At 41.5% G+C, this 482,980-nt stretch overlaps 1 protein-coding gene across 4 annotated transcripts; it reads left to right on the top strand.

The window, feature by feature from the left end:
- The first annotated feature begins 14,796 nt into the window (after window positions 1-14,796).
- On the top strand, window positions 14,797-379,689 carry LOC149321292 (prickle-like protein 2). 4 transcript variants are annotated; one of them, XM_089519000.1, is made up of 9 exons: window positions 14,797-14,958; window positions 16,734-16,819; window positions 267,493-267,676; window positions 300,557-300,670; window positions 311,009-311,146; window positions 312,948-313,151; window positions 317,716-317,902; window positions 333,296-334,156; window positions 376,844-379,689. In XM_089519000.1, exons 1-9 carry the CDS (start codon window positions 14,914-14,916, stop codon window positions 377,710-377,712), a joined length of 2,688 nt encoding a protein of 895 aa, XP_089375126.1. In that variant the 5' UTR covers window positions 14,797-14,913; the 3' UTR covers window positions 377,713-379,689. The 4 variants fall into 4 exon arrangements, with proteins under 4 accessions (XP_089375126.1, XP_089375129.1, XP_089375127.1 ...); XM_089519003.1 differs by lacking the exons at window positions 14,797-14,958; window positions 16,734-16,819 and adding an exon at window positions 85,700-85,714 and having other exon boundaries at window positions 267,497-267,676; XM_089519001.1 differs by lacking the exons at window positions 14,797-14,958; window positions 16,734-16,819 and adding an exon at window positions 234,436-234,518.
- Window positions 379,690-482,980: the final 103,291 nt, after the last annotated feature.

The following is a 482,980-nucleotide window of genomic DNA, read 5'->3' as shown; positions in this document are numbered from 1 at the left end:
CTCCCACACACACACCTCTTTTTTGCTTCTCTCCCATCATTTAGATAATCCTTCTCCGATGGCAGGAATTTATATCCTCTTTATTTATTTTTTAATTTATTTAAATTATAATTCATAGATACTGTTACCACTCTTCTATTAAATGTATTGAAAATTCTGTTACCCCTTCTCTGAGGCAAAGAGTTCCAGTTAACAGGCACAACCACCTAATGAAAATCTTAAGAATAGGTCAAAATAATAACTTTTTCTAAAAAAGAAGAAAGAGAAAAGCAAGCATTATAAATATTATAATAAACATTAGAATAGAGGGGGGGGGGACATAGGTGGTCTGTTTCACGTGTTATAAATCTCTAATCATTTTTAGCTACATTTGTCAATATTGACCAATATGCTCTTTATTTTTCTGGCTGCAAAACTGCGGCTAAAAAACTGCCTAGGCATCCCCTGCTGTGCCCCAACCTTGCTTGGGGTGTGGAGATGTGGAAGGAGATACTTAGAACGCCTTCCACAATATTTCAAAACTTAAATAAGTTCATGTAACTTCTGGTTAAACCTATGTCTGTCAGCAGTTGGATTGAAGTTATAGTCTACTAAGGAACTAAAGAGCCATCTTGGGTCTCATACCAGCAGAAGGGCAAGACAGAAATAAAATAAATGAAAATAAAATATTATTATTAATATTATTTTATTTATTTATGTATGTGTTTTTATCCTGTCCCTTTCTCAGCCCTGATTCAAGGCAGCTTGCCAAAAATAAAACATGTATAGCCAAAATAACACATCATTCACAAGTTACAACATAATTATACTACCAGCAAAATTAAAAGAAATTAAAAGTAAGCCCGTTAAAGAACTATAGACAATACAGCACATTATTAAAGGCCTCTTTTCCATGCTGACAGGTTAATCCATACCACATTCAAGCCATTGAATTTTCCATCAGCTGCAATTAAGGGCAGCCTTAATAGGATACATAGGGGACATGGCAACAATGAAAACTGTTTCCTAAGAATGTCTAAGACAAGATTCTGAGTGGGAAATATATGCTTCTCATCTCTTGTGCAAATGGATGTAAATGCCTTTGCATGAATGCACCTTGTACTACCTTCCCTTTGACACACTGCAGATGTTGATGTATGTTTTGAACTGTGACAGAGGATTTATAGAACAAGTCTGGTTGTTTTGGTATATCTTCAAGCAAAAGCACAAATATATTTGTCTAAGAATTTTACAAAACAGCAGAGGGCAGATGTAAAAGTACAGCATAAAAGAGAGAACACAACAAATCTATCTGCAGTGGCAGTCAAAGGGAGATTTGGACAGAGAGTTTTGGTACCACCATAGGACTATCAGAAATGTGTCTTCCTTTTCATCTATAAAATATTAGAGGCTTTGATAAAATAATTCAGTCATTTGCCTGCAGGACCGGCAGCCTTAGCCTATACCTCTCACCTTTAGATAAGACAAAGATATATATTATCTAAGGCCAGTCAAGTTTGGATAGTTAGATGCTGGAAATGATCTAAAAGCTACCTCCAGGGACACTGGCTGTTTATGACAGACTACAACAAGATAAAATCTTACTGTTTCTGATGGCCCTTTTGGTGCTGATGCTGTTCCTGACACCTGTTTCAGGTAGCACCCCAGATGGAACATGAAATAACTGATACTACCTTGTGTCCTGTTTTGCCCTTGGGAGGTTAGCCAAGCCCTCAGTCCAGAGTCTCAGTGTTTTCAAGTGCTGAGAGGGAGAGAAAAAGGGAGCTTGTCTCACCAAATCATTGGTAGCAAAAGCAGTGGTTCTAAAATCAAGTCCAGGATTGTAACAAGGCTTCAGTCAGTCCAGTACTGAATGAAATTCAACACAGAGACATGTAAGGTACTGCACTTAGGGCGGAAAAATGAAATGCACAGATATAAGATGGGGGACACCTGGCTGAATGAGACTACATGTGAAAGGGATCTGGGAGTCCAAGTGGATCACATGAGTCAATAGTGTGATGTGGCAGCTATTGTGTCCAGTTCTGGGCACCACAATTCAAAAAGGATGTTGAGAAACTGGAGTGTGTCCAAAGGAGGGCGACTAAAATGGTGAAGGGCCTGAAAACCATGCCCTACGAGGAACAACTTAGGGAGCTGGGGATGTTTAGCCTGGAGAAGAGAAGGTTAAGAGGTGATATGATATCCCTGTTTAAATAATAATAATAATAAGAAGAAGAAGAAGATTTATTTGTATACCGCTTTTCTAAAATGAATTAATCAAAGCGGTTTACAACAGTTCGCAAATAATAACATAATACAGCATATCTCAAAAACATCATAACATCATAACATCAATGGCAATACATCTCAATACAAAGGCAACAATATAATTCTCAGTGCATATCACAAAACAGCCAATATTTCATAACAACAGTAACAGCAATAACAATATCCAAACAGCAATTAGCCCTCCAACCCCCAGAGTTACCACAAAACAAAAGACTCCAGATTGCCCAGATGGTATCAGGGCACAAGCCACAGTTCTTCCGGCCGCGCTAGCAGCAGCGGCAGTGGGGACGCCCCAAACAGGCGCAGGCGAGTCCTCTGGCCTCTCTCCCTGATGGCGTGGGGGGTGTGGAGGCGTCCTCCGTCGGGGCCGGCGAGCCGGGATTTTATAGAGGCCGCTGCCACCGGCCTCCTCCCGGTGGAGGGAAACGCCCCAAACAGGCGCAGGCGAGTCCTCTGGCCTCTCTCCCCGATGGCGTGGGGGGTGTGGAGGCGTCCTCCGTCAGGGCCGGCGAGCCGGGATTTTATAGAGGCCGCTGCCACCGGCCTCCTCCCGGTGGAGGGAAACACCCCAAGCAGGCGCAGGCGAGTCCTCTGGCCTCTCTCCCCGATGGCGTGGGGTGTGTGGAGGCGTCCTCCGTCGGGGCCGGCGAGCCGGGATTTTATAGAGGCTGCTGCCACCGGCCTCCTCCCGGTGGAGGGAAATGCCCCAAACAGGCACAGGCGAGTCCTCTGGCCTCTCTCCCCGATGGCGTGGGGGGTGTGGAGGCGTCCTCCGTCGGGGCCGGCGAGCCGGGATTTTATAGAGGCCACTGCCACCGGCCTCCTCCCGGTGGAGGGAAACGCCCCAAGCAGGCACAGGCGAGTCCTCTGGCCTCTCTCCCCGATGGCATGGGGGGTGTGGAGGAGAAAAATTTGAAGGGATGTCATATTGAGGAGGAAGCAAGCTTGTTTTCTGCGGCTCTAGAGAACAGGACCCGGAACAATGGATGCAAACTCCAGGAAAAGAGATTCTACCTCAACGTTAAGAGGAACTTCCTGGCAGTAAGGGCTGTTCGACAGTAGAACACACTCCCTAGGAGTGTAGTGGAGTCGCCTTCTTTGGAGGTCTTTAAACAGAGACTGGATGGCCATCGGTAGGGGATCTTTTGATTTAGATTTCCTGCTTGGCAGGGGGTTGGACTGGATGGCCCTTGTGGTCCCTTCCAACTCTATGATTCTATGATTCTATGGTAGTACATTTAAGTATGGTCCAGCCTTAGAAAACTGGTTGTTCAGGTAGAGTCATCCATGGTTGCTGAGATATTGCAAGACCCTATGGAAAAGTAAAGGAAGAAGAGTTTCTGGGATGGTCTGTTTTATGTTTTATCCAAGGTACATGAGGCAAAGAAGCTTACAGTTAAGAAAAAGTTGAGCTGAAGAAGAGAAGCTCAAGAATCCTCCCAGTCTTCAGGACTGGTCCACAGAAAATGGGAGAGTGGCTCACACAGTGTCTGAGGGCAACATAGTGAGTGAGAGGAATCCTCTGTGCACACAAGGATAGAGCTGGAGCTGATATTTATATCCTATTTCATAGCCTGTGGTGTTTGATGCCACTATATGCATGGTGTAACAAAAGCTTTGATCGTTTCCCCATTGAATGACAAAAGGGCTAGATCAGCTGATGATTTTAACTTTGGAGGGACAAAACAGTAATTGGATCTGGCATAACCCCAAGATAGCTGGACAGGAAGGATGACTAGGAACACAACATGGGGTGAGGCACAAGATGGTCTTCAATTGTTTTTGCAGTTGGACACCCTTTGTTGCCATTGTGAGAGGATATGTGGAAAGCTTGGGGGAGGGATGGAGTAAGCAGCAAACCCATTTAACATTTATCTTAGGACCATCTAAGTCTTCTGCAAGTCCTTAGGCCAGTGTGACTCCTTACACATTTTACTGTCATTTCATAATCTTGCATACTTTGATTATATGTATTTATCAATTTGCCTTGCATTGCCTTGTGCTAATTTTATATTTATCTTACTCTTACCTGCGTGCATGTGTGTGTCTGTGCGCACATTGTGCACACATACATGTATGTGGCAGGCCTTGCTGTTTTTGTTTGTTTGTTTTACTATGTACCCTGGTGGTGATGTAATAGTAGTAGTAGTAGTAGTAGTAGTAGTAACTTTAAAAAAAAAACAAAAGTAGCTAACAAATTTGTAACTTCCTCATGACATTTGAAATTGTCTGCAGGTGTTGCACTGCCTGAGCCTCAAGTTACCTAAATGAAGGGCCATCACTAAGAAGGATGCCATTTTTTGTTTCAGTAGGATTAGGAGCATAAGGTAACCACCACAAGGCTCTGGTATACTCTCTTAACACCTCAAAGCCCAATGATTTCATATTCTTGGGGAATCTTATTGGTGCCAGAAGAAAAACTCCAGCATGGAACAGAAACTACAAAAAGCCTGAATCTGGGCAACCTCAGTAATAAGATCTTCATGAGTTCTAACTACCATACCAAAGATATCCAGGGAAGTTACAGAAAACCATAAAAGCTTGGATTAGATGCTTTCGATAGACTAACACATTTTCCAGTCTTTGCAGACTCCAAGCAATGATCCTGGGATAAATGATTGAATGAAATGTTTATTTTTATCCCACCTCTTCCATTTTGGGGATCAAGGTGGGTAACAGCAAATGTATACAATACACAGTGATAAAAACAACACAACCCACAAGACCCTAACCCAACACTCCCTCCCAAGTATAAAATTAAATAGTAAAAATATGTTTAAAATATATATAGCAATGCATAAGAATTATTACACAATCCTCAAATGAGAGAAGGTGATGGAAAGGGCAGATTCAATCGGTTCTGGGTATTATCAATCAGGGAAGGCCTGCCGGAAGAGAAAGGTTTTTATTGCCTTTTTAAAAGCCTCCAGCGAGAATAATTGGTGGATCTCTTCTGGCAGGTCATTCCAAAATTTTGGAGCGGTGGCAGAGAAAGACCTCTAGGAGGTCGCCACTAATCTGGTCTTTCTTGGTTGTAAGAAGTTTTTCCCGGAGGAACGGAGTGTATGGGAAGGATTACATGGGAGGCACTGTTCCTTCAAGTAGACTGGACCCAGGCCATGTAGGGCTTTATAAGTGATAACCAACACCTTGTACTCTGCCCAGAAGCTAATAGGCAGTCAATGTAGTGACTTTAAAATAGGTGTAATTCGGTCAAACCTGGATTTTCTGGCGACCAGTCTGGCTGTCATGTTTTGTATCAGGTGGAGCTTCCAGCTGTGGCACAGGGGTTGCCCCATGTAGAGCACATTGCAGAAATCAAGACAAGAGGTTATCAGAGCATGTACAACCATTTCTAGGTCCCGCTGCTCCAGGCAGGGGTGCAACTGGCATATCAGCCGAAGCTGATAACAGGCACTCCTGGCTGTCACGTCAATCTGAGAAGACAGCTGAAATGATGAATCCAGGAGTACCCCCAAGCTGCAGACGCAGTCTTTCAGGGGAGGTGTGATCCCATCTAGGACTGGCGGACTTATCTCCATACCTGGATTGGAGTTACCTAACATGAGTACCTCCGTGGTTTTTTTATTCAGCTTAAGTCTATTTTCCCTCATCCAATCCATTACTGACTTCAGGTAGTTGTTCACAGGAGAGATGCCCTCCTTGGTCACTGAAACAGTCTGAGACATAGAGAAACAAATTTGGGTGTCATCAGCATACTGATAACACTGTGCCCCATGTCTCTGGATGACATGTAAATGTTAAACAGCATGAGGGACAGAATGGCACCCTGAGGGATGCCAGATGTCAGGTCTCTTGTAGAGGAGCAGCTGTCCCCCAACATCACCATCTGGAATCTGACCGAGAGGTAGGAACATAGCCACTGCAAAGCAGAGTCAACATTCCCAACTATCTCAGGCGTTCCAGAAGGATACCATGGTCTATGGTATCGAAGGCCGCTGAGCGGTCCAAGAGCACCAACAGGGTCACACTTCCCCTGTCTATGCATAGACGGAGATCATCGACCAAGGCGACCCGGGCAGTCTCAACTCCATATCCTGACCTGAAGCCAGTTTGAAATGGATCAAGATAATTGGTGTCATCCAAGATTGCTTGGTGCTGATTTTCAACTGCCCTCTCGATCACCTTACCCAAAAAGGGAAGAAGAGATACTGGCTGATAATTATTTTTGTCCATGGGATCAAGAGAAGGTTTCTTTAGAATGGGTTTCAGTGTATCTACACTGTAGAAATAATGCAGTTTGACACCACTTTAAATACTGTAGTACCATTCTATGGAATCTTGGTACTTGTAGTTTTACAAGGTTTTGAGCTTTCTCTTCCAAATAGTGCTGGTGCCTCACAAAACTATAAATCCCAGAATCCTGTAGGATGGAGCCATGGCAGTTAAAGTGGTGTCAAACTCTACTGTGTAGACGCAGTCCAGGACATTCCAGTGCAAAGTACATTGCAGACGTCTGTTATATTGCACACGTGACTGTTATAAATTGTCAGTTATGTTCCATGTTATTTTATTGTGTGGCAAAAAAACCCCTCTCTTGAATGGATCTCTCTATTTATCATACATTTATCATGTTTAATGTGTGGCTTCCACATGGAATCCTTGTCAGTCTTTCATCCTGTTTCACTGGCATCTTTTCAAATAGATTCACCAGTACAAACTTCTGTGAAACAGCTGTCTAAAATTACTAGGAACAAAGTTATCATCCCACATAAGGTCTATTATAATTAAGTACTACAGTTTTGTGCAGAGAATAATTGGTCATGTTAACATCTGGAAATTATGGACAAATATAGCAGCTCTCTCTACAGCTTATTGTTTCTTCCTAACAAGAATTGCAAGACTACTGTGCTCAAGGCAAGAGCTGAAAGGAAGAATGACTCAAAATAGACATTTGACTAATAGTTTCATACTGAATGATACCTATTTATCTGGTATGAAGTGGTAAAGAATTTTCAGCCATGGTTGGGGTGGTGGTGAATATATGGAAGAAAATGCATGTATTCATATTTCGATATTTTAATGTCACTTTTCAAGGCAAGAACAAATACCCAGCCAATGCAGAACTCATCAGAGATCATCATGTCTATCTATGGAGAGATTTTTCTTTCTTTCTCATATTTTACTTCATGATATCAATGCTTTATGCACCTATATATGCAGTTAACACTTTTCTTTCTGCCATTGCCATTGTCCTTTGCATGGGAAGCCTCAAAGTTTTATTTGGATTTTATGGAACACTTTGTCTGCCAAAGGGCTGCCTGAGTTAATATAAGAATACAGGGAAGGGTTGGTATACCTTTAGTGGTTGACCAGAAGAGGGGAATTTCAACAAGTATTGCTTGCCAGACTGAGTCTGCATCCACACTGTGGAATTAAAGAGTTTGACTTTAAATACCACTTTAAATACCATGACTTTATCTTACAGAATCTTGGAATTTATAGTTGGATGAGGTGTTCAGCCTGATCTGTCAGTGCTCTGATGCCTCATCAAACTACAAATCCTAACATTCTGATGTTTACAAGCAACACTCGCTGAAATGCCCACTTCTGTGCAACCAGTAAGGTACATGGGCCTTCTCCAGTTTTCACTTGGGCAACCCTGGGTGACAACATTGTTCAGAGTTCTTCCTTTGGTGCTGACTTTTCCCCCTTTCTTTTGTATATTCTGAATGTTTGTTCAACTTTTGTGAAAATAAAATTATATATTAATAAAACAATGAAACCATTTTAAAAAAAATCCTGACACACAGGCAGGAATCCTACTGACAGTCCCAACTAGAATAGACCTATGGAACTAATGGGATTTACAGAAATGTTGACTTATTGAAGAATTCATTCAATGGGTCTACTCTAATTGGCAGTGTCAGTAGGATTTAGGTGACTGAAAATAAAACTAGAGGCATAATACATTCTACCTAATTTAATCCACTCAGGTGTCAGAATTAATATATTTAGGAATTTACCATTATGTAAATCAGAAAGCATAAACAGTTTTAAAAACCTAGTTCAGCACCAGCAAAGAAAAACATACTGGGGAACAACAACAACAACAAAAGATATTCAAGGCCAGCTTAAAGACACCAGAATCCATCTGATCTTGGAAGCTAAGCAGTGTCAGCTGAGGTTAGTACTTGGTTGGAAGACTGGCAATGAATACCAGTTGCTGTAGGCTATATTTCAGTGGAAGGAACTGGCAAAACCACCTCTGGGTATTCCTTACCTAAAAAAAAAATCAACAGGCAACTTGAAGGCACATGCATTCAGAAAAGCAGCTAATGGGCAAGGAGGGGAATGTACATCCTATGCAAAGGAGTCTATTGTGTAGGAATGGAAGGAGTATCACAAAATATTCCCTCTAAAAAGTTGAAAATCATGTTTTTGAGTGTCAAGAAACCCAGACAACAAGAATCTTGGCTTGTGAAGAATCTTTGCCTTTCAGGACTTATTTTGTGCAAAACCTGTACAGAAAAGCCTGCTGCCTGCACAGAACATGCATAAAATGTATTGTTCTTGAAAATGTATTGTTCTTGGAAAGATGGTTTAACTCTGGGAAGCCTGCTCTGCCCCAGGGGCTTCTAAGCATTTGGGTCCGTAGGAAACCTTCCAAGGAGACAGAATTGACCATATGAAGTAAGCCATAGGGGCATGTCAATGCAGCAAGACTTGTTGAGCCCTTTTTGCTTGGCAGAGTGCAGAACCAAGAGCTGGGAACCATCCCAGATCAAGGCAGATGAATGACATTTTCCACTGTTGCTTGCAGACTTTGCATCCTACAGAACCTAGCTCTATGGCAGGGGTGGCTAACTGGTGCTCCACCTCCCACCAGCCCTAGCCAGCATAGTAAATGTGGAGACATCATGCTAGCTGCAGTCCAGAAGTCATCTGGAGAGGTATTTCAAGCCCTGAAATACATATCTATTAATCCATCCCTTTATTTGCATTCCACCTATCTCCCAGGCTGGAACTCAAGGCAGCTTACAAAACAGAGAAAACAGAACACGTATAGTTTAAAAAAAACATACAAAATTAAGATAAAGATAGTATTAAATAACAACAGAAACAAAGCCAATTAAAATCTTACTTTAAAACAGATTAAAAACAGCTGATTGATTTAATCTATCACAAGGTTTTCCTGGCATGATTGGTGCAGAGGGGATTTGCCTTTGCCTTCTTCTGAGGCCTGGAGAGTGTGACTTGCCCAAGTTTGCCCAGCAGTTTTCCATGACCAAATGGGGATTCAAATGCTCCTCTCCAGGGTCATTGTCCATTGCTCAAACCACTACACCATGCTGTCTCTCTGTAAAAACACCACACTGGCTCTTGGTAAAAGCAGCAAGCATCATTAAGACCTTGCCTTTACTCTAGTATTTCTCTTCTGTTCAATTTTAAGATTGTAAGCTCCTTGGGTCAGACATGTAGTGTCTTGGACACTATCTGTATAAATAATAACTTTGGTGGGCTTGTTCCAGCACCCAAACACTGTCTGACTGGTAGCTATGCCAAGGGAAAAAAGATCAACCTGAGACCAGAACGATTTTTTTAGAAAATTCAGCTGTTACATGTAATAATAATAATAATTTACTGTCCTGGGGGAATCTTTCAGTATAGGAAGAAAGGCCAGAAGCAAATTAAGTCCATCAGTAAAATACATAATCTGGGTGGAAGGGCATGACAGTTAAGCAAGACAACATGTGAATGGGTAAGTATGGCTCTTATCACACGGAGGTTTTTGCAGCTTTTTGCAGCTCAGATCTGATGTGACTGTGGGTCCAACAATGCGAATTCATGTGATAAAGTGATGTGTTATCCCACATGATTCCTTTCTATGGGGGCTCCTTCCGTGGCGCTTACGCAGTGAATCCAAAGCGACCCCTCATTTTGGTGAATTCGGTAAAAAGTGAATTCACAGAATTCATGTTCAAGCTCACTTCGATTTTACTCCGAATTGGTCTGGTGTGGAATGCAACTTTGCTTCCATCCCGGTACACCCCCCAAACCTCCAAAGAGGCAAATTTCCCATGATGCTGTGCTGCAATTTTGCCCCAATTGCTTCCGTTGCTCGGAAGGGTAGATGACAGGGATGGAGGGAATGAAACAGGAGGCTGGGGGGAGAGATGGGAGCAACAGAGGGGGCCATCAGAGGCTGGGGGGAGCAACAAACGCCAGTTCTCAGAATTCCATAGCCTTGAACCAAGGACCCCACAACAAACTCCAACTCCCAGAATTCCATAGCACTGAGCCAGGACAGTTAAAGTGGAGTTAAACCGGATTATCTCAGAAGTGCAGATGCAACCTAAGAGAAGGTAACTGTTACAAAGGGAAGGAGAGTGGATTGGATTCAGGGAGGTGGTACTTTAGTGAACATGGAGAATAAGGGAAACTTGATCATTTCTGCAGTCCTCCAAAACGGGTCGCCTTCAGATCCAAAGGATTTACTTCCAAGTAAACCTGCAGATTCCACACTGATTATTTTGCAGTGAATAATAATAATAATAGTAATAATAATAATTCCTTAATAATAATAATAAATGGATGGGAGCTCTGACACAGAGGATAGATATAGAAATGGATGAGGAGAATGACAGGAAGATAGATGTAGATAGATGTGGCTGAAATGGATGAGGAGAATGACAGGAGAATAGATGTAGATGTGGCTGAAATAGATGAGGAGAATGACAGGAGGATGTAGATGTAGCTGAAATGGATGAGGAGAATGACAGGAGAATCGATGTAGATGTGGCTGAAATGGATGGGGGCTCTGACACGGAGGACCTCGTTTGAATTTGGCTGCCAGGAATGGGAAAATAGAAGGGAGGAAGAAACGTGAAGCAGTCTTTCACGTAAGGCGTGAAAGTGGAACCAGGCTCCCTTCTTAACCCCAGAAGCGCAAAGGTTCAGGATGCATTCAGACCTCCACTGAGCATGCACAAGGGTCCCAATTCGAATTGTTGAATCTGCATGGTATGCACCGGTGTGGTAATACAATGTGCACTCACTCCACTTTGCGTGAATCCACATCACGTGACTTGCCTTGGATTCGATTCCCCCTCGCTTCAGAAGGGCAATGGATGGGCAACCAGGTGTGATAAAACATGTGTGTTATAACATGAATTTGCACAGCTGAACCAGGAGTCACCCTGGATCTGAGCTGCAAGAACCTCCATGTGATAAATACCATAGGTGTCCATTGATGGAGTACTGGGAGACAGGAGAAAGAAGACACGGGGATGAATGCAAAGGGGAAGAAATGTAAGCTGAGCATATAAGGAACTCATTGCTTTGAGAATTTCAAGGGGGGAAACCTGCTGATAGAGTGCATCCCATAAGCTGAATATACACAAGGAAGGAAAGAGGAGTGTGTGGGAAGGAAAAATCCCGCTTCGATCCATCGGGAGAGGTGAGAAGATAGAAATAAAAATTATTATTATTATTATTATTATTATTATTATTATTATTAAAAGAGGCAGTAAAAACAAAAGGCAGCAGGAAATGAGAGAAACTGCACAACAGGAGGATTGCTTCAATCAAGGAAGCCAAGGTTGCGCTGAATTTGCAAAACATGAATACAGCACTGATTGACGGAGACTCTTGGAGGTCTCTCATTCCTAGGGTTGCTATAAGTTGAGTTGATGGCAAAAAAGCAACAAACTACAATAAAATCCAGAATTAGGCAAAAGAACAGCCCCATATTAGTCCCAGGTCACATGGACTATAATGGTGAAGAATTGTAGTGCAACAGGTCCGGAGGAGACCAAGTGGAGGCAATGGGCCCTGGTAGCTTTTGGACCTGGAAATATGGCAGCCCAATCGTTCCTCCTCTCTAAGCCTAGGCAAAACTGGTGGAGAAAGGGGAGTCTGTCCAGCAGTTGAGAATAGGAAGAGAAGCCTCCTGTGGGAAGCTGTGGGAAGTGGCTCCAATAATTGATTAATAATAATAATAATAATAATAATAATAATAATAATAATATCCAGCTTTTCCCTCAAAATTGGGATACAAAGTGGCTTATAAATTTAAAAAATACAGTTAAAATCACAAAAGGTGAATATATTGAGGGGTGGAGTGGGATAGAGCAAGAGTCTAGACTCAGAGAAAAGCAGCCTAGATTGAGAAGGAGGAGCAATGAAGTTAGGAGGAAGGAATATCAACAATCTATAAGATATACATATGACACCATAATACTAGCAGTAAACCTCATGGACCTGGAACAGCTGTAACAGAAGTTCTAGGAAGAAAGTGCAAAGACAGGCTTACTTATGAACATAAAGAAAATAATGACTATGTACGAACTACATAAATGCAACCTAGACAATGAGGGAATTGAACTAGTTAAAGACTTTGTGTACAGTACTTCGGATCAAACTTTGATCAGAATGGAGAATGCAGCCAATAAATCAGAAGAAGGTTAGAGATGGGAAGTATAGTTATGAAAGAACTAGACACGATCCTAAAGAGTAAAGATATACGACTGAGCACTAAAGTTAGAATGGTCCAAGCCATTATATTCCCCCATCACTATGTATGAATGTGAGAGCTGGAGAGTGAAAATAGTGGGTTAAAAAAAAGCAACTCATATGAGATGTGGTTCTGGAGAAGACTGCTGAGGATAATGTGGCCAAATAGACAAGCAATTGGGCCCTTGAAGAGAGTAAACCTGAACTCTCCCTAGAAGCCAAGATGGTCAAATTGAAGCCACCGTACTTCGACCACATCATGAGAAAGCCAATGATACTGGAAAAGGTGGAAGGCAGTAAAAAGAGAGTGCATGCTAGATGGATGGACTCAATGATGGAGGTCATGGGCCTGAATCTACAGGACCTGAGCAGAGCAGTGGAGGACAGGGGAGATGGTAGTTGGAAATGTCTCATCCACAGGGTTGCTATGAATTGAGGGTCAATTTAAAGGCAGTTAAAAACAACAACAACATTTCTCTAAATCCCCTTGGCTCCATAGGCCTATTTTGGGAAAGGTAGAGTGAAATAGAAAGATGGCTAGACTCAGTCAGGGAGGTCACAGGCCTGAATTTACAGGACCTCAGAAGAGCAGTGGAGGACAGGAGGGCTTGGAAATGTATCCTCTATAGGGTCGCCATGAGTCACAGTCTACCTGAGGGCAGTTAACAACATCAAGCAAAGAAGTGGGAAAGCACTTAAGCCAGTGCAGGCAGGGTGACCAGATGTCTTCCTTTTTCTAGGACATGTCCTCCCAGAAAAATAATAACTCTACAACAGTGGATCCCCAGGCAATGGTGTCACTAGGGCGCGCAGGGAGGGTGCAAACTGCACCAGATGAATCCCTAGATTTTGGCAGAAACATTGTGGCATCTGCCTGTATCTCTTTAAAATGCTTTAAGAGATAGTGGGAGTGAGGCAAACCTCAGTGGGAGAAGAAAAGACAGGCCCCAGGATTTTTTAAAATTAATTTTTTTAAATTAACATTTTGATTTTTTAAAGATATAATTCTTTTAATTTTTTTCTTTAAAAACATTCCATTTTAACCCAACCTTCCCTATGTATATGTAAATACATTTAGGTCATGCATATGATATTGTAATTTGAAGGGATATATATATATATATATATATATATATATATGGCTAGTTGTTTCTGTTGCAGTCATTAGCATGACATTCAGTGGGAGGTGGGAATTCTGATTTATGGATAACATTAGTGCAACATTGTTGCATTTGCCTGAATCTCTTTAAAATGCTTTAAGAGATGGTGGGAGTGAGGTGAACCTCACTGGGAAAAGAAAAGACAGGCCCCAGTAGTGTTTGTTTTTAAAAAAATAAAATTTCAAAATTCAAAATTTAATATTTTTTAAATAAAATTTTGATTTTTTAAAAATATTCTTTTAAATTTTTCTTTAAAAACATTCCATTTTAGCCAACTCTCCCCTATGTATACGTAAACCCATTTAGGTTGTGCATATGATAATTGTAATTTGAAGGTATAATTTTTTAAGATGTGGGTAGTGTTTCTGTTGTGATGAATGGCATGGCATTCCGCAGTGTGTGGGAATTCTGATTTACGAGTCCCATGAGTGCAAAAGAACAAGCAGGGCTGAGGACTGTGTATGGCAGGGGTCCCCAAACTGTGCCTTTGTAAGAGGATTTTGGACTTCAGCTCCCAGCATCCCAGACTATTGGCCAACGTGGCTGAGGCTTCTGGGAGCTGAAGTCCAAAAGAAAATCTGGGAAAGGGCAGAGTTTGGGGGCCACTGGTCTGAGATGGGAGGAGGAGGAGGAGGAGGTGAATGAAGGGGGTGACCTCCAACTCTAGGGTTAGCCAGAAAGAGGGAGGGGAAGGAGGGGCGCCACTGAGAAAGCCCCCCAAGGGGCTAGCCCTCATGGAGGAGGAGGAGGAGGAGGAGGAGGAAGGAGAAGAGGCGGGAGGCTGAGGAGCCCCTCTGGAGGCGAGTGGGAGGTGGGAAGGCAGGGCTGAGAGAGGAGAAAGGAGGCGAAGGGAAGAGCAGAGCAGAGCAGAGAGGCTCAGGAGCTGCTCCTGGGAAGGCGGGAGAGAAGGAAGGGGGCCGGCTGGCTACCCAAAGCCCCTCTCAGCCGGACAGGCCAACAGCCTTGCCCCCCTCCTCCTGCTCCTCGGCCTCAGGGAGCTGCCAGCATGTTCCTGCGGAGCGCTCGCAAGCGCCTGGCCGGCTCCAGATCCGTGAGTAGCAGTCCCTCAGAGGCTGGCGGCTGGGCAAGAGGAGGGAAGGGAGAGCCTTGAGTGGAGATGGGGAGAGGGAGCTGCCCAGGGGACAGGAGCAGCAAGGAGAGGGGGCTCACCTTTGGAGGACATGGAGCAAGCTTGTTTTCTGCTGCCCCAGAGAACAGGACCCGGAACAATGGGCGCAAGCTGCAGGGAAGGAGCTCCCCCCTCAACCTCAGGAGGAACTAACTCCCTGACAGGGAGAGCTGTTGGGAGGTGGGAAACGTTGTCTCCCAGGAGGGAGGCTGGTGGGGTCTCCTTCTTTGGAGGTTTGGAAGCAGAGGCTGAGGGGGGGGCATTTTGGGGGCTGCTTTGGTTGTGAGTTCCTGCATGGCAGAATGGGGTGGCACTGGATGGCCCTTCTTGGGATTCTCTGAAAAAGAGGAGCACCTGGCAATATCCCTCCTCGCAATAGCCATCCATGCTCTAAAGGGAGAACCTCTTGAAATGCCTCTTGGACAGAAGGCTGGAATGGAGGGCCACCTTTGGCCCCTCTGAAGCTGCCCCTGTTTCAAGAGGCCTCTCTCCTGATCAGGGGGAGATGGAGCCCATCTCAGGTGGCCCCCTGGCGAGGGGTCCCCCCCACTCCATCCCTTCTCTTGCATTTGGAGCCCTAGAAAATAAAAATAAACAAGAAAACTTTTATTTCTAACCCACTTTTCTGTGATAAAACAATCAAGGCGGCTACATGGTCTCAGTTGTCCCTCGCCCTTAGAGCAAGTTGCCTCATGGCCACTCCATGGACTTCATAGGGATTTCTCTAGGTGAGGAAGACGCAGAGGTGGTTTGGCGCTTTCCTTCCTCTGGAATATAGCCTACTACAGCACCTGGTATTCCTTGGCAGTTTCTCCTCCAACTGCTAACCAGGGCTGAACCTGCTTAGCTCCTAAGATCAGAGCCACTGGCACCTTTAGGGAACTGAGGGTCCAGAGGGCCTCCCGATGTCCTCCCTTAGAAAGCCAGGGCATGTCCCTGAAGATGGAGGCCTTCCCATGTTGAGCGTCTCCCTGGTCCTCTCGGCCACCCCTTTCCCTCTCCATCCTCCCCCACCAGGGTTCTTCTAGGGAGGGATGAACTAGAGAAAACTCAAGGGTTTAATGGGTGACTAAGGAGTCAACATCAGGACAACTTTCACTGACTCCCTCCATTTGCCCTTTTGTATGTTTTATTGTGGTCTGTCTTTTTTGTAACACCCCTTGAGTCCCAGTATGGGAGATAGGTGGGAAGGAAATAAAGTGATGGCTGATGGATGAAAGCCCTTGTTGTTGCCGTGTGCCCTTATGTTGTTTCCAACTAAAGGCAACCCTAAGGCGGAACTATCATGGGGTTCTCTTGGCAAGAGTGGTTCTGAGGGGTTTGCCTTCCCCTGAGGCTGAGAGCATGTGATCTGCCCAAGCAGATTTCATGGCCAAGCAGGAATTAAAATCCTGGTCTCCAGAGTCGTAGTCCAACACTCAAACCACTACACTGCACTGGGTCTCATATGGATGCTCTGGGAAGGATTAATAAGATGATGGGGCTGCTGGCTCCCAATAAGAAAATGTATTGAATTTATGTTTATTTTATCCTATTATTTTGCTTTATTAGAAACCCATTCAGATCTACTTTCGATCGTGTCAGTGGCCAGCCATCAGCTGGGATGTCCTTTTCCCAAGGCTAGGTTTCATTCTTGCAGGGGCAGAGAGAATGCATCGCTTGTATTTATGAGACTCTCTTTCTTTTCTTACATGCAGTTGACTGCCTTGGGGGAGCTGGAAAGAGAGCGGCCTTGCAACAGGTGCGGTGACCATTGTCCAGGCTTTGAACTGCACAAATGGAGGTAAGGTGGCAAACCTGCCATGTCCTGAGGAACTGTGAAAACAGTGTAAAACACGTGGTGAAAACCATGCCCTCTGTGCGTTTGTATGCATTTGCTCATTTGACCCCAGCTCCCCATTAACTTTGGGTTTGTTGTATTTTCTGCCTGCGACTGTCTAGCTGTAGCTCAATTTACCTTTTCACAGATTGTTCTCATACACAACCTATGATGTATCTCCCCCTCCCAGCAATGGCAGATCTGTCCCGCGTTTCTAAATAAACTTTCAGAATCCTCGTTCTCCTTGCTTTGGTTTTTGACAGGCACTTTTGGCAGTGTTTCGTCGCATGTTTCATTTCTTGGGGAGGACCACACTCAGTCTGTGACGTATTGGAAGATGCCTCCTGTTTTATTTCACAAATATAGTTTAACTTGCTCACGTTCGCAAAGTATTCTCCTCCTACGAATAAAGTTATCCAAAAGAACTGAAAGGTATTCAAGATTGCTAACAGCTAGGGCACAAACGTGTATGCTCATCTGAGATGAAAATCAGTTCCTAAGACCATTCTGGTTGCAGTTTCTGGGGGATTCATTTTTTCTTATTTACCTGTATAAATAAAGTACATGGCAATAGATCTGGAGAATCGTAACCTCAGTGTATCATATTGCACTTTGCTACCTTTGTAAAATTGTGCACTCTGCTGTTTCTCAGTGACATGCAAAATTACCTTTGTGTGTGTGTGTGTATGTGTGTGTGGCATATATGTCACATTTCCTTTAGGTAATTTCCAGTCCTCCAGAACACCACTCCAGCAGTTCATCAATTGTGTATGTTTTTTCCCATATCACTGAACTCAGAAGAGTTACCTTTTGGACTACATCTCCCAGAATCCCCTTGCCATCATGACTGAGGGACTCTGGGATTTACAATCCAAAAGTTAAATTTTATAAACCCTGACTTTAATACCTAAGTTGCCTTTTTCTTATCTGTGTCCACATCCTCAAGATTACAACTGCAGCCTGTAGGTGGACTAGCAGAGTGTAAATCTCCTCCAGTGTTAGTATGCTGGTGCTTGAGATGAGTGTGTTTGTGTGTGTGTGTGTGTGGGGGGGGGTGCATGCCTTTTCTATTGTGGGTGCACAATGGAAGCCAGAGGCTCCTGGGCATGGTGCCCCTCCCAAACAGTTGGTTGTGGGAGTGTGCCAGGTACTCTTGCTGTCTCAGAAAAGAAAAATCACCCATTGCTACACCTTAACAAGGGCAGACACTTCTTTCCTGGATGTGCAATGGAAACTAGGCAGTGCCAGGGCTGACATTCACAACCAATTTCTGGCAGGGGCAGGGCAAGACACTTTCCACTTTGTACACTCTGGGGCAAAAGCATGGCACAAGGCAGGCCTGGATATGTCTTCACATATCATGTTTCAAAGAATACAGTGGCATACCTGGGGGTTATGCCAGTGTATACCACCAACAAAAGTCCATCTTTTTCCCCCTTGTGTCTACTCCAAGTCCGAAAGCAGATAAATAACAGATTACGTGGACACCTTCCTTTTGTACCCAGGTTTCACATCATATGTTTTTACCCCTCTCTTTTACAATCTTGGTTACATTTTTTGTGTACAAACACCCTGTTTTCTATTCAGAAAATGGCTTTCTTGCACAGAAAGCAGGTCATTTTTTTGTTTTGTTTTTGTGCAAAACACCCTCACATGTTTTTCTCCACAAAAAAAATAAAAAAAAATTCTGCATTATCTGCTCCTCTTTTAACCATTTTGACCCCCCCCCCCCCAGTTTTGTATGGTCAAGCTGGGGAGGGGGAAGGAGGAGAGAGCCAAATCATCATATTCTGGAGTGGATTTGCAACAGTACTCAAAATGTTCAGGTGATTTTTTTTACCACTGCATTTTCCCATCCCTGCCAAAGGCTTTCACATTAAAAAAATTGATAAAATAAATTGGAATATGTATTCAATACGAGAATTTCCCAGTGTATCATTTTGTTGTTTGTTTTTAATGTGCTGATGCATGTCAGAAGCTGCTAGAGTTTAGCTGAGTACCTTTGTGGTGAGTCTTTTCAGGGTTTGGATTGCCTTGGTGCATTTAGACTACTGTTGATCTCTTCTAGACAGAAGGGCTGCAAATGCTTACTTTGTTGGCTCGAGCCTCACCTGAGGTTCAGGTTGGAGTATTATGTCTTGGGATGAGCGTGGAAAAGTTTCTTCCACCAAGTAGGCTCTTTGATGATGATTTTCATAGTTTAATCCAGCAAAAGAAGGAAATCTGTTCTTAGGCTCTCAAGTTCCTGGCTCACTTCTGAATTAGGTGCCTATGGTTCAGTCCTGGCAAAGCACCAATGCCTTTTCTTAGTGTATGTGCACAGACTTTGCCCAGTCATTTTGTGGCCAACTGATTTCATTCTGCAGTAGGAAAGTTCTCTATTCTGAATTCTGCCTTTCTTTGTGATTCACCACCATGGGTTGTGTGGGTGCACCTGCCATTGCTGTAACAGAGGATGCAATCGCCTTCTGGCTCCAGGCATTCCATACTGTGATGTATCAACTGTTGTTACAGGGCAGCACTGGCAGTGCTGTGGGGGAAACGTTATGGTGCGACTGACACTACCACACACCAGTACTTGGCTTCATTCTCTTTCCGTGTTCTCGCCCACATGCAGATCTATTCTTCCATTTGCAAAGGTCAAAGTACAAACTGTAATGATTTTATATAAATAATATAAACAATAAATCCATCTTTGTTATTTTGGAAGACAGGATAACCTACAGTCCTAATGAAAGATTGCCTCTTGTGCATAGTGTGTGTGTGTGTGTGTGTGTGTGTGTGTGTAATAAATGGGGTGAAATATGCTGGTCCTGTGCCAGTACCACCAAGTCCAGGTCTTTCAACCTTTGTGTGGTTGTAAACATCTGAATGGAGAGCATACATGTGGAGTCCCCTTCTCAATGTTTCTAAACATGAGAAGATTTAAGGAGGCAGAACTAGGAAAATTCACTTTTTGGGCTACTACTCAGAATCTTCCTATTGAGCTTGGCCAGTAGAATACTAGCTGAGTGTTTTTCCAAGTTGTACTCCAAATGTTAGTGTCTCTTTCTTCCTTTCTCTCTTTCTTTTTCAACTTTTGGGGAGGAGCAATGTTGGGATAGCCTGCTTCTTTCTCAGGGTGTTAGTTCTACATGTAGGAAGTGAATACAAGGGCATCACTAGGATGGTGCAGGAGGTGCAGGCTGCATCAGGTGACACCCTAAGTGAGGGTGACACCACTACCCAAACACCTGCCTTTTGGCATAAATGGGTTGTGGCATTCACCTGCACCCCTCCATCCTCCGTGGAAGCAGACTTTAGAGCCCATACAGACAGGCCAACATAAAGCTGCTTTGTGTCACTTTGGAGGTATGCTTTTTAAATGATGCATGCATCTTAAGAGGCCCGAAGCCACACTAAAGCCGCACAGCTTCCAGTCTCTTAAGATGCATGTATCATTTAAACAGCATACATCCAAAGTGACCTGAAACAGGTTTATTTGGGGCTGTCTGTACAGGCTCTTTAGACTACAAAAGCTCATGCTGCTAACCTCTTTCTTTCAGTTAGTCTCAAAGGTGCTACAAGATCTCTCTACATGTTGATTCTACAGACTAACACAGCTATATCCCTTTAAAACACTGAAGAGATGCTGTGTAAATACATTTAGGCTGTGTATATCATAATGTAATTTAAAGTATACAGTCATCCCTCCATATTTGCGGCTTTGATATTTGTGGATTTGATTATTCATGGATGTCATTAATATGTTCTCTCTAGGACTGTCTAGGTCCTCCAGTGCAACTCTGTGGTCAACTTTAACTAAAAGTTGCACTGAAAGACCATTTGTAGCTACTCCAGTGCCATTCTATGGTCAGTGTATGTTGGACATTGACCACAGAGTTGCAATGGAGGACCTAGAGATTCCTAGAGAGGTGTCCTTCAGATAAAAACATGGTGTTTTTGTTATTTGCGTTTTTTCCATATTCACGGGGGTCTTGTTCCCCTAACTCTAGCGAATATGGAGGGACAACTGTACTTTTAATTTTGCTAGTTGTATATGTCACAACTTTTGCCATCACATTTAGTGATGTACAGAAATTACCATTTATAAGTAACATTACAAAAACATCACTAAAGAGTTAAGGGAAGTAATAATGCCACTCTATTCTGCTCTGGTCAGGCCCCACCTGGAATATTATGTCCAGTTCTGGGCACCAACAATTGAAAAAAAGATGTTGATAAACTGGAGCATGTCCAAAGGAGGAACGACTTAGGGAGCTAGGGATCTTTAGCCTGGGGAAGAGAAGGTTAAGGGGTGATATGATAGCCCTGTTTAAATACTTGAAGGGATGTCATATTGAGGAGGGAGCTAGCTTGTTTTCTGCTGCTCCAGAGACTAGGACCCAGAGCAATGGATGCAAACTACAGGAAAAGAGATTCCACCTCAACATTAGGAGGAATGTCCTGACAGTAAGAGCTGTTTGACAGTGGAACAAACTCCGTTGGAATGTAGTGGAGTCTCCTTCCTTAGAGGTCTTTAAACAGAGGCTGGATGGCCATCTGTCGGGGATGCTGTGATTTAGATTTCCTGCATGGCAGGCCTGGATGGCCCTTGTGGTTTCTTCCAACTCTATGATTCTATGATTTGGTATGGGAAGAAGTCATTGGGGGAGTCAGCAGTTCTCAACCTGTATATGCATGATGCTGTACAGTTCAGGACCCAAGCAACTAGAAGTACTGACCTCGTCATGAAAATAATGACTCTGCAAAGAGTACCAAAACTTAAAGACTAATGGCTGTAATAATTATATTAATCATGGCAGGGGGGAATTGTAAAAATCTGATTTTTGCTGAAAGGTTGAATAGCCACTCCAAAAGCCTGGTTTCTGGCAGCTAAAATATCCTGTGTTTTTGTTTTTTGTTTTTGCTTTTCAGCCCACTTTCCACTGACACAGAGGCCCTGAGAAATTGAGCTTGGCTTTCAGACTGAATCTGCTTGCCTTCGCTTATCTACTACAGCTTTCTATTCCCATGAGTCAGATGTTTTCATAACAGTTGCCCTGTGACTGATATTTGGAGGTGCATTGTCATTAATCCTGGAAGCAATACATACCAATCACAGCTAATAGCCATTGAGACCCATTGCCTAGAAGCCACACATGGCCATCAAAGCCTATGTGGGTTAATAAAATAGTTGCACATATCAATACTAAAATGGAATCACAGCTAATTAAAAAGCATAAGGTTTCACAACTGCGGTCCATAAACAAAGAAACTTTTCTTACGATGTCCCTGCCTCCTGAGTAAAGTAGAGCCATTGAATCAGTGGGATTTACTTATATGTTGCCATGCCATTCAACAGTTGATTCAGTAGGTCTACTCTATGTGGAACTAACCAACAGGATGGCAGCTGATGGGTTTCTGTGGGCCTGTGAATCTGACCTGAGTTGCAGCCAGAATTGTAACAGAGCTATCAAAGGAGCTGGACAATATCCCCCAAAACAGCACCTTTAAAGATCAAACTAAAATCCTGAAGAAATCCACCTCCTCACTTTATGTGGGAGCCAGAAGCTACCACTGCACAGATACCCTATCCATCCCATAGCCCTCCCCACAAGATTGGGACAGCATTGTTAGCACTGCCATCATCATAATCAGCCATCATTTATATTTTTCCCAAATTGGAACTCATATAACACCAATTTTAAAAGATCTTCATTGGCTCCCAATCTGCTTCCAGGCGCAATACAAGGTGTTAGTTATTACCTTTAAAGCCCTACATAGCTTGGGTCCGATTTGCTTACGGGAAAGCATCTCCCTATACAATCCGCCCCGCACTCTTAGAACGATGGGGAAGAACTTGTTGGAAGTAACAACAACCAAATACGCTTTAACTTCCCAAAGAGCTTTTACAATAGCTGCCCCAAGACTGTGGAATAGTCTCTCGAAAGAGATCCGTCTTACTGCCTCCCTGAAAACCTTCAGGAGGGCAGTTAAGACGGCGCTCCTCTGGTGAGCATACCCACCTGGCTTTTTGTAAGACATGAATCCACCTCCCTGAACTCTACTGTCGCCTGTAAATCTTGTTTTTAATTTTTAATTGCTATGTATTTTATCGAAGTGCTGTGTGTTATTTTATATTGTTTTTTAAATTATGTTGTGATCCCACCTTGATCCACCCGGGAGAGGCAGGAAAATACAAATAATAATAATATAATATAATATAATTATTAGTATTAGTATTATTACAATTTAAAAACATTGTTAAAAATTCACAAAATACAGAAGTTAAAACACAGTTAAACAATCAGAAAAAATAAAATAAAACCAGATCTACATATATATCATTCAAACACACATGCACATATGTACACACAGCTTAACGACTAACAATTTCCAGCAAATTGTGTGAGATGGGCCTTATGTGATCACTCTGAAAATGCCTGTCAGAATCCCCAGCAGATCTCACAACATGGGCAGGATTGTAAGGAAGAATACATCCCAGCTTGGCCATGACAACCCACTGGGTGACCTTGAGCAAGTCACACATTCTCAGCCTCAGAGGATGGCAATGGCAAAACCCCTCTGAGGAAATGTTTATCAGACCTTCTTTCTCCTCACCTTCCCACTAGGGCCCTCCGTTCTGGTAAAGTCGGCTGTCCCAGCCCAGGATTTCCTCTGCCCCATCTTGGATTCGCCCCTTTTCACTCGCTGCCCCTCACTCCTGGAACCTTCTTCCCTCGCGAGCAAGGGCCATCACTTCTTTAACCAGCTTCAAAACGGAGTTGAAGACCATCCTGTTCAGAGAAGCGTTCCCAGGCATTGCAGATTGTCACTTGCTATCTGATGTTCTTTTTGTTGCCTGTTTTATTGAATCATTTCTTGTATTGCTATGTGTTTTATTTGTATTATCCTATCATTTTTTAGATTGTACGCCATAGGCAGGTTTACTTTTTTATATTTGTTGTTTTTATGTACAGCGCTGTGCAAATCTACAGCGCTATATAAAATAATAATAATAATAATAATAATAATAATAATAATAATAATATGTGCCAAGAAAACCCTGTGATAGGTTCACCTTGGGGTCACCATAAGTTGGAAATGACTTGAAGGCACAACACACACAGAGAGAGTCCTTTAAATAGCTGTGTAGGACTTTAAAGATCATAATCAATATTTAAAATTTTGCCTGGAAATGTACTAGCAGCCAATGGAGCTGTTGCAACAACAGAGTTGTGTGCTCCCTGTAACCATCACCGTTTATTAATCTGGCTGCAGCCCTTTGGACCAGTTGAAGTTTCCAAACAGTCTTCATAGGCAGTCCCACATAGAACACATTACAGTAATTCAACCAAGATATAACTGAGGCATGTTCCCTTTGCCCTCCACCCTTCTGCCAGGGGGAAACCTATGTGGATAGGCTTCCCCAGGATGTGTGGCTCTGTGGCCTTACTCTCCCAAAATCATACCAGCCCACCTCCCTGTGCACAAAGTATTTGTGAGTAACTTTTCTTACCTGCTGTGTGTGGTCCTGACAACACAAAAACGTAACATACAAATCAGCCGAATTAATTTATAGCATACGACAAAAGCTACCAAATCTTTTCCCCCTATGTTAAAATGCTTGATGAAGCTAAAAGAAAACAATAGCTTTCAAGGGAATGTACAGCTTAAGGAAACACGGCTACATCAATTAACCACTGGGGTTCTTAAGCTTTTTCTTCATAATCTTTTAACTGTACAGTTTTGCTGTTAAATGTAAATTGGACTTGGGGCTTCAAAGATGGGAATTTACAAGATACCTTGGGGAGAGGAGAGTTTCTAAGCCTGCAATACATTCAAGAAGCAAATCATCCCAATTGCTGATGCAGGCGTTGTGCATTTATTATCATCATGTGGAACCTTATGCTTCCTAATTAGCTGTGATTCCTTTTTAGGCATGATCTGTGCAGCCATTTTATTAACCCGGCTAAATGTGCTTCGGGTAAAAGATCAAAGGGGATATTTAAAAGACTTTCTTGAAATGCAGAGGCTGCATTGATTGATGATGGAAAAATATTGCTGGAACATTCTGTCCCCTCCCCTCCTTTTCTTCCCCTTCTTCTTTCATGAAACACATCTTTTTTTTCTTTCTTTTTTTTAAAAAAACTTTGTTCTTTATGTTTTCAGAAGCATACACTTGTTATTAAATGCTAAAAATATTTTTGAGAATAATTTATTAGATTTTATTAGAAAAACACCTCAATATAAATTTAAAAAATAAAATAAAACTCTCTTCCAGAAATCATAGCCCCACCATAGCAGAGCATGTACAGTGATGTTCATCATGGCAGTGCCACTGTGGTTACTCCATGTTTATACCCTTCTGTGCACTTGCCTCAAATGTGGTTAGCACATGCTGGCACACACCCATGAGTTCCTCTAGTCCCTTCCAGAACATTTCTACAGCAGGGACACCATCTTTGGTCTGAATACAGAAGTTGATTTTGCTTTCATAAGGATGTGTGATACTATAACCACAGAATTCCACTTCAGGATCTTTCATGATCATGTACCGAAGGGAGTTGCCAAGGGTGTGGTTCTCATCATGGAGCACAAATGTGACACAGCTCTTATCTGACCCTTCAGTTTGTACCATCTGCAGTGCCCTGGGCCTCCTCCTCTTCTTCTCCTCCACCGCTGCTGCCTCTTCACTCTCTGCCATTTTCTTTCCACAATCCACTAAACCTAACCAGGATAAAAATATTTTTGAAAGAAAGTAATTTGAAGCTGGCTCCTCAAATCTGTGTTTTGTTTATTTCACAATATGTGTAAGAATCCTTCACTTATTTCTTTACATTTTTTTAAAAAAATCCAGTTTGAATCAGCCATGCAGATAAACCTAAATAAGCAGTAGTCTATGGTCAAGGCAAAATAGCATATCCAAATAGCTGTCAAGGGACTACCAGTTCTGCTCTTTTGACATTGTCCATTCCTCCTTTCCCAATAGTTCTCTCACTTCCCTCCTTGCTAGGGCCAGAATCACGCAGTGATTAGACTAAGACTCTAGGAGACCAGAGTTTAAATCACCACTCAGCCATGGATTCCCACTGGACAATACTGGGCAAGTCATACTCTCTCAACCCCAGAGGAAGGCAAGGGCAAACCACGACTAAACAAAACTTGCCAAGAAAATCCCAAGATACATTTGCCTTAGGGTCACCATAAGTAGGAGACAACTTGAAGGCTCACAACAAGAACAACACCCCACCTTCGACTTCACAACCCACCTGTTGCTGTTTGCCATTTGCCCATCTGCCTTTCTCCCAGAAGCAGATTTTAATAAGATGTAGTTGTGATAAGACAAGAGCAAGGAAAGAGTTTGGAAAAGCTGCCAGTTTGGACTAGCAATCCTCAGAATTCACCAGGCAATAATGAAAATTGTACAACTTGTAGCTTATCTTAGTACAGATCAAGACCTGAATCTGATTGTTGGCCCTAACTATCATTTTTGTTGTTGTTAACCACCCACAGGTGGACATCTCCAAGACTCCCTGTCCTCCACTATTCTGCTTAGTTCCTGCAAACTCATACCCATAACCTCCTTGATAGAGTCCCTCCATCTAGCATGTGGCCTTCCTCTCTGTCTATTTCCCTTTGCCTTTCCTAATATTATTGTTTTTTTTTCCAGTGAATCGTTCCTTCTCATGATGTGGGCAAGGTACAAAAGCTTCGGTCTAGTCTTCTTGGCTTCCAGAAAGATTTCTGGCTTGATCTGTTCTAGGACCCGCTTGTTCACCTTTTTGGCTGTCCATGGAATCCTTAGCACTCTTCTCTAGCACTACATCTCAAATGAATTGATTTTCTTTCTGTTCGCTTTCTTAACTGTCCAGCTCTCGCATCTACACATGGTAATAGGGAATACAATGGCTAGTACAATTCTGGCTTTACATTTCAGAATATTTGCTAGCTCATACATAGCTGCGCTCTCCATTCTTAGTCTTCTTATGATTTCTTGACTGCAGTCACCACTCCGATCAATGTTTAGTTCCAAGTATGAGAACTCTTACTATTTTTATTTCCTCATTGTCTAGTTTGAATTTGTGTAAATTCTCCATGGTCATTATTTTTGTTTTCTTCATGTTTGACAATAAGCCTACCTTTTCACTTTCTTCCTTGATCTCCTTTAGTAGTTGCTCTAGGTCTGTGATGTTTTCAGCTAGTAGTATGGTGTTGTCTGCTAACTATCCTAACTGTCATAGACATACTGAATCGCCGGGAACTTGCTAAGTGAACAGTTATGTCAATTATACTGATTTAATATAAATGAATTAAGTCTTAGGAATTTAAGGCTGAAATGTAATACAGTTATACCTCAGTTAACAATGTAGATATGTTCCTGGGCATTAATGGAAATATTGGCACCAGAGGCATAAATAGTATGGAAAGAATAAGGATAGGTTGCTATGTCACAAAAATGAAGAGTTCAACATGTTTTTGCAAACCTTTTTAGTAAAAACTAATAATATGACCTTGGACAAGTCACACTCTCTCAGCCACAGGGGAAGGCAATAGCAAGCTTCCTGAACTAATGTTGCCAAGAAAGCCTCATGACCTTAGGATTTCCATAAGTAAAAAATGACTTGATGCAACAACAACTTTAACATGCGCATGTGAAATGAAACACAGTCAAATAAGCCTTGCCTAAGTAAATGATGAGTCAAGTTTGACTGAGGGCAGCTAACAGTGAGAACAACGAAAGTAAACAAAAACATTTTGACCCTTCTAGAGGCTTCTTTTGAAGGCTTCTTCCAAAATGGTTCCAGGGATGATTTTTCTTTTTCTTTCACCAGCCTCTACTTTGCTTACTATTTCCATTTTGGTGGCCACACCTAAAGATCTATGCTTTTTTAACGTCTCATAGCTGGACAGCTGGTGAGAAAGGCTAGTCCGCTCACCCCTTTTCTCTTATTCTTTGTTGTTCATGCATGCTCAGTAGGGGATTCTGGAGTTAGTTGCTGCTTGCCTTTATTGTTATAGGCAGGCATGCCTAGCTACAGTTGGCTAGGTTAAAGCAGAATCCCCTTCTTTCCCAGCTCAAGCTTTACTGCATTGTTTCCTGCAGATGTGCTGCTGCAACCCAACAATGAAAGTGCCCAGTCTTCCTTCAACATTCTTTTCATGGTGGTGCTGGCAAAATATTCAGGCTACACACACAGACACAGAGAAGATAAAACAGGGATAGGCAGGCATAAAAAGACTGTAAAAGGGAGCATATTTATCAAAGGCTTTGTTAACAGTGGTGTGTTTGTAAAGGTTTAGAACTCCCTCCCTTGTCTTTTCAATGTAACATATATATCCCAGAAATTACAGGGGTTTTAAAAAAGGAAATGCCTTCCAAAAGTTACACAGCCTTACTTTGACCCGTTGATCTTTTGAAGAAGTTAGTCTGTTGTAGGGCATCTATTGGGAACTAATGGATATATTAAGGTACATGCTGATGTTAGTATCCAATGGTATGTAGAAGAAGTGAGTCATGACAAAGCCTTTCTTTAGTAGGTCTAAAGTATCTCTAACAGAAAGCCCATCTGAATTTTATGCCTCAAGTATAAGGTGCAGCAGTGATTCAATGGCATCTTATAGGTTCCATGTTGATTATATGACATTTTACTTTTATTTCTATTCTTACTTTTATCTTTGATCTTATTTTTAATGGAGAGAGCAAATAATGTATATTTTGGCTTGTTACCAATTACTGTATGTACTCATGTATAAGTCTAGAAATTTTGACCCAAAACCCTGAGTTGACTTATCCATGGGTCAATGTAAGTAACTCACACACACACTCTCTCTCTATCTCTCTCACACATACATATAAGTATATACATAACCATCCCCTGGTGAAAGGCAAGTTTAATTTGCCCTGGAAACACTGACCCCCCCTTCTATTCTCTCATCCATCCAGCCTTTGGTATATGCACAAATAGTTATGCCTGCTGGAATTTTGTAAGTTATATAGGGCATTGTTTACCTTTGATTCAGTCCTTGGAATCATAGAATCAGATAGTTGGAAGAGACCACAAGGGCCATGCAGTCCAACCCCCTGCCATGCAGGAACTCTCAATAGAAGCATACCCAACAGATGGCCATCCAGCCTCTGTTTAAAGACTTGCAAGGAAGGAGACTCCACCACTCTCTGAGGGAGTGTGTTCCATAGTCAGGAAGTTCCTCCTAATGTTGAGGTGGAATCTCTTTTCCTGTAGCTTGCATCCATTGTTCCAGGTCCTGTTGTCTGGAGCAGCAGAAAACAAGCCTACATCCTTCATTATGTGTCCTTAAGTTTTAACCTCAACCTACTCATGGGTCATATCAAAATCCATAATTTTGGCCCCAAAACCTGCCCTTCACTTATACTTGAGGTAAGCTTATAGTTGAGTATATACAGTAGTTAATTATTTCTTAATAGAAATAAAGTCATTTGAGTATTTCAAATATTGAGTATTAGATGAGACCCAGCATGGCATGGTGGTTTGATTCCTAGCTTGGTCATGAAACCCACTGGGTGACCTTGGGCAAGTCACACAATCAGCCTCAGGCTAACCTCCTCTCAACAAATGTTGCCAATATATTGGAAATGACTTGAAGGCCAACAACAACAACAACAATTTGATGAATACTGTACACATTTTCCCTTTTTATTACTTACATATTGTCAGCCATAAAAGTTTAAAACTACCTACTCTTTGAATCACCTTGATTTCACTGAGTCTCCAAACCAGTTCCACATGTTATTGGCCAATTTGTTATGTTGGGAAATACATGAAGCTGTCCAAGTCAAAGTATTTCTTCATTTAGTCCAGAATTGTTTGTTCTGACAAATAAGGTCACTCCAGGATCTTCTTGTTGTGTGCCTTCAAATAGCTTCTGACTTACAGAAACACAATGGCAAACCTATCATAGGATTTTCTTGGCAGATTTTGTTTAGTTTTGCCTTTGCCTTCCTCTGAGACAGAGGGTATGACTTGTCTAGAGTCACCCAGTGCATTTCCATGGCTTGGTCTCTAGAACTGGAATCCAGTGCCCAAACCACTGTACCATGGTGGCTCTTGGGCAATGGTATTTCCCAGCTTTGCTACCTGATATCATTTTGACTTCAGATCCCAGTTACTGAACCTGAGACCTTATTGGAAAGCCAAATGTGCTTTGCATTAAAACATCCCAGAATCTAGTGGAAATTTTGTCAGTTTCTTACACCTCTATGCTACACACATATGTGTACATGCACACACACACCACATATCTTTCTTAGATATGAAGACATCTGTGAACTTTGGTAAATTCTTCAAAAACAACCTGAAAATGAGGTGTTTCCCCACATGGACCAGTTGAATGAATAGGCTCATACTGCTATTTTCAGTATTCTCATTTGTATCTGCTTGCCATACAACGTAAAGATTGGGAACCTCTCAGAAAAAAAGCAATTCCAATCCAGCACTTAACATGATTGGATACTGAACGACTCAAACACAGACTTTTAAAAGCCAAGCAACACAGTGACTTGTTGTATGATACATCATCAGCTACCATTTAATTTATACACTCATGCTAAAGTAACTATACACAATAATTATAATTCGATATTGTAAAAAAAAAACCTGAACAATTTTAATGAATAAAACCTCAATTGATGGGAGCAGACCCAGAATGTTTACCTTTTTCAATACTGCAGTCTTATATACCATTTATCCTCTCCCGCAGTTTGGCATTATCTATAATTACAACACCTTTCCTTGTCCATATATGGACCGTCAGCTCTGCTTACCTCAGCCATTCCTGCTGTGTTGAAAGCACTTACTATCCTCAGAGAAATTGAAACCAACAAGTGTGTGTGTGTGTGTTGGAAAGCACTGAATTTGATGTTAGTGCAGTTAGGCACTGAGCAGAATAAAGAGTTGGATGGAATCAGAAAATTGCTCTAGCCTTAACATCTCATCTCTTGATTTAAAACTGTGTTTGGTCCATCCCTCTCCACAGAAAAAGATGCTTCTGGTATATCGGACATGACTAAGTCATTTAAAAAAAGATTGCTAAGTATTGTCAGTGTAATACAGATAATGCTTCCTTATGGTTTACACTGTGGGTGTTAGTAGTGGCCACTTGCAGGGTAGTAATTTTGTATTTGAAAAATCTTTGGCATATTTCTGTGTCTTGGCACTGATATGATGGTCAAATACTGAAATACCTCAGAGTTCAGACCTTGCAGCTTTAGCCATGCATGAATGTGCATTGTACAGACCCTAAGTAAATATATTTTTCAGCATATGGTCCTCCTACATTAATTAGCAAGAGATTTAATTGGGCATCGTCTTCATAATGTTGAACAGCAGAATAGTTTTTCTGTTGTAAGGAAACTCTGCCCATGGTTCGACCACCTACCTCCTAGATTTCTTGGTTTACCAGCATTGTATTTACAGCAGTTAGTAATGCCTAAATATAGAACAGCTTTCACTCAAGTAAGATTAAATACACTATCGTCTGCTGTCCTTCAAGGCTGCTTTTTGTTTGTTTTGTTTTTCCTAATCCCATTGCAAGATTGGGTTTGTCCTTATGGTGATGGCATCATTCAATCAGTAGTCCATGTGCTGTTATTTTGTCCTTTTTACAGGAATCTGAGGAGCAAACTGATCTCCTTTCCCTTGACATCTATGCCAGGGTGTTCATCTGATTTGTATGCATCCTTTTAGCAGACCAAGACAACATGGTGACAACTATGTCTGCAAAATTTATAGTGGGTGCTGTTAAAATAAGATAGAACATGTTTTTTTGAGTCCTGATTTTATATAGCTTTCAGAATGTTTTGCATTGTATATTATATGGACTTCATTCAACTATATTTAAAATTGCAACTTTTAACTTTATTAGAATACTGTAGTTCTATTGCAATGGCTTGTGGCTAATGCAAATAAAGGATCTTGAATGTATATGACTGGCCCATGTTCATATCCTATGTATTTCTTCCCTTCTCCCTCTACCCAGTTTCTTTGCATTTATATTATAAAAATCCTTGAAAAGAAAAGAAAGCCAGCCACTGAAAACCCTGGGTCTGGATGGTGAATGCCCTAAAACAAACATTCTCACCCACGCCCATCCCTATAATTACAGCGCTTTAGAAATAAAGTTTAATAATAATAATTAATAATAATATAATGGACCGATCCATCCTCAAAGTTCCAAAATATGTTCATCCTCATTGAACCCACAGATTATCATTTGGATTGTTTTGTGGTCATGTTGTAAGGTTTGCAGAAGTCCTGCCTTGGCTGGTTGTTGTTGAGCACACAGAATCAGTATTCTGAGAACTTGAACGAAAGGGAGGAGATGGGGGAGTTACTTGGAAGTACTCCAAGTTTCTCATTCTGTGTTGCCAAGCTTCTCTTCCTGCATTGCTAATAATAATTTTAAAAGTACATGACACTCTCATCTGCATCTCTGGAGATGGTCCTGATTTTTAATGCATTGATCTGTACCCGCAGCAATATATGTCAGAACATCTGAAGTCATGTCTGTGATGTGGCAGTTCAATTGTATTGCTAAGATTATCTATCTATCATATAAGTAAGCAGAATACCTTCCAAATTTGAATGCCTGTGATCTGTTTTTAAAACAGTTATATTACGAAAAACTGATTGTGTTGAAATGTTAATTTGTGCACATGTTGTGAGGAATGCTTTTCTACCATACATTTTAACACATCAGGAACTCTTGGTTCTTGAACATCACTTGGAGAAAGTGCCAGTTGTGTGCAGAAGTGAAATCCTGCAAACTCCTCGGGAGTTGAGTTGTTGTTTTCTAATCAGATCTACTTTTCATTAAATGGCCTGCCATTCAGCTTGTTAACAAGCTTTGGGCCTTAAATAAAGCTGTCATTGGAACCGGGTGACTGAATAGCTATTAGGAGTGCCTTCTGCATAATGCCCTCCTCTCTACAAAGAGCAGGCCAGCTAAGGAGAGAATGGAGAAGGGAATTTACAGTCTGTCCCTAATGCAATTAGGATGAATATCTAAGCCTTTAAAGGCAACAAATGGTTATGAGTGAGATGAATGAGGCAAGTTTCATTTACCACCTTGAAGCCCTTTTGATTATTTTTGAAAACAAACCTATTCAAATGGACACTATTTATAGTTAAATGTTAAACAGCCTATAGAGTAAGCTGAAAAGTACAGTACCCTCCCTATCAACAGATTCTGCACCCATAGGTTCAACCATCCACCGCCTGAAAATATTCCAAAAAAGAAAATTTCCCAGAAGTAAACCTTGGTTTTTCATGTTGTATAAGGGAAACCATTTTACTATACCACTGGATATAATAGGACTTGAACATCAATTAATTTTGGTATCTATGGGGGTGAGTGAGTCCTGGAACTAAACCCAAATGGACATTAAGGGCCCCTTGTAGTCTAAGGAATAAATGAAATTAAATTTTCTTAATCTATTTGGGCACATGCATATCCTTATCACATTTTTTGATGGCTGTCCAGATTCTCTTGCATGTTTCCTTTCCTACGATAGCTTTAAATATCTGGTTGACACCAAGAAGTTACCCTTGTTCGGCAGGTGCAGAAATATCATGCTGGTGTTATCTTCTCTGACTCATTGCCTGGTGTACATTTTGGTCTGAGAAGTCTCAGATCTTTCTGCCTCTCAACTGTTTCCCATCTTCATGGTCAAGAATTCCAGGACATAGCCTCCTTTCGCATTTTGTCCTTTTTAAGAAAGGCATTTCAAGAACAGAATCTAGTTGTTTTCTAGATCTAGTTTATACAAGAAAAGTTAAGCATGCTTCCAGGGAACTGAAGGAACCATTCTTCTGACTGACGTACTACATTCTGAATTGCCCCTCCTGTTCTCTATTACATATTAACAAATGACATAATTAGGAAGGATATTTGAAATGGCCTTTGGAAGAATGTACAGTAATGCTCCCTGAAGATGGATAATGGAATTGCACAGTTGTTTTTGGTAATGCATTGTCTATAGTATCATCAAAATCTTAGTACATTTTCACTAAATATTGTGACCTCATAGGGAAAAGTACTTTATCTTTCAGAATTTGAAATTTTTATACAAAATGTAGAATTGCAATCTGAGTTCTGACTTTGAGTCCTTGGAGTGGATATGTGAGCATGCAGGGACTGGCTTTGGCAGCTCAGATGAATTTCTTGCTGCATTTTTGGAATGTCAGTGTTCAGAATGGCAAGTGCAAACCTTTCAAAATCTGAATTCAAACAGAAACCTCATTTTAAATGGCATGTATATACATGGTTTTCTAGGTGTCACTCAAGCCAACTTGCTTGCTAACGCTTTGCACATTATGATCTGATGATGCAGCCACACATAGCACTTCATCTGTCACATAGCTCTATGACATATTTGTGTGAGAGAGCAATCTTGAAAAAATAACACTGCTTTCTGTGCTTCATTACACTTTCCACTACCATGGGTTCAATGGCACTTATGCTATTTCTTCCACATTGATGTATGCCTAGTTAGTGGTGGCTTAGTGGTTAAGACGCCAGTTCTGAAGATCAGAAGTTTAGAAGGTTGGCAGTTTGAGGCCTTGAGTGCTGCATGATGGGAGGAGCTCCTGTCACCAGTCCCAGCTTCTACCAACGTAGCAGTTCAAAAGCATGCAATTGCAAGTAGATAGGTAGGTACCACTTCTCAGTGGGAAGGTAATAGCGTTTGGTTCAGTCATACTGGCCACATGAACACCAGAGCAGTCCTTGGACAACCCTGGCTCTTCAGCTTAGAAACAGAGATGAGCACCACCCACTACAGTTGGTTACGACTAGACATTCATGTTAAGGGACTACTTTTACCTTTTTTAGTGGTGGCTAGTGGCTTGAAACTCGGTTTCAGGGAGATTTCAAGCTTGATCTGTTCTAGAACCCATTTGTTTGTCTTTGTGGCTGTCCACAGTATTGTTAGCATTCTTCTCTAGCACCATGTCTCAAAAAATCTCAGATTTTCTTCCTTTTGCCTTTTTTACTGTCCAACTCTCACATCTGTACATGGTGGTGGGGAATACAGTGGCTTGGGTGATTCTGACTTTAGTGCTCAGTTGTATATCTTTACTCTTTAGGCTCTTCTCTAGTGCTTTCATGGCAGCCCTTCCCATTCCTAGTCTTCTTCTGATTTCTTGATTGCAGTCTCCGTTCTGATCAATATCTGATCCAAGCTATAGGAAGTATTTTTATTATTTCAATTTCCTCATTGTCTAGGTTGAATCCTACTCACAACTTATCCAACAGTCATATCAAGATCCATAATTTTGCCAAAGCTGCCCTCAACTAATACATGAGTATATATGGTAGCTTGAACATTAAAGGGGCCATTCAAAGCGCTGAACTCTATCCCTCCAAATAACCCTAGCACCATGAATGGATCTCTTAAATTTCAAGCTAAAACTAGAAGTGGATTCACTGCTCCAGTGACATGGGACCTGCCAGACACTACTATGTCTAGCCAAGATCCTACAGTGACACCTGAGTCTGACTGCTCCATCCTGAGATAATTTAAAATTAATTGTCTAAATCAGTGGTGAGTGACTTATGCTACCATAGTTGTCTTTGTAGCCCTGGGCCCCATACTGAGGGAGGGGGATCATTCAAAAAGGAGAATCGCCACATCTAAAAATTCTACATGTATGGATTTTTGGAGGTCTCTCATTCATAGAGACACATAAGTCAAAGCTGACCTGATGGCATTAACAACAACAACAGTGATAAATCATTAGCTTTTCAACAACAAAAAAAAAATGACTGGCTGTTCAAAGTAGTAAAAGAATAAACAACAGTGAATGATGAAGCAACTGTCTCTCATTTTGAAGAAAATCAAACAAAAATCAAGCAGACACCTAAATGCTTGTTCCCAAGTCAGTATTCTGGTAGTTATTTTTCATACCCATATTTTCAGTTTCATGATTAGCATAGTTTGGAATGGTCTGCTTTGGTTTGGATGAATTGGAATTACAAACAGTTTCTTTGGTCTTAGAGGAAGGGCCAATGCAAGATTTTTTCAGAGGGGCTTTCCCTTTGCCTTCCTCTGAAGGTGAGAAAATGTGGCTTGCCCAGGGTTTTCATGGCTGAGCACGGATTTGAACCCTGATCTCTAGAGTTGTAATCCAATGTTCAAACCACTACAATGGCACGCTTGAAACTTTTTTTTTTGAAGGGGGGAGGGTTGACATTCCCTCAGATAAAAAGTCTTTCTTGAATTGTAATGCTGAATTAAAAGAAACTGATAACTGTAATAAAACAATAGGACCACTACCAATATGTATTAGAACAGAGGTTCATTGACTGTCACCAATTGCAGCTGTCAAACAGATCATCTCCAGCAGTATTACCAATACTGCAGTGCTATTGTTACCAGTATCTGCAAATGTGCATTTGTGTCTTTGTGCATGCAAAGTATATGGTGTTCCCACATGACTTCTCTTGAGTATTCTGATACTGGGTTGTTTAAAAAGACAGAATTTCGTGAAATAGTCTTGTTTGTGAAATTTTGTTAGTCCATTTTAATTGCAAATAAACAGTTCTTTTCTAGATGGCAGCATTTCCAGAAAAAAGATTTAAAAAGAAGAAGAAGAAGAAGAAGAAGAAGAAGAAGAAGAAGAAGAAGAAGAAGAAGATTTGTGTGTGTGTCTGAGAGAGAGAGAGAGAATGGAGCAGGTGTGATGTATATTTTGTGCCTGGCAAATACAAGGAGATTCTGTTTGTCTAAAATATTTGACTTCTTACAAGTTACTCTGTATTACATTTCAAGGATTTAAAGGGCTTTGAAAAGCTGCCTGATTGAATTACTTTTCAGATCAATTGTGCAAATCCGCAGCTGGTGTAACACATTGGAGTTGGGAATATTACATTGACAGCCGCCTATAAACATTTGGTGCCTTGGGCTTCGCTTGGTACTTAAATTAGGGAAATAGAAACCTTTGACTGTATTGGATGTCAATGGGGTATCTATATTCTTTGGTCATTTATACATGCTCTGCATTGAAAATGTGGTTTGACAACAACGCAAATGAACAAATGAAATTTTCAGAGAAAAACAACATAAACTGTGTGTGTTAACACCGAATGGTGTTGAATGACGTCATCACCACCAGAAAAAACATCTGATTGATTCTCATGTCATCCCTTATTTGTTCCCTGCTAAACTAAACAAAATAATATATACTTGGAGGAAATGGCCCAGTTTTCTACTGTCACTTTGATAAGAGTGATAAGTTGTCCATTTTGCATGCAAATATCCGAAGTAGGGTGGCTTCTATTACCCCATGAAGGTTTCCTGGAACAGAGATGTCTTGTCTTTTTTTCATTTTGGGGAGATCTGTCTAGATTATAAATCTCCTGGAAATTGGTCAAGATTATAGGATCTTGGAGCCAGCTGTTAAATGCCTGTGACATAGTCATTTTAGTGTTTGCTTACCTTCTTTCTTTGGGTATGACGTGGTATACAGAATGCATGAGATGGGTTATAACTTGTCTTCCTTAAGGCCAGAGAAGACCATTAAACCAGATGTCTTAAGAACAAAACCTTCTTGTGTAACAATGCAAACCCACAATGGGCACACAATAGCTCAGACATACTATACAAACAGGTTAATTTTGCACAACCAGATTTAGCTGGATCTACAAAAAAAGATACATCCACTCACTTAGGAGAGGGAGGTACTATTGCAACTAAAGCCAGCCTCTTAAAAAGAAAGGCTCTGTATTACAACTTCGATTTAAGAATTGTTTCTAGAAAGGTCCATAATTACCTTTTTAGCAATAGCTGGGATACACTGATGGTTCTGAAAGTCTCCAAGAAGGAAAGGGAAGAGGGTGAACACAGGATAGGTGAGGGCACTGGAAGGCAACATGTAAGAGATTCATAGCAAATGCGGAGCTTGGAACATTACTTTTTAAATGCAGTTTGTTTCACTGTGCTTTGAGAAAAGTAACTCATTACCTTTGGTCATTATGAAATTACTAGCTTGTATTATTAACTAAGTGACACGATACCTTTTCATTTCTTTCTAGTTTTAAAAACCATTAACATACATAAATTGTGGCCAGTTTCCTCAGTGATCCCCAAATAGCAATAAATATTGTTTGCCGTGCTAAGAAAGAAATATCAGCATTATCCATTACATTACTTTTTAAAAGTCATAATTCCATCCCCTCCTATCATCTTGGTTTGGCAGGGATAGCCCAAATTAATTCTCTGCTGTCCCGCTTTCTCGGCTGTTTAAAAATGTCCCAGTTTTCTCTGCTTCTTCCATCCTTTAGCCTTCATTTACTCCAAGTTGATACAAGCTGAGTTCACAATGCAAAAGTGGTTTGCACATCATTAGCTCACCAAGGAGGGAGAGGAGAAGAGCAAGTGCACTCTTGCACTTCCCAGTAAACTCTCTCCGCTTTCCTCCCAGATTTTCTTAAACTCAGTACTGTACATACATTCCAGGGTTTCTCTGTTTTAAATGGTAGTTTTTGTGTGTTCTTCTCCATTAAGAGCTTTTGCCCTCTTGGTGACAGGATACATCCTTTTGACCACACTCTGTTGCTCAGCTACATGTGTTCTGATTTTTATTTGTGAAATGCTGAAGGGCACACAATTCATTTTCTCTTTTACTTCCTCTCCCTCAAAGCCATAAGGGCCAGTGGATCCTTGAAAGTGTGGTAAACATTGGCTAAGTATCTAGAGAGGGGATTGTCAGGCAGAGAGGAACCCCAGTGCCTTTCATGCTGGGAGACCTCTGGATTGAAGCCAATGGCTGCACAGTATTTACTCAAATTATCATCTTGAATGAGCTTCATGCTCATCCAGAGCCTCCTTGCTCCTGCTTTGCCCTTCCCTAGTATACCACCCACTAAAGCAGAAAAGGCTTGCCTCACATATTGTCTGAACCAGGGATCTTGGTGCCCTGCTCTCTTTGTTATTGACAGAAAACAGGAATATGGTTGGAAAAACACAGTATTTAGTTTGTAGTGGGAAACAATAAGGCTTGCTTAAAAAGCAGAATATATAGTAGTATCCTCACATTCCTTACAGATGTGTGTGTATGTGTGTGTGCACATTGATTATTTTCTTACTTTGCAAAAAACATATAAATAAGAGAAAGGGGGGAAAAGGAGACAAATAAGAAATTCAGTGTACAGTCCTCTGTAAAAGGCAGCTGTATGTCCTGATAAATATTTACCAATAAATATTGTATTTATTTTTAATGAGTAATATAATATATTGCTCTTTGTTGCCTAACACAGTGGGTCTTGAATCCTGAATATAGATCTTTGCTTTGATCTTTGTAAGCTGCCTGTAACTTTCTAGAGTGGACAGGATACAATTCCAGTAAATCAAATGTAATCTACCAGCATCCACAGATAAGATATATGCTCTGGAACACTGAGTATGACTGCTGAACATTTTTGCTAAGTAACAAGCAAGAAACTTATTAAGAGTAGCAGAACCAGGAAGATAAAGAGACTTCCTGTCCCTTTTCTTGTTCCTTTCTGTGCTAAACATATGGGAGCCAGATTATCCGAAGGCGTCAGTAATTTGTTCCAGAAGGATATGGGAATGCAAAACAGTATTTGATCCTAATCAGGATCTGATGTAACATCAGAATGCTGGTCTCTGTCACCTGTTCTACAGCTTCGAAATGAATGCTACAGTTACTACAGGTTATTGGTTTTAGGTTTACATGGAAAAGTTACGTAGACAAATGTTCATCACTGAATATATCCGGAAGATGAAATCAGGAACATTCTTTTACTCCACATAAAAGTATTAAAGGACAAAGCCCTAAAAAAAATGATGATTTCCTGGAGGTATAAATGAAGATCAGATCAGAATAACAGATTGGAAAACACTTGGCCTATACACATTCTTATAGCACAGCGGTGTGCAATTATGGCCCTCCATATGTTGTTGGACTGCCACTCTCAACATCCCTCTGCACTGGGGATAATGGATATTCCAGAAAGGGGTTGTAGGCCAACATTATTTGAAGGGCCACATATTCCCCATCTTTGACATAAATGAAGAACTGGTGAGTGAAACTACTTTGAAAAGCACTCAACTAATATGCTTGTAGGACTCAGCTGCATCATTGGTTCTGATGGGATTATGTCATAACCTGCCCTCATGACTCTTTGGTTCATGGTTGGGCCCATTAACAAATGAAATTACAGAAATGTTGTTTGCTGTTTCTTTTATTTAATCTGTTGTAAAATCTCAAGATATATGTAGCATATGGTGTGGAAAAGTCACTTGTGAAGTTGTAGGCTGTCTACAGTAACTGAAAGAAATATGGTGTCTTCTGATACTGAGGAAGAACTATAGCCTAGAGGCATTATTGTGCTTTTCTAGTACAGTAATGTCAAGCTTAGGATACTGCTTCTGATTAGCATAAGACTTTAGGAGGCTGCTGGCGACAATAAAATTTCTTGCTGTTTTGTTTACAGCTGAGAACACTGAGGAGGCATACTTTTGTAGGTATAATGTATGTTTTGGTTTTGAACTGCTTTTCTTCTCAGGTACCTTTGTCTGTAAAATATAAAACCTTGAATGCAATGAGATTTGCATTAGGAGATCCATGACTAGGTTATCTTAACTTATAGCAGTGCATGTGTATGAGTGTGTGTGAAGGGATTGGGGTTAGAAGTGCAGAGCTAGTAGGTGAGAAGCTATTCTCCTGTCTGTATTGCTGAAAAATTCTCTCAAGCTTCTCCTTTCTTCACAATATATCTTCCCTGTCTTTGATGTAAATAGCAGCTATGGGGCCATTGTGACTAGGAATACAATGCAGAATGAGATAAATAAATTCTTCTCCCCCATCACAATTGTCTTGCTCCAGATCAGACCCCCACTTACTGCTGCTTTTCAGTTCTTCTGTGAAAAACAAACAAACAAACAAACCAGAGTACACACAGAGAGAGATTTGCCATTTCTGATTTAGCCAAGAAACAGAAAGCCTTCAGAAATAGCCCTTCCATGAAGGACCCAGTAGGGCCTCCAAAAGTAGCATTAGTATAATAATGAATAGCTGCCACTGTTTCAGGCTGGGGGTCTCCATGGAGTGATGTAATGATGCAAATATGTCTCTATCTCTTTTTTTTTTTTTTTTTTTAAAGCTGTTTGTTCAGCATTAAAAGGCTTCACAGTAGCACTATTTTAAAACAGTTTACCCAGACGCTAATCACCTTAAATTCAATAGGGTGGAATCCCTCCCCTCCATATGTAGGAGGCAAGTTTTCATGAATGCCCAGCACCCCTGGGCAATTGCCAGGATCCCAACTTCATCATCATGGCCCAGCACTGCTGGTGCTTGCTTTGGTCCTCCTACCTTCCGGTTCCAATGGCTGCAACCTTATCTGGTCGTGACAACTAAGCCAGCCACCACTTTACATTTCACACCATGTGGAAAATGAAAATAGGTGACTTCCAACATGCTAGGGATCTAGTAAGCCTCATTTCTTTCCTGCTTTCCCTTCCTCCCACCCCCACCAAACCTGGAGATGGCCTTTAAAAAAAACATATAGAGAAATGAAGAAGAATAGATCAAGATGGCTCTGGTGTTAGGAAGACCACAAGAAAGAAGACAAGAAGAATATTGAGGAATGAGGGAAGGTAAGAGCCAGTGTGATGTAGTGGTTTGAGTGTTGGACTACAACTCTGGAGAGCAGGGTTTGATTCCCCGCTCAAGCATAAAAACCCACTGGGTGACCAAGTCACACTCTCTCAGCCTCAGAGGATGGCAATGGCAAATCCCTTCTGAAGAAACTTGGCAAGAAAACCTTATGATAGGTTTGCCTTAGGATCACCATAAGTCAAAAATGATTGGACACATACAATAACAGGAGGGAATTACACTGGGGTCTGGGTATCTACTGGAGTTTTGCTCCAGGACCCCGTGGATATCAAAATACGTGAATGCTCAAGTAAAACGGCGTCCCTTATATAAAAATGGCAAAATCATAGTTTCTTTTTGGAATTTTCTTTTGAATATTTTCAGCCTGTGGATGGTTGAATCTGTGGATGCAGAATTCATGGAAATGAAGAGCCAGCTGTACATATGGATATAGGATATGACAGAAAAAACAGATGGAGTAGAGAGAGCAGTGTACTTTTCAAGTGTAAACACTACATGGCACTGGTTTCTCCTTTGTTTATGTCAAGGATAGGGAATGTGTGGCCTTCCAGATGCTGTAGGACTGCAACCTCTCACCAGCCATAGCAAGCATCAGCAGTGATAGTTGTAGTCTAATGTTAGCTAGAGTGTCACATATTTCCCATCAAGAGGAAGCTTTTCCCCATCTTAGGAAAATCCATGTTGTGAAGATCCAAAACATCATAGGATCTCCAATCTCTCTCTCTCTTTCTCTCTTGCTATTAGTTTGTCAGAGAGTCAATGTGGTTTGAGTGCTGGATTATGACTGTGGAGGGCAGATTTCAGTTCTTGCTCAGCCATGGAAGCCCACTGGGAGACCTTGGGCAAATCACATGCTCGCAACTTCAGAGGCAGAAAAATCAACCCTCTTCTGAACAAACCTTCCCAAGAAAACCCTTTGATGGGGTCACCTTAAACTTGCCATAAGTCAGAAATGACTTGAAGGCACATAACTTTATTGTGTCACAAGTTACTGAAGCACCATTCTTTTCACTTGTTTGCTGCATGCAGGATATGCTTCACACAATATAGCATCCGCTTGTGTGTAAATCATCACTGCAGATTCAGTAACAATCTTTCAGTGCATGAACCGCAGCTTTGGATAGCAAAGGAGAAACAGGCATCCCGGATTAGAGAAAGGTCTCTCTTCCTTACATCTTCTTGGATTTTCAGTTATTTTGAAGGCATGTACAGCCTAGCAAATTCAAATGTGATCACCTTCTCTGCCGATCTCCTTAGTTCCAGCATAGGCTCCAGCTGGTGGGCAAAGAGGGATGTGTTAGTCACAACTTTAAGTAATTAGCTAAAGTCAAGCACACACCCACTCTCTCCAGCTCCCTCTTTTCTCCCATTTCTCCACATCAACCCTCTGCAATTTATACAAGGAATAAAATAGACTGCCTAGCAACCCCAAGAACAAGAATAAAGTACTCCAACTGAGCTGAAGCAAAAGTCATATTACCATCACTGTTGAAAAAGGGGCCTGTTCTTCCAAGTTTCTTGGTCTTGATGTGAGAAACTGAGGACATTTGTTAGACATCTGTATCACAAGGTGTAGTGATTTCAGTGTTGGAAAAGGACTTGTGGAGACCAGTGTGTGAATCCCCTCTCAGCCACAGAAACACACTGGGTGATCTTGGGCAAGTCACACTCTCTCAGCTGCATAGGAAGGCAATTGCAGATCTCCTCTGAATAAATCTTACCAAGAAAACCCCATGATAGAGTCACCATAAACTGGAGTTGACTTGAAGGTACAGAACAAGAACAGCCAACCACAGGTTACGATTGTCAGATTGTGTATTCCTATTTTAAATGTCTGGTAATTTGGTCTCCTCCAAATGCACTGGATAACAACTCCCATAATTATTTGCCATAGTTAAAGTTAAAAACATCAGAAGGATACCAGATTGCCTACTCTTATTTTAAAGCATTCAAGACAGAGGATGAGGAGAATAGTCTCATGTTACTTCAGTGACACTGTGTTTCTGTTGCATCTGTGCTTGTGTGGGTAGGAGAAAACCGAAGTCCTCCAGTGTATTATGAGTCCCACACCTAAAAAAACAGGCATGTTTTTAACTTAGCATGGCTATTGTCTAGAGCAGAAATCTATGCTGCAAGCTTCTATACAATTTGTCTAGCCTTTTGCTTCCAGGCCTGGAATAGTACTTGCCAGCAGCCCTGTCAGATCTGGAAGGCAGCCCCTTTCAAGTCTGGGTCTCTTCAACAGCTCCACCAGACTTGGAAGGAGCTGCTGGGTAGCAGCAGCACTCTGCCTCCACTAGTGGTCACAACTCATGGACAGCAGAGGTGCCCTGGTTGGTGGAGGGGATGGCCAGGGGTGGGTCTTGGGACAGACTGGAGTGACTGCCCCACTGGATGTTCAGTCACCTCTAAGGTGATACCTTGTACATCTCACATACTCTGCACCTCTTAGTGATGCCTCTGAGCTTTGATTGTGTCTCCCTGAATGGCTGGAGGTAGGACTGTATGGCCCTTCCAGCTCTATGACTCTAGTAGACAAACCCATCTATGGTTACCAGACTCTCTCTGCCTCCTGGCTTTCCCCCTCAGCTGGCTTCTTCCTCCCAAGAAAAGCAGGTGTGAAGACTGCCAACTTTAAGCTAAGCCGTAGGCTCCCTTTCTCTCACTCATGAGCTTGGATGATTTGGTGGGATATTGAGTAAGGTAGCCAGATGTAAAAGGGAGGAGGGCTCTTGCACATTTAATAGTTGTGTAGAAGATGGAATTTCTGCCGCTGTGGCTTTTCTGACAATACAAGGTGAGGAGTCCTGTCCTCCTTAGCATCTGGCCACCTACTTGCTACACCTGAGCAGGCAGATCAAGCAGGTCCAACTCCCAGATACTCTTTTTATTTCATATTCCTCAGCCCCACTGCTTCTTCCTTTATGCTTCATTTTAAAACGCTGTCATGAGAGCACATTATTGAGATTCTTTCTGAAATGATGTTCATGGTTGCAGTAACCACAGGGAGCATCCACAGTGTGTCTTTCTCCTCCTCTCTTTTAAACTCTTCTTCCTGATCTTCAATTATTTATTTTGCAGACAAAAGACCAGCAAGCTAGGGAAGCATTTTGTAAGCACTGCAGCAAAGATAAATGGCTAAGAATGTTAGCAATGGTCTTTCCTTCGCATTATGCTTATTATGCCCCACGTGTTCATACTACATCACTATGCAGATCCTTTTTTGACTGAAGGATGGGATATAAATAAGTGATAGAAAGATGATAGTGTTGCCATGGTTGTATCTCTGCTTTAACACCTTTGCTTGAGCCAGGAAGCACAGAAGCAAGTTTTCGTGCTGTTTGCTGAGATTCTCCAGTAGAAAATAATTTTGTTAAGTGAAACTAACTTTTCACTTTCCACAATACTAGAAAATAATTTTGTTAGGTTTACCTAACATTTCACTTTCCTTACAATGGAGTTACCTTCTGTCTATTTGAGAAGTGTCATGTTATGAGATATACTAGAATGATTGAAAATGTGGTCAGAAATGATGAAGCTGCTTCAATGTTTATTTTAATTCTTTTTTTTCCTTCAAGAAAAATTAGAACTTTTTTTTAAAGTTAGTAACAACGCTTCCCCTTCAAAAGATTCCTATGAATATTAATTTTTCCGAAGCAAGAACTTTCATGTCAGCATACACCAGATGGCAGCCTGTGATGCTTAACTGAACCTTTAAATGGTTTTGCTTCTTCATGCAAACATGTTGTATGGACTTTAATCATGTATTTTTCTCCACCCATGGCAAAAAGTCATTTCTGTAGCTTAGTGGCCTATTGTTTTTGTTTCTGTTTACCTTTTGCTACTGTTAGATTTAAATGTAACCAAGAATTTGGTGTACAAAGAGCTGGGTTTTAAGAGCAGAGTTAAATACCCTTATAATCCTATAGGTAAAGGAACCATAAGCTACCTAAGGCAGGATCATTCACCCACCCACCAAGCCGCCCACTCTACAACACATAACCTAAGATATGAATAGAATCCATGCCAGGCAGAGAGCAGCTAGTAGAACAAATGGTTCCATCTTGGTGACCTCAACAAGGGAGTCAAGCCACATCCTGGTGGAGAAGGCATACAGAGAGGCAAGGTGGGTAGTAAGCAATTTATGAGATCCTGGCTGTATGTAGAAGATTACCAACTGCTGGTACATTAACACAAACATCCCTCAGTGAAGTTGCATCCCAGTTTTCAACGGATGTCAAAAAGGAGCTCACAGTCATAATAAAATGCTATTAATAAAATTTAAAAATATGCAAATAAAACAAAACAGAATCATCTCAGCCAAACTAGGAGGAGATAGATGCCTCCCTCTTCCTTCCATCTTGTCTCTCCAGTTGGAGCTGTTATATGTGCTCCAAACAGGAAAAAGGAAGTGAGGAAATGGAATGACATTCTGGAACGCACCTGAAGTCAAGTGTATACAAACAGTTACTTCTATGTAGCTTGCCCTAATATTTCTAGTTCTTAAGAGTGGAGGTTCTTCTTCTTCTAGTAGCTATAAAGGACAGAGAAAGAGAGACATGTGCATGGTATTTGAACAAATGAAGGAAGAGTAATTAATGTGATTGTGATGCCAACGGGGCAAGGGGAAGGTTGGTTTGAAATCTGCTCCTCAGTTATGAATAGTGAAGTGGGAACTCCAAATAAAAGAAGCCCCCCCCCCGCCCCGTCCCTGCCACAAGAGAATCCTTACTCTGAGGTCAAATATAGAGATGCGGAGGATCAATTTCTGTTGTTGAAGAGAGCCCTGGTGGTGCAATGATTAAATGCTGGTACTGCAGCCACAACATTGTAAGTTTGATCCTAGAGGAGGGCTCCAACTTTTCCATCCTTTCATAGGCTGGTAAAATACCCAGCTTCTTGGGGGCAATTCACTTACACATTGTAAACTGCTTAGGGAGTGCTAGTTCACTGATAAGGGGTATAGAAATTCACTTTCTATTGCTCTTGCTATAGTTGTTAACTGCTCTTGAGTTGATCTCGAGCCATGGAGACAGGATTCCTTGTCCTCCAATGTTCTGCTTAATTCCTTTAAATCCGTACCCGTAACCTCCTTAATACAGTCCCTCCATCTAGCACATGGCCTTCCTCTCTCTCTACTTCTCTCTGCCTTTCCTAGTATTATTGTTTTTTCCAGTGAGTCATTCTTTCTCATGATGTGGCCAAAGTACAACATCCTCAGTCTGGCCATCTTGGCTTCCAGAGATATTTCTGGTATGATCTGTTCTAGAACCCATTTGTTTGTCTTTTTGCCTGTCCATGGAATCTCTAGCACTCTTCTCCAGTACCATATCTCAAATGGAGTGATTTTCTTCCTGTCTTCTTTCTTAACTGTCCAGGAATACAACGGCTTGCTTGATTCTAACTTCTGTAACTCAGATTTATCATACATGTAAGCAGCAACCAAGAGGGAGTAGTTGCAAGCTCCTTATAGAACCATACACGGGACTTTTAAGAGCATTCCAGCAGAACCATCTAATGGCTGTCAACCAAAACAAGTTACATTCAAGGCAAGCAGGCTTCCAGTTCTGTCCAACAATAACAACAACAATGTAAAGCTTTCCACCAATTTCCAACTGATTTCTTTCCTATTCCATAGGAATTGATTTGGTAGTGACTAGCCAGAGAAAATTTCTTGGCATTATGATAGCACAGTAGAAACAGCAACCTAGACTTTGCCTGCATGGGCCAACTGATTCCAGGAAGATCTGGAGCCCTTTGTTCCCATGCCACAGTGGCTGTCTGCAGGGGCAACCCACTGATCTACCTTCTGCATCTGTCACTGCTGTGAGTGTGAGGTCAGAACAAGGTGCGCAGCCATGGGATTGTCACTGATTGCCTTGTTCAGACCTTGAAAGCAAGTGACCTGCAGCAGTGGAAGACACATTGGGTAGCTCAGCATGATGCCCATGCAGACAGCTGCCCAACATGGGAATGGAGGGCTAGGTAATGGGGTGGTTGGAACAGTTGTAGGGCCAGTATACTCCAGGCTCCCCTCAGAGTATCTTCACCTGCACAAACAAGGGCAGATTGTAAAAAAGGGACTGAAAATAAAGCTGCCAGTTTCCCAATGACTTTAAATTAATAAACTTGGGGATGGTACTTTTTTTTTTAAACATAACAACTCCCAGAATAAAAAAAAAGACAGGGCTGAACACCTGTTGTCACAAACTCATGTGGCAATAATGGAAGAGTGTATTCTGATTCAGTCCTTACAGATCTCAGTTTTGTTTCAAGAGCCAATGTCTAAAACAGTTCATGTAATCTCTAAGAATAAAGACATCTTCAATGTCAGTTAATCAGCAATAGGTCATTTTCTCTTTGTTCCCTTATTTGTACAGAAGCAGCGGATCATTGGTTCTAAAGAAAACAAATAAGTCTTTGTGATAAACTAGCAAGCTAATGTTTTAATTGTTCTGTATCCAGATGTAATTAACCTGTAGTAAATTCTCACAGCAGGTAAGTAGAACAGAGTAACATGCAGAGGGTGCACCTTCAACTAATTATCAAACAGAATAGGGGGGAAATGCACTAAATCTGTATTTTCAAAAGCAGTGAACAGGAGAGCAATAAATTAAATAACCTGTTGAGAGAGCAGAACACAGTAAAGAGCTTTTAATGGCATTTATAACTTTGGCTCTGTATTGAAAATGTTAATTTGCACCAAAGCCAATTGCTGGAAAATAAATTATTCTAAAGAATGTGTCTAAGCAGGTATAATGGTAGATAATTTCTCAAGATGATGCAATCTCATCTCATCTAAGAAGAGAGCTGCTAGTTGCTTCATCAATTGTATGTGTGGTGCAGAAACCTGAGGAGATACAGAGTTAGCTGGCTGGAGATCTGTTCATGTCTTAAGCATACTGTTTGGACAGTTTTGTCTGATGTGCAATAACAGCATCAGTTGACATGCACATTTGATTTCACAGCATTGCCATTCAACACACAAAAGTTGGGTAACACTATCAGTGCATAACTCTATGTACAAATATTTATGCTGCTCAGTCCGGAAGTCTTGGCTGTTGTGCTTTGATTTAAATTAAGGATGGGCAACTTGAGTTCAGGCTACCTGAAAGAATTTGTCTCCCTATATGCCTATTAGAGCTCTGGGGAGGGATTGCTTTGTTTGCTTCTGCAAAAGGGAAGCTCAGAAGTGATGTTGTGAGCATTGAATTTACCATGCACCTTTTGGGATTTGAGCCTCTGACTTTGATTGAAAATTCTGCAGGGCTTCTAGGTACACATGGTGATTTTCAGTGAACAGGAATGGTTCTTTAGTATTGAGGAATGAGTATTATATGCTTGAATTTGCATATCCATACACATGGCACATTCCCCAACCTTGAAAAGAATATTCTGTCTTTCTCCCATTGAAACTATAGGATGTGTACAATTTTCCTAAATCCATAGAAGCTAATGGGAATTCTGCCATTAGTTTCATTGAAACTAGGATCCTTTCCAATGGACTGCTTTCCCCTGCTTCTTAACAAAAAGAAAATACTCACTGTATTTAGTATAGGAGAAGGAAGAGATTTTTTTCCCTTTTCATTTTGGCATTTGTTCCATGAGTAGTTATGTAATTGTGAAAATGCCAAGTCTGTATTCAATTTAAAATTTTACTTTTCTGTGGTGATATTAAAATAGTCAGAGCAGCTGGGTTTCTGATATTATACTTGCAACCATGCATATTATGGCGGAACCATAAAATGTCATAGTACATTTTAGAATATTAGCCACTAATCTAAGCTGAATTCAGTGTTCAGGGCAATTAGACCTCCCACTTTTCCTTCTTCCCAACGATTTCAGCTAAGCTTTTTTCAAAGGCTACTTCACCTTTTTTGAAAGGCTATATTACATTGGTCAGATAGAGAAGATACAAAGTTATTGATGTTAGATGGTAATAATACCCACAAAGATAGATAGCAGATGTTTCTAAGCCTTCAAGCCTTTGCCCACAAGTTTGGGAATAAGCTAAGCCCTATTGAATTCAGGGAACTTACTTGTGCCATGGAAATCCATTGGGTGATCTTGGGCAAGTCACACGTGCTCTCAGCCTCAGAGGAAGGACAGGGCAAACTCCCACTGAACAAATCTTCTCATGAAAATCCTATGGTAAGTTTGCTTTAGGGTCACCATAAATAAGAAATGACTTAAAGGTACACAGCAGCAAAGACATTCATAAGATTGCACTATGAGATTCATATTTTTCTTGGTACATTTTATTTCTTTACTATACCAATTTTGGCAGTCCACAGAATCTGTAGAACTCTTCTCCAGCACCACATTTCAGATGAACTGATTTTCTCCCTATCAGTTCTCTTTGCAGCTTTCACAACCATACATAGAAATGGGAAATAAAACGGCATGGACAATCCTGATTTTAGTATTCAATGATATATCTTGACACTTCAGAATCATTTCTAGTTCCTTCATAACTGTCCTTCCAACTCCTAGTCTTCTTATGATTTTTTGACTGCAGTTTCCATTCTGATTATTGACTGAGTTAAGGTATGGGATATTTTAGACTATTTCATTGTCTTCATTGTCTTCATTGTCTTCAAAGTTATGTAAATCACCTGTGGTCATTATTTTTATTTTCTTAATGTTCAACTGTAAACCTGTCTTCCTGGACTTTCTTCAGTAATCATTCTAAGTTTTTGATATTTTCTTCTAGTAGAATGGTGTCATCTGGAAAATATACCCTATGAGGAACGACTTAGGGAGCTGGGGATGTCATAGCCTGGAAAAGAGAAGGTTAAAGGGTGATATGATAGCCCTGTTTAAATACTTGAAGGGATGTCATATTGAGGAGGGAGCTCTCTTGTTTTCTGCTGCTCCAGAGACTAGGACCCAGAGCAATGGATGCAAACTGCAGGAAAAGAGATTCCATCTCAACATTAGGAGGAACTTTCTGACAGTAAGGGCTGTTCGACAATGGAACAAACTCCCTCGGAGTGTAGTGGAGTCTCCTTCCTTAGAGGCCTTTAAACAGAGGCTGGATGGCCATCTGTCGGGGATGCTTTGATTTAGATTTCCTGCATGGCAGGGGGTTGGACTGGACGGCCCTTGCGGTCTCTTCCAACTCTATGATTCTACCTTGTTGATATTCCTTTCTCCAATTTTCATCCCTCCTTTCTCTGAGTCTAATTCTGCTTTACATATATGTTTAATATACAAGTTTATCACAGGTAAACTCTCCCAAATACGAGGTTCATTCTAATAAAACAATTTTAATTGAAGATAGTATTTTGTTGATAATTCCAAACGTTGGCTTCTGTGTAGGCTGAAGTTTAGGCCTATGTGAAGGCCTATAATGATGTGGCCTGAAGGTCATCAGTTGCATGAGAGTATCACAGGAGATGCTAGCTGCACAAAGAAAAATGCCATTTCAGAAGATGCAATCACAGGAGCCTTTGCTCAAAAATGTTTTTTCTCTGGTTTGTTTAAAAGCAACAACACCCCAAACCCAACTTAACTCATGTAATGGTTGAACTAATAGAAGGCCACATTGTTCTGCTGACCTTTCTTAGCACTCAAACTCGCCTGAGCCAATGTCAATAGAAGTGAAACTACTTAAATACACAATTAAAACATTTTATTATATTACATTGCAGACCTCCCTGCAAAATTCCATGCTTAACTGAATAACTCTTGTATAGCCCTGGTAAAGAATGTGGTAATATTAAGCAAATTACAATAGGTTCAGACTAGCTCAGAGCTGAAATGGGTATATTTGTGTATAGAGCAGGAGTGGGCCATTTTCCTTTGGCTTGGCCTGCAACATGATTCCCAGGAGGGGAAAAAGTAGAAGCTAAATTGCAGGTGATTTTGTAGGATGTTTATGCGAAATGATTTCCTTGTATTGACAGAGCATGTCCAGATCTTGCAAGTCATTATTGGTTTTCTCTAATCAATCAGAAGCACTGGTAGAAGAACAGAGCAAGTAGTAGTCTGAACAATGATCTAGTAGTTTATCGCACCGGGGTAAAAACGTTCCCAGGTGCATTCTAACGTGCATGAGCAGGGACGTGCACGGAGCGTGATGGGAACCTGATGGGGCCCAGAATGCTAGTTTACTGCACAAGGAATGCCGCTGTTACCGCCGGGTGTTCCCATTGTGTTCCCATGGAGTTCCAGAAGGCGCCATTTCTGGGAACTGTTTCAAAGCGTTCCCAGAAATGGTGCCCTCTGGAACTCCATGGGAACGCGCGGCAGCGGTGGCGGCATTCCTTGTGTGGTAAACTAGCATCCTGGGCCCCATCGGGTTCCCATCACACTCTGTGCGCGGCCCCGCTCGTGCACGTTAAAACGCACTGGGGAACGTTTTAACCCCGGTGCGATAAACTCCCAGGTTCCATATTTAAGTCCAAGGAGCTTTCTTGACTGGCAGGGGGTGTCAAATCCAGAAAGCTCTTTGGCTTGAAATCTATACCCAATGTTGTTCCTGCTGACAATTTAGGATCCGGTGAATCCAAATCCTCTCATTGACCAATAAAAGATCCTAGGATTGGGTGCTTTGCCTATTCCATCATCCCACGTCCATAGCATGTTCTGGCAATTGAGCTTTGGAAGAAGAAGAGCATCTTCCAATTCTCATATATTCTATGAGATTTCTCTTTTAAATTTTATAAACCACAGACATGCAAGTTTTTCATCATTGTAAGCCACCCTGAGTCCAATTTTGGCAGAAAGGGGGGATACAAATCAAGTCAATAATGTTGTTGCCATTGTTGTGTACCTTCAAGTCATTTCCAATTTTATGGTGACCCTTAGGTGACCCTATTATGGCGGTTTCTTGGCAAGATTTGTTCAGAGGAGGTTTGCCATTGCTTTGCCCTGGGGCTGAGCAATTGTTACTTGCCCAATGTTTGTGCAATGCCTTTGGCATTAAAATGTTTAAAATAAATGTTTTATATATGTTTTAAATAAAATGAAATATTTTTCATGTGCTTTTTAACTTATAGGGAGCTATTTGGTGGGAGGAGGAAGGCAAGGTTTATTGTAGATTCTGTAATTTGCATTGGGTGCTGATGTTATCTGAAAGGGAGATCTTTTTGTCTTTTGGTGACCTAAATAATAATAATAATAATAATAATAATAATAATAATAATAATATTTATTTGTATACCGCCCTCTGGCAAACCAATCTGGGCAGTTAACAACAGTAAAATATAAAATATGACAGTTAAAAACCCTTTATCCCTCCCCCCTTAAGACAGTATTAAATAGTATAACATATTAAAAACACAATATCAAGCATAAAAACAGCAATTAAAAACTAAAAACCCTGATATCCCTCTGTTGATCCTCAACCATCACTAAGATGGGGCCACGGGAGGAATGAGGGAATCAGGGAACCTGGGAACCTGGGCCGGGATGGTTAATCTGGAAAGGCCTGCCGGAAGAGATCCGTCTTGACCGCTTTTTTGAAGCTGTCTAATGATGTTATCTGACGGATCTCATCTGGCAGGTCGTTCCAGAGTTTGGGGGCGACAGCAGAGAACGCCCTCTGGGAGGTCGCTGCAAGCCTAGATTTTAGAGGCTGCAGTAAGTTCCTCCCAGAGGACCGGAGAGCGCGGGGAGGATTGTACGGGAGGAGGCGGTCCCTAAGATAGCTTGGACCCAAGCCATTTAGGGCTTTAAAGGTGATAACCAACACCTTGTACTGGGCCCGGAAGCTGATAGGCAGCCAGTGGAGGGACCTCAAAACCGGAGTAATGTGGTCCCTCCTAGATGTACCTGACACAAGCCTGGCTGCCATGTTTTGAACCAGCTGTAATTTCCGAGTCAAGCACAGGGGTAGCCCCATGTAGAGTGCATTACAGAAGTCAAGGCGTGAGGTTACCAGCGCGTGCACAACCGTCTCGAGATCCCTTACTTCCAGAAAAGGGCGCAGCTGGCGTATCAGCCGAAGCTGAGAACAGGCACTCCTGACCGTCGCATTTACCTGATTTGTCATCAGGAGCGACGAGTCAAGGAGCACCCCCAGACTGTGAACACAGTCGCTGGAGGAGAGTGTGACCCCATCCAGGACTGGAGGTTGCAACCCAATTCTTGGTTTCGGGGCCGCTACCATGAGCACCTCCGTCTTGTCTGGATTCAGTTTCAATCTGTTTTTCCTCATCCAGCCCATTACCGCCTGAAGACATTCATTGAGAGAAGAGATGCCATCGGAATTCGAGGCCGACGAACGAGATACAGAGAGATAGATTTGGGTGTCATCAGCGTACTGATAACACCCAGCACCATAACTCCGTATTATCTCACCCAGCGGCTTCATATAGATGTTAAATAACATCGGGGACAAAATAGCCCCCTGAGGAACCCCACAAGTGAGGTACCTCTTACTGGAGCTACAGTCCCCGAGTAGCACCCTCTGAGACCTGCCCGAGAGGAAGGACCGGAACCACTGCAAAGCAGTGCCCCCGATACCTAACCCCTTCAGGCAGTCCAAGAGGATGCCGTGATCTATAGTATCAAAAGCCACTGAGAGGTCTAAGAGCACCAACAGGGTCACACTCCCCCTGTCAATGCTCAGATGCAGATCGTCGGTCAAGGCAACCATGGCAGTCTCAACCCCAAAGCCTGTCCTAAAGCCAGTTTGAAATGGGTCTAGATAATCGGCTTCATCCAAGACAGCTTGGAGCTGAAGGGCAACCGCCCTCTCGATCACCTTGCTCAAAAATGGCAGCAATGACACCAGCCTATAATTCTTCATATCCAGGGGGTCCAGGGAAGGTTTTTTCAGGAGCGGCCTAACCGCCGCTTCCTTTAAACAAGATGGAACATGTCCTTCCCTGAAGGATGCACCGATGATATCCGTGAGGAATCTCATCAATGCATCCCCCCCCTGGACGGCCAGCCATGATGGGCAAGGGTCAAGAGGGCAAGTTGTCTTCCTCATCTTACCAAGCAGCTTGTCCACGTCATCAGTACTCACAGACTGGAGCTGATCCAGTATGACTACATCGGCGGAGTCACTGGACGCCTCGCTTGTCGACTCTGTTTCAACGGTGGCATCTAAGTCGGCTCTTATCTGAGAGATTTTGTCTGCAAAGAAGTTGTTAAACGCGTCACAGCAGGCCGTCGTCGGGTTAAGTAAGGGATTTGGCGCAGGGGTCACCTGCGTCATTTCCCTCACCACCTTAAACAGCTCTGCTGGACGGGACTCTGCAGACGCAATACGTGCAGAGGAGAAGGCTCTCTTCGCTGCACGTATTGCCTCCCGATAGGAACGAAGAAAGTTCCTATGGCGAGTTCTGTCGGATAAGAGTCGAGTCTTCCGCCACCTGCGCTCTAGCCGTCGTCCAAACCGCTTCATCTTCCTCAGCTCTGGTGTGAACCAGGGCCTCCGATTTGGGGCGGGATGGCAAGGGCGCTTGGGAGCGATCGTGTCGATAGCCCTGGTAAGATCGGTGTTCCAGGTATTGACCAGAGCATCGACCGGATCACCGGCATTCCCAACCATTAAACCCTCTAAGGCTGTCTGGAATCCAATGGGCTCCATCAGCCTTCGAGGGCGGACCATTCTAATGGGTCTGCCACCCCCGGTGGGGCAGATATTGGCTCTAAGTTTCGTCTTGACCAAGAAATGATCCGTCCATGACAATGCGGAGGTACTTACCACCTCCGCCCTCGGATATTCCTGTTCCATACTGAAGACCGCATCGAGTGTATGACCTGCACAATGTGTGGGCCCTTTGACCAATTGGGATAGGCCCATGTTTGTCATGGTCTCCATGAACTCCCGAGCCGCACCTGTTAAACTGGTCTCGAGCGGAATGTTAAAGTGCCCCAAAACTAAGAGTCTGGGGGTCTCCAACAGCAGCTCAGAGACCAGCTGTGTCAGCTCGGTCAGGGAGTCTGCCAGACAACGGGGTGGCCGGTAGACTAGCAAAATCCCCAAACTATCCCTGGTCTTCAGGCTAAGGTACATACACTCGAAATGGACTGTGTTCCGGACAGGTATCCTGGCCAAGGTCAGATGGTTCTTATAGACTAGAGCCACTCCGCCCCCCCGCCCACTTCCCCTCACCTGCTCACTGACAGAGTACCCAGCTGGGAGGGCCTGCGCCCATATAGCAGTGCTATCCTCTCCCAGCCAGGTCTCTGTGAAGCAAGCCAGGTCGGCATCTTCATCCAGGAGGAGGTCCTGGATGATATGGGTCTTGTTTTTTACCGACCTGGCATTGCAAAGGAGCAGAGTGAGGTTCTGTGGAATGGTTGGTCTGCTCTCCAAGCCATCCTGAGAAACAGAGGGAACTGAAGACGGGATAGCTTTCAGACAGCGATCCCGTCTTCTTTTGTAACATCTGTTCCCTCTATCCCAACCATACCTAAAGAGATCATGGAAACATAGGTTAAGGGGACATCTAGCAAAGCCTCTAATGTAAACAAATATTGTGTTTGCTGTTAGCTGCTGTCCTTGGGAAGCTTTGCAGAGCATTGAGATACCTTCAAGGACTGAGCATCTCCTATCTCCACATTATGTTACAGTGTAGGACTTGGAGTCCCTGAATTTGCTCCCTGGGTTGTTTTGCAAGAAGGTGTATCCAACTGGTATAAAACTGTTGAACTTTTAATAGAAAATACTGTAATATGATCTTGAGATCAGCTTCTTTATAAGAGGACTGGAAAGAGGCCAGTGTGATGCCAATTATATTTATTTATTTTATTAAATAATTTGTTTTATTATTGTATTAACTAATTTATTTAGATGTGTTCCTGAACAGCACTTCTTTAACAGAAACTTTGGTACCATAGCAGAAATAAAATAGAATAAAGTTAAGTTTCTACATTACAAAAAAGAAGATCAGTTCAACATACAAACTTTTTATTCAGAACTAACAACATGCACATATGAAATAAAGCAACCAAGTCACATAAGAAAATAAACTTTTAAAAAAACCCTCTTCCAAGTAGACCCAGCACATGAGGAAGAAAAGAGAGTTGTGAGGGCGTACAAATATTTTGTAAAACAAACAAACAAAAAAAAAACTTCTTTATAAAAAGGAGCTTCTTTTTCAGAGGCTTTGTTAACTGAGGTATGTTAATACTTATTAGATAGATGATAGATAGATAGCATACTTGTACTTTAGTGATAAATGATGCATACAAAATCTGAGCTGATAGTAATTGACCTCAGTTGTGATCATTTGATGAAGATGTTGACCCCCTGCGCTGCCTCTGTGAAAATATCGGTGATGTAGTCGCTTCAATGATGTGACTAGGACGTAACTCCACATAAATGGTACACTGGCTTGACTCGACTTGTGACTTGTATCTTTTTAGTTACTGACTTGATATTCCTGGGTTTGGAAGCTGGCATTGAAGTCTGCTCAGCATCCTGTCTTCGCTGCAAATAGGGGGATAGGATGGATCCTACTAAAGTGCTTTTTTCCTAGGAGCAGCAGCAGACAAGATTTATCCCCCAGAGCTCAGAGCACATTTGTTTTTCAGAGGCAATGGGCTGCTTGGGGTCTACTCTACTGCATATCAGAGGAGCTTGAAAAGTAGCTTTAGAAGGATCATCCTTCTGCCTCAAGCAGCCTATTGCCTAACTAACATGTTTGCTGTCCTTTTCCCCTTCAAGAAACAAACATGTCCTGAGCTCTGGGGGCAAGTCTTGTCTGCTGCTGCTCCTAGGAAAAAAGAACTTTAGTAGGATCTCTAGCCTATCCTGCTACTCCTGTCCTCCAAATTCCTGCAAGTCTTCTTGATTTTCTCCTTACTGAAATTCCATGGACACACACCATCACCACCACTTCCGTTGTTGTTGTTGTTGTTGTTGTTGTTAAAGTTGGCTTGGCTTGATTGAGACTTGATTTGAAAGTATCCTGCAAGCACTTGAGACTCAACTTGAGACTTGAAGGTATAGACTTGAGACTTGACTTGGAATAAAAGATTTAAATAATCACTGGAAAATTGAAAGCAAAACTGCTTTTATCATACTCCTCTTATATAAATTGACAGTGTGCCTGTGCTTGGCATAGCATGTTGAGTTCTGGTCACTGAAAAATAATCTTGTGGAACGAAAGGGGATGAAGAAAAAGTAAACAAAAATAATCAAGGGAGTGGGATAGCTTCCTTCATAGGGAACAGTTACAATATTCCAGTCTTATGGAAGGAAAGGTGAGTGAGGGGAGACACAACAGAGATGTACAAAATTACACAAGGTGTTGATAAATTGGGTATGAAGATGCTTTTCTCCATCTGTCACAATACTAGAACCTGGAATAGTCAATGGAGCTATATGAGTTATTGAAAACACATAGTTTCCCATAGCACATAGTCACACCATATGTAAATGTAGTGATGGTCATTAATGTAGAGGGCTGTAGAAGAAGATTACACAGGTTCACAGAGGATAAGCTGTCCATGGCTACTACTCATGATAGCTATAGATTACCTTTGATAAAAGCAGTGTGTCTCAGAATGCTAATTTCTGGGGAATGCAAAAAACAAGGGTGTTTATGGGCTTCTCGGTTATCTCATTGACCTCTGTGTGAAAAGAGTGCTAGACCAGATAGGCCTTTGGTCTAGTCTGGCATACTTCTTATATTCTTAAAGATTTAGACATTGTTAAACTTTGTAAGCTGAGATATGAACATTCAAACCAGTCCCGCATGTGATACTCAGAGCTTAACATGGGACATCTTGTATAAACATACAGCATAGAACAGTAATGCTGGGAATAAATAGTTTCTTTCAATATGTGATGAAGAATTCAGAACTGCATGACGAGACTCAAAAGACAGCCTATTCTTCTCTCTGTCTCTGTTTCTTTCTTTAAATCAGAAAAAAGGTAGAAAAAGAAAGGACCAAAATAAATAACTGGAATGTAACTCAAGCTTTAAAGTAAATAATGTGTCTCTTTTCTGTGCTGCTAAGGAACAGAGAGAGATGGGAGAACAGGAACCCCCTCCCCCACTGAATTGGGCTGTGTGCCAATAGAAAACATTTCTTCAACACTAAGGGGGGTGTCATGTGCCCCTCTTAAATGAACTGCTAAAGGAATGGAGTTGTGAAAAGAATACATTTTCTGTACACCAGAACTATACATGTAACAGATTTTGACTGCACTTGACCTTTATAGTGTGTAGGCAGATAAATGTGTTGATGAAGCTCCAGTGGGGTAATGAGTGCCAGAACTGAATATTTGTCTCTAACATTTAAAGTATTTTTGTTTTGCTAGAAGACACACACACATACCACCACTACCACCACTGTAAATATAATTTTATCATTTATTTGAAGAATGCAGGACTGACATCCTTCTCCTATCAACCATAGCAATTTGGGGGGGAAATGTTTTTAGTGTCCCACTAACTTGGATTACATCCATTGAACATTTTTATTACTATTGAAATGTTCTCTAAGAGGAAGAATGAAAGAAGGAAATAACAACCTTTGCCATGTACTGTTGCTAAGGAGAAGAAGGCATGTTTTCATCTGGACATTTTTAGCATCTGCAGCTTTTAGCAGCAGTGAAGAAAAATGCAAAGCAGTTCTCTTGATTTCTTTGAGGAACTTGATGCTGTTTACTGATGGCATAGTCTGCTTGTTCTCAAGGAGTGTTTTTAGGGAATCTTGAAATCCCTTAGGGATATTAGTGATAGGTCAGTGATCAGCGATGACAAAGTGGTGCCTTTGCCTTTGCCAAGACTTTGCTTATTGTCACCTGTGAGGATGCAAAAGAATGGTGATTGTGTAGATTGCACCTTTGGTCGAAGATCCCAAATAAGTGTGTGCCTACACAATTTGGAAATTTACAAGTAAAAAGTAGGATGACATGTTAAAGCCATCCATAACTGAACAGTGCTCTACAATGTATTATAGAATTAACCTCAATGTACTTGGCTTTCATGGTCAGCTCAACAAAAGAGGTGATGTGGAAAGATGCATACATACATACACATGAACTTTAATAACCAGTGGTATGCAGTAAAAGTAAATTGATGACATTGGCTGATTTTAGATATACAGTTGGCCATCAAGCATCCAAGGCTTGAAAATATATTTTTTAAAATATATACATTCTAAAAAGCAAACCTTCATTTTGCCATGTTCTATAAAGGACACTGTTTTACTATGGAAAATACTGCACTATACTGTTATAGTGCTATTATTCCACTTTTACTCCTGTGGCTGCCTCTTGTGAAATCCTGGGATTTGCAGTTTAGGGAAAGACATTTAGGATTCTCATCTAGAGAGCTCTTAGGCTTCACTAAAATTCACTAAACTACAAACCCCCAATTCCACAGGAGGCAGCCAGAGCAGTTAAAGTGGAATAACAATGCTATAGAAGTGTAGTACAGTACAGTAATATTACACTGTAGCACAAAAAACATAGTACAATAACTCCATAACTGTCATCCTTCGGCCTATGAGGGAGTGAATAGGCTGGCCCAGCTTCATCAGGGCTAGCCTGAAGATAGAAGCTCCTCCCTCCGTAACTGTCATCCTTCGGCCTGTGAGGGAGTGAATAGGCTGGCCCAGCTCCACCAGGGCTAGGCTGAAGAAGAAGAGCCCTCCCTCTAGTCCGTCTGCCTTGGTCCAGGCATCAGAAGGAGAGAAGAACCACTGGACTTCATCCCCTTCCCCACCACCATTCCCTTCTCCTTTTGTGTCGTGTCTTTTAGGTTGTAAGCCTGAGGGCAGGGAACCATCTTATTAAAAATAATAATTGTAAGCCACTCTGAGAGCCATTAGGGCTGAAGGGCGGGGTATAAATAATGTAAATAAATAAATAAAAATTGTCACGACTAAAAAAAAGTTGATTTATTTTATTATAACTCTGCAAATGACAGTTAACAGAAACTATTGTTTACAAACCATCTTGAAGTAATTTTCATACCTTGTTTTGTGAGTACCTAAGAGATTATAGTTTGTATCTCAAGGGTGGCAAACCATAGATATACAACAATTGTTTCACTAAACCTTGCCATAGATATGCAACAATTGTTTCACTAAACCTTGGCATTGTGTTACTTCATAAGCTTTGTAAAAGGGAAGAATTTTCAAGTACCTGCTTTTAAATGGTAAATTAATCTGGTAACTGTATTTTCTAAGTGCTTCTGTACACACTTTCATATCACTGCTCTGTTCCCACTGTCTCATAGTGGGTCACTTCTTCTGCTGGCTGTTTCCCATACTGGGCTTGAAATCTTAACTCTTCTCCAATTCCTATTAAGGCTTATGAAGTCTAAAATGAAGAGTGAGTAATTCTTTTTTCTTTTATGGGTTTTGTTAGTTGCTTTGAGTTGACTTTTAGAAAGAGAGCGAGACAGAGAGGTCAGATAAAATTATTTTCCCTTTACATATTTTTAACTCCATTCTCCAGTACAGATGCCTGGCCAAGCATATTATTGCTTTAGAAACAGAACATAGACCTACTCACATGATTCATGCAACTTCTTGCCAACAATATGTCATATCTCCTGTACTCTGTTCTGCTAACGGTAGGTGTGGCTCTCTTCTCATTTCCCAACACCCACACCAAATTAGTATTAAAATAAAAGAAAGTTGTACAAAAATAAAAGAAAGAGAAGAAGCAGCAGCTTTCTAAATTACTTTCAGTGACGCTGTCATACTTTATGGCAGCTTCTGAGGCTTTTGTTGCATGTGAATTCATCACAGAAGCCTGTGACAATTCTGTTATGAGTTGTTTTTCTCTACAGCTGTCTGAAACTAGCCTCTAGATCTTTCTTCTTTGGAATTTGTGTTCATTCATAGTGTTGTCTAAAATGCCATTTGTAATTGATTGCATCAACTAACTTGGACCAAATCAGAGCACAGAATAGTTTTAGCACACATAGCACACCAACTCTCAAAGGCCAGAGAGCCAGAACTGAGGGATCATAGGGCTCCAAAATCTAGGAAGGGAACCAAATGCAACTTTTGTTTGATAGGCTTCTTCCACTTATGGCCTTTGTTCAGTGGTGAGTTTCACTTCGGTGGGGGCATCCTCACTTTCAAATAGGCTGTTGGCAAGTCCCATTTTCACAGTTGCCAACTTCCTTCACATGTTTCTCTCACCCCTGAACTGGTGTCACCCTTTTTACCTCTCACCTTCCAAGCCAAGGCTGGCCTTGTAAGTTAATTTATAGACCTAAACTTGAGCCAGGTCTCTCTTTCAGTAACAATTTCATTAGGTGGGTAAATAAGCTCACAGTTTTTCTCTGAAGCAGTTCTTTGACTGCAGCAGTACCTCTCAAGGGAATCTGGATTAGTTCCATCCTTGAATTATTCTGTATAGTTGTTGGCTTTGGTTTTAAAAGCTGTTTTTTAAAATCTGTTTTAAAGGTTTTTGGGTTTTTTTTAAATTACATATGTTGCTTTGGGATCCCTGGAAGGATGAAGAAATACTTATAATAAATACATACATACATACATACATACATACATACATACATACAAACAAAAGGGGAAGTTTACTAGCTTGCTCAAAAATATACTAGCCTGCTAAGAGGCTAGTAGTCTGCTGTTGCTGAGCTGTCCGTGGAGAAGCCTAACAGAAAGAGCTAATAGAAAATAATCTCCTGCTGCTGAGAAGCTGTTTGGTGGAAGGTTGTCCTCAGGGTGGCTGGTGCTTTCCATGCCAGTGGGGTAATGTATCCTTTCCTGGTATTACTTCAGATTTTAAAGAAATCGTCCGCATTGATGAATCCCCCAATCCTTGGATGGCTCATTTTACTTTGGACTAAATCCCAAAGCAGATTTGCAATCTCACTGACTCATCTTCTAACCTACTACATTGCCCTGTTGGATGGAAAAGGTTTTCTTTGTCTGCAGCTAAAAGAGAAACCAACCAAGTTGGCAATCCTCTATCAGTCTATTCCCTCACCAATGCAGAATTCTGTACATTGGCCTACATGGGATTCCTAGTAACCTGTGGTACCACATCTCTCTAACAGAGGATTCTGAATATTTACCCAAAATAGAAATCCCAGGATTCTGTAAGATGGAGCTGTAGCATTTAAAGCCATATCAGAGTGTTCTAATTGTATAGATACATTATGTGTAGATGCGTTATTCATTACACGATTTTAAACGTAATTGCATACACTAGACAAGTGCGAGTGGAAAACTTAAAGTTTAGGTATGAAGAATTCATGTGGGACCAGGGAGAGACTTTATGATCCCATGCTCCACCGTGAGGATGCATCTGCACTGCAGAATTAATGCAGTTTGACACTGATTTAATTGTCACAGCTCAGTGCTATAGAATTCTGGGATTTGTGATTTTGAAAGATATTTGGCCTACCCTGTTAGAGAGCTCTGGTGTCACAACAAACTACAAAACCCAGGCTTCCATAGGAAGGTACCATGGTAGTTAAAGCGATGTCAGATTCTATTAATTCTGCCATGTGGCAGCAACTCAAGTTCAAGGACAAGAGTGACTACTTTGTATGTCTATGGGCCTTCAGTTTACTCGATGAGAATCATCATGTCCTGCAGGTGAATAAAGATGGTAGGTCCACGCAGATACAATCCTTTGATACAATCCTTTGCAGGTGCTTATTTTCCCTGTTCTCAATTAATCTTCTGTTTGTGTCATCATTACACTGTTCTGTAAAGGCTCTGGAGAAGCAGAGGCTGAGCAGTATACCTTTCTTTGTGCCATTTGTCTAAGCAACTCCCACGCCAGGGGAGCGAGCAAGCAGGGAAGAAATAAAGAATAAAATAGATTGCTCCCCTCTGAGCCTACAAGTCCCGTCTGCTGGTGCCACCACCTCATCACTAGGTGAAGTAACTATAGGGATGCAAGATTGTTTAGTAGTTGTCACAATTATGACAGAAGAAAACAGTCTTGCTGTGTTAGCTCCCCCGTCCCTGGCACTTGCTTGCACCAACAAGCTGCAGTGCTGTGACGCTACTACTTTAAAATATGACTGTTACTGTTTCTTATTAAAACTGTGCTGGTATCTGTCGTCATAGAAACCAGCAAACTAATTATAAGGAGTTTGAGTCAGCGGAGGTAACAAGTCATCCTACCCGTATAAAATATACATGAGAGAGAATAGGCACAGGTCACAAAAGACGACGAACCGGAGATTGTACTGAATTAATTTGGAGAGCTCACAATGTGACTGTGGCATACTTGAGGAAGGCCCAAAGAGTGCTTATGGAGGATTCAGGGGCCATGTCAACGTACGCACGCTTGAGCTGTCACTTGCATGGAGAAAAGCAAGCAAGCAACCTCCAAGGGATTGTGGGGTCAGTCCCTTTCAGCCTTGACGCCTTATTGCATGGCTCATTCTAGATGTTTACCCATTGTAGTCATTTGGGCCTCTGCCACTAGGCAGATGGGTTTTGACATGCTAGATAGCATCATGGCCAAATATTAACAGAAGTCCAGTGGCATGAAAGGTTTCAATTGGAATTAGAGGTTACTTTTTTGCAGTTTGAGGCTGGGATAAGATATGCAGATTGAAAGAGTGTCCCCCCCCCCCCCCCAATAGCTAACCTGCTTGTGCAGTTCTCATTGCTAATTTAGGGAAATGGGTCAGACTTGCGGACTTTGTTTTTCTTTGTTTCCTTCTGCACTATATAACCCTTGGGAATTCATCTTCCGTAAGCCGCCTTCTCATTTGGGGGGTGGGGGTGGATGCATCCCAGCCCAAGGGCTCCCCATCTTACCTAGCAATGGGGAATTTAATTGTCAGCCAAGGGGTCATTTGGGTAGATTTGCTTTAGTTCTACCACTGACTAAAGGAATTCTTCTGAACCCTGTCAGTCAAAGGGCTGGAATGCTTCTCTGCTGTGTACAGGCTAAGTCTCCCTTATCCAAAAGGAAGTGATCAGAAGTGATTTCAGGTTTTGTGTGTGTGTGTGTGTGTGTGTGTGTGTGTGTGTGTGTGCGCACATTTTTTTTGTTTGTTTTGTTTTATTTTGGAATATTTACATATACATAATGAAATATCTTGGAGATTGGACCCCAGTCTAAACATTTAATTTATTTATGTTTCATATACATCTTATACCCATAGCTCAAGATAATTTTATACATCAAATTTTAATAACTTTATGCATGAAACAGAGCTTGTGTACACTGAATAATCAGAAAGCAAAGATGTTGCTATCTCAGCAACCCATGTGGACAATTTTGGATTTTGGAGTATTTCAGATTTCAGAATTCCAAATAAGGGACATTCAACCTGTACCGTCTGTTGCATCATTTATTTACCAATAAGTTTTATGCTACAGCAGGAAGAGGTAGGCTATTAGCACTCAAATCACTCTTATGGAGGCCTTGAGCTACACTCATGTTTTGATGATAGCTTCCCAAATCCCCCAGCCAACTTGGGAGTTGTTGTCCAAAAAACAAAAAACAAAAAAACTTTTCAAAGTTCTCATAAGAACTGAGCTTTATTGTCTCTTATAGAAAACCTTACATGATATCCCAAATCAAGCTTAAATGAAACTGTAACACTGCATCCAGTCCTTTGAAAATTTAGGACAATGATTTGCATCCTTCTGCATCATATTATATTCTATCCCACTCCCACAAACGTATAAATATGCTTTATACCTGAGGCTTTAATATTACTCTGCGTCTAAAGAAGTGCATCTAAAGAAGAAAAGAAAATTTCCTTACGTCCATGAACACTCATGCTAAAATTAAAATCAGTTAGTCTTCAGGGCACTGCCACATTCCTTTTTTCCCTCCCTCCCTTACGACTTTTTATGCTGCAAGGGACTAACACAGTTACTTTTCTTGAAAACTTACTTAGTTATCACATACAAAAACAAACAATATCAAAGGTTTGTTTCTACAGGAAGAATATACAGTAGTTTTTGTGATTTTTCTCTGGGATTTTGTTGCATTTCAAGACTTTGTAGTGAATATTTTGCAGGGTTTTTTAAAAACAAAATGGTTGGTTTTGGACACAGAAAATGTATTTTGAACCAAATGCAGTGATTTTGCACATAGTATTGGGTGTTGGGTGATATTCCAATCAAACTGCTGCAACACTAGTGTCAACTCTAGTGCTAACCAACATATGTCAACAGATATGGAAAACAAAACAATGGCCAACAGATTGGAGGCGGTCAATATACATCCCTATCTACACAAAAGGAGACACAAGACTGGAGCAGCTATAGGACCATAGCACTGATCTCCCATGCAAGCAAAATCATGCTAAAAATTATGCAACATTGGCTCCAACCATACATGGAGCAACAGATCCCAGAGGCCCAAGCAGGGTTCAGGAAAGGAAGAAGCACCAGGGATCACATTGCAATTATATGATGGCTAATGGAACATATCAGGGAGTTCCAAAAGAAAATCAGCATGTGCTTTATAGATATAGCAAAGCTGTTGGCTGCATAGAATCATAAAAGGCTATAGAATGCCCTTAAAGACATGGAAGTGCCGACACATCTAATAGTCCTGATGTGGAATCTGTACTCAGGACAAGAGGCTACTGTCACGACAGAACATGGAGAAACAGAATGGTTCCCAATTAGAAAAGGGGTCAGACAAGGCTGCATCTTATTGCCCTACCTGTTCATCTTATATGCAGAACATACTGGAAGGAAAACAGGCTTGGACACAAAAGAAGGAGGAGTGAAAATAGGAGGAAATAATAGCAATCTGAGATATGCTCATGACATCATAAAACTAGCAGAAAACCTCACAGACCTGGAACAACCTACTAAGGAAGTTCAAAGAAGAAAGTGCAAAGGCAGGCTTACTGATGAATATAAAGAAAACAAAAATAATGGCCATGGCGAACTGGCATAAGTTCAAACTAGACAATGATGAAACAGAAATAGTAAAGGATTTCTCATATCTGGCATTAAATATTGATAGAAAATATCAATTTAATCAGAAGAAGATTTAGAATGGGGAGGGTGGCTATGAAAGAACTAGGAAAACTCCTAAAATGCAAAGACAGACAACTGAGCACAAAAGTTAGAATCATACAAGCCATTATATTCCCCATTAAAATGCATGGATGTGAGATCTGGACAGTTAAAAAAGAAGATAGGAAAAAAATAAATTCATTTGAGATGTGGTGCTGGAGTACAGTGCCGGGGATCCCATGGACAGCCAAAAAGACAAACAAATGGGTCCTAGAGCAGATCAAGCCAGAAATCTCCCTGGAAGCCAGGATGACAAAAAGTAGGCTGCCATACTTTGGATACATCATGAGAAGACATGAATCATTGGGGGGGGGGATGATAATACTAGGAAAGGTGAAGGGAAGCAGAAAGAGAGGAAGACCACATGCTAGATGGATTGATTCTACTAAAGAGATCATGAGTATGAGTTTGCAGGAGTTGAGCAGAGCAGTAGAGGACAGAGGGTCTTGGAGATGTCTCATCAACAGGTTCGAGATTGACATGAAAGCAGTTAACAACAACAATTGAATGTTACATAAAAAAATCAGCACAGTATGATGGTTCATGATGGAGCAACCTTGCTGGAGTTAAACAGTTCTGGGAAGTGCTAACTGCTTGGATAGAAGGGCCTCTGGGTAGAAGGACAGGTCCTTACTCATGGCTAGAATGCCTTATTCTCCCATAAGCCAACCTTGGCTATCCCAGAACAAAAAGTAAGGTGCACGTGTAAGAATTGTGCATGTTATAAAATTGTCAATGAAATGTTTGCCATGAATCCTAGTGTGATCATCTTTGGGGTTATTCACACAATGAAAATAATGCAGGATGAATTCAGGATGAATCTTTGTTGTTCATGCGAATCCCAAATGCACTTGATAATGTTTTGGGGAAAGGGCTGCCAAAAAACCTACTTACCCTGGAATAATTGATACTGGGCTTTCCTCTGGGGTTTTACAAAAGATACAAATAGACCCAAATAGACTCAGGAGAAAACTCTCCATGCCTTTAGCAGGTTTCGAATGCATTCACATCATTGACAGCCCACATAGGTGAGAAAGCGTCATCCCTTCTCCAACAGAACAGCTACTGCTGGGAAGAAAAGAGGAAAGAGAGAGGAAGAGGTGCGAGAGAAAAAGAGACACTGAACCCCTGCTGTCTGGCTGAGGCATGCTTGTGGGTGCGGGAACAAGGGAAGGGTACTCACTCATGTGAGAAACCAAACTCGCAGACATACGGGGCAATGTGGTTCCCATTAAGATACAGTTCCATCATGTGAGTAACAAACCCGGAATGTGTGAGTGAGATTATTCACATTGTTCCAGTAAAAAAAAAAAAAAAAAGACATATGAATAAGGCCTTTGCTGTTGAAGGAGTAGAAGATGCAGGAGGAAGCCTTATCATTACTGGTACAATTGCAGCTTTCTGAGTGAATGATCTGTGGCATTCACCTTTTCAGTTTAATTAAATAGCATACATGTAAACCTAACTATTTTGGCAAAGTAGTGCAGTATGTGTACAGTTTTCTCAGCCATGGTTTCTGTTTCTTCAGAACCTGAAAAATTACTTGGTGTGATGGCTGTAGGAAGGAGGAGGATGGATAGGTATGTTATAAAGCACCAGGTTGTAATGTACCTGTGCTCTAACTACACTTGGAAAACTGTTTGCAGGTCTGGTTATTAACAAACCTGAAAAAGGATATGGTAGAGGTGGAAAAGGTATGGGAAATGGCAAAAGGGTGGAGCAGCTCTCTGAGGGAATGTTATAATGTTTGAAGCTATTTAGAAAAAAAGTCAAGTTGGGAGAAACAAGACAAGAGTATAAACTTTTATCTGGTGTAACCTAAATACCTTGAAGATGCCAGATTTTGTCTGATCTTAAAAGCTGCTGAATCTGGCCAGAAGATGATAGCAGAAAAATACAAGCTGTATTTTGAAGTCCCTTTGTTTTAAAACAAGATATATAGAGAGCATACAGGTTGGTTTAAAGGAGATTTGTGCTTCAGGAAGCACAAACTTTCTTTAATACAGTGCATGCACTCCCAGTACACCATCTTTCAATAAGGAAGTACTTCAAAACACAGCCTTTTGGATGCTGCCAAACTACCAAATCACAGCTGTAGCAGTATGCATTCCTCCACAGGTTCGAGGTTGATGGAACCTCCACAAGTTTGCATACTTGCCGACTCTCCTGATTTGGCAGAGATAGTTCTCTGTTGACCCACTGTTCCAGCTGTTATTAAAATGTTCCAGTTTCTCTCTCCTTCCATTTCCCCCATTTGTCTTCAGCTTCTTTCAGTTGCTGCAAACTGAGTTATTATTATTATTATTATTAACCTTTATTTATAAAGCGCTGTAAATTTACACAGTGCTGTACATACAATCTTTTAGTCAAACGGTTCCCTGCCCTCAGGCTTACAATCTAAGAAGACACGACACAAAAGGAGAAGGGAGTGGTGGTGGGGAATAGGATCAGGTCCAGCAGATCTTCTCCACCTCCGAGGCCTGGACCAAGGCAGATGGACTGGAGGAAGGGCTTGGCTTCTTAATGGATGGTTAAAAGGAGGCTTCCTGGGTCAGAGAGGGGCTCGCCTCTGGGAACGCTTCTCTAAACAATATAGTCTTTAACTCAGTTTTGAAACTGGGTAGAGAAGTGATGAGGTGTGCATTTGGGGAAAGAAGGTTCCAGGAATAAGGGGCAGCAAGCGAGAAGGGATGAATTTGGGAGGGGGCAGTGGTAGTCCTACACTGTGACAGGAGACCTTGACTACAAGAGCGGAAGGTGCGAGTAGGAATGTAAGGAGAAAGAAGGTCAGATAAGTAAGGAGGGGCCAATCCATGGAGGGCTTTGAAAGTCAACAACAAAAGCTTGTACCAGATGTGGAAGGGGAAGGGGAGCCAATGAAGGGAGGATAAAAGAGGAGAAACATGGTCAAAGCGGCGAGCGGATGTGACAATACGGGCAGCTGAATACTGGACAGAGATTAAAGGACGGAGGTGTGAAAGAGGAAGCCCTGTTAGAAGGAGGTTACAATAATCTAGTCGCGAAACCACTAGGGTGTCATGGCCAGCCAAGATCAGCTCTCGGAGGATGAGGAGGAGGATGAGCCTCCTCCAGAGCAAGAGCTGATTGAGGCTACACCAGGTGGCAATCCTGCTCTGCCAGGTCCCAGCTGTACTCTCCCTGACCCTGAGGAGGAGGCCCAACCAGGTCCTAGTGCTAGAGAGGGGCCTCCTATGGTGCAACAGCCTAGTGGTGACTCTGAGGAGGAAGCTTGCCTGGAGGTGCCTACGTTCCTAGAGAGAAGGGTTGAGAGTGCTTGCAGGCGCAGATCCAAAAGGATTGCTGAGAGGCAATTAGTCAACCAGCCTCAGGTGGCACGGGGGAGAGTTTCTCTTACTTAAACTATGGAGAGACCCTCACTGTTTGCCAGAGTTTATTGCATGATCCCTTGGTGTGATTGCTGCTAGCACTGGCACCTTGATTCCTTCTTGTTTGATCTCGGACCGGACCCTTGTTATATTCTGGCTACTTTGACCTCGGACTGTTTTGACCACTCTGTCTCCCGGTATCCTGACTTCGGCTTGGCTTTTGGATTGTTGTGACTTCTAGTGCCCTGACCTCGGCTTGATTTCTAGGACTGCCTTTGCAAGGTTTGTGTTTACATTCACTCGCTAAACTGAGTCATTCTTATCAGTTTATGTCTGCGATTGCTGGCTGCAGTCCAGGACATAGGGCATGGACCAGAGTCTTGGCAGTAGAGATTGAGAGGAATGGACGGATCTTGGCAATGTTGTGGAGAAAGAATCTACAAGCCTTGGCGGTGGCCTGGATCTGGGGAATAAATGACAGAGAAGAGTCAAAAATGAAGCCAAGACTGCGGGCTTGATGAACTGGTTGAATAGAAGTGTCATCGACAGAAACAGAAAAGGAATAATGAAGGGTGGGTTTAGGTGGAAAGATGAGAAGCTCAGTCTTAGACATGTTGAGCTTCAAGCGCCGAAGCCGCATCCACTGAGAGATGGCAGTCAGACAAGAAGAAACTTGCTGTTCAAGCCCCGTCGAAAGGTCAGGGGTGGAGAGATACAGCTGAGTGTCATCGGCGTACAGATGATAGGAGAAACCAAAAGAACTGATGAGTTTACCTAGGGACAGTGTGTATAGAGAGAACAGAAGGGGACCCAAGACAGAGCCCTGGGGAACTCCAACAGATAGGGGAACAGAGGATGAAGTCTGACCACCCGTGACTACTGCAAAAGATCTATCTGACAAGTAAGATTTAAACCAGTCGAGAGCAGTCGGAGAACCCAAGGTCAGAAAGTAAATCAACCAGGAGACAGTGATCAACAGTGTCAAATGCCGCAGACAAATCAAGAAGAATGAGAATAGAGTAGAGGCTGTTTGCCTTGGCCCGCAAGAGATTGTTTGAGATCTTGGTGAGGGCTGTCTCTGTAGAGTGCCGTGGGTGGAAGCCAGACTGGAAAGGGTTGAAAATTAACTGGGGATGGTGGTGATGAGGAGTGAGTGGCTCAGGCAAAACCAAAATCCTGCAGCTTCTCATAGTTTATGAGATCTTCCTTGTGCATTTAATTGATGTTCATGTTCCTCACCTCGATCCATGGGGAGTGGTGGGCAAGAAAACAACAACAATTTGCCCATACTTTAATGTTGTTTGTCCACATGCTTCCTAGTTTACATTTGTGGAATGTTGGAGGGTATGAGTTTGGGGTTAACCATTCCTGTAATATCCTGTCACTGGTCATGATAAGCATATGCAATATGGAGTAGTTGCCTACTATTTTACTGAGGTCAAATAGTCTGTAATCTGCCCTATTTTTCACACTTTGATGTGTCCTATGTATCACAGGATTCATCAATGCCTTGATAGCAGTTTATCCTTCAGATCAGGAGTGTGCAGCACTGCAAAAAACACAAACCAAATTGTACTTCAGATCCAGGCTCAGACTATTGATTTGTCTCTTTTCAAGTTATGTGGCAGCAAATCCATGCTGCTAATATTGAGACCAAAATTAGAATTAAGCATACGTAATATATACCACCCAGACAGTCTCTGTGTTATTCATTAATGCCTGCCATCCTAATTTGATTCATCTTGGCTGTAACAACACCTAAGTCTGGGCCGATCTTTATTTTTTCTTTGACCTGAGCTTGTACCTCTCCTCATGGGAGTTTCATGACATTAATTGGTCATTGCGTCAGTTTTAATTTGTATGACTCAGCCAAATACTGAGTCATAGAGTTGCAGTGTGGCACCAGATTCAGCTGTACTTACTGTTCAGCATTTATTTTGCTAGGCAAGGACATATTGTAGTTTGAAACAATGGATGTAGGTGAAAACAAAGTTTCTTACACATGCACCTTACTTTTTGTTTTGGGATAGCTCAGGCTGGCTAATGGGAGAGAAGGCATTCTAGTCATGAGGAAGGACCTGTCCTTCCACCCAGAGGCCCTTCTATCCAAGCAGTTAGCACAGCCCAGAACTGTTTAGCTCCAGCAAAGTTGCTCCATTGTGATACATCATACTGTGCCCTGAGATCTGGTTGCTCCTGCTCTTACTTCAGACAAAAGTGACATTTTTATTTTAAACAGCAGAGAAACAACTACCAATTTAGCTACTAGGTGAGCCCTCCTGGAGACTGTGATTGTTATATATTCAAGGATAGCTGGGTTGTGTGATGGTTGTGTGGCTTCAAATTGTTTCTGACTTATGGTGATTCTATCCCTGGTTTTTCTTGCCAGGTTTCTTCAGAGTGAGTTTGCCACTGCTATCCTCTGAGTCTGAGAGTGTGACTTATCCAAGGTCACCCAGTGGGTTTCCATGGTTGAGGAGGAATTTGAACCCTGGTCACCAGAGTTGTAATCCAGTACTCAAACCACTGCACCATGCTAGATACAGCAAAATCTTCAAGTGGCCAAACCTTTATTGGACCTGCTCCAAACATAAAATACATTATGCAAGCTTTCAAGGCTTCACTGGCTTCTTCATCAGAAAAAGATGTTTAATATCATACAGGAGAAAAGTGTTAGAGTTGCAGGCCTACATTCTCTCTGAGATGTTGTCAGTTAAGATGGTATTGAGGTCTTTCAGTTCAGGCAGAAGCCACTTTCCTTATTGGCCATGTGAGCTCGTTGTCCTTAGTCCTATCATGCAGTCATAAAACAACTGTAGTTCTCTGTCATGACTGAACTCAGAAAACTCAGGGTTGTTTAAACCAGTGCTTCTCACGCTATATCATGTAGGTGACTAGCAGTTGTTGTTGTTGTTAGCTGCCTTTGAGTCATTCCTGACCCATGGCCTGACCCTGTGGATGAAACACTTTCAAGACTCCCTGTCCTCCACTGCTCTGTAGGTCCTGTAGCTTCATACCCATTACCTCTCTAATTGAGTTCATCCATATAGCAAGTACATATTTATAACACTTATCAGTGCACTCCTTAAGCGATTTACAATGTGTAAGCTAATTGCCCCTAACAAGCTGGGTACTCATTTTAGCAACTTCAGAAGGATGCCAGACTGAGTTGACCCTGAGCCCCTGGCTGGTATTGAATTCACAATCTTGTGGTTTATGAGTGAGCCCTGGTGGCACAAGGTTGTGAGTTCAGTACCAATTGGGGCACTGGGTTGATTCAGACTGTCATCCTTCTGAGGTCACTAAAATCAGTTTCCAGCTTGCTGGGGGCAATTATCTTACACGTTGTAAATCACTTAGGGAGTGCTTAAGTGCACTGGTAAGCGGTATAGAAATGTACTTGCTATTCCTATTGCTATTGAGTGGCTGGAGTACAGGCATTTAACCACTGTGCCACCGGGGCTCCTAGTGTGTTTTCTTCCTCTCTTTCTACTGACCTCCATCTTTCTTGGAATTATTGTCTTTTCTGTTCATGAAGTGTCCAACGTACAACACCCTCAATTTGATCATCTTGGTTTCCAAGGAGACTTCAAGCTTGATCTGTTCAAGAACGAATTTGTTTGTCTTTTTGGCTGTCCACGGCATTATCGGCCAGTATCTGAAACCAAACATTACTCTCAGTACCAATTATTACCTATAGGTTAACTATAGATTAAACTAATTAAGGGAATGCAATTTGTTTAAAATAAAAAAATACTGATCGTCACCTCATTACTGCAAAGGGATCAGGAGGGTGTCCGGGATTGCTGCCAGCAATCTCTGACTTATGCTGATAACCAAGCCTGCAACCAACACGTGTAGGCAAAACAAACCTTGTGGAGAAGCAGTCAAGGAGCAAGCCGAGAAAACAAGCCGGTGTCGGGGTTGCAGAAAGTCAAGCGTGCCGAAAGACGAGCCGAAGTCAGGAAGCCAGAAAGCAGCGTGGTCAAAACAGTCCGAGGTCACAATAGCCAAGAGATAACAAAGGTCCGGTCCGAGGTCAAGGTAGCAAGATAACAAGATGTCAGGAGCTAGAGCGACAGCAATCACACCAAGGGCTCATGCAATAAACTCTAGCAACAAACTCAAGCCTCTCTCCCACTTAAATCAGGGAAGCTCTCCCTCGAGCCACCTGAGGCTGGTTTGCCGATTGTCTTTCTGCAATCCTCCTGGATCTGCGCCTGCAAGCACTCTCGGCCCTTCTCTCTTGATAAGAAGGCACTTGCAGGCACGCCTCGTCTCCTGAATCACCACTAGGCTGTGGCACCCTAGAAGGCCTTTCTTCGGCACTAGGACCTGGTTGAATCTCCTGCTCTGGGGCTGGAGGATCACAGCTGGGACCTGGCAGAGCAGAACTAACACCTGTCGTTGCCTCAATCAGCCCTTGCTCTGGAGGAGGCTCATCCTCCTCCTCATCCTCCGAGAGCTGATCTTGGCTGGCCATGACATCGGGCTTCATTTATGTAAATAGGGAAACTGTTTTTTTTGCTATGTTTGAACCAAGACTGTCTGTTATATTGTAGATTAGAAGTTCACAAGAAGGGCCTCAGTTGTTTTTAATTATAATGCAACTTGCAATGTTAGAAGCATCATAATGCGTAAAGTAATATTTTTCACATAACAATATATGAAAGGGGCACAAATACATGTGAATAAATAGAAGAGGCTGCCTCCATCATGTCTGATTTGGCCTGAAAAAGAAGTCAATTAAGGAAATCATAGGAAATGTTAATATAAAAGTAATGCATGACCAGTTTATACAAAAAGCCTGAAAAGCAGAAGCAGAAGGCAAGCTTGTTAGACTGGATTAAATTATGTATGAACAATCCTTTTCAACTGGGGATTTTTCTCTCCTCTCCCAACAACAGGTAGGAATGCTTATGAAAAATGAGCTCTCATCTTGCATCTGAATGCTAGGAACACATCAGTGCAATTTTCCTCTTCCCCATGCCCTCTGAACTACAGCTCCCACTGGACTATCTCCCATCATTCCCTAGCCAGCACACCCCATACTCTGTTGATTGGAAATTATGAGATTGTAATGTAACACATCTGGAGGTTGTGTGGTTGAGGAATGCTGGGAAATTCTATACTGGTTGGTGGAACCTGGAAGCTATAATCGAAAAAGTAACTTTTCAAAGCTCTGTTCAAGTCTAGGTATGTCAACTGAATAGAATGTGATCATCACAGCTCAGTTCTGAAGACGAAGGCAGAAGTGGAATGGAAGGTAAGGCCCAGAAAGCAACTACAATTTAGGTCAGTCATTTTCTTACCTACTTTCCAGATAGCCTGGTGGATTATGGGAATTGTAGTCCAAAATAGTAATATGTCTGCACTTAGCCTAGAACAGAGGAGGAACCAGTTTGTATGCTGTTTCGCTCCTTATATGAAGATGACCAAATTGTTTGGTAGAAGAGCTGTCATACAGTGGTAGAGTTGGTATGGAGAAGATCCCAGTTCCTATCCCTAGTATCTCCAAGCAAAAGATGATGGGAAAAAATGCCTGCCACAAATCAAGGAGATGTTCTCCCAGTGGGAACAGGAAACACAGGGCTAGATCAGTGGCATTGTATGATCTACTTCTGTGCCCTAGGGCAAGCACTGTCACTTCAGAGCAGTTTGCACATCTCTTGTGGAGTGACAAGAAGGATTTTAATGGTACATCAGGTGTCAGCTCAGAGATGTGACAAAAGTCTGGTCTCTGATCCTCACTTGCCCTGGTCTCTCATCTTCTCTTAATTTGCTTTTCTCTGAAAAATGATCAGGGCACTACTGATATGACTCACTAAGTAATAGGATAACACATGGAAGACAAGTGCTCTATATTATGTGTGGGTACTATTTTTAGAAGATTGTATAAAGCCTTTAAAATGGTGCTACAGAAGTAATTATCTGCCATCTTTCACAGCTGCACACATTGGGCAGATCTAGCTTTCAGTACAGCAAAGATGAGGGAGACTTCATGCAGCCTGAGGGCCAAATGCAATCTCAGAGAGATTTTTTGGGGAGGGGGAAGGCACATTTCCACAAGGAACAGAACCAGAGGCAAAATGTTTTAGCTTAAAGCTATTTCTTTTAGTAGCCAAGAACTTTATCACATGAGATGGTAAATCGGAATTAAAACAATGGATTAGTGTATTTGGTGAGTACATGGCATTGTGTCTATCCAATTGCTGTTCTGCATTTTCTTTGTTTCTGTAGTCCACCTTTTCATTGATGGGAAAACCTGTCAATAGACTCCTAATATCACTCCTATTCCATTAGTCTCTCTGGTGCAATAGATCCCCTGTCAACAGCAGCAATAATTGATAGTAATCACGTGGCATGATGGGATGTGACTCTCCTCCTCTCCTTGCTATTCTCAAATAGGCCATGGTTGTTCCTGATCCTTGTTTTTCAGTTATTTTATTTTATTTTTGCTGTGATTGTATAATTACCAAAAAAAAAAAAAAAAAAATACAAATAAAAAACTCAAAAGGTAAAAACAAAGCAAAGGCATGGATGCACTGAAAGGCATGGAAGGCAGAGTAACAGAGCCAGTGTGGAATGGACCATGGATTACCAAAGCAGCACATTCACTTGATTGAAGAGAAGTGTGATAATGAATGTTTTCAGACTGATATGTTCCCATTTGCTTCACTAGTGTGATTGCTGTAAGAAAAAAAGCTGGTGTGATAAAGTACTAAGACTTTGGGAAAGTAGTTCAAAATTTTCAAGTGGGGGAAGGTTCTATACAAAATTTGTGAACCACTGAGTGATGGTATCGGAATAAGATTTGGATTGGACCCCCAGTATAGCTAGAGCTTTCCCAGCCCTGCTGTATAAGATATAACTGCCTTGCCTGAAAGAAGACAAGCCCTCCCTTCAGCCACCATCTTGAAGGGGAGAGAGGCAGGCTAGCTCACCAGGCCTGCCTGAAAGAAGCAGAGTCCTCCCTCCGGTCCATCTGCCTTGGTCCAGGCCTCAGAGGGAGAGAAGAATGCTGGACCTGGTCCCCTCCCCCCTCACCATTCCCTTCTCCTTTTGTGTCGTGTCTTTTAGATTGTAAGCCTGCGGGCAGGAAACTGTCTGGTTAGAAAACAATAATAAATGTAAGCCGCCCTGAGAGCCATTAGGGCTGAAGGGCGGGATATAAATACCTAAATAATAATAATAATATCCTCAGAACTGCCAGTATGATGAAAACTACTAACAGTGTGTGACATTTTAGCAGGCAGTGCTACTGAAAGCATAAGGCAGTAGAGGGCAGCAGCTCTTATGGGACCCTGTTTTAATTCAAGATGTGTGTATATGTGCCTTCATGTTACCTGCCGACTCATGGTGACTCCATGGATTTCATAGGGTTTTCTTAGGCAAGGAATACTCAAAGGTGGTTTTGCCAGTTCCTTCCTCTGAAACATAGGCCCGGTACAGATGGGCAAAAAGAGCCATCCTGCGGGTGAGGTGAGGGCTGAGCATCCTCACACTCACAGCCCTCCCCGTGCTGTCTGGGCGCCATCTTGGTGCATGGCTGTTTAGATGGCATGTTCCATGATGATGTCATTTTGGTGCAGCGCCCAAAAGGTGCTGCGCCAAAGGGGCATGATCAAGCCGCCTGGCAGCGGCTATGGCGCCACTTCACAGGCACAAAAGGAACTGGGGGAAAACAGCTCCTTTTTGTGATCTGAGAAGGCTGGATTAGTACCGTGCCATGCCTTTGCTGCGGCACCAATCCAGGGCAGAAAGGGGTGGCGTCTCGTTGCCCCTTCCTGCCTTTTTGTACAGGGCCAATAGTCTACAGTACCTGGTATTTGTTGGTGGTCTCCTATCCAAATAATAACCAGGACTGACCCTGCTTAATTTCTAAGCTCAGATAGGATCTGGTGCCTTGAGGATATTCAGGCAGTGCCTCAAGATAGTTATGACTAAGGCTGCATCTGCACTGCAGAATTAATGCAGTTTGATACTGCATAAATTGCCATGGCTAAATGCTATGAAATTCTTGGATATGTAGTTTGTTGTGGCATCAGGGCACTCTGGCAGAGAAATCTAAATATCTCATAAAACTACAACTCTCAGAACCTCATAGCATTTTTGAGTTATGACAATTAAAGCCATGTCAAACTGCATTATTTCTGCAGTGCAGATGCAGCCTAAGACCCTTTGAAAGGGATGGGAAACATCATCAACAAGACTGTTGAGTGTTCCCCACGACGACAACGAAAAAAACAAAACCCAAAGAAATGGAAGCAATCTTCATTCCCTTTATGCCATGTAAAATATCAGCTCTTTGGGGTGAAAATTTTATTTACCCTTTCTGCAGAAATTAGAGATGGGATGAGTCCTGCCATTTGCAGTCACTAGCAACGAAAACTAAATAGGCATTTGCTTTCCTGTAATTAGGCAAAATCACCTTTCTTGTGAGCCACTTTCCTTGCTATTTCTGTGAAACAGCAACAGTCAAACCACATTCACTGTTCACTCACACCAGCAGCCTACCTCTTCTGCATCCAGCACTTAGCTTTAGCTATACCACATCTGCCTCTGGCAGCTGTTACCATGCATGAGCTATGATGGCGTGAACACAATTTATGAAGCCACAAATTACCTCTCACCGCTGGAAATTAAAATACCACTGACGTTTTTAGACAAATACAAAAGCTGTTTTCATTTATCAAGTAACCGTATAACTAGAGTCGCTGTTAAAAAAAATTATATTTGGAACTTATAAATATTATATGGGTCTTTCATATATATATGTGTGTGTGTGTGTGTGTATATACATATGCAGATGCTCACATGCATACACACACAACAAAGTTAGACTCTGTGTGTGTGTGTGTGTGTGTGTGTGTGGTTTGACATGTTTTCCTTAGGCTAAATCAACCATATGTTAAAATAAATTTTGCCAATGGTAACATATCTCATTTGAGACATATTACATTGTAATAAAACAGTGTGTGGGTGGCAAACACAAGCAGAGTAGTTACCACATAGGCGCTGGTGCTAAGGAGACTTCTGCTTATGTTTATCTTAAATGATAGCCATAGCAGATAGTGGCAACATGACCATTGCTTGTGGTTTTGCTCCAGTTGCAGAATAAGATCTTTGGGTTAGAAATGTGGGTTGCTGTTCCAAGCAACCATCATATGCATTGCCCCGTGTGTGTGTGTGTGTGTGTGTGTGTGTATTGTGTGTGTAGGAGAAAGAACTCATGTGAACTGATAAGATCTAGTTCCAGTAATAGAAAACTTGTGTCCCAGTCTAGATACTGTCAAACTCCAGGATGACTGATGGTCAGGGAAGATGGGAGTTATGATTGCTGCCAATGGATCTTTCTTTTCTTTTCTTTTTCTTTCTTTCTTTTTCTTTCTTTTTTTTTAATTTATCATGTCTTTCTGTTAACATGGGGCCCAAAGTACTTCATAATGTGGTTTAAAAAGATACAACTAAAGGCCTGATGATAAAAAAGTTGGGGGGGGGGGGGAACCTGAATTGGCTGACATGTAAAGCACCTTCAATGTAAAAACCATTGAAAAACATAAATATAAAAGGAAAAATGCAGTACACCTTATTCCATTAGAAGATCTTTCAGCACATCCAAATTTTTGTTTGAATGAAGAGGAAAGCAGAAAGATGGCCAGCATGGCTATTTGTGGCAGGGATTTCCTGTAAGAAGTCAGCAACAAGATCTTACCATGTGTCTTCATTAGAGAGACCTGGGACAATTATGAGACTGTGGTCTAATTTGCACTGCAGAAATAATGACATTTGACCCCCACTTTAACTGCCATAGCTCAATGCTGTGGAATTCTGGGTTTGTAGTTTTGTGAGATAGTTAGCCTTATCTGTCAGAGTTCTGATGCCACAACATACTGCACATCCCAAAATCCCATGGCATTGAGCATTGGCAGTTAAAGCAGTGTCAAACTGCATTATTTGTGCAGTGCAGATTAGACCTATGAGAAAGTCATCTCCTGGGGATATTAAAACTTGAGCAGGCTCCTATATAAGGATATTTAGTCATTCATATGTTCTGGACCTAAACCAGAAGCAAAATCCTTAGGACAAAAGGATTGTGTGTCTCACTTTGGTCCAAGCTTTGGAGATACCTAAAAGCAATCAGTGTCTCTTCCTCACATTTCTTGGTTATGCTGCAGTGTTCATTCAAGTTCTGTAGACCCAGAAAGAGTCAGACTCCTTTAGCTATGTATATTTGTTGTTGTGTGCCTTTAAGTCATGGAAACTTATGGCAACCGGTAAGGCAAACCTATCATAAGTTTTTTTGGCAAATTTCTTCAGAGGGGAATGTGCCATTGCCAACCTCTGAGGCTGAGAGAGTGTAACTTACCCAGGGTCACCAAATGGGTTTCAAGGCCAAGCAAAAATTCAGACCCTGGTCTTCAGAATCATAGCCCAATGCTCAAACCAGTACACCACACTGATTCCTAGCTATATATATATACTCCATAACTAACTCCATGTGAGGCCATGTTTTCAGTACAATTGGATAGTACCAAGGGATGTGTGGATTTCACTGAGGACTCACTACAACCCCCAATAGTTCAAGCAGTGATGTATCAGAAGCATAGGGATCAAAACCTGGGAAAGCTACTGTTTTGAACTACAGTATAATCCCCAGAATCTACTAGCTACCAAGTCCCATATGATTTAATAATGTGTGGGACATATGGTCTGTCCATCGCCGAAAAAGTATCCAAACTTTATTCTGAGCATGGTATTTTTAAAAAGTGACTTCTTGAAGTTCTTCTCTGATCATTATTCTGAATTCTGCACTCAAAGAACATCTTTAAGTTTTGCTTTGGGCTCTCCATCATGCAAAAGAGATGTTTTCTCTCCCTTTGTGCCACACAAGCAATAAGCAGATGGTATTGGACAGAGTGCTGTAGTTGGGGCTCACACCTGAACCCCAGGAGTGGGACTTTTGTAACATGCAAGTTACAGAAATTATTGAGCTACAACTTCCAGCATTCCTCGTGATTAGCTATGGTAGCAAGAGCTGCTGGGACATGTAGTTCAACGGCATCTGGAGAGTGGCATGGTTCCTCCCACTGGCTTAACTAGGGGGTCCTTTCACTCTACACAACTATAGCACTTTCAGTACCATGACAACATCCTGGAGTTTGTAGTTTTGTGAGTCACTTGAGCTCCGTGGCTGAGAATTCTAAGCACCCCTCCTAGAATTCCATAGGATATTATCATGATAAATAAAGTGGACTATAGTTCAATAATTGTGTAATGTGAAAGTGCCTCAGAAATTCAAGGAAGAGGCAGAACAGGAAAAGCTTTTTTGCCATGTAGGCAATGCCACAGTTGGGTAGCTTCCCACTGTGTTAAGTTATCACTTGAACATACAGTCATCTCTGTTCTCACATTGGGGTTGCTCTGTTACACTCTCCCACAGGTATTTACACAGCTTCTTCTATTACAGGGCTCCTGAGATCTTTTCTGACACATTCAGCCAGAACAGGTTGTTCAGCTTGTGCCAGTCCTCTGTTCATTTCCAAGCTCAATTCAAGGTGAAATAAGGGTGGGCAGAAGGTACATTTGGACCTCTTGGTAGATTTGTGTGGGCAGTTTACCATAAGTGGGAAAGGATTGCTGATTCCCAATTGTTTAGCAATGACAGTTGCAAAATGCCTCCTCACCCACCTTAAATTATATTGCTGGGAGCTTAGGAAAGCCAGTGGTAGGTTTTTGTGGAGAAGAACTGTGAGTTCTGTTCAGCTCTGGTACTCAAAACCAATTCCTGGACTCAAAATTCTTCACTTAAAATTATAGTGTATGCTTTTTGCATCACTTCTTACCGTCACCACATTACTGAATGTTCTGAGCAAGAAAATTAGAAAATCAAGACTGAAACCTTCCCACCTTCTCCTATAGAGCTTGGCACACTGAATACCTTAAGAACCAGCTTCTTTGATATATATCCCCACTTGCATGTTACATTCAGCAACTGAAGCCTTGTTCCAAGTGTCATTGCTAAATGAAATATGGTGTGACCTCACTAGGAGCTGGCCCTTTTTGGCAGTTGCCTCAAATTTGTGGAACAATTTCCCTAGAGAGTTCGCAATACATTTATTTATGGACATTTAGTCAATAAGCCCATAACCTGATCAGTGTCCATCACCAAATCTGCATATAATAATGCTGTTCATGACTGATGCTCTTATTTTGTTAATAATTTTAAATCAGATGGGTTTTTTTTTGCTGTTCTATGATGCTAATTATCTTTGAGCTCACTTTATGTATCCCTGAAAACTAGGATATAAGTTACGAAATATATATGTTGCTAAATATATAGTTTCGTTGATGTTGCATGCCTTCAAGCCATTTCTGATTTATGCCAACCCTAAGGTGAAGCTGTCATGGGATTTTCTTGGCAAGTTTCTTCAGAGGAGGTTTGTCATTGCCATCCTCTGAGGCTGAGAGAGTGTGACTTACCCAATGTCACCCTGTGAGTTTCCATGGCAAAGCAGGGATTCGAACCCTGGTCTAGAGTTATAGTCCAACACTCAAACCACAACACCACAGTGCATACATAAAGTTAAATTGATGCTGTTCAGCAATCCCAGTTAATCCAATTTACTTTTTTAAAAATGCCACCATCTCTTTTTGTCTTCTGCTTTGTTCAAAAGTAGTAACAAATTGTAGCGCTCACACATGCTCTTTTAAAAGAAATCAGGTCTTTGTCTAGCAGATAAAAAATCATTCATCTTAGCAACATAAATATCGGATCACTGTTCATGTGCCAAAAATACTTCAGTTAAACAAGTGAAAATTGTATGTGATATTTTAATACTTTAAACGGTCTCTTTCAAAGCAGTGACCCTGAGTAGGTTTTCAGCATGCAGTGAGCAGAAGTTTCTGACAATGATTAACTCATGGGACAAAATGCTAATGCATAAATGCCATCCAATGGGACACCTCAGATGGCAAAGAGAGAAGGAAAGCCCATAATAAATATGACCAGTGGGGGCACATTTTCAAATTACTCTCATATTTATGTCAAGAATGAAGAATATCTTGATAGATCAAAGCACCACTGAAGTTGTTTGTGCTAGGAATGGGCAGAATCTGGCCAAGTTACTTCTATGTACTATAGTTCCTACAGGCCCCCAGCTAATATGGCTACTGGCCATGTTGCCTGGGGTTTCTGGAAACAGCAGTCCAATAAATTTTTCCAAGGTTTAAGGAAAAGGCATCTACCTATGCTGTTCACTGGCTGTTGTCCGTTGATGTACCTGGCCCTGCTTAGTGTCCAAAACCATATGAAATTGGTTTTCTTCAGGTTGATATGGATTGTGTGTTAGATGTTGGAAGGAGAAGAGGCTACTGAATACTGTCTTCTTTTCCTTTCCTTTTCTTGTAGCTTCCAATTTAGTACTTTATGTAATTTAGAGGTGGAAAGGGCAGATCTGGGTAGTGGGTTATGTGAGGAAGGAAGAGAGGCAGAATATTTAGATGCTGAAAGGGAGTGAATCTGGATGATGCAAATTGGGGCCCTGGGTGTTTTCCTGCTAGTATGAAGGATGAGTCTCATTCACTCTCACACCTCTCTCCCCTCTGAGAGGCTGCGGCCTTGGAGAAGGAAAAGCTGTGAGTCACAGGTTCTCTATCCCTGCTCCTGAGTGTATAGCCATTGGGAAGCTACACAGTCATCATCAGTTGCCAATTAACAGATGATAAATGCATTTGTGGAGCTGCCTAAGACTGAACTCCAATGTAGGCAGTAGTGATAAAAAACAAGAATCAATCCCAGTGATAGTTCTCCAGAGTTTTGTTTTGGTATTGTTGAAGAGTGGGGAGACAACTGAAGGAGAGTCCTAGGAGATCATGTCAGGTGGAGGAGGTCATATGCAGATACAGGTGTTGTGAAATACAAACAAATAAATAAACAAAAAAACACCCCATGAAATTTCAAACACACGTGGTCCCAATTTTTTGGAATTTGTACCATTTGATTGAGATTCTAATCAGCAGAGAACAATTTAGCTTCATCATCTCAATGTGACAGTACTTCACACATTTGAAGTTCACTACCCTTAATAGAATGACTAAACTGAAGCTGTCTTACACTGGACATATTATGAGATGATTTAACTCATTAGAAAAGAGAGTAATACGCAGTGAAGTGGAAGGCAGTAAGAAAAGAAGAAGGCTACACTACAGGTGGATAGACGTAGTCAAGTAAGCTACAGCCCTGCATTTGCAAGATCTGAGCAGGCAGCTGATGTCTTGGAAGTCACTCATTCATAAGGTTGTCATAAGGTGAAGTCAGTAACTATTACAAACCCTCTTAATCATATCTTCTCTCTAAATTTATCCAGCTTCTTCTTTTTTTAATTTTAAAATGTTGCAAACCAGGAATATGAATAAAAACCAAAAAAGGCAAAAAACAGTAACAAATGCAGACAAAAACAAGCTAAAGTGCAGCATTTAAAAACCAAGAACAGGGATTCAAGGGCAACATTACATAAAAAGAGGAATGGACTCAGAGTAGAGAGACACCACCTTTGTGCCAACGTGTCCATCCAAGAGGAGCCATGTTACAAAGGAAGATCCACTGCTGCTCCAACATCATTGAGATAAGCAATAAGTGGAAACCATTGTTCTTCAAAAAAAAAACAAAAAAAAAAACAGGAGGATTACAACCCTGCAACCTTTTAGACTGATCAGTGAGCTTTTCCATGAGCCAAATATTCCAAAATCAAGACCACCAATCACTCATATTGAATCTCCCAGTTTTCCAAGTCCTGGCAATCTCAATCTTGGCCAACGCCAACAAAAATGCAATAATATCTTTATAAAACATTATCTTGTTTTCATTAGTAAGCACTGAAAGCAATAAAAGTTCTGGAGAAGGGACAATTTTTTGTACAGTGATTTGTGAAGCTAAATTAACTACAGAGAGCCAAAATGTGAACACTTTTGGATAATCATACCACATGTGCAGGAAGGTACCTCTATCACTACACCCTCTCTAATACTTGAGATGGGGTTCTTAGTAATGCGTGCAAGTTGTAGTGGTGAGGTACCATCTATGCAACTTGAAGGGTGGTTTCTTTCAGGGCTATAGAATTGGATTTATATGGGGGAGTGCTATCCAGCTAACCTATCCAGTTTCTGAAACCTTTTCTATCAGTAAGCCAAATCCATGAATTTGTCTAACACTTGTTTCCCATGCTCACTGGGCCAGATTTCATCATCATGACCTGTAGCAACAAACTCCATTCTAGCCACATGTTGAGTGAAATACTTTTTCCTCTTGCCATGTTATATATATGTGTCCTAAGAGTTTTAACTGAGTTCCATGTTTAAGAGAGACAGAATCAATGTCGGTGCATTTTCAATACCTTGGTATCCATAAGGGTGTAAATCACTGCAATGTCTTTTTCCACTCTTTGCTGTTGTGTCCCTTCAAGTCATTTCTGATAAATGGCAACCCTACCACAGGGTTTCCTTGGCCAGATTTGTACAAAGGAGGTTTGCCATTTCCTTCCCCTGAGGCTGAGAGCATGGAACTTGCCCAAGATCACCCAGTGGGTTTCATAGCTGAGCGTGGAGTCAAACCCTGATCTCCAGAGTCCTAATCCAACACTCATACCACTGTGCCACACTGGCTCTTGCCCACACTACCAATTGAATTTTATTTGTTAAAAAATTGCTGCAAAGAATTAATTTAGCTTCCCCCCCACCCCATTGCACCTTGTTCATTATATATTTAAAGAAATTCTGTTGGTTATTTTTATATCTTTAGTAACTTGCTGTCATAAATTCTTGATATTCTAACCAATCTTTCACACAGGGGCTTTAACATGTGCAACAGCCTTGTGAAATTAGCCATACAGCGACCATTCCCAGTTTCAGACACAGCTATTGATTGGTTCTCAGTGGTGAGTTATGAACTCGATAATATTTTTGTTGCCCTTACCAAATGGAAGTTATTACTAACACTTGTCTCACTGGGATATTTCTTTAAATATAAAACTCAAAAGCCTAGAATTGCTCTCACATTCTGGAGCAATTAAGAGTGTTTTGGAATGACTTCCTAAGACATTAATAAAGTTATTTCTTTCCTGCAACTCATTTCCCTTGCTTGTAAAGCATAATGTACAGATACACAATTTATTTTGTTGGGTAGTTGGTGTATGGGTGGGAATTTGGTTACTGTTTTTTTTGGGGGGCTGCATTTACTTTTTACATTTAAAAAAAAAACAAAGTGTTACATACTGTAAATACTAAAATACACAGATTTCTGTCATTTTCACATTTCTTATATGTACCCTGTTTGGTTGCCCATTGATAATTATTTTTAAATCTTTGAGAGGGGCAGGAAGCTGTCATTATGTAGATAATATCCTGTTCTATATCTCATTTTCACAGGTGAGGTGGAGAAAGTATTAGTCCACATCAGGAATTGGGGTGGCGTGGGTGACTTGAAACTTAATTCTGAAAGCATGGAGGTGCTGTGAAGGGTTTCATCAGAGAAATGTTGCCTGCTCTGCTTTAGATGGGGTTGTAACACTTCCTTTAGAGGCCATCCACAACTAAACAACAGACTCTTTGGATAGCACAGAAGAGGCAAAAAACATGGTGTCCTCTAGATGTCATTGGACTGCAACGCCCAGCAATCCTCCATTACTATAACCACAAGATGTTGAGAGTTGTATTCAAAGCAACATCTACAGGGCTTCATTTTGCCCAGCAGTGGAGTAGTGCATAACCTTGGGATGGTGATGAGGTAGATGTATCAATGTCTGGTAGGTATCAACTGGACCAAGTCTGTGGTGGCCATGATATTTCCAGAAGATAGTCTTCTATTTTGAAGTCTGTCAGAGGGTAGTATTGTTCATGAAAGTGTCCTGTGTCTGAAGGGCTATCTGGGCTAAGTCTTTAAAGAACTTTAGTATGTGAGTGCAAGGTTGTTGCAGTTGCCTACCAAGTATGTGAGTATGTAAGTGCAAGGATGTTGCAGTCCGCCAGGACAACAGACTGAGTACATCCATCACAGTTTTCCTATTTTTTTTTCAGATGTGTGGCATCTCTGTATTAAAGCCATTGCTTCTAAATATGCATCTATGGCCCGGTACAGACCCCCCCCCCCAAAAAGGGAGGTCTGCCGGCACCTCCCCCCCCCACCCCGCAGGAAGCAGCAGCCACCAAACTGCACAGCTTCCCTGTAGAGAAAAAAGAACCCGCGAAAAGCGGGTTCTTTTTGTACTGTGCCAGTTACACCCGAGTGCACCAATGGTGCACTTGTGACGTAACTGGCACGGCGCAATGTGCGGGTGCTATGCGTCCATCACATCACAATGGCAGCACCCATATAGATGGGTTGGCACCATTCTTATGGTGCCGTGCCATACTAGGGTTAGGGACCATGTGGTTGCCGTGTGGTCCCTTAACCCTAGTACGCTGCCAGCACGGCGCATTTGGCCCATCTGGACTGGGCCTATATATACAAATTACTACACACAAATGTTATGAACCTGCATGGCAGGGGGTTGGACTGGATGGCCCTTTTTGTCTCTTCCAGCGTTATGATTCTATTACAACCTGTGCCATCTTTTATCCTCTTTCTTTGATGATGAATACTGTAAGTGACCAACCTAACTAGGTCTAGAGCCAACACTTGACATTCTTGGGCAGCTACTGGGGTTGATTCCTGCCCCAGGATCATCAGGATGAACCATTTTAAATTTCTCACAATACCTCAAGAATAGTTGCTCTGGGGCATTGTGGGAAGTATTAAAAATAGAAGCTTCCCAGTCATCTGTCAGTGTTGAGGTGGAACAGAAGCTCTGAAATCCAGCAGGTGATACTTTACCAAGGACTCATTAACCCTGAAGCTGGCCTTCAACTGGACTGCAAGACTGTTGAGAGTTCTTGCAAAGAAGCAAGCGGCTGCTGTCCCATTTGTTTAAAATGAGAAATTGCCAAGGTCACTGGTGCTGAATGGGCATCTGCAAAACCGGTTACTTTTCCTGGTATTTTTTATTTGTATAGACCAGTGTTGCTGAGACAGAACATTAATCTGGAAAAAGTGGACAGAGAATTTTTGCAGACTGGATTGGTATTGTTATCACACAACTGTAAGTGCATGCTTATTGTTGTGTGCAATAATGTATCAGATTCCTTATTAAAAATGCAGACAGTAGCGAAGCCCCTTAATCATAGTCACACAGTATCTTGTTGCCCATTCAGTAGCTAGGAGTGGAGCATAAATTCATGGAGAAATAAACGTGCTTTCATGGTGGGTTTACAATTAACCCACTGCTTTATTTTTGCAGATTGGATGCCAGTGAAACTACTGCCTATTGTGGACACTGTTTGGCAACAGCAAGCATGTCTTTCCCCATCAGGAGTAGAACAACAAAAACATTTCAAAGTTCCACTAATATTGAAATATTTGAGTTCCTTGTAGACCACTACCCAAATACCAGCCAGATTTACAGTATCTTTTCTTTTTTTAAATGTCCGGTGTGATTTATCTGTATCCCAATCTCTTGCTTAACATTGCATTTATCCAGGCTTTAACTTGAGCAGATTGTTTTAATTGCTCGCACTGCAGTGTTGTTGTGCTAAACTCAAGACAGATGGTGCTTGAAAACAGACCACACAGGGAGGCTGGCAACCTTGGGCTTGCTTGCTTAGCTGGGTAGCCCTTTTGCATAGCAAAGAGGGACCTGCTGCCTTTTCAGAAGATGACAGCGAGTGGAAATTAGAAAGTGGCGGCAGCGGGGAGGGGAGAGAACTAAGTAGCAACAGCAGCAGCCCAGAATTGGCAAAGATCCAGTGAACTCTCTGGTTGCCTGTTTCGGGATTAAGGTTTTTAACAAGAGGCAGAGAAAAGACAAAGAGGCCTGTGCTGAAAGCAAACAAGTTTCTTTGGTTTCCCAACTTTGACCTGTTGGTTTTGTGTCTGCGTTGGCCTGTAGAGCTTTGCTGCGAAACTCATGGAAACGTCACTCATTCCTAAGCGATAGAACCACCCTGGGGGTTTGGTATGGAAGAGCTCTTGTTGGATTGAAGGTCGTGTGCGGATTAATATGGAGCCCTGTGAGAACAGAGATAGCTGCAGCTCTCTCCTTGCACTTCCATTTTGTTGCTTCTCTTCAAATGGGACTGCTTTCTGGGATAGAAAAATGAAGAAGAAAAAATGGTAAATTCCAAGTGTGAAACTTGGATGGATCATGTTTAGCATGCAAATTGCCAAGCCAGAGTATGGTGCTATGAGAACAGGCCATAGACAAATTTCTTATCTAGGCTAATAATAATAATAATAATAATAATAATAATAATAATAATTTTTATTTATATACCGCCCTGTGGCGAACCAATCCGGGCGGTTTACAACATTAAAATAACATACAGCTTAAAAACAATATATTTCCCTCCCCCCTTAAAAAGTTATTAAACAACATATCTAATTTAAAACCACAATAACTAGTTAAAATAACAATAAAGTAAACAAAATAATACCAACTTGTGTTGGTTGTTCAGTAACAGTTCCTGGGAGAATTAGCAACACTTACAGTGCTATCTTGTGCATACTAAGGATTATGAATGTTACATTGGGATTTGGGAGATTCAAGGTTAGCTCCTGCCCCTGAACCATGATACTCAGTGGATGATATTTGGGTCAGTTACTCAATTCCTGCCCTACCTGACAGAATATGACAAGAACATTGGCAAGAGGAGAGCCATGTGCTCTTCCTTGTGCTCACTGGGGATCTAATGCATAACAAACAAACAATGGATATGATGGCTGTTATGATGCTATTTCTAGATTCAAAGGCAACATATTACTGGTGTTTGATGGTTCAATAGCAGGAGGAGGCTGCTTGTGTATTTCCCAATGGCATTTGGCTAGACAGGGCTTTATTCTCATCCTGCAGGGCACTTAGGTTTTTCAATAAGCCTTATTGTGTTCAGTGGGACTTCTGCCTTGACAAGAATACATACAATTGCAGTTTGAATAGCAAGACTAGAGAAGTGACTGGCTGCTCCTCAATTGCCATGTTTCAGTTGCCTTTTTAGTGGTTGCTAATATACTTTCTGTGTGCCTTTGCTGCAGCTAGTGTAAGCCCTTGGGATAAGATTGCCAGACTTACAACACAACTGTTTGAAACCACAATCCCACCTTAATCCTGGTTGTTCATTGATGAGTCATTCTCAGTTCAAGAACAAAGTCAGGTTTTCCCTTAAGAAAGGAAAGCTCTCCCCCACTCCTGCCCAAAACCCCACTTTCTGTGACACCGAACATAGATTTGGTTTGATAGGTTATGGAACCCATTTAGTTTGTCTCTAAATCTAAATCAGTTTTAGATTTATTGCTGGAATATATTGCACTCCAATACACACACTTTTCAGAAAGCAGCTGTGAATTCATTTCTGACACCTCAATTCTCCCCCTTCATGATAGGTGGTCTAATGGACCAACCAATTCTCTGGCAGGTTTTGCCTTAAATTACAATTTTATAATTTCTTAAAATTGATTTTTACATTGTTAACAAAGTGCCCTCCAAATTCTTTCTTGGACTGTCTCATTATATTTAAACAGTGAGAATGAATGTTTGTTTCAATTTTCCTCTCTAGGATTAACTTTTCCTTTGCTTTTTAAAGACCTCCCAAATTTCTCTGTCATTATTCTTTTTACATCACAGTGGTACTTCTTTATATGTCTTTTCATTTATATTTTCATTTACCCTGTGTTTTTATGGTGACTGAAAAGGCAAAAAACTATGTGCAATGTGGAGATGTTAATTATAATTACTTTTAACCCCAGTTGAGCTAGTACCTTTTCTTTGGCAAAGTTTCTTTTTTTAAAAAAACCAAGATGTGATAAGTTTTTGTGTGTGTGTTACTCCTGGCATCTGTTTCTTTCTAAAAAGACATTCGCTTCATTGTGCTTACTGTTCCTGAGTGACTAAGCCAGTGGGTTTCAGTTTCAAACTGTATTCCAAAGAACCCTTGGATTTCTTGGAAAGATACTAGACGTTCCTCAGTGACATCATTAATGGCTAGACAAGCATTTTTTTATAGAAAATCTTCCTCTGGAACATCAGTGCAAGAAAGGGGCAGAACCTGGGAAAATTACTTTTTTGTATTACATATTCCAGAATTCCTCAAACTGGTGTCTAGATCAGGTAGGGAATTCTGAGGGTTATAATGCACTAAAATAACTTTGCCAAGTTTGGGGAATGGTGGATGTGTTTTAAAGCAAAGTGGGGGAAAGCTAGATCAGGATATCTCTTGCTAGATTCCTACATAATCTGCTGTAGATCTGCAAGGCTTTTTGACTCCCTGTTTTAATACCAGCAGAAGCAGCAGAAACAACAACAGCCCCTTTCCCCTTCCTGTAGGCTAAGATGGTGAATTAGAGAAAGCTTGAAGGAAAATCGAGCAATGAATGCTTTTATACAGTAAAAGGAATACAATTTCAGTCCTAACACTGAAATAAAATTCTTGGTCTCCACCATGTAGTCAGACCTCTTCAACCCTTTCCCTTAATTCTACTAAATGTACAACTGTCCTAAGAGACTACCTACTTTGATCCTGAGTCCAGTTTTTTAGCGGGGGGGAGCAGATCCTGGAAACCTGAAGTATGGACCACCCCGGTTCTAAAGATAAATCAGGAACATCTGTCTGCCCAGATGTTAATGCAACTGCCATTACCCTTCATCACTGGCTTTGCTAACTGTGACTCATGGAAGTTCCAGTCTAACAACATCTAGATGACCACACATTCTCCAGCCCTTGCCTAAGACATATGTACATTGTATCAATTCACATGGAATGGGGTGAAGTTTTGCACTTCCACTCTTGAATTCCCAAAGTGAGTTTCTATTCTTCCAAAGGCTTCTATAATGCATAATGGTTTTCTATGGCAGATGTGCAAGAATTCCTGAGTTGTTACCTGATGAAATGTTACCAACTGGGATTAATGGGAAAATGGTTAATGACTAATGTGGGTACTTCATGGAGCCACATCTTCCTTTCCATTTGTGCCTTCTCCATTTACAAAATTAGTCTGGGGAGATGACCAAAGTGTTCAGTATTGCCAGTTCAGCGTAGCATTGCCTTGACCCGAGATTGCAAAGGATCAAATTATGGAGTCATAAAATCATAGAGCTGGAAGGGGCCTCATGGGCCTTTCAGTCCAACCCCCTGCTCAAGGTAGGATCTCCAGCTAAAGCATCTTCAGCAGATAGCTGTCCAGCCTCTTTCTGAAGATGTCCAGAGGAGGAGACCCCAACACTACTTTAGGCAATTGGTTCCATTGCTCAACCACTCTTACTGTCAAGGTGTTCCTTCTAATATTTGATCAAAATCTACCGTCCTGTAACTTCAAACCATAAAATTTTGTCTTATACAGCGCGCCCGCGTCATACGCGTGTGCGCCTTACGCGGCTTGAGCATATGCAGTCAAGCCACGGGGTGCGCGCGAGGCAGAAGGGGCGGCGCGTCCCATTCAATTGAATGGGTGTGCGTGCCCGTTGCGCCCCGCCCCGCCGCCGTGCACGAGCCCCATTGTTTACAATGGGGCTTGAGCATAGGCGGAATTCGCCTTACGCGGTGGGATCCGGAATGGATCCCCGCGTAAGGCGAGGACCCACTGTACTCTGGGGCAGCAGAGAACACGCCTGCCCCATCCTCTCTGTGACAGCCCTTGAGGTATTTAAAGAGTGCAGTCATGTCATCCCTTAGTCTTCTCTTCACTATGTTCAACAAGTCCAGTTCCTTCATCCTTTCTTCATATGTTTTGTTCTCCTTACCATCCTTGTTGCCCTTCTCTGAATCTGCTCCAACTTGCCTATATCCTTCTTAAAATTAGGCACCTAGCACTGAAAGCAGATGAGGTTCCAGATGGGGCCTGACCTGAATATATAACCATAGAATTTAGTGGGACTAATACTAATACTTTTCTCGACTTAGAATCTATGTTAATTAATGCAGGCTAAAATAGCATTCACCTTTTTTGCTCCAGCATCACACTGCTGGATCACCTCTCTCTCTCTCTCTCTCTCTCTCTCTCTCTATCTATCTATCTATATATATATATATATATGTACCATATATACTCATGTATAAGTCAACCCCACGTATAAGTCGAGGGCAGTTTTTTGGGGCCAAAATCATGGATTTTGATATGACCAGTGGATAAGTTGAGGGTCAAACACTGGAGCACGTTACAAAAGATCTAAAGGGGGAAACAAAGCACCACTTCCCTCCCTATATCTCCCTCTCTGGTCTTCTCCCAAGGGCCACAGTCTCTACATGGAAAAGGGGAAACAAACCTCAGCAGACACACACACACCCTTACCAAAAGCATCTCCAAGGCTCATGGCTTGCAAAGGGAATGACAGACACCCCCTTCTCTCTCTGCCCTTCATTTCCAGGACTCCCAAGGCTCATGGCTTGCAAAATGAGGTACATACCTTTCTTTCTCTCTGCCCTTCACCCCCAGGATTTCCAGGCTCATGGCTTGTAAAACTGGGTACAAGTGTGGGCATATTCTCTGTGTGTTTGTGTACCTTGCCTCAGCAGCTGCCTGTTAGCTCTGGCTGCACAGGAAGGCTGAGGAATAACAGACACACACACAGTGGGGGGGGGGGGGGGAGAGAGAGAGAGAGAGAGAGAGGAGAGTGCAGTGCTAGGGATTAAAACGGGTAGCTGTTACAAGGCTACAGAGGAAGGTGGGCACTTCTTCTTTCAGGAAATTTATAAGCATTAACTTATTGCCACATATATAAGTCTACCCACGATTTTGGAGTCCATTTTGGGGCATAAATTTCTCGACTTATAGTCGAGTATATATGGTGTGTGTGTGTGTATTAGCCAGATGCTAAAAAGACATTCTCAGGAAGAATTTCTGGTTTTTTTCTGGAGGTCACAAAGGATGATGGTGATGATTTTGTTCTATGACTGGCTATAGGGACAGAGCCAGATACTTCTCCAATCCCTCCACCCTCACCTGGGGTGAGAGGGTTTTCAGTGTTTCTGCCTGTCCAATCCTGCTTTCCCCCTATTCCTGTGCTCCATTAAACATTTACCTTTTTTCATTTGCCTTGTGTGTCTTATGGTTTGTTTTTACCCTGTGCTGCTGCCCTTTGCCCCTGTGGCCATTTCAAATCAAGGTTTGGCTGTTGTACAGCTTGTGTATGTCCACATGTGTTGTCCTATACTTCTATTCTGCATGGAGAGTGCATAATGCTGTGATGGCCTGTGTCCACATGTAGTTCTTTATGCTATTCTAAGGGCCTGAATTGAGGCCTTTGTATTAGTTACAAAGAGAAAACCCCACAAAGCAATAGTACTGTAAAATACAACAAGAACAACACAAGAGAAAATTGCTGGTGAAAGAAAAGGAAGGCTGAAACATAGCTAGTTGTAGCCACCAGTCACAAGTATAGCCTCTTATTTCTCTGTTTCTCATGTGGGCTTCCACCTCCCAACCTATTATTAAAGCAGGAATATATGTGCTTCTCTAATCAGGGACAATTTCAGGTCCAATAATATTGATACCAGTGCTGTTTTCCAGAGGTTTTACAGTTTATATGGGATGCACATTTAAAGGGTCTCAAATTAGAACTGACATGACAGTTAGTTTGTACAGGCAGTGAATCTTAGGCTAACATGTACAGGACATGAGAGGTAAATTTCCCAGTGTAAGGTACACATACACCCAGAAACAAACCTCAAGTGTCTGGAATGAGTTAAGGTAGATTATGGATCTCTTCTAGCATCTCTCATCTTCCAGCAAAGTTGGACCTCAATACTTTTGTTGTTTGATGATGGGGCCAGGTCAGTACATCCTTGTATCTTTTTCCCCTTCTAGAATCCTTTCCCTTATCCATGATCCACTGCTTTTGTTGTTATATGCCCATTCTTGGGCCATGTCTGCACAGCCCAAATAATATGTCCTTCCCCCATCATAACGGTGATCAGTCCAGATGACACAGGGCCCAATTCCCAGTTCTGGTGATGTACAGCCAGATCAGCACCAAACTTACTGTATACCACACTTAACATTTATTTTAAAAATTCACCCTTTGCTTTGGAGTGATGGGGTGGCTGTTCATAATGCATTGCCACTGCCAGTGTAAGTTGCTCTTTATGAGGTCAGAACGAGGCACCTAACCATGTGATTGATGCTGGGCAGCTCATTTTCAGCCTCAGAGGGAGAAACTCACAGTGGTGGGCATCCTAGTGGGACGCTTGTGTGAACAACTGCCCAGCATTATTCTGAAATGGCCAGGGAATTGTGGTGGAGAGTTGGGGCAGCTTTGTGCCCAGAATTCTCCAGGACGCTCCTGGAGTATTCTGGCCTGTGAAGATATGGCTTCAATGGTTTGGAAAGAGCTTTCAAAATAATAATAATAATAATAATAATAATAATAATAATAATAATAATAAATTGAGTTTGTCTAAATAAGGTTTCCGTATCCAGATGGTGTTGCGTGCAGATGACGCATGATCCTAAGATGCCCAGAAGCCAGATTCATGCTGCCTGGCTGCCCGCACGTGGGCTAGCTTCCAGGTGCTCTGGCAGCATGGTGTTTAGACACCGCACATTGCCAAAGCACCTTAACTGACAAAGCACCCTAAAGCCAGCTTACAGCTGTTGGTGGGGTTGAAAAGCCAGCTTTTTGTCGGCACAAAAAGGAGCGACTCTTTGCTGCTTCTTTTTCAGCCAGCAAAAAGGTGGATTGGGCCATGACATGCAGTTTCCTTGGCCCCAATCTGGCTTTGTCAGAGGTGGCTTCATGGGGTGGTCTGTTTCACCATTACACTCTGGTCACAACTGAGGGAACCACATAGGAAGTACTATTTTATAAAGGAGGCTTTTCCGTCTGGAAACTTAAATCATGTTCTGAGCTTAGATGCCACAATTGGTTTTGCATTGCACCAGCTTACCTGGCTCATTGCATGTGACAAGGGTAGCTGATTCATCTTCAATTTTGTCTAATGGCATTTGCAGAGGCTCAGTTAGTGCATTCCTTGTCTTGTGAATACCCACTATGAGAAGCATGAGAAGCCATGCCCTAAAGAATTTTAATGCATAATGAACCAATTTAAAAGACAGAACTGTGGAGACCAGGAAGTTATTTAATCTCTCTGCATTCTGGTAGACAGTCTCCTTACTTTCCTCAGGACACTAGGCTACTTGGAGATATTAATGTGCCTGAAGCACTGTGTCACAAATTAGCATTGTGTGTTATATCTGCTTTGGTATAAGAATTGAATTTGGCAGGTGGTTCTTGTATTCTTCAGAGCATTTTTTGAGCTGATGGGGAATAGAAGATGTTGAAATCTTAGGATACTACCCCCTGTTTACTTGATTTGAACGCTTGTAGCTTCTCAACAAAATTATAAAGTGCTAGTGACTATCATCAAACCTCATAGCCAAGCAAGAATTTGAACCCGAGTTTCCTGTATTGAAATCTGCCAAGTACTGCAAGAAACTGGTGCAGCAATTAAAACTGATAATTAAAACATGGCTGTGATTGTCTAGGACAGGGTGATCAGACCCCCAGATAGTGTTGAATTGCAGGTTCCATCCCTTACTATAGCCAATAACCATAGTAGGGCTTTTTTTATTTTTGTATCATCGTTGCTGTTTTGCTTGGGCAAGATATTCCTCACATCAGTCTACATCTAATTTTTAAATTCTTTTTCTTTACTTAGGGAGAGATCTTGGGTGATTGCTGCTCACCATGAATGTGGCAGTTTCTTTCTATGATTAAATGGTACTTTAGCATAAATAATCCTTTATGAAAGAAGATGCTGCAGCATCAGTGCAGCACTGTCAGCATTGCCTTCAGTTTCCAAAGAAACATGGGCAGAGCGTGGAAAAGGAAGACTGGACTATAACTCCAGAAGTGCCCCAATCAGCATAACCATTGGCCCGCTAGTTTGGGAGGTCCAGGAGTAGTAGGGAAAAAAAGTAACATTTCCAAACTTTGAGTCCAGGAAAAAGAAGAAAGGTTGCTGGTCTTCTTTTGCCTTCCCTATCAAAGCCTCCACCACTGATTGTTATCTCATCTTGGCCCCAAAGTTAAGTTCCCACCAAGAACTGGCTGGCCTATAGGGTGAGTACTTGAGCAAAATTGTACTGGAGGTGGGTTATGATCCCCTCCTCAGTTCCTTTTGAAAAAGCATTGTTCACTTATGCCAAGGTGGGGAGCTTCAGACCAGTGGTGTCACTCGCAGGGTGCAAGGGGTGCGGACAGCACCAGGTGACATCCTAAGGTGAGGTGACACCACTACTCCTCAAACATCTGTATTTTGGTAGAAACAGGCTGCAGCGTTTGCCTATATCTCTTTAAAATTCTGAAGAGATGGGGCGAGTGGGGTGAGGGTCAGTGGGAGGAGAAAGGAGGGGGGCCAGTTTTTTTTGGGAGGGGGAATCAAATTTCAAAATTAAATTTTTATTTTTTTTTAAAAAAATCAAATTTTCTTTAAAAACATCACATTTTACCAAATTTTCACTTTAACCACACAACACTATGTATATGTGAGCACATTTGTGCTCTGTGTATGATATTGTAATTTAAAGGTATACTTTTAATTTTTCTGGTTGTTTATGTCACAACTGTTACCATTACATTCAGTAATATATGGGAATTATGATTTATGAGTAAATTAGTACAAAAACATTACTAAGGGTGCTGTATGGTGTGCTATGGGAGGAGGTCAATTGCAGGGGTGGAGTGACACCATGAATTACTGCACTGGGTGACACCAACCCTATCCACTGCTTCAGACCACACAGCCATATTTGGGCTTTCTGAGAGTCCAATCTAGAGACATCTCGAGACAGCTACACTGTTCCCCTCCTTCTCAATGATGTGCAGAGTTGTCTGGTCAGGTCTATCCCAGGACTGAAGTATTGGGACCAAAATTTGAGACCTAGAGAAGACCTTTTGTCACAGAAGATAGCACCTGGTGATGTGACAAAAGGCAAACCCTGGTGATGTCATTATGCATGATATCTTAAGCATCAACCACAATTGTACAAAATATGCCATTCAAAAAAGAAGATAAAGCCTAATAAATGAAGAACACACAGAGAAACATATGTACACTCATACCTCCACATTTGCAGTTTTGACTTTTGCAGATTTGATTATCCACTGATTTTATTATGATTTTCTCCCTAGGAATATCTACATCTTCCAGCACAACTCTATGGTCAGCTTTAACCAAAGGTCACACTGAAGGACCTAGAGATTCCTAGAGAGAACACTACACTAGGCATTTGTAGGCCCCCCAATGCAATTCTGTGGTCATTGTCTGACAGATGTTGACCACAGAGTTGCACTGGAGGACACAGAGATTCCTAGATAGGTGTTCTCTCAGGTAAAAACATAGTGCTTTTGTTAGTTGTGTTTTTTCCACATTCACAGGGGTCCTGTGCTTCTAACCCTAGCAAATGTGGAGGGATGAGTATGTATAAATGTTCATATACACACTTTTTAACAACAACTCTCTTGTCTCAAGATTCCTGTGCTCCTGACATCTGGAAACTCCTGGTGGTTTTCCAGTTTGGTTTCATTTTCCTCCTTCTTGACAACATTGAAAGGATGAAATACCTCTCCTTTGGCCTATGTTTTATTATTCTGATAGGCTCTTGGGAACTGCCAGTTAAAGGAAGGGCTTTTAGGAAGGTGCCATACTGTTTTCACTGCACTTTTTTAAACAGATTTTCATTATTTTTAAACTGCACCATTTAAATTGTTTTAAAAGGTGGTTGATAATTTAATTCCATCTTAATGTTCATTTTGGTATGCATTTCACTATTTTAATTTAAATTCATAAACTGGCTTGAGAGGTAGGAGATTAAAAATGGTAATACAGGCTGAATGTCCTTACCCAAAATACTTGGGACCAGAAGCATTTGGGATTTTTTTTTTTCAGATTTTGGAATTCTAGACAAGGGATTATCATAGAATCACAGAGTTGAAAGAAACCACAAGGTCATCTCTTCCTACTAATGATTGTCAGTGAAACAAAAACAAATATGTAGCAAATAAATAGAGCTCTCTTCTGCCCCTGCCAGTGTAGTCAAGGATTATCAGGAAGCCATAATCCACTCTGGTATTATCAATGGCATGACATTTTGAACCACAAATGAATACGCTTATAGAGGTAAAGGAAGACAGGGCGAGCGTAATGAGCAAAACACGGGAAGGATAATGAGAAGCAGTAGAGGCCCCCCAAAAGACAGAGCGTGAAGCTTTGCTGAAAATGGTTCTTAATCTCTGTTGGCATACTGGCAGGGTGCCAGGGTCATTGTTTGTATGCTGATAGGACAAACAAAACAGCTTTTTAATTACCTCTCCATCATGTTGTAGAGTGGCACTTCCAATTGATTAGGAAATATTTGGAAATGCAATTGACACTAAGCGTAGTTTATTAGAATTTAGTAGAAAACCATTTGCACTGTGGATTTTTGAAAGGACACTTTAATGGATAGGGTTCACTCTAGCTTTGAGACACATTTTGTTTCAATTTGTGCATGTTTCCTTTATTTTGTTTTTTGTGTGAAGGGAATATTTGCAATCTATTTGGAATATCTTCAGAAGAAAGGCCTGGTACGGACTGCTGCTTTGAGGCAGCGTGGGGCCAAAATTAGGGCTTGGAAGAGCGGAGCATCCACAAGCTCTGCACTCTCCCGTGGCTATTTTGAGCACGTGTCCACATGCCAGGCACTCCGATGACATGCCTTGTGTGCTGTGTCCAAACGGGGCGGCACACAAGAGACTTCACTATGCCGCTCTCGGGCACTAATGGCACCTTGGCAGCGGCGCAGAAAGGAGCTGCTTTTCGCAGCTCCTTTTTGGAGTAAATCATTAGCATGCCCATGCAGTTGTCACGGCAACGATCGGGGCAGAAAGGGGCAGCATCTTGCTGTCCCTTCCTGCCCATCTCTACTGGGCTAAAGTTACTGTGAATTGTGTTTAGTTTGCTCTTCTGTGCCTCCCATTTCCTTCCTGACAGATTACACCTTTTGTCAGGATCATTCACTTTCTTGTGCTCAGTATATTTTTGCAAGAGCAGGAAAGATTATCACATGATTCTTAAAGTGCATCCACACCAACACACCTCTATTGAAATCTCTAATACCTCGACTGTATCACCCAACAACGTTTCTGATATTAGGTATACATGCTTATTCCTCATAGAGAAAACAATGGAAATTAATCAAGTTTAAGCTTTGGCTAAATTATGGTTACCTCCAGGTTACTGACCTCAATTCTCACTTTCTGTCCACCCCCAACTTAAATTTTGGGTGATTGTTCTTGTTGCCAAGTAACCCTTGGTCCTTCATAGCATAGCCAGAGGCTGATCTTACCTTTGTTATGGTCCACATATTTTCTGCACATGGTTGCTGCACATAAACTCAAGGCTAATGTGAGTATAACAGACAACACAGAGAGGAGTGTGTTAGATCTTCTATTTCCATCATTACCTTGATCATATAAAAACTGAAGAAGAGAGCCTCCTTCATCTGTGAAATCTCTCCACATATGCCAGAATGCAGATGTTCATTTTCAAAACATTTCTCCATCAGATACTGATAAACAGAACAGAATTTGTGTGTTCTTCTCCTTGTTGGTTTCACTCTTAGGCTGAATATTTGAATAGGGCTTTAGAGAACTCTTGATTTGGAAACAATAGCTATAAAATCTGAACATCCATATTGTCTCAGAAGACAGACTAGACTAGGATTCCAGTCTTGGATCATTGTCAACCAGACACAGTATGGGGCAGTAAATGCCAACAATTGAGAAAATAGTTGTTGTGTAAAGTTATGAAATAGGTGCAATTTGATGGTATTTAGTGAGCTCAAGTCTCATCTGTTAAAAGATCTTCATGCTCAGAATGCCACAGGGGAATGACCTGAAAAGCAACCTTGAGAGATGGTACTGTACAATGCAAAAAGAAGTCAATTGCACCACTGTGCAGACTTTCCTTGTTCTCCTTCCCCATCATGAAATAAAGAGCAGTTTGGGAACAAGACACATGTTTTTTCTTTGTCCCCCACCCTCCAGCCTGTCACAACTTCCTGTTTCTCATCAGTGAGTCACTTAATTCTTTTCTGTAAACAAAATTTTCAAGGAATTCTTGATGATGTACACGAGTTTGATCTTATTTCATTATAGCAGTGATGGAAGCCTTGCGGCCCTCCAGGTATTGTTGAACTCTGACAGTTGTGGCTGCACTTTCAAACTGCCAAGATAGGACAGGGTGCAACATACCTTCCCTGATTCCTCAGAGGTAGTGCCACCAGCATTCAGGTTGTTAATAAATCTCTTGGCCTGGGTATGCAATTAAACCACGCTTATACATGTAGCAAGAAGGATAGATTCGTTTGAACTCCTTATTTAACAGATTACCTTGAGCAGCACATGGCTGAAGCCAAACCTTAGACTAGAAGCTCATCTATACAGGCCAGAATATTCTGGGCTGCTCCTGGAATATTTTGGCCCAGAGCTGCCCCAGATTTCCTCCATTACCTCCACACTCTGTAGCAACACAAGGTGTTTATCTACACAAAAATCCCTGCAATGTAATCTGCTACCACCACTGGTGTGAGTTGCCCCCTCTGAGGTCAGAAATGAGGTGCCCATCATTGATTAAATGGCTGAGTGTGTTGTGACCCCACAGAGAGTGACTTGTGCCAGCAGCATTGGTGCCAGCCAGCAGAGACGCATATGTAGACAGCCACCCTGCATTGTTACAGAGCACTCCAGGTTTTCCTGCAAATTCCAATGCAAAATAAAAGTTTTCAAAAAGTGTTTTAAAGGAGGGATAGGGCAGATTTGGTGAGGAACTGGCCTTATATTGTGAAGACAGTCCACACTCAAATCAGGGATTTAGCCCTCCAACAAGAAGACAGGGTGCTGTGAGGACAGGGGGAGACTGTTTTATTTAACCTGTGTAGGTGAGCCCTTGGTTAAGAAATTAAACCAACATGTTTCCAGTCTGATACTTTTATTAAAGAATCAAGCAGAGAGAGGTTCAACTTCAGAAATAGTTGCTTTTAAAGTAATGAGAAAAAACCATTAGCTAACCTAGCTGATAGGATAATAAGATTAACTCACCAAGGCAGCTTTTAGTGGAAAAGTTTCTTGAGTTTGTTTGTCACTTGCATTTACTTGCTGATCCCGTGATGTATGGCATCGTCTGTTGGCAATGTATAACTCTACACTGGACAAACAGTACTGTTTTTGCACAAGAGGACAGAAGGACACAAAACTGATATTAGGCAAGTTAATGCAAAAAATCAGTGGAAGAACGTTTTAATTTTTTTGGACATAACAGTCAGTGACGTTAAAGTTGCTGCTTTGAAGTCAAAGGCTTTCATGGCCAGCATCCATAGTTTTTTGTCGGTTTTTTGGGCTATGTGCTGTTTCTCTGAAGATGCCAGCCACAGAGGCAGGAGAAATGTCAGGAATAAACTCTTCCAGAACATTACTACATAGCCCGAAAAACCCACAAAAAACTATTACTGCTTTGAATTTGCTGAATTGGGATATATTCACAAATTCCAGTCCCTTAGAAGAGGTATAAACAGAAATGAAGGTTTTGTGCACACTTCGTTGTTGTTGTCGTTGTTGTTGTTGTTTCCGATGTATGGCAATCCTAAGGCCATAATCATGGGGTTTTCTTGGCATGATTTATTCAGAGTTCTAACACTGTATTGCAGGGAAGTTGAATATGAGTCAACAGAGAGATGCAGCAGCTAAAAAAGGCCAATGCTATTATAGGTTGCATCAATAGATGTATAGTGTCTAGATCAAGGGAAGTAATAGTGCCAGTCTATTCTGCCTTGGTCAGGCCTCACCTAGAATACTGTGCCCAGTTCTGGGCATCAGAATTCAAAAAAGGTGTTGACAAATTGGAAACCATGCCTTATGAAGAAAGACTTAGGGAGCTGGGTATGTTAAGCCTGGAGAAGAGATGGTTAATGGGTGATATGATAGCCCTGTTTAAGTATTAGAAAGAGTGTCACATTGAAGATGGAGCAAGCTTGTTTTCTGCTGCTTCAGAGACTAGAAAACGGAACAATGGATGCAAATTGCAGGAAAAGAGATTCCAACTCAACATTAGGAGGAACTTCTTGACAGAAAGAACTGTTTGATAGTGGAACACACTCCCTCGGATAGTGGTGGAAGCTCCTTCTTTGGAGGTCTTTAAGCAGAGGCTGGATGGCCTTCTGTTGGTGATTTCCTGCATGGCAGGGTTGGACTGGATGGCCCTTGTGGTCACTTCCAAGTCCAACTCTATGACTCTATGAGTCTATGAAATCTCAAACAACAAATCCCAGAAGTCCATAAGAGGGAGTCATGGCAATTAAAATGGTACTAGTCTGCTAAAACTGTACAGTGGATATAGCCTTGGTGTTGCTTTTTGGAATAAATTCAGTGGGAATAGTTGAAGTTGGAGTGGGTGTGGTTGGAAAAGCCAACCTCAAGTTCAAACATTACTGGCTGGTCCTGAATCTTAGTAAAATAGTGAAGAATGTCCAGAAGCTCTGGCCTGTGGCAGCTGATGCTGCTTCTCCTTTGAACCTGAGGCTTTCCTTTTAGCACCAGGACACCTTCCAGCAGCATTTAGCATTTAGATTGGGCAAGGAATCTTCAAAGCAGTGAACCACTAAATGTTTCAAGACATTCTACAAGAATAGTAATGATTCTCTTTCCCTAGGTAGTTACTTCTGTATCATATCCAGAAGATTTTTTTTCCAAAAAAAGGGGGAAAAAGGTTGGCAGAGGAGAGCAGGCATGTACATGAGAAATGTTATTAATCTTGCAGCACAAGCCCATCCACATTTACTCAGAAGGAAGCACCATTATTTGCAATGAAGCTTACTCTCCAGTAAGTGTGTACAGGATCATAGCCTTTGTGAAAGCCTTGCTTCATTGATCCCAGGCAGTAAAGCCCTCCACTTTACCTCTGTGCGTCTGTCTTTCTCTCTTATTTTACAGTTTTATTTATGTACCAAAGTCCTCTATCTTTTTTTTAATGTAGCATGGCAACGTTTGGGCACTTATTTTGCTTTTTCAACCTTACACAGTCAATTACAAGCATTCTATTATAGTCGCTCACCCATGTGCCTCTTGAAAAGCACCAGCCAACAAGAAACCCAGCCACTGTAATTGAAACAATCCATCTTTCTTTGCAGCCCATAGCTTGTCTCTGCTCTCCCCCACCCTCCCAAACTGCTGAGATAGATGGCAAGCCAGATATTTGAGAGAATGCTTCTTTCCATAGGGTTTTGAAGGCCACTTTCTGTTCTGTAAAAAGAATGCATTCTCTGCCTGCATTCCATCAGGGCAGCTTGGTACGTGCAAATTCATCCTCTTTTGATCACCGTCTTCCCATGTTGCTTTAAGGATGAGAACATTGCTCTGGGAAGATCTAGGAGATGGCAATGTTCAGAGTAAAGTAACACATTTTCTGAGAGATCGGTGACCCTGAGACCTGGGTCAAGAGTTTGGTCTTATATGCAGCTGCTTTTGAGAAAAATACCTTAATTGTTACATTTTTTTATAATTGTCAGATGTTAAGGCACAGGGAAGTGTGTTTCATGTTTGCATCATCCAAAAGTTAGCAGGATGGTCCTGATGTGTGTTTCAGTGTCAGGTTTATGTAGCACTGTTTTTCAGTTTTGTTGTTGTTGTGTACCTTCAAGTCGTTTCTGACTTATGACAACCCTAACACGACTCTATCATAGGGTTTACTTGGCAAAATTTGTTCAGAGGAGGTCATTGTCTTCCCCTTTTTTTCTGGGAAACTGCCTTAACACAATCCTAACATTATCTCCTCTGAGTGGTAGAAGCAGCTTTTCACAAGAACTTGGAACTAACACAGGCATATAATGACTCTAATCATAACATGTTATTTCTTGATGTAACAAAGGGATATAATGTCCCCTTTCCAGTGTTTGATGCTATTATTAATGTTTGTTTGTTTTTTTCCTTTTGAGGATATGTGTTTTTAAGGGGATTTAAAAAATACTTTTTGGTTTCGCATGAAATATTACAAATACACCATGTAACAATGAAGGTAATAGGAAATACATAGTGAAACAGAGAGTAAAAAGAAAACAATAGGAGTAAAGAAAGATTCTAACAGAGAGGATTGTAGGAAGGAAGTTTACAGGAAAGGACTATAATGATACTTCATTTGTCCTTAAGGCCTCTTACACAACATTTTCCAAAGTTCTAAATGATGGGATTGTGGGTTAACAATACAAGAATTAATATTAATATAATGTAAGAATGGAAAACATAACAGATTAAAGTTAGTGCAGCAATGAGGTGGGTAACAAACATGGAGGCAATAGAGATGGGTGGCATGCAGCCGCCCTTTTTTTTTTTGCTTCAGATCGGTGCTGCACACACAACTGCACACAGTGGCACTGATCCATTCCCTGGAGGGAGCAACAAGAAGCCACGGAAAGTGGCTTCTCCTTGCTCCCTCGAAGGGGCGTCATAGGCGCACCAGCATGCTATGATGACACCCCTCTGGCACTGCGCTGGAAGTGCATCATCTTGGTGTACGCCATCTAGAAGGGTGCATGCCAAAATGGCACCCAGGAATCATCGTTAGGTCTTGGAGCATGTGGATGCTCAGCCTTCACCCTGCCCAGAGACCAGCTCAAAGTGTCAGTCTGTATAGCCCCAAAGTTATCATTTTTAGGGCTTATTTAGAATGTATCCATTTTTCGCTATCTTTAAAGACTGATTTTTTAAAAATAAATATGCTAACTTTTGGGGCAACCTCACGCCATGGCCCCAATCCAGCCTCTCAAGGGCTCCATAGCTGCAGCAGTGTGGCTGTATGGCACCCATTCGGCACTGCATCATCTGGATGCAGTGCCGGAGTTGCGCCATGATGTCTCGTGCTATCTGGAATGGCACGCAGAATCATAATGCACTGGAGGGGGTGGAGTTAGGGCATCCAAAATCAGGATGCTGCACCCTGACTCCACCCACAGGCTGGTACATAGTGCCAATCTGTACAGGGCCTTTTGTTTTCTTAAAGTAATCCTTAAAAAATAGAAAAATAAACAAAAATGGACTTTAAAAAATAACCCCTAAAAATAATGATACTAACATTTCTCTGTGGTGCATTAATGTTAACTATACTAACTTCCATCACCTCAGTTAGCACAGTTCATGGTGAGGAGTAATGGAAGCTAACATCCAACATCATCTCAAGGCTCATCCTTGTTTACAATACTCTATTAGAATACTATGGGATTTAAATAAACAACTATGTGGATCCTGTTCTATACTAAGATACCAGGCCTATCCCTTTCTACTGACACAGAAATGTTCATTCCCCAGGGCTGATGTCACACTTAAGCACACAAGTTGTAGCAACAGTATTTTGTTTTTGTTTTTAGAAATCCTTTAAATATTTATAATAACTGGTGTTCTTTAATGGTTCAGTTTTGTCAGTGGCTGGATCGTTTGTATTCAACCATAAGTAATAAAAAAAACCTTGCATTTCTACAAGTCTTTCATCTTAAGATGAACTTCATATATGTCTGAAGACTGACTGCATCATTTTCTTATCACAAATGGACTTCCTTCCTATCATAACCTTAATTAAGGAATAGGATGAAGGAGACCCTTGGCCTGGAAATAATAGCTCCAGAATGTGAATATATAGGTGTTTGACAGATATAAATTATTTTTGATTCCAAGTGGCAATATGTTACTCTTGGAAAAAGTAGTACTGAGCCAATTAGAAATGTAAAGTTTTACCATACAGTAAAAAAGACAAAAGAAATATAGTGATTTAAAAATTAAGCAATAGAGAAGAAAATTATTATTTAAATGTTAAACAGACTTTAAAATTAAAAAGGCAATCTAATGGGCCTTGAACAGATGAAACCTGAAATTTCCCTTGAAGCCAAGATGATCAAACTGAGATTGTTGTACATTGCCCACATCATGAGAAGTCATGACTCATTGGAAAAGACAATCATGTTAGGCAAGGTAGAGGGAAGCAGAAAGAGAAGACTGCATGCCAGATGAATAAATTGAATCAGAGAGGTCATGGGCCTGAGTTTGAAGAATTTCTGCAGAGCAGTGGAGGACAGGGGGTCTTGGAGAAGTCTCATCCATGGGGTAACCATGAGTTGGAGTTGACTCAGGAGTAGTTAACAACAACAACAACAACAACAACAACAATTAAACTGAGTAGATAAGATTTTACTGACATGGAGCTATTCAAAAGATACAAGCATAGTGAATTCAAATATTCATCAAATATGAATATTTGAAATAATGGGCATTTTATTGTTGAAAACATGAAGACAAACTACCATAATTATGTACCTAGATTCACTCACATTTAGACTGGCTTCTGCTCTTATTGTGTTGAAGTCACAACTGTAAATAAACTCCTAATCTCAATTACTGATCTCAAATAGAGTAGATCCATTGAATCAATGGGACTACTATATGTTCCATTCAATGGGTCTGCTCTAGTTGAGGCTAACAGTTAGGCTAATGTTAGCACTTTCAGGCCACAGCATAGGCCCCACTGCATATAGAAGCAGTGTCCATCAACCCTAGCTATTGATGAGTGACCATGAGAGCTACAATGCAATGGTTTATCAAACCATTTCCTATATTGCTATGTACTGTATATGTATTATCCTACTTGAGAGTATGTATTTTCCCTGGAAGAAGATTAACCATCCATTATGAAGCCAAGCCCTTCCTCCAGTCCATCTGCCTTGGTCCAGGCCTTGGAGGTAGAGAGGAACTGCTGGACCTCTTACCCTTTCCCTCCACCACTCCCTTCTCCTTCTGTGTCATGTCTTTTTAGATTATAAGCCCGAGGGCAGGGAACCGTCTAACTAAAAAGATTGTATGTATAGCGCTGTGTAAATTTACAGCGCTTCATAAATAAAGGTTAATAATAATAATAATAACAACAACAACATCTGGAGAGCTGCATGATTCCCACATTTGCTCTAAAGCAGTGGTTCTCAACCTGTGGGTCATAACCCCTTTGGGGTTTGAACAACCCTTTCACAGGGGGTCACCTAAGACCATTGGAAAACACATATTTCCAATGGTCTTAGGAACCGAGATACCATAGTTTTATGGTTGGGGGTCATCACAACATGAGAAACTGTATTAAAGGGTCACACATTAAGAAGGTTGAGAACCACTGCTCTAAAGGATGGTGTGATTGATTCAGCATCATCAGAGCACATGTTTCACCTGCTGTCACCCTGGCCTCAAAGGGAGAGGAGGAGAGGCAAGTACAGCTCCATTGGGCCTAGCCTTAGACTGGTGAAAGGTCCTCCCTCCATTATAACTGCTGCCACACTACCTTGGAGGGAGAGGAGAAGAGGCAACTACAGCTCCACCATGCCTTGTCCCAGAGGAAGATAAAGGTCATTCCCTCCATTCCAACTGCCACTGCCCTGGCCTTGGAGGGAGAGAAGAACTGGGAGTATCTGCTGGACTTGATCTCTTTCCCCACTGCCATTCCCTTCTCCTTTTGTGTCCTGTCATTTTAGATTGTAAGACTGAGGGCAGAGAACTATAAAATTAATAATCTGTAAGATGTTCTTGAGAGCCTTTGTGGCTGAAGAGTGGGGTAAAAATACTCTAAATAAATAATAAATATATAATAAAATAAAGGATAGGTTAGAAGGTGATGGAAAAGATCTGTGTGAGTCTCTGGCGTATAAAGGCTGCTGCTAGTCTGAATAGAGACTACTGAACTAGATGGTGCCAGAGCCTGGACATTTTGTACTATAGCTCCCAGAAATCCACCATCTAGCATGGTTAGCAACCATGTAGGCTGATGCATTTTAGAGAGTTGTAGTTGCAAAAATAACATTTTTGAAAAGGGAGACAAAGTGGCATGGGGTTAAACACCACCTTCCTCTGGGATGAAAAATCATTATTGGAAACCAGTAAGCTTCCTTCTTCTTTGAACTTTGCTACATATGATCAGGCTCTGCATTGTAGTGGTGGCAGCAGGTTGTATGATGCTGTGCTCTAATATTACCACAAAAAGCTGGAAAAATACTGGTGAATCAGCTGCAACAAGAAATGTATATAATAAATTACCGAGAGTTCGGAAGAGTTACTCCTTTAGGACCTTATCGCACACACAATTTTCAATGTTCTGGGGACGGAAGGAGGACGCTCGTGTGCGCGCACGTGCTGCAGAAAACGGAGTTTATCGCACACCATTCAGTCCTCCAAGAGGCCCCGTTCCATCCCCCGGCACGCACCCGTTCGCGTCCAGTCCTGATGGGCATGATTTTTGCCTGACGGATTACCTTCCGTCGGCAAAAAATGGCGCCCATCAGGACTGGACGCGAATGGGTGCGCGCCGGGGGACGGACCGGGGCCTCTTAGAGGACATCTTTGTGTGCAATAAACTCCGTTTTCTGAAGCACGCGCGCGCACACGAGCGTCCTCCTTCCGTCTCCAGAATGTGTGTGCGATAAGGTCCTAAGATTTCAGCTCCCAGCCACCAGCCTTATCACTGGCCATGTTGGTTAGGGTATTCTGAGGATGATAATCCAGAAATCCTACCACTCTGATATCAACTTTTATATCAGTAAAATGTAATGAATAATAAAAAATAGTAGAATGCCATGACCTGATTCTTGGTGAGCAATCAGGATCCTCTGCATCTTCAGCCCCATAGATTGTGTCCCATGGAACCCAAAGCACAGAGTGTTAGATAACCACAACAGCTAAACACAGTTCTATTCTACAGTGGAACAAAGTTCTCATTGAATTTTCTCTCCCCCTGCCATTGTTGCTCAACATGAGAAACATGTTTTTCCAGAATTTAGAATCCATGCCATACATTATATTTATTTCATTAAAAGAGTTACCATAGCATGTTTTTATTAAAATATATATTTATTATATTTATATCTTGGCTTTCCATGGGAATCTCTGTAGTTTTCTTTTCCAAGAGACAGATCAAGTGCAGACATGCTAATCTTTGGCAGTGCTACGGCATGGCTGTTCACCAGGTCATGCTGCAGCACCAGCCATTGTGAAATCCCACTTTGAAAAGCAAATTCAGTTTTGTTCAGTGATCTGTTTTATCCACTCCAAGGCATGAATTGAAAGAATCTGTCTTACATGTTCAATTCTGTTACACAGCCAGGGAATTATCATGGCATCTCTAGCTTGTGGTCAGTTTATAAGAGATATCTATGGCTTCTATCAGAGTTGTCGAGGAAGTTGTCTTCAGCATTTTTAATATTTCATCAGGCACTGAGAAAGGGAGGATTATGTGCTAGAAAAACAGTGGGTAATGTCTGAGTGCCAAAGAAAATATTAATTCTTTACTGAAATGACAACTATATCTGGGATTTACATCTATTTTAAGTTTTTTTTTCCACCCAAATGCAAAGAGCTTTTTTTTCTTCCCATCCATAACTTGAATGTTTGAAAGTAACATTATATATTTTAATGTGTTACTTGTAGGTATAGATTACTGTTTAAAATTTTATTTTTATATTGCTAACAACTTGTTTTGTTGAAAATGTTGGTGTAAGCTGCTCCAGGTACTTGATGAGCAGAAGACGTAACAAAAACAACAACCAGTTGTTGGTTTAATAGTATAACAATCATGCAAAATCACATATCAAGAATTGCCAAGGGACACAGACATAGTTCTAGAACATGACTCTTTTGCTGGAATTCATTTCCCAGGATTTCCAGATAGAACTAGGGAAAAAACCTCTTGAACACCCTATAGTGTTGTTTCAAGTTGGTACAGATAATACTAAGTTAGATGAATGATAGTCTGAGTTGTTTCTCAAAAAACTGACTAGGAAAAGAATGGTAGGTTCGGGCTACTTTAAGGATATTCAATATCTGGAGTGCGAGGAGCCAGTAAGATGATCATATCTCCCTCTGCAACCGCTTAAGCTTCTTGTGACTCCCATTGTGAAAATTCTACTATTTATTAGCTATTCATTGGTCTTGCATAATAATTTAGCAATACAGATTTTTGCTTTGGAGGTAGTGGCTTAAATATAATTGCTAATTACAATCAGAATAGACTGTTAATTGAATAAATTTCTGGTAAATATGGTAGGTACAGTCAGCCTTTGACATTTGTGGTTTTTGACTTTTGCAGGTTTGATTGTTCATGGATTTCATTAATGAGAATCTCTAGGTCCTCCAGCATGACTTTATTGTCAACTTCTGCCAAAAGTCATTCTGGAGGACCCAGCGATTCCTAGAGAGAACACTGTAGGTCCTCCAGCACAGTTTCATGGTCAGCCTCTGGCTGTAGAGGGTGGGAGAGAGGAGCCAAAAAAGGCCCAATGATATTGCAAGCTTTATATTGAACTTATGCTTTGGTTTGGATTTGGTTTTATACACCAAATTATAATCCACACCTATCTCTCCTGTTGCTTCAACCAGTTGTTTCATGGTGCTGCACATCTCAAGCAGACAACCTTGATTTGAAATATTAATATTTATTTGTTGCATATGCGTTTCTGACTTATGGTGACCCTAAGGCAATCCCATCATGGGGTTTTAATAATAATAATAATAATAATAATAATAATAATAATAATAATAATAATTTATTTATAGCCCGCCCATTCACAAGGAATCCGGTCGGGTTACATCAATAAAAATACAGAGAATACAATAAAATAAAATACAAAAAATAAATAAAATACAATAAAATAAAAGAGAGCAATGTGAGTTACTGGTGGAATTGTGCCTGTCTTTTTCACTCCCTCCCAGGTCTGATGATGACAGTAGGTACGGAGGGAGGGTTGTTCTTCTTGAGGCAAGAATTTTATTTTAATTCATTTTAATTTAATTCTTCTCATTATAGGGAAGGCCTGGTGGAAGAGATCCATCTTAAGAGCCTTCTTAATTCTTGGCAAGATTTGTTCAGAGGAGGTTTGCCATTGCCCTCCCCTGAGGCTAGGAGAGTGTGACTTGCCCAAGGTTACCCTATGGGTTTCGTGGCTGAGCAGGGAATCCCACCCTGGTCTCCAGACTCAGTCATAGACCACTATGCCACACTGGTTCTCATAGGTTTTTGTATATGTCTTTTGATTTCTCATTCTCACTTAAAATTGATAAAAGAATAGCATTTACCTCACATGAACTTTTACAGGATGGTTAATGTTTCTTTGGAGATTAAGTGCTGCTCATCATCAGTAGATGTCAACTGCAGTGTGGTAAGAATACTGTACTGTACATACTTATATTTTACAGTGTTCATGGTTGATGCAGTGACATGACTCTCAGTTTTTCCCAAAACTGACTATTGCTTTCAAAAATCATGGTCAGCAATTATTTTCTTTCACCAAAGTGAGTTCTACTCCTTAATAGCAAGTCTCCCTGCTATTTGTTAAATGGCTCTCTGTTGTGTGATTATCTTTGAGCAACAGGTATCCAGGTAACCAAACTGCTTTTGTCTCCTGGGCAAGCCAGCTGAAACATTTGGGTCAGCCAACTGTTTCCCAAGTTACTCTTAGTCTTCACATTCTCCCTCTTTCTGAATGATGCCTATCTTTCTGTCTTACCATTTGAAACTGGGTGGTATTTCTGGACTTCTGATGACATTAAACAGGCTACCTTTGGTATTTACAGGTATTTTTTTTCTTACCATACCAAACCAGAGACTATCAAAACACTGGAGGGTGAGGAGTATTAAGGTTTTTTTTTAATTTAAATGGAAAATAGAGTTAATTGTTGTTACAATTAATATTGTTGTGTTGTCGTTATATGCTTTTAAGTCACTTATGACTTATGGTGACCCAATGAAAGACCAGATCTACTCAGGTCTTGCAAACCCAGGGCTATGATTTCCTTTATTGAATCAATATTTAAGGTAGTATTCCCTCTTTCATACTGTCTTCAGCTTTTCTCTGAATTATCTTCCAACTACTCATGTTTTCCATTATCTGTTCAAAGTACAATAGCTTCAGTTTAGCCATTTTGGCTTCAAGCAAAATTAAAATTACATCCAGCTTATGCCATAATATGTCTGTAAGTTTTGAAGTGACTTTAAACTCTGTCTGTGTATCCCTCTCCAGATGTTTCTCTAGCCAAGAATTCACTACCATTGTGCTTGCCTTCCTTTTAGGATACATTGACATTTATGTGAGCCAATGTACTTATTCAAGCCAGAAATAAATGTCGTTATTGTCAATGAAAGTAGCATTTTGCACCCTGAGATTGATAAGAAAATGCAGGCCTCACCTTCAGCGTTTGTATGACATTTCCGAGAAATAAAGGGACCACAAAGCAATATGCATATTTTAAAATGTGAATAGCTGAAATGTGCATAATTGGGGGAGGGGGGAATCACACAGGAACATGCTTTAATCAATGGAGAAAAGTTAAATAAAATAGGTAACTTGTACAAATGAATCGACAAATTAGGAAAATTTTGTTCAGGGCTATACATTTTCAGTCCTGGGGAGAAAAAAATCCAGTCTTGTGATATGGGACAAGTATCGAGCTCCAAGGCTGTCTTCGGCTTCCAAAGCTAAACCATGTTATAGCAATAGCAAGTACATTTTTATACCACTTATCAGTGCTCTTAAGCACTCCCTAAATGGTTTACAATGTGTAAGCTAATTGCCCCCAACAAGGTGGGTACTCATTTCAGTGATCTATGGAAGGATGCAAGGCTGAATTGATCCTGGAGCCCCACCTGGGATTGAACTCACAACCTTGTGGCTGTGAGAGGCTGCAGTACTGCCACCAGGGTTCCTTACTATGTTGGCACTGAACAAAGCTAAGCAAAAAGATGCTGCACATGTGTTGGTCAAAATACATACAGTACTAACCTGCAGATGACACCATAATACTAGCAGAAAATATCATTGACTTGGAACAATTACTAAGGAAGGTCAAGGAAGAAAGTATAAAGGCAGGCTATTAACAGTGATAGAGAAGTTATAAAAGCAGATTGCAGAACTGCTGGCCACTAGGAAATTCTGCCTAGCTTGGAGTCTTTTGATATCCAAGCGGAGGATTTGTTCTTTGGTCCCATGCCACAGGAATGTCAGCCAGTGGGGCTTTGGGCAAGGCCTTTTCTGCTCTGATGCTTGGCTTGTTTCTCTCTCCTGGAAAGCCTGTGAGTGGTCAACACTGCCCTTGCTCAGAAAACAGGTAGAAATCTTATTAGAAGTCCTGGATTTTTGTTTTGTTTTGTTATTTTCTTTTTACAATTTTTTTTGGTCATTTTGAATGAAAAATATTTGTTAAGCAAATTTATTATGTACAAACTTCTGACAGGTTTCAATCAATAGCTGTCTTTTTTACTCCTCCCTCATTTTTGTTGCATAATATATTTCATAGCATCATGATCGGAAAGGGAGCACAAGAGCCATCTAATCCAACCACCTGCCATGTAGGAATACATAGCTAAATCACTAGCTTTTACAGTACAAAAGTTCTTCCTAATGTTTTTTGCTAATGTCTTTTTTCTTGTTCATGTCCTAATCTCTAGCAACAGAATTTATTGGTTTGTATCCTAATTTCTGGAGCACCAGAAAACAAGCTTGCTTCACTTTCTACATGACTTCCTGTTTATTTAATTTAATATTTTAAAGATGCAATTATACTACCTCTCAATCTTCTCTTCTGCTGTCATAACCGGTTCCCTAAACCATTCCTCATAAGGCTTGATTTCTAGTCCTTTTTATTCATCTTGGTCACCTTCCTCTGGACATGTTCCAGCTTGTCAGTATCCCTCGTGAACTGTGGTACCCAGAACTGGATGGAGTATTCCAGATAAACTGTGGCCAAAGCTGAAAATTGTGGCACTACTGCTTTCCTTGATCGGGACACTATATTCCTCTTTGTGCAGCCTAGAATAGCATTTTGGCTGCTACATCCACACTATTGACTCATGTTTAACCTGTGCTCTGTCCTTCCTTCATAGCAAATAGATAAAAATTGAGATCAGATCTATTCCTGGCATTTTTCACACTAGCTATTCTGGCAAGGGCTGTTTGGAATTGTAGCCCAACTACATCAAGAAGGCTACATGCTTCCCATCTCAGAGCAGATGATATTGCCATCATTTTTCATCTTATTCCTCAGAACATCTTTTCAGTGTTTGCCTTGGACAATCTGTGATTATTTCTACCCTTAGTATTTGGTATATAGCATCATCGTATCCTCCTTCCACTCAGTCTAATACGGAGTGTATTCGCATTCACAGTGTATCAGACATGGGGAAAAAAAAGTGAGGATTGTTTACATCCCTGTATATGTGAATGTCAGAATGTTTGTACTTATATATAGTTAATTTTTGTTAACCTTTCCCATTATTGAGATATGCCATAATTTTTTTACAATCAGATTTCCATGCCATCTCTGTTTGCATCCTCAGTGCAACCCAAAAGAAAGAGTCTGTTTATTCTTACAGCATTTTGATTTTGAATAGTTGGTGTTATCACAGAGTGCAGGTTTTAATCTCTTTTTAATCTCTTCTAAATCATTATATTGATGGTAGTAATTTTGCCATCATTGGTGTTGATTGGTTGTTATTGCAAGCTAGTTTGAGCTGACAGATGCTGGCTTCATGAAAAATTATACAAAAGTATATCAGTGAATGAAATAATATATCAATAAAATATTATTGATCACCCCCTAAAAAAATCAATAAATACTCATAGTTTTGTGGAAGTCTTCACATATGGGAGCAGTGGGGATTTAAGCAACACCTTATATCTGGTGGGGAAAGTGGTAGAATAAGAGCTAGAAGCCTCACAGATTATTCCATAGATGGTCACTGAATGGGCACAGAATTATCACAACAGCAATGACATAATCTCTGTCACCCTCCCTCTGTGGCATCTTATTTTGCTGGCATTTGAGAGTTTAGCAGGAACCAACCTAGGCTCACACTGACAATCAGCTTGTAAAAGGGTAATATACGACACTTCATCGCCTATTAGATTTCATTCACTGTCTTTCTCCTCACCCATTGTATGCTGTTCCTGAACAATTTAGATTCAAGCCAAGGGGTGGATCTCGAGAAACCACCAGGCTTTTGAAAGAGAATGAGAATCAATTATATCAGCAAAGCTAAATTTTCTTTAAAAGCCCACCCTTGTATGGTTTTCACTATAAATACAGGACATGCAATCTGCAACTACCAGCATAGTCCTTTGTTTGTTGGCTGACCTTTCAAGCAGTCTCTGAAAGGATAGGAGGAGGGCTGTCTACCAAGGTGACATTTGGGTGCTAAATCAAATATCCACAAACTTTCATCTAATGGGCTTTGGGAAGAAAAGGAGGGGGCGAGATCAAAGGAGCATGGTTTTTATTACTTGTCTCCTCAAGCTTCCTCTTTTTCTGAAGGCACCTTGACAGCTCTCCTTAGATAACTGCTTTTGAAAGGTGGAAGAACATTCCTCCCAGTACATTTTTCCATTTCTATGGTGGGTCCTGTGTGCACCACCCAGGAGGATCCTGACGTCAAAGGGTCTCTGAGGGATTGCAAGCAGAAGACCATTACGTGACCTAAAATCTAAGCTAAAATCTAAGAGCAGTCAAGGGTCACAAGGGGACTTTCATACAATACAACTACAACACTGTGATTCCACATTAACTGTCATGGCTGTCTCCACTGGAAGCATGGGCTTGTCAGTTTGGTGAAGCACTGGAGCTCTGTGGCTGAGAGTTTTAGATACTCCCCCTAAACTAGAAATCTCTGCATCCCATCGGATGTAACAATGGCAGTTAAATGTGCACTGTGAATGGGCCTATGAAGAAACTAAGCAAGCCAAGACCCAGCATGAGGAAGGGAAGTTTAGTTGAATGTGTTTAGGTTAAGGCAAATTGGGTAAAGTGCAGCTCCCCCCCCCCCGGCCCTCAGTCCCTCCAGTCTCCCTAGACAGTCCTCTAAATTTTAGGGGGGGGGGGTTTAGAAAATTTACAGATTTTGATTACCACTCCCAGTATCCCACAGCTGGCTACTGTGGGTTGTGAGAGTTGTAATCCATAAAGACTGGAAATGTTTGACTAAAAAGTGTCGCGGCAAAGAGACGCAGAGACAGGAATGGGGGTGCAAAACTTAGCTGGCCAGGTCTTGGCCAGCCCTTTTATTGACATCAGGGTTACATCAGGTTTACATTGTCTCATAGTACATCAGAAGGCAATTTGTGAAATCAGGGACCAATGTGTATTCAGGAGAATTCCAATTAGCAAAGGGAGCAGGATGTGTACACTGGCTCAGCCGAATCAACATGGGCTCATCCGATTATGGATAAAGCATTGTCAACCAGAAGGCGAGTCCTGGCCCCGTGGTTTGCCAGCGGGGCTATCACATCTCATTCTCGGTAAACATTGCTATCCTGGGAGGGGGCGCATCCCCTGGGCTTCCCAGGGAATGCCACAAAAAAGGATGAATAAAGACCCTGATTTGTGTAAAATGTGTTCCCATGTATGCTGTATATAAATTCAGAAATAATCACTGTACTTTTAAAAGTAGGGAAGAGTGTCCAAGTGACCTGCATGTCTGCCTGGTCTGTTTTCCCATGTACTAACTGTTGATGGGTATGGTTAAGGCCCCTGTTCTCCATTTTTAGGTTCTCTCTCAATAAAGCTAACATGCATTGGGCAACCAGAAAGAATATAAGATCATAGAATCGTAGAGTTGGAAGAGACCACTAGGGCCATCCAGTCCAACCCCCTGCCATGCAGGAAATCCAAATCAAAGCATCCAGGACAGATGGCCATCCAACCTCTGTTTAAAGACCTCCAAGGAAGGAGACTCTATCACCCTCCGAGGGAGTGCATTCCACTGTCGAACAGCCCTTACTGTCAGGAAGTTCCTCCTAATGTTCAGGTGGAATCTCTTTTCCTGTAGCTTGCATCCATTGTTCCGGGTCCTGTTCTCTGGAGCAGCAGAAAACAAGCTTGCTCCCTCTTCAACATGACATCCTTTCAAATATTTAAACAGGGCTATCATATCATCTCTTAACCTTCTTTTCTCCAGGCTAAATCATAATCACATGGCCACACTAGGCCACCACCAATAACGCTATCACTACTTAGCTTTTATATGACTTTTCAGGCAGTTGAAAATGTTTTATAGATCCATTGTATTTTAATCTTCAAAGCAAGCCCATGAAGTAGAGCAGTAGTTTTATCCTTGTAATACAGATCTCCCGGGCCTAAATGTCCTAAAGCCACCATATCCCATCTGATCTTGGAAGCTAAGCAGGGTGAGCCCTTGTTACCCTTGGATGGGAGACCACCAATGAATATCTGGTGTTGTCAGCTATATTCCAGAGGAAGGAATTTCCAAAACCATCTCCGAGCATTCCTTGCCTAAGAAAACCCTATGATATTCATGGGGTTGTCATAGGTTGACAGGTGACTTAAAGGAATCAGTGTTTCTGAAATCACTTCAGACAGCTGCTTGTTGAAACAAAGTAAGAAATTTATTTACAAGTCACAGTTTCTTTAGTTTGTCTTTGTCATTGTTTCTCTATAGCTTTATAAATGTTTCCTTACAGACTAAGAGGCTATACAGACTGGCAATAAATGCTGGCATTGGGTCAGAGTGGAAGCATGGTGACCGCACACCATGCACCCTGACTGTGCCCCATGCCAGCATGACATGTACATGTGCTGCGCTGAAGGAACACCAAAAAGCTGCAGCGTCGCAGGAAGGCCAGATCAGGGCCACAGCATGCTGTTATCGCAGCCCCGATCCAACTAGGAAAGGGGTGGCATCCCATCACCCCTTAGGGGCTGTCTATTCAACTCCTAATTTCCCACAGAACCTTTATTAAACTTTTGTATCTTATAACCCTTCTGGTTATATACTTATATATACTTATATATACCTCTTAAATACTTACTCCAGGGAGCAGCCCCCACCTTTTCCCGGCTCCGCTCCCATTGGCTAGTCCAAGGTTCTAATCTGCCTGTTGTCTCCACAATCATCATCATCATCATCGTCATCATTATCATCATCACCACCACCACACCATCATCACTATTTCCACCATTTCCAAATTTCCAAATTGAAATTACTACAATATAGTTACGACATACAAAAGATCAACATTAGAATAGAATTAAATGGTGCCTTCAGGTTATGTGCCTTCAAAACTTCTTCTGATTTGCTGCAACCCTAAGGCAAGATTTATTCAGAGGGGGTTTGCCTTAACTTCATCTGAGACTGTGAAAGTGTGACTTGCCCAAGATGAGTTTCCATGGCTGAGCAGAAATTTGAATCCTGATCTCCAGAATCATAATCTGGTGCTTAAACTACTATACCACACTAGCTCAAAACAATGTAAATTATACTATGAGAAATAATGCAAAGCAGTTGAAAAACAACATTACAATTGAAACAGCACAGCACTTTCCTGAAAGCCATTTTGGTAAAAATCTTCAGTATACAAAAGCCTTTTCAGGAAATGAATGTCTTTGCCTGCAAGTATTTTTAAAGCTTTTTTTGGATAAAAAGTCTTTTTGCAGCCTTTGGACCCTTACACCATGGTCCCTGAAAAATAAAGATGTGGTCCTCCCTCCCCCCCCCCCCCCCACACACACTCACTATAAATTTCCATTCCTGGAAGCTTCAAGAAGCAGCATTTTGGCACAAACATAGAATTGATTTAGCACCGAACCTCCCCCACTTGCAAGAAGATTGAAATGAAACCAGAACTGGATTCCCAACCATTTCACAGTTTGGATTTTTGTAGTTTATGTTTAGGAAAAAAAAAATCATCCCACAGTAGATCCTGGGGTGGAAAATGGCACCTGGACCCCCCAAACTGTTCACTCTTATTGTAGGACCTTCAAGCTGCCCTCTGTTTTTCAGAAAGAGCAGTGTAGAAATGGATTCAGCAAAATGAAGTGTGTTTGTACATGCTCCATCCAAAGGCAAACCAATCTTCTGCCTCTAGTTGCGCTGAACATTATTTCCCATGTGACACATCTTATTCTGGCCTCATACCAGTCAAAATTAAATCCACAAAGTTTCATTTCATTGGAAATTTTTCATGGGAAGGTAATCCTCTTTTTGGTTGGCTGTTTTAATAATAATAACCAGCTTGGAATCCAAAGCATAGTCTTTGGGAACTCTGTTTACATATCCTATGTGGACACAGAAGAAGGAGCAGAGTGTTTTGTTGGCAACTCTTTTTCTATCCTTGTGGCCTCCTGCCTAACGTTTATGGTTTCAGCCAGAATATTGAATTTGAGGCCATTCAGTCCCTTGAGTTCTCCCAAAAATTGTATGCTTAAAATCAAATATCTGTGACAGACTATTTAGGCCTTTCGGGCAGAAAGTAATGTATGTATGAGTAAAGACAAATATATATGCTGGGAAGTTTTTACAGCTTCAGTGATATTTTGAGTCATACAAGTCTGTTTCCCAGAATACTCATGAGAAAGTAGTAAAAGAGAATTTTATTTTGTGTTGTATTTATCGGTAAGTTACCTAAATGTAAAGACGAAGAATAGGGAGGAAGTAAATGTTCCCATAATGCTTTTTCCAAAGAATTTGAGAAAATGGGAAATGAAGAAAAATTAGAGGGGAATGTGTCTATTACTGAAAATGCTTGATCTGACTACAATGACAAATACCTTAGGCTATTGCCACACTGCAGAATTAATGCAGTTTAACATCACATTAACTGTCATGGCTTCATCCTGTAGAATCCTAGGATTTGCAGTCTGTTGTGGACCAGAACCCTCTGGCAAAGAAAGCTCAATATCTCACAAAACTACAAATCCCAGAATACTGTAACATTTTGTCATGGCAGTTAAAAGGGTGTTAAACTGCATTAATTCTGCAGTGTAGATGCAGCCTTAGTTACATCTTGCTTGAGTTACTGTAACACACAAGAGGCTGCCTTTGAACAGCGTTTGGGAACTTCAGCTGACCCAAAGAGCTGTAACCAGAATGTTGCCTAGGATGGTGTACAAGGGATCATACACATTCAAGATGATATTATGACCTGATGTGCAAAGCCCTATATGCTTTAGATCCAGGCTATCTTTCCAGGCTTTCATAGGAGCACCAGTGAGAGTGGTGCGCATAAAAGCCGGGATACCGGGCCTTCTTCGCCACGCCCCCTTTGCCCTCCACCGGGCTCACCGCTGTTGGAGCTGTGCTTGCTGCCGGGCGGCCTTCCCCGCACCGTCCCGGGGGAGCCGCCCACGGACTGTTTGCAGGACTTTGCATCTTCGCGGCAGATTGAAGGCAAGGGAGCTGTCTCTGTGCCGAATGGGACAGAGAATGACCGAAGTGTCTTCTCTCTGCCCTTATTATGGTGTTACGGGGGGGGGGGGGATATGGACTTGGGGAATGTTTTGGCTGGGGAGGTAGAGGGTAATTCTCTATGTTTGGACGGGGCTCCCATTGAGGTAGTGTGGGGCAAGGGGAGGTATGGCGGTAGGAGAGTGGACCAGAGTTACAGGGGAAGACGAGATCGATGCGTAATATCTATCACGCCTTCCTGTCCCTCTCCTAATGACCTTCTCTCAGTCCCACCAGCTTCAGTCCTGGTATGTTGGGAAGTAATATACAGCTTTCTTGGTAGCTGTCCCTAAGAGGTGGGGGTATGGCCTCCTTCTAGTTATCCATTCATTGGTAGGCAAATACTTTTTTTTTTTATTCTAACAGGCTTTTAGTACCATAATTTTTTTAAAAAGGGCTATAGAGGGTTCTATATTTTTCTTATTGAGCAGTGTTTATATCCTTTTAGACATCTGTTTTGGATTGCTGTAATACTGTTAATATCTTAATTTTATTTCAGTGTTGTATGTTTTTAGCTACATTGTGCTTGTTTTCGGTTATAAGCTGGCTTCAGTTTCAGTTTGGGGGAAAGGATAGGGCATATGTAGAGATATAAGGATGATAGTGTTGATAATGATGATTTTTTAAAATGCGACTATTTATTTATATCATGTATGTCATCCAAATGGGAGGCAAGGAAGTGCACAACATACTGTATATACTTTTATGAGAGTATAAGTCGATGGCAAGTTTTGGGGCCAAAGTGACAGATTTTTATATGCCCCGTGGATAAGTTGAGGGTAAAACTTAAAGGCAATGTAACAAGGAATCTAAAGGATGAAACAAACGGAAACAGTGCCAAAGAACTTACAAAATTGCAGAAGGCATAACTGTTTGTGGTCACACTGAAGGATGGGTGGATGAAAGAGTAGAGAGGGGGTCAGTGCTTTCAGGACAGGTTACACTCCACACCAGGGGATGGTTTCTATTTTTATGAGAGTTAAAGTATTTACATTGACCCGTGGATGTCAACTTAGATTTTTGGGGTCAAAAATTTCTAGATTTATACATGGGTATACTGTATACAGTACCTCATTAAAACAAGGTGTTAATGCTTTCAAGTTGCCTGTCGACTTATGGTGACCCCATGAATTTCATTGGTTTTCTTAGGCCCATGCATTAAAATGTAATAATTAAAAGTTTTTAAAAACAATCAGGCTGCCATATTAAAACTTCAGTATGTCAAAACAATCATTGTATAGTATGATAATAACAACAAATCTCGGCTCAGAGACACCGTTTAAAAAATATTCCTGCACAGCCAGTTAATCAGACAAATGCCTGTTCATTTAAAAAATATCTTTGCCTGTCAGTGGAAGGAAAGTGGGAGGGAGGGCAGTCTATAGCCTGGGAGCAGCCACTAAAGAGGCACCCTCCCAGGTCCTCACCAAATATGCCTGTGAAAGTGATGAAACGAAAAGAAACCCCTGTCTTGAGGATCTTAAGGCTCTGGTAAGTTTATATAGGGAGACACAAACTTTCAGTTGGTCTGAACCTGACACGTATAGAGATTTATTGATCATAACACGATCATCGTTGATCATTTGAATTGTGCCCAGAAATGAACTAGTAGCCAGTGAAGCTCTTTCCACAAAGGCACTTTAATTTCCCTCTAACCATCCCTGGCCACAGCATTTTGGACCTGCTGAAATTTCCAAAGTTCTCAAACCCAGCCCTATCCATTAATAGTTTCCAGGCTCTGTTTGTCATGTTTTATTAGTCTAAATTTCCAGTGGACAATTAAGGTTGAAACATTTGTGAAAATGCGAAGTGAAGGCCAGGTCATTCCTTTTACCACCTCTTGGAATGGACAGCTCAATCTTCAAGTGATTAAACAAACTTGAAAATGTATTTAGCTGATAGAGGAGGGGAGGCCCCAGCTTATGGAGCTTCAGTTTCTGCCAGAGGTAGATGGTTGAAACCACTTTAAAAGCTACAATTATTTAAAATCATGTAAATGCATGTGGGAGAGCCAGCATGGGGTAGTGGTTTGAGCATTGGACTATTAGGGTTCAACCAGCCACGGAATCCTATTTGATGACCTTGGACAAGTCACACACTTTCAGACCCAGTAAACATAATAGGTTTGCTTTAGACTTGCCTTAAAATGGAAATGAGAACACGTAACAACAAACATGTATGTGTGCATGTATGTGCCTTCATGCTGGCTATCAACTTATGGCGACCCTATAAATTACTTGATGTTGTTGTGTACCTTTAAGTTGTTTCTGACCTATGGCAACTTTATCATGGGATTTTCTTGGCAAGTTTCTTCAGAGGAGGTTTGCCATTGCCATCCTCTGAAGCTGAGAGAGTATGACTTGCCCAAGGTCACCCCATGGGTTTAAATACCAAGCCAAGATTCAAACCCTGGCCTCCAAAGTCCCAGTCCAGCACTCAAATAACTACACCACAGTGGCTCCCAAAATATGATTACATACTTTGACATAAATTAATCCTTGAAGTTTTTAATTAAAAGGCATGGTTTAGCTTGATGCCAAAAAGAAACCAGTGTTGGCACCAGTTGGATCTCCAAATGGAGAGCATTCTATAGTCAGGGTACCACAGGAAAGAAGGCCTTTTCTTCTGTCTTCCACCAAATTGCCAACTCTGTCAGCCATAACATCCCCAGATCATCCAGGAATCCTTCAGATTCCGTAAATTGGAAGGAGCGGGAAAAGACTATTAGATAAAGTGGGGTGTTTGTCATAGTCAGCGGGTGCTGAGAGGCAGCAGAAGTTCTTGGATGAAAGAGAGAAAGACTTGTGTGGTATGCATCTTCTTAACTCCTTGCACTCAAGTATGTTAGAGGATGCTGCCCCTTCGTGACTACAGGAGAGAGATTCAACTACTAGTTGACATTTGGGTGGAGGGGGGGGGTCTTACTTTGGTCTTTGCCACAGGGAGATAACAAATTGTCTTGGTGTGCTGTATGTGTGTTTGGAGATACCAAAACCAATTGCTTGTGTATATGTAACTTTGTATGTTTAATAAAATTTAAAAAACAAAACAAAATCCAACTGAAAGACTGTATAAAGGCATCAACTTCTCAGAGATTTAAAAAAGGTATCATAGAGCAATCGTTGGCCATGGTAGATGCTCTTTTATCCCCAAAATGGCTTCTGGTCTTACGATTTTCTTCTCTAGTGCTTTAAAGTATACAAAACAAAAACCAGGCACTCTAATCCTATAAAGCTTGTGCACACATATTCACCTATCCAGATACCACTACACTGTTTTATGTCGCCGTTTCAGGCTGCAGTCTTGTACACATGTAAAGGGGAGTTAATCCAACTGGAGACAGTGGGGCTAATTTCCATGTAAATATGCCTACGATTACACTGTAAGAAATAACAACAGCAGCCTCAGTAACTCTCACTGGTTAACATAAGCGATCATTTGTCTTATTTCTTGCTTTAAAAAAATGGGGAAGATTACTTGTTAAGCAAGAAAGAAGGATGTCCAAATTTGTGTTTTTAGATCTACCTACAACAAAGGACAAAATGCTTTCCAATTTTGAGACACAGACTGTGAAATCCTTTTGAGAAAATACTTAGTAGATATCTGAGAAATTCTAAGTATACTCTCCCTTCTCAGCATCATCACACTTTTTATAATGCAATATATAAAACAGTTATATTTAGAAGGACCCGTAGACTATCAGTGAAAACCTAGTTGGATTTTTAAACTAATCAAATTACATTTCCAGTTGAGAAATTACTTTGCACCAATGTGCAAAAGCAACTTGTATTGTCAGAAAATGGGAGGCCAATTGTCCCAATAAGTTTTATTAAAGGAACTTCAGTTTGTTGATGCCCATAAAATGCATATAAATTTCATGTAAATTCTGTTAGTCTGAAACTGAGGAGTGAAAGAACTAATATGAGCCTATTAGTGTCTTTAAACTCTCTTTCCCTCTCCACACACATACATTTTAAGCATATGATTATTCTGTCTTGTTGTAAATTGTTTTTCCATATGGAGCAGAACTTCTCAGATGGTTTTCATATATTGTATTTCGCTAATTAGTATATTTTGGATACTGTATTGGAACTTTTCAACAAGGAAGCTATTCAAAATTCAGTTGTTGCTTTATCCTTCCAGTTATATGATACAGGAAGACATGTTTTACAACAGTTTAATATATGGATTTATTTTAGGTCTTATTCAGATAGACCAGTATTATTTTTCTTTCATACTGAGAAATGGTAATGCTTTATTTTTGTTTCTACAGGTTATATCAGCTAAAAATGAAAAGTTTTCCTTTCTTTGGTTTTCAATAAAATAGATTCCCAACCTGCATAGAGCACCTGGCTGACTGGAGTGTATATTTGTATAAGAGTGTTCTGGTATTACTGTAAGCTTTGCAAGGTGTTAACAATGGGCCTTGATATTGTTAAATGGAATTATTTTATTTCCTGAAGAGTTAGGGAGATCTGATATCAGGTCAGATGGAAAAATATGAAATGATGATAATGGTTTGTTCAGCAATAATGGAACTGGTAACAGGAGTACTTTTCTGCAGTGTGATAATCAAAAGTGCAATTGAACAAAAATGATTCATGGAGAAACAACTGATGACTTCTAGCAGAACAAGTTCTGGATCATCTTCTTGTTGTTATCAGCACTTAAGGGTAGACAGGCTTTAAGCTAATGGAATTGCTAGAAATTTCAGGTCCATCAATCAGCTTATTCTTGTTGTGTGCGTTCAAGTAATTTCTGACTTATGGCAATCCTGTCATGAGGTTTTCTAGGGCTGACAATGTGTGGCTTGCCCAAGCCACCCATTGAATTTCCATAGCCAAGTGGAGATTGAACCCTGATCTCCAGAATTGTAGTCTAATATTTAAGTCACAACACCATGCTAACTAGTCCCCACCCCACCCCAAAAAAGACTCAGGCCATGTGGGAATCAAACTCTAGTCCCCAGAGTCACAATCCAACACTCAAACCACTACACCACACTGGTGCTCTCTCTCTCTCTCTTGCTCTCTCTCTATGTTTACACACACACACACACACACACACACACACACACACACACACACACAATATTTAAATATTTTATCCCACTCTTGTTTTGGTAAGATCTCAGGGCATCAAAGAGATAAAACAATATAAACAATTCAAACAATTCCAGATTAAAATATATGAATAATGTGAACAAGATAAAAGAATATTAAACAATCAACATGTTAAAATAGCTTGAAAATGCTAAAAGAGTTAAAACCATGTATGTTTAGGGAAATTTACTTACAAGTAAAGCTTTCATGCCTGAGTCAGTAAGGACAAGAGCTTTTGCCGCTGTTTTTTGATAGCACTGGGAATGAGAGAATCCTTTACTCATCAATGCAGATCACATCAATTGTAACCACTGTCTTCTCTGCTATAACTGAATTTATTAATTACTGGTATCACAGGCCTTTTATTGATTTCACTTTCCCTTATATAGGAGGTTGGGCTGGTGCTTTTGTATATATAGCGCTGTGGTGGGAATCATAATGGGTCCCCAAATGTTATTGGACTACAGCTCTCAGTAGTCCTAACCAGCATGGTGAACAATGAGGAAATATGTCAGCTGAAGTTCAACAACATCTGGATGGCCTCATGATTACCATCCCTGGTATTCTGAGAACTGAGCTAAGAACAATAGGGATAAAGAAATCGAAAATTAGCTTTCTCCCGCATTTTTTTAAAAAGTCTCAAAACACAAAACCAAATTGAAATCCTAACCATCTTGTAGCAGGGCAGAAGAAAGACTGGGGTGTTGTGGGATGGAAAGTGGATGAACCAGGATGGAGGAGCCTGAGAAGGAGCAACACAGTGGGCAATCAGAAACGAATGGAGTTGAGGACACAGAAGAGGGATAGGAGGAGTACAACTAGACCTGCGTGAGGTGGTCAGGGAGAGAGAAAAAGGCATGGAGGCGCTTCCCAGGAGAAAGGGCTAGACAGTTACCTTACAATGGCAACAAGGGAGACCATGGACCGGTGAACATGAGTGGGTAAAAGGGAAGGACCCTTGGGTAGAAGGAGAGTTGGGTGATATACCACACCTAGGAGGAACACCACCCCAGCTGGGAGGTGTCAGACTCCACGGCCCTTAGGCAATCTAGAAGGTGCATGGTGGGATGTGCAAGGGTGCCAATGGGAATAGGGGCCTGGTCTGTCAGTTGTGAAAAAGGCAGAATTGGAGCCTGTGGAGATGTGCCTACCCTGCTCCCTAGACCAGTGGTGGCAAACCTATGGCACGCATGCCAGAGGTGGCACTCAGGGCCCTCTCTGTGGGCACACATGCTGTTGCCTTAGCATAGTGTGCGCCAGAGTTTCTTACGTGAAAGCCAGAGGGACGTGGCACTTTGCAATAAATAAGTGGGGTCTGGGTTGCAGTTTGGGCACTCAGGCGGGTTACAAACGGCCCTCAAGGGGCCATTTTCCCACCGCCGCCATTCGCTGCGTAGGGAAGCCTCAGCGGCCAGACCTTGAGGCTTCCCCGCGCAGCGAAAAAGGAGCACCGAAATGGCACTCCTTTTCGAAACATGGAAGTGGCACCACAAGGGGCGGAGCGCACCCTCGCGACGTCACTTCTGCTGCGACACATCTGGACGCACAGCGTCCAAGACATCAAAATGGCAGCGCCCATGTGGATGGGCACCACCATTTACAACGCGCTTCGCGCATACTGGGAGGAAGGGCCATGAGGAAGGTAAGAACCTTCCTAACCCTAATACGGCCCTTCCTAACCCTAGTACGCGTGGAGCACGTACTTTATGGTGGTTTGTAACTCGCCTCAGTCTGTAAAAGGTTCACCATCATTGCCCTAGACCTTCACGTTGAGTCCCAGAGGAGGTGAGAAGCCTTATAGACTCACCCCTCACAGTTGAGTGAAGTAACCCAGGCTGTTACGTTAAACTGTTACTGTTGAAGACTCTGGTAGTTGGTGGAATAAAGAGTTACATGTGTTGAGCATAACCTTCTCAGTTAGCTGAGTTTGTCAGAGCTACATGGAAACAGGTTGGAGAGCCAAGCTTCCCATGCCAGGGGATGTGGGGGCAGCTTCACATCTGCATTAAATTTTGTAAGTACGTCTGTCCTCTGCATGGAAAGGATCTGGTTGTACCTACCTGCCACACAGCAGTTACAGAAGAGGACGCTATCAGAAAAAAGAGGTGGCAGTAATATTTCAGTATCACAAACATGAGTGAATACACAGGATTTCCGACCAAGACTTTTAAAAGCTAAGCACTCAAAGCTCATAGCCTGGCTGGGTGAGTCTTATCAGTTCTGTTTGCCCCCCACATTATTTTCTTTAGAAAATCACATTTTCTTTCTGTCAAATGTCTTGTATATTTTGAAAGGTTTTGATTTTGAAAATGAGCCAAACAAAATTCTCACCCAAACTTAGGACAGTGGACGCTATCACTGACAGAGCTAGAAGACAAATGGAGAAAACTTTACCCATCCAGTTCTCTAAACAAGAGTTTAGGGCTTACTGTTGCAGTGGAGAGACAGATATGTAGGAAACTGCCTTACGCTGACCCAGAGCAATGGATGCAAACTCCAGGAAAAGAGATTCCACCTCAACATTAGGAGGAACTTCCTGACAGTAAGGGCTGTTCGACAGTGGAACAAACTCCCTCAGAGTGTAGTGGAATCGCGTTCCTTAGAGGTTTTTCAACAGAGGCTGGATGGCCATCTGTCGGGGATGCTTTGACTGAGCTTTCCTGCATGGCAGGGGGTTGGACTGGATGGCCCTTGCGGTCTCTTCCAACTCTATGATTTTATGATTCTATGAGATTATTGGTCCATCTAGACCAGCGATTCTCACACTTTTGTCCTCCAGGTCTTTTGGACTAGCTCCCCAGAGCCCCGGCAAGCTTGGCCAGCAGTGGGGAATTCTGGGAGCTGTTGTCCTAAACATCTGGAGGACCAGAGTTTGGGAATCACTCATCTAGACCACTGTTGTCAGCTCTGCTTGTGTCAATGGCTGGCCAGGATGTGAGTGAGGAATCTCTGTTTTAGCCCTATTGCAAGATCCTTGATCTTCCATATAAAACCCAACCCTGCTTTCCTTCCAAAATTAGATAAGCTATCAACATTATCTTACTTCCTCTGTCATGCCTGCACAGTGTTGCTTGATGAAACTTTCCCAAGGGTTGAGGGGAGACTTCAGTGCCTATTGATCGTTCTGTAGATAAAATTGCTCACTTTGATTCATTTCACCTCTGGACAGCTCCCAGTCACTGGAGCTAATATTGATTAGCTCTTGGTCCTTCTGATCTTTCCATTGGAATTTTGAGGCCTTTTGAAAATATAGTGAATGTCTGTGTTTTTGATTAATGTTCAGTGCGGGTTGCGGTGGTGCATCAGGACTGGATTGTTTGGGCTTACTGATTGTTCGTACTTATTATGTAAGCACTGTAAGTAAATAAGTAAGAAATGCGGCAAGTAGTGTACAGTACAAACTTTAAGGGTCAGTGTGGTTAGTGGAGTCCAGGGGAAAGAACTCTAGAATGAAAAGGATTTTAACCTAGCTGCCTGTTAGTGAAAGAGTGGCATGGGGATGGATTAATCTGCCTTGAAGGCAACAGTTAAGACTTCCACGTTCTTTTGATCCCTCCAATTATACAAGTCTTTGTCTTGTATAGGCAAGGGAAACTTGAAGATAAGACCAGAGTACATTTTTGCTGCCTAGGCTCTCTGCATATGGCTGAATTTAGAAAAAAATTCTTGCTAGGAGTAACGTTTCGGTAAAATTCCCATCCATGTGTGGGATTCAATTTTCTACCAATGGAATTCCAGCAGAAAATATTGTAGTGTATTATTGGTATGTGTGTTACTTGAGTCTATGGATGAACAGGCTGAAAAAACACCATAGCACTGTATACTGAAGTCCCTGTCTTTCTTGTTTGGGTTTTGAACATTTGAAACTGCAGCCACTCTGTTTGTAAGGCAATGGGCAGGAGGGGTCTGCATTCAGTTAAGTGTGGGGAGGTTTGAGATGACAGTTTAAGTCAATTGGTTTTTGCTGCAACAGAAAGCAGCCCATGCTCTCCGGAGTGGGCCACAGGCAGGGATCTGGAGAGTTGTGCCAGGTGGCTGCAGAGAAGCAACTTGCACGCAGTTCTTCACAGAACAACAGGTCCCAAATGCACTGTGTGTGTAGCGGGGGGTGGTCTCCTTTCTAAGAATCAGACATTGTGCCACAGGAAAGCAGCTGACAGAGCTCTCAAGTTGGGCCTGTGCAGGCTGGGGGTAGGAATGCAGATCCTTCACTGTTTCATGCTCATATCCAAGGACAAACATGATTTTCTTCCTTGCTACAGGAGAAAACAAATATTTCTCCACAGTATTCTCTCTGTGTTTGAACATCTTGAAATTTTCCAGGGGAACTTTTCTGCAGAGAAATACATGAGAGGTTTTTTTTTTACCCCTCCCTTAGAATATTTTCTTCTGAGAAAGCATGTCCCCTGTTCAGCAAAATACATTTTCTGCACAGAAAATATTGGTGGGTGGGTGGGTATGCAAAAAGTCCATTGCTCAGCAGAGTAATCACACTGAAACACTTCTGGACATTTTTATTTCAGTTAACAAACCATAGGCAATATAAAAGCAAAACAACAGCAACAGCAACAAATTAAATAACAGCAAGAGTAGTACATACACAGCATATAAACAAACATGTAAAATACATTATAACAGGGGTTTTGTTAACACTCGCCACTTCATAGTCAAACCCACCCCAATTTTCCATAAGTGTTTGAGCCAGGAGAGGACTTCACTACTCGCCTTTATAACACATGACTTTACGAACTTTTATAACAGAGAAAATAAACTTTGCGACTTCCTCTGTTCTTTTTGTCCTCATCTGCCAATAAAAACTTCAAGTACCATTCAGACGTTCTACCTGGATGTCTATTTAATAAAGGGGTAATTAATTGTAGTCTGTCATCCTTGTAAAATATACAATAAAGAAGAATGAGAGATGTGGATTCTGGTTGGCACTCTCCACATGGACAAATTCTATCCTTGTATTCAATTTGATGGAAACGTCCCTCTAGCATAGCTGAAGGAATTACATTGAACAGGCCTTTGCTGAATGCCAACCGATAGTTGGAGATTGTTAAATTTTCCAAATATTTTGCCCCTTTTAAAGAGTTTGCATTTTATACCCATAATATGTACATAGGTTTTGGACACTTGGGCCTTATCCATTTAGATGCCAATTTCAACATGGTGTAGTGGTTTGAGCATTGGATTACAGCTCTGGAGATCAGGGTTCAATTCTCAGTGTAGCTATGAAACCCACTGGGTTTCCTTGGGCAAGTCACTGTCTCAGCCTGAGGGGAAGGCAATGGCAAACCTCCTCCGAACTAATCTTGCCAAGAAAACCCCATACGAGGTTCACCTTAGAGTCACTGAAGTTGAAAATGACTTGAAAGCACACAACACACACAAAGAGAAAACTATTTACAAAAGAAAATTAAGCAGCCGATACCCCAAAAGGGGTGTTGCAGCTGCAAAGTTTGAGAGGATCCTTCCCCAGAATGAGCCACTGCAAAAAAATGCAGCCATAGAGTCTGCCTACTCTGGGACAATGCATGCAATCTCTATGACTGCCCCAGCTGTAAGGCTTCATTTAGAGGAAGGACCCATTCAGAATTAAGCATTTGTGTGAAGGGAAGAGTCTGAGACAAGTGTGAGAAGAGGGACAAGAGGGAAGAGGTAGTGGGTTGAAGGCCAGATGAACGACAACACATCCTTCCATTTAAGATGGCAGTTTATTTCATGCTGCTCCAGATGATTTTGGTATAGCCTTATCATATTGCTTGGTGAGTTGTACAGCATATAAAATATAACTTGTTAGCTCTAGTTTTGCACATGGAGGATGCCATTCAGGTACAAAAGGGTTGCCACTCCCTCCCCCCCCCCAGCTGAAATTTGCAGTTAGAGGAAATGAATGGAAGATGAATCTAAAGTGCTTGGATGAGCATCTTAGAGCAGCTTAAGTTAACATGGTTAACAGTAGGGGAGAGGTCTGTCAGTTTCATCCTGCTGTTCTAATTGTGAGGCTGTACTACCATCCTGTCTCCCTGCTTGTGCCACAGCACAATGGTGAGAAAAGGAACTGATAATGTGTGTAGTAAATGATGCATGCTATATTCCAGTGTGGATTCTCTCTTTCTGTCTTTGAAGCAACCCTGTTTCCATTTTAACAGTGTATTTAGAGGAAAATTGAATCTATTCGGGGTAGTACATTATTCACTGTCACTCTGCAAAGATAACGTGTCCGTAGCAACACCATTAAGTCCAATTCACGAACTTGAGATAGGTGGTACAGAACTGGGAGAAATTACAGGGGACATGGCAAGCTAATTCATTTTAGGCAGTTACATAGCTGATCCTTTTGTTACATAATATTGAACTGATTAATTCTACCCCCCCCCCCCCCCACTCTGTCTGCAGCCATCACCATCATATATTTGCACCATATTCCAACCCATATGATGGAAGATAAATGCCCAGTTGGGTGTGTCTTCAGAAAAACTATTCACTCATAGTTCACTTGTAATGAGTTGAGAAACTTGAGCCCAAATCCTTGCTTAGCACTGAAGCAGCTTCAGGCAAGCTATGAATCCTCAGCCTCAGTTCCACAGCTGTAAAATGGGAATAGTATTAACTAGCTTGACAGAAATAAATTAAGAAATGAAAACACTTTTCATACCAGTAATGCTACAGAAAAGTTTGATGATGATCATGATTTGATCAGAGATTGCTCCAACACACACCCTTTAAATCTTCTAATTTCCTGTAATCCTCAAAAGCCATTAGCTCTTCCATAAGCATTATTTACAAAATGGTACGTTTTTATATATAAAAAATATTTTGTATAAAATAACCATACAATTAACACACAGAAAACAACATATCACATAAGAATTATAACAAAGGACAGATGTATCTACTACATATAAACTAACAAATCCAGTTTTAGTTCTGCTGTAGTAAAACCATTGTAAAGAATGCAACTTACTAATCAACATAAACATATGTTATATTTATTTAAATGGGTCTGTTCTAGTTGAGGCTAAAATCGGATTTTGTCCTCAGTACAACATCATATTGTTGTGTGCAAACTTATGGCATGACCTTGTACTCTTTTAGAGTAATTTTTTGAACTTCTGCTCCCAGGATTCTGGAGCCCTGGCTTGGCTGTTCTGGCCGGAGGATTCTGGGCAACGTGGCCCAAAGAGTATGTTGTCCATATCCATGCTCTTGTCTTGGTGTGCCAATAAATCCAAGTTCATTACCTCACATACCTCTTGTATGACCAAAGACTGACCATCACTTTTCTTCTGCCAATGAAGAATAAAACTGCAGAAGAAAAAGGGGAATGAGGGTGAGTAGAAAGGAAGGATAGCATGTTATCAGACAAGGAAGAATAGATGGAATTATGTAGTCCAGAAAGGTGTGGGTGGAATCAGTTTTTAGAGATGGCTTGACTCCATCCTCCAGCAGTGTCTGACTGTAACTCCCTTCACTGTTCATGCTCGGAAATGAGGGATATGATGTCTCAGCACATCTAGAAACACATTTAGATTGGTGAAGGAGAACTTCACAGTTGAAAGAGGCTGCTCCAGGTATAATTTAGCTCTGTTAGATGATGCATCCATGACAGTGGGATGGTGAATCCATGATAGGTTTTTGTCTGAACACATTCTCCATCACCCTTAACACAGAAGCCACCAACTGGGTTAATGGGGCTAATGGTACAAGGAAGGATCCCAAAATGTGAAACTGGGAACAAGAGGAGATACTAGACTTGTCTAAAATCTCCCTTGCCTGTTTGGTTTTGGGACTGGGTGCAAACCATGATTCCAGTGAAGCCATTCTTGATAGGAGTGCTGGTACCAATGTAGCAGCTCTAGGTTTTACTGCCCCCCCCCCCCCGTGATATTTTTTGTATCCTGGGTGCCAAGTCACACTCCCTCCAGTAAACTCTCCTCTGTGTGAAGGGAATGTGATGAGGAGATCAGGAAGAGAGAACATGACTGTGTGCATGGGGCTTGTGCTTTAGGAATTCTTCTAATCTTACAGATTTACAGAAATTGCTGCTCTGCAAGAGGCCCAGGGATGTTTAAACAGAATGTTTGCAGCAGGGTAGGGGAGAGAAACAGTACTTCCATCCTGTTGGAAAAATAAAAGCTGGGAGCTTGATGATCTTTCAGAGCCTGGCAGGGAGCCAATGTGTGGCACTTAAGGAGAATGGAGACACAAATTGCAGCTGTGGGGAAGCTGGGAAGATCTTGGAGAAGAGACTACAAATCTGCCATACAACATTCCCTAGTGTGTTCAGTGTAACTCTCCTTTGTCACAAGGGGAACGGATGCTTTTTTACTGCTTTCTGAAAGATGGATGGCTCATAAAGCTTTGTATCTGTTCCACTCACTCGAGCTCCCAAACAATACCTAGTTGACCTCTCTGGAACCACCTTACCTAGTCTAAGACATCTGAAGATCTGAAAACAAATCAGACAGGATCTTGGAGTGGTCGGTAATACCATTAGGCCTGTATGCAGTTTTATTTTTAAACAAGTACATTAGGAAGTGTTAAAGATCTCATTAATGTGCCAATCACAACTCCCCCACTGTTCAAAAACATTTAAAGGCTTCTAAGCTGGTCATGAATCCCTAATGGGGCTTAGTAATTAAACAAAATTTCCTCCAAGCAACTCACCGTATCTTTTTTGTTTTTATTTTCCTGCTGCTTATAGCAACAGCAACAAAATTCAGTGATGCACAGCCTCTGTCTTCATACAGATGTAGAATTAATTCATTTCCAATAGTCTTCCCCATCCCCCAGGGTGTAAAAGGAGCTTTGTGACTGCATACTATCTACACACAAGGGATTGGAAGTCCTTCTCTGGTACTGTTCAGATTGTATGAAACCCTTTCAGAAATATGGTACCGCTGTCAATAGAATAGCTATGTGTGTTTATTGTAATAGTGATGTAAGTAACTCCCAAGTAGTGGTAAAACTGCTAAGTACGTTATCTACCCAATAAGTTTAAAAACTTTCCCCTCCCACATCACTTTCTAATCCTAGTAACCAAATCCTCCTTTTCACTGCTCTTCTGTCTATTGCTTCTCTCAAGCCACCTCATTCCTTGTTTATGCCATTCATGCACAAGCTAAGCTACAGTTTAGGGACTCAGATTATGTGAGGGCTCTACATATTTTTTCTTTATTATCTCCGCATGCAAAACTATCTGGTGATGCTATCAGGTCTCTTAAAATGGACAGTTTGTTGTTGCTTGTTGTTATGTGCCTTCAAGTCGTTTCCTACTTATGGCGACCCTAAGCTGAACCTAAAAGAGTTGGAATGGACCCCCCAAGGGCCATCCAGTCCAACCCCCTGCCATGCAGGAACTTATAATCAAAGAATCCCTGACATATGGCCATCCAGTCCCTGTTTAAACACCTCCAAAGAAGACTCCACTAGTCTCCGAGGAAGTGTGTTTCACTGTTGAACAGCCCTTACTGTCAGGCAGTTCTTTCTGATGTTGAGGTGGAATCTCATTTCCTGTAGCTTGCCTCCATTGTTCTGGGTGCTATTCTCTGGAGCAGCAGAAAACAAGCTTGCTCAATCCTCAATATGACACCCCTTCAAATACTTAAACAGGGCTCTCATCACCTCTTAATCATCTCTTCTCCAGGCTAAACATACCCAGCTCCCCAAGTCATTCCTCATAGGGCATGGTTTCCAGACCCTTCACCATTTTAGTTGCCCTCCTCTGGACATGCTCCAGCTTGCCAAAATCCCTGCTGAATTGTGGTGCCCAGAACTGGACGCAGTATTCCAGGTGAGCCATGACCAAAGCAGAAAATTATGATGTTTTCTTGGCAAGAATTTTTCAGAGGGGGTTTACCTTTGAACTTCCTCTGAGACTGAGAGATTGTGCCTTGCCCAGGGTCATCCAGTGGGTTTCCATGCCTGAGTGGGAATTTGAAGTGGGTGTCCTTGAGAAAGCCATCCTCTCTCCTGGTCTCCCAGATGAAGCCTCATATGAAGGCAATGACAAATCTCCTCTGAACAAATCCTGCCAAGAAAACCTCATGATAGAGTGTCTTAGAGTCACCAGAAATCAGAAACTACTGTATATACTTGACTACAAATTGACTTCATATATAAGTAGAGGGTGGGTTTGGTGGCCAAAATTCAGGATATTTTGATATGCCCCATGGATAAGTTGAGGTTAAAACCTAGGAGCATGTAACAATGGATTTGAAGGATGAAGCATAGGAAAACAAAGCTGTTTGTGCTCACTGTTTGAGCCTGGATGAATGAGAGAGCAGAAGAAGGTCAGTGCTTTCTGGACAGATTACACTCTTGTCTTTCACCAGGGGGTGGTTCCTTTTCTAAAAGAAGAGTTGAAATACAGTACTTACATTGACCTGTGGATAATTCAACTCAGGTTTTTTAGTCAATTTTTAACTAAAATGTCTAGACTTACATGGGTATATACAGTACTTGAAGACATATAACAACTATATACATGAATGTATGTGAAACTCAGCATTGACTTCCTCTTTTTAAATGAAAAACAAAATCATTTTCAAGTGTAATCTGAATGTGAGGACTGTTATGTAGTGAAGCCATATCAACTTTTTGTGTGGGAAAACCCATTAACAACTTCTTTTAAAATGGCCTACTGAAAACAGGAGAGCCAGTGTGGTGTAGTGGTTTGACTATGACTGGCCATGGAAACCAACTGTGGGCAAGTCACACCCTCTCAGCCTCAGAAGGAACAATGGCAAACCCCTTCTGAAGAAACTTGCCATGAAACCCCTGTCATAGGGCCACCATAAGTCAGAAATAATATGATAATATTATAATAATATGATATGATAGCTCTGTTTAAATATTTGAAGGGGTGTCATATTGAGGAGAGAGCAAGCTTGTTTTCTGCTGCTCCAGAGACTAGGACCCGGAGCAATGGATGCAAACTGCAGGAAAAGAGATTCCACCTCAACATTAGGAGGAACTTCCTGACAGTAAGGGCTGTTCAACAGTGGAACACACTTCCTTGGAGTGTAGTGGAGTCTCCCTCCTTGGAGGTCTTCAAACGGAGGCTGGATGGCCATCTGTCGGGGATGCTTTGATTTGGATTTCCTGCATGGCAGGGGGTTGGACTGGATGGCCCTTGTGGTCTCTTCCAACTCTATGATTCTATGATTCTAAGTCAGAGCCAGCATCGTTTAAGCATTGAGTCAGGACATTGGGAGACCAGGGTTTGAATCCTGGCTCAGCCATGGAAACCCACTGGGTGGCCTTGGCAAGTCACAGTCTCCCAGCCTTAGAGGATGGCAATGGCAAACCTCCTCTGAACAAACCTTGCCAAGAAAAACCCATTACAAGTTTGCCTTAGGGTTGTCATAGATGCATTACAGACTGCCCAAAACGGGCAGTCTCACGCCGCTGCCAGTTGCTCCGCAAAGGAGCCACAGCAGCCAAACCATGCGGCTCCCTCGCAGAGCAAAAAGAAGCCCCAAAATGGCACTTCTTCTTGCGCCCCGGATGGGAAACCACGAGGCGCTACTCGCGCACTCACAGCGTAATATCCGGGGCGCGACGTGCGGACGCTATGCGTCCGGCATGTAAAAATGGTGGTGCCCGTGTGTATAGGGTGCCACCATTTTTACGTCCCCGTCACATGCTTGGGGTGAGGCTGGTGTGGGTGCTAGGTCCTTGGCCAACCCCTAGCACGTGACCGGGTGCCGCAAAGGCCCGTTTGTAATGGGCCATAGTCAGAAACGACTTGAAGGCACACAACAACAACAGTAAAATTAGAAATGATTTGAAGACAAAACAACTGAAAACAGACATTCACAAATAAATTTGTATATCAGTGAATAATCCTCCTTCACCCATCCACCCCTTTTATAAAGACAAAAATCCAACAAGCTCTGTGGTATGTTTACTCCTTGTATTTCTCTGATGGTGCTTCTCCTTTAAACAAATAACCTTGCTTTCACATCCACAGTTACATGAAAAAAGATCAAAAGCCAAGAGTGGCTTTGCATGAAATAGCAAACCACAGCAACACTCTCAGGCAATGTCTGTCAAGATAAAAAGAAGAAACACTCTTCTCCTCCTCTTCCCCCCACCTTTGCTGTGTTTACATTTGGTGCCAGAGGTCCCTAAGCATTTTACATAAAGCATGCACATAGTACAGTCTGAGATCTTTTCCTCTTTTTTTTACAGCATAGAGATGGCTTTTCTTAGCCTGCTGTGCTATAAGTGCAGAATAAAGAGTGCTTATTAAAAGGGTTTGAAGAGTAGGATGCAAGGAAGAGGATTGGTTGTGCAAAGAAAAAAAAGATAAAGTATTTAATTTAATACAAAAGTCTGAAAACACTATCCTGCCACTAAGACTGTGTCTGCGCTGCAGAAATAACCCAGTTTGACACTGCTTTAACTGCCATGGCTCAGTATTATGGAATTCACAGAGTTGTAGTTTTGTGAGATATTTAGCCTTCTCTATGAGAGAGCTCTGGTGCCATAACAAACAGCTTCATTTATATACCGCTTCATACTGAACTAACAGTGTCTAAGCGGTTTACAATTGTAAGCTAATTGCCTCCAACAATCTGATTACTCATTTTGGCAACCTTGGAAAGATGCAAGCCTGAATCAAGCTTGAGCCCATTCGCTGGTATTGAACTCACAACTTTATGGTTTTGCAGTACAGGCATTTAACCACTGTGCCACCATTTAACCACTGCGCCACAAACTACCAATCCCAGGATTTCATAGCACTAAGCCATGTCAATTAAAGTGGTGTCAGACTGGATCATTTCTGCAGTGCAAATGCAGCCTAAGAGAAAGATTTGATTCTTCAACAACTCCTTCCAAAAGGATTGCTGGGACACAATGCTGGAATCCCTGGAAATGCCAGAAGACACATGGGGCCACTGTTTCCTGTGTAGGCCTACCTTTTTGTACCAACACAGAAAATAAGGGCAGATGGTCAGGAATTAAGACTCAAACATCTGAAGCTCTATGAATATCTGGAAGACACAAGGTTGCAGCAGGCTTCTTTCGGTAGCATTACAACGTAGTGCCACAGTTTCAGTAACTGAATGAAGGCATCTGTATTATTTAGTGCCAGAGTCTGTCTGTCTGTCTGTCTGTCTGTCTCTCTGCCTTCCTTCCTTCCTTCCTTCCTTCCTTCCTTCCTTCCTTCCTTCCTTCCTTTCTTTTTCTGCCCTCCAGAGTTGCAGATCTGCAACTCTCAGCATTAGCTGCACTGACTAGGCCTGCTGGAAATTTCAGTCCAGCAACATCTGAATGGTTGCATAGTTCCAATCTTTGATCTGTATGAAAAAGTTAGTGGGATGACTGAATCAAACCATTGGTTCATACAACCCGCTATTGTCCAGTCTGAAGTCTTAGTGCAGGCAGGTAAATATGACTTTCTAGGCATAACAAAGATCTGGTGGGGTGACCCCCATGATTGGAATATTACAACTGAAGGGAATAACCTATTCAAAAAGAATAGATGTAGCATTAAATATCAAAGACAAATTCACTTGTACAGAAATCCATGAGAGATCAGAATGGATCAGTTGAGATAATTTGGGAATAAATAAATAAATAAATGCATTATAATCGTTATTTATACATTTATTTGTATCCTGCCTTCCTCCCAAAATTGGGACCCAAGGTGTCTTACAGTTTTTAAAAAAAGGGAATACAGTTTAAAACGTACAAAAAGTCCACATTGTGTTAGGAGTTTACTATAGGCCAAACCAAGAAGTAGGTGGTAGATGATGCTTGTCTGAAACAAATCTGAAAGATGCAAGAATTAGTAGTTATGGGGCTCCAGTTATCCTGATATCTGCTGGGACCTTTGCTAAGCTTAGGCTGCCCAACAAATTCCTGATGGCAGATAATTTCCTATTTGAAAAGGTAGAGGAAGGAACAAGTGAATCAGCAAACCTGGATTTGATCCTAACCAATAGAAAGGAGTTGATCACTGGAATCCAAACACTCTGTACTTTAAGGGGAAGTAACTATGTAATACCAACATTCACAATTGTGGGATGGCAAAAATTGTGGGCATTCAAACATGAACCTTGGCTTTCAGGAAAGCTGATTTTAACAAGCTCAGGAAAATACTGGGTGGTATTTCCAGGGAAGACAGTGACAAATTACCTCTAGGTATTCCTTGAGTAAAGAAATTCTATGAAATGTATGACATTGCCATAGGTTGACAGGTGACTCCATCTGCCATACCTATGCTGTTTGGCATTCTTCAAAACCTCTGTTGCTGTATATGGTGCCCAGGCAGGTTTGTATTGGAAGAAATAGACGTAAGATATTCTGGTCCATGTGGCATTCTTTGTCCACAACACTGAGGGATTTAATGTTAAAGACCAGCATTTGAGTGAACTTGGAAGTACATTTCTTTAAAAGTGTGGGTCAGTTGATGTTGAAATGATGTGTTTAGAATCCAGTTGTTGCATTTGGGACCATCTGTAGCTTCCAAACACTTTTCAAAGATAGACAGATCTATGTAGAGTGTATTGCTCTGATCTAATTTAGATATAACAGGGCACAAATGCCTGTAACTAGGCTCAGTTTCTCTAAGAAGGGACACTAGAGGCATATTGGTCGAAGTTGCTTTTTCAACACCTGCATCTCAAGGAAGCTCATATTGGAGAGTATTCTCCTTTCTCTCCCATCCTTCCAACGCCCAATGGAAAATGTGAAAGCCAGTGTGGTCGTGTGGCAGTTATAGTGTAGGACTGGGACTTGGGTGGTTCAGCTTCAAGTCCCTACCTAGCCATGAAACTGACCAGATAGTTAATAATAATAATAATAAAAACTTTATTTATATACCGCCCTTCGAAACATCAGGGCGGTTTACAACAGTGCAAAATACAATACATAAAATACATGAAATAACAAAGCAAGAACCACAAACGACAGTGCAGTTAAAATAAAACTCCTGCCAGGTCTTCAATGCTGCTGGTAGAAGAACAAGGGGGGGGGAGAAGGGCATTCAAAAGGGAGGAGTTGTTCTCTCTCTGGATGAACTACCACACAGGATTGTTGTGAGGCAAAATGAGGAGGCAGAGAACCAATGAGCACCTTGAGTTCATTGGAAGAAATGTGGGTTATAGGCTTATCAAACAACAACAACAACAAAACTTTGTGATGCTCTAGATCACCCTTTCCCAACCTGGTGTACTCCAGAAGCGTTGGCATATAAGTGTGGTCAGGGGCCATGCTGGCTAAGATGATGGTCCCAGCACATCTGGAAGACACCCAATTTGGGAAGGCCATTTTAGGTAGTCTTCTAGATCCATTCTATGAAGAGTCTTAGTTCTTACATTCCATGTCGATACAGCTTGCTGTCTGCATGAAGCTGAGGTGCTATATGTGGGATGCTCTGCCACCTCTTCCGTATAAAGCTGAAAGCTCTTAACATAATGTGGAAAATATGGTAGCAAGCCATCTAGCCACATTTGAATATTCTTACATGGAGAACATCTGGATAAAGGAAACTGTCTATCTCACATGCAGATCATTATGTGCGTGTGCGTGTGTGTATCCTGCCTCCATGTGTCTCCCTGTGTGTGTGGGTGTGGTGCTCATGTACTGGGAAGCTGTGAGCAATTGTGTGTACATGACAGGCTATGTGGCAGGATTTGTGCACCACAACAGAGAGGCTGTTATTTCTAAAATGTGTTCTGGTAATCCCTACAAACCGAGAGTTGGGTCAATATTTCATTTTCAGCAGGCTCTAATTCAAGCTGTAGCTTCTGTCAGCGCAAGCTCCCAGTCAATTGAAATAGCCGAGGGAGAGAGAAAGAGAGAGAAGAAAGGTAAGTAATGTGTGCCCTACACCGGAATGCCGACAGTAATATATTTGGTAATTTGATGCTTCATAAATGCAATCTTCTCCTTCTGTATGTGACAGCACTAGCTGTCTAATTTATCTGTCTGTATGTTCACACCATAATATATACTGTATTTGAAAGCCTGGTTTGGCAGGTGTGAGGTGTGAAAAATAAAAATAACAGTGAATGAAGGTGGAGCAGCACTGGTAAAGTGGAATGGTTTTCTCTTGCTTCAGTTGAGGGAAAGCATTTGAATGCTGAAAGGGAAGGGAAGGCTCCAATGCACCCATTAATGTACCTTTGGAATTACTTTTCATGTCAGAATGCTTTTTTCTCAGGCACACAAGCTGAAAATGCTGGCTGGCATGGTTAGTCAACACAATCAGCAGATCCTCTCCATCAGTAGCAACATTATAAACACAAAAGTGGCACAACTTTAGAGAAATATTCTTAAATTGTCCCCACAGTCTGGTGTTTGGTTGGTTACTGTACCTCCCTGAATATCATCTAATAAAATAAATTAAAAAAAATAAGGGATGAGCCTTCAAAACAGATTTGGATGACAGAATCCAGGGTCCCTGCAAGTAGAAAACTAGTACAGCATAAAAAACTAGGTTGGGATTTAGGTGCTAGATTTTATTTTGTTTGTCAGGTCATTATATACATCCAATTGGGTGTTGTTGATTTCTTTTTATAGTTGATTTTTTTGGTTGTAGTTATTTGATTTTGTGTCATCATTGTATATTTTTAAAATACAGTCAATCAATCAATAATTTATTACAGTTATAGACCAGCACAAAAGGGGGGGGGGGTTTCTATAAAGTGAGGACAAAGTAACGTAAAATCAAAGGGGCATAAAATATCATAGATATGTAAGGTAAAATTTGATAGGGTGGCATAAAACACAAAATGGCATAAAATACATTTTACACATAAGGTCAAATTTGACAAAGTGGGATAAAATACAAAGTGACAAAAAATACAATAAACATGTAAAATGCACACCCAGCAACAACAATAATAAATTTTACCACTTTTAACTGATTTGGTGCCCTTTGCTGGAAGACAGGCATAAATTTAGGAATAATTTGTTTCATCTCTCACCCAGGTCCCTTTCTCATTACATAGTTATAAGCACTAGAGAACCAACATGTGTAGTGGTTTGAGTGTTGGACTCTGGAGGCCAGGGTTCGATTCCCCACTCAGCCATGAAACCTGCTGGGTAACCTTGGACAAGTCACATGCTCTCAGCCTCAGGGGAAGGCAATGGCAAACTTCCCCTAAACAAATTTTGCCAAGAAAACGCCATGATAGAGTCTCCTTATGATCACCGTAAGTTGGTAATGACTTGAAGGCACACAATGATTATAGCACTGTAATTCACTATATAGCACTGCCATAGCAACATTCTATAGAATCATGGGCTTTGTGGTATAATAATGAGTGTTTAGAACTGTGAGTCAGAGAACTAATGTCTCATCAAACTACAAATTCCAGATTCCATAGGATGTTGCCATGGCAGTTAAGGTAGAATCATAGTGTGGTCATCACATCATATGAAAGGGCCCAGGCTTGCAGTGCATGCCATAGACAAGAAATAAATGTTTGTAATTCTTTGTTTACCCTCACCAGTCAGTAACAACCATGTGGCTGCAAACATTGAGAAGTTATCTTTTTAAACCAGTTTTTTTTTAAATCCAGCCCACACCCAGCCAGAATGGCTACTGACAGGTTGTTATTATTTATTTTATTTGTGACCTGTTTTCTCCCAGTCCTGGGACTTGGAGTGGCACATAGCATGATATGAAGCAGATGCAACCAAAACAACAATAAGCTGTAATATTGAAATCCAGTTAACAATTTAAGAACACATTAAGTAGAAACAAGAAGAAAGTGCAGCATGTCCCATTAAAATTTATTTTTGAAAAAAAAAAAATATCCTACCTTTTTCACATTGAGGGGCCCAAGACTGCTTACAACACAGATTAAAACAGAGTCCAGCTACAATCAATCATAATTGCAAAATTGAAATTATTAAAAATTTAAAAATCCTTTCAGAATTAAATTTCCTTCCTCACTGGCTACTTTGTTGCCAGCATCTCACATGAATAAAAAGACCTTCATCTCTTGATGGAAGGACCAGGAAGGGGCCGTCCTAGCCTCCTTTGGAACAGAGTTCTGTATTCCCAATTGCAGAATTAGATCTTGGGAATTGGAGTGTAGCATAATACTGCCACAGACTGAATTATGGTATGTTTTTTCCCTCATCCCCCACTCCATTGCTTAGCGGGTGCAGCATCACTGGCCATTCAGTGGCTGGTAGAGAATGCAGGGAGGGTGAATTGGAAAAGGCTCTGATTTCTTTAAAATAACCAAAAAACCCTGCGGCCTCTCCACTGAGCCTCACCACACTTACACCATCTCTTTAGCATTTCAAGGGAGGCAGGTGAATGCCACAGCACATTTCTGCCAAAATGCAGATGTTTGAGGAGCTGTGGTGTCACCCCCCCCCCATTAGAGTGTCACCCCATGCTGTCCATACCCCCTGCACCCCCTAGTGATGCCACTGGATGTAATCATTCTACATCTGATGATGGGGACATAGACAAAGACCTCTTTGGCTCCCCATTCCACCACCCAACACTTTTCAGATGCCTTTCACATGCAGCAAAAAGCAACACTGTGTTGCATAGTTAGGCTACAGCAGCATGAAAGTAATAATGGCACAAGTGTGAGTAACATCCTTAAATTGTAGTGTTTAAGCAGGCATGGTAAAGATTATTTTTAAATGTGGACTTTTTTCATATACTAGAGCAGTGGTTCCCAAATTTTGGTCCTTCAGTTGTTTTGGACATCAGCTCCCAGAAGCCCCAGCCAGCTTGACCAACTGTCAGGAATTCTGGGAGCTGAAGTCCCAAACATCTGGAGAACCAAAGTTTGGCAATCACTAGACTATTGGGGGGGGGGGGGGGGGGAGATAGAATAGCCTTCTTGATGTTTAGTTTTTTGGACTATAGCTCCCATAATTCTTTAGGAATACTGGGAGCTGTAGACTAAAAACGTAGGGAGTGCCCTGGCTGCCCAGTCCTTTACTTGAATGGCATGAGAGGCCTCTCTTAGTCTACACATTACCCTATCTTACTTAGCCAACACTTCAGTTGTGACATTTTGATTACTGGGGGGAAAGTCCCTTTTTCTCCTTCCTTCCTTCCTTCCTTCCTTCCTTCCTTCCTTCTTTCCTTCATCATGATTCTATGTGAGTTGCATCAATTGTAAAAGCAATGGAAATACAGAAGGTGTTTGTGAATCTGTTGTGAACTACTAGTGGATATTTCTTAAAGCTTCAGTACTGAGAAATGAAACAATCCTTTCTTAGGAGATTATCACAGATAGGGTTGCCATAAGTCAGGACCTCCAAACCGGGACAAATGTAGGACAAATGTAGGGCAACATTTTCAAATGTAGGACACATTTTTATAAAAATGGAGGACATGCGAAAAAATTGAGGTTTTTTTTTTTTAAATCTTAATATAAATGCATGTTTTTTAGGCATGATCAAAATGGAGGACATTTTGGCATTATTCCTAGACCGATGGCAGAAATGGACTTGCCCTCGGGTTCAACTGTACTTCTCAGAAGTGTGTACTTGGTCAAGGGACTGTGGTTTTTCTTCACTGCGCATGAGTTTGTAAAAATCACAGCAAGTTACATTGGCCGTGCCTCAGAGGCTTGTTGATATCAATATCACCATCATCATCATCATCATCATCATCACCACAATAATTGGCCAAGAAAGGCAGACTTGTTAGCATTCAAAGCGCCATAAATACACAGAAAATGCACTTGCATATATTTAATAATAAAAAATAATTAAAAAAAACAAGGCAGGGGTGTACATATTTAATAATAAAAATTAATGTAATAAAATAAAAAACAAGCAATAATAAAAATTAATGAAATAAAATAAAACAAGCAATAATAAAAATTAATCAAATAAAATAAAACAAGCAATAATAAAAAATTAATGAAATAAAATAAAGACAAGCAATAATAAAAAATTAATGAAATAAAATAAAGACAAGCAATAATAAAAATTAATCAAATAAAATAAAACAAGCAATAATAAAAATTAATGAAATAAAATAAAGACAAGCAATAATAAAAATTAATGAAATAAAATAAAAACAAGCAATAATAAAAATTAATAAAATAAAATAAAACAAGCAATAATAAAAATTAATAAAATAAAATAAAACAAGCAATAATAAAAATTAATGAAATAAAATAAAACAAGCAATAATAAAAATTAATGAAATAAAATAAAGACAAGCAATAATAAAAATTAATAAAATAAAATAAAATAAGTATTTTATATTTTTAAAAATAATTTTAAAACCCCAAAAAACCAAGGCAGACCTAATGGCCACTGACTCAGCTTTCCTCCAACTCCTCCTCCTCCTCTGCCCCAATTCTGCCCTTCAAGGCACCCTTCCTCCTCCTCCTCCTCCTCCTCCTCAAGGCTATGGAATCCTGGGAACTGTAGCTCTGTGGACTGTTCAGCCTCCTTTTGTCAAGAGAGCTCTGGTACCACAAGAAACTACAATTCCCAGAATCCTATAGCACTGAGCCATGGATGTTTAAGGGGGGGGTCAAACTATTTCTGCAGCCTTTTGCTACCCCAAAGCCCTTCCTATTTACAAGCAAGGCAAAATCTCTTCCTTCCAAGCATTGAAAACCAACCCAAGTGGAGGAGGGCTGATTGCTTCTTTCTCATTGGTCAGCTTCGGGAGAAATTTGCATATTACAAGTAAAGGTGTTTAGGGCCTCAAAAACGATCCTGTGATAAACAATTACAAGAATACTGACGCGGTAGACATTTAAAAGATGAGGCACTTAGACTCCCAGTGAAACATGAACGATTTATGGCCTTTTTTTTTCTCCCTGTAACCTGGAAAGTAATGCCTTTTGCAAGACATATATACCAAGTGTGCTGGCAATAGCTCTGAGTGGCAGGTCTCCTGAAGACCTGCTCTCTAGGCTGAGCCAGGCAGGCAGGCAGGGAGGCAGGGAGGGTGGGACACAGCCACGGGGAGGGGTGGAGCTGCCTCCAGGGCCTCGCTGGGGGGGGGAGTCCTGGGGGCGGGGCCAAACTGGGGTGGGACCGTGTGGCCCCACCCCAAACTGGGAAAGTCCCGCCCCCAGGCGGGATATGGAAACCCTAATCACAGACCACTTTTTGCCTGATCCAGGCACGGGCTGGGCACATGCTTAAACAGGTGAAAACTGATCTTACCGTACACCTCAGTGCCCAACTCAGCTGCATTGCGTAACCATGCTGGACTCCTGGCATACTTTTTGAAGAACAGGAAAGTATCGTTCATTGAAAAATACTTCAGGAGTCCAGATTGGGCATGGAGACATGCAATAAGATCCGTTTTCACCCATTTAAGCCTGTGCCCAGCCCATGCCTGAATCGGGCAAAAAGATGTGTGTGATAATCTCCTTAGCCGCTCTTCATGTTACTTTGCAAAATTTCTAGGCTTCATGTGTTATTCTTGAAAGCTAAACATCTCCCCTTTACAGGCAAGCCTTGATCAACAGACCTCTGACAAAGAAGCTCCTTTTTACAAACCCACACAGCCCCAGTTGCTTTCTTTCTCATTCTGCATTTAGCTGGAAGTTTTTAAAAGCAACATCAGCATTGGGAGGACGGTGAAGGAGGGCTGGAAAAACACAGACTTTCGGTGTTGGGTTGGAGCAGTGAGTCTGCAGTAAACAATGCAATAAAGCTTGAGCTGGGAAAGAATGGGATTTGACTGTAGTTGAGCCCACCCTGGCTGTGTGAATGTTTGGGTACAAGGAGCCCTTACTTAGCATTCATGAACAGCAAAACAGAGACAAAAGGCCAGAGCAGAGAAGCCTGTCTCACCTCCAGCATGATAAAGAAATAAAAACAAAAATCTATAAATTTGGCCACCAAAATGGAAATAATAAGAAAAGTAGAGGCAAGTGAAAGAAACAGTTATCCCTGGATGCATTTTCAAGAGACTTTCAGCTGGTATCTAGAAGGTTCAAAATATTTTTCTTTACTTATGCAAGGCATATTTGACCTGGTTGTTTCATTTCAGAAGCACATATTATTCTGAATAGTTTCCTGAAACATTAATTGTATCGGGTGAAAATGTGTACAAAAGTCTGTTATGTATGTTAGGAAATTGGAAATAAATGCAAAAATGATATAGAATAGACTGGAAAAAATTGAGAAATTGAGAAAAAGTGGAACAGACATCCATCTTCTCTGTGTGTATGTGCCATCAAGTTGCCTGTTGACTTTATTGTGACCCCATGAATTTCATAGGTTTTTCTTAGGCAAGGAATACTCAGAGGTGGTTTTGTCAGTCCCTTCCTCTGAAACATAGCCTACAGCATCTGATATTCAGTGGTGGTCTCCCATCCAGTTTAGGCTGACCCTGCTTAGTTTCTAGTATCAGATGGGATCTGGTACCTTTAAGGTATTTAGGCCTTCCATCCTTCTCTACTGCCAGGATAAAGCCACTTCATATGTGCTGCTTTATCTAGTGTTGTTTGTACCAAGACAGAAAAAAGAAGTCATCAGGATCAGGCTCTTGATAGCAAACCTTACGGTTTGTGAGTGAGTGGCTGCAGTACAGGCAATTTAACCATTGCACCACCTTGTTGATAAATTCAACATTGAGTAATAATCCCAATTAAAGGTTTAGCAAAAGCTCACTATTTTCTAATTTCATAGGAAATTCAGATTGTTTTCAGATAAAACCATCCAGCTAATGAATCCTAGGCTGTTCATAGTATTCCCCACATACACACACATACACATCTCTTCCTGATGCTAATATTGATGAGATAGTATTTTGTCAGTCTATTTAAATGCTGGAAGAGATTTTATCTGTAGTGCCAGTTATTTTGTATATCCTTTAGTGATTTGCCATGTAGAACAAATATGTATTTGGGTACTGGAGTAAGCATATGCAACAGAAAAGTTTAAAAAGAAAAAGAAAAAAAACACCTTCACAGAAGACAAAAGAAAAGACCAAATGCAGGGGTGCTGCAGATGGTTTCAAAGGAATTAAGATCTTAAGCATTTTGACACATATTTTATGACAGTTCCTGGCTACCTTTTATCTCTATCTGCTTCTTCAGGGTTAGTACCATTGATTAACGATACCTATTAAAGTGAGCAGAGGTGATCTAGGGTCATTTTGAGGTTTTCAGATGCCCCAGGCAAAGGAGTTATATGACCTCCCCTTCTCTCCCAATTCCCACTTCCTTTGTCAAATTTACCCCACATTTTACTGTTCTGTTAAACATCTGTAATAAGACAATTAACATGCAGCTCTTGGAATGACTACTGATGAATGTTAAGGAGGAAAGTGCAAAAGTAGGGGTACAGTGGAATATTAAGAAGATAAAAATAACGATCACAGATAATTTACATAACTTTAAAGTGGAATGATGAAGGTATTGCAATAATGAAAGATTTCCTATATCTTGGCTCATTCATTAACCCAAATGGAGGCTGTAGTCAAGAAGTAAGAAGACTTAGAGAGGCAGCCATGAAAGGAACTAGATAAAGACATATCACTGAATACTAAAGTTATGATGGTCCATGTCATCATATTTCCAATTTTTATGTATGGTTGTGAAAGCTGAACATAGAAGAAAACTGGCAGGAAGATAATCAACTCATTTGAAATGTGGTGCTGCGGAAGAGTTCTACAGATACCAAGGACTGCTAAAAAGATAAATGAATGGATCTTAAAACAAATCAAGCCTAAATTGAATATTATTAAATGGAGGCTGTTGTAGTTTGGATATGTCATGACACAACGTGATTCATTTGAAATTACAGTAATGTTTTTCAGTCCTCAAATTTATCATATTGCAGAGTGAGACATGAAAAATCACTCACATCTAGAACTCTTATATTTGCTGTGTTCTCGTTCTCCAGTGCCTTTGCCTGCTACTTCTCTTTGAATGCCTAAACTCTTTTTCTAAATTCTTTTGGAGTAGACTTTAGTCTACAAAAACTCATGGTGCCAACTTCTTTCCTTCAGTTAGTCTCAGAGGTTCTACAAGATCTCTCTACATACAAATTCTGCAGACTAATGTGGCTATATCTTTGAATTCTTTTTCTAAATGTTCAACTAAAGTTTTAAGTTATGTTAGTGACCAAACTTGGGGGATTGAAGGAAAAATTCTTTGCAGGGTGGCAGCCTTTTTATTTAGATTGCAATGCTCTCATTTTGCCTCTCCCCATAGTTTTGGTTGTAGTCCAAAAATGCAATTTTCTCACACTTTGTAGGTTACCTAGCCATCTTTGTAACTCACCCAAACCTCCTGATTTTAGAGGATCTTTTTTCCACTTCCCAATGTTGTTCCAACCTCATCACCTCCTGGATCTATGATGTGTGCCATGCGAATTATATCTTTGTGCTTTGAAGTGAGGCACTTGCATGACTTTATCTTTTTTAAAAGAGAAAAAGGAAATGTCCTTGTAACGGTGGCCTTCCTGCTCCTGACCTTGAAACTGTTGCCCCTACAATTTTCTAATTAGCATTTCACCCGCTTGGGTGGAGGAAAGGTTTCTCTCTGTGGACGTTAGGCAGCATGAGCCTATAAGAGCCTTAAGACCAGTGCTGTGCAATCTTCCTGCTTGCCAGTGTCTTCAGGAGTCACAAAAAGGGAGCCGCAGCCCAGGGTGGAAAGCTGATAAGTCTTGGCAAGCACTGGCTTTGCATAATTATTCTCTGTTTGGTTTGCATAGATAATTTTTGACATCGTTGCACTTCTGAACTCTGCCTGCTGGCAATGTTGGGAGACTTGACCTGATAATGAAAATAGGAATTAATGGAAATTTCAAGTAGCCGAACCAGTAGTCTCTAAAAAGCTAATGCAGTAGAAGGCCCAGAGGGGAGTCTGTGGAGGAGAGTTGCAAATACTGCCCTTACAATTGCAGATAAAAGTTCCATATTCCAATGCCATTTCACACAAGGGGAGTTACACAAAAGGGAGGTAGGAGATAAAACTACACGGACTGCAAGCAACACTTTTTATTTAAACATGTTGTCTTTGAGCTACACACAGAGATAGGAAAGACACTTTTTTCAAGGAAAAGCACTGATACACATGGTGAATTTTTTATTTAAGACTGCAGCAATAACTGAGGAGAACTCCAAGTTTGGATGAATAAAGGTTTTATTTAGAGAAATGCAGAGTACAACCTCACACGCACAATAGCAATTCAAACAGACACAGCATTCAGAGCTAACTGAAATGGAAATATGGAAATCGGATAGCAGAATTTGAAGGGTTTAAGGAGAGTGATATTTACCTGTCCAAAGACTAGACCATGGAAAATGCGAGTGGCTCAGACTGAGACCTGAGGGCATCACAGAACATACATGGAACACAGTCTGGGACAACTGTGTGCATATTGTGTCTACAGTGGCTAGGGTTTTGAGACCAATATTTATACCTGAAAACTAGCCTCTGAGGATGTACAATCACAAAGCTTAATGTTCTTTCCCAGGAATTGACAATGGGATTCCAGACAGGTTGGTGGCTTTAACTTTAGGATGACAAAAACAATGATAGGATCTGGACAAACTGAGGGTGAATAGACAGAGAGGTCGGCAGGAAGCACAGTAGGGGGTAGGCAAAGAAAACTGGCTTACTACTTCAGTGCAATGAGACCTCCTCTGTCTCTTGGTACAAGAGGAACTGCAGAGAACTTAGGGGAAGGAAGAAACAATTCATACACCATTTAGCTGTGATTGTATTATTACCTGAATTGTCCACATGTTATCAAAATGTTATTTAGTGGTCCAAAAGGTCATAGGGACTACTTGAGAACATGCTGTATACAGATATGAAATACAAAAACATGGAGACTCCAAATACAGCCTGGGATATGCAGGGTGTACTAACGTCATGGCCAATGGAAGAGAATCCATAATCGATATGGCAGGAGCCACTGAACATATACCTGAAGTCAAAATTGAGCTTTATGTGCAGCCACTTAACATATAACTGAACTCAAAACTGAGCTTTATGTTGGCTCAGTAAGCCTTCCCAGAGAAGTCATTGGGGTGTCTCCCTGAGATACTGCATTAGGGGACACCGCAGAGTGGTATACCCAGGGGGACTGGTGCAGCTCAAGGTGAGTTAGAAAGGGAATCACCTCCCTTTCCCACTCACCCAGCAGCTGAACAGGACCCTAAACAGGCCCTCTGGAGGCTGAAACACTGCTCCCCTCAATAATGGCAGCTGCTGGGGAAGTGGTGCCTTCAGGGTACAGCAGGGCTGCTCAAAGAGCAGCTGTGCTGGACTCTGAAGGTCTTTCTAGGTGCTGGACTTTCTGAAGGCCTTTCTAGGGTGGCAATGCTTTCAGGGACCAATGGGGATGCTCAGACAGCATAGAATCATAGAGTTGGAAGAGACCACAAGGTCCATCCAGACCAACCCCCTACCATTTAGCAACCACACCATACCCTGAATAGGCATTCTGGAGGCTCTAGTATCAACTCCTCAGCAATGGACTGGGAGGCCAGATGGCTGGGCAAAAGGTGGGGGGAGGGGAAGGCAGATCTCTCTCTCTCTCTCTCTCTCTCTCTCACACACACACACACACACACAGTGACACCAACCTCAGGAGCACCACTGAGCCTCCCCACTATTGCACTTGATTCTCCGCTGTTGGGGAAATGTGACATGTACAGTCACAGGACAGGCTGCTGGAGATATTTACCCCAATGCACTAACTTACACGAGGTTAGCTCATTATTTTTTACAGATCATCATTGTTTACATTGATAAAATATAACAACTATAAGAACTTACATTTGGAGGATTGCCTAAGTTGCACTCCTATGAATGTCCTAATTTTCCTTGTGCTGTTCTGGCAACCCTCTTTATTGTTCTGGGTCTTCTAAGAGTTCACTCAGAGCATTCAATTTCTTCTATTTATATCACCAATCACCATGCTGTCTTGCAACTATTTTCCTTTTTGGTGTTCTCTACAATTGCAATGCTTGCTGGGGTAAGAACATGTCTTTATACTCATTATACTCCATTGGTGCCTGCAGACTCTCTTCTCAAGAGAGAGCTGCAGAGGAAAATTTTCAAGTGTGTTTTTGTCATTGTTGGTTAGACACTTAGTAGCTCACCCTCTCAGACAAAATGAAGACTTTTTTGCTAAATTGTTCATCAGGAGACAGATAAAAGAGAGGATGATGGTATCCAGGAAGAGAACCATGGTGGAGGATGATTTAGAATGACAGTATGCATACTCTCCAACTGTCCCAGTATTACAAGGATAGCCCTAATTCTCTGGTATCCCACTTTTTCAGGTGCTTTTAAAATATTTTGTTGAACCCTCTTCTTCCCATTTTCTGCCCTCCCCCCATATCCTCGCCTTACTTTAGTTGCTGCAAACTGAGTTTCCAGTACAAAAGAAGTTTGCATGTAATTAATACAGCTGGGAGGAGAGGAGGGGGCAGAATCTTGTCCTTCCCAATAGACCCAGGCAAATGCAAAATGCTGTAGCCATTCCTAATCTGTGTGTGTTTTTCCTCATTAATATCTTTTGTCATCTTGATCATACTCTGATGTTGCTTGGCCATATATACCTTGGCTTCATCTATGAAATGCATGAGGTATGTGGTCTCTGCTGATCAAGGCCTCTTCTCTGGAAAAGGGAAAACCTGCCGCCATGATCCCTTTCCCTCCAAAACACCCAGTCTCTAGGTGAATTTTAGTTATCTCAAGGGCAAAACAGACCACCTGGAATGGGCAGCTTGACACCACTGCTTTGAATGCCAGGTAGTGGCCATAGCAACTGCACATAATGGCCCCATCCTGGCTTTTTGCCAGCACAAAAAGAAGCAGCAAACTGCCACTCTGTTTTGAGCTGGCAAAAAGATGTCTTTTCTGCCAACACCATGGCTTTGTGGTGCTCCTGCAGCATGCAGCATATAAACACTGCGCTGCTTGAGTGCTGCAAAGCTGCTGCCCTTGTGGTCGGGTCGGTGATATGATGCTGGCTTTGGTGTGTCATTGGAGCGGGCAACATATAAATGCCACACTCAGACACCACTCCAAAGGCACTAGCAGACCTCGTCTGAACAAATCTCCCAACAAAACCATATGATAGGGTTACCATAATTTAGAGTCAATTTAAAGGGACACATCAACATATAAAATACAGTTTAGGGCCCCAGATTATAAGGGACATTGAAATCAGTTTTGAAAAACAAACTAGATTCAAGATTTAGAATAATTGCTTAGACACATCAAAATATAACCATGATTTCTTCCTCTTCTTGGGAAAGACAGAAACAAGTGCAGTTGGGAAAATCACACCTTGCTCTCTAGATTCTGTAAACATATTTGAATTTTCTTATATAGTACTATTATGCAGAAAATATTAAGTCTTGTTTCTTATTTGGTTCTGAAAGCCAAATTTCTTGAGATTATGATGACATAATGAGATCGATGCCTGGACCCTCGGTTCTTACTGTTAATGTAAGTACTGTATGTGTGTGCCTACAGTACATGCTTGTAGCAGTTTGAAGGCATTTTAATTCTGTACGCTCTGTCCTACAGAACCCTGGGATCTATAGCTTAATGATGAGGTACTTAGAATTCTCTGCAAGGGAAATCTAGTGCTGTAGTTCAGGGGAATGGACTATATCTTTCTAGCAGAGAATTCTAAAATCCTCATCACAGATCTCAGGGGTTCATAGGGCACAGCCTTAGCAGTTAACTGTATTGTGCTCCATGCTGTTTCCATATGCTCTGTATATTTTGTGTATGCTTCCACAGACATGCACTCCTCCTTTCCATGTATGTAAGCTAAGGACTGCTACTGACATTATTGGGCCTGTGCTTCAACATACCCCTTGTGCTTATTGTCACCACACGCTTATTGGTTAAACTAGATTTGTTTTCTAAGAGGCAAAGATCTCCTTCTTTATGAAGGAATGCTTCTCCACCTCTTACTGCATACCCCAGAGGGCCTCCTGTAAGCATTTGCTGTTTGCTTCAGTCATCACGCTTTTCTCATTAAGAAGATCTTCAAGATTCCCCCTCCTTGTCCTTTTCTCCCTCCTTTATGTCATCCTGCCCCCCTCATCCCTCTTAATTCCCAGGGGTTGTTCTGGTTTCCCGTTTCTTCTGCACTTTAAATCCCAGTTTAGCTTGGGTAAGTAAACTGAATTCTGATTTTGTACTGTAAAACGATCTTGACCATTTGAATCTTAAACTTTCATTTACAGATGGAAGTGCTGGATTTTATTTCATTTTCCACTTGCATTTTTCTCCCTCTGTTTGTAGATTTTATGCTCCTCTTGCTGGTAAGCAGGGTAAAGAAAATAGCAATGTAGGGTAAAAATGAAGTGTTACTTGTAAAGATTGTTGCACTCCTTTTAAGTGCTGCTTCAAAATGACAGAGTAGGAACCCAATTTATTAACCACAACATAATCATTGCAGCCATTTCCTTAAGCATTTCAACCTGGGACATTGTGGTGTTGATTTGTGACAACTGCTGTTGACATTTGTGCATGTTTTACTCATCTATAAAATAGGCTCTTTCTGCTGCTGTAGAGGTTGAAGTCTTGTAACCGTTTGAAGTTTTCTCTTTCTAAAGATCTCTGAAAGTCTGACAGAGCAATCCTGTATATTTGTTTACAAAAGATGCTCCCCCAAGCTAAGGGGGACCAGAGTTTTGAAAAATTCCTTTTTAAAAAAAGACTGCAATTCTCAAATCGCCCAGCTAGTGTGGTTAGGCTAGCTGAGGGATCCTGAGAGTTGACAGTCTAAAAAAGGTATGTTCTGAGAAAGATAGCTCCAAAATAAGTGTTGCCATATTGCAATCTGAAGCTTACTTCATTCCTTAGTCCCCAGTTTCAAAAAAGCAGCCTGTGTCATCTCAGCTGTTGTGGGGATTTCTGTGGAATGGCAAACCTCATGTCTTGAATCTTTTGGCAGCTGCTTTTCTCTTGAGATTTTTTTTTTTTTGGGGGGGGGGGAGGTCATCTTAGCTTTTTCTAATTAAACTCTGTATAGATTCCAAAGAAAAAGCAACAGTTGCTATAATGCATCCTATATGGTTTTATTTAAACATGTTAGTTCACAGGGCGCCTGGCCATGCACATTTAATATGGTGGCTGTAAAACCACTTTGGGCTTAAAGACATGCTGTTATAGGCATATTTCAGAGGTTAAGTAGTTAGAAGGAAATGGTGCACATTTAGACAGGAGTGGGAAAGACTTTACGCAAAAATACAAATCAGCATGTAACTTTAAAGAATGTGCCTCTGTTTACTTTCATGTGCTGGTTGGCAGGATACAATCTTCCATTTGCACATAAAGTGCATTCCTTAACTGTCCTTTTGCAAGTGTGGCATAGTAGTTTAAGCATTGATCCCTGCTGAGCAACTTCAGCAAGTCATATGCTCTCAGCCTCAGAAAATGGCAGTGGCAAACCTCCTCTGAAGAAACTTGCCAAGGAAACCTTATAAGTCAGAAATAACGTGAAGGCAAACAACAACAACGAGGGATAAGTCACTTTTAAGACATATGCTTAGTGGGGATGGTGGGGAAGATAATACATTATCTCTTATAATAATGTATTGTCAGCGTGTGGGAGGCAGGCTTCATTTTCACAAAGATTATAAAGAGAATTGGATAGTGTTTTTGTTACTGAAATCAGAGCTTAGACCAAGTACTGTTTTGACTAGAATTCCCCAGTGATCTTGGCCAAGGGGCGGCACTACATTTTCAAGCTCTACTATTCAGTGGGGAGCAAAACTGCTGCCCCTGGCGATGTCATGCTATGCCTCTCTTTTTATGAGATGCTGCTGAGTGGATTTGAGTCTTCAGCAGCCACTCCATCTCTACTTAGGCCATAGTTATCATTAAACACCAATCTAGCTTCTGGGGTACTTTCATTAGCTTACTCTACTGTGCCACCATTTCTCACCAGGAATGAGACTCAACGGATCCTATTTCTGGGACAAACTAGCACTATCAGTCGAAGAGTCTTCTCAGGCAGCTTCTGTTCATTCTCCTCCCCATGCCCAAATAATGAGATATTCAGGCAAATGTATTATTACATGCTTTTCACTTCTGAGATTAATGAGGAGGTTTGGGGAGAAATGTTCTGACCTTAAAAATATTATTTTTTTGAATTGCAACTCCCATGGGATTTGGGAGATTCTGGAACGTGTAGTCCAAAAGGTAACTTTTCAAGCTCTGCTTTTAATTGTGTTGAGCATGTAATAAGTTATTTCTTTGTGGACAGTTTGAGAAATATTGTATTTTAAAGGGCAACAGTAACTCAAACATAACACAGTATGTGAAGGAAGCAAAAAAAGATCTCTAACAAATACACACACCATTAAAGATGAATAGATATAGATTCATTGGTTGGTGGTGTGAGACTCACCAGATCAAAGTATGCACTAGTGGTTGAATAATCATAGAACTGTAGAGTTGGAAGAGGTTTCAGTGGTTATCTAGTCCAAGCTCTGCTAATCCAGAACATTCACAGTTAAAGCATCTCTGACTGAAGGTCATAAGGCAGTAATGATATTCTTTCAGCTTCCTTTGTTGTGGAATATTAAGACGGGCTAAAGGCAAGGATCCAAAAAGAAACATTAGCTATTGTGTGTTTGCAACTGTCAGAATAAACCAAAAATACTAGCTGCAAAAATGACACTGCCTGCAATGATGTCTACAATGGTGTTCTGTGAAGAGCAGATGTTTTGTACAGTGGTTATCAAAATGGTCTCTTTCTACAACTGTAGATATGGCTGCAGATCTTACATATTGACCATAGTGATGGCCTGGCAGTGAAACAAAGGCTGTGGGTTGCAATGAATTGCATGCCATACTTGCTCCTTCTATCTGCAGTCTTATTGTGGGATAGGCCTTGGTCAAATGGTCTGCCTGCCAAGAATGATTCTTTTGCATCTTTTTGAGTTCCTTAACTGTGGAGGTGAGGAAAACATGGCCCTCCAGATAGTGCTGGATAGCACCTTCCATGAGCCCAAACAAGAACAAAGAGTTACAGTTTTATGACATCTCGAGGACCAGAAGTTTCCATCTTTTTTCTGCTGTCTATGGGGCTGGACAGACCGTCCAAAAAGGACTGTTTCTTGGCACCTAGCTTTGGTCCGTGGGGAAGCTGCAGCCTCCAGACTGCGGGACTTCCTCGCGGACCAAAAAGAACCTGCAAAAAGCAGGTTCTTCCTGCAGCACAATTATGACGCTGCAGTGCACCAGTGGCGCACTCGTGACATCATAATGGCGCCGAGACGTGTGGATGTTAGGCGTCCATCATGTAATGATGGCAGCACCCATCTGTACAGGGCGCCACCATTTTGACGCCCTTGTCATGTACGAGGGGTGAAGGGCATCTAGAAGCGCCGCCCCTCACATGTGACGAGGGCGTCCTATCACGCCTGTCTGGACCAGGCCTATATCTGTCTCAATTAGCATGAGTGCCACATTTGAAAAAAAGTATTACTTAATAGTAGAATATTAGACGGGGGATCCTAATTTGTTGACATCAAACTAGAATCTTGCAAATGGTAAATTTGTCCCACTTGCTTCTCAGCTGCTGACAAAACTAAAAAGCTATGTGTAATAAGTTAGAGGTGCAATAGAGGTTGGAAAGTTAGTTCTGAAAAGCAACTTGTTCATTTACTCAGGTCATTCACTGTCATCATTTGTTACAATGTTTGGGGGAAAATAGCTTGCGTCCTTGCTTGTTACTTTTTGTTTAGGAGGAGGGATCCTTTTAGGATTGTTAAAAGAATTGCATGAGGATTGAAAAAATATTATCCCCAAATACTTCTAGTAAAGCCCTCTAAAAGTAACCTGGGGCCCTTCACATTACATAATTATATCACGATGTTTCCACTTTAACTATCATGGCTATACAGTGGTACCCCGGGATACGAATTCACCGCGTTACGAAATTTCCGGGGTACGAAAAAGTTAGATTTAAAAAAACTGTTCTGGGTTACGAATGATTTTTCGGGTTACGAAAATCTTTTCGGCGCGTTTCGGCGCGAAATTCAAACCGCGGCTAGCGGCTAGCGGCTTTCCAACGGCTTTTTCGGGTTGCGAAATGTATCGGGTTACGAACGGCGCCGTGGAACGAATTAAATTCGTAACCTGAGGTAGCACTGTATCTTAATTATTCCATTAATGGTTTGTTGTTTGGTGAGGCTCCATATCCCTCTGGCAGCAAATTGTAAGCACTGCTCCCTAAATTGCAAATCCCAGGACTCCATGGGAAAGAATCAGTGCTATAATTGTGTAGTGTGAAAGGCCCCTAAAATCTTTACTCATTGCACCAATAAAATGACATTGTACCCCTCTCCCTTTATGTTACTTTTGAAAGCTGTGTGTAATAGGCTCTTGTTTCTTTTAAAGAACTGACTCATCACTATGTTACTTGTAACTTAATCACTTCCAAAATCTGAGGCTCAGTCCTATGCAGATTGCACAAAAGCAGAGTTTAATATAATTGTTGGTTGGCAGACAGAACATCTAGAAATATATTCTGTTGGAGCTCTTTCTCTCTCTTTTTCCAGTTACACCCAATGGCTCAGACCAATAGTTCTTTTTGTACTTTCAACATTGTTCTATTCCATTTTTCTGTCACGTCCATCCAAATAAAATACAGAGATTGTCTACTACAAGTTAGTTTGTAATCTACTCTGCCACATTCTAGTTGTATGCCATTGAGAATACAAAATCTTGGTAGAGGTGTCCAACCTAAGCTAAGAATGCCTTCAGATTAATTTTTTTGTTTCCTGATGTTGTATTTCAGATTACATACTGGTTTCTGACTACCAATTATAATTCAGTATAATACTTTTATTCTTCAATAATCAAAGGCAGTATAATCATCATGGTCTGGAAGCCATGCCCTGTAACACGTGTCCTAGGGAGCTGGGTATGCTTAGCCGAGGGAAGAGATGGTTAAGAGGTGGATTGATAGCCATGTTAAAATATTTGAAGGGATGTTGTATTCAAGATGGGGAAAGCTCATTTTCTGCTGCTCCAGAAACTAAGACATGAGCAATGGATGCAAACTACAGGAAAAGATATCCCACCTAAACATTAGGCAGAACTTCCTGATGGTAAGTACTGTTTGACAGTGGAACATGCTGCCTCAGAGAGTGGTGGAGCGTCTTTTATTGGAGGTTTTTAAACAGTTAGGGGAGCAGTGTTTAAACAGAGGCTGGATGGCCATTTGCTGGGAGTCCTTTGATTGTGTCTTCTTGCAGTGGAAATTATTTCTGAGTAGACATAATAGCTTTCAGCTGAAACTTATCTAGTAAACTTAAGAAGTAGGGGAACAAGCAGCACCTTTAAGACCAACTGGTTGCTTTAATGTGGGCTTTCATGGGCTTTATGGATTTTAGTCCACACTGGAACTAATGAAAGTTCATACTAAAAATAAACCACCTCCTCTGAGAGGAGTCCAGTTTCATCAGGATTCACAAGTAGGGGAGCTTTGTAACTATGCCCTCCTCAGACTTGTATGCTTAGTGTTTGATGGTCTCAGGGTTCATCCAGAAGCGAGGGGGAAGTCTCTGGAAGGATTGAGAGTCTCCAGTTCTTTTCGTTTGTATTTCACCTGCATATTCCCAGTTTTGCATCCAAACTCTTTCTTGAAATATCCACTCCCTGTCTTGTGTTCTTCCTCCTTCCAGTTCCACTGATCACATATCACATCTAGACCCATACAGTATTTGAGAAGCTGGTTTTCACCCATTTCCACAGATCTTTTATTAGTCAAGAGTTATAGTGAAAGTGATAAAGGCATGTTACAGTCCGGGAACCACAGCAGCCAAACCGCGTGGTTCCCCGGGCACAGCAAGAAAGAAGCGCCAAAATGGCGCTTCTTTCTGTGCCCCGGACATGGCACCGCAAGGCGCGCACTCACTTCCGCCGCGCGACGTCCAGACGCTATGCGTCTGCGATGTCAAAATGGCAGCGCCCATCTGTATAGGGCACCGCTATTTTGGCGCACTTGTTATGCGTGAGGGCCAAGGCGCGTCAGGAAGCGTCACCCCTCGCACGTAACGATGGCGCCTCTTGGGCCCATCTGTAATGCGCCAAAGTGCTTTAGCAATGTTACATTCATTAATCATTAGGATCATTTTGTTTGGTGTGAACATTCCTCTTCTTTCTGTCATTTGATCTCTGTTGGGCCTCTGTGTCCTGGAAACAATAGCTTTGTTTACTGACAGGGGCCGTATTAGGTAGTTCTGGGGTAATGCAAACAGACAGACATATTTGGAAAATGCTAGGTTAATTTAAACTGACCTGAGAAATAGGAACAAAAAGTCCTTGGTAATGCTGGGAGTTTCCAGAAAATACTTAGGGATGAGGAAAACATCATGTGCCCCCGCCCCCAACAATTTATTTTTTAAAAATCAGTTTATATCGGAACAAAAGTCAGATTTTCAGAGAATTTGTTTTTTCATATGGAGGGACTCTAAGTTGCTTCTCAGTTCTCACCGACCTTGGCCCAGGCTTGGGTGCCCTCCTAGGTCCCTAGTTTTAGCCCTGTGTGTATTCGGGTGACTGCCTGCACAGAGGCCAATATTAAGCTCAAGATCAGAGGTTTTGTAGCTGTGTTTTATGATATCAAGAATATCTGCTAAGTTTTTTGTAGAGGTGTGGAAAGTTGGGATACCTGTAGTGTTCTGTCTGTCACAAAAGCTGGAGTCAAGGTCCTTCGTTTTACAAATTACAAAATACCCCTTTAAGGGAGCCATTTAACTCGTTGCATATGACCTCAAAGGTTAAAGAAAAAGATGATCAAAATGTATTCATGGTAGATACACTGAAAGAAAGAAACCTGGCCATATAGTCTTGATTTCCTATTTTGTCAAAAAAGAATAGGATTATATGTGTTGCAATCACAAAAGAGCTGCTGGTGTCCTGAAAACCAAGAGATGTATTCTTATTTTCAAAGCAACAAGGGGGAAAAAAAGACATTTGAGAGTGTGAATCACTGACTTGGATTTTTGCGGTGTGGGCTTGGGGATGATTAAATGCTCTGTCTGCAGGAAATTACCAGGAGGAGATTTCAGCATTTTCCTGAATCAGCCTCAGCTGGCACACAGCTTGCTGGTGTATTACAAGCAATTTGTGTTTTGCTGTCTGTGGATGGGGCCAAGCCTTCCTTTACTTTTTTTTTTTTTTTTTTGGTTATGCAAACATCATGCTTTAACTTCTTGCAGCAACTTTCCAATTTCCCCCCAGATAATCTTTCTATCAAATTGTCTCCTTAAAATAGCTGCCAGATTGAGCTATATATTTTAAATGAGCTTATTTTGTTGGTGGGTGGGAGGGAGGAAAAGGTACTTATTCCTAGCTTCTTGCTGTTTAAATGTTTCTTTTTCTTTTCCACCATGTCCTCTCTCCCCCCCCCCCCATCTTGCTTTTCCAGAAGGCAACCTTCTTGTTACTCAAGTAAACAAGAACAGTTTAAAGGGCTTTCATATTACATGGCAAATACCCAGGGGTTCTGTTTGGAGTGTTTATAGAATTTGCATTAGGAAGGTGTTGGGCAGTGGAAGGAATAATGATGGCATTGTTTAAGGGTCTCCCTGCTCCTGACAGGTCCCAGAGAAAAAGAGTGAAGATTTCAGTAGGAAAACAGGGAGAGACAAGGTATTCCAGTACCACTTAGCAAAATGGCATGGGGATTTTTATCACTCAGAGGTGGTCTCCAATTTGATCACATACCAGAAAAGCAGTTTCAGAGTTCCAACAAAACACAGATAGTTATCTATACACAGCTCTAGTGCAAGAAGCCCCAGGGTAGAAGGAAACCCAACCAGTTAGCAAGCTTTCTGTAGATCTGCCCTTTGTGCTACCAATATCAAAATGGAGAGAGCCCAGGACATTTTAGAACCACTGTTGGAAGACTGAAAGACGGAAGATGAAAAGTGTGACTGTCTGTTTTTGGCCTAGAACTTCCAATAGCCTTAGCCAACATAGCCAATGGCAAGGGAGTTACAGTACAAAACAACTGGGAGCCCATTGGCGGGATGCAGACTGCCAATTTGGGGAGGGATGCAGCCGCCCTTTTGCGCAATGTATTGGGGCCAGGGCAGCCACAGGGGCAACCCAAATGCCCCAATATGGCGCTTTTTGGGACCAGGGAGGAGCGGCATTTTTGGAGCTCCTTCCTGCGCCACTGTTAGGCCTCCACAAGCGGCCTGATGTGGTGCCAGGACATAATGGCCGTGCCGCGCCGTTTTGGCCATTACATCAAAATGGCAGTTCCCATGTAGACAGGGTGCTGCCATTTTGACGTACTGAGTACGTCCTAGGATTAGGGAGCGTCTGAAAAGGACACTCCAGGCAACTACGTGCTTCAAGGCCCATCTATACAGGGCCATTGTTACCCTTTCTTCTACACTGCAGGTTTGTCTTACAAATGAAGGTATAACTTCTCTGTTGACAGCTTTGGAAGAAGTAGGAACTAGATATTGTCCCATAGCTCCCCTTCACGGTACCTAGCATTATAAACTACATAGACACAAAACATTTTAACTAAATGGACACACAGCCATACGTAACAGATGATATTTTATCAGACCAATGTCCTTTGGGCTAGAGAAAGCATAAGTGGCTAATCACAGCTAGAGTTGCAAAGATCTCCCACATGAAAATTCCAGGATAATGCATGCTCCCCTGTTCAAACCATGAGCCTTCAGTGGGAGTCATGTAAGGGTGCAGGACTGATTCTGCTTTGCAGAACAGTGAAGTGCCCTGCTAAAATGGTGTTACTGGATGAGAGAAACCAAGGCAAAATTAGTGCACTCTTGGGGCTCTGTTTGGGGCAGTGATCATTCTCATCTGGCAAAGACCATCCCAAAGCAGCCCCCCTCAAATCTGGAACACCTTTAGTCTAAGGCCTTGCTTTCTTGTTATTTAAGCATTGTGTTTAACTGTTGTTCTTTGACAGATGGCGACCTTGGTGTTGGGGTTATTTATAGTTTTGAAAAATCTAGCCCTGAACATTAACAAGAGAGAATAGCTGCATATCAAAAGCAGGTTCGGTAAAGGGCATTCAGAGGAAGTGCCGCCATCTATTATTCCTTGCCCTTCCACTGATTTTGTGCCCTCAGTTCCCTTACAAGTTGCATCTGCAGAGCCTGTTCCCCGGTCTTTAACAACTTGCTCCCCTTCTTCCCAAGAATCCACACCAGCATGGTCTCCTGATTCCTTCTTCAAGAGGCCATGACTAGACTGTTGTGTCTTCTTTTCTTCTTCCAGCTTCATATGAAATTCAGAGAGTACACTGTGGCATGTACATATTAGGGGCAGCTGCTTTCAGTTTTCTCATTGCTCCATTAGGATCAAAGAGTTCCCTGCAACAGTTGGAATGAACACTAATTATGTTATATCAATCTGTAGAAACCTACAGACTAACAGGTAGAGGATTACAGTTGGCTTAATAGAGTACAGATTTAGCATAATACAGTACAGACTTCCAGAGCCTAGTGTTCTCCAGATGTTTTCACCAGTCTCCTATCACATCTAGTCAGTTGTCAAGGATGGTGGGAGTTGTCATCCAAAATATCTGAAGTGCATCTCTTTGGGGAAGGCTATGCCTCCTAGCCAGACAGTATACTGTCCAGCATTTCACAGATGAAAACCAAGATGCTTGTGACCAGGTAACACTGAAGTGTGGTCATGATTGCAAATGAAAAAGAACAGGCAAGCTAGATGAGGCTGCAGCCATTTGCTTTAGTCTGAGCCAACAGGGAAGAGCAATATTCTGCCCTCGTCCTATCCTCTACCCACTGCTGAGTTAATGGAGTGGAAAATAGGTTTCTGCTTTGAACTCAGTTTGCAGCAAATGAAGTAAACTGGTGAAAAGGGGAGGGGGGAGTGGAATGGGCCTGTTTTCTGTTTTGGATTATGGATAGATTTCACCAGTTCAGAATGATATAACAGCAGTCTGCTTCTGGTCCTGTTTTTGCAGAGATTGGAGTTCTTTATCTTCTGCATCCAATTATGTAATCTATTTGATGTCTATATTGGACATCAGGTAATGTCCATGTATACAGTTGCCGCTTTAGTTGCCTGAAGAATGTGTTTATAATGGACAAACTATTGGCTTCACAAAATTGAATCAGATGTTCTCCTGTTTCACTGCTTGATCCTAGGCCAAATTCTCCTACAATATTTGGTTCCTAGCCCCTAGTTGGAAAATACATTAAGAAACAAACACACACCAACACAGCCTGTATGAGAACCCACAGAAGAAGAAAAGAAATATTTTGCTCAATATTTCTATTGAGTCTTAACAAATGACATTTTGAAATGACTTGATTTGAACATAACTTGAGGAATGCAAGCTGACTTGTTTTTTGTTCAAGCCAACATTTCAATACTGATAATTAGAATATTCACCTGAATATTCAAGATTAGGAGTATTGACCAGGGACATAAATCTTTGTAAATTTTCTTCTTTTACAAAAGAATAAACAATTTTATCATTTTTTTCTCAACTGCTACAAGAAAGTCCTCAAAAACTGTCCAGTTTTCAAGGAGTAGCCACATTTCAGGATTTATTCTGAAATACACCCACATCAGATTGAAACAGAGAAAATGGCACTTTCTGTGCAGAACAGCCCCCCCCCCCCCCCAATAAACACAATTTCTGCACAGGAAATGCCATTCTCTGCACAAAATCCTATGTACTTTTCATATGAAGAGTCTTGATCTAAGTTTCCACATAGTTTCCTGATATTCAGGATACTTTTTATACTTATGATTTGAATATTTTCAAATAATGTTTGCATCCTTACTGTGTTCTTTGGTTTACAGGCCATATGGAGTCTAATTAATTTCCAGATGTTACTACTTTATCATGTATAGTGTCTAGATCAAGAAAAGTAATAGTGCCACTCTATTCTGCTCTGGTCAGGCCCCACCTGGAATATTGTGTCCAGTTCTGGGCACCACAATTTAAAAAGGACGTTGAGAAACGAGCGTGTCCAAAGGAGGGCAACCAAAATGGTGAAGGGTCTGGAAACCATGTCCTATGAGGAACGACTTAGGGAGCTGGGGATGTTAAGCCTGGAGAAGAGAAAGTTAGGGGGTGATATGATAGCCTTCTTTAAATATTTGAAGGGATGTCATATTGAGGAGGGAGCTAGCTTGTTTTCTGCTGCTCCAGAGAACAGGACCTGGAACAATGGATGCAAGCTGCAGGAAAAGAGATTCCACCTCAACATTAGGCGGAACTTCCTGACAGTAAGGGCTGTTCGACAGTGGAACACACTCCCTCGGAGGGTGATAGAGTCTCCTTCCTTGGAGGTCTTTAAGCAGAGGCTAGATGGCTATCTGTCGGGGATGCTTTGATTTAGATTTCCTGCATGGCAGGGCGTTGGACTGGTTGGTCCTTGCGGTCTCTTCCAACTCTATGATTCTATGACTCTATGATTCTATGTACAGTAACATACATCGTTCTCATCCTGCAGAAGGCTTGGGGGGCATAAAGATGCAGCCAACACTTTTTTGCTTCTAGAATGTCTTGTAGGAAAGCACATCAACTCTCTGGTATGACCCAGCAGCCTGTATAAAAGATATCATTTTTTCCTGACTCTTGCATAATCATACCAGCATGGTCATCCTTTCAAAGCCCTTCCCTCCAAAGAAATGTTGGCACATATTTTTCACAATTTTTTATTCTTATACAGTTTCTCCACTGGGTAATATATATGTATATAATATGTAATTATAAATACTTATAATTTTAATAATAATTAATAATAATTTGTTTTATTTATATACCGCTATTCCAAAGATCATAGCAGTGAACAGCAAGTAAGCTAATTAGCAAGTAAGCTAATTTGCCCCCAACAATCTGGGTACTCATTTTAGCGACCTCGAAAGGATGCAAGCCTGAGTCGAGCTTGGGCCCTTTTGCTGGTCTTGAACTCGCAACCTTGTGGTTTTGAGTGAATGGCTGCAGTACAGGCATTTAACCACTGCGCCACCAGGGCTCATGATCATTTTAGTTATGATCATTTATGTTCATATAATGCTGTACAGATAATGAGGATGAAAAAATCTGATGATTTCATCCTGATGAGGGGAAACAGAAATGAGACGCCATGGTGCAGTGGCTGAATGTTGGATAGTGACTCTATAGACCAGGGTTCGAATCCCCACTCATGGAACCATCTCCTGGTGAAAGGCAAGAGCATAATCTGTTTTGGAAGCACTGACCCCGCATGGAAACCCACTGGGTGACCTTGGGCAAGTCGCTCTCTCAGCCTCAAAGGAAGATCAAAGCAAACCACTTCTGAAAAAATCTTGCCAAGAAAACCTTGCAATCAGTTTGCCTTAGGCCAGGTCTCTGTAAATCAGAAACAACTTGAAGGTAGACAACAGCAAAGACTTATATCTTGGATATATTTGTTTTTAAATATATATATGCTAATAATAATAATAATAATAATAATAATAATACTCTTTATTTATAATCCTCCTCTCTGTCAATGACAATTGAGGCAGCTTACAGTTAAAATAATACAAATTATGTCTCAAAAGTGGGATTGGATGGCTCACAACAAGATTAAAACAACAGAAAAAGTACAATGTAATAATGTTAAAACACAAGCTGATTATTATTATTATTATTATTATTTGGGGAGGATCATTGGTCAATGCAAATTTGTTTTCCATCCCTACCTGTAGGTGATGTCTGATTCATAGTTGGTTCTGTTAGGCTAACTTTACATTTGGGAAAGCACCTGATTATTTAATTACCGTATATACTGGATTATAAATCAACCTCATGTATAAATTGAGGGCAGGTTTTGGGGCCAAAATTATGGATTTTGATATGACCCCTGGATAAGTCAAGGATAAAATTTAGAGGCATGCAACAAAGGATCTTAAGGATGAAACAAAGGAAAACAATGCCAAAGAACTTACAAAATCCTGGCAGGCATAACTGTTTGTGCTCACTCTAAAGCTGGATGGATGAGAAAGTAAAGCGGGGTCAGTGCTTCCAAAACAGATTATGCTCTTGCCTTTCACCAGGAGATGGTTCCATTTTTATAAGAATTAACATACGGTACTTACATTGACCTGTGGATAAGATGACTCAGGTTTTTTGAGTCACTTTTTTGACCTAAATTTCCAGACTTAAACATGACTATGTCTAATGGAAAATCCATGAACCTGAGGCTTCTTTGGATCTTCTCTAAAGGATGCAAAAGTAGTGTGAAACATTTGCACACTTGTCAGAGAATCAGTCAGTGAAAGAGAGGGAAGCTAATACCAAAGGCCAGCCTTTTATTCTTAATGACTTTAGGCCTAGCAGATGGTGAGGGAAATAACTGTGAAAACTTGTCCTCTTTTGTATTCTGTTTCCAAATTATTTCCTTGTGTAATTGGCAAAATGGACTTAATTAATCAACAGGAAGGATTCACCAATGTTGTAAAAGGGCAGCATTTCTGCAGCTAACAACCTCCAGATGTATTAGGACATCAAAAAAAGAACAAAACCCATCCCGAGACAGCATGCCCCTTTGTCAGTCCTGCACAGGGATTAAAGGAGATTAACACATTTGGAGGGCATCAACTGGAGGAAGGCTACATGAGAGGCATGTTGCAGAGTCAGGAAGACATCAAGGGCACTTTTTTACAGTTTGTACAGTGTAATCATGAAGAAATTCACAAGAGAGAAGTCCAGCATCCCAGACAGTGAAAGAGAACATAAACAATCCTATTGCTAGGTCAAGAGCCAACTGTAGTGACAGTGCTGGCACAGTGGGTATCAGTGGCAGACCAGGTACTTAAGAGGGATAGATCTTCTGAAGTGTAAAGGATCTCATTTGAACAAACATTTACTAAGGTATGGTTTTTGAGAGAGAATATAGCTGTCTTCACAATCTTGTCCTCTATAGTGTATGATAAATGGGGGAAGAGAAGAATTGTGCTTGCTAGCTCTGCCCTCTCCCAATCTGCCTACAGCTGCTTGTCTCACCCTGCACAAGCTGTGGGATAAAGTTAGAATGGCCTACATCGTATAAATAAGATGGGGAAACTTGGGGCCTTCAGATATTTGGATTACAATTGTGAACCATTCTTGCACCAACTTTCTGAGTCATGCATACAAGTCTAATGAGTCATTTGTCACATGCAATTTGGGATGAAGCCAGCATGGCAGGATAATATACAAAGCCAAGTCACTCTTTTATTTTATTTCTTTAGTAAAATTAAATTTAAATTAAATTAAATTAAAAGCCTATTATAAAGCTATCTTATATCTAACAATGAGCTCCCAAAATTCAAAGCATTTCACCCACTTTTTGGAATTCTCCAGATTATTTCCACACCACTTATTTTTTGGGTAGATAAATGATTCCTATCAAGATTGCCAAATCAAATTTGGAGAGGTGCATGATTCTCATGCCTAATATAAATGTTGAGGTGGAATCTCTGTTCTTGGAGCTTGCATCCATTGTTCTGTGTTCTAGTTTCTGGAGCAGCAGAAAACAAGTTTGCTCCATCCTCAATGTGACACCCCTTCAAATACTTAAACAGGGCTATCATATCACCCCTTAATCATCTCGTCTCCAGGCTAAACATACCCAGCTCCCTCTTCACATGAGGCATGGAAATGCCAAATGATTGCATCATCCATTGAGACCTCTTGAGACCTGGTGGATCTTAGTGGGTCACGTCACTGTTCTGCAGAACTGATAGGGACATAGCCAGACTCCTCTCCTTTTCTCTCCTGCTCTCCATCCACAGTTGAAATAGCTGTTTGGGGGGGAGGTGCTGCAGTTGTGTGGTGAGTCAGGACAGTAGAGTACACAAATGTAGCATAATTCTACTTGTAGAAGTACTACATGACACTATACCATACAGGATCTCAGCCACAGTGTGCAAAAAAGTCCCAAAATGTACAAAATCACATTGTGGTTGATGCTGATGAGATATGCTGTATTGACATATCAAGCCATATCAAGGAGGAGAACAGTTTTAAATATTGTTTACATCCCTACTTAGATAGGCCCAGAATGAAAGCAAGGACATGCAGGCAAAACCTATGCTTGGTCCCAGATTTCAACAATCTATAGGGCTTTTCAGGAAAAAAAGAATCAGTTATGCACATAAGAGCTGCTGTTTGCATAAATTATAATGATCACAGAATACGGGGTTTGTTTGCACAGAATTTTGATTGCCAGGTCCTAAATTTTAATCCTTTTACCAAGTAGTTCATATATAAAATGTCCTTGTATCTGTGTCTTCTTAGTACTGCAATTATAGCTTTCTTTCCTCATCAATTTTGTGTATAGTCAAATATGGGATGGTTTCACCTTATGTTACTTTTCTTTTCTTCCTCAAACCAGTATCACAGATCTCTAAATTGTATAAAAGAAAAGGAAACTGCTATGGTGAGGTCATTCCTTAATTGCATCAGGTCTTTCTCAAGGAAGCCTCCATACGTTAGACATTTATTGGATTATATTAGTTACTGCTTTCATTGTGCATTAAATAGGTAAGGATAATTGAAGCCCTTGTCACGTAGCAGAGCAGTTGAGAAGCATGTTCACTCTGAAAGCTGAGAATGAGCTCTGATATATACTTTCTACCCTGTAATACTTGGATTTCAATTATTTATGGGCAATGAACAATGGTATTACAGTGCATTCAATTTTTCTAATATAGACTTTCTATGGACACCTGCTCAAGAAAGCCTTTGATAACGATTGGCCTAGGCTAGAAGCAAGAAGATGATGAATGAGTATGAATGAACCATGCAGGAGAGAAGTGAAGTACATTGTTCTTGAGCTTTTGAGAATGGTTACATGGGTACATCCACCACATTAGATCATTAATTCCCTGGAAATAATAACATAGGACATTTTGGGTAACCATTAAAGCTCAGTTCTAAGAGACTTAAAGAGCTCTAGGTGTATAGTTGCCTGGAACAGAATCTCCCTTGAAGCCCCACCTAAAGTGTTCTGAGGTTCATAAAGGAAAGAATCACAAGGGATGAGAAGCTAGCATGCATCTCCTAGTTTCCTTTGTCACATGTAGGCCTTTGTGCTGTTACCATACCCTACAAACACACCCCATGTTGGATATGGATACAAAGGGGGGATATAGACAGGACAAAGGGGGTGTCTTAGGGCTGCCCCTTTTAGGCTGGATTGGGGCCAGAGCAAACAGATACCTGGCTCCAATCCAGCCAGATTCCGCCCCTTCTCCCAAAGAGCCAGCTTTTCCTTGCAAAAAGCCAACTCTAGGGAAAGTGTAAACACTACACCCCCTAGCCAGCCCCAAGTGGCATTAAATGGGATGTCTGTTTCAGCCCTAAGTGAGTCCCATCTCAAAGTAGTTATGGACCGTACATCCACCTCACCCCAGGGTGAGTTTCCATTCACCCTTCCTGTTCTATTATCTTCAAACTTATCAGTGTTTGGTCACTCCAAATGTAAAGCCATCAACCAATCCAGCCCATGTTGTCAATTCCATGAGAAAACCATCAAAGCCTTTGTTACACTGGAGACTTTAAAATAAATAATATAACCATCAGCCCCAGCTCCAGACCCTCCACAGAGGGTCCCTCTCATTCACTGAGTCACTCTCTGTTTTATGTGGACCTATCTTCACGACTGGTAATTATCATCCCTCTAAGTCATGATCTCTTGCTATCCAACCATTCATACGTTTCTTTCTGTTAGCTTTGTATGGTAGCCTTGTATGGTTGTTAAGGTTACATTGATTTTGTGTATTTGGATGTACCATCTACATTTCTAAATAAAACTCTCTTATTCATTGAAACTGGAGTCTCTGTGCAATTAGTGCTGGTATACACTGATGAAAAGGTCCCTGAAGTTACTCTCCTCCACAGGCCTCCTTTTGAGTTCCCCCCCAAATACCAAGGAGATGCTGATACTTTTGGTAGGGCATCCCAAGCCCCCCCCCCCCCAAATTTTAGGGTAATAACTGCAGAGAACTGTACAAGGCTGTGTCCCTCTTAGCAGGAAAACCTACCTACAGCAATCTTCCAGATCTTCATCATTCACCCTCCTATGCATACCAAAGTCCTGACTGATTGAAGACTTCCTTTCATAATGGCACTGCTCTTTACAGATTTTTATTTTAAAATTTAAATATATACCAAATGCTTTTTTAAAAAAAATCTGAAGGCTTCACATTAACTTACAGTTAAAAATCATATCCAACAATATGAGATCATAAGTAACAATACATGTCTTGCAAGATGACACTAGTACAGTCGGTCTTCCTTGTCCATGGATATTTTTATCCATGGATTCAAGCATCCAAGGCTTGAAAAGATTTTTAAAAAGTCTAAATTCCAATTAGCAAACCTTGATTTTCTAATTTACATAAGGGACACCATTTTGCTATGCCATTACATTTAATGGGACTCGAGCATCCACGGATTTTGTTATCCACAGGGGTTCCTGGGCCCAAAGCCCAGCTGATAACAAGGACCCACCATAGTAAGGACCCCATTGAGAAAGATTGCACAGTGCCATGCAGTGTGCAAAAAAATAGACAAAGATGTGTCCTCTGCAATACTTGCTGCCCTTTTGTCATGCACCATTACAGTTCAGAAATCTTATTTTTGAAAACTGTAATCCAAAAAAGAGTAAATTCTCCAAACTGTATGTTGCACTTACAGCACTGGTCTGTCTGTCTTTCTTTCTTTCTTTCTTTCTTTCTTTCTTTCTTTCTTTCTTTCTTTTGTTATAAAATAGTTGTCAGATAAATGTGTTGTTGTTAAATGTCCTCAAGTTGACTCCAACTTATAGGGCTTTCTTGGCAAGATTTGTGTGTGTGTGTGTGTGTGTATGTGTGTATCACTGGCTTCATTTAAAGCTAAGAGAATATGACCTTTACACTAACACTTAATTGTCTTCATTTCCTGTGAAAATTTGCATCTATTCACCATCCCTCTGCTGGAAGTGCATGGACTGCTAAACATTAAATAATATGCATGCTCTGATAAAAACCGTGATTCCTTTTTCTGTAGAATTTGAGTCTCCCGCCCACCACAAAAAGCCAAATCCCTCCAAATTGCATGTGGAGGGATCACATTCTGTTTGAATAGACTAAAGAGTATTTTAACCATGTAGACAAGTTCTTAGTTAATTTCCATGGCAAAGCGGGGATTCGGGCCTTGGTCTCCCTGAGTCCTAATCTAACACTCAACTACCACATGCAGAGTCCTAGCAGATTGAAAACTAATGTTTCCACTAGAGCATAGGGATCATCTTTCTACTGGGTCAGACATCTTGTACATCTATCTCGGGATTGTTTGCTCTGAATATCTCTGTATCTGTGGCGTCTTGATAGTGATGTGTAGGTTTCCGCCCTTTCCACTTCATATACTGAAATTTGGGGTAGTTTCAACATATATTTTTCTGTTTCTCCAAACCAGTACCATAGGTCTCTGAAACGTGAAAAAGAAAAGGTGGGCTTTTATAATGAAGTTATTCCATCATTAAATCAGATTTTCCTTAAGGAAACTTTTACATTATAAGAATGTAGAGAATACGTACAAATTTTATCATCAAAACCAAACTTATGTGCAGAAAATTGTTTTTTTGCAGGAGAATGGTTGCAAAACAACAACAACAACAACAACAACAACCTTGCTTTCGGGACAAAATAGTTTGTATTTGTGGAAATCTTTTTTTTTCTTTTGCAAAACAAAATCCTGCAAAGTAAACAATAGTTTATAAAATGCACAAAAGTTCTCATTATCTCGTCAATGTTCCTTCCAGTGTTCTGTATGGAAAATACATTTGGTCTCGAAATCAATGGATTCTGCACTCCCAGATTCAATCATCCACTGCTTGGAAACATATATATCCAAAAAGCAAACCCCTAATTTTTCCATTATATTTAAGGGACACTATTTTACTATAACACTGTATATAACGGGACTTGAGCATCCATGAAGTTTGGTATCTACAGGGTGTGTGTCCTGGAACTAAACTTTAGCGAGTATCAAGTTCCCATTGCATATCTTCTTCCACCACTCTGTGACCCCTTCTGCATGTTTATATGGAGGGGAAATCCTACTTATAGTAATCTTTAATTTTGATTGCCCCTTGCTGCTGCCCCACCAAGTTTGGGGCCCGCACATAAAAAATGTTTTGAGGAATAGACGATCTAGAGCCGATTATCTTGGCTAGTTGGCATACTCACCTCCTTCCCCAGCAGAGCATGGTAAAAGGCAGCTCTGGTCTCCCATTAACGTTAATGGCAATGTTAATGACAAATTGCATGGCTCATTCTTCCCAAACTATATGCTGTAAATTTTCCACTAGATGTCAACTTTTGTTGTGTCATGTTTTGTCATTTCTTGTAAACTGACGCTACCAAACACAATACCAAGTAGCATTTGATTACCATGGCTCCCCTCCTCTCCCTTGTTTCCTAACCTTTCCTTGGGAAATCAACAGTGACAGCAGCATTGAAGGCTGGATTTGAGAATGGGGAACAGTTCTTTCTTGGAGGCGGTTGAGATTTCTAGGAAGGAGAACTTTTGTATTGGTTTCTGCGAGAATGAATGGGACATGAAAGCTTCCCTGGGCCCAAAATTGTAGCTTGCCAGTCAAAATGATGGAGGAAACAATTATCTCACTGGAAGCCTTGTGCTTTTACATTTGAAGTGGCAATATTTATTCTTAACCCCTTTACTGACATTTCATTTCCAGCCCTTCCCAGCCCCTACAAGTGTCTTAAGCAAGTGACATGTAGGAAGCCAAGAGTTGTGCAACATAATAAAGGGATCCTGTTGTGAGGTGATAGAGTGGACTGTACCACTTCACACTCTTGGGGAAATTGATTTTTGAGTTTTGCCCACAGAAAAATAAATAGATTATGAGTAGAATACTAGTGCACCAGGAAAGACCTAAATCTTTTTTGTTTTTTCTTGGGCTAGGTTTTGTTTTTGTTTGCAAAGAATTTGTATAAATTCAGTCAGCTGTTATAATAAAATAAATAAAACTTTTATTTATTTCCCTCTCTTCTGTAGCAAGACAATCAGAGTGACTGGTTGTTGTTTTCTTTGTAATGTTGTGTTTTAAATTGTATTTAAAATCTGTTTTTTATATCTTTATTGTATATTTTAATATTTTGATTTTTACTGCAAAGGTGGTTGTTGTTGTGTATCTTCAAGTCTTTTCTGACATATGCCGACCCTAAGGCCTATCATGGGGTTTTACTTGGTGGCAAATAATACCACCAGCAGCAGTTGATTTGATGCCATTTGTTAGCAGAAAGGTGGGCTCCTAAAAAAAAACATACATTTTAAAACATTTTCTCTCACCTGTGGCTCAGGTCCCCATTACACCACACAATTTATCACTATGGAGTATATCACATGGAGCTTTTGGGTGGTTTTCTGGGTCAGTTCAGGGTCACTTCTGAAGTAATTGCACTTCCAACGATGCGGTTTCAGGTCATAAAATGACTGTGTTATCAGATGCCATTGATTTCTATGGGAGCTCATTGCGAGGTGCTTCAGCAGTGATTCCAAAGTGACCCCTGATTTTGGTAAAACCAGTAAAAAAGTTACTTCACAGAATTCGCTTCCAAGCTCCTTTGAATTGCACTGCGAATTGGTCTGGTGTGGATTGCAGCTTTGCTAATGCTTTTGTACTCCACAGCAAGAGCCCCGGGAGGAGGAGGAGGAGGCAGCCTCCGACCCTTCCTTCCTGCGGGTGCCCATCATCCCCGGGAAGGGAGGGAGCTGGAGGAGGCAGCCCCCCCAGTCCCTTCCTTCCTGGGGATGATGCCCATCATCCCCGGGAAGGGAGGGAGGAGGAGGAGGAAGCCCTCCCAGTCCTTTCCTTCCAGGGGTCCCTGTCACCCGCGGGCAAGGAGAGAGGAGGAGGGAGCCCCGCCCCCAATCCCTTCTCCTCATGGGGGCAATTCGAATCGTTGAACCCTCTGGTGTGGTAATACAATGTGCTCTCACTCCCCTTTGCTTGAATCCGCATCATGTGACTTGCTTAGAATCAAACTGACTTCACTTGCCCCTCACTTCGGAAGGACAACAGAAAGGCAGCCAGGTATGGTAAAACATCATGTTTTTACCTCAGTTCGCATTGCTAGACAGGAGTGACTCTGGATCTGGTGTGAAAAAACATCACACTTTGCATTACTAGAACAGGAGTGACTGCGGATCTCAGCTGCAAGTCCCACCATGTGTGATAAGGTCCTATGATTGCACTTCAACTGTCATGGTTCTATTCTATGTAATCCAGAGATTTGTAGTTTAGAGTGAGTTTTCTAAAAAGAATTTTCAACCAAAGAGCTCTTCTAGTGTCTCAGCAGACTTCACATTTTGCCATGGTACATAAGGTAGAATCATAATACTGTAATTGTGTAGTATGAAAGGGCCCTGGTGAAATTTGGCCCTTTCTGAAACTTCAGAATTTTACTGTCTCAGCCTCCAGCCTGGGTAAATCAAGCCCAAATTAAGTAGAATGAAATTGGAGAGCCCATAATCTGCATTATTTATGGGCCCTGGACTTTTAATGTTCCTTATGCTGTACTGATAGAATGACAAATGTAAATCTTATTTGCTGTTAACCTCTCGCAGATTTTCCTTAACTTTTAACAGACAGCTGAGCATAATTATGGTCTACACTCCAGGTAGTCAATTTGTTCAGACTACATACATTGATCTATGTTCCTCATTTTGTAATTAGGACATCCAGCTTTAACTGATTAATTCATGTGATTGATCAGCTAAGCATGCAATCTTGTAGCCACTTACTTGAGGGTAAGAACTCAAGAGGACTTACTGCTGAGCAGACAAGTATAGGACTGTGGTGTTAAGCTTTAATTACAGACAAAATATTGAAAAGAAGTGTCAATAAGTAAAATTCTTGAATTTAAGGTTCTTGAAAGAATTGGTTGTCATCTCTCTGATAATATCTCTCTGATAGTTATCATCTATATCTGCTATCTCTGACTTCAAAGCCTACATCCAAACAATATCCTAAACCTACATTCAAAATGAACAAAGAATTTCCCAATATAAATTATTTCATCTGCAGGAGAGATTCTGCTGTTCTCTTTGAGACCACAGAAATCATCTTCATTTAAATTTTGGAAAATATTTTAAATTAGACCAATTTGATCAATCATTTAAAAACTAGGCAGTTAGTTGAATTTAAGGTAGTTGATTAATTAATTCATTGATATACTTCTTTCTCATGTGAGACCCAAGATGGCTTACAGTATATATTTTAAAAGCCAGCTAAATACATGTTTGTTTATTTGTTTTTTAAAAAAGCAATACTGCTAGAAATGCTAATTTAAAACAGCATAAAACACATTGAAAGCATGTTGTTGTTGTGTGCCTTCACGTCATTTCGACTCATGGTGATTCTAAGATCATGAGGTTTTCTTACAAGATTTGTTCAGAGGAAGTTTGCCATTGCCTTCCACTGAAGCTGAGAGCATGTCACTTGCCCAAAGTCACATTTATGAAAATAAATGTACAGTACATGCTGTTAAAATGAAGAAGCCCTGGAGGTGCAGTGGTTAAATGCTGGTACTACAGCCACAACATTGTAAGCTCAATCCTAGAGTAAGGCTCCAAGGTCTAGCCTTCCATCCTTTCATAGGTTGGTAAAATGAGTACCCAGCTTGTTGGGGGCAATTGTCTTACACATTGTAAATTGCTGAGGGAGTGCTAGCTGACTGATAAGCAGTATAGAAATATACTTGCTGTTGCTATATATTAAAATATCCTGCCCCCAATCAGTTCAGAGTGAAAAAAGTTTCAACATGGCAAGGTCTTTGCCTGCCTGCAGAGAGCAGACCTACCAAGCTTCTTGTGGATAGGAATGCACAGCCTGTGAGAAGCGATCAAGTATTCCTGGGTCCTCACAAAATGATGGTGTGGACATCAATACAAAGCCTTTTCTCAAAGATATTAAAACTTGTCCAGGCTCACATAAAGCGATAGGGTCTTTCAGATAGTCTCAACCCGACCTGTATAGAACTTTATAGGTTATTGCCAGGACTTTGAATTCAATCTGAAAACAGATTGGTATCCAGTAAAGCTGTTGCAACAAGGGATCTATTTGTTCCCTTTAACCAGCTCCAGTGAGCAGTTTGGCCATACCCATTTCCAAACAGTTTCCAAGGACATCCTCACATAAAGTGTTTTACAATAATCCAAACAGAATGTGGTCAAGGCATCTCACCATAGCAATCCAAAAATATTAACCATTGTTTCACTACCCTAGTTGTAACCCAGTTTGCATCTTGTTGTCAGGATGAGAATCTAACTAATTACTGTTTATTGCAATTTGGCTGGGGGGGATGTTACTTATACCATATGTAGAGCACCATCAGCATGCACGGTGGTTTAAAAAGTAAAGCCCACAAAGATTGACAATCTAAAAAAATCAGTCCAAGGTATTATGGTCTAGAATTTGTCACAAGGAAGCTAATAGGGGAGCCTGAGGCTTTGTCTTCACAGACCAAAAGACTCATTTTTTTAACCCAGTCTGGTGACCCAGTCCCCAGTTCTGGTACAAACTGTCCGGACAATGTCCAACATGTTCAGTACCAGAACTGGGGGGATAATACCGTTAACTCACATTAAAATAACTTGCTTTCTATTTATGCACCAGGGCGGCTATCTGCATGGTATCCCGCTGAACCATTTGGCGTTCCACTGCTATTGCCAGGCACTCACTCTCCTGGCAGAACAAGGTGCTCACCATATGATCATTGCTGTGCACTTTGTTCTGACCTCAAAAGTGAGTGATCCATGAATGTGCTGAGTGGCTTAGTGGGATACCTGTGCAGACAGCTGCTCCTGCATGGTAATGATGGGTCAGGTAATGGGAAGAGATTTGGGCAACTCTGGGGCCAGGATACTCTGGGCTGCCCCTGGAGTATCCTGGCCAGTGCAGACAAAGCCTGAGAGAAAGAGTGTTGACTCAAGAACAATATGGCTGAGATCCACTGAGCCCACTGGTGGACCATGTGTTTCTACCACTGTACTTCTACTGTTATCCAGAGGTGACATCTGCTGCCTCTTGGCCAGTTCCTAACTTCCTGCACAGCTCCATCTCTTGAAACAGCTGTGCGGATGCCTCTTTGTGTGTTTGGATTACTTTAATCATCCAGCTGTGAAGCAGCCTCTCAACCATACCAGGCCTACCCCTCAAGGGGTAGCTCAAGGGGGGCAGGACCAGGCCTGGGAGGCTCCCAGCCACTGTTGTGTATCAGGGCAGGTAGCCTTGTGCAGTGGGGTACTGAATACCTCCTTCTGTAACCCTCACCCCCCCCCCCCCCAAATATCTGCCACTGGTGTAACTGGGATTCCACGAGGATATGCAACCAATAGAATTCTAGCCTTTGTGTTTATTCCTGTTTCATATATTCGAGCTTATTTGTTGCAGAATGGAATGGAGATTGTCATTTCATTTCAACCAAACTAAGTTAAAAGCATTTGAAGCAAACACATAGCAACTGTAAACATTTTGTCCCTTCTGATATCTGACTGCTTTTTAATTTGATTTTCAGAAAAGCAACAACAACAAAAATGCATTTTGCTCATTGTCACTTTGAAGAACAGACTGGTCCTGTGTTGAATCACTAAGTGGCCAACCTAACCTAATTGGTAACAGCAAAGTTGAGGGGAGGGTTTTGAATAGATTGTAAACATTTAGCAACCATCCTTGCTTTTTCCTTTGAAGATAATAGTGAGGTTCAGCTCAGTGGGAAAGGAAAAATTGAGTGGGATAGAGGGATTCCTCATGTCTTTTCCCCCACCAGGAATCATAGGGTATGCATGCAAACGCATTGTAACACACTCTCAACTTCCCTAATAGTAGGGCATTCCTGAGAAAATGCTACAGAGTTTAGCATGGGAGGCTTATTGGTTATTGTGTGCCTTCAAGTCATCTTGGACTTAAGGGGACCGTTATGGGGTTTTCTTGACAGGATTTATTCAGTTTTACCATGCTCTCAGGGTGAGAGTGTAATTTGCCCAAGGTTACCCAGTGGGTTTCGATGGACAAGTGTGGATTCAAATCCTGGTTTCTAACATTATAGTCCAGTGCTCAGACCACTACATCATGCTGGAGACTTGAGGGACCTTTTGAAATATTATCTTTATTTACAAATATCTAAGGTGAGTGTTATGCAGAACTTCAAAAAGTTATTCCTTTGGATTACAGCTCCCAAAATCCCCCAGACAGCATGGTCACTAGTTAGGGGATTCTGGGAACTATTAATACAAAAGGTAACATTTTTGATCTCTATATAAAATCCAGTATTTCTTTTTGCAAGACATTCTGCGGGGTATCAGTTCCAAGTTGCATATGATGAAGCAACTTTGTATTATTGTGTCCTTTATCATATAGATTCATAACTAGGGGTGGATGAAAATTTAGAGCCTTACAAAAGTAAGATGAGAGGCAACAAAATAAAAATGGCTTTCTCTTTAACCTCTCCTCATGATGTCATAACACTTCTGTTCTCTCTCCAGAGGAAGATGGTCACAAAAGCATGCCTTTTGCCAAACAGATTTTTCCACAGCAACAGAAGGCACACTTTTATGACTGACTCCCTTGGAAACAGAATGGAAGTGCTTCGATGACATGCAGAGGGATAGACAGAAAAGCCACTTGTATCTTGCCACCTCTTGTCTTACTTTGGTAATGAGATAAAGCTCTTAGAGCCTTATCACACTAGATGAATCCCACTCAGAAATAGAATTTTAAAAGTAGAAAAACCCACAAATGCGGGAGCTTTTTCAGACGCATTTGCACCAAACAGCAATAACGCAAAAATAAAGCAAACAGAAAGTGGACAAAAACGAGATCTTTTTACTTTCTGGAAGTTCCTGAAAGTAAAAAGGTGTCATTTTTGTCCACTTTCTGTTCACTTTATTTTTGTGTTATTACTGTTTGGAAGAAATGTCATCTGAAAAGCTATCTGCATTTGTGGGTTTTTTCTACTTTTAAATCCCGTTTCTGAGCGGGATTTGTCTAGTGTGATAAGGCCCTTAGATTCTGGCCATGCTGGCTGGGAAATTCTCATTTGTAGTTCAATAAGGCAACTTTTCCCAGCAGTGGAGGCAAAATACATTCCTATAAACAGATAACAAATCCTGCATCTAATTCTCAGAGAACAAAATCTGCAGAGTCTGTCTACAATTCTGTAAAATCTTACCAGTGGTAAGTAGCTATTTCTTTCTCCTTTACCCCAACCCTCCACAGAGCACTCAACTCAAGTCATACTCTTGCATGTAAATTGTCCATTTCAGTGAAACACAGCTGATTAAGGATCATTAGTGACAGTGATCAAATGAGCAAAACTTGTGACAGTGGCAAATAGAACCCCCAGCCTCGTGCTGTGTGCAAGACAGAGTGCTATACAAGGCACTTCAGATTTGATTAGTCTTGGGCTTTCCTCTTTATAGCAGTCAATATAGTGGCAGCACAGCCTTCAGAAGAGATGTAACTGGTCTATGCCTCAGGGGTAGATGCAGGAAATGCTATAAATAATACACAACATAATTTATATCTATCTGAGCTAGCTATTTAGTTATAATATTTATATTTCATTGTTAAGCTGGAAAGGTTTTCACAACAGAAACATGATAAGACACTGCCTGCTTTCAGGCTTCCAAGCTAGGGAAAAATGTCTAATGGAAAGGGGAAAGAAAACTAAAATGGCATAAATACTTAGTGATAATAAATTCATAGAATGACACTTAGATTTTACTTCCTTGATCTTTTTGAGGGCAGGAGGCATGGCTGATGTCAAGCATTGATGTCAACACTCCAGATGGGGCCCATAGACAAGTCCTCACAGATGACTTCTTCCTGTTTGCCCACTTCTTGCTTTGGCCTAGACCACAGTGGTGTTGAAAAGGGAAAGCTATATGTACCACTGCATGCTTGCCCACTGACTCACTCAGTACCAGACCTCAAGTCTATGGTTCTGTCTGCACTGGCCATGTTATTTCAGAAATAGCCTGGAGTATCCTGACCCCAGAGTTGTTCCAATCCCCCACTGTTACCTCAGACCTCTGTTCTGACACTAAGCTGCTGTTTTCACATGTGTCCTGCTATGGCACCTGGTGTGGCTGCTATTGCTGTGGGTCACTCCCTTCTGAAGTCAGAACAAAGCACTCAGACCTGATCAAATGGCTGGGTGGCTCGTTCTGGCCTCAGAGCTAAGCAACCCACAGTGGTAGTGGCTGTGCCAAGTGGCCTGGACACACATGCAAACAGCTCCCCAGCATCAGAATGGGACAAACGGGACGTTCCAGAGCAACTGAGGACTTTTTACAATCTGAGGTAAGAGATTGTCCCGTTTGTCCCATTCTGATACCACTGATTTGGTGCTGAATGGTCCAGACATCATCTGGATTGTTCATGTCAGACTTGGAGCCTGGACCCAGCTGGGAGGATGCAGGGAAGCTGGTTTATTTGGCTTGTGTAGACACAGCCCATAATAGTTGCAAAGATGATAATGGAAAGGAGGAGCAGTAGCAGACAGTCACAATCATGATGAAAAAGTGGATTCATTGAGGGTGGCTTGCCCAAAAGCTAAATAAACCTGAAGCTGATACTGACTGGAAGAACATCACTGACATATAGGACTTATTTGGAGGGCACCATAAGATAATGGTCTGTGCGAATCCTGGCTTATCAGAGATAAGCCAAAATACTGATGATCATTCCTGCTAGTAGCAAGAGTGGCTAAGCAAATTATGGCCTGTTGATCCATGGTTTGCTTTTCTGCAAGAGAAGGCAACTGTGTATTCTGGGGGTCCATTCATGCTACACAGTTATAATGAGATTATTCTGCATTAATAACTATGGTTCTTTTTAATGGAATCCTGGAGTTTGTAGGAATCTCTAGTACAGAAAATAGCTGGATCAGTTCCGGGTCTATTTGGAAGACACTAGTCCCTCATATATGCTGATAAAGGACACTGCTGCAGCAGGATCAGCAAATCTACTAGTTGTCCCTGTATGCTGATATATAGTAAGGACATACCTTGAATCTCCTGAAGACTCTTGAGCAGCTAGTTTTGAATTCTCCCTGATACTAATTGTAGGGGAATAACTATTTGAGGAGTCAAGATTTTTCTTGGCAAATACAAACTACATTTCCTATAATGCTAGGTGACAGATATGGACAACTGCCATGGCACTGGGAGCCATTTTACACATTGGCCAAATGTTCTAAAACTGTTTTATTATTTTGTTTTGTAACGGTGTTTTTTTAAAGTTAGAAATACCTTAAAAATAGCTACATATATTTAGAATGGATATAAAAATTAGCTGAATTTAATTAAAAGTTAATTCTTCATTAAATATTATTAAATTCAACTTTAAAATTACCCATTCAGTATTAACAAATAAAATTGTCCTCAATAACCTTAAATATATTTAAAGTGACTTTAATATGATATTGGCTATGACATTTATGCAGCACTAGAGCATTTTCCTTTTGATAATAGTACATTTAGTGGTTTGCTGCCAAATTTTAGCTGAAAGCAATCGTGCCATTAAAAAAAAAAAAGTTGCATCACATGCTCCTCACTGGATCTTGGAGGCCCTCACTCCTCTGCCATAGTCCCTGAAGTTAAAAAAAAACTTTTAAAAGATTTTTTTTACCCACACACCCATCTAGGACAATGCTACTCAAACTGCTGGTCTGTTAGCTGGTGCCTACCTATGACCTAATCTGTTACAGGTTTCCATGAGAGAAAGAAATACTGTGTATACTCATCTATAAAACTAGAAAATTTAGTTTTAAAAATGACCCCAAAAAAACTGAGTTGACTTATCCACAAGTTAATGTAAGTAGTGCACCTTAACTTTTATCAAAGAAGGAACCATTCTCTTCTCTGAGTAGAGTGGTGAAAGGCAAGAGCTTAGTCCGTTCCAGGAGAACTTGAAAGAAGCACTGACCAACCCTACTCTCTCTGCCGCAGCACTGCTTCTGGCCTTTTTGAATGTCTAGCTGGGAAAATTGTGCCATGCTTTGGCATCACTTTCCTTCTTCTTTTACATCCTTTGTTATATGATTCTATATTTTACCTTCGACATATCCATGGATTATATCAAAATCCTTAATTTTGGCACCAAAACCTGCCCATGACTTATACATGAGGTCAACTTATAGGCGAGTATATACAGTAGTTGCAGACAATGAGCACAAATATAGTACTGGCCTCTGGCAGATTAGAAGAAGAAAAATTGCTGGTCCATGTCTAATGGTTTTAAATTACAAGAGGCGATATTTCAATTGAACATTAGAAGGAACTTCTTGACAGTAAGAGTGGTTTAGCAATGAAACCAATTACCTGGAGAGGTGGTGGAGTCTCCTTTGAACATTAAAAACGAAAAAGAGGGTAAAAAGGCTGGAAAGCTACTTGCTTTCTATGATTTCTACTTGCTTTCTCCCTGCCTAAAATAGACCGATGGGTTAAAAACATCGCGTAATTGTCCCCGACAATTGCAGCTGTAGAGGGATGGCATCCCTCGACTTCAGAAGGAAAGTGGTAGAATTAGTTTAACAAGGATGAGGGACAGGAATAGCAGCTACCCATGTGTGACTCCATTGATTTTTGTAAAAGTCACCAGGCTTACATAATCAAATCTAGTCATTTCAATTCATTATTGAATCAGGTCACACTTTAGCATTCAAATGACATTAAGTTGCATATTCTGTAACATTTCACAGATGAAAAATGGTACACATGGTACCCAAGCAATTTCAGTGTATGGTCGTGACAAAAAGTATTAAAAAGGAAGTCTGGGAGAGACTGCAGAAATTTGCTTTTGCCTGAGCCTACTGAGAAGGGTAAGATTTCCTCCTTCTTTCCTCTCCCTCCTGCTGAGTTAATTGAGTACAAACTACTTATGCACTTTGGACTCAGTTTACAGCAATGGAGGTAAACGGAGGACAAAGGGGGAGAGGAGAAGAGGAGGGAGAAACTTGGACATATCAAAAGCTGCTGAAAAATGAGACAACAGAGGATTAAACAGCACTGTCCCTGGCAAATCACGATAGTTGGAGAGTATGAAGTTATGGCACCACACACACACAAACTGTGGAAGAGAAGGAACCTTCTGTTTTGGGGGTGGTTTTATAGAAGGGGCAGAGTTTGTGTTAAGTAGGACACTGAAACTCATTAGAAGTTTCTCTGGGTCAGATGAAAACATATCCCTCAACTCCATATAGAAATGGTAGAAGAGAGAAATGACTCCAGGCTGTAGTAGAAATATAAATCTTTTTTTTTTTTTTACAACATTTCATTTCATTCTTACACACCAAAATGAACCAGTTCAAAGGTTTTCCCCACAGTGGGAAAGATTCCAAGAGTTTTGAACATTTTTAGTGACTTTTCACATTTGGCGAGATTTTTTGTGAAAATCTTGTACATTTTTGGCACAAAAATAATGCTTTCCCCCCCTCCCAAATGATTTTGTTGCAAACATTCCAAAATAAAAGAAAAATAGATCTCATGGTGATTTATTCCTTTGCCCACAAAGTTTCTCAGTGTGTTGAGATACTTTTTCTCATCAAGGAAAAGGAAATTGGCGAGGTATGCCTCCTCTAGCAAAGTAGACGTGTTCCTTGGCTCTAACAGAAAATTTGGTACCAGAGCAGAAATAACTCAGAGATCTGTTCCTATGCCACAAAAAGAAGGGAAGTTTAATACATTTCAGTGGATCTTTTTTTCAAAAGTAACAGCGCATATACACACACACACACACAATCAGAGCAGCTTACAAATTGTTAATTAGACATTTCCCTGCCCTCAGGCTTACAATCTAAAGAGGCAAGACACAAAAGGAGAAAGGAATGGCAGTCGGGAAGGGGGAAAATCCAACATATCTTCTCTCCCTCGGAGGCCTGGACCACGGCAGATGGACTGGAAGAAGGGCTCTTCTTCTTACTCTGATTAGACCCTATGGAGCTGGCCTGCCCTTCTCTCCCTCTGGATGGTGGATGGAGGGAGGGCCTTCTTCTTCGTGGTCTCTGCGAATCATACAAATGGGTTTCACTGCGCCTGCGCAGTGCTGCTCGGAACCTACTGGAATCACTGGGCAGAGTTTTACTCTGCAACATATTGAAACTTTTTGGCGGTAACTCCGCCCACCCGTTATAAGGCCCCTGCCTTCCCGCTCTTTTCCCCAGTTCCTTTTTTCCGCCGCGCTAGCTGCTTCAGAGGAACTTTCGCTTGCTTTGCTTGCTTGGAATCACTTTCGTTTTTGACCATTCTTTGTCTCCCGCCCCTGGTAACTTCGGACCTTCGGACTGCTGACTTCGTTTTCGGATCTCCCATCGACTTGGCGACTTTGAAATGCCTGCGGCTTTTAAGAAGTGCGACATTTGCAAGGGCAAGATGCCCGTTCAGGACCCGCACTCCACCTGCTTGCTTTGCCTTGGTCCAAGCCACGATCCCAAGGCCTGCGCACTCTGCAGATCCCTCTCTTCCCAGGCCCGGAAAAACCGTGAGTCCCGGCTTACTTCGGCGATTGCCCTGGGGAAATTGCAAGAAAGGGGTCCGCGGTCTTCTTCTGTCCCGCCTCTGCCGCCCCCCGCTTCATCTTCTCGGGCAAGTGTCTCCAGCGTGGGATCGGGGAGAACCGCCGTCCCCAGCGTGGTGTGCGTCCCGGCCGGGACTCCTTCCACCACCTCCGATGTGGCCCGTGGCTCCAAACCGCCCAGTGCCACCGACAAACCCTCCAAGCGCCCCCATAAGCCATCGGGGACTGAGGGTACCGAACGGGCCTCCAAGCCAAAGGAGGGATCGGAGGGCCCCCGTTCCAAGGAGGCTCCCAAACCGGAGGTCCATCTCGCCTCGCCTTCGTCCTCCAAGGCATCCAAGGGATCACGGCATCCGATGCCTACCGAGCATACCGAACCGGTGCAAGGAACAAGGTCCCCGAGGCCTTCGTCATCGACACCGACTGCTGTCCTCCTGGACCTCCCGGACAACCCTTTCTTCCCATCGGAGGAGACTCCCAAGCCTGGGAAGAAAAGGCACCATGGCAAGGCTGACCGTGATCCGGCCCCTAAAAAGGCCAAGCCCTCCAAGGATCGGCCCACCACCGACCCGCCGAGGGCAAAGGACAAGGAGCGCTCCCACTCCAGACAGGCCCGCGCCTCCGCCTTGCCAGCTCCATACCAGGAGCCGAAGCCGGTAGACCAGGGGACCCCTGTTACATCCCTGCCTCCCCCGGCCTTGGACTTCATCCACGGGACGGATGACGCCCCTCGCTCTCCTGATCATCGGTCTCCTTCCCATCCGGCGACCGATGATGAAGGTCACTCGGCTCACATACAGGGGATCCCGGACCTCTTCTACGACGTGCAGTCGCGCCGCTACTACATGTCGGTGCCGGAGGACAGAGCCCTGAGGGAGTTCACCAGACTGAACCCCCACCCCGTAGACCGAGCCGACCCGGCCAGATCGGTTCCCACCGTGTCGGTCTACGAGAGGACATCATCGCCGCCCCGTAGACGCGAGAGGTCGCCGTCTCCACTCCGTACTCGTGAGAGGTCGCCGTCCTCAACCCGCAGACGCTCCCGATCGTCACTGGACTTCGTCCGCCCGAGATCCCAGGTCAGGGTGACGGACCCCCTCTCCTCCGACCTGGATTCTGAGGACGAACCGCTGCCACCTTCGGAGGCACCCTCGGACGAGGATGTCCTCTCAGGTTCGGCCTCCCCTCAGAGGATGCACAACCCAGGGCCGTCTTCGCCGTCTGACGACGTCAGGGCCTTCACAGAGCACGTGGTCAGGATGTCACGGGCCCTCGACATCGAGCTCGCAGCCGCGGAGGACGACGCAGAGGACCCTGTCGAGCGTAGGGTGCATGGACGGGTCCCCACTCCGCCATGCCTTCCTCTCCTCCCCTCTCTCCAGACCATCGTAAAAAGGTCCTGGGATGCTCCGGCCGCCCTATCGGCACCCTCCCGCAAGGTCCAATCCCTCTACAGGGTCGCCCCGGCGAGTTGCTCCTGGTTGGCAGAACATCCCAGACCAAACTCGGCCATTGTGGAGGGGGCCCAGCACAGCTTTGTTCCGAAGCAGGCTACTTCCCCTGTCGACAAAGAGGCAAAGAAGATCGATGGACTGGCAAAAAAGGCTTACTCGGCTTCGGCTCTTGGGGTCAAGGCCGCCAACTACACCGCCTGCATGGGGGCCTACATTCAAACCCTCATGGAACGGATCTCTCCCATGGTTCCGGACGTCCCAGATGACATCCAGAGGCAGCTGGTGGAGATCAGAGACGAGGCGCACTCCATCGGAAGCTGGCTAATCACCACTTCCAGGAACATGGCGGACTGCTCCGGGAGGTCCATGTCAGCTGCCATGGCTCTTCGGCGCCACGCGTGGCTCAGGGCCTCTGACCTCAACCCGACGGTTAGAGCGACCATTGAGGACATGCCGCTTGACGGGACCGGCCTCTTCCACGCCGAGACCGACGACCGCCTGAACCGCAAGTTCAGGATGAAGGCGGCGGCGAAGAAGCACGGCATGTCCTCAGCACCGGCTTCTCCGTTCCGGAAGCGACAGCGCCCGTGGCAGCCGCAAGGTCAGTCACAAGGGATCTTCTCCCGGGACCGACAGCCCCAGCACCAAGGCTCTCAGAGACAGCGCTTCCCTTCGCAGTCTTCCTCCTCCTCTGGCCGTCGCACCTTCCCGCCTCGGTACCGCAAGTCCCGCCGGCAGGATACCGACCAGGGGAAGAAGAGAGCCTGAAAGGACGCAGCGCGCTTCGTCTCCCCTTCACCCCTCTTCTTTTTGGACATCTTGAGGCCCTATTTTAACACCTGGGCCTCTATAACATCGGACTCGTGGGTTCTTAACATCGTCCGTACGGGTTATGCCCTCGAGTTCCAAGAGCTCCCTCCAACTGGAGCCTTCATGTCCACTCCCCCCTCGGACACCCTTCTCGACGAAGTGCGCACCTTGCTTTGTAAGGGGGCAATCTCCCCTTTACCGCCCGACCAACATCCTCGGGCCTTTTTCTCCAGGTACTTCACCGTACCTAAAGCTGATGGGGGCGTTAGGCCCATCCTGGACTTGAGACAAGTGAACTTGTTTTTGAACTACCGTCGCTTCCGAATGGTAACCTTGGCCTCCATTCTGCCTCTCCTCCACCAGGGCCTGTGGTTCGCGACTGTCGACCTGAAGGACGCCTATTTCCACATCGGGATCCGAGAATCCCACCGGAGATTCCTCGCCTTCGCTGTCGGCTCCGACTCGTACCACTACAACGTGCTCCCGTTCGGCTTGGCCACGGCCCCACGAGTCTTCACGAAGTGCATGGCGCCGGTGGTGGCATACCTTCATCAGAAGGGCTTCATGGTTTTTCCCTACCTGGACGACTGGCTGTTTGCAGCCGAATCCCAGGAAGAGCTGCACGAGGCAGTCTCATTCGCCTTACACCTCTTCGACTCCCTTGGGCTGGTTGTCAACAGGGAAAAGTCCCACTTCACGCCGACCAGACAGGTCAAGTTCATCGGGGCCATCCTCGACTCCGAGAGCTGCCTAGCCTTCCTCCCTCCGGACCGGTTTCAGGCCCTGGCTACATCCCTCAGGCCGTGCATCTTACACAGAAGGATAAGAGCCAGAGACGTCCAAGTCGCCCTGGGCCACATGGCATCGACGACATTCGTCACCCCCTGGGCAAGACTGCGTCTTCGTCCTCTCCAATCCTGGTTCCTCTCCGTCTTCTCTCCGTTCACGGACCCACCTTCAAAGTGGCTCACGGTACCCAGACCTATAGCCGCTTCCCTCAGATGGTGGCTAGACGGCTCCAACGTCTGCACCGGGATGCCTTTCCATCAGCCTCAGTCACAGCTGACGCTGACAACCGATGCATCCCTGGAGGGATGGGGCGCCCACCTGCTCGACCTTGTCGTCAAGGACAGGTGGTCCGCACAAGACAAGCTCCTCCACATCAACGCTTTGGAGATGCTCGCAGTGGAGAAGGCTTTGAGGGCATTCGAGTTTGCTGTCTCAGGAAGAGTGGTCCTCCTGAGGACGGACAACACCACCGTAATGTACTACATCAACAAGCAAGGTGGTACCAAGTCCAGGACCCTGCTCGACCTCACCCTCCGCATCTGGAACTGGTGTATCCAAAGACGTGTCCTCCTCCAGGCGATTCACCTTCCCGGAGAGGACAACGAGCTGGCAGACCGCCTCAGCAGATCTCCATCGGTGTGCCACGAGTGGAGGCTCCATCCCGAGACGGTCAGCGACCTCTTCGATCGGTGGGGAACCCCCCGGATCGACCTCTTCGCGACCAGCTGGAACAGCCACTGTCCCCAGTTCTGCTCCAGGAAGCGATTCGACGGATCCCTTGGAGACGCATTCGCTTTCCTCTGGACGGGGGAGCTCCTCTACGCCTTCCCTCCGTTCCCTCTCATCGTCAGGGTGGTGTCCAAAATGGCAACGGACCGCTCGCAGGCGATCCTGATCACCCCGTGGTGGCCGAGACAACCGTGGTTCGCATCCCTTCTCCACCTCTCCGGGAGATGCTTCCTCCGTCTCAACCCGCGTCCGGACCTGCTCTCGATCCAGGACGGATGAATTCTCCACCCGGACATCGAGAGCCTGCCGCTGGTGGCCTGGAAGATCCGGCCCTGACCGCCTTGCCGGAATCGGTTAGGACGGTGATCCTGGCTGCCAGAAAACCTTCCACCCAGCGTTCTTATGCCCTGAAATGGAGGAGATTTTGCCTCTTCCGTGACCAGAAGGGCTTGTCTCCTACACAGGTTTCCACTCCAGTGGTGCTAGAGTTTTTGATGGCGCTTTTGGACGGAGGGCTGTCCCTCACATCCATCAAAGGCTACCTTTCTGCCATTTGTGCAAAATATCAGTTCGGGGGGAGGGTGTCTTTCTTTAAGGATCCCTTGGTGAAGGGCTTTCTGAAGGGTTGTGCCAACCTATATCCTCCAGTGTCGGTACCAACACCGGCTTGGAGTTTGGAGTCGGTATTGTCCGCTCTCCAATCCAAGCCTTTTGAACCCATGGCCTCAGCGGACTTGAGACTGTTGACTTGGAAAACCGCTTTCCTTGTGGCCATCACCTCTGCCCGCCGTGCGGGCGAACTCTGTGCCTTAAGGAGGGACGAACCATTCCTGAGGTTCCACAAGGACAAGGTAGTCCTCCGTATGGACATCACCTTCTTGCCAAAGGTGGTGTCTGCTTTCCACATGTGCCAGGACATTGTGTTGCCCACTCTAGCATCCGATCCGACATCGGATGAGGAGCGACGCCTACACTCCCTTGATGTCAGGAGAGCGCTGGCGTTTTACCTGGACAGAACTGCTGCCTCCAGCCGGTCCGAGAGACTCTTTCAATGCTACTCGGAACCGAAGAAGGGGTTGCCCGTGTCTACGCAGAGGTTCTCCAAATGGGTGGCCAGTACCATCCACCTCTGCTATGAACTGCTGGGCAAACCTCTCCCTGGCAGGGTTCGGTCACATTCCACAAGAGCTGTGGCGGCATCCTCAGCATTCCTGTCTGGGATTCCTCTCGAGGATGTCTGTAAGGCTGCTGTCTGGTCCCAACCTCTCACTTTTATTAAACATTACAGGTTGGACACCAGGGCCATCCGAGACGCAGCTTTCGGGAGGGCTGTGTTGGTCTCAGGGTTGCATTGATTGCACTACTGATGTATTTGTGTTATACAGTTTACACTGTTTATACTGTTGAATGTTGATTTGCACAACTTCTATGGGATCGGTCTTGCATGACCTCTGCTCCCTTCTCAGGTTTAGCAAAGTTGTTGCTAATTTATCTGTGCATGAACAAAAGACTGACTCTTTATGGTTCAGGATGTTTATTTGTAATAAATATACCTTTGGTTTACCATAGCTTTGGTCTCAGGACACTCCCTCCGCCGCAGACCTTAGCTTGTCAGTCTAAACCCATTTGTATGATTCGCAGAGACCACGAAGAAGAAGGACAGGTTGCTTACCTGTAACAGTATTTCTTCGAGTGGTCATCTGCGAATACATACAAATCCCACCCGTCCGTCCCCTCAGTGTCCTGCTCTCATTGGCTCTCTCCATCGCCTGCTTGGCGGAAAAATTGCGGAACTGGGGAAAAGAGCGGGAAGGCAGGGGCCTTATAACGGGTGGGCGGAGTTACCGCCAAAAAGTTTCAATATGTTGCAGAGTAAAACTCTGCCCAGTGATTCCAGTAGGTTCCGAGCAGCACTGCGCAGGCGCAGTGAAACCCATTTGTATGTATTCGCAGATGACCACTCGAAGAAATACTGTTACAGGTAAGCAACCTGTCCTTCTTCTTTCCAGGCAAGGCCTGATGGAGCTGGCTTGCCTTTCTCTCCCTCTCTCTCTATATATGACTGTATATGTCTGAAATGCAACAACCCGGTCAAGTAGGTCTTTCATAAGTAAACAAAAACATTTTGATCCTTTTAGAGACCCCTTGAAGATTCCTTTCACAAATCACCCACTCAGGGGAAACTTCCTCTTCCGCCACTTCAAATTTTCTTATCCATTTTACTGGCCAAACTTACAGTTCTATGTATTTTCTTCTCTTTTCTCTACTGCATTTTGGGATTCAGGATGCAGTTGCTGTTTACCTTGCTTGTTATAGGCCGATACACATGGCTACAGAAGGATTGGTTAGAGTAGAAGCCCACTGTTTCACAGCTCAGGCATTGTTAGTGGCATTGTTTATTGCAGACATGCTGCAGCAACCCAACACCAATAATCTTTGTTTCTCTTTTACTATCCTTCTGATGCTGATATAGCTAAAAGACCTTAAGCTAGACAGAAGATGAGTAGGAAGAGGAAATGGGGCAGAGTGGGTTTTAAAAACCTCATTAAAAGTAGCTTTGTTGTTAAAGGCTTTGTTAACTGATGTATAAATTCTTTACATCTTTAAGACACTTCTCTGTAACTTGCTAGGAGTACTAACAAAACATGAAAAGTCAGCAGATACAATTCAATCAAAATTAAACCAGTCCACTGTTTTCAGTGGAGAAGAAAATATGTACTTCAGTTTCTTCCCATTAACTCTGTGTGGCTTAGATGTGATTGACTTTAGTTGGATTGTGCCCACTTTTTCTATCTGAGAGGCAGGGAAATTGCAGGGCATCCACTTGGTCTCACTGGTGTGCTTTCGCATTCAGTATTATCCTCCCCCACACACCTGATCCAGCCTGATCTTTCTTGGTTATTATAATGCTCTCCAGCATAATTTCCCTGTAGTTTGTCTTTATAGAACAAACACTTTGCTATATTTGCAATGAAGAGAGCTGGATTTACAGCTGACACAGAAAAGCTGGATGCATTCTAAAATGATATTTGGATTTCCAGCAGAGCTGTCCTATTGATTTCCCCTTAGTCACATTTGAACAGTTTGATTGATCTGTATGCTGAACGTACAGCGTTCTGATGGATGAAAATGCTGACCTTTTTGCAATTGCTAGAAAGAGGGTTTAATGATCATGATATAGGCTGGCCATTTGAGTGTATTTAAAGTAAATTCCAGATACAGCCCTTGAGGAACAGCCTAAGGAGTATGATGGGCAACATTTTCCCCAATTAAATGCTTAGATGCAGAGAGAGAAAAAGAGATCTTTCTTTTGTTTCAGCAGGAATGTATTTTCTCTAATTATCAGTGACACCTGCAAAAAATTTTTGCCGTTTAAACACATTCTTTTCCCTCATACTCAAATGAAAAACATGCATAATAGCAAGCTACCTATGAAACATGTTATTAAAAAGCCATTTTTTCCAGATCATACAGTTGGAATAGTTAATACTTGACATATTATTTTTATCCTGAATATAATATACATTCCTTTATGAAAGATAAAAAAACAAAATGGATTCATTTTTGTGGCTGGTTATATTTCTTTTAGACATTTTGTTTTTATGGATGTTTCAGGGAATGTTCTTCCTCTATTTCTTAGAGTTCAGTTCGAAATATACTATTGTGTCATTGGCCTGACCTGTGCATCCTGGTTGGGTGATACAGTGAATGCCGTCATCACTTAGAAGCATTTTTAAAACTTAACATACATTTACAAAGCTTTATTAAATTGTAGCAATTCTAAACCCAGGAGTAAATTTAGTTTCTGATAATAAATTGTCAAGTAGTGACACAGAGTTATTGTTTCTGATTAAAAACCAGGCAGAAATAGTCACCATGGAAAATAGTTTTACAGACAGAACTGATTTCTTTGGAAAGCACAATGTAGACAAAGGACTTTATCACACAAATCCTATTCTTGCTGCAATCACGCAAATTAAAGAAAACACGAACATACCAGTTTCATGAGCAGCCATTATTGCACTTCTTTGCATTCTGTGACTGGGGCTGATGCTGCCCTTGGCTCTCTTCTGCACACACCCTTAACCCTGCCTCCTTGCCCTATGCTCTACCCAACATGCCTTTCATTTTACTTCATTTTACTTTTTGAATGCAATTCTGCAATTCATGGAATGCATTTTAAGTTTTTAAAAAAGAAGACAATAAAAAACCCCAAAACAAACAAACCCTGCAATTAAATCTGGCTGATTGGCAATAGCGGGGGCTGGGGAGGCAGGAGTCCAAAACACACTGCAGAAATAACCCAGTCTGAGACCACTTTAATTGGCCAAGCTAAATGCTAGGGAATCCTGAGATTGTTAGTTTTATGAGACATATAGCCTTCTCTGTCAGAGAGCTCTGGTCCCACAATAAACTACAATTCCCAGGATTCCCTAGAACTGAGCCAGGGCAGTTATCACAGTCTCAAACTGGATTATTTCTGAAGTGTGTTTTGGACCTATGGCACCACATGACTGCCAATCTCAGAGTATCACAACAGCAGCATTTCGCACTTGAGGAGTCTTGGGATTGACATGGGAACTATTAACGGGTTTCCCCCATCAATGAAAAAGGACGCCCTAACCACACTTGGCAGACACAACAGCAACACGTCAGAGGTGATATAATGTGATAAGTATTGCCAAAGGTACTATTTTATTATTATAATTGTGGTTTAAAAGCTGAGTGTAGTAATCTCCTTATTCAGCCTTAGTCATGGTGTACATGTTAGTCAGCATTGCATAGCAGCAATGGACTTTGTGGGACCCAAAAGAGGGCCCATTCTCTTTTATGCAGACAAGTTAAGTGATACAGCTGTGAGCTGGACAGGAGAACTGAGGGGCACTTTCATACCACTTTAACTGCCATCACTGGAATCATGGAATATATTGTTTGGGTAGGCTCTAGACGTCTCCTGGAGATAAGACTAATCATCACTAAACTGCCAACCTCAGGATGCCATAGGATGTTGGCCTGGCAGTTAAGTTGAAATCATTGTGCTATAATTATGGACTGTGAAAAGAACCCGAGTGAAAACATTGGGATAACGTGCATTTGCTCCCACAGTTTCCTTGTGCTTTATACAGAGAGACCACAAAGACCCACCAAACTGCTCTAGCTGGATTTCTCACTTTACTCCTATTCATATGTTATCTTTTTTTTCCACCCCTTCTTTCTTACATGATTTCAGTTTTGTTTCTAAGCAGTCCTGGTCAAGGACTTGTATTTTGTTTTTGATATTCTGTGTGGTGTGTGTGTGGGGGGGGGGGGGGGAGGAGGACAGTACACTGATGTGTAGCTGCAGTTCTACTATGCTCTTCACTTAGGGATACATTACAAGAGGAGTTCTCTTTTAACAAATTAGAAGTATTTGTAAAATGAGAGAAGCACTTCCACCATGTGCATGGTGTGTTCCCTGAGATCCTGAGCCTTATTTCACTATTCAAAATATACCTTAGATGCTTTTTTAATGTTTGGACTAAAAGCCAGAATAGAAATCAGTCTTTGTGTAAACACCTTTTTGTTTCTCTCTTAAAACCTGCAAGGGATTTTTGGCCAATGCCAATCATACTGGTTCTTTCATATCTACCATGGGAACGATTCAACTGCAATGCACCAAAGATCCATACAACCCCTAAATATAGCCTGCTTCAGAATAGCTTGTTGTCCTCTCATAGTTACTCATTGAAAAGAGACAGAATGGCCATAGACTCATCCCTCAGTTCAATGGCAATGACAGAATATGGACGCGCTTTGTTATTGAAATGTTCCATACTTTGCCAGCTGGAAGCAGTCATGTGGAAACTACTGTGCTCATGTCAAATGGTATGAATGAGGGGCGCTTTTATATAAGGAAGGTTAGGATTTATAGTGACACTCTCTATCTGTTTCATTTAGGAACATGTGGCATGCACATGAAGGGAGAATTCTTCCTGGTAAGAACTGTGTTATGTTCCTGGAATCAGAGGATGGTTCTTTCGATATTTACCATGTCTCCAGACAGTCACAGTGGGTTGTTTCTCCCCTTTGAGATTCATGGTGGCCTTCGGTTTATACTCCAGTACCTTGTTCTCTTTGTTGCAGCAAGGAAGACAATACACTTCTGGCATACATTTTGTGTGCCATGTTTCCCATTAGCGGCCCTGTTTGAGAAAGGAGAGTTTAGTAACGCTGGGGAGGGAAGGGAGGGAAATTGAGGGAGGAGGGGAGAGCTAGAGACTGGAAGTAAATTAATCTTTCTGCATAACCCGCATGGTGTAGTGGTTTCACTGTTGTCCTGGGACTTTGGAGACCAGGGTTAAAATCCCTGCTTGGCCATGGAAACTCACTGGGTAACCTTGGGCCAGTCACAATCTCTCAGGCTCAGAGGAAGGCAATGGCAACCCACCCTGAACAAATCTACCAAGAAATCCCATGATAGCTTTAAGGTCTCCAGAAAGTCAGAAAGGAGTTGAAAGCACACAATGCTAAATAACTTGTGTATCATAATAATGAAGTGTTACTTCCAATAAACCTTTTAAATTAGGCTGAGGAGCAAATTGGAGATGCCCAAAAGGAAGAAAAGGTAGACTGTAGGAGTCATGTGGCACGAAGGCAGAAGGACAGGGTGTGTGCCACTTGAAACCTTTCACTTGGGGCCAACTGTTTAGTTAGAAGTATCTTTTTTGTTGAACTATTTGTTTAATCTCAAGAATAAGATAGCTATAAAGAGGTTATCCTTGATCTACTCACCTGTAGATGTAACTGGAACAAGCGACTCAGCCAGAGCACTAGTTTGGTAAACTGTAGGCATCTCATTTGATGTGGTGCTCATGCTGCTCTTTTTGTATTTATTTGCATTCTTGACACTGCTTACATATTAAACACACAAAATTCAAAATCAGAACCAACAAGCAAGATGAAATATAAAAAATGATAATGCCCAAAATGGCAATAAAAACAAAAGACAGGATTATAACATGAGCATGAGCATGAGCCACTCACTGGTCTATCTAGGCAAGTCACAAAAATGCCATCTCTAACTGGTTCTCCAGAGCTGTGGTGGAACTTATTGGCCAGTGACCAAGAAGAAGAAGCAGAAATGGGACTCTGCATCTCTTTGCTGCTGCCATCCTGGAGGGCCTGCTCTTTTTTATTTTTTATTTTTTTTTAAAGCTCCTTTAAACAGTTGTCCTCCTCTTGTGGATGCAACAAGGGTCTGAGAAGTCTTGTTTCAGTTTCCTCCTCAGTGCTGATCCCTCCCTACCTCATGCAAACTTATATGCACACATGTAGAAAGAATCATAGAGTTGGAAGACTACAAGGGACATCCTGTGCAATCCCCCACCCGCCATGCAGGAATGCAGAATCAAAGCTTCCCTGACAGATGGCCTCCAAAGAAGGAGAATCTGCCACTCTCTAAAGCAGCATGTTACACTCCCGAACAGCTCTTACCTTCAGAAAGTTCTTCCTAATGTTGAGGTGGAATCTCTTTTCTTGCAGCTTGAATCCATTGCTGCCATGTCCAGGCACAGACAGGGACATATCATACTGAGGATGGAGCAGAAAACAAACTTGCTCCATCCTCAGTATGACATTTCCCTATCTCTGCATGCACCCTTTCCGCCATGGAATGAGATAGTAGGCAACGGTGGCCATGATTGAGGCAGCACTTCTGGTGGCCCTGCTTATACTCTCTGAAAGAGAAGGTGATGGGAGCAACAAAGACCCTGGCTATTTCTTGAATTCCTGATGGAACCAAGCAGCTGTTGGAGTTGAGAAAGAAAAAAAACTGCTAGTGTTGTTGCATAAGCAGGGCCACCACTGTGTTCCCTCTGTCCTTCCTACATGGCAGGAAGGAGGAGGGAAACAGCCTAGTTCTGCAGCCTAATTGCCACCACTGAAAAGGCCCTGTTCTGCCTTGTATCGGTGCTGACCAGATATCAGGTTATAAGAGGACACAAAGCAAAGCCTCTCACCAGGTGATGTATGCATCTACATACACATTTGCTATGCATTTTTGGAATGCCATCTACCGTATTAATATTCTACCAAGGTAAATGCAAATCCTGAAGGATGTTCTGTTTCTTCACAGATTTTAAGTGTGCAAGGATCATTTTGGATAAGATTCCCCCATGAAAAATAAGGTGGTTAAAATTCTTTTCCGACATCTTTCCTCTCCCAAGCAGCAGCAAGCAAAGTTCCTTGGAAGGTTATCCAGCAATAGGCAGAAAAAAACACCAGGAAAGTTGCATTTGTGCTACAAGCACTAGAAATAGAAGGAATTCATTTAGGTGCTAGTAATCTTTGCTTTCAGACTTTTGCCACTTTAAAATTAAAACGATGAATCAGCTTGCTCTCACACATTTTGAGAAATTTGCTTGTCTTTCTGGATAGAATGGGATCACAGAAAAAGGGCACAGAACTTGAGGAAATATTATCTATCATGTGACATTTCCCAGGGCATAATATTACTGACCCGCAACCATCTTTCAGATGGATTTGACTCCAAATATTTCCAATGCAGCTCTGACCCAGGCATCGGTAAGTAATAGGAACATTTACGAATGAAGGATTCTTGGTCTGTTGCCAGGATTCGACGTTAAAAGGCTCTTTCAAGGCTGGTTAATTTCACTGTAAACAAATTTTCTGTTTTGTGTAAATTAAAAATTAATTTGACTAGCTGATCAAAGAATGAGATCTTTGGGGGAGAAATACACCACAAGATAAGCCTGAGAATTAATGAATTTCCTTCATAACCTCATTTGGGGCAAATGCTTTATTGGTCATGGAGTGGCCCCAAGACAAATATTTAATTAAAATATACAGTTGGGTTTATTTAAATTCATTCTAGATACATTGCTTTAGCTAGACTTCAGGAGATGTTATTAATAAGATTACATGTCCTTCCTAAGAAGGCCTATTACTGAGGTAAAAGAACCCTATTGTTCTTAATAATGCTGAAAGTCTGACTTGAATGTCCAAACAAATGCAAGCTAAGGAATGTTATAGCTGAAGGCTAAGAAAAGGGTTTATTATGTGAAAGCATTCCGGGTTCTAGTAATGAGGCCACTACCAGAGCAAAATGACTGACAAGGCTGTAAGATGTCCAGTTGTACCACTTGTGATCTAAAAAATCTATGGCCCTTTCACGGTCCACAGCTATAGTTCTACATTCCACTTTGACTGTATCCACACTGCAGAAATAATCCAATTTGACACCACTTTAACTGCCATGACTGAATGCTGTGGAATTCTGGGAACTGTAGTTTTGTCAGACATTTAGACTTCTATGTCCGAGAGCTCTGGTGCCACAACAAACTACAATTCCCAGAAATCCATAACATTCCCACTCTAACCAGGACAGTTAGAGTGCTATCAAACTGGATTGTTTCTGTAATGTGGATGCAGGTTTTAACTTCTATGGCAAACTCCTCTGGAAGCATGGGGTTTGTAGTTTGATGGAGCACTAGAATATTATGACTGGGAATTATAGATGGGCCTTCTAAAATACTGTGAATCCAGGATGCTGCCATGGTGGTCAAAGTCAAATGTAGTGCTACAATTGAGGAATATGAAAGGGTCCCTGAGTATGGGGCTGTGCAGACTGTCCCTAAGGTGCGGCCTGCAGCCGCCCTTTTTAGAGCCAGATTGGAGCCATGGCAACTTCACACCACAGCCCTGATCTGGCCTTTTTGCATCCTGGAAAGGACACCGTAGCTCCCACGGCTTTACGGCTCTCATTTGGCGCCAGAGGAGCACTGTGATGCCACATGCAGTGTGCTGTGGCATGCAGCATCACACCGCCATGGTGCAGAGGGGGGGCTGTCATTTGGACAGCATGCCAGGATGTGAGGTGGAGGTGGGGATTATAGCATGCTAAATCGCCACCTAACTGCCAACCACCATCAGTTTAGGTTCAAGCTGGGTCCCAGCTATGCTCCACCAGCACTTTTTAGAAGTTGGAAGTTTCTCGACTTCTAAAAAGTGCTGGTGAAGCATGGCTGGGACCCAGGTTGAGGGCAGCTGGTGATTAGGCGGCGATTTAGCATGTGATAATCCCCACCTCCATTCTGTGTCCCGGCTGCAGCCCGGGAGGCTTGAGCCAGTTTTAAAGTTCATGCGCTAAACTCCTTATATTGTACACCTTCGGAAAGGTTGGCAGTTTTGTTGTTATTATTTTACTTGTAAAATGCCATGTACATCAATAGCACTATATAAATAATATCATCAACAATACGCAGTGACTTTTCCTTATCCAAAATGGTTGGGATCAGCAGTGCTTTGGTCAGCCCTCACCTGGAATACTGTGTCTTTTCACAAAACATATAAAAGATTAGGAATTTTTTTTTCTGTAAAAAACAATCAATGGTGCAAGGGGCTACATAAACTGATAATATGCTTATTTTGAATGGGTTGTCATCATCACTATTATCATAAATATTTATTTATATAGCACCATCACGGTTCTTGTTGTTAGCTGCCTTTGAGTTGACCTCAAATCATGGCAATGCTCTGAATGAGACATCTCCAAGCCTCCCTATCCTCCACCTCTCTGCTCAGGTCCTGTAGACTCAGGCCCATGGTCTCCCTAAATGAGTCTATCCATCTGGCATGTGGTCGCCTTCTCTTTTTACTTTCCACCACCTTCCCCAGCACCATTGCCTTTTCTAAAGAGTTGTGCCTTATCATGATATGGCCATAGTACATGATGCTTTACAAGAAAAAGAACTGTTAAAATACAATTCTCTGCTCGGCTTCTAATCTAAATGGGATGGCAGTGGTGTTGGGGAATTAAGACCAGCAAAAACTGCCTCTTTTTTTCTCCCTCCAGTGCCAGGGCAGTGGTAGTAGGGATGGAGGAATGGTCTTTCTTCTGCTTCTGGGCCTAGGCATAGCAGAACTGTGCCAGCCTCTTTCTCTCTCTCTCCAAGGCCAGGGTGGTGGCTAGGATAGGAAATTATAAAATCATAGAATCATAGAGTTGGAATAGACCACAAGGTCTATCCACTCCAACCCACTACCATGCAGGAACATACAAACAAAGCGCCCCCAAAAAAGTAATCCACCCTCTGTTTAAAAATATTCAAAGGAGACACTGCTTCTGGTCCTAGCAATTGGCCCCCCAAGTTAGCTGTTTTGTGTGGGTTGCTCCATTCCGTGACCATATTATACCTTACAATGATCTACTTCCACCAACTTTATAAAATAGGATAAAATTTGATTATGATTTTACTTGCCAGTTTAATGTTCACTGTGTGTGTTAACATAGTCCGTCTTTTTATCAGTATGAGCTCCTTTAGTGTGGGTGGTTCTAGCTGGAGGTACTTAGTGACCCTTTCATAGTCTTTCTTTGCAACATGGCAGCTGGCCAGGTGCGAAGGTATTAGTCATTCTGTTAATCAAGGAGCTTTATTAATCAAGAAGTGTAACAAAAAAGCTGATTTGTAAGAATCTTGGATACTTAAAGGCTGAGTTGTGTAACTGTGATACTTGCCTAAAGCCTTATTTATAATGACTGCAGGAAGTTGATCATCACAAGTCCATATTAACTAGGGGCAGGGGTAACACAACGAGCTTCACCCCCCACCCCCACTTCTCAAGGACAGGGATTTATGTCACTGCCACTCAGTAAGTACCTGGTTTTGTTGAATTAATGGTACATCTATCCAGTAAGGAATAGCTATTTGTGTGAAAAGAGTTGGTGATGCTGAGCTTGGGAACCTCTTTGTAGCGGAGATGAGATGGTATCGTCACAGAGGTCTTCCGTGTGGCTGTTATCTGTTAAAGGATAACACTGCTGAATACTAACTTTAGCAATAAATAGTTCACTTCTGTTTCTCATAGAAGCAAGGAGGCATGCTTATTGAAATCTGGGAAATTGTCTGGGAATCGCTGATATCTTGCTTTCCCCTAGGTTCACATAACTGCAGACAAACAGAGCCAGATTTCTTGCTCCAGCAATAGTCAAACATCTGGTTCAGAATGGATGTCGGAAGTAAGTAGTGAGCTTTGTGTAATACCTTATAGTGGTATGGGGAATCTTAGGCTGTGGGGCAAAATATACCTTCCTGAGTCAATCTTAGGTGGTGTGTTGGTGGGCCAGCAGGAGTGGAATTCTGTCCTTTTGATCAAATTTCAGGAAGATTTCAAAGAAGAACTGATAAAAAGTAGCCACTTTGCACATGCTAAGCAGGTTTTGGTCAGCTTAGCACCTCAATGGCAGCAAGTGTGGAAACATTATTGATATGAACTGCAACTCCTGGCATCCTGTTGTGAAAAGTAACTTTTCCAGGCTCTGTAGGATGGGCCACCACCTTGGAACCTCATTTCTACTGCCTTGGGTTCTATAGTGGAAGAAAGTTGTTGATGTGTGATGAATGTATTGGTACTGTAGTGCTGGAAATGTGTAAAAATGGCAACAAAATTGTCAAGGGATTGGTTACAATTAGGTGGTGGTGGGGGTAGCTAACCAAAAAGTCAAAAGAGAGGATCATAGAGGTTTTCCTCTACATGCCTAGGAATACTGTGGTTAAATGTTAGTGTTTGGCACCTCTTGATTTCCTTTAATTTTCATGCTGCAGTAGTTCATAGGTAGAGTTTATAGCCAGGATGGTGTAATGGTTTGATTATGACTCTGGAGATCAGGAAAAACCACAAAGTAAAAAAAAGAGAGAGAGAACATCTCTGTAGGAATCACTAAGTTCCCCAGCACAACTCTATGGCCAACATCTACCAGAGATTGAACATAGTTTTTTCAAGTTCTCCAGTGCTACCTCTGGTCAAAGTTGGCCATACTGTCAAACTGGAGGACCTAGAGATTCCTAGAGAGAATATATTAATTTGTCAATAATCAGATCTGCAAAAGTTAACGCCAAAAATGTGGCAAGCTGACTTATACTTCTTGAAACAGTGCATGGTTAAATCAAGAAATTTATTACTATAAGATGTAGTGATGGCCACGAGCTTGTTGCCTTTACAAATGCATTAGACATATTCTAGATGAGCTATTTGTCATGGGAGTCCCTTTTGATACTGATAGGGACGTCCTGCTTGCTGTACTGTGGTCTAGAGAATTTCGTTTATAAGTGTGTAAAAAAAGGCCTTCTGTACTATGACACTCACTGGTGTGGAGTAATTTTCCAGTTGAAATTAGGTGGTCTCCCAATAAAAGACTTGCTTGATTCTTCTGTGGAGCTCTAACACTGTAATAATATGAACCTGCCAAAGCTCTAAGATCTACAGGGGAAGGCTTTCTCTTGGTCTCACAGCCATCACAGGTTCACTGGGTGAGGAGATGAGAGAGAGCCTTCTTGGTGGCTGCTCCCATCCTCTGGAAATTCCTTCCACAGGAAACTAGGCTGGCTCACTCCCTGCTTGCCTTTCACCAGCAGACAAAAATGTTTCTGTATAAGCAGTCTTTCAATTTATAAATAGGAGGCTTTTTATTGGGGGTGTATTATTTATCTTTTAAACTTTTAGTTCTTCTGAAAATGATTTTAATGATTTAATGTGTTTTATGGGGTGTTTTTAATTGCTTTTATATTTTCTTGTAACTGTTTTAATTTACTATTTCTAGAAGCTGCCTTGAGTCCCACTATTTCGTATACTAATTTCATAATTTCATATAAATTAAATAAATAAATAATATCCCCAAAGTAGTTTTGTTTTATTTTTAATGAATTAATTTCCAGAAATTATATCATTGTTTTCAGAGTTTTATTATATTTAGCAATTAGTTTTATTGTATCTTGTTTTTATTGTAGAGCACTTTGGGATTTTTAAACTGAACAGCAGTGTGAAAATGTTTTTTTAAATGAAAGGAGGTTTTATCTCCAGTGTCAGTGTGACGTAGTTGTTTGAGTGTTGGACTACGACTCTGGAGACCAGGGATTGATTCCTGACTTTGCCATGAAACCCACTGGGTGACTTTGGGCAAATCATATGCTCTCAGCCTCAGAGGAAGGCAATAGCAAACCTCCTCTGAACAAATTTTGCCAAGAAAACCCTATGATAGGTTCGCCTTGGGGTCACTATAAGTTGGAAATGACTTGAAGGCACATAATAACAACACAAATGACAGCAGCATTCTGCCACTGAATAACAGTTGAGCATAAAGGGTGCTACTGTGTTTACATCATGTCCATGAGCCTGTCATAAGGATCTGGTTGGCTACTGGGAAGGTGGGGGCAGAATGCGGGACTGTTTAAGACTTCTATCATAAGCCTTTGGTTGCATCCATCAAGGTTGCCAGAATGAGACCCTGAATCTCCCATTTTCATTGGTCATCTCTGGGTGGGAGACAAGGGTGCAAATTCTACTTTTTGTGAGTTCAGCTGCAGCCATGATGAAAGGGCTGCTTGCAAATCTCTAGTTCAGCTAGTATAGCAGCAATTTCCTACTCTTTTGCAAGGATGAATTGATTTAATAGAATCATAGAATCATAGAGTTGGAAGAGACCGCAAGGGCCAACCAGTCCAATCCCCTGCCATGCAGGAAATTAAATCAAAGCATCCCCGGCCATCCAGCCTCTGCTTAAAGACCTCCAAGGAAGGAGACTCCACTACACTCCAAGGGAGTTTGTTCCACTGTCAAACAGCCCTTACTGTCAGGAAGTTCCTCTTAATGCTGAGGTGGAATCTCTTTTCCTGGAGCTTGCATCCATTGCTCCGGGTCCTAGTCTCTGGAGCAGCAGAAAACAAGTTAGCTCCCTCCTCAATATGACATCCCTTCAAGTATTTAAACAGGACTATCATATCACCTCTCACCTCTTAACCTTCTCCTCTCCAGGCTAAACATCCCCAGCTGGCCAAGTCGTTCCTCATAGGACATGGTTTCCAGACCCTTCACCATTTTAGTCACCCTCCTTTGGACATGCTCCAGTTTTTCAACATCCTTTTCGAATTGTGGTGCCCAGAACTGGACACAATATTCCAGATGGGGCCTGACCAGAGCAGAATAGAGTGGCGCTATTACTTCCCTTGATCTAGACACTATACTTCTGTTGATGCAGCCTAAAATCACATTGGCCTTGTTAGCTGCCGCTTGCAAGGACTCACAAGAGGAGTTTATATATTCCTTCCCTTTCAGTCACTGTAGTACCAGGGCTTACCCTCAATTCTGCTTGGCATCCACTTTCTGGCTAGATGCAGGTAAGTTAGACTAAATGTTCCTTATCAAATCTCCCCAAGTAATTGAGAAGGAACAATTCTCGTCATTTCACCTGGATCTGAGAACCACCCCTTTACCTAAGATTTCTGTAATTTCCAAAAAGAAAAATATGTCACTTCTCTGGGTGCTTGACCGATCAGTAGTAAACAACTGTGATTGGTACTTAATGCATAAAGTTTAAAGGCATGAACAGAGGCCATACGTGGTTTCAGGTTTTGGCCTGGAAGCCTCGGGGCATGGGATGTTCCTAAGCTGGCAACTCTAATCAGGACTCTGATGTCTGGCTGCCTGGTTTGCCATTTTAAAAAGGCACTTGGCTCTGCATGGAGTGATTTTTAGATCTCATTTCAGTCCTACAATGCAATGTTTCAGACCTACAGCCTTGATTGCACATTAGGAATCTGTGACATCAGCCCCAACCTTCTACAAGAGCTTTACCTGAAGAGACCGTTAAATCAAAGACAGCAATTATAGCGACAGGAGGAACTGATGCATCTTTCCACAAGGTCAGGCAGTAACCAGCATAGAGATGTCAAAAGTGTTGATGCTAAGGATCCTCAAAGGGAGGCATGAACACATGAGTTTTAAAGTTCATCTCTTTCTACCTCATGTGTGACTTTGATGAAAGTAGGCTTCATTTCTCTCATTCAGAGGCAGAGTGAAATGGGAAACTATGGAATGCTTCAAATAAAGTCAAGCAGGGCAGTATGTAAAAAAGAAGAAAAAGAAAATTATTCAAATCCTTGATCCTTGTAAAAGTATTCATGTTCTGCCCAAGCAGACCTTTCATTCAAAAAGATAGCAGTATAAGTACCAAGGAAGAAAAAGTTGGTCAGAGAATCCTCCTCTTTCTTGTCATCTTTTCCTCCTCCTGAATCTTAGAAAAATATTTTTAGGGTCCCAGAATTCTTCTTCGGCACTCCAGGTTCCTAAACCTTTATTAAACAAGTGTCAGAGTTTCATTAAGCAAGCTGTTCCTTGTGGCTTTGGGCCAACAGGGTGGAAGTGATCCCAGATGCAGCAGAGAAGGCATAAAATCTGGCTTGTCTTTTAAGGGACACAGTTCTGTGCTGGTTGGAATTGGAGCTGAGCGACATTGGCAGCCTTTTCATACTATATCCTGATTGAGAAGCAGGGACTCTAAGGGTGTTTAACATAGCACATCAGTGCTATGTTAAAGAGCTGTGTTGGCCTCTCATTAGTTTATGAATAGAGCTGAAAAGACTCGGATATTTGAAGGACATTTTGCTTCAGTATGATACTGCCTGGCCGTTGGGATCGTCTTTAGGGGCCATGCTTAGAAGCAGAAGCATGATAATACCAACATAGAGTAAGGCTTTTTCAGCTGAGGCACCTCATCCCCAGGGGTTTCCAGCCCAACTGAAGTTTGGCAGGCTGCTTTACTGGGAAAATGCCTTCACTGCTTTCTGGGGGTGTCCATATAGGTTAAATACCATGTACTCCCTCTGGCCTGATGGCAGGTAATCTGAATGATGTAGGGCTCCATCCCTGTTTCTAGTGTGAACTTTCTGGACACCATCTGGCCATTTCAGCACTGAACCTGGTGTATATTCCCTTAAAACAGTTTGTTAAAAATCACTTTTGCTCCGGTTCTTCTGGAGCCCTCTGGAGCAACTGCAGGTGGCTGTGTTCTGCTGTGCCCCAACCACAAGTCATGCAGGGGGTATGCATGAACAGTCACCCACCACCACTCTGGAAGTGCAAGCAGGGTTGCCATTTCCCATTTTTTGTTGGGACAATCCCAGATTGGAGAGTCTAATAAATGGGCACTACATAGCTGTACTCAACCTTCTGGATGGATTATAGTCCTCAGAATGGTGGGTGTGGGTTTGGGTGTGGGTGTGTAAAGGATATCACAGCACTTCTTTTTCTTTACTGTAACAGACTGTCCTTTTGGACATAATAATTCTAGTTGCTGCAGATTTCCCAGTCTACATTTCTTCTTGAGAATATGCAAGTGCAGCCATATCCCCCCCCCCCCCCCGGCATCACAAGGTAACAGTGTTCTCTTTGCTTTTCTGAGGGGTGTATTAAGTAGGTCACTGTGCTTTGGTTTGGTTTACATCTATTTTCTTGTGGTTTCTACCATTGAAGCATTTTTCTCCAATTCCTTGGTTGGATGGCACTGTTTGGACCAGCCACCTCAGAGGGTGGAAAAGTTAACCAAACCAGAAAAAATGTAAGCAGTTTTATTTGATCTAAAGGGAATCCATTGAGCAACTGGCAGCTGCTCAGACGCAAGCTGTTTCTTAAAAGTACTCCTTAAGGAACTCTTAGAAATGGTGTGCTCAGCCCTTTGTAAATGACCACTCAAAGGAAGCACATCTTTTCTCTATGATGCTGTCTTGACTGTCTCCATCTGTCTCCATAAAGGATGCTCACTAAATAATTCAGCACAGCAACTTGATATGTCATCCATCTCCCTTATTACCCCAGTGACCTGATGACAGCCTCTCAGCATGTTGTTGTTGCTGCTCTGTGATGTTGCAAAAGCTGTTACAATCTAAAAAGAAGCAAAGTAATGTAACCCTCCTCCCCTCCTCCTTAGCATTGTCAGGTCTCTCCTGGGGTGCAACAAGGTGGGGGTGAGTGGGTAGCTTTCTTCCCAGAAAGAGAAATGAAATCTTAAGACACAGGAGCAAGCCGTGGGCCTTGGGGACCATCCCTATGTTTCATTTCCATTTTAATGGCACCTGAGTTGTAGAAAGCAAATTCTGCTACTGCCCTATCACTCACAATCTGAACCTTAGCTCATTACTCAGCTCTGTCCCTTGTGAATGGAAGCTTTGGGGAGGCCTTCCCCTTGGAGGCCCAATTGGTACAGACACTGGCTTTATTCCAGCACCAAGTAATTTTAATTAATTAATAAATGGGGTTCTAATTGCTGTTTTCCAAAGTGTACGTGTACACAACTTTAACATATTTTAAACTTTTAAGCCTGTTTTAACTTGTTAACTTGTTTAATAATGATTTACTCTGTATAATCCTGACTTGTCTTCTATCACTAATCTTCTGGTACTTTCAACTAAAAAATTCTCTGTGTTTCCTCCTGTTTCTTTGGATGAACTCTCTGCGCTGCTGAACTCTTCCAAACCTGAAACCTGTTTTCTTGATCCAATTCCCTCTCGCCTCCTAATCTCTATAGCCCCTTCTTTCCTCCCCTCGCTTCTCTTTATCTTTAATCTCTCTCCTTCTACGGGCTCCTTTCCTTTGGACTTTAAACATGCTCTCGTTTCCCAAATTCTGAAAAAAATCTTCTCTTGACCCCCCTTCTTTGTCCAGCTATGGTCCAATTTCTCCTCTTACTTTTCTTTCTAAGGTTTTGGAACAGGGCGTTTATTCTTGCTGTCTTGAGTTTTTTCGAAGCCAACTCCATTTTAGAACCCTTCCAGTCTGGTTTCCACCCACAGCATTCTACAGAGACGGCCTCACAAAGATCTCAAACGATCTTTTATGGGCCAAGGCGAATGGCCTTTACTTTGTTCTTATTCTTCTTGATTTGTCTGCGGCCTTCAACACAGTGGATCACTGTTGTTTAAGTTTATATACTTTCTGACCTTGGGTTCTCAAATTCTGTTCTTGATTGGTTTAAATCTTATTTATCAGACAGATCTTATGCAGTGGTCACGGGTGGTCAGACGTCATCCTCTGTTAACCTATCTGTTGGAGTTCCTCAGGGCTCTGTTTTGGGTCCCCTACTGTTCTCTCTTTGTCCCTAGGAAAACGTATCAGCTCTTTTAGTTTTTCCTATCTGTATGCCAGTGACACTCAATTGTATCTTTCCACCCCTGACCTTTCTCCAGTGGATGCGCCATCGGCGTTTGAAGCTGAACATGTCCAAGAGGGAGCTTCTTATCTTTCTACCTAAATCCTCCCTTCAATACTCTTTTTCTGTTTCTATCAACAACACTTCTATTTGACTGGTCCAGGGGAAGCCCCCAGTCTTGGTTTCACTTTTGATTCCTCTCTGTCTTTTATCCCCCACATCCAGGCCACAGCCAAAGCCTGTAGATTCTTTCTTTACAACATTGCCAAAATCCGTCCATTTCTCTCGACCTCCACTGCCAAGACTCTGGTCCACGTTCTGGTGGTCTCCCGACTAGATTACTGCAACCTCCTTCTGGCAGGGCTTATTCTCTCTCATCTTCATCCTTTAATTTCCATTCAGCATTCGAGGCGGCGGCGCTTTTCCTGAGGCGGCGGCGCTTTTCCTTTTTGGCGGCGGCGGCGGCGCGAGGGAGGAGGCGGAGCCGGAACACCAGGGGCATATAGCCCCCACCGCTCCCCAGCCCAAGCGGCGGCGGCGCTTTTCCTTTTTGGCGGCGGCGGCGGCGCGAGGGAGGAGGCGGAGCCGGAACACCAGGGGCATATAGCCCCCACCGCTCCCCAGCCCAAGCGGCGGCGGCGCTTTTCCTTTTTGGCGGCGGCGGCGGCGCGAGGGAGGAGGCGGAGCCGGAACACCAGGGGCATATAGCCCCCACCGCTCCCCAGCCCAAGCGGCGGCGGCGCTTTTCCTTTTTGGCGGCGGCGGCGGCGCGAGGGAGGAGGCGGAGCCGGAACACCAGGGGCATATAGCCCCCACCGCTCCCCAGCCCAAGCGGCGGCGGCGCTTTTCCTTTTTGGCGGCGGCGGCGGCGCGAGGGAGGAGGCGGAGCCGGAACACCAGGGGCATATAGCCCCCACCGCTCCCCAGCCCAAGCGGCGGCGGCGCTTTTCCTTTTTGGCGGCGGCGGCGGCGCGAGGGAGGAGGCGGAGCCGGAACACCAGGGGCATATAGCCCCCACCGCTCCCCAGCCCAAGCGGCGGCGGAGTGCCCCTCCTCTCTCCCCCCCTTTTTTTTTTTTTTTTTTTAATTATGGCAAAGCAGAATAAGAGAAAAGGAGAGATTGAGTAATAGGGATATAAAGCCCCCAATGTACTGGAAAGTAAGAGAAGAGGGTAGAAGTAAGACAGAGAAATAAGGGTAGTAAAATAAAAAATAAAGGTATAGAAATAGCCCGGGGAGATAAGAGAGAAGTAGAATAGTAAGAGGAGGGGAGTAGGAGAAGAGAAGGATACGGAAAAAGATGGCCTCTTAATATCTATTCCGCCGCATTTAATAGTAGGGGATTGAGAGCCGCCCAAAAGTTAACGAAGCTGAAGGAGAAAGCGGGATAAACAACCCATGAAAATATAAGTCAAGAAGGGGAAAGAAGCAAAGAAGAGATAGTTGCTGGGTCCGCAGTACAGCCTGGGGAAGGTGTAAAACCCACCAGGTTGTAGACCAATAAAGGGCAAGCCGGCGGAGAAGGTTAAGAACCAAACAGCCGGACAGAGACCTCTCCAAGGAAGAGGGGAGGTAAAGAAGGTGCTCACAAGGGTTTCAAGGGGAGAAATAAGTAAGGTTGGAAGGAAAGTGGGGAAAGAAGGTTTTGAGGAAACAAGGAACCAGGAGTTGTGGCCCTTTATTTGGTAAATCATAACAGAACGGAGAGTCTGGGAACAAGTGCGGAGAAAGCAAGAAGTAAATATAGGAAACGGATCCCCTGGGAAACAAATAGAGAAAAAGAAGTAGAATGAGTAAAAGGCCAACCACTAGGCAGTTTAAACAGTCACAAAAAATGGCACAAACACAGGGGAGGTCGCCCTCAGTTTCACCAGAAAGACAAATAGATGTAGCGATGCAAATAGCTAACTTGCTGGAAGAATTTAAGACTTTTAAACAGGACATGAAAAAGGAAATGAAGGAAAACAGGGAAGAAATTAAGGAAGAAGTGAGAAAAGAAGTAGATAAGATAGGTAGTAAAATAGAAAAGATATCAGAAGAAGTAGGACAAGCTAAGAAAGATATAAAAGAGTTAAGAGTGAGGACACATGATCTAGAAAGAACATCAAAGCAGGTTAAAGAAAGATTACAACAGGAGGAATGGAGAACGACACAACTAGAGTTAAAACAGAGAGAGAAATGTATAAAACTTAGAGGGCTATCAGAAGATCCCAATGAAAATCTGGCAGAAAGGATAATCCCAGCTTTGGAAAAAATTTTGGAAATAGAAGAAGGAAAACTGGAATTAGAAATTGATAGAATATTTAGAATCAATTCAATTGTGGCCAGAGAAAGGAAAGTGCCGAGAGATATTGTAATATACTTGGTGAGGACAAAGATAAAGGACCTAATAATCAGAAAAAGCTATGTTAAGAAACTAATGGTGGATAATGAAGAGTTAAAAGTGTTTAAAGATATCCCGAGTTTAATCTTAAAGAGGAGACAAGAGTACAAATTCCTGACAAGGTTATTAATCAAGGCTGAAACAGAGTTTAGATGGGATGGAGTAGAAGGCATTTCTTTCAATTATAAGCAAAAACGATATAAAGTAGACACAATAGAAAAAGCTAAAGAGGTCTATGAAAGAATCAAGCAAGATATTGAAGAAAACAAGGGATAAGAAAAAATAAGAGAGAAAAGATAGAGAACGGGGTAAGCTTTATAAGAATAACTGTTCTTGAGAAAAGAGGGGACAAGCTCGAAATATTAATAGAAGTTAAGAGAAGGTTCTAATTGTAAGAAAAAGAATACACACAAAAGAAAGATGGCGATTAAATGTTTAATTTGGAATGTGAAAGGATTAAATTCAGGTGCAAAAAGGAAACGAGTATTTCATTTTGTAGAAAAGCAGAAAGCGGACATTATCTGTCTGCAAGAAACACATATAAATAAAAGGGATATAAAATATCTAAGAAATGGAAAACTAGGAGTACAGTATGTGTCGGCATACGAAAAAAGAAAAAGGGGAGTAGTCATATATGTCGGAAAGGATGTACAGGGTAAAGAGATAATGACAGATCAAAATGGGAGGATTGTGGCGGTGGAAGTTAATATTAGGGATACAAGAATGTTAATAATAGGAATCTATGCCCCGTTTGAGGAGAAGGAGGACTTTTTCAGGAAAATACAAGACATAATCTTGGAACAGAAAGTGGACAAAGTAATTGTAATGGGCGATTGGAATGGGGTATTTAACCCAAAAGAAGATAGATCAACAGCAAATGAAAAGAGGAAGAGGAGTAAGAAAGGACTCCATGGGAAACTCCCGAAAATAGTATGGGATCTAAAAAAGAATTGTGAATTAGAAGAAGCATGGGGGTATAAATATGGCACAGAAAAAGGTTTTACTTTCTATTCAGAAAGGCATAAGTCCATGTCAAAAATAGACATGTTCGTCATGTCTAAAGTAATGCTACCGGACATAAATAAAATAGAAATATTGCCAAGAATAATATCAGACCATAATCCGGTAGCTTTAAGCTTGAATGAAAGAAGGAAAGAATGGGCATGGAGATTAAACGAGTCGTTGCTAGAAGAAAAAGAGAGTGTAGAATATCTAAAGAAAGAACTAGAGTGGTTTTTTAAAGAAAATGGAAGAGGGGGTATAAGACCAAGAGTAGTATGGGACACATGTAAAGCATTTATGAGGGGAATATTTTTAAAATTAGGATATGAGAAAAAGAAGAAAAAAGAAGGAAAGATGAAGAAGTTGATGGAAAAGATTAAAGAAAAAGAAAGGGAATTAAGGGAAAATCCGAAGAACAACAAGATAAGGCAGGAGGTAAAGATAGCTCAGATAAAACTTAATGAGGAGTTGAATAAAGAAGTAGAATGGCAACTAAAAAGGAGTAGACAGAAATTCTTTGAAGAAGCAAACAAGCCGGGAAAGTGGCTGGCACAAAGAATAAGAAAAATGCAAGGAAAAAAATTGATTACGGAATTAAGGGTAGGAGACAAACTGTATAAAGGACAAAAAGACCTAAAAAGAATCTTTAAAGAATTTTATGAGGACCTATATAAAGAAAGTAAGACGGGGGAAAGGGAGCGAGAGAAGATAGAGAAGTATTTGGAAAAACAAAGAATAACAAGCATAGGAAAAGAAGAACAAGATAAGCTGAATGCTCCAATCTCAGAAAAAGAAATAAAAGAAGCAATTAGGAGGGCCAAAAATGGGTCAACACCAGGACCTGATGGTCTCTCAGGAGGTTTTTATAAAAAATTGGAAGAAATAATAACACCGCGTTTGTTGGAAGTATATAATAAAATAGGAGAAGAAGGGAAACCGGAATCGTGGAAGTATAACAATATGGTTGTAATACTGAAAGAAGGGAAGGATGCAAAAGAGCCTAAAAATTATAGGCCGATATCACTTATTAACAATGATTATAAAATACTAACATCAATTTTGGCGGAAAGATTAAAGGTAATGTTAGAGGAAAGAATCCATAAAGATCAGAACGGGTTCCTACCAGGGAGACAAATAAATGAAAATATAAGAATGGTAATAGATATATTAGAATATTATAACAATAATAAAGAAAAGAAAGCTGCGATTATATTTATTGACTCAGAGAAAGCATATGATAATATAAATTGGGAGTTTATGTATGCGCTATTGGAGAAAATGCAAGTTGGAAAAATGTTTCTAAAATGGTTAAAAGAACTGTATAGAGATCAAAGAGCCAAGGTGATAGTCAATGGGGAGAAATCTGAGGAAGTGGAGATTCAGAAGGGGACGAGGCAGGGGTGCCCACTGTCCCCTCTGTTATACATTATGATTATTGAGGTCCTATTGCAGAATATAAGACAAAATGAAAAAATACAAGGAGTAAGGATAAAAGATCAGTCCTATAAGGTCAAAGCCTATGCAGACGATATCGCAGTATATATGGAAAATCCACTACACAGCATTAAAGAATTAAAAAAAACCATAAAAGAATTTGGAGAAGTAGCAGGGCTAAAGATCAACGAGGAGAAAACAGTTATAATTACAAAAAACATGACAAAACAAGAGGAAAAAGAGTTAGAAGAGATGACAAAATTTAAAACCCAAAATAAAGTTAAATACTTGGGAGTGTGGATAACAAAAAGAGTTGGGGATTTATATGAAAACAATTACCAGAAAAAATGGAAGGAAATAAAGGAGGAATTAGGGAGATGGGCAAGGTTACGCCTCTCCTTATTAGGGAGAATGGCGGCAATAAAAATGAGTGTGTTGCCCAAGCTCCTATACTTATTCCAGAACCTCCCGATTATAAATACAGATAAGTGCTTTAGAGATTGGAGAAAAGAATTATCGAACTTTATTTGGGCGGGAAGAAAAGCACGAATAAAATGGGACAATTTGATAGACCACAAAAGTAGAGGGGGTTTAGGAGTACCAGAGTTGCAAAAATATTATTACGCATGCGGAATGGTATGGGTTGAAGACTGGATTAAGTTAAAAAACGACAGACTATTATGCTTGGAAGGCCATAATAATAAGTACGGGTGGCATGCATATGTAATATATCAGAAATGGAAGGAGGATAAGGAATTTAAAAAACACATCATAAGAAAAGGACTATTAAGGATATGGGAACATTATAAGAAAAAGTTCTATAGGAGAATACCCCAATGGACATCACCGCAGGAGGCCCATTTCGGGAAGTTTAGAAGGAGTAAGGAACAATGGATAAGATACGAACATATACTAGAGAAGGATAAGAGGGGATTCATAAAAATAAAGTCCAGAGGAAAATTAGAAAAAGAAAATATAAGGATAGAATGGTTCCCATACAAACAATTGGAAGAAAGACTCAAAAAAGATGTAAAACAAGAGGGAATAGAAACTACAAAAAATGAATTAGACAAGATAATCTTTGAAAAACAGAATAAAGGGAAGATATCCAAATACTATGCAGAGCTGTTAGAAAGGGATTTAGAACAAGAAAGGATAAAGGAGAACATGACAAAATGGAGTCAATTGATGAGATATAATATAAATTTGGATGAGTGGGAAAGGACGTGGGAAAAAACGAATAAATTTACTTTAGCGCAAAATTTAAAAGAGAATTATTATAAAATGTTTTATTTGTGGTACATTACACCGGTTAAGATATCTAAAATGTATAAAACCAAAAGTAAGACATGCTGGAAGTGTAAAAGAGCAGAGGGAACCTTCTACCACATGTGGTGGACATGCACAAAAGCCAAACAATTCTGGAACGGGATACACGGTGTGATGAAAGAGATAATAGGGGAAAGATTGCAAAAGACACCGGAGTTATATTTGGTGAATATGACCTGTAAAGTAGAGAAGGATATAGAGAGGAAATATTGGAGGATAATCCTATATATGATTTCAACGGCAAGACTATTATATGCACAGAGATGGAAAACAACGCAAATACCAAGCATATAGGGTGGTTGAATAAGGTGATGGAAATGAAAGATGCAGATAGACTTTCCAGAAGTATAAAAAGAAATGAAGATGATGAAGAAGAGGAAGATTTTGATGTATGGAATATAATAGAACAGTATTGGAATAGAGTTATGGGAAGAAGAGAATGTAAAGAGGAATAGATAAATACAGAAAAAAAATGGGTTGGGAGGAAAAAGAGGGGGGAAGGTAGGGGAAGGAGTAGGGAGGGAGGGAAAAGAGAAGGGAGAGGGGAAGGGAAACAAGACTCTGTAAGATGTAATTGTGAATATATCTATGTATGAGGAATAAAATAAGAAATAAAGAAAAGTCTAAAAAAAAATAATAATAATAATTTCCATTCAGCATTCAACGGCACGCATCATTACATCCGCTTGCCCCTTTGACCATGTTTCTCCTTTATTATCATCCCTTCACTGGCTCTCCTTTCCCTTCCGTATTCAGTATAAGCTTCTGTTGTTGACTTTTAAAGCCCTGCATGGGCTGGCCCCTCTTTATTTATCTGAACTTCTTTCTACATACATTCCCACTTATACCCTCCGTTCTGGTAGTCATGGTCTGCTGTCACAGCCTAGGATCTCTACTGCCCCGTCCCAGATTCGTCCCTTCTCACTTGCTGCCCCTGAAACACCTGGAACCTTCTTCCCCCACGACGAACATGGATCATCACTTCTTAGACCACTTTTAAATCTGAGTTGAAGACTATCCTGTTCAGGGAAGTGTTCCCAGGCACTGTGTGATTATCTATCTGATATTTGATTGGATAGTTGATGTTGATGTTTTTAATTGTTGCCTGCTTATTTTAACCAATTCTATCTTATATTGTTACCCATTGTTTTATACGTATTTTGTATCTTGTACACCATTGGCAGGTTTCATTTTTATTTATTTGATCATTTGTATGTACAGTGCCATGTAATTTACAATGCTATAAAAATAAACTATAATAATAATAATAACAATAATAATAATATAAACTTTTTGGTTTTTTGTTTTATATTTTAAATTGTTTTAGATGGCTTAAATTGATTTGGGGTCATACAAAAATACGTAGGTAGCAGCTCTTCCAAGGCAGGCTGCCATTACAGTGGCCAACTACACACATTTTTTTGTGTTCTTGCCCTAAGATTCCTCCTCTCACCTTAAGGATCCGTGAAGAAGGACCTGGCCTTGAGAGCAAGGGCCATGCCCTGAGATCTAGGAAACCTCAGGGGAGGGCATGACTGCATTTAGCCCTGCATTTAGCCCTTGGGGCAAAAGGTCAGACATTTCTATTCTAGAGAATCCAGTATGTAATTTGCCATTCAAACTGATCATGATCCTACCTAGCCCTACCTGAAAGTAGTGTTCCATCCAAGTACTAACCAGGTCTGAGACTGTTTATCTTGCATGAACACTTCGCCTCCATTTCAAAAGTACTGGAAGAAAACTTCTTGTAAGTCCAAAATTACACAAACTGAGATACAGCAGTGGTATACATTCAAAAGTAAGCTAATATTGCATTCCAAAATCAGATATAAAATTAAATATGGGATATTCCAGTTATGGAATATTCTGCCTTTAGATGCCCAATTGCTGCTGTCTTTACAGTGCCAAGTGAAGCCGTGGTTGTTTGCAAAAACCTTTGGGGCCTAAATGGGTGTATATACAACCACTCATGTGCATGGTTTTCAAATATTTTAACTTGTTGAATAATTTAGGAATTCCACCCCCCCCCCCTTAACTCATTTTTACTGTTGACATTGTTTTGAATGTAATGAAAAGAGTACTGAAAAAGTGTTGGACTTTTTAAACAATGATTAAAGCTTTGGAACTCCCTCCCTAGAGAGGCCAGGATGGCAGCATCCCTACTCTCTTTCCAACGCCAGGTAAAGATGCTTTTGTGCAGTCAGGTCTTTTAAGCTGATAAAGACTGGGTTTTTAACTTTAATGGTTTGTATTTTAACATGGTATATTTTAATTGATAACTGTTTTAACTCTTAAAATTGTTTAATTATTTTTAAAAATTTAATAATAATAATAATAATAATAATAATAATAATAGTTTTTATTTATATTTCCCACCTTTCCCTGCAGATCAAGGTGGGATTACATCAGTAAAAATAGAATTACAGTCCAATATAAAATACAGTCCATAAAATCACAGCATTGCATTAACATAGGGTTGCCATACTTCCGGACCTCCAAACCAGGAAAAATGTAGGACAAAATTTTCAAATGTAGGACACATTTTGGGTGTGTCCTACATTTGAATAGGAGCCTCGCTAAGGGGAGGCTTTCCCTTGCCGCCTGGGCCCCGGGCCTCGCTGCGATCGCGGCGGGGAGCAGAGCCCAGGCAGCGAGGGAATCCTCCTCTGAGGGAGGCTTTCCCTCGCCTCCTGGGCCTCGCCGCGATCGCAGCGGGGAGCGGAGCCCAGGCGGCAAGAGAATCCTCTTCTGAGGGAGGCTTTTCCTCGCCGCCTGAGCCCCGGGCCTCGCCGCGATCGCGGCGGGGAGCGGAGCCCAGGCGGCGAGAGAATCCTCCTCTGAAGGAGGCTTTCCCACACCGCCTGGGCCCTGGGCCTCGCCGCGATTGCGGCGGGGAGCAGAGCCCAAGCAGCGAGGGAAAGCCTCCCTCAGCTTGCCATATCCTGCCCGGGGGCGGGGGCAAACCGGGGCGGGACCGTGCGGACCTGCCCCAAACCGGGAAATTCCCGCCCCCAGGCAGGATATGGCAAGCCTACATTAACATCAATAAAAACCACTATATCAACATCTACTCTAACAGACATGCTCAGAGTGGGGTGTCCCTTTATGGTTGTCTACAAAAGATCAGGGGGGGTAGGCCCACTGGAAGAGATCCGTCTTGAGTGCCTTCTTAAAGGCATCTAAGGTAGTGATAAGTTGGATCTCTTCCTATAAGCTATTCCACAATTTAGAGGCCATGACGGTAAATGCTTTGTGGGAAGTTGATATTAGTCTGGTCTTTGGATAGTCTAATAAATTCTTCCCAGATGTTCTCACAGTGTGGGGCAGATTATGCAGGGAGAGGTGTTCCCTCAAGTAACTCGGGCCCAAGCCATATTGGGCTTTAATGTTGATAAACAACACTTTGTACTGCACCCGGAAGCTGATCTACAGACAGTGAAAAGATTTTAGTACTGGTGTTATATGGTATGACCTAAGTGTTCCTGTGACCAATCTGGCTGCCGCATTTTGCACCAATTGAAGCTTCCGAACTTGGTACAGAGGTAGCCCCATGTAAAGCGCATGACAGAAGTCAAGACGAGAGATTACCAGTGCATGTACCACTGCTTCAAGGTCTTTTCAGTCCAGGTAGGGATGCAGCTGGCGTATCAACCGAAGTTGATACCAGGCACTTCTGGCCATCGCATCTACTTGAGATGCTAACTGTAGAGATGGATCCAGAAGTACACCCAAACTGTGAACCTCGTCCTTTAGGGGAAGTGTGATCCCATCCAGGACTCGTGAGTACCTCCATTTTCTCTGGATTCATATTGGGAGAAAGGTGGGATATAATAACTAATAATAATAATAATAATAATAAACAGTTGACCATCCTATAGCAGGTGGAGATCATCTCCTCACTGTTTTCTTTTTATTGTTTTAAATGGATCATGTTAATTTTATTCTATGCTGCCTTGAAATCTTTAGCTAGGGGGTTGGATACCAATATTTTAATAATTAATTACATATCTACTTCTTACCATATCTAGTTCTATATTTATTCCTTTTAAGTTAAAATGTAAACAAATACTAGATAAAAATTTGGTAGAATTGTCAGGGAGCAGAATATATATTTGTGTTTGTGCGTATGTGTGTGTGTATGCGTGTCTTTATTTATTTATTTATTTATTTATTTTGAACAGCTCTTAAGATTTCTGTTTTTAGCTCTCAGATTTCTTTGCTAACCACAATAGTAGTCTATAACAATAGCTCATCGCATGGCTGTTAACAGAATCCATCTTCTTGGCTGTGAAAGTTATTAACTCAACCTGCCTGTAATGTGTTCCCTTGGCTCATTCTACACCTTGTCTCTTAATGAAACACCCTTATAAAAAGTGTGGCATACAGCAGTGACTACAAGGTATTCAGGTGGCCCTCTGGGAGTTGTTGAGTCTCTTACAAGGAAAAAAAGGGAATCAGTGTATCCAAGGAGCAAGGGATCCAAAATGATCTAATAACTATTTTGTTAAAGAATTTTGAGAATCTTATTTGAGACCTTGGGAAGTCACTTTGAATAAAAAGGAGTTGAATGACATGCTGGAGCCATCCATAACTGAGCAGTGGTAGGATAATGCTTTGGATCCCAAACCATGTCCTATTACAGTCAGTCCTCCATATCCTTAGATTCTATATCCACAGTTTGAAAATATTCAATAATATATAAATTCCAAAAAGCAAATATTGATTTTGCCATTTTATATAAAGTACCCCATTTTACCATGTCACTGTATTTAATGGGACTTAACCCCCACAGATTTTGGTATCCATGTACTATCCTGGAACCAAACCAAGGGGGCACTGTACTGCTCAGTTATGGATTGCTTCAGCATACCATTATATTCATTCTTCTTCAAAGTAACTTTCCATTTTACTGTTACAGTAACAGTAGCCAATGAATTAATTGGGATTGCCTTAGTTTTCTGTTAATAATAATAATAATAATAATAATAATAGGATTTATTTATATGCCGTCCAATCACTGGGAATCTGGGCGGCTTACAACAGAGGGTATAACAGACAGTTCCCTGCCCTGAGGCTTACAATCTAAAAAGACACGACACAAAAGGAGAAGGGAATGGTGAGGGGGGAGAGGATCAGGTCCAGCATTCTTCTCTCCCTCTGAGGCCTGGACCAAGGCAGATGGACTGGAGGGAGGGCTCTTCTTCATCAGGCTAGCCCTGGTGGAGCTGGGCCTGCCTGGTCAACTCCCTCATAGGCCGGAAGATGACAGTTATGGAGGGAGGAGTCTCTTCCTTCAGGCTAGCCCTGATGGAGCTGGGCCTGCCTGGTCAACTCCCTCACAGGCTGGAAGATGGCAGTTATGGAGGGAGGAGTCTCTTCTTCCAGGCTAGCCCTGATGGAGCTTGGCCTGCCTGGTCAACTCCCTCACAGGCCGGAAGATGACAGTTATGAAGGGAGGAGTCTCTTCTTCCAGGCTAGCCCTGATGGAGCTGGGCCTGCCTGGTCAACTCCCTCACAGGCCAGAATATGACAGTTATGGAGGGAGGAGTCTTTTTCTTCAGGCTAGCCCTGATGGAGCTGGGCCTGCCTGGTCAACTCCCTAGTTGGCCAGAAGACGACAGTTATGGAGGGAGGAGTCTCTTTTTCCAGGCTAGCCCTGGTGGAGCTGGGCCTGCCTGGTCAACTCCCTCATAGGCCGGAAGATGACAGTTAAAATGGGAATAGCAGTGTTCAGCTGCAATATTTAAATATGTCACCAAATTAGGAGAGAGAGATAGCATCTCAGAGGACAGAATGATCTTAGAAAGCTCAGCCAAAGCTAACAAAATGAAGTTCAAGAGGAACAGATTTTAAGGTATAAAATGAAATGCACAAATGGCACAGTATAGAGGTGTTAGATCAACAATCCTTAATGTGATGCAATGGCTAAAAAACAGTAATGCAATCAAAAGCTGCATCAACAGGAGTACAATGTCCAGACTGAGGGAAGCCATAGTACCACTCTATTTTTCTTTGGTCAGATCTCAGATGGAGGTGTCTGTTTCTCAGCACCATAGTTTAAGAAGATATTGACAAGCTGGAATGTACCTAGAGGAGGCGATAAAAGGTCTGGAAACCTTGTAAAAGGTCTGGAAACCAAGCCCTATGAAGAATGGCTTTATGAGTTCAGAGAAGAGAAGACTGAAAGGTGGTGGTAACATAGCCATCTTTGAATATCTGAAGGGATGTTATCTAGAAGATCCATCTAGCTTTCCCCCTCTGCTGCTCCAGAGACTAGAGCACAAACCAGTAGGTTCAAATGCCAAGAAAAGAGATTCCACTAAACATTAGGAAGAACTTCCTAACATTAAGAACTGTTTGACAATGGATTGGGTTGCTTTGGTGGGTGGTAGACTGTCTTTCATCAAAAGTTTTAAACAGAGGTTGGATGGCCATCCCTCAGGAGTGTATTTCTGCATGGCAAGGTTTTGGATTAGATGGCCTTTTCCATCCCTTCCAACTCTATTGTTGAGGGGCAACATTATGAAAGATTTTTTTAAAAAACAAATACTCTTTGATTGCATCTCCTCCCATAGCAGCCTGCTTGGACATCACAATCTTAAGTGGGAGAAATTTCCTTTACAAAGGAAGGGAATCCCTGTGATGGCACCCTGAATTTGGAATGCCTTCACAAAGGATTGTTGCTGATAACCTTGTTTTCTTTTATGGTCAATATTAGAACAGAATATTCCTCTCTGTCCAAGCATTTTAAATTTTTCATTTAAATTCTGAGTTTTCAATTCTTGCATATCTTTTTGGTAGTTGAAGAAGGGTGTTGTTTTGTGTGCCTCTTGTTTTGCAATTTCAATTATTTATATTCTATTTGTCATTTTAAAAAAGCTCTATACATTGTCTTGGGATGTAGAGAGGATTAACTTTAAAAACAACAACAAATAAACAATTATACCTTATTTTCCTAAGAGGGGTTTCTGACCAAACCACTGAAAGGTTGCATACTTTAATTCTGCACTGGGCAGCTTTGTTTAGTATAAATATTTAAGATGGAAGGGAAAATAAAAGAATGGGATAGTATACCAAAAGGGACTGATAAGTAGCATGTGCTAAGTAGCGTAAGTAGCATATGATAAGTACCATCTTGTGACATCAACCACATAGTCTGGTGACCTGACTGTAAGGATGTGTTCTATAAGACTATTTCAATAATTCAGACCTGTGGTTTCATGGTCTATTGTGTTTGTTTAGCAAGTAGCTATAAATCTGAGAAATCTTTCGCATAATTTTTGTCTGGTTAACAACAGCAGTATCTGGCAGACTGAACTAGATATGTTGCTGGAAAGCAAATAGGCCACAGAAGATACCCTTGACAAGTAGCAGAGCTTTACTCTGAGTGCTAAATTAGTTCAGGCTGTACAAAAAAAGAATAAAAAGGAATTTACCTCTCAGAATGCTTTGTTCACTCTCCAAAGGTAGACAAGATGACTGCCATCCCACAGCTTATTGCCTAGAGCAAGAAAATCTGTTTTGTGTGAGTAGTTTTCCATTAAGTTTGCAATCTGGTGATGCTGTTCGTTTATGAGTTCTCTAAGGAGATCTTCTTCAGGTTTTGCCTCAGATATTCTTTCTTCCCTTTCCTACAGTAGAACTGACCTAAAAGATCAATGTATAACGGTGGTCCTAGCTTGCACATGGCAACCCTAATATTGCAGAGGAAGGGGCTGAAAATATTGACATTTTAAAACTTAAAATCTGTTCTGGTGGAGAAATTTCTAAATCGTAGAATCATAGAGTTGGAAGAGACCACAAGGGCCATCCAGTCCAAACCCCTGCCATGCAGGAACTCACAATCAAAGCATACTGACAGATGGCCATGCAGCCTCTGTTTGAAAACCTCCATAGAAGGAGAATCCACCACTCTCCAAGGGAGTGTGTTCCACTGTCGAACAGCTCTTATTGTTAGGAGGTTCCCCCTAATGTTGAGATGCAATCCCTTTTCCTGTAGTTTGCATCCATTGCTCCAGGTCCTATTCTCTGGGCAGCAGAAAACAAGCTTGCTCCATCCTCAATATGACATCCCTTCAAATATTTAAACAGGGCTATCATATCATCTCTTAACTATCTCTTCTCCAGGCTAAACATACACAGGTTCCTTAGTCTCTCCTCAAAGGCATGATTTCCAGATCCTTCACCATTTTGGTTGCCCTAATTTACTGAAATCTCTCAGGAGCTGCCAGCCATTAGGATAGTTTTCCAGCTAAGAAAATTGGATAGACCAAAGGAAATTATGTGAGAGGTGGGATCCTGGAAAATTCAGACACAATTGGACATGGTTTAGGGCAAAATACATTTATTTATTTATTTATTTATTTATTGCTGCGACACCCACAATCTTCCAGCCAAGGAATTGGAGTCCAATGACACTTTTCCTGGTTCCACATTAAGGGAGTGACTCTGGGTAGTTATTCACATGTATTAGGGTTAGCAGGGTGAAAGGTGCAGAGAGTTCCTGTACCATTAATGGTTGTGCAAAAGAATGAATTTGAACAGGCATTGTTTGTTACCTGCCTGTGTGACCAGCAACATCCCCCTTTTGCATCCTCTGGGAAGTAAAAAAGATTACTGGATCAGACCAAAGGTTACCACATTCTTCAGCATCCTGCTTCTCTTAGTAGACAGCCAAATCCACCTGGAAAGCCCTAAGAAGGTCTTAAATCAGTCCTTCACTCTTGCCTTTCCTGCATCCTCTGTGTTGGTATTCAGTATCGTATTGTTCTCAGCACATGACAACTCTACATAGTCACCATGACCAAAGTCCATTGATGACCCTCGCCTCCATGAATTTTCCTAATCCCCCCTTTTTAAGTCATGCAAGTTTATAGCTGTCATCCTGGCCTGAAGCAATAAATTCCACAAGTTAATAATGTGTGTGAAGAACTCTTTGGTTTGTCCTGCCAAACAATTTCACTGGATGACCTTCAGCATTCTGAAAGAGAGAGAAATATTTCTTCTATCAATTTTCCTCCGTGTCATGCAGAATTTTAGCAACATTTGTCCCAGCCACCCATTAGTCTTCTTTCTCCATTCACAAAATGAAAACAAACAACCACACCATTATGGAAGATGGCAGCAAGCTGACAAGAGGCCTTTAGCACTGCTTGCTGTGAACAGCTGGGCCTCCATACCAGGAGTACTTATTTGCTCAGCTGTTCAGGTCACCCAGGCTCTGCCCTTGGATTTTGGGATACCATAAACTAGCCTTCCCTGGACTGGAGCCCTCCAAATATGTTGACCACATTCTCCTATCATTCCCAGTCACACCGTAGACAGTGGGAATGATGGAAGCTGCAATCCAACAAATCTAGAGGACACAAAGGCAAAGAAATTTCCCTAAATACATGGTTGTATCTGTGGATTATCTTGGCAAATAACCATGAATTTGGTGTGTGGTTTTGTGAACCCTCTAATCTGTTTTGGCTTTCATCGTACAGTATCTATTCCTATTGAGCTGCAGAATCTCAGCATCTCGTATTATGAAAAATGAAATTATTGTTTCCTGTTAGTTTCTGCCATACCATTCATGGCTTCACATAGCTCCATGGTGTTTTTGCTTTTGCTGTGTGCATTCAAGTTGCTTCCAAATTATGGCAACCCTAAGGCAAACCTATAATGGGCTTTTCTAGGACTGTGACAGTGTGTGACTTGGCCATGATGACCCAGTGGGTTTCCATGGCCAAGTGGGAAATCGAACCCTTGTCTCCTGGATCATAGTCCAATGCTCAAACCACTATACAACTTTGGCTATTGAGTCCTCTGGAGTCATGGTTCTACACACTGGCAATTTTGCAAAATTACAGAGCTGTAACCTTTGAAGAGAAAAATTAATCCATATTCCCCATTTACAACCTTATGCAGTTGCTCTTTTCTGCATTGCTTTCTTTAGTTGATTTACAGTATATGCTGCTCTTCACCAATTGATTCTGCTTGATATAGCTCTCAAGAAACATCAACTTATTATGCAAGCTAAATTTTTCATTTCAAAAACACTTTGGTACAAAGATACAGTACAAAAAAAGACAAAATGAAGCCCTTTTTCTCAGTCCTGTATCAGTCAAAAGAAATTTTAGTAGGATGACAGACCAAGCCTTCTCAGTGGCTTTTTTCAGGGTGATGAAGTCCCTGCCAAGAGAGGCTAGGCTGGCCTCCTGTCTGTTGTCTTTCTGCCAGTAGGCAAAGACCTTTTTATTCAGTTAGGGTTTTCACAATTGACTGGTTGTGTTATACTTTTTTTTATCAGTGCATTTAAAATTTGCTTTCAATTTTAATATAATTTGTTAAACTGTGTTGTGGTATTACAGTAGGCCCTTCCCACCCACAGGGATTTGGGGTTTTTTTTTGGGGGGGGGGCATGGATGAGAAAAAAAATGGGCAGTCAAGTCTGTATTAGTCAACTGGCAGCAAAATGCATGTATCTGCATCAACACACCCATAGGTGCACAGCACCATTGACTACATCCAGTACAATTTGTTAACAGTTTCACATGGGACACAATACAGATCCAATGGTGGGCTGTTTCCTTACATTCTTTACAATTAAAAGGAAAAGGGAGGGAAACAAATTATTCACTAATAACATCCCTCCAGAAATTGAGATATGTTTGAGGGAGAAGTATTGTAATAATGTTATGATTAACATAAGGGTGAAACAGACTGCTCCTTTTAGTGCCGGATCAGGGCCATGGCAACTGCACACCACAGCCATGATCCAACATTTTCCTGGTGCAAAAAAAGCAGCAGAAATTCGCTCCTTTTTGCGCTGGGAAAAAGGCGCCTTTGCTGCTATGGCAGCATTCCGGATTTCTGCGGTGAGTGTGTATTAAGCGCTGCACAGCAGAAATGCAGTGAAGCATGCTGTCAGCCATGTGGCTTCCCAGTGGCATGGGGGCGTGCTGAGAGAGAGAGAGAGAGTATTGTTATTTTTTAATATATATATATTTTATTTTATATCCACATAAAAGCATTTTCACTTAGGGATAGATAACAAAGCATTATTCTACAATTTGTATTCCTTTGCAACCATTTCATTTTATATTTCTGATATACGACAAATAGATTTCTTACAAGTTTTGAATCGGTTATTTTTCTTTGAACTAACTTATTACATAATATTATGCTTTAGATTTCTTTTCATAATTTTGCTCTTGATCATACAGAGTATTGTTCTGAGTTGCCATGAGTCTCTCTTTGGCAGCCATGCAAGAAATATAAAAATAAATAAATCAGCAATTCAATAAACATGGCATAAAGCCAAGATTACAATAAAACAACACGGAATTAAGTGCAAAGCAAAATCAATATTAACATGTCTATGTGCTGATTTTTTCCCTGTTCTCCAAGGATTCACATCAGCATGGCTTAAATACAGTCCAGGAAATTTGGGACAGGGTCTTCTCACCTGGAATGTGGTCCATTGGTGTCTCCTCCAAAGAATGCTGGCACCAGCAAGAGGCAAATGCTGGGAAGTAACAAAGATAATTGACCTCTTCTCCAGCCTTCCAAGTATTCTGGCTGCTATTCCTTGCCTTTTGGAATTGGTTTTCTGAAGCCTGGTTTAAAACACCATTCAAAAATTGTTGGTTTGCCCCTTTACTAGTAGCTGATAGTAATTTGGGACTGAGCTACAGATATGAACAGCAAAAACAACAACGAAACAGTCCACAACAAACAGCACTGAACTGAAGTGTTGCTTAAACTGAATAGTCCATAAATTTTCCAAATTTGGAGTATCAGTTGTAATAGCTTCACAAATGGAATCCTGTACTCACTTAAGTAGGAATAAGAGTAATCGAATTCATTTAAATTTACCTCTCAAAAGAAAATGATTGAGACTTTGGGATCTGAAATCAAAACTATGTTTGTTGCCTGTGATTCAGATTTGGTCCAAGAATCAGAATATTTTCAGAAATATTTGGAAACTGGCATTTCCTTCCATCAGAATCTGAACTTTATACCCAAAACTAACAATATGAGAATCTAGCTTTGGGCTTCTAATTACTTGCATCTGCAGATCTATACACACACACACAAACCACAAACACACACACAGACAACCCTGTCTGAAAACTTGATGGCAGTTGCTTGGAAACTAGGGACATTATTCTGCCCACACTTACTGCTGAATGCATTGCTTATTTATGTACAGCTCATTCAAATGCAACATCCTACCCTTAAAACAATCTGTACCCATTTATAATATGAATTCTCCATAAACTGGCCTTTTTGCATGGTTTGGCAGTCCAGATAAGTCTCAAGCATTTACTTGGCTAATAAAAAGTAAACAAAATTGTCCTATCAAATGGTTGTTAAGCATTGTCTGAGCTGATGCCTGTGGTTTCTGCAAGGGCTTGAAGGAAAACTCTTTCACCAAACAAGTTGTAATTCTCTCTCTGTTTTAAATTATGATTTTGCAAACACAACATTCTTGTTTGCTTTAGCCTAGTTGAGTTTCGGCCCATTTCCTCCATATTTTTAATTAACATATGTTGGGTTGACTATAAAATAACGTCATTTGCAGGGTTTGGCAAGCAAGCGGGATCGAATTTTTGTTTCATGTCCAGATTAAGCACTCTGGTCTGACTTTCTAAACCAGTCTCCTGTCTTTGACAGTGTGCGGTGAAGAAAGCTGGGATGGAGGGGGGAAATATGTATGTGTGGGAGCGTGGGTTTGTGTGAAGGAAAGAAACATACTTTTCTTCAACAAATTACTGCTGCCTTATGGATTGCAATGCACCTGCCACTTTTTGAACTCCCACATTTGAACAAGACTGGCATTGAACTCAATTTTGATATGGTACTTTTAGCATGAAGCATCCTTTTCAATCTTTATCTTGTTTGTCTTCACAATGCCCCCATTTCACCAGGCCTAGCATTAAACTGCAGCCATGGCATAAGAGTAGGCAGTACCTTGTGGCAGTGGCAGCTAATATATATTTTACTTGCCAACTAAAAGGCCACAAAAAATCGAAGTGGCTGGAAGTCCACTACCAGTTTTGAGAAACATGTAATTTTTATGTGCAGGCAGCTCTATTTAAACAGTAAATAGTTGCTCCTGAAGGCTTCCAGGAGAGGTAATTCACCTGTTTGGAGTACAGGCAAGAAAAAGTGAGGTCCAGGGAATCTAAAACGGTGCTGAAAGAATAGCAGATGCAGCCCCTGAAGTGTACTTTGCCCACTCCTTGTTTTGGAAAAGCTAGTCTATTGCATGCTAGTGTGGAACGGCCGTTTTAATGAAACATTGAGCTTTATATTTATCACATCAGAAAACAATTGCAAACCTGATCAATGCCTTACAGGATTGATTGTTAATGTTATAGTCCAGACTACTGGCAGAGCTGCATCTGCTTAGCTCCATCAGTTTCAGGAAAGTTGCAGCTTAAGATTGCCATTGTAAACACCACATACTAAGAGGAATAATCTGCAGTGAACATAGTGGCATTGATTATCTGTGTGATAACCATGCATCTTTATCAATGACTTGGAGGACAAAATTGGGGGCATACTTATCAAATTTGCAGATGACACCAAATTAGGGGGAGTAGCTAATACCCCTGAGGACTGGATCAAGATTCAAAATGACCTGAACAGACTAGAAAACTGGGCCATAGCTAACAAAATGAAATTCAACACGGAGAAATGTAAGGTACTGCACTTAGGGTGGAAAAACGAAAAGCACAGATATAGGATTGAGGAAACCTGGCTGAATGAAACTACATGTGAAAGGGGTCTAGGAGTCCAAGTAGACCATAAGTTGAACATGAGTCAACAATGCGATGCGGCAGCTAACAAGGCCAATGTGATTTTAGGCTGCATCAATAGAAGTATAGTGTCTAAGTCAAGGGAAGTCATAGTGCCACTATATTCTGCTCTGGTCAGGCCCCACCTGGAATATTGTGTCCAGTTCTGGGTGCCACAATTCAAAAAGGACATTGAGAAACTGGAGCGTGTCCAAAGGAGGGCGACTAAAATGGTGAAAGGTCTGGAAACCTTGCCCTATGAGGAACGCCTTAGGGAGCTGGGGATGTTTAGCCTGGAGAAAAGAAGGTTAAGAGGTGATATGATAGCTCTGTTTAAATATTTGAAGGGATGTCATATTGAGGAGGGAGCAAGCTTGTTTTCTGTTGCTCCAGAGACTAGGACCCGGAGCAATGGATGCAAACTGCAGGAAAAGAGATTCCACCTCAACATTAGGAGGAACTTCCTGACAGCAAGGGCTGTTCGACAGTGGAACAAACTCCCCCAGAGTGTAGAGGAGTCTCCTTCCTTGGAGGTCTTCAAGCAGAGGCTAGATGGCCATCTGTCTTTGATTGTGATTTCCTGCATGGCAGGGGTTGGACTGGATGGCCCTTGCGGTCTCTTCCAACTCTACGATTCTATGATTCTATGGATCGGACTGTATTGTAAATTCATATAATTTAAACATTTAAAAAGCAGTGCATAAGGGGGGGGTGGCATCAAAAATTCCATCAAATATTTCCTGCATATTCTGCTACTCAGTGCATATGCAAATTGTGTGTAGCTACTTAACTATTTTTCTTCATAGGTTTCTGTGAGTGTCTTTCAGAGTACACTAACAAGGGCTTGGAGTACATGAAGGCCATATAGACCATTCAAGATTACAGGTCTGATGTATGAAAAGGTGATTTAAACAAAGTGATCCTACAACAATTAATGCCTATTCTGTAGTTTATCACATTTTCTAGCTTGCTCAGTGTTTTATATACAGAAGGTACCAAGTTCAGTTCTTGGCACCTCCAGTTCAAAGCATCAGGAAGCAGATGGTGTGGGGAAGACCTTCTGTATGAGATTATTGAGAACTGAAACACATCAGAGTAGACCAGAGATGAGAAACATGTGCTCCTCCAGCTGTTAACTCCAAATCCCATCAGTCCTGTCATCCTGGCCAATCATGAGAGATTATGTAGAAGTAGTATAACATCCGAAGGGTCATAGGTTTCCCACCTATAGGTCAGACCAGGGCCAAAATAGTTTGCTCCTCCACTGTTGTTGGAATTCCAGAAGCCCCACCAACCATAGCCAATGGGAAAGAATTGTGAGCTGTAGTCCAAAACATCTGGAAAGCCAAAGATTCCCTCCCCTGAAACAGACAATAATGAGCTAGGCTTTTAAGAGGGCACTGTGTTGTTTTAACTGTACTGTTTTTAAAGCATATTTTAAAATCTTTTGAATTGTATCATATTTTTTACCTGCCTACTGTTCCATTTTATAAATAATAATAAATAAATAAAACTTTATTTATATTCTGTCTCTCTGTCAATGACAATGGAGGTGGCTTACAAGTTAAAAATTACATACAAAATCCCATGTCCCAATATCCCACCCTCCCCTAAAACATCAATTAAACAGTTAACAATTTAAAATCATACATTAAAATTAAATAATTATTTGGAAGGGAGGGGTAAGATATACATGAAAGTAAAGACAAAGATAAAGATAATAATAGATGGTTTGACATAGTGCGATGCAGACTCCCTGTTCCAAAAAACTAGAGTTTAGCATGGCTGGCGGACTCTGGGAATGGAGGCCCTAAAAGTTAAAGTTTCAATGCTATGCCAGGATTTTTGTCCTATGGGCCTCTGCAAGACCTCATAGATACCTCACTAGATGAGAGGAGCATCCATCGAAACAGAGCTGTTTGTCAGACAACTACAGTATTGTAATTTCCACTGTAACTCTTACCAGGAGTTCAACCCTTCATTAGTTGTTATCTGAACAACCAATCACTACCACAAAACAGCCAGGCAACCCCTGGGGACTTCATCATCTACTGTCTTTGAATGAATCCATGAGTCAAGAGGCACAGAAAATAGAAACTGGCATTTCATTCAAAGAATGTGAAACCAGGAGGTTGTTTTGATTACAGACACTGCTGTTTTATGGTCAGCATCAAATGTCTGTCTGGGTTTTGTTTTGATTACTCATGTGGAATCCTAACAGTTTTGGTAATTAACTGACTAGCATAACATGCACAGGTCAGGCTCCCCAATATAATGTGGCAGCAATATGTGGAAGCAATGGTGGCAGCAGATGGTTCTACTTCTTCCATTGTACTTCTACCCCTTCTCTTTCTCTTTCTCTTCCTCTTCTTTCTTCTTCTTCTCTTCTTCTTCCTCCTTTTCTCCCTCTTCTTCTTTGACATTGTCCTGCTTCTTCTTTTCTCCTCCTCCTCCTCTTCTTCTCCCCCTTTCTTCCTTACCACCTTCTTTCTCCTCCTCCACTCCCTGGCTCTTCTCTTTCGAGGATATCACACAACTAAAATTGCAAGTATAATTCAGTGTCATCCTGAACGCAATCATGCGTATTCACGTTATTGCGTGAAAGTTTACCACACATGATCGCTGGCAGTCCGAACCACTCTGAATTCAATCATGCGTCAATCCACAGTTAAGTAAATTTGATGAACTAGTGAAGTCACAAACCCTATTCCTAGGCAACTTAGCACTCAGTTCGCTGTTGTTAGGTGTGATGTGCATGTCTCCTTTGGCCCTGGTTCCCCCCACCCCAATCTTGAAGGGGGGGGGGGGTGCCATGAAGCCTTGCTGCAATTCCGCTTCGATTTTGCTTCCACTTGTCCTTCAGCATTGCTGGGGGGGGGGGGGGGCTGCTGCCTGCTAATTAAGAGGCATGGACCGGGAGCTATTGGATAACCATTATATTCACGTTTTAATGTGACAAAAGTGAATATATGCTCGTTCTAACGTGAATAGAGCAAGTTCTTTCAACCATTCTTCCCGCTGCCCCCAACCTCTTTTTGTAAATTGTGGGGTTCCTTGGTCCCTCTCTCTCACTCGCCTAAATATGCTATGCTCCAGTCATCTGGAGTCTCACTGAGCATGCACAAGGGGGGCAATTCGCAATTAAGAACCCACCGATGTGATGGCTTACTTTGCACAGAATCTAGGTCGTGTTCGGGGAGGCCATTACAGCGAATTTAAGGTGTGATAAGTAATCACATAAGTGTGTGAATTTTCAAATTGACCTCATTATCTTCTCTTTCGAAATTGAGAACCTCCCATCCCATGTGATATCCTCCTTTGTCGCCGTCTTCTTCTTCTTCTTCTTCTTCTGTTCCCTTCTCCCCTTCTTCTTCTTCTTCTCCTCTTTCTGATATTTCTCTTACTTGTCTTCCTCTGATTTTCCTTTTCTTTTCCCCTTCCCCCTTTACTTCTTCTTCCTCTTCTTGCTCCTCCCTGTTCTTTCTGCTTCTTTTTTGCCTATCCATCTTCTTTCTCCTTCCCCTCTTCCCCTCTTCTTCCTCCTTCCTCCTCTTCCTCTTTCTTCTTCTCCTTCTTATCTTCCAATTCTTCTCTTCTCCCTCTTTATCTCCTCGTCCCTGCTTCTTCTCCCTTTTCTCCCTCCTCTTTCCTTTCTTCACCTTCTTTTCCCTCATCTTTTCCCTCTTCCTCCCTTGTCTCTTTTTCCTTCTTCTCTTTCTCCCCATTTTCTCCCCTTCCTTCTCCTGCTTCTTCTTCTCCTTTTGGCTACTCCTCATCTTCCTCTTCTTATTATTTTCCCCCTTTCCTCTTTACCTGCTCCTTCTTCCTCCTCCTCTTCCTCTTTTTCCATCTTCATTTCTCCCCTACTTTCTTTATGGCTTCTCCTCATCCTCTTCCACCTTTACCTCCCTTTCCTTCTTCTCTTCCTCCTGGTGTTCCTCCTCATCTTCCTTGCCTTCTTCTCTTCTCCCCTACTTTCTTAACACCTCCTCCTCCCTGCTTCTCCTCCTCCTCTTCTCCCTCTCCCACCTTTACCTCTCTTTCCTTCTTCTCTTTCTCCTGGCTTCTCCTCTCCCTTCTCCTCCTCTTGGTGTTCCTTCTCCTCCTTTTTTCTCTTCTCCCCTACTTTCTTTACACCTCCTCCTGCTCTTCTGCCTCTTCTTCCCTTCCTCCTCCTCCTCCTGGTGTTCCTCCTCCACTTCCTTGTCTTCTTCTCCCTCTCCCTCCTCCTTCTCCTTTCTTTTCAAAGGCTGAGTAAGGGCTGAAGGGGAATCGGGAGAGGAGGGTGCAGAGCAGAGCCCCCTTGCCTTCTGGCCATGCCTGCCTTGAGCTGTCCAGAGGCAGAGGCAGCAGCAGCAGCAGCAGCAGCGCCTTCGCCCGCCTGACATCACGCCCTGATTAGCATGCCAGAGAGGCCGGCCTTGCAACGCCAGCCAGGACCAGGAGGCAGAGCCACAGACAGACAGACAAACAGGCAGCAGCAGCAGCAGCAGCAGCTCCTCATCGGAGCTCTCTGGACGAGAAGAAGAGGAAGGCAGGCAGGGAAGGAGGGAGGCGCTGGCGCTTGGATGCAGCAGCCTGGCAAGCCTGTGCCTCTCTGAGGCTGGAGTGCATTTGCCTTGCTGGACCAGGGCGATGGAGTGAGAGGGAAAGAGGAGGAGGAGGAGGAGAAGGTGGAACCCAGAGCAAGACCTCCGCAAAAGACCTCCCGATGCTTTGGCCAGGGCAGATGGTGGCTCCCTCGCTGGTGCCTCTGCCTCTTGGAAGGGCTTCCACACACCCCTCCACCGTCTCCCAATCCTAGGGCTACTGCACTGCAAATGAGAGATGTGTCTATAGATCTCTCTCCTATTAGCTGCATTTGAAGGAGGAGGAGGAGGAAAGGAGGCTTGACAACGCTGCAGTGTTTTTCTGGGGCTTGCCAGGCAAGGGGGCATAAGACGAAAGTAAACCTGAACAACTGAAGGAGGGGGGGGGGGAGGATCAGGGGAGAAGGAAGGGAGGAGTACTGAGTGGACCTCTGGACTTTATACAAACAAAAGAAAAAGGAACTTCCTTGCCAAAACCTGGACTTGGGATCCCTAGAAACAGGTAAGCCAGGCTGCTTGGGTGGGCTGTCACTTGGATGGTCTTGCCCTGCTGGGGGAAAGTGGGCGACCAGAGATGGAGGTATCCCTTTTTTAAGCTGACACTTGAGGTTTTGGAGCATGGTGTTTTGGAAGTGAGAGTTGTTGAACTGAAAGGCAGGGCTGGTCAAGGGTGCCTTGGTAAGACAGAGAGTGCCAAAGATCTTTGTTCAGTGTCCAAAATTAGATGGGAGTCACAGCTTGGTATTTTCTTTCCATTGAAAATGACTTGGCATCAATGTCTGTGTGTTCGAAATGCATCAGAGGAAGTAGGTTTATGTCTAGGAAAGCTCATGCTTCCAACTTCTTTCTCTCAGTTGGTTTCAAAGGTGCTACAAGATCTCTCCCCATTCTGTATACCTTTGCGTTGTGTGTATGTGTCTGTTTTTCTCCTTTTAACCTTCAACCAGTGATGTTGACAGAAATAGTGACTTGTGAGTCATTTCAATTGCTGGGCATTAAAAAAAATCCTGAAAACTCCAGCAGGAGAAGTGCTGTACTGAAGGGGCTAGTTTCCCTTTCAGTCATCCAGGCTTCCTACCCATCAGCTGTTTTCTGAAAAAACATGTGTCAGGGTTCATTTTACTGCCTGGTCAATTTGGGCTTTTGAATGGCTGAAAGCCCTAGGAGCTTTTCAAGAAAACTGGTGATGACACAGATTTCTAGAAGATTATATTTTAAGGAAGGCGGTTTGGTGGTGGTTGCTGTTGCTGTTTGCAGCCCTTTGAAGATACTGACAATCCCTTTTCTTCAGAAACTGCCAGATCCCTGCATGAGGGTGTCATCCTCCTTCCACCGCCCCACTGCTTACCATTTTGTTTTTCCCTGCTGAAGGCTGACTTGGAAAGCATTCACCTCAGGCCACGTCAACCTGATCTGTGGCCATACTGAGATTTTAATCCACCCATCCCTTCTCTGCTGTACTTCCAGTCACTGGGCTTTACAAAAACCTTGGTGAACCGCCAAGGATTTGGGCAAGACTTCATTCTGCTCAGCATCATTCCTGCAGACAGAGTTTGCTTTGCTTTCCTTCGATGGATCCCATTTCTCTTTCATAAGCAATTATTTTATTTTGCAGGCAAGTTTTCCAGAGACATTGCCCTTGTGGTTGATTTCGAGATATGGGAAAGGGCTTCTTATAGTTTGGCCAGTGCAAAACTCAAATGTGTTTGCATATTTCACAGGACTTCTTTCTTCTTCTTCTTCTTCTTCTTCTTTTGGGTGCTTGTGTTTTCTCTGCTTTAAGCAGCAAGCGTTAAGCCACCTTTCTTTGACTAAATAAAAATGAATCAGTTTAGCTTGCTTCAGCTGCAGCTTGCCAGTTGTGTCAACACACACCCACACACCCATCCTTTCCCCGCCTCTGATTGCTTTCACAGATGGATACGTCCAGTTCTTCTCAAGGGACCCTGAACTTTGAAATAATTACCATATTTAAAAGGCTCTGAAGCCTTCTAATATTCCAAGGCATCTTAGTCCCCCCCGCCCTCCTGCCTCATTCACATTTTCTTTCATTGTTCAGAGAGACATATGGACTTCCACTTGTTTGCAAAGGAAGACAGTCCAAGTCATAGTGGCCCTTAAATCATAAATGGCACCAGCACAGGGGGAGGATGACAAAACAAAATAATGAATGCCTAAAGCAAACATTCCCAGTGGAATGTAGAAGATGGTAAGATAGTTTTGAGAAAGGGGAGTAACAAATGAAAAATCTCTGTGGTTTAAGAGGGAACGAAGGTTGGTTCTGGGGAGACTGGAGAGAGGGGAGGTAAGCAGTTACAGTACTATACTAGCCCACAACTATAATAACCCCTTGCTTCTAAAGAAGACTTTCCCACAATGTCCAGTTTTCGCTCATGATCTCACCCTTTTTTGCTTTCGTTTGTCAAAATAGGTGACTGTGTCGCTGATAAAGGATCTCTATTGCTCAGAAACCTCTCTGTTTGCTGCTGTTACCCTTGTGTAATGTGCAGTTCAAATATCTACTTTTAACATTTGTAACACTGGCATAACCCAGTACAGAAAATAAGGCTTGTATTTTAAAACTCAGTTTAGGCATGCAGGTTTATCCTGTATGTTTTAGCATTGTGAGATATAGCCATGTTAGTCTTGAATATCAGGATCTTGTAGCACCTTTGAGACTGATTGAAAGGTGTTGTAGCAAAAGCTTTTGTAAACTTGCATCAGTCTTGCATAATAATAATAATAATAATAAATATTTATTTATATCCCACATCTTCCGCTTTGGGGATTGAGGCGGGTAACAACAAAGTTCATACAATATACAATAATAAAAACAACTAGCCCCACAAAACTCCAACCCAACCCTCCCTGCCAACTATAAAATTAAGCAGTAAAACATGGTTAAAAAGCACATAACAATACATCAAAATTTAAACAAACAAAAAGAAACTGCAAATAAGAAAAATAATAAAAGGAAAATAATAAAAGGAGGGGGATTCAAGTGGTTCTGGACATTATCAATTGGGGAAGGCCTGCCAGAAGCATGCATCTGAGGAAGTGGACCAAGTTTACAAAAGCTTATGTTAATTCTTCTTTTGCTCAGTAAGTCTCAAAGGTGCTACAAGATCCCTTTGTTGTCATTGTTGTATACCTTTAAGTTGTTTCTGACTTACCGCAACCCTAAAGTGAACCTATCATGGGGTTTTCTTGGCATGATTTGTTCAGAGGAGGTATGCCATTGCCTTCCCTCTGAGGCTTTTCAATATGTTTTAAAATTATGTCATTCAGTTGCACCATTATTATTACATAAAAATGTATGTGCCTATATACTTCAGCCAGCATGGTGTGGTGGTTTGAGAGCAGGATGTAGACCCTGGAGATTGGGGTTCGATTCCCTGCTCAACCATGGAAGTCCACTGGCTGCCCTTGGGTGAACTGCATACTTTCAGCCCCAGAAAACCCCATGATAAAGTCGCCTTAGGATTGCCATAAATTGGAAACAACTTGAAGGCACACAACAACAAAACAACAACACATTCTTCAGAGCCAGCATGGCATAATGGTTTGAGTGGACTAGGACACTTTAGGAGAACAGAGTTCAAATCCCTGCTTGACTAGGGATACCCACTGGGTGACTTTCGGCAAGTGACACACTGAGCCTCAGAGGAAATCAGGGTCAAACCCGCTCTGAACAAATCTTGCTATAAGTCAAAAAGGATTTCAGGGAACACAACAATACTCCAGTTGGGTATATGTATGAACTTGGTTCAAAAGTAAAGTATGCATATATGAGAGAGATAAAATAATGCATTCTTTCTGAAGGAAACTCTTCTGTTTATTTAAGTGGCAATAAAGGAATCTATTGAGTCAGGATGACTGCATGCTATCTTGCTGAGCTGCAAAGCAATTGAACAATATAATTAAAAACCACACAAGATAACCCATGGAGCAATGTGAGTCTTTGAAGCCACATTGGTTCTATACAAACTGCTAAGGAATTGAAAAATAGCAGGGTGTGCTTAGAGATCTGTCATTCCCTGGGCTTTCCCCCTATGCCCCCCTCCCAAAGTACTCCTGAAATGTGGCCTCCACCAAATGGCACACAGCAGCTGTGTATTATGAGTTGCTGTTAGGTATCTGACAGTTCCTGCTAGGATCACAAGTTGTTTGGGCTGGTGTGCTGGCAGCCTTAGTGGCACTTGCAAAGCCAAGCATTCCAGGATGATGAACTGGGTGTGCCACTAAACCATGAGAATAGTTATATGATTAGGAGATGTGTAGGGGCTTTGAGACTAAAGAGCTGAAGGGTTTTTTTTTTCCCTTGGTAGCAATTAAGAGCTATTTCAGTTTGTATGAAGGAGTCTGCAATCGCATATCTCTTCAACAAGTAGAGTTTTGGAAGTGAGTCAGGACCAGGTACAAAGGAGGATGCTTTGAAATCAGATGCTTTGAACCAGGAGCCCTGGTGGTGCAGTGGTTAAATGCCAGTACTGCAGCCATTCACAGCTACAAAAGCTGTGAGTTCAATCCCAGGCGGAGCTCCAGGGTTGACTCACCCTTGCAATCTTCTGTAGGTCGCTAAAATGAGTATCCAGCTTGTTATGGGCAATTCGTTTGGCATCGTAAACCGCTTAGGGGTGGGACTGGAAGCTCTCTTGTTATGATTTCACTGCTTTTACCAAAGCTAGCACCAAGCTATCCTGCTTGTTAGCATAAGAAAGCAAGCAAACAGACAAGCAAATGACCATGGTGACAGCTTAGAAGGCAGCAGTGGATCAAAGTGAGATGCTACTGCTGCTTTGCTTATCTTCCATAGAATGCTACCCTAGTTGCAATGGCATCATTTTTTAACTTATGGTACTGTAGCTGAAAGGCATCTGTAAAGGCCAAACTAAGCAGGGCACTCTTTCCCATCACCTGCTCTTCATTTTTATACCAGGATAATACTATATGTCTAATGTGATGTCAGATAGCAATCCCACCCCCACCCAGTATTTCTGATTTACAACAGGCAGGAATTCTGCTTTCAGATCCCTTTATCTTTTAGCTAAAGCACACAGGAACTTAACTAGAAATGGTTGTTCTAGTCTTCCTCTTCCTCCTGTAGGCAGAAAGCCTTTCACTGTTAGAACAAAAGTAATTTCCATCACTGTGGCTGTCTCTTAAATCTACAATCGTTCTTCTGCACACAGAGATTCTTTATCCATAGATTCAGCCATCCACAGTCTGAACATATTCCAAAAAGTAAACCTTGATTTTTGTCATTTTATATAAGAGACACCATTTTACTATGCCATTGTATTTAATGGGACTGCTGCCCTAGTTGCAATGGATTTTTTTTAATCCTTGGGGGGCTTGAAACCAAACTCCAGTGGATACCAAGGGCCCACTGTATCCTCACTGCTATAAAAATAAAAAAGAATTCAATCCAGAGAATCACAAAGACATGATAAACACAAAGGCATGCTGTTGAATTAATTAATAGTGCAATCCTAGACGTCTTTGCTCAAAAATAACTCCCACAGAATTCAACGGGATGTGTGCATGTATTTGCCTTCAAGTGGCCTGTTGACCTATGTCTACCCCATGAATTACATAGGGTTTTCTTTGGCAAGGAATCCTCTTTGGTGGTTTTGTCAGTCCTTTCCTCTGAAATATAGCCTACAGCCATCGAAGTAGTATCCTGGCCCTTCTCAGCTTCCAAGTCCAGAAGGAATGTGATGCATTCCCAGGTAAATGGATATAGGGCTGTAACATAGTGTCCTGAACATTTTTGTCTTTAATGTTTGAAACCAAATGCTTATTTCAGTGTACAGATTTTATATAAGACCAGAGCATAAAAACAATAATTACCTAAATGCAAATATATATTTTGTTGTTGTGTGCTTCAAGTCATTTTTGACTTATGGGAACCCTAAGAGGAACCTATCACAGGGGTTTCTTGGCAGGTTTCTTCAGAGGGCGGTTTCCATTGTCTATAAACAAACATATTTAATATAAACTCTTCTTCATTGCTACCAAACAATAGCCAGAAAAATTCTTCAAGAGCCACCATGACATAGAGGATGCTGTTCTAGAGTTGTGGTAGAAAAAGAAACAATTCAAAATTTCTGATAACCTGTGAACTTACTAGATGGCTCTGTATGCAAATGGATCTTGTAGCATCTTGAAACTAATTGTGCAAAAGAAATTGTAGCCTAAGCTACAAAAGCTCATGCTACAACATCTTTTACAGAGTTAGTCTCAAGATGCTACAAGATCCATTTGCATACAGAGCCATCTAGTAAGTTCATAGGTTATCAGAAATTTTGAATTGTTTCTTTTTCTACCACAACTCTGCTACAAGATCCCTTTGCTTACTGATATTCCAGACTAACATGGCTATATTTCTGAATTCTACCTAGAAGGCTCTGGATAATAATATTAATAATAATATTAATAATAATTTTTATTTATATTTCCCACCGCTCCCAAGGATCGAAGCAGGATTACATCATTAAAATAATACAATACAATCCAAAAAAGCAATCTATAAAATACTAATACTGAATTACACATTCCTATTAGTTACTTAAAATATCCAGTCATCAAATAATTATACAGTCATAATCATGGTGGAGCCTTAAGCACAGTCTCTTATACTAAAGTCAGTGGATAAGCCCGCCAGAAGAGATCTGTCTTAAGTACCTTCTTAAAGGCATCTAAGGTGGTAATAAGACGAATCTCTTCCGGAAGACTATTCCACAATTTAGGGGCTGCAGCAGTAAATGCTCTATGGGAAGTTGTGGTTAATCGAGTGTTATGGTATTCCAACAAATTCTTCCCGGATGTTCTAAGCAAGCGGAGCGGATTATGTAGGGAGAGGCGTTCCCACAAGTAACTCGGGCCCAAACCATGTAGGGCTTTAAAGGTAATAACCAACACCTTGTATTTCACCTGGAAGCTGATTGGGAGCCAGTGAAGAGATTTTAGCACTGGTGTTATGTGATCAAACCTAGATGTCCCGGTGACCAGTCTGGCTGCAGCATTTTGAATCAATTGAAACTTCTGAACTTGGTACAAGGGTAGCCCCAAGTAGAGTGCATTATAGAAATCTAAACAAGAGATTACCAGTGCAAGTACCACTGCTTCAAGGTCCTTTTGGTCCAGGTAGGGGCGCAGTTGGCGTATCAACCGAAGTTGGTACCAAGCACTCCTAGCCATCGCATCCACTTGAGATGAAAACTGTAGCGATGAATCCAGGAGTACTCCCAAACTACTAACTTCGTCCTTTAGGGGAAGTGTGACCCCACCCAGGACTGGTTGGCAAATCTCCTTCCCCGGACTTGGGGTACCTATCACAAGTACCTCCATTTTCTCTGGATTCAACTTGAGTTTGTTTTCCCTCATCCAGCCCATTACTGACCCAAGACAGGCATCTAGAGGAGAGATGCCATCCTTAGTCACTGTAACAATCAGGGACATAGAGAAGTAGATTTGGGTGTCATCAGCGTGCTGATAACACTGCCCCATGTCAAGAACAGCCTACCTTGCATGGTTGCTGTAAAGCTAAATGGGGACGACTCAGCATTTATACTGCCTGTCGACCATTGTTTTTGAATGACTGTAAAACACACAAAAATAAACACTAAAAATATTGTAAGCCTGCGGGCAGGGAACCGTCTAACTAAAAGATTGTATGTTCAGCGCTGTGTAAATTTACAGCGCTTTATAAATAAAAGTTAATAATAATAATAATAATAATAATAATAATAATAATAGTTTGGCTGTCCTAAATCAGCACGCATGCTAAGACAGAGCAGATCAAAAAGTATCTTACTGAAATATATGCTTGAACAATATAGACGGCCATGTTTCCATAATCCTACTCTCTGGACCTCAGGTGAATGTGGGACATAGATTAGGAGTTTTGAACTATGCACTGTTTAAGTATATTTCAGCCTTGAAGAAAGCGTGGGATACGTCTAATTGATGTTTTGCCTTGGTAAACATTTATGAAGAAAGATTAGTTCTGGATTTATGTAATTTTAAATTTATTGATGTGGCTCTCCTTTCAATTGCTTTATACTAAATGATCCCCCGCCTCTTCAAAAAAATTATCACCTTATTTTTTAATCTTCCTCTTGATCTACTTGAAAAAAAGCAGATTCCGTTACCTGATGAACCAAAAATATGAGATTTGAACCTTTCTAATACTGCCTTATCCAGCTGGGAGGACATAAGGGTGTTCTTTTGTGTCAAGGGTGGCCATTCAGATATTGACTACATTTAAACCATCTTATTCAGCATAGCCAATGTTGAGGGATTATGGGAGCTATAGTCCAATAACACCAGAAGGGCTATAGTCTCCTAGTCCTGTTTCATTCCTTCACTCTACAGCAACATATTTTTCTTATTTATGTGGATTATCACTCTGTCACATGTTGGCTAGGTTACACACTTGTTTCTTTCTAGCTGTCAAACACTTTCTTGCATGGATGCCTAATGGATTTTTGACCCAGGGTATCTTCACAAGTAAAATGGAAACACTGAGACAGTGAGATGTATGAGCTGCCATATTTCATTTTTTTCATACTTCCAAGGTAACAAGCAAAGAAAAGGGTAGCATGCTTTCCATATGCTGAAGTGTATTCCTGGAAATAGCCTCCCCTCCCTACAATATCAGGCGCTGTGGGCTATATTTCAGAGGAAGGAACTGAAAAACCATCTCTGAATATTCCTTGCATAAGAAAACCCTGTGAAATTAATGTGGTTGCCATGAGGCCACTTGAAGGCACATACATGCATACACCCCTCCCTATATAGTCATGCATACATATGCAAAAAAGGAAAGTATTGTTGGCTGCTGCCAGGTTCACTAGACCTCAAACTCACCCTATTATCAATAGCCCTGCTCAATTCTTCCAAAAGCAGGACCGTGGCTTCTTTGATTCTTTCCATCTGGAATATGGTCTTCATCTTTTCATACTGCCTTCCACTTACCAGGCATTATTGTCTTTTCTGGCTGAAACCTCTCTTCTCATGATAAATCCAAAGACTGACAGCTATTTAAGTCATTTTGGCTTCTACTAAGGGTAGGTGGCCTAAGTTGGTCCTTAGGTCAGAGGCTCCTAACCTATGCTCCAAGGAGCCCCTAGGAGTCCATGTGCACTTCCCAGGTGCTCTTCACCTGCTCCAGGAAAATGAAATAAATAAAAGTTGAATGAAATTAAAGAATAAGAAAGAAAGAATAGAATCAAAATAAGAAAACTGGAAATTACATTCTGAACAGAAATCTGCCAAGTTGAATTTGCCGAGCTGAAAAGGACTTCCCGAGTTAAAAGGGTTGGGAACCCCTGATCTAGGATTTAACAGTTAACTCAAAATGCCCCATTCCTGCCCAGTTTAGCTCACTCACCCCAAATTTTGCAATGTTTATACATTCCATTTCTTGTTTTATTATGTTTAGCTTCTCCAATTTATGCTTCTCACATTCCATGTTCATATAATATGTGTTGTTCAGCTTTGGAATTTCCTTTCATCTCTGAGCACATCAACAGCTGAATGTTCTTTCAGCTTGAGTCCAGTTGGCTCATTAGCTACAGCACTACTCATAGCTTTCCTCTGCTGTACATCTGTAAATTCAACCTGGGAGACTCATCTTCTGGCGCTCTCTCTTGTTTTTAGATTGTCTCATCATAAGGTTTTCATAGTAAAACATATTCAAAAGGGGTTTATTATGCTTCTCTCTGTGCAGTAATAATAAATCTTAGTTTTGGTGCCATTGCTGTTGTTTCTGAGAGATGCTTTGCCAATGTCATCCCCATGCCTGCTGCTGCCCAGTAGCTGTTTGCCATATTATTTTCTTATATCTTGCCTTTCTCCCAATACAGAGGGACTCAAATTTAGTTTGGCTCCTCAGCAAAAGTCTGACAAGGGAGACCCTCCCATCAGTATTGTTACTATCATTATAGTCTCTTGCCTCACAGGAGCACACATTCCCGCCAGCATGGAAAGGTAGTGCCATGATGAATACATAGCCTATAACGTTTCCCTTTTTTCACCAATACTGGCTCCTTCCAGCCTATGATTAAGACCAGAGGGCCCACAACATCTGGGGACATTTTAGATGTTGATGTGATTTGGGGGACAGGATTTGCAACCCCAAATCCCAAAGGAAAATTGATGATGCTGATGAAAATATACAGAGGCCAAATAACCATGTCATACCATACATGTAAGCACACATATACACAGATAAAACAAACACCACATGAAAAAAAGGAGACAAATACACCCACAACACAGAAAAATGTATAAAAAAGAAAAAGTCAAACAACAGAGAGAGAGAGAGAGAGAGAATGAATGAATGTAGGCAAACACATCCCTGCCCACACACCAAGCTCCTCCCAGTTTCAAGATCTCTATGTTCCTTCTTAGCTTACCTTTTTTTTTGTGTGGACTTCCAGGATAGAAACTATGCTTGTGGCCAAAACTAGACCAGGAGCTGATTGTGGCACAGACCATGAACTTCTCTTAACAAAAATCAGAGTAAAGGTGAAGAAGAAAGCAAAAATCATAATTATAGCAAAATATGATCTGAATAACATTTCAGATGAATTCAAGGACAATGTAAGAAACAGATTTGATCTATTGAGTATAATCGACCAGTAACCTGAAGAACTGTGGACAGAAGTCAAAGACATAATTAAGGGTGAATGAAAGGAAATACTTAACAGTGGCAAAAAAGAAAGGTAAGAAACAATGGATGACAGATGAAGCACTTCATGCAATAAAAGAAAGAAGAAAAGCAAAAGCAAAGGGCGATACGAACAAAGCCAGAAGTATGAACACAACTGTCCAGTGTCTGACCCACAGGGATAAGGAAAAATACTACAATGACCACCGTAATACTAGCAGCAGACATTCAGGAATTGGAACAGTTAATAAGGAAGGTCAAAGATGAAAGTGCAAAGGCAGGTCTGATGATGAACATAAAGCAAACAAAAATAATGACCACAAAAGAAATACACAAATTCAATCTAGACAATGAGGAAATTGAAATACAGTCACCCTCCAACTCTGTGGACTTGAAATCTTCAGACTTGGAAATCCACGGAGGGGTGACTGCCATTAATCTTAATGGAGCATGTGCCTGTGGCATCCCACCCCCACCCCCTGCATGCACATGCCCAATTCAAGCCTATAGGGCTTGAATATGCGCAAGATTTGGAACTCACGGGAGGAGGGTCCAAAATGGATCCCCCTCGATTTCCAAGGGGCGACTGTATTCCCAAATCTAGTACCAAACATTAGGCAGAATGGAGTCAATGTAGTCAAGAAATAAGAAAATGACTAGGAATGAGAAGGGAAGCTATGAAAGAACTGGAAAAGATACTGAAGAACAAAGACATACAACAGAGCATAAAAGTCAGAATCATTCAGGCCATTGTATTGCCAATTACCAATTACTATGTATGGATGCGAGAGCTGGACATTGAAGGAAGAAGACAGAAAGAAAATCAACTCATATCGTAAAGGAGCAAGGAGCTTGGCAACTGGTAACTATTTGGTGGACTTCAGGTGTAGACGCTAAATCCTCTTGCTTGCATTCTAGCAATAAGGTATCATAGATCATAGAGTTGGAAGAGACCACAAGGGCCATCCAGTCCAACCCCCTGTCATACAGGAACTCACAATCAAAGCACCCCTAACAGATGACCATCCAGCCTCTGTTTAAAGACTTCCACCCGAGGGGGATCTGTTCCACTGTTGAACGGCCCTTACTGTCAGGAGGTTCCTGCTAATTTTAGCAGCCTTCCTTTGGACACACTCCAGCTTGTTAACATCCTTTGAATTGTGGTGCCCAAACAGTAAGGATGATGTGGTGGAGCAGATGTTTATGTGTAAACATCTCATGTTCAACCTCTGGATTCTGGATGGAGGAGTGGATTCTTGTCTGAAACCTGAGAGAACTATTGCCAGTGACTGTGGTCTTTGACCAAGGGAGCGCCAAGTGTTATTGGACTTCCATTCCAGCCACCATTGCCAGTGTGAATAGGAATTCTGGGCACTGAAGTCTAACATCTGGACCCTGCTTGGATGAGAGCAACTGTTGACTGTAGATAGTACAGAATGAAATGAATCAATTGTGTTTTCCTGAGGCAGCTTCCTTGTGACTTCCAGACAGTCTTGTGACTTCCAGACATTCCTGTCCCTTCATTTGGAATGGACATCAACCTTTGCTTGTTCAGAGAACCAAAGAATTATCAAATTCCCTGGATATAATTTTATTGGGCCAGCTTAACATGGAACAGTTATGTTAGAGACAGTTTCTGTGATTCTTTCTCATGACATACCATCAGCTAGCGAGCCAGGAACCTACAGACAAGGGCATACATTCCAAGGTAACCTTTTAAAATGCTACTGTTAAATAGGTAGCTTTTTAGTACATTTATATGTACCTTGAAAACGTAATCTTTTAGTACAATTGTATGTTACTTTTCTTCTTAATCTTTTATATGCTAGTGTTATTATCCTGTTCTGAGTGCCTTACAGAGTTTAAGAAACTAGACAGCCTCTTCTTGCAAGCTAACAGCGGAAGAGACACAGAAGAAAGTGGGGAAAGGAATGGGGAAGGAAGATGAAAAATAATTGTCATACAATACTGCAAATATACCATTTGAACAAGAACAGATTCTGACTATATTGAGGTCCTGCATTGGACCTCCTTTATGTCTGCCCTTTTCTGACTTCATGCCTTCTCAGAGTATGTTTGGTAAAGGATATTCTTTTATGTTCTGTAAAGTTCAGTCTCTAAATATCCACGAGAAAGACAAAATCATGAATTATCTGCAGCCAACTGCACAATATGCATTCTGTTCTCCTCTATGGAAGTTCCAAAACTGCCAGATAACAATTTTTTGTGGTATCTCATTATAGCTGGAAAAAGCTATACTGGAAATGGGAACCGCTTTTAAGACTCCCTCCTCTTTCAGGTGTGCTAATATAGAATTGGTTAATATCTTCAGACATACTCATTCAGCCTTGTATTTTGCAAATGATTTACTATATCTTCTTATATTCTGAAGATTTTACTTTTTGGGTTATCTGAAAGACACAGTTTCTATGTCTTGTTGACTAAGTGCTATACAAACAACTATCTTGGGGGAAGTGTACAGAAAGATTTATGCCTGTAAGAGCCATTACACGGTACATTGATATGAAATGACCTTGCCTCCCATAGATCCAAGTGAAATATACTCTCTCGGGCCTTATCTGATAGAAGTGAATCAATGTATGAAACTGTTGAAACACAGTGGGTTCAACAGAGATGAACTTGAGGGTATGCTTGTACAAAGCAACAGTGCCTTAATAAGCTTGAAGTTGATTCCATGGTAAACCTGAGGCTCTTGAGAGAATCTCTAAAGGTTAACTTTCCTATCTGTCACTGTGGCATGAATAGGAATGGTTTGATAACACAGCCCAGCCTGACAGAATTCAAAATCCTGAGATTAGTCCACATGGCTGTTGTTTTGGGAGTTCTTGGCAGGGTATTTTTACTGGGCATATTGCCACATCCCACAGACTTCCTGGCAGCTGAGTTGTACCCATTCCTGACGCCTCAGACCCTTTCATTCATGTCAGTCCCTAAAGGAATAACTTTGTATGTACTCTATTGTGACCGCAGCCTGACATCTGGCCTAGATGTAGTTATGATAATCCTTTTAAGCAACACAGGTTTATTTGAGTCCATTTCTCCCGGTAGGTCCTCTCTATGAATCTTTCACATTGTCTCTGGCATGAAACGTTAAAAACTACCTCTTCTCGGGCAACCGGTCATTTCCTTTCAACCTTGGAGGGCTTCCTGACATAAACACATACGCACCCTGGGAAGCACATCTATACAACCTGCTTAATGAGGCTTTTATGAATCTTCACAAGCTTTGCAAGTGAAGCAGGGTTGGTGGCATAAAGTGTGATTTCAACCAATGATCAACTGTTGATTTACTTCTGAGACTTGTTTTCATTTTAATTTTGTGTGTCCATTAAACAGTATGTTCATTTGATTTTGCTGTCTCTTTATTTGATTCAGTTGCCCTCTCTGGACTTTGGACCACTCAGTTTTAGAAGAATGGATGCTCAAGGCAATGTAAAAGCTAGGATAGAGGTCCATCCTCTAAAGCAATAATTGTTGCTTCTCTAACTAGGCAAAGTGTGTCTGTTTAATTTTGTCAGATAGAGATACTGACTCACTTTCAAGAAGTTTAGCAACTATGCTTCCCTATGATAGGAATCTTGAGATGAGAATTATTTGAATATATTACTCTTTCACACTGCACCCCCAGAGCCCTCCAAATCTGTCTGAAACTGCTATGGAAAAAGGAAAGGCCTATTGCCATCACACATACACAAATGGAGGGACACAGAGCGGGTCCTCCCCTGAAGCTCTTGGGGAATATGTGGGAGTAGGTTCTCCTTCAAATATGTTAGTTCCAGACTACTTCAAGGTTATGAAAGATCAGTATATTCATAGAAGCAAATGCTAGAGCTGCTGAAGCAGCTGGAATTATTTACAGTTCTTTAGTTCAAAGGTGTTGTTGTGTGCCTTCAAGTCATTTCCAACTTATGCCAGTCTTAAGCTGAACCTATCATGGGGGTTTCTTGGCAAGATTTGTTCAGAGGGGGTTTGCCTTTGCCTTCCTCTGAGGCTGAGAAAATGATGACTTGCCCAAGGTCACCCAGCAGGTGTTCATGACTGAGCAGGGATTCCAACCATGGTCTCCAGAGTGGTAGTTCAATGCCCAAACCACTACACCCTGCTGGTGCTTTCAAAAACAGGTCTAAGCACTGCCTTCAACATGTGAAAATAGTAAGTCAGTGGCAGTAATACAAGTTCTGTTCGTAGGACCACAGTGCACTTAAGTAAAGCTGCAGTAACAGGTCTGGTGGATATATTTTGTTGCCTGAGTCGGAGCAGTAGGTGGTGCCACCCACCCAAGTCAATGAATATTATACCTAAAGTTATTTAGGTGAGAGTTTATTCTGGCACAAAAGGCAGAAGATCCCACATATATGTCTTCTCTTTCGCAGAAGCAGAAAGACAAGAATAATAAATTAAATAACTGTTATAATTACTGGCTGTTTATGAAACTCAAAATCTGCTGCCTCAAGCCTGCTCAACTACCCTAGATGGAGAGCGAAGAAGAATTGGTTTTTGTTTGTTTTTTTTATCTTGGAACATATAAGCAAAACATATAATAACAAATTAAGGAGGATGTTTCCCATCACCCTTCAAAATGGTTTTGAGTCCAGAATAAAATAGACTGTGGCACCACTGTAACAACTAGCCCACCATATCTGAGATTTTCACCATGTCTTTGGAATTGCATTTCCCCCTGTTTGAGATTTTAAAAGATAATAATTTCTTTGAATGCTCAAGAGGTGTTGTATTAGCATAAAGAAAACCTGTTTATATATATATATATATATATATATATATATATATATATATGGAACAGAAGAACATGTCAAAGGAACATAAATGTAGTGTTGTGACTTCTAAATATATATATTTAAATTATATTCCACTGCATAACATGATAGTTGTTAAAAATTATGAAGCTTCAAACAGAGAAGTGTTACACCAGTAAATAATTTTATTCCCTTAGATAATCAAGGTCTCATTTAATATTTTCTCATTTAATTCAGGCTTTAATCACCCTTAATTATTAACATAGAAACAAATCAGAAACTGAAGAGTGACAAGCCTACTGAAGCTGAACAAAATCTTACTTAAGTCTGCCTCATTCAGTCTTATGTTTCAGAACAGCAGTGTTTCAATAGATGAAGGCTTTATCTTTGATAAAGTCCCAACCATGTTACAAAAGCTTTGCCCTGAATATTTATTTATAGCAATATTTGTTCATCATCTCTGAGCCTGTTAGACCTCTCCCCCAGGAGATAAATAACAAATTCAAACATAAGTTTAAAGCAAACAAAACACTTTGCTTTAAAACCAGTTTTAAAAAAAACACACACTCAATTAAAACAATACAAAAGGCCTATCTTGATTTTAAGGACCAAAGATCATCCAAAATTATGCAGTTTTGGCTGTCTGCTAAAGCACCGGGGAGAGAGAGCCAACCTGACTTCCACAGAGAGGGTGATGCTGAAGAGAATAATAATAATAATAATAATAATTTTTATTTTTACCCCGCCTTTCCATAGAGATGATCATGGCGGCTTACAAAGGTTAAAAACATTACAATACAAGATAAAACAGTTACAATATAGGGTTAAAAAGATTGCTACAAGGAATGGGAACAGGAATCAGTAAAATACACATGTCAAGGGCAAGAAAAGGAAAAAATCAATTTACGATGGTCCAGGGTCAAAAGGAAAAAGACAAGGGGCAGAGAAAAGAACAATTAACTAAGGTGGGAAGGCCAACCGCAATAAATGCGTTTTTAAATTTTTTCTTAAAAGAAGCTAATGAAGCGGCGGAGCGGAGCTCTACAGGGAGCTTATTCCAAAGAGAAGGGGCAACGATGGCAAATGCCCTCTGTGAGGTCTTCACATAATGTGACCTAGGGACCTCCAACAAATGTGTCCCGGATGTTCTAAGAGTGCGGGGCGGATTATATGGGGAGAGGCGGTCCTCCAAGTACCCTGGGCCCAAGCCATTTAGGGCTTTATAGGTCAAAACCAACACCTTGTATTGAGCTCGGAAGCGAATCCTGTCACCAGTACCCCCAATCTGTTTTCGCAGACTAGTGGGATATGTAACAAGGCAATTTCAACTAGGCTCATATAGGAGCAAGTGGTATTTCTGATATCTTGGCATCAAATCATTTAGAGCTTTGTAGGTCAAAACCAGTACCTTCAGCTGAATTTAGGAAGACACTGGAAGCCAGTGTAGTTGGTACAAGACCTATGATATGCCCTTTGTGGTTCCTCTAAGCAATGTTGCTCCCACCTACCCTCACAAGAAAGTGGGAAAGCAGGAAGCTACTCTGTGTTCTACATCTCTCTCTCTCTCCCTGGCTTTTCTTCGCGAACGAAGATTCAGGAAGGACTCATCCCGTGCTTTCTACAAGCGCACTGATGACTAAAAAGGCCAATCTGAGATGAACAAGTCCGGTTGCAGAAAGCACAGCAGAGAGTCTCCTTGGGTGATGTTTCTGGGTTCTGGTTCTTTCTGCGTTGTCGCTTCTGCGTGTTCTACATACATGTAAAGTAAATGTGTTATATTTACGTACTTCATACATACTGCTCAGCTACTCCCCGTCACCCCCATTTTGGGGAGATGAGATTCATGAAATGTGTCCTTACCCCCACCACCAATTTGCCAAAATATAACATTGTTTGTTAGGCCTGCACTGTGTTGTAAATTCTGTTTACAAATAGAAGGGAATACTGGAAATGAAAACTGTAGTATTGCATGCTGAGACTCACCCGTGTTATGCAAATCTTTTATTAAACCTAGCCAAGTGCCGTTCCATGCTTCTCTGAGTTGTCTTTGTGTTGAAATCATTAGATTTCCGGAAAGGTGCTTGCGTATGTTATGGGTTAGAAAATTCTATTTGCTTTGCCCTGCAATTTCAGCTTGGTACTCTTTCTGTCTGATGTAATTTTATCAAATTCACACCCACTGCATAACAGGGGTGGGGGGGGGGAGAGATAAGCTGGGCTAAGAACCATTCTCTTGGCTTCTTTTTATAGATTGAAGATTCTAGCATGTGGATTGCCTAACAAGTAAACTCTCATCTATATGTTTATGCCAGAAGGTGACCTTCCATTAGTCTTTTTTCTTTTTCTTTTTAAAATGAGAAGATCTGAGATGATCATGTTCAGTAGTAGTGGAATTGATCATGCCCACTAGGTGGCAGTCTGCTGCCCCACACCCCCTTTCTTGCTTCCATGTAGGAAAGAGTTTATAATACATTGAGGGCTTCCTATGTTTATTTATAGGTAGATTACAAGTCTGTTCCCAAAGGTTCATGTGTTTCATGTGTGCATCAGTAATAGGACTATTATCAGAATTCAAAGACATAGCCGTGTTAGTTTGGAAATCAGTATACAAAGGGATCTTGCAGCACTTTTGAGGCTAACTGAAAGAAAGCTGGTAGCATGAGCCTTGGTAGACTTGAGTCTACTTCCTCAGATATACGGAGTGGAGAATCCAGGGACAGACCTATACAAGAAGGCTGTGTGTGAGAATAGCAATAGAAATGCAAAACATGTGGGCCTAGAGATGATGTGGCAAGTTCAGTTTTAAAGTTGGCCATTGGGGGAACAAAGGCAGGAGGAAGAATGTTGCCTAAAGCCAAGATGAATAGAATATGATTATGAATAGTGGTGGAAGTATTTTCTCCCATACCTCCTAAATAGTAAAGAGTCCTATGGCATTTTAAAGACTAATTGCTTTACTATACAATGAGCTTTCATAAACTCTTGTCCACTTTATCAGATATGTGGAGCCTTAGCCACAGTTTCATTTATGAACATGGTTAAGCGTGAGATTGCAAACAGTGAAATCAGAGGGAAATTAAGTTTAATTAAATTAAATGCAGAAATTACTGACAGTGACAATTAAATTATTAACACTAACCATTTGCAAAAGTTTCTGATAACACAAACATTCTGGCATTGGGTATGCCAATTAACACACATTAGTATGATAAGAATATGTTACCCTCTGGCAACAGACTGGAAGTGCCAGATTTATCACTAGAGGTCTGAGTCAGACTAATAAATTGCTATCACATGGCAATCCCAGCTAATCCAGGATCATAGAGTGGAAAGGATGGTCCCACGATGCTATGTAATCAATCAGATTGAGCTACATGCTGGTGCTACTGAGGTGAAACAAAGCGAATTTGGTGGGAGGAAGACGATCGAGCTCCATGCCCAAGAGGTACTGTGAAGCACAAGAAAATTACACAGCCCTCTTGGTGAATAGTTTTCTGAATGGCTGTTCATTATGCTGTGATTGGCACTGCCATACTGTTATGTGAACACCAGATCATCTCTTTGAACCCGCATAGATGCCCAGGACAGCCATTCCCCCTTATGAGCTCTCACTTGTGCTGCAGTTTTAGAGCAAGAAACAACCTGAGGCGTTTTTAAAATGTTTTATTACATATCACAGCATGCATGAGAGAAATCTTTGCTTCCCTCCCCAACCTTCTGAGTCTGCCAGAAGGCCTAAGTGAGAGACTAGATATTATCTCACTCAGGCTTTATCTCACTCAGGCTTGAAGCAGATAAGAAACAGCAGGGATAACTCTTGACTTCTCTCTATAACTTTATACAAATGATGGAAATCCCTGTCTTTCTCCATGAAAGCTGTTTTGGACATAATGATGTGCAGCAAATATTGACTCTGTTTAAAGTCAAACGAACACGCTTCCCCCCACAGTAACAAATAGACAATAGCTAGTAAGCCAAACCAATATTTGTAGACCCCTGTCCCTGAGCCTGTGAGCCAAAATCCAGGCTCGGGGTTTCTTCCACTGTGAGAATTGCATAGGATGAATTTGGGAGTGAGCAAGCAAGGCAAAGGTTCACTCCAAGTATCTAGAGACAAAGTAGTTTCAAAAAGTTGAGCTTCATGATTGGATTGGAATTTGAACCTGAATTTTATCATTATAAGGCTCCAACCTTCAGCATATTTTCTTGGAAGCAAGTACTGCTGATTTCAGTGGAACCTCTAAGTATTTGTGCCATGGAGTGTTTGCCAAGCTCTCTGCTCACTAACACCAACCCTGGCATCAGTGCTTGGGAGAATTCAGTTAGAAGTAACTTTGGCAAGAAAACTAAGGCTAAATTAGATTACATTAAAACCCAATTGATGGAAGGGGGAGTGGAGGAGGAGCAGAGGCAGCAGCTGGGGAGGCTGGTTCTGCTGACAAGCCAGGAGGAGATTTCAGTGAACCGCACAGTGTTAAAATTTGGCAGGGCCAATGAAGTGATTCATTGTCACTTAAGCAGTTTTGCTTCAGGAAACTCATCATTTTCGCCCACCAGGGGGAAGTTTAATTGGTACACTGTGGCTCCCCATTTATAAGAAGTTTGGAAAAGTGTCCTTCAGATCTCCTCTAAATCCCAAAGCATGCTCTCTGCACTTCTTTTTAAATTCATCTTTGCGTATCCCTGATTTCTGGTATTGCTGTTGTCCTCCACTTTTCCCATTCAGCCTCTTCAGTAGGATTTCCAAATCAAGGCAGTCATTCATTCATTCACTCACTCATTCATTCTCTCTCTCTCTCTCTCTCTCTATATATATATATATATATATATATATATATATGAGAGAGAGAGAGAGAGAAAGAAGAGAAGAGAGCAAGCCTTTAGCTTTGCAAATGTTTCCAAAAAAGAAAGGCTATCCCTTCTTCTGAATAGTAGGATAATGGAGTTGGAAGTAACCCATTGGATCATCTAGTCCACCACTATGTTGTTCTCAGACAGGATATCCTGTGCGTAAATCATCCCTGACAGCTATTTGTTCATTTTTTAAAATCACAAACCCCCGAGGAGAGAATTTTCACAATTTGTTTAATACATCTGCTTTTGTAGTAAAGAGAATCCACAACTTAATTCTACCCTTTATTTATTTAAACCAGGAGGGAGTAATCTGTTAAATGTTGCCAGATCTCAGGGCCTAAATCTTGAGTTTTAAGGCCTGGATTCTTTTCTCCAGTCCTCAGAGTGAAGGGGGAAGAATCCCAGAGTGAGAGTTCTTCTTTGAAAGATATATCTATATATTGTCCTAAGTCCTGTTGTTAGTCCCGACATTGTTGTTGTTGTTAATTGGTATCAAGTCAACTTTGACTTATGTTGGCTGTATGAATGAGAGACCTCCAAGTCATCCTGTCCTTAACAGTCCTGCTTAGACCTTGCAGACTCAGGACCATGGATTCCTTGACTCAGTCTATCCATCTACAGTGTGATCTTCTTGTTTTCCTGCTGCATTCTACCTTACCAAGCATTATTGTTTTTTCTAGTGAGTCATGTCATCTCATGATATAGCCAAAGTATGTCAGTCACAGCTTAGTGATCTTGGCTTCCAGGCTCGGTTTGCTCTAGAACCCATTTATTTGTCTTTTGGCAGTCCATTATGCATAGAACTCTCCTCCAGTACCACATTTCAAATGAGTCCCCCCCCCCCACTATCCATTCATTCTGACTTTTGTTGTTGTTCTTAACTACTCTTGAGTCAACCTCAACTCATGGTGATCCTGTGGATGAGACATCTCCAAGATCCCCCATTGTCTACTGCTCTGCTTAAGTCTTGTACATTCTTCATTAATTGAGTCTATCCACCTGGCATGTGGTTTTCCTCTCTTTCTACTACCCTCAACCTTTCCCAGTATTATTGTCTTTTCTAGTGAGTCATGCCTTCTCATGATGTGACCAACATATGACAGCCCCAGTTTCATCATCTTTGCTTCTAGGGAAAGTTTAGGCTTAATCTCTTCAATGGCTCATTAGTTCATAGTTTTGGCTTTCCATGGCATCATCAGCACTCTTTTCCAGCACTACATCATCAATTAGCTTATTTCTTTTTATCAATTTTTCTTTTAGGTTCTCCTGGGACAGACTAAACCTTTCCCTTTCACCACTCAACTCAGACAAGGGGATGGTTCTTTTTGTGATAAGAGTTAAAGAACAGTACTTACATTGACCCATGGATAAGTCAAACCAGGTTTTTAGGGCCAATTTTTAAACTAAAATTTCTAGACTTATACATGAGTATATACAAAAAAACATCTGGGGTAGCCATGTTGGCCATATAGCAAATCCAATAACATCCAAGCAATGATACCTTTATTGGGACAACCAAAATGCACCAGATACAGAAAATGCAGGCCTGTGACTAACATCTTCAATTTCTTTCTCCTGTTTGCCTGATGTGACTTCGAAAGCTTGCAACGTGTAATTGTGTATTTTGGTTGGCCCAATAAAGATACCATTGTTTAGATGTTATGAATATATACAATAATCATAACAGTAATGTATTTCTACATGGCAGAGAGTTCGACTTGATGGCCCTTGTACCTTCCACCTGTATGATTCTACTATTCTATGACTTAGACAGCTGTATAGTTACTAGTTTCTGCTCCACTTTGGGCAGAAAATTACTTGGGATTGTGTGTATAACCTTCATTGGCTATCCCATTAAACCACTGAATTGTTAACTACACGCCAGTTTTGATTGTTGGAACATACAAGGACTGGGACAGAAGTTACTAACACAAGAGAGAACATAGTTTTTTGTGGGTTTTTCGGGTTATGTGGCCATGTTCTAGAAGAGCATTCGATTTCACACAAGAGAGAACACTTGTTTTTAATCCTGGTTATGCAGACATTCTGCTGCATTATATTTGCATTAGGGAGCTTTCTTTTAATTCTTATAGTTTGTCATCTGCTATCACTTGAAGTTCTCTGTATTTACTCACCAGGGTATTTAATCCATTCGTACCTCCTGCCTCTTGATTGTCTCACCAACATTATCTTATTCAGCTTTCTTTCACCCGGATCCAAGTAACTTCAAGAACAGAGCTTTGCATATCAGGAAATGTGCCGCATCAGTGATGTTCCAAGGCATACTTAATCTTTTCCAGACACATCAACTATTTGCATCTGGTACCATTTCAGAGCTACAAGCTCTAAATAAGCAAATAGCCAGCCTCACAGTCTTGCATGCATGCATACATGCATGAGGGGTAAGATGAACAAGAGACAATCCTTGGAATCAGAAGTATGAGCACAACTCACCAGTGAATTTATTTATTTTGTATACCTACTTACACTTGTGGTTATCAATTATGGTATGCCTACACCTGAGTTTACTGCAACTTTAACCAAGGTAGAATAGATAGAATAGTGGAAGAAATAAGAGCCCCAACATGTGGCCCACCAGCCATATTGCATATTCTTGAGAGTACTGCATACACCCAAATCAGTGCCTAACCTAATTCGTTTGGAACTGGGGAAGAGTTAACTTTCTACAATGTTAAATTGTACAGGTTAATTTTTGCATAAATATGCCTATTTTCCATAATATAGTTAGCTTCTGCAAGCCATGATGCAGAAGAAGTAGGTATGCAAAGCACAGAAAGTTACGCTTGAATACTCAAGCTTATGTTCCGTTTCCCTCTTATTTCCAAAATTCGTTGTTATTGTTGCCGTTGTTAACTGCCTTTTTTGGTGTAGTAATGAAAGTAATTAAATTTAATATTTATTTATTTATCAAGGCTGTCTCACAGCACAATTGTGAGCTTGAGGGTGGGGGGAAGGATAACACTTTCCTCAAAGAAGAACAGATGCTTGCTAGTAATGAGATGAATGGCCTATCATATCTAACTTGTCTCAAAATATGGTGCTATTTTCTGCAAAAAATAGAAAATAACTTGTTAGAATTATGCTTTGTTGTTATTGTTAACTGCCCTCAAGTCAACCCTGACTCATGGTGACACTGTGGATGAGATCTCTCCAAGGCCCCTTTCCTCCACTGTTCTGTCTAGGCTCTGTAAATTTAAACCTGTAACCTCCATCATTGAGTCTGTCCATCTAGTGTCTGGCCTTCTTCTTTTTCTACTGCCTTCCACCTTTCCGAGCATTATTGCCTTTTCTCATGAGTTGTGCCTTCTCATAATGTGGCCAACAGCTTTAGTTTTGCCATCCTGACTTCCGGAGGGGGGGGAGTTCAGGCTTGATCTGTGCTAGTTCCCATTTGTTTGTCTTTTTGGCCATCCATGGTATCCTCAGCACTCTTCTCCAGCACCACATCTCAAATGAGTTGATTTTTTTTGTCCGCTTTCTTCGCCGTTCAGCTCTCACATCCATACATGGTAATGGGGGATATGATGGCTTGTGCAATTCTGACTTTAGTGCTCAGTTGTATATCTTTACACTTTAGAATCTTGTCTAGTTCTTTCATTATTGCCCTTCCCATCCCTAGTCTTCTTCTGATTTTTTGACTGCAGTTTCCTTCCTGATCAGTGTTCGATTCAAGGGATGGGAACCCTTTTTTTACCCTCAACTTATCCACAGGTTAGATCAAAATCCATAATTTTGGTACAAAAACCTGCCCTCAACTTATACATGAGGTCGACTTATAGTTGAATATACTGTATAATGTCGTTTTGGAAAGAGCCTTGATCTGCTTGTGTTTTTCAGGATAAATCTGCTGAATTGCTGAACAACAACAACAGTAAAAATAATAATGATAATGATAATAATAATAATAATAATAATAATAAATTTTATTTATATCTCCTGCTTATCCCTTCAGATCAAAGCGGAATTACAAGACACATCAAAATCAAATGCTTTGGACAGCATCTTTTTTTTTTCTTTTGCAAAGTGATGGCTACTGATCTCACAAACATTGACTTGGGAGTGTTTGCCTTAATATTGCCTTCCAGCTTCAAGGGATCTTGGATGATACAGATTTTCTAGACCCATTTCAAACCGGCTTCCGGGCAGGCTATGGAGTTAAGACTGCCATGGTTGCCCTAGTCGATGATCTCCGTCTGGGCATGGACAGGGGTAGCGTGTCCCTGTTAGTGCTTTTGGACATCTCAGCGGCCTTCAATACCATTGACCATGGTATCCTTTTGGAACGCCTGAGGGAGTAGGTATCGGGGGCACTGCGCTCCAGTGGTTCCGTTCCTACCTCTCGGGTAGATTCCAGATGGTGCAGCTGGGGGACTGTCGCTCCGATAAGAGGGCCCTTACATCTGGTGTCCCTCAGGGAGGGATTTTGTCCCCCATGCTATTTAACATTTACATGAAGCCGCTGGGAGAGATCATCCGGAGACACGGGGCGCGGTGTTATCAGTATGCTGATGACACCCAAATATGTTTCTCTGTGTCTCTGACTGATGCAGTGACTAGAGATGGCATCTCTCCTCTAAATGCCTGCTTGGAGTCGGTAATGGGCTGGATGAGGGAAAACAGACTCAGCCTGAATCCAGAGAAAATGGAAGTGCTCGTGATAGGTTTCCCTGGCCCAAGGAAGGAGGTTTGTCCACCTGTCCTGAACGGGGTCACGCTCCCCTTGAAGGACTCAGTTCGCAGTCTGGGGGTGCTTCTGGATTCGCCGCTCCACCTTACATCTCAGGTGGATGTGATGGTCAGGAGCACCTGTTACCAGCTTCGGCTGATATGCCAGCTGCGACCCTACTTGGGCCGGGGGGACCTTGAAATGGTGGTACATGCTCTGGTAACCTCTCGATTAGATTTCTGCAATGCGCTCTACATGGGGCAACCCTTGTGCCAAACCCGGAAGCTTCAATTGGTACAGAATATGGCAGCAAGGCTGGTCATTGGATGCTCCAGGACCTGCCATATAACACCCATTTTGCAAGATCTACATTGGCTGCCTATTCGCTTCCGGGCGCAATACAAGGTGTTGGTTTTAACCTATAAAGCCCTAAATGGCTTGGGCCCAGGGTACTTGGAGGACCGCCTCTCCCCATATAGTCCGCCCCGCACTCGCAGATCAACCGGGCAGCATTTTTTGAGGGTTCCTAAGACGAGGTATGTCTTGTCCGCGCAAAGGGCATTTTCTACCTCAGCCCCTCAGATTTGGAACTCGCTTCCCGAAGAGCTCCGCTCTGTCTCCTCTGTAGATCTATTCAGGAAAAATCTCAAGACCTTCCTTTTCCGACAAGCTTTCCCTCATGTGTCCTAATTCCATCTTGTTCTCCCCCCAATACACAACTGTTTTTATCCAGCTAATTTTGTTGTCTTGTAAATAGTAATGTTTTTAACGATGTGCTGTACAATATGTTTTTTGGGGGGAGGATGGGGATATTTGTTGTTGGGGATATGTATTATGTTTTTTATTGTATTAATGTTGTTAACCGCTATGATCTAATGTTGGAATAGCTGTATACAAATAAATTTTATTATTATTATTATTATTATTATTATTATTTGGAAAACTCTAATGATTTTTTTAAAAAATCTGTAAGGTAAATTTGCAAGGAAGGAAAGTCAAACTCACATTTGGGTCCTGTTCAGTATGTGTAGCAACCCTACTGTGAAAACTATATGGACTTTACTATTTAGCCCTCTGGCTATTTTGCTTTCCAGCATCTCACATTCACATGCATCTGTGAACTTATGTGCATACCCCACTGCTATTACTATTTTATATTCTGCATTTTTCCTGGCAAAGCAATGTACTATGTAAATGAATGAAATAAGGGTTTGACTGACAGAGGCCTTTATTTCTCTGAGGACCTTTTGTCTATAAAATGTTCCTTCTCAATATATGAGTTAGGTGAGCTCTCAAGCTCCTGGTAACTATACTGAATAAGCTTTAGCTTTACAAAATCCTCCAGCTCCTACAGCTTTGGTGAGAAATGTGTGTCCAAGAGGAGAATTCTATCCAATAACAAACCCAATGAGAATTCAGTGTGCATGTGTGGGCGCTGGGGCAGGACTTGGGGGTTACATGTTACAGAGACATGCTGAAAGATCAGCTTGGCTTTCTAGTTGTTGCAGAAAATATGGCTCTTGTTTTCACTAACAACCCCTCCAGACCTCTGCAGTGAAGCAAGGCAAGGGGGAGTCAGGCTTTTCTAAAGAGCTCCGCAGATAAAAGACGTATTAATCAAAGAGCAAATATTGTTATAAGTTGTACTTAGGTCTGGGCATATCAGATTAATGGCTTCTCCCCCATGGCTGCCACCCCTTTTATATTTTTGTAACAGCATGCCTCTCTCTACCTGCTCTGTGTTGTTATTCTTTATATGGTAATGCATTTGACACGCTGGCCAAGAATCATGAGTTTTTCCAGACATGTACATTCTTCCTTCATATGTATGCTCCGTTGGCTAAACATTATCTCTGCTGCATAAAGTAACAGTAAGCACATTGTAAGCTCCTCTTTCCATTTTCCTCTCTCTTTTTTCTCCTTAGTAGAGTGTAGGAATGGCTATGAATTATATTCTGTGTAGTTAGGCATTAGTGGTTCTGAAGATACAGTTCTAGTTGTGTATAGCACAGATCTTGATCATCTAAACTGTATCTTCAAAACAGAGACTTCAGTTCATGACATATACTTTGTCATTTTTAATGTATTTTTTTTTTTACAGTTTTGGTGGATGAATGTTTACCATGGATTTTTTTTAATTTTTATATTTTGCCTCCCACCAAGGAGGTCAGTATTGTAATAATGATATTTTCTTTGTTAAAATTATCCAGCAATAACCCTGAGTTCTTATTTGAGTTAGAAGGGTTATTAGTAGGATTAGAAAGAGACAGCTACTGACTTACACATTGCTCATTTTCAGAGACTGGAAATACTTTATACTGTAACTCCGAGACCCTTGCTACCATGAGCACTGCTGTCTGGGGGATTCTGGGAGTTGCAGTCCCAAAATCCCCAATCTTTCCAAACTTTGCCCATTTATATGGCTGAAGATTTGAATTCAGGTCTCTACCTTTTCTGGGCTTTTTAAATGAGGCAACTCATAAAATGTCTCTTTTTCCATGATTCTAATGACATGGAAGTAGCTGCTATTATTGCTCTTTACTGCATCACCAGAGTAGCATGAGAAAACCTGACTCATATGTCTTTTCTTATTTGTGTAATAAAACATAACAAGCACATGTGCGTATATGTGCGTACATGTGTGCATGCACACATACACACTATACACATACACACACTATACATGCACACTCACACGCACACACACAAAATATATACCCCAAGCACATAAAAAGAATTATTACCTGCAGCTTATCTGTAGGAATAAAATGCATCTGTAACACTGAAGAAAACTAGTGTAGAAGGACTCAAGCAACATCTGTTTCAAAGGTGATATCCTCATATAATTGATGAGAACATCAGGAGAGCAACCATCATTTTGAGAGAAAATCTTCTCCACAAAAGACATGTGAAGTACCAATTGATAATGTATTTGATTTGTGGCTGATTTCCATCTAGCATCTCCTAGCAATTAGAGAAAGCTATCCATGGCTAATGAAATTTGAACATCTAGCTAGAGCATCAGCGATCCTCCTGTTACAGCTTTCCACCAGCCATCAAATCTAAGGAAATTGCTGGTAAAAGCTGTAAGCAATCCAGGATTACATCCTTGTGATCCAAAGCGATGCATCACCTGTAAATACTTTAAGCAGACTGTTACCTTTAGGAATACAATGATTGACAAGAACTACAATATAAACACATCACCTTCTGGTCTTATAATCTTATTTAAGTAATTGAATGCAGGCATACCGAATGTCATCTGTAGTATATGGGCAAAACTACCACAGACCTGTGTACATGCTTCAGGAACTATAAGTCTGTTGTATTAACAAGGAAGGTAGAGTAACTGTTGGCCAGGCATTTCAAATCAGAACATCACAACCTCTCCAATTTGTCCCTGTTTGACACTGAGGTGCCATCTCCTTCAGATATTTTGGCCAAAGGGGAGAATGTTTGGATTTATAGACTAAAAACTTTTAATGCCACATAGCCTCAATTTAGATGATAATATTGCCATCCACTGAAGATGCTGATAACATCATGTTCTAAACTGCCAGGTGTTATGCAATTCAGTTTTATTTTTTGGCAAGTAAAGAAGGTGAAAGCCAAAACATTTTGTCCTTGCTATATATATTATTGCATTCTGTTTGTTAATTACATCTGTCAATCGATCAGTTTTACTTGTATGACACCATGAGATCTCATGATGTAGGATGGCACACACACACACACACACACACACACACACACCATACAAGTAAAATCAATATAAATAGACAAACTATTTAAAGCAGGAAAAATAACTACAATAGACTCAAAGCATATAAAATAAGTTGACAAATTACAAACAGGTTAACTGCTGTTCAAAATCATGTTCATGCACACTTTAGGGTATATCAGTTAGGCCCTCAAAGGCATTTGTAAACAGCCATGTTTGTTGTTGTTGTTGTTGTGTGCCTTCAAGCCATTTCCAATTTATGGCGACCCTAAGATGAACCTAGAACAAGGGTTCCATGGCAAGATTAGTTCAGAAGAGGGTTTGCTTTTGCCTGCCTCTGAGACTAAGATAGTATGACTTCCTCAAGGTCACTTGTTCAGGGGGTTTCTGTGACGGAGTGAGGATGCGAACTCTGGTCTCCAGAGTCACAGTCCAACTTTCAAACCACTACAGCATGCTGGCTCTCACCATCATTGTACTTGGTGACTAAATTTAGCTGTCATTGACAACCAATTGGGCCCCCAAGAGGGGGCACAACTGGGGTGCCACAGCAGAGAAGGCCCTCTCCCAAGTCCTCACACAGTGTTTTAGTCTCATTTTGAGGGAGCCTTTTTAGAGCAGTGGTTAAATGCCTGTACTGCAAACCACAAAGTTGTGACTTCGATCCCAGGGTCTCCAAGGTCCACTCAGCTTTGCATTCTTCTGTAACTTGGTAAAATGAGTACCCAGCTTGTTGGGGGCAATTGGCTAACACATTGTAAACTGCTTAGGAAGTGTTAGTTCATTGATCAGCAGGATAGAAATGTACTTGCTATTACTATTTCTATTTTGATCTCATTGGTGGAGCACAGAAAATGGCCTCCTCAGCAGACCTCTGTCCTTTTCTACACACCCCCATTGCCTCTTCTGGAACCTGAAGTAGCCCCCCTCCAAAATGAGTGTGGTCTCACATTTCCCTGTGAGTCTGCAAATGTCAGTGAGTGTTTCCTATGAAAGCTCCAAGCAGTGAGTACAACAGAAGAAAGAAGGAGCTTGGAGACCATGGTACTACATGCTGGCAGTAATGATGTGGGTGGCATTTTGCTGTATGCAATAAATTTACCAACTTCGCATCCCATATTCAGCTTCACTTTTCTCTGCAAAAAAAAAACAAAAACAGTTGTTTTCTTTTCCACTTTGCCTCCTGGTACCACGGCTTATTTTATGACTTCCCTAAGCTTTAAATATTTTCACTGTTCGCTGACATATTCTGTAGGGATCCATATGATTAATATTCTTGAGAATGACAGTGAAATAGTACTGAGCTCCGTGAGAATAGAGCTTTTTCAAATGGGAAACATCTAGCCCTCTAACCACTCCTTGTATAGTTGGCATTGGATCTAGTGCGGCTGCTCTAGGGTTGGTTGTGGCTCAGGGACTGGCAGGGGCAATGAATATCCATGGAGCTTAATAAATTGCCTGGTATTTTGAGTTGCTCAGCATTATATTTTGAACGGTGGTGGAGATGACTGCTGAAGCCACCACTAGAACTAAAAACCAAAGACCTTCATTCAGTAGCCGATTAATTAAAGCATTCATATGAAATTGTGATCCGTTTTTTTATTTTATTTTATTTTGTTGGTGTAATAGCCACAGGCTGTGCAGAGGCTCTTTGACCAGCTAGATGCAAACCAGACATTCAGCTTGTATTTGCATCTGTGTATATTTTAAATCTGATGAAAAGCAGGAAATGGGAAAACTTGGCAACTCTCCCCAGTTTGACTTAGCAAAGCCCTTTGGCTCAGTGCATATTTGTGTTCTGTGGGCTGGAGGGAAGTTTAGGTTCAGAGGCAGTTGGGGTTAGTTTATTCATAGGCCATGTGAAGTGATGGATAAAATGAATTAAGAAAGTTTCCATGGCTGGATTCACAGGAGAAGGAGCAAGCACACAGCCTTTCTGAAGAGTGATGCTCAGATGCTACACCGCCATCTGCTATGCATGCAGGGGCCTGGTAGCTGTCACTCTAATCCTAAATATATAGGAACTGTCCAGGAAGGGAAATCTGTACATGCTCAGAGGTACTCTTTAGTAATTATATACTCTCTGTGCAAAGGATCTTGTAGCATCTTTGAGATTAACTGAAAGAAAGAGGTTGTTAGCATGAGCTTTCCTAGACTTGAGCCTGCTTCCCCAGATGCATGTTTGGAAGTCTGCAAAAGGTCATGCTTCTTTCTTTCAGTTAGTCTCAAAGGGTCCCTTTGCATACTGATTGTCTTTGAATTCTCTATACTCTCTTGTTCTGGATGGGAAGTGCTCGGTGGAATAATGGATGTTGTAAATCCAGTAATTAATCAGTTGTGTTAATACTGTGAACAAGAGTTGATTTACATAAGATTTCAGTGCTATAGAGTAACAAAAACCTAAGAAACGACCACTGTGTTTAATCTGGAAGTCATTTAAAAACATTATTTCATCACGAGTACTTTTAGAAACTACAGATGGTGAACACCATGGTAAAGCAAAGAGTTGTTTTCCTTTCCCTGCCACACATAAAGAAATGTTCCTTCTAAGATGATGTCTGACTGTGATGTCATCTAAAAACAAAGGAAGTGTCCTTTTTTCCTCTCTTTTTTTTTGCTTCAGAACAATTTCTTTTCCTCAGATGAAAATCCAGTCCCATTAACCCATCACCAAAAATACACATATGATTTTGTACTTCAGCAACTTTGATTCTGTATTCTGATACAGTGTCTGTTTCTTCAAAAAAGTGTGTACCTTTTTGGTACTCACTTTACAAAGGGATCTTGTAGTACCTTTGAGACTAACTGAAAGAAAGAGATTGGTAACATGAACTTTTGTGGACTTCCTCAGATGTATGTTTGGAGTGGAAAATCCAGATATATGTTTGTGTGTGAGAATTTAAATTCAAATTCAAAACCTTGTGAGTATGGAGATGAAGTTGAATTTTGAGGGGCAAAGGCAGGAAGAAGACTGCTGCATAAATCCAAGGAGGGTAGATAACCATATGAATGAGTACTGGAATGTAGTATGTGATAAACTGGTCAAAAGAGCCCTCATGAGGATGAGGATTAGATATTGTTGAAATGTGTGCAGTGTGCCAGGAAACCATTAAATCTGCCAAACCCATTGCTAATGCATTGTAGTCTGTGGGTGCATTCCAATTTCTGTTTCCAATCTTCCTTTATAGTTCTTTTGTTCAAGGACTGCTGTTCTGAGTTCTGAGAGGGAATCCCCAGGGAGAGTGAAGTGTTCTGCCACCGGTTTTTGTGTATTCCCACTCCTAATGTCTGGTGCAGGGACTGGCCTGTTTGCCAAATGTAGAATTCTCTGGATTCGCTACACCAAACATAACTCTGAAGAAGTATACTCAAGTCTAGAAAAGCTCATGCTACCAACTTCTTTCTTTCAGATAGTCTCAAAGGTGCTGCAAGATCCCTTTGCATGCATAACTTGTTAGTGCAAGTTAAGGTGCCACAATATTACAGTATTTAAGGCAGTTCTTGCTGACACAATTTTGATGGAGCTACTCCTGTGGAAATGGGCTTAATCCTAGTGCTGAACAAGACTAGCAATTTTTAAAAGAAACAGGAGGAGATTTTCTTCTGTGCCTAAAGCTGCTAGTTGAAACTAATTGGAGGAGTTTAAAGAGATAGTTGTCTCTCTCCTCAATGAGGCCTTTCCTGTTCGCATCACACTTTTGAGATAATCTCTCTTCCTTTTGTGTGTGTGGATTGTTCTGATATCTCCTTTCACCACATCAATTTCCATAGGCACTATGCTGAATAGTCATATCTGTCAGTAAGTAGGTTTTCAAAAGACAAGTAGCTGGCAGATGTGGAGAGGGAGAAATAACAGAATATATGATAGACATAGTTCAATGAACCATGAGGACAAGTGCTGAAAGGAGAGCCTTGTTATCCCAACAAATATATTTTCTTCTGCTTGAAATTACTTAACTGGAGATATTTGATCCTTCACCACTCATATAGAAAGTGTATTTGTTGACTCAGATAAGAGCGCCCTGCCTTCGTTTTGTATCTTCTGGTAATCTTACATTAATTGTCGATGTGTGATTTTCATTGCTTCCTCTAATTTACCACAGCCATAGTTGTGACGTTCTGTCATTGTAATGGAATTTGCCATGCTAAGCTTTCTTTTGACATTTAGCATACTGCATGTGTCCTTTTTCAGCTCAGTAATTTGAACCTGCTGATGCTCTGGCACCTTATGTGTATTTATGGGTGTTGTCAAAGGAGAAGAAAGTGGAGAGGTGTATCTGAGATCATCCATCAAATACACTCAACCCTTGGCTCCTCCTGCCATTTGCTAGCTCAATATGGGTGGTCTAGTACTCCCCCCCCCCCCCACACACACACACAAGCACAAAAAGAACAAATGTCTCCATTTACAAAACTGCTTTGGAGTGCTCTGGCAGTTTGTGAAGCACAGGTTGCTGTTGACATTGAGACACTGTACTTTACTGATCCCATTCAATCATATTGTAGACAGCTGTTTTTCCATCCCCCATGACCCAACCCCCCAAAAAAAACAACTCCTCTCCCCCCTCATTATACACACAAAAATGGAACCCATTTCCCATTAATAGTAGCAGGCAAATCCACTCCTCATATAAGCTTTGTGTTAGGCACAAGGAGTGCATCCCAGTATTAGCAGCAAAGTCCTGTTCGTGACAGCAACATCAGAATTTGACTTTTTGTCTCACTTTCCATTTTCTCTCTCTTTTTTAAAATTCTCTCCAGGAAGATTTGCCGGCACTGTAAGTGCCCACAGGCAGAGCACTTTGAAACCGTGATGCCTCTGGAAATGGAGAAGACTGTGACCAAGATGATGTTTGACTTCCAGCGAAATTCAACTTCTGATGATGACTCGGGTTGTGCCTTGGAAGAGTATGCTTGGGTACCTCCTGGGCTGAAACCAGAACAGGTGTGTTCTCTTGTTTCTTGTGGTTTCCACACATATTAATTAATGCACATTCTAAGATCCTTCACAATGTGCTAATAAACTATTCCAGGAGAGGTGGGTTGAAGGCTCTCAGAAAAGGCCCTTGAAATTACTTCATTTTGTTTTAATGTTCTAGACATGCACAGAAGACATGGTACTTGGGTGTGGAAGCATACTCATAGCCATGCACTGGCATTATAGCTGATGGTGCTTTCAACCAGCCTTGCCAAAAACCCTTAAATGAATTGGCCAGCCTGCATGGACTTGTGTTGATCATTTTTGAACCACTGCAATCTGGAATAAACAGTAATGAAGGCATCCACAAATTGGGGATAATCCTTCTATCCATTAGTGAATGTATGAGAGGTCTTTGGTCATGAAAACACTGTGTGTGTGTGTGTGTGTGTGTGTGTGTGTGTGTGTGTGTGTGTGTTGCAAGTCATCTAAGTACTTGGAGCCAAGGTGAAGCTTGTTTGTTTGTTTGTTTGTTTGGCCTAAACTTTAGGCCATAACATACTGAGCATATGGTAGTCATTTTGATGGAGTTTTCCCGGATATGTTTCTTAGTTATATTGTATTGACTGCAGTTGGATCAGGTTTGTTCCTGGAAAGAACATAATTCTAACTGTGCTTCCTTCAAGGGGACTGTGTTTATTGATTCATTTATTTTTAAAATTTATATATCAGCATTCAGTCCAAATGGCACTCAGGGAAACTTACAATAAGATCATTCTGATTAATAATACAGTGGCAAAAAGATTTCCAATAGAAGCATAACAAATACTGAACCATTGTTGTGTAGTGCTTCCAGTGTTGGACAAAGACCACAGAGATACAGGTTCAAAACCCCACTTAGCCAAAAAGTTTACTGGATACATTGAATTATTATTATTATTCAGGAGAGGGTATGTTTAAGAAGGGAAACAAAAATGTAAGTACATTGTGCCCGCATCATATGCGGCTTTCAGCGGGGAGGAAGGGGTGGCGCATCCCATAGGGAGTAATGGGGTACTCCCCCATGGCACACATGCACCGCCGCACCACCACGTGCACGAGCCCCATTCATTTAAATGGGGCTCAAGCATGCACAGAATTTGCTTTATGCAGCAGAGTCCAGGACGGATCCCCCGCGTAAAGCAAGGGTTCACTATAAATATTTGCTTGGCTAAAGGATCAGCAAAATAAATAACTCCTCTCCAGTTTCCTAAATATTGTGGGTATTGGACCTGATGCATTTCTTGTAAAGACTATTCCATTGATGTGATCACAGTTACATAGATGTGGACTCTTTCTTCATATTTAGATTTTGTCCACGTGAATTTATTGCATGAAGAAATTCACTACTATGGTACAAATTCACTACTATGGTATAAATTGCTACCTTTTTTGGGGAAGGTGATCGAGAGAGCAGTTGCTTTCCAGCTTCAATCGATCTTGGATGACACCGATTTTCTGGACCCATTTCAAACTGGCTTCCGGGCGGGCTATGGAGTTGAGACTGCCATGGTCGCCTTAGTTGATGACCTCCGTCTGAGCATGGACAGGGGAAGCGTGTCCCTGTTAGTGCTCTTGGACATCTCAGCGGCTTTCGATACCATCGACCATGGTATCCTTCTGGAACGCCTGGGGGAGTTGGGTATCGGGGGCACTGCTTTGCAGTGGTTCCAGTCCTACCTCTCAGGCAGGTTCCAGATGGTGGAGCTGGGGGACTGTCGCTCCGACAAGAGGGCCCTTACATCCAGTGTCCCTCAGGGAGCGATTTTGTCCCCTATGCTTTTCAACATTTACATGAAACTGCTGGGAGAGATCATCCGGAGACACGGGGCGTGGTGTTATCAGTACGCTGATGACACTCAGATAGTTTTCTCTGTGTCTCCGACTGATGCAGTAACTAAGGATGGCATCTCTCCTCTAGATGCCTGCCTAGCGTCAGTAATGGGCTGGATGAGGGAGAACAAACTCAGTGTGAATTGAGGGAAAACGGAAGTACTGGTGATAGGTTCTCCGGTTCCGGGTGGCGAGATCTGTCATCCGGTCCTGAATGGGGTCATGCTCCCCTTGAAGGACTCGGTCCGCAGCTTGGGAGTGCTCCTTGATTCGTCACTCCAGCTTCTCAGGTGGATGCGACGGTCAGGAGTGCTTGTTATCAGCTTCGGCTGATACGCCAGCTGCGTCCCTACCTGGACCGTAGAGACCTTGAAACTGTTGTACATGCTTTGGTAACCTCTCGATTGGATTTCTGCAACGTGCTCTACATGGGGCAACCCTTGTACCAAACTCGGAAGCTGCAAATGGTACAGAATATGGCAGCCAGATTGGTCGCTGGTATTTCCAGGTCGGACCATATAACACCTATTTTAAAAGATCTACATTGGCTGCCTATTCGCTTCCGAGCTCAATACAAGGTGTTGGTTTTAACCTATAAAGCCCTAAATGGCTTGGGCCCAGGGTACTTGGAGGACCACCTCTCCCCATATAATCCACCCCGCACACTTAGAACATCCGGGACTAATTTGTTGGAGGTCCCCATATCTCATCTTGTGAGGACCTCTCAGAGGGCTTTTGCCATCGTTGCCCCATCCTCCTGGAATAAGCTCCCTGTCGAGCTCCGCTCCACCGCCTCATTAGATTCTTTTAAAAAGAATTTAAAAACATACTTATTTCGGTTGGCCTTCTCAATTTAGTTAATTGTTTTTTCTCTGCCCCTTGTTTTCCTTTTTTGACCCCGGATTATTGTGATTTGATTGTTATTACCCTGGACATGTGTAATTTTTCCTGACTCCTGTTCCCATTTTACGTAGTAATGTTTTAACTTTTATACTGTAATTGTTTTATTTTGTATTGTAACTGCTTTTATCCTTTGTAAGCCGCCTTGATCATCTTTTTGGAAAGGCAGGGTAAAAATAAAATTTATTATTATTATTATTATTAAATATTTCCTTTCTTGGGTCCTCAGTAGTGCTGTTCATATGTGCATCCATGCTTTCCAATGGATACATGGAACAGAATAGGAATGCAGCCCCTTGTTCTTATCCTCACTCTCAAGCCACCTCAATTCCTACTATCTATAATGCTGTGTCACACAAGTGAAAAGGAAGACCTATCATTATATAATCCTTAAGGGGGCTCTGGTTCTTTTAAAGAGCAGTTACATTTGCCTACAACTTGTATATGCAGCCTTTGACATATTCCACTTAAGAGACAGGTCAGAAGGCAAGGCCATTGCTTAATGTACACATGTTTAGTGTATACTTGAGGCATGCAGAAGAGGACTTAAATCTCCTATCTCAATCTCTTAAGAAGAACATCCATAACTCTTTAATACAGGAAGCTGTAACTTAAGACCTCAGACATTAGAAGGGGAGGGCTTCTCTTCAGACAGCATGCTGTCTGAAAAGGGTTCCTAAGTGTACTTGGCTGAATACCTGCAGCAACTGCTGTATGAGTGGGGATCCAATAACCACCTTCAATTGAGCACACTTAGAAACTCTCTTCAGACTGTGCTGAATGCACAAAGATCTACAGAGAGCCTGATATATGTTGGGGACATAGTGGTCAAGGCTTGCTTGTGTACCACTGCCTCTTTCATATTCTGCATGTTCACATAAATGCTTTAATAGGCTTAAGAGGGTAGTTGTGCTTTTAATTCTTTGTCTTTTTGGATCATGGTTAAGAGAGCTTGGCTTACTTCCTACCAGTCCTATAACCAATGCATTCCATTTTTAAAACGTGTTAATGTATTATCCTGGCACTTTTCCTCCTTCCAGTAGAGATAGTTCTTCCTTAAGTCAGGAATGGGTGACTTTTTCCTCTAAATTGGGCTGCCTTGAATCTCCTGGAAGTTGCCCTGTCCTGCTACCCCTTGTGAAGTTTGAATTTTCCACTGTGGCTGCTGTCAAGGTTAGGCAGCACTTACAGCAGCCCTCGTGGTGCTGGGAACTGCCATGTCTGAAGTCTGGCCATGTTGTTGTTTCTGTTAACTTCCTTTGATTCCAGTTTTGCCCCATGGTAACCCCATAAATAAAAGACCTCCAAATCATCCTGTCCTCAACTGCCCTGCTCATCTCCTGCAGATTAAAGGCCATGATTTCTTTGATTGAATCTATCTGTCTGGAGTGTGGTCTCCCTTTTTTCCTATTGCCCTCCAGTTTACCCAGCATTACAGGATTTTTTACTGAGTCCTTTCTTCTCATGATATGGCCAAAATATGACAACATCAGTTTGGTCATCTTTGCTTCCAGGGACAGTTTGGGCCTGATCTGCTCTAGGACCCATCTATTGGTCTTTTTTAGCATTCCACAGTTTTCTCAGAACTCTTCTTCACATCTCAAATTAGCTGATTTTCTTCCTGTCAGCTTTCTTCACTGTTCAGCTCTCAGAACCCTACACAGACATGGGAAATACGATGGCATGGACAATCCTAACTTTAGTATTAAATTACACATGTTTACATTTCAGGATCTTATCTAATTCCTTTATAGCTGTGCTTCCATATCCTAGTATTCTTCTGGCAATATACAGATCTGAAAGCAGGTTCAAGGAGGTCAGTCCTGGCAGCTCCTGGTGCAAGATAATAGTACCCATTTTTTCTCCTTTGTTCATGCTCACCTAGAATACTGTGCCCAGTTCTGGACACCACAATTCAGCAAGGATATTGACAAGCTGGAAAGTGTTCAGAGAGAGGCAACCAAGATGGAAAACAAGCCCTCTGGCACTGCATCCACACAATGCAGTGCCAGAGGAGCACCTTAAAGCTGCAGTACCGCAGCTATCACACCCTTTCCAGGGCACAAAATGGATCTGCTTTTTGCGGCTCCTTTCCATGCTCTGGAAAGGCCAGATCAGTGCTGCAGTGTGCAGTTGCTGTGGCCCCGGTTTGGGGAAGATGGAGCCTTCAGGGGTGGTCTGCATAGCCCCTTAGAGACCTGGATGTGTTTAGCTTGGAGAAGGGAATACTGAGAGGTGAGATGATAGCCATGTTTAAATACCTGTCACATAGAAGACTGATCCAGCTTTTTAGCTTTTCTATCAGCTAGAACACACACTAGTGGATTCAAATTACAATAATAGAATTTCCAGCTAAGAGCTGTAAGAACTGTTTGAGAGTGAAATTTACTGTTTCAGAAAGTGATGGACTCCCCTTGTTTGGAGATCCTTAAATGGCAGCTGGATGGCCACCTTGCAGGAGTACTGTAATTGTGTGTTCTTACCTAGCAGGGGTTAGAAGGTCCCTACCAACTCTGTGATTTTTGAAGCTGAGCTACTTTTTAAGCACCTGTGAAGGACTGGGAGCTTGGTGAATATCTTGGCAGCAATAGATACTGGCAGTGTCAAAAGACGGTTCGCTCTACATCACATGACATTTGAAGGAAACAAATGAGTAACATTACTATGTTGTTAAAACAAACAACCAAAGCATATTCCCCCAAACCTCTGAAAATTCATGCTTTACTGGATGGGATTTTCCATTAATTTTCTTTCTGTTAGTTATTTTCTATGATTTACTGGAGAAATGTCCCAGTACATTAAATGGTCACTGCCTCTTAACAATCAGGACTTTTAATGACATGTATGCAGCTAGGCATTTTGCAAGTGCAAAATGTTCACATCTTTCTCATAACTTATCTCTTTTATGACTCATGCATCCCTTCTTGTGATGATTTTACATTGGGGACCCAGAGCTGAGCTTGCCAAGGTCATTGTAAAATGTGACCCATTTGGATAATTACTATAGCAGTCCTTGAGTCAAATAATTTAAGGAGACCATAAGTCTTTCTTCTCTTACTATCATGATCCTGAATTTGAACTGGATCATTTGTTTTTATTGAGAAATTTACCTCCCATTCCTGGAATGTTTTAGCATCCCCTCCTCCTCCCTCCTAAAAACTGTAAATGCTATCTGATTAAAGAAAGCAGAGTTGCCTCCCATTCTGATGTCTTTCTGTATATGCTATGTAGTAATGTACTGTTGAGAATTTGGCTCCTTACATTATGATTATTCCAAGCTGAAGCTTGTAAATTCAGAGGTAACATGTCTTTTGGCAATCCTGACAAACTGTAGCTGTTTTATTTCTGCCTATGGAATGAATGAAAAATGGGACAAAGTGTATAGCTTGGAGGAGCTCCCATGTCCTTATTTATAGAACTAATAGGAATGTTGATGAATTCAGTGTATTAGTGTTTTATTGATTGTATTTTGTACTATGTGTCATTTTAATGATGTAATCCCGCCTCGATCTGTGGGAGAGGCGGGAAATATAAATAAACTTTATTATTATTATTATTACTTAGATTTTCCCTTGTTATTTCCTCTCCTAGGCTGCATCTCCCCTCCTCCATTTGCCAACACCCTCCAAAATAATGTTGCCAGGTTGAAAACTGGAAGCAGCTCTTACATCTTTAATGGTTGTGTAGAAGAGGAAATTTCAGCAGGCGTAATAACCAGGTTACAACCGACACCTGATAAAACTGCTGCTTCTATACAACCATTTAAATGTACAGGAGCAATCTCCAGTTTTCACTCTGGCAACCCTACTCTAAAATGTTCTTTAAAGTCCTGAGTTAAAACTGCAGTCTTCAGAGCTGGCATTAGAGCCTTTTAAAAATGGGGGAAATGGAAAGAGAAAGCATACAGTAAATGGAATCACAGTGCTTCTACCCTTATTGTACTTTAGTAATTTGAGGACCAAAGACTTCTGTGCAGTCTGTGAATCTGAAGGCATGAGAACAGCAAATGAAACTCCATTACCAGCTGCTTAGCAACATATTCTCTTGTCTGTAGGTGCTTAGCAACAGGTGATCTTTCATTCCTAGGCTGAAGGCACCGATTCCTGTATCCTAAAAGGATTTATTTGGCCAGATGCTTGTACAGGAATGAGGCACTGTAGACTATCAACACTTAGCCCAACATAATGGTTGACTACAAGATCTGGAGAAACTCTGTGAAGGCACATCATTTAGGATCAAGATGTCTGAAAATCGAAACTTCAGGGTTCTTATAGGAACCACACAAAAGAAAAGGCATTTTCTCTCTACTGGTTAGAAGGAATACTGATCCCTATACATGCCTGCCTGAGAATGGAAGTCTTTTGGAAGAGTCCCATCAGTGGGGGCAATACATTGTGGGAGGACATGTCAGAGGGCCTTCTCTCTTTTCAAACAATGGCTTTTTAAAAAGCCTTTGGCACCTACCAATAATTGGTTTTATCCAATTTGCATGTGTTTTAAATGGCTTTTAAAACTGGTTTTAAATTGTCTTGTTTTAAGAGAGAAATTAAAACAATGCCAAAGAGAGAAATTGTTTAATATATTTTTAGTTTTTAAAAAATTCTTATTTGAGCATGCCTTATGATCCTCAGATACAGGGTGACATATAAATATTGTGAGCCAGCGTGGTGTACTGGGACTCTGGAGACCAGGGTTCAAATTACTGTTCAGCCATGAAAACCCATTGAGTGACCTTGGGCAAGTCACACTCTTTCAGCATCAGAGAATGCCAAAGGCAAAACCCCAGTCTGGACAACTCTTACCAAGAAAACATTGTGATAGGTAATATTTAATAAATACAATTAATAAATAAATACCAGGCAATGTTAGGTTTTCAGTCTACCATGGTATAACATTGAAAGTAAAGAGATTTATTGGTTGAACTCATGGATGGTTTCCCCCCCCCCCCAAAAAAAAAAAAAAAAAACAGTGCCAGCTCCAGGGTTTTTTTGTTTTCATTTTTGGTGGTGAGGGGAAAGCTGGCAGAGATGTCTTCACTGGGACCCACTTCCACATGCAGTACAACCTTCTCTTTGCTATTCACACCACTGCCGATTCAATTTCTGTCTTTCAGGGGCCAGTCCTCAAAAGACAAAGTAGAATGGTGCTTCCTCTCTTCATTCTTGTTTCTGCTTGCAAGCTTAAAGAGAATGATATGAAAGAACAATGCTAGCTAGCAGGCTCCAAGGGAGACCCATGGGCTCTGGAACATGGGACAAGGGATAGAGCCCCCCCCCCCCCCTCCGCAACTAGGCTCCCTACAACTAGGACTACTGTAGCATTGCATTGATTATTATAGTAGTTCTCCTTATCCTTGCACACAAGTTGTTGTACATTTGCATTCATGGTTCTGGTCTTATTTCTTTCACCATTCTTTTTTTGCTTCTCGACTGCTTGTAGGGTGTTTTTTTGTTTGTTTGTTTGTTTGTTTTTTTGCATCATCCATTGAAGCTTTTCTTTCTTTTTGGCTACATACAGTGTGTCTTTGTTTTCATCTCTAACAATATCCCTGGCTTCAGTCCTGAGTTCTTCTCACTCCAGGTCGACTAGGCTTAATAATGCAAATCTGTTTTTCAGTTTCCCTTTAAATTCTTTGTTGATGCTTTACAGGTTGTATTTTGGCATAATGGCTGGTTTACTGTTCTTCATTAGCAGCTTTATTCTGACTTTTGCTATCAGTGATTCATGTGTCACAGTCTGCTCCTGACCTTGTTTTTGCAGAAAGAGTTATTCCCTTCGCTTTCACCCTACCGTCTACTCTATCCCCTTTTCTCTAGCTCCCCTCACTCCTGGGCTTCTCATACTTGTGTTTTTTCTGCCCTTGGGATTAGTTTCTTTCTTCTCCTGTGTTCCTCTTTCTTTTAACCAGGACTCAAGTGTCCAGTAATTACAGTGGACCCTTGTTATATGCTGGGGTTTGGTTCCAAGATCCCCCATGTATAAAAAAAATCCATGGATGCTCAAATCCCATTAAATATAATGACATAGCAAAATGGAAAATCAAGAATTGATATGTGAAATTTATACTTTTTTTGGAACATTTTCAAACCGTGGATGCTTGAATCCATGTATAAAAATCTGTGTATAAGAAGGTCTGACTTTAGTAGGATGTTTTGACAGATCTGACCACTCATCCAGTTTCTTCAGAACATCTCAACTGTTGTCAATGTTGTCTGTTCCCCACAGTGGTTAGATGACTCAAGAATATCTCATAACACATTGTAATCCTGGTTTAATTTCAACTGCAGAAACAGACAGGGACAATGACTTCACAGGTTATAAAGACATAAGAGATGAGTCAGAATTTTGATTTCCTCCTCGAGGAAACTGTTTGAATGGAACCAGATCTCCAGCTGATGTAAATAAGCCGAGTTTGATGCTTCAGTGGAGAAACATTGATTTATACCAGCTGAACATCTGGTTCATAATTTATAACCAGGCACTATGGATCTCTTTGTTGCTCTCCTGTTAAATTGTAAAGAGAAAGTGCACAGGAGGATCGATGTACATAGTGGAACTTCCATTATCCAAGCAAAAGAAACCCAATTATCTGACTTATATTTTTTCTCCCTTTTTTGTATCAAAAAGAAATGCATGTTATATAATATTGATCCACCACCTCTGCTGGTTTGTGCTGAAATGCTCATAGAAAGCAATTCAGTGTAAATTTGTGCTCAGGAGAATGGAAATGTAGCTAGCACCCAACAATAAATATCTGCTGAGATTCCCTCTTCTGATGGAGTTGTTTACAGTTTTCACTCTGGCAACCCTGTTTGTCATGAATTTTGTTGTTCTGTGCTATTCAAAGTCTGCTGTTTGGATGATGATATGAATCAAACAAATCTTGATGGGAGTTCACAAATTGCCTTTTTAATGAGACTTGATACAGCTTATATAACAGGCACGGGGGAACTTTTGCCACTCCAAATGGTTTGGACAACAGCTCCCACAATTTCTTACTATTGACCACATGATTTGAGATTTTTGCAAGCTGAAATACAGAATATCTGGGAGGGCAAAAGCTTTCCCATGCTTGCTATAAAGATTGCCACTTCAGGTTTTGTTACAACAAGCAGGAAATGAAGTATGGAAACCTGTTTCTCTGTTCTGTCACTTCACCCAGTGTGAGAGAGCTGACATGAATGAATGTTTCTCTATACTGAGTAATTCCCTGATTATAGAAACATAACATCTCAGGAAGAAGGCACCACAAAGAATCAATTTCCCTTATGTCTGATTTCCTGCGAGAAGCGTTTTGTTTTTTGTGTGATGGAGCATTCCACAAATGAACAATTGTCTGACTTAATATCAGACAACTGGATAAAATGGATTCGGACCCTTTCTTTTCAAGGGTTCCTTTCCTTTTATGATAATTTCTTAAGTAGGATAATTTCTTAGGAAAAGCATGTTGGTGGTGGCTAAGACAGAAACCAGAGGTGAGAGTAACAGAAGTAAAAGACGGTTGTTGTTAAGGTGGTGGTGTCCTTTCAAGCAGTTTCTGATTTATGGAGACCCTAAGGTAACTCTGTCACAGGATTTTATTAGCAATATATGTTCAGGAGGGGTGTTCCATGGCCTGCCTCTGAAGCTGGGAAAGTGTGTGACCTGTCAAGGTTTTCATGGCCAACCGGGATTCAAATTCTGGTCTACAGAGTCATAGTCAAATGCTCAAACCATTCTGTGTATGTGTGTGTGTGTGTGTGTTAACTGCCTTCAAGTCAATTTTGACTTATGGTGACCCTATGAGTGAGACATATCCAAGACTCCCTTTCCTTGGTAGCCCTGTTCAAGTCTTGCAAACTCAGGACTATGGTTTCATTGATTGAGTCCATCCATTTGTAATGTGATCTTCCTCTTTTTCTACTGTGTTCTACTTTACCTATCATTATAATCTATTCTAGTAAGTCATGCTTTCTCATGATATCACCAAAATAGAACAGAACAGCCTTAATTGTGGAGGTTATTTCACACCAATTTGCCCATGGGATAGACGTTGGGTTTAAAAGTCAAAGATGGATTTTACCACACTATGCAGCCTTCTGCAATCCATGCTTCTGTGGGCTTCTTGTACAGTTTTTCAAATATGGTATTTTCCCGTGTTTTAAAACTGCATGGGAAGCCTGGAGAAGGCTTCTAGGGAGAGTTCAGGTTGGACTGGATGGCCCTTGCAGTCTCTTCCAACTCTATGATTCTATGATTCTATGAGGATCCATTTATTTATCTTTTTAACAATCCATGATGCTACACAAAAGTGGATAGGACTGCCATTTTGTCTCTTTCTGTTACTCTTGCTTCTTTCTTTGTCTTCCTATTTCTCCCCACTCAGTAGGCTTCTGAGGGAAGGATAGCAGAGACCTCATAGAAATCAGAAGGCAAAACCATCCTAGTTTAAAATTTGTGCTTGTGAAATTTTGTCAGTGAGTTTATCTTTGAACACACTGTTTTATATACTACTCTCAGAGTTTATGCAGCCCCAAACTTTTCATAAGACAAAAGTAGTTATATGATACTTTCAGCTATTCAGATCTTTACATGGAATCTTATTGACCACATGTATGACTTGGGCAGCCTGAATATTCTGAACGTACTTGAAGTTGTACAGAATTGGTTCTTGAGGGCCTTTTTGTATCCTCTAGTGAGAATCAGGGATAAAACATGATTATGAATTGGGCTTTTCTGTGTTAAGCATTGGATACATAAGGTTTTACTTACATGCTGATATTCCAGATGGTAAACTTCCCTTAAAGGCCTTTGTGAACATGCAACTGCATGGAGATGTAATAAATAGTGTGAAACATTACTTTCAAAATACAATCTATTCATAGATGTTTTGGATACTCTTCTGGCTGAGAAATGGAAACTGTTAATCAAAGACTGAATTTATGGTAAGGATTGCTAACTGGATACACTATCAGTTTCTTAACACTCTTCCCATTATGGTATTGTAGACTATGCTCAACTGATGTTTTTCAAGATCTTACATTTTATTCCCAGAAGAAAGCATTTATGTGGTTGCAGTGCCAAGCCTTGCATACCTTGGTTTTCATGAATAGCAGATTCTAGGCCTAACTTCAATTGCTTGTCCCAACTGGAGTAGACTGAATCAAGTCAGTAGTTATAGTAAATTTCATTGGTTCAGTGGATCTCCTCTAGTAGGGACTAGGAATTGGATTTAGACCAGTGAATCTTGTTGACCATTGTTTTTTCTGATTCATCAGAGAAGCATTTAGAATATTATTCATTGTATACTGTCTATGTTTCATTTTATATGGTGCTCCCAGAACTAAGTTTTTGATAGGCCTTTTAGCACCTGTTAGGGAATATCAAATTATAGAAAGATGGCTTTTTTAAACTGTGCAGTTATAATAAATTCATTGCTTATAGCTACGGATGTATAAGTATGTCAAGTTTTTATTCTACCAGCATTGGCTTCATGCTTAGTTGGGTATCTGTCAGACTGTGAACCTCCCCTCCCCCTTATAAAAATGTGCACATACTTGTGCGTTGTCAAACTGCATGCTTTTTGTGTGTACAGTTTTCAAACAGATTAATTTTGTATATTTCCACATTAATGCAAACATGGTTATATGTGTTTTCATCATTGTGGCCTCTGTGCCTCACACAATTGGGCATTGCACCTGCGCAGATCTATCCACGAAAGTTTGCAGAGCTCACTGGCTTTTTGAGGGTACCCTGCCTGCCCCCTTCAGGTACAAAGATAAAAAGTGCTAAGAGCAACTTTTTGTCTTCCTTCCTTCTGTCTTCCAGTTTTTCCATTTCCTTTTCCTCCATTTTCCTAAACTTAAAAAAGTAGTGTTGGTTCATCTTCTGCCCCCTCCCCCTGCAGTGGCTGGTAACTTCTGTTTGTTTGCTCAGTGAGGGCCATTTGTTCACTCTTTTCCATCTGCAAGGAGTTTATCACCCAGGGACTCCAGAATTGGCTCTGTCTGTATTTGTAGGAGTAATCCCTGAAAGTAGGTAACATCATAGCACAAATCAGTCTCTTCACTTTGCTTCGTCCTCAAGGTCTGAAAGAAGTGTCCACCATTGGAGGTTCTTTTATCTTAACCAAGCACAGCTTTGCCTTTAGCTTCCGAGAGCAAGTCTGCCATTTCCCTGCCATCAGCCATGAACCAACTTATTTATTTATTTCATTTTTATGCCACCTTTCTCCCAAAAAAGGACCCAAGGTAGCTCACAAGATAAAACACCTTAAAAACATTTTTAAAAACATTAAAAATTACACAGTTTAAACAGAATAAAATTAAGATTAAAAAAACATACAGAGGTTAAAACACATAATCTAATACATCTACTTCATATAAAAGCCACTGTGCCATGATTTTAAAAAGCTCACCTAAATAAAAATGTTTTTACCTGCTGATGAAAGGCTCCAGGGAGTTCCATTGCCTGAGCCTGGCAAGTCTCAGAAGAGGAGGATGGGTTCTGTGATATTAAACTTGGTATGAACAACTGCTCCACTTCCATCATTCAGTTTTGCCTCATGTCCCAGGCCAGTTTCAATGAACTTACACATGCCAAAGAACAATTGGTACAGGGGATGTCTCAAGTAGCACACACCCAGACAAACTAACTTTCAGTAGAGAAATTTGTTAGAATCAACCCTGGGATGCGTTGGGGGCAGAGTCCAGGAAAATATGGGTAAATGGGATCTATAGCCTTCCCCTCATTTCAACACTTTCCCACTTCAGTTGTGGAAAATGTAAATCAGTGCTAGAGCTGACATGCATAGTTTCTTTCCCTTTTCTTCCAATGGTAAAGAAAATGTAAATGTAAAACATAAAATCTCTGAAGGGGGGGGAAATAATCACTGCTCCTGCTTTTCTGTGCTGCTAACCACAGCCTAGCTGTGCTTTGATGTGGCTTTGGATCCAACCACCCATTGATTGGTATGATTCTCTGTTAACATGCAGTTTGAGTATGTGCACCTTTCAGTGAACCCCACAGAAGGCAACAGGACTTATGTCTGAATTCTTTATGAATTTGTAACATATTTGTATTAGCTATTTGCCTATGCATAACACCTGGAATCTTCCCACTCTTCCTTTGGTCGCATTGCTAATGAGATCTGAGTAATGTTTGCCTGTGGTGGAGATGGTTGTTGTGAGCCTGGAAGTCGTTCCTGACTTATAGCAACCCTAAGGTGAACCTATTATGGAGTTTTCTTGGTATGATTTGTTCAGAGGAGGTTTGCCATTCTCTTCCCCTGAGGCTTAGAGTGTGTGATTTGCCCAGGGTCAACCAGTGGGTTTCATGGCCAAGCTGAGAATCAAGCCCTGATCTCCTGAGTCGTAATCCAACGTTCAAATCACTATGCCATGTTGACTGTCATTTTATCAACAAATAAAAGAGAAAGGCTTTGATCTGGTGTGCCTTTTTTGCTGTTGTTGTGTGCCTTCAAGTCATTTCTAATGTGTGGCAACATATCATGGAGTTTTCTTGGCAAGATTTGTTCAGAAGGGGGTTGCTTTTGTCATCTTTTGAGGCTGAGACAGTGCAACTTGCCTAAGATCACTTGCCCAGTGGTCTACATGGCAGAGTAAGAATTCGAACCTTGGTCTCCCAGGGGTCATTCACACATTGTTGTTCTTAGCACGATTATGTGAATAATCTCACTCATGCATTCCAGGTCTATTGTTCACACTGTGGAATCTCATCAGTGCACATTTCTGGTTGCTCACATGTGTCAGCACTCAAATAAAGATGGAGTCTGTGATGAGAATATATTTGAACCATGTTCAAGTCATGAAGAATTTTATCCCGGTTTATCCCAGGTCTATTTACATCAGTTATTCGCTCATCCAAGAATCAGAATCTTTTAGAAAAATGCAGGAAAAAACCCGGCATTGATTATCCCGAGTTAAGTGGGGGTTTTGGCAGCTCCCACTCCCCCCACCCCAAAATTAATTAGGTTAATTTGAAATGCATGTGAACAACAAAGATTTCAACCCAGATTCTACCTGGATTATTTTCACCGTCTGAATAACCCCCCAATGTCTTAGTTTGTCACTCAAACCCCTATACTAAATTCCATCTTGAGGGGGAGAGAAGGCAGGCTAGCTCCAAGAAGCCAAGTCCTCCCTCCAGTCCATCTGCCTTTGTCCACGCCTCGGAGGTAGAGAAGAACTGCTGGACCTCATCCCCTTCCCCACCACCACTCCCTTCTCCTTTTGTGTTGTGTCTTTTAGATTGTAAGCCTGAGGGCAGGGAACCGTCTAATTAAAAAGATTGTTTGTACAGCGCTGTGTAAATTTACAGCGCTTTATAAATAATGGCTAATAATAATAATAATAATAATAATAATACTGTACTTACTTTTCTCTGAGAATAAGATCATTTAGTGACTACTGAGTACGCAAGTAAAGTTTGAGCTTAATGGCAATACTACATAGGCTTTCCTCTGTGAATAGTATGGAGAAGGCTGTTTTTTTAATGTGGTAAGTATGAGCACCTGCTTGAATTGTGTTATACAAAATTAGACAGTTTTTAGAATTTGACACAGAATCAATTTCAAACCGTAAAGTGTACTTTTCAGTAATGTGTATAGAATCATAATATCCAAAGTGCTTTGGGGCTCATTTCCACTTGCACTTTAAAGCGATTTCCAATTCAGTTTTGATCCCTGTTGGTAATCGATTTCAAAAGGTCCCTCGTTCCCACTATGACACCAGATCTTTTCCTTACCCCAGTGTAATCTCTTCTTTTTAGGTACAATTGTCATTCCCACTAGTAGTGCTGCTTCATGTCAATCATAGTGAAGTAAGCAGCAGCCCAGGCAGCAGGGCTTGGGAAATTTTTTTGGAGTGGGTGGGTTGGGGGGCATGATTTCTTCAAAGGAGGTTTGCCCTTCTACGGATTTGAATCCTGGTGTTCCAAAGAGCCCGGGACCGGAGCGCCTGGGAGGAGCAGCCTTCATGGCTTGGAGATGGGAAAGACCCCCACCCCCAGGCTGCCCAAACCTTACCCCCATCCTCTCGGGCATCCTGCGGCCTCCTCCTCCCTTTCACCCAGACACTCCAGAGGGACAGCAACGCGCCTCCTTCTTATCTCCATGGCAGAAAAAAGGGCCAGCTGGGAAGGGGAGCCTGACGCTCTCCAGGGCAGAGGAGGTGGAAGTCCTGCCGCCAGAGCTCTCACCAATCTCAGCCTTCAGGACCAGGGGCTGTAAAAGCCATCAGACCCACTCTGGCCCTCATCTCCCTTTCCAGCCAGGGACACCAAGAATAAAGGGAGAGTGCCTGCCCCCCAGAGAGGACTGCCTGAGCCCCCTTTCAAGGGAAGAAAGCCTCATCAGGCTGCTTTTACAGTAGGTCCCATGCTGGCCAGAGAAGTCCTCATCGCCCCAAAGGGGGGCCAGCTGGGGATTTAGACCCTGGGTCTCCCTCTCCTCCTGGCAGCCAGGGCCAAGAAGGAGGCAAATTGCCCTCCCTGCCCCCCAGCCTCCCACCCCAGGGATCCTCATGGGTCCCCACTGCAAAGCATACATCACATCTTCTATCAACTTTCCCCCTCTAAATTGATAGAAGGTGTGATTCATTGGTTTTTCAACTACTTGCCTGACTTGAAAGTAGTTGCAAAACCAATAAATCACATTTTTGATCAATTTTATTTTTAAAAAAACATGCAGCTCCCAGAGAGGGGAAATGGTGGATCTGCCAAAAACTGTGGAGGGATGGTAAACACCCCTCTGCCATTAGTCCCTCCCCTCCAGAATGACACTATTGAGATCCATCGTTCCACTAGTTGAACACGCTTCAGAATCGATTCTTCTCAAACGAACCACATAGAAACTACTGTCTGGAAAACCAGTTTTTTTTTGCTTTTGCCTTGCTTTATCACAACAGGAATCGATCACATTGCAACAGGAACCAGTTTCAAATGGGAACGATGGTCATTTAAACCAATCGGCAATTCGCTCTATTTCATAGTAGGAACACGCCCTTTGTATGCAGGTTCAAATTGCTACATATGCAGAATCCTCTTCTAATTAGCCTATGATTTTTAGCCACAGTATGTCTTCTATCTGTTTTGTAGTTTGGGGCTAAAACTCAAATGAGATAATGGTTTCCAACACTGGAGGCACAGGATTACATGCACACTTTCTACTTGCTCAATTATAATACAGATTAATGTGGGTTTTGAACAGCAACACAAATTCAGAGACTCTTGTTATGTGATGGTTATCCTGATAGACAGGCTTACTAAATCTGCTTGGAATCTGTCAGTCACTTTCTTGGAAATCCTGTTTAACTTGTCCGACTGTTTGTGGTCAGTCACCTACATTATTTGTTCTTCTGTTTATTGTCCAGAGAATGATTTTTTTTTTTCTTTCTCAAAAGAAAGTCATCCCTGAGCTGGATAACTAGTTTTCTTTTTCTCTTTTCTTTTCTCAACATTTTGTAAAGGTTGTTGTGGATATTGGGTGCTGTGAGTAACAAACACTGAAAAATATTCCCTATACCACATGCACATTTTCTAATTAATTCCTTCATTTCTCCATTGAAATAACAGCCAAACCCTAATGCCAATATGAAACTGAAACTGAAATGCCAAATAATGATGTCAGCAACATTGTTCTTATTTAACAAATCATCTGCTTCATCACATTGTTCCCCTCTCTTACTTTGATCAAATAATTAGGATATATTTTTGCTAAAGGATATGTTTTGCTATTTGGATATATTTTGCTAAAGCCAGAACAAATCAAGCCATTTTATTAGCATTTTCTGCTGTTTTTGAAAGTATTTCCAATATTAGCAGTGTATCTTCAGTGCACCCTGAAGAGTCACCTCTCCATATCCACAGATTTTTTTTATCTGTGGATTCAAGTATCCACGGCTTGAAAATATAAATTTTCGAATTGAAAACTGAAAATATAAATTAAATATAAATTCCAAAAAGCAAGACTTGATTTGCCATTTTATATAAGGGGTACCATTTTACTATGCCATTGAATATAATGGGACCTGAGCATCCACAAATATTGGTATCCATGGTGATCCTTGGAACCTAAAGGATACCAAGGGCCCACTGTATTTTTGCTGACAGTGAACAGGTAGTTGAAAGCAAGCAAGATCCTGAATGAGATTATCACAGTAACAGAAATGGGTCTCATAAGGGATCTTACAAAACCTTTCCTTTATTACTGAAGAAAAAAACACTGGAACTTTGCCTATATAAACTTTCTCTTAAACAGGAACTTATGTAAGTAGATACTCTTCTTTCTAGTATTTATCCTTAAGCATGCAGCATCTCAAAAATTGGACTACAGTCTCTAAAAGCTTGTGCCAAGCAAAATTTGGTAGTCTTTAAGGCCACAAGTCCTTTTGTTGTTTTTACATAAACATAAAGATACACATCTTTCTACAAAAAGATGTATATATTTCTAAGTAAGTAATATTTGGAAATCCATGGTGTTTCTCTCTATCCTCTACGACACATTTCCTGTACAGTTCCTTTTATAGCCTAGCAGACCAAACTTTCACATGAGAAGGGAAAAAATGATTTTGATATTGTTTCTGTATCTGATACAGGTGAAATCTGAGTGCAGGTATAAAGCTGTTGTTTTTGTGTGCGTTCAAGTTGTTTCTGACTTATGACTTCCCCGAGGTAAAGCTGTTGCATTGTTTTCTTGGCAAGATTTGTTCAGAGAGGGTTTACCTTTGTCTTCCTCTGAGGCTGAGAGAATGTGACTTGCCCAAGGTCACCCAGTGAGTTTCCATGGCTGAGTGGAGATTTGACCTCTGGATAGGCTATTTAAAAGTAGGGATGTGCATAGTGAAAGGGATCTAGGAGTCCAAGTAGACCACATGTTGAACAATGTGTCAGCTAAAAAGTTCAGTGTGATTTTAGGCTGCAGCAATAGACATATAGTCTCTGGATCAAGGGAAGTAATAGTGGCACTCTATTCTGCCTTGTTCAGGCCCCACCTGGAATATTGTGTCCAGTTCTGGGCACCACAATTCAAAAAGTACGTTGAGAAGCTGGAGCGTGCCCAGAGGAGGGCAACTAAAATGGTGAAGGGTCTTGAAACCATGCCCTATGAGGAGTGGCTTAGGGAGCTGGGGATGCTTAGCCTAGAAAAGAGAAGGTTAAGAGGTGATATGATAGCGCTGTTTAAATATTTGAATGGATGTCATATTGAGACCAAAATGGATCAAACCACTATAAAACACTGCAGATTTGCCCCTGCAATCCCCCAAGCCACCCACATATCCCCAGAGCTTTTAAAAATGAAAAAGAAAAAAAAAGATCCTCAAGAAATTAGTCTAAAATGAAACTGTATCACTTCCAGTCATGTAGGTCATGCCAATGCAGCGTGTTGATGGAGGTGAAGGCTGGGACAGAAATGGCGTGTGTGTGTGTGTGTGTGTGTGTGTGTGTGTGTGTGTGTGTGTCAGGTTAATTTGTTTTTTCTAGGGGAACTCCAAAAACTCTGTCAGCACAGGTCAGTAGCACAGGTTGAGTCAGGGACTCAGTTTGTATGCTCATTGGAAGCTTTAACTAAATGGCTTGGGGAAGAAGAAGCGTGCACTCAGACTTCTTTTAAAATGTTTGCTTTTGCCATCCCTTCTAAATCAGAGTTCCCTTCTAAGCCCTCAGACAGAGGGGTCATGAGACAGTGCTCCCAAGTGGCTTTCACACATGCACCCCAGCCAAAACAGTCACACATCTCATTATGTAAACCATGAGGCCTTCCGACATAACAAATTCATTGTGAGCCACAGGAGAGTCAGTCATAATGGATAAGAATTAAAACAACCACAGATGTGTTTGCAAGATGGTGAGGCTGTGCAATTGGAGCAACATTCCTAGGGTGATCATTGCTAAAACTATTCCATTTTTCTCACTGGTCCCAAGTACAAGTATCAAGTACCATGCATTTTCCGTTGTTTCCCAGTGAGATGTAGAGTGCATTTATGACCTTGTCTGCACTGTCCAGAATACTGTAGGGCAGCCTGGAGTATCTTGGACCCACAACTACCCCATCCCCCCATCCGTTACTGTGACCTCCATTTCTGCACAGCCATAGTGGCTGTCTGCACAGTTACTTGTGATCACAGGCTAGTTGCAGCAGACACACCAGGCAGCCAGCAAATTGTGGTGCAGAAATGCAGGAATCCGGACCTTCTAGAAATATTTGGAACAACAAGTGAGTTATTAACTCCAAGTTAACGTTGTTATGTCCCTGTTTCTGGTATGAGACATGCTGGACATTGTCCAGATTTTCCACACCAGAACTGGGGGGGAAACAGGCCTTTTGTCCATGCAGACTAAGTCTGCATTGTAGAAATAATGCAGTTTGCCACTATTTTGTAGCTATTTTGTATCTGGCATTTTAAAATTACATTGCCAATCATATTATATTTTGTAGACACTTTATATACTCTTTATTTTATACACTATTTTATAGCTATTTTGTATCTGGTGTTTTAAAATTACATTGCTGATCAAATTATATGTTATACAATTAAATATGCCATACTTGGCGATTGTACACTTTCCCCCATGTTTCTCCTTTGTATATTTCCCATGTAAATGGAAGGTGAACATCTCATAATTCTGCACATTTTTCAACACAAACCATTCCAGTGGGAGAGCCTGAAGCATGTCCTTGTCCTTTCTTGATCTTTGGACAAGAAATAAAAATATTTTGGGCCAGAGTCTGTTTATGAGGATTAGCGTAGGCTACCTCCTTAATATCACATTCCAGGCAATCCTATATTTACTTTTATATCCAGCTGTGTTTAATGGGCTCTGTGTTATTGTTGTTAGCAATAGCAAGTACATTTCTATATCACTTATCAGTGAATGAACACTCCCTAAACTCTGGTTTACAATGTGTAAGCCGCTCCTAACAAGCTGGCTATTCATTTTACTGACCTACAAAAGGATGGAGAGCCAACTGGACCCTGGAGCCCTGTCTGGGATCGAACTCACAACCTTGTGGCTATGAATGGCTGCAGTACCAGGATTTAACCAGATCAGGGCTCCTTGATCTTGTTACTTGCCATCAAGTCAACTTTGACCTACAGTGACTCTATGAATGAGAGCTTAAAATCATTCTGTTATAAACAGCCCTATCCAGGTCTTGCAGACATAGGGCTATAGCTTTCTTGATTGAATCGATCTACCTTTAAAGTGGTCTTCTTTTTTCCCTACTCCCTTCCACTTTACCAGGCATCATTGTCTTTTCTAACTGAGGCTCTGTACAGACTGGCCTGAAAGGTCAGCATAGGGGCAGAGTTGGGGTATAGCGTCTTCATGATGCACGCCCAACTCTGCCCCCCCAGGGCACCCTGATGCCGCAATCTGCTCCATGGGACTGCGACTGTGGCACCCTTTTGAAGTTGCAAAAAGGAGCTGTTTTTTCGACTCCTTTTTGTGTCCTCAAAAGATAGGGGCTGCAGCGTGAAGTTAACACGGTCCCGATCTGGCTAGGAAAGGGGCGGTGTCCCGTCGCCCCTTCGAAGTGGTCTGTCGAGCCCCTGAGTCCTCTCTTCTTATGATATGTGCAGAGAACAGTTTAGTTTAGTTATCAGTTTAGTTATCTTGACTGCTAGTAAGAGCAAGGGTGCATCTACATTATAGAATATTACAGTTTAACACCACTTTAATGGCTCCATACTACAGAATCCTGGGATTTGAAGTTTTGTGAATGACCAGTACTCTTTGGCAGAGAAGGCTAAAAGCCTTGTAAAACTACAAATCCCAGGATTCCGTAGGATTGAGCTACAGTGCTTAAAGTGGTGCCAAACTGCATTATTTCTAAAGTGTAGATGCACCTTGGGTGACACCTAAGTGGTTCTGGTAAATGTCAACCAATCTGATTTGCCCTTGGAATGATTCATATGCCTTTGTACATGGTATCTGTAGAACTCTCCTCCAGCCTCACATTTCAAATGGGTTGATTCTCATTCTGTCAGCTTTGACAACCCTGTATAAAAATTGGAAATACTAAGCCATGGATTATCCTGACTTCGGTATTCAATGTTATATCTTCACACTTGAGAATCTTATTTAGTTCCTTCTTAGTTGCTCTTCCAGGTCCTAGCCTTTTAATTTCTTGAGCACAGTCTCCATTCTGATTAATGGGGTTCCTTCCTGAGTAAACCAATAGCAGCTGGTGGTTTCCATGGGATAGGAGTGAATCTATTCCAGGTTTTAACCCAAACTGGAAAGGAGAAATGGTCTGAATAAATTCACCATTTTGTATCGTTCTTTTAAAATTCAGACTAAAACCTAGAAGAGATTCACCACACAAATGATATAGCTGCCACTGGCTTCTGCTGGGAAAAAATGTATGTAGCATTGTATTTATTCCTTAATATTCTTTAATCAGAATGCTTTTGTTCTGCAAACAGACTCTATGGAAAGTGCAATTCTCGTCTTTCATGCATGCGTGTCTCTGTGCCTTCACGTTGTCCGTCAGCTTATGGTGATCCCATGAATTTCATAGAGTTTTGTTAGGGGTTAAATGCAAATCATGATTCTTGTTTACTAGAATAATTGCTTTAGTAATCAAGGTAACTGTGTGGTGTCAAACACTGTATTAGCCAAATGTCTTACCATGCTATTGAACAACCTGATCCCTCAATCTTTTAATATATAGATTTAAAAAAAATGTTCATGCTTTTCAAAGATAGTGGTGGCTGGGATAGCAAAGCCAACCCTCTTGGGAATTGTCATGAGCTCTGCCATGCATACACCCTTGGTAACAGATGTGAGAGTGGCATATAGTGTCAGCTACGTAACCATGCATGAGAGCAATTACAGATAATTGGGCTAGTGTCCTGTCTAGATTTGGATAATGTGTGTCAATTACTGGGCCATCTAGATGTGTCACTAAAGAGAAATGATTTTATTGCTGTAATTGGAAGCCTTGTTGGTGTCTGTTCTTTGCTCTGCCTGGGAGCTGGTTTCAGGTTCATTAGATTCTGCCCTGGGTTCCAGCTTCCAGCAAAATATAGTTTTCCCTTTGTTTAGAAGAACATGGAAATGGAGTCAGGCATTTCCATATTTATTTACATAATTATATCATTTACATTCCTTTATCCTGCCTTCAGTAGCCTGTTGGCATGGCTTAAGGTAAGTGATGTGCCTCATTCTGGCTGCATAAAAGGAAATTCCACATTCATCACCCAGGCCAGGAAATGACTGACCCTCGAGTAACTTAGCCTGGCAGGAAAAAAACTTATTTGATTGTGAGAAAGCCAGTGCAAGCACAGTTCAATGGATCAGTTCATTGGGTCTGGAGCTTGCCCCTATATTCTATTACCAATAGTAGAGCTCAGCTCTGACACAATGAGTGCCTCTGAGCACATGGGAAATGGTTACCACTCAGCAGTGAATTTACTTAATTTTGGGAGAAATTTCCATTTGGTGGCCAAACTTATTTATTAGTGTCCGTTTGTTTTACATGCTTTGGGTAGCTGATAAGGCAGGCTTCTCTGCTTCCCCATTTGTCTCTGTTTTCATACACACTCAGTAGCGGATTGTGAAGGCAGCTAATGTTTTCCTTGACTGTTGTGATTAGCACACACTGCTACGACAGGATCAGCTCTTTCTCAGCTCAAGCCTAATGCATTGTTTACTGCAAACATACCGCTGCAACCCAACACCAAAAATCTGTGTTTCTCCATTTCTCCTTCATCATCTCCCCAATGATGGCGAGGGGGGGGGGGAAGCTTCCAGCTAGAGAAACAACAAGAAAGAAAATGGGGTCTGAGCAGGCATGAAAAAATATTTGTAAAAAGAAGTTTCTTTTATCGAGGCATTAGCAACTGAGTTACATCTGCATAAGTTAAATAGCAGCAGGGATAGAACCAAACTCTGAGGGATCCCACAAGTCAATGGCCAGGGACTGAATAGGAGTCCCCAAGTGTTTGCCCCTCAAAGAAGGAAGAGAACCATTGTAAAACAGTGCTTCCATATTCCATCCCAGCGAAGGTGGCCCAGAAAGATACCATGGTCAATGATATTGAAAGCCACTGAGAGGTCCAATAGATCCAACAGAGATATACAAAAATTGTTTAAAATATTGTATAAAATCACATTCAGTCGACATAAATGTATTATAGGGTTTCCACTTGGGTCCTATCTTCAAGATATCTCATTATGTGCATATATGCAAATACAGGTATTCCAAAATCCACCCTTCCTCTGCTCCCAAGCATTTCCAATAGGGAGTCTCAACTGTATATGTGAAGCCTAGGTATGTGAGGACAGTCTCTGACTGACTCAGACTCTCAACAGGACATGAATTTTGGCTCATTTGAATTCTTGGAACTGAAGGCAGACATTGGCATGATCAAGCTGCCTAGCTGGGAAGACATAAGAAACATGTCCAAAGTGCTAAAGTATGTGCAGAGATGGGTTTCTTCTTCAAAACAATAGGCTGTTGCCTTTTTTGTAGGCAACACATCCAGCCCTGAGGTGGAGGAGAGAAAAAGAACTATGTATTCTTCTGACACAATGGCTGAAGGCAATGGAGTCTCGATTTATTATTCCAGGTTCCCTGCAAGCGGATGTCTTTTGTTCTAAATAAATAAATAGGACTGGGTCCCAACAGCCTTTAAAGAAATTCCTCCAAGACTTTAGTCATCCTTAAGGAATATGTAGTTATGACTTTTAAAACCCAAGCACTTTGAAATTTGAGGGGAGGAGAAAAACAACGTAGAGGAATACTAAATAAGGCTGATGGAGCAACGTACACGCATTATTGGGGCTAATGTAATTATTTCCCTAAATTCCTTTGAATAAAGTTGGCTCAACTTGAAAGGAATTTTCTCCTTGTTTCATTTTACAAGGCTACCCCCCCCCAACAACATTTTTTCCCTTTAGTGCTTGAAGGAGCTGTTAATTTCCAACATGCTTATTATCTCCTTGCTGCTGATGTCTCCATTTAACTACATGTTGTCTGAATATCCCTCTCTATAGGGAAATGGGAAAATAGTATTTTTGAAAGAGAGGCACAACAGATCAATATTTGTTCACTTATTTATTTAGCCTTGCTGTGCTTTGACTGGATGATGAAATTTGTTGTTTGTGAAAGATCCTCCAAGATCCTCTTTGATGCAAGATGAGACCTGCTCTAACAATATTCTTTACTCCTGCCAACATTTTAAAGTTCTTCCTCAAAAAACCTTTGTACTATGTCTCTAGGTTACCTAACCTAATGTCTTGTGTCCTGTGGCCTTCAGTTTGGATTACCATATATACTCGAGTATAAGTTGACCTCATGTACTTGTAATGGGGCTCGAGCATACACGTTTTTTGTTTTACGTTGTGGGTACGGAACAGATCCCCCACATAAAACAAGGACACACTGTACTAAGGATTCCATGGACAACCAAAAAGACTAACAAATGGGTCCTGGAGCAGATCAAGCCAGAAATCTCCCTAGAAGCCAAGATGACAAAACTCAGGTTGTCATACTTTGGACACTTCATGAGAAGGCATGAATCATTGGAAAAAACAATGAGGGAAGTAGAGGGAAGTAGAAAGAGAGAAAGGCTGCATGCAAGATAGATGTACTCTATTAAAGAGATCACAAGTATGAGATTGCAGGAGTTGAGCAGAGCAAGTGGGGGACAGAGGGTCTTGGAGATGTCTCATCAGCAGGGTCGCCATGGGTTGAGATCAACCCTGGGGCAGTTAACAACAGCAATTGTCTTCAAACAAGGAAGAACATTTATGCAGCTTTTCCACATGGAAGAATGTCATTGTAGACTGAGGGAGATCCAGTTTCTTAACCTAGATCTACCTGTGTAGTTCAAGAGCAATTTCTGCCCTGGCTTGATTGTGTTCTTGCACAAGCTGATATTCCTCAAGCATTTCCTAGCTGTAACAAATTGGAAGAATAGCCAATCATATACTTGATTTGATTTTTCTATGGAGTGCAGTAAAGATCATTAAAGTCTTCAACAAATTAAAAGTTAAGAATACTAAAAGGCCCCCTATCTTTGTCTCATAACAATTTATGTGTAACAAGTGTTCAGTACAGGTTGAGTATGTGTTCTTCAAAATGCTTGGGGCCAGAAGTGTTTTAGAGTTTGGATTTTTTCCAATTTTGGAACTTTTTGAATTTTTGGAATACAAGTAGCATAGTACATACTGTATTTGTGAAGCTGGAAAGAGATGCTATGATCTGTGAAATGGCAGGAATCCAAGTGTAGTGCTTGGTGTGAATCCACACGTTCCACCATTTCACAAATAGTTGTCATCTCTCTCAAGCTTCATGAACGAATGAGGAGAAGTGCTGTAGCGCTCTCCTCAAAATGTCATTGGTGCTCAAAACGTTTAGGATTTTAGAGCATTTAGGATTGGGGATTTTTGGATAAAGGATACTTAACCTGTAATTATAATTAGTTGGATCTACATTTAGTCAGACTACACTCAATGAAATAATTTATACTCCAGGAACTCAAAATCAACTTGTTCCATTGATTTTAGTGAATATGCTGCATGATTAAATCTGGATCCAACCCAGCCATCATCATCATGATCTACATCTTTATCAGTTGTCATTATGGTACTCTTTATATAGAACACCTCTCAGTCTTGATTTTGTTGCATTTTTCCAAATCGTCCCTTCATATTAATCCTGTTCTTGGTACATACCAGGTTGTAAGAATTTATCTATACTTGTGTGTAATTTTTTGCGTTTTTTAAAGGTATACATTTTGTATAGCTGTTTAATATACACATTTTATTTATTTATTTATTTTTCTTTTTTAACTGAACTTTAGTTAAAGAGGAAAAGTACATGCAAACTATAAAGTTATTAAAGCATCTTTATATATTTCAGTTGTATGCATTTTAGCCATTTGCTTTTTAAAAATATATGGATGATTCCATATGTATTTTATTCTCCAAAATATACCTCAAATCTTTCAAAAGCACAAATTTCAAAGGCAAAGTACACTTTTTCTTGCAATTCATTTCAGGTAGCATGAAATGAATGTTACCAATGAGAATTTCACACCTGTTAAATGCTTTGCCATCCCTAGTTCACAATGTTATATTCAGACACAGGTTTCTATACCTCATAATCTAAAAGAGGAAAGAAGTCCTTTTCCACTCTATTATTGTGAACATATCAGATCATCATATATATTTTATGTGCAAAACTTGTATTTTGTGATTTTTCAGTTCCAATTAAGGAGGGATGATCAACATATCTGAATCTTTGCACACTGAAATGCTGACTTTGTCAGTGGTTGAACCACTCATTAGTGATCTTTCCAATTATCTAGGAAGGCACACTCATTATCCCCATATTGAAGATGTGGCAGCTGAACCTAGAAGACATACCTTGGTGAAGATCACTTGATATGAATAAATTGGCTAAGAAATGGAATTGGTAATAAATACTGGCTTAGATGGCTTTAGAATCCAACCACCTTCCAAAGAAGGGGAGTCCAACACCCTCCAAGGCAATCTAATCCACTGTCACAAAGTTGTTAGGAGTGAAGAAGTTCTTCATAATGCCTAAATGGAATCTCTTTCCTTGCCATTTGAATACATTGGTTTATGTTCTAGTCTGTAGTCTCTGCAGCAGCAGAAAACAAGCTTGTTCCATCTTCCACATGGTAGCCTTTCATGTATTCAAAGAAGGCTATCATGTCACCCCCTGAGTTTTCTCTTGCCTAAGTTAAACATACCCAGCTCCAATCCAAAACAATCCAATAAGGGAGGCTCAACCTGTATGCCTTTTCTTCTGAGGTATCAGGCTCGCAGCTTTAGAGATCCTCTTGGACCTGGTTTTGTCCCTGGATGGTCAGATAGTGAGAGCTGTCAGCAGTATCTTTGCGTCCCTCAAGAAAGCAGACCTAACTTCTGTCACACATATTTTGGTCAACATCCTCTTCATTGGGTTGCTTTTGAAATGTGTTTGGAGATTGTAGCTAGTACAGAATGCTAGCATGCAATTGCTGGGGGAGGTAGTTATTCAGCACACATGATTCTGTTGTTGTTTTATTTGCCTTGCCACCCAGCATGGTTCTAAGCCCACTTCAGGGTAGTGATCATGGATTCTAAATAGCTTGGATGCAAAGTTTCTCTTTGTGATCTTGTATCTTGTATTTCCATCTTGACTAGTGAGTATGGGGAAACAAAGAGTTCTTTGTTCTGACAGCCAGACTTTGAGAATTTCTCCCACAACCTATGGGATAAAAAAAAAACTGTCTTTATAGTGTGCCCTCCACATTTGCTGGGATTAAGGGTGCAGGACCCCCGTGAAAGTGGGAAAACTGCAAATTAAAAAAAAACCAACACCTTTTTTAACTACAGGAAAAGCTCTCTAGGAATCTCTAGGTCCTCCAGCACAAGCCTGTGGTCAACATCTGCCAGAAGATGACCATAGAATTGCTCTGGAAATGCCTAGAGAAGTGGCCTAGAAATTTTTAAAATAAACAAGGCAAGAGAAATCCCACTTAAATTAATTAAGCAAGTTCATTTGGCAATATGCATCCCCTTGGATTCTTGCTGGTTTTACCAGTACATATTTTATTCTGTACCTGTTTTTCTCATAAGTCATTGTTATTCATCTTGAGCGTTCAGTTTGTAAAGGGCTCTTTCAGTTTGTGTTGAATGGGATAGGTGTTTAGAGGGACAAACTGGACAAAAACAAAATCACATGGAAATGGTTAGTAGACATCTCTGTCTTTGAGGGGCAGACAGTACCAAAGATATGAATTTATTATGGTATGGCATGTACTGCAGTCATTTTGAGGTGATGATGCTCAATGCAATAGTGAACTGTGGCCAGTGAGAGCACTTTCATATGATAAAACTGTATGGGAGTCCCAGTTGCTGGCGGAATCCACTTTGACAGTCAATCCGATAGAACATCAATTAGAAACAACTCTGATGAATGCATGAACTAAAGCATTACTTAATGATGACCTCATGGATTTACCTGCATAGCAAGGATGTGAATTCATCTAGGGAGGATGGATGACTATGTGTACAACAAAATATATGACATGATGACTCTTGTGGTCTTCAATGGTGCATTATCTGGAACAGATCCAACTCACTTCAGCAATCCATAGTTCATTCCAGGAGATGAGGTGCAGGTCAGAACCAACCTTTCTTTCTGGTTAGGTTTCATTTTCCAAACTGTTTTGCCCATCCTTGCAGAGCTTTTGCAGAAAATGCTTGAAAGCCTTTGCATATATTTTTCTGTATGATGGCCAGGAAACAAATATTTTACCCACATGATAATGGAATTACCATTCAGACTTTTTGTCTCTTTCTATCTATGATCTGCATCTTTATGGCTTATTACCTTAGGGACCACTGTGACATAGTTTGGCAGCCAGGAAAGAATAAATTACTCTGTTTGAAGGGCACAGTGGGTACAGATGCTTAGTAGCAGAAAATCTCAAGTGCTGTAGGATCTACAGAGCGAGGTTGCAGTTAAGTATAGACAGGCTGCATTTGACTAAGAATGTAACCATTCAGAAGCCAACTGAGGACTATGATGCAAGGCTAAAAAGCATAAATAGAAGTTTGGGTTCAAGATTTCATGTACCTAATTGCATGCTACATGGGCAAGCTTCACATTGGTTAAATCTTCCTTAAACTGGTTGTATCTCCTCCTTCGTGTTCAACTTTATTGGCTACCCTGTTCAGGGATCAGGTGAAGGATGCACTATAAATGCAAAGTAAGTGACACTGAGATTTTATTTGTAACCATGTCTTTTCATTGCTTTTAACAAGGAACGTCCTTGGTTGAACAGATTGGTTGCTGGTGAAGAGTGGTTGCATGGGGGGAGGGAGCTAATCATGGATCATAGGACACATCTCCTTTGCAGTTTTGTGCTTCTTCATTTAAAGCATCTGTTATAGTGATCCATACAAATGTTCCATGGGGAGAAATGGACAAAAGAAATCCTTCTGTAACATTGTGAGTATATTCTGTGGTTGCTGAATACTGGCATAGATGATGGAGTGCCACCCTATAGTGTGAGGACTCCACAGCTTCAGAGTGTGGTGGAGTCTCCTTCTTTGGAGGTTTTTAAAACTGAGGCTGGACAGCCATTGGTAGGGAGTGCTTTGCTTGCATTTTCCTGCGTGGCAGAGGGTTAGTCTAGGTGGCCCTTGTGGTTGCTTCCAACTCTATGATTCTATGATTCTGTCACTCTTTCGTTCCTGTTATTGAATTGGGATGATGGTTGTAAAAAGCAATGCTAGGAAAGGTTGCTGTTTCTTTTTTCTTTTATTTTTTTATTACAGTCTTTTGAATTACATTATTTGACATATAATTCCCCGTTCTTTTAACAATTAAAAAAATAAAACAAAACAATTTCTTCATACCTTGATACAGCAATTCCCTGCAATCATTTCTCAAACAACTGTCGTAATTTATCATTACTATAATTTACTTTCTTAACTTAACTGTTTAGAATCTCTCAAGCACTGTTGTTTAGCCAGGTTTGTTTTTATTTCCTTAATTAATTGTTAAGTCCATATCCCACCCTATGCTTCTAAAAAAAGGCAGCAACAATTTTAAAAAGCAATAATATGTAATCAACATAATATAGTAATAATAATAATAATAATAATAATAATAATAATAATGTTTTATTTATATACCGCTATTCCAAAGATCATAGCGGTGAACAGCAAGTAAGCTAATTAGCAAGTAAGCTAATTTGCCCCCAACAGTCTGGGTACTCATTTTAGCGACCTCAGAAGGATGCAAGCCTGAGTCGAGCTTGGGCCCTTTTGCTGGTCTTGAACTCGCAACCTTCTGGTTTCGAGTGAATGGCTGCAGTACAGGCATTTAACCACTGTGCCACCACATAGTAAAATCAGTTTCAAGCTTTAGAAAAGGATCAGTAACACTGATGAAATTCAGATTACCAACAATTTGAAATAGAGCATCACTTAAATCTGAAATACAAATTATCTTTACCATGGCTTGCTGCAATAGCATGAACTCCTAGAATCTAGCCAAGTAGATTTGCCAAACCTTGGGAGAGAAGGGATAACCTAGATCACCTTGTCTCTTGGGTTAGTGCTGGCACTTTAGGTAGGGCTGCATCTGGTATAGGGAGGTTCATAGAGGAAAACCTAGATTCCTGGCATAGGCTTTCAATGTGGTAATGGTGGTGCCTCTGTTAGGATGGAAAATATTCACTGGTAGGACATGCGGATTGCTTGCAGAAGGATACATTTGTATTATCTTCAGTTCAAAGCACGGGGAGCAGTAAAGGATCAGGGAGCAAATGAGATCAAAAATCTGTCCTTGTGGATCTGAAAAGCTGTTGCCAGTTAGAGCAGGCAGTACTTGTCTGTGCCTTCAAGTTGCCTCTTGACTTATGGTGACCCCATGAACTTCCCAGAGTTTTCTTAGGGTATTCATTCAGAGATGGTTTTGCCAGTTTCTTCCTGTCAAATACAGCCCACAGCACCTGGTATTTGTTGAGTGCCTTCCATCCAAGTACTAAACAGGACTGACCCTTTTAGCTTCCGAGATCAGACTTGGCTAGATCAGTAAACAATCTGGCCTGGTATGAGGCAATCCCATGTGTTCTAAATACAGTGATGAGGGCTGCAGTCAGTTGCTGTGGTGGCAAGTCTGTTTTCAGTGTTATCATTGTGGTCAGTGTAACCTATGTAGCATTCCTTTAAATAACAGAAATAAAGATAGATATAATATGGAAAGTATTATTCTGTTGCCTTTTACTGTATACTATTCCTTCCTCTGCTGCCAGATCTGCTATGACCTCAAGCATATCTCTGTGTCAGATGTAATTTTAAGAGTGTACGTGATTTGGCAACTGCATTATGTGGGTTGCCAAGTCATTGCAGACTGTGCACAATTCAAGAGGCTGTCTAATGGAGGAGTGGAAATTGTGTTGTCCTCCAGATATTGTTAAACTGCACCTCTCAGCAGCCCTAGCAACTGTAACCGATGGTGAGGAATGCTAGGAGATGCACTTCTAAAACAGCCAGAGAGGTACACATTTTCCACATTGGTCTAAAGCTTTCCATTTCTCAAATGTTGTCAGTAAAAGTGAGGGTAGTACTTTTGTTTCTGAGAGGGAAAGGATATACCTCCCAAGATGGAGACACATTCTCATTGCATGCTCATTCCTTGGCAGCTGGTTGTTACATTTCAAAATAGCTCCATCAGGAACTTTTTGCAGCAAGCAGTTTTGCATCTTGAGTGGCAGAATCTAGCATGGAATGTTAGTTAAGCATCTGTTCTGTGTGGGTAATTTAGCAGCTGAAGACGTTGACGGTTTCCCACCTTCTAAGCTCTGGACAATATACTCTCAGATCAAGAAGAGAGGTTGTTAACACTCAATGTTATCTATTACCCACTGTCTCCACCTTACAAGCATCAGATCAGGATATCATAGAATGTGATGTTAGTTATGGACACTCCAGACTGTTTAGTTAAAGCTCTTTTATTCCATTTAGTTAAATGGAATGAGCTGAGCAGGAGATGTGTGCACATCATAAACATGCATATTACCAACAGGATCTCCTGGGACCTAGCCTTGTTGTACCGCACAATGTGCTGCACTTTTCATGTTTGTTTTTAATTACATACTCCGAGACTTAAAGCGAGAGCTCAGCCTTCCGACAGATTTTATCTGCTGATTATTTTCACAAATTGTTACAGAAAAGGCCTTTGGGGCTTAAGTGAGGGTGGAGGCCCAGTTACCCAGTCATAGACTGGATGCCAAGGAGCAGTGCCTTAACCTATGCTTACAAAGGCAGGTGCTGACAGATCTACCTAGCCAAGGGAAACATGTTCACATTCTGGAGACTAACTGAGAAAACGGTAAAGAACAACCTTGACGGGTTAGCTTTAAAAACTGAAAACAGTTTTTTCTCTTGCTTTGCCCCTTACCCAAACAGATTTCAGTGTCTGTTAAATTAAAAGCATTGGTTTTTGTCCCAAGGAAAGCTCATTGTTTTAACTTTGCATCTTAGGACTCTCTGAGTGTTGCTGCTCAGAGGGATTGGTTGTGTGTGTCTGTCGGTACAAGCAAATATGTCAGAAGCAAAAAACAAGATATTGTACTGCAGTCCCCCTTTTCTAACATTTAGGTTCATCAGTACTACAGCTGCCTACCAGAAGACAAAGTGCCCTACGTGAACAGCCCTGGGGAGAAAGCCCGTATCAAACAGCTTCTTCACCAGCTGCCGCCGCACGACAATGAGGTGAGTCATTTAGAAATAATTGGGGAAATATTGGCTTAGTGCACATAGCAGGGGACAGAACCATCTTTCTGATCTTGCTGCCATGTGTACCAATTAGCCAGTTAACTGAGTCTCTGGCAATGGATTGTTAAAAGACTTTTCGGAGAAACCTCCATGGATTTTTTTTTTCCAGGTAGGACTCACTTTCCTCCTGTTCTAGTCAAGGAATCACATTTGATTAGGAGATGCACATTTATGGAAAACCTCTTTCAGTTCTAGAAAGCCTGTTTGTTTCTCCATCAGTAGTTCTCACTTTAAACTTTAGTGTTCTGAATTCTCTTAACTCTTAAATATGCAATACTTATACATTTGCCTGGAGAACAGATTTTACAGTCAAAGGTAAAAGCTACTGAGAGTTGCTTAAGTAAAATCCTGAAAGCTTTTGACTTCAGATTAAGAGATAAACTGACCTAATTCTCAAGATAAGAATGGCATATCCTTAAATTTTATCTATTAAATAGCATAGTACAGTAAATATGTTTTCAGTACACAGAACTGATGCTAGTTTGTACCAAAATGACACTGAACATATTTTTCTATTATTGTTATTATTATTTTTTAAATCCAACTTTCCTGCTTTAACTGACAACTGAACAATATACAGAATTATAGCCTTAGCTGAGCCAGTACTGGTTTGAGCATTGGACTATGACCTGGAGACCAGGGTCCATATCCTCACAGGCAATGAAAACCCACTGGGTGTCCTTGGGTAAGTCACACTCTTTGAGCTTCTGAGGAAGGCAAAGGCAGCCCCCCCTGAAAAAATCGTACCAAGAAAACCCTATACACTACAGTATTTTTATTACAAACCAAAGACCCATCAGTACAAATAAACAACAGGCAAAAATTGTACAATATATCAAAATTGACATACTAAAAAAAAAAAAAAAACCTTTTCAGATATTCTAGTCAATTAAGAAAACCCTGTGAAAAGTTCACCTTGGGGTTGCTGAATGTCAGAAATGACATGAAAGGACACAGCAACATCAATGACCCCTAGCTCTTTTTCCATGTCTGAGCATTTTGTATTCTTGCAGCTGTATTATTATTCTATATCTCTTTTCCAATTGTTTTCCTTTGACATGAATGCTCATCTCTGTTACGAAGTCAAAGAGCCAGTGTTGTCTGAAGCAGTTGTCCAGTGCTTTCCAACTGCTAGGGTGGCAGAAACTGGGACTAGTGACAGGAGCTCACCCCATGCACCTCGAACTGCCAAACTTCCAACTTTACGATTATCAGAACTGGCATCTTAACAACTAAGCCACCGCATCCCACATCAAACTGTTTATTTTAATCCAGTATCTTTTAACTTTCTCAGATATCTATCGCATGATTTAAAAGAAAACTTTCCTGTTTGTTACATTTCCAAAATACATTTGATGATCCTTTATACATCTGAGATAATTTCTCTTGTGTCATATACCAATGGTACATCACTTGGTAAAGATTCTCTTTAAAATCATAACACAGAGTAAATTTCAGACCTTTCAGCCACATTCTTTACCATTTCCCCATTTGTATATTGTGTCCAAAATTTGTCAGCCATTTTACCATACAGTCCCTTACTTGTTCATCTTATATTTCAAATGCCAACAGAAGCTTAAGCATTTTACTGATCATTTGTTCATCATCTGTACATAATTGCATTTCAAATTCAGACAGTCTATTCAAAACTGTACCTTTTTTGTCTAATTTGTATCTTTAAAACAGTTACCTATAAGAAAATCATTTGAAATCCATATCCTTCCCTTAATAAATGCTCTTTTGATTTCATAATATATTCTTCACAAATCTCTGGTATAGTACTTAAAATATTAAGGGCCCTGGAGCCTCAGTGGTTCAATGCCTGTACCGCAACCACTCACTCACAAAACGTAAGGTTGCGAGTTCAATACCAGCCAAAGGGCTCAAGCTTGACTCAGGCTTGCATCCTTCCAAGGTTGCTAAAATGAGTACCCAGATTGTTGGGGGCAATTAGCTTACACTTTGTAAACTGCTTAGGGAGTGCTTAAGTGCACTGATAAGCGGTATAGAAATGTACTTGCTATTGGTATTGCTATGATCTTTGCCTGTTATTTCTTTTCTGTAAATAGCTTCTTAGGAAGAAACCCATAATGACATATTCTTAACATAACAGTTTAAATCTCATCCATATTTTCAATAAAGTGTTTCACATAATGATCAGAAAAATCCACTTTGTCCTTAGCCTTATCATACCATAAATATCTATGTCATCGAAATCATAAGTCATATCCTTCTATTTCTAACAGTCCTTTATTTCTCAATGTTAGCCGTTCTTTAATCCACACTATACAGTGTAGCAATGTATAATTCGAAATGTGATAGTCCAAAACCACATTGTTTGGCATCTTGTAATATTTTCATTTTCCCTATCAGTTTCTTCCCTTTCCAAATAAATCTCAATAAACCTTTCTGCCACTGATTGAAAAATATATCCTTTGAAATAATAGGTGCTGTCTGGAGCAGAAAAAGCAGTCTAGGTAACATATTCATTTTTACTACAGAACTTCTCCCCAGTTAAGACAGGTTTAATATTCCCCATTTCTCATGTTCCTTTTTATTTCATTCCCATCTTAACATAATTATTTTGGAACAACACAGTTTGAATTAGTCGTTGTGATGCCAAAATCTCTCACCTTCTTTTCAATTCTATAGCCAGTTTTTCCCTTTAATTCTATTTGGTCTTTCAACTCTATATCTTTAGTCAGCACCACTGTCTTTCGTTCATTGATTTTAAACTTTTGATACCATTACAGCCAATTTTCCAAATTCTTTTAGTACTTTATTCAACAGTCCCACACTTTCTAATGAATTTCTCAAAGTTACCATCAAGTCATCTGCAAAAGTTCTCAGTTTATGTGGATTTTTTAACCTAAGTACCTGTAATCTTCTTATCATTTCTTATAGCTCTATTCAAGATAAATAGTAGTGGAGATAGTGGGCACCCTTGTCTCTTTCTTTTCTGTATTTCACATTGGTTAGGTAACTCCCCATTCACTATTATTCAAGTAATGAATAAATTGATCTTACCCATGGCATAAAATTGTCTCCAAATGCCATCTCCAACAGGACTTTAAAAATAAAAGTCTGGTTTAAATTGTCAAAAGCATTCCAAAAAATCAATGCACCTTGTTTGTCATTATTTTTTCCTAAGTATTCCCATAAGTTTAAGACATTTCTGATATTCTCTCAGGTCTGAAACACACAGGCAAAATGGTGTGGTTTGGGGCCACATTGGGGGCATGGCTGGAAACCATGTTGATACCACACCAAGCAAGAAGAACTGGGCCAAAAAGGAGGGTATATTGCTCCTTCCGGCAGCCCAGTTCAGGACTGCAGCAGGTCTGGCACAGTCCTTTTGGTCCATCTTCTTCAGGCCTGAGTTGTCTTTTAGGGAGAAATCCAGTTTGGTCTTCATGAATAAATTCTTGAAGAATAATTTTCAGTCTGTCAACCAACACCATCTTAAACAGCTGTAATTATTATTCAGCAATGATAGTCATGTCCTGGTCTTGTCCTGGGTTTCAGCACTACATTTGCTTCTTGCCAACTATCCAGAATCTTCCCAGTTTGTAAAATTGAGTTCATAGTTTGTTGTAATGGTATCAGAAGTTCTTCCTCAAAGCACTTATAGTATATTGCAGATAGCCCATCTGGTCCTGGCCCAAGGCTGTCTTCTTAATTACCTCACAATTTTTTCTCAATGGTAATAGATGCATTATGGATCTGCTCTGTTACCCTATTATTTTAAGTAAAAATTGTTTCTTCATGTACTCTTGAAACTTCTTGACTTTTATACAAGGAGGAATAAAAATTATAAAATGCCTTCTGGTTATCTGTAAACATATCACTCTCTTGTGTTTTCAATGTCTCTTTCTATTCTCTTTCTTTTCTCAACTTATATGCCATTAATCTTCCCAATTTATTTGTATGTTCACAAATCTTTTGTTTTTCAGTTCAGTTCATCTTTATTACAGTCATAGACCAGCATAGGTAAAAGGGGGATATAGAATAAAAGAAGGTAAAAACAAGGTTAAAAACGCAGGTTAACAACTGTATTTAAAATATCATTTTAGATTCCAGTGTAGCAAGACAAGATTGGTACTAGTCTACTGTGGAGGACATTGCTTAATGAATTTTAACCACAGCTACACAGAATCTGGCAACATTATATGTTGTATCAGGGTTGATGTCTGAAAGCAACAGAAAAGTGTAAAACTGACTGGTGTGCCCTTGGTATTTATGCAGTAGAGGTGCAATAAGGCTGTAGCAGATATTCTTCTAGTATGAGCATTGGAGTAGTACATGTTCTATTGTCTTTATTTGGCCAGAGTCACAGGGGCATAGTCTGTCTGAGAAGGGGATCTTCTTATATCATCCTTCAAGTACAGGTGAGAGAAGGGCATGGCTGCCAAAGTAAAGGTTTTGAAACATCAACATTTTCTCAATTTCATTTACCATCCACATCAATAATTGCCTCTGTAAATTGTTAATATCTTCAATGACCATAGATTGTCCCAGTGACCTCTTTAACTCATCCTTTTTAAAATAATCTAAAATCAATTTAATGTTCTCTTTCATCTGAGGAAGTAGGCTCATGTATATGAAAGCTCATGCTACCAGCTTCTTTCTTTCAGTTAGTCTCAAAAGTGCTACAAGATCTTTCCCTATAGATTTTCCAGACTAATGTGGCTATGTCTTTGAATTCTTTTTCTTAAGTTCACCACTGTAATGAATAAAGCATCCTCTGATAAATGCTTTATTTTCATCCCACACAACATCAATTTCCCTGTCTAAATTGTCTTCAGAAAAGTCTCTTCTCTTTTTCTTACATTTCCCCCCAATTATCTCATTTTTTTAGGACTGATTCATTTAATCTCAATTTAAACCCAGTCCTAGTTCTTTTAAGAACCCATATTACAAGATTGTGATCCAAAAAGGCATTATTCAAATCCTCTTCACTATCCAGTCTGTGTTACTGAGTCCGTGCCTGGTCATCTTCATCTGAAGAATTTTTCTCCCATTGCTCCTTCCCTTGATTCTGCCCTTTAGGTGCCTCTTCTTCTTTCATTTCCACTTCTACTTCCCCGTCCTAATCTCTTCTGTGTCTTTTCATGAAATCTCTGGCCTTGTCAAATAAATTAATTTTAAAACTTTAAACTATAAGTAAAGGTCAGTCCTTCCAGATTTTCCCATCTGAGTGGAATCTTCTTCTGTTTTACTTTATTTACCAAAAAACTCTAAACCTTTCTTCAGTTTTGACTCGAAAGTGAACAATCACATCTCTGGGCAGATTTCTTGTCCTTGCCATTTTTGAATTTATTTTAAAAAGTCTGTACATTTCAAAACTTACATTCTTGTTACCTCACTCCAAAAAATCTCCCAATGCTTCAGTCAATTTTATTCTCAGATTTCCTTGGGAATCTCCTGACTTAGATACATCAACAGCCACAAATGCTCTGGTCACTTATTAAAAGTTTGAATAAACTCTTATTTGCCAATTTTTGACAGTATAAATGTTTGGGTCCAATGGACCTCTACAAAATCCTATTTCAAAATTACTCTAGTATAAGACTATAAACAAACAGATTTATTGGTATCACAGCCAAAAACATAGTTTCAGTCCAGAAATCATTGGATCCACTCGACCATCCATAATATCAACACTGTCCTCAGTATTGAAAACTCCAAATTTAGTTTCTGAGCTTTTAAATTGAAGCACAGGAAGGTTAAACTCGGCCTTAGCTTAGAACCTTACATCACAGATCAGACGAAGGTAGATTGGGATCTACTGGTAGACCTGAGTGATAAGTAAATCAGTAAGGGATTTTGACTATAATCATAACAAGTGAAGATTCCCCCCACTGTGTGAGATTGCTGGGAAAGGACTGGGGGGACCAGGAATGGGTTTTTGTCCAAAGGGACCTTAAGTGTGATTCTGCTTGTGCCCAGAGGCACACTTTCCCTTTATTTTTATCTGCCTGCAAGAGCCACTGTCTTGCACTTTGTGGATAAAATACAGGACTTTAGTTAGAAGGAGGAGGAGGAGCAGCAGCAGCAGCAGCAGCAGCAGCAGCAACAGCAACAGCAACAGCAGTGGTTTTAGGCTGCATCAATAGAAGTATAGTGTCTAGATCAAGGGAAGTAATAGTGCCACTCTGTTCTGCTCTGGTCAGGCCCCACCTGGAATACTGTGTCCAGTTCTGGGCACCACAGTTCAAAAAGGATGTGGAGAAACTGGAGCGTGTCCAAAGGAGGGCGACCAAAATGGTGAAGGGTCTGGAAACCATGCCCTATGAGGAACGACTTAGGGAGCTGGGAATGTTTAGCCTGGAGAAGAGAAGGTTAAGAGGTGATATGATAGCCCTGTTTAATTACTTGAAGGGATATCATACTGAGGAGGGAGCTGACTTGTTTTCTGCTGCTCCAGAGACTAGGACCCAGAGCAGTGGATGCAAGCTACAGCAAAAGAGATTCCACCTCAATATTAGGAAGAACCTCCTGACAGTAAGGGCTGTTTGACAGTGGAACAAACTCCCTCAGAGTGTAGTGGAGTCTCCCTCCTTAGAAGTCTGTAAACAGAGGCTGGCCATCTGTCGGGGATGCTTTAATTTAGATTTCCTGCATGGCAGGGAGTTGGACTGGATGTCCCTTGTGGTCTCTTCCAGTTCTATGACTCTATGATTCTAGTTGCCCATCAGGCAGACTTAAAAGTCACCAGCCCCTACTTTCGCTTATTTTCAGATCACTATTGCACAATATACTGCCCTAAATAAGAGAATGAGCACATAGGAAGAAATGTGGGTAACTCCAGCCCCTGAATCCTTTGCTTTTCACATTTTCTAAAATCAGACATAGGAAATCTGGAAAGTGATACATTTTAAGCAAGTCACAATGCAGCGAATGTGTTTGGGGTATACCCTCCTTTTTTTTTTTCATTTAAGAGTTAATTTTTTAATCTGTGGAGGTTCTGAAGAGCTTGGGAAGGAGAGAGGAGAGGATTTTTCTCAGGGCCTAAATTTCACAAAGCTTGACTAAATGCACACCTCCGGTGCCAGAGCTCCAAACTATCCAATTATTCTCCTGCTGTAAAAATAGGAATGTTTTATATTACTACAAATTAGAACCCAGAGTGAGTTAGCACCAGCGTATGTATGCAAATACAGTTAATTTATGGTTTTCTTTTTGAACTTTGGCCACAGTCCTATATCCACTCACTTTGGAGTAAGTCTCACTGAACTTAAGGAGACTTACTTCTAAACAGACATAAGCAGGTAAGATTGCATTGCTTCTTAATACATTGGGCTGCCTTACCTGCACTATTGATAGCTGCCTGTTTGCTAATACCATGAGCATGTGAGGATTGTTTTAAACACATACACAAAAATACACATGTATTGCTGTGCTGGATGGTGAATGTTTTTCCTTGACTTTGGAGTGTAAGATTTTTAGCTGCATAAAGAATACATAGGGTCCAGCCACGGTGACATTTGGATGCATTCTTAATGTTAACTGTGAGCACAGTTGCTTCCCATGGATTTAGGTCTAATTCATTTTGCTAAAATAATGCAGCTTGACACCACTTTAACTGCCATGGTTCAGTGCTGTGGAATTCTGGGGTTTGTAGTTTGGAGATATTTAGCCCTCTGTCAGAGAGCTCTGGTGCCCCCCAAAAAAACCTACAAATCCCAAAATTCCATACCATTGAGTCATGGCAGTTAAAGTGATGTCTAAATGCATTATTTCAACAGTGCAGATTAGACCTTACATGGGGTTTCATTGACACAGATGCCATTCAGAATAAATGGCTCTTTAACTCACACTTTGATTCTTTAGTGGTTATTCTGAATGAGTGTGTAGCAGGATGTAACAGTCTAAGGCGGGATACACACCGCCATATAGTACGTATTGTATACGTACTAGGGTTAGGAAGGGGCGGTGCTTCCGCACCCCCCTAACCCTAGTACGTATACAATACGTACAAGATGGCGGCGTCCCTTCCACATGGGCGCCGCCATCTTTACGTACTGGACGCATAGCATCCAGACGTGTCGCGGCGCCTATGACGTCGCGAATGCACCAGCGGCGCTTCGCGACGTCATCAGTGCGCCGCAAGAAGAAGCTCCGAAATGGAGCTTCTTTTTTGCTCCGCGCAGGAGTCGCGCGGTTTGGCTGCTGCAGCTCCCGCGCGGAGCAAATGGCGCCGGCGGGGAAGCACCGCAAAGCGGCGGTTTGTATCCCACCTAAAACATGTGAGGGAAGACCTGAAAATATGATGGAATGGCCAATGACACACTTCCCAGGAACTTAGGGCACACTTTTGGCCATATCTGGGTTGATCTTTTCTTTGCACTTGTTTTTTAGAGGTACAGGTGCTAAGGCAGAAGCTGGTTGTTTTAAACCCCTCACAATTGATGTTCATCCTAAACTTGTTACACACATGCACGCGCGCACACACACTTTCACAAATATTGGGGGGTTTTCAAGGTGGCGAATCCTTGCCACTTGTGTTCAGATAGTGCTCTTTTGGCTATATAGAGATTGCCATGTGATGAATGTGTTTGTTGTTAGTATATGTGGCAATAAATCACCTTCAAATTTCTATTCAGGCAGCAATTTCAAGCTCCAACATCATTCATGCCAGATGTCTGTACTTGAATCTTGCACCTGTATTTACTCTTGAATGAATTACTTGAGAAGGTGTTTTCAAAAGCATCATGTGGTCTGAGACTGGGCCTGCTTTAGTTAAAATTTCAAAATGATACCAAATTTAAGTGGGGGAAACCAAGGGTGCACAGACTATCTTTTATGCATGGCCTCTTTGACATGTCAAATGCTGGAGTCAACTGAGTTATTTTCCAAGGAAGAAATGATTTGTCTATATGTCTCCCTTAAATAGCTTGGGTTTTGTGCAGAGAAATTGTAGTGTATATTTTAATCATTTAAATGCAAGCCCTTTTAATCATCTTGACAACACTTTGTTGGCCTTGGCTTAAGTATGAGCCCTGTTGCAGTGTGCAAGCAAATAGTTTTGAACTTGCCCTAAGTTTTACAGTCAAAAGCTTGTTACCTTCTTTTGAGTGCCACTGAAGTACTTTTTAAAAAGGCTTGTCTACTGAATCAGAATGTAATTTATCCCTTCTCAAGTTGGAGTTAAGCAGTTAATAAATTAGCATTGGTTGTTTGACTCCAAGGAAGCTAGGCAAAAATTATAAGCTGGGCAGTCCATTTTGGATTCTGGTAAAATACCCTAAAGGCACCAAATCCCAGCTGATCTTGGAAGCTAAGCAGGGTCAGCCCTGGTTAGTACTTGGATGGGAGACTGGCAAGGGATACCAGGTGCTGTAGGCGATATTTCAGAGGAAGGAACTGACAAACCCCTTTCTGAATATTCCTTGCTTAAGAAAGCCCTATGAAATTCTTGGGGTCACCATAAGTTGAGAGGCCACTTGAAGGCACATACACACAAGAAACATCTCTGTGGCAACAGCAGGAAGAAAATGGTAGAAAACCAGGATCCAAAAGTGTGCTCTTACTTTTCCTTAAAGTCCCCTGTATTCCAGAAAAGCAATGGCATTATACCCTGGCCTTGCCCTGTCCCCCATGCAATTTTTTTCCTGATCTTGGATCCGCCCAGCTATCCAGTAGCAACTGCTGTGGCACATAGACATCTGCCACATGTATATGCAGCCCATATTTTGGATAATGTGGGTATTTGTACATGGGAACCATCAGTTAGCATCATGACTGTGACAGTCATAAGCAGTGAAAGCAGGTGGTTTCCATGGTGTTGAATCTGCTCTGGGTTTTAACCTGAATTTTAATGGACCTATCTAAGGTTCTGAAGTATATTCAGCACCTTGTAGTGCTCTTCTAAGGCTTAGACTGAACCCCATAGCAGATTCACTGTCCCTCTGACATGAAAGTCACCACAGGGGAAGAATAGGAAGCATGTGACACAAAAGCAATAAGAAGAGAAGGAAAGAACAAAAAGCTTTGCAAGTATTTGGTTTTGGCTCAGATCTCACTTACTGAGGAAAACAGTCTGCATTAGATAGCAAATTACATCTACTTACAAACATGAATTTCCTTTCTGTGCGTCAAATTTCATAAGACAGCCAGATTGAGTAATAAATATTCCAAAATGCAGATAAATGTCATTAAAATGTTGATGTCTTATGGTTGGTTGGCAGCAGAGTTGTTGATACATGCTGTGCTGTGTTGAGTTAAATTTTTCTGATTGCTGTCTAACTCAGATTATTGCAACTTCTTCTCCAGGTACGATATTGCAACTCATTGGACGAGGAAGAGAAAAGAGAGCTCAAACTCTTCAGCAATCAGAGGAAAAGGGAGAACCTAGGCAGAGGCAATGTTCGGCCATTCCCAGTCACCATGACAGGAGCAATTTGTGAGCAGGTAGGCTAGGGATGGAAATCTTCATAAATGTCATGCTTGAAAACAAGAATGAATACTTTTACTATTTTTCTCCTCACTGTGAAAAAGTTGTCAAAAACTTCTCAGTTTTAGAAACTTATTTGCTGTTCAGGACTTATTTTGCACAAAAATTCATTTTGTCTAAAAAAACATTTCTGCACAGAAAACAAGTTGCTTTTTTAGCAGAAATGTTTTTTGGCACAGAAAATAATATTTTTGCACAGGAAATCTTTCTCCACAGAAATGTTTTCTTACCAAAACGGTGGCTTTCTGTACAGAAAATACAGTTTTCTGTGCAGGAAACCTATTTTTGTGCCGAAGAAGTCCTGAACTGTGGAGATCCAGGGTTCTCCTCATAGGCTTGATAAATTTGTTTTTCAACCATTTCTCAAATATGTTTGAATAGTCTTTCCATCCTTAAAGTAGGCCAGACTTTTTCCCACTCTGCTGGGTAATTTTTTTGATTTGGGGGAAATTACTATCTTGTGATGTCAGCAGACAAGTTTGTTCTTTCTTTTCACCCTATGAACACTCTTGAATATGAATCCTTATTAATTTAATTCCCTGCAGAGATATGGAATTTAGTATGTGTATCGCAAGGCTATATTTGTATGTTGTATGCTGTTCTGGGGCTGCTGACAAGGAGCCAGAAAAACAATTTCTCTGTCATCATCTTTAGGGGAAAGCTTAGGCTACAAGCCATGAGCAACTTAAATTGGCTGACAGCCATAAATGAAAGGGGCATATATCAGTGTGCTTACACCAATTTCAGAAGGGCTTTAACCAAATTCTGAAGCCAAAATAAGTGACTTAAATCTCAAGTACATACAGAGACACTGATGTATGTTTGAATACATTTAGTGTACGCTAACTGAAAAGGACTTATAAACAACACTCAAAACAAATCTGGATTATACATTTTGCTCATCTTAAAGTTTTTGGATTGCAAATTTCAACACTAAGCAATGATGGTTTGAACTCCAAATTTGGTTTGTCTTTTTATATATCATGGGAAAGTCTGCCAAAGTGTGTGTTACCAAACCACACCAATTCTTGCTTCTGACAAGGTTTCCAGTTTCTCAGTCTGGAAAATTAATAAGATGTGTGCAACCACCCCTAGTATAGACATGGTAGTTTAAATCACTGAATATTTCAAGCTGTCATCAGTGCTTGTGCTCATGATAAGGATATTGCAGGATTTATCTGTAAGTAATTCCTACAACTAGCACAGAATGAATAATGAGTCACTGACTTGCAACTTTTTTTCTTTCCAAGGTACCCATTTTTAGTATATTATTATTATTATTATTATTATTATTATTATTATTATTATTTTCATCATCATCATCTTACATCCCAGCTTTTTCCTGATAATGAGTCTGAAGGTGACTGACAACGTATTTAAAACAATACAATTTTTAAAAATATATGGTATTATAGATTCAGACTATAATCAGAGAGGAAGCTGAAGAGCTGGGTATGTTTGGCGTGGAGAAGAGGAGATTAAGAGGTAATTTAATAGCTATATTTAAATACATGAAGGGATGTCATATAGAAGATGGAGCAAGCCTGTTTTCCTTTTTTCCCCCCTTCAGTCACAGTCTATTGTGGAAGCCCTAGCACTCTCATGGAACTGTAGGATTCCAGGGAACTAAGGCTGGGAAAGTCTGCTTTATTGTGTAGTAAAGTCTTATCTTCTTTCATATGCTGCCCTGAGAAGAAATGCTGCCCAGTACTTCTCATCTTAAAGATTCCTCTTTATTGTTTCTACCCATCTTGACAGTGTGGAGGCCAGATCAATGGAGGAGACATAGCTGTCTTTGCATCCAGAGCAGGGCATGGCATTTGTTGGCACCCACCATGCTTCATCTGCAGCGTTTGCAATGAACTATTGGTAGATCTTATCTATTTCTATCAAGATGGGAAGATTTATTGTGGACGGCACCACGCTGAATGCCTCAAGCCTCGATGCGCAGCATGTGATGAGGTAAGTGCAGCAAAGAAGCTATCAGTTTTGGAGAAACTGCAGACCTACAATGTGCTGTTTCTTGTAACAGACTCTCTTTCCAGTAATCCTGTGTTGCACGATGAATTGCTGCAGGTTTTCAAATGCAGTTTATCAGTTTATCTTTTCATCTGCAGCTTGTGAGTTGCAAGTGAGGGGAGATGTAACATTTCCCAAGGGTGGCTCACCTGTTAGCCACTATAGTGGCTTCTGGGGTCCCAACAGCCAGTACAAGCCGTCATGACTGACAGTTCCCTTACTGCTTTTAGGTTGTGGCTGTCCTTGTGCTTCTGGCAAATGAAGAGGCACCATCACTGACCTCTCAAGATGTATTCACACTGCAGAAATAAAACAGATTGACACTATGGCCCGTTACAGACGGGCATAAAGTACAGACTGGGTCCGTATTAGGGTTAGAAAGGGGCGTCCCTTCCGGACGCCCCTAACCCTAATATGGACCGAGTCTGTACAAAATGGCAGTGCCCGTTCCACACAGGGGCCGCCATCTTTATGTAGCAGACGCACTGCGTCTGCACGTCATGCAGCACATATGACGCTGTGAGTGCGCCATTGGCACCTCGCGGCGTCATATCAGCACCGCAAAGAGAAGCGCCATTTTATTTGCAGCATGGAGGAGCCTCGCAGTTTGGACGCTGGGGCTCCTCCACGCTGCAAATGGCGGCGGCGGCAGACCGCCCCTTCTGGGCTGTCTGTAACACGCCTATGTTAACTGCTGTGGCCCAATGCTACGAAATTCTGGAATCTATAGTTTTGTGAGATATTTAACCTTACCCGTCAGAGAGCCCTAGTACCCCACCAAACTACAAATCCTAGGATTCCATAGCATTCAGCCATGGAAATTAAAGTAGTGTCAAACTGTTTTATTTCTGCAGTATGGAAACAGCCTCATCTGTGAAGCATCCCCCGTTCTTTCATCCCGAAGGAATGAGAAAATAATTGAACAGAATGTTTTCATTCCCTGCTCCCAATCCCTGTCTTTGGTGGGCTGCTGGATGGCAGGATATAAGGAAGAAAAATGCAGCATTTTGGGAACTCTCCTGTATGCATAGAAAGGACTTTTATTTCCTATTTTAGTAAAACATCTGTACATATCAGGTATTATAACACAAAGTTCAAGCCAGGATTTTGCAAAACCCACATCTTCTTTCTAGACATGCATACCATCAAACACATCAGCTTCAGGGTGGAAATATGAGTCTGAGTGAAAATCATCAAAGTAATCACTGATGTGTGTCTGCCTCTACCGTTAACATTAAAACATTATGCACTGTTGCTATAGCACCATAACCTGAGAACACAAATCTTCTGTCACACATATATAGATAGAAAGAACAAAATGGTTCCTTATACAAGATGGCTCATTGAGAATCTAAATACATTAATGCACTTACAGAGGTGGAAGTCTGGCCAGTAGTCTATTACTAAAGAGACTGGAAGTGTGCCCCCTGCCTACCTGTGTTCCTCAGTGGTTCTTACAGTATTAGTGCTTGATATTTGCATCAGGCCATCTCCAAGTACAGTGCGCCCTTCCCTTATGTGGGGGATCCCTTCTGGGACGCACACACCCTGCATAAGGAAAATACACCTATGGAAGAGCCCCACCAAAAAATAATGGGGCCTGTGCCTGCAGTGCAGCACAGGCGCACACGCCATTGCTTCTTCCATATAATAGTATTATTAATCTCTGGTAGCATTTGGCTTAGAGTTTCTTAAAATACCTCAAGTGGCCACATGTTGAACCAAAACAACAGAAAACTTTATTTACAAGATATTTGGTTACAGTATCTCTCTTCAGGTGGATATTCAGAGTTGATATGGTGTTTATGTGCTTAAATAGTTACAAAGTATAATAATTCCTTTCCCTGTATTTTCCCAGTGGTTCTTATATTCCTGGCTCACACAGAACCTTTAGACTTTGTCTGTACTCTTTAAACTTTCCAGTACATTGTGACTTACCTGGTCACTTTTAATTAAACTTCCACCTTGAACTCTCTTAGTTCCAACCTGGATACTCAAACTTCTTCCAACTGCCCCTTTCAGCAGTGTTATCTCAGCCACCTTGGCTGTTAAAACCCCTCAGGGTCTAATAAACCTCAAATGCGAACTCAGAGTTTTGTCCTCACCTAGTCCCTATCCAATTCACTATCTCACCACACTCCTCTTTTCATATTTATACATGCTATTGGGAGTAGCTCCTATCTTTTCTTGGCTAAGTTCCTATTGGCTGTTGCCAACACTCCAATTTGCCTTTTCTCTACAGGAGGATAAATTTGGAGTATGGTTATATTAGTTGTTTTTCTCCAAAGTCTTATTGATATTATTCAATAAGTTCTTGCATAATATCACTTGACTGCTTTTGTTACATCTCACCTCCCTATTAATGCCACCCTACTTCTTGTTACATTTTTATTTCCTGAGTAAAACACCATGTAATTCTTAAGAAACATAGCTATGTTACTCTGACTCAAGATATTCTATTCCTGTCCACTTTAGCTTGCTCACTGCAAGTATTTCATTTCTTGTTTTACTATGTCTAGCTTCACCTGATTCATACTTCTCACATTCCATGTTCCTGTTAAATGTGTTATGTAGCTGCAGACTATCCTTTCATCTTTGAGCAAGTCCAAAGCTGAATGTCCTTTCAGGCTGAGTCCAGTTGCATCATTACTCACAGTGCTACTTGTAGTTGTCATCTGTTGTATGCCAGTATCACATTGAGTGCCATCCAACTTGGGAGTGTCATCATCTTCATAGACATGGTTTATAGTATGTAAACACACACACTATCTCTTGTTTCATTTTGGATTGTCTCATCACAGAAGCATCATGGTAAAAGACATTCAAAATCAATTTGCCATGCTTCCTTCTACATAATACTAAGAATTGTTAGCTATGGTGCCATTGCTGTTGTCTCTGAGAGATCCTGCAAGGCCAGTGTCACCCACATACTCCTGCTGCTGCTCAGTAGCTGTTTGGCACATTTAATCTGGCTCCTCAGCAAAAACTTGTCTGACATGGAAGACCCTACTAGCAGCACTGCTAATATCAGCACAGCTTCACAGGAGCACACAATCCCTCCACCAGAAAGGTAGTGTAATGGTGAAGATGCTGCTTCTGACATACACTAAGAAATGGGAAACAGAGCAATTATGACTGTGAAGTGTGGCTGCCTGCCTTCTGTGGTGGATTCCATGGTTTCTACTTTGCCTTCCACCCAATGTTGCAGTTGTAGTTACAGCTCTCAGTGGGTCTTTGTGGCTATAAGCTAAACCTGGAGAGACTATTAACAGAGGTGTTTTGTACAGCTGCCCTCTTTCTTTTTCTGTGAACCTGTCACCTCTGTTTTTTATTATCTGTGTGAATCCTGCTCTTTTCTATGCTGTTTGTTTCAGTATGTTGGAACCTACCAGTATTCATGACTTACTTTGCATTCATGTGATATTTGTGACTCCAGTGTCACCTTACTCCATCTTCTCCTTTGTGTTCCCCTAGTGTTATATTGATATTCGTCCTCATTCTCTGACCTTTAAGTATCCATTTGGGTGAATGGCCTCCTTCAGCAGAAAAGTGCCTGCTTTTATAGGGAGCTGTCTGTGTTGTAAGTTTATAATAAGAGCCCTGCTGAATCAGACCAAAGGTCTATATTAGTTAGGAGTGGTCAACTTTGGAAGGTCTGGAGGTGCAATATTTGGCCTCTGGACCTTGTGCAGGTTTCGCTTGGGCCAAAGAATATTGTGCAGCAAGCCAGGTAAAGAATCATAGCCCAAAGTCAAGCATGTGGGTGTTAGTGATGTTTTTGAGGAACCTGGCCTTTCACTTTCCATAAAAAAACTACGGAACAAATCAATAGCAATAGTAGCAATAGCATGTACATTTCTGTACCACTTATCAGTGAACTAAGCACTCTCTAAGTGGTTTACAATCTATAAGCCAATTGCCCCCAACAAGCTGGATAATCATTTTACCAACCTATGAAAGGATGGAAGGCTGAGTCAGCCTTGGTGCCCCTGGGATCGGACTCATAAGCTTGTGGCTACAGTACCAGCATTTAACCAAAACATACAAAAAAAAAAAAAACACCCCAATGCAATACTAATCTTGTAGTAATGGCCCTTATTCACCTGAAAATTCAAATAAATCATAAAATAATTCTTCCCCCACCTTCCATGTCCATGTATCCAGCTTTAAGCCCTGTGCAATCTTGCATTTCTGCTGTTTATGTGGGTATGTCCTTCCAACTTTCTGGCTGCCAGTTCTTAGAAGGGGAATATGTGTCACCTGACAATAAATTTCATCCCTGTAGTATATGCAATCCATTTCTATAATAAGCATTTCAATGTATTTATAGGGTGGCTGAAAATTAGAACTCCAGTATCAGGAGGCCGAGACATAAGGTTGTAAGGCAGCCAAGTTGTTAAAAATAAGCTAAAAATACACGACAGGAAAATAGACCTTGCAGTAGGTCATAACAAAAACTAACAAAGACCTACATTTTTCTCTTTCTCTCTCTTTTTCCTTTCAACAGATAATCTTTGCAGATGAGTGCACAGAGGCTGAGGGAAGACACTGGCACATGAAGCACTTCTGCTGTTTTGAATGTGAAACAGTGCTGGGTGGCCAGCGTTATATCATGAAGGAAGGGCGGCCATATTGCTGCAACTGCTTTGAATCCTTATATGCGGAGTATTGTGATACCTGTGCTCAACACATTGGTAAGAGAGCTGATGAAATCTATTTTTTGCTGCCAAGGTAATGGGGAACAGGAGTGGGAAGGACAGAAGCAACCCTTGATGTGGATTTTATAGACGTGGTTTGTATTTAAAAAACAAAAACACAATGTGGTATGTCAATGCACTATTGCATTATGGTTTAAAGAGAAGCACATCTCCAGGCTAGGAATTGAAATGGTTTTGTTTTGAAAGTACGGAACAGACCCTGGCATCTGTTTTTGTCAAACTTCCAGTAACCACTTGGCAGGTGTAAGTGTCTAGCTGGGCCGGCAGTCTACATGGCAACATTACTGCTGGCAGAGAAAAACAGAAAAATCTATAGCAATGGTGCCAAACACTGATGGACCTCCTTGTAGCCTCAAGAGAGCCCATGTATTGTAGTGGTTTGAGTGCTGGACTGAGATTTCAGGAGACTAGGATTCCCATCCCAGTTTACCCACATGGAAACTCACTGGGTGACATTGGGCAAGTCACACTCTTTCAGCCCCAGAGCAAAGTAATGGAAAACCACTTCTGAACAAATCTTGCCAAGAAAACCCTGAGATAGTTTGCCTTCGGGTCACCATAAGTCAGAAACTACTAGAAGATAACAACAACAATCCTAGCAAAGAAAGAAAGAGAAGTGTGTGGCAGAGACATCATGTAAGGCTCTGCATGCAAAATATGTGCTCTGTCAATGGATTATAGACCTTCTTCAGAAGAAAGACTCACTATTAAGAGATTCATTCTGAAGATATTTTCATATGTGACAACAAAAAGCACATTTGAGCATCTTATGCATTTTTGTATCACTTAGGAATGCTGCTAAGTCCAAGAGAAAATTCCAAGAAAGTTGGATCTACACCAAAGCTGGTACATGTTGTGAATCTGTGTAAGGAACAGATTTAAAGCAAGGCAGAATTCAAGCTTCACATCAGCTTTGAGAGAAGAGCTGATAAGGGTTTTTGAGATAAACAGGAGAAAAGGCAATTTCTTGGAGATGTGTAGGTTTGCTCACTGGTTTTGATGTGTAAATACATTTTGCTAGATATCATGTTGTTGGTAGAGGAAACTATCTTCCATGAGGGAGGAAACAAGTTATATTTCTCAGTCCTTAGTCTTCTGAGCCATTAATAATAATAATAATAATACGATTTATTTATAAACCGCTATTCCAAATAGATCATAGTGGTGTACAAGAAAATTATAAAACAGTACAAGAAAAAATCTGCAATAGATATATAAAACTAATAACACATTACAATTATGGATAAAATACACATTAAGATACACTGTATCTTCAGGCTAGCCTCTGATGACACTGGCCAGCCTGTTCTCTCCCTCAACGGCCGAAAGATGACAGTTATGGAGGGAGGGCACTCTGTCTTCAGGCTAGCCTCTGATGATGCTGGCCAGCCTGTTCTCTCCCTCAACGGCCGAAAGATGACAGTTATGGAGGGAGGGCACTAAGTCTTCAGGCTAGCCTCTGATGATGCTGGCCAGCCTGTTCTCTCCCTCAACGGCCGAAAGATGACAGTTATGGAGGGAGGGCACTAAGTCTTCAGGCTAGCCTCTGATGACGCTGGCCAGCCTGTTCTCTCCCTCAACGGCCGAAAGATGACAGTTATGGAGGGAGGGCACTAAGTCTTCAGGCTAGCCTCTGATGACGCTGGCCAGCCTGTTCTCTCCCTCAACGGCCGAAAGATGACAGTTATGGAGGGAGGGCACTAAGTCTTCAGGCTAGCCTCTGATGACGCTGGCCAGCCTGTTCTCTCCCTCAACGGCCGAAAGATGACAGTTATGGAGGGAGGGCACTCTGTCTTCAGGCTAGCCTCTGATGATGCTGGCCAGCCTGTTCTCTAACTCAACGGCCGAAAGATGACAGTTATGGAGGGAGGGCACTAAGTCTTCAGGCTAGCCTCTGATGACGCTGGCCAGCCTGTTCTCTCCCTCAACGGCCGAAAGATGACAGTTATGGAGGGAGGGCACTCTGTCTTTAGGCTAGCCTCTGATGACGCTGGCCAGCCTGTTCGGATCTCCCTCAACGGCCGAAAGATGACAGTTATGGAGGGAGGGCACTAAGTCTTCAGGCTCGCCTCTGATGACGCTGGCCAGCCTGTTCTCTCCCTCAACGGCCGAAAGATGACAGTTATGGAGGGAGGGCACTAAGTCTTCAGGCTAGCCTCTGATGACGCTGGCCTTCCTGTTCTATCCCTCAATGGCCGAAAGATGACAGTTATGGAGGGAGGGCACTCTGTCTTTAGGCTAGCCTCTGATGACGCTGGCCAGCCTGTTCTCTCCCTCAACGGCCAAAAGATGACAGTTATGGAGGGAGGGCACTAAGTCTTCAGACTAGCCTCTGATGACGCTGGCCAGCCTGTTTTAGAGTGAAAGCCCTGGGGCACTTGAAGGGTGCGTCCTTTATACCATTTGAATGTGAGAAAATATGTTCAGCTCTTACTGCTGCAGCTTTTGAAGATATATGGAGTAAAACAGGAGAGCACAGCATGCAGATAAAGTGTCACCATACAGTACTGGAAACATGCTTACAAAATGGCAGAAAAATATATCTATATACCAGGTTGGTCCCAGCATAGGTGAGTCCTGGACCCCAGTCACAGCCCAGCAGTACACCACACTGGCTCTCTTTTCCTCTGTATACCCACATGCATTCCAGTCCATTCTTTTTCATGCCTGTTACACCAAATAATAATGATTGCTCTTTGATGGTCCTGTCTCCAAATGTGGATGTTTTGGTTCCCCCCCCCCCCAGTTCTTCAATAGAAACAACAATAGAATAACAAATAGCAATCACTTGTTGTTGCAACACTGTGTGTGTGTGTGTGCGCGCACACATCTTCTGTTATGCTCTGTACGCACCTACTGGTGTTGGGTGCATGTTCCTCTTCATATTGAAGATCTTAGCTATATTTGAAGAGCTTCATTGTTGCCCAAAAAAGCAATTGGTTTCTAGAACACTTTCTATTTCAGTGCCATGGAATGCATGACAACTGCCTGCCTGTTAGGGCTGCAGGTGTTGATCATGCAAACAGTTTAAGCTAAGGGAAAACATTGTAGCTGCTGTTCTAACAAAGGCACTGAAACTTGCTTATAGACATTGTTGTGCTATTCTTTCTTCTTTTGTAATTGTAATACAGACTGCATCTAAATTGCATTATTAATGCAGTTTGATGCTGCTTTAACTTCCACTGCTCAATGCTATGGAATTCTGGAATTTGTAGTTTTTTAAAAAGATATTTAGCCTTCTCTGTTAGAGAGCCCCACTAAACTAGAAACCCCAGAATTCCATAGGATGGAGCTATGGCAGTTAAAGCAGTTTCAAACTACTATATTTCTGCAGTGTGGTGGTAGCCACAGAAGATACATGGGTGAGATTTCTTATGAGTCCAAGATATAACAATCAAAGATCTCCCTTTCTAATTACAGTGGGCCCTCTACATTCACTGGGATAAGGGGCATAGGATCCCCATGAAAGTGGAAAAAATACAAAAACAGTAAATTTCTTTCTAGGAATCTCTAGGCCCTCTAGTGCAACTATGTGGTCAAAATCTGCAGTAATCTGACCATATAATTATGCTGGAGGACCTGCAGTTGTTCTCTCTAGGAATCTATAGGTTCTCCAGCACAACTTCTGGTGAACTTTGACGATAGAGTCTAGGGCTATTCAGAGCAAAGATGTGTGAAAGAGGAGTGTGAGAGAGATAGGATACTTTTAAAGGAAAAAGCTTTTATTCCAAGTAAGGAATCTCTGTAGCAAAATGATTTCTCTGCATCAAGGACATCGTCTTTCAGGCATGGATTCATAAATTACAGTTTACAGACAGATTAGGTCAAAATTAACACCCAGACCTGACACAACTCACTAACACATTTTCCTATTCTACTCACAGCTCAGATGGGATTTGTAGTTCTTGATGTTCATGGGGTAGCTGGGACTGTAGACTCCATTGCCCAGCTTCCACCAGTCTTCCCAAACTGGAGCCCCTCACTCCTAGTGTTCCTTTGTTAAAAGACCCTGCCTTGTGCTGCCGCTCACACTTTTATAACCTCTGTTCAAAAGCATCTTGAAGGTCTGAGCTTCTGCCCAGCTGGTTATCTAATTGGACAATGGCTATCGCATTACCTTTGTGATACTGAGCCATATTAAAATATAAATGTACCTCATTCCATATTTAACCCTTTGTTATCTGGGATGAAGAAATTGATAATGGGAGGACTACTCATTATCTCACCATACTATGTGTTTCTCTTGAAACTTAACAATAAGAAAATATAAAGCAGGACAAGATGTATTTTATATGTCAATTAGAAAAGTATCCATTTTCAAGTTTTGGTTTCTTTGAATGGAAGTTCATCAGTCTATCGTCAGCTAGTTTAACAAATCTATCTCTCAAATGCTTATTGATCCCAAAAGACTGGCATTATAATAAGAGTTAAAATCATCCTCATCTGAGAACTCTGAGAGAATAGCCATCTTATTTTATAAAGGAGAGGAGTTCATTGTCTTCAGTACCTTCTAGCATTTTCTGTATCATTACTTTATTTTTCCACTTTTATTTTCTAACTCCTTGATACATGTAGTCAATTTATTTGTAAGGTTTTTAAAAATAATTTGTAATCAGTTAATCCATTTTAACTCCTTTCTCTTAAAATATTTTTTTCCATAATTCATTGATCAAATTGAAGTACAATTCATCTAGTTAACTTTCCTGGAAGATTTTTATCGGCTTATGACTAGGGAATATTAAGCAGGGTGGAGAAAGATTCTAAGAACATTCTGTGTGTGTGTGTGTGTGTGTGTGTGTGTGCGTGCGTGCGTGCGTGCGCGCGCTTACTTCTGGTATTAGGATGTCTATCATTGCTTTTAGCTGATAGTCAAGCCATTATGAATTTAATTGCTATTACAAGTCGTAAATGCTAGGGACTTTGGCCTGGTACAGACTGGCACCATTATGATGTCCTTAAAAAGAAGGTGCCTAGAGCAGGTCCTTTTTAGGGAGCGCGTTGGTGCCACACCACGCAGTTGCTGTGGCACCAACGAGGGGCAAAAACGGGTGGAAAGGAGCCACTGGTCTGTATCCCCCCTCTGTCACATGCAGCTTTTAAACCACCATAATACAATGGCCCTCTACATTCGCTGGGGTTAGGGGCTCAGGATTCCTGTGAAAGTGTGAAAAGGCAAGAACACCTCTCTAGGAATCTCTAGGTTCTCCAGCCAACTCTATGGTCAACATCTGTCAGAAGTTGAGTTGCACTAGATGACCCACAAATGCCTACAAAAGTGTTATCTCTAACAATCTATAGGTCCTCCAGTTGGACTGTGGTCAACGTCTGGCAGAGACTTGCTAGAGGACCTAAAGATTCCTAGAGATAACACATTAATCAAATCCATGAATAATCAAATCAGCAAAATTCAAAGCTATAAATGTTGAGGGCTGACTGCATCACCTTTGGTGATACCTATCACATTGCGCCATCTCCCTCTCATTGTTGCCTTGTCCTTCAATCATGGTTAGCCTACACCTTGCCATTGATGGGAAAAACCCATCAATAATCTTCCAATTGTGCTAGTCCACAGGTTCAGGAAGTTATTCTGTTGCAGTTCTGAGACTGCATGGACACACAGTGTCAATGTCTCCCTCTTTCCCCCATCCCACTTCATCTTGATTATTCCAGAACAGCCAGAGGTATATTTAAAACTTCCTTTTATTTTTTAAAAACTACAGAGTTTAAAAACACACAGTTATCAAAACCCTGGAACTACATTAAGAAAAACAGGGACAGAGAGAAACAAAACATATGCTGGGTTGGGCACAGGGTAGGGAGGCGGTATGGAGGACAAGAAAGGAAGAGAACATACAGGGCACGCAACAGCCCAGTTGTGTTAATGAAGGGATGTGCAGTAGGGAATGCTCCCAAACCAGTATGTATGGACTTCGCTTTATTTACACAGCCACAGAGAGAACAGGGGTGGAGTGATAGTCCTAGATTTCTATACCTTTTACAGTTCTTTTAGTTCTAGCATAAGTTTGGCAAGTTAGCTCTGTTTCAGTCATCGAACAAGGAAATGGTTAATAATTTTGGTAGCTGAATTAACATCTCTAATTAGTGTTTCAGTTAAATGGAGCAGACGTGTATGCATAGGTGATTGTTGGGGGTTTGTTTTGTAACAGACTGAGCTTGTTCTCTAGCGCATAGCAACAACAGATTTTATAGGAACCAGCACTACTGCTGATTCCCCACACAGACCCTTTCCATATCTTTCTTTTTTTTTTTTAACGTTTAATTTCCAATGTGGTATATATGAGAACATTTGGTTAAATATCAAATAAACAAATCTAACATCTCAAAGCAAAACAGCAGTGGCAGTAAAAATAATGAAATACCGGAGCAAAAACAAACAAAACCCAGCAGATGCAAATCAAATTAATTTCTTTTAAAAAAAAAGATCAGGTAAATGAAAAGGTTTTTTTATTACGATGATTGGTCTTCATCTTGAATATAACAAAGGAGGTGACAAGCTATCCTGTCCATGGAAGATCTTTGATCACTGGGGCATCTATATTTAAAATACTTCCTAGTTCCCACTTCTCCCTTTGATGTGGGGGCATTTAGAGAAGGGCTTATGGAGAAAATCTTAGTGATTGGATAGGATCCTGTGGCAAGGGTGGGGATCCTCAGTTTCTGGACTTGAATGTGACCCTTCTGGGTTTCCCTAGATGGTCATCCCCCATCCCCAGGATAGCAACATTTAGTCATTCGCCAGCCTTTGTATGGCATAGATGTGTTTGTGTGCCTTCAAGTCAACTGTAGGTCAGTTATGATCCCATGAATTTCATAGGATTTTCTTAGGCAATAAATACTCAGAGGTGGTTTTGCCAGTCCCTTCCTCTGAATTAAAGCCTATAGCACCTGGTATTCACTGGTGGTTTCCGAGGGCTGACCCTGTTTAGCTTCCAAGATCAGACAGAATCTCATTCCTTTAGGTATTTAGGCTCTATGTGGTAGGTACTGGCAGGAAAAACTTTAAAACTTGCTGATATTTTTGGTTCCACTCTTTTGTTTTTGGCCCTGCCCAACATTGGAATATGGCCCCTGAAATCTCAGAAATTGAACCTGGCCCTTAGACAGAAATCAGTTCCCACAAGAACAATGCTGTTAAGACAAATGAAGTGACTGGCTCAAGGTTCAGTGAATTTTAAGGCTTAATAGACATGTAAAAACGAGGCAGATGCCACACTGTAAAATTAATGTAGTTTGATACTGCTTTAAATCCCAAGACTCCATCCTGTGGAATCCTGGGATTTGTACTTTGTTGTGACACCAGAGCTCTCTGATAGAAAGAGTAATACAGTTGGCCCTTCTTATACACAGATTCATGCATCCACTGTTTCAAAATGTTCAAAAAAAAAGTATAAATTTCAAATATCAAACCATTGTCCATTTTTTATAAGGAACATCATTTTGCTATGTCATTATATTTAATGGGACTTGAGCATCCATGAATTGTGTTATCCACAGGGGATCTTGGAACCAAACCCCAGTGTAAAACAAGGGTCCACTGTATCTCACAAAACTACAAATTCAAGAATTCTGTAGCGCTGAGCCATGGCAGCTAATGTGGTTTCAAACTCCATTAATTCTACAGTATGGCAGCAGCCTGAGTCTCTCACATCTGTATTTCAGTTTTTTTAAGCACTAAGCCACTTCTGCAGACAAAGTGCACTAAACACTGCACCTCCTTGTGAAGTTGTGGTTGCAGGAAAGTTTCTTTTTAGTCACACAAGCTCTCTCCATGACTACAGGAATGCGGACATGTGATCAGTAACGCTATGTTCTATAAAGATGCTCTTAATCCCAGCATACTTTGCTGCATGTACCTGTTACTATGGTAACAACAGTCACCTCCTCCACTGTGTCCTTCCCTGAACTCAAGTGCAAAAAAAAAAAAAAAAAAAGCATGAGGATTAAAGTTATAATTAATGTTCTTTGACAATGCATGCAGATCTGCTATAATAGTATCTCTGGTCTCTGAACTTGCTTCTTGTCTGTGGGAAAATCAGGTCCCACTAAACATAATAAGCGGACAGCCTTGGTCATTGTTAGAAGAGTGTGGAAAAGATTCTGGAGTTCTTCGTTCTCCAGCCATTTCTTCCATTCATTCCACCTATCTAATTGGAGAGCATTTCATTTGTGGAAGTGACTCATTTGGAATTTAAGCTTCACAGTTCCCAGCAACTTAAGTTGATGCACAAATTAATATGGAAGAGCCTGAATAGTCTTCTTTGAGTCTGTTTCCAATATGCATATTTTCCCCATGAAATTTATGGTATCATTTGTGGTGATGTGCATGAAAATTTCAGGGTTTTTTCAGTGCCTTCCACAAATGGATTTGTGCTTGTGTAGAAACCTCATTCAGAATGTTCTAGAGCTGTAGTTCCCAAACTCTGGTCTTCCAGGTGTTTTGGACTTCATCTCCCCAAATTCCTGACTGCTAGCCAAACTTACTGGGGCTTCTGGGAGTTGAAGTCCAAAACATCTGGAGGACCAAAGTTTGGGAATCACTGTTCTAGAGCATTCTAGAATATTGTCCTGGAATGTTCTGGGAAACCTTACCCCTCCTCTCACCATGCATGCTGTTTTTAATAGCCATTTCATCAAGAAAAATTGCCCTTTACGCAGGGCTTCAGTCCCTCCTACACCATTCACTTTTATGGACTCTGCATTTATTATTTATTAAAATAGTTATACCTCACTCTAAATCAAGGTATATCTTAGAGTGGTTTACAGTAGCATCCAAACATGTTAAACAGGTTAAAAAACAGCAAGATAATTTAAATAAGCTAAAACATATTAAACAATATAAACAAACTTCCTAGTTTACTCCCAATAACTATTACTCAACTGGTTTCATCTTTGCTGTCTACTCTCCCTCGAACTACTACTAAGGTGACTGATTGTACTCCATCTGCTCCACGTCAGTCCATCCCAGCCAATATGTAGCTACAACTGGATTCTTCCAAAGATGAGTATGGTTTTGCTTCATCATCCACTTCTTCACCTTCACCTCTAACTTCTTCACTAAATGCTGAGGTTGTGAATTCCGCTCCATCTTCTCCTCCTGGAAATCTAAGGCCTTATGCTGAACTCATCTGATGAATGGTTAAGTCTCTGGGACTTAACTGCTCCCTGACCCTCTAGTCCAGAGGGTGGGCATCTGGACACTTCAGCTAACTCATTAAACAATCTTGTGTGAAATGAACTTCTCTACTACCTACCTCACACCACCTGGAACACCAGCTTACAAACATGCAAGTTAGTGTACCAGCAGTTTTTGTGGGATAAGATGTTGGCAATCATCCTATATCTGTCCAGTAATCAGAAGAATAAGATTACCCTGTTCTAGCAAGAAGCCCATCATCTTGCTGAACAACAGATGAAATCAGCTAGGCATGCTGCTTATTCTGCAGCAAAAGTTATGTTAGATGCAATTGCTTTAAATAGATATACTTGGCTGTGCTCAGCTGCTGTTTCAGAAAATACAAGACTCATAGAAGACCTCCCATTTGATAGCGAGAGTATGTTTAACTCAAAGACTTACGAAGCCATAAATCAACTTGTTAAGATTCACTGCACAGAAAAAGGATGTGCGTCATTGTTCAACAACAACAGAAACAATACCAATCTTACTGGGGAAATTCAAGTTCAAAATAATTTTTGTGGGGTTTTCAGACTATGTGGCTGTGTTCTGGAAGAGTTTATTCCTGACATTTTGCCAGCATCTGTGGCTGGCATGGGAGTGAGTGGGGTATACAGATCAATACAGAGAATAACATGTAAATCATCTTTCTCTCAACCAAGAGTCACACTGTACTCACTTCCATGCCTGCATTTCTCTAAAGATGCCAGCCACAGATGCTGGTCAAATGTCAGGAATGAACTCTTCTAAAACATGGCCACATAGCCCAAAAACACCACAAAAAACTATGGATGAAAGCATTTGACCACATGTTCATAATATTTCCAATGCTCCAAGTTGCTTTCTAGGCCCTGTCGTGCAGTTTCTCTGGTCTGTGGAACACTGCAGAAGTGACAGTGCCATTCATCCTAGTATCTTTCGTTTGGCCCTCACAAATGGTAATCTGGTTCAACAGAGCTTCTTTTCCATGATTCTACCACACAACCTTCTACACAACCTTGCTGTTCAAATGAATACAAAATTTATTTTGGAATGGATGAAATAGGTACCTTTCATACAAACACTTCTTGACTCCACACATGGGAGTCTTCTTTCCACTGGACAGAGGTCTTACTCTCAAATTAGTTCTACTACATTTCTCTACCTACCACAGTTCTACTTTCCAATTCTCACAGCCACTACAACTGCAGTGACCTACTTCTTCCAGCTGAGGTTTTGTCATCTACAGGCATGTTTCCTCAGACATTTCATTCCTCAATTTGATGATCAGAGAAGGATTGTCATGTCCACAGTTCCCTCCTGTGGTGGAGACATCTGCCCAACCTTATTTTAGGAATGCAATTCCAACTTGCTGGCCCATCCTGTTCCCTCAAGACAGGCGCATATCTTTCTGGCTGGAAAGCCCACTGGAGAGACATGCCAGTGCAAGGTTGCAATCCTACAACCCCAAAGTGGCAATCCTACACATCAACGCCCTTTAACATCTGACTGTTATCACGGCTTTTCAGGCTTTACAACTTCATCTTTCAAAGAGGCTCATACAGGTTACATTGGACAAAGCTGCAACTGTTTTGTATATAAACAAACAGGATGAGGCCCGTTCTGTTCTGCTTCTAAATATTGCCATACATCTCTGCAAGAAGTGGCATCCACCCTACTGCAATGCATCTGCAAGAAAATATTATCGCAGTCACTTCACTGCTTTTCTTCACAAATAGTCAGTTTCTAGTTGAGCCTTCCATCTCATCACAGACATGTGGGGAATGCCAACAATAGACCTTTTTGCCACTCATGCCAATGCAAAATATCCCTATATTGTTTTAGGGTGAGCATGGGCAGGAGCTGGCTTTATGGTGCCTTCATGCAGTAGTGGAGGCAAGGGTTTTACTTGCTTTTTCCTCCCTTTATACTTCTTTAGAAAGTCATTGTAAAGCTTCAGAGGGACAGATCTGATGCAATCTTGGTGGCACTATTCTGACCCTGCCAGCTATGGTTCACCACTCTATTTCAACTGTTGAAAGGTTGGTACCCGTGCCTCCCTGTTCTTCTGGACTTCCTGCACTGTCAGGTCAGCCTGCTTCAACCAGACATCAAAGCTCTCCACCTAATAGCATAGATGATTTGGTACTCCAGTCCCCACACTTAGGGGCAGTACTTCAAGCTTCCAGAAAATCTTCAACAATTAAATCTTATTATGTATTAACAGTTCAAGTTCATCTTGTTTGTTCCCATGCTGTGTGCATTAGTGTAGAGACATCTAAGAATATGGGTCTTTCCTTCTAGCTGCCTATTTAAAGTTTTTTTTCTCCTACTACTCTTGTACTATCTGTCCAGCTATTATCTCCAGCACTTGATGAATCTGTGCTGTCAATAATACTGTCTCGCTGCCCTACACAACTCAGTTTAAAGACTTGCTCTAGGGACCCATTCATTTTACTTTTTAGCAGTCCATAGTATCACTAGAGTTGTCTTCCAGCACCATATTTCAAACGATTAGATTCTCTTCCTGTCAGCTTTCTCAACCACACATAGAAATCAGAAATACTATGGCCTGGATTATTCTGACTTTTATATTTAATTATATGTCTTGACATACAGTTGGCCCTCCTTATCCACATAATTTTTATACATGGATTCAAGCATCCACGGCTTGAAAATATTTTTAAAAAGTATAAATTCCAAGTATCAAACCTTGATTTCCCCATTTTATATAAGGGACACCATTTTGCTATGCCATTGTATTTAATAAGACTTGAGCATCCACGGATTTTGTTATTCACGGGGTTCCTGGAACCAAACCCCAGCAGATAACAAGGGCCCACTGTATGTCATTCAATGTTATTCAGTATCATATCATCAAATACCATATGGAGCATTACACTGGCTTTAAGTCACCATGAAGATTCCTCTCCTTAGTGTCTTATAGGGAAGTAGATGAGCAATGGTGACAGTGGAAAAGTAACTTGATGTTGCCACAGCCTGGGCCTAGTGATGTGATTTAAAATCCCAAAAGATGTTAAAAGTCTATAAAAACTTAATGGTCCTATAATATATTATCATACTTATTTCAAAATGAGCTTTTCCAGCTGCAGCCAGTGAAAATGTCCGTTAAGAGTTCTTAAATGTGCAGTAAAGTCAAACTGCATCTGTTTTCCACTCAGAGTTTTAATGCCAAGAGACTTAGAGGAAGAAGCTGAAAGCCCAAGAAGAGCAGCTGTCATGTAATTTTTTGCTTAAAATTTTACTCTGAAATCTCTTACAAAAATCAGAAAAATAGGAGCAAAATAGAGACTCACAATGCAAGAATATAGAAAGGGCATTGCGGGGGGGAGCCAGTTGCTAAAGCAAAAATGAATCTCACACTCTCTTGTAAGGTGACATCACACTGGTTGACATTCTGTTAGTTCCTTGCACACATGTAAACTCGTTTTGGAATGTGGTGCAGACTATGTACTTGCCCTTGCTCTCTATCCAAAAGCCTCCTATTGCCCAGCAGCTGTCAAGCCCTGAGAAGTACTGCTGCTGTTCCTTTTTTATCAAAAGAGGAGGGAGGTGCTTTAGATAATGAAGATCCAGCTGCTCTGAGCTCCTGGGAGAAAGAAAAGACAGGTGCTTTCCATTTGAGAGCATATCCTCATTGCTCCTTGCCAAGCTGAGACAGGCTGCTTCTCTATTCACCTCAGCCTAGTGAGCACTAGGGTTTGACTTTACTGAGCAGTGAGTTGATGCAGAACTGCACATATGGAGCTATGGACAAATGTAGGATCTCAGCTGTTGTGTGTGCCTAATCCCAGTAGTGCTGAGATAGCAAATAACTTCTCCAGTAGTTAATATTTTGAATAGGTGCTCAGATACTAACAATGATATGGATGAACTATGGCTTCAGGAGAGTTTTTCTTGTGGATTACAACTCACAGAATCCATCAGCCAGCAGAGCCACTCTTTTGGCTTTTCTGCAGAAAAGTTTAACAAAGAGTGAGCAGCAAAAAAGAGGTCCAGCCGTACCAGTTGCACAGTTTGTACCAACATAGGTATGCCCTAGACCCAGATCTCAGAAAAGTTACTAGAATCCCCCAGAGAGTACTTCAGCTATATCTAGACCAACAGTCACATCAAGTGTCAGGTGTGGAGCCGGGGGGCCACATATAGGAAGAAAAGGGGGGAACTCAGCCTTGCTGCATTGCAGTGGAAGAAATACATAATCTCACACCCATGCCAGCAATCTTCAGGGTTGCTGAAAAGAGGGGAGATTTAAACTAATTCCACTTCCACCAGCCTCCACAACTGGGACTACTGCTTCTACAGATGATTCAGGGGCATATTACCTGGGAATTATGGGGATTGTATTCCAATAGATCTGGAGAGTAGCAGGCTGGGAAAGTTTGTCCATATTTCCTATTCCAATTCTGAAAAAAAGGTTTTGGATATGCTTTTTTTAAAAAAAAAACACAGCCTCTTGATTAAGAAAAGGTATTTCTACAAGGGCTATTAAAGGAGACTGTAGATGTTCTGATCTTAACTTCCCTTGTTTTATTGAAAAATTAACTGAAAAATTGAAAAATTAATTCCTCTAGGCTAAATGTGGTGTCAGTGATCTGTGTTAATTTCACTGGCAGCTGCTTTGACCTGTGATGGGTAAGCTTTGGGATCCTTTGGCTGAGAACAGGTTTTTTTTTCATTGTTAAGACCACAATGAGCTTAATTCTTTTGGTAATCCCCAGAGAGTTAAGCACAAGATCAAGACACACTTCTTTCTGTCTGTCTTTCTTTCTTTCCTCCATTCATTCTGCTAGTTTATGACAGAAAATTGATGACAAAGCTAGCAAGCTGGTTCGGTTTTCCTTCTTATTGAACAGGTGGTCAGGATAGAGAGAACAGGATTGTTACTGATTTTTTTTTTTTAAGGGGGGAGATCTGGAACATAACAGAAAACTGATTAGATATGTCTAGGGAGGAGCTCATTTTTTTCAGATTTAGTATGTTGCAACAGAGGAATGGGCAAATTAGACTACCAAAATGGACTAGAATTTATACTGATGAAAATGTTAATGGCCTCTGACAAATGGAGGGCCATACTTGCCCTTTTAGAAGAAAAGATAAATTAGCTGAAGTTGCCTACATTATTTTACAGGTTATTTTTTTCTCTCTCGCTGCAATAATAATGACTAATGACCTATTTAAAAGAAGAAGAACAAGCAAATGCAGAGTCTAAAAATAATGTGTAATACCTGGTTTTGTGTTGGATGGTATATTTTTATAATCTGTGGTGCTGGCATGATCATTTTCCTTTCCATACTCTCTGCATGTAGTCCACCACAAAGCCTTCACCTCCAATTATCAGAATTTCATTTCCCTGAAACTCTGCTATATTTTATACACACTACAAATGGAGCCAGAAGCAAAATGCTGCAATATGGAGCACACTGTTTCAAGATTCTAGCCAGACAGCTGTGTCCATTTCTAGGATACCAGTCTATTTCCTTTCCCTCACCTCTGTTATCAGTTTCCCCTTCCCAACAGTTATTTGGTATTACAGCTACTGAGGGAAACACATTCTGAGATAGTGCCAGTTTGTCAAGAAAAGGATTAATAGGGTCACACTGCACAGTCATTAATACTAATGGCTGCAGGGATTTATAGTGAGATATTTAAAATTCTGTGCCAGTAACCTCTAATACCTCACCAAATACAAATCCCAGGATTCCATAGGATGCAGCCAAAATGGTATGGCATGGCAGGGGATTGGACTGGATGGCCCTCAGGATCTCTTCCACCTCTATGATTTTATGAAACTGCTATAAGTTTCATATATGATACATCCCCTTTTAGACTGCTGTGAAAGTGCCTGTATAAAGGCTAAAATAGATGTAACGGTGAAAAGTGTGTGTTGACATCTGTGTGCTTGATTTACTGAATAGTAGGGGATGGATTTAATCTTTCACCACCACCACATTTGCAGTCTTTCCCTAGATCCCTCCTCCAACAGTTGCTGTGCTCCCAGATTAGGACTGTTTCCATGTTACTGTCTTATAACCAAACACATAGCTAATGAATGTGGTCACTAGAACCAGTCAGATGCTTAATGTCATATCTAGTTTGACTCTAAATGTCTTAAGCTTCATTCAGACAACGAGGATCATGTCATACTTAACAGTATTTCTCCCCTTTATTCATAGGAATTGATCAGGGTCAGATGACCTATGATGGCCAACACTGGCATGCAACTGAGACCTGCTTTTGTTGTGCTCAGTGCAAGAAATCACTTCTTGGGCGGCCATTCCTGCCCAAGCAAGGGCAGATCTTCTGTTCTAGAGCATGCAGTATGGGTGATGACCCAAATGGCTCCGATTCATCTGACTCTGCTTTCCAAAGTGCAAGAGCCAAAGAATCCCGACGTAGTGCCAAGATTGGCAAGAACAGGAACAAAGGAGAGGAGAACTCTGTCAGCCAGAGCAGCCAACTGCAGGTGACCTCCAGCAGGCTCTCTGCAGATGTGGACCCACTCTCCTTGCAGATGGACTTGCTGAGCTTATCCAGCCAAACTCCAAGCCTAAACAGGGACCAAATATGGAGGAGCAGAGATGAGCTCTACCACTACAACAAAATGGAACCAAGCCAATCACAAAGCCCCTTGCAGATGCTCAGCCAGTGTAATATTAGAACTTCTTACAATGCAGGGCAAACTCCAAGTGCTCAACAGGAACTATGGGGTAAACATTTCAGTAACCCAAAGAGAAGTTCCTCCTTGGCCATGAAAGGACATGGTGGTAGTTTCATCCAAGAGTGCCGAGAAGATTATTATTCAGGAAGGCTACCATCGCAGGAGAGCTACAGTGACATGTCCAACCAGAGCTTCACTGACACCAGAGGGAGTTACAAGGTCTCCAAGTATGACCAAGAGGAAGACAGTGGTATGTCTGCACAGCATTGTCGAACCAGGCATCCAATCAATGCCTTGAAGTTCACTGAGGAATTGACACCCACAGAGCAAACTCCACGGGGTTCAATGGAGTCCCTTGCTCTTTCCAATGCCACAGGTAGGTGTTGTTTCAAAATGGGGTTTTGTCATAATGTGGGTTTGTGGGAACGAATAGGAAATTTATGTTGTCACTACTTACCTAGTACTTTCTCTTGCTGTCTTTTATTGTCCTTCATCCATAGTCCTTACATGGGGCAGTCCTCACATGGCCAAGAAAGGATGTGTCCTCTGCCTACACTGAGATCCCTCAATACCATCCTAAGTGACAACAGAGTAAAACCTAAGACAAAATATATGCCTGTGACTCTGGTGGCAAACACACTGCAAAAATAATCCAGGTTGACACTACTTCAACTGCCATGGCTCATTACAATTGAATTCTGGGAATTGTAGTTTTGTGTTTAGCCTTCTCTGTCAGAGAGCTCTGATGCCACAACTAACTACAATACCCAGAATTCCATAACATTGAGCCAGGGCTGCTGATGCAGCCTCTAACATTGTCACCTTCATTGTCCTGTATAATGTTGAACATCTTTGCCTCATAAAGAAGCCAGTGAAGCTTCGAAAGCTTGCATGATGTATGTTATGCTTTAGAGATGGCCCAGTCAAAGTATTTCTGCTTTGTGGATCTTGGAATTTGTTGTATCCATACTTAGAAAGAGGTTAGAATGCAGATTCAGCAACAGAATGCAGATTCAGACTCAAGAAACTAAAGAGGAGGAGACAAAGGCCAGGTTCCAACAAAGTCTTGGCTTTGATGGAACTGTTTCCATCTGCAGAACCTACCCCCTCTCTCCTCCACATCTTGTGCATACACCTCAGATACCATCATTGGAAAGCTGGAAAACATTTTTCAGGTTATGTAAAGGTCTATGAGTGAGAGTTGAGGGGACAAAAGTACTATCATGCTGATGATGCCAGCTAGTGCAGTGTTGGTTATAGGCCAGTAGTGGCAAGGAATGACTATAAGTCAATGTACTTAAACAGGAATCGAAGAGTAAGTTGTTCTATCAAAAGCGTAAAGACAGAGGTTGTTCCTCATGAGTTCAGTTCTCTTTTTTGCATACAGGAGATTTGCATTGCCGTTTTCGAAATCAAAAAGACACTTTTAAATGGCAATTCCTTTCAAATGGATGCACATTTTAAAATTTCATAGCAATAATAAACCCATTTCCATCCATTAAGGGGAAAAGAACACAACCCCTAGTTTTTGTCATACTAGTTCTGAGGCAGTGAAATTGCATTTTGTAAAACATTTAAAGCTAGAGGTGGTCAAGTATTTGTTTTAAATTGTCATTTTGGAAAATGGGAGATAAATGTTGTGCCCTTTAAGCTAGGATGGGTGGTGTTAATCTCTTGAAATAGCGGTTTTAAGCAAGGGAAGCTGGGAATGGGGTTGACTTGAAAGGGTAAATGAAAGTTGGGGGCAAGGGGAAGAGAGCTACCTTTTCCTGTTAGATTGGCTTATCTTGGTCTTATGACATGGCTGGTCCAAGACCTTTCAATGCTTGGGACAAATGGCACCACTCACTATCAAGTCAAAATGCCTCATACCCCAAACCAGGCAATTTATTTTGGCACATGACGCAGAAGATAAATACTATAGTTACATTTTCTGACCATGGCAGGAAAAATTCAATAATAAATGAAATAATAATTTGCTGCCTTTTCATGGCATTTAAAAAACACTGCTTGAAGCAGTCTGTCCTGTGAGGTTCTGGTGCTCTTCTTTTCTGTCCTAAATTAGCTGGCAACGAGTGGCCATCTTCTGCTGAAGTGTTTGAGGACTGCAGCAATGCAGCCATGACTGTCAACAAAAGAATAATGTTTAGAAATTTTTGTAGAGATCTTGTAACGCCTTTGTGAATAACTGAAAGAAAGAAGTTGGCAGCATGAGCTTTTGTAGACTTCAGTCTACTTCCTCAGATGCAGACATATATATTTCATTGGTATGTGAGAATGTCAATTCAGATTCCTTTGTGAATTTTCAATTTGAATTGACATTCTCACATACCAATGGCATATATATGTCAGTCCCTGGGTTCCACTCCACTAAATACATCTGAGGAAGTAGACTGAAGTCTACAAAAGCTCATGCTTCCAACTTCTTTCTTTCAGTCAGTCTCAAAGCCACTACAAGATCTCTCCACATACTGATTCTACAGACTAACACAGCTATACCTTTGAATTCTACCACTATAGAAATGTTTGGTGTAACTCAACAACTATTATGGTGAATTCAACAGCTTTTTTTTTTACTGGGATCTTGCCCTTCCCTTGCAAAAAACAAAAAAAGTTCATTCCTGCTAGTGAATGGATCTTACTGTCAGATATAGGTTGAGTATCCCTTATATATATTTGCCAGTGCATAATGAGATATCTTGGCGATGGGACCCATGTCTAAACACAAAATTAATTTATGTTTCATATACAGCTTCTACACATAGTATGAAGGTAATTTCATACAATATTTTAAACAATTTTGTGCATGAAACTAAGTTTGTGTACTCTAAACCATCAGAAAACAAAGGTTGTCACAATCTCAGCCACCCATGAAAAGGTTTTTGATTGGAACATTTTGGATTTTCGGAAAAGGGATATTCAACCTGTAGTAATTTTACCCATAATATCCTCATATAAAGGTCAGCAAACAGTGTGCCCAGTTTTGCTGTCCTGAATACTCTATTATGATTTTTTTTCAACATCCCGCAAGGGCTGAAGATAACATTAGGATCAGAGGACAGTAGAAGCCATTTTTTGATCTTGACTTCCTAAAGCAGAAATGTTTTCTTTTATACCAAGATGACTGGTTTTTTTTTTTCCAGGACAGTTGTCATATCTAGCAGTTGCAAAGCTTGGATTCATACTGATCAAGTGTGGGAAAGATTTGTTTACATAATATGTCTTCTCTGCAAAATCAAGAGGCCACTGACTAGTTTATGAAAAAGCTGGTCTCATATAGTGTTCCATTCTTAGCCACAGGGAAGCCACATTTGTTTCTGCATTGATTTCTAAATGTATTTGTTTCTTTATTAGCCAATCAAGCTCTTGAAGTCATAATAGAAAAGCGGGGCACCATAAACTATTGTAATTCCAATATATATTGAGCAACCAGCTGCTCACAGTTGTATAGCGCAAATGGTGAAGACACGCTTATGTATATATCAAAGGCCAAACTGACTTACTAACGAAATACAAAATGAATCTATTATTTGATTAGTAATTCTGCTGGGGAAATGTATGCCTAGTTGATTTAGGGCCAGAATATACTATCATGTTTATGATGGCCAAATGTTATAAGTCTGTATGACATGGTGGCTAGAATCATGAACTGCTTGTTTGTGGAACTCACCAGGGAGCCTTGAGCAAATTGGTATCTGTCTCCTACTTAGTTGTGATTTCTTACAATGTATATGTTAGTTTGAGCTTATTAGAAGTGCTGCATGTAGGCTTCATAAATATATTTCTGGCAGATACATCATTGGAGAAAGCTGAGAGGGGTGCATCCTGGTGATTGAGGGATCAGTCCTTCAAACATTCTTTGCCAGATGCTCAACAAATCCTTAACAAAACAAAACAAAGCAAAACAAACAAAAAAAGAAAAACGTTTTCTAAGAATGTTGTGTTAGAATGAATAGTGAATCCAATAAGAAAAACAGCTTTTCCAGTCCTGAAGTCATTTTGCAAGCAAGGGCAGGAAAGGGGATGCCAGTTGAATATGCAATCAGATGGAATGTGGGTTGCTGTGCATTGGTGAAAAGCATTAATTAAGAACCTATGAAGAGTTCTGCAGAATCAGACCAATGGTGAAACTAATTTGTAGTGGAATGGACAGAGGCATCCTGAATAGAAATTCAGTCCTTTACAAGATAAGAAAGGGATCTTTCCTCCCTACCTACTCTAACAGAACTTTATTATAACCACAGAGTTTCACTCTGCAGGTGGAGGTAGAGCATATTTGTATGGTCAACTAATCCTTGCAGTTAGGAAATTAGCATGTCAAGAAGAAAGCTCAGTGAGAGAATAGCTCCTTGATATACAATATTCTAGATGCAGAAGGGGAAGGTAGACACTGTTTTATATTGCCTGCTGTTTGTGTAGATTAGCTCTGCACTTTTTGTGTAGACTAACTCATCTTCTGAGCACCAGTCATCTCATCACATGAAGGCACAATGTTATGTCTCATTTCAGAGAGTCCCAGTACTTGTGGGCTAACTATGACAATGCCAGTGGGGCAGATTCCAGAGTTTCTCTCTCTTTGATATGTCTCTGAACAAGAATTTTTTATATATAGCATGGCTTTTGAATTATTTCAAAACAATTCTTAAAGCATTTTTCATCCTCTCACTTCAAGAAGATCAGGAATCAATACCAGCTGTACACAAAGGAGTAGATTTTCAGTTCTGAGAGACTACAAAATCCTCATAACCAAAGGCAGTTGGATATTTTAAGTGATTTAAAAACACACATGCACACACACACCAAAAAAAAAAAACAACCATTGCCTATACTTGTCCATATATCTCGCTTTGATGTTTTGAAATCTCTTAAACAAATTCTTAAAATTACAGTGAGCCCTTGGTATCCGCTGTGGTTTGGTTCCAGGATCCCCCATGGCTGCCAAAATTCATGGATACCCAAATCCCATTATATACAATGGTGTAGTAAAATGGTATTCCTTACGTAAAATGGCAACATCAAGGTTTGTATCTTGGATTTATTTATTTATTAATATTCTCAGATCATGTATCTGTAGAGCAAAATACATGTATATGGAGGACTGACTGTATTTTATTGTTTTAAACTGTTTAAATTATTTTAATGCTATTTAGTAAAGCACACTGATATCTTTTGATTTAGGGCACACTAGAATAATAATAATACTCCTACATTTCTGAGAATAACAAATTTGTTCAGATGAATGGCTCCCAAAATAATAATAATGGGGGGGGGGGTGAGGATGAAGATGAGGATGATTTATAATCAATAATAATCTTCATTTAGATTAACCAGACTCTTGAATCAGATAATAGATAGCTAGATTGTGAAGTCAAAGGCTTTCATGGTTGGCATCCATAGTTTTTTGTGGGTTTTTCGAGCTATGTGGCCATGTTCTAGAAGAGTCTATAACCTGTCAATAACCTGTCCTCTCATTTTTTACAGTATCATGTACATTAACAATAGTAATAATAATAAATATGATGGGCTCTTGGTATTTGGAGTTTGGTTCAAGCCCCCCCCCCCCCCCCCGTGGATACCAAAATCTGTGGATGCTGAAGTCCCATTGTATACAGTGGCATAGTAAAATAGTCTCCTTTATTTATTTATTTTAAAATGACGAACTCAAGGTTTGCTTTTTGGATTTTTTTTTTAAATATCATTAAGCTATGGATTGTGGCATCTGGATGCAGAATCTCTGGATAAGGACGGCTGGCTGTAATAACAGTAAGATGTCTCCAACAGTGGTCACATTACCCACTCCACTACCATTGCAGTGCAGAAGTGGGTGATAATGCTGATGATTCTCCCTGCTTTACTCCCAATCTGCTCTGGAGGATATCCCAGAACAAATTTAGGAAGAGGGATTGCAAGGAGGGGCAACTGCTGAAAGTTCTTTCCTCCTAATAATGCTTCTTTCACTGTGGGTGGCCATAGTGGATATATCCTAGCAATAGGAACAACAATAAGTCCATGTACTGCTACTAGTACTTGCACAAATCAAATTTGTACAAGTAGTTATTAAAGTAGCTATTAAATAATTTCTCTGCTATCAGTTGTTCATTATTTGAATGATGTGTGTTCGTCATCTTGAGTGCTATTTTTAGGGGAAGTGTGGGATAATAATCATCATGGCCTATATGTACAAATATGCTGCATGTCCTATATGTTCCTGTTAGCAATTCACACAGCACTTCTTGCCTGCTCACAAACAATCCCAGCCTGCCCTCCTGCATGCAGTGGCTGATCACAAATACAGTGGTACCCCGGGATACGAATGCGCCGCCTTACGAAATTCCCGGGTTACGAAAAAAAATTATTTAAAAAAACTGTTCCGCGTTACGAAAGTTTTTTCGGGTTACGAAAAAACTTTTGGTGCTTTTCGGCGCTATTTCGCACCAAATCGCGGCTTTTCCCCATTAGCGCCTATGGCAATTCGGCTTGCGAAAGCCTTCCGGGTTACGAAAAGGGCAGCGGAACGAATTAATTTCGTAACCCGGGGGACCACTGTATAGCTGGCAGCCATTTCCTTGGTGATAAAAACATACATTGGATAATGGAGTCCACCAGTGAACTCCAGAAGAAAATCTGCATGTGTTTTCTTGACTATAGCAACAGATTTGACTGCAAAGATCATGAAAAGCCATGGCTTGTGCTTAGGGAAATGGGAGTGCCACAATGTCCGATTGTAGTGATGCCTAACCTGCACTTGGGACAAGACAACCATCAGAACATAATACAGAGAAAGAGAATAATTTCCAATAAGCAAAGGCAAGTCTGCATATAATCAATCTATTTATTCTATCTATATACAGAAAATATCATACATAGAGTGGGCTTGAGGCCCATACTCAGAGGCATGAGAAATGGAGATAGATGGAAGGAACATTAAGAACCTAAGATATTCAGATGACACAATACTGCTAGCAAAAATAAAGACAGGAAGCAATTGCTGAAGAAGGCCAAGGAGGAAAGTGCCAAGGTTGGATTAATGTTGATCATAAAAAAAACCCAAAAATAATGACTACAGAAGATCTACAAGAATTCATCCTAGGTAACAAGAAAATGAAAGTGCAGCGCACCCTCCCCTTACACAGGGATCCCTCCACGTAAGGGGAAATCACCGTATGCTGAAGCCCCATAGGAACTAATGGGACTCATGCCCATGGTGCGCGGCAGTGTGCGTGCCATTAGTTCTTCCGGAGCATGCGACAGGCTCTTCCAGTGCAGCTATCAGCATATACTGAAAGCTGTGTATGGCGGCCACATAAAACACGGGCATGCTGTAGTCAAAGAGTTCCCATAGCCTGGTCCATATATTCAGAATAGAGACTGCAGTCAAGAAATCAGAAGACAACTAAGGAGATTATCGCAGCATAAAAAACACGCATCTTATCTCGACAGGATACAGTCATATTTGGGATACAAGCAGGTTTTATTGCACTCAAAAATGCTGCTGCTGCTGCTGCTGCTGCTGCTAGGCAACTGCAACCCACATGCAGCCCAGGTCTCAGCTGTGCTTAGCCGACTGATTTTCAAAGACTGTAGCTTCCTGTGTTTGAAAATTCGCTGGGTTGCATGCGGATTGCAGTCATCCAGCAGCAGCGTTGCTTGCAATCCAAAATGTGACTGTATCCCATCAGGGATAAAACACTTTTTTTGTAATGTTATAATCTCCTAGGATTGGGAAGGGAAGCTATAAAAGAAATGAACAATGTCATAAAATGTGAAGACATAACTCTAAATGCTAAAGGGAGGATCATCCAAGGCATTGTATTCCCCATCACCATGTATGGACGCAAGAGCTGGACAGCAAAAAAGGGTTTAAAAAGAAAATCAATGCATCTGAGATGTAGTGCTGGAGATGAGTGCTGCCATGGACAACCAAGAACACATGCAAATGGGTCCTCGAACAAATGAAGCCTGAACTGTCTCTGGAAGACAGATTAAGGCTTTCATATTTTGGCCACATAATGAGCAAAAATGAATAATTAAAAAGACAATGATGCTAGGAAAGGTGGAAGGCAGCAAAAAGAGAGAAAGACTGCATGTTAGGTGGATAGACTCAATCAGGGGGGATATGGGCCTGAGCCTAAAGGCCCAGAGCTGAGAGGATGAAGCTAGGGGGTCTTGGGGATATCTCATCAGCATGGTCACCATAAAATGAGGTTGACTGGAGGGCAGCTAACAACAATAAACAAAGCAGCAACACTCTTTTTCGGTTCCAGCTATCAGTGCCAGAATCATGCATCATCTCCACATTCCAGCATTTTCTTTTCTCTGTTAGAATACAGGCTAGGCAAGGTAAGACAATAACCAACACACAGAAAAAGCAGATGTGTGCTCTGAAGGGCTATAGTGGCAAGGCTGGCTAACATCTCTATTGGAGACACAGGGAAACATTCTCTACAAGAGCCTCAAAAAACCTTCATGGGATGTCAATCCATTTGGAAGACATGAATGCATTGTGTCCTCTAACGTCTTCTCAACTAATGTAGAACCCCTGAAATGAATGGGATGTGTCAGCCACTAGTAACAGAAGTGGATTTCACTCTTCATGTCCTGAGTGTGTGAAGGAGAAACTATTGCAAGATGGTAATGAAATGAACTAAAAACCAAATATTCAGCCTGCTTATATGCAGTCTTCTATGTCATGATTTCAAGGGATTTCTATGACCATTCTAGCTGTCAAACTATGCCAGCAGGGAATTAAAACAATTAGTTTGGTTGGAATAAACATTATACAAAACTAGGGATGGTGGAATCTGTGAACTGGTTTCAAGAAGGAAAGGCAAGAGCAAAGCAAATGAAGCCATGTGTGGCATCAGAGGGAGAATGGTTGAGAAAAATCATGCTATGTGTCTTGTGAAAAATCACAAGACACATAACAGCAAGAGTTTCTGAACATATATATATATATATATATATATATATATATATATATATGCGCACCATTGGATGCCTTTTCAAAGAAAGCAGAATCCAAATTGCATTGCTAAACTCTGTAAAATGCAATTAAAGTTCTTGATGGATTTTCTGAAGTGACCGACAGCCTGGAACACATTATCCTTTCCTGTTCATTTTAACGTTCACTGAATCTGAATAGACCATGGAGCAGCCTTTGCAGAACAGAGTGCAGTTAAACAATTGTAGCTTTGCAGAAATGGAACATGGGTCACAAAAAAATAGGTTTGGGGTAAAATTTCACTGTGTCCTCAGACAAATTAAATTCCCCTTTAGCCTGTGCTATCAGAAAACCAAACTAACCAATTATAACTACAGTAAGAGCAGTGGCTTTCAAACTTTTTACCCATATGACCCCTTTATGTATACATCTGGGTATTTCCCACCCCGCACCCCCACTTGACATAGTGTAAGAATAAACATATTTTGTTTGTTTAGTGTGTGTATTTTTGTTCACACATGTATATTCATGCCTACTCATATTTCAACATATTATATTTTAACATCTTATAAGAAAATAGCTGCCCTCCACCCTCAAACAGAGGCTTCAAATGTCTTCCTTGCCTTTCTCTTCTCCAGGACAGAAAAAGGTTAGGAAGTGGAGGAGAAGAAGGGTTCAGGGACTCCAAGTTTCATGCCTCCTTGAAGTAACTTTCCAAAACAACATTTGACTAACTGTCAGTGATGAGAGCCTATAAGACAGTGGCTCCTGTTTCATGGAGTTCCTTTCCCAAAGAGTTCTCCATCTTGTTGGCCTTTGAGAGAAACCTTGAAGACTTTTAAAAAAAAAAAAAACAACTTAGAGCCTGTGCAGACTGGCTTAAGGTGGAGTTGGTGTGTGGCATCCACATGTATGGTGTGATGCCGCACCGCATGTGTGGTGTGACGCCACATCACATAGCACACGGCATCACAATACTCCTCTGGTGCTGCATCTAGATGATGCAGCACCAAAGGAATGCTGTAAAGTAGTACAGTAGTAGCATCGATAGCTACGGTGCCCTTTCCAGGGCTTTTTGTGGGTCCTTTTTGTGCCACGGAAAGGCCAGATTGGGGACATGGCATGTGGATGCCGCAGCACCAATATGGCAAAGACGCAGGCCCCTATGTCTCCCAAAATGAGACTGGCACTATTTTGAAGTTCTTTTTCCTATTCCTTATTTTTCATTTTCTTTTTCTTTTTATAAAAACACAGAAAATGACAACTTCTTTCATTTACCATAAAAAGAACTATATTTATGGTTGCATATTCAACTAGTGAGAATTTGCACAGCCATGAGTCACAAATAGCATGCAGTGCCCTGCAGATTACATTTGGTCAATTTTATCCCTTTTATGATAAGTTAATGTGGTGAATACAGCATTTTTCATGTCATTTTCTCCGTTCCAGCAGGGGGGATGGGTCCCTTACTAGTTCCAAGCTGGAGCCTTGCACATTTTGATTTCAAAATCCAGTTTGCAAACAGGTCTCTAGCATAAGCTGGTTTGCCTTTTTAGGATTATATTGGGCCTTTTACTCTGTTATTTTTCAACTAAAACTATTAACATGATTTTTTTCCCTGTGTGCTCAAGTGGTTAAGACACTAACTCTGTTGATTGCAAGATCAGCAGGTTGGCAGTTCGAGGCCCGGGCGTTGCATGATGGGGTGAGCTCCCATCACTAGTCCCAGCTTCTGCCAACCTAGCAGTTCAAAAGCATGCAGATGCAAGTAGATAAATAGGAACCACTCCAGTAAGGTAAAGTGAAAGTAAACAGCATTCTGTGCAATCATGCTGGCCACTTGATCACAGAGTAGTAGTCTCTGACAACACAGGCTCTTTGACTTAGTAACAGAGATGAACACCACCCCCTATGGTCGGACACAACTTGGCAACCTTGTCAATGGGGAATACCTTTATTTATTATTTGTTATTATTTATTTATAGTCTTTATACCACGCTCTTCAGCCAAAAGGCTATCAGAGTGGCTTACATTTTTTAAAATTAGATATTTCCCAGCCCTCAGGCTTACAATCTAAAAAGACAAGACATAAAAGGAGAAGGGAATGGCAGTGGGGAAGGGGATAAAGTCCAGCAGATCTTCTCTCCCTCTGAGGCCTGGACCACAGTAGATGGACTGGAGGGAGGGTCTTTTTCTTTTCAGGCAAGGCCTGGAGTTGGCCTGCCCATCTCTCCCTCTTGATGATACATTTAAGATATTGGGGAACTCTGAGAATCTGTATTTAAAAGTTGGATATAAAGTTCAGTACACACATACACATTTCAGCCTTAGCACTGGCCTGTTGCAGATGGATTTTAGATTATTTTGGTTTCCTTCCAACCTTCAGACAATTCATTATGAAGCACTTGCTTGGCTCATGGCACTGCAAGGATTGACATTAAACTCTTTCCTTTTCTTTTTTTCTTTTCACGGCTGCTTGGCCCTGATTTTTTTTTAATTGAGATTTCCATATATACATACAAAATCAACAGATAGGAAAAAGAAAAGAAAAAAAAAGATAAGAAAGAAGAAAATTATATATATACAATATACATATACGATACACATATAAACTTTACAATTTGGAAAGGAGGAGGAATAGCACTATATGTCAGAGATATTTACACCAGTGAAGAGATCCTGGACATCAATCATGGAAGCCAGGTGGAGAGCATCTGGATAAGAATCAAAGGGGAGGGAAACAACAAGGGTGTTGCGGTGGGAGTCTACTACAGACCCCCAAGTCAGACTGAGGAATTGGATGATATCTTTCTAGAACAGATGACCACACAGTCAGAAAAGAGAGATGTAGTAGTGATGGGCGACTTCAATTATCCTGATATTTGCTGGAGGTCAAACTCAGCAAAATCCTCAAGGTCTAGCAAATTCCTCACTTGCCTGGAAGACAATTTCATGGTCCAAAAGGTGGAAGAGGCAACAAGGGGGTCAGCTATTTTAGATCTGATCCTAACCAACAAGGATGACTTGGTTAATGGGGTGCAAGTGGTGGGATCCTTAGGTGGAAGCGACCATGTTCTCCTGGAGTTTGTTATACAATGGAGAGGAGAAGCCAGGCAGAGTCAGACATGCATCCTAGACTTTAGGAGAGTGGATTTCAGTAAACTTAGAGAAGTATTGGGGGCGATTCCATGGTCAGAAATACTAAAAGATAAAGGAGTTCAGGACGGATGGGACTTTCTCAAAAGGGAGATACTGAAGGCACAATTTCAAACAGTTCCAGTGAGAAAGAAAAACGGGAGGTGTCTCAAGAAACCAGGATGGATGACTAAGGAACTTTCAACCGAGCTAAGTTAGAAACGGAACATGTATAAGAAATGGAAAAAGGGGGAAATCACGAAAAAGGAATTCAAAGAAATAGCAGGCATGTGCAGGGGTAAAGTCAGAAAATCTAAAGCGCAGAATGAACTCAGGCTTGCTAGAGAGGTTAAGAACAATAAAAAGGGCTTTTTTGGATATATCCGCAGCAAGAGGAAGAAGAAGGAAACGGTAGGGCCACTGCGTGGAGAAGATGGCAAAATGCTAACAGGAGATAGAGAAAAGGCAGAATTACTCAACACCTTCTTTGCCTCAGTCTTCTCAGAAAAGGCAAAGAGTGCTCAACCTGAGGATAATGGAGCAGAGGACAGAATAGGGGAATTTCAGCACAGAATAAGTAAAGAGATAGTAGAGGAACACCTTGTTAATCTAAATGAATTTAAGTCTCCGGGACCAGATGAACTCCATCCAAGGGTATTAAAAGAACTGGCAAAAGTAATATCGGAGCCATTGGCAATCATATTTGAAAGCTCCTGGAGAACAGGAGAGATCCCAGCAGACTGGAGGAGGGCAAACGTTGTCCCCATCTTCAAAAAGGGAAAAAAAGAGGATCCCAACAATTATCGTCCAGTTAGTCTGACATCAGTTCTAGGAAAGATTCTGGATCAGATCATTAAACAGAGAGTCTGTGAACATCTAGAAGGCAATGCCATAATCACAAAAAGTCAACATGGGTTTCAGAGAAACAAGTCATGCCAGACAAATCTAATCTCTTTCTTTGATAAAATTACCAGCTTGGTAGATGAAGGGAATGCTGTGGATATAGTATATCTTGATTTCAGTAAGGCCTTTGACAAGGTTTCCCATGACATTCTTGCAAACAAGCTTGTAAAATGTGGGCTAGACAAGGTAACTGTTAAATGGATCTGTAATTGGTTGACCGGCCGAACCCAAAGGGTGCTCAACAATGGCTCCTTTTCATCCTGGAGAGAAGTGACCAGTGGGGTCCCACAGGGCTCTGTCCTGGGCCCAGTGCTATTCAACATCTTTATCAATGACCTGGATGACAGAATTGGGAGCATACTTATCAAATTTGCAGATGACACCAAATTAGGGGGAATAGCTAATACCCCAGAGGACAGGATCAAGATTCAAAATGACCTGAATAGACTAGAAAGCTGGGCCAAAGCTAACAAAATGAAATTCAACACAGAGAAATGTAAGGTATTGCACTTAGGGCGGAAAAATAAAATGCACAGATATAGGATGGGTGACACCTGGCTGAATGAAACTACGTGTGAAAGGGATCTAGGAGTCCAAGTAGACCACAAGTTGAACATGAGTGAACAGTGTGATGCGGCAGCTAAAAAGGCCAATGCTATTTTAGGCTGCATCAATAGAAGTATAGTGTCTAGATCAAGAGAAGTAATAGTGCCACTGTATTCTGCTCTGGTCAGGCCCCACCTAGAATATTGTGTCCAGTTCTGGGCACCACAATTCAGAAAGGACATTGAGAAACTGGAGCGTGTCCAAAGGAGGGCGACAAAAATGGTGAAGGGTCTGGAAACCATGCCCTATGAGGAACGACTTAGGGAGCTGGGGATGTTTAGCCTGGAGAAAAGAAGGTTAAGAGGTGATATGATAGCCCTGTTTAAATATTTGAAAGGATGTCATGTTGAAGAAGGAGCAAGCTTGTTTTCTGCTGCTCCAGAGAACAGGACCCGGAACAATGGATGCAAGCTACAGGAAAAGAGATTCCACCTGAACCTTAGGAGGAACTTCCTGACAGTAAGGGCTGTTCGACAGTGGAATGCACTTCCTCGGAAGGTGATAGAGTCTCCTTCCTTGGAGGTCTTTAAACAGAGGCTGGATGGCCATCTGTCAGGGATGCTTTGATTTGGATTTCCTGCATGGCAGGGGGTTGGACTGGATGGCCCTAGTGGTCTCTTCCAACTCTACAATTCTATGATTCTATGATATATGTCATTACATTGTTCATCAACTTAGTAAACATCGATTTCCAGTATCTCCTTACTAAGAAGCTTCTATTTTTGTTTTGTTATATTTTCCCATTTATTTACAAGTTCTTGTACAGTTCTATTTGCTGATAACATCGTCAGTCTGTCCACTACATAATAGTCATATATTCTTGAGATCCATTCCTCTAGAGATGGCATTGTCTTAGATCTCCAGTTTTTTGCTAGGCAGATGCGGGCAGCTGTTACCATGTACAGGATTACACTCATCATGTTTGGTGACAGTTTTAATTGTGTTGTATCTAGTATGTTGAGCAGGAATATTTCAGGAAGAAGAGGAAGTTTTATATTTAACGTTTCTTGCAACTTTCTATGTATCGCAATCCAGTATTTCTTTACTCGGTCGCATTGCCACCACAGGTGGAAGTAGGTTCCGACCTTCTCCTTGCACTTCCAGCATTTATTATCATAATGCGGTTTAATTCGAGATAATCTAGCTGGAGTTATATACCACCTGTGAAATACTTTTTTATAATTTTCTTTCAGTGTATTACCTTTAGTAAATTTCTGATTAAATTTCCAGGATTGCTCCCACATAGATAATGAAATTGTGTGACCTATGTTCCCCATCCATTTAATCATGCTTTCCTTAACTGTTTCTTCCTCTGATTTTTATTTTTATTTATTTATTTATTTTGGAAAGTATTTAGTGCAGAACCCCCCACAAAGCAAATGTCTGCAGCAAATATTTTTACAGATCAGAAGCAGTCTGTGGCTCTTATTTGGTTCAAAACAGGCTTTAAAAAAGCACATCTCTAAAGTGCCACTCAGATAAATATACCTTTGTACACAGTCTTAGTAACAGTGATAAATGAGATGTGCCATTTCTCCTCATCAGGATTTGGTTTATACCTTGCAAAGGAGTCCATTTTCCACTTTGTGATAAAGTCCTTTCTTAAAACACACACATACACAGATACCCACCAACCATTCTTTGAGTCTCTGGCCCTTCAGTTTCCAAATCGTATACAATGCAAATTCCTTGCAGTAATTGCCACATATTTATGAATGCAACTGTGCCTTTTTAAAATGTTTGGTGATATTATAGTTTATAATTACAAAAATAGAACATGTCTCATTGCTGAAAATACTTTATGGGTTAATATCTGACCAGAACCTCAAGGGAAGCAAATTATTTGCCAATCTTTTTATGGCCAGGGAAGGTATAGAGGTCTGTTGCAAGGATCTTTTTAGTTTGCTCAAATGAATGTTTGTGGCTTAGCAAACATGAAACCATTCTTAATCCTTTTACCCTAGAGAAATCTTTGAAATAACTTTCAGGTCTTCAAGGACCCCTACACCGAATTTATTATATCTACACCTCAGTCACAATTTCTTGCAAAACCTCAGTTAAAAACCCCAGAACATGAGCAACAACAAGCTGCATTCTTTTTATTAGGTGGGAATTATGTATCCTCCAGTTGTTACTGAACTGCAGTCCTAGCTAGTGCAACCAACGGTGTTGAATCTGGGAGCTACACAGTTCTCACCTCTGTAGTAGAATAACTTCTGTGACATTCTATCTATGTCACAGACTTACACATTACTGTGCAACCTGACATGTATCCCAGAGCTTAGAAAAGTTACAACTTCCCAGAATCTATAATAATAATAATAAAATTTATTTATATCCCACCTCTCTACAAAAAGCAATCGGGGCAGCTAATCTTCCAGTTAGAATCTCAGATTTGTAGTTTTATGAGACTACGTGTGAAAGGGATCTAGGAGTCCTAGTAGACCACAAGTTGAACATGAATCAACAGTGTGATGCGGCAGCTAAAAAGGCCACTGTGATTTTAAGCTGCATCAATAGAAGTATACTTGATCTAGAGATCAAGGGAAATAATAGTGTCATTCTAGTGTCCAGGCCTCACTTGAAATACTGTGTCCAATTCTGGGCACCACAATTCAAAAAGGATGTTGACAAACTGGAGTGTGTCCAAAGCAGGGATGGAAACCATGCCCTACGAGGACAGACTTAGGGAGCTGGGTATGTTTAGCCTGGGAAAGAGTGTGTTAAGAGGGTGTATGATAGCCCTGTTTAAATATTTGAAGGGATGTCATATTGATGAAGGAGCAAGCTTGTTTTCTGCTGCTCCAGAGAATAGGACGCAGAACAATGGATGCAAGCTACAGGAAAAGAGAGTGCACCTTAACATTAGGAGGAACTTCCTGATAGTAAGAGCTGTTTGACAGTGGAACACACTCCCTCGGAGAGTGGTGGTATCTCCTTCTTTGGAGGAGGGGGTGCTTTGATACTGTGTTCTGGTGTGGTAGGAGGTTGGACTGGATGGCCCTTGTGGTCTTTTCCAACTCTATGATTCTATAAGAAGTTTCAGTGTTTCTCCTCCTATTCAGTGCCAAAACAATAATAGAAAACCTATCTTGAGCTTAGAACATACAACACTCAACAAGTGCATTTGGACATGGAGCTCAAGGCACACAAATGCCCATCAGGACCAGAGGGCTACAGGCAACCCTGTCTCCCTCATTGTCCTACATCCCGAAAGACAAGATTTATTGGGACTTGAGGTCTTCAGGTCCAGCTCCCATGAAGCTCCTTTTTCTCTCAAACAATTTTAAGGGCACTTTGGAAAAGAATGTGGGTCACATGGGACACCATGGAAGCAGTACTGATAAGTAATTTGAGGAACATACTCTCCTTTTGAAATACTGTACATTGGTATATGCAATACTAACAGAGAAGGTGATTGATGCATTCATTTCAGCAAAGCAATGTAGGGATGGAAGCAGGAAATATTGAGGAGGAAGGAAAGATACATTTATTTTCTACTACAGAACAGAGCCAGCCTCTTCTCAGTGGGGAAACCAAATGCTGTTCTTCCACTAAGATCAGATGTGGGCAGCTGTAGAGAAATTCCACACTCTCTGTTGCTTGTTCCAAAATGCTGTGTCCAAAAAGAGTTGGCTTGCAATTTTTTTTCCTGTTTCATGCTGTGCCTGTCTCTCTTTTCTCCCTGCTGGGCTTTGCCGATGAGGTGTTGAAATTTTAAAAGACTTGCATACTTGAGAATGGGAAGTAAGGAATGCCTTGTTTTCCACTGGTGGCAGGCTTATAAATGACAAAGCCACAAGGCAGACAAGAAGAGATGGTGCGAGGTAGCATGTGTGTGGTTGAGTCCCAGCAAAATCTGGCATTCCAAAATGCTCCAGAACTATTTTAGCAAAGATCAAAGCTTTTGCTACTAAGATCGTAGGAAGAATTTGCAGTTCCTTTCAGGAAAGAGAATCATCCTCCTCCCAGTCCATCAAAATCGGTTTCCATAAGACATGGAGAACTGGGAGAGCCTCTTGCATAAATGCTGCCCTCTCTGTCACATTCACTTATACCAATGCTTGAAACTATTTTTCTAGTTTCCATTTTGGGATCAAAATACAATTTTGGTTGGGGAGAATTTCCCTCAAAACATTTTTTGTAAATGCTTGTATTTTGAAAGATTTCATAGGGTCTCCCTGAAAGGCAAGATGACAAAACTGAGGCTGTCATACTTGGAACACATCATGAGAAGGCATGACTCACTGGAAAAAACAATAATGCTAGGAAAGGTGGATGGATGTAGAAAGAGAAAAAGGTCACATGCTAGATGAATGAACTTTTATTAGGGAGGTCATGGGAATGAGTTTGCAGGAACTAATCAGATCAATGGAGAAGAGGGAGTCTTGGAGATATCTCATTCACAGGGTCGCCATGGGTCATTATCAACTTGAGGGCAGTTAATAACAACAACATTTTCCCCCAGGCTATAGCTTCAGTACAGGTTTTCCTTAGATGGTTACCATTCTTGCAAACAAGCTGGTAAAATGTGGGCTAGACAAGGCAACTGTTACATGGATTTGTAATTGGTTGTCCGGCCGAACACAAAGGGAGAGAAGTGACCAGTGGGGTCCCACAGGGCCTTGTCCTGGGCCCAGTGCTATTCAACATCTTTATCAATGTCCTAGGTGACAGAATTTGGGGCATACTTATCAAATTTGCAGATGACACCAAATTAGGAGGAGTAGCTAACACCCCAGAGGACAGGATCAGAATTCAAAATGACATGAATAAGCTGGGCCAAAAATAACAAAATGATATTCAACACAGAAAAATGTAAGGTACTGGACTTAGAACAGAAAAACAAAATGCATAGATATAGAATGTAGGACACCAGGCTTTAGGAAACTACATGTGAAAGGGATCTAGGAGTCCAAGTAGGCCACAAGTTGAACATGAGTCAACAGTGTGATGAGGCAGCTAAAAGGGACAGTGCAATTTTAGGTTGCATCAATATAGTGTCTAGATCAAGGGAAGTCATAGTGCCACTCTATTCTGCTCTGGTTAGGCCCCACCTGGAATATTGTGTCCAGTTCTGGACACCACAATTCAAAAAGGATGTTGAGAAACTGGAGCATGTCCAAAGGAGGGCAACTAAAATGATGAAGGGTCTGGAAACCATGCCCTATGAGGAACGACTTAGGGAGCTGGGGATGTTTAGCCTGGAAAAGAGAAGGTTAAGAGGTGATATGATAGCCCTGTTTAAATATTTGAAGGGATGTCATATTGAGGAGGGAGCAAGCTTGTTTTCTGCTGCTCCAGAGAACAGAACCTGGAACAATGGATGCAAGCTCCAGGAAAAGAGATTCCACCTCAACATTAGGAGGAACTTCCTGACAATAAGGGCTGTTCGACAGTGGAACACACTCCCTCAATGGAGTTTGGTTGAATCTCCTTCCTTTAAACAGAGGCTGGGTGGCCATCTGTCGGGGATGCTTTGATTGAGAGTTCCTGCATAGCAGGGGGTTGGACTGGATGGCTCTTGTTGTCTCTTCCAACTCCACGATTCTGTGATTCATTATTGTTGATGATGATGATCATACAGAACTAACAACTGAAAATATGCTGTGTTATCCAAGGATATCTTGTGTAGAATCTAAATCAGTGGATGATCCAAAGACTCCAGTCGGTAATACTTTGTAGACTCTTGGTAGATTTCTACACTATAGAAATGATGTAGTTTGGCACCGGAAGAACTTCCCGACAGTCAGAGCTGTTCGACAGTGGAACAAACTCCCTCAGAGAGTGGTGGAGTCTCCTTCTTTGGAAGTTTTTAAACAGAGGCTGGGGGTGCTTTGATTCTGTGTTCCTGAATGGCAAGAGGTTGGACTGGATGCCCCTTGTGGGCTCTTCCAAGTCTATGATTCTATGCAGAATCCTGGGATTTGTTGTTTTGTGAGGAACCAGCATGCTTTGACAGAGAAAGCTAGAGACATTGTAAAACTACAGAACATAGCTACAAATTTGTAGGATGGAACCACAACACTTAAAGTCATGTCAAACTTTATTATTTCTACATTGTAGATGCACTGCATAACTAAGGTGGTAGTGATTTTGGCTTTGCAGATGATGACGATGATGATGATAAAAAAAGTTTTAACCTTAGAGCTGGTATTATTGGGGCTGCATCTGTACTACAGGATTAATACCATTTAATACCACTTTAATTGCCATGGCTCAATGGTATGGAATTCTGGGATTTGTAGTTTGGTGGAGGTACCAGAGCACTCTCACAGGGAAGGCAAAAAATCTCACAAAACTACAAATCCCAGAATTCCATAATGTTCAGCCATGGCAGTTAAAGTGGTGTCAGACTGCTTTATTTCTGCAGTACAGACAAGGTCTAGGTAATTAAAGGGTTGTTAAGATCTAATTATACAACATGTGAGCGAAGAAGCAAGAAGCTGTTTTAAAAACCCAGCCTGATTTCTCAAATGAAGTTATCAGATTTACCTCACTCCCTTCTCTTTGCTATTTCTTGATTCTCACTTTACATTTTGACATTTTACATCCTTGCAATAAATGCTGGCTTACCCCATGAATGTTTCCTTGAACAAAAATATTCACCATATAAAACTGGCATACTGTAGTAGATTATTTTATGATAACTATAACTATAATTTTCATTCTTATATTAATCAATTAAAAATAACTCCACCTTATTGGATATTAATAGAAGAATTATAAAAGTTCATTATATTTTAAGCATGCAGCTCTTCCTTGAATTGGACAGACTAGGTAGTACTGAAAGCAGTGTGACCCAATGGTCCAGAAAGACTCAGGGTTAAATCCCAGCTCATCTGTGAAGTGCATATGTTGCTTATAGGTAGCCCATGACAATTTAAACATCTTTCAGTGTAACCTTCTAACTCATAAGTTTCCTGTGAGGATAAAAAGGGAGTGGAACTTTGTATGCCATGTTCACTCTTTGATCAACAAGTGATAAAGAAATTTGAGTAGAGCAAAGCAAAGCACTCTTCTCTTATTTTCACATCTACTAGATGTTTCTTTTCAGTGTTTAATTCTTATTCTTAAAAACCCAGGGGCCTTCTTTCTGATATATTTTGCTCTGGGATGCTCTATTGTTACAGGCAGGAAAATTGAGTCTGCATCTGCTCAAGGCCGCTTTAATCTGTTGCAACTTTAAATATTTGATATTTGAGTATGCACGCTGGGAAAAGAGGCCAGGGTTCAGTTGTTACAGAAACAAAGAGTCACTTCTTTGCCACGTTCATGTGTTGCCTGCCTTTAAAACTCAGACTTGAGCAGTGATAATCCAGTTCCTGAATGCAATGGTTTTCTGAAGCCCAGAGGGCTGGGCTGGAGAGGAACACACGGACAAAATTAGCTCTCTTTCTGCCGCGCATCCCACAAACAAGGGGTATTAAAAGCAGGAGAGATGTTTGTTCCTTCTTTTTACAAGCAAGGAGAGGAATGTGTGTCTACACCATAGATGTGGTCTTTGCTGAGCCAGCAGTCATCTCCTGCTGGCACTAAAAAGGCACAGACCCTTTTATTGTTGAGGAGGAAAGCATCTTTTAAAAAGACTAGCATCTGTGTAGATGTAAACCCAGAAAAACTGCCTGAGCTCAGCATCATTTGCCCCATTTCTTCCCATTTGGTAGCCACAGTGTCTGCCTAACTCTCCATGCTCTAGGCCAAACATCAGATGAAAACATGGACAATGGGACGCTGCTGGTTTGAGATATTGCCATGTGTGCAACTGAACAGTAACCAATGACTAGCATGCTTTGGAAGTCAACAGCAATCCTGTGATGTTTATTGTCTAACCAGAATACCCTCTTGATGGTGCCTCTTTTGTCCCAAGTTTATACTAAACTAGGCAAAGTCAAAGGGTTTTCTCAATGATTGCTCCTTATATGTGGAACTCCTCTGGTAGAATATCAAAGTCTAATTATTCTAAATGTTTTTAAAGATTTTCTGTTCAGGTTGTTAATCAGAGGCTGAATCTGTGCAAATAAATGGAAATAAAATGTACAAAAGTGATTGTATTCACAGTCTGCCTTGATATATGAACATGCCTCTGCTAATAAACCATGGTTTGTGAACAGGACACATTCTGAAGCCATGGTTTGTGGTTGGCTTGTGAACTCTACTTGTCTCAACCATGGTTTGCAGCATACTTCAGACCCACAACTGTGGTGTGTACTGGATTGTTTTGTCAGCTGCCCACCCTGGGACAGGAACTTATAAAAAGAGTGGGAGCAAAATAAACTAGAAATGGGAATGGGAAACCATGGCATCATTGGTTATGTACAGCCAGTGTCTCAAACAACATACCATGGTTAGCAGAAACCATGATATAGCCTGACATGCATATGTGAAAAAATGTATTTACTATTTTTTTTTCAATCTACCTGGATTTTTTGTTTATTATTATGTGTCCAGACTATTCAGAAGCAATTGTAATCTTAAACTCTAAATGTTTCTCAATGTGAACAAAGACCTTTAGTTCAGGTTGGAAATTAGTAAACTGGATCTTGGCAGGTATGGAGAAATATAATCTGACACTTAATCTGTTCATGTATTATGGGACTAACCCTCTACATCTTCAGGCCTGCACACCATATTCCACTTCATACTGCAAGGCTCTCCTGATTTTCAGACAACTCAGGGACTGTAGAAAAAAGGGAGAACACCGTTCTGTGAATGTCAACTGTTGTTAACAAGACATAATTTGAAGTTCCAAGACCTTGTAAGCAAGTAAATTAACCTTGCATATCTGTCTGTCTATATACAGGTGTATTGGCAATGCTCAGTGTGAGCAAAAAATGGATGGCATTAGGGACAGAAAAAGTGGGACAAAAAACAGGGATTGACCCACTTCTTCCAGTTTAGTAGCGCTTCTTACTTTCACCTCGGTTCCTTTCAATTCCATTTGCTCCAGAAACCAGCAGATTTAAGCTGCTGCTTCTTCCCTTGCCACCCACATATTTAGCTAGAGTTACCATATTTGAAAAAGCTAAAAAGAGGACACTGTAACTGACTACTTTAAATCACTAATTGCTATGACAACGCTCACTCTAACTGTCCCTGCTGTATAAGCTGTGATCATTGCTCCTAGAAATATTCCTAACCTTCAATGAATTTAAGTAACAATAATTTTGTCTTCCTTTTTCCCTTCCCCGCATCATCCACAGCCTCCTCACCTGTTCTACCAAGCGGCCCTGTTCCATCATCTCCATGTGGCTCGCTTAGCTTGCTCACCTCCCTTCTCTGGGAATCCCATCTGCTTTGTAGAAATAATAAAGTTTGACAGCGCTTTAACTGCCATGGCTCAATGCTATGGAATTTTTGAATTAGTGGTTTGTTGTGGCACCAGAGCTCTCTCTAATAGAGATGGCTAATAGCTCCCAAATTACAAATCCCAGAATTCCATAGCACTGAGCCATGGAAGTTAAAGTGGTGTCAAACTGCATTATTTCTGCAGTGCAGATGCAACCTGGGTCTGTCTTCCTTCTCCCTTCACACACACACACACACACACACACACACACAGAGAGAGAGAGAGATCTTTCAACCTCTCTGTCTTTCTCTTTTTCTCACTCTCTCTTTCTCATTACACCAACCTCTGTCCCTTCTCCTAGGAGTCAGTGAGACAGCAATGAGGAGACAGAGTCAGTTTGCAGAAAGCCAAACAACAGTGGCCATTTAAAAGAAACCGGATATTTTGAAAATCCATTGAACAGAAATGTTAGCTCTGAAAAAGAAGACATATCTGGGGGAAAGACAGCCATGTGGTTACCCTATATTCAGCTCAGATTGGTGTTGAGCTACAGAAGTGTGAAGAAGAAAGGAACTAAATAATAACTAAATAAAGTAATAATAAATACATAAATAACCAAGGCAAACAATTTCCTAAGAAACTGTTAGTACAAATTGTGCCTGTGTGCTTGTATAGTTTTTTTGAACAAGTAGCATGCAGCTGGTCAGTTTTCGATAGATGGCCTTGATGAATCTGCCTTGCATTCTTGTTTTCCTCTGAACTGTGTGCTTCTTAGGCTCTGTATATAGAATATACTCCCTGCACTCATCCCAGGCTTACAGAAGCAAAATCAGCTGTATTTGCTCATTAGCTATGTTATATCACACCTTTTCTCCAACACAGACATTGTTGCAGCTCTTTGCCGTAGCTGAAATTTCCAAACACTCTTCAAAGGCAACCCCAAGTAAAGTGTATTACTGTAGTCCAAACAGGATGTAACCAAGGCATGTACCACCACGGCCATATCCGATGTCTCAAGGAATGGACACAGTTGGCAAACAAGCTTTAAATGTGCAAAAGCATGCCTGGTCACTGCAGAGACCTGGGCCTCCAAGTTCAGAGCTGAGTCCAGGAATACCCCCAAACTGTGAACCTGTGCCTTTAGGGGGAGTGTAACCCCATGAACCCTGAGCTGGGCCAGATTTGCCCATCTAACCATAGTTTATGAACCACTGTCCAGTCATAATGCACAATTATCCAGACCATCACTGAAACAAAAATTCCTAGGATCTTGTAGCTGGAAGGAAAAGCAAATGAGCCTGGATGTTGTCATTATATGTACATATGCTTAGATGTCACTCTATTTGCCCTTACACTTTAATATATGAGAAACTCCCAGATTGTTTTGTAAGTAAAATATGTACCATCAGTTGAACCCTGTCTAGTGACAGGAAAACAAAAGAAGCCTCTCCATACAGTCTGCTGCTGCTTCTGATGCAGCCAATGAGTCTAGTCAGATCATTGATCTATCTTGCTCAATGTCGTCTGCTGGGACTGGCAGCCATTGCTTGCCAGGGTTTCAAAAAGTATTCTTTTCCAGCCCTATTTGGAGCTGTCCAAGGATGAGCTAGTCTCAATCCTGCTTAGCTCCCAAAATCAGTTGAAAACATCTCTATGAATCTGTTGTTCTTGCTCAGTGATGGCGAACCTATGGCACGCGTGCCAGAGGTGGCACTCAGAGCCCTCTCTGTAGGCACACATGCTATTGCCTTAGCACAGAGTTTCTTACTAGAAAGCCAGAGGGACATGGCACTTTGCAATAAATAAGTGGGGTCCGGGTTGCAGTTTGGGCACTCGGTCTGTAAAAGGTTCTCCATCACTGTTCTAGCTTATAATAATAAAATAAATATAATAAAAACTTTATTTGTATACCGCTTTTCCGTAGTGATCAAAGTGGTTCACAAGACCATCAAATACACATAACATCAAATACAATTGCACATTATATCAAATACAAAGTAAGTAAAACCGCGAGTACATATGTAATTAAACAAGCTTCCTTAAAATCACATATAATAATGTTAAGTGTGTTCTGCATGGTGGTCTTCTCCCATCCTCCTTAGGCTGAACTATGGTGCTTCTCCCATCCCATACCCTCATGTGGGTTGAGTTGCAGAAACCTGCACAAACACTTGTCTGCCTCATGTACATGGCTACAAGACAGAAGTGGAAGTTATATTACCACTCATCTCCTAGAGTGTTTGGTAAACAGGCTCCTTTTATTCCAGTTGCATTTTTTTCAACTTTCGAGTAGTCATACTTTTTTGAAAGTGTCTTTATTCAACAAATATACAAAACTAACAAACTATTAAAAATACCACATTAACATTCATAAAACATCATTTGCAATAGCATCAAACATCCTACCATCATAACATCAAGTTACTCTAGTTCATATTTGCTAGTAATTTCTTTGTCTCCTCCAGTATTCTTGAGCTTCTTCCTTCATCTCTTTATAATTTATACATTCTTTCCAATACAGATCATAACCATAGTGCACATCTTCTCGTTCCCTCCTCATATCACCTCTCCTTCTCTTCATTCATCATAGTTTGTTTCCACTTTCCATTACTTCTTGCTACTCCCTCTCTTCTCTCTACTCCCTCCCTCTTCTTTCTGCTCTTTCCCTCCTCTACTCCTCACCATCTTCATTTTTTAAACCTCACTCTTACCTCTTCCTCTTCTTCTCTTACTCCAATCTTCTTCTCGCATTCTCATGCACATCTTCCACTCAAAATAGACTTACCATGTTACATAGAAAAGGTTCCATGTTACATACCTTGAAATAATTTGAATCATGTCATAAACATGGAAGCTGGACTCAAGAACAAGGTTGACTCAGCTGCCTCCCTCTCTCCTTCTCTCTAATTCTCAGAATTCCTTCCACCTTTTCTCTGAATCTTCCTTGTTTACATCTGCCTCCTTTAGGGTTGCCATAAGGCAGGACCTCCAAACCAGGACAAATGTAGGACAACATTTTCAAATGTAGGACACCTCTTTTTAAAGTGGATGACACACAAAAAATTGATTATTTTTAAAAAATATTAATATAAATGCGTGTTTTTTAGGCATGATCAAAATGGAGGACATTTTGGCATTATTCCTACACAGATGGCAAAAATGTACTTCCCTTTCTGGCCAAACCACCCCCCTCCATTCCAAACAGCACATTTCAGCATTGAACATAGCTTTATTTTAACATGGCCTCTTGCATATTTCAGAGGCTTACTGCATAACCAAACTCTTTGGGTTTCACACTGAACATGGGTGAACATGGCTATGCATATTGAACATGTCAAGGTGGTTTAACAAGAAGTGGATTTGGCCTCGGTTTCAGGTGTCTTGCACCAACTATACTTCTCAGAAGTGTGTACTTGGTCAAGGGACTTTGGTTTTTCTTCACTGCGCATGAGTTAGTAAAAATCAGAGCAACTTACGTTGGCCGTGCCTCAGAAGCTGGCTGATATCATCATCATCATCATCATCATCATCATTGTTAAAGCAGACCTTTTACCATTAAAAGCACCGAAAATACATAGAAATGCACTTTGGAAAGTCACACTGTCTCGCCTTCAGAAAGAGTGAGTGCATGTCTCAGAAACTGACTGATATCGTCATCATCACCACTTTCATTGTTAAAACAAAGCAGACCTGTACAAATGGAATGGAACTCCTCCTCCTCCTCCTGCTACTCTTCTTCTTCCTCCTCCTGCTACTCCTCCTCCCTCTTCTTCTTTCTCCTCCTGCTACTCTTCCTCCATCTTCCTCTTCCTCCTCCTGCTACTCTTCCTCCTTCTTCTTCCTCCTCCTACTATCTCCTCCTCCTCCTTCCTTCCTCCTCCTCCGCCTTCCTCCTCCTACTACCTCTTCATCCTCCTTCCTCCCCCCTCCTCCTCCTCCTCTGCTGGCCCCTGCACCCTCGCCGGGCCTGGGTTGGCCCACATGGGGACTAGAGGAGGAGCTCCTCCTCTGGAGGCTGGCTGGCCAATGGGGGCAGACTGGAGCTCCAACAGCCCGCCCCCTGCCAGCAGCCATTGGCCAGCCAGCCCCAGGAGGAGAAACTCCTATTTAGCCCTGCGCGTGGCCCTGCAGGTGTGCGCAGGGCTACAGGAAGCTGCTGGCTGGTGCAAAGGCTGTGGCGGCGGCAGCAACCTTGGTAGCGGTGTAAACACCGTGCGCAACGGCCAGCGCAGCTGCCACTGGCACCAGTGGCGGCAGCAGACCCAGGGCAATCCCGGGTCCAGGAAGAAACCGGGACGGGGCACCTCCACCTGTAAAAAAGCAGGATGTCCCGCCAGGGGGCGGGGCGGGACATGGCAACCCTAGCCTCCTTTCATTTACATCAGTTTTTTGTTTGCTTGTTTGCTCGTTTCTGGAAATTCCAAGTTTGTTCTGAAATGGACCAATGCTCTGGTGAAAACAAGCCACAACCTGAAGAAGTATGCAGCTAAAGCACTCCTGAAAGAAGGCTACCCAGCCTTATATAAAGGGCTTATCTAAAGATGAGTTCACCACACTCTGAGGTAGTCCAATCCACTCTCAGGCAGCTCTTACAGTCAAGAAGTTCTTCCTCTTTGCTTGTAATTTGAATCCATTAGTCCACATTCTAGTTTCTGGAGCAGCAGAAAACAAGCTCATTCCATATTTTAAATGACATCCAGATATTTAAAGACAGCTATCATGTCACTTCTCAATCTTCTCAAAGTTAAAGGCTGGTTTCTAGAACTTTTATTACCTTGGTCACCCTCCTCTAGACACATTTCAGACTGTCAATATAATTTTTGATATTGTGGTGCCCAGAACTAAAAACAATATTCCAGGTGACTCCTGATCAAAGCACAGTAGCATTGTTTGGGGGCTTTGTGTATAAGGTATAAGCGAAGCGTAAATTAATTTTATGATTCTACTTGGTTTCCATCTCCAAGATATTTCATTGAGTACATATGTGCAAATACAGATATTCCAGAATCAGAAATCCAAAACATTTCTGGTCCCAAGCATTTCAAATAAGGGAGACTAAAGCTGTACTGACATTTTTGACACAATTGATTGTGAATTTAGGAGACTTGCTGTCATGAGATATGGTAATGGCTACTACTTTAGTTGGCTTTTAAAGAGATTAGACTAATAGCATTGTTACTTTACTCTCTTTGTTTAATTATACAAGGATTCCTTGTGCATGGATCCAACTACCTGTGGTTTGAAAATATTAAATATATATATAAATTTCCAAAAGCAAACCATCCAGATTTTAATATCCATAGTGTTAGAGCTAACCCCTAGTGGATACTAAGGCCCGTTTTACACCCACCTTCTCCTCCAACAAGGACTCAAGGTGGCAAATTAATGGCAGATAGTTTACCAATGGAATTTATATATATATTCCACTGAATGTCACCTGCTGGGAGCTGAAGCAAGAGATAGCTATTAACTTTCTACTAGTGGGCTTTTTGGTAACAGTGGGTGATCTGGGACTAGACCAAGTTAAAGGAATTCTATAAGTTTTTGTATGGGTGAAGTACTGGGAAGGGATTTGTAATAGCCTTGTTGTAGCCTTAGTCAGTATTCCCATCTTTATGATGCTAAAAGGTGGGGGGGGGGGGGGAGAGACAAAAGAAAATAAGTATCCAACAAGCATTCATGAAAACACTTACTGTAAATAAATATTGACAAATGTCCCAAATTTCCCAGAATGAATGTTTAAAAAACCAATGTTTTTGAAATAATGAGTAGATGTTACTTGTTATTCTGAAAAACAAAACACATTGCTATTAATATTAAAGAACAAAAAACCCTGTCCTTTTGTTCTCATAAGCATAAGAAAGAAAGAAAGAAAGAAAGTGGTATGAGAATGGTACATGTAGTTCATCAATTTCAAGTTCTGTAAGAAAGCCCCTTTGTGATCATTACAGTTCCTAGTTTTCTTTGGCAACCACTGATGGCTGTTCTGAACTGAGGCATAGGGTAGGCTGGCAGTGAAAACACAACCTACAATGCCAAATATAAGTGTCAGATATGTGCCAACCTCAAATATGTCCCAGAAGTATAGTAAGTATAGATTTACTGTTTATAAGGCTGTAATACAGAACTGTAATATATGAGATATCAGCAGGTCAGTTCCAGAACAAGGATCTATGATTATGATCTCCCAGGCATTAAGGAGCTGTTTTCAAGTGAGCTGTGACATATCTTCTCCTCTGTTGTTAAATGGTAGTCCTTGTGAACATCTGAGTTCTTGCTCTCTCTATTGTGATGTAAGTCTGCTTTCTAGTACTGGCAAGAAGAGATCCCTTGGGAAAAACACACCATAAGTCTGAGAATTCTTTTTGGAACTTTGATATGTGTAGATTTAAGAAATCATTTTTAATGACTGCAGGGCATGAGTCGACTGCAGGCTTTCCATCCTCTGTGTTTGATGGATCTTCACCCTTAAAGATTGCATTTGAAAAATGGAAGCTGAAAGTTCCTGTCTGCATTGTGTATTGCAGGGTTCAAGTAGCGATGCTTCCTTTAATCAGTGTCATGTGTAAAAGAATTAAGGAAGGCTTTTGCTAATTAATTGATTGAATATCAGTTTTAAACCATTGGGGCTGACAATGAAAGATAACCTTGGTTGTGTGCAGTTTTGTTCTGTGTTGTTGTTTGGTATTGGGTTTGGGGAAGCCTGGTTTGATTCTGGTATGTTTCTGAAAATGTGCTCGAAAACAAAAATGGAAGAACACTTTGGATCAGATCTAAAGACACTTTTGCTGATTCCTGTAATCCATGGAGAAGAGTGAGTGCATCCTTGTCCATTCTACCCAACAAACCTGACCCAATTGCAGTATTCCAGAACAGCTGGGCAGGACAATGAGGTTTAAAAAGCCTAGTGTAGATCTAGGTTGTATGTTAATTGTTGGATTTTATTTAGGAAATCAGCCCTGTGAAATCCATCCATGCATAGCGGATGCATTCCAGTGTTACTGCCCTTTGAGAATAGCAAAATGACAGAGATAGGACTAGCATGTCAGAGGTTGGGAGGAAGGAGGGCAGTACTGCATATTTACATCCACAACTGAGGAGAGGCATCATTTAATTCAAAGCAGGTTTTCTGTACTAACCCTCGTGCATGAGAATGAGCTATGTTAGCCCCCATCTCCCAATTAAGCTTTTGTTGGAGAGAACTAGACATACAGTGCAGACCCTCTGCAGCATTATTACTGAACCTCTATAAACAGTGTTTCCAGATTCCTGTTGTTGTTGTTGTTGTTGCTGTTGTTGTTTTTAATAACATAAATGCTGGGCCCAGAAATATCCCAACAAATTTTTTATCTGCCACTGGTATGAGGTAGTCAATTTAGGATACAGCGTGCCTGCGCCATACGCGGCCTTGAGCATACGCGCTCAAGCCGCGGGGTGCATGTGGGGCGGAAGGGGCGGCGCGCCGCCACACACGAGCCCCATTGTTTCCAATGGGGCTCGAGCATAGGTGGAATTCACCTTACGCGGAGGGATCCGGAACAGATCTCCCACGTAAGGTGAGGACAGACTGTATTAAGACAAAAGCAGGAGTCATTGCCATTTTTTAGTGAAGCACTATGCATAGAACTACAAGTGTCTTGTTATCAGTGGATTGACCATTTTAAATGGACACTGTAATTCTCTCTCATTAAAGTATTTTTAAAATGCACTGTCAGCCCAATGCAAAACCATTTAAATTGAATCAATTGCTTAGTAGAAAGAAGAGTGTTTAATTGAATAGATGTCTTACAACATGTTAGGATCTCTGCCTCTGTGCTTTTCAGACCACTAGCCCTAAGGTTCACCTCCCTGTGAAGGCACTAATGACATAATCCATTCAGTCAACACACATAAACCAGCCAAAAGCTTTTCTCTTTGCCAAAACTGACTTGAAAATAAATGTGAAGTTGCTGTGCCAAGTCAGCATTTCAAGAGGGAAATCAAAAGTACATTTTCTTCAGAAAGGACAAAGTTCTATGTCATCAGATATTTTTAGATCTTCATATTTCAAAAAGCACCTTTTCCAGCAGGCTTCTAACTTAAGATTGTGACACAAGATCATGTTTGAAAAGTTAATATTTGTTGCAATAAAGTTCAAAAGTCAGGTCACAGCTGGCAAAGGGTGTGTGCCAGTATATGTGTGTGTGTATGTGTGTGTGTGTGCGTGCACACTTTAAAATAATAAAACTAGTGCATTAACTCCTTTTAGTAATATTAGATAACGTTGGGTGTTCTGTTGTTGTGAGATGTTCAGCTTGTACAATGAAATACTTTACTCAAGGACCTATTATCCCACGCTGAAATAAGAACCCTGCTGGGTATTAACCCCACATCAAGTTGGGCAAGCTATAGACCACTTTATCTTTGTGGGCCCCTGTGACTTAAACAAAAAAATGGGTCTTGTGCCTGTGCAGCTATGTTTGGAACATTCCAGAGTTGCTTTTGGAAGGAAGCCCTGGTGGCTCCCTGGTGGGGCAGTGGTTAAATGCCTGTACTGCAGCCACTCACTCACAAACCATAAGGTTGTGAGTTCAATACCAGCGAAAGGGCTCAAGCTTGACTCAGGCTTGCATCCTTCCAAAGTTGCTAAAATGAGTACCCAGATTGTTGGGGGCAATTAGCTTATACTTTGTAAACTGCTTAGGGAGTGCTTAAGTGCACTGATAAGTGGTATAGAAATGTACTTGCTATTGCTATAAGGAACCCGACTTCCTCTCCTCCAAAGTGCATATCTCAACCTGCCTTAAGTTACTCTCCTTCTCTTTCTTTTGTCCACCAAAAGAACAGTTAGATTAGGAATATCCTCCCATTGTGGTCCTTAATCTCAAGCCTCTGAGCTATATTGCTATTGCCTTGCTTGTACTTAACAGTCTATCTAGGCTTCACCAGAGAACTCTCCAAAGGTACCAGATCTAGTTGCCCTTAACCAGTCCTTGCATTCAGTGTTAGTATCCGTGTGCAAATCCTTAGAATGTTGCATTCCCAGGTCCCTCGTCTCAAGCATTCATCCTTCCCTGGCCTATTTTCCAACATCAGGTATGGGGGAATCTGTAGATTTGATACCTCTCTCTTAAGCAGCCCACTTAGATCCAAAATTAAGATACTCTAGCATGGGGGTAGGCAACTTTTTTGAGCCGGGGGCCGGGTTGCTGTCCCTCAGACAACTGGGGGGCCAAAGCCAAAAAATAAATAAGTAAATAATTAAAAATAAATAAATAAATAAATAAATAAATAAACCAGGACAAATATAGGATAAAAATTTCAAATGGAGGACACTTTTTAATAAAAAATTGCTGATTTTTTTAAAAAATGTTAAGATAAATGCATGTTTCTGAGGCTTCTATAGACAATTGCCCCACCATGCCCCCTCACGCAAGAGGCCAAAGGCCCCAGCGGCAATCGGCGGCAGGACCAGGCTGGGGCCAGTCCCAAGGCCTTGCCGGGCCACATCCGGCCCGCGGGCCGCAGGTTGCCTACCCCTGCTCTAGCACATCACACCCTTCCTGATACATGAAATGAAGTATTACTAGTGCAGCCAGGGTAAATCTCACAATTCCTGTTCTATAGGAATTTGTGGACGTATAGAAAAGAATATGATATAGTGGTTTGAATGTGGGACTCAGAATGTGGGAGGCCAAGGTTTGGATCTTCACTCAGCCACAGATACCCACTGGGTGACCTTGGGCAAATAACAGTCTCTCAGCTTAAGAGGAAAACAATTACAAACCTCCACTAAATAAATCTTGCCAAGAAAACTCTATGATAGGATCACCACAAGTCAGATTCAACTTTGAAAGTGCATAACAACAAACAGCACTATATCTGGATTGAAGCATCTAATAGTTTTGTTAAGTAAACTGCCTTCAAGTCAACCTCAACTCATGGCAACCCTGTGGATGAAACATCTCCAAGAACCCCTATCCTCCACTGATCTGCTCAGGTCATGCAGGCTCAGGCCCATGTCCTCCCTGATTGAGGCTAACCATCTTTCTTTCTTTCTTTCTTTCTTTCTTTCTTTCTTTCTTTCTACCTCCTTGTACATTTCCCAGCATTATAGTTTTTTTCTAATGAGTTGTGCCTTCCCATGATGTGGTCAAAGTACAACAGCCTGAATTTAGTCATCCTGGTTCCCAGGGAATGTTCAGGCTTGATCTATTCTACAATCTATTTGTTTGTCTTCTCAGCCATCAACAGTATCCTCAACACTCTTCTCCAGTGCATCTCAAATTAGTTGATTTTCTTTCTATCTGCTTTCTTCACTGTCCAGCTGTCACATCTGTGGGGAATACAGTGGCTTGGACTATCATCACTTCAATGTTTAGAATTATGTCTTTGCACTTTAGGATCTTGTCCACTACTTTCATAGCTGCCCTTCCCAGTCCTAGCCTTCTTCTGATTTCTTGACTGCAATCTCCATTCTGGCCAATATTTGATCCAAGGTATAGGAACTGTTTAACTAATTCAGTTTTGTCATTAGCTAGGAATTTTGAGGATCATTTGTAGTCATTTGTTTTCTTAATGTTCAGCATTAAGCCTTCCTTGGTGCTTTCCTCCTTAACCTTTTTCAGTAATTGCTCCAGGTCCATGTTGGTTTCTGCTAGTACTATGGTGTCATTTGGAGTTTATCACACTGGAAAAAAGACGAGAGCATAGCAGGATGCTCCCGTCAGTATCACGCAAGTTGGCAAAAGTTATCACATGACGTCACAAATATCTCGTGATTATCCCATGAATAAAGAGGAACTATAGAACCACTTTTTATTCATGGGGAAATCCTGTGAATAAAAAGCAGCACTATAATTCCTCTTTATTCATGGGAAAATTGTGGGATATTTGTAACATCATGTGATAATCTTTGCCAAATTGTGCAATATTGACAGGAGCATCCCACTATACTTCCATCTTTTTTCCCAGTGTAATAAACTCCCTAGATTGTTAATGTTTCTTCCTCCAGTCTTCACTCTTCTTTCCTTTAAATCTAAGCCTGCTGTGTGTAACATGTTTTCTGCTTACAGGTTGAATAAATATGGTGATAGTATGCAGGCTTGCCTAACCCCTTTGCTGACTGAGAATCACTCTGTTTCTTTGTATTCTGTTCTCAAGTCAGCCTCTTGTCCTGAGTACTGGTTACGCATCAGGACAATCAGATGTTGTGGCACTCCCATTCCTCTAAGAACCATCCATTGGCAAAATGGGTGGAATGAAGATTTTCTTTTCTAACCGCTTGTTTTGAAACTAGAGAAAATAGAATTTTGAACTGTGTAAAGTCCATCGTCTTTTGCTTCAGGTTCTCATAGGAGTTTATCATACAGGGAAATTTGGAAGTTTAAAAGGGTAAGAACCTATGATTATCCAGCTTATTAGGTGCAATTGCGCAATTAATTTTCACACGAAATTGTGCACAAACCACTATGAATCTGACCAGAAAGAGACATGAAACAGCAATTAGTCGTTTTCAGGAAAATATTGTGAATTCATTTCCATTTCATTCGCAATATCGCTTTTGTTGCGCAATTGCTCTAGTGCGAAATCTGTTTGCGGTTCATTCACGGGATACTCAGTTTTTGTACTTTTGTTGCCAGATTTTCCATGGTTCTTTAGGGTGAGTTTACGTCCGGTGCTGCTTTGTTGTGCCCAGTTGCTGAGAGAAAAGCAGCCTTTTATGCTTTTTTAAAAACTTTCCTACCTTTTGGATAATGTTTTGTTATTTTTACTCAGGTTGAATATCATTTCTGGGAAAGTAAAGAACAGTACAGTATATTTTTATAAATAAACTTGGGTAAATAAAATTGTTTATTTCTCTGGGTGATTTTGTTTGCTGCCATGTGTGCTCTGATGACTTTTGGTGATGCAACTAATTCTTCTGCGTACATTTACAAAAATGTGATTCCTAAACCATTAACGGGATTTACATGTATCTGTGTTAAAACCAAATGCACATTCTACCCTCTTTCTCGCTTTAGTAATTAGCCTCTAAAGTGTTATTGTGTTTTGCATGTGAAAATCTTTCACGTATTTGCACGCTTTTGCAGGATGTGGCCCCTTTAATCATTATTGGGATGGAGGTACATAAGGTCCCCATGTGATAAACTCCATAGTATTTTTTTGGGAAAGAAGCCAACAGCAGGAACCATAAGATACCACAGTTTATCTTTAATGCTGACCTGATGTGGTTTCAGCACTGCAAAACAGTGTGTGCCCAGTACTGTAAAAATCATTGTCCCACTCCAGACAGAGGGATGGTTTTTACTCTGTATATTCTGGTTGTGGTCTAAAGAGATATTGCCCTCCTCCCAAATGCCCCTCCAAGTTAAAGAGTTCTCACCATTCCATGGCTCCTTATTAGGAATGAGAAACCAAAGGGTCTTGTCACCCTGAGATCTTATGATTATTAGCATTTGCTAAAAAACAGTATCTAGAAAACCACATTTGCAGAAACACATACAACTGCATTATCTCCCCTCCCCCCAGTAACCCTCCTTTACATAGTTCATGGAATCTATAAATTGGAATTGCAGACAGCGTTACATGTCTTGGATTCAGCATAAATGACAAAGACTTGCAAATAAGTTTATTCAGAAAGCTTGTTGGAAAAAGACAAAAGCTGAAAAGACCAAGTGCCAAAATAAACATTCTGTGTTTGATTTTGAAGGCATTTGGGGGGGGGGGGGTTGTTAGAGAAAAGAAGGGATTCTATTCTAATTGAAATAGTTTCTGAGCTCTGTCATCCTGACAGCCTAGGCGTTTCACAGCACTGCCAGAAACAAATCCAGCCCTCTAGTAATCAGAGAATCCCAAGTGTCTGTTTCATGGGATGGGGGCAAGGGGGAGCAGAAAGTTGGTTTCTGGCAGCAAAGAAGAACATTGACCCAGTTCTGAGTATATCCCAGTACACATTTAGGAATGGGCACTCTGCTTTCTTCTTTGTCATGTCCTTCACTAACAAATTAATACTTCTAAGCATTGCTGTCAGGGCTGTTTGACTTGCAGCTCTAGGGGAACTTTTCACATAACTGATTTTCCTCCAGAACTCCAAGGGAGGGAGAAGACAGGAAGAGCTAATGAGTGAGCAGACTGACTGTCTGCATTGCTTTCCAAGGAGGTATGCTTGGTTGATGGCTGGGATTGGAACTGGATGTGAGGAAGAACACAGAGCTGATAGACTCAGGTCAAGTTGCTCCTCCTTTCCCCCATGGCAGTGATATGGGAAACACTGCTATTGTGTTATGTGTTTCTCCTTCGTCGGAGGGGGGAATGTCCTGTGAAACCAAAAGCCCCTGAATACAATGCCCATTTGTCTATCTGTTGTTGTTGTGTGCCATCATGGGGTGGTTCCCACTGGTTGATACGCCGGGATTCAAATCGAATCCAAGGTGAGGCGTTCCTATTGGAAACCGAATTAACTCTAGATCAGTTCTAGAGTAACCCGCAATCGTTCCCACATAAAATCGATTCGTAAAGCGGTTTATTATTTAATCCATGTTATCGTCATTTAACACGGGTTAAAAAAATAGAAGGGTCAAATCTACATTTTTTTCCTTGAATCGGGATAGGAACCGGAGCATTTAAATAGGAACGACAGCCTTTGAAATCGGGTTAGCTGGATGGGAGGAGCGGAGCGCGATGGGCTGGCTTGGCAGGGAGTCGCCCTTTCTGTCCCCATCCGTTGTGGCTGTCGCCATTTTTGCTTCCCTCACCCCTTTGTCCGCTGTGGTCTTTCAATAAGAGATAAGGATTTTTTTTATTTATTTTAATGGTTTACAGGCTCTTAATCTCTTCAGCGCTTTAAGCGCCTGAAGTCCCGACTGCTCAAGCGCCTGCATCTGCCAAAGGACTACAAGGCTTCCCCCGGTGGATTGCAACCTCCCCTCTGTGTGGGAAGAGCCCATTTCTAACGGAGGAGAGGCAGGAAGGGAAGCCTCCTCTCGAAGAGGCATTCCCTGCCTGCTTGGGCTCTGATCTCGCCCAGGCAGGGAAGGGCTCTGATCAATGGGGGGGCGGGGAATAGAGCCTTTCTCCCTCTCTTTCTCAAACAGAATCTGCCTTCTCCTCCAACCCTGGAAAGAGAATCTTTGGGAAGAGTGCTCCCTCCCTGGTTTTCCAGCAGCCTCCTTCATTGATCTCTGGGCTCTCTGAAGGGATTCTCCCTGGCTGTCTTGGGAGACATGAAGAGGGGATGCTGTCCTGCAAAACCCATCCCCATAGTTTCTCTGGAAACAGCTTGGGCTCCCCAAATTCGCTTTGCCAGAAGCCTCTCCCATTGATCTCTGGGCTCTCTGAAGGGATTCTCCCTGGCTGTCTTGGGAGACATCAAGAGAGGATGCTGTCCTGCAAAACCCATCCCCATAGTTTCTCTGGAAACAGCTTGGGCTCCCCAAATTTGCTTTGCCAGAAGCCTCCCCCAGCCTGGGGTCTTTCTTCCAAGGCAGCAAAAGTGCTTTGGGCAGTTTTCTCTCCCTCAACCATCCTTCCCCACCTATAATTGCAGGACTCATAGGCACTTTAAGCGCCTCCTCATTGGTTCTTTTATAACAAACCGCGAAATTTAAAAGTGATATTACGATGACGTTGCTTTGATTGACAGCCCCAAAATGGTGAGTGGGAACGAAATAAGGCTAAAACCGATTTATATATACACCGTTTTATTTGAATAGGAACGAAAGCGGATCACTTAAAGCGAATCGATTGGTAAATGAGAACGAAGAAAAAAAGTGATTCGGAACGCGGGATAAGACCAGGGTTATTTTGAATCGATTTAACTGATACCGGTGTATTTTAAAGCATTGTAAATCGCAAGTGGGAACCACCCCCAAGATATTTCTGACTTATTGTGACCCTAAGGTGAACTTATTATGGGGTTTTCTTGGCAAAATTCAGTCAGAGGAGGTTTGCCATTGTCTTCCCTGGAAGCCCAGAGACTGTGACTTGCCCGAGATCACTCAGTAGATTTGCGTGGCCAAGCAGGGATTCAAACCCTGTTCTCCAGAGTCATAGTCCAACAGTGAAACTGCTACACCATTCTGACTCGATTCATCTGCCTGACCCCATATTATCTGCTCTTGGCCACCAGCTAAATGCTTTTCACTTCATGCAAGCACACTGAGCTGCATCCTTTCCTTTCCTTTGATAACTTGCCTTTATCCAGAGGGAAAAAAGAGGAAATTGACATGATGTTGACCATTTTCTGTTGTTGCCTGATGTTTTTTGTTACTTCTTATTTCAGTCTAAGAGAACATAAAGAATTCTCAGACTAGCAATCTGTTTCTAGCAGGAGCCAGAGAATTTGTAATTTAAAGGCAATAACCACTGACCTTTAAAATGCCTGGCAGCAGGCTTGTGCTCAGTTTGACCTCCATTCCATGCAGCCATCTCATTCCACAGGGAGAAGCCATGGAAGGAGTAGCAGTTGGGTGGTAGAGGAAATGTATCACCCCAGTTACATCTCTCTGAAGTTTTTAAAAGATAGCCTAAAAATAAACAGTGGTGACCATTCAATAGCATCCATAACTAGTTTGAAACTCATGTAATAATTCCTTCTAAATGGGAAAAAAATAGATGTATGGTTGGAGAGTGGGGAGGGATTGCTACAGGCTTCAGTCGATGAGTCAGTGGAATCAAGTCAACTACATTTTGAAAACCTTCTAGTTAGACAAAACCACTACTTTTGTGGAAGAGATACTGTTTATATTCCAAAATGAGCAAGATATTAAAAACTACATCAGCTGTTTCTTGAACGTCTTCAGCTCTCATGATGTATTGAACAAACTGCCTATAGCTCTTGTCTCTGATGTGAATAACCACTGAATAATACCAACTGATCAGGGAAATACTGCAATTGTCTTGTCAGCTTTTGATGACTCAGAAATCACCAGCTAGTAATCTACCAGTTTGTAATCTACCATTTTGTAATCTACAAAGGGAACAACATTATTGCTTTTAACAGAGGTAATGAAAATAATGTCAATGCCTTGGTTTTATTTAAATTAAAACTAAGGTTGTGGTTTTCATGCTCTGTTTGAGGGAACCTCCACTTCTTTAGAATCATAGAGTTTGAAGAGACCGCAAGGGCCATCCAGTCCAACCCCATTCTGCCATGCAGGAAATCTCAATCAAAGCATCCCCAAAAGATGGCCATCCAGCCTCTGTTTAAAGACCTCTAAGGAAGGAGACTCCACTACTCTCCGAGGGAGTTTGTTCCACTGTCAAACAGCCCTCACAGTCGGGAAGTTCCTCCTAATGTTGAGGTGGAATCTCTTTTCCTGCAGTTTTAGAAATTTGTCAGGAGGTTTGTTGGTTGTTGTTTTGTGTGTGTGGGGGGGGAGAAGACATTCAAAATGAAAGACAGGCTTCTACTAAGGACCCCTTGCCTGCCACTGTTTATGTTCCCTGTAGATGGTGCTCCTGAGAAGGACTTTGGGAGTATTTATTTATATATTTAGAGTATTTACACTGATATACTTATGTAAAAAAAGCAGGCTTGGACACAGAAGAAGCAGGGTAAAAAATAGGAAGAAAGAATAGCAACAATCTAAGATACGCAGATGACACCATAATACTAGCAGAAAACCTCACAGGCCTGGAATAGCTACTAAGGAAGATCAAGGAAGAAAGTGCAAAGGAAGGCTTACTGTTGAACATTAAGGAAACCAAAATAATGACCATGGAGAATCTATTCAACCCAGACAATGAAGAAATAGCAATAGTAAAATGAGTTCTCATACCTAGGATCAAACATTGATAGAAACAGGGGCTGCAGCCAGGAACTCAGAAGAAGATTAAGAATGGGGAGGGCAGGTATGAAAGAACTAGAAAAGATCCAAAAGATGCACAACTGAGCACAAAAGTTAGAATCGTGCAAGCTATTGTATTCCCTGTTACCATGTATGGATGTGAGGGCTGGACAGTAAAGAAAGAAGACAGAAAGAAAATCAATTCATTTGCAATGTGGTACTGGAGAAGAATGCTGAGGACTCCATGGACAGCCAAGAAGACAAACAGATGGATCCTAGAACAGATCAAGCCAGAAGTCTCCATGGAAGCCAAGATGATACAACTGAGGCTGTCATACTTTGGACACATCATGAGAAGGCTTGATTCACTGGGGAAAATACAATAATGCTAGGAAAGGTAGAGGGAAGTAGAAAGAGAGGAAGACTGCATGCTAGATGGATAGACTCTATTAAGGAGGTCACAGGTATAGGCTTGCAGGACCTAAGCAGAGCAGTGGAGGACAGGGAGTCTTGAAGATGTCTCATCCACAGGGTCATCATGGGCCGAGATCAACAACAACCACCACAATTTATGTCAAGACGCACAATGGATGGGAAGCCACTGTCTAGTGCGAACTGGATTCCTACCCCAGAATCCTGTGCTACATATTAGAAATTCCTGGTAGACAAACAGGAGTCCCTCAACAAAACAGATTTGTGTAGCATGGTTTCCTAAAGCTAGAAAGTTGGAAGCCAGTGCTCATAACAGTGAATGACAAGATGTTTTATTTTTATTTTTTTTAAATGTTGTTATTACAAAATGAAGAAAAGCAATCATGTCATTTCAGGATTCTTTCTAAAAAGCACTTTTATTGAGATGTCACAGACCATAATATATGCAAATCAAATCAGTTAAAAGCCAAATACTTAACCAGCTAAACATTCTCAGTTGACAGCCCTATTTTTAATGACCCAAACAATGCCTAATTAATATTTATACCCCTATTATAAAACAAAAAGCTCTTTCTAGTGTGTGGATCATTTCTGGAGTCATGTTTCATAATCATGAATTGGCTTTTTCTAGGGAGAACCTGAATGGGCAATGGAACATTTCATATATTGAGCTGCAGTAAAGTTAGTGGGTAACCTTTCTCCGGATCTATATCTCCATATTTAGGCAGACAAGTGAACCTTTTAAAGGTCAGTCGGGAAGCACAGGGCAGAACCTTACACTTCTCCTGACAATGTCCTGAATCAATATTTGTGATAGGTCAGCATACCTTTCCGTGGTCCAGAGTCAGACCTACAGTGTTACATTTTCAGTACTTATTCTGGGTCAGCCTTTCACCATTAAATGTACCATTTTGATATGATTCAACAGAGGGACATTGACATCTTCTGTAACAGATCTCTTGGAACAACTTTCATATTTTACAGCTTAAGCAACTGAAAAGACTAAGTTGCTTTCTTCTTTTCTCTTTTCTTCCAACTACAAATCAATCTCTCCCCCCCCCCGCCCCCAGTGTAGTATGAGAAAGAAAACATTGGATATGACCAGAGCCAGACATCAGATACAGGAGAGTTTTGATCTCACATTGCTGCAATGGAAATTTATCAGTGTTTAATGGGAAAGACCCATGATTATTGTATGTTGGGATTATACTTTCGAGTTTAGCTCCACATGCATTGTTAAACATTGCTAACAGCTAATAAAAGATTCAGATGTAGCAAAACCTGACATTTGAAAAACTGGCTATTGTTACTACAACCTCCTCTGTTCTTCCTCCTGTAAATCTTACAGTTCTTCTTACTTCATACCTGACTGGAAAATTTCTGCATCTACGTGAGCTAAAACTAAATTGAGGAAACTTTTTTACTCATACTCTTTCAAGTGACATATGAATTTTTGACACTCTTTTCTGACATTCTGGAATTCACTCATGGAAAGATGTCATGGTCTATATTGCATGCGTGTGTGTTGACATGTGTACAATAAATGTAAGAAATATTTTTGCTAACACAATATGGTAGTTGGCCTGTGGTAAGTCTAGTTGTGTCAGGTCTCCATTTCATTCAGGGGTCCTCCACTTCATACTGTCACAAAGCTTCATTTCTGAAAAAAATTCTGTAGTAGTGTTCAGCTTCTAAGCTCTCAAATACTGAGAAAAAGGAGATATAACAATATTACTTTAGTAAGAGTTTTCTTCCCATTTCCATGAAATAAAATTTTGGGAGGAAATTTCAAACTTTCAAATTATATTCACATTTCTAATTTTCACTCTTCTGTGAAAATTTGTGTTGGATTTAGCAACTTCATCTTTGAAGTTGGTGCACATATATGGGAGGAAATGACATGAGGAGGCTAGCAGATAGCAGAAATGAGATACAGGGTGAATCAACACTGTAAAAATGATGCAGTATGACACCACTTTAAGTGCTGCAGCTCTGTCCTTTGGAGTCCTGGGATTTGTAGTTTTGCATGGTTTTTAGCATCCTCTGCTAAAGCATGCTGGTGCCTCACAAAATGACAAATCTCAGAATTTTGTCAGGTGGATCCATTTCAGTTAAAGTGGTGTCAGACTGCATTATTTGTATGGTGTAGATGCACCCACAGTTACTCTGACATCAGCCAGGGGAAATGTAATAAGAGGCTGCCATCTCTTTTTTATGGCCAAGTAGAGAAGGCCCCCTGCCCTTCCCAGCAGATATCCAAGGGCAGCTGGGTTAGAGCAGTGCAGGGGCCTTGGGAGGGAGCTCATGGATAAACATCGTTTAAAAGCCACAGACACATCTTACTGCCCACAGTTGTCTGGACCATCAAAGTCAGCCTTCCCCAACTTGGATCCCCGCAAGTCTTTTGTACTATAGCTTCCATCAGCACCAGTCAGCATGGGCAGTGGTCATGGGTGATGGGGGTTGTAGTCTGAAATGGTGAAAGAGGAAATCTTTCTCATCAATCATTTCTTTAAAATACCAGGTAATTTTACATGGTCACATCATAGTGAATGTCATTGGAGAGAGAAACTACTAAATTGATTTGAAGTATTTTTGTGAACTAGAGGTGGGCAAAAAGTGATGCTGGGGCAGTATATGTGCCTCCCCCCCACCAACCTCTTGCACCCCAGTAAGGGTGAATTGTGTATCTTGGAATGGCAGATTAACTTTTTAAATAGATTTCAAGAAAACTGGCAGTATTTTAACATTACTATGGCCCTTTCAAAACCAGCATTGGGCTTCTTGCCATTCCTTTTTTACATTTTATTTTGTTTTTTGACACTTTTTGGCAGTTCATGCTGGCAATCAGGGACAGAAATTAGAGCCCTAGTCCCACTGCAGTCCCCCAACATGATGTCTATAGGCCACTACGTATTTAAGAAATGAACTGAGAATGCCATGAAATATATTTAATTCTTTTCTCTTTTTTCTTATTTTTCCCAAAAGGGCTCTCTGCAGATGGTGGCGCCAAGCGCCAAGAGCATCTCTCTCGTTTTTCCATGCCTGACCTAAGTAAAGATTCTGGAATGAATGTGTCAGAGAAGATGAGTAATATGGGAACACTAAATTCATCCATCCAGTTCAGAAGTGCAGAGTCTGTTCGTAGCTTATTATCTGTTCAACAGTACCAGGATATGGAAGCCAACCTTCATGATCTCGCCAATCCGATTGGTTACAGAGACACACCATCCCGTGGAAGGATGCACCAGAGCTTTGACTATGATGGGGGAATGCCAGGGAACAAATTGGCTGCACAAGAAGGCGCCAGACATCCCCCCATGAGTGAGCGAACTCCCAGGCGAACTAATCTCCGAGATGATGATCGACGTTACCGCCCCCATAGGCCTCGGCGGTCAAGGCGCTCCCGCTCAGACAATGCCCTACACCTCACCAGTGAGCAGAGCTATAAGTTGAAAGAGAGGCCCTCTCTACGAGCTCGAGAGGATTACGATCAGTTCTTGCAACAGAGAGGTTGTAGGGAAAATGTAGAGCAAGGTACACGAAGAAATCTCTATGGTCAGTGCCCAAGGACTGTGTCAGACCTTGCTTTGCAAAACCACTTTAGTGAGCGATGGGGACCCTACTTTGCTGAATATGATTGGTGTTCTACATGTTCCTCTTCCTCTGAATCTGACAATGAAGGCTATTTCCTTGGGGAGCCGATCCCTCAACCCAGCCGTCTCCAGTATGTTGCCGGCGAAGACCTCCTTCACAAATACGGTTCATACAGCATGCCTAAGTCTTCCACTCTAGGTGGTCGAGGACAATTACACAGCCGCAAAAGACAAAAGAGCAAAAACTGTATAATAGCATAACCATGTTTTACCCAAGCACAGTGTTGGAGAATGTAATTACTTCATCAACTTGCACTGTTGTAGGTCATAAAGCGCTTTTTATTGTAACGAAACATCATGGCAAGCAAGGATCTGTAAGAAGGTCACAGACAAAAGATCTATAAATAGTCTTAATTGTTGGCATGGTGAATATATTTTGCACATTTTATTGGGGGGACAAGAGGGGAGGGATCAAATTTATTTTAGCATGTAATAGTTAAAAGTTTATCTCCTTCCTACATAATACCCAGTTCACCCACCACCCACATAATACCCAGCTCACCCATTTGTTTTTAGTTGCCATTGTTTTCTATAACCAGCAGTTAGCTACTAGTTTATTCTCTCTCTTCTTTTTTGCTTTCCATTTTCATCATTTTCTTTTACCATTCTTCAGCCAGATTGAAAGGAAACCTAAGTTATTTCCATGATTGTTGTGAAAATGCAAAAGTAAATGAGACTTTGAAGAAAATATTTTTGTATTTTGTAATATCTGAGGAATGTTTATACCTAAGGAGTCACTGGGAAAGCAATGCACATTTGTCATACTTTTTGGCCAGAGCTTCAGAACCTTTTTGTTTCGTTTTGTTTTATTTTATGTTTTATTTTATTTGCCATCAAAAAAATTCTGGATCAGCAAGCCTTTTCTTTTTGCACCTGCTTAAAACAAAAAAAGCCCTTATAAAAATTAATTAGCTCTTGAGGAAGCTACAGGGTGCTTTTGGATTCTACTAACACCTTCATTTTATGTTACTCTATAAAACAAATACAGGCATCTATCACTGAAATGAAATGAAAGCAAATTTTTCCCCTTTTCTATATGCCTAAATCAATTTGCTATTCCCAAGTAGAGTAGACCTATTAGATTGATTACTGAATGGTAAGTCAACACTTATGTAAATCCCATTGAATCAATTGGTCTGCGCTAGTAGGGATTGGCAGTTGGATTAAGCACAAAGTTTTATACAGGTTAAAGATGTGAGAGGAAGGTTTACATCTCTTTAGAGAGGGCCAAAATCACTAAAATTTCAACTACTTTTGGGGGGGTAAGCCAAAACAATTGTAAGTGGTACAGTCATGTGGTGTCAGCATGAACTTGTTTTGAGTATAGAATTGTTTTCTGGTGCTCTAGTTTCCTGGCATTTGTTAACTGCTATTCATTACTGAGAGGTAACTTCAACACTGCCTTCTTCTGAAATTCATAATGAAATGAATACATCCTAATCATATCAGACATAAAGTCTACCCGTGGGAGATAAATACTTCAAACCCATTACAAAGGCAGTTTGAAGGGTTTGTCCTCAGGGTAGAATGGAGCCTATTCTTTGGAAGTAGAACAAAGCAACAAAAGCTTCAACATGGGTAGTTATATACATAGGACTCAAAGTGTATTGTGTGCTATGGTCGATGTGAGTTTTTTTTCCCTCTCTCTCTCTCTCTCTTTTTCTCTGTATGCTTTAAACAACTGGGACATCAAGATATGTTCTATATTGTTTCCAGATGAGACAGTGGGAAAGAAGAAAATTATTTTGTTTCGGTTGTACTTTTTTTTACTTATAGGGCTGCAAATTGGGTGTCAGTAGTCTCCAGCTAGGTAGGAACTTGCCAACTTACAACACCTGTGTATGGTTCTCTCAAGAGTTTGGAGGAATCTATTAGGAAAAACTCCATTGGAATAGATGACAAAATGCAAATTGATGTGGATGGGATTTTTTTAAAAAGGTGCAGAGGTCCTGACTCTTCAGTTGGACCCAAGAAACAGTAACATTGGACATGATCCAGCTCTGCTGCGGTCAGGCTTTGGAACAATATGTGTGTATCCTGGGGGAACAGACACTGTTGCTTATTGAAATACAACGGCACGGAAAAAAATTGCTGGTACGGATGTATCCATAGCACAGTTAGGAATGTTTTTTGTGCATAAGGAGAATGTGATAACTATGATTTTGCCCAAAAAAATAAAGAAGGAAAAAAGAAAAACATGATTTATAAAATGAATGTCTTTTTCAGATTGCACTGAAAACATAGAAAACTGGTTTTGTGTGTTTCCACACTGAGCTCTGTGCACTTTTGATTCCATTAAGATATCTATATTTTATTTCCTTAAAACATGCTTCATGTTTACTTGCATGCAGCATGCGCATGCATACACACCACGTACCTGCTTAGTATGCACATGGAACTCTCACAACAGCACAATCCCAAGGGCATTTCAGCACAAAGGGAATATTGTACACAAAGCTTCCCACACTAATAAGGAAGCTGGGAAGCTCTTTGGATTCCCATGTGCACCTCACAGGCACAACAAATGTCGTATAAATGCTTACACCCCTTCCTTCCATCTGCCTCACTCACTCCAGTCCCAGCTTAAATTTAATTACTCTATAAATGGCTAGATTTTGAATACACACACACACACACACACAATATTAAAAAGCATGCCCCTGAATTGTTCTAGATGTGTGAGTGTAGCCCCCAGCCTTACCACAGTTGCCCACCCTGGCTTATAGGGATAAGGATTCACATTATCTTAAGTCCTCATGTGGCTTGTTACTTACCATGGATGCCATGTATATTGTCGTCGTCGTCGTCATCACCGCCATCAAGTCATTTGAGACTTATGGCAACCATGAGACAAACTTTTTATGGGTTTTTCTTGGCAAGATTTGTTCAGATGAGGTTTGCCATTGTCTTCACCAGAAGCTGAGAACATGTGACTTACTCAAGATCACCCAGTAGGTTTCATGACCATGCAAGAAATTGAACCTTGGTCTCCACAGTTGCAGTCCAACACTGCCACAAAACCACAGCAATTTCACAGATGTCATAGGGCTAGTTCTTAATAAGCTCATATCAGCAAGAGTCTGGAAGTCATTAGAAATCATTTTTCAAAGACATATACATTTAAGGTAGTCATCACAATAGCATAAAGTAAATTGCCACAGGCAGAGATGTGATTGGGCTACACAGTCCTTATGTCAAATGGTAGTGTTGTGCACCCCAGTGTCCAACCCTCATGTCCAACTACCCAATGTACCCTTGAAACCCTGATTCCACAACCTTGAACTGAATGCTGTTGTGCAATGAACAAAGAAAGGTGTCCAACTTCTTCTGTAGGGGAACTTAAGGCACCAACAGGATTCCAGCCATGGCTTATTATGATGGACATGAGATGCAGTGAGTCTTAGGCTCATGTTTTATTATTATTATTATTATTATTATTATTATTATTATTATTAAGCTTTATTTATAAGTGCTGTAAATTTACACATCACTGTACATACGATCAGTTAAAAATAGAATAAAATAAAATCTGCCTGTGGCTTACATTCTACAAAAATAAGCATAATACATATTCTTCCTTGATGGAGATAATTCATTGAGGTCTTCAGGCTCACATTCACCTCTTCCTCCCCAAGAGAAAGATATTTGAAGTATCCATTCATAGTTTGGAACAGGCTACAGTTCCCCATTTTTCTCACACATGCTGAGCTGGTTTGTAAAGCCATAGTTAACAAACCAAGTTAAGAAATGAGTTTCAAACCATGACATGTCATTTATTTTATTGTACAGATTACAGCAGGGGTAGGCAACCTGCGGCCCGTGGGCCGGATGCGGCCCGGCAAGGCCTTGGGACGGGCCCCCGCCCGGTCCTGCCACCAATTGCCACCAGAGCCTTTGGCCTCTCGCATGAGGGTGTGGGGCCTTTGGCCTATCAGGAGGAGGCAGGCAAGGGGGGCAATTGTCTATAGAAGCCTCAGAAACATGCATTTATATTAACATTTTTTTAAAAAATCAGCAAATTTTTTCACATGTCCTCAATTTTTTTTAAAAAAGTGTCCTCCATTTGAAAATTTTGTCCTACATCATACCAGTTTATTTATTTATTTAATTTTTTAAAAAATTATTTTGATTGTTTATGTTTTGGCTTCGGCCCCCCAGTTGTCTGAGGGACAGCAACCCGGCCCCTGGCTCAAAAAGGTTGCCTACCCCTGGATTACAGTTTCCTCTCCAAGATAAAACTAGTTGTAGTTTGTTCCAAACAACAAACAGAAACTCCAAAATTTTCTCCCCACATAGGGGAAGAAAAGAAGAGGAGTGTGAGCCTGAGGCATGTTGTAGCATGTTCTTGTCATTGCCTACTAAGGCTGCATCTACACTGCAGAATTAATGCTTTAACTGCCAGGACTCAATGCTATGGAATTCTGGGAACTGTAATGTGCTGTGATGTTTAGCCCTCTTTGTCAGAGAGCTTTAATGGCACTGCGAACTACAAATCCCAGCATTCCATAGAATGGAGTCATGGCAGTTAAAGTGGTGTCAAACTGCTTTAATTCTGCAGTATAAGGAGCAGCCTAAGTTTCTTCTGGAAAGGAGTAATTTTAACCATTTTCTTCCCACTAAGGAGATGTCTTTGAAAACTACACCGTTTTTGAAGTCTATTCACAATTTGAATATTACAGTTTTCTGATGGGTTTTTCCAGCTCTGAAGATGCCAGCCACAGCTGCTGGTGAAACGTCAGGAATAAACTCTGCTAGAACACGTCCTCATAGCCAGAAAAACCCACAAAAAGCTATGGATGCTGGCCATGAATGCCTTCGACGTCACATTTTTAATATTCTTTCCATCCCTAGTTGTGGCATCTAAAAGCAGCCATCTCAGTGAACAATCATTAACTTCCTGGCTTTAACCATGATGCCAAAGTTAACATCATTTTAAAAAGTTAGCAACAGTGAAAATATTGTTTCTAATACTGCTTACTGGACTTGTGAAAAAAGATAATTTAAGCCAAGAATGGGAAACATGGGCATTCCTCTGTTCTTGAATTAAAACTTCCATCTGTCCTAGCCTGCTTAGCCAGTGGTGAGGAATGCTGGGAAGCGAAATCCAACAATATGTGGAGGGGCATCCCATCTTAAGAGAAAGAAGGTATATAAATTCAATCAAATCAATACAATATTGAGATAAACTGATTCTTTACCTGGTTTTCAAGGCTGTGAACAACTAGAATATTATGCCCAATGCAGCTAAACTTGGCTAGGATTTAATCTCATGGAAGGCAACCATTACTATTTTTAATATTATCTACAAAACACTTTTCCGTTCCAAAAATACATATTAAATGAGAATAGCACAATATTCATCTACTTCCACTCCTTTTAGTATGGCTATGTATTGTGCATTTCATACAGTAAGATTTTTTTTAAATGCACAGTATCAAAGAACTATTCAAGCATATTTGATTTGAGGTTAAAGTCTAAGGTTGCAGTCCTACAATCACGTACCCACTAACAAGCCCCACTAAACTCAAAAGAATTGACTTGTGAATAAAATATACCACAGTTGTACTGTGAGGCCCTTGTTTGGCTTTTGTGCATGTTTTCAAGTAACCAAAGGAATGGTTTGGATTTTGGAGAGGATGACATATGCATAATGCCTTATTGGCAGTCTAATTGACAATAATTATGTATAATTACTTCTTGAAATGACATACAGGGGGACAGACCCTTAATTGGTGTTAATCAACATATTCCAGGGCAATTTAGAGACTAATTTTTCCTAGATATGAGCAGCAAAGGTATCAGATTTATGTGTTCAGTTTGAAAACCCTGATTCTCCAAAGTATTGGTGTCATCCCTGAATTTTCTATCTAGCTAGCTTTATATACACCAGGTCTGCTCCTTTGATCCTTGACTGGGGAGGGGTCTATACCAATTCTGAAGGGCAAGGATCTAAATCAGTGAAAGAGGAAAGAAGCCAAAGTTTGCAAATCCTTGATTTTTTATCTGTTTTCCTCTTTTTTAAAAAAAGCAGAGTAAGATGAGGCAAAGGGTGAAACTGAAGCTTACTGTAGCCCAGCTGCATGTGCAGTATGTACCAATTGGAGCACATCATCCATTTGCATGGTCTGGATAGATGAAAATTCTCCCATTTCATGATGTTCTGAATAGGTGGGGAGAGTGAGTTAAAAACATTGCAACGGGGCACTGATCAGCATGATCTTGAATGTGTGCCACTATTCCACCACTTGAGGAGTGAGAGGTTCGAACTAACTAAGATCTAGTCAAAAACAGAATTAAGGAAGAAGTTTGTAACTCCCCGAGAAGGCTGGATTGTACATTGAGAACCATTAGTGTAACTGCATTGCCATATTTTGTTTTGTTGGGGAGGGCTTGTAATGCTGTTATGTAATCAGAGCCCCATAGATTTCCTCAGAAAATTAACTTTAAAAAAGGGTGGGGGGATTTCAAGCAGTCCCTGGAGCATGTTTTGCAAAGCAGGGCTTTCTAACCCATGTAATATATACTGGAATATATTCCAGTGTCTTTAAGTACATTCAGATGGCCTTTCTTTCACCATCATAATGAGTAAGCACTAGTAGTCCTCCTGAAATTACTGAGTGGGATTATGGGGGAAGGTCTCCTGTGCCACAGGGTGTGGCTTCCAAGAAGCCTTCAACCACAGCACCTCTCATTTTAGAAATTAAGCATGGAACGATTGCCTTCGGTTAATTATAGGCGTCACTGGGGCTTAGAAGGCAATAAAGTTCTCCACAGAATAAGTACAAGGAAGATGCCATTGATGCTCTGTTTGTGTCAGGAAAGGGCATCTAAGGGGATGGATGGGCTGGCACATTGTTAAGGCAGTAGGCATTGCACCCTTTGTAGACTGCACTCTTAATTCTCATTCATATGGCAAACTGCAAGGGGGGGACTCATGTGACTCTATGTTCTTCTATGTCAATGCTGATTCTGTTTCTATTCTTATTCCTACTACACATATTACTACCACAGTTGGTCTGCCACATTTGCAGCTTTGGCATTTGCAGAATTGATTATTTGTGCATTGACATGATTGGTTCTCTCTAGGACTCTCTAGGTCCGCCAGCATGACTCTGCTGGACATTGACCACAGAGTCATGCTGGAAGACTTAGAGATTCTCAGAGAAAACACTTCTCTAGGCATTTTTGGGTCCTCCAGCATGATTTTATGGTCAAATTCTAGTTGATGTAGCACTGGGGGACCTAGAGATTCCTAGAGAGGTGTTCTCTCAGGTAAAAAACACAATGTTTTTTTGGGGGGCCTCCATTTTCACAGGGTTTTGTGCCCCTAACCCCAGCAAATGTGGTGGACCTACTGGATTTAGGCCTCCCAGTCAGGACTGACCCAGGCTTTGAGACTTCATGGCAAAACCTGAGACCTGGAAATGACCTCTTGTGATGTCACATGAGATGGAACCTGATACTGCTACAAGGGTAATGTTTCAAGGTGCAGCCCCTGGACATGTCATTAAGCATGATAAACCACAGATACACAAAGGACACCATTCAAATTTTAAAAAGACAGACAAGCCTAAGTGATTAAGAACACAATCACAGAGAGAGAGAGAGAGAGAGAGAGAGTTTTCAAGGAAGCACTCACCTTGAGGGTCCTACCACTTCCCCTGAAATTTAGAGAAGAAGGTCTAGATCCTGAGAATCAGGTCCATCCCCAGAGATCTGGGAACCCTGCTGCTACTACTGCTGGACTTTCGTATCCATGGATTCAACTACATTCATGGCTGAAAATAGTTTTAAAAAGTATACATTCCCAAAAGCAAAACTTGATTTTGCCATTTTATATTTGCTACGCCATTGCATTTAATGGAACTTTAGCATCCACCGATTTTGGTATCCACAGTGGATCCAGGGACTAAACACCAGAAGATACCAAGGAACCACTTGACTTACTTGACTTCCTCTTGCACATAGAAATTTAAATGTCAGAGATAAATTGAGTGGCTACTTATGTTTTGCTAAAAGAGAGGGAGAGAGAACTAAAGTATGCAGAAATTTGCATTAAAATTTCCCATGCCACTTTATAATTATTGATGCAAATTTAGAAATTGCTGGTGTACTCTAAATACAATGTATCTAACTAGAGTGGGAAAGATTTTGACCGGGTGCCCTACGCACCTGGTTAGTCTACTGTGAATTGTGTGGATGAGCTTTTCAAGGCCCTTGTTCTCCTTCATTTTTAAATTGGACTTGGACCTGACAGGCCTTCAAATATACTTCAAATGGTCACCAAATAGACTGAGGACTGTCAGTTAAAATGGTGTCAAACTGGATTATTTCTAGAAAGCAGATGCAGCCTAGATTGCAATTAATCCTTATACTGTGTAACGTTTTTAAAAACCAATTTTTGAGAACCACAAATAGACTTCCAGATATTTTGTTTTGTTTTCTGGTAGTCCTTCTGACCCCAAGTAGGTCCCAGGACATAAAAATGGTCCCAAGACCTATTTCACTTGCCCACTCCTCATATAGAGGAATATCCTCTGTACTGGGCAATCTATAATGAAGGCTCATCTAGAACCTTCCCCTCTATCGAGTTTTCTATTCTGGAGGATTTTTGTACAGAGAATTGTTTAGTCATGTGAGCCACACATCCCCTCCCTGAAACCTGGCACGGGTTAAATTGTGGACCTTGGAGCACTAGACTTCAGAACAGTGATCCAACTCTACACATTTCCGTGGATAAGACAGGATTTGCAGAGCCTAAGTCTAGTGTAATGGACGACCTCTACAGTTATTCCGTGCCCACAGCTCTTACCAAAAGAGTGCACAAATAGCCAAGCAGCTAATGGTGCCCTTGAGCTGCATTACAGCAGTTCTTTGACATGATCACAGTACATTTTTAGGAATAAGAAGGCTGCTTGTGGAGAGAGAGAAGAATACACTGTGTCTGTGACTCATTTTTCACAGCTGGGGGAACTCTAAAAAAATCTTCATGGCCACAGCCAGTTATATGTCATCCTCAGTCTAACCATCTTTCATGCAGAATCTGCTGACTTTTGTCCCAGGTTTCATCAATGGCTGGATTTTCATTTAAAAGTGGAGTAAAATCTCTTCTCTTGTTTGGTACATTATGTTGTGTGTGTCTTCAAGTCATTTCCAATTAATGGTGACCCTAGGATAAATCTATCACAGGCTTTTCTTCTCATGCTTTGTTCAGAGGGGGTTTGCCTTTGCCTTCCTCTGAGGATGAGTGAAGGTGTGGCTTGCTCAAAGTTGTCCAGTGGGTTTCCATCACCAAGCAAGAATTTGAACCCTGGTCTCCAGATTCTTAGTCCAACACTCAAACCACTACACCACACTGTTAAACTATTTGTTATTGTGTGCATTCAAGTCATTTCCGACTGATGGCAACGCTCAAGTGAAATAAGCATAGGGTATTCTTGGCAAGAGTTGTTCAGAGGAGGTGTGCCATTGCCTTCCCCTGAGATTGAGAAGGTGTGACTTGACCAAGGTCACCAGTGGGTGTCATGGCTGGGTGGGGAATTGAACCCTGGTCTCTGGAGTCGTAGTCCAGCACTCAAACCACTACACCACAATTGAGCCTCTGTTGCTGCATGTATGTGCTATGGGCCTGATCCAGACTGTGACGTCTGCACACAAGGAGGGTTAAGCTTTACTGTTTCTGGTTCCTAGCTACAATTCCTCTGATGGCTAGAAGAAGAAGAAAACCAATCATCTGATGGTGACAATTGTGGGAGAAGACTAGCTTCTTGTCTTTTGAGATGAATTTAGGAGGGAAATGGGCAAGGAGGTTTAACCCGCAACTGGTGGTCTCAATCTGGAATGTTCCCCACACACGCACAATGACTGGCTCCACTGCATGCGATATAGCAAACTCAGCATGTTATTTAATCCTTCCCCATCTGACTTTGAAGGAACAGCCAGAAACAGTGAGAGCAGTATCACAGAAGAGAAATCACCGCCTCCAGCTGTATATCCTGTATATATAACAAATAATTTTACCCAGACTCTCCTTGGCCCATAATCAAACTCCCTGTAACTGGCTATATGGGGCCTCTGAACTGGGGTGTACCCCCTCCAGGGCAAGACTGATAGAGAATGGACTTCTAGTATTAAATACTCCATAAGCAAACAAAAATCGAAGAACACAGGCGTGAACCCCCCTAGCTAGGAAAACTGTGCAAGCAGATTAGTAAAAGTGGGAAATTAACTCCCTCAGTCTGTCCTCAGCCTTAAGATCATTTCCCAGCCTCAGACTTCCAAGCTAATACAAAAAGCCTTAAACAAAGTAATACATACAAATTAACCCTCCTTATGCCACTAAGAAGCTGTTAATAGCTGCTGCCACAGTGCACAAATAATACAGTTTGACACTTTTGGCCTCAGTAAACACTGTCTATCTCCGTGGTTCTCAAACTTTTCTCCTCTGTGTCCCCCTTTACATCTAGGTGCACTTGAGGTAGTATATGGGATTTTGCCTTTGGAAAGAGCAAAGGGAAAGGAAAAGGGTATTTCTTTGCTCCTTCCAAAAGCAAAAATGCCACCAGCAGAGGGATTTTGCCTTTGGAAAGAGCAAAGGGAAAGGAAAGGGATTTTACTTTGGTCTTTCCAAAAGCAGAAATGCCACCAGCCAAGGGATTTTGCATTTGGAAAGAACAAAGAGGAAGGGAAGAGAAATCAGTGAACTTTGCTCCAACCCCCTCCCAAACTGCCACCATGAATGCACAAGCCCCAGCCTCCACACCACACCTTGACACCCACTTTCTTCTCTTCCTCTCCTTCTCTGCCACACTGTCTGAGCTGCACAATGCTGAAAAAAACATTCCAAACACCTCTACTTGCTAGCAAGGGGTACTACTGTTACTCATAAATCATAGTTCCCATTAAGGTGCGGGGGGTGCGGAACACACCAGGTGTCACCTGGTGGGGTGGTACACCCAAAGGAACTGGCATGGCTACTAGACAGGCAAGCAAAGCATTTTCCTGCTTGCCTAGATGCTCTACTGGACCCTAAACAGGCCCCCTGGAAGCCACAGCACTGTCCCCCTCAGTAGTGGCAGCTGCTGGGGAAACAGTGCAGCCTTTGGAGTCCTGCGGCAACAGCCATGCAAGACACTGAAGGTTTTGAGGGGACTTGCAGTAGTCTGGTCGGGTGGGAGGGAGGGAGGGAGAATAAAGCAGTTTGCCCCCATATACATCAGGTAAACCCACCTTTCCATGTATCACTGACTGCAGTGGCAATAGTTGTGACATAAACAACTAGCAAAAATTAAAATTATACCTTTAAATTACAATATCAGACACACAGCCTAAATGTATTTATATGGCCATAGTTTTCATGTGGTTAAAGTTTTCAAAAAATTGGTAAGATGTGATGTTTTTAAAGAACAATTTAAAAAGATTTAAAAAAAACATTAAAAATTAAAAACCTGATACCTCTTCTTTCTCCTTCCACCAAGCTTCACTCCACTCACACCATCTCCAGTATTTTAAAGGGATGTAGCCGAATGTCACAACCCGCTTCTACCAAAAGGCAGACGTTTGGGGAGCAATGGTATCACACACCGACTTAGGATATTACCTGGTTGGTCCACATTTCCTGCACCACCTAGCAACAGTTGGGGAACTAGTCAGGGAGTAAATTTAAAGAAGCAAATGCAGTCATATTTGTATATACAAGAGCTGGATTCCTGCCTAACAAAGACAGCCACTTTTTCAGTATTCATAAAAGTTCATCTTTAGAAAACATACTTGGAAGCATAAGAGCTAGGATTAGCCTACACATGTTGAAATCACCATTGGTAAAGCAAAGGGTTAAAACATATTCTTCTTTTCCACAGAGTTCTGTGAGACATTCACTATCACATACGTGAGAGAACTATTAATGTTTTTCTGTTCATCTGTGATTAACTGCTTCTGACACAATGGATGGATGGAGCTACACAGCCAAGTTCTGCTTTTGTAACCATCTGGCCCCGCTGTTCCTTTCCTCTTCCTCCACAAGCTGTGCTCTGGTTCTCCGGATGACCTACGTATGGACAGATGTGTGTCTTGGAAAGGATATTTTCTTTAGCAATGTCTTCATTATTACTACGTTTGAAAGCTGGTCAGATTGAAAGTGAAATGCAAGGCAAAGGTGATCAAAAGACTAAGACAACATCTCTTCTTGAGGAAATGTTCTCGCTGGGTTTCAGACTTTGGACTGAAATAACTTTTGCTAAAATCAGTTGCCAATACGAGTAAAAAAAACCTACACTGGCAAAGAAATTGGCTCTGCATTGAATATTTAAAAAGACCCTCTTCTATTTGCCATTCTGTACATTACTAGCATTCACATGTAGTATTCAAATAAATTTTGTTGTTGTTTATTGTTTTGTGCCTTCAAGTTGTTTCCAACTTATGGCATATACATGGAGTATTCTTGGCACTGCTATCCTCTGAGGCTGAGAGTGTGTGACTTGCCCAAGGTCACCCAGTGGGTTTCCTTGGCTGAGCCCTGTTCGAATTTTTAATTTTAGCATCCTGAATTTCCATCAGGGTGGGAAATCCTTTTTTTTTCCCCTCTTGGGGGGCAGATTTCCTCTGGAATACCTTCTTCCTCTACTTTCCTCAGCTCTGATTTCTCAATCACAGGTGGTAGGAAAGTAGAGGAGAGAGAACCGGGCAGTTGGTTGCTCCTGGAACAAGGTTTAGTTTTGTTCTTGCAGCTGAGGAGATCATTGAATAAGAATATGTGCTGGATGGCTTTCATATTAGGAGAGCTGTTATGTGAGCTTAGGTAAGCAGAGAGCTCTGTTGATGGCAACCAGCTCATGACTATCCACATTGACTATTCAGTGAGAAGTCAGTGGCACTGGAGCAAGCATGATTTGGCACTGGAAGTCACACTAGATAGACTCTCCATTCAACCAGAAGCCAATTTGAGCTTCAGCAAGCTGCAACTACCAAGTAGAGTTGCTAAACAAAACTGAATCACTTCGGGGAGAGCGGGGCACACGCTAGACTCATTTAACCTACATCTTTTTGACACTGATTTTTTTGTGGGTTTTTTAAAAAAAATAAATCAATTCTACACAGATGCGGATTGGAATCAATTTAAATTTGTCAATTTAAATGGCCGGCTGGAGCAGGTCCATTTTGTTTTTGTTTTTTTATTAATATTTTAAAATTTTACATTACAAATTATTACACATTCTTCATACAAATATATGCTTTAACACTTTACTTATTTTATATCACCTCAGTGCACCCCTTTCCCGGAGCCATTCCCATCCATATACTCCAGCAGGTCCATTTTGAACCAATAAATTCGTGAATGTGAATGACAAGTGGGTTATTTTACAGGGGAAAATATGATCAAGGCAAATGTAGTGAGAACCACATACCCCTGTTGAATCAATCAATTGATTCAAATCACAAACCACTTTTTTGTATGTGGGATTGAGGCCAGAGGCTGGATGGCTATCTGTCAGGGGTGCTTTGGTTGTGAGTTCCTACATAGCAGGGATTGGACTAAATGGTCCTTATGGTCTCTTCCAACTCTATGATTCTATGACTCTATATTTTTTAAAATGCAGTTACAGCAGCAAATGATGTGACCTTTTGACATATCAGAGTCACCTGGAAGAGTCCTGAAAAGAGACCACTACAGAGAGTTGGGAGAATACCCTTTCTGTACCATCATATATCACAGTGGCCGAAATCCTACGTTGTCCACCACAGCATTAGAGTTCCCAAGCTGAACTCTGCTACAGCTCACCACCTCCAGGACCCATGGTTTTGCCATGATAGGCCATCATTGTTAAGGGTTAAATCCAGCACACTGAGAAATGCTTAGATGTGTGTGTGTGTGACCATGAGCATCCAGCACCAGAAGGACAAGGCTAATTAGCCACAGCTGAAGCTCATAGGCACAAGGTCACTCTGCTTGCCTGTGTGCAGCAAAGCTTGGATGATGAAACATGTGTCTGCATGGACAGGAGGACACTTTACAGTGTGGGACAGGAAGTGACTGAGTTTGGGAGACTGCATGGTCTGGAGTGTATATAAACTCAAGGGCTTCCAGGAATTGCTTGTGGGTTTGAGTAGGAGTTGGTATTCATTTGATCTGTATAGTAGCATTGGTGATTTATGGTTAGCACTCTGTAAATAAAGACAGCACTTTCGGGAGCCTGGCTTCTCTGGTCGTTTATTCAGCTGGAGCCGGAGCAGCAGTGATTGCTGGAGAGTTCCCGAGATTCCTGCAATTCCTTCAATTCTAGAAGACATCCAGTGCCTGTCATCTTCACTGAGGACTGTGAACCACGTTTCTGCAAAATTGTCAACTACTCTGCTATATTCCAGAACTGGTTTATAAGCCAAGCAGTTTTTCTGCCAATAGTTATTGGGCTCAGCAGTTATCCTGACAATCATTCCATGACTGATGAAGAGTGATGAGAGGATCAGAGAAGCATCTGGATATGTTCTATAGCCAGACATAGACCTCTGTCATCTTCTGCTGTGATCTGCTGGTATCCTCCAGAGGTCTGAGTAGATGATACAAGACAGACTTCTCTGGTCCCCCTGCTCTCCAGCAATCATGGAATGGTCATTCAGGGTGGGAGCTATTACACATAACTGTGGGTCCCGCAAGATAGGATTTGGTTTTTGTTGAGGGTATAAGATAATACCAATTTCCACAACAACTCAAAAAAGTCATTTGCTAGTGAAAGGTGGTCTTATGGTTGTGTGCGTTATTAAGAGGATGCCAGCCAGTGTGAGCCACCTTTGTCTACCATTTCAGGGTGTTTCAAGGAGCAACCAAATAACCTGAGCAAAATTTATTCAGTTATGAAGGACATACAAATGCTAAATAAAACTGACCTCTGATATACAAGAAGCGAAGGATAAGGGAAAACTGCTTAAACTCCACCTAGCTCCTAGGAAAAGTTCCCCTCTGTTGTGACCCATTTGTATCTTGAGGTCTCGATGTGTATTTAGGACAGTTAATGAGCTATACACACTAAGCAACTCTTGCAATTGTACACCTAGTAGTTACTTTCAAATGCTTCAAGGACAAACAATGATTCACTGCTTTTCAGACAGAGGGCAAATTTTGACGGTCAAAGGCTGTGGCTCCTGAGTAAATTTGTAGCTTAGTGCTTCCTGTATTAGAAACTTTACTGTGCATCAAAAGTTATATTTTGTTGACCTCTCACAAGACAGAGTTGCTAATCTAAGGGAGAGGCAGAAGCCTTTATTTGCTTGCTTGATATTACTAAATATTACTGCAAAACCATCCAGGCTTCTTAGGTTTTGGTAGTTTACATGATTTTTAAAAAGCCTGGTTGGTTACTGAGTAATCAAAGAAAAAGAATCTTCTAAACACAAGCTTCAGGAAAAATTGCAAGAAAAAAAAGGGGGGAGGGATATGATTATGGTGTTGCTCATACATAACAACTCATCATTATTCAACACGCTATTGCTTCATCATGAAGTTGATACAAGTGGAGCAGTTAATTTTCCATTTCACTAATGGCTTTCCTGCCCAGCTAGCCTTAGGTCAAGTGGCTAGCAGGGGGCATGTTCAACAGATGAGGAGATATTATCCCATCTGCAGTTTTGTGTACAAGATAAAGCAGCAAGACGCTTGGAGACAGTAAGACTGACATTGCTTATCTTTTTCTATATGCCTTCTTTTCTTCTACTATACATCTGGCATACTGTTTGCAAGATTAAAAACAGGACTGGACTAAGGGTGCCATTCCAATGCAGATCAGTACCCTGATAGGATAAGTTGGGAAGGATGGTCTATATTTTTTCTATCTGTTCAATGATAGCAGTGGCAGACCTCACAAAAGGTTTCCTTTGTGGACTTCATCTCCCAGATGCCCCCAATCAATACGTATTCCTGCATGGCAGGGGATTGGACTGGATGGCCCTTATGGCCTATTCCAGCTCTATGGTTCTATGATTCCATGGTCAGTGGCCATACTGGCTAGGGGATTTTGGGAACTGTAGTCCAAAAGCAAAATTTCCAAGCTCTGACAGTACATCTAAGGAGGCACCACTGGTATTGTCATGGATTTCTATCCCTGCTTGGCCATGAAAACCCACTGAGTAACCTTGGGCAGATCACATTCTCTCAGTCTCAGAGGAAGTCAAGGACAAACTCTCTCTGAACGAATTCTGAACAAAGAAAACCATATGATAAGGCACACAAGCAACTACAAAGCCTATGCTTTACAACTGAGCAGTGGCCTCTTCTCCCAGAAGCTGAGCAGTTATTAATATTTTTATATAACATGATTATTATATTTATTTGTATCCCACTATTTTCCCAGAACTGGGACCCAGAGTGGTTCACGGTATTAAAAGAACAGTACAATTAATTAAATAAGATCATGTGAATGATCTTGCAACAACTTTTCCTCACCAGATTTCACTTGGGTCATGGAGGCATCACAACCATTTTTAACCTCCTCAAAACTTCTTAATACATTACAATATAGGGCTCAATTCAATTTATGCTACCAGAGTGAAAATTGCTGCTTGTCCATCTCTCTTATTTGTGTAGGAAGCTGTGCAAGGCAGTTGTGCAAGAGTTTGTGCAACCAACTGCAGGACCTCTTGCACAAATGGTTGTACAAGTGCTTTGCACAATTAAAACTGATTGTACTGTGAAAACACAGGCATAATAATTCACTACTGACAAGTTCTACACGTGCCCTGAGAGGAAATAAAATACATTTAGATTCTGAAATGTACCGATTCTGAAAACCACAACAGCCTTGGCTTGATTCAGTAGCATACATAACTACATCCAAATTATCCATGGGCATTTTACTGTGGGTTAGCTAAAACACAGACAACAGAAATGAATATAATAGCTAATTCATTACTGTTTGAAACTAGGGAAGTGAGAAACTTGTGGAATATGAGCCAAAGACAAAGTGATGCTTTAATGCTTCGGTATGAGACAATGTGAAAGGCTGCTGTACAAAATGATTTTCAAATGGACTGCTTAAAACCCGCTACTGCAGCATTCAATGCTAAGACAATATACTTCCAGTTTCCAAGGGAAATCTAATAGCCAAAGAGTTCCAGGACCTGCTGTTATAGTGAAGGAAATCACAACATTTCAATCTCTTCTTTGTGACCCGCTGTCAAGATCTGAAAACACAGAGGCTCTATCTGCAGTGATTGCTGAATCTTTTGACCACCACATTCATACTATCTGTTTAGAGTTGTTGCAGCAGACCTAATGAATTGAATCTGAGGACTATATTCATGTAACAAAATTGTCTTTGCTGCCCACAGCATGCTGTTTTCTGATTGGTTCAAAGACATTATATTTTATGGTGTAATTACAGGAGCACAGGAGCAGGGATGGATTCTATCTGGACTGTAGAAGAGGTAAGAGTGTTTTTCCCTCTTCATCTTCTTGGGAGCCCATGGTGGTATAATAATAATAATAATAATAATAATAATAATAGTTTTATTTATATTTCCCCCGTTTCCCTGTGTATAAATCTCGTTGCGCTGTACTCTTTAATGGGGCTGCAATAAAGCTACAATAGCTACAATATGCAGTGTGGCATAGTGGTTTAAATGTTGGATTGTGACTCTGGAGAACAGAGTTCAATTCCGACTCTGCCATGAAACCCACTAGGTGACCTTGGGTATGTCACATGCTCTCAGCCTTAGAGGAAGGCAATAGCAAACCTCCTCTGAACAAATCTTAACAAGAAAATCCTATGACAGAGTCACCTTTAAGGTCTCCATAAATATTTGAAGGGATGTCATATTGAGGAGGGAGGAGCAATGGATGCAAGCTCCAGGAAAAGAGATTCCATGTCAACATTAGGAGGAACATCCTGTCAGTAAGGGCTGTTCGACAGTGGAACAAACTCCCTTGGAGTGTAGTGAAGTCTCCTTCCTTAGAGGTCTTCAAACAGAGGCTTTGAAGTGCTTTGAACATGCAAACAAAACTGGGAAATGGCTAGCCTACAAATTAAAGAAGGAGAAAGAAAAAAAAGCTATCAACAGAATCAACTCAGACAAAGGAATAGTTACTCAGCAAGAAGAAATCAAAAAAGTCTTTGTTGAATTTTACAAAAAACTATATAAAGAAAATCAAATAGATCAAGAAGAAATTAGAAAATATGTAGCCTCATCGAGCATTGGAATTCTAACAGAAAAGCATAAATCACAGCTAAATCAACCAATACTGATACAAGAAATTTGAGAAGCAATTGACTCTAGTAAGCTAGGGAAGTCACCAGGAAACGATGGCTTAACGGCGAGGTTTTACAAAACATTCAAATTAGAATTGGGACCTATCTTACAAGAAATTATGAATATAGCCCTAAATGAGACAATACCAAATTCCTGGAAAGAAGCGGAGATAATAATGCTCCCAAAAGAAGGGAAAAATAATTTGGAACCAATGAACTATCGTCCAATCTCACTCTTGAACAACGATTATAAAATCTTTGCCACAATTTTAGCAAATTGTTTAAAATCTTGTCTTAAAGATATAATTGATAATGATCAAAGGGGGTTCCTCCCACACAGATTTATGAGAGACAACTCAAGAATTCTATTAAATATCGTGGAATACTACGAGCGTCACAATGATAAACAATTGGGATTACTGTTCATTGATCTAGAAAAGGCCTTTGATTCGGTGAATTGGTATTCCCTTGCAGAAGTGTTAAAGAAAATTCAAGTTGGACCTAATTTCACTAATTGGATAACTAAAATATATAAAGATCAAAAAGCCCAGATTAGAATAAATGGAGAGAAATCTAAATTCATTGATATAAAAAGAGGCACAAGGCAAGGTTGCCCACTTTCCCCTCTTTTATTTCTATTAATAATGGACCTGTTATTAAAAGAAATCAAGTCAAATGATCAAATTAAAGGAACAAAAATTAAAAACCAGAGCTATAAAACTAGAGCTTTTGTGGATGATTTGATTTTATTTATGGAAGATCCAACTGGAAATATAGAATTGGTTATGGGAATTTTAGATAAATTTGGTGCTATGACAGGCTGTAAGATTAACAAATCAAAGTCAGCATTTTTAATTAAGAACATGAGGAAGAGAGAACAGAGGCAATTGGAAGATAAATCAGGCATTAAAACAGAGAAGAAAGTGAGATATCTGGGACTTCAAATTTCAAACAAATTAAATAATTTATTTGAAATCAATTATAAAAAAGCTTGGGCAAAAATAAAGCAGGATTTACTTAAATGGAATAAATTAAACTTATCAATTACAGGAAGAATTGCCAGTATAAAAATGATGGTATTACCCCAAATTTTATTTCTGTTTCAAATGCTCCCTATTATAGCATCTGATAAACCATTTAAGGAATGGGATAAGGACCTGACGCAATTCATCTGGAAGGGCAGGAAACCTAGAATCAAATACAAAAATCTGCAGGATTTGAAAAGCAAAGGAGGACTAGGTTTACCAAATCTTAAATTATATTTTGAAGCTTGTGGACTTTTGTGGCTTAGAGAATGGATAATGTTGGAGAATTCAAATCTTCTAGAGATTGAAGGGGATGGCAACAATTATGGTTGGCATGCCTATTTAATTTATGGGAAGGACAAATTAAACAAATCCTTTAAAACACACTGTATTAGAAATTCCCTTATTAAAATATGGAATCTTTCAAAATATTGAGGGTTGGGTCTCACCCCAAGAGGCATTTTACAGGAAGGAAATGGTGACAGACTATAAGTGGATAAGATACAGGGACATTTTGGGGGAAGAAGGAGAAGAAATAGTTTTAAAATCAAGGGAACAACTGAATAAAGAGGGTTGGAGAATTAATTGGTTCGCATATAACCAAATTGCCTCAAGATATAAAGAGGACCTCAATGAACATAAAGTAGTAATAACACAAGGGGACTCAGATCTAGGGAAACTCTTGCTTGAAGACAATTCGAAATTAATTGGGAAAATCTATAAAATCTTACTATCTTATGAGCTAGAACAAGAGACAGTGAAAGGGAGCATGATAAAATGGGCAAGAGAGATAGGCCATCCAATAACCCTACAACAATGGGAGAATTCTTGGAAAAACAATTACGAATTTACAGCCTCACAAAACCTAAGAGAGAACTATTACAAGATGTTTTATCATTGGTACATAACTCCAGCTAAAATGGCAAAAATATACAAAGTCAATAATAATTTATGTTGGAAATGCAAAAAGGAAACAGGAACTGTTGGTGGGGGTGTAAGGAGGCTAAGAAATTTTGGAAGTTAATAAGCAGTCAAATTAACCTCATAATGGGAAAGGAAATACAACTGATACCCGAAACTATGGATGACAAGGTGAAGGGCAGCGAAAAGAAAATCCTATATTATTTAATTACACTAGCTAGAATAACCTTTGCCCAGAAATGGAAGAATGCAAACTGTCCGACGATAGAAGACTGGATATTAAAACTGTACGACGCTATAATGATGGATAGTTTGACACAGACACTTAAAAATACCAGTAAAAAGCAGAGAAAGGATGAATGGGAGAAGGTAATCAAGTTTTTAGAATTAAACTGGGGCGAGATAGCGGTAACATCACTTAAATAAGAGATCCAAACTCGGCTAGCATTAAAGAATACCTATAATTGGTGAAATTTTAATATCAAAGGGATTTAGGATCCACTAAATAGAAAGAATTACGGACAGTCAATAATTATGAAGAGGCTGGATGAAGAAGATAGGAGGAAGTCAATATATGTGCGTATTGTTTAGTATGAGAGAAAGTGTGATTGGGAAATAAAATAAAGGAGGATTGAAGTATAGGAAGAACCAGTAAGAGCAGTAAGAAGTAGTTGAGGGGGTATGTAGGTGTGGAAGGTTTGAGTAGGTAGTAAAGTGTAATAGAGGGAAGATAGGTAAGGTAGAATGGGATAGAAGATATAGAAAGAAAAAGAGAAGTGAATTTAAGAAAGGAAGTAGCAAGGAGAGGATAGAAGAAGAATTATGAGTGGGAAGGTAGGATGGTTTGGTATGACAAAACTACAGAAGAACATTAATCTGAAACAATTTGTATCAATCTACAATGAAAATAATTGTAAATGATTGGAATTATGATGTATGTTTGTGCTTGTATAATTGTATGCTATTGTATGTTGTTATGTTTTTAATAATAAAAATTTAAAAAAAAAAACAGAGGCTTTGATTTAGATTTCCTGCATGGACTGATGGACTGATGGCCCTTGTGGTCTCTTCCAACTCTGATTTTATGATTCTGTGAAAATGACTTGAAGGCACATAACAACAATAACAACAACAACAACAACAAAACAAGTTTGAAGCAAATTTCTCACTTTCCAGTGCTATGCTGCATTAACTGGACCTACTGTATGGTGAGGTGATTCTGCTCACCGGCAAACACAATTCATATACAATATATTACAAGTGAAGGATTGACTGACTGACTGCATTTTTAAATTGACTACTAACCAAATTTCTATTTTGGAAAATATACAGTCTGTGAAAGACCCTGTCTGATCTCGGAAGCTAACCAGGCTCAGCCTTTTTTAGTATTTGTATTGGATAGCACCAACAAATACCAGGTGCTATGGGCTATATTTAAGAAGAAGGAACTGGCAAAGCCACCTCTGAATCTTCCTTACCTAAGAAAACCCTATGGAATTATTGGGTTCACCATAAGACAACAGGCAACTTAAAGGCACATGAACACAACAGTCTGCAAAAAATATAAACCACAACAATAATACAGTAAAGTAACAAATAAATTGAAACTGACAGCAGAAAATAAAACATTTCAATATATTAAATGAAATTATAACTAACACAAAGATAAGCTCATCAGCGCACACTATCTTTACATGTGGGTAGGCTTGCATTCTCACAGACAATTGCAATGGCACTTTAGTATTGTAACCAGGAAGAACTGGTAAATCACTTCTGAATGGCCTTTACTTTGAAAACCTTTTAGAAAGTCCTATGATGAGACAACCCAAGGGCATATCTACACTGACAGGAAGATCCAGCTTACCTCCAGGTTATTCTGATCTGCAGTGACCATGGGCTTATCTATACACACCAAGGTGAATGCAGGAAAAGTGTGCAAATACATTTCTCCCTTTTGAATTCAGCTTGGTCTTGGTCCAATAAATTGCAGTATGTATTGCCACATGGCCATGGATGCTCCAGATTTTCCCTCTCCCCCCAAGGAGTTGAAGATTTCTGTACTCCTGCTCTCCCGCTAGCCCAACACTGATGTCTCTATGGAGCGCAGTCCACACATATGCACAGATATTCAGATCTTCTGCTCAAAACTGGAATAAATGCCCATGTTCTTTGGATTAAAGTCTTGAGGTGATGAAAAGGCCTGGATTTGGCTGCAATCATCCTGTACATCATTTGGACAGCTCACTATGAAAAGTATGTGAGACTGTTTTATTTGGCCCATGTAGACGCACCCTAAAATAAAGCAAGAGCTAATGCTGGAAGATGAGACACACATACACGAACAGGTCAGAGAGCATTCAACAAACTACTAGGAAAGAACAAGAAGTATGAATAGCACTGTGGCTAATGACACAGCTGGAGTCAAGTTGAAAGGACATTCAGCTGCAAGGCATAGAAGCCAACAGAGCTCATAAAGTGCCTTAGAGAACAAGAGAGTTTCCATCTGGGGCAGAAAAGACTATAATGCAGCTGCCAAGTGAGCTTCTTTGGATAGGAAATTCTGTGGCTAAGGTGCCATTACTGAAAAGGCAGTATCTCTTGTGGCACCCAACTTGCCTCATTTGGCACAGACACCCAGATGATGCATGACATCTGTGTTCATACCTTTACCATTTTAAAGATTGTTCGAAGGCAACCTGTGGGGACCAAACCATGCAGGTTGTTTTGTTTGACTTCCCTTCCATCCAGGACTCTTATTTGGTGGGAACAAGGGAGAGGGGCTTCTTAGTGGCTGCTCCCAGACTTTGAAATTCCCTCCATAGGGAGGCCAGGATGACTCCTTTCTTGCTATCTTTTCCAATGGCAAAGAATGGTTGTATCCAGATATTCATTTTCTTTTGCACAACAGATACAGTATTTACCTTATTCTGTAAGGCTTTTAGAAACTGAGTGTGATGGGCTTTTAACGATGTGCAATGCTGTTTTGTTGGTTCGTATGTAGCCTTTTAATTAATTTTAATCCTATTACCTTTACAAATTATTTAATTGTTTTGAAACAATGTATATGTGTATGTGTATGTATGATATTTATGAGCAATTTTAAATTTTGTAAATGTAAAAGCACACAGACACACACACTTTTTAGTTATGTTTATACTTCTTAACCTGTATTGTTTTTAATAAGTTGTAAACTGCCTGGATGAATAAAGCATACATAAACTTGTTAAGAACATATGTGGCATAGTTAAGACTTCTTTGTTGTCAAAAGAATAATTGAGATCTTTCTCGCAGTTTCTTACGGAGTGAGGCAGGGATGGCCTGGAAGTGGTTAATGGGGCCAGAACAGCTGCAAATGTTCCCTAATAGTCAGTGGCTAAGTGGCCAGGCACATCTGGGAAATTACAGGGAAGTGGCCAAGAAGACTAGCAGGAGGTTGGAGAAGATGAGTCATCTTCATTCTTCCTCTCTCATAACCAGAGGGGGAGAGTGCAAGTTAGGTGTGAGTGGAAAACAACTGAAGCAATCAGAAATACAGGCTGCAGATTTTGAGCAGCGAGGACAAAAAGAAAGGGAGAACACAACCTCTGAAAAATGCCTTGTGGGGAGTTACTTTTTTCCAAAGTTCTGATTGAGGCTGGAGCTTCTAAGCAATTCACCAGTGGTTATATATTTCTAAATAAATGAAAATATTACAAATTACCTCACATGACCTCCTTCAAAGAAAACCATGACCTGGTAACCACTACACCCTTGGCATTTCTTATTACACGGAGAAATGGGACAGCAGTTTAACAATACAGTTTGAAATTCTAGATCAGCTGCTTAGTTAAGTACGTTCTCAAAGAAGTAACCAAGTTAGTCTCTTGTGGCATAAAAAGGAGGAAGGGAGAGTGTTAGCATACCCTGCATAACCCCTGTTATATTTGAAACCACCATATTTTCATATTCTCATATCTGGAGCAAAGCATGTTTGAGAGGTCACAATGATCTTTGGAATATAGGGAGATTTCTCATGGCAAAGGAGCTTAAACCTGAAGAGACGTGTAAAACGAAGGTAGTGCTGCAATAAAAACTAGATGGGTTAGCTGATCACTCCTCCCTCCCCCAGGATATTTGCATATCCTCTGCACCCAAATACACTGGTACCTCGGGATACGAAATACCCAGGTTACGAAATTTTCGGGATACGAAAAACGTGGATTGGAAAAAACTGTTTCGGGTTACGAATTATTTTTCGGGTTACGAAATTCGTTTTGGCGCGAAATTCAAATGATGCAAAGTGCAACGTACAGATTTTCCAGGGATTTCCAGGGCTAACGGAAACCTAAGGGGGCTGGGTTAGGGGTTAGCTTTGGCGCGAATTTTGAATTTCGTTAGCAGCAGTGATTGGCTTGAGAAATCAAGCTGATCAACTGTATTGGCTAACGAAATTGGGGGGGTGGCCTGGCTTGAGGTACAAAAGCCGGCTTCCATTGATCTGCTCCTTTGTCTGGCCCTGTGGACTGTGTGAGGAAGAGTTGATATTTTGAGCTCTGACTCTTTGGTTCCACTTGCGGTTCGGACTTTGCCTGGCTTTGGACTTTTGCTGCCTTTGCCAGGTGTATCTTCGGATCAAGACCGGCCATCAGGAATTTCTCTACAGGTAGGTTGATGGATTTTTACCTTCTTCTTGTGGGGTGGCGTGGGGTGAGACAGTGTGACCATGCTTTTGCTGTGGGGTGCTGGGTTTTTTTTTTTTTTTTTTTTTTTTTTTTTTTTTTTTTTTTTGTGTTTTCAAAGTGTGGATTGTGGGTTTTGCTACTGGCATGTTCAGATTTGTGGATTATGGGCTTGAGGTGCTGGGTTGCTTTTTTTGGGTTTTTTTTGCTGTTTGGGTGGCATGCTCTGATTTGTGGATTATGGGCTTGAGGTGCTGGCTTGCCTTTTTTGGCTTTTTTCCTTTTAGGGTGGCATGTTCAGATGTGTGGATTATGGGCTTCACATGCTGGGTTGCTTTTTTTGGGTTTTTTTCCTTTTAGGGTGGCATGCTCTGATTTGTGGATTATGGGCTTCACATGCTGGCTTGCCTTTTTTTGGCTTTTTTTCCTTTTAGGGTGGCATGCTCTGATGTGTGGATTATGGGCTTCACATGCTGGCTTGCCTTTTTTGGCTTTTTTCCTTTTAGGGTGGCATGTTCAGATGTGTGGATTATGGGCTTCACATGCTGGGTTGCTTTTTTTGGGTTTTTTTCCTTTTAGGGTGGCATGCTCTGATTTGTGGATTATGGGCTTCACATGCTGGCTTGCCTTTTTTTGGCTTTTTTTCCTTTTAGGGTGGCATGCTCTGATGTGTGGATTATGGGCTTCACATGCTGGCTTGCCTTTTTTTGGCTTTTTTCCTTTTAGGGTGGCATGTTCAGATGTGTGGATTATGGGCTTCACATGCTGGCTTGCCTTTTTTTGGCTTTTTTTCCTTTTAGGGTGGCATGCTCTGATTTGTGGATTATGGGCTTCACATGCTGGGTTGCTTTTTTTGGGTTTTTTTCCTTTTAGGGTGGCATGCTCTGATTTGTGGATTATGGGCTTCACATGCTGGCTTGCCTTTTTTTGGCTTTTTTCCTTTTAGGGTGGCATGTTCAGATGTGTGGATTATGGGCTTCACATGCTGGCTTGCCTTTTTTTGGCTTTTTTTCCTTTTAGGGTGGCATGCTCTGATTTGTGGATTATGGGCTTCACATGCTGGGTTGCTTTTTTTGGGGTTTTTTCCTTTTAGGGTGGCATGCTCTGATTTGTGGATTATGGGCTTCACATGCTGGCTTGCCTTTTTTTGGCTTTTTTCCTTTTAGGGTGGCATGTTCAGATGTGTGGATTATGGGCTTCACATGCTGGCTTGCCTTTTTTTGGCTTTTTTTCCTTTTAGGGTGGCATGCTCTGATTTGTGGATTATGGGCTTCACATGCTGGGTTGCTTTTTTTGGGTTTTTTTCCTTTTAGGGTGGCATGCTCTGATTTGTGGATTATGGGCTTCACATGCTGGCTTGCCTTTTTTTGGCTTTTTTTCCTTTTAGGGTGGCATGCTCTGATGTGTGGATTATGGGCTTCACATGCTGGCTTGCCTTTTTTTGGCTTTTTTCCTTTTAGGGTGGCATGTTCAGATGTGTGGATTATGGGCTTCACATGCTGGCTTGCCTTTTTTTGGCTTTTTTTCCTTTTAGGGTGGCATGCTCTGATTTGTGGATTATGGGCTTCACATGCTGGCTTGCCTTTTTTGGCTTTTTTTCCTTTTAGGGTGGCATGTTCAGATGTGTGGATTATGGGCTTCACATGCTGGCTTGCCTTTTTTTGGCTTTTTTTCCTTTTAGGGTGGCATGCTCTGATTTGTGGATTATGGGCTTCACATGCTGGCTTGCCTTTTTTTGGCTTTTTTCCTTTTAGGGTGGCATGCTCTGATTTGTGGATTATGGGCTTCACATGCTGGCTTGCCTTTTTTTGGCTTTTTTCCTTTTAGGGTGGCATGTTCAGATGTGTGGATTATGGGCTTCACATGCTGGCTTGCCTTTTTTTGGCTTTTTTCCTTTTAGGGTGGCATGTTCAGATGTGTGGATTATGGGCTTCACATGCTGGCTTGCCTTTTTTTGGCTTTTTTCCTTTTAGGGTGGCATGCTCTGATTTGTGGATTATGGGCTTCACATGCTGGCTTGCCTTTTTTTGGCTTTTTTCCTTTTAGGGTGGCATGTTCAGATGTGTGGATTATGGGCTTCACATGCTGGCTTGCCTTTTTTTGGCTTTTTTCCTTTTAGGGTGGCATGTTCAGATGTGTGGATTATGGGCTTCACATGCTGGCTTGCCTTTTTTGGCTTTTTTCCTTTTAGGGTGGCATGCTCTGATTTGTGGATTATGGGCTTCACATGCTGGCTTGCCTTTTTTTGGCTTTTTTCCTTTTAGGGTGGCATGTTCAGATGTGTGGATTATGGGCTTCACATGCTGGCTTGCCTTTTTTTGGCTTTTTTCCTTTTAGGGTGGCATGTTCAGATGTGTGGATTATGGGCTTCACATGCTGGCTTGCCTTTTTTTGGCTTTTTTCCTTTTAGGGTGGCATGTTCAGATGTGTGGATTATGGGCTTCACATGCTGGCTTGCCTTTTTTTGGCTTTTTTCCTTTTAGGGTGGCATGCTCTGATTTGTGGATTATGGGCTTCACATGCTGGCTTGCCTTTTTTTGGCTTTTTTCCTTTTAGGGTGGCATGTTCAGATGTGTGGATTATGGGCTTCACATGCTGGCTTGCCTTTTTTTGGCTTTTTTCCTTTTAGGGTGGCATGTTCAGATGTGTGGATTATGGGCTTCACATGCTGGCTTGCCTTTTTTTGGCTTTTTTCCTTTTAGGGTGGCATGCTCTGATTTGTGGATTATGGGCTTCACATGCTGGCTTGCCTTTTTTTGGCTTTTTTTCCTTTTAGGGTGGCATGTTCAGATGTGTGGATTATGGGCTTCACATGCTGGCTTGCCTTTTTTTGGCTTTTTTCCTTTTAGGGTGGCATGTTCAGATGTGTGGATTATGGGCTTCACATGCTGGCTTGCCTTTTTTTGGCTTTTTTCCTTTTAGGGTGGCATGCTCTGATTTGTGGATTATGGGCTTCACATGCTGGCTTGCCTTTTTTTGGCTTTTTTTCCTTTTAGGGTGGCATGCTCTGATTTGTGGATTATGGGCTTCACATGCTGGGTTTTTTTTTTCTGTTTTCAAAGTGTGGAGTGTGGGTTTTGAAACTTTGGCCATGGTCCCATGTGGGCCAGAGAGTCCCACCATAGGGTGGCATTTTCAGATTTTGGGTTTCTGGCCTATGGGCTTGTGTTCTTGTGTGCTTTGGCCATGGCTGTGATGATTTGAGAGTGTGGGGTGGGACTTTTGCAAGTTTGGGCCAGAGAGTGTGACCATGGGGGTGGGGGTGGTTTCCAATTGTGGCTTTTGCTCAGTGCCTGTGCCTTTTGTCCTTTTTAGGCTTGAGCTATGGCTCCCAAGCCAAGCGGTGAGAAAAAGAAGAGGGCTCCCTTGTCCTTGGAGGACAAGAAGGACATCATCGCCAAGCACGAGAGGGGCGTGCGCTTGGTGGACATTGCCAAGGAGTATGGACGAAACCCTTCGACAATTGGCACTGTCCTCAAGCAGAAGGAGGCCATCAGAGCTGTTGTGGCTCCAGCGAAAGGCGTGACGACGATCGCCAAGCAGAGGACACCGAAGCACGAGGAGATGGAGCGCCTGCTTCTCCTCTGGATCAAGGAAAAGGAGCGAGTCGGGGACACTGTGACCACCTCGGTCATCTGCGAGAAGGCCATCACCATTTTCGAAGACCTGGCCAGCAGGGAGGCAGGCGAAGGAACTTCTTCGCAGGAGGAGCCAGCCACCCCGGACTTCAAAGCATCACGTGGCTGGTTCGAGAAGTTCAAGAAGAGGACCGGGATCCACTCTGTCGTCCGTCACGGCGAGGCGTCCAGCGCAGACCACCAGGCCGCCGAAGCATTCGTCGTCACGTTCAAGGCCATGGTGGAGGAGGAAGGCTACGTCCCACAGCAAGTCTTCAACTGCGACGAGACGGGCCTCTTCTGGAAGAAGATGCCTCGCCGCACCTACATCACCCAGGAGGAGAGGAGACAGCCAGGCCACAAGCCTATGAAGGACCGCTTCACACTTGCGTTGTGTGCCAATGCCAGCGGGGACTGTAAGGTCAAGCCCCTGTTGGTGTACCACTCCGAAAATCCAAGGGCTTTCAAGGCACACAACATCCAGAAGGACAGGTTGCCAGTGATGTGGCGCTCCAATGGCCGCGCATGGGTCACACGCCTCCTTTTCGTCGAGTGGATCAACAGTGTCTTCGCCCCGACAGTGAAGCGGTACCTGGAGGAAGAAGATTTGCCCTTGAAGTGCCTCCTCCTCTTGGACAATGCTCCTGCGCACCCGCATGGCCTGGAGAAGGACATCCTCGCGGAGTTCTCCTTCATCAAGGTCCAGTTTCTGCCACCCAACACGACCTCCCTCTTGCAACCCATGGACCAGCAGGTGATCGCCAACTTCAAGAAGATCTACACCAAGCACATGTTCAAGCGTTGCTTCGATGTGACAGAGAGCACACAGCTGACCCTTCGAGAGTTCTGGAAGCAGCATTTTGATATCGTGGTGTGCTTGAAGATGGTGGACTTGGCCTGGCAGGAGATCACCAGGCGCAACCTGATTGCTGCGTGGAGGAAGCTGTGGCCTGATGCTTCTTCCTTGGAAGGGTCACAGTCCGAGGGTGCTGAGCCAGGTGAAGAGGAAGAGGTGCACGAGATCGTCTCCATCGCAAGGTCCCTGGGACTCGACGTGGACAACGAGGACGTGGAGGAACTCATCGAGGAGCACAACGAGGACCTGACAACAGAGGACCTGAAGGCCTTGGCGGCGATGCAACACTCGGCCGTGGATGAAGACGTGCTCCATTTCGACAGGGGCCAGGAGGAGGAGGCTGCGGGGGCATCTTTGCCAACGGCAGAAATTAAAGACATTTTGCGGCAATTCCACAATGTGTCTTCATATGTGGAGAAGCACCACCCTGAGAAGGTGCTCACCAGCCATGCCATTGCCCATTTTGATAATGTCTGCCTTAGCCATTTTAAGAACCTGCTTAAGGGCCGGCAAAAGCAGACATCCTTGGACCAGTTCTTCACTAGAGAGGGAGAACCGTCATCCAAGAAGGCAAAAGGTGACCCTTAAAAAAAAGGTGACCCTTAAAAAAAACACCAAATTCTTTTTAAAAAAATGGTTAACTTTGTTAAATTGGTGGCATTGGCTAAATTGGCTGAATTGGTTAAATTGCTTGAATTGGATAAATTGGCTGAATTGGTTAAATTGCTTGAATTGGCTAAATTGGCTGAATTGGTTAAATTGCTTGAATTGGCTGAAGTGGTTAAATTGCTTGAATTGGTTTAAATTTGGCTTTTTGGGCTGCCCCTCTCCTCCTCCTCCTCCTCCTGCCTCACTCCGAGATGCCAGGACCAGATGCCAAGACCAGCAAAGATAAGAAAAACACTTTTGTACTGTATGGTCATGGGTGTGATGATTTGAGAGTGTGGGATGTGAGGTTTGCATGTTTGGCCTTGATTTGATGTGGGCCAGAGAGTGTGACCATGGGGTGGCATTTTTAGATTTGGGGTTTCTGGCCTTTGGGTTTGGGTTCTGGGGTGGTTTGGTCATGGGTGTGATGATTTGAGAGTGTGGGATGTGAGGTTTGCATGTTTGGCCTTGATTTGATGTGGGCCAGAGAGTGTGACCATGGGGTGGCATTTTTAGATTTGGGGTTGCTTTGGTCATGGCTATGATGATTTGAGAGCTCCTCCTTCTCCTGCCTCACTCTGATGCCAAGACCAGCAAAGATAAGAAAAACACTTTTTTTCTTTATCCTTTAGAATGGGCCTGACCATGGGGTGGCATGTTCAGATTTGGGGTTTCTGGCCTTTGGGTTTGGGTTCTGGGGTGGTATGGTCATGGGTGTGATGATTTGAGAGTGTGGGATGTGAGGTTTGCATGTTTGGCCTTGATTTGATGTGGGCCAGAGAGTGTGACTTTGGGGTGGCATGTTCAGATTTGGGGTTTCTGGCCTTTGGGTTTGGGTTCTGGGGTGGTTTGGTCATGGCTGTGATGTTTTCAAAGTGTGGGCATCGATTTTTGCAAGTTTGGCCTTGATTTGATGTGGGCCAGAGAGTGTGACTTTGGGGTGGCATGTTCAGATTTGGGGTTTCTGGCCTTTGGGTTTGGGTTCTGGGGTGGTTTGGTCATGGCTGTGATGTTTTCAAAGTGTGGGCATCGATTTTTGCAAGTTTGGCCTTGATTTGATGTGGGCCAGAGAGTGTGACTTTGGGGTGGCATGTTCAGATTTGGGGTTTCTGGCCTTTGGGTTTGGGTTCTGGGGTGGTTTGGTCATGGCTGTGATGTTTTCAAAGTGTGGGCATCGATTTTTGCAAGTTTGGCCTTGATTTGATGTGGGCCAGAGAGTGTGACCTTGGGGTGGCATGTTCAGATTTGGGGTTTCTGGCCTTTGGGTTTGGGTTCTGGGGTGGTTTGGTCATGGCTGTGATGTTTTCAAAGTGTGGGCATCGATTTTTGCAAGTTTGGCCTTGATTTGATGTGGGCCAGAGAGTGTGACCTTGGGGTGGCATGTTCAGATTTGGGGTTTCTGGCCTTTGGGTTTGGGTTCTGGGGTGGTTTGGCCATGGCTGTGATGATTTGAGAGTGTGGGATGTGAGGTTTGCATGTTTGGCCTTGATTTGATGTGGGCCAGAGAGTGTGACCTTGGGGTTGCTTTTTTAGATTTGGGGTTTCTGGCCTTTGGGTTTGGGTTCTGGGGTGGTTTGGCCATGGGTGTGATGATTTGAGAGTGTGGGATGTGAGGTTTGCATGTTTGGCCTTGATTTGATGTGGGCCAGAGAGTGTGACCATGGGGTTGCTTTTTTAGATTTGGGGTTGCTTTGGTCATGGCTATGATGATTTGAGAGCTCCTCCTTCTCCTGCCTCACTCTGATGCCAAGACCAGCAAAGATAAGAAAAACACTTTTTTTCTTTATCCTTTAGAATGGGCCTGACCATGGGGTTGCTTTTTTAGATTTGGGGTTTCTGGCCTTTGGGTTTGGGTTCTGGGGTGGTATGGTCATGGGTGTGATGATTTGAGAGTGTGGGATGTGAGGTTTGCATGTTTGGCCTTGATTTGATGTGGGCCAGAGAGTGTGACTTTGGGGTGGCATGTTCAGATTTGGGGTTTCTGGCCTTTGAGTTTGGGTTCTGGGGTGGTTTGGTCATGGGTGTGATGATTTGAGAGTGTGGGATGTGAGGTTTGCATGTTTGGCCTTGATTTGATGTGGGCCAGAGAGTGTGACTTTGGGGTGGCATGTTCAGATTTGGGGTTTCTGGCCTTTGAGTTTGGGTTCTGGGGTGGTTTGGTCATGGGTGTGATGATTTGAGAGTGTGGGATGTGAGGTTTGCATGTTTGGCCTTGATTTGATGTGGGCCAGAGAGTGTGACCATGGGGTTGCTTTGGTCATGGGTGTGATGATTTGAGAGCTCCTCCTCCTCCTCCTGCCTCACTCTGAGATGCCAGAACCATCAAAGATAAGAAAAAAACTTTTTTTCTTTATCCTTTAGAAAGTTTAGAATGGACCTGCCAGTCATTGTTAAGATCCTTAGAAAGTTTAGAATGGACCTGCCAGTCATTGTTAAGCTCTTTAGTGCCTCAGGCAACTTGTATTGTAGGGTACTTAGCTTAATAGGCCTCTATTGTGCGTTTGTTTTGACTTGCAGGTTCAGTCTGAGGTCATAGAACGCATTAGTTATTTTCAATGGAAAATGTGTTTCGGGTTACGAAATTTTCGGCTTACGAAAGGAATAGCGGAACGAATTAATTTCGTAACCCGAGGTACCAGTGTATAAAGTAGGTCTCATTGCACTAAGGTGAGTAAGGCAATATCCCGTGCCTACTCCCTGCCATATCCAGATATCCTTGAATTGTCCTTTGTTAATCTGAAGTTAAAACCATCAGTCATTCTGGAACCCCATGGTTGGTTCTGTTAGAAGACTATTAGGTCTTTATTACATTGCAAGATACCATCAAATATTAATATCAGTCCCAAATCTAGCCTTGTTTGTCCACAACTTTCCTTGCTCACTGTCTCCCTTTCAGGCTTCATCTGAGCCACATCCTACCTTCCATGGTCTACTCTTCAGGACAGGTAATTATCACCTTCTCTGCAACCTATCCCTTTTCCATACCTCCATTTTCGTTAACTCTTTATGGTATAATTCAAAGATATAGCCATGTTAGTCTGTAGAATCAGTATTAGAGAGATTTGGAGCACCTTAGAGACTAACTGAAAGAAATTGGCAGCATGAGCTTTCATAGACTTCAGTCTAGTTCCTCAGATGCTTTTGGTGGAATGGAAAGCCAGGAACAGACCACCAAAAGCATCTGAGGAAGTAGACTGAAGTCTACAAAAGCTCATGCTGCCTACTTCTTACTTTCTTTCAGTTAGTCTCTAATGTGCTACAAAATCTCTCTAATACTCTCTATGGTATGCCTGTTTGAATTGCTGTGGTGTGTTTGGTTGCATTTTTTAAATTTCAAAATAAAATCTTCTTTATTTCCTTAAACCTGGAGTTCTTTCACATTAGTGAGAATGAGAGTGAGAATATACATAGGTGGAAACAGTCCTTGCCCAGCCTCTTGCAGGGCATCCCTTGACCTGAATAATTCTCTCCAAATTTAAAGATGCTGACACAGTTGGTAGAGACGTCCCAGTTCCCTCAACATTTTGGGGCAACAAGAGGGAAGGTGGAAAGGAATGTAGAAGCACCTTTAAGACTAACTGATTTTTATTTTTGCATGAACTGTCATGGGTATAAACCCACTTCTTCAGATGCAGCATCTGACAGAGTGGCTTTATATCCACGAAAGGTCATGCAAACACACACAACCACACGCACCAGTGTCCTAGAACAACATTGAAACCACTACACCATCTTGGCTCTCTCTCTATTTGTAAACAAATACAAATAAAGCTCATCCCAAAAGGAAATCACAAATAAACTTCATCTCAAAGGAAAAGAAATAAGAGTGCATCTCTGAAACTCTTCACCATTCAGAGAAGCAACAGCCAAACAGAGAGCTCATGCTGGAGCTCCCAGACTCCCAAGCTTCCTCTCAGGGGAATTCAGGGAGTTCTAAGAGAGAGAAAACTTTCCAAAGCTCTGGCATATGTAAAAGAATTCCAGAGAACAACAGAGAAATTTGTAACGTACTTACTAAAGCAACCTCTCCCCCCATCTTGTTTAGAGTTTTGATGAAGCAATTGTACGCTAAAGAAAATGCATTAGAAAATGGATATCTGGATACAATCATTTTTTTAAAGCAATGCTGATTTTGCTTAAAAGAATGAACAAACAAGGTCAACAGTAACATGCTAATTCAATCTGAAAAAGTGACACATGATGAAGAATATGCCTCTCACACAGAACAAATGCATAATTCAGTCAATCACGTCAAGTATGAATTAATTCATAAACGTGGTCTTGAATGGCAATATTGTTCCTGCATTAAATAGCCCTAGATATGTTCAGAGCGGGTGTGGTGGCTTAGTGGTTAAGACACCAGTTCTGATGAATGGAAGATCGGAAGGTTGGCAGTACGAGGCCTGAGTGCTGCATGATGCATGATGGGGTGAGCTCCTATCACTAGTCCCACCTTCTGCCAGCCTAGTAGTTCAAAAGCATGTGAATGCAAATAGATGGATAGGTACCACTTCTCAGTGGAATGGTAACAGTGTTTGGTGCAGTCATGCTGGCCACATGACCACCAAAGCAGTCCTTGGACAACGCTGGCTCTTCGGTTTAGAAACAAAGATGAGCACCACCCCTACAGTCAGTTGCAAATAGACATTCATGTCAAGGTACTACCTTTACCTTTATGTTCAGAGTAGTTTGATATCTTGCAGAAGAATGGGGGTACATCAATATTTCAGCTAAAGGGTCTGAGAAACATGAGTTGTGCAACCAGCAGTGAATTATATATAGGACCTATAGTGCAAGAGCCTACGTCATGCAGGCAGACCTTCACTTGCACACTTCCATGTCCTCCTTCTGCCCTGGCAGGACGGGGTTCTGATACAACTCTTACTAGTGGGAAAGAGATGGAAGGAGAGGCAATTAAGATGGTTTCTGTTTAGAGAAAAGAAATACTGTTTGTCTCATAGATGGGGTGAACCTTGCATTTCCTTCCACATCTTCATCATCTGAATTACCTGCACACATACACATACTGGTCAGAATTCACTGGGTCCTGGGCCTCTGTTGTAGCCAATGGGGCTCTACAAACCTTAACCGCTTCCAGAGCACCAGAGGGCTATTATGACCACCATTTTAGGCATCCAAAGATGATGATGTGTCACTTTTGGCCATCTTTCTGGAATAGTTTTGAGAATCTGTTTTGCACTGGGAAACTGCCCTGGAACAACCTTCTGTATTCCTGCAAAGGGTTTTTTAAAAAATGTTTTTGTTTGGGTTTCTGACAAGAAAAAAGACTGGGCAGGATAAATTTTTCAGGGGGGGTGTCAGTAAGCTTGTGGAGTCAGTGGGGGGGACCCAAAAGCTTCACAGAATCCACCTCCCTACAAAGATTGCATGTGGCCCAGAGTCTATACCATTTCCACCCCTTGGAGAGAAGGTGGTTGTTGTTGTTGTTGTTGTTGTTGTGTGCCTTTAAGTCATTTTCAACTTATGGCAACCCTAATGGAACTCTATCATGGGGGTGTCTTGGCAAGATTTCTTCAGAAGAGGTTTTCCATGGCCTTCCCCTGGGGCTGAGAGCATGTGACTTGCCCAAGGTCACCCAGTAGGTTTCAGACCCTGGTCTCCAGAGGTGCAGTCCAACACTGAAACCACTATGCCAAACTGTTTCTCAGGAGAGAAAGACTGGAAATCAAAGAAGTGACAGTCTTGGGCATAGCACTGATCATTTACAAGCAAACTGTGTGTGATTAATAGTTTTCCAGTTGCTGTGCAGTCCCCTATTTCCCAATATGGCTTCCTCATATGAGGTGGGCAGACTGTGGCCAAAAAAGCCCGTCACCCACCTTGACTTCCTTATGCCACTTTGGAATTCCGGTGTAAAAACCACTTCAATTATTTCTAATTCCCCATATACATGTGGCTGCAAAATGCAGCCACACATACACACACATACATTTCTTGCAAATGGTAAGCTAGGAATATTTGGAAGACAGGTGCAAGGCTAGCTTTTACCTATTATGCTGTTTTATAGAAAGTGTTTTGTGTAGAGGACCGCTGGAAATCCAAGTTGGAAATGGTCCTCTCCATTCTGTCACTTCAGCAAGTGGCCACTTTGTTTAGTAGCACAGGCCTTCTTCAAAGCCCATTAAAGTGCTAACAGCCATGTTATTATGCTATCACAATGAGATAGCATAATGTTTTGTGTTCAGTACTACCATCGTGTACAATATTACCAATACTACATAGGCACTGTTTCTGTCCAGATCATGGATAGCTTGACACATTTAGGGGGAAATCATATTCCAAATGAAAGAAGATGACTGAGCTATGGCATTGACACACAACTGGAATCTTGTGAGCAAATCCCAACTAGAGTAGACCTACTGAATCAATTGCTGAACGATGAGCCAACTGATTTAATGGCTCTTCCCTAGTCAGGGCTAACAACAGAATTTAGGGCAAAAATTGGGAAAACATGGGGTGGGGAGGGGGGGGTAATGGGATGATAATGGAAAAAAAGTGGAGAGCAGTTTGGGGGGGTAATGTAATATAGTATAAAAGCTAGATGCTTATACTGTAGTTCCTTGCTGCCAAATCCACAGAGCTTTATGATCGAGGGGAAGAAACAAAGGAGATTATCACACAGGAGGTAAGCATCCTTCACCTGTCATTAAATCATGTTAATCATATGATCGGGGGGAAGATTATCACACCCCCACACACGTATCCTGTTCTTCTCCTGTCTGTAAACAGTAATGGACCCATCATTTGTTATTAGCGGAAACTTCCATTATTACCAAATATGGGTCCATTATTTCATCAATGGGAGAAGAACGGGAGAAGCACATGGGATGGGTTCATTTTTGCCCTGATTGCATGAATGAGACAAGGATGGGAGCAATCCACTTTGCTCCTTCAGTGTGATAATCTCCAAAGAGTGAGCTTTAGATATTAAAATGATAAATGGGGAGCTATAAATGGTCTCTATGATTCCACTTTAACTGCTGTAGCTCCTCTGGAATCCTGAGATAGGCCGTTTGGGAAGTGGCATTTAGAATTCTCATCCAGAGAGTTCTAGTGACTCCTCAAATTATAAATCCTAGGGTTATAATTAGTTATAACTGTGTAATGTGAAAGGGTCCAAGGTCAAAGGAATGAAACTGTCAAAGTTCTTTATTCCTTTCCTACTACATGACTTATTTTACATGCCCTCAAATGAAAGCTTGGGGACTACAGCTCCCACAATCTCCAATAGATACATTGGCTGGGGGGTTTGAGGAGCTGTAGTGCAAAAATAACTTTTCCAATCTCTGCTTCAAACTCAAATATTTTGATTAGTGAATTTTATTTATTTTATTTTATTTTATTTTATTTTATTTTGCTATGGAGTGGATCCAGACTTAGACTTCATTAAAAATAGCGTTGAGAAAACATAATGTGTTAAGTAAGTTCGACCCATTTCAATGGGTACTAGTCCTTCCAATGAGCCTGAGTAAATGCACAAGGAAGAGGAGGAAGCTTTCTAGCCCTGATCTCTAATGCTAGTCTCTTCTCATGGAAGATAACAGTATAGAGTGCCTCTTTTAAGCTTACAAGCTCTCTGTGGAAATCAGGGTTCAGAAGCATCTGAAGAGTCTCTATGTACAGGAGAGACTCTCTTTCAGATTGTCCCTTCAACGTGAATTAAGTGACAGTGGAGAGGATGAGGCTTCAGCTTTCTCTCCTCCTTCCATTTCATGTGTTAGCATACCAGAATAGGCTTGTTGTCTTCATTGATTTAACACTTCAGGACTACCAGGAGACCTGCATCATCTTGTATAGATTTATGCCTGGTGTCACAATATGTTTCTTTCTGCATCCCATTATGTTCTTATCCTAACTCCACAATTATATAGCAGTGTTGGGTTGTAGATTATATTCCATCCCTGCATCTGGAGATGTGGACTAAAATCCACAAAAGCTACACTAAAATAAATCACTTAGCCTTAAAAGTGCCACTAGAATTGTCCCCGCTTTTCACTTTTTATACAGAATCAGAATTACACAGCTATCACACTGAAAAAGGTTATGTGATAGCACCATCCCATATATATCTATTCCATAAGTACACTCCTGTATCCCCCAGACAGATGAGTATATGATTGCAGCCTTAATCTGGTTCCCACCCAAAATTTGTATCCCACCTACGTGGCTGAGTAGTTCACTGCGGCAGCTTCCAGCAAGAAGACAAAACATTTCAAATATAGTCATAGCTCCCACACCCATCCAAAGTATATATGGGTTTATTGAGCTTTGTAGTGCTGGAAGAGACTGAGAAAAAGAGGGGGGGGGAGAGAAAAGAACCCAGAAAGGCCGCTTTTGGATTCCAGCTCCCAGAAACTCCTGCCCAGTATGGGCACCAGCTATGTTGGCTGGGATATTCTGGATGCTGCAGCCCAACCAATAGCTTTTCTGACCTCTAAGAGAGAAAAACAAAAGATAAATTGAAAAGGCATGTGTTCATATAGAATAGGAATGGAAGTCTATCTAACTGGAATAATTCCTTACCTATGAACAACATGTCCTGAATAAACTACTGAACAGTTATCACCTGGAAACGCATCAACAACCAAAATCCACCAACACATCACTGGTGTTTATGTGACTGCCACTTGTATACAGACCCCACAGCTGGTTCATTTCCTCTCTTTATTTGCATAATTTATTAGCTCCACTTAGTTTTTAAAGATGGAAAAGGCCTACGCTCAGCTGCATAGAAGGATTTTCTTCTGTAAGTCTGTGCTTTTAATCTTAAAATTATGTGCCTCATAAATATTCTTTCCAGGCTGACATGGGATTAGAGTCAAGCTGCTTTATTTTGGCGCTTGGTTTAATTAGTTTGCTTTTGTGTCTGAGCCACTCTTGTTCTTCACCATGGATTCATTATTTATATTTTCAGCATCTCTCTGCTAATTCAAAACATACATTCATGTAGAGAAAATAAAGGGAGACAAAGGCAGGTCAAACATCTGGAGATGCTCCAATTAATAATTACCATTTGTATGTTTCTGGAAATGCACCAGAATTTATACAGTGACTAGCAGAAGTTGTTTTTATCTGTTATGTATGTTGTCTTATTGGTTCACATTAGGAGGACAATATTCTTGTCACCATGGGATAAAATGCTAGGAGACTCTTTTGCCTAGGGGAGAATGGTTCTGAGTGACTACGAGGGCAGAGGATGCTCAGTGGCTCAAGGACGATCACGGACTAGAAACACATTTTCAGAAACAATTTTTGTACTTATTTATTTGTGGATAGTCCACTTTATGATCCACTTTTCAAGCCACATCAGTTAGCTTCATGTCCTTCATCTCAGTTTCTCACTGAGCACAGCAATCAACCAGTCAAAGTAAAATGGATTTTTTAATATTTCTTCTCATGCCATTGTTACTTCATCAGTTGTCTATTTACACCCCACGTATAACATTCATAGCAACCAACCAACCATCAAATCATAACTGGAAGGGTCACCCAGCCCAACCCCCTACCATGCAGTAATACACTATTAAAGCACCCCCGACAGATGGTCATGCAGCCTCTGTTTAAAAACCCCAAAGAAGAAGACTCCACGACTCTATGAGGAAGAGTGTTCCACTGTCAAACAGCTCTTACTGTCATGAAGTTCTTCATAATGTTTAGGTCGAATCTCTTTTCCCATAGCTTGAATCCATTGCTTTGGGTCCTATTCTCTGGAGCGACAGAAAATAACCTTGCTCCATTCTCCAGGAGTATGAGAGAACACCATTCCAGAGCCTTAACTTTTTGACTTTTTAACTTTTTAACTTCTGTTTAAGTTACTTTTTAACCATTTATTAGTCCCAACTGGAGTAGACGGATTGAACTGGACTTGTAAGTTCCCATTGATTCAATGGGATTTCAGTAGTTGGGATGAGGGTTATCATACCTCCACTCTGGCCAGGTCTTACTTGGATTCTAGATATGCCTGTTGGTGCCCATTTGGGCTATTGTCTTACCTCATCTCCTCCTCCTCCTCCTCCTCCTCCTCCTCCTCCTCCTCCTCCTCCTCCTCCTCCTCTTGTAAGGATATAGCCTTCTGTGAAATTGTTTTTCAAGAAATTAGTCTGTCTTTGCCTTTCAGGCATGAGGGAAAAGGGGGTGAGCACTGCAGCCATGGAAGGGCACACTGTGAGGGCACAAGTGAGGCAAGGGAAGGAATATGAGGGAAGTGAGATCCCTGCTCAGCCGTAAAACCTACTAGTTGACCTTGGGCAAGTCACACTCTCTCACCTTGAGAGAATGGCAATGACAAACTTCCTTTGAACAAATCATGCCAAGAAAATCCTATGATAGGTCCACCATAGGGTCACCATAAGTTGGAAAGAACTTGAAAGCATGATTCTAACAACAAGAGTGAGCTAAGTGAGTAATCTGTCATTATTACAAAATATGGCCAGTATTCTATAACAACTACTTAGTTAAGTTGCAGGCAAAGGGGTCGAACCAAGAGAGATTACTTAATTAATTATATTTAGCTAAGTGGCAATTGTGAATATGGAACAGTAACCTAGCTGTATTAACTGTTCTGTATTAATAATCACTATTAGTCATAGTTGTGACACTATTGTCACAATCTTAACTCTTCTCCCAACCTAGGTTATCAGGCATGGGCTGAATGGGGAGGTGGAGGTCCACTTTGCATTCATAGTGAATGGCGTTCCCATTCGGTTTGGGGAGGGTCAAGCCAGGAGAGGTAACAGGCCGAAAGGGGTGTGGAGACAGACAGGCTGAAAGGGGTGTGGCGGTGGCGATACTAGGGTGTGGCGGTGGCGGTGGGCTACCTCCCTGGCCCAATTTAGACGGGACTTAAAGACCTTCCTGTTTGGGATTGCATTCCCTGAATAAGGTCCTATAGGCCTCCTTCCGCCGCACTGGCAACGGGACTGGCTAACCTGGGGCCTTTTGTTTTTATGTTTTATGTATTTGCTGTTTGATTTTAATGTTTATTGTTTATTGTATTTTAATTGCTGTAAACCGCCCTGATCTGATGGAAGGGCGGTATATAAATAAAAAAATTTATTTATTTATTTATTTTTACTAGGGTTCCGGACTGCACAGCAACCCATGATCTAGAACTCTAGTATGTAATGGCGGCAGCCTGATGGCAGCGTCCCATCTGCACGGCTGCCACCATTTTGACATAATGGATGCATAGTGTCCACACGTTGCAGCACATCTGTTACATCATGAGTGCACCATTGGAGCACTTACAACATAACCTGGGCACCAGTAAAAGAACCCCAAAAAACTGGGTTCTTTTAACTCTGGAGGGATGTTGTGTGGTCTAGCGGCTGTGACGTCCCTATGGAGTTAAAATGGGTGCCTGCAAAGTGCCATTTTTAGGCGGTCTGTACCGGGCCCTAGTTAAATATACTTAAATAAATAGCTGATACAGAATACGGGTCTATATTTAATTTTTATTATATTGGTATTTTGCTTAATTAATTCTTCCATCCTTTGTGCGTCACTCTGGAAGTGATTGCATAAAGGGTTGTTTAGAAATATAATGAGTGAATAGATAAATAATATTGAGTCACTTGAAACACATGCCAGATGCACATTTTACCACAAGTGCTAATACAGTCCCAACAGGAACCAATCTAGCTCAGCGCAGTCAGAATCCACTCAGCTGCTTTCCTAATGTTTTCCTAATCCACCCACTGCACAAGTTCAACCCAAAGTTATAATTTTCTTCATGACTTTGTCTTTCAGAGTTTATGTTTCACACCAAGCTCATCTGTTATTTGCCTTGCTTTTGAAGTTTAAAGATTTTGCTTCATTACAAGGATTTTGATTCATTGTATACTGTAATTTACACACCTAAAGTTCACTTCCTCCAACAGACAAAAGAGTATGGTACAGATTAACAACCACCATTGAAGAACAATGAGGATAAGTAAAAAGGGAATGATTAATGGTTAAACTATATGCTACTGAGTTTAATGGGATTTCTAATAAGTTACATCTTTTTATATGCTTATTTTTCACCACCAGGTTTAGAAAACATCCCATAAAGGGTGTGTCCATACTACACAATTGTAATTGATTTATACCGCATTTAACTGTCTTGGCTCCACTCTATGAAATTTTATTATATGTTGTCTCATAAGAGAATTCTGTTGCCAGATAGGTCTAGTGCTGAAGTTCAAGGGAGTCCATAAGATGATAATAAATGAAACTAAAAACAAAAAACAGAATTCCATAGGATGCTTATGGTAATCAAAGTGGCATCAAACTTTTACAATTGTGTAGTGTAAATACACGCAAATGTAATTAGAAATTTTTATCTATAAGTCTCTGGATTGCAGAGAGATATTATCATAGCTAAAGAGAAAGAGAAGCCTCAATGGATGACAGATAAAACTTTTCAAGCAGTTAAGAGCAGAGAAGTAAAAGTAAAAGGTGACAGAAATAGACTCAGAACCTGAATGGAACTATTTGGCAACTTGTGCACAGGACAATAACTACTACATCAGGGCAGGAAACAGAAAGTGACAACAACATAAAAACAAAGAATGAGACACCTCTTCCGCAAGACTGCAAGAATCAAAAAGAAATTTAAACCCACAATGGATATGCTCTATGAGCAACAAGGGAACACGTTACATGACCAAGTAAAATTGGCCATTGGTGTCCATGGGGGTTCCGTTCTAGCCCTCCCCCCTACCATGGATGACATACAACACAGGACCTCAGGTCCTGTTCTTCCAAATGGCAGTGCTTTGCATGCATGACCATGCTGGTGCAGCCATGTACACATACTGCCATTGGATGCACCATGGATGCTCTAATCCGCAGATGGCAAGCTTGTGGTTGGTGAGGGCTGACTGTGCAAATAAAAAGGTGATGGAAACAATACACAGAACTATACAAAAGAGATTAAAGGGTGAGAAATTCATTTGAGCAAGAGTCATATGAAGATGAAACTCCAATTTTAGAATGTGAGCTCTTGGGAGAAAGAAATCACCAGGAAAAGATGGCATACCAATAGAGCTGTTTCAGTCTACAGAGACAGAATCTACTCTAGTTCTAACTAAAATCTATCAACAAATATGGAAAACAAAACAATGGCATAGATTGGAAACACTCAGTATACATTCCAGTCCTCAACCATGCAAATGAAATGATGCTCAAAATTGTACAACAAAGACTTTTACCATATTTAAGACAAGAAGTGTCAGATGCCCAAGCTGGGTTCAGGAAAGGAAGAGGCACTAGGATCATATTGCAAGCATATCAAAAGAAAATTATAGCAAACCCTTGATTGTATAGATCATTAAAAATATTGATTAATCTTAAAGAAATGGATGTGTCACAACATTTGATTGTCCTAAAGCGTAATCTGTATGAAGGACAAGAGTCTATTGTCAGAAGAGAATATAGAGAAACAGAATAGTTTCCATTTGGAAAGGGAGTCAGGCAAGGCTGTATCTGTTTAACCTGCATGCTGAACTTAAAAAAACAACAACAAGATATATTCAGACGAAAGAGATGTGAAAATTGAAGAAAGGAAGAGCAACAATTTAAGATATGACACCACACTACTGGTAGAAAATAGGAAAGACTTGGAATGATTGCTGAAGGAAGTCAAAGTCAAGGAAGAAAGTACAAAGGTAGATTTACAATAGAACACGAAGAAAAAATAATAATAACCTCAGATAATTTACATAAATTTAAAGCAGACAATGAAAACATTGAAATAGTTTAAGTTTTTACATACCTTGGCCCAGTCATTAATCAGAATAGAGATTGCAGTCAAGAAATCAGAAGAAGACTAGTACTTGGAAGGGCAGCTATGAAGAAATGAGACAAGACCCCAAAGTGTATTTGAATACTAAAGTTAGGATTGTCCATGCCATTGTATTTCCAATTTTTATGTATGGTTGTGAAAGTTGGACAGTAAAGAAAGTTGATAGAAATACAGTCAACTAATTTGAAATATGATGCTGGAGATTCTGCACAAGATCATGTTTTAGATGGGGCAGCAGAGTCACAAACAGTGGAAATAATCAGGGCAGTCCAGGCATTTCCAGATGAATCAGGGCTGCTGCTCTGAAGAGCAATTGCTGTTTCGTGCAGCTCTCTGGAGGACACTATTTTCCAAATGCTGGGCTCTGGGGATCCTTCAGAGCCAGGCGCTGCTGAAGCATTGTCCTGGAAGAATGCCTGTGCTACAGCACAGCTGATTTCCCTGGCAAGCCTGCCCACAGTACTTGGCTCTGAGGGCCCTGTGAGCTAAGCATTTGGAAAATAGCTAGATTTGTGGAGAGTAGTAGACTCAATGCTGCCTCTCTGCATGGAGCCCTTCTGTTCTCCTTATCTCTCAGAAGTGAGATAGAAGAGACGGTGATAACAGTTGCAGGGTAGTTGGTACCAGCAGTTTTAACTGGCAGTAGCAGCATGGCTGGATGGTGGCATTGTGACAGGAGCAGCAAAAGTGGCCTTTTTTTCCTGCTGCTCTACCACAGGTGGTAGGAGAACTTGACTGTACTTCCTTAGAGTTGGAATCTACTTACAGCTGGGAATGTCTCCCAATGAAGCTTGAAATGTGCATTGAAGCAGCTCCCTGTGTTTTCTATTTCTTCTATCTAATAAAAGGTGAAGACAGGAGAAAGCATTGCTGCCTGAGGTCTCCAACAGCAACTAACATACAAGGGTGTACTAGAATTTATCCCTTGCCTCAACCAGCTTTTCACCACCTGTATCAACCAAAGAAGGCTTTCCTATTGCAAAGACCTCTGCCTGGAGTTTTGGTAAGCCAGAACAGAGAAAATACCTCTGTATGTGGAGTAGGATGAATTTTGGGGTGAGCTGGAAATGCATTAGAATGTGTTATTGTACTTTTTTTTTATTCCCAGGAGTTTATTAGACAAGGGGAATTGGAAGTATAATCCAATGGCAATCTGAACGCAATCATGGGGTTTAACGTTATCGCGTGATAACCCACTACACGCAAATTTGAGCAATGGGAAGTCAGTCTGAACACAATTATGTGGTTTCACGTTATTGTGTGATAGATTGACATATGCAAATTTGGGCAATGGCATGCTATTTTCAGGCAATGGGGAGCCAGTTCGAATGCAATGCGTATTCACATAATTGCGCGAAACTAGCGATTTTAAGTGAATGTGTTCTGGCCCCACTTTCTTTTCATTCGAATTTAAGAGAAATTCCTCCCATTTGATAAACTCCACAGTTGCATTACAAGAGCTGTTGTCTGTAGAAATCACTCTTGTTTGAACCAGATCTGTCCATTATTTTTTCTGTATAATTTAAAATGCATACACTCACACCATAGATTACACATACAGCATTGGTTAACAATGGTATAGGGGAGAATCTCCTTTTAGGGTTCCACAAAAAAAGTTATTGGAGTGAAACAACAGTTTATTTAGAAAGACGTAGTGTTGGGCAGAGTCTGGCATGTAAGCCATGAGTCCAACAAGCAAACAAGTAGTTACACCCTCATTACATAACGTTATTGCAAAACTATACAGCACCAGCAATAAACCAAACTAAAGACTAGGGAGAGTATCAGACCTGGGGGAAAAAGCCAGGGGTAAAAGGCATACTCCTGGCAAAGTCATGTGATTACTCTGGAGAATTTCAGACACATCATGCTTATCCAGGACTTCTCCTGTGAAGATCCAGGAATGCTTCAGCAACAAACCATTCACGGAGAAGTCCCAGAAATGGTTTGTTGCTGGAGCATTCCTGGTTCTTCCAGGGTACTTGGAGGACCGCCTCTCCCCATATAATCCGCCCCGCACTCTTAGATCGGTCGGGAAGCAATTGCTAAGGGTTCCCAAGATGAGATATATCTCATCTTCTCAAAGGGCATTTTCTGTCTCGGCCCTGCAGACCTGGAACTCCCTTCCCGACAACTTCCACTCTGTCACCTCCCTTGACCAGTTCAGGAAGGAACTTAAGACCTATCTCTTCCAACAAGCTTTCCCCCATGCGCCTTGACATCTGTTTTCTCTCCCGTTACACAGTTGCTATTCGGCTAGTTTGTTTCTCTGGTTTTATTTTTGGAAATTGCACATGTTTTATTGGAATGTTTTTATGATGTTTTTAACTTGGTATGTTTTATATTGTATACTGTTCGATGTATCCATGTTGTAACCCGCTTTGATCTTTGGAAAAGCGGGCTAGAAATAAACGGTATTATTATTATTATTATTATTATTATATCATTACTCCTGGATAAGTGCAATGTCGTCTGAAAATCTTCAGTGCGATCACACAATTATTGTGGGGGTATGCTTTTTTCTTCCCCAACTCCCCCCCCCCCCATCATCTGATAATCTCCTATGGCAATAATACAAACTGACCAATAATGGGCAAGCATTAATTCCAAACAATACATGTCAAACATGTAACTCACACTGTTGATCTAACTGTCATACTAGTCAGTAGAATGTGTTAATATCTTTGAGGACATAAGTTAGAATTCCACGTGCATGTTTAATGTGTTTTCCCTTGACATTGCTATGACTGTACATGATTTTTCATGGCTAAGCATATTTTCCTTCAGCTCAGTTTTACCTTATTTTGGCCTTTCTGATTATCCTGACATTTCCTCTTCAATGGAAAGGTTCACACTCACCCACCCACCCACCCACCCACCCACACACACACACTTGGCTTTGAGGAGTATTATGTGAAGCAGACCTTTGTCCCCAGCAGGTTTTACATTCAAGAACAGAAGGTTCAAAATGTCAGACTGTTGGGAGCCTTTTGGTCTCACTTTGGGCCTGAACAGACAGGCCAAAATAAAGCTGCTTCAGGTCACTTTGGAGGTATGCTGTTTAAATGACACACACATCTTAAGAGGCCAGAAGCTGTGCCACAGCTGTGCTCCAGTTCTTAGGCCTCTAGTGTGGCTTTGGCCTGACTTCTGGCCTCTTAGGATGCATGCATCATTTAAACAGCATACCTCCAAAGTGACTTGAAGCAGCTTTATTTTGGCCTGTCTGTTCGGGCCCTTAGTCAGGAGACTGATCACTTGACTAGGAACCATTTCCAAAGGAAAGCCTGTCTGGCAATTGCATTTTCAAGTTGGCAAAGGATACAAATGCTTGGATATCTTTCAGCAACTGGGGAGATTTGTTTTAGAACATTTAACACTAATGTGTTGTTGTTGTGTGCCTCCAGGTCGTTTCCAACTTATGACAGCCCTAAGGAGATCCTATCACAGGTTTTTGTTGGCAAGATTTATTTAGAAGGGCTTTTACCTTTTCCTTTCTCTGAGGCTGAGCTACTGTGCCTTACCCAAGGTCACCCAATGAGTTTCCTTGGTTTAGTGGGGATTCAGACCCTGGTCTCCAGAATCCAATACACAAGCAAGCCATAACACTATGCTGGCTCTCTGTAGCTATCCCCCAATAGTGGGGAAGAAAACTTGAAGTTTAGTAAGGCCTATCCATTTAAATACATTCTATCTGTGGGGGGAAATGCAATTTATACCACTTGTAAAATGTCACTTGAACTTTGTAACAAAAGGTTTCTCGTCATACTTTACTGAGGAAGATGGGTTCTGAAAGTCTTTTGTCAGAAAGGGAATAATTTCTTTACCTTTATCTGTGAGTAGGGTTGCCATAGCGCTGGACCTCCAAACCGGGAAAAATGTAGGACAAAATTTTCAAATGTAGGACACACAAAAATGTGTCCTACATTTGAAAATTCTGTCCTACATTTTCCCTGGCGATCGCGGCAGGGAGCGGAGGCCAAGCGGCGAGGGAATGCCTCCACTTAAGGAGGCTTTCCCTTCCCGCCTGGGCCCCGGGCCTCACCGCGATCGGAGGCCAGGATCGGGGCCTCACCTCGTTCCTGGCCCCCGCGGGGACCAGGAAGGAGGGGAGCAGGCCGGCGACGATCGCCGCGGCCTCTCCTCGTTCCTGGCCCCCGCGGAGGCCAGGAAGGAGGGAGGAGGCTGCAGGGAGGCGGGGAGGTTGGCGTGGCTGTGCCTCCCTGCAGCCTCCTCCGCCCCAGGCCTCGCTGCCCTCCTTTTCCTTCGCGCGGCCATGCACGGTGGAGGAGGAGGAGGGCAGCGAGGCCCCAGGGTTGCCAAGCAACCCCGCTGCAACCGGGCTTCTCCTGGTTTTTGGCTGCACCCGTGCCGTGACCGGGCAGGTGCAGCCAAAACCGGGAAAAACCCGGTTGCAACCGAGTTATGGCAACCCTATCTGTGAGCAATATATGAATCTGACTCACAGAAGTGATAGCATTATTCTGCCTAGCCCAAATTAACTGGATCCTTTTAGCAAGAGATGCCAGGCATGTCTAGCAACAACTCTGAGGAGGGCTTTTCTCTACCTCATAAGACCCTTTTTTCTTTAGTAAGCAGTGGCAGTCTTTTCCCCAAACTGGAACTCAAAAAAGCTTGCAACAGTTTTTAAAAAATGTTTAAAATCCACAAAATACAAAACTTAAAAAACAAACAGAAAAAATGAAGACCAGTTGAAGAATATATTATCATCACAAATACCAGCACAGCAATTAGCAATATCCAGTGCATTAGAATCTTAGAATCGTAGAGTTGGAAGAGACCACAAGGGCCATTCAGTCCAACCCCCCTGCCATGCAGGAACTCTCAATCAAAGCAGCCCCATCAGATGGCCATCCAGCCTCTGTTTGAAGACTTCTAAGGAAGGAGACTCCACTACACTCTGAACAGCCCTTACTGTCAGGAAGTTCCTCCTAATGTTGAGATGGAATCTCTTTTCCTGGAGCTTGCATCCATTGTTCCGGGGCCTGTTCTCTGGAGCAGCAGAACACAAGCTTGCTCCCTCCTCAGTATGACATCCCTGCAAATATTTAAAAAGGGCTATCATATCACCTCTTAACCTTCTCTTTTCTAGGCTAAACATCTCTAGCTCCCTAAGCTGTTCCTCATAGGACACGGTTTCCAGACCCTTCACCATGTTAGTCACCCTCCTTTGAACACGCTCCAGTTTCTCAACATCCTTTTTGAATTGTGGTGCCCAGAACTGGACACAGTATTTCAAGTGGGGCCTGACCAGAGCAGAATATAGTGGCACTATTACTTCCCAATTTAGAAAATTTAAAATTGTCAGCTGGAGACATCTAATGACCCTGCCAACTACAAATCCTTCAATTCCACAGGATGCAGCCATGGCAGTTAAAATAGAACTGTTGGACATGGTAGAAATGTTAAGGAAAAAGCAACATGGGATATACAGTGAATGAAATAAAACATGTATGTGAGAGTCAGGATGACTCAGCAAAAGCAATTAGAAGCCACACAGGTGTAAAAGATAATGTAATTAGCAAGTCCTAAATGCCAAGGACAGAAATGCAAAGTGGATAATTGAACACACCTGAGAATTGTTAAGTGGACAAGGTGAAATGATGAAATCATTAATTATGGGATGAACCAAGAGGACAAATGAAAATGGATGTACACGCCCACTGGGTGGAAACTGACAAGAGTGGGTGGTGTTTTCCAAGGGCTATAATAATTGCTATGAATCCCAATGTATTTTGTGGGTAGTAGTGAGTAGTTGTGGAGTATTGGAGTTGTGTTGGATAGTTTTGGAGCTGTATATAGTAGAATAAAGTAGATCTTTTATATAAGACTACTGAGTTGTCTGGTGTCTTGGGTGAAGATACAAGAGCCAGCTGGATCCTGAAGAAGTGTGAAGACGTCTGTGGAAGCAAGAGTGAGAAGGCTTGGAGAGTTTGTCAGGGTCTTCAGCCTATTCTCTGTAACTCTGCTGCTTTAGGGCAAAGCTTTATCCACTGGCCAAAACTGGTCAGCGCCGGTGCGTAACAAGGTGGTGAGTTCGAGCCAGAGGTGAAGAGCTACAACTCCCATTATCCCTGACAAGAAATGGACAAACTGACATGCCTCATGAGAAGTGAAACATTGAAAAAATATGCAGAGGGTTGGGAATGGATAATAAAGTACTGTACATAAGTAGTCAATTCAATATATTGATAAAATTAGATATTTAGGATTATTGTACAAATTTATAATTCTATTAATGAATTGATTTTTGTGTGATAATCCTTGGTGTTAGTAGAATTAAAATAGTTATTTAGAGGATGAGAAAATAACAGCTCAAAAGGAAATGAAAAAATATGTAATGGTAACAAGGAGTTCTTCTAGTTTAGGAAGTTAGAATGAATGGGAGTAAATGTTGAAGTCATATATATTTGTATGGAAAATAGACTAGTATTTGGAATGGATGTATGGGTGGTTATGTTTGTGTTTTGTTGTATTTGTTATTTTTTATAACAATTAATAAAATTTATTTTTAAAAAATAGAACTGTTGCACTATAAGGTGCCCTTCACACAGAGTCTTCCACAGAGTCAAAAGACCAGGGGACAACTGCTGCTTTTGCTGCTGCTATCTGCTCCATACCATCCTGAATCTGCTGCCTTATATGACTTACACTTTCCTGGTAGATGCAGTCCTGCCTTGGTCCCTTTTTGGGGTGAGGTTGTCTTAGTGCCAAACTATGCATGAATAGTCAGTACCCCCCCTCACCCACCCATCTGAATCAGAATACCAGTAACAAAGTAAGTAAGGGATCTTCTTAGGCAAGGAAATGATATTAATAGCTATAAGAAACTGGACCATGATCCAACTGATCATCCCAGTAGCAAAGGGCTAAATCAAGATTGGGAATCATGTGGCCTCCATGTGTTCCCAAACTACAACTCTGAGCAACCTTAGCTAGCATAGACAATGGAGAAGAAATCTGGGGAATGAAGTTCAACAACAACTGGAGGGCCACACAGTTCTCAATCCTGGGCTGAAGCCTCACCTGGAACCCTCCAGCCTTCCATATATTTTCCCAGACTCCTTTACCTCATTTCTTATTGCATACCTGCCCGCTGTCCCAATTTGGCACAGATACTCCTGATTAATCCTTTGTTGTCCTGCATTTTCAGCTGCTTTTTAAAAGGTCCCAGTTTCTGTCCCTTCTTCTCACTTTCCCCCTTTGTCCTCAGCTCACTTCAAACTAAGGTGCGGCTCGGGAGTTCATGACTACCATGACAGCCATGGGCCTGTCTCAACTAGTCTCAGGGCCTACGCATTGCGCTGGTAATACCCTTGATGTGATCTTTAGGTACGGACATGGAGGCTCCGTGGGTAGAGATCTCAAACATCTCTCCTTTGTCATGGACGGATCATTTCCTGGTTGAGGCTCGAATCAAGGCTTCTACCTTAAGCTCCCCCGGGGGTGGCAGACCCATTAGGATGGTCCACCCTCGAAGGCTGATGGAACCCAAAAGATTCCAAGAAGCCCTAGAGGGATATACGACTGGTACTGACGGCGATTCTGTTGATGCCCTGACCAATATCTGGGATACTAATCTCTCCAGAGCTATACACAGTATCGCTCCCAAGCGTCCTTTCCGGCCTGCTTCCAACAAACAACCCTGGTATACGGAAGATCTCAGGGGAAGGAAGCGGGCCGTGCAACGACTAGAGCGTAACTGGCGAAGACATCAGCGCTTATCCGACAGGACACTCCTTCGCTCTCATTTGAAAGCCTATGGAGTGGCAATAAGTGCAGCAAAGAACTCGTTCTATGCTGCACGGATTGCGTCCGCAGAGTCGCGTCCAGCAGAGCTGTTCAGGGTTGTGAGGGAGTTAACCCAGCTCCCTTCCTCCCTGAGTCCTATTTTAGTACCATCTACAGCCTGCTGTGACAAATTTAATAACTTCTCAGATTAGGGCTGATCTTGACGCCAGTATTTGTGCAGATCCTATAAGAGAGGCGTCTGAAGCGTCTGTGGCCCCGGTTATACTGGATCACTTTGAGTCTGTCAGTACCGAGGAAGTGGACAAGATCCTTCGAAGCGTTAGGAAGACGACGTGCTCTCTTGATCCCTGCCCCTCATGGTTGGCAGCTCAGGGGGGAGATGCGGTGCTGATCTTGTTGCACCGCATTGTTAATATAATCTTTAAGAGAGGGTCAGTTCCCATCTAAATTGAAAGCAGCAGTGGTTAAGCCCTTGCTTAAGAAGCCCTCCTTAGACCCCCTGATTCACAACAATTATCGGCCCATCTCGCTGCTACCTTTTCTGGGGAAGGTGATTGAGAGAGCGGTCGCCTTCCAGCTTCAATCGATCTTGGATGACACCGATTTTCTGGACCCATTTCAAACCGGCTTCCGGGCAGGCTATGGAGTTGAGACTGCCATGGTCGCCTTAGTTGATGACCTCCGCCTGAGCATGGACAGGGGAAGCGTGTCCCTGTTAGTGCTCTTGGACATCTCAGCGGCTTTCGATACCATCGACCATGGTATCCTTCTGGAGCGCCTGAGAGAGTTGGGCATTGGGGGCACTGCTATGCAGTGGTTCCAGTCCTACCTCTCGGGTAGATTCCAGATGGTGGAGCTGGGGGACTGTCGCTCTGATAAGAGGGCCCTTACATCTGGTGTCCCTCAAGGAGCGATTTTGTCCCCTATGCTTTTTAATATCTACATGAAACCGCTGGGAGAGATCATCCAGAGACACGGGGCGCTGTATTATCAGTATGCTGATGACACCCAGATAGTTTTCTCTGTGTCTCCGACTGATGCAGTAACTAAGGGTGGCATCTCTCCTCTTGATGCCTGCTTGCCGTTGGTAATGGACTGGATGAGGGAGAACAGACTCAGTGTGAATCCAGGGAAAACGGAAGTACTGGTGATAGGTCCCTCGGTTCCGGGTGGTGAGATTTGTCAGCCTGTCCTGAATGGGGTCACGCTCCCCTTGAAGGACTCGGTGCGCAGCTTGGGAGTACTCCTTGATTCGTCGCTCCAGCTAACATCTCAGGTGGATGCGACGGTCAGGAGTGCTTGCTATCAGCTTCGGCTGATACGCCAGTTGCGCCCCTACCTGGACCGACGGGACCTTGAAACTGTTGTACATGCTTTGGTAACCTCTCGGTTGGATTTCAGCAATGTGCTCTACATGGGGCAACCCTTGTACCAAACCCGGAAGCTACAACTGGTGCAGAATATCGCAGCCGGACTGGTCGCTGGTAGTTCCAGGACAGACCACATAACACCTATTTTAAAAGATCTCCACTGGCTACCCGTTCGCTTCCGAGCTCAATACAAGGTGTTGGTTTTGACCTATAAAGCCCTAAATGGCTTGGGCCGAGGGTACTTGGAGGACCGTCTCTCCCCATATAATCCGCCCCTTCTGGGACAAATCTGTTGGAGGTCCCTAAATCCCATCTGGCAAGGACCTCACAGAGGGCTTTTACTATTGTCGCCCCCTCATTGTGGAATAAGCTTCCTGTAGAGCTCCGTTTCTTTTAAGAAACAATTAAAAACGCATCTATTCCAGTTGGCTTTTTCACTTTAGTTAATAGTGTTTCTTCTCTGCTCCTTGTCTCTTTGTTTTCTTTGACCCCAGACTAGTGCAAACATTGTTTTTTCTTGCCCCTGGTGAATGCGATTTGTATAGATTCCCGTTCATACCCCTTGTAATGATGTTTTTAAACTTTTATATTGTGATGTTTTTAACTGTATTTTATTATTCTTCATCTTGTAAGCTGCCTTGATCATGCATTTGGAAAGGTGGGGTAAAAATAAAAATTATTATTATTATTATTATTAAGTTAAACTGCATTAAAAGCACAAAAGTAGTTTGTACTTAGTTGACTCAGCAGTGGGGGAAGGAGGAGAGGGGAAGAAACAGAATCTGGTCCTTCCCAGTAGGTTCAGATAAAAGAAAACTGCAGCAGCCTTTCCTAGCACATGTGTTCTTCCTCTTTAATATCTTTTGCCATCTTGATCACATGCTGATGTTGCTTGACCACACATGTCCCAGTTTTCATCTGTGGTATATTATTTGGTGAGTGGCATGCCATCTATTTGGTCCTGCTGTCACAGGTAAGGGCATCACCGTGGCATAACTGCTATGCAACCTGAATGTATGTAAGTTCTGGTACAATGGAATGATGACTTAAATATCATTTGAAGCTTCTTTTTCATTTGTTTATTTCAATTAATTTTCCCACTGAGCTTTTCCCAATCAATTTCCAGATCTTTTCTTGATCACCTCAGGATCATTACTTTTTAAAATGAAATAAAGTTGAGTGGTCTAGATAAGGTGAAAGCACATTAAAAAATAAAATAAAATTCTTCCAAAAGACCTAGGAAGAGCATGAGCTCCTGTGGGAATTTTTCACCTCTGTCTATTCTTATCTCCACTCCCTCTAATTAGGTCTCTTGCCTCTTTATCAGAGTTTCCATCCCTTCTTTCTGACCCCATTTCCATTCCTGTAATATTCCCTCAACATGTCCTGGAAAAAAGATGTATGGTCTTAACCTTCAATTTATCAAGCCCCATAAAACTTAAATTCATGTTGCTAGGAAGGCCATGCAGTGATACTAACAAGCAAGATATTAAAGTGAAGCCATATGCTAATAAGGAGTGCTGAAATACAGGTATACCAATGTTAACAAACTAGATGTGTTCCTGGACATTTCTTCTTTAAGAAGAAATATGGCACAAGAGTCAGAAATAGCATGGTGTGAAAAGGAAAAAGTTCCCACACCACACACACATAAATCTCAAAATATAATGTGCTTCAGCAAATGTTTTCTTCAAAATTAACAATATGTACATGTGAAACAGCACGTCCTTTACAGAGCCTTTGACTGCATAGATCAGTGATTTGATTTCCAAACTCTGGCCCTCCAGGTCACTTCCAATTACAGGAAATATTACTTGTGCAGAGACTGAAGGTACCAAGAATGGCATCCTAACTCCCAGCACATAAAACCCATGGCTTATTCTCTAATGTGTACTAGGAGATAACATTGTTGAGATTTTTGGGTGGGGGGAAGGAGCAGGGTTTGGCTTACTGAGGTCTTCATGGGAAGTGATACAGCAAGGAATGCTGACTGATGTTAGCCTCATTTCTGCCAACCACTGTTGATAACTGTTTACTGTTATTTCTTTGTATTATCCCCACTGTTGTAAGCCACCCGGATTCCCCGTGACTGAGCGGGATATAAATAAATCCTATTATTATTATTATTATTATTATTATTATTATTTTGTACTTCAGCTCCCAGAATCCCAGACCATTGGCCAAGTTGGCTGGGGCTTCTGGGAAATGAACTCCAAAAACCTGGAGGGTCAGAGTTTGGACATCGCTGGCATAGATCATGAAATGCTATGGAACGCCCTTAAAGAAATGAGAGTGCCAACACCTGATAGTCCTAATGAGGAATCTGTACTCAAGATGAGAGGTTACTGGCAGAACAGAACACAGAGAAACAAAATAGTTCACACTTGGCAAAGGGGTCAGAAAGTCTGCATCTTATCATCCTACTTGTTCAACTTATATGCAGAACATATTGTAAAAAAGCAGGCTTCGACATAGAAGGAGGAGTGAAAATAGGAGCAAGGAATATCAACAATCTAAGATATGCAGATGACACCATACTACTAATCAAAAACATCACAGACCTGCAACAGCTACTTAAAAAGATTAAGGAAGAAAGTGCAAAAGCAGGCTTACTGATGAACTGTAGAGAAATCAGTCAAGACCAGCCATCTAGTATGAACAGTTTAATTGATCCTGAACAACTGAACTTACACTTGGCCAATTTAATTGACAGTTTGAACCATACAAGTCTTGTACTTATAAAGGCAGAAAAGTAGGTAGGGGAAAATACAGGATCATTAATTATTGCATGATTGGTTAATCCTCAACCTTTGGATCCAGGTGCAGGTAATAGCTAACTTTAGCAATTTCCTAGAGGAAGGGGCAGATTATTTTGCTGTCTGGCAGGTAGAGATTCTTCCGCTTAATCCGATAGGCAAACGGCTCTTGTCATGTTTGCATGGGTGCACGGAATGCCTCTGGTTAATTAGGAAGAATTTCTCCTACAATGAACATAAAGAAAACAAAAATAATGACCATGGGGAATCTACACAAATTCAACCTAGACAAAGAGGAAATAGGAATTAATAAAACAATTCTCATACCTGGGATCAAGCATTGATCAGAATGGGAACTGCAGTCAAGAAATCAGAAGAAGACTAAGAATAGGAAGAGCATCTATGAAAGAACTAGAAAAGATCCTAATGTGGAAAGATATAAAACTGAACACTGAAGTTAGAATCGTCCAGGCCTTGTATTCCCCATCACCATGTAGGCATGTGAGAGCTAGACAGTTTAAAAAAGCAGATAGGAAGAAAATCAATTCATTTGAGATGTGATGCTGGAGAAGAGTGCTAAGAATTCTGTGGACAGCCAAAAAGACAAACAAATGGATCCTAGAACAGATCAAACTGGAAATCTCCCTGGAAGCCAAGATGATCAAGCTGAGGCTGTCGTACTTCGGCCACGTCATAAGAAGGCATGACTCTTTGGAAAAAACAGTAATGCTAGGAAAGGTGGAGGGAAGCTGCATGCTAGAACGGTGGACTCTTTTGGGGAGGTTATGGGTATGAATTTGCAGGACAGTGGAGGTGGAGATGTCTTATCCCCAGGGTCACCATGAATCAAGATTGACGTGAGGGTGATTAACAACAGCAAACATGTGAAATGCAACAACCAGGTCAGGTAAGCCCTGCATAAGTAAATACAAACACTTTCAGCCTTCTAGTACCACCTGAAGGCTTCTTTCAGAATGCATCCAGTTGTTGTTGTTATTATTATTATTATTATTATTATTATTATTATTATTTCGTCTTTCACTAGCTTCCACATTTCTTATGATTTCCATTCTGGTGGCCAAGCTTGCAGAACTATGCTTTTTCGACATGCTGAGGGGAGCTAGTTTCTTTTTTCTATCTGTTTTTATGCTTGCACATCCTCAGAAAGGGATTGTGGAAGCAGCTGCTGTTTACTTTGCCTCTTGTGGGCAGACCCATGTAGTTACAATAGGACTGACTAGAGCAGGAATCTGTTCTTCCCCAGTTCAAGCTTTATTGCAGCAAAAAACAGACCTACCAAGGCTGATTGCCACTTCCAGAGCAGGGCTTAGACAAGTTGCTCTTTTATAAGCCAACAGCTCCTGGCTGAGGATTTTGGGAGCTGTAGTCCAAAAGAGAGTAATATTCTAAAGCTGTGCCCCACAGGAGAAATATGATGCCTAAAAGAACTCCCCAAAACATTATTTCTTCCACACTTCAGAGCATATTCACACATTAATCTCTTTTCCAACATGGAGGGCATACCCTTCAACACTTCACAGATGAAATGGGGAGGGGGGCATCATTAGTTACATCGGTGATGCAGGATATTGATCATTGATTCAAAACATTTTTAAATTGTATTTATTTATTTATTTCAGTTCCACACAGAATATTAAATCATCATAACCAACAACAAAATGCTTTGGCTTATTTTAAAAGGCAATTAAAATATTATAAAAATGAAAAAAGATAAATGCAATACATGGAATTTAAAAGACTTTTTGCAACAGACATTTAGCACTCAAAGGCTTGGATAAAGAGAAAAGTCTTCATCTGCTGGCTGAAAGAGAGCAGAGAGAGGTCCAACCTAGCTTCTTGGGGAAGGGAACTAGAAACTGGCTGCAACCACTGAGAAGTCTCTCTTCCAAGTCCTCACCAAATCAGCCTGTGATGGGGGTGGGATGAAGAGAGAGCCCTTCTTTGAGGATTTTAAAACTTAGGCTAGCTCATATGGGGAGCCACTATTCTGCATCTACTAGTTAGTGAAGTACATTTAAGTAACCCCTCCTGGTCTGACTCCCTTAAACCTGATGTAAATACCATTCATCCATGCTCTGATCACCAGCAGGATGGACCTCCTTCTCGTGTAGTTGATGCCTGGTAAAGTAAGTTGGTGGGATAGTTCCAATCATGGCAATAGTGTCACCGTCATGACTAAATAGTGATTGTGAATGTGGAACAGTTATGGATGAGCAAAGCTAATTTAAGCTGATGTAGAATCTTAGGATAAACTGGACCCAAGTTGTATAGGGCTTTATTCTGGCATGAGGAAACCCATCTTTCCTATTCTGGAATAAAAATACAATAATTTCTTATTATTGTGTTTGCTGTCCTTCCATGACACCCCAAATTTCCTGCCTGGGGTGACTGCTTTGCTCTCTCTGATGGTTTTGCCTCCCCAAATCTCCAGATTTTTTCAAGTCTTGGGGTCTAGCCTTGACTTTCCAAGGTCTACCTATCTTGACATGCCCAAGGGGAGAAGTACTTTAGACATCAAAAGCTAGCAGTCCTAATGTAAGGCCTCATCCCCCTCCCAAAGAATCTTCTGTAGCACAAGAGAGAAAAATATATTATTTCCCAAGATATTTGCACATGTCGCCATGAAAAAAATTCTGTGTACGTGTGTAGCTCCACACAGCAGAAGGTCTGCTGGAAAGATTGCACAGCAGTTCTGGATTTAAAATAAAACCCATCACCAATTAATGTGTGAAAATATGTTCATCTGAGGAATTGATGCAAGCATCAAGCACAATGTGGTAAAACCCATTTAAGCAAATGCCAAGTCTAAGAATAGATCAACCATGTGTCAAATGGGTCGCTTTTCTTTCCCTTGATTTCATAAAGACGGGGAGGGCAGGGTGTGTGTGTGTGTAAAGAGTCTGTTTGAGAAAACCAGCTGCTCCCAAGGGCCAGGCTTTGCCAGGCACCAAAATAAGCATCTTCGTTCATTTTCTTAGGATGTTCTGTATTAAAATATTTTATATCTTGGAACAATAGAGGAGCAACAAGGCATGCTTTTCAAATCAGAACAGATACTACTGCCATGGTAAATCTTTCCAACACACAAATTCTTACAGAATCTTTCAGCGTCTCTCTGAAGCAGAGCTTAGGAAGGGTTTTTTTTTTTTTAAAGGACTACAGTTGCCAGAAGGCCCCAGCCAGCTTGACCATTGGGGCTTCTGGGAGATAGAGTCCCAGAAAGAGTTCTGTCCTGGAGTATCCTATGGAGTATTCTATGATTCTATCCAGTAGTGAATCTGGAAGATCAGTTAATTCAGATGTGTTGCATCTATTAACCTTCAGTGTGTGTGTCTGTGCCTTCAAGCTGTCTATCAATTTATGATGACCCCATGAATTCTACTGTGTGCTATTATTTAGTCTGTAACCCCACTTCGATCCACCGGGAGAGGCAGGGAAACATAAATAAATTTTTATTATTAATAATAATAATTTTTCTTGGGCAAGGAGTTATCAGGGTGATTTGTCATTGCATCCCTGTGAAACATAGCGTAGATTTGGGTCATAGTCACAAATATTTACAAATAAGATAGTAACAAAATTTGAATATGGTATTCTCTCTATCCTTTCTTTTGGGGAGTGGGGGTTAAACTGTCCTTACCATTCACCAGGGTGAAGAAAATTCCAGAGGACATGCCCTCCATGTTATAAGACTTCATCCCTGTGTGCCATTTTAAAGAATGCCTTTTACATCTCCATCTCTGCCCTTCATATGTGCCTCACCACCTTCACCTTACAAGCCACTTACACACTGACATAAAAACAGGAAGTACAGTCATCCCTCCTAATTTGCGAACTTGGAATTTGCAAATTTGGTTCTTTGCAAGGTCTTTCCTGACCCCTCCCATGCCTGGAACAGTTGGAGAGAGAGCTTGCACAGCCCCTTCAACCTCCCCTCCAATGCCCAGATTGGGTGATCCAGGCATGGCAGGGGTGAAGAAAGACCCCTGCAGGTCCCCTCTAGATCCCTACCAGGCTTGGATCACCCGATCCAGGCATGACAGGGGTGGAGAAAGATTTCTCCAGACCCTGTGGGGGTCTTTCTCCACCCATGCCATGCCTGGATCGAGTGATCCGAACATGGCAGGAATCTGGCCTGGATCACCTGATCCAGGCATGGCAGGGGTCCTGAGGGGACCCATAGAATTAAAAGCAGTTAAAAGTAAGGCTGTTGAAAGGAAAACAACAAATAAACAGTACAGCTCATTCTGAAAGGCTCTTTCTCCACATCAGATATCAAAGGTTAAAGCAAAAAGGTTTCCACCAGCCTACAGGGATGTAACCAGGATTTTAGGAAGGGCGGGAGGTCCAGACTAAGTGCCACCATTATAATGGGGCTTGGGTGTGGTGGCACAGCAGTGCACACCATTCATTGTATCTAATGGAAGGGAGGGGCGGACCCCATGGACACCCCACCCACCCGGCTACCTCCCTGCAGCCTAGGCAGGTATAGCAGGGAGGATGACAGTCTAACCCAGTGATTTCCAAACTCTGGTCCTCCAGATGCTTGAGACTTCTGCTTCCAGAATTCCTGACTGTTAACAATATGGATGGGGCTTCATGGGGGGTTGAAGTCGAAAACAACCGGAGAACCAAAGTTTGGGAACCAATGATTATTCTAACTTCTCTGGGAAGGAATTTTCAGAATCTGAGAGCAGCCACCAAGAAGTCCCTCTCCTGTGTTTCCATCAAATGTATCTGGGAGGGACGAAAATAATATGGTCCTTCAGATAACCTGGATCTGAGCTGTGTAAGGCTTTATAGGTCTTCACTGGGACTTTAAACTGAACCTGGAAGCAAACTAGCAGCCAGTGAAGCTGTTGCAACCAGGAGTTATGTGTCCTCTGTTGCCAGTCTCAGTTAACACTCTGGTTGCAGCAGTTTGAACCGCCTGAAGTTCCTGAACACTTTTCAAAGGCAGCCCCACACAGGGTGTGCTACAGTAATCCAAATGGGATGTAACTAACACATGTGTCACCATGGCCAACTCTGACATCTCTAGAACACATTAAGAAATGAAGGCAACACTATTGACTCCCCTTTGTTTTCATCAAGCCTAAAGACCTTGATAAAATATCCTTTACAATAATGACATGATAAAAGGCAGTGACATCAGTTTCTGGTGGTCTTCAGTTTCCTCTCAAAGACACTGACCTTTTTAAATGCTATCTGATCTCAGAGTTATAGATTATGAAAGCAGCCCCTTGGTTATTAGAGTCAGGACATTGTTATTAGACAGAGAGAGAAACACTCTTTCAGGGGGGAAATACTTCAGAAGGTAACCATCACCACCTTCAGTTTCCCAGCAGTAGACAACCCAACAAATGGAAGACGTTTCTGGGTGTAGAGGAACACCCCAATGGAGAATATTTGAACACACCAAAGTGGTTAATAGATTTGCCATTACCATGACAACCTGAACAGCTGCAGCACTTTAAAACACTCATAAGAAAGAAAACACTTTGTTACTGTACGCCCACAAAGCTTTTCAGACAATAGAATTTCTCTCTTGGCTACCTCTGAACAAGCAGACAATTCAGGAGAAAACTATAAAAGGCCACAAAAGGCTTTGGCCTTTAGTCAGGGCATGAGGCAACAGGTTTTTCTTTTGCCAAGTAAGTAGGGAGGAAAACAGCACTATTTAGTGGATAGCCATTGCGGATATACAGGCACATGCAACTTGATCGTATTCAGATAGGGTTGGTCCAAGTTCTCTCATTGTCATACCCTTCATCTGCTGGATGAAATAACTCCAGATCTTCATTTCTGTAATAGAAGCAAGTCTCTAGCTCTTATATAAGTGGAAAGACATGGGGGGAAATGTACAACCACTCTTCTGCCCAATAGTTTTGTAAGAAGCAAGTGAACCTCAAGTGGCAGCCTGTTATAGTGATTTGAGCATTGGACTACGATTCTGGAGGCCAGGGTTTGAATTCCTGCTTGGCCGTGGAAATCTACTGGGTGATCTTGGGTAAGTCACACTCTCAGGCTCAGAGAAAGGCAAGGCAAACCCCCTCTGAACAAATCTTGCCAAGAAAACCCCATGATAGGTTTGCCATAAGTCAAAAATATCCTGGAGGCATATCACAAGAATAAGTGAACCTCTTCCTTTCTTTGTGTGCAGTCCATTCAGCACAGTGCCACCCAAGACTGATAGTGACAATAGAAATAGTATTAAGATTAGTCAAGACTGGTCATTTCTCAGTACAGTGAGTCCTCCATATCAGCAGGGGTTTGTTGCCTGTGAGGGCGTCGCCACAATAAAACGCAAAGCCGCATGTGGAGGAAAGGCCACAACTTTATTAACGCAAGCATCAGCAAAAGGTAGGGTTGGCCAAAAGCATGAGTTCTGGATCATCTTACAACCCGCCGTTGTAGGATAAATGGCATGTCATATAAAGGAAGGCATCAGGATGAGCTAGGGGCTAGATTAACGCCCTCTCGTATTCATGCAACCCGCAGATTGCATTTAACTAAAGCCCCTAGTCACCGGGAAGCGGTGTCACGTTATGGCCCCTGCAATGACCACAATGTATGCCCTCATCGCTCCCGTGTTCCATAGGGACTCCCGATACAGTGCTATGCAACCTTCTAGACCATGCCTACCCGATCCAGAACCTCTGCTGCCGCCACAAAGGCCGTTCCAAAGGAACGCCACCGCCAACCCTACCCTGAACGCAACACCAACTAGGTTCAGAGAAGCTGCCAAGCCGGCCTGACCCATGCAATATATATATATATATATATATATATATATATATATCCAAATCGGCTGAAGCTGCAAACATATAAAAATAAAAAAAAAACAAAATATCAATGCGTTCAGCCTAGTGGATGTACACTAAAGAAACGCATAATGTCCACCAATGAAAAGCCAGGTTCAACCTCAATGCCGTCAGAGTGAAAACTAGTAATCGCAGTGATCCACCTGGGCAGTGGCTCAGCCTAAAACCACAATGATAGTGCTCAATCCAAACCTGAAAGTGAAAGAACTGAACTATGTGCAAAACAGCAAACAAAACAGTACAAAGATCCAGTGATCAAACATGCCATGAGAAAGGTAAGGGATAGGAGCACCCACACAAACCAGGTGAACCAACCACAGCTCAAGCATGGCTATTTAGGAGCAGGGCCAGCTCCCCCGCTGTGCAGAGAGGCAGAGCAAGAAATCTGCGAGGCCAGAGATTTGGGAAGGGTTAAAGGGAAGTACAGCCTAGCATGAGGACCTCTGCAAGAGGCACAAAGGTTATCAAATTTGCACTGCATGCAAGAACACTTGCCAACATTGAAATCACGGCAAACAAGGCCCGGACTATCGGAAGGAGCAGAGCAAGTGGAAGATGCAAGCGGCACAGCCTGAGTTCCAACTTCCAATAGCCAAATTTCAGAATGAAGGTGATCCCGTCGCTCTCTAGAATTCTGGGAAGAATGCTGGCGGAACGCCATATCGTAAGCGATGGCTGCTGCCTCGCCGGTGAACTCTCTAGCCTTAAGGACATGCAGCAAATGGCTGTCGAGCTGCCAAGCCCGTTCAGGGAAGGCCATGGAAACCACAGCCCTAAAAACGGTGAAACCTTCTAGCCAGTTGTCAAAATTGCAGTCAACTGGAGGGGAAAAGGGGGGCTTCTTTTTTCCCTTGGACGAGGTAACTGCCAAAGCTGCTTGACCTTTTGGAGGAACCAAACCAAAGACATCAACAAAACAGCCTCTGAGAATCAGCTTCCTGGTTTTGTGAGGTAGATGAGAGCCAGGAGGGCGCTCTCCAGGTGCGCAAACTAGAAACCCTTGTGTTTCCTGGTTGACCCAAACTCCCTGATGACCGGGTCGCCAGTTACGATGCTTGATGGCCCAGCGCAGCAGGCCTGGGGCCAAGGCATGCTCAACCCAAAAGCAATCTCTGCCAGAAGGTAAAGGTGAGTTAACAGCATTGAAAGCATCTTGAGCAGCTTGTGAGGATCGAGCCCGTCGGTGTCTTTTCTTGGCTCTGTGACCGTTCTTGCGCCGTCTATGTCTGTTGTCACCATCAACGTTGCTGAACGCCTCGCTGTCCAAACTGGAAGATGATGACGACGTCGAACTGGAGCTGGATGACGACAAGACAACAAAATGCTTCGCTGCCACAGGGATCTTGTCATGGTCTGCCGAAGGTACTTGGCTGGAAGATGAGGCTCCAGGAGATCTGGCAACTATCGGAAGTGAAGGAGATTCTGGATCACTTAGCTGGCAAGGTGAAGTGGCTTTTGCAATCAGCTCAGCAATGGAACGTGACAACTCCGACATTGCCGATTGAGACAAAGAATGAACAGCTGGCAATGGCCCAACACATGAAGATCCTGATGTAGAAACAATTCTGGAACTTGAGCCCAATGTAGTATTAGAGGAGGAAGTGGCATTAAAATTCAAGGCCGGCATACGCTGAAGTCCCCCAGACTGACCAGACGTAATTTGCGTAGCTACTGCCGAGGATGTCTTTTTGCACCCCGCTTTGTTGGGCATGATGAATAAACAGTCAGCAATTGCCAGTTAGAAAGAGCAAATAACAAAACAGGTGGCTGAGAGAGTGTGACCAGGCTGAAAAAATTTTGAACAGAGAACAGCAAGCAAGCCCAACACAGGGGTCTTTGGGCAAGCCACACACTCTCCAAAATCAAAAGCCCTATCCAAATACAGGAGAGGAGGGAAAACAGGCAAAACTACTCACTAGCTGGGCCCCATGGCCGGGAGCCCAGCCCAAAAATGGCGGCTGCCGCAGCTCTCTATCCCCCAAAACCGCAGTAAGGGTGGGGGAGGGGAAGGAAGCCCCCACCTGTCTTGTGCAGGGCCGCAGGGACCCTAATTCCAAAGCGGGGAGGAGGGGGCAAGCCCCTTGTGCTCGCCTCTCCGAAACTCAGCTCTGCTCAGCAGCAGAGCCAAGCAGAAATGGCGCCGAGCAGGACACCGCATGGCCTATATATAGGCCTATTCCAAAGGTGGGGGCCGAGAGGGGAGTCACCCCGCCCCCAGGAGCAGCCAGCCAATCGGCTGCCCTGAAGGACCGGGGTGACCATAGAGAGGGACTATCCGCCTCCTAGAGCATCGCTCAGGAGGCAGAAGTCTCTCCTTTCCCCCCCTCGGCCGGCCAATTGGAGGCCAGCGCGCCCCAGCAAAGCAAAGCACAAGGCCCCCCACGGCAATGCTGCCTGCCCGGTGTGTCAGGTGGCATCCTTTACCAGGAACCCCCATGTATGCCAAAAAACACAGATGATTTGTGCCCCATATTATTTAGTGGCGGTGATGTTAATGTGTACACTTCCATCATTGAATAATATGGGGCATGGTGATCTATAGACAGTCAAATTAGCAGATCTGAAGCCTGCTGATATGGAGGGCCCACTGTACAAGCCCCAGTTGCCTGGGTCAGTATAATAAATCTACAAGAAAGCCTAGCATTTCAGTGAAAGTCTAGCTAAAGCACATTTTGAAGAACTAGTTACAAAGACTTTGTTGTTGTTGTTGTTGTTGTTGTTGTTGTTGTGTGCCTTCAAGTTGTTTCTGACTTATGGCTACCCTATGATGACCCTATCATGAGGTTTTCTTGACAAGGTTTGTTCAGAGGAGGTTTACCATTCCCCTGAAGCTGAGAGAATATGACATGTCCAAGGTCACCCAGTGGGATTCCTAGCTGAGCTGATTTCCAGCATTGTATACTACATAGCAAGTAACGGAGCCTTTGAGTGAATGAGTAGGGATGCAACAAAGCAGGATAAAAAGTGGAATATAAGTATTAGCATTTAACATCTGGCCTTGAATGCTGAAAAGAGCCAGCATGGTATAGTGGTGTGAACATTGGGGCGGGTTACATACCGCTGAGAAGCAGCACTGTCCCGCCGCCGCTGCTTGCGGCGTCCGGGAGCTGCAGCTGCCACACCGCGGGGCTCCCGGACGCTCAGAGGAAGGAGCGTGGAAATCGCGCTCCTTCTCGGGCCCCAGAAGAGGCGCTGCAAGTGCCAAAGGGTGCACTCGCGGCGTCACTTCCAGTGCGCCACGTGCGGATGCAGAGCCTCCGTTAGGTCAATATGGCGGCGGCCATGTGGAACAGCCGCTGCCATATTGTACGTATTGAATACTTATTAGGGTTAGGGGGTGCAGAAGCACCACCACTTCCTAACCCTAATACGTATTCAATACGTATTTTTTGGCGGTCTATAACCCGCCTGGGTTAGGACTCTAGGCAACCAGTGTTTAAATTCCGCTCAGCCATGGAAGCCCACTGGGTGACCTTAGGTAAGTTTCACACTCTCAGCCCCAGAGAACCCCATGATAGGTCTGCCTTAGAGTTGCCATAAGTTGGAAATGACTTGAAGGCACACAACAACAAAATTTAATAGTTTTTTGTGGGTTTTTCGGGCTATGTGGCCATGTGTTAGCAGTTTAAGTTTCCAGTTGTCTGGGTCAGTGTTAAAAATCTACAGAAAAGTCTAGCATTTCAAAGAAAGTCCAGTTGAAATCTGTGGACAAAAACCTGAACTGAATGGGTCAGAATAGATCAGTTTTGAGAGGGACTGGTGCTTGAGAACATTTTAAATATTATGCTTGTACTAGCCCCTGAATTCCCAGAAGCTGTTCAGAACAGAGAGAAATGGATGGGACCATCAGCATCTCAGTAGGCCATGCCCACCAAATTCACCATAGAACTAGATCATAGAGTTGGAAGAGACCACAAGGGGCATTCAGTCCAACCCCCTACCATGCAGGAACTCACAATCAAAGCACCCCTGACAGATGGCCATCTAGCCTCTGTTTAAAATCTCCAAAGATGGAGACTCCACTGCTCTCTGAGAGAGAGTGTTCCACTGTCGAACAGCTGTTACTATCAGGACGTTCCTCCTAATGTTTAGATGGAATCTCTTTTTCTGTACCTTGCATTCATTGTTCTGGGTCCTATTCTCCGGAGCAGCAGAAAACAAGCTTGCTTCATCCTCAGTATGACACCCCTTCAAATATTTAAACAGGGCTATCATACCACCTCTTAAACGTCTCTTCTCCAGGCTAAACATATCCAGCTCCCTGAACCACTCCTCATAGGGCTTGGTTTCCAGTTGCACAATGGGCCAGGATATGATGACCCTATCTGGGCTGTCCTTGTTAGCCACTTAAACTCATCTGTTCCCTCCTACACGATCTCACATTCACTATTAAAGATTCAGGCTGAAAACCACTGGTGGAGCATCAGGTTCTTTTCTCTGCTTCTACCTAGTTATGCAACTGAAGGGAAAGGGACAGGTTTTCTCTCCAGTACCCACAAGAGTAAAAGCTGTTCCTTTCCCCTTGGCTGCATAACATCAACTGGATGGTGCCTGGGTGCACTCCTGTGGCTGCAAATTGACTGGAGGATGGAGCTGTAACTGGCCATTGTCTGACTGCCATTTCAGAGATGGAAAAAAGTGGTGTGCACAGAGGGGTTATTTATTTGTGCAACACTTGAAAAATATTTATACTAGTGCAACTCCTTGTTCTGCAACCATAAGGAACCAGAATGATTCCAGCCTCAGTTCGCTACTGTTACTGAGGAGAGAGTGTCACTTTGTCCTTTGTATTGAATGAGCACTGGGCCCTGCATTGAAGATGCACGAGGGTTTGTCCAGTTCCACACAAATCAGCAAGACTGCTGCATCTATAGTGCAGAATTAATCAGTTTGATGCCACTTTAACTGCCCTGGCTCAATGCTATGGAATTCTGGGATCTGTAGTTTTATCAGAGAGCTCTGGTGCCACAACAAACTACAAATCCCAGGATTCCCTAGAAAGAAGCCATGACAGTTAAAGTGGTGCAAACTGCATTAATTCTGCAGTGTGGCAGCAGACTAGGATTTGTCTCAGTGCAGTTTCCTGGAATACATGGTTAGCCTCATGAGGATTGGTCATGTGAATAAATGCAAAAAGTTTTAACCTAGTTTTTCAAAATTGTACTCCACTCTCACCTTGAAAACACCCAACATATTTTCCATAATTTCTCTTGTCTCAGTTCAGTGTGATACACAAGGGTTTTTGAGGAGTGGAGTTCTTTTTGAAAAAAGAATTAGGAAATATTCCACCTAAATATTAAAAGAAAAATAAAACATGACCCTTTCCCACAAGAGTTTGGCTCATTTTTTAAAAGAAGTCTCTCTCTGTGTGTGTCTCTGTACCTCCAGCTTTGTTAAATTGTTTTTAGTGTAACACTGGCTCTTTATTAAAAGTGCATTTCAGAAATCTGACCTTGAGTGCTGAAAAGATCCAGCTCTGATGGATTTAATCTGCACATTTACCAAACTAAAGAAGTTAAGCTTCGTCTTTATGATTTTTCATTCGAGGGTCAGTGATCACAATCCGTATGTAAACCCTGAAGGATTTGGGCTTTCTGGCTCAGATGCAATATTTCACACGTGCCTTTGAAAATAAGTTTGTCATTCAGAATATCATAACTCTCCAACCCATTTACGGATGTTTACAGCAAGGGGTATGAGGGGCCCTTCTTTGGAAGCTCCATGTGGGCCTTGTTGTGCCTAGAAGACAGCTTGCCCAGAAAAGGCACTCCTTCATTTGCTTCATGTTGAGGTTATGCAGCTATGTTCTAATAACTCTGGCTGGACAACCAAGCACAGCACCATCCTCAAAGCTAGCAATCCATGTCAATTTAAAATCGTAACTGTCCAAGTAAATATAGAATCCTGCACAAGACTCAAGTGAATCAAAAACTGGTCTTATGTCAATCCTTATTATAGTGTCAGGTATTCATGGGTGGACAGATAATGAGTCATTACAAGGGAAATCTAAAATGGCTTTGTTGCTATTAAGTATCATGACACATGAGCTGGCATCCTGTTAGTGACATACAGATCTAATTTTGGTCATGGAAGGGGGAAGAATTTAGAACCTCACATCAGTTCCTTACTGATCCTGTTCCTCCCTCCCACAGCCATTCAATGGCCAAGGGTGGATGGTGAATCAGACTTGTTCCTGCAGCTGGGGCTCCATGAGGATGATGCCCTGTTATACCTCTACTATCCTATCTTCAATACACTACCCAGCAGAAGTGGTGAAGATCAGGCTCAGAGGGGCCAGGTTTGGAACCTTCAGATGCCTGCTTGGATAAATTCACTAGGCATTTTGAAGACAAGGTTATTCATATGCACTCAGAACCTGACTCCAACTTTACTGAGGAAGCATCCAGTGTCCTACTTGATCAGTTTCTTGAAATCAATTTCAGCTGTTTCAACCTGATCATGTGAACAAAATGCTTGAATGGGTCCATCTCATCAAATGTAATGTGAATGCTTGTCCACTTTAGCTGCTAAGATATAGCAGCCATGAATTGAGGGGTGGGTTCAGGGGTAGTACAGTCTTATCCACACATTGAAGCATCCATTGCTCAAAAATATTCCAAAAGAGTATAAATTCCAAATAGCAAGCCTTGATTTTCCATTTTATGTAAGGGACACCATTTTACTATGTCATTGTATTTAATGGGACTTGTGCATTCACAGATTTTGTTATCCATGGGGGGGTCCTGGAACCAAACTCTAGTGGATAACAAGGGCCCACTGTTTATGCCTTGCTGTGCCCAGGGAGGTGCTGATTGCTTTAAAGGAGGCTATAGTGTGCCATCTCCTGAAGAGGACACCACTGCAGCCAGAGATAAATGAGTCCTACTGGCCTATTCCAAATATCCCTTTTGTGAACAAGGGTTTTGAGTGGCTGGGCAACTTCAGGGATTCTTGGAGGAAACAGATTATCTGGATCAATTTCAGTCTGGTTTCAGGCCAGAGCATGGCACTGAAATGACCTTAGTACACTCTGACTGGCAACCCAGTACATAAGAAAGACAGGGGAAGTATTACCCTATTGATCTTTCCAGATCTCTCAGTGGCTTTTGATACCATAGATCATGGTATTTTACTGGACCAATTCCACTGGATAGGGGTAGGAGGGACAGTACTACAATGCTTCTGTTCCCATCTGTGATACCAGTTCAAGAGAGTAGCAATGAAGGATTCCTGTTCAGACACGTGGCCATTAGGTTATGAGGTACCACAGGATTCTTTCTGTTCGATATCACTGGGAGAGGTTCTAAGGAGTTTTGAGATGAGGTTTAATCATATGCTGATGACACTCAGCTCTTTTTCTTCTTGTTCAGGTAGCTGATGATGGAGACGGCAACTTAATCCACCCAACAAACACGGCTATTCCCCCAAGCCCTTTCCCTTCCTTTACCTTTTAAAACAAAGCTGTGTGCTCCTACTTCCCTTTTCTATTCACCAATATTTGAAATTTACTTTGGTTGCTGGGGGTGGGGAACTAGTGGGAGGAATCAGTCTGTGACATATCATATCTTGATTTAGTAGTGAAAAGACAAATTGAAAACTCTTGCCCATGCATAATGTTCTTCAGGATCATTAGGTTAAATTAACCACGTTATATATAATACAATAGGATCTTATCTGATTTTGATCATGGCAGCCAGCCAGCCATAATTCTTCAAAATGGCTTTGTTTCTAATTAAATTGAAATCCTTTTATTGATGTCCCTACATTTTCAAAATGACTTCTCCTCCCCTCCCTATCTTGAACAAGTGTAGCACTTTATGAGTTAATTGTACTGTGGGTGTAAATCTTTAGTCCTGTACTTGGAGAAACAGATCAACAATCATAATTTCAGGGGGTCAAGATTTCCCTATAATAATGTGTCTCTCAGCCACATATCCTTTCTAAAGGATATTTTGGATTTTAACTCCCAACATCCCTGGCCATTGGCTATGATGGCTAGAGTTGTAATGCAACACCTCTAGTAGACACTAAGGTTGAGAAGGTTGCTCAGACACATAGCTCCTTCTGGTTTGCAACCACCATCATCATGAACCATGATGTTATGATGACATTGCCAGGGTATTACTTGGTATTAATGGCACATATATTCTTGCAAATGCTGAGAAACGGGTTGCTAGGCAGGTACGTAAAAAGGTATTCTAAGCTGAATTCTTTTAAAATAATGCAATGTATAGAACCGGGCTTATTGGCTGGCTGTGAGGTTTTGGCACTTTGGGCATAAGGCACTTGTGGAATGCTCTGAAATGATGGCAACATTGAGAGTGAGGGTGGAGAAGGGCTCCTCTGCATCAAAAACAGTCAATAGCTTGGCATCCCTAACCATCAAAGTGTTGTCTTATCACACATTATCCACATATGGGGATGTAGGTTATCTATTTCTAAGAATTCATGAGTCTTACTGAAATTGGGCACAAAGAGCTAGCATGTTTATCAAGTGGGAAACTACCTGCAGATTGTCACATGACAAAACAGAAAGTTGGCTGTCTATTGTCCTGGTATGGGATGAGGAGGAGAGACTTATCTAATTCCTTATAAACCATCTGTGCTCTGTCAATTAGCAGTTCCCATAGGATTTCCTTTTTTTACTGCTGCCAAACACTGGGTTAACTTCACTGACCAGTCACCATGATCCTGAGAGCACTTTCCTGCAAATTCACAGCCAGTGGAAATCCCATCAGTGTTTGTGACATTAGGTGTGTGCGCATGTAAGTATATGGAGTATATCAGATGGGGCTTTTTGCAGGTCAGATCCAGGGTGACTATGCGAATTCACATCGTAATGTGAATGTTTTATCACAACTGGTTGCCCTTCCGAATCGAGGGGGGATCGAATCTAAGGCAAGTCACATGATGCGGATTCATGCAAAATGGAGTGAGTGCAAATTGTATTGCCATACCAGTGCATACCATGTGGATTCAACAATTCGAATTGGGACCCTTGCGCATGCTCAGTGGGGCTCTGGACACTGTCCTCCTTCCCTGCCCCCTCCTTAGTTGTCATCCTTCATCGGGCTGAAGGAGCAGTCAGGGGATGACGGTATAGGTCGCAGGGGGTCACTGTAGCCAGGATTTGGATGCAGGAGCAGGCAGGGGATGAGGGGATAGGTTGCAGGGGGTCACTGGAGCCAGGATTTGGATGCAGGAGCAGTCAGGGGATGATGGGATAGGTCGCAGGGGGTCACTGGAGCCAGGATTCGGATGCAGGGACGGGCAGGGGATGATGGCATAGGTGGCAGGGGATCACTGGAGCCAGGATTCGGATGCAGGAGCAGGCAGGGGATGACGGCATAGGTCGCAGGGGGTCACTGGAGCCAGGATTTGGATGCAGGAGCAGTCAGGGGATGATGGCATAGGTCGCAGGGGGTCACTGGAGCCAGGATTCGGATGCAGGGACGGGCAGGGGATGACGGCATAGGTCGCAGGGGGTCACTGGAGCCAGGATTCGGATGCAGGGGCAGGCAGTGGATGACGGGATAGGTCGCAGGGGGTCACTGGAGCCAGGCTTCGGATGCAGGGGCAGGCAGGCAGATGATGGGATGGGTGACAGGATGGCAGAGAGGACAAGATGGCATGAAGGAGGAGGAGGATGAAGGAGCAGGACGCAGGGGGCCAAGGGGGATGACATTAGAGTGATCTTCCACACCAGACCAATTTAAAGTGAATTCGAAGGGAGCTTGAAAGCGAATTCTGTGAATTCACTTTTTTCCAATTTTACCAAAATGAGGGGTCACTTTGGAATCACTGTGGAAGCACCACGGAAGGAGCGCCCATAGAAAGGAATCTCATCTGATAACACATTCACATTATGACATGAATTCGCGTTGTGGACCCACAGTCACCCCAGATCTGAGCTCCAAAAATCCCCAAAAACCTCTGTGTGATAAATGCCAATGTTTGTCCCAGTGTCTATGGAGCTGCATTTTATTGTCAACTCACCCAGTTTGAGAAACGTCTTTTGGGTTTTCACCATCTTGAACAATTTGGTATCATGAACAAATCCAATCAGTTCATAGATCATTTCTAACTCTAGTTCATTTCAAAGAATCTGAAAAGATTAGAAATGCAGGACTTCCCATGGCAGATGCCATGTTGATCCAATCCGTCTTTATCAAGGCTTATTCTTCATATGTGTAAAATTTCTAAGCTCAGTAATGTTTCTGCCAATTTACCTGGGATAAAAGTTAGGTTAATAAATTTCTAGTTTCCTGACTCTCTTTCATCCCAGATGATGGTGCTGGTGGTGATGAATTTGTGTTATCTTGGCTGCCTTCTATGCATCTTGGTTTGTTTTTTTTCATCCTTTGGAAGCAATACCAATTTAAGTGATATGGCCTATTTTTATTAAAAGACCAATAATTTCAGATTTGAATTTCTTAAGAACTCCTGGGTACCTGGAGTCCCCTGGACTGAGTGAGTTGTTAATCTGTAAATTGCCAAGAACTTTTCTTTTCCCCAATTAATTTAATCCTTTATTTAATCCCTAATTATTTCTTTCTGGGAAGGAAAAAAAAGCAATTTAGAAGGATGTATCTATGCCAGTCTTTCATACTTGATTTTCAAGAACAAGATAAAATGATTTAAATTTGTTTCTGTTGGCATACTTGCCAATCATGCTAGTTTGGATCCCCAAGCTGTTGGTTGCTGGGCCACAGTAAATTTCCAAGAAAGAAATAAACAGTTGAAATCAATGGGTTCAAATATGGTGCCACTCTCCAGCACAGTGGGGGAAGAAAAGCCCTGCCAGTTCCCCATATCAGATAACTTAAGAAGCACTAGTGTAAATTAAATTCAGCCATCATTAATTCATGATTCATTCTGCCGATGTGGGAGCAATCAATCAATGGTATAGATTTGGCTAAAATTAAAAGCTGAAGTTGCAGGAGGTGGTTCAAGCTCCTCCAGCTTTCCAGTCACATATTTAGGAGCATGCTGGATGAAAGCACTACTCTCCAGGATACGTTATGGGAAAACATGCAGTATCACAGAAATGGAGTGCTTGTGGCAAGAAATACACTTAATTAGATTCATCTATAGGGTCGAGCAGCTGCTCTGCAGACAAACAGAAATCTTTGCAGTTTCTTCTGGCTCTATGGAAACATTGAGATTGGTTTCTCCTCCCTCTTATTGGCCTCAGCTGAAGGCATCTCTTTGTACAAATGATCATTATCTGTTGCTGGGTTTCAGACAAGACAGGATACACACTAATACACACACACACAGAGGGAGAGGGAAAGAGAGAGAACATTTATTATTTTGGCCTTTTTCACATTTGTTCTTGAAATCCTGGCAAGCTTTCATGCAAAAGATTGGCTGGATGCCTGACACAGCATGTATTAGTTATGAAATTTTTAGAAACACACATCCATATCTTGAGGATGTTTTTCCCCTCCCAATGGAAAAAGGAGTGTTTTTCCCCCTTTAAGCAAATGCTGAAAGTGTTCTCCACCACCACCACCCCTTTGCAAGATCTCTGAGCCAAAGGAAACAATCCCTCCTTGATTATCAGAGATGTGTGTGTTGTTTCACACAGACAGCCTCTTGCAAATCTAAGTCTTGGTAGATTAGCTGTCAGAGGGTTAGAAATAAATGATAATTATTTAGGAGAGGTACCACTTCCCCTGGTGTACTCACACATTCTTTTCTACCACAAGCATCTTATGCTTAAACAGGTTCCACACACAGAAATGTGCAAAACCCATCTACCCAAAGGGAAACTGGAAACTGTGTCTACAACATATACATCAATCCCTGTTTCAAACCATCTCCAGCTTTTGGTTTGAAAAGACAGAAAAGATTCCCTGTCCTCAGCCTGAATTGTTTTTAACCCTTAAACTATCACTAAGCTGTCACTATCAAAGCTGTCTGTAGAAGCCATGGAGGTATAGAACTATAGAGGCCATGAAACCTGATAGTGAAAAGGGTAACTGGGATGAATCCTGCAGCCCCCCTCTGATTCACACACCGAGATGTATAGAAGTCTCCCATTGGCACAGGAGCCTATCTGCTAGGCCTTGCCATCAGATTCTGATTTCAAGGAAAGGTTCTTTGTTTTTGTTTTTTCTGACTTCTATTTTTTTGTGAGATGCCCCACAATTGTAAAAGGCAACTTCAACACTTTACAATGATGATATATTCTAACATAATAGTATCAAGGTTGTACTTTGGGTAATATATCATTTTCTTACAGTATCACAATGTGTTTGCAATTTTGGAACTCTTCGGGTGATTGTCCTACACATAAAGCACATTCCATACTAATGCTCCTTCCATGTATTCATTTGAATTCATGATATAATTCTACATACAGACTCTTTGATGAACAACGTAGACATATAGTTACTGTAGAGTGACTATACAGTAGTGAAGATAGATAGATCCTCAATCCTACTACAATACAGTGTTGTTCTCAATTACACTAGAGCAGAGTAGTGAAGACAGACAAAACCTCAAGCCGGCAAAAGTTGATAAAGACATCTTTTTCTGGATGAATTTCATCCTTACATGTTCTCCTGTTTATAAAAAGAATACAGACCAACATTTACCACATGGGCTGCACGTGTTATATCCATTGCTCCATCTGGGCTGCATGTGCGTTTTCACAGTGGTGTATCTAACTTTGCCAATCACCTGTATGTACGGGAGGTTGAGAGAATGGCCATGATTCCCAATGTTTCTCACCCTCTATGAGGGATAAATGATCTCAAATGGTTCAGATAATTCATTGGCTGGGAGGATATTTTAGGATGCTGTCATAAACCCACTCAACTAGGAGGAAATGAGATTTAAGTACCGTAGATATTTGTGTGCTTATGCTGGTAATTTAGCTGGTATAGGCATCAGATTTCCACCAAAACAGACAAAAATAGGAAGAATAAACTCTATAAAGAATAGACAAAAAAGAAAACAGATTTAAAAAGCCTCTAAAAGCTACATGTTGTGTCTTATCTATCTCTTTCCACAATTGCTGGAAATGCAGGCAATTCCCTTCATTCATTTTAAAGTATTTTTAACAAAGTGGTTTCTTATTTTCTTCTTAAGCCTGTTCCATATGAGACATTACAGGAATACATTTCCCCCCCCCCCCCCCACCTATCCAGTATACTAATAACAATCTGATTACCCAAGTTTCTTCAATTCTTATGTAACTAAAACAGCATCGCCAATTCAGAAGAAGGGCATATCTACATAAAGCCCCAAGACTTGGTCAAATATAAAAACATTTTAGGAATACATCAGTCTCTATCTGACTGTCTAGCTACCTATGTGATATTGCTTTTTTTTTTTTTAACTGTACACAATGTTAAAAAAATTGTGTGTGTGTGATTTATATTGTCTTTTAGAGGTTCGCTCATGCCTGTTCTTTGAGTAACTTTGCTACTTCTGTTTAAAATGCTACTGCATTCAGAAGTACACTCATGTTCAAGGGACATGCACATTATACATTAACTGAGTTTCATCATGTCTTAGATTCGAGATGTGTTCCAAATCCTTGCATTTTAATTTCATCCAAAGGTGCTGTTTGAAGCAGACAATGCCTTCTAGTGTCATTTATGTATGCACACGCACACACACAAAAGAAAAAAGAAAAGATACTATTTCTGAAAGCTTACGGGAAAGGTTTGTTTGACTGCAGGCCTGAGATTCCGCTTTCTTGGAGTTCATTGGCACAACTGTAGTTTTAAGAGCCAGAGCAAATATTTCCTTGGGCCTCTACTTACATACAGTATGTTTTTGATTACACATATGAGGATTCAGAGGAGGAAGCTGTAGAAGAAAGGAATTGAGTTTTCAGAGTAAAACAAAAATCTAACATATGGGAAAATGGTATAAGAAAATCCATCCCCCCCCCCCCCCAAAAAAAAAAAAGTTAGGGGACACAGAAGCAGAATTATGTTTTATAAGACTTTAAAAAGTTGGCATTTCAAGCACTAGAACTAATAAAGATCAGATATCAAAGTATCAGCATTCTCCTCTTGCAGTGTGGAACTGGAATCACTGGAAGAAAGAGTGAGTGAGTGGGTGAGAAAAGAAAATTATGCCAACTTCATAGAGACAAAATTCATTTTTCTGTGAGCAAACAGAAAGCCGAAGGCTGTTCAGCCTAGCCATGCCTTGGCCCTTGGGACAAAGAGGAAGCACAACTAGGGCTACATCCATACCACTTAAATAATCCAGTTTGACACCATTTCAAGTGCCATGGCTCAATGCTATCGAATTATAAGAATTGTTTTTTGAGACACTTAGCCTTCTTTGTCATAGAACTCTGGTGCCACAACAAACCAAATCCCAGAATTCCATAGCACTGAATCATGGCAGTCAAAGTGGTGTCAAACTGGATTATTTCTGCAGTGTGGAAGCAGCTTTGGACAGTGATGTTGGCTGTCTACTAGCATCTTTGCCTTTTGGTTGGCTTCCCCAGGAGTGGAAAGAGAAGGGCATGCTGAAATCTGTTAGCATCATCTATGAGAACATTAACCATGTAGTGCTCTCCAGAAAGATATCAGAGTAAAAGGACTTTGCTAGAATATCATGTTTCCCCGAAAATAAGACACTGTCTTACATATATTTTTCCTCAAGAAGACACACTATGACTTACTTTCAGGGGATGTCTTATTTTTATTAAGTATGGTACAACAATCTACATTTATTCAAATATAGTTAAGTCATCTTCTTCTGGAACATCATCATAACTCTCCAAACCTGGAATTCCATCCTGAATTTCTTGTGACTCCATTTCCTTTAGAACCATTGGTGTCAATCTTTCCGCTACTTTCCCGCCCCCCTCCGTTCTGGGCTGGGCCTATCACTATGTCTTTTTTGGGGGGTATGGCTTATATTGCACAAATGCTTAGAAATCCTGCTATGGCTTATATTATGGGTACGTCTTATTTGGGGGGGAAACAGGGTATTGTCTCTAGTTCATTTGTTTGTCTCTGTGATAAAAGGTAAAGGTATTCCCCATTCACAAGGTTGTCAAGTTGTGTCTGACCATAGGGGGCGGTGCTCATCTCCGTTACTAAGCCAAAGAGCCAGCATTGTTAGAGACTACTCTGTGATCATGTGGCCAGCATGATTGCACAGAATACTGTTTATCTTCCTACCAGAATGGTACCCATTTATCTACTTGCATTTGCATGTTTTCGAATTGGCAGAGGCTGGAACTAGTGATGGGATCTCACCCCATCATGCGGCACATGTGCCTCAAACTGCCAACCTGCCATTCTTGCAATCAACAGAGTCAGCATCTTAACCACTTGAGCCACCACATCCCTACGGACACACATTTTTAGGCATCAAGCAATATGCATAAAGTCTTGAAGGGAATGCAGACCCCACAAAATTTCTGTACCATAGTGCAGCAGTGGTCTTTACTAGGCTTTTTTTTTTTTTTAATAGCATGTGGCAATTATATAATCTGACTCATGCATCTCACTCGGTTGCCTCCTCACAATAGCTGTAATCCTCAAGATAGTTGTGGGAAGGTGTTTTTTTTTAACCAGCAACAATACATTGTTGTGAGCTAATTATATTGCAATAGAAAGTCTTTTCAGGTGGCTTGGCCTTGGAAGAGTAACAAAGGCCTCTTAGTTTTACAAAAGACCAGTTTGTGTGGAAATGAAAACTCCTTGAACTGATTTGTCAACATGAATCAACAATGCTGCCTGTATTTTGCATTCTCTTTTAGGGATGTAGTTGTTCACTGATTTCATTCTGAAAGTAAATAATAAGTAATTTTAGCAATTTTCTTCCCACTGCAAGAATATCAGACACTATTTTTGAAGCCAAAGTTCAGGACATATTCCACCATAATATCACACTACTAGTACTACTGCTACTAATACTACTATCTTCTCCTGCTCCTGCTCCTCCGTATAGGAAACAGCATTTTCTGAACAGAAAAGGGGAATATTATTTTCTGCCCAAAAACCAGTTTCTAAGGAGAGAAAATGTGCAAATTTTACACAGAATGAGCCCAGAACTGTCAAGATTCTTGTCACCTGAGTCTAAGGAGTCATGTTTTTCAACCATACTGTATTTTCAAATATTCTTGAATATTTTTTCCATCCCTCCGCTCTTGGAAGGTGAAGCTATGGGGACTGTCATGATTAGTACCTGTACCTCAAAAGGCACTATAAATCTCATTAAACACAGTTCTATTGTAAGCTGATGGTGGTGATGGGGGGGCAATCTGGGTTTATATGGCGTGCCTGTGCAATGAATCCCAGAAAGCATTGCTTCATTTATTGACTAATCTGGAACTTGTCCCATGGCTACTATGTTCCAGAGTTTGAAAAAATGTCTTTATCAATTCCAAGTCCCATAATCTCATGGTCATGCTAGGTGGGGGATACTGGAATTTGCAGTCCAAAAGAAGTCCATTTTCTCTGCTATATACCAAGAACTTTCAGTCACTTTATGAACACCCTGCAAAAGCTCCCCCTTTAGTCAGATCACAGCTAACCTAGACTTCTTCTGCAACAACGTATGATGTTGGACATCAGACAGAAATCAATACATGTACCTGACAGCACTGTACTGCAACTGCTTCCTCTCTAATAGCATGAGGGCACCAAATAACTTTCTGGTGCAGCAGAAGTATAGGCAAAAGCATTCAGCAGCAACACAGCAAGGCCCGCAGGGTGATTGTCAGCTGTCAGAGCTAGGTTCCTCTCCAACTTTTCATCTCACCAGGCAGTCAGGATGTCATAATCATCAAGCACAAGCCTGGAGCAGCCAAGTTTGCTTAGAAAATGTATTAGCCCTCTATGATTGGGTTTTCTCGCATGTGGAGGAGGCATTTGTTTCATTCTTGTGCTACACTTCACCTATCTGTCAAAATCATGCCATGTCCCACCATCCTGCCAGTCTGCTTGGCCACAAAGGGCTCTCATTAGTAGAGGTGCCTTGATAGGATGCTTCCACAAAGTGGGGTAAAATTTTGTTTCACATGCTGTTTCCTCAAGTAGGGAGTGTGTTCACCAGAGCTTGGAATTAACTAAAACAAAACAAAAACAAAACAGTTTTTATCATTAATTCCTTTCCCTTATAGTGACATGACATTACACCAAACACTTACCTAAAGATAACGTCAGCTCTTTGCAGGCTAAGTGTAAATTTTAGTGACTTTTATACATAACTTATGCATACAATGATGTAGTAAAATGGTTTTTGAAATAATAATAATAATAATAATAATAATAATAATAAATTCATATGTATATATCTTACCTTTTCTTCCATTGATGGGACTTGAGGCATCTTACAAATAATTAAAAGTAGAACAGATTTAAAAAATGGGCAACATCAGTAAAAAAAATAAATACAGTCAGCCTTCCTTATCTATAGGTTCAAACATCCACACCTTGAAAATCTTTTTAAAAATATATATATATACTTCGTCCTTTAGGGGAAATGTGACCCCGTCCAGGACTTGTTGACAAAGGTCTGTCCCCGGATTTAGGGTACCCATCGCGAGCACCTCCGTTTTCTCTGGATTCAACTTGAGTTTGTTTTCCCCCATCCAGCTCATTGCCGACCCAAGGCAGGCATCCAGAGGAGAGATGCAATCTTTAGTCACTGCAGCAATCGGAGACATAGAGAAATAGATTTCAGTGTCATCAGCGTACTGAGAACACAGCACCCCATGTCTCTGGATGATCTCTCCCAGCGGCTTCATGTAAATGTTAAACAGCATTGGGGACAGAATTGCACCTTGAGGGATGCCCGATTTGAGCTCCCTCTTGGATGAATAACTGTCCCCAAGCGACACCATCTGGAATCTTCCTGAAAGGTAGGACCTGAGCCACTGCAAAGCAGTGCCCCCAATACCTAACTCTCTCAGGTGTTTCAGAAGGATCCTGTGTCAATGTTATCGAAGGCTGCTGAGATGTCCAGGAGCACCAACAGGGTCACACTTTCCCTGTCGATGCCCAGAAGGAGATCATCGACTAAGGCAGTACTTCTCAAATAGTGGGGCATGCCCCCCAGGGGGGGCGTGAGGCTCCGTAAAGGGGGGCTCGTTTGACCAATTTTATAGACAAATGATACTATTTACAGTCGCGCGGGGGGCGCGAAATGTTTTCTTCTTCCTGGGGGGGCATGACAGAAAATAATTGAGAAGCACTGGACTAAGGCGACCATGGCTGTCTCAACTCCGTATCCCGTCCTAAAGCTGGTTTGAAATGGGTCCAATTCAGTCCTCAAACCTGCCCTCAACTTATACATGCGGTCAATTTATAGTCCAGAATATATGGTAAATCTCTTAAATAAATTAATAATGGAACTTGAACACTCCTGGAGTTTGGTATCCATGGGGGATCTTGGAACAAAGCCCAGTGGATACCATGGGTTTCACTGTATAAAAGTTATTTTTTAAACAGTTAAACAACATGTTTAGAATTAAAATCATGTAAAAGGCCATATAAAACTCAACAAGAGATCATAGCACATAATTAAAAGTCCATCACAGTCAATTTCTAAAAGGCTGCCAGAATAGGAATGTTTTTGTTTGTTGGTGGAAGGAGAGCAAAGAGAGAGCCATTCTTGCCTCCCTAAGGAAGTGGTTCCAAAATCTGGGAGCATCCACCAAGAAGGCCCTCTCCAAACAATCCTGCAAAGGTAGTGGGACAAAGAGAAGGACCCCTCCTGAAGATCTTAGAGCTCTAAGAGGATCATGTAGCCCTTCAAATAGCCTGGACATGAGCCTCATAGGGCTTTATAGATAATTATCAGCACTTTAAACTGTGTCTGCCAGGGGAGCTTTTGCAGCATGGGAATTGTACACTCCTTGTAACTCAGCTGACAGTTAACAGTGTGGTTGTGTTTTTGAAAACTTTTGAGAACTTTTCACACAGAACATGTGTGAAATGACAGAATTGAGAGCATACTTATCAAATTTGCAGATGACACCAAATTAGGAGGAATAGCTAATACCCCAGAGGACTGGACCAAGATTCAAAATGACCTGAATATACTAGAAAGCTGGGCCACAGCTAACAAAATGAAATTCAACACGGAGAAATGTAAGGTATTGCACTTAGGGCGGAAAAATAAAATGTACAAATATAGGATGGGGGACACCTGGCTGAATGAAACTACGTGTGAAAGGGATGTAGGAGTCTAAGTAGACCACAAGTTGAACATGAGTCAACAGTGTGATGCGGCAGCTAAAAAGGCCAATGCTATTTTAGGCTGCATCAATAGAAGTATAGTGTCTAGATCAAGAGAAGTAATAGTGCCACTGTATTCTGCTTTGGTCAGGCCCCACCTAGAATATTGTGTCCAGTTCTGGGCGCCACAATTCAGAAAGGACATTGAGAAACTGGAGCATGTCCAAAGGAGGGCGACAAAAATGGTGAAGGGTGTGGAAACCATGTCCTATGAGGAACGACTTAGGGAGCTGGGGATGTTTAGCCTGGAGAAAAGAAGGTTAAGAGGTGATATGATAGCCCTGTTTAAATATTTGAAAGGATGTCATGTTGAAGAAGGAGCAAGCTTGTTTTCTGCTGCTCCAGAGAACAGGACCCGGAACAATGGATGTAAGCTACAGGAAAAGAGATTCCACCTGAACATTAGGAGGAACTTCCTGACAGTAAGGGCTGTTCGACAGTGGAATGCACTCCCTCGGAGGGTGATAGAGTCTCCTTCCTTGGAGGTCTTTAAACAGAGGCTGGATGGCCATCTGTCAGGGATGCTTTGATTTGGATTTCCTGCATGGCAGGTGGTTGGATTGGATGGCCCTAGTGGTCTCTTCCAACTCTATGATTCTATGATTCTATGTTACATACTCTGAACAGGATGTAACCAAGACATGTGTTACCATGGTTAGATCAGACTTCTCCAGGTATGGGCACAGCTAGTGCACTAGTTTTAACTGGGCAAATGTACTCGTGGTCACTTGAAACCTTGGCCTCCAGGCTCAGGGCTGAATCCAGGAGCACACTCAGACTGTGAACCTATGTCTTCCAGGGGAATGAAATGCCCTCTAGTGCACACTGAATTCCTATTCCCAGTTCTGTATTTTAATTAACGAAAAACATCTTTCTCTTGTTTACATGAAGGTTCAGTTTGTTTGCTCTCATCTAGTCCATCACAAACACTAAGCACCAGTTTAGAATGGTGACAGTTTCCTTGGAATTAGGTGGAAAAGAGTAATACAGTTGGATGACATTAGCATACTGGTGACACCTGACCCCATAACTCTGAGTAACCCCTTCCAATGTTTTAATCAATGTTTAATAGCACAAGAAACAAAACAGAACCTGGAGGGACCTCACAGGCCAACGGCTAAGGAGTCAAACAGGAATACCCCAAAACCACCCTCTGAGAGCACCCCTCAAGGAAGGACTAGAGTCACTGTAAAATGGTGCCCAGAGAGCTGACCCGAAAGGATAACATGGTTGATGGTAATGAAAGCCACTGAGAGGTCCAAGGACACACTCTCTATGCTCTGTGAGCAAGGTACTAGAGTGTGTGGTAGCTTCTCAGTTCCAAGGGTTCTTGGACAAGGTAGATTGTCTAGATAATTTCAATCTGGCTTCAGATTTAGTGATGGGGTGAAGACAGTTTAGTTCAGTTTGATGGATGACCTACTCAGGAAATTTCTTTAGAGTCACCGTAAGTCAGAAATTACTTGAAGGCACACAACTACAACAACCACCCATTCAGCTAGCCCTCCTCTGACCTGTTTAATAAGCCAGGAAGGACAAGAATCTACCACACATGGGGTAGCTCCCACCTCTCCATGGATCCTGTCCATGTCTTCTGGCTACAGAAACTGAAAAAATATCCATTAACAATGCAAAAGCAGTGACTGTATTCACCAGACATGTATCAATTCTAGCATCCAAGTCAACATGAATCCAAGTGGATTTATCTGCAATGTGCTGGGCAAATTCTTTGCAGCAGGCTATTTGTTGAGTGGACTAAATTGTCCTGTGGGCCAAATTGCAGCCGACTCTGAAATAGTAATGGTGGCAGCAAACAAAGAGGATAAGCTACCACCTAGATGGACCTTATGGAATATTTGACTGTCATCAAATAATAAGTGAACAGTCAATCAAAAATATTTTTTCCTGGTCTGATAACACTACCTAAAGCCACTTCAGGTGTCTGAACCAAAAAATTCATCACAGCAGCTGGATTCAAACTGATTCAAGATCTTATCTGAATCATCATGCAGAGCACTGTTTGAAGTCTGTAGTGCATTTTATTATCACTTCCTACTTTGTAAAAAGAAATTGACATTCGAGGGATATATTTTGTTTGCTGTTATTGCCTTTAAGTTGTTTCTGACTTAAGGTGACTTATCACAGGGTTTTCTTGGCAAGATTTATTCAGTGGCAGTTTCACTTTGTCTTCCTTCAAGGCTAAGAGAATGTAACTGGCCCAAAGTCATCCAGTGGGTTTCCATGGCCAAGTGTGGGTTTGAACTCTGGTCTCTCAGAGTCCTAGTCCAACAACTAAACCACTGAACCACACTGACTGTTGATTATATTATTAAATATTTTTATTTATTTAGAACATTTACAGCCTTTTTATTTAGCAAGACTTCAAGGCTTTGGTTCAGAAAAAGATAAAACAACCAAAATCTAAACAACATCATCTGTCAAACCAGCATTAAAATTTACCATTTAAAAAAAGCCAAACAAAAATACCCAAAACATCCAAGGAATATTTCAGGAGAAGTTTTTTTTAAAATGGAATTGAAAACTCAAAAAATTAATTTACCAAATTCTTGGTGTTTTTTTAAAGAGAACTCACTTTAGAGCATAAAATAAAGCAGAATTTGTGTTAAAGGAGTGTCTTGGCATGGATGTTTCACCAATGGGGTACTATGACAGAAAAGGCTCAGTCCCTATTCATCACTGTCTAGGTTAAGAGGGCTAGGGTATGTGGAAGGGACAACTTGATGGTTATTGATGGTAACCAGGGGCTTGTCTACATGCACAAATTCCCCCCCCCCCAGCTTGCTGCATCCTGTTTAAAGCTGTGGGCTATCTTCATGGTGCCTGATTTGGGGGCCTAATCCTCCTAACCTTCATGTAAATAACTCACCTTTTGCTGTGACCTTTTGACTCTCTTTAGTCTGAGATAGCACAATATGAACTCAAGAGATGAGTTGGCTTCCAACTGTAGTGAGTTTTGCACAACCCTAATCCTGTAATCCCGCCTCAATCCGTGGGAGAGGCAGGAGGTATAAATAAACTATATTATTATTATTATTATTATTATTATTATTATTATTATTATTATTTTGATTGCATGTATATCTTGGCAACAGAATGCTGACATTACAGATGGGCTTGCAGCATAATCTTTTGGCATAACTACTCTGCTAGCTGAGATCCACCATAAAAAGAGTCAAGAGGAGAAGGGATAGAGCAACATTTAGACTGGTTATGCCAGATCCAGAGTTCCCTCAGTCCAGAGACATAGCCATATCACCAGTGCAAAGTTAGGGCAGGACCAGGGTGGTCCTTAATAATTTCCAGACTCCCTTGCCCAAAACAGCTTCAAATGGCTTAGATGTCAGCTCAAATGAACCTTTAGGATTATGTTCTTGAGAGTATTTTGCATTGTCCATTTCCCTGACCTAGCTGAAAGAACAACTTGACCATTTTGACACAAGGTTTCTATTTAAGGAGTGAGGAAGCATTCATTTGGAGGGCCTGCTAAACCTGTTAGTTTGCCTGAATCAGAAAAGGCATAAAAGGGTGTCATGATAGACAAGGAAAAAGAAAGGAGCAGAGAAAGTTGAGGAAATTATCCTTTGGAGGACAGTTCCAGAACACCCCACCCACATACACACAGAATGTCCAGTGGCTATGGTTGTGGGGATTCTGGAAGTTGTAGTTAAAAAAAATAACTTTCTCACATTTTGGAATTGTGCAAAAAATATCTTGCATAAAAGAGTTTAGTAAGGTAGAAATGGTGGTGGGAAATGTTACCTTTTTTGGCCCACAGCTACCAGAATACCCTGGTCAGTGGGTTTTCTGTGAGCTACAGCCACAAAACATTAATGTTTCCCATCTCTGACTGCATCTCTGGGAATAAAGTAGCCAGGATGGGCAGCAGGTTGTTCAAACATTTCCCATTTCTGGATAGGAGTCATCTACTGGACATCTGAAAACTGACTACAGTCCATGAAGGAGAATGTCTGATAAATGCTGCATCTACAATGCAGAATTAATGCAGTTTGAAACCGCTTTAACTGCTATAGCTCAGTGCTATGCAATTTGAGGATTTGTAATTTTGTGAGATATTTAGCCTTTTCTGTCAAAGATCTCTGGTGGCACAACAAACTACACATCCCAGGATTCCAGAGGATGAAGTCATGTTAAAGCAATGTCAAACTGCGTCAATGTGTCTGTAAGAGATCTCTGGTGGCACAACAAACTACACATCCCAGGATTCCAGAGGATGGAGCCATGTTAAACCAGTATCAAACTGAATTATTGTGTCTGTCAGAGATCTCTGGTGGCACAACAAACTACACATCCCAGGATTCCAGAGGATGGAGCCATGTTAAAGCAGTGTCAAACTGCATTATTGTGTCTGTCAAAGATCTCTGGTGGCACAACAAACTACACATCCCAGGATTCCAGAGGATGGAGCCATGACAGTTAAAGCAGTGTCAAACTGCATTATTTCAGCAATGTGGCAGCAGCCTTTGGTTCACCGGCTGCAAGCTTCCTTTCCCTCTTACTTTATTTTGTTGCAAACAGCTTGTTAGGCAACAAAACTATCTTTCATAGTTGCTACACTAATTGACAGGGCAAAGATTATGTCCTTCTTCACCCTATCCACCTATAGAGGTGGTTGTACTTGGAGATGAACATTATTTCTGCACTGGAAACAGGACAGGATCATCCACCACCTTGAAACAAACAGCTTCATTTATATACTGCTTCATACTGAACTAACAGTGTCAAAGCGGTTTACAACTGTAAGCTAATTGCCCCCAACAATCTGGGTACTCATTTTAGTGATCTCCTCGGAAGGATGCAAGCCTGAGTCGAGCTTGAGCCCTTTTGCTGGTATTGAACTCGCAACCTTATGGTTTTGAGTGAGTGGCTGCAGTACAGGCATTTAACCACTGTGCCACTGTGCAACAGGCAGTTCCATTGTCCCTCACTATTGGTTAGGCTGATTTGGGTTGATAGGTGTTTCACTACTACAATATCACGGGAGCCACAAGTTGCCCAACCCTGCCCAAACCATTTATCCATGAATCAGTGTTGATATTTTATAAACACATGGTATACATTTGGAAATTGTTATATGCCTTCAAGTTGACTCCTAGTTATGGCAACCCTGTTATAGGGTTTTCTTGACAAGATTTATTCAAAGAAAGTTGGCCTTCCCCTTAGGCCAATAGAGTTTGATTTGCTGAAGGCCACCCACTAGGTTTCTGTGGCTGAGTGGGGTTCAAATCTTTGCCTTATGGAGTCCTAGTCCAACACTCTAACCACTACACCACACTGTGTCCTCCATACACTTGGAATAGGAAGGCAAAATATACAGAATATAATTTGGTGTAATTTGGTACACCAAAGCTCCTTTATCAAGGAGAAATAAGAGGATCAGTCCCTAGAAACCCATCAGTGCATGAAAAGGGAAAGATAAAACTTAAATGTTCAGGGATTATAATTGATTCAAACAGGACATACGATGAATAGAAGCAAAGATGGCCAATTGGGAATTCAGCCAGTGCTGGATAGAGTTACATTCCCCTTAAAATCCCAAGTTTGCATCTTGGGCATGCTCCTGGACTCAGACTAAAGCCTGGATGTCCAGCTTTTGGCAGTGTGTTTGCAGTTAGAACTGGTGCGCCAGCTGCGCTTGTTCCTTGAGATGTCAGATCTGACCATGATAACACATACCTTGATTACACCCTGGTTGATTCACTGCAACAAGTTCTACACAGGCTGCCTTTGAAAACTGTTCAGTCCCTTTAAGAGGTCCAAAATGCTGCAGCCAGGCTGTCGACTGGTGCTGATTACAGGAAATATATAACCTCCCTGTTGAAAAAGTTCCACTGGGTATTGGTCTGTTTCCAAGCAGAATTTGAAGTGTTGGTCATGAACTTTAAATCCCCTACATTGTCTAAAATACTTTTGTGCTTTGAATAAAATTGTTGTGCAATTGTTTCTTAACTTTTGTACAAATAATGTTTTAGCTGTGGATCGCTCTTAAAGAAATAGATGCCACAATGTTTGATAGTCCTAGTGTGGAACCTGTACTCACGACAAGAGTTCCATTCTATTAGGACAGAATATGGAGAAACGGAATGGCTTCCAATTGGGAAAGGACTCAGGCAAGGTTGCATCTTATCACCTTACTGGCTTAATTTGGATGCTGATCATATCGTATGTAAAGCAGGATTAGAATCGGAGGAAGGAGATGTGAAAATTGGAAGAAAGAACATCTGCAATTTAAGATACAATGACACCATAATACTAGCAGAAAATAGCAAAGACTTGGAATGATTATTGAACAAAGTCAGGGAAGAAAGTGCAAAAGTAGATTAACAGTTGAACATTAAGGAAACAAAAATAATGACTGATTTACATAACTTTAAAGTAACAAAGTGTGACTTGCCCAAGGTTACCCTTATGAGTTGAGACACTTCATTTTACTCTTGAAGAATTAAAGGAGGAATTAACTTCAAGGAATTATAACACCAACTCCAAGTCAGCCCATTCAACAATTTTATCACTTTGCAAGAATTATATTTCAACTGCCATCATCATTACCCCTGTGATGTAAGGTACCTTTAAGACACAGCCCTTAGTGATATCAGCTGCAGTGTGTATACACACACACACACACACAATTAAGAGGGTTGGAGAGGAATTGATTGCTCGCTCTCTCTCCCTCATCTCACTCTCCTGAGACTGGCTGTGCGCAATAGCTCATGGATGAATAAACCTATCACTTTTACATGAAGATTGGACTCTGCTTGGATTCTTGCAAGATTGGATTCCAACAACAGACATCACAACCCCCAACATCAACTGGTGTCCCAAACCAAGAAAACTCCAAGGAATAGCAAAATTGCTTTGGGCCTGAGATGCCTTTGTCAGTCCCAAACAAAGTTTTGGATGCACAATGCTAATCATATAGACTTTTGCAGACAAAAGTGTGACCAAGAACTTAAACAATTAGACAATTGTTTAAACAATTAAACAATTAATAGCTGCATAACTGATATTCTTACACATTTTTGTTGTGTGGCTTCATGTTGTTTTCAACTTATGATGAACCTATCATGGGTTTTCTTGGCAAATTTCTTCAAAGGGGGTTTGCTATTGCCATCCTCTGAAGCTGAGAGAGTGTGACTTGCTCAAGGTCAGCCAGTGGGTTTCCATGGCCAAGCTGAGATTTGAACTCTGACAAATAAATCTTTGCAAATATTTATTTTTGAGAAGAAGCAAGCAAAAGGAAAGGAAATAAAAATCAGGAAAGAAATTATTGTGATGGGTGTCATTATTATCTGCTTGGCTGAAACAAATGTACCAAGCAGGACTCAGATTTAGATATTCTGGCAGTTTTTCATTCAGGTTTTAATTCAAAGCACCCATGATAGAAATGATGCAAGGCTTCTATCATGCCACTCCATTACGCATACATCAGGTAGAATTCAATACAAAATTTACTTTTGGATGACAGTCCCCATAATCCCCAGCCAGTGTGGGGAATAGTTGTGCTGACAGGAAGCTCCTGGGCATTGTAGTCTAAAAAAAGTAACATTTCCAGTTTCTGGATAGTTCTTGGATGACTTTGCTCACTGTAGCTGGGAAACATCATGCACATGATAAAACATTATGCACTGGGGCTGAGAAACACACCTCCACCAGGAAGCTGAAGACTTTGTAAGCATTTAAGTTGAGAAGCCTCACAGAGGTTTCTTTTCAAGCAGTCTGAATAAAGTTTGTTACCTTGTAAGCTGACTCTAGTTGTATCAGGCAGGAACATCATAGCTACACTAACCCATCTGTCCGATTCATTATTACTTTTAGCAAGTCTTCATATTGTCATGGGAAATTTTGACACAATATTTCTGAATTTAAAGTACTGCATTATAGTCGTTATCATAGCACTGTATGCTTGCAGAGGTTCTCTGGAGATTAGCTGATGTGTTTGGATGATGTGATAAAGGAGCAAACCTAAATAGAATTTATGTAACATTTCTCTGCAGGGGATCATGCCTTCCTAGCATGAGGCAAAGAAGAATTTTAATTCAAGCTTTGAACAGAAAAAGAGGGGAGGAAACAACAGAAACGTCCTCAATCCTTTCATTTAGAAGGTAGCCAAATGGCAGGTAACTGGAACTCTCATAGCCAAATTGATGGCCATCCTTCCTCATAACAACAGTTGAAGGAATTGCTCAAAGGGCAAAGTTGACATAATAGACAGATGCAAGAAATCAGAAGAATACCAGCATTTATTTATTTATTTATTCATTCATAGTATTTGTGGATCATCTCCCTGCACACACGGGCTCTTGAGGCAATAAACAAATATGCAACCTGGCTTTCCAAGAGCAGTACTGAGTCCAAGGACACCCCAGAGCTATGAACCTGATCTTTCAGAGGGAGAGCAACCTGATCCAGACTTTAAGCTTGTTATGCAGACCTAAAAGCCCAAGAAGGCATGAGAACACCATGTGATGAGGAAATATGCTGAGATTATGCAGTTGTTTTCATTAGTTACATTCTGGTGAAAAGTTGTGTTTGTGGTCATTTGTTCAAAGAGAAAAAAATTCCTTTAGTTTGACTGATTTTCATAACTTCTCTTTTCACAGAACTTGGAAGTACTGAGGAATAGAGAATTGGAAGCAGTGAGGCAGAAGGGCCTTCTCCTTGCTAAAGGGAGGGCTGACACCCATATGGGAATCTCCTGCTAATAATAATAATAATAATAATAATAATAATAATAATAATAATAATAATAATCACTGCTGCCTATACCTCATGAGTTTTCATCTGGAACCACCAAATGTGAAGAGCTTTCCTGGTGTTATCTACAAACACTCAGAGTCTTATCGCATGACAAAAGAAAGCCAAGAGGCAGCGAGAGAGAATCTTACATCCTTATATGTGGCAGAGGTGTGCATCAGGGAAAGCAGTCACACTGAGAGCGTTACCTTATGACCAAAGAAAGCCAACTGGCAGTGAAAAAGAATTGGTTTTCTCCTTGCCTCTCCATATGCCATCGAAGCACTTCTGCTCTCTTCCTGAAGGAGATGGTAGTAAAAGTGTGTTTTTTGTTACGCTGGAAAAATCCATTTGATAAAAGGCACGCTTTTATGACTGTCTCTTCTGGAAGGAGAACAAAATTGCTACGACAGCATGTGGAGAGGCAATGAGAAAGTCACTTCTCTCTCACTGCCAGTCGCTTTCTTTGGTCATAAGATAAGTCTCTCAGTGTGAGGGCTTTCCCTGATCCACACCTCTGCCACATGTAAGGATGCCCTCTTATCCCCGGCCTAGTTGTGACTCTAACTGTAGAGTCAGTCTAAATGCCCTCAGGGTTCTTATGAGGATTTATACTTCCTTTATGCCAAATGGGATTCCAAACCTCCACCTGTCTGAAACCAAGCTGTCAGAATGATAGTAATTCTTGAGGCTGAAAGTGCATAAAAACAAAAACAAAACTTTATTTACAGATGTTAATAACAGTACCTTAAGAGTAATGAGTTACTGGAATGCAGTAACAGTAATACATAATTTATCTATTAGATTATTTGAGTAATGCGTAAAGTAACTAGCTCATTTTAAAAAGTAATATTTCAAGTTTGGGACTGAAAGGCATAGAATCTCCTTGGGTAAATATAAATGAACTAGGAATTTAGATCTTAGTTAATAGTCAAAAAGGCTGTGCCTAAAAAAGTTAATTTTTTGGACTACAACTCTCTTTTAGCCAGCCTGGACAGTGATGGATGAAGGTTATTAAAGTTGCAGTTTAAAAAATATGTTGACGCTCCCTTCACAAACATCAGTGTAGTGATTTTCCCATTCCAAGCAATCTTTTCCATCAATTGCATCAGGACTAACACCTTATGTCAGGAATGTGAAATCTGTGGGCCACATGTGTAATCCAAAGCACAGAGAACCCTATTTAGTAGCTGTCCATGGGTACTACATCTATGGAGTGGTGTTATCCAACTTTGCGTAACTCACTAGTTCAAAGATGAGACAAAACCCCAAAGTATTCCTTCTCCTGTCCCCCTGGCATGTAGCCACCAGTCTGGCCAAATGACATGGAAGCCCCCAGCCATCACCATCAGGCACACTGAAGTCTCTCCCAAGTTTGTAAATGAAAGCAATGTAGGGGGTTTGCTTCAGGGAAAACAACAACATCAATTAATTGTACAGGCTAGTGGCCAGTTATATAAACAAGCCAACTATCAATACAAAGAACATCATTTCTGCCTACGTTTCATGTAACATTCTCTATAATCATTTCAATCTCTGATTATTATTTTTTAAAGAGCATCTCACTTGAAGTGCAATCAATATCCAAAACATAGCAGAAGCCGGGCTGGGGGAGTGGGGGAGATGTAAATTGTGCAATCACGCATGTGGGAAAATAACCGCTCTGCTTTGGACATGTGAAAGACAAGGGTAATCAGGGGTGCTTTGGGAGACCTTAGGAATGATGTGGAAGAGATGAAGAGCATGCAATTAAAAGTGAGCGCGGTGAGCCTGCTCTCGTTAATTATACCTAAAGTGTTTGGAATTAACTAACCTGTGGATGCCAATGATGTGCCTATAATCAGTCATCAGCAAAAGAGCTGAACAGAAAGAGAAAGATCTCTTTTTCACACACACACATCATTGATAAAAAAAAAACAACCAAAGATATGGCTGATCAAGCATTCATCTAGATGTACCAAAATAAAATGAAGAGACACTACAGCTGCAAAAATGTTAGAGAGGATGCTAGTCAGACTCAATGACTTTTGATATTATCTTTTTCACTCTAATGCCATCCTTATCATCACTATCATCCTTATCATCATTATCATCTTTCCGGCCTTTGTTCCAAAACTGGGACTCAATGTAGCATACATATACACAAACAAACAAGTAATAATTAAAACTTACAAAAAGGCGACATTAAAATCAAACTATAACCCAAATTAAAATATATGCTCTAAAAAGATATTAAAAAGTTAAATAATACAATTTAAAACAATCCAGCACTACAATCTCTTGCTGTTATGTGTCTTCAAAATGTTTCTGACTTATGGTGATCTTAAGGCATCATGGGGTTTTCTTGGCAAGATTTGTTCAGAGGAGGTTTGCCACTGCCTTCTCCTAAAGCTGAGAAGGTGTGACTTGCCCAAGGCCACTCTGTGGGTTTCATGGCTGAGCTGGGAATCAAATTCTGGTCTCTAGAGCCATAGTCCAACACTTAAACCACTACACCATGCTGGCTCTCTACACAATCCCTTGGGGAAAGCCTTCAATTTTAAAAGCCTGTCTGAATAAAACAGTCTAAAACATCTTGGAAGAACTGAAGCACCTAGACTGGGCTCTACAGGTGAATGGTTATTCCAGCTCAGACATCAGAAGGGCTGCCAGGCCCAGGAAAACCCAGAGGAGGGAAGACAAGCAGCCACCCAAAGGGAAGGTATTTATACCATACATCAAACGAGTCACAGACAGAATAGGCAAAGTGGTGAAGAAGCACAACCTCCAAATGGTTTATAAACCGACCAAGAAAATCCAGCAAATGCTACACTCAGCAAAGGACAAGAGAGACCCTCTCACAGTCGCAGGATTTTACTGCATACCATGCAGCTGCAGACAAGTCTGCATAGGGACCACCAAAAGCAGTGTGCAAACAAGAATCAAGGAACATGAGAGACACTGCAGACTGGGTCAGCCAGAAAAATCAGCAGTAGCAGAACACATTACAAACCACCCTGGGCACAAAATGCTGTTTGAAAACACTGAAATTCTGGACCATGCCAACAACTATCAGGTCAGAATGCACAGGGAAGCCATTGAAATCCACAAACACTTGGACAACTTCAACAGGAAAGAAGAAACCTTCAAAGTAAATAAAGTTTGGTTACCAGTCCTGAAGAACACCAAAACCAGGACTCAGTAAATGCAAATGAGAAACCACTCAGGGTCAGAGGCTTTCCCAGCAGACAATAATCACCAATTAGCAGACACCAATCCTCTTTTTCATATCCTACCACCCTGAGGCTCAGCCATCAACAACAGAACAATACACAGAATAACATGGGAATCACTCCTCCTCACTCAGGGTCACACAGTATATATATACCTATTTTTTCCCAGGCAAGCATTCTCTGAAGATGCCAGCTACAGATGCTGGTGAAACATCAGGAAGAAATTCTTCTAGAATATGGCCACATAGCCCGAAAAACCCACAAAGAAACATAAAAACAGCCTTTGCCTGCCAAAGCAAGGAAGGGGCCCATCTAGTTAGCCATTCTAACAAGCAGGGGGCTATTCTGGAATTGAAATGTTATTACCTTATTGCCCTTTGTCTTCAGTCCCCAGATGGCCAAGAAGGGGTGTTTTCTCTCCCTGTATTGATATCCCTCTAGTCTATATCATCCACTGGCAACTGAAATAACATCTGAGACAAAATGTAGGCCTTGTCATGTTCGTTCTCATGTTTTCATTTTTAGCATCTTTGCCTGATGAAGAAGCCAGGGAAGCTTTGAAAACGTGCATGATGTATTTTCTACATTTTAGTTGGCCAATAAAGGTATCACTCTTTAGTGGATTTTGTTGTATAAAGCACTGACAGTAGTTCCAAGCATATAAAACAGATGCAATTATGGCTCTAAGATGTTAAGATCCTGTTTCATCTGGATCTATCACTTGTTTGTTTATTGGCCTTCATATACTGTGTAGCTCTTGTCAAATGGTGAAAATTTCAAGATATACCTACTCAAAGTATACAAAAAAGTAATTTTTCTGCACTTTGTGGACAGGATAAAGCAAAAGCCTGCTACACTGGAAGAACTATGCTTCCAGAATTTAAGTGAGGCCATTAGAGCTCTGAGCTGATGTATATACTCCACCAGGGCAGTTTTCACTAGTTTGCAGGTTAAAAAAAAAAAAGGTCATAGATATGGCTTGGGAGGAAAAGATTAATGCTAAATCCTATACCATTTCAGACTTTGCCTACACACTCTGATAATAATTCATTTTTCCACTATCAAGAAAGCAAAATGAGAACTTCCTTATAGAACTCATGGAAGCACAACCATTTCATTTCTTCCACATTCTTAAATGTCACTATAGTGGTGCATAAGGTTTGGCAACATTACTCTGACATATTGCAGAATTTTACTCAGTGGAGTAACACATTTCTCCATGAAATGCTTGTGCTGAATGGTATTTACAGTAGGTCCTTGGTATTAGGATCCCCTGTGGATACCAAAATCCATGGATGCTCAAGTCTTATTATATACAGTGGGATAATAAAATGGGGTCTCTTGCATAAAATGGCACAATCAAAGTTTGTTTTTTGGATTTGCTGTTCTTGTTGAGTATTTTAAAGCCAAGGGTGGTTGAATCCATGGATGCAGAATCGTGGATGTGGCAGGCTGATTCTATTTATTTGTAACATTATTTCAAAGTTGCTTTTGGTCCAGAAGGGCCTCCATACCATTAGTGAACATGCAGAAATAAGCCCAAACTAGTAGAAGAGCTTGTGCTCACTCACTATGAATTATTAGAGAGTAGTAATAATAGTTATAAAAGTAGATTTCATGTACCCCCAAACCTCCACATGTATGCAGTTTTACAAGAGCTTCAAGAAATTACCTGTTTGTCTTCTTGGCTTCTAGGGAGGGTTCAGACTTGATTTGCTCTGGTGCCCATTTATTTGTTTTCTTGGTAGTCTATGGTATCTGCGGAACCCTTCTCTGTCAGCTTCCTTCTCTGTCCAACTTTCATTATCAAAAATAAAAATTGGAAATATATTGGCATGGACAGCCCTGAGCTTAGTATTCAGTTATTTACTGTGTGTTGTTACCCCAGGATCCAGCCCTCAGTCACCTCCTTCAACCCTTGATATCAAATTAATATCAAAAAGGGATGTCTTAGACAGGTAGCCAAAAGAAGGCTCTCCAATTCAGGAAACAAGCCATGCCATATCAGGAAATCTGGATGGCTCAGCATGGGAGAAGTCTAAGGCACTTAGGTGAGATGAGATTGCTCAGGATTGAAATCAACATAATCCCTTCACTAAGAGTGTGACTGGGGAGAGCTGGATGTGGAAATTGTCAGGATATGTTAAGTCAGCACAGTAGGTTGTGAATGGATGAAGGTGTAGCAACTGGCAGGTGTAACCAGAATAAGGTAAACCTGCAATTACTAAATGAGAGAGCAATTGACCAATTAGGCCAGGTGGCTATCATAGCCAATCTGCAGACTATAACTGCCTTGCAAGTATCCTGGGTTTCTGAGAGTGTATTGGTAATGTTTGTTTTCCATGCTGCTGGAGCATACATGGAATTGTATGCTCTCCATTCTGGCTGGCTTTGCTCTCCATGAGGTTACATGCTGCAGGACTGGTAATGCTGAACTGACATGCTGCTATACTAGAAGCCATGCTATGCTTTACATTTACTGTTTTATACAGTGGTGCCTCGGGTTACGAAATTAATTCGTTCCGCTGTCAATTTCGTAACCCGAAAGGCTTTCGCAAGCCGAATCCCCATAGGCGCTAATGGGGAAAAGCCGCGATTTGGTGTGAAATCGCGCAGAAAAGCACCAAAAGTTTTTTCGTAACCCGAAAAAACTTTCTTAACCCGGAACAATAATTTCCTATGGGTTTTTTTCGTATCCTGAAAATTTCGTAACCTGGGTAATTCGTATCCCGAGGTACCACTGTATTAGAATTATAGAATAATAGAATCATAAAGTTGGAAGAGATTGCAAGGGCCATCCAGTCCAACCCCCTGCCATGCAGGAAATCTAAATCAAAGCATCCCTGACAGATGGCCATCCAGCCTCTGTTTAAAGACCTCTTAAAGAAGGAGACTCCACTACACTACAAGGGAATTTGTTCCACTGTTGAACAGCCCTTACTATCAGGAAGTTGCTCCTAATGTTGAGGTGGAATCTCTTTTCCTGGAGCTTGCATCCATTGCTCCGGGTCCTGTTCTCTGGAGCAGCAGATAACAAGCTTGCTCCCTCCTCAGTATTACATCCCTTCAAGTATTTAAACAGGCTATCATATCACCTCTTAACTTTCTCTTCTCCAGGCTAAACATCCCCATCTCCCTGAGTCGTTCCTCATAGAGCATGGTTTCCAGACCCTTCACCATTTTAATTGCCCTCCTTTGGACATGCTCCAGTGTTTCAACATCCTTTTTAAATTGTGGTGCCCAGAACTGGACACAATATTCCAGGCGGGGCCTGACCAGAGCAGAATAGAGTGGCACTATTATTTCCCTTGATCTAGACACTATACTTCTATTGATGCAGCCTAAAATTGCATTGGTCTTGTTAGTTGCTGCATCGCATTGTTGACTCATCTTCAATTTGTAGTCGTCTTAGACTCCCAGATCCCTTTCACACATAGTTTCATTCAGCCAGGTGACACCCATCCTATATCTGTGCATTTCATTTTTCCGCCCCTAAGTGCAGTACCTTACATTTCTCCGTGTTGAATTTCATTTTGTTAACCTTGGCCCAGCTTTCCAATCTATCAAGGTCATTTTGAATCTTGATCCTGTCCTCTGGGGTATTAGCTACTCCTCCTAATTTGGTGCCATCTGCAAATTTGATTGAGCTTTTTTACTGTGTTTTTTGCTTTGATTTTATGACTCTGCTGAGTAAAACTACTTTTTGTTAACATGCCTCCAAGACTCTGCTATTGTTATTTTTACCTCAACATACACCCCAACACAAATTGCTTGCATAGTACAAAGTGAGTTTCCTTCTGGGAATGAAATTCTTTTAGTGAGTTTCCTTCTAAGAATTCAAGCCGGTTGTCTGATCAATCTTGCACATCTCATTCCATTCTTCATTTAACTCTTGGAAAAGCCAATCTAATACCACCTTTTTACGTGTGTGTGTGTGTGTGTTTGTGTTTGATTCCTCCTTTTATAAATAAATTTGGAACCTGCCTCTGGAGTTCTCTGGGTTCAGAACTGGTATACAAAGTCTTAAGATCTCAACTTCCCGTTATTGAAGTCCTCTTGCTGCTTCCTATTGAGCTAAATCAATTTCCCAATTGAATACAATTTGTGGGTGCCCTTTTGAACCCCTTGCAATTTAGGGGTGTGTGTGTGTTTACAGTTGATTTCCAGCTCCCAATAGCTGAAACCAACATAGCTGTAGTACAGCACATCCAGAGATGCCATTCATTGGTATTTGTTGGAGAATATTTGTTGTGTCTTAATTGACCTGTCTTAACATTATTTTTAATTCTATTGAGAGTTAATTGATATTTTCACCTTTGGAATAACGTGAGCTTTTATTTGTATCAGTTTTAATTTTCTAAGGTGCCTGGAGCTCGAGACTGGGGATTGGCTGCAATCTTGCATAAGGAGATTTACATCTATCATGTAGATACGTCTTCATAAGTATGTGTCTCGAAGCTATCTCTTCAAAATCCACTTTGTATGAGTGGTGCAATCCCCAATATGGTGACTTCTGTGTTGTGGGAGAGCATGGGATGAGCAAGATTGTGCCCAGCTAATTTCCTGCAGTTGTATGCATTGCAACAGGCATCTGCAGAGACCATCAAGGGTCCTTGAACATCCCTGTAAGGTGATGTTCTTGCAGTGTGTTCCACAACAGGGGAACAGCTGGATGTGTGCCCACTCATCCCATACTCTCAAATGAAAATTAGAGCAAGTATGGCAAAGACCATCTGTATGTAGAACATCTGTATGATGACAGAAGTTATTAATGAAGAATTTACAAGCTAGGAGAGGCTGCAGCACTTTTCTTTTTGCTAAGCCTCCTGGAAAGAGCATGATTCTGCCCGCGCCTTGCCTCTTTCCCCTGCTAAATCAATTGAATGCCAACTAATTTGGCACTTGAAACTCAGTCTCCAGCAACTGAAATAAGCTCAGGACAAATGGAAGATGTGGGAGGAGGAGATAGAAACTGGGACACGTAAAAACCAGCTGAAAAAGGGAATGACAGAAGATTCATCAGGACTGTTTTTTTTCTTTACAGAGATGTCTAATTGTATTAATTTAGTCTGTTCTAAGTCATGCAATTATGAAAAACAAACAACAAAATGACTGCTGGAAGCCCAGGAATATTTACAGTCTTGCCTTGTTGTAGTAAGGTCAGTCTATGTTGTTGCACAGATTGGTTATGTTTAGTACCACAAAAAAATGACACAAGGAAATAGTTCAAATATCAAAATAAAAAGATAGATCAAATAACATTTTTATTACAAATCAGTCCCATTGCCATACATCACAATTAGCAAAAAAGTGTCTACACTGTAAACCAAACTGCCTGTTACCAAGAATCTACCTGCCCAATTCAGGAGCGAGCATAAAGAAAATCCTGTTAATAGACATTCATACTGATCATGCAAAAGGAGACAACGTAGGAGTGACGTATCATCCAGACTATTTTAGTTTCACAAGTGAAATAGTTGTAAAAGATGTGGTACCTTTCAGTATGTGGTCTTGAAGAGCAGTACAGCTCACCACCTAAGCTGCTCTAGAATTTCTTTTCTGGAAAGGGGCAGGGCAGAATTGTAATGTACCTTAAATTCAAATAAGACTTTCCTCTTAATCAAAGACTATTTCTTTCATTAATCAGGACTGTTTCTGCCAAATCAAGGCAAACTGGACGGTTTGCCATCGGTTGTGATGAAGTATGTTAAACTTACCATCATCGTAATTCATGAACAGGGTGCTAGCCATCACTAGGTTAGCTTAGCTAAGGCTGTATCTGCACTGCAGAAATAATAACAGAATCACTGAATCATTGAATCATACAGCTGGAAGAGACCACAAGGACTATCCAGTCCAACCCCCTGCAATGCAGGAATTCACAATCAAAGCACTACCTGACAGATTGCCATTCAGCTTCCGTTTAGAAACCTTTAGCCTTCACTAAACGCCGAGACAGCATATTCCGCTGTCAAACAGCTCTTACCATCAGGACATTCTTTCTAATGTTTAGATGGAATCTCTTTTCCTGAAGTTTGAATCCATTACTCCGTGTCCTAGTCTTTTAAGCAGCAGAAAACAAGCTTGTACCATCCTCAATATGACATCCCTTCAAATATTTAAACACGACTATCTCTTAACCTTCCACTCCCCAGGTTAAACATACCCAGCTCCAAATGTATCTGAGGAAGTTGACTTGAAAGCTCATGCTGCCAACCTCTTTCTTTGAGTGAGTCTCAAAGGTTCTACAAGATTTCTTTGCATACGGATCCCACAGGTTAACACAGCTATATCTTTGAATTATACCTAGCTCTAGTTTGACAGATCTTTAACTGCTATAGCTCCATCCTATGGAATTTTGGGAACTGTAGATTGTTGTGTCACCAGAGCTCTCTGACATAGGCTAAATATCTCACAAAACTACAAATCCCAAAATCCCAGAATTCCATAACACTGAGCCATGACAGTTAAAGTGGTGTTATGTCTACGGTGCAGATGCAGCCTAACTTAAAGTACATCACAGAGAGAAATGCAGGTGAGCAGTTCTCCAATAAGAAGGCAAAATCAAAATCAAAACAATACAAAACCTTTCATAAGATCAACTGAATCAATTTTAAGAGGAATCCTCAGGAAAATAATCTACTAAGATCATTAGAAAGGTCCTGGGCAGGTCTCCCAACCCCCTCTTGCTAAATTAAGCCATCACAAAAGAGAGACTTTTTACTCTCGGAAGGTTATTAGATTTAATATGATCATGTATTTCAGAGAATGTAGTAAAACTTTCTTCTGGCAGATCTCCACCAAAGTCAATAGAGTTACAATGCCAATATTGCATTTTGCTCAGCATACCAAAGTTTATGACAATTAAAACATATTATTTTTGGATGTGAATACTTCCGTGGATTGTAAAATGTCAACAATAATTAGTTGTTTAAACAGGCCATAATCTTCTAGAAGCTTTTCTCAGAAAATCGCAGCATGTAATACACCCTCTGGGTTTACAAAAAGATGCTCAGCTATATGTTGATTAGACATGATACATAAATCAGCAGAGAGTAGGATTATTTTTTCAAGACCTTTAAGAATGCTGAGCAAAAGGATAAAAGATTGCTGGAAGAACAACTTTCAAATATCCATTGTTCCATACTCCCCACCGCTCTGAGTGACAGGATGTTCTCGAGAAGCTTTACAGGCTTAGGGACAGTACAGAACGGCATTTTGTGCCGGCCTGACTGCGTCCTAGGGCCAAACTAAGGCTCAGCGTCTGCATGGCCTCAGGCCTAGGTCTACCGTGAGTCTGCCATCTTGGCACGATGATGTCTCTTGTGCACAGCAATTACACGATGCTGTGCATGACGGGTGTTATAAGGGCACACTGTGGCCCTTATGGCACCTGTTCTAGGGCACAAAAAGGAGCCACGTTTCACAGCTCCTACTTGCACCAGGTTGGGAGTATGACGTGCGGCTCCCACATCCCCAACCCAGTGCTTCCAGGGGAGGCATAGAGCCACCCCTGTCAGGCTGACTGTACAGCCCCTATGTTTGCTTGGAATGGAATAGATGGAATTCTGAATGGCAGCACTTTGTCCTGCAACATTTCACTGCACGTCTCTGCATTCTCCATTGTCATAAAGAGGTTGAGAGAAGAAAGGAGAAATTCATTGTCTTCGTCTTAGAGAACATACAATTGTCGCTAGCCTAGGACTGCAGGTGGAAGTGTGAAAACTGTAATACAGGCCAACACCTTAGAAACCTCAAAGAATTTATGACAGAAAGGCAAGGGGAAGAGTCACTTGTTAAGTTTTTTGTGGGTTTTTCGAGCTATGGGGCTGTGCTCTAGAAAGAGTTTATTCCTGATGTGTTTTGCCAGCAGCTGTGACTGGCATCACTTGTTAGGATGCACACCTCTAGGAATTTCAAGCAATCAGATGGCAAAACTGTTCACAATTATAACTAGAATTGCTTGGGTACATCAACTTAGAGATATTTCAGGAGTGTAATCACTAAAAGTATGTTAGCACTGATGACACTGTTTCCCTTTAGAACAGGCAGGGGCAAAAGAGACAGCAAAAAGCTGTCTAATTATGCTATAGGTCGGATTTCTCTGAAACACTGCCATCTTGTGATAAAAATATTGTAAAGCCAATTTGCTGTTTCTATTACATTCCAGTAGCACTGGAGCTATCATTAGGCCAGGTACGCTATCATTCAGTGTTTCTCAGGCAATCTGGTGTGGCACATTGGCAATTAATTTTTCCCACGTACCAGCGATCAGCACCATATTTGTGCCCATTGGCTATAATTATTTCTCTCTTTCCTAGAAGCTCACCAGGGACCAGCAGCTAATGGTTCATGGAACACCACCAAGCCAGGGATCATCAACATTTTGAGTAGCACTGAGATAGTGCGTACTTTTTGTGAGCTACACTTGCCAGAATGCCCCAGACTAAAAGTGCCTGGTCTATATTCTGAGGTGAGTAATCCAAAAAAGTAAATTTTAACTTCTGCTCTGTCTCCATCATTTGGTCCTGATCATGGCCCTCCGTTCTGTAGTCAAGGTTTACTGTCCCAGCCCAGGATTTCCTCTGCCCCATCTCAGATTCACCCCTTTTCACTCGCTGCCCCTCACTCCTGGAACCTCCCCCCCCCCCCCCATCACTTCTTTAACCAGCTTCAAAATGGAGTTGAAGACCGTCCTGTTCAGAGAAGCGTCCCCAGGCCTTGCATAATTGTTGCTTGCCTCCCTGGATGAAGATTAACCATCCATTATGAAGCCAAGCCCTCCCTCCAGTCCATCTGCCTTGGTCCAGGCTTTGGAGGTAGAGAGGAACTGCTGGACCTCATCCCCTTCCCCACCACTACTCCCTTCTCTTTTTGTGTCGTGTCTTTTTAGATTGTAAGCCTGAGGGCAGGGAACCGTCTAATTAAAAAGACTGTATGTACAGCGCTGTGTAAATTTACAGCGCTTTATAAATAAAGGTTAATAATAATAATAATAATAATAATAGAAAGGGAAAGTGCAGTTCTGTGGAATATTACACAGTTGTACTGCAACGATTCCATTTGAAATTGATATCCCATGGAATCCAGGGACTTGCAGTTTAGGGAGGGGTATTTAGGACATCATGTGATAAGTATTACCAAAGCCACTTTTTTCTGGATCTAATCATGGGTAGTAATCTCCTAGAGAGCTAGTGTAGTGTAGTGGTTTCAGTGTTGGACTACGACTCTGGAGATCAGGGTTTGATTCTCCACTCGAGCATTAAAAAAAAACCACTGGGTAACCTTGGGCAAGTCTCACTCTCTCAGCCTCAGAGGATGGAAATGGCAAAGCCCCTCTGAAGAAACTTGTCAAAAAAATCCTACAACAGGTTCGCCTTAGGGTCTCCACAAGTCAAAAATGACTTGGAGGCACATAACAACAACAAAGTAATCTCCTAAACCTAATGTTATTCCTTCCTAGAGTAGAATAAATTAAGTGAATGGGACTTGTTAACCTCAGCTAGTTTAGATCCTATACATTTCAATGGGCCTACTCAAGGTGGAACTAACTATGGCCTCAGTTCTTAGCTTGCCTTATGATTTTAGTTGTTGCCTCGTATAATATCATTGATACTAAAATCTGCACATAAGAGCAAATCTTCAGTACCTCACCAAGGTTCTGTATGATGCAGGCACAGCAGTGAAAGTGGCATCCATATGCTATAATTGCTTAGTGTGAATGAGACCTTAGCTAGAGGTGGAAATTTCAAGAATATGTTAGTACATCTATTTCCATTGCTCACTGAAATATGTGCTTGGCTCATCTCCACCCCACCCTGCTGCACTTGGGCCGTGTCTCCAAAATGAAGGTGATAAATTATGTCCTATAACATTTTGTACTGATGGGTATCGTGAGCCATTTGCTTTGGCTTTCAGGTCATCTTTGAAAAGTGAATAAATTTCCCATCTTTGATGTCTGTCCATTGTTCTTTCTCCACTCCTCAGGCGGTCAGCTTCAGCCACCAGATAGGAAAGCCAATTGGGAAAAAGCTTTAGAGGGAAATTGCATTTACTGGGTACATTCTACAAAGATATTTAGTTACACACACACACACACAGAGAGAGAACAACACAAAGGAGGGAGAGGGTGGGAGAAGCTGGAAAAGAAGTATTAGCTGTGCACTAATTAAATGGAAGGCAAATGCAAACCACCACCACCTCAAACAAATCTTGCCAAGAAAACCTCATGATAGGTTTACTTTAGGTCGCCATAAGTCAGAAATGACTTGAATTAAATGGCTAAGCAGCAAGCCTAAAGAAAGGGGAATCTGAAATGAAATAGCTGGTAATAAAGCCAGAAAAAGTTACAAACCCACAGGTATATACTAAACTGGATTGTGAGTGGTGAATTGCTCAGACCATTGCATCTCCTTTATAATCACACCAGAAAGACCAAAACCAAGATGTAACACATTTCCATAGGATGCTTTTTTACATAGGTCAGGGAAGACTATTTTGTTCTTCTCCAGCCCAGTACCATCTACTTTGATCAGCAGCAGCACTGAGGGTTCAGGTGGAGTTTTCTAGACTGTCACTGGAGATGTATTACTCAAACAGGAGCTATTGCCCTTTGACTCTTCACATGACAATGTATTGGAAATAAACCCACAAAGCTGGTGAGGTTTTCACATTCATGACACAAAGTGCATATTTTAGATTGCTTCTGAACTATACACAGCTGATCGAGAAATGTTCCTGTTTGAAACTGATTTAGGACAGAGCAAAGGAAGATGATACAAATCAGATGTGAATAGTGCAGTTGTATATGACCCATCTAATAGAAACAATCCAAACTGCTTTACAGCATCCTCACTTTAAAAGATCATAAAAATCCAGAGCACTTAGAGAAACTTGGAAGACATCGTAAGCACAGAACAAGGTTGAGGTTGTAGCAATGGTAAACGAGAGTGCACAGAATAGTAACATTGGGTTTTTTCCAGCCTGGTGATTTTCCCCAAACAGTTCCATGCTGTCCTGATTTGGCAGAGGCAGCCCTGATTATCCTGTTTTCCCACTTTTCAGCTGCTTTTAACTGTCTCATGTTTTTCTCCCCTCTTCCCACTTCTCCCTTTGTTCTCTATTTCTTCAGTTGCTGCAAACTGAATTCAAAATACAAAAGTAGTTTACACTCAGTTAATTAAGTGGGGAGAGGAGAAGACAGAAGCCTTGTCTGTTCAGGCCAAAAGGCCCATTTTCCCTCTGTTTTAGCATTGTCCTATTTGGACAACTAACAGCCCAAACACAGATTCTGGTGCAAGCAGTCCAGGTGATGTCCAGCACATCCCACACGAGAAGCAGGGTATAACAATGTTAAAATGAAGTGGGGGGAAAAAACCCTTACCTGTTGCTTCAGATCTTCCAAGAAGATCTGGAGCCCCCTGTTCCCATACTGCACAACAGTGTCACATTGGCCTGCTGTGGGACGCTTGTTCTGGCAGCACACAATTTCAACATCTCATTGTCAATACGTATGTACTAGTTTGCCTTTATCTGTTTCTTATGATCCAAGATGGCCCCCAAAAGCACCAGGTTAAGCTATACCCATACAAGGGACAGGCTCACCTGCTTAAATGCTCAACTTACATAAAGTATTGAAGCAATAAAAACATCCAGAACATTGACTTTCCAATGGAAGTTCTAGTCCTGTTAGTGAGTTTGCAGTTGGAATGGTTCAGCTCTGCCCTGTGTGAGGGACAAGACATTTC

This window comes from Sceloporus occidentalis, unplaced genomic scaffold, assembly GCF_023333645.1.
Source record: "Sceloporus occidentalis isolate IW3139 unplaced genomic scaffold, rSceOcc1.0.p SCAF_1, whole genome shotgun sequence".
NCBI lineage: Eukaryota > Metazoa > Chordata > Lepidosauria > Squamata > Phrynosomatidae > Sceloporus > Sceloporus occidentalis.
Note: the sequence above shows the minus strand (reverse complement) of the source record. Positions and strands in the feature narration are given on the sequence as shown.

Excerpts from the sequence above, each read along its gene's own strand:
- LOC149321292 (XM_089519000.1), top strand. The coding sequence starts at position 14,914 with ATGTTCCTGCGGAGCGCTCGCAAGCGCCTGGCCGGCTCCAGATCC. Across the intron at positions 267,677-300,556 it reads CTGGGCTGAAACCAGAACAG|GTTCATCAGTACTACAGCTG; the intron begins GTGTGTTCTCTT and ends TCTAACATTTAG. Across the intron at positions 311,147-312,947 it reads CAGGAGCAATTTGTGAGCAG|TGTGGAGGCCAGATCAATGG; the intron begins GTAGGCTAGGGA and ends CCATCTTGACAG.